We start from the raw sequence: 514,074 nt of genomic DNA, 5'->3' as shown, positions 1-514,074 counted from the left end.
GAGTAAATAATGACAGAATTTTCATTTTTGGGAGAACTAATCCTTTAAATGCAAATGGATGCATCACAAATGACATGGAATACACAGTGAAATCTAATAGAAGATGATGAGAATGAAACACCATAGGCCCAGATTAATTTAGTCCCTCTCTGGCTAAATAGTTGAATGTGCCAGTGAAATTGAATTACATGAGTTTGGCTTGTGAGTCTTTTTCCCTTTGCTCAGCGACAGAACCAATCTGAAGCTGCCCTGGGCTGACCTCACACTGTATAGATTTTATTAGGGGTGACTAACCATTCAGGCTGCTCGCTCTGCTTCTGTGCTCCTTTACTCCCTGCTCTACCTTTTCTCCCATGTACCCACTCCTTCGCTCCTCTCTACTTGTCTGCCACTCAGAACCTGCCTTTAATTTCAGCAACCTGAAATTCTGTCATACACAGTATTTCTTAACTCCTACTCCAAGCTTTTACTTGTCGTCCAATGAAAAATTTGCTTAGTGCAAAAAAGATATTGGGTAAGCACTGAGAAAGTACCTAAAATCTCTAACCAATTTTGTAGAAAGTGCTGAACTAACCGTTTGGACTTCAATCATGTCCTGTCTGCTTCTATCATACATATATGTAGGTCAATGCATTCAACAGTATTGAAAATAGTAGGCAGGGCCGGCGCTGTCCAAATTGATGCCCTACGCAGAGTTCGCTTGATATGAGCGTGAAGCAATCATCTGTGTTCCGCAACTGCTTTCAGGTCCTTGAATAACGTATAAGGTTTGAATAGGGGCAGCCGGTGGACTTTCTGGTGCCCTCCTAGGGTAAGATGGTGCCCCCCCTAGGGAGTTGGTGCCCTACGCAGACTATGATGCTTATAGGGAGCGGCGGTACCAGGGCTGGACTGGGAAGATAAATCAGCCCGCGATTTTACATGGCAACTGGCCCAAAACTTGTTTTCCGGTGCAGTTTTGTTTTCAGTTATGCATAAAGCAGCCGCTCATTTAAGTTTATCGTGGCCCATTCGACACATATTGCAGCTGACCCACCGGCCTGCTCGGTTCTCCCGTTGGCCAGTCCGCCCCTGATCGGCCCCAAAGTGCCCACTGGGAAAATGCCCGGTATGCCAGATTACCAGTCCAGCTCTGAGCAGTACTGATAGTAGGCTACTGACATAAAAGTAAAGGCAATACAACAAGAACTGGTTTCTACTGCATATCAGTGCTTGAAGTGGGGACTTCTATAAGTTACTCTACAGAGTACTGGCAGTTTTTCTTGCATACCACCACTTCTCAGAGTCTTACATGTCTTTATTTAATGTACGTCACTGATTTGATGCATCCTGCCAATCACTTTTATCTGACCTTTCAAATGATTTTGATAAAATCATGGTAAACATCCGTACGCTCTCTGAGCAAAACTCGCTGTGAGCTTTAACAACACTCGACACATGCAACAGCATCGGTGCTCATCAAGCAATCTGTGGTCAAGATCCGGAGGAGCATTCGTGTTTGTCTTGACATAGTTCTGTTTCACTCTTCTCCAAAACATGATTCAGCAACTTTTGGGTGAGCACATTTTATCGCGTCTTATTCACTCAAATGTATTTATGCATATTGCTTAGCTGCTGGGTGCAGTCAAAACTACAGATTTAAAAAAAGCTGTTACAGAAGTGATTTCAGCTCATATGCACAAAATATTTTCACAAGAGGTAAAGCAATGATGAAAACCAAACCTTCAAAGAAAATAAAATTGTCTTTTATATTATAAAATCTTTTATTCTGCATTCCTTTCTGTAGAGCTCATAAATATTTTGTGAATTGTCACGGAACTCGCCTATGCATATATCCTGACAGTGTTTGGTTCTACATCGTTCTCAATCATGAACATCATCAAATCAGTTTGTTCACCATTTCTAATGATTATTATCTGCACAAGTAGGCTATCTGGCTCCTGTGTGCAGGGTAAGGAAGGAAAAGTTTGCCCTCATTTAATAGGAGGATAATAAAAAATTGTAAAAGGAAAAACAGACGTAATGCTCTTTATCAGTTTTAGGCTACATATATTTTGTATAAAAAGACAGTTCTGCAATAGAGATAGATTTTTTATTTAATTAAATTGTATTTGGGGGTCCTGAGTGCCCTGTGTAATCAGAAGAGGACAGAGATGCAGAGAAGCAGCCAGCTCTGTGGTATCCGTCAACTAGGATACATATCAAACACAAAAAGATAGTTCTGGATTAGGGCCATGGGCCAAAATCAATAGCATGATAGTCAATTTTAACAGCACTGAGTCAGCAACATATACAGAACTACCATTTGCATTCATGTGTTGATCCAAAGCACACACATTGTCCTAAACATCCAAACAAAATGAAGACAAATCTATTAACTTCAAGCTGTGGTGGGGAACACTAATGGATTACACACGCTCTTGACAAATAGGCCCTTGCTCACTTTTAAAATGTAGAGTATTTTACACCTATAACTTGAAGTTTAACAAGTAGGAATGAGTGCAATAAGCTCCTACATAGTCTCACAGAAATACATTACAATACATAAATTTTTGCAAAATAAAGTTTACATTACTCCGGGTACATATTGCTAGTTTTCTAGTGAAAAAACACTAGAAGCACTGAGAGAATAATGGCGAATTCCTCACAATGCCACCTTATGAAACTAAAAAAACTTTTACTATTCATTGATTAAAGTTGAAGTATATAAAATTCTGCATTCTAGCGCCACCAACGGAATTGCAAAAAAAAAAAAAAATTCAAAACAGTTTATGAATACCCCCTCGCCTGATGTTATTCGAACCATCAGATAGTCCCACCCACAAATCACGCCATTGGTTGAGTGCCATTGTTGGGGTGGGTCTAGAGGGTCACTCAAAACAAACACACCAATTTTATAGTATCACAGAGACTAGGCTTTTAAGAAAATTAACCTCTAAATGACTTGTACTGCAGTTGTCTCTGCATATTAAGCTGGGATAGAAGGCATTATATCAGCTTAAACCAGTTCAATTTTGTCTGTCACATTAGCTTATGACACTATATAGGTTTAGGTTTAAAGAATCATTTTGATTTAAAACTCAGAGCATTAACCTTGAAAATATCACCTGTTTTACAGCTCACATTTGCTTTTTATTAAACAATCCGTAAGGATTAGGTTTAAGGTTTAGGGTAGGGAAATATGTTTTGTAGATTTAAAGCTCGATAGAGCATTAATCTTAAAAACCTAATCTGTATGGGAGAAAATCTAACTCGCATTCAGCGCCACTTTTCACCTAGGAACTGCCACGATATGTGTAAGTAGCCATGTTATATCATTATGCAGAAATGTTTACAGTCAATAACAGCTTGTGGTGAACTAATGGATCATTGTTGTTCAAATATGTTTTGCAGACATTTTTCAACAAGATGAACAGAACATTGTGCTAGAGAAGACAGAAAAAACTTGCATTGTTGCTGTTATGAATTGTGAAATTGATGAGAGGTTATAATTCCAGGTTATATAAAATAAAAATCATCCAAACTGCTTTTATGGTCCATTTTCACACTTCCGGGTTTTGGAACGCGGAAGTAAATGATTGCAGGGTAATCTTTGATAATAGTGAATGGGAGACCATGCCAAAACAAATTTAGCGATGGATTACGACAGTCAAGAAAGAAGATGGCTGTCAATCTCTCAGTAGCTGCAATAGAAACCTCATCATTTGTTTTTTTTTTTTTTACTAATTCCAGGGTAATATAATACAAAGTATAATGTTATAAATTAACACTAAACTAAAAAAAATGCAAATCTAAAAAAGTTTGCTAGATTTATGCTGCTAAATAAGGTGGAAATACATCATCTGTGAAAAAGGTCAGTTGCATATAGTGTTGCTTTCATTGTTCTTCAAAGCCCAGACAAGGCTGCAGGCTATATTTTACCACAAAATTAAACACTAAGCACCCTTGTTTTTTCATCCATACCTCCTAATTACAAAAAGGTAAAAACAGTGAGACAATCTATCAATTTCAAGGAAAGGAGGCAGCAGCAATTTTGGTATTCATATTCAGTATGCCTTATGGCCAACTATTTTTGAAAAATCAGCCAAGTCATAGTTCTTAAGTGCTTTATATATAAAGTTAAGAAGCTGTCTTGGAGAAAGCCCAGAAGCAATGGATTACGCCAGACCCATGCTCCTCTTGACAAATGCCATCTCCCCACCTCTCCCCAAAGCCTCCCCAGGAGACCAGGGTTAAACACAACTCCATTACTTGCTCCAAGGCAAGAGCAATGGTTGGGGAGCACATCAATCAAGCCGTCTTCGGCTCTTTAAAAATGTACTCCTTCACTTCAGCCGCCCCGCTCAAGGAGGTCGGCTATTGTTCAAACATCAATCCCTCACACCTGTCAGTTGGCTGCTCTACCTCATCTCAGCTGCCTTTGGAGAGAAGAGGAAATCTGGTAGAGGGAAGGGTCCACCTGATGAAGAGATATTTGATGGGAAGTTGTAAGCTGAGAGAGAATGAAGGGATTGTTGACTTGGAAATGGGGCAGATGGGAGCCTTTAGGTTCTCATGGACTTGGCCAGATTCGGCAGACAGAGGTTGGTGGAAGGCATGGTAAAGGTTAGCCAAAAAAAAAAAGGGTATTATTAAAGAGTTTCATGTGAAGTGAACAGCATGATTGGAAAATACTAGAATAAGCACATAGATCTCTCCAAAATAATTTCCCCAAGAATCCAATCCCACATTTTGTAGAAATAGTTCACCCAGAATTTAAAATTCTCACTCTCTCCAAACACATTTGCCTTTCTTGATGTTGGGAAGAATGTTAGCCTCACTCGCTATTCACTTTAATACAGCTTGGTAATGAAGCCAAATGTGACTGTGGCGACATTTTGCTAAATAAAATTACATGGTTCCTGTGACAAGGCAGGCAAGGAATAAGGATCTAAACACAGCTTTATTAACATGAAAATAAACAAACTAACTAGAATAAAAAGGGAAAACAAGAAACACCTGGGGAAACAATCAAGGGAAAACCAATCATAAAATGAAACTACAAAGGACAAAAAAATTAACAGGAAACAGTAACTAAACAAGAAATACAACATAAAAGACAAGACCAAAAACAACACGGAATATGACAGATCCTCACACATATCACAGCAGTTCAAAGGTGAAATGTCTGCTGACTGAGTAAAGCTTTTTAAGCTTAATGCTTACATTTAGTTTTAAATAAATAAAACCTACCATCCTACCCATAACCTCTAAAATAAACTTATTCGAGAGTCACAAACACCAAATGTTACAAGTGTAAAATATTTTGATTGTGTTAAACATTAAAGGGATTTACAATGCCACAAAATACTTTCATCTTACTCTAAAGAGTGAGTGAATTCTCCTTTACAATTTCCTGTGCCTAGAGTTTTCAAGCAAGAGGAGACATCGTGTGCCTGCCATAAGGGCAAATCGTCAGGGGCCTGCTGTTCCACTGAAGAGTACTGCTGATTCCCTCTGTGTGAGGTAAGAGAGATCTACTCAGGGTTAGGTCAAAGAGCAGAGTGGAATGCTGGGTTGAATGTATTAGAGGGAAAGATAGACAGTCGAGAGAAGGGGAGGGAGGGAGAGATGGAGAGAGAGAAAGGGAGTAAAGGAACACAAAAGAAATGGCATCACTGTGGCAACCATCTAACCATCATGATGATGCTTGTCATTGCGTCCTGTGGAGAGAAGTTATCTAATTTCATCTTCATTCTCTCTTTTTGCCTCTCTGCTGTCATACTGTAAATGGAGGAAACAGGAATCATATCTAGTAAAGGGGTGTTCACACAGACAGTGACCGAAAGTCATTCAGGCAGTCAGTCTCTGAGTGGCGCTAACATTTTGCTACATCTCACGGATGGAAGTCACGCAGGTTTGGAACAACATCCCTTAAAGGGATAGTTCACCCAAAATTTAAAATCCATAAGACTCCAGTGGTTAAATCTATATTTTCATAAATGATATGATTTATTTGACACATTTTTAACACAAGTGAAAGTTAAGTGGAGATTTATGGTTAAAAAAAAGGACTTAAATATTGATCTGTTTTTCACCTACAGCTATCATATAGCATTTGAAGAAATGGATTTAACTTATGGATTACTTTTGTGTGGCCTTTATGTGATTTTTGGAGCTTCAAAGGTCTGGTCAACATTCACTTGCAGTGTATGGACCTACAGAAAAGAGATAATCTTATAAAAATCTTTGCTTGTGTTCTGCAGTAGAAAGCAAGTCGTACACATCTGGGATGGCATAAGGTTGGGTAAATGATGAGATAATTATAATTTTTGTGTGAACTACCCCTTTAATATAGCCTATACATCTTTAAACGCAAGTTCACATACAGGCCATGTCAAGTATATGGTAAGAGAACGTTCATACATTCACATAACGATGACTCTGACCTTTCACCATATAACAAATGTCTCACTCCACTTTCCCCCAAATCCAAGTTCCTTGCTTGATCTTTACACTGTACAAAACAGAACCTTTAATGTCATAAGCCCTTGAGGGATTGAAAGTTCATAAACATGTTAAAAATAAATAAATGGCTCATACTCTGTCTTTGCAGTGCGTGGAGTAATTGCAGCAGCCGGTACACATTTGTTTTGTTAATAGGTTTCAATTAGGTCCATAGAGTGGTCTGTGCTGAGATAAGATGTCTGCAGAGCCTGGTGGGTGGGTGGGGGGTGGGGGGCTACAGCAGCACTTGCAATAAATGGATGGAGCCTCTGTTGATGTGCAGTGATCATTAAGTAGCTGATAATTACATTGGGTATCTCAGTGCCGTGTGTGTGTTTGTGTGTTAAACCTGCTGTGTGAGTCAGTGGTACTCTGATGAGTTTTGGAAGGGGAGTAAACTGTGTTTCTGCATCCCCCTGATCCCCTCTGAAATGCTGTGTACCCTAATTATTGAGCACGCCCAGCCTTCCTCTTCCTTAGTGAATAAAAAAAAAAATAATTATAATGATAGAAGTGCTGTCAGTCGATTAAAATATTTAATTGCAATAAATCATGTAATTTTTCATTGTTAATTGCAATTATTCTCAGATTAATTCTCAGGAAAAAGAGAGTCAACCTACTGTTTCCAAATTCAATGAGTTTGCATATTTTTCAAAAACTTTAAACAAATAGGGCCCTATTTTTAAAGCACTATCACTAAGTGCAAAGTCAATGGACATGGCCATGACATTTTTGTATTTTCATGCAAGCAAAGGCAAACTGAAATTTAATTTGGCGGTTCTTCTCCGGTCATAGCAGTGTCTGTGTCGTTTTATATAGTCCATTCCCTGTCAAGCGCCAGCACATTCATAAGAAGTTAGCAGTGACAGGGGAATTTCGTGGCTGTGAGCGCTGCTGTGGGAGTGGCCGTCATGACCGTGGGCACTGTTACTGGGATGGCTGAGGCTTCAGGCACTGGTTATGGGGGCAGTTGAGGCTTCAAGCACTGGATCTGGGAAGTACAAGGCTTCAAGTGCTGGCTCTGGGATGGACGAGGCTTCAAGAACTGGTTTGTTGACCATGGCAGACGATGCACCCATGTCATTAAAAGACAGAAATGGAGCACGAGTGTCTGGATGCCGACACAGACCAAAGCTCAAACAGACAGGAAGTCAGGATCCAGACACCGTGTTCCAGACATGAAACAAGACAGAAGTGCACGGCAGAGAAAACAACCGAAACCGTGTGCTCACAAAAAGACTCATGGGACGATAATGCCAGGGTCCTGTCAGACAAAAACCCAGACCGACAGAGTGACAGGACAGTGACAGCACTTCACTTATTTCGGTCGGTTTTGATTTTGAAAAATTTCATTCATTTATTGAAACAAAAAAAAGAAAAGTGGTAAAAAGAAATCCTTGCAAATCCAAACATATTACCCTCTCCAACCTTTTGCAGTGACTTAAAAATCACTCTTTGACAACAGGTGGAAAATACCATTACAAATTCGATTATAGATACAATTGTAAACATAAACATAATTAGAAATAAAAATTACCATGACCTATAGATCGTTTAAAACAAATCTAATACATTTTTGCAATAATATTGCTAGGTTTTTGGGTGTAGCGCTTCGTTTTGCGTGCTCACAAAAATAGAGCCCATTGTTTTTATACTTACAGTATAATCAATGCCATTAACCAATACTTTTATATTGTATAATCATTTTTAGAAGATGACAAGAGGAAGCAATCTTGTGCCTTTGTCTATCTACTGTTTTTTTAAATATATATTTGCTTCAAACCAAAGTTGATGATATTTTACCCGAAAAAATGGAGCTCACAGTTGCCCATGTGTTCAACAACACTTATTACTTTGCCCACTGGAGGTAGTTTAAAAAAAAAAGTCAACCTACTCAGGGTTCCCATCTTTTTAAGGCACAATTTTCCAGGACATTTCCAGGACATTTTTGTGCCACACGGTTGTAATATTTAAGCAAAAACACACAAGAGGTCATTCAAATTGTGGGGGGGATTTTATTCCATATTCAACAGTTTAATTAAATGTAATCCTCGAAATAGTGTCTATCCAAATTAACTTGTTAAAAATGTAATTAAATACAATTTTAATTATTTTATTTTATTATATTTTTCAAAATAACATTGCATTATTTTTTATCAAATGAAGGTCTTTTCTACAAAATCCTCACAGCACAATTCCAAACATCACTGGACATTTTTGTCAAATGAGGTGCTGCACAACAGATCATCACAGATGTGAGATATTGCTTTAGGACTATTATTTAATTGCATTAAAAATTCTATTTTTTCCGTGCATCCATTTAAATCGAGCTTATTTTTCTGTTGTTTATGACGATAGTTTCTCACTGGATACGCAGTTTGCTACATGTCCCAGTGTGATAATTAAACCTCGAAAAGCTATGATTTCATTAAAATAAATAAATAGTCTGTATGTGCTGCATGCTTCAGAGCACTCTGCTCAACGTGATCTGCTGCAAGCATACACAAACCCAGAGCATGCGTGATGCTCATGAGAGGTGTTTTCAGTGTATGAGTGGCCAACTTCACACATTCATTTAGAAGCATTATGTTGTATATTTATTTTATTGAATCGCAGACTTTTGTGGTTTAATAATCACACATGTTAAGATATTAATTTGATTAATTGTGTATTCAAACATAAATTTTTGTTCCAATCATATTTTCTGCATCGTGGAATTCATAGGGCCCTACTCTACATGTTGTTACTGCAGTATAAGCAGGCTCTGGTTATTAAATTATTAAAAAATAATTTACATACCGAGGTGTAAAGCCGCATCACTACGCCACCGCTTCGAGGTGTGAATTTTTTTTTTTTTTCTGCAGTCCGACCATTGTCATTGTTTAAAGTTGACAAATTAGCAGTGTTGGAACTAAAACAATATTTCATATATATATATATATATATATATATATATATATATATATATATATATATATATATATATATATAAATAGTTGTACATATAATAAAAATCTTGTCCGTGACATGATCAAATCATTTTATTATACTAAAGTGTTTTCCAGGACAAATCATTATTTTCAAGGACATTTAGGTGTTTTTCTAATTTTCCATTACTTTTTCATGACTGAAAACTGCATTGCAAAATTCCAGGTTTTCCAGGATTTCCCTGTGAGATCAGTCTGGATAGACTCAGCTAATTGAATAGTGCTGGCTAAAAGATGAAAAAACTCTGGAGTGTGCAGAAAGGTTTCAGCCAGCTACAATTAGACAAGGAAATGATGCATGAAATGGTGGGAGAGTGAATGAGGTGAAAAAGATGGAGAGAGAGGGAGACCTAACTAAGAAAAACGATGTTTTCGAAAGTAAGAGAAAGAGAAAGGAGGGAAAAAAAGTGTGTTGAAGTGAGAACTCTAGCTAAGACATCAGGACTGAACAGAAGTTAAGGATGAAAGAAAGGTGAGAAGATATGTCTTTGTTGAATGTCATACTGTGTCACTGAGTTTAAAACGTTAAAAAAAGGTTTTAGTTATCACGTAGGCGTAAATAAATTAGCTGAGAAAATAAAGGGCATCTTGTGGAGCACTTGCTTCTGTTTCACACATGACAATTAAATAATGAGCACAAGCTGGTCCTGAATAAATTATTTAATCAATTGCATAATGACAATTGTGCATGTACACAATTTAATTTCTTTTTCTATGCTTGTGGACTATGGGATTTAAATGTATCCAAGTGGCTTGAGTGGTTTGAATATGTTCACCAAACTTCATTCAAATCCATTTAAAGATTTGTTTAGTGGCCATTTCTGTTGATGCCACCTGGTGATGTATTGTGTGAAACAATCACTTAATCAACAATTAAAATAATATGTTAATCCTTTAAAATTAGTATGTCTACAGAACTACAAAGATACTTCAGTAGAGGTTTTATATAAGAACAAAGCAAATCTATAATTTCCCTACAGTTTGTGAGCTGCTGAGCATTGTATCAAAAGACAACAATAATAGTCTTATAATATTTTGAGTTTCAAAAACGTCCATAGGTTTTCATGTATAAAAAAGAGTGTCTATATATATCTATTGACCTCATTAAAATGAATGTGTTCTAAGAACACAGCAGATCTATCTTTTTAGAGCTGATTTTAAAAATAGCTTTACATATATAACACAGCACAAATAATCTGCTTAAATTGGCAAAAAAATAACCTCACAAACATAATGTAAAAATAATAACTTAATGAAGACTCATGCGCTGTTATAAATTCCACTTACACTGTGTGCTCAAAAGAAGAATTGTCCTTTGTTTGTTTTTTTCTGCAGTGCATTTCACATAATGCTGCCAATCAAGAACGATGTGCCGATAAATAACTTTTGTTTGTGTGTTGCTTGTTGAAAGCAAATTAGTAGAAATGAATGGAGCCGTGCTGATTAGACTGTCTGACTGAAAACCTATTATATAAGGTTTGCTTCGGCTCATGAAACTCACCTGTGATTGGCTGGATGGTTGCTTAATCAGCCCAAAGTACCAAAACGCAAAGAATACTGTATACAAATCCACTATTGGACTCGGTATGGGTTTAGCTTGGAAAAGAGAGCGGGACCAAATTTCCTTTTTTAAAGAAGGTGGGCGACGTGACGTCCCCCCTGACTGCTACGCCCTTGAGTTAGCACCTCAAAAGACTGACAAGTTTTCACAGAGGACTTTGAACCTGAACTGCATCTGAACTTTTCATCATCTGAATTTGTCCTTTGCTAATACTGTATCAGCCCCTCAACATGGGGTGAGTCAAACTCTTTTTAAGTTTGTCTCCCATCATATTTCATCCTCAACTGTACTGTGACACGTCTCAAGTGAACTGTGGGGAGTTTTAGAAATGTCTTTCTGTCAAAATGGCCCAGCCCTGTTACTCTGGAGATGTGTTTTGTCCTTTACAGATACAGAAAAAAACTGCCATTTGTCCTCTGCATGTGAACCAATCTCTTGCTGTTCTCTGATGTTGTCACACAAGTCATGCATGAGCAGATACATACATACAGTAGTATGTTGTGCCATCTGAAATCACAGTTTGAAATATATCAGTAGCAATGAATTGTTGCCAAAGGGCTTCGGTAAAGGCTATATTTTGTAGCTGCAGCTTTTAGTATGATCTAACCAATAAAATTAATAAACAATTGCAAAATGCTCCATGGCAAACTTCACTGACTTTAAAACTTATTGTTTGCATACTCAGAAGATAATCTGAGATTTAAGGCCAGCCTTCAGGAAGAAATGTTATAAGTAAAAAAAAGCAAACTAATTTTCATATTGTTGTAGAAGCAGCATCATACAAAAGTAAAACTTTCCAATGACCTTGTATGTGTCACCCATGATACATTTATTCTGCTATAGACTGAATAGGAATCCATAGCTCTGTATGCCCTGTTTCAGAAATTCCGGCAATGGGTGTGTCATGCTAAGTGTGATGTAAGGGTGCGCATTCCCCCATATAGGGAGGACATTCAAAACAGATAATACATTTTTGTATATAGGAAAGCTTGGAGAACCAAGGTGCCTAAATGATTTGCATGCACAGAGTAAGATTTGTAAAAGTTTAAATCAAATTGCAAGTGTAAAAACATGTGCACGCACACTGTAGCGCGCAGAACATTTAGTAAAGGCATAAGAAAAAAAATTATTACCAATATTTTAACGCTTTGCCTAAGTGTAATTCATTTGTAATTCATGTTTTTTTTTCGACTCACACTTTTGGCACTGTTTTTGCTCCTAAACAGTCAATCTATGTGTAAAAATAAACTATTGGCGAAAATATTTTTCAGAAATAATCCAAAATACAATGAATGTTTGGTTTTTCTTTCATTGTGCACCACTCACATTTTGGCATGTCTTTCTTACTCAAAAAAGATTTACAAGTGTGAGAGGGAAGGCGGGCCTACCTGCTCCTTATATCCAATCAAATCAGGTTTTTAATTGACCAGTTTACTCTGACCTTATTGGTTTAAAATGTGATAGACAGCTTATTCTTTATATGGCTCAGCATAGCTCCTCTGACAGAATGGGATCTCTCCCCTCAAAACTAAAACATACAGTATACAGTATAAATAAAACGTAATTATTTAAAACATCAATACACAATCTTTTATTGTGTGTGTAAAGTTGAGCGACACCATTTACAGTATTGATAAAAAATAATTAATCTTAATCTGGTGTTCAGATGTTTCTTCTTGTTCCTGTTCATTATTTTAATTACATTTAATTTTAATTGGCATGGCATTTGAATGGATGGATGGATGGATGGATGGATGGATGGATGGGATGGAATGGAATTAATTTGCTGTTATCATAGAACTCATGCCAGAAAACAAAATGGTAAAGTAAGCCATTTAAAACTCTCTGAAAATTAAAAGTTCAGATAGACAGACAGATACATACATACATAAATAAGTGAGACAGCAACAAAAGGGAAGATGGAACAATGTATATTGGATTATTTCTGAAAAACATTTTCATAATGTCATACACTTTTGCCAAAGTTTATTTTTACACATGCAGACTGATTCTATGTGGTCTGTGCATTTTGTTGTTCATAACACCCTTTCTTTGCTTGCACATCACTGATTTCTGGTTTGCAATGTTTTGGACATGTTTAGGTGCAAAAACAGAGCCAAAAATATAAGCGCAAAAAAATCATTTTACAAATCTGAATTTACACATGCAAATCTTTTAGGCACTAATTGTTGTACCCATTTGTTTTGTGGACACTGTATTGTCATATTGCATCAGTGTTGGGTAGATTACTGAAAAATACTGTAATTTGGTACAGATTACAAATTATACAACCAACAATGTAATCATTAATTTTGGATTAGTATTGCATGTTTAGATGAAAATCTAATTTAAAGTGTATTATGTACCAATTAACACTCAGTTACACACTTGTATTGAACATTAGTAAACATGGAATAACAATTGTCAATAAAAAAAACAACAATATGCTATTTGTCAGTCCCTGAGAATTTTTTAATCAGTCTCTTGATTTTTGCAATCTGATTACATAATTTAGATAACATGTAGTCCATTACTTCCCACCACTGTATTGTATCATTTTTTTTGTGTATGCTGTTCAGTTGCACACTGTGCCCTCCAAAGCTGTGTCATCGTTTAATCACAATTCCATTTTTGTGGTGTCACAATTGATTTCCTGCACTGTATTTAACAACTCTCTCACACTCTTCTGTCTGTCTGTCTGTCTGTCTGTCTCTCTCTCTCTCTCTCTCTCTCTGTGTGTGTGTGTGTGTGTGTGTGTGTGTGTGTGTGTGTGTGTGTGTGTGTGTGTGTGTGTGTGTGTGTGTGTGTGTGTGTGTGTGTGTGTAACTATGGCCAATGAGGAATGCAATTTTGTCCCTATATACACTGCACATGGTTGATTTACAATGAAGCTTGAACAGACATGCTACTATATGCTGCTGCAAACCAAACTGACCCTGACCAGCTGCATTAGTGAATAATTTAAAGTCTCTGGTATGAGAGAAAAATTTGTCATAAAAGATAGTTAGCTTGTTCCCCTATATGAGGAACTGGTACGGCAGGACGAATTTAGTACGTTTGTCTCATTCAAGGCCAGAGTGAGAATAAGGAAGATGAAAGGGTCTTAACCCTAACAAAACAACAGATATTGTGAACTGGAAAATGTAACATTAAATTATCAAATAGCCTTATCAAGTCAAGTAAAAATTATGGAATTTAAACACTACAAAGCCACTCATCATTTTCACATGCAAATGAGCTTGTGATTCACTGGAAATACTTGCCAGAAATTTTCAGTTCTTCACCAGAAGTGGTAGACCTGCTGCAAACCTTTGGCAACAATGGAAAACTTGCCAAAAATTCGCCGCAAAGCTCACTTGCATGTGAAAATGATCAGTGGCAAGTTTGCAGCAAATTTGCCATGGACTCTTGATTTTTAGAAGGGCACTGGTCACCATTCAGTTTCACTGCATGTAAAAAAAGATGCAATGGTGAGTGAGGATAATACCTTCTGCCTAACATCTCCTTTTGTGTTCCACAGAAGACAGAAACTCACATGGGTTTGGAACAACATTAGTGTGAATAAATGATGACAGAATTTTCATTTTTGGGTGAAACATTCCTTCAATGAAGATTTGTAACTTTAGTCTTATTGTGTGATGACAAATCGAAATGCTTCTTAAAACAATCAAATTATGGCATAGCAATAATTTTAGAGATTATTATAAAAAAAAAAAATTCATTTAAAAAAGCATGTTAACTCTTTTGTTCTTATGAGAGAATCCTTTATCTCTTATGGGGCTCTGGGACTCCGCAACCCCTCCTCAATTTGAACCCTGGTTTAGAGTGCACTTTTTTGCAACTGCAATGTAAGAAGTGTGGCATCAGTTGACTCTCTCTGATGACAGTTGAGTTCAAAATATTTGAAAATACACTAGGTGCCACAGAATCCAACAGGGCCTCAGCAGGTTGAAAATGAGGGGAGCGAAGAAAGGAATTTGAGACTGAGCTGTTGCTGCTCACTCCTCAAGCTTACCCTGTAGCTTTAGCGCTGCACACACTAAGATGAGGTGATTGTGACTCCAGCACACAAGTTAACCTGAAAGGTGTGTGCAAGTCTAGGACCATGACAGGGATGTTCAGAGATATAAGAAGTCCATTGGTAGTCGACTCGGATAGAGAAGGAAAGGAAGGACTTGAATAGGGATTCAGTAGAGGAAGCACCTGTTGTGAGCAAAGGTGCAAGCGAGCGAATTTGAAGGGCAGAAGCAGCAAAAGGTTCTGGAGTGCCGAGGAATAGCACCTAGAGCAATGCAGAGGATTGTCAGAGAATCACGAGCACAGTAGCATCCCGACCTGTAACAGGAGTGTCAGGTACGTACTTGCGTGGGCCAAAATGAGTTTTGAGATGGGGTGGGTTGAGAACTTCATCCTCAAAGGTTTAGATCCGAAGCTTTATTTGAGCAGACAGACCCCCCAAATGTGCGTGGGCAAAGTGCAAGGAGAAGTGTCAAACAGATGACATAGAAGCTGTCTATATACAGTACCTTTAGCATTACGGCTGGCTATATATGGGCATTTTTGTATGATGTTTAAAAGTTTAGTTTGAATCTCTTTAAAAATAAAATGATCACGCTTTTTGCCTGGGTGCTGATCTAGCTTTGATGCTTGATGGGTTTCTAGTAGATAAAAGCACAAAACTTCCGAAACAAGCTTGCAAAATAAATGCTAAAGACAACTGAACTTTAATGTGACACAGCATTTGTGCATTTAACTCCACAACACAGTTAAAGGTAAATTTTCATTTTCTCCTCATTTGCTCATTTTCATGTTGTTCCAATCCTGAAAGATTTTCATTAGAGGAACAAAGAGATTTTAGGCAGAATGTTAGCATCAATTTTTCATATGGTGTGTAAGGTATCATCTGAAAAGTACACACATTGTCCTAAAACTGTAGATTTGAAAAACAGAAGGTTCCAGATAAATATTTAAAAGGATGTACAAAATTTCTCAGATCCAACAATGCATGAATCACTGAGTAATAAAGACAAGTATAGGTGAACGAAAAAAATAAATATAAGCATAATATAAACAAAGATGCAAATAAACCAACACAAATGTACATAAATAAGACAAAGAAGATAAATAATCGAAGAAATAAAAATAATTATATTTTTTTAATTAAAATAATGATATTATGAAGTTCTCGGCATATTACGAAGTTTGCTTGGTGCAACTTTTCACTACGGGTGCACCAACTTACCCTAAGGGGGCACCAGAAACTCCACTGGTTGCCATTCTTCACACATACCAAACAACATTACTACCCCTACCCCCCTACCCTCCCTATTATTCACAATCCAATGTTGCCTTAAAGTGCAAGAAAATTAACAACCTGACAAGCTAGTAAAAACCAATTGCACTTGCACACAGATTTGAAATTCTCACTACTACACCTAACATACTTTAAAACAGCTTTCAGCACTAGCTTACATCAGGGTATGTGACAACAGTACTTACGGTTGGCAGAAATGGTAGCTTTAAGTTGATAAAATAGCTGGCAGAGGATTTGGGATGAGAAGAGGTTGTGAAATGATTCGCAGAGGTGCCTAGTAAACGTCTGTCCGAGTGGCTGTGTTGGGAAAACGGACATTAAATGATCTCTAATAGAAGCCTGGCTCTGCCTGCTAATGTCTGCTCTATGGGAGAGGTCCTGTGGTGTGGAGAATCAGTTCTGAATAACCCTATAAGTGCAAAATGTGACATGATTGAGAGGGATTTGTGCTCTAAATCAGTTCAAGGCATTTTACAGTGATGCCTGTCCATTGCCAGCCACAGAAAATAGGCTTTAAGGCACAGAGGGGAAAGCTCTAGGGGTGAGATAGTTTTGTCGTTGAATTATGTACATAGACTTATATTAATCTGCATGTGTTCCACTGCGGCAAAGAGTTGAAAATATGGCCTTGATTAATTTCTAACATCACACTGCAAAATAATAATAAAAACATTTAAAAAGACACTTTTACTTGAGAAGCAATATGACAGATTAAGATATATGTTTCATATTAAAGAGCCCATATTATGCTAATGTCCAGGTTCATAATTGTACTACTAGAATAGGTTCACATGCTTTAATGTTTTTTCTTATACTGAACTTTTCTTTTCCCCACTCTTCATACTCTGGCCGAAAAGCTCTGATTTCTGAAAATCTCCTTTCTGAAAAGCCCAGTCTGCTCTGATTGGCCAGCTGGCCTAGTTTGTTGTGATTGGTCAACCGCGTAGAGTGTGTGTCGGAAATGTAACACCCCTCACCGTTTTAATTTTGTAGCTTTCTTACAAGTACACTGTTGACTATTGTGAAAATAACAAAGCTTCAAGCAAAAGACACGTTGTGCATCTAAGTTAGCCATCTTTTGCTGTAATGTGTGTAGCCAAACTTTTTTCACCAGAGATATGAACAGTGACCGTAGGCTTACTCCTGGTTGGACATTACCGGGTGAGTAAGTGAGCAAGATTGCTGTGGACTACAGATAGCGGCCGTAACATTACAGCTTGTAATTATATAAGACTCTTGAAATCGACCATTTTGTTACACAGTTTTAGGTAAAAGCCAGCCCACAGCTGAATAATAAACCCTTACCAAAACAATACAATTACACAGCAAATTAGCCGAGCACTACCATGGATTGCAGACGTAAAATGACCGCTTATAAAAATAAATCCATCTCCACACGTGATCACTATTCATGATAGTAAGAAATACTTAGACTGAATTAAAAGAAATAGAAAATAATAGAAATATGTCTTTAAGCTGTATTTGAAAACAGCAGTTGATGGCGATGATCTAAAATAAAAAGGGAGACTGTTCCAAAGTCTATGAGCTACCACTGAAAAAGCCCCTTTCACTTAAAACAAGAGCGAAGGACAGAAAGAAGCAATTGATTAGATGACCTAAGGGACCTAGAGGCTGAATATAATTGAAGGGGCTCAGTCAAATATTGTGGAGCATGTCCATGCAGGGCCTTGAAAACAAATAATAACACTTTAAAATCGATTCTAAAATGGACTGGCAGCCAATGCAACGAGGCCAATACAGGGGTAATATTTTCACACCTCCTAACACCTGCAAATAATAAACACTGTAAAAGTGTTGTTCATTGTTCTGTCAACTAATGTAGTTAACTTATGTTAACCAAACTTGTGATAACCTAATTCTAACCTCATTGTATAAAGTGCCAAAGACTATGCTAATGGGGGAAACAAACTTGTTTTCCTATTGAATTAGGTTTATTTTTCATAACCCATAGTTCATTTTAGTATTAGTAATTATTATTTTCCTTGTTTCAGACACAACCATCATGACAACTAAACTTAATATCTAATGTCATAATGCTTCTCAAGAAAATCTGTATTGTTTTTAAAATATTTAGGTAGTTTACAAGAAAGCAATACAAAAATACTGATTTGCCACTTTTTTATTTGCAGTGCTGATTAGAGTGAAAAATGACACAGAAACATATGCATTGCTTTGGTAATTCAGATTTTGGTTTGATTTGTTCAATTATATTTCTGTGGTTTGCTAACCTCTACTTCATTTGGCCTTCTCATTTGCCTCCTTTATGAAATCACATTAAACCCAAATCAGCAACTACCATTAAAACATTTTCAATCACTCCAAATGTGTGGAAAGTTACATTTATTCATCACACAAAACACACATACGCTATATATAGTGGAACTGGCAGCGGCCAACACACTCAAAGCTTCAGCTGGGCTCTCTCTCCATCACTCTGAAATCTGGCCCCTTTTATTTCCCCCGTCTCTCACTGCGAATAAAGAAACTGCAATTACCAGCAATTAATCTCAGGTGAAAACCTTTTACCGCTTCCTCTCTCCCGAGACGAACGCTCGACCACGCCCTCGCCTCTACATACCCCCCCCCCCTTCTGGAGAGGATGTCCGCAACAGCCATCTGTACCCCCTTTTATAGACCATCTCGTAATTAAATGGCTGGTGTGCCAGATACCAATGGGTGATCCAGGCATTAACGTCCTTCATGCGGTGGAGCCATTGGAGCGGGACATGGTCTGAACAGAGGGTGAATGCTCTTCCCAACAAATAGTAGCGTAGAGTGAAGATCACCCACTTGATGGCCAAGCACTCCTTCTCTATGGGGCTGTACTTCGTCTCTCTCATAAAGAGTATCCAACCTCACCCTTCACCACCAGGGACAGTACAGCACTCAGCCCCCTGTCCGATGCATCCGTCTGCAAAAAAAAAAAAGGAGGGAGGGAGGGAGAAGTGGCCCATCACAAAGTGCAGCTTTTACTTGCGTGAATACTTGTTGGCACGGCTCCGTCCACTGGACCGGGTCTGGGGCTCCCATTTGAGTGAAATCTGTCAGTGGGCTGGTGATGTACAAATAATTAGGCACAAACCTTCAATAATAGCCATCCATCCCCAGGAACTGTTCACCTCCTTTTTGGACTTGGGTCTCAAGCTGGTCGCAATCACTGCGGTTTTATCAATTTGGGGCCGCACCTGACCATGAACCAAGTGGAACCCCAGAGACTGTACCTCCACCCTCCCAATTACACACTTCTTAGGGTTTTCTGTGAGCCCCGCTGATCGCAGTGACCTCAGAACGGCTCCCAGATTCTGCATGTGCTGCTGCCAATCATGAGGACCCTGTCCATTAGATGCTCAAACGTAGCCGAGGCCCCAAACAAACCGAATGGAAGGGTCACAAATTGGTGTAAACATCAGCGTTAAGGCGATCTGCCAATATCACTTTGTTAAATCCAATGTCCAACCTGGCAACCTCTGTTCATTGTAATTGCGAGAGGTGGCCTCCACAAGGGACCGGGGTGAACTGATTGGCTTTTAGATTCACATCCAGTCCAAGCTCCTCCCTCTCCGTTACTACTGTCGCCAAGAATGTGGGGACCGCCTCTCTCCATGGTTTTAATAGGTTGAGGTGGTAAATCTGATGCGCCCCACCCATATCCATACGCACTACCTCATAATCAACTTCCCCAACTCACCGTGTGACCTCAAAGGGCCCTTGCCATTTCGCAAATAATTTCAAGCTTGATGTGGGCAGCAATACAAATACTTTATCTCCCTGTGCAAACTCCCATAGACGAGATCCCCTATTATACAGCTGGCCAACATTCTGACGTTCTGGCAAACACACTCGAATCTTCAGCTGGGCTCTCTCTCCCTCACTCCGAGGTCTGATTTTTCCCAACTCTCACTGCAAACAAAGAAACAGAAATGACCAGTGTTACATTTCAATTCCTCTCAGTTGAAAACCCTTACTGCTTCCTCTCTCCCCAGATGAACGCTCGACCACACCTTCACCTCCACACCGATGTACATCCCTCTCCTTCTCTTAATCTAATCTGCTGCAGTTTAATATTCTGCCCTCAGTACTCTTTCACAATGCCTTTAAATGTAGGTTTATGAGATTACAATTTAATTCCGGCAGAGGAGCAGGTCAAGTAAATCCTATTTGCCTGTTGTCACATGGCAACACATTAACATGACAAAAGTGATGGCTGCTGTGGACCCTTGTAGTGTGCCGATGAGTGCAAAGTCAGAGAATTAGATCGAGAGAGTAGGAAAAAAGTAGAAATACAAATAAATTAACTTGAAACTGTGAGGGAATTAGTTCTTGTTGAGTTTTTCTGACTTTCAACTGCATAAAATGTAAGATTTTTATACATCTTTGCTTAAGACGGGCAGATGATATTAACTGGTGGCCAAGTGAGAGTGTGTGTTTGTGTGTGAGAGAGAGATGAACCTTTGAGGAATGGGAAATGGTTGCATTTTACATTTTGACATTTTCTATTGCATATAAATGGAAAAGGCTGACAAGCAAATAAAATACAAAATTGTTCAGACAGCACACCCACGGACCGCCCACTCTCTGCTCCACTCTTTTGAAAACTCAGTTTTCAAAGTACTAATGTTATCATTTCCCAAAGTATGCTTAATAGAGACCATTTTCAAAGCACATTTTCATTGTAGGAAAACATTGTCCTAGTATGGATGTAAATGTAGCGAATTTTTAAATGAAAACATATTTATGTGGGTGTGGCCTAAACAACCATCCACTTTTGTTGTATGGAAAAGAGCAACTTGGAAACTACGCTAAATCTCTGTTTAAAAATATCTGTGAAAACAAAAACTGAGTGAGCTATCCTTTTAACTAGAAGAGTTAGATTTTATTTGATTTTCACTGTGAAATTCTTTACACGCAGACACACACACACACACACACACACACACACACACACACACACACACACACACACACAGCACATTACCGGGCATCATCCATGTGACATCTAAAGGCCACTGTCACCAAACCAGATGGCCTCTCCCTCAGAGGGCCTGCTTTACTGAATGTCACACTAACCACTCACAATGCTCAGGATGACTGGAGTGTGCAGCCCAGTGTGTGTTTAGAGAGGGGCCATATGGTAATGTGACAGTGTGTACGGTGTGTGTCACTAAGGTGCTGTCATTAATGGACTGTGATAGATATTTCACATCCTCGGGGTGTACCGATGATCACCCATCCATTAGCTGCTAAACACACCACCTCTTTGATCTTTACTCTCCCTCTATCTACAGTATCTTCCTCACTCACTTACACACACACACACACACACACACACACACACACACACACACACACACACACACACACACACACACACACACACATGAACACTGATGGAATGATCATACAGACACTTTTAAGACAATCTAGGTTTGACCAGGGAGGCCATTCCTCTTTGACTCAAAACCAGAGGCAAATGCAGGATTTGACATTGGAATGGGTCTCCAAAAAATTTGTTGGAGGTTGAAGTAAATGTAAAATTTATATTTAAATGATTAATTACAATAAAAATATTTTTGTTTTATGTAGATCTAATTAAACCTGATTTGGAAACATTTTACAAGGCCATTTATTTTTGGTAGTTTTCAATTTACATTGCATGACAATTTAATGCATGACAAGTAACAATTTACTTTTTAAATCTACTACAAATAAATAACTAGTAATAACTACAAACTAATACTTGTTTATAATATTTTACGTTACCAAGTCTGTGTGTCAGTAAGACGAAATGCGAGTGCTGTTTGCAGAAAACAGAAAATCCAATTTATATTTCATTTGTTTGTATTTCATTAGAGTATTTTTATTGGGCAGCATTTCCAATCAAGATGTAATTATGTCAAAGTGTGCAAACATTGTGTATTTTTGTAAAATGTTATCTATGTTATATAAAATATTATAAATGTTATGGGAGTAGTGGTGGTGGTGGCGTAGTGGGCTAAAGCACATAACTGTTAATCAGAAGGTCGCTGGTTTGATCCCCACAGCCACCCCCATTGTGTCCTTGAGCAAGGCACTTAACTCCAGCTTGCTCCGGGGGGATTGTCCCTGTAATAAGTGCACTGGAAGTCACTTTGGATAAAAGCGTCTGTCAAATGCATAAAATGTAAATGTAAAAAATCTATCAAATTAGCCTTACCAAATCATAGAAGGACATTTTATTTAAAAAAAAAATGTAATTTCTGTCACAGAATTGTATTTAACACAATACAGAATTAGAGATTTGGTGGAAATTACACTGTGACAGGAATTTTTGTGACTTTCAGAAATAAATATGGCATAAATCACATGTGAAGCTTGTGCATATACTGCTGGACATTGTTAGTAGAGAAATAAAACAAAATAGTGTAAAAAATGTTTTAATGATACATTACTTTGTAGAAGTCCACAGTAGGGGCTGCACAGACTAGTCGACTACAACTTACATAGTCGACACAGTCCACTGAAGTTGACTAGTCGCTCACCACCAGTGGTGTAGTAGTGTCTGAAGAGGTGGGCATACTGTGAACTTATGAATGACCCCCCAAATGTGTGTATGTTCAAACACTTCTGTTAACTTTCAGTTAGATTACAGCTCAACGTATGCTGTACCTATTGTGGCACAATTCTAATAAAAACGGAGCTTTCGAGGAGATTATGTAATAGTTCACGTACAATCTGTCAAACCAACACTCATACTATCGTCATTATTTTCCTATTAGGTGTCAATAATCTGTGCATGTTTCCATGGCATCCTGTAGGACCCCACGCACAATCTAGCTGGCTTTGTGTAGGGGAGTGTGTGGGGGCAGGGGGTTTACAGGGGTGGAATGATGTGATGAATAGTCGAATTTGACTCGACAAATGGGCTCGACTAATTGATTGTTGAAAATCAGTAGTCATTCAACTTTGCAATTCATCCACAGTGCTGAAAGAAACACCCAGCTACTATCACCTTGTTGGCCTTTCATTTCAGATTATGTATAATTAATATTTGTGATTGAGTGGTTTATATGCCAACTGGGTCAAGCTTGTGCCCATCCCAGTCCCACCCATTTTTACATGTCTGCCCACAACAACAGAATGACTCCATCAGATTTAGTCCCATACAGAGAAGCAAAACAGCACATCTGTACAACTAAGAGCTTAATATAGCATGAATTTTGCTGACTGATATCTTTTGAGAAGGAATTTGGCTTTTTCCTAAGCCAGGGCCATTTTACCTATGCTGTTACATATTATACAGATTTAATCATATGTAGTCAGAAAGGAAGTGTGTACGAGAGAGAGTACAAAAATTAAAAAATTCCATGAGACAGTAAAAGTGTTCAGAGGACAAATAGAAGTTCTGAAAAATCTATAAAAATGTCCATAGAAAATCTACAGTAAAAAGGCTTGAACTAGATCAGGAAACAGACGGATAGATACCATCTAAGAATGTTCATTTAAATAAAAAAGTGTGAAGAAACATAGGGATTGCTGCATTGTACTGTAAGCTCACAATCCAAAGTTAAAAAAGCTTCTGTTCTCTGCGGGTTCACACTGGTGTGCTTCCTATATGTGACACTATTTACATAAAGAAAAAGGGCTTCCAAGAATATGAATTATTGATGGTAGCCATTATGAATGATTAATTTAAGAAAAAAAAAGCCAATCAAAAGCAACCATCTCCCGACACAACCTAGGTTGTATTATATTAATAACTCAAGGACAAACTGTCATTGTTCAGCCCTACCTAACGATTCAGGGGTACAGAAGAGAAAAGGCAGCTTTTGTCATGACTATCACACTTTAATATCACTTTGGAGGAGTCAGAAATGGTGTCTGGAAAGAAAATCCTAAAATCCTATTTTAAGGATTTTGAAAGTTCTTAGTGTGTCAGAACAATGCAATCTTATCTTTTTAGCAAGAGCTTCTCTAAAGTCGTTCCTATACATAAGACCAGAGCCGTTTCTGAGCATATGGGGGCCCTAAGCGAAATCCTACTTGGAAAAATTAACAATGCTGTAAATTAATCTACAAATTGACAATAAATATCTATAAATAGCAACACATAACTATATACATCTGGTCACAACTGCATAATATTAACAAAACTAATTCTTGCAATTTAATGCATGACAATGAACAAACACCATCTTGCCAGGTAGATGGGTTACATTTATTTCTTTCTAGTTGTCTGGCTGCTTTTTTTCTCCTCTTCCTTTTTCTTTTTTCTGCTTCCAACTTGTAGGTGCCTTTCATGATGACGAAAAACCATTTGAGTAGCAACAACTAGCAACAACACTTACATTCTCCCTTCCCTCTCTGGCTACAAGGGGGCCCCCTAAAACTTGTAGATTGTGCCATAACAGCCCCTTTTTAAGCCAGCACCTCATTAACTGATTTTTCGAGTGATTTTCAGGTGTGAGACTCATTAACATAATCGCCAGCCTTTGTTTCATTCACTAAAATGATATAATTGTTTTAAAGGGGTCATGACATGAGAAACCAAATTTGCCTTGATCTTTTGGTATATAAGAGGTCTTTGTATCATTAAAACGTCCTGCAAGTTTAATATTTTAAGACGTCCTCCCCATTCTAAACGAATCATTTATTTAATCAAGCTCAAAATACAGCTCGTTCTGGATTCATGGTTAGAAGTGACGTGACGGTTAGAAGTGACGTACCAGCGTTTGCATATGACCGCCTCCAGCACAAGATAACTACGCTTTAAGCGCAAGACAACTACGCTCATTTCGTATCGCCGTGCGCCTCACAAGTGTTCAGTCGATGGACAGCGGGCTCGACAGAGACTACTTGTGCACAGGAAAATTACGATGCCACACAGATGTGCTGTTCCTGGCTGTGGTCAAACAAAACCTCTGAATAAGCTGCCGAAAGATCCAGACGTCAGGGAAAAATGGATGCAGTTTATTTTTTGCGGACGTCCCAGTCACGGCAGTGTTAACTTAAGCGTTTGTTCTGTACATTTTAAGGATGACTGTTTTGAGAACAAATCTCAATATGATGCTGGCTTTGCCAGAAAACTGTTGCTCAAAGATAAGTCCGTGCCGACTATTCTGGGAACAACGACGACGCAAACTGTAAGTAATCTATTTTAAACTTTAAACTACTTTTTAAAGCGCAATTTCATTCATTATGAATAATCACAGTGTTTTTACTTAGTTTACTTGCATATTGTTCTGGCTGGGAGCGTCAATAATTGATACATAGGCACTGACGTTAGCCAATCATAACAGTGGGCGTTAACACTGAAGTCTTAAATGGAAAATGCCCCCAAAACAGACTGTTTGAATCAGAGGATGAGAAACAGGGTGGGAAAAGGTCATAAATCACTAGATTTTAAAAGTTTTTCTTAAAAAAAAATATATTAATACTATAATTGCACCTAAGGGAACATAATAATACAATAAAAAAACCCATGTCATGACCCCTTTAAAATAATTTCTTTACCCTCTGAAAGCTGCATATGGATATATACATTCTCCAGCAAGCCTTGAGGGGATAAATACACAATCACACACTTTCAACAAGGTATGTTACTCCATGAATTGCACACCTGGCTCGTCAAAATGTGGATGTAGCATTTTGGTGACTATATTATATAGGTCGATCCTCACAGTCGCTTCTTTCTTTTGGATAGCGGCAAAACAGACACGGGTATAAATGTGGCTTCACTCTTTCTGTATGTATATGTGTGTGTACAAGTGTATGTGTTTGTGTACGAGAATGGAAGGGAAGAGAAAGAGCTGTGTGGCTGTAAGAGCAGGTCAGTTTCAATGCAGAAATAATGCAAAAGCAACTAATGACGGAAAAGAATCACCACACAACACAATTTTTACTGTTTTGGTTTAAAATTTAACTTTGTGATAGAAATTGCAACATCGTAGCTGTTGTAGTCCCTCTTTCAATACAAATCAAGCAAGCTACAGGTCTGAAAATGCCCTTAAAGGGATAGTTCACCCAAAAATGAAAATGCTCTCATCATTTTCACCCTTATGCCACCTTTATAGCAGAACACAAACAAAGATCTTTAGAAGAATATCTCAGCTATGTAGGTCCATACATTGCAAATGAATAGTGATCAGATATTCAAGCACCAAAAATCACAAAAAGGAAACATAGAAGTAATCCACATGACTTCAGTAGTTAAATCGATATCTTTAGAAGCGATATAATATGTGTGGGTGAGAAAAAGTTGAAAATGTACATTCTTTTTTTTACTCTAAAACTCCAATTTCACTTTTATATCTCAAAATCTCTTGTGTTGCCAGTTTGTTTCGCTTTCAAATCTGAAAGTTAAAGTTAAAGGGAAGATGTAGAGTAAAAAATTACTTAAATATTGTTCTGTTTCTCACCCACAGATATTATATTGTTTCTGAAGACATGGATTTATACTTGTGTAACAGGAGCTAGCTGGTAGATAGCTGTGCAGTGTGTAAAACATCACTCTCCTAACCTCAAGAGGTGCAATAGCGACTGACGCTAGGGGCTATAGCCTTTAGCCTCCTTGTTAGCGCACCCGCCTCCCACGCTGGTTTGAGTCCTGTTCGGTACGGGGCGACCAGGGCCAGTTACATTTGCCTGCAAGGATAGTATAAAATAGTATAACGTGTCAGCCCAATAGACATTCTATAAGCGATACACTGCCAAGGAGACAAGAGGCCGTTTTTTTGGTCACACATTATATTTGGTGGCCTGAACTACTATGTACTGACATTAAATACATACAAGACTATGTATTTATTATGTAACTATATGTTGATCTGCAAAATGCCCACATTTGTTGCTACTGAGGTTGAGGTATGGGTAGATTTAAGACTAATTGTAGGGTTAGGGTTAGGATTAGGGGTTAAATTTAGGTTTTGGGGTAAGGGTTGGGTTAGGGGTAAAGTTAACAGTGTAACTACAAATGTAATTAAATGCAAGTATGTGAAATGTGATTTGATACAATGTACATTGTATCAAATTATTAAGTACATAGTAGTTAAGGTCACCTTATATAAAGTGGATCTCATTTCTTTTTTCATGCATATCTATTACAGACTGTCTGCTAATCTTCAACAGTCCTTTTTGAATTAACTATGTATGGAGTTTATTATGATAAAATTTTGGCTGTATAAAAGAAAACACAGACAATTTTGAGACAGGAAAGTGTCAGTTTACAGCTCTACAAATTCATTTGTATGGTGTCCGCAGACAGCAACTTACTTTCGTAACATGCTAGTTGACCATTACACTCTCTCGTATGGTAAAAACGTAGAGGTTGCTATCTCAGTATAGAAAATCTCTGCTTGTACCGCTTATACCTAGAAATGGTCCTGCATAAGACTACCAATTTTGTTGATGCAACACACATAAGCTTTAAGCACTTGTGTAAACTGCTTCCTCTTTTTGTGTTATTGACAGTTTCACTTGAAGCCTTCTTGATCCTTACCCTTGTTATTTTGTAAAGGTACATGTGACAGAGCTCTATCCATTATAATTCACAGTAAAACAAGCTCTATCCTTTTACTTTAAGCACTCTGAAACATTTGTGCTGATGTACTATATAATGGACGAGACTTATCGAACGGTACACTGCTGTTTGTTATGACACTGCTTTGTGAAAGTTGCCCTTTATCAGTTGTGTCAATGTTTGGAGTCTTTAGAGTTTTCCAGCTTACTGTTCGTAAATGAGGAATGACTCTTAGAAATTACATTTTCCTATCAAAATGCCATTGCCTTGCTGTTCTATTTACTTACATTTTGACTCATTCTGTTCAATCAAGTTCCAAATGAATAAAAGGAGACATGAAATGAATGGCTCCACCACGGTAATAACATTAGAAGGTAGAGGATCCAGCCAAGTTTTCCGCTGCATGCTAATACACAGCAACAAATGAATCAAAGAGGAGGAAAAAAGAAGCGAGCAATCCTGTTAGCTCTAGATATTAGCCTGTGAGAATGTCACTGATAGACGCTGCAAATGAATGGAAGTAAAGTGACACACCTAATCCAATAAGATCATGCCACCGAATGATAACAAGTGACTGAAGCCCACGATGTTTCACCTAATTACAGTATTAGAGTGAAATACCATTTGAAAGCTTCTGAAGAGGAAAGTATGAATTATTTTGGCATGAAGGCTAGGAAAATTATACAATTGAATGCTTGATATTTTTGACTGCAGACACATAAACAGAATAAAGGTCATAGAATGTGACATTTTTCAGACAAATTAAAATGAACTGAGCTACAATTACTTATAAATAAATACTTCAAATTAAGTCAAAAAGGGGCTTTTGCCAGATTTATCAGGCAGCAAACTATACCTTCTTAAAAGCACTTCTGACCAAGCCTGTCTTGGCAATGGTTGCCCTGCCGCCATTACTCTGACACGCGTTTGCTATTTTCCAATGGCAGCCTATGGAAGTAATGTGTTTGTGTACTTTTAAGTGGAATTCTATCAAAATAATGAAAAAAATGTAAAACATGTTGTTGCCGGGTCACTTTTAATAGTGGCAGGAGTAAGCCAGGGAGGATATCCACAGTGTTTTTCTTTCTTTTTTTAAATAATCTTTAAATAAATCCATAGAAGAGCATGTTATGGATTAAATTGTCAGCCCTCATTCCCAAATGAACATATAACTGCAACGACACCTACATTTGCTACAAGGTAAATTAAAGCTAATAACTCAACGTTAATTCATTTATGTATTGATTCAATTCATAGCGAAAGTGATTGTAAATAAATATTTCACATCATCAAAACGAGTGTGTAATGAGACGTAATTAACAGCTCTGTTAACTTATGCTAATGTTATTAGATGTGTAATCGCTATTAAATGAAGTTTTTCTCTTTTCAAATGACTTGATTCTGATTCACAGTCTCCACAAATTTTTATCAAATTACTGTGTAATTTAATAATTTATTTTTCAAAAAACGTCAGATAAATATGCATTTCAATGGGCATTCTCCCATTCATTCCAATGGGGAGTTCTGCAGAGCTTGTCAGAGCGAGCAACCATAACCAAAGGTGGCAGAGCTCAGCGATGAGTCAAATAGGCATGACTTGAATTGAGCTATGATTGGAAAAAATGTATGTCAGATTTCCCCTCCCTCAATGTATAAGTTCTGAACAAAGTTCAGTTTAATTTTAAATTCAATGATTCACAGTATGTTTATTGTTACTTAAATGTTTGCACAGCATGTTAATATTGGCTTTCCCAAACTGAATTAAAGCCAAGCTCCCTTTCCAACATTCATTTTGTTTTTGTTTGTTTTTTCATTTAATTTCCTAATATAAAATATAATTTGAATAAAATAGGATATATATATATATATATATATATATATATATATATATATATATATATATACTCCTACCAGCAGAAATTCTCATACAGTATATTTATACTGGCTTTTACGAGGGGATTTTACAGTTTAGTGAGTCTGTGCCCTGACAGTGAAAACAATGGAATAATACATGAAACACAACACCAAAATTAGAGCAGTGGTAAACTACTAATCTCTTGTGTACTGTTTCCCTTTGGCTCATGTAAGTCACCTACTGAATGAACAAAACTGGTTCAAACATGTTAAGGTTATAACCAACAGTCTATGCATTCTAATTACTACCCCAATTCCCAAAAAGTTGGGACAGTATGAAAAATGCTAATAAAAACAAAAAGTAGTGATTTGTAAATTATGTTCACCCTTTGCTAAATTTAAAACTACACATTGTATGATATTTTACCTTGTGAATTTCATTGTTGTTTATTTTTTTTTATGTAATTTTATTTTTAAATCAGATGATTGCAACACGCTTCAATAAAGTTGAGACAGGGGCAATTTAAGACTAGTAACAATTTGACAAGTTAAAATAACAAGCTAACGTGAAACAAGAGATTTTAAACAGGTGAGGCAATCGTATCATAGTATATAAGGAGCTTCCAAAAACAGTCCAGTCCTTCAAGAGTAAGGATCATTTGAGACTTTTCAATTTGCCAATAGATACATCAGCAAATCCAGCAATTTGAGAACAATGTTCCCCAAAGACAAATTGGAAGGATTTTGGGAATTTCACCCTCTAAAGTGCACAATATAGTTAAAAGATTCAAGGAATCTGGTCAAAACTTGGTGCGTAAAGGGCAAGACGAAAACCATTTGCAGATTGATATGTACAAATTTGGGGGAAAGGCGGAGACAGGAACCGGCTTGACAAACCATGCAGAGATTTATTGTTGCACTTTTCAAGCGCACAATATAACACACTGCTTCACACTAACACGTCAACAAATACACAGCTTCAGGCAGCTCTCTCTACCCATCTGCCGCTGTTTCCTCTTAAATACTCCCACTGCCCCTCACTGGAAAGCAAGACCGTTGTGGCACACAGATGGAACTCATTCGCCACTTATCTTCCTGGCCTCGCTCTGTCCAGATGCCGCTCGGCCACGCCCTGCTCTCCACAAGCATATACTGCCATCCAGCACCATCTTTTCCAAGGATGTCCTAGAATTTTCAGCAGGAAAACTTCAAACCACATACTGGCTGAATAAGCAGAGAGTACAGGTGCTAGATTGGCCTGCCTGCAGTCCTGACCATCTCCAGTTGAGAATGTGTGGTGAATTATGAAGTCCACAATACGGCAACAAAGACCCTGTACAATTGTGCAGTTGAAGATTGCATAATTGATGAATGGGGGAAAATTCCACTTTTTAAACTTAACAAACTTGTGTCTTCAGTTCCTAAATGCTTAATTACTGTTATTAGAAGAAATAGTGATGTTTCACAGTGGTAAACACTGGACTGTCCCAACCTTTTTGGTGTGTGTTTTAATCATCTGATTTGAAATTACTGAACATAAAAAAAAAAATAATCTAATTCACAAGGTAAAACATCATATTATGTGTAGTTGTAGTGCTCTCAATTTAGCAAATGTTGAATATAATATCACAAATCCCTCCTTTTTGGTTTTATTAGCATTTTTCATACTGTCCCAACATTTTTGGAATTGGGGTTGTAGCTAACAATAACAGGCTTTTCCCAGTTTTCCTACAAAAGTTAACACAAGCTCAGTTGCAAGTGCTAACTTGCATTTTTGTCATATTTACATATTTATATGACTTCCTACATATCACATGTCTGGATACACGTGGTATTAAGTTGTATAAGATTATATGTCAACACAAACAAAATCATTGAATTGGAAACATACACATATGCCCACATAATTGAAATTTTATTTGACATATTTGTTCATATATATATATATATATATATATATATATATATATATATATATATATATATATATATATATAGTGATATATTTTATTTCTGTATGAGACACATCATTGGATCTCTGCTTACCTGCACGATTGAATCATGCAGAGACATGTGCAGCCGTGTCTTTGAAGGAACCTCTCGACTTCTCTCTGACCTAGAGAAATATCTCTACACACACACACACACACACACACACACACACGTCCTTCTACACCAAAGGCCTTTGATAGCTTGGTAGAACATGTGCATTGTGTATGCTAAAACCTGGGACCACTGAGATATGAACCTTCCATAGCTCCAACAGCCAAATCCCCTCTCCATCTATTACAGCCAACCCTTGTCTGGACTCCTCTGTGCCAAGAAACAGAGGGCTTCCCTTGCCTGGATGTTCTGTTCGCTCTCCTTTCCATTTTTTCTAACCCTTGCCAGCCCTCTCTTCACCCTCCCCAGACAGAGGCTTTGGCAGGGCAACATGCTGTGCCATTCCCTTATGCCTGTGATGTTAGGCCTTTGCCAGCCTGATGGTCTGTGGTGTTTGTTTGTTTGTTTGTTTGTTTGTTTGTTTGTGTACATGTCAGTGTAGTTTTAGCCTGCTCTGAGCATTTTCCAGTGTGCCACTATTGCATGCCAAGATGTTGAAGATCAAAATAGTAGAGTACGGTTAATTGCAAATATATGCACTGATACACAGACACACCCATAAATGTATTTCTACTGTTCACACTGTATGCACTGGATAAAATATTCATAATGTTAACAGAACATTTATGAAAAAATGCTAAAACCTTTTTTTTTTAATTCAACATTAAAGAGGGGTACTCGGATTGCAAAACAAATGTTCAGTGTTACTGTAAATGTAACAGGATTTTCTTTCTCTTTTTTTTGTCTAATTTATTACAAGCTTTCCACTCTTATTACAAAGATGCTGTGCTCGCAACACCAAACTTCATTTTATTGTTACTGAAAGCTGTGCTTAACATTCTAAACTAATGCCTGGCACTCCCTGCAAAGTCATGGTGATACAATCTTGCACATAAAACTCAAGCAGAACAACTAACCTCCTTAATGAGATCTTTGTTGATGTTCTAAAGCATGGACTTCAGAGACCAGTCGAGGAGAGCAGCTCTGATAATCCACTTAGCCTGTCGATAAGGCAACCTTTATTTAAACTGATTTGAATTTGAAGGAATAGTGCAAAGCAAAATTGACAAAGTGAATTAAGTGGAACTTATTTGAAAGAATGCTTTGTGTACCTAACGAAGATATCATTTATTCAAAACATTTTACAAACTACGGGACCAAAAACCAAACAATAATGTATTAAATATGATCATGTTTATGCAGAAAGTGATATAAACATTTTATTCAGTTTGTTAACAATTTCCTCAATTGTACTAGTTAATTTCATTCATTGTAAATCAAGTAAGCATTTCTGTTTACTTTTGCCTGCAAGATATCCTCTCGGAGTACGCACAATAACCATTTTTCTTTTTTTTTTCTTCAGAAACCATTACATTCTGATGACTTATTAGAGAATTATTTACAAATGTTCTTCAATATGTGTAGCATTCATGGCTAAAGCATTTCTAAAAGACTAGAGGCCATTCAGACCAATGCAGTGCAACGAATCCAGATAGCACACGTACGTCTCTGAGATGTCTGTTTTAGATCTTTTCATCTGGAAAGCATATTAACATCTGCTAAACTATCTTAAAAAGATCATTCCAATCATTCTAAATCGTAAACGTCTCATTTGCGGAATGTGTTATTGACTTCCGAGACATACTAATTGACTTATGTCTTATAGACGGATTGCAGATGAGCAAACGATGTAAAACAGACATCTTCCAGATGTAAACACACTTATTAAATAGACGTCTAGGTGTTGTACACGTGCTATCAAGGAATAGAGTATAGCACAGGTGCCTTGAGTCGTGTTTTTAAAAGTTGATGTTCTTTTTAACTTGACAAATGAACTTAAAAGAAAAATGTTGGTGCTCCTGGACAAGTTGCCAAAAACACAGCGATACGTAATCCAGTGGTTAAAGACATCTGTTTAGCATGTTTACTTGTTGTGTGAACAACCCCTTATTAACCAGACACAGCACCAAAAAGCTTTCTCAAAGTTACCTCTGAAAAAGCATTATTTTGTTGACTGTGGGTAAATATACACTTTATACAACTTAGGAATCGAATAGCCAATCGATTCAGACCTTTTTGCTAACCTGTTTGGCCAATTTGCTGAAAAGGACTGACTCAGAATTATTTATTTGTGAACTGGGCATCACTAGTTCATTCTACTGAGCAGATTGAAATGCAGGGCATGACTTCAAGATCTCTGATATTATAAGACAATAATTTTGTCAGATAAGTCAAAGCCTTTCACTGTATATTTTTTTAAAAGGGACTCGACTGGACTCGGGGTTAAGTACGAGTCCACACTTGTTCAAGATCGAGTCAAAACCGAGTCGAAATGCTCACGAGTCCATGACAAGACCAAAACCATGATAATGTGGTCTTGGACTTGAGTCCGGTCTCAAGTACTACAACACTGTTTCATTCTGTTCATCACACAATCGTATCACTTCAGAACACTATATCTAAAGTAGCGGATATTACAAAAGCACTTTACTTCAAGTGTTCTGAAATGATACTATGGTTTTATAGTTGTTGTTTTTTTGTTAGATTTTTTCTTTTCTTTTTTTTCGAGCTTCACATACCAGCGTTTCTTCTCCTTTTGTGTTCCACAGAGGACAGAAAGCCATATGGATTTGGAGCAACATAAGGTTGAATAAATAATGAGAGAATTTTCATTTTTGGGTGAACTATTCCTTTAAGAAATAATTAATTATTACCTGTAAAAGAAAAATCTGTATGAATCTGCAGGCTAAGCATAATTAATGTGTGCACTAACGGGAAAGAGTCTGTATTTATTTACAGAATATTATTATTCTTATTTGAATTATTCTGAGTGGAAAAAAGTGGAAAAATGAATTAACAGAGATTGTAGTTGTTATTTGTGGATTTTGAATTAATGAACAAGGTGCAGCGATACACAGTATAACAGTGCAAGAACACACAGGAGAAAAGAGAGGCTGAAAGGCAACTGCAGAGTCCCAGTCTTTTGGGACCAGAGTTTACTAGACAGCAATTAGATATGATGAAGAAAAGTGACTCAGATTGCCTCCACCAGTGGTGCAGAGGATCGTTATGTGCTCAACTCGGCTTTGTGAGACCAGCTCATTAAGCAAAACATAGATGGGTCTTACCTTATCACTGCTGAACACATGCAAACCAGACACTATTTTTTTCAGACACTGGCACCTTTTTGCTTCAGTTCCCTCTCTATTCTTGTCTTATTTCTGTTTTACCAGCAGAATACCATCTTTATTTGGATAGGTCACTGGCTTTGCTTGATTGCTCTCCCTCTCTCTCTCTCTCTCTCTCTCTCTCTCTCTCTCTCTCTCTCTCTCAAAAGGGTATGGGGGCCATCTGAATTAAGAAGCTTTTTTCATTATTAAGCAAAATGCAGGACTGGGTATCGCCTGGTGCAAAGAGGGGTTCAAAGAGCTCAGCAAAACCAAAAATAATTTTAGAAGCAAATATTATCATATTTGAGGCACAAGAGGCATAGAGTTTGGACAATGGACACAAAAAATAAAATCTATATGTAGTTTGCATGTCAGAAATACTCCCTACATCAAAGTAGTAATACTCTCACATGAATGTAGAACATAAATAGTACAAGCTTTTAAGTAGGTTAAGCAGCCTTTACTAGGCAGATTGGATTCTTGTTCTTCAGGATTAGTCATTTCCAGTTCTGAATGAATTCTATCAGAGGAATGAAGACGGCAGGCTTAAAAGACCGAAAGAGACTGAACGAAAATGGTGTATTTCAATATCACCTTCAGTGCCATCTGTTTTGTACTATAAAGCATTGATACTGATGCACAGTATACACAAATGTTTTTAATTCTGTGCAATATTGTTTCAGTTGGGAATCTTTAAAATATGTGCATGCAGAGAGCAAATGAGTTGAGATGTGAGGCAATGTTTCTGGGGTTTGTGTGTGGGTGCGTGCGTGCGTGTGTGTGTGTGTGTGTGTGTGTGTGTGTGTGTGTGTGTGTGTGTGTGTGTGTGTGTGTGTGTGTGTGTGTGTGTGTGTGTGTGTGTGTGTGTGAAAACAACAGAAGTCAATGGAAATTCCCCCCAAAAATAGAAAAACAAGCATATTTGTACTTACAAAAATTCACTTGGGGCACTGCAAGACCATTTAAATCAGTCTAATAAAGACTATCCATGGAACACAAAAGCAGATGTTGGGCAGAATGTTAGGGGCTGACAGACTCAGTCACTATTTAATTTCATTGCACCTTATTCCTTACAATAAAAGTTCATTATCCCTGTAAAGGCCTTATTTTGTATTCTACCAAGAATGTCTATTAAGAAAGTGTCATGCTGAAAACCTACATGTTGTGGTCATTATTCAGAATCTGTAGTGATCTCCTATCCACAATACAAGTGGGAGAAAAACCTGGAAGTGGAATTGAAGAAGCAGCAGTTACCCTTGTCAGACTTTATAAATATAACTCAGGGATCTCACTGTTTTGCTTTAGATCCCATGTGATTGAGTGCACATGGCTATGCCCTGGAGCACCATAAAGCAGAGTATATGTGATGCACTCTCAGATATACACAGAGCTGCATTCCCCAAGACAAAGAGCCACGTCTGCTTTGTAATTTCACAAATGTAAATCCTAAAAGCAGTTAAAATCTATAATGACATTCCTGCCTATAGCTAAGAAGGTGTCGCAAAGAAGTGGAAATCGGTACTTTGTTGTCAATATACTGTAGCTAAAGTATCTGAATCTTAGTGCCATTGCCTATCCAGAGAGTTGCATTCCCTATAAAAATAAAAATAAAAAACAAGATTTATATTTTTCATAAGGTTTGGTAATCTTCTCTCATGCATGTGGAAAATCTGTTTGGAAATGGAAAAACATGACAGGATATATGGACTGAACCACTTTGTACCACTTTACCCAATTTAGTAACTTCGGGCTTTGTGACTTTTTGTGACTAGTCTTCTTTTTAGAGGACTAGACATAAAATACAAAAAAGTGATTTTTTTTTTCTTCACATTATTAATATGCATACCAGATATGTCCTCATTTTTTATTTGTTTTCTTTCTATTGTGTCATTGTGTCATTGTGATATTTTAAAAGTAATATAATGTGTGTATATATATATACCAATCAGCCACAACATTAAAATCACCTTCCTAATATTATGTCCCCCTCGTGCCACCAAAAGAGTGCCAACCCGCATCTCAGAATAGCATTCTGAAATTATATTCTTCTCACCACAATTGTACAGTGCAGTTATCTGAGTTACCGTAGACTTTGTCAGTTCGAACCAGTCTGGCCATTCTCTGTTGACCTCTCACCAACAAGGCATTTCCATCCACAGAACTGCTGCTCACTGGATGTTTTTGTGTTTTTGTTTTAGGCACCATTCAGAGTAAATTCTAGAGACTGTTGAAAATCCCAGGAGATCGGCATTTACAGGAATACTCAAACCAGCCCGTCTGACACCAACAATCATGCCAAACTCCAAATCACTGAGACTTTTTTTTCCCCATTCTGATGGCTACTGAAGCTCCTGACCTGTATCTGCATGATTTTATGCACTGCACTGCTGCCAAACCATTGGCTGATTAGATAATCACGTGGATGATTATTGGTGCCAGATGGACTTGAGTATTTCTGTAACTGCTGTAACTGCTGATCTCCTGGGATTTTCACACACAACAGTCACAAAATTTTACTAAATATCCAGTGCCAAAAACTAAAATATCCAGTGAGAGGCAGTTCTGTGGACATAAATGCCTTATTGATGAGAGAGGTCAACAGAAAATGGCCAGACAGGTTAGAACTGACAAAGTCTACGATAATTCATATAACCGAGAAGAATAGCATCTCAGAATGCTATTGAGAAACGGGTTGGTGCTGTTTTGGCAGCATGAGGTGGACCAACACAATTCTAGGCATGTTGTTTTAATGTTGTGGCTGATCAGTGTGTGTATGTGTGTGTGTGTGTGTGTGTGTGTGTGTATAAATGCACACACAAACACACACATTTCCTTAATTATAAGAAAAAGGTTAGGGAAAAAATTGCTAAATTTGCATCATAACATTCAAATATACTGTATTCTTTATCATGACTGTAACTTTACCAATGTAACTAAAACTGTGACAATCTTATCATGAAGAAATGAAATATTTGTGATAAAATATGTACTTGTATATTCTCTATCTGTATCCAAGTACTCTATTTGCTAATCCTTCTAAAGAGCCTTTTTATGGCTAAGATATCAGGGGTCAAACTTTCATGCACTCATACACAGCACATCATTTTTCCTTCATAATTGGAAAGCAGGGGGCCACTTGAGGATTGCCACAGGCAGAAGTTATTCATCCCCTGTAACACACACATGCACACTCTTCCAATGGATCACTTGTTATTGTGGTAGAAAGAATGTGGTTCTTGGCTGTCCTAAAGCAATTTGCCAAAGGCTTCACACCTCACTTGGCAAGTGCCCATTTGCAATGGAAAGGGAACATGAAACACACTGTCAGGAATGACACCTGTGTGACTACATTATGCATGCATGGTCCTCACACATTCAAGCATGCACACATATACAAACTAGCATAAACTCACTCCTGCCATGTAAATCATATTCACAGTGGACACCATGTAAATATATGGACAATATCCAGCTTCAAAACAAAGCAAAGTCACTGAGGCAAGCAGAATTCAAAATACTCCTCTGAGAGAATTAGCATTTGGCCCCCATAGGTTGAAAAAAAAATTATGGCGGAAAAGACGGAGAAGAAAGACAGGAATAAAAATGTCAAAGGAAAGCCTTTCAGATTTCTCCTGACAGCAGTTTCAGTATCACTCCAAGGTTCTTTTCAAAGTTCATTGCCATTGAAGCCGTAAAATCAATTCTCCTGGACAGATAAAAGGTAGAGAAATGCATTGTTTTGCCTTTTTCTGCCTGTTTTGCTCCTTTTTTAGCCTGTGAGACCAAGAGCTGCGTGGGTCAGACACATGTCAGCAGGGTTGGGGAGTAATGAAATAAATGTAACTGGAATACGTATTTAAAATACAAAATAAATTTAACTGTATTCCACTACATTTACCATTTAATCATTGGTAATTAATACAGTTACATTCAAAAAGTATTTTGATTACTGTAGAGATGACTTTGCAATTTATTGTCATTTTTTTAATTTAATATTTAGTCCTATCAGATGGAAAACATTTAATCCAAAGTGCATTTGAACAGCTGTGAGACATTTTCTTATGATATGCTACCAGTGCTAAAGAAGTAATCCAAAGTATTTAGAATATGTTACTGACCTTGAGTAATCTAACGGAATACGTTAAAAATCACATTTTACAGTAAGTATTCTGTAATCTGTAGTGGAATACAAAAGTAACCCTCCCAACCCTGCATGTCGGTTTATGGTCAAAGCAGCCCTATTAGAATGAAAAAAGCCACTCACACTCAATGATGGTGTAGATATTAATGCCTTCGAGTTGTTATCTTTTTTATGTAAGTATGTATTTGTTTAAGGTAACAAAAGTCAGAAATGTAACTCTCCAGTCTCTCTGAAACACTATAATATAACAACTGCACAGCAGAACTCTAATAAAAGATCACAACTGAAATGGTCTGCACTTACAGTATATAGCGTCTTTTTAAACTTAGCGGTTACCAAAGCCTTTTACACTGTGTCCAATTCACACACACACACTCGCACTCATACGCCAATGATGGCAGAGCTCTCTATGCAAGGTGCTAGCCTGCCATTGGGAGCAACTTCGCGTTCAGTTTCTTGCCCAAGGACACTTTGGCATGTGGAGTCATGTGGGCAGGGAATGGAACCGCCAAACCTGCGATTAGTGGCTGACCCAATCTACCTAAGCCACAGCCATCCCTGAAAGATGCATGCATGCACCTGTGGCTATTGCACATCTCGCACTCACACACTGCAACCTTCTCTTTTACTCTCTTTTACCAAGTGAGTAAAAGTTGGACATGTAAAACATGCAACATAATTTGTCAATAAATAATGTATCTTTTAATAAACTTTCTGTTCTTCATAGTCAGTTGCTAATCAATAACAACAACAAAATAAAAATGTAATTGAAATCAGGCATAGTACAGATGAGATAAAACCTTTCCTGTCTCTCCTTAACTTATGCTCATTTACAGAGCTGTTTACAAAAATGCTGGATTTCCTTAAAGAGACATCACCGCTTTTTAGCTTGTGTTCAAAAACTAAATGTAACTACCTCTATATAGTACAAATTATGCAATTAAACACTAAACATGCAACAAAATATAATATATGCAATATAGTATCATATTTATTGATTAAATGCATTGATTTGTTCCGTTTTAAAAAGCTAAAATTTGACAAATTATGAAAAACTAATAAAATATCATTAGAAAAAAATACATATTTTCATAATGTACCTAGTTAGAAGGTCCCCTGTATAATTCCCAAAAGGGACATTTATAACTGAAATACACCCATATGAATCGATATAGAATCGAAATTGAATCAAGAGCTTGTGAAACGGAATTGAATTAGGAAATCTGTATCAGTACCCATCCCTAGACCCTACTTTAGAGAAGTATTTTCTTTTAGTGGTGTTACTAAGGCTTTATACAAGATTAAATGTCTCCTTTGTCTCCCACTTAACAAAGACATTTTCAAATATTCACCATCAAATCTGTTTTCATTCTTCGAATGTTACTTTTACTTTTTAATACTTAAATAAAATTTAATGTGGTACTTTTTTACATTCACTCAAGTATTTTTCTGGCTAGATACTTGGACTTTTAATTGAGTAAAATTTTGACTCAGTATTCATACTTTCACTTAAGTATAATTTTCAAGTATTTTTACACCCCTGCATATACTTCTGGTTTAATGTCAGTTTTTGTAAACAAAAAAATAAATAAAAAAAATTATAATAAAAATTAAAATAAACTTTTCTTTCTTGACATTGAGATGCAAACATGATTTGTTAAGCCATTTTGAAACCTGAACCATTGCAGAAGACAATTTCTGTACAGCCTGTTGCTTATTTTCTCCAAGTATATAAATAACAGCATCATCAGCATACATTTGGCAGGTAACATAGAATAGCCAAACATTTCCTGTAGATATTACAGATATTGCACTAATTATCACACATCAAAGTGACAGGCCAATTAGAAGTCTCAACAAGGAGTAAGCAAGCAGAAATATTGACACCTATGACCATGGTCTGTTCTGAACTCTGTTTCGTTCTGTTCTGTACCGCTCTGTACTTAGTAATGTTAAAAATCGAATGTCTCATATGATGAGAAATTAGATGCATAGGGCCATATAGCCCTACTATATGATATTTTGTTGCAATATTAAAGAATCACTGATGTGACAATTTTCTACAAATCGAATAGAAAATGTCCAGTGCTGTAGTGTACAGTATGTATTTAAACCAGTGTGCTATATTTAAGCAATATCACACGAGCAAGAGTGCTATATGGCCCTACATCAGCACAGCTGTGATTCGGCCACAGGCCGAGTGCCATAGGTATCAAAGCAGTGCTGATTTAGGGCCATAAAGCACGATTGTCAGTGTGATATTGCGTTTATTCAACAGTTCAATGAACAAGTACATTTAAAAAAATATGGAAAAACTGAGTACGGTCATAAAAACATGTGCATGGAACTACTTTATTATGTGGCGGATCAGAATCTGCCGTTGCTGGTTCAAACCAAATGATTCGTAAGTAATTCAAAAATGTCTCTTCAGAAATAGTATCACGGCTTGTGTTGTTTCTAACAAGTTATTGGATAAACAAGGATGGATGGATGTTTGTGTGTGTGTGTGTGTGTGTGTGTGTGTGTGTGTGTGTGTGTGTGTGTGTGTGTGTGTGTGTGTGTGTGTGTGTGTGAGAGAGAGAGAGAAAGTGAGAGAGAGAGAGAGAGAGAGAGAGAGCGGAGCGTGTGCGATCACCTGGTGCCACACCAAAGCAGAGATGTTTTCAGCTTTCTGAAGATCAGCTTTCTCACTGGAACAATGGCATCCAAGTGGGGGTATTTCTCCCTATTTCGTAGTAGCCGGTGCGCAAGTTTCTTTCACAATAGAAACGGCAATGTTTTGCACCATTTTAAACAGTGTGTCCACTCCAAAGGTGAAAGTCCGAAAAGAGATAAGCACCTTCAGTTTGTGTAATAAATCAGTCTGTTGTGTCTCTCAGCTGTGATGAGCCATAATGCTGAAGTTTTCTTTTAAAGCCGTTTAAAGCTATTTCCTAGCTTTATTAGTGTAGTAGTAATACGAGCAATACTGCACGTATTACAGTGGTGGTAGTGTAGTGGACTAAAGCGCGTAACTGGTAATCAGAAGGTTGTCGGTTCGATCCCCACAGCCACCACCATTGTGTCCTTGAGCAAGGCACTTAACTCCAGGTTGCTCCTGGGGGATTGTCCCTGAAATAAATGCACTGTAAGTCGCTTTGGATAAAAGCAATCAGATTCTCGGACCGGAACTAACTGTTGTATATTAACTATTAAAAGTTATAATAATTAAATGTGTTAAAAACATATTAAAGTCATAGCTTGCCTTGTAAAACCCTTTGTAATATTGGAAAACTGTACATGTACTATCCATTCACCTTTTTTATTCAAGATTTTAGATTAAATTGTACATTAAAGAATGTGTATATTTTAGGTCACTATTCATTTAAGTTTTCCAACATTTTTAATCACCTTATTGCCTTCTCTGGTTTATATGGTCCTGCAGGAGTGACAAATGAAGCAAAAAGCACAAATATCTCATGCAGAAAAACTATAGAAGAATTTGACAAATAAATAAATAAATAGATTTAGATGAATTATAACATGTCACACAGCAGGACACTGCTTGATGTTTCATGTCAGCTACTCTCATACCTTTAGAAACTCAGCTGGTGGAGGACTGTAGACAGAGCATTAGCCATCCCTTCAAATTTGCTCTCAGAGATTGATAAACTGCATTTATATTGCTATCTATCTTTATATTGCTATCTATCTAGATGATTTGATTAGTTCATTCAGGTCTGTTTTATGAAACCATACACATTGACCTGAAACACAGTCCACCACAATAGCACAGCACTCAGTCCAAACAAACTACACAACAGCTGCCACAAAGCATCTCTTCAGAAAGTGAAAAAATAACCACTCTAGAATTAGTCGTTTGGGAAAACTTCCCATGGATTACAGAATCTATCAAAAAGGCTGAACAAATGTTCTTGTTGAGGGGATAAAAGCAAAATAACCCATGTTAAAAAATGTGGTAAAGGGTAAATAGGAGAAGGGGTGAAAAAAAACAGCTTTTAAAGGCAATTGAAAAGCCATTAAGTAGTGACAGGAAAAGAAAAAGTGGAAAAATGGGATTTGCTCGTAATTATTGCACTCACAGAGAAGGTCAAGTAATAACCCTCCAGTGGCATAATGACACATTGCAGCAGCACAGCACAACCTGGGTTTGTCCAATCACTGATAACTTTTCAAAATAAAATCATCATGGCTGGATAGTGTATATGTTACATTTATTCCATAAATACCAAGTAAAATAGAACGGAGATACGTAATTATGTAGGGGAACAAAATGTAAATGTAGTACTTTTTCTGTGATTGTTGTTGTAATTGTATTATTTGTTGTGGAATATTGACACAATAATAACATGATACTGGCATACTGGCATGGGTAATTAACTAAATTAAGTCTCTTACCACTAATTTTTAAATGTTGCATATGTACATAGTCCCTGTGGCTATTCATCAACCTAGTGCTAGTGTAGTAACGTGAGGCACTACTCTCTGCCGTTTTATTGACAATATGGACTGCTATATTTATTAAAACATCACCAAAAAAAAAAAAAAAACATAAAGGGGTGTCAGAATTTTTACAAGTTTGGGAACCATTGTTCTATTTTGCTTTGGCTTACATCCCCTAACTCCTGTCAGACATCTACTCATCCAAAGCCCTCTCACCAGGGGAGGGACAAGGTGTCCACACTCTCCTCGACCTACAACCCCCTCCTGCATGTTTCGGTCAAACCTTCAATGCTGCCCTACTCCCATGCCAGAGTTCTGCTGCCGATGCAAACATTAACAAAGTGCAGATCTCGTTGCACTCCTGTTAAGATTACACAATTAGTATGTGGACCCAGCGCTCTGTCAGCAGACATCCAATCTCACCCTCAATAGCATGTAGCACATAACACTTCACTGAGAGCTGAGTAACTCTAATTTTGAAATGTGAATGGTTGGTTAGGTTCATTTTTCCTGAAAGGTGCCATGTTCCTTTTCACATAATCTTTTTCCATACAATTGAAATGAGGCTACATTCTACCTAACATCTCCTTTTGTGTTCCACAGAGGAAAATATGTCTTATGGACTTCGAACAACATGAGGGTGATTAAATGACAGAATTTACATTTTGTGGTGAACTGTCCCTTTAAAATGGTGTATTAAAAAAGTAAATTGTGTAAATTGTATACTTTTCCATCCAAGAAAGCAACAACAATAATACATGAAATAAATGATATTCAATTAATTTACTTTATGTAGGTAATTACTGATGTGCATAATAGTCTGATAAGCCTATTTTAATTATGCTTGCTAGGGAATAATTTAACATTGTAATAATTAGGCGCATTTTAATTAGTGAGATTATTGTGTACACAATGAGGTGTGCCACTTATATTAGCTTAATATGGCAGGATATTTTAGTCCAATTTCCCTTTTTGACAGTAGTTTTGTGATGCTCTCATGGTTTTAACTAGTCATAACATGTCACATTGATCTTTGATAGTGACAACAGAACACACATATATATATATATATATATATATATATATATATATATATATATATATATATATAGTTATATAGTTATATAGTTATATTTCACAGTGTTTATATGAAGCCTTTCGTGGGTTACAGAGTGTAAACTGTGTGAATAAAATTGCTCCATTTGAGTAGTTTGAGTAGTATGTTAACACTGAAATTGCAACAAAAATAAGTCTACTCTATGTACCTGGATGATGCACTTCTTCAAACAGAAAATGTGGAATGTTGTATACTTCATGCACACAGCACTCGTGGCTTGCCGTACCTATCGGAAGGGGCGTAGTTACCTGGGTGTGATGCTGGCCTAACAAAACAATTGTAAATAATGGAGAACTTAGCAACTACAGAAACTTCCGTGAAGACAGCACCTTAGTAACATAAGTTGAATTCTTTACCATCAACCCACACTGTCTGAATATGTACGTTGTTTGAGAGGAAAGTGTTGAACTGAGGTTGGCTAACATGCTAAAGCTTGAAATGTCACTTCTGTCTGCTGTTAAATGTATTAAAAACAACAAAAGTGTTCCATTTGGGAAGATACTACACTTTGAAATTGATACTATACATGGCTGAGTACATAGTGTATTTTTTAAATGCAGTGTATAATACATCTTTGGGGCACAGCTATTGGCTCAACCCATGGAGTGTGTTAGGGGCGGGGCTAGAAAGGGCAAATTTTCAGGGAGTTGTTTGAAAACAATTGATATTTATGCAATACCATTTAGTGATACTAGCAGCTCAGAAATTATTTAAGAAGTTTCTTGTTTGGGAATACAACAGTGAAACTCCCACTTAGTAATGCAAACCTTAGACACCTGTGTGGTTCAGTTTAAGAAACCATAAGGCTTTTTGTTGGGACATTATATTGATGACCAACTCATCGCTCCAAACAAAAAGCCTTTGATGGATGTACAAAGTTTGTCTGACTTTGATGTAGTGATGTTGCTTTGGTACAGTGGAGCTGCAGTCCCATGGGAACTTGTGCTGAAGCTAAACAGGGTGAAATGCATGTCAAACATGCTCGGCTTTGGACAGTTGACAGCTGGCGGAAATAACAAAACCACCACTTTCAAAACCAGAACATTCCAACACACCTTCCTTATATCTGCCATGTTTGCCTTGTTCTTGCTTTGTAGAGTTTGTATGCTCAGAGCAATTGAGAAAGGAGAAAAAAAATTTAAGATCCAGCAACCGCAAACAACAGACTGCAAGCTGGATGCTTCAGGAGGCCTTGAAGAGGATCAGAGTGGAATGAAGAAAAACATGAAAGATTTTTTCATCATTTTTAAAAAAAAATACTTACTCAGGAGTGAGAGAGAGAGATGAAAAAGCAGTTGAAATATTCATGTCCAAAAAAAGTGTGGTAATGCAACACTGCACAAAGATTTGTTAGGGGATGAAGAGAGTGATTAACTGCTTACCCTGAAGAGGAAAAAAAGGTTTAAGGTTTTTCAATTCCAAAACAGCAATTCAAGAAACTTTACAAAATAGTTTCATAGTTCTACAGGTCTCGAAATGCCATTCACTGTTGCTATCAACAGTATATAGAGAATGGCTTTGTCTCCAAAGATTATTTATTTTTTTTACAATGTTTGGGATAATCAAAGCATTCTTTTTAACTCCTTAAAAAGTTTAAAACCTAAAAATGAAATTTTCTGGATGGCTCAGACTTCCCTGTCTTGTGGCTCTCTGATCTCAGAAATGAGGAATTAGAGACTGTCTCTGGAAACTTAATCCAGGGTCAGCGTGACAGTCAAACTAAAATCCTGGTCAGACTGCAAAGAAATGTGAGAGAGAGAGAGAGAGAGAGAGTGTATGTGTGTGAGAGCGTGTGTGTATCTGTGTGTGTGTGTGTGTTCAGGTATATATGGTTTACGAGGACTATTCACTAGCACTATTCTAAATTATACACATGTAATTATGCTATAAATGTGGTTTATGATCACGACCATTCAATGATCCCATGAGGAAAATGGCTTAATAAATATACTAAATGGGCACTAATTTAAGTGCAGCATTTTACCATAAGTCATAAGTTTAAAGTCAGAGGGCATGGCCATGAAGTTTTGATATTTTTGTGCAAGCATGCGCTAAGTCAATGCTCAAAGAGGGTTTGGAGAAATCGTGCACTTACGCTAATGGGTTGGGTCAAATGCAATTAAATTTGGAGGTTCTTCTCCAGTTATTGTAGTGTCTGCGTCCTATTATATAGTCCATTGAAAATGTATACAACTGTATACGACTGTATACAATGAATTAGAAAAACAGAAATATGGACACTCCTTTCATATGCTTAGAAAAAATTATTCTCGTCAGTATTTGGATATGCTCTGTTTAATTTTGTGAATGTTAGTATTATTAATCATTTTCATCTACGGACACACAAATCAAGGTTGGTTTTCATAGTGATTGTATCATTTACATTTATGCATTTGGCAGACGCTTTTATCCAAAGCGACTTACAGTGCACTTATTACAGGGACAATCACCCCGGAGCAACCTGGAGTTAAGTGCTTTGCTCAAGGGCCCAACAGTGGCATCTTGGTGGTGCTGGGGCTTGAACCCCCAACCTTCTGGTCAGTAACCCTGAGCCTCAACCACTGAGCCACCACTGCCCCATTACGCACTTCACTGCACTATATAATTGAAATAATTCAAAGTACACTTCGAATGAAACAAAAATATAACAAAAATAACAAAATGGTTAAAAAAATCTTAGACAAATCCAAACATTTCTTCCACAGGCACATTTTGCTGTGACTTTAAAGTGGCTCACAGATCTGTTAATTGGATGACCATGTGAACAGCCAAATGCGCTTTGAATCTGACATTTTCAAATCTTATCTGGGCCACTTTCATATGTGGAAATAAATCGGATACGTATCTAATTTTTTCTTCCAGTGTAAACAGCCAAGTCAGATTTAATGTGATTTTTACATCAATCTAATTCAACATTCGTAATTTGTACACTTATATAGGATATAGGCATATATAGGAGTGTTACGATTTAAAAGTTTTATTGCGAGTCATATCTTTTCTAGTTTATGCATTCATTAATTTTTAAGGAAATAAAATTAAAGGCTCAAAATTTGGGATCAGCGATTCGTTTGGACTACACGTAGTAAAACACACGCATGAAAAGATCCAGAGATAGATCTATGTAAGTGCTCTAGTCATGTCACTTGCACAGAAAACATTGTTTCTATATTCCTAAAACTGCATCAAATCCTGGATGCAAAGAAGTCAATGGAAATCTGAATTATTTATAGACAACAACTTTTCCTACCTTACATAGACAGTATGTAATTCTGTTTTTCCAGCTGTCCTTCGATTTTATGGTGTTCTTCACTCTTAAGTAATATTACACTCTGATAATGAAATAGCACAATACAAAAGCAAATTATTTTATAGTAAAATAATTGATCCATCAATATGGACATTTGCCATCACTTGCTGACATATTATTAGATTAGAGTCTTAAAAATAATTATAATCTAATTACTAATTGTAATTTTATTCAAAACTATTTAATTACTAATATTAAGCTAATAGCTAATTACATTTTTATATGCAGTTTTTTAAATTTTGAACACGGCAGAGTTTGTTATACGCATGCTCGGAGTGTTATACGCATGCGGGTCAGTAATTGAGCATCGGCTGTTAAGACCAGTATCTGATATGGGCTACATTGAAAATGTTGTGGTAACAACCAGCGAACAAAATCAGATTTGAGCAGAAAATCAGATTTAGGTCTCTATGACAACAGTTGGAAAAATACCAATACAACTTAGATCATAAACACAATTGTAAATATAAACATAAAAACAATAAATGAAAAATAAACCATGACCTACAGATAATTTAACACAAATCTTGTAAATGTGTGTTTCATATTATGGCTACAACTCTGATCTTCAGGGACATCATTTTATATTCTACTATATTTTTAGAGTTTGAACATGAATTTTATTACCACCTGCTGGTAATAAAAATGTATGAATGAATTCAGACTGAGTGCTGAAAACAGACCTGCCTTTGAAACATCTTTGCACAATGACCTTTTTCTCTGGAAAATAGCCAATAACGTTTTGCTCCACATGATAAACATATATTACACCAACTGTTTGCACGCATACACCCACAGATAGCGCTAACACTCCACCAATGCCCACTTGCACTTTACGCTGGCTCGAAAATTGCACTAAGAATCAGCTCTCTCCCTTGGGCACAGACATTGCACGTTGTAGTACGGCAATTTGTGCACTAACAAAAAATAAAAAAACATGCAAAAAGGTTTCTGTAAGGGATAGGTTTAGATGTTAGAAATCCAAAAGTATTTAGAATATGTTACTGACCTTGAGTAATCTAACAGAATACGTTGCAAATTACATTTTACAGCATGTGTTCTGTAATCTGTAGTAGAATACATTTCAAAAGTAACTCTCCCAAACCTGTACACATTTCTTAAAACACGAAACTCTATTTTGCAATACAAAACTTGCAGCATCTTATGAGCCAGTCTATGTCAATGTAAAACTGAACCTGTCAAAAACATGGAGTTCTGGAGACTTTATTCATCCTTTATAAACTTCTGAAGATACATTTTCAAATGAGGTTAAAGTCGTTATTGAGAAAGTGAGTCGCAATAGATGTTTTCTTTAGTAGACTACAGTATGTCATGTGATACACTAACGTCTCTTTCATCAGCAAGCATCAGACTATCATTCTTACAATTCAAATTAAACCATACATTTTGCTGCAGTTTCTAATAAAGTTTGACTTGGTTGACTTATTCCTGCTAACTCTGTTTTAATCCTGTAACTCGGGTATTTATTTTCTCCCTCGTTAAAGCATGTCCACAGAGGGATAATATTTGTATGAATTAACAGGGGCAGCACTACCATCTAACCTGAATACATCTAGCAATAGATGTGTACTGAAAAATGACTGGTTTCTCAACAAAACCAATCATATTTCTTCAGAAGACTTTGAATATGACCCATGAGGGACTATGAAACTTTTGGGTCCTTTTTTAAGTTTTAACCTTGTGTGACCACACATCATTTGCATTTACTGTGTTTTGTTTTCGCTATAAGCCATGCAAAATTTTATATCACTAAAACTGACTGATCTCAGTTCAGGACACTTGGGGCTGTCGGTAAAGGGATAACTTTTGAGTCATGTGACAAAACAACATGGCGCCGATCTCAGCAGAGTTTGTCTTTGGGAGAAATGCCAACAAATCTACTGTACATCTGGTAAGAAACCTCATTAAGTTTTTACATTGAAAGCTATTTGAGTCAAAAGCTTAGTCTCTAGTTTCATCACCTATGCCGTTTTGAAACTCTGAGTTATTTACCTTCAAACGGCATGCTGTTAAACACAATGACCTCTGCCACTGACATGGACTATAGAGCTATTTTCCCCTTAGAAATATGCATTATTGTGGTTAAGTCGTTCACTAAATAGGGAGCATGGGAGCATCCTATATCTTTGCATACACTCCTAACATCCAACCAAAAGTTCAGTTTCAGGCTGCAGGTGATGTTTGGACCAGTGGCCACTCAACATGGTACATTGGCCATCAGTACATAGATTCAGAATTTACCATGCTAAATTTTATTTTAACATGGTTGGATGATGATGGCCATTTATTTGACAAAAAAATGTATTAGTATATTTGTTTTATTTGTGCTTTTCCTAATACACATTGTTCCAAAGCAGCTTTATAGAAAATCAGCTGTAATGTCTAAAGTCTCAAAAACATGATTGACCAACATCCTGAAAACATATTTTTTTTTTTTTATGTTTATTAGGTGCTACTATTTACAAATCAAAAAGGGGAAAAGAAAATGCATACATCAGTCATGCTTGGATCTCAGGAGGTTAAAGTGAGACACTGTATTCACTGCTAAGTATTGAAAATATGGCCTATAATGTTCATTAAAATATCTCCTTTTGTGTTTCTCATAAGAAAGCATGTCATATGGATTCAGAATGACATGAGGGTGAGTACATTTTGACAGAATTTTCATTGTTGGGTAAAGTATCCATTTACTTACTCATTAAGATTCTAGACCAAGTCGACTCCCTGTTCAACATCAGTACAGAGCGACTTTATAAACAGTCAGCGAATGTCTTTGACTTGTCCCACTTCTCTCCTTCCATTTCTTTATTTACACTTCTCTTTATTGCCATGAATGTCATCTGCCAGTCTGACAGCCTCCCTCTCTCTTATTCTCTGGCACACTCCCTCGGTTTGAACTTCTCTTCTCCACTTTCTCCAGCTGTGAACACAATAAGATATCACAAGTCCACTGGGTTTCACCCAAACCAAAAGGAAGAAATCAAGTATGTGTGGCCTTCTCTAAGGGATCTGCCCGGCAAAGACCTGTGAGATGGCGGGAGCATTACAAAGTCACAGCAAACTCCTTCCTGTTTCTGCCTGTACTGAGTCATGACATTCTGACAAGCAATGCCAGGGGAGAACAAACAAGAGTGTATTGCCAATTCATTCATCAAATATGATTTACCCATGTGCGTATGAGTGTGTCTGCATTTCTACGGCCTTCAGGCATGCCAAACTACTTACGACACTTCATGAATTTGATGCAGAGGTGTAAATTGAGACGAGACGCAGTGTGTGTGTGTGTGGGCATGTTTATGTGGATTACGAGGACATTTTGGGTATTATGGGTATTATGCTATAAATGTGGTTTATGAGGATATTTCTAGTGTCCCCATAATTTAAATAGTTTAAAAAACATATTAAACAATGTTTTATTGAAAATGTAAAAATGCAGAAAATTTTTTGTGAGGGTTAGGTTTAGGGGTTGTGTTAGGATTAGGGGATAGATTCTATAGTTTGTACAGTGTAAAATGTATTACGTCTATGGAAAGTCGTCATAATGATAGGTAGACCAACAAGTAAGTGTGTGTGTGTGTGTGTGTGTGTGTGTGTGTGTGTGTGTGTGTGTGTGTGTGTGTGAGCGTGTATTTATCACTTTGTGGGTACCAAATGTCCCCATAAGGATAGTAAAACCCAAAATTTTTGACCTTGTGGGGACATTTTGTCGGTTCCCATGAGGAAAACAGCTTATAAATCATACTAAATTATGTTTTTTGAAAATGTAAAAATGCAGAATGTTTTCTGTGAGGGTTAGGTTTAGGGGTAGGGTTAGGTTTAGGTTTAGGGGATAGAATATAAAGTTTGTACAGTATAAAAACCATTATGTCTATGGAAAGTCCCCATAAAACATGGAAACACAACACGTGTGTGTGTGTGTGTGTGTGTGTGTGTGTGTGTGTGTGTGTGTGTGTGTGTGTGTGTGTGTGTGTGTGTGTGTCCTGAAAGCTTTGTCATCCCCCTCCTACATGGAGAGTGACATCAGAAACTGATTGCTAACTGAGGGAGCTTTGTCCTCATCTTACGTCAACATCTGTCTCGCTGACACAAACAACAAAGAAAGTCACACGTGTCACTTTATATCAAATCATGACATGGAAGTTGTTTTGCTCTATAGCAAGCATAAATTGGAAAATTCCTTCCCAGATGCACTTAAACTGTCTAATTGTGTGCTGCATCCGAACCTTCAAAATTCTTTATTTTTGTAATCATGCTTTTATATAGGGTGACATAATCCTCTTTTAACCAGACATGTCCTCTATTTTGGACCTTAAAAAAGCGTCCAGCCGCGATTTCTAAATTTGCGAAAATGTCAGGGATTTGGGAGTCGCCTTTAGTTGCATTATGATGTGCATATGGTCGAATACTTCATTGCGTGTGCATGCATATTTGCATTGCTTTAACCCCTCTTTGTAAGTCCCGCCTTCTCGCACACCAATTGGACAATTATAATAGGCTTGCAGCAACTATTGGTAAATCCCTGCCTGTCAATCTCTCCTGAACGCTGTTGTGTTCGGCATCAAACAGTTGCTTGACAGTAGCAGCAAATGACAGCTGGCACTTATGTGTCAGTTGCTAATAAAGGTGCAAGTGATTTAGTAGCACACACAAGCTCTGTGAAGCATAAAGGGTCAGCAAAAGGTAAAGATTCATCAGGTAAATTAACTGCCTACTTTTTGCAACCAGCTAAAATTACTATCACATTGCTTCGTTTTCCATGGTCATTCAAAATAATAGTCATATTAACTGAATGTACATTCATGGCATCAAATATTTTATTTTAGTACATGGACATTCAAAAGAATGTTGGAAAGTTTTATTTATTTATTTATATATATTTATGTTATGCTAAAAGAGTGTCTTTTTCACTGTTTTAAAGTTTGCATTCATAGTAAGTTCATGTTTTGAACCCTATTATTCCACCCCAATCCCCAAAACCCCCCGGCGAAACAAAAATGTGTCCACTTTTTGGAAAACCAGAATATGGTCACCCTATTTTAGAAACTGAATTAGCCGATTAAAAATGTATTTCATTAACAATTAACTTTAAAGTTGAACTGGAAATAAAGGCATTTTTAAGAATAAATATGCTCACTAACCCTCATTAACTTTATGCTTTGTTTTTATATCCATCCTAAAAACATCCCATCATGTTACTGATTACAAAATTGGTCATGACAAATGCTTCTACTTCACAAATATTAGTTAATTACAGATCCATGTAGCCTCAAGCAATGCAACTCTTACAAAACAACTTACAGGAAAGCAGTTAAGTGTACTGCATTTAAATGGTGAAATGAATAGCTCACTATCTACAAACTATGCTTAAATGATGCCATTATTGATCCAAAAGCCACTGTGGAAGTAATAACCTCATTGTATGGCTTGACCCACTGTCTAACCATAGATGTCTCACAAGTCTTCGCTGAAAACAATAAGTTTATCTGTGTGCATGAATGCTGAAAGAACAGAGCCAGTGAAGTCAAGGAGACATAGCTGCTGCTGGGGCTTGAAGTCTAGTGTGCAATCCTGAAAATTACACAGCTACTCATTTCGAGAGTTTCAGAGAGCTTGCACAATGGAAAAGTTCCAGCAAATTAGTTCTGTATTACTGCATGACTTTGCCCATGTATTTCCTAAAATGCTACAGCAGCATCAGTATCACATTAGCTGTGTGACCATCAGTGATTTCCTAAAGGGGTCATGAAATGGAAAATGAAAATTTCCTTGATATTTAGAGATGTAAGAAGTAACTGTACTATAAAAACATACTGTAAATTTCAGAAATCAAAACTTCCTCCCCAGTCTAAAAACAGCATTTATAGTTCCCACCATTTTGAAATGTCTCGTTTTGAAAACTGAGTTTGTGATGACATGAGACATAGCTCAGTTGTATTTACACACCCTACAACATGTGTCATCACACCCTTGGCCTCGCCCACTGGCGCTCAGTTCAGATTGTAAACAGAGAGGGAGGGCGACAGGCCTTGTGTGACCAACTATTCCTAAACAACAAAGGGGACCATCTGGATTATTTAAAACATTTTTGTGCATATAACATGCATTACACAGACATCTTTGACCATTGTCATGTTTATCGCACCACTTTTAAAAGATGCTGTGTCAGTTACAACTAAGAAAAGGAGTTGCTGTTCGTGCACCAAACTGCACTATTTTTAATTGTTGATGTATGTAAACAAGCACTAGCTGGACATTTTTGACCATTTGGATGCATTTCTGGTGAACTACAGTGGTGGCCAAAAATATTCGCACCCTTGATAAATATGAGCAAAGAAGGCTGTGAAAAATGTCTTTATTGCTCATCCTTTTGATCTTTATTCAAAATATTCACAAAAATATATCCTCTAATGGATATCAAAGAAATGCAAACACAACACAAGTTTTATAAAAAAAAATATATGTTTTTAGCAAATATATGTTTGCCACAATTTTCGGCACCCCTAGAAATTCTTATGAGTCAAATGCATCTAAAGTATATTCTCATTCATATCCTGTTTCAGAGGGGTATAAATATGAAGTAACACACAAGCCAAAGTCATCTATCACAATGGTTAAGACCAAAGAATAAAGTTATGATGTGCGGCAAATGTTGTTGAGCTTCTCAAAATGGAAAATGGCTATAAGAAAATAGCTAAAGCACTGAAAATTCCCATTTCCACCATCAGGGCAATAATTAAGAAGTTCCTATCAACTGGAGATGCTAAGAATCAACCTGGAAGAGGATGCGTGTCTATATTGTCTCCAAGCATAGTTCGAGTGGCAAAAAATTCTCCAAGGATAACAGCTAGAGAATTGCAGAAAAAAGTTGGGTCTTGGGGTCAGAAAGTCTCCAAAACTGCAATCGCCTACATCACAACAAATTGTTTGGGAGGGTTTCAGTACAAAAGCCTCTGCTCTCATCTAACAACAAATTCAAGCATCTTCAGTTTGCAAGACACTAATGGAACTTCAAGAGGGACTGGGTTCTATGGTCAGATAAAACAAATATAGAGCTTTTTGGCATCAAACACCAGAGATGGGTTTGGTGCACACAGAGTGGTAGCCATATGGAAAAGTACCTCATGGCCACGGTCAAATAATGTGGTGGATCTTTAATGTTTTTTTATGCCAAAGGTCCAGGACATCTTCTTCAAATACATGGCATCATGGACTCTATCAAATACCAACAGATAAAAAAATGAAACCTGACTGCCTTTGCCAGAAAGCCAAAGGCTTTGGTTGTATCTTTCAGCAAGACAGTGATCCAAATCACACATCAAAATCAAGACAAAAATGGTTCACTGAACACAAAATCAAGGTTCTACCATGGCCATCCCAGTCTCCTGACCTGAACCCCATAGAAACCTGTGGTGTGAACTAAAGAGGACCTTTGAATTTGAAGGATCTACAGAGATTATGTAAGGAAGAATGGTCTCAGATCCCTTGCCATGTGTTCTCCAACTTCATTATGCATTATAGGAGAAGACTCAGAGCTGTTATCTTGGCAAAGGGAAGTTGCACAATGTATTGAATAAAAGGGTGCCAATAATTGTGCCACACATATTTGAAGAAAAATAATAAAAAATATATATATATATATATATATATATATATATATATATATATATATATATATATATATATATATATTTTTTTTTTTTTTTATTTGTGTTGGGTTTGCAATTGTTTGATATCCTATATATTTTTGTGAATATTTTGAATGAAAGATCAGAAGGATAAAAAATAAAGATATTCTTTTCACAGCCTTCTCTGCTCATATTTACCAAGGGTGCCAACATTTTTGCCACCACTGTATGTGTTTGCGTCATGTTTCCCTGTGCTTTGGACTGTGCTTGAGCTAATATCAGCATGGGCTGCTTTTGAACCAGTCATAATACGATTGTTATTGAAGAATGGGGCAGTTAAAAACAATTGGACTTGACAGCAAAACCATGAGTAAACACTTTCACTCATGAATATTTCATGTGTTATGACTGTTTGATAGTTATGGTGCTGATATGCTTAAGTGAACAGTTTAATATATTTGGATGCAATGTGTTGGATATGCGTTATGTGTAAACCTTGAAATTGTGTTTTATAATGTTGTGGAGAGCTTGTTTATTCTCTTCCAATTGAGTTTAAAATATGGCTGAATTTGAGGGGCTGCACGATGTTAGCCAATCAGAGCAGTGGGCATTAACATTGAAGTTTAAAGGAGACACTGTGGCCAAATCTGAGCAATTTAGTCAGAGGGCCAGAGACAGGGTGGAAAATGTTCATTTATTACTAAACTATGACAGTTTTGGTTCAAAACACTTCATTGACATTATCAGTGGACATCAGGGAAGATAATACAATTATAAAAACAAATAGGATTTCATGACCCCTTTGAGTGAATTTTACACCATTCTTAGATCCAAACCAGAAAAGTCACATGTTCAGCCAACTGAGGATATGAGCAAGTTATTTCAGAAGATTTAAAAACATGCTCCTCCCCAGGCATCATCCTCTTGAAATTAACTATTCAGTGATTATTAGCCTATTACTGTTAACACTGATAAGCACTTGCTCCTGTCTACTATTGTTGCTGTAAAGAAAATATGAATCATGACCTGTACGCAAATTCTGTGTCTATCACCTGAGCAATTTAAGCTTGATGTACAACCCTGATGCAGTAGGGGCAGTCAGACCTCCTGCTTTTAAGGCAATACTCCTCGTCAAACCAACAATTATGTAGCCAGAGATTCTTTTATCCTGATATATCAACCTCCATGGCTTTACCACAGGAGAGAGCATAACAGTCAACTTTGATCACATGATTTTTCTAAGCCAATCATATAATGGCCCTGAGGTAAATTAACTGCATTCAAAGTGTTACGATAGTAAATCACCATTTGCAGATACCAAATGAATGGGGAGAGCCCAAGGCCGGATCTACAACCGGGCCAATTGGGCTGGTGCCTATGGGCCTCTGATGTCTAAGGGCCTCCGGCAGACGAAAGGATATAATTAACGTAGCATTCTAAATAGCTGAATCCCGCTTGCAGAGTCTGAGACACGTCCGCTTTCTCTTAACCAATGGATGACATTTTATAAATAACTAGCTTCTTATTGGCTTTCGTTTCCCAGATATAGTATGGACCAATCAGAGGCCCATATTTAGCACCTCGTCCCTTTTTCACATTAGCGTTAGTTCATATTGATGTGAGGTTTGTTGGGGTTCGAATGTAATAATTGAGTTTCGGCAGTCTTTTAGTGGAGCCAAAAAAGAAAAGTGAAGATAGATAGAGAAGCAAGAGAGTAAGCTGTAGTGTTGGCAGCAGTGTTATAAAAAATATTGTAAATGATGACTCCAGCCCCATCAACTCAGGAGGTGGATAAGCTATCTATCATTCTATCTATCATATTTTAGCTTCCCTTAGTTAGACAATCTAGCTGCCTTGGACTTTCTAATTTCAACTGTTTTTCCTTTTAAAAAATAAACTGTTGGTGTGCAAGGTACAGCTGGCAATGTCAGAGTGAGATCAGTGTGTGATGAGGAGGGCATAGGGAGTGATGACACAGGTACAGAGGAGAACTGGAGTAAGGACAACGAGCATGTACAAGATGAAAGTTAGCTATCTGTGCAATTCGAACAAAACAGCTAGATATTGTGATTGCTATTTTGGTAAATGTTTTTCCTTCTGTTCAAAAATACATCTCATTTTTCAGCAACACATTTCAGGAGGGAAAATGGTCTTTGCATAAATTATAGATAATAGTGTTGGTTTTGTATATATATATATTTATATTTATTTCTTTAGTCTATTCACCTTCACGATTTCAGTTCTGTTTTTTCAATGGTACCTTGCATAGCTCTACATCTATCATATTTTATTAAATCTTTGACTTGCTAATTTCGGTTGTTATTCTTTTCCTTCAAAAAACATTTTAGACTATTAGCCTATTTTTAAGATTTACACATTTGAATTTTATAAAATAATCTTTAGTAAACTTAAATTCATAAAACTTACAAATATGCTATTTTTATACATTTAAATTGGTTAAAGATTACTCAATTCAGTTTGATGGAATTTGTTTTGAAATTCAAATTTGTAAATCTTAAAAATTAGGCTAAACTATTTTTTGAGTGTAGAAAAAAACAGTTTATGGTTTGACAGGCACAGTAGAAAATGTCAGGGTGAGATCAGTGTTTGAAGAGGAGAGCATAGGGAATGACAACACAGAGGGGCAGTCACAGAGAACAACGGGAGTAAGAACAAGGAGGTTGTACAAGACGAGGGACCAGAACAGAACAGCGGACAGTATTCAATGGAGTGTAGCCTCACTGATACTGACCCTGCTTTGTGGGGTGATACATCAAGTGACCGAGTAAAAACTGTTTTCATTGACAGAAGAGCCACTCCTTTTCACAATTGCTGGTCACATCACCTTGCTTCAGTTAGAGATAGACTGATAGGTGGAAAGTCTATGTCTCTCACTAATGATATGCTGATTTCTTTTTTAACAAATGGCCAAAGTGTGAGTAGAGATTGGGTGATTTATTCCTTCAGCGGGTAACATATATTGCTTTGCATGCCAGCAACTTTCCACAAAGTCCAACCAATTTGTTGAAGACTTTTGTGACTGGAAGCACCCTGAATGCCTTGGGAGTCACGAGAGGTGCGAGGAGCATAAATCATGCATGTTTTCACTATTGAAAATGTCCAGAGGCACAGCCATTTAATTCAGAATTAGAAATGCAAGTCCACGAGGAAAAGTGTCACTGGAGTGAAGCAATCAAGAGTAGTAGCTGTGGTCAAATTTATTGGGGAGCGAGGCTTGTCATTTAGAGGGGACAATGAATTGTTACATTCTTCTTACAATGGAAACTTTCTCAGCGTCCTTGAATCATCACTCATCGGAAAATGATGAGGGAAGGATGTGTTGTGGAACTATTTCTGTGATTCCAGCCTATTGAGTGTCACACTCAAAGTCTTGCTCAAACAGTGATTTTATTGGTCGATAACCTTGGTTAAGACTTGGCTAATTACCGAGGCCATACTTATGACAACACAGCGAATATGTCTGGGAAATATCAAGGGCTTCAAGCCCATCTCCAACACAAGAACCCCGTGATGCACTATATTCACTGCACCGGCCACTCCTTAATCTGGTTGGAGTGAATGCAGTAGAGTGCTGCCCAGAGGCAGGTAGTTACAGTCTCTATATAATTTCTGCTCCTCATCTTCACATAGATGGGGAATGTTGTTTCGCAACACGAATGTTAACATTGACTCGACATTCAAATCTTTGTCAGGTACACGATGGAGTGTGTGTGCGGACTCCACGAAGGTGCTGTGAAAAATAACTTAAGTATCAGAGAGATTTTAAATAAAATATCAGACACAGAAACTGAGAAAAGAGACAATAGAAATGAAGCTATGGCTTTGGGTGCTAAATTTGGCACACTCGATATTGCATTTATGAACGTCATCCTGGAGCGATTTAATGCCACCAGTATAGAATTACAGAGAAGTGAAATAAATTTGGGAACAGCAGTGTGACTCTTTGCTGCACTAGCCATACCAGGTATAGCCACAACATATTCACATGAAAAAAGGCATGTGAGAAAATGAAAATAATTTGCAGACGAAAGCACAAATGGTGACCCTTCTTGGTAGAGATTGATTTAAAATAGGTACATTTTATGCTATCATTGGCAACTGACATCTACCTGTCACAAAATTTGTCAGTGACTTCTCTTATAAAACAGCAATTTTATTCTAGTGATCTTCACAAAGAGTTCATGCCAAAAATATTTTTAAGTATAAAACATGTTCAAGATTAGCAGACTGGTGGTCGATTCATTAAGGGATGAGCTGTTTCCTCACAAAAGCAATTTACTCAGTGTACTGAAGCATTTCCTCCATTGACATCCATTCAAAAATAACGGCCTCTAGTTTCCTTGCCAGTGTACCTATGCATTGTTTTGCTATCCTTGTGGGCTCCACTTGGTAGAGGGGTTCTGGCTAGCTCTCATGCTCAATGACTGTTGGACCGAGAACAACCGAATGCAGGGATCTAAAGACGGGTTTTTCAAAGTTTCAAACTATGATGTCTTGACACAGCGATTATTACTAGAGGTGCTGAAAATTAGTGAGACACGATACAACCAAAATTAGATGCTCCAAAAACACTCATATGATGTGAGTTCATAAAAAAACGACAACTATATTTTCTCTTTTAAAGGGTTAGTTCACCCCAAAATGAAAATTCTCTCATCATTTAATCACGCTCTCATGTCATCTAACATGTTTTGACTTCCTTTTTCTGCAAAACACAAATGAAGATTTTTAGAAGAATATCTCAGCTCTGTAGGTCCACACAATGCAAGTTAATGTTGTCCAGACCTTTGAAGCTCCAAAATGCAGATAAAGGCAGCATAAACATAATCCATCAGACTCCAGTGGTTTATTCAATGTCTTCTAAAGCAATCCAATCGGTTTTGGGTGAGAACAGAACAAATTGTAACTTCTTTCACTATAAATTTTGCCATTCGTGATCTTTACACTTCCTACAGCAACATCTAGCGCTCTGTGCATGCCTCAAGGACTATGAAGTGTAATTAAGCTTGAGCTCATGATAGTGCCTAGAGACTGTAAAGGCAACATTGGTACATTGGCATTGAAAGTAAAGTTTAGATCAAATTAAAATGGATACCCTTTTGCTTGCTTGTTAGCCTACATGCTTGCAACAGCTTGTGTTATGTATCATAATACATAATTAAAAGTGTATTACATTTTCTTTTAATATCATATATAATACTTAACTTTCATGAAAATAGTTATGTTTATTAGACAAAAGAACAATTTAGCATTCCTATCAAATGACATTAAGCAAGCTAGCATTGGGTGACTCAGCAAGTTAGCAAAATCTGTACATGTGAGCATGTTTGATAATAATCTATATATTCATTATGTTATGGTAAAATTCAAGTAGTTTATGCTACAAAGCAACATGTAAGTAAATATTTCAAATAAATGTCCTTACCTTCACCAGTTGAATGATTTCAGATGTTGATTGCAAACTGCTGGAACTAAAAAAGGGTGCACATTCTGCAGAAGCCAGATGCTGTCGCATAGTCAGCTCTGACTGGTTGATAAATATTACCTTAAGCCCCAACCTTGTTGACCCAGGAACGCAGCTCACTCAGTAACATCAGGATGTGGAACTATCCCTTTAATTTTGGTCAAAGGGAAACACCTACCAGCTTGTTTGTTTGTTCTTCTTCTTTTTTCCATGTTAATAATCATATCGCAGTTCAAATTGCAATTTTTCAAAATAATCGTAATTACATTTTTTGCCCAAATCATTCAGCCTTTGTTTACGGACTTAATAAAGATTAATGCTGCTCAGCATTAATTTCCTTAACATCAGAAATTACAATGTCCAGAACTAATTTGACTAATTCTGTTGTACAATCGCCTTTTATTTGATAAAGAACTCAAAACTGTCATTTGCTTCATCATTTCGATGTGGCCGTTGAATAACAGCTACGCAACCAGTTAGATCACAGTGCCATTTATTTTTTGTTTATATTCTGTTTCCTGCATTTTTTTTTTGTTTGTTTCTGAAAACGTTCAGAAATGATAGCTTTTTTGCCATTTTATACTATTTTATAAATATATATTTCACATTAGAGATTTATCTGAGTGGGCCTGGGTCCGATTTAGGTGAATACTTGGCTATGACCCTCAAATTTAGGCCCTTAGCCCAATATCATTCCTACCCCAAACCTTTTCATTTTGAGTTTATATACAGGTGCATTATATACAGGTGCATTATATACAGGTGCATTATATACAGGTGGACACTTGGCAATGACCCTCAAATTTAGGCCCTTATCCCAATATCATACCTACCCCAAACCTTTTCATTTTGAGTTTATATACATAAATGCAATACGCAGGTGTCTATTGATGCGTTTTTAACAGTTGAAGTAGAAAAAACAGTGATACGTGGCACAACAGTCAAAGAAGTCTGTCTAGCGTATGTTTACATGGGAATATAATTGAAATACGGAGCAGACGGATGCAAAAACCAGTTTGTCGTGACTGCCTTGCTTATATAAGTAAACATAATTTTTATGGGTTGTCTCTGTGCCTTCAGTGTCTCCAAGGGAACAGTGAAACACACTTGGTTATTGTGCATCATGTCCTGTCTCTTCTCTGCTGCTTCCTCTCTTTCTCAGTACAACAGTCATAATCTCATTGTCTCACTATTGAACCTCTCAACATGTCACTCTTCTGCTACTTGTAGACATGAGGTGCCTGTGTGTGTGTGTGTGGCTTGAGCTCTCAATTCAGCTTCCTGTCAGGTCCTAGGTCCACTGTGCATAATGGACTGGCTGTTAGCCAATCATGTAATTTATGCTGAATACACCAGAGTACAAATATCCTCCTGAATTTGAATAAATGAGGGAAAAAAGTTACTCTAATTCATTTACAATAGCATTTAATGTATTGGACAGGGGGAATTTATTTCGCTACAGGACTTATATCACACTAATTTAATCAACTGTTTCTTAGCTTTTGAAAACGCTGAATTTGTTTGCCCTGATTTGATTGCTTTCCTGAGGTAAAAAGAGTATGTTAACATCACCCTCTGGTGGACATAAGAGGTATTTATGCATGCTAATTTCTGAGACATACAGATACAATGTAAGTAAGACATGTGGCCTGTCATCTGGCGTCAGCTTTTCTCACATAAACGCTAACTACTAATTGATAATTATAAGAAAAGCCATAATACTAACTTATTGGGCCTTTCGGTCTCAAATTGTAACTTTTATAGGACTAGTTCACCCAAAAATTCTGTAATTATACACAAAGCCTAATAGTGTTCTAAAACCGTATGACTTTCTTTGCTCCATGGAATGCAAAAAGAGATGTTTTGAATAATGTACAGGTTGCTCTTTTCCATGTAATTACAATGAATGGGAACTGGAGTTTTTAAGCTTCAAAAAGTTGTGAAAGTACAAAGTATCACAAGAGGACCTAAACATATTGTGTGCTACATTCCAAATAGTCTCCTAAAAGCATACTATAGATTTGTGTGGGGAACGCACTGACATTAAGGCAATATATTAGTGGTTATCGTTGGGTAAGTTTCCCAAAAATGTTTTCCACTACAAAATGCTAATTATTTAATTAAAATTGTAATCAGATTTCTGATCGCATCATTGGAAAAGTAGCACATTACCATTTTAAGCACCTTTTACAGAAAGGTTTTGCTCAATGTAGTCAAAATAATGTCTATATATTTCCTTCCTGTTAATTGTCGCCCTTAAGTCATACACTTAGCACTACATGTTTCTCCCTTATAATAATTCTTCACACCCTTTAGCTGTCACAGAAACACAAACAGACATATGAACATAATTCATGTTTTAAATTCTGTATAATTAATATTTTATATCCCTGTAACCCAAGTAATGTATTTGAAAGTAATTAACTTAACTGAAAGTCAGTAAATGTAACCTGATTACTATAATCTTAACTTTAATGCATTACACTACTTTTACATTTTAAAGTAATCAAATTACTCTATTGTGTATTACTTTGTAATCAGATTACACCCAAGATTTGTTATACTATTCTTTTAAACTGATAACACCAGTTTATTGTAGCAGCTTAATATATTACATTTGAAGCACGTTTAATTCAATTCGTTTTCTTTAAGCAATGATTAAGGATTCAAAACTAATGGCCAAAGCATGCCAAATACAACTATGGGATATTCCTGAGACCTTCCTTGGGACACTAAAGTTAACCCCTGCTGTTCTGAACAGCCTCAAACTTTGTGTTCTTCATCATATTACTACCCTTTTATTCTTTCCTAAGGGCACTCCTCTTCCTTTCTTCTCCTTATCCACTCCACCCGTCCATCATCCCATCCCTACTCTATTATCACACACTCACAGAAATACATCTGCAGGGTGTATGTGACTTATGGTGCTCTCTCCCCCAGTGCTGTTATGTCCCGACACGGATGGCCACTTCTTCCCATCATGCATTGTTTTGTGTTGAGCCCGTGGGCAGAACATACTGCCTCAGTATGAATGGGCCCAATCTCTCAATACTCACTGCTTTAGTATCTCTCTCTCTCTCTCTCTCTCTCTCTCTCTCTCTCTCTCTCTCTCTCTCTCTCTGTCCCAATGATTGATGCCACATGATTCCGGCAAATTGCCTGCACACATCTTACCCAACCAGTCTGGCAAGATTGTGTGTTTGTGTGAAGGTTTGGAGGAGAGAAAAAGAGAGAAAGAGGAGGAGGAGGGGGCAAAAACTTTGTAGAGTTACAGCCAGCATGACAATGCAATCTGGCCTAAGGGCTATAGAGATAGTCGGACATACAGAGGAAGAGAGAGAGAAAGTAAGAAAGAAAGAGATGTCAGGAAAGATCCATTGCTTTCCTCTTAATGTACTTGGCATCACAGGATGCACAGACCTGTGCCAATAAGGGCTGATTGAATTGCAAGAAGAAGGTGAAGGAATATTATCAGACTTGTGTATGCGTATGTGGGTATGTGTCAGTGTGATCGAGTAGGGACATTGAGAAAAAGAGATAAAGAAAGTGTAAGTGTGTGTGTATGTGTGTGTGGGCGGGTTTGGGTGGTTTACGATGAAATTTATTTTATGTTACAAACTGGTAATTACAAGGGTATTATGCTATAAATGTGGTTTATGAGAACATTTCTAGTGTCCTCATAATTCAAACTGCTTAAAAAAACTTTGAATGTAAAAATGCAGAACGTTTTTTGTGAGGGTAACAGTAGGTTTAGGGGTAGGGGTAGGGGATAGAATATATTGTTCATGCAGTATAAAAATCATTATGTATATGGTGAGTCCTCATAAGGATAGCCACACTAACATGTGTGTGCGTGTACATGCGTGCGTTTGTGTGCTATACTTCTGTATATAGGATTTGCACCCTCTGCACCACAGATTCCAGTAGTCTGGCTACTGCTTGGAAAGTGTGTGTGTGTAGGATTTGGGCTCTCCTCTATACAGAAAGAGAGAGCCGTCTTGCTGGTGCTGAGGAAGCATTCCCATAATCCCAGTGCTCAACTTCAAAAAGCTTTGTAAAAGACTACACAGTACCCTGCACCACAGTAAAACCCTCCTCATCTTTATTCTTTCTCCTTCTTTTTCTCTCTTTCTCTCTCAATTTCTCTCCTTTTTCCCCTTCCTAGCTTCAGTCATCTCTGCCCATTTCTGACATCTCCTGCATTCTGATCTCTTTTAATGCACTTCTTATCATTATTATATCGCTGTTTCTCTCTTGCAGATTTTGAACCATCAGCCTTTTCTACTTTGAGCAGGTACTATAGGATTTTTTTTAATCTATTTCTATCTCTTATCTGACACACAGAGTGAGGTGTATGTGCAGAGGAGAATGCAGCCACATGATGAGTGCTATGGCAGGGGTCAGAGAACGTGGCCCAAATCAGATCTGAACCAGCGTCTTCCTGCTCGTTTCACTGAATCATCCATTATGTTATTTTCCAGTCGTCTGGTTTTCTAAAGAAATGAGCAAGTTGTTAAATGGGAGAGGAGACTGATGCCTTTGGTGTACTGTATATTTCAGCCACTTTGATGTACTATCAGTCAAAGTGTATGTCGTCAAGATAGATAGAAATACTGTGGATGGATGGATGGATGGATGGATGGATGGATGGATGGATGGATGGATGGATGGATGGATGGATGGACAGATGGATGGGCAGTGTGTGGATGGATGGATGGATGGACAGATGGATGGGCAGTGTGTGGATGGATGGATGGATGGATGGGTGGATGGACGGATGGACGGTTGGATGGATGGATGGACGGACGGACGGACGGACGGACGGATGGATGGATGGATGGATGGATGGATGGATAAATACATTCCAAGCATATAAGCATTAGTCTTTCAATCAAAAGTTTTTTAATATCCTGAAAATAAATGTAAGCTAATTTGTCTGATCTTTTACTATAAGTATATGTGCAGAACTGAGTGAGGAATGCATTTTCAAGTGTCTGTGTGTGTTCTTAAGCGCCATTTGTCCCGGCTCTTTCTCCATTATACAGAGTACAGAACCTAGTTGAAGCTGTATGTAGCCTTGAAGAGAAGTAGACAAGCAATGTCAAAACATTAAAACCCGAAAGGCCTATAACAAAGACAGAGCTTTCGATGATCTGTGTAGGCCTGTCCTTTTCAATTAGCCTTCTTTTTTCTTTCTCTTTCAGCAGGAGTCTCAGTATTATTGAGTGAAGCCCATCCCCTGCTTCAAATATTGATACGGTTCTTACCAGGCCTCAGTGCCCTTCCTACATGACTGGCTTTTAAAACAGAAAATAAGTGTTTGTATGTGGGTCTGTACTCATTATTGCTAGGAGTGTTGTTTGTCTAATGTCTAATGTTTGTGTGTGTGCGTGCGTGCGTGCGTGCGTGCGTGCGTGCGTGTGTGTGTGTGTTTGATATTCTCAATTTAGCATCTGACACTTGATGTTAACCTCATTTATTCTCAGTTAGAATCCCCTTGTACTGGAATTTCATTCAAATGTGCATGACGCCAACCACATTAAATATCAAAACACACAATTACATGACTTTTCTTACGATGACTGAAAAGAAAACCCTCGAGCAAGGAACATGCCAATCTAGTGATAGATCTGTGTTGTTAGGACACTGTAGAGCGTGCACATATGTTGGGCTAAATTTGGATTAGACTGTACTTTATTAATGTCTATATCTTTATTTATTATGCCTTCTCTACATCCTTTAGCTTGATATACCTCAATAACTGAAGGACTGAAAAATAGAAGCCCCTTATACAAGCTCTTCAGATGCTTTTGAGAACCACCATTTCCTCCAGCACTCACAGTCACATCCTTTCTTCATGTGCTTCTGCTGCACCTGTTCAACCCGAGTTTTTTACGAAAGGTTTTGTTTTCTGGAAATACGCAATACGTTGGAGCCGTAATGTTCTTCTCTTCATTCTGATACCAAGCAAACAAGGTTGTAGGTTATAGTTTTTGCATTCGAGGTATGTGCACATGAGGTATGTGTGGGGACATATTCATACAACAGACCAAAACACTCACTTGAAAATGGTTTACACACCCCTAAAGGTTAAAAACAAATGAAATATTTACTCATTTAATTGGCTGTCAACATTGTCATTCCTTTAAAGCATGATGTTTGTTTGCAGTTCCATCTTTTTCTCACTCTTTCTTTCTCACCCATGCACGCTTTCTTTTAAATTAATTATTGATTTAGATTTTAAGTTGGTTTCCTCTTTTGGTTTTTGTTCAATACATGAATATATATGACTATTTTTTCACTCTCAAAGCTCTCTTTTTTAAAGAGGGCAAATCCATGGGCATGTGTGTGATCGTCTCCTGAGCCTCGAAATGCAGCCTCAGCATCTAGCCATTGATTTTGTTTCATCTTATTGAGTCTGTCCTTTCCTCTCTCTCTCTGTTACTCTCTTATTGTCTCACTCTCACACTCTCAATCATCGGCCAGTCCATCTCTTCCACCAAGACAAAACACTCATAAATGCAAGCGACTGAGCAACTGATTTTCCAGTGCGGCTCTTCTGAAACATTATAAACTAGAAATTGAACCTGAATTTACACCTTTTTTTAAGAGGAAGGGAAAAGAGACAAACAAGCAAACAAAGCTGTTTTTAATCAAGTAAAATGGGGGATCAAATGTTAAAAGAAAAAAACGTTTTCCAGCCGGCCCACTTGGAAAAATCCAGGTTCACCCCTGATGGCCACCTCTGAGCTCATTCCATTTACACCTGTGTTTTTCCCCTTTGGCTTTTCGTAGGTAAGACACATCATGTTCGTCAGCTGCTCTTTGTCAGTGTTTAGTTTCAGCTTCATCAGTGCTTTGCATCAAATAAATGAGGAAAAAAGTTCTGTCTCTTCTACAATTGCACGACACGAGCCCATTGCAAATATTCGGTAACAGCTGTTTTGTTTCACCTTTTCCCTATTCTGACGCAGCGCTGTTTGGCGGAGTAAAGTTTACATATGTGACTTGAACAGATGCATTTACACTTGACCAGTTTCAACTGGAATGCATCTCAAAGCACTTCTTGAAGTGGTTTGAGTGATTGTACTGCAATGCGTTTTGTAGGGCATTTACACCTGGTCTTTCCATGATCGGCTAGCTATCTGATCACAGAAAACACATGAAGTGGCCAAGTGTAAACAGACAGAAAGAAAGAAAGAAAGAAAGAAAGAAAGAAAGAAAGAAAGAAAGAAAGAAAGAAAGAAAGAAAGAACAGAAGACCAGTGAAGACAGAAAATGAAAAATAGAGTAAGGAGAGACATGAAATTAGTATGAATTTGTCCTAGCATAAAATGGTTCTGGAAGTGACAACATAATTTCAATAATTTTGGTGTTCCCTTGTCATAGGATGACATCACGCTCAGTGCCGGCCGAGTGCATAATTAGATCACAATAATGTCATAATCATCATAAGATAATGGAGCTCTCCCTGGAGAGAGACAACGGAACACTACTGTGCAGTCTCTCTCTCACTCTCGTTCTATAAAGACATCTTGACACACATACTCTCATCTACTTGCATAGTGTAGCTGAATTACCTGTGTGCCACAGGAAGACCCTAAAATCTCTCCATACAGATCAATTCATCCTTGTGTGAGGGAGCGATAGAGAAAACAGAATAGCCACCCCATTCTTCCCTTGCTTGTTTGTACTGAACTTTCCAGAGAATTGAAATCCTTGTGCACAAGATGTCACCCACTATTGTAATTAGCCCGATTCCGAGTCTTTTTCCTAACTCTGATTCACAGCATCTTTGTAACTACCATCTCCCTCAACATTTTCACGCACTTGTCACATTATTCCTGAACGTTTCATGGAGCTCACACTAGTACAGCTCATATGAACTATTCTACAGATGCTTTAAGGCTCCATCACCCCTCCCAGCTGATGCTGAGATACTCTTTCAAAGTTTATACAAACAGATGTGTGGCATCCCTGTGAAGCCATATCTTGTGATTCTGGTGTCTTGGCAGGAAATTTGGAAAGTTATTTCTTAATTGTTTTGGGAAAGGAGTGAAGTTTCAGATGAGTTCCTTTTAGAAGATGTTTTAGTAATAAGCGCTCTATCTGCTTCGGGCTCATATCTTAATTGGTTTAAAGGAATAGTTCACCCAAAATGACAATTCTGTCACCATTTACTCAACCTCATGTTGTCCCAAACCTGAATGACTGGATTCTTTTTTTTCTGTGCAACACAAAAGGCAAGATGTTAGGCAGAATGGAAAAAGATGCAATGAAAGTGATTGGTGACTGAGACATACAACATACAGCCTAACGTCTCTATTTGTGTTCCTATCAATCAAATTGTATATATTTTTTTACATTGAGTGAATGGCATTATTCACAAAAGTGCATATGAATAAAATAGACATGTATTAGGTAAATACAGCGAAGTAATGTTATGTTTGTGAATGTTTATCTGTATTCATGGCCTCAACTTCACTGCAATATACAAAATGTCAGGTTTTCATTACATTTAAAATATTCTTTTATGTTTGTCGTTTTGCATGTTTTATGCTTTCAGTTGTATTAATTTGGTATTGTCCTTAATCTTTTATGACTTTGTATCAGAAGTTGAACACTAGGTTGTTCTTACATAATATTATACCTCTAGCCCTATTGAATTTAAAGTGTATTAAATTAAATAATAGAAATCCGAAAAAGGTTATTTTTGATCTGGTCTCTCCGCTGTCTTGGAGCACTGCATAAGGAAAGTCTCATGGCCAAAAACTCTAATTTCAGCACCACAGACAGAGTTGCCAATGCGACTGCACTATCATTCAATTACTCTTGTCTCTGCGCTGCTGGAGGCGTTCTTTAAAATGGCTTAACACAGCTTATTTTTTCCTTATTTCTTTTAGCTGTTGTGAGCACAATCAGCAAAGTAAAGTAGCTGCAATGTCAGCCTAATACTGAACACACCATGAGAAATTCCTTACAGATGTTATAAACCGAAGAGGGTAAAAACAGCATTTCTTCCTGTTTTTCTGTGTGAATGTGCTGATTCATTCACCAGTTCTTTGAACGTGCAAAATATAGAAAATTGGGTAGCACTTTACGATAAGTTTGTATTTGTTATCATCAGTTAAGGCGAACATTAACATGAACTAACAATGGACATTGGTTAATGTACATTTCCACATATACATTTTACATTAAAAGTTGTATACAGTGTTGTTGGGTGTCAATGGGGAAAATGACCAGACACAGGATCAGCCACATTGTATATAACACCTTCATTATCATTATATTGACCAGTATTTATGTTTCCTCTATACAACTGGTGCAACAAACAGAAGATAAAACTGAATCTGACTTGAACAGGAGCACAATTAATTCAAAGAAACACTAATATCCCCAAGGGTAACTTCAAATAAAACATTGTACTTGAACATATAATGAACACTTTAACTGAACTTGAAAAAACATTAGTAACCAGGGAATAAAAAAGGTTCAAGGAACGAAATCAAAACTAAAAATCAAAAAGAAAAAATGATTTTCTTTCACTTTCTTTTTTTTTTATGACACTTTTTCTCCCACTTTGGAATGCCCAATTCCCACTACTTTGTGGTGGTGCGGTTCCTCAATCCGGGTGGCGGAGGATAAGTCTCAGTTGCCTCCGTTTCTGAGACTGTCAATCCACACATTTTATCATGGGACTCGCTGTGACACCGCAGAGACTCACAGCACGGGAGGCTCATGCTACTCTCCACGATCCATGCACAACTTACCATGTGCCCCGTTGAGAGTGAGAACCCCTAATCGTGACCACGAGGACCCCATGTGACTCTACCCTCCGTAGCGACCGGGCCAATTTGGTTGCATAGGAGACCTGGCAGGAGTCACTCAGCACACCCTGGATTCGAACTCGCGACTCCAGGGGTGGCAGTCAGCATCAATACTCGCTGAGCTACCCAGGCCCCATGGAACAAAGTGATTTTCAATTGTTTTGAAGTGAACATTTATTTTTAAATGCTGGTAACCGGTTATACAAATTTTGTTCCGACAATTTTTCAAAGGGTTTCAATGGTGATAAATTCACCACACAGGAATAAATGTAATTACTTAGGTCCACTTATTTTGGTGTGGCAAATGACTTGTTTTTCCAGACCATTCACTTGTTTGGTTTCTCTTGCAAGATCTGATAACTCTGCAATTGGTATTTCACCCACCTCTTGGAGAGTACTGTCATATTTAAAAGAATGTTATTAACCATTCTTTATTTCATTCTAACCGCAGGGAGGCTTACAAACTTAATGGACTTTAAAATTAGCAGAGCACACAGAATCACCCATTAATGGGATACCGCGCATGCGCACTTTGTCAGCATAAAGGTCAACTTGAAATGTCAACATTGTAAATAAGATACTCTCTCATATTCTTCACACAAACATACAATGCCAAACATTGGTGGTGGGGAGATAGATGTAACATTTATTAGTCACAGTTCAAAATAAATAAATATATAAATAAGTATAGTTCTGAAAAACACATGCTAGGAGCACTTGAGAGAGGTTTGGGAATGAATTCTCAAGGCAAAACGTAATCTCATAGGTCTCATTCAAAAAACTTCTCTCTTCAGTAAAGTTTAACAGTGGTTCTTTCGCAATACACTATATATATATGCATAAAGGGAGATATTCATGGTATTTCTGTATCACAGCCCAAATATAAAATTCAACAGAGTTCACCTTGTATTCCAAAAGAAACCATTTCTCCCTCAAGAACTCACACCCACACATACACATCACACTTATGGGCTATAAGAAAAGTTTACCCACACAAGCAGAAGAAAAGAACAAAATACTGACAGAAAGTGATGGCAGCCACAGAAAGGGAAATCGTGCCAAGCGCAAAACGAAGAACGACAAAGTGAAAGAAAGAATTCTCTGGAAGAAACGATAGAACAGGGGGGAGGAAAGTTGGAGGAGTGAAGGCTAGGAAGAGCCCCTCGGGCAAGCTCACAGTTTCTGCCATTTTTAATTTGCTTGTCTAATTGTGCAATAACTGCCCTCATCTTCTAAAATCCCTCTTGAAATGTAGGTCTCCAATCACACCAGGCCAACCGCCTAGCATCCGCTGACAAATTCAGACTGACTGTTAGTGGGGACTAAATTGATCGCAGCAAGGAAGCTACTAAAAAGCCTCCATTAAGGGTAGGAGAGTGTTTATAAAGAGATTCGTTCAATAATCGCTGTGCGCCTGCCACATGGGCTGCATCCCTCCCCCTTTTTGTCTGTTTGATTATACATGAAAAAGATGTTTCGCAGCCATTCTTTTATATATTTGTGAACAAAGACGTGATTGTTTTTCTTTAAAACAACAAAACTTTTCTAATTATGCCTTCTCAATTTTCCACTAAGTTATAAAAAGCAAAGTGGTGTTATTGAAAATGATTGTTGACAGTAAGAGAACAGTGAAAGAGGGTGATACAGAGGAAGGGAGAGTTGGCTGCTTTTCAAGGGAAGGAGTGAGTGTTAAAGTGGCAGCTGTGAACACATGTCAAAAGAAATTTGGGTCAGTCTCTTTTCAGCTTCCAGAGATATCATTGCAGTCTCTCACTATCACTTTCACACATTCAGACGTAAACACACCTCCCTAAGGCTTATTTTTAGCTGAAATAAAAACACTTGACCTGCGTAAGAGCATTCTGTGTGTGTGCCTCTATTGTGGAAATATGCATTATGTAATGTGATATTATGCAGACATAATGTAACCCTAACTTCCCCAAACAATACCTTTGACATGGGAGAGATGAGTAATAGTATTGTGCCTTATGATAATTATTATCTCCAATCACAAACACTCTTAATAATGTCTTTCTTAATGCTGCACTATGAAACTTTGTGCTTTCTTGCAACATATGTTGTATGGAGTGGTGGTAGCATAGTGGGCTAAAGCACAGAACTGGTAAGCAGAAGGTTGCTGGTTCGATCCCCACAGACACCACCATTGTGTCCTTGAGCAAGACACTTAACTCCAGGTTGCTCCGGGGGGATTGTCCCTGTAATAAGGGCACTGTAAGTCGCTTTGGATAAAAGCATCAGCCAAATGCATAAATGTAAAATGTAAATGTTGTTGAAACATAAAATTGCAAGCAATTTGAATCATCAGTCTCATGATTTGAGTTTATCTGGACATCGTCAGTGTGTGATCATGACTGGAGATATTCAGAGCAGGGGCGGTGCCAGGATTTTTTCACAGGGGAGCTGGACAGGGTACGGTGATCAGTCTGGGGTGGTACTGAAATTCAGTGTGGGCTGTGGGGGTGTGGGGGCAGGATGTTGATATAATGTGATACGTTTAAACATTAATTTAACAACTGCAATATTACTTGCTATGATGAAGATCAACAACACTCGTATTCACATATTTTGAATGAATTTATTTAACACTTATAGCGCTTTTCTGACACTACTCTCAATGTGTTTATATATAGAACAGGGGACTCTGTTGGGGGAGGGTTAGGGTTGGGGGTTTTGTGGTCCATTTTTTCTTATCATGGCCCATTGAGCACATTTCGCGACTGACCCACCGGCCTGCTCAGTTCTCCAGATGGCCAGTCCGCCCCTGATCGGCCCCAAAGTGCGTTGACCCACCGGGAAAATGCCCGGTTTGCCAGATTACTAGTCCAGCTCTGCTCCAAAGACACGCAAACACACACAAACCCACTAGAAACCGTTCTGCTGAAGCAGGGGGGAACATTTCGGTGTATGACCATGAGCATTTCACGGCAGCAGGACACCGTCCCGGCACTATAAGAGCATGTATGGACTGCCTGGTAAACGTGCACAATGACTGACAGGCAGAAAGTCTCCTGATAGGCTAAACAAACTATCTGAACGCAGCCCATGGAAATCTTTTCCTCTGCTGTTTACCCAGCCTTGGGCTGTTACAGAGACACGTGTGATATTTCATGGCACCTAATTCAGTGATATCTGACATGCAATTGAGGTGTTTCTGCACATCATTAAAAAAAATTATAATAATAATGGGAGCGATTTCCTGTTGACACGATGCCACGCACCACTCACATCCGGTGTGTCAGGTTGAAGCAGACTGTTCTGTTTCCATTAGTGTTTTGGCACAGAGTTCAGGATAATTGATGCACACCGACACATGATTGGATGGCAGAGGAGACAAAATGTTATATCTGAAAAAGGGAGGAAAGTAAGGGCAGAGTTTGTTTGTGGAAAAGAAAGTAAACAGCCTGTGACAAATGAGAGTTGAGATGGCACAGAGGGATCCTGCAGAATGGATATGTTTGATATTTGGAGATGTAGACAGGAGTGCGTACGATATCAGAAAAATCTTTAAAAGTTATGTGTCATCATTTCACTTGACATGTACTGTAGGTCTTTGTGAAACAGTGTATGTGAATGGACATATTTGTGTGTGTGAATGCAGAATTTTTTTTGTGAGGGTTAGGTTTAGGGGTAGTGTCAGGGTATTGAATCTATAGTTCGTACCATATAAAAATAATTCTGTCTCTGGTTGTCCTCATAAGGATAGCCACACCAACGTGTGTGTGTGTGTGTGTGTGTGTGTGTGTGTGTGTGTGTGTGTGAGCGTGTATTTATCACTTTGTGGGGACCAAATGTCCCCATAAGGATAGTAAAACCCGAAATTTTTTACCTTGTGGGGACATTTTGTCGGTCCCCATGAGGAAAACAGCTTATAAATCATACTAAATTATGTTTTTTGAAAATGTAAAAATGCAGAAAGTTTTCTGTGAGGTTTAGGTTTAGGGGTAGGATTAGGTTTAGGGGATAGAATATAAAGTTTGTACAGTATAAAAACCATTATGTCTATGGAAAGTCCCCATAAAACATGGAAACACAACATGTGTGTGTGTGTGTGTGTGTGTGTGTGTGTGTGTGTGTGTGTGTGTGTGTGTTTGTGTGCCTCTTGCTCTGTTGTACCATGTTCTGGCCAAAAAGTAGCTGATACTTCTCTCACCCTGGGTGTTGAGCACTTTCTCAGTCTCAGTTTATTTCAGCTGTAGATTTCAATCTGTTTTCATTCTGTTTTCACATTTGTTTCAATCGCTTTTCTGAATCTGAGTTTGATTGCGCCCCCCTCAAAGTGCCCCCACTAGTCTCTTTTCACAATGTGCATTTGGGTCCAACCTGCGATACGTTTGCATCATCAACATGAGTTCCACCATGAGTACTAGCAGCAATTTTTTACCAATGTAGCCAGGGCCGGATTAACCATATGGGCGATTGGGCATGTCCGGGGGGCACCACTCAACAGCATTTGTAAAATTGTTTAAGGTCCGTTTTTTATTTTTTGGTTATTAAAGTTTTTCAGTATTTATATATAAAAATTATTTTGCCCCAGTCTTTCTGTCTATGTGCATTGTATTGAAATGACACACATGAAGCTATCATAGGTTGTACATATGTGTCCATTTGAGGCCACCAATATAGCTCACATCTGCTTAGTATGCACTATTCCCTGGTGCCCCTCATGTGCTAAGTCCACCACTCTATAACGCAGTGAAGTGGGAATGACAAAACGATCATGACAAGTGAGTTATCTACAGCCAGTTCATCTCGCACATTGAAATACAGAGCAAGGTCAGTTGCTAAATCCTGTCTGCATCTTGGCCAACCTTTCTGTATCTGAAGACATGTCTCACAGGTGGCAGTAAACGCTGGTAGGAATCCATAAAAATGTAAGGAATCCATAAAAACAGTAGCTACCATGTCTGGTTCCTTTTCAGCATCTCCTGTGGTAGGCAGTGAAAGCCTAGACAAGCAATCGGCTGTCATATTTTGTTTCCCAGGACGTTAAGCAACATCATATGTAAAGCATAGCAATCACGCTGACCATCTCGTGATTGGCAGTCCTGCACAACCAGTACCTTTGGATGTGAGTAGCGTTGTGAGTGCTTGGTTGTCTGTTCGCAGCATGAAGTGATGTCACCACAGATAGGTTCTCCACTTTTCTACTGCCCAAACACAAGTGCTTCACGCAAGTGCTTCACGTTCAACAGTAGAATACTTTCTTTCAGCCGGAGAAAGTGTCCTGGATGTAAAAGCTATGATCCTCTCAGTTCTGTCTCGGTGAAGTTGGGTAAACACCCCCCCCCCCCCAGTCCACAGTCAGAAACATCAGCAGTCAAGTACGTAGGCAACTCAGGGTCATATAGTGCTAAAGAGGGGCTCTCAGCTATCAGTCTCTTAATCTAAGTAAAACTGAACTCAGCCTCCGCAATCCATTTAAACTTAAAATCTGTAGATTCACTGAGTGTGGTACGTAGCGGTTCAACAACAGTAGAGATGTCGGGAATTAACTTACTGTACCATGAAGCAAGGCCCAGAAAGGATCGCAGGGAGGATGTGTCATGTGGGGCAGGTGCGTTGGCCACTGCACAGACCCGATCTTGGTCAGGGGAAGTCCATCTTTGGATACTGTTTGTCCAGGAAGCACAGAGAGGTCTGGTTGGAGTTACACTTTTGCATGTTCACTTTTAGTCCCACATTATTCAGCACATGTAGTACCCTCCGTAAGTTAGCATTATTATTATGGGTAGCACCATAGCATATTACATCATCAAGGTAGGCCTGTGCCCCTGGGAGGCCTGCCAAAATGATCAACATAATTTTTTTAAAGGCTGATGGGGCTGAATCGAGCCCAAAGGGAACTCGGCAGAAATGGAAAGACCATCGTGAGTGATAAAAGCAGTTAAGTCATGGCTATCTGGATTTAGAAGCATCTGATGATATGCAGAGGCTAGGTCAATAGTAGAAAAAATGATAGCTCCTCGCAGTTCAGTGTAAAGCTCTTCTGTGTGCGGTAAAGGATGACAGTTAATGACAATTGACATGTTTGGCTCCCTGAGGTCAACACACATGCAAAGTTGTCCTCCCTCCGTTCTCTTGGTCACAACTATGAGGGAGACCAATGGAGATGCATCAATATGTTCTATGATTCCCTTTTTCTTTAAGTCTTTGAGCTCATCAGTCATAGCCTTTTGCACATCCGATCTCCTGTACCAGAATCTCTGGGAAAGCCTGTGATATTTTGTTTGGTACTGTAGATGCCATCTGCTCAGTAGGATGGTCATTAGGGCTTGTAATTACTATGTAATTACAGTAATTACTTTGTTACCCTCAATACACATATGCAATGCAGCAATGAAATCTATTCCTAGCAGAGCCGTGCCTGACTTAGCCACAACAAATAAGCCTGTAGAAGAATGTCTATCATGAATTACTGTAGCATGCATACACCCTTTAATGGGTACGTTCTCTCTTGTGTATGTGAGTAGGTTCACTCTAGGCTCAGAAAGGTCACTTGTAGGAAAGAGGTTCTGGTGTGTGCTCTCTGGAATAAAAGAAATGGATGAACATGTATCTACTAGCTCAACATCATGAGAATGTTCCTTTGTGATAATTTGTACAGTACAGAGGATTTTATCCTGCACAGCCAGCACCCATCATGTAAAGCACAGTCAGTTCAAATATCACAACCTCACATGCCTCCTTTTGAACAGAACAACAAACTTTGGAAAAATGTCCCACTTTTCCGCATGAGTTTCATGTAACTTTAGCCGATGGATATGAAGTCTTATTAGCAAGGTGGTTATTAGATCCGCATCTATAGCAGGAGCCCGATATTCAAAAAATCCCGGTACTTTGAACTTTGGCAGGTGTAGTCGTCGAACCCGTCTTTCTCTTTTCCCACTGGTGATTCTTCCTCGGCTATTTGTGTATTCCTTTCACCGACGCAGCAGCAGCAATAGTAGCATCAGGGAGGATTTTATCATTCTGTAATCCATCCTCGATTTGCAAAGCCAGTGTAGTAGCTTTAGCCAGGGTCAGATCAGATTTCAGCAAGAAATCTGATCTGTATTTGCAGAAATTTGCTGTATTTCCTGTATTTGCGTATTGGCAACACGCTCTATGAGTTGATCGCAAAGCATTTGCTCCTCCATGTCACCGAATTCACACACTGCATCAGGCCTCTGTGCTCTCTGGGGAAATTTGTGATGTTCTGCAATCACATTCATTTTGGGAACAAAGTGCTTTTTCAGTCCCTCTATGGCAGAAGTGTAGTTAGTACACATATCTGGTAAAGTATAGAACAGTCTTTGTCCCTCTGTACCAAGTGCATGAAGATAATGTGGTGTACTACACTTGTAAAAAAGGAAATAATGCATTTGTCAGAGAAGCATGCGACTGTCTTTCTTCCAGCTTTTATTCTTCTCTCCCTCTCAGTAGTCAAAATCGACCAAAATAATGACATAATGTACAAAGTGCCTGAATGCGATTCACCGACATCATGCTGACAGATGAGGTAGCATAATTAAAATGAAACAATTATGATTGTTTTACTACAAACTTATACAGACTATATTATATTTGACTCTCCAGTGCTGGAAAAGTGTTGATATAGGTCTGGCTATGCGAGACTGTAGTTTGAAGTTATCACTTCTCTTTTCTGATACATTGACTGCATTTATATGATAGCCTATGTCGGCGTTAGCTAGCTAGCCAGCTTTATCAATAGATGTTAGCTAAATTTGATGAATGATGACATTAGCTGTTTATAAAATAGACTGTACTTTATAAATATGTTGACACAATTCAGTATTGATGTGATTCCATTACAACTGTAATTTTGATGTATCAATGCGCTATTGTTTTATAATAATAGAATGTATATATTTTCTGTAAACCAAGTTACGTTACACTAATGAATTTCTGAATAATTACAGATTAACATTGTTTATGTCAGTTACTGTGAATCAGCATACCTGACTTTTAGTGTAAAGAGAAGATCGTTGAAATTATTTGAAAGTTACATAGCAAGGTAGCTTGCAGTTCGTCAGCGTTAGCAGGCAAGATCAAGTTAGCTAAAATTACATATATCAATCCTTCTGGCACTATATTTCACATGCTTTTATGTAAGCTTACCTGCCCAATAAGAAGAATGGCAATTCAGGGTTGGTTTTGATCCCGAAAACAGAATGAAGGAATCAAATGCCCTGACGATGTTCACTCGGATGTTCACTTGGTTTGGCTAACTTGGAATTTGTGTAGGAGTCAGTGTTGTGCTGGGAGCTGTACATTTGCTGGATTCTGTCTCTAAGATAACATTATCTAGTGTTGCAGACAGTTGTCGCTGTTGTAAAGCGACAGAGAAGCACTGAGCCAAGGCTCTCGAGAGCGCGCATAAACGTCACATCCTTTGGATTTTCCCGGAAAAACCAACCTGCTCCCTTCACATGAAAATAATGTTAACAGGCATTAATAGGCAGCCTAGGAAGTCCGGGAAGGGCTCATTTTTTAAGTTCCATTACAAGCCGATCACAAATTGGCAAAAAAAAGGCAAATACTACATGAAAATGGTTACATGCAGCACCTTTAAGTGTAAATAAATAACAGTACTTTTCTTTTACTTTAGTCGATTTAAAATCGTTTAAAAAAAGTATAAAAAAATTCACTACAGTTATTTTTCACCACAATTACAAAGTACTAAAAAGTACATAATATTAAAGGTATAAGCGCTAAATATGATTATAAACTAAAACGCTTGTATAAACTACTTTTTCAAGACATTATGCCCTGTCACTATGCAGCTGTAATACTGTGATTTTCTGCATATCCATTTTTTTTTCTGGAACTTCTGGTAGTTCATTCAGGTACGAGGGAACCGTCTGAACACATTTAAACCACTGAACAAATTTCACTTGTTTTGAAGGTAGGCAATGTTTTAACTGTGTCAAACATTAACACAATGTAGTTTGATATATATGTGGGGATATCTGTTTACTTGCTACTATATGTCTAAAACAAACTTTTAAATACTTTAGAAACATACAATGCCAATAGTGTTGGAAATTAACGGAGACTCGGGCAAAAATGCCAACAAAATTAACAATAATAGCCCCGAAATTCAAAATATGGAGGCAAAACATTCCCACACAACAAGTTCCCGTGTTTTATTAATAATATCTGATATAGTTACTATTACATACATTGCGATCTTCTTTTGACTTTACACTGAACATCATTTTGTTTTCGCCGTCCGGTTCCTCACACCATCGTCCACACAGATGGTCTCTCCGCTTCTATCAATACGCATTAGTTCGGTATTGTACTCCCACATTAAATCCATATCTGCTCTTGTTCAAAATAAACTGTCCTAGTGGGAAACACTCTCTCTCATGATGCTGTACTGTACTTCCCTGCCCCGTGCTGCTGTTTACCTGTTTGAAAAGCAACACCCGCTAGAGGCAAAAAGTGTTCAAGTGATGGACCCTTGTGTATGTAGGGTATACTACATATAAATGTAACCATTTTCAATTCTTCTAATAAGAGGAAAAGTTTCTTGAAATTCAAATTAGCACTTTAGAATGCTTTTGTAAGGAATATGTGGCACAGTATATGTTTGCCACCACAGGTAAAGAAAAAAAAATTATAAATACCAATTAAATCAATTATATCAAACTGTAATAATAATTTGCAAATAATGATTTTGGCAGTATTTTTGATCAATTTAATGCATCCTTGGTAAAAGGAAGCATCAGTTTCTTTCAAGAACAAAAATGTATTCGTGTTCGAAAAATTTAAGCATATATATACCATATACAGTGTTGTGAGGGATACTTTTGAAATGTATTCCACTACGGATTACAGAATATATGCTGTAAAATGTCATTTGTAACGTATTCCGTTAGATTACTCAAGGTCAGTAACATATTCTAAATACTTTGGATGACTTCTTCATCACTGGAAAAAATTTTCACTTTGACTATAAAAACTCTGCCAGTACAGTAAGACAAAATACACATGTTAAAAATATATTCTCTGAAACACCTAAATATCTTATGCAGTGTTGTTTCTATAACAAGATAGAGATATTGAGATAAATCAAATTAATCTTGTTTTAAGGATTTTTAGATATTTTTATATGAAAACAACGAAAAAATTATTATCAAGAATACGATTTTTGCCCTAATATCAAAGGTCTTACTAGAAAAAAGAAATTATGATCCAACGTGAATTTTCTTGATGAAAATAACACGATTGTGCCTGGTAACATATGCATGTAAAATGGCTAGAAATAGCGTTTATGCTTAGCGTAAAGCAAAATTTACACAAGGTTTATTTCTATTTCTTCTGTTCCTTACTTACTTCAAATGCACTTCTCTGTCTACTCATATGAATGTAACACATCATAAGAAAGTGTTTCACTGCTGTTCAAATACACTTTGAATCACATCATTTACATACATTTTTGCCATCTGAAAGGACTAAATATTAAATTAAAAAAATTACAATAAAATGCTAAGTAATCTCTTCAGTAATCAAAATACTTTTGGAATGTAACTGTATTCTAATTACCAATTATTTAAATTGTTACTGTAGTGGAATACAGTTACTAATATTTTGTATTTTAAATATGTAATCCCATTACATGTATTCCGTTACTCCCCAACCCTGACCATATATAATATCATTTTCATAAAAAAACTTGTAACGTAATTACTTGAGTTGTTTTTTTGGCTACTTATTTACTAATAATTGAGTCATAATATTTCTCAGTACTTCTAGTGAGCTCAGGAGTCTTAATCAGCCCTGAACATAGCAAGGCAATGACTCACAACAAGATGTTAGCCCCACCGTTTTATTAATATTTTTTGTTCCTTTGGATTTACCCCCAAACTTTAAACTTACAGAACGACACTTATGTTTGTCTGTTATGGATGCATTGCAAGATATACAAAGCATGTGAGATGTTTTTGTTAGAAGTCGAGACAAAGAGACCCAATAGCAGAGGAGCAATTCAAAAGGATTTATTTACAATAAATTATAATTTCAGCAAAATGTGAAGAATCCAACATGCAGAGCACGCCCGCAGGCGATTGGAAGTTCTGCGAGGAAACCTCTGCTGAAGAGTTGTGTGCACTGCTCACACACTCCCGGCATGTGGGCAGAGACTAGGTAAGTTACTTAAGTTACACCAGATAGATTCCTATAATGATTACTCACAATAAACTACAACAAACTGCATTCAACAATCCAGCCCAGGACACGACACACAAGGGGAATAAAATAACCAGGAACAAACAAGGGACAGGTGCTGCTCGCCAGTTGGCATGATCAGCGTTCCCATGGAAACAATAAGGGTTCCCATGGAAGCTGATTCCGCATACCAGCGGCACCTGAAACACATGAGAGAGAAACGTCAACACAATTAAAACAAAACATGGAGCATGAGTGTCCGGATCCTGACACAGACCAAAACCAGACACCATGCTCCGGATATGAAACAAGACCTACCGAAGAGCACACAGCGGTAACGAACAACCGGACCCATGCGCTCACACAAAGAACGTACACGAAACACAAGACATGGATGATGATACTGTCCTGTCAGACAAAACCCCAACCTGACAGAGTGACAGGGCTGTGAAATTACCGAAGAGCACACAGCAGTAACTCACATCCGGACCTGTGTGCTCAACATGGAGACAGGACACAAAACGCAAGACAGAACATGGGGCGATGATGTCACCGTCCTGTCAGACAAAAACCCAGTGAACAGTTTGGGAAGATTTTTTTTTATAATTTGTTTTTATTTATTTTGGAGACAATGAAACAAAGAAGGAATTGAAGAAATTCATTATTTTATCAATAAGGTAGGAGAGGCTTTACTATATTATTTATGAATACAATCACAGATGAAGGGCATTGTTAGTTGCCTCATTAACTCTGACCATTCCATTACATAAAGTTAGCCATGAGAGTTGATTACATGACGTTTCCAGCATTCCACACTTGAAGAGGTAAATCATTCATTGTTTCATTTTTAGTGTTAACATACTACTCGCACTACTAAATACACAAAATAGCATAGAATGGTACAGAATTATGTGATTTTGTACACACCTATAGTCCCTGTAAAGTAAACAGGAACTGGACGTTGCTATGCAACATGAATAACAGTCAGCTAAGCGATCTGCGCTGTGATACAATAGTACTTATCTCAGTGAAGAGTTCAGATGTGCTCTGTCATGAATAAAACACAGCTACTGACCAGTCAGCCTCCATGTCCGGAACTACTGTATGTGTTTTTATAAATTGTCGCCAGGAGTATGCAAACATGCAAATTAGATGTAATATACCAATAGTGAACCGTACCAGAGTACCAAACTTAGTGTACCCTGATGTCAAGCAGACTCAGGTTTACACCTAAGCTCTAGTGCTTACTTAACAAATTTATTTTTGAGTGAGCTCAGATTTGTTCATTGGCACCCGATTTTTACCATGTCTTCATTAGTAATTTATACACCTGCTTTATTTGTTGCCAGCGTAATTTTCTTTGTCACTCTGTATGGTTAGTTTTATGTCTTTTGAATTCAAATGCATTAAAGTTGCTGCACATTAATAATAATACTCTCAGCTGTTCTTTTGGCTCTTTATTGAAGAATTAGGAAGCTAAAAGCAGTCTGTCTCTGTGACTCTGTGGAGTGACGCTTTAGCGTAAATACAAATCAATATGGCTGCATTAACTCAATTTCCTGTTAGCGTGAGGTTACATACAGTGTTTCACTGAATCATTGAGAGTCAGACAGGTAGCTAATGTCAAATAATTGCAGGAATATGGAAAGCCTGTCGGCTTATTTGAGCATGTAGCAAAAGATGCTATGCGATGCATGGAGATGATAGACTGTGACTAGCATTGTATTGAAACTATTAGCTTTTAGAAGCTGATGTTGATTGAATCTATTTGTATCCCAGAAAACGTCATGGTTGCTGTTGTAACCTCCGTTCCCGAGGGAAGGAACGAGACATTGTGTCGAATGAAGTGACACAAGGGGTCTTCCTGGGACAACAAACATACCTCTGAACCTGAGAAAAGGCCAATTTCAAGTTGGCAGATAGAATTTGCATGCCCCACCCCGGACATACGTGTATAAAGGGAAGCAGGGCAGCAAGTGCCAGTCAGGATTTTTCACGTTGGATCATAATATCAGCTGGACCACCTGGGGGTGGAGCCTCCACTCTCTGCTGGGCGAAACGTGCCACAACAGCACATCCGCCGTCGTGTTGCGGTTGCCAGGGATGTGAGTGGCTCGCAGCAACCTGAGTCGTGGCTGACTCCAAAGGAGGAGATGTCAAATGTGACATATGCGAGTTGTGACATATGACGCCGCCTTGGCGATTTATGTATGCTATCATCGCAGTGCTGTCTGATCAGATTAAGACGTGCTTGCCTCGGATTAGTGGGAGAAACCTCCGTAGGGCAAGAGATACAGCCATCAACTCTAGGCAGTTGATGTGCCAACGCTGCCGGGGTCCTTTCCAGGGGCCAGTGGCAGCGTGCCCATTGCACACGGCGCCCCAACCCTGTCGAGAGGCGTCTGTGGTTACCACGGCACGTCTGGACATCTGCTGCAAGGGGCCTCCAGTCCGCAGAAAACAGAAGTCTGTCCAAGGGTTGAAAGTCTGACGGCAAGAAGGGGTGATTGTCACACAGTATGTGCCGTGGCACCATGCCCATCTCGGGACTCGAGTCTGTAGCCAGTGCTGAAGTGGTATCATATGCATCAACCCGAGCGGCGCAGCCACGACTGAGGATGCCATATGCCCCAGGAGCCTCTGGAATTGTTTTAGAGGAACCGCTGTGCCGGGCTCGAAGAGAGCGAGGCACCTGAGCACTGACTGAGCGCGCTCGTTGGTGAGACGCGCTGTCATTGAGACTGAGTCTAACTCCAGGACGCTCTCCGATGCAGCGGCGATGTAATCATCCAAGTCCAGGGGCTCAAGGGAGAATGCCGGCTGGCTGTGAGGCGAGCCGCACTCATCCCGAGCTTGGACGGAAATCGAGCCCGTCGTTATCCCCATATCGCCTTCATCACCAGCCGGTTCGTCCTCAATCCCGTGGGAAGAAGGAGCGGCACGGGGGGCGGCTGAAGTGGTATTCACCTTGAGGAAGGAGAGCCGCGACCGCAACGCTGCCATGGTCATGTTCTCGCAATGAGTACATGAGCCATCCACGAACGCCGCCTCAGTGTGAACGCTGCCCAGACACAGGAGGCAGCGTTTGTTGCCATTGGACTTGGAGAGAAATCAACCACATCCAGGAATAACACAGGGGCGGAAAGGCATCTTGAAAGATGCGTCCTGAAATGGACGTTCAACGCCGCTGTGCATTGCTCTTTTGTGAGTGGAAAACTCAAACTCTTTTAGAGAAATCCAATTCTTTTAGGAGGAGAACACTCTTTTAACAGTGAAAAAGCGCTGTTGAAGTGCCCAGGGGCATAGACTGCACTGCGTGCAGAGAGAGAACACCAGCTGGAAACGGGCCATAGATCCAACAGCAATGCTTCTCGCTGACAGAGTTGAGTGAAACATTAGTGAACTTCAGCTAGCTTGTTGCACAACCGTTCGGCTCCGAAGAAAAATTCTGACTGTCTTCCAACTTGACATTGGCCTTTTCTAAGGTTCAGAGGTACGTTTGGAGTCCCAGGAAGACCCATTGTGTCACTTCATTCGACACAACGTCAAGTGAGTGACAGAAGGGGAAACAAGCATATTGTTCATTCCAGTGTTATTATAGTTTTAGATTTTTTATTTCTATTTTATATTCAAGTTGCCATTTAGTTTAGTTTTTGTTTTGCCAGTGTTTTGTAGTTTCTGTTTTGTTTTTATTTTAGTTTAAGTTTTAGTATTTTTTTAATGGCTGCCTAAGCTGAGTGTTTGTTGGGGTCATTTAAAAAGTCTAACATCATTACATTTCTCAGGGCAGTCTTGTGCTACCTCTATCTTGTGGTATTTTCATGTTTAATGTGCATTGTAAATGTTGCAAATTGTATTATATAGGGTGAATATGGGTAAAGTGACTAAGGATACTTAAGCTTGATCCACATTGTATCTGTATATAATTCCTTAAATTATGATAAACCGTTACTAAACGTATCTTTGGGGAGTAAACAATTAAAGGAATAGCTCACCCAAAAATTTAAGTTCTGTAATAATTTACTCACCCTTATGCCATCTTAGATGTGTATGACTTTCTCTCTTCTGCTGAACACAAATTAAGATTTTTAGAAGAATATGAAAAAGGAATTACATTTTGGTCTGTTCTCACGCAAAACAGACTAGAGCACTTCAGAAGACATGGATTAAACCACATATGGATTACGTTTATAATGCCTTTATGTGCTTTTTGGAGCTTCGAAAATTTGGACCCTGTTGACTTGTATTGTATGGACCTATAGAGCTGGGATGTTCTTCTAAAAATGTTCATTTGAGTTCAGCAGAAGAAAGAAAACCATCCACATCTAGGATGGCATGAGGGTGAGTAAATGATGAGAGAGTTTTGGGTGAACTATCCTTTTTTTAACTTATATTTTTGAGGCTTTAAATTGGTGATTTTACTTTGGGAAGTGTGGCAGAGCTCATTTCATGACCACTGGTGGGAAAAGCAATGGTAAAGAAAATGATAGAAATTTGAGGTACATTTTGTTAAGATTATAAAAAAGTAAAAGTTAACTTGATGCTATTATGTGAAAGTGTTTCCAAATACTTAAAATAATTGTCCCTCTGTCCCACTTTACCAGTGCTTCTTAAAAAATCTGGGATTTGGTGAAAAGGGGGTCTTCAAAGGGTGGGGTATTCCCAGTATTGAATATTTCTTAATTTTTGCTTTTGACTAATGTAGAAGACATCCTAAGCTTTCTTCAAAGGTATAATGTTAGGTTATGTGGCATTTGGATCATAATACAAAGTGTCAAGAATAGTACAATTTCCAAAAGTGTCCCACTATTCACCCTAGTATATAAAAACTTATACTAAAATTAATTTGAGATCATTATTATTTTATTTTAGTTAGTTTTGGAGTTATGAAAAAGTGTTTTAGCTTAGTTTCAGTTTTTCCCAATAAATTCAGATTTTATTTTTATTTCAGTTAATGAAAATTATTTTAGTTGGTTTTCTTGACAAAAAGAGGTAAAAATTGAGAGTATAAAGGGAGCCTTCTGATGTTACAATGTGCTTACTGGTTTCAGCAGTTGCATGTCAAACTCCACTTCTCTTCCTGCGTGTTTGTTCATTTGCAGCTCTTCGTTCCCTTCGCCCTGTTCCATGTTCTTCATCAGTAACCATGCTCTCTCTTTCCCTCAAATTCTCTCTCCTCTATCACACATAAAAAATGGCATTTGTGTTTTAATTAGACTGCAATTTGTGAGCTCAGGGTTCCTCTGCACACAAGTATGTGCTAATCTCAGTAATTAATCCTCATTTACTTAGTTCCTCGGCAGAGCCCGTCACCTCTGCTCTCTGAATTCTCTCTGTCTAACTTAATCTGTCATTGTAATCATATCTGGTTTATGGCCAAGAATAACTTGTTTCCTTTGCAGCATGCACAGATCTCAGTAATGTACGTTTGAGTTAATGTGTGTGTGCGTGCACTGTCCACGCAATGATATATGCCACCTTCATTCACCAAGCATTGAAGAACAACACAGGAAACATAAAGGACAAAGCCTGGTTGATTGCTCTTTGTGGTGTTGACCGCTCGTCGTTTTTCAACTCCAGACTTAAAGCTGATATGACAAATTATTGAGGCAGTCACACAATGAGCTCCATTCTCAAGCCCTTCCACATATGAGAAATGGCTGTACATTCTGTAGCGAGTATCTGTTTGCTTCAGCTTTTTACTGTTTCATTTATTTAAAGTATTTACTGTTTGAGGATGTGAGCGCTATGGTGAGGATTGACATGGGTAGCCATGTGTAAACAGAATCCTTCATTAAGATAAAAAGCGTAAGCCAGGTCTGATAAATGCAGTAGATAAATTGCTGTGAATATTTGTCTTGGCTGTGGCAAGGGAGGTTTCATCATGGTAGCAAGTTATGCTCCTCTCTTTTTTGGTGTTTAGATTTCATTACTTTCTGGACTCGCCTCTCTCTCTCTCTCTCTCTCTCTCTCTCTCTCTCTCTCTCTCACGTGTTCTTTAGATCTGTTCAACTGCCTCCCTCTGCTTAATTACTTAACCTAATTTGTTTTCATTTTAAGATGCACTCTCTGTTTTTTGTTTTGTTTGTTTCCATTTTGCTGGCCTTTATGGCAATCATCTTGGACTAAACTGATACCGAGCAGTGTGAATACAGCATCTTACAAAAGCACATTTTTTGGTTAACAATTGAAAAAGTATGCTATTCACAGTAATTTATGTGCAAAAGTGTCCAATAACAGGAGAGATACCGAGATAAGTAGTATTCAGCTGGTCATGTGCTCTCAACATGGTGACCCCCATAAAGTGACATGCATCATGGCTGTGTCTAACCTAAGGCAGCTGCCTCGAAGCATCACTACTCAATCAGTCAATTACTTTACAGGCAGCAATTTGCATACAAAGGCATCTTCAAAGCAACCATAACGAAATGTGTATGCATGGTTGAAAGTTTGATCCAGGTAAAATTAACCATTGTTCCCTTTACAAAAAGCTGCACTTTGATGCTGCGCTTTTGCTAAGCGCTACGGGGAACAATCTTGCATTGTGAGCAGCTGTGAATTTGTGTGAAACACGTCAATGAACATTGACCTGAATTTATAGCCTCGGCTGGTGAAGATCATTAGATGCACCTGTGACCAGGCTATAAAATAGAGGCGTCACCAGCTTGTCGACAGATATTTTTCATTCAGAGCATACTATGCTGTGTGTCTCACAACCTGCTCAGAAAACTTTCTTCCCTCTTTGTTAGGAGTTACAAATTGTTAGGCAGTGCGCAGAACTTTCTTACTTTTTCTCTCTGCTCTGAAAGAGATTACATATATATATATATATATATATATATATATATATATATATATAAAAAGAAAAAAAGAGAGAATGACGGAGAAACGGAGCAAACGATGCGTGTTTCCTTGTCAACGTCTCATGACGGACAAGGACACGCATGAGTTTTGCTTTGTTTGTTTGGGGAAGAGCACGCGGCTCTCGCGTTGGGGCGGGCGGGTGCGGCGCATTGTGACCTTCTTTCGGTCGGGATGCTTCGCGCTCGCCTCGCTTACTTCCGAGAGCCAGCTCCCGCACTTCATTCGTGGGGCTCTCGTATGGATCTGGCTGAGGAGCGAGAGACGGGTGCGTCCCTTTCGCTCGCTCTCTCCCCAGATCCGGCTGGTCCTTCTCGTGTTCTTAAAGCGCGCTCCGGCGCCTCTTCAGTTCAGGAGGGGGACCTCGATTCCCTTGGGTCTATAGATTTCGAGTTACCCACATCAGAGCACTCAAAACATGATGCAAAAATCCTCTGAGGAGTTACTCGATGTGGTTACTCGTGCTGTGGCCAGACTTCAATTAGACTGGCCACGTGACCAAGAAACCCCCAAACGCTCCAAATTAGAGGATAGATTTCTGTCTGATGGCCAAGGGAAGGGAACACCTCATCAGTCCCTTCCCTTCTTTGATGAGCTTGCTCGTTCGTGGAGGAACCCTTATACCTCGCGCGTTCACGTGCTCTCGACGTCGTTATATTCGACTATCGTGGGTGCTGAGGCGCGAGGGTATTCAAGGATGCCGCCGGTCGAAGAGACACTTGCGGGTTATCTCTCGCCGGGTTCGGCATCGTCTTTGAAAAAACCTGCTCTCCCCTCTAAGCCATGCAGGACTACCTCCATGCTAGTGGGGAGGGCTTATCAAGCGGCAGGTCAGGCTGGTGCTGCGCTGCACACCATGGCTGTGTTACAGGCCTACCAGGCTGACCTGCTAAAGGATCTGAGTGCGGGTAAAACTCTCGACGAAGAGGCCTTTTCAGAGCTTCATCGAGCTACGGATTTGTCTCTCCGCGCGACCAAGCAGTCAGCCCGTGCCATTGGCCGGTCTATGTCCGCTTTAGTCAGTACGGAGAGGCATTTATGGCTTAACCTGTCAGGCATCCGAGATAAGGACAGAGTTTTCTTACTCGATGCCCCGGTTTCACCTTCTGGTCTCTTCGGAGACGCCATGAATACGGTTATCTCCAGATTCCAGGACGCGAAAAGCCATGAGGAAGCCTTTGGGCAGTTTCTTCCTCGCCGCACTCAGGGGCGGGGCCGTCGGCCACCCAGTCTCGCCCCGCTTCTGCTAGGAGAGAGGCTCAAAAACAGAGCGTGGCGAGTCGTGCTCCCCCTCGTAGGGACTGGGGACAGGCTCGTCGCCCTCAGCAGCCGCCCAAGAAAGACCTCAGGGCTGTGATTTCTAAAAGAAAGAAGCCCTGACGTTCTTGTACCCAACTTTGTGAGGGTAGTTCCCTTTGGGACGGGGCACGTGTATCATCCACTTCGGCCCTCCCGATACCCTCACGAAACCTCTTCACTCCCACCGCCTTTGGTGTTTCGGGTGATAGAGGCTTCCAACAAAGAGTTGGGTGTACCGTTGCTTCCTGCCTTAGTCCAGGACACGGAACACTCAACACCCCCTCAACAGGAAGTGTTGAAATTAGTACCCATCTCAGAGAACCTGGGAAAGCGTGGAAACTTCTGCCAGGTATTTTAATGTGGGTTCTGAAGACAGTAGAAAGAGGCTACAGAATTAAATTCGCTTGCCGCCCTCCGCGTTTCAACGGCGTGGTTCCCACTACCTTAAGACCGGAGCAGGCATGTCTACTGTGGAGAGAACTGCAAAATCTCTTGGCAAAAGGGGCCATAGAAAGAGTCAGGCTATTACAGCAGATACTTCCTGGTTCCCAAGAAGGGTGAGGGGTTGCGTCCGATTCTAGATCTTCGAGGCTTGAACCGCTCGGTCAGGGTGTTCAAGTTCAAGATGCTAACTGTGAAGTCGGTCGTGTCTCAGATCCAACATCACGATTGGCTGGTCACGATCGATATCTCATGGACGCATATTTCCATATTGGAATTCTGCCACAGCACAGGAAGTTCCTGAGGTTCGCTTTCGGGGGCGAGGCCTTCCAGTATCGGGTTCTTCCATTCGGCCTAGCCCTATCACCCCGCACATTCACGAAATGCATGGATGCAGCACTGGCTCCTTTGCGACTCCAGGGCATCCGCATTCTGAATTATTTAGACGAGTGGCTGATACTAGCACAATCTCAAGAACTGGCAGTTCAGCAAAGGGATATCGTCTTGGCTCATCTAGGTTCTCTGGGTCTGAGACTCAACGTCCAGAAGAGCGTTCTTTCTCCAACCCAGGAAATTACCTATCTAGGGATTATATGGAACTTGATCACGATGCGGGCACAGTTGTCTCCTGCTCGTGTCAGCTCCATCCAGAACTCCCTGAGCAATCTCAGGCTAGGTCAAAGTTGCACTGTTCATCAGTATCAACAAATACTAGGTCTCATGGCGTCTGCGTCCACGGTGATTCCTTTGGGCCTTCTCCATATGAGACCGTTTCAGCTGTGGCTAAAAGCCAGGGGATTTCATCCAAGGGCCAGTCCCCTAAGGCAAATAAGGGTTACGCGCCGAGCGCTTCATTATCTTTCTATGTGGCTCAGACCCCGGTTCCTTACCTTGGGTCCCACTCTCGGTGCGTCATGTCGTCGCAGGATGCTAACGACAGACGCCTCCCTGACGGGTTGGGGTGCGATCTTAAGTGGTCGTCCAGCCCAAGGGGAATGGGAGGGTCATCAGCTCGATTGGCACATCAACTGCCTCGAGCTGATGGCGGTATTTCTGGCCCTGAAATACTTCCTCCAACATCTGAGAGGCTGCCATGTCCTTGTGCGGGTGGACAACACAGCAGCAGTCTCCTACATAAACCGTCAAGGAGGTCTACGCTCTCGCCACCTGAATTTGCTGGCACGTCGGATTCTCCTTTGGGCCCAGGGCAAGCTCCTGTCACTCAGGGCAATTTACATCCCTGGACGCCTAAATGTGGGAGCAGATTTGCTGTCCAGACAAAACATATCGAGGGGCGAGTGGAAACTCCACCCCGAGGTAGTACAACAAATTTGGGAGAAATTTTACAGAGCAGAAGTGGACCTCTTCGCCTCTCAAGAGACTGCGCAATGTCCCCTCTACTTCTCTCTGAGTCACCCAGCCCCCCTGGGTCTGGACGCGATGGTGCATACATGGCCCAGAATGTGTCTGTATGCTTTTCCCCCGGTTTCTCTGCTCCCGGGAGTCTTAGCCAGAGTTCGCCAGCAAGGGTCTTGCCTCTTACTGATAGCGCCTCACTGGCTGAACAGGATTTGGTTCTCAGAAATTATATCTCTCCTCGACGGCTCGCCTTGGGCGATTCCGGACCTTCTGTCTCAGGCACAGGGGATGATATTTCATCCCCGGCCCAAATTGTGGAAACTTCATGTTTGGCCCCTGAAGGGTACCAACTGAGGAACACAGGGCTGTCGCCTGAAGTTATCGAGACCATTCTTAGTGCTAGGGCTCCCTCCACCAGAAGAATCTACACCAATAACTGGGGTGTCTTCGAAAAGTGGTGCAGTTTACATGTTGCAGATCCAGTTAACTGCCAAATTGTTTCAGTTCTGGACTTTCTGCAGGAAAAACTGTCAGCAGGCATATGCCCCGCTACTCTCAGGGTTTATGTGGCCGCCATTTCGGCTTGCCATGCCTTGATGGACGGGGCGCCTTTTGGGAGGCACCCTCTACTCGCTCGCTTCATTCGTGGAGCCAGGCGACTGAGGCCTCCTGTTAGGACCAGAACTCCCTCATGGGACTTAGCAATAGTCCTGGAGGGTCTGGCCGAAACCCCCTTTGAACCTCTAGAGTCAGCGTCTGATAGACTTCTGACTCTCAAGCTGGTTTTTCTTGTGGCGATTACCTCTCTTAAGAGAATCAGGGATCTACAGGCTCTGTCTGTTTTGCCGGCCTGTTTAGAGTTTGCCCCAGGTATGGCAAAAGCTATCCTGCATCCTCATCCTGACTACCTTCCTAAGGTGCCTTTCTCGACACTACACCCTGTCACTCTGGAAGCCTTCTGCTCCCCGCCATTTTTAACGCCGGAGCAGGAAAGTCTTCACGGACTCTGCCCAGTCCGTGCCCTTCAAACTTATGTCCACCGCACTAGCCAGTGGCGTAAGTCTGGGCAATTGTTTGTCTGCTTTGGGGGCCGCAACAGGGGGGCAGCCGCTACCAAGCAGACTATGTCACATTGGGTGAGGGATGCTATTGCCCTGGCCTATGAGCCGTGCGGTCAAGCTTCGCCAGTAGGTGTCAGGGCTCACTCCACCAGAGGGGTCGCCGCCTCTAAAGCCTTGCCTAGAGGGGTCCCTCTGCAGCAGGTTTGTGATGCGGCAGGCTGGTCCTCTCCGCACACATTCATCAGATTTTATAGTTTGGATGTTCATGCTACTCCGGGCTCTTACGTCCTTGAGTCGACATCCCAAGCTCATGCCTGAATGGGTTTGTGACGCGGCAGGCTGGTCCTCTCCACACACATTCTTCAGTTTTTTATGGCAGGCTCGTGCCTGAAGACGTTCGTGATGCGGCAGGCTAGTCCTTTCCGCACACATTCATCAATCTTCATGGGTTAGATGTTTCTGCTACTCCGGATTCTTACGTCCTTGAGTCGACATCTCAAGCTCACGTCTGAACAAGTTTGTGATGCGGCAGGCTGGTCCTCTCCGCACACATTCATCAGATTTTATCGTTTGGATGTTCATGCTACTCCGGGCTCTTACGTCCTTGAGTCGACATCCCAAACTCATGCCTGAACAAGTTTGTGACGCGGCAGGCTGGTCCCCTCCACGCACATTCTTCAGTTTTTTATGACAGGCTCATGCCTGAACACGTTCGTGATGCGGCAGGCTGATCCTTTCCGCACACAAACTCTATGGGCTAGATGTTTTTGCTACTCCGGGCTCTTATGCCCTTGAGTCGACATCTCAGCTCATGCCTGAACAAGTTTGTGATGCGGCAGGCTGGTCCTCTCCGCTCACATTCATCAGTTTTTATGACAAGTTTTGTGTTGCGATAGGGTTCTCTTCGCACACATTCATCGAACTTTATGGGTTAGATGCTTTGCTACTCCGGGCTCTTATGCCCTTGAGTCGACATCTCAGCTCATGCCTGAACAAGTTTGTGATGCGGCAGGCTGGTCCTCTCCGCACACATTCATCAAAATTGAATGGTTTAGATATTTATGCTACTCCGGGCTCTTATGCCCTTTAGTCGACATCAAGCTCATGTCTGAGACCTCTCACGCTTTGTGAGCACACTTCACAACCATAGGGGTCCGGACAGCCCCAGTGCAATGGCGTGGGTATTGCGTTCCCCGTAGCGCTTAGCAAAAGCACAGCATCAAAGTGAAGCTTTTTGTAAAGGGAACGTCTCGGGTTACATGTGTAACCCTTGTTCCCTGAAAAAAGCGGAACGAGATGCTGCGCTTTTTTGCCGCACTGGGACGTCCCAGGACTGCTCTTCAGATAAAGGTATCTGTCGACACGCTGGTAACACCTCTATTTTATAGCCTGGCCACAGGTGCATCTAATGATCTTCACCAGCCGAGGCTATAAATTCAGGTCAATGTTCATTGACGTGTTTCACACAAATTCACAGCTGCTCACAATGCAAGATTGTTCCCCGTAGCACTTAGCAAAAGCGCAGCATCTCGTTCCGTTACACATGTAACCAGAGACGTTTTACTAGTAATATTGTTTTAACTGTGTTTTTTTGCAAGACCCATAATTTTAATGAATTTGACCATGGTGTTACTAGAGTATTGTAGTGTTAAATTGTAGCCATGTTTAATTTTGTGGTCAATATGATTTTCCACAAAATTCCATGGTGATACTACAAGATCAGCCACAACATTAAAACCACCTGTATTGTGTAGGTCACCCTTGTGTCGCCAAAACAGTGCCAACCTGCATCTCAGAATAGCATTCTGAGATGATATTCTTCTCACCACAATTGTACAGAGCGATTATCTGAGTTACCGTAGACTTTGTCAGTTCGAAACAGTCTGGCAATTATCTGCTGACCTCTCTCATCAACAAGGCATTTCCATCCACATCCACGTTTATGGCACCATTCGTCAATTCTAGAGACTGTTGTGGGTGAAAATCCCAGGAGATCAGCAGTTACAGAAATACTCAAACCAGCCCATCTGGCACGAACAATCATGCCACGGTCCAAATCAAGGTTTTTCCCCATTCTGATGGTTGATGTGAACATTAACTGAAGCTTCGGACTGGTATCCACACAATTTTATGCACTACACTGCTGCCACATGATTGGCCGATTAGATAATCGCATAGATGATTGTTGGTGCCAGATGGGCTCGTTTGATTATTTCTGTAACTGCTGATCTCCTGGGATTTTCACACACGACAGTCTCTACAATTTACTCAGAATGGTGACAAAAACAAAAACATCCAGTGAGAGGCAGTTCTTTGGACGGAAATGCCTTGTTGATGAGGTCAACAGAGAATGGTCTGACTCGTTCGAAATGACAAAGTCTACGAAAACTCACATAATCGCTCTGTACAATTGTGGTGAGAAGAATATAACATCAGAACGCTATTCTGAGATGCGGGTTGGTGCTGTTTTGGTTGCACGAGGGGGACCTAAACAATATTAGGCAGGTGGATTTAATGTTGTGGCTGATTGTGTATGGTTACTGTAATAAAAACATGGTTAATTTTTGTAATTGAAGGTTAGGGTTAGGTTTAGGGTTTGGTGTGGGTCTTAATGTGCCAATACTCTATTTTACAATGTATTTAGGGGTGTAAAAAGCATCTAACATCATTTGCACTTAGTGCAAAGATTTTGTGCAATAGCCTTTGCCTTCTATTCACCAGTAATCACATGTGCAGGATTTTGGGGCATCAAAGTCAGCAATGGTTGGATCTATGCTCAAAAACTGACCAGATCTCAGAAGACAGGATTTGATGTGAATATTAGATATCGGAGATGGCTTGGTGCCTTCCTATCTCTTTATACAGCACTGAAAAACAACCTTTATTATAGTACTGTATGACTGTTGTCTTCCTCTCATGTTAATATACATGGTTTTCCTAATTGTTTTGATATATTTAAAAGTACCATTATTTTTTCTACTATTAATTCCTTCAGGTGTTAAACTTTTTAAATGAGAAAAAAAAAGAAAAAACTCAGTGTACCCCTAAAAATCTCCTGTTATGTCTATTTCTATTTTCATGTACACCAACAGCATTGTGTTGACCCTCATAGGGTTGGTCTCTTTGGGTTGGTTTCCATTGTTCATCTATTATTTAGAAGCAATCCTAGTGGACATCTGTCTGTTACTAGTCCATGTACGAAATGGAGAAATACAAATCAGACTGAAGGCTTAGGAGTTTAAAGATATCACTAGGCAGCCTCATAGTGAGACTCCACCATCAATTATTCACCAACTTCCAGTCTTTTAGCATCCAGTCAACAGCCACAATGAGGATTTATACACCCTTCTATTCCTCAAGATTGCAAACAGATGCAGGAAAATAAGCAGGCAAGCCACTGCTGTCCCAGTTTATCTATGACCTGAATCACTAAACTAGTGGATAATGCTAATTAAGACTGGAGAGAAAGTCGTGTTAGTATGAAAACTGAGACAGAAAAAGTTTCCAAATAGCAGAACTCTTTACTACAAAAAAAGGAAGGTTACTAAAAGTCAGATAAGATTTTGCGAGATACTGTATGTGAAGAATGCTTTTGGTTCCCTCTGAAAAATAATGACTACAATTTAATAGTTGACTCCCCAAAGAGACTGACTGAAGGGTGGTCAAGTTTCTAGCTAAGAGTTTCTTTGGGAAAGAGGGTTGTGGTCACTGTGCCCTGAGATCAATTTTATCTCAAATTTAGTAATGTTTTTGAGTGGTGTTTCATCATGCTGAAGAAAAAAAAAAGAAGAAAAAAACTGTGGTGACTCAGTTTTTAGTAGAACTGGATGGCAAGGGAGCGAGATTTAGAGAGAGCATTAGAGAGTAAAGAGATGATAAATGCTCTGACAAATGAGGTTAAAGTATTAGTCTGGCTTGCGATGGGTGTTCCACTGGCAGCATAAATATGACAGAGTGAATGCAGCCAAAGTTTGTTATCTAAATGCATGTGCAGTGCGTCAATGATGTGGTCAGTGAAATTTTTTTGTCAAAGGCTACCATAATAAAATGATTTACAGTTGCCATAGTAACCCAACTCTCAGTCATGCATGCTCTAATAACACTAATGGCTGAGCGATCAAAGTGAAGCTAAACAGTGAGCTGTATGCAAATTCATTCATTTCTGTACTTGGGTAGTAGATTCATATTGTGTACATGGACATAATCAACATCAAGAGTTTTGGTTAAAATGTATGTGAATTTGAAAATGTAAAATGATCTAGGAAAGGTCTGGCAATCTTTTATAACCTAGTTTAAATTTGCATAAATTTATTAAAAAAAAAAATACTTTCTTCAGCACTCTTTCTTTTTTCTTATGTGTATTATTACATTCACTGTATGTATCCTATGTTTATTCTGTATGTGTAAATGGACATGTTTTAAAGGTACTATTATGCTATTATGATATATGTACAGTACAGTGTTTTTTTAATGTGTTCTTTTCAGTTTTACATTTTAATATTTGTCTTGTAATAAAAATGTGGAACCAACTTTATTTGAATATACAAAGGAAACAGTAGGACCTGAAATTAGTAACCATTTTTAATCACCTTTTAATTAATAATAAAGACAATAACAAATATTACATGTATTCTCTGAATTAATATGAGGTCACAAAATCTGAATGCATAATAATCATAAAATAATCAATTAACCAATGTTAGGATGTACGCTAAACAGTTTCCCTTGTACATTCTTATACGTATCAAAATGCTGTTTTCAATAGCTTTAGACTGAGTATAGCATGTCACACCGCAGGACATGTTACCCATTTACTGTATGTATTATACAGTACCATCTACATTGGCCTCTTGAAACATGTACATAGACCTTACGCTTTTATAATACGGTTCTTTTATCTGTAAAAATATGTCTTCTTTTTGATAACCCCTTTCTCTTCCATCTCCCTCTGTTTCTCTCACTTACAAACACAGTGTTGAAGACATCCTGCTTTTATGAGCATTTTACCGTGTGGGTGATATTATATCCCATCAGCTGTACATTGTCTTTCAGCTGCTAATTAGGCACTATTGTAGTTCTGTGGCCAATCAGAACCCTTGTTGTCCAATGAGAGTTGCTGTATTTACATCAGATAAAAAGCATAAGGGGATGGATTGTAGCTATGCACATTAGGATACAAAATCTGCGATCCTGTGCCAAATGAACAACTGGTGCAATACAATTAGGTTATTAATTTTGATAAGATAAGCATCATAATGATTCATAACCACCTAAATCTCATCACATCCGTGAATAATATCGGTTTATTATCTGTTAGTAGTACGCGTATGTTCCCAGGCTGTCATTATGCTTAGACTGCCTTTATTAGATGTCCCATATAATGTAACAATGGGTATTTAACTTCTGATGCCTGCTAAAGGCACAGGAGAACACAGGCAGTGGATTCGCTAAAGTGTAAATAATATGGTAAATTGTCGCATCAGTCTGTATTCAGAGTGTGCAAACAAACAGCATGTGATGAAAGCAGTTTGGAATAATTTCCAGATAAGATTGCAGTCTTTTATTCAATCTTTTATCTGGCCCTTTATATTGATAAAAAGCTTGTATAGAGTTCTCCTGTTTTTCCAATCCTCATGGTAATTTTGTCTCATCATCTTTTAGCTTGCAGGCAGCAATGTGGGTCTGAGTCCAATTGGAGTGGCCAATATCCAGATGAGGATGAAGATCAGTGTCTATGTTTATGCTTTGGGCACAATTATCTCTGTTTGATTTAATCAGAATTGAAGTCCAAAAGCAGACAGACAGCAAACACACACAAATACACACTTGAAAAATAAGGAAGAAGTTGACAGTTGTAGTAACCTACAAGTAAATATCTCAAAGACCAAAGAGAACAATTCCAATCTGTACATTTAATAAAGGCTACACTGGGGTGCAAAAGTTGGAGTCCACTAGTGAAAATACTTTTCACCAGTATTTGCAGTGAAAATGTGAAAATATATTAGCATATTTAAGTACATGAAATTCAGATTTTCGTAGTATTATGCTTTAATGAGCTTGCACACAAGCTGACTGCATCCGAAAACGTGGGCAGCTAACTTGCTGCCTAATCAGTTAATGGCTTAACCAACAGCATTTTTCAGTGAATGGAACTCAATGGCAATTGGTATCAGAACAGTTTGAAAAGCACCTTATTTTCATCCTATCTCTGCATACTGCCTTTGAAGGCAACATTTTCCAGTTCCCTTTACAAAAAGCTTCACTACGATGTTGCGCTGCTAAGCGCTACGGGGAACAGCTTTAGCTGTGAGCCGAGCTGAATAATGTGTGGAACACGTCAATGAACATTGACCGGAATTTATAGCCTCGGCTGATGTAATCATTAGATGCACCTGAGGCCAGGCTATAAATGGATACGTCACCAGGTGTCGTCAGAAACTATTTTTTTTTCAGAGTGATTCTGTTTCTGTGTGTTTCACAAACCCTGTCAAAACTTTCTTTCCTCTGTTAGAAGTTAGAATCAGTTAGGCAGTGTGAAGTGAACGTTGTTCTCTTCTGTTTAGAAAAAGAGAGAATGACTGAAAGCCGCAAACGGTGCGTGTTCCCCTCTTCCGCTCTATAGCTGAAGACGACACACATCAGTTTTTGCTCTGTTTGTTTGGGGGTAACAGCACGCTACTCTCGCGTTGCAGCAGGGCGGGTGCGAGCACTGCGATTTGCTTTAACAGGCAGAGTGCGTCGTGCTCGCCTCGCTTGCTTCCGGGAGTCAGCACTCACGAAAAAAAATTAAAAATCGATCGTGGGGCTCTTGCATGGATGTGGCTGAGGAGCAAGAGACGGGTTGATCCCTTTCTCTCACTCTCTCCCCAAACCCAGCTGGTCCTTCACACATGAACTCGACGCTTCTTCGGGTCATGAGGTGGATCGCGATTCTCTTCCCGCCTCCGAGCTTTCCGGCCGCGATAAAAAAATCTACGGAGGAAATTGCTCGATGTTGTTACTCGTGCGGTTGCCAGATTGGACTGGCCATGCGAAAAGAGACCCCCAAACGCTCCAAATTAGGGGATATATTTTATCTTCCAGTCTAAGAAAGGAACGCCTCATGGGTCCCTTCCCTTCTTTGATAACCTCCATGAAGAGCTTTTTCGTTTATGGAGAACCCCAAAAAATATTATATATATATATATATATATATATATATATATATATATATATATATATATATATATATTTCCTTCCGTGTTCGCATACCCTCAACGTCATTATATTCGACTATCGTGGGTGCTGAGGCACGGCGGTATTCAGTGATGCAGCCGGTCGAAGAGACACTTGTGGGCTATCTCTCGCCGGGCTCGGCATCGTCACTTAAGAAGCCCTCTCTCCCCTCAAAGCCTTGTAGGACAACCTCCACTTTAGTGGGAAGGGCTTATCAAGCAGCAGGTCAGGCTGGTGCTGCTCTGCACACTATGTTGTTTTACAGGCGTACCAGGTTGACCCCCTGGACGACCTGAGTGTGGGTTCTGCGCTTGACGAGCAAGCCGCAGACCCGCCTCGGTCCTGACTGAAGGGAGGCTCAAAAACAAAGCGTGGCGAGTCGTGCTCCTCCTCCCAGGGATTGGAGACAGTCTCGCCGCCCTCGCCAGCCCCGAAGCAAGACCCAAGAGAAAACCCTGATGGTCTTGCACCTAGATTAGGGGTAGCTCCCTCGGGACGGGCGCGTGTTTCACTTCACCCCTCCCGGTACCCCCTCGAAGCCCCCATTCCCGCCACCTCTTGGTGTTTCGGGTTGCAGAGGCTTCCATCAAAATTGGGTGTTTTCGCTGTTCCTGCATCTTATTCAGGACGCGAAACACCCGACAACCCCTCAACAGGAAGTGTTAAAATATAATACCCATCTCAGAGATCCTGGCAGCGTGGAAACTCCTGCCGGATATATTATTTTCTGTGGGTCTTATAAGGGCGTCAGGATTTAATTCACTCGCCACTTTTCCGTGTTTCAACGGCGTGTTCTCACTACCGTAAACCGGATTTCTTTTTTTGTAAAAACAAAAACTCATTCTCCTGGTTAAAGGGGCCATGTTATGTGTTCCCCTTCCAGAGAGAGAGTTAGGTTATTACACTAAATACTTCCCGTTACCCATGGAGGGTGAGGGGTGGCGTCTGGCTTAGATCTTAAAGCTTGAACTACCCGTGGGTGTTCAAGTCCAAGATGATGCCTGTCAAGACGGTCATGTCTCAAGCCCTACAACTCGTTTGGCTGGTCACCATCGATCTTATGACGCACTTCTATACTTCATTTAGAAGTTCTGCCACAACATGGAATGTTCCTGAGGTTCACTTCCAGGGGCGAAGTCTTCCAGGGTCAGGTTCTTTCACTCAGCCTAGCCCTTTTTACCCGCACATTCACAATGCATGATGTAGCTGGCTCCTTGCGACTCGGGGCATCTGCATTCTGAATTATGTAGACGACTGGCTGATCCTAGCGCAGTTCCAGGAACTGGCAGTTCAGCACAGGGACATCGTCTTAGCTCATCTGTTTCTCTGGGGTTGAGGCTCAACGCCAAGAAAAGCGTCCTCTCTCCCACTCAGAACAATGTCTATCGGGGCATCGTATGGAGTTCAATCTCAATGCGGGCACAACTGTCTCCCGCTAGGATTGAGTCCATTTAGATCACCCTGAGCAAAGTCAGGCTAGGTCAAGGTTGCACTGTTATCAGTATCAATGATTTCCAGGTCTCAGGGAGAATGCGTCCACAGTGATCCCTCTGGACCTTCTGCTCATGAGACCGTTTTTGTTGTGGCCAAAAGCCAGGGGATTCTTCCAAGGGCCAAAACCCCTAGGCTAAATAGGGTTACGCGCCTCAGGCTTCGTTCCCTTTCTATGTGGTTCAGACCCCGGTTTTCTGCCTTGGGTCCCACTCTAGGTGCGTCTTGTTGTCGCAGGCTGCTAACGACAGACGCCTCCCTGATGGGCGGGGTAGTGGCCTTAAGTGGTCCTCCAGCTTAAGGGGATAGGAGGGTCGTCAGCTCGGTTGTCACAGTCACTGTCTCGGGTTGATGGCTGTATTTCTGACCCTGAAATACCTCCTCCTGAGGCTGCCATGTCTTGGTGCGGGTGGACAATGCAGCGGTAGCCTCTTACATAAATCATCAAGGAGACCCACGTTCTTGTCAGCTGTATTTCTGACACGTTGGGTTCTCCTTAGGGCCCAGGGCAAGCTCCTGTCACTCAGGTCAGTTATATCCCTGGATGCCCATATATGGGAGCAGATTTACGGTCCAGACAGAAAATACCAACGGGGGAGTTAAGAACTCCACCCTAAGGTAGTAGTTGCCCAGAGTTCGCCAGCAAGGGTTTTTGCCTCTTACTGATAGCACTGCGCTGGCCAAACAGGGCTTGGTTCTCGGAGCTAATCTCTTCCCTCGACGGCTCGCCTTGGGCGCTTCCGAACAGGTAGGACCTTCTTTCTCAGGCTCAGGGGACATATTCATCCCCGGCCCGAATTGTGAAACCTTTCATGCTTGGCCCCTGTAGGGTACCAACTGAGGTTCACAGGGCTTTCTCCTGAAGTTATCGAGACCATTGCAAGTGCTAGGGCTCCCTCCCTTGGAACTGATCTGGGTAGATTTTACAGGGCGGAAGAGGACCTCTTCGCCTCTGTTGATAGCGCAATGTCTCCTCTACTTCTCCCCGAGTCACCCAGTCCCCCCCCTCGGGGGTGCTGATCGTGGTGGCGCATACATAGGCACAAATGCACCTGCATGCGTTTCCTTCTAATAAGTTCAATTACAGAACCAGCTAACTGCCAGTTTGCTTCAGTTCTGGATTTTCGGTGGAAAGAACTGTCAGCGGGCACTTGCCTCGCCACTGCCAGGTTCTATGTGGCTTCCACTTCGGTTTGCCACGCCTTGGTGGGCGGGGTGCCCTCTAAGAGGCATCCTTGCTAGGACCTCTTCATAGGGTAAGACCCCCCCTTTTTTTAAAACCTCTAGAGTCAGCGTTTGGTAGACTTCTGACTCTCAAGATGGTTTTTCTTATGGCAATTACGTCTCTGAGGAGACTTGGGTACCTACAGGCTCTGTCTCTCTTGCCGGCCTGTTTTGAGTTGCCCCAGGTAGGACCAAAAGCATTCTTTGCACCCTCACCCTGACTACCTGCCCAAGGTGCCTTTCGCGACCCTTGGCTGGTTATTCTCTAAGCCTTCTGCTCCCTGCCGTTTGTAATGCCGGAGCAGCTAAGACTTCTCAGACTTTGTCCAGTCTGTACCCGTCAGACTTATGTCCACCGCATTTGCTAGTGGCGTAAAATCAGGGCAGCGATTCTTCATTTGGAAGCCGTGACTGGGTGGCAGTCACGTCCTGACAGACTATGTCACTTTGGGTGAGGGACATTACTGCCTGGGCCTACGAAGCGCGTGATCAAGCTTCGCCAGTAGGTTTTAGGGCGCACTCTACCAGAGGGCTCTCCTCCTCTAAAGCCTTGGCTAGAGGTACCCCTCTGCAGCAAGTTTGTGGTGCGGCAGGTTGTTCCTCTCCGCTCAAATTCATCAGTTTTTATGACAAGTTTGTGTTGCGATAGGGTTCTCTTCGCACACATTCATCGAACTTTATGGGTTAGATGCTTTGCTACTCTGGGCTCTTATGCCCTTGAGTCGGCATCTCAGCTCATGCCTGAACAAGTTTGTGATGCGGCAGGCTGGTCCTCTCCGCTCACATTCATCAGTTTTTATGACAAGTTTGTGTTGCGATAGGGTACTCTTCGCACACATTCATCGAACTTTATGGGTTAGATGCTTTGCTACTCCGGGCTCTTATGCCCTTGAGTCGACATCTGAAGCTCATGTCTGAGACCTCTCGCGTTTTTGTGAGTACACTGCACAACCATAGGGGTCCGGACAGCCCCAAGTGCGGCGGCATGGGTATTGCGTTCCCCGTAGCGCTTAGCAGCGCAACATCGTAGTGAAGCTTTTTGTAAAGGGAACGTCTCGGGTTACATGTGTAACCCTTGTTCCCTGAAAAAAGCGGAACGAGATGTTGCGCTGCTTTGCCGCACTGGGACGTCCCAGGACTGCTCTTCAAAAAGAAGTATCTGACGACACCTGGTGACGTATCCACGTATTATAACCTGGCCTCAGGTGCATCTAATGATTACATCAGCCGAGGCTATAAATTCTGGTCAATGTTCATTGAGGTGTTCCACACATTATTCAGCTCGGCTCACAGCTAAAGCTGTTCCCCATAGCGCTTAGCAGCGCAACATCTCGTTCCGCTTTTTTCAGGGAACAAGGGTTACACATGTAACCCGAGACGTTTTCAGATGCAGCCATGGACTTCACAAGAAATCTGACCTTTTGTGTAAAGGAGTCACAAGGTCAGTCACAAACTTGCTTATACTGTATATATGGTGTATAATGACCTATAATAGTGCAGAATCATAATGTGTCTTTAAGTTTTTGAAATCCTAAAACTTCAGTAGGCTACTCCAAATGTTCAATGTGGTCAATTTGATACTCCTGCTACAATTATCACACTATCATTTATTTTTGTTTTAAGCATTTAAAAAGTTTAACATTAATTGCCCCACAAGAGCCACTTGGTGTCTGTGGTGTGCCATGCAGTACTGTCCCATCTTTCTTGTTTATTGTGTTAAAAATAAAAAAGTTATTAAAAACTTAACTTGCTTTATTGACTGCTAATCTCTCTGGACTGCTCTTTGTTTACTGACTAATAGCACTGAGGAAAGGTTATGCATTAGTGATGAAATCTGAAAGCTTGGTGTTCTTTGACGATGCTTACTTTAATAACAGTGAATAGCCTGTGAGCTGATAAAAGAAAAGCATCGCAGAATTAACAGCCAATGGTGACACACTGCATCTTTTATGAGCAAATGTTTGTGTCATATTAGCTTAATCTCTTTTTTTAAATGGGTTTTGTGGGAGTTATTTCAGAGACTTTTCCTGTGTGACTATCATGGCATGGACAGTCCAAGAAAGTTAGTTGGAAAAGTTTATTTGGCGTGCAAAAAGCAAATATTTGCTCCTAAACATACAGTATAGGGCCATGAATTGCCAAACAAAGCCTTTAAAGGTACAGTTCACCCAAAAGTGAAAATTCGGTCATAATTTATTCATGTACATAATTTATTCACTGTATGACTTTTTGTATATGGAGCCCACAAGGAGATGTTGGGAAGAATGGCAGCTTTAGTCACTGTTTACTTTTACTGCATCTTTTTTCCCCCATTCAATGAAAGTGAATGGTGTCTGAGGCTGACATGGCAACATTTTCAGTTTTAGGTTAAATATTCCTTTAATAAAGCACAGAAAACATGTGAAAATGCAGTATTTAATTTACAGGTAACAGATGCAGCCCCACCAATTCATTCAGGATGCTTGTATTTAACCACTACACAGTGACCTTCCTTTGTGTCAAAGTCACACATAATGTTTTCAATTATTTGAAGCCCTTCATTCCCCACACTGATGCCATATGGTGACCTTCGCATGAGAGAAATGCGACAGCATGTGTGTTGCTGTAATGCTTAGGGATGCAGAGTGAAAACAGGTGAGAACAAACACACACACGCGCGCGCACACACACACACACACGCGCACACACTTAAGAGTGACAGGAGCACAGAAGCGACACGTTTCAATCAAAACTGTAACATGTGGCAACGCTCAGTGTCAGCATCTGACAGTTGTTATTTATAAACATGATAATTAATTCAAGCATAAAAACTTTAATGAGGGAGATGGCACAGGTGTGTCACTTACACCTCTGGCTGATTACAGGCAGCAAATCACATCAAATGGAGACAATAAAGCACATGAAATAGTAATACAACATGATTAAATGTAAGAGTAACAGAACCACTCTGTGTCATTTTAATCAAAATGGAAGCAGCATACTCTTATAACCAGACCATAACCCATTGGGAGTTCTCCAGTATATTTATACACACATTGAGGAGTTGAGAGAACAGTTATAAATTGACACAAACAAAACCCAATAATACATATACTGTACAGTAGACCTTTATGGCAGCATTAACACATATATAAACAATTTAACATCTGGAATTTAGCTTTGTTTATTTACACGACGTACAGACTTTAATATGTTACGTTTTGACAACAGGCATGATAAAAAAAAAATTAAATGCAGGCAGCTGATAAGTGATTCATAATCTAGATACAATTTCAATACAACTATATTTACTATCAAACTGGGTGACAATATCCAGTGTGCTCTCATATTATAATGCATTATTCAACAACTTTGGAGGGTTTGGAATGGTGAGTTATTTTTGTTTCCATCTATTAAAAGGCATGAGATTTTCTTGAAGAGCAGTCTAAACAAAAATAAGGAAAAAAAGCACACCAAGATTTAGGCAAATGACTCATTTCTCTCGATTCCAAACAACCATTTTCATTAAATGGAGAAGGTACAATTAGTTCTAAACAAATCGATGGTAATGAATCATGTAGTGTTTTCAAACTCAGTTACCATGAAATCAGGTGTTAGAATGAAAAGGGAAAACGCAAGACACCATGCAAAGCCTAAAACAATGGCAAAATTTAACGTTCCAGGTTTATAACAATTTGAGCTCAATGGACAACATTTGTGGCCTCACATTAATAAATAAATAAAACAAAAATATGTGTATATGTATATATATATATATATATATATATATATATATATATATATATATATATATATATATATATATATATATATACACTTACAATGGAAGTGAATGGGGCCAGTCCATATATGTTCAAATGGTCAATGTTTTCAAAATATAGCCACAAGACATAAACATTTTACTTGTCACCATGATTTTAGTGTGCACAATCACTTACTAACCTTATCATTATAAAGTTATACCCGATAATAATACTTCGTTGTCATGATGACGTAGCGGCGGTAAACCCTTCAATCTGGTAAAAGCTGTAATGTTGTTTAATCCTTGATTTTATAACACTAAAATCACGTTAACATTTGTAATGTTTATGTTTAGGGGAGAATATTTATGGACTGACCCCATTCACGTCCATTGCAAGTGTCTTATTGTACGGAGATTTTTGCTTTCTTGTTCTAAATAAATGAGAGATGAGTCAAATAAATTTTTCTGATAATCAACATTATGCAACAATCACTTTACTGAACTTTGGACATTCCTTTTTCTAATATTGAATTACATCGTAATTAATTCAGGGAGTAATAATTCCACCAAATATCTTTCAGAGTGTCGGTCAACCTACAGTATGGTGATGTAAATGAGTAAACAGTTGCAGCTGTACACAAATAAATTCTTAGCTGATCTTATGTTTGACCTACCAGTCATCTAACATCTTACATAAAGAAGATTAAAGTACATCTAAGATTTTTAAAGAGGGTAACATAAAATAATATTATTTGTCTTTTTTACAAATTACAGAAAGTCTCAATCTAAAAATCTCACTGTTTGGTTTCTTTGTTATAAAATCCTCATGCCTTACTGATCCTCTCTGTGCATATTGGGCGTGCAGTGGACAAGACTCTTGTCTTTTGGTCTCTGTCGCTCTCTCTTAATTGTCTCCATTTGGACAGTGCCTTGCTTTGTGCAGGACAGTACTTAGTTCATTAATTAGGTTTTGTGGCAATTGCACTCCTCTGCTGGGCAACTCTGCTTTCCTCTGTGATAGTGGAGTGGGAGCAATGGGGTCTTGTTGAAGAGATGCTCTTCGCTGAGACTGAAGTGTGCCATCAATCACCATTTCAAGCCTGGAGTCACACTGAGTTTCTTTACTGCCTACCAATTTATGCATTGAGTCCGGTTGGATGCCCTTGTTGGTGGTCATTTGGTATTGGGTATTGGAACCATCTATACTTATACTAAGGAGTGACTTCCTTTTAACCTATATGTAACAGGAGAAAGTGCATGGATTTTATTGATTGTTTGAGTCAAAGATAGTTTTGTATGCTCTGAATCATGTTGATACCCAATTCCGACAACTGTTTTGTAGATGAACCAGAACTGAATAAACTGGTAGGATTATTTGAAAACAAAACACCTTGACTTTAATCAAAATAATGACAAAACATTTTAGAAACTTTAGACTATTTACATACATTTAAATAATTTAAAATTTCTATCTTTGTCATACTCTATTTCAGGGTCATATTTTATATAAATGACTTTCATATTTATCAATTCTGTGATTTTCAAAGAGTATTCATCTTTTTCTGCATCAATTAAATCTTTGTATTCGTAAGCACATACTCATAAACACTGGCAAGATGGCATGTTTATGGTTTAATGGTCATCAAAGATGGAGACCAGAGCAGATAATTGCAAATTGTGCTCGCCTTTGTGTTCACTGAATTAAAGTCATTAAGAACTAGTAAATTAAAAAGGTTGAGTAATTTTGACATGTACGGTATGTGAGTGTGGAGCATGTTTAATCCTGACCTCTCTGTTGTGTTTGGATTTGGTGGTCTGAGTTGTGCAGTAAGTGGATGTTCTCCCTCTGCTCAGGTTGTAAGGTAAAGATGCACTCTGCTTTAGGTCTTTGGGCCATAAGTCACCTTCATGCTGCAAACAACAACAGACAAAATTTTAAAGGAGCAACTGTAAAAAAATCAGGGTTTGCATATCTTTTTACCCATGAATTTCCATGAGTTTTCCACAAATTTTTCATGATTTCTCCAGTCATTCATGATTACCAGATAAGAATTCTTAACAATGACAACATTTACATGGACACCTTCCTTCTCTTTCCATCATGACCTGCAGCAGAATTGCACTGCAATAGTGGAATTTCCCTCTTGCACAAAACTCTGGGATACTCCCAATGTACAAGGGCATATACGTGAAGGTGAAGGACAGTCAATATTTTACATTGGTGTGCATAAATGGGTTTAGTTTATAGTTTATGTGATTTTCCCACTGCACTTGTACTGTACACAGAAATGTTTATTTCTTTCCACTGTGTTGACATGTTGTTGGACTCCATCCTATGGCATTTCTTCTCCGTTCTGTTCCACGCACATGCACTTTTCAAACACCCATCAGAACGCTGCATTAGCATTTACATGGGCATATTAAGCCGCGTTATCCAAGAGAAACCTATGTGTGTTAAACCGCTTTCTCTTAATCCCTTAAACGGTGTAAGAAAATCAGCATTCTTGTTTACACTACGTTTCAGAACGCCGCTTTCTGCTAAAATTTTCTTTTGTGTATGTAAACATAGTCAATAATTCTATCGAGACTGCACTCAGAAAGAGCCAAAGTATAGTAGTGTTAATAGTGTAAGCTCACCTAAACATTAACTTTCTCTAATAATTTACTCACCATGTTCTTCCAAACCCGTAGGAGTCACCATTCACTTTCATTGCATCTTCTTCCATGTAATGAAAGTGAATGAATGTCAAACATGAATTGAACAACATAGGGGTGAGTAAATAAAGACAGAAGTTTCCTTGTTGAGTGAACTATGCCTTTAAAATTTGAGATATGCTTAGATTTTAGTTTTTAGATTTTTATTTTTTATTTTTGTGTAAATACAGTGACATGCTGCATCAGAGCAGCCTTCAACTTTCCGGCCGTGATGACACCTTTTCAGTAGATAGTTGTTCTTTTAACTTTGCATGAGAATCAACACACAACACCATAAACTTGTACATATGCATGGATCAATAGATGCCCAAAAGAAAAGACCAATCACAATGCATTATAAAAACAGCTTTAAGATATAAGACCAATCACAATTTAGTTTGCAAATATTACAATGATGTCACCACTGCCGTTTGAATGCTGAGCATTCCAATGATGGAAGTCAATGAGATATTTTCCAATTTAATTTTAAATCTCTAATAAAAAATAAAAAAAATTAGATAAAGATAAAGAAAAATACCAACAATAGATATCACACCTAAGGCTGATATTATATATTAAACAAAGACTGATTGGAGTCTTTCCAAGTTTTTCATAACTGGGAACTCTAAAAAACTGTTTCATACAGTAAATGGTTGTTTTATTTTAGGCAACCTAAAGACTTAAAACTTCTATATATTCTTGAGCAGCTCTAAGTTAAACAAACATTTTGACCTTAATGATGTAGGAACAAATGTGCCGGAACATTCTGGACCTATTACTTCCCAGAACACTCACTGAGACACCTCATACTTTCCGCTTTGACTTAATGGCCTTTGAGCTGTTCTTCAAGTCTACATCCTCATTTTAGCAGTGCAAGGTCTCATCCTTTACCTACACAGCACTCCTCACCAGTTTCTATGGAAACCATGCCAAGCAGAATACTAGGTGAAATGGAAGCAGTAAGAGGTTAGAAGAGTCTCAAAGCACAGAGTATCAATTAGTCTACCTGCACAGATTCGCAAACCAATTATAGCACACATAATTATGAGACACAACAATATGTACACTGAATTATGATGCATGCTCTTCTCTCTCCTCTTTCACTTTTAAAAAAAAACCTACTTCTCTCAGTACTTCTGTCCACTCCATCCCCCCAGAATAGGAGAAAAAAAAAAAACTGAAGCTCTTTATTTTTCCTTGTATCAGTTCAATGCCACAAAAGCAAGAATAAACCTCCACAATGAAAATAGGGAACCTGTGAGAAGTAGATAAGGATGAAGCATTAGGACAGAAGAGAGGGGCAGGAAAAATCTGAGAGGGTAAGGGGATTGCAGGAGAGATCCAAACAATAGCTAAATCATCTACTCCTTCTCTGCCATATCTTGCTTGTGGTTTAAGTTATTAATACTGAATCAGCTGAGTCAGGCCCTGGGTGTGTAGTAGCACTTAGACTTTCTAAAGAAGAGGCTCCTAGAACCAGTGTTAGCGTGGCAGTCTTCTTGACCTTATTTCAGCTAAAGACCTTTACGGATAATGTGATTTATACTCATGGAGAATGACCTTGAAAACATTCACCCAATTCTTAGGGCTAGTTCTTTTGGATCTTTCTCTTGAAAAGGAAATGCACTTTTATAAAAAATAAATAAATAATTTGTTGACGTACCATTGTAATACCATGGTACTTTGATGTACACTATACTGTGGTACTGAATGTTTGCCATATCCATGTACCATGTTATATTGACGGTACCAAAATGTACTACACACAATACCATGGTACATGTCCTAAAAGTATTGTATTAACATGAAAACATGTTCAATAAACATGATAATACCCTGTATTTATGATATATACAGGTGTACTGAATGTTTGCCATATTCTTGTACCATGGCATTTACAATGTACCTTAATGCACTTCAAGGAGTACCATGATATCACCATGATACATGTCTAAAAGAAACATGGTATCACTATGGTAACATATCCAAAAGATGGTAATACCATGGCACGTGATATATGCCAGTTTATTAAATGTTTGCCATATTCATGTACCATGGTATTTACAATCTACCTCAATGTGCTTCAAGGAGTACAATGATATTACCATGGTCTAAAATATTTTTTTTACTATGCTTTACTATGGTAACCTGTCCAAAAACATGTTAATACAATGGTTCTTTGACATACAGTATTTTGTACTGAATGTATTCCTTATACATGTACATGGTATTTGTAAGATACCCCAATGTACTTCATGGTATAACCATGATATTTTGACATATACTGTGTTACTGAATTGTTTCCATATCTATGTACACTGGTTTTTATAAGGTACCTCAATGTATTTCAAAGAATACCGTGGTATTACCATGATATATGTCCAAAAACATATTTGGTCCAATAGTACTTTTTTTTGGTAATACAATGGTACATTTTTTTAAAGTGAACTCATAAGAATGGGGCCTGGGTAGCTCAGTGAGTATTGATGCTAACTACCACCCTTGGAGTCACGAGTTAGAATCCAGGGTGTTCTGAGTGACTCCAGCAGGTCTAATAAGCAACCAAATTGGCCTGGTTGCTAGGGAGGGTAGACTCACATGGAGTAACCTCCTCGTGGTCACGATAAGTGTTTTTGATTCTCAATGGGGCACGTGATAAGTTGTTCGTGGATCGCAAAGAATAGCATGAGCCTCCACATGCTTTGAGTCTCTGCGATGTCATGCACGGTGAGCCAGCGTGCTGACTATCTCAGAAGCGGATGTAATTGACCCGGATTGAGGTGAGCAACCACACCACCACGAGGACCTAGAAATCATTGGGAAATGGGCATGCCAAATTGGGGAGAAAGGGGGATTAAAAAAAAAGTTAACTCATAAGAAATGCCACCTTTTTTTTGGTTGCTTTTAACCTGAACCAAGAAAAAGAAGCTACTGGCTGGGGCATATACTGTACAGGTGTGGAACAAATCATAAAAAAATTACATTTTAAAAGTGCCTTCAAAATGGCCCCTTTGTCACAATGTTAACTCTGCACATTATCAGCACTTAGAAAACTGAAAAAGCTTACCTTCACTCTGATAATGGAGGCGACCCAGTCTTGCTGAGAATCATTCCCTTTACAGCAGAAATACCTTTTCAGAGAAGACACAGAGACAGATATTCAGAACACTGAGGCACCCAAGTGTCCTATTTCAAATTCAGTCATGCAGTTCTGTACTTGAAGTACTAAGCTGAACAAAACCTTAGTAAGTTTTAGCCTGAAATATTAAAAAGGGGCATATTAATCTTCACTTCTAATTTTCAGCTCCAGCTATAATTTTTCCCTAAAAACAGTGGCAAAGAATAAGACTGACTATGCAATTAGGAAAAGAGTTAAATGCACTTACCACTGCTGCTTTTCAATATAAACAGTAAATCCCCAACTGTTGACAATTAAGACAAAAAACATAATCCATTAGTTTTACAACATTTCAGTCAGGTTCCCCATATCAATTTACAACTCTTTTCAGCTTTTACTGATGGCTCACAGTTTGACCCCTTTAGGACCGCTAAAGTGCTAAGATGTCATTAAATTCAACTTAACTTTCACAGCAAGCTGACAAGCATATGGAAAGGACGACCTCTTTTGCATGTGTAAGATAATTATACCACCATTACAAGCCCAGTTATACTTCACACACTTGGGGCTGTTACCACCAAACGTAATTATGCATCCATCTGCACTGTTTTTTAATTGTCTCTCTATGTAAACATGCACTAGATGGATGTCTTTGACCATCGCACTGCATCTTGTCATTTTTTCAGCGTCTTGTGAACTAGCATGATGTTTTTAAGACGCTGTGCCAATAAAAAGAACCTCAGCCTTTAAAAACGCATCTCTATTCTGTTCTATTCATTGAGCTGCATCTAGTTTTTATAGGTCCCTTACAATTGCTGACCAATTGAAAATTACAGTTCCCCTTCTATCACTCACTCGACGTTGTGTCGATTGTATGTTGATGCCTCAGTGTGACCTTGTGATATGAAATGATGAAAGGACAAGTGTGTATGGGCAACTGATAGAAAGTCATCTTTTCCAAAGTCATTTTGGTGTAAATGCTATTCTAAGAATCATGCCATGGGTACATTCAGAAGGAAAATTATAAATAAATGATCATTTGCAAAAATTACTTTTTTCCCGATGCACTCATAATTTACACGACAAGCATAAATTACAAAAATGCAATATTATTGAAATGAAGCAAATCCACAGTTAACAATTTTCTCAGAAGGAGCGAGAAACATATTATATACTGTTTTTACAAAATTATGTTTAATGAATTTTGTAATTGTGCGATATTAATCTGCTTTAAGATTGACTGTGTTAGTCTTGTTTCTGAGGGGGACATCTGGCACCAAGCCAAGGATGTTCTGCATGTTTGGCACAAACAATAGAGATTAAACTAAGAGCTCACTTTAGCACGGACCAAGAGATAATTCTAAAATATATGTGATATTTCTTAATTACACATTCAGAATTATGAATCTGTCTTTCAATGTGTCTACACTAATTTTGAATAATTTCTTTCATAGTATGCTGTGTGGGGTCTACTATGTGCTTCAGATTCAAATAAGAATTATAATGTGGGTATGGAGAAATTGTTGCACAAGTTTGTTAGAGAATGCACAATAGATAAATTAGCAGTACACATTAAGTGATATAGCATTACAGAAATATTTACCTGCTTGTTGGTTTCAACTTCCTTCGAAGCCCTAAGTAACATTTAACAGACTTTAACGGAGCTTCTCTTTCTGGCTTGGTACTCTGAGGAAGCAATTGCATATATTTCAAAATCAGAACAGTGCCTTGATTAAAACTATGCAGTGACATTAAAGGATACTGTAACTCTGTACACACTTTACAGTAAATAGTTCACCTGAAAATGAAAACGGACATTATTTACTCACCCTCATGTCATTCCAAACCTGTGTAACTTTCATTTATACTGAATACAAAAGGACATTTTTTTAAATAATATTCAAGTCCCTCTTTTTAGTAAAATAGCAGCTGACTAAAAAGCTTAAAATATTATCATTAAAAAGTCTTGACGCGAAGTGTGCGTCACATTCCATGTCTTCTGGGTACTTGCAATTCTGTAGGATTTGATGAGAAACAACTCAATATTTTAATCATTTTTGGTAACATTTTACAATAAGGTTCAAATCTGCTAATATTAGTTAACATGAGCTAACAATGAACAATCCTTTTACAGCTTTTATTACTCTTGGTTAATGGTAATTTCAACATTTCTGAATAAATTTTTTTAAATCAAAAGTTGTATTTGTTAGCATTAGTAAATGCACTATGAACTAACAACTGTATTTTTATTAACTAACATTAAGTAAGATTAATGCTGTAAAAAATATATTGATAATTGTTTGTTGATGATACCTAATGCATATACTAATGTTAATAAATGGAACCTTATTCTAAAGTGTTACCCCATTTTAGTGTAAAAATGTTAATTGCACGTTCATGAGCGCTATGAGAAAAGCTTGTTCACAGTGGCACGCGTGTTCACCTGAGACCATACGTTGTTTTTGGAACTGAACTTTAGCTAAACAACCTTTTGTGTTCTGCATCATAAAAAAAGTCAAACAGGTTTGGAATGACATGAGTGTGAGTAAATTATTATAGAATTTTTATTTTTGCATGAACTATTCCTTTATTGCTGCTTTGTTGCGGCTAATGTTATATATTAAATATGCATTTTAAAACTCACCAAGTACTAAAACTGGTTCACAAATACAGAGAAGTAGCATAAAAGAAAGTACTTGTGATTGTTTTATTTCCCCAGCTCATTCGTTTGAAAAAAAAATGCAATTTCCTGTTTACAGCTGTTAGGAGCCCAAGGGCATTGTGTAAACTAGCATGAGCCGACAACACTATGTTGTTGCCTGGAAGGGATGTATTTTGTACGTAAGGCACTGCAAAACACAAGCAGCACAGGCGCAAATCAACTACAGCAAAATGAGAACGGAGAATCCAAACTCAAATAAAAAAGCAAAAAACAGAAAACAAAGGCATCAGAATAGCAATACAATTTCTGCTTTACAACCAGTTCCCACCTTCTTCACTTTATAATTAGTTGACTATTCTGCATCAGCAAGAAATTACACTAATTAAGGAAAGAAAAGCCTTCATTCTAAGTATCTTCGCCTCTCCACCTTCCCCCATTTCTCTCTTTCTCTCACACACCCCCTCACACAACCTCACACTTCCCTCAAATATCAGTTATTAACACATCCAGCACTCTTTATCAGAGTGTCTTAGCTCATAGAGCGTGGGCCCCAGAGGAATCGCAGACCGGCGTATGCACAGACTGAATAAAGTATGTATGAGGAGAGATTACGGAGAAAGAAACTAACAGACTGGAGTCGATTAAATCACCGTGCTCATTTCAGGGGGTATGCGAAGCCCCACGTTACTTTAATTTAAAATGAAAATAGCCATTATGGGTTTATTTATTGGTTTTTTTTTTCCCACTCCACCTTGATTACAAGCAGGCCCCCGCGATTGGCCCAAAGCAGGTAATTTCACATCCGCTGTGTTTTTTAATTACTATTTCATCTGTAAATGCATGCAAAGAAAACAAACAGCATTAACATGAAATGCCATGCCGGAAAATCTAAATTAGTAAACTTGGCTGCTGCCGAACGGTGACACTTTGCAGAAGCTGATCCTGGTGGAACAGGGTGGATGGAGATATTTAAATATTACCAGGGGCAGAAATACTGTCACGCTATGCAAACCAATTTGCTTTGTTAAAAAAAAAAAAAATGTAAATGAGAAACAATTAACAACTATAGAAATAAATACAATTAAGAAAGAAAGAACATACTTTTATATCTTTGTATAACAGCAGTTTTTTGTCCTGTAGTACCAAGTATCTGTCCTGAAATTTATTCCCCGATAACATTTTGGAAGAGCCGTCTTTGAACTTGAGTTGCTCTCCTTTAATGAAATCTTTCAGTTTATCTGTCACACACAGACACACAGAAAAGAACATGAAACAAGAAAAACATATTGAGTCATACCATTAACAATTTATGAGAGAGAGAATATACAAATTATACATATACCACTGCACCAGTACGCCCCCACTGCATTAAACTGTAGTAGGTTCTCTCATAAATTTTTCAAATGTATAAAGTTGTGTTGAAAAAGTGACTGAAAGCTCAACTGGAACACGTTTTCCATCATACTGCATTTCAGAGTCTAGCACATACAGTAGCTATACACATCCCGGCACAGAAATAAACCTTTGTATCATGGCATTGCTTAATATATATTAATACCTTTAGTGAATCATGCAGAAAAGCTATTACTCAGTGTAGGTACAAAGTTATGATTTCCGGCTCTCGTTACTGATGGTTTCAATAACTGAGAAAGAGGGTAAATTGGGCTTTTCTCTCTCTCTCTCTCTCTCTCTCTCTTTTTTTTTTTTTTACAAAAACCCTGCTTTCCATTTTGTTACATTCCATTTATCATAAAGAGTGAAAAATTTATCATGACATTGGATGCGAGACTGTAATGAGAGTTATGAACGGTAGAAGAGAGGCTAGAATCTTTAAAAACGTTGGGAAGAATTCACGAAACAGTTTTGCCATTTTTGTTTTGAGTTTCTTCACTAACCACCCAAAATCAAGGTTAACCAGATGTTTTAACCACTAATAGATCTAAACATAAATAACTAATATTGGCATTCATTCATTTTCTGTTACAGTGTATTTTCCTGTACAGCTGCTTTGAAACAACGTCTGTTGTGAAATGCACTATACAAATAAATTTGACTTGACTTCCCCCTTTATTTTTGAGTTTAACCAGAAGCAACTGACAATATGGCTTCAAAAAAGCACTGTAAAGGGCGTGGACATGACTCGTATCAGCTTTGTCAAATACACTGAGGACTGTGGAGTAAGCGTCAGCTTTAGCGTAAAACCCGGTGCAAACAATTCCAACTTTGACTCCATTGCTGCTAACCTTGAGATACTGGGCTATTCAGATGACATATCATTATTATACAGTAAGGGTGATGTCATTGCTAAAATCAAAACACCATGTTTTCTGCAGCACTTTTTGTGTTGAGATTAAAGTGGCACTTGATGCTGCCATTGAGTGGTGCACTAACGCCCTGAAGCCAGTCATGTGGAGGCCCCTTAACTGTAACTGGACAAAATGGTTCTTTAAAGGAATAGTTACCCCAAAAATTAAAATGCTCTCATTATTCACTTACCCTGATACCATCCCAGATGTGTATGACTGTCCCAAATGAAGATTTTTAGAAAAAGATAGAGCTCTGTCAGGCCCTTATAATGCAAGTTAATTTGTGCCAGCACTTTGACGGTCCAAAAGTCACATTTAGGCAGCATAAAACCTAACCCAAAACCACACGACTCCAGTCGATCAATAATGTCTTCTGAAGCAAATTGATACATTTGTGTAAAAAATAAATCTATAAATAAAACGTTTTTAACTTTTAAAAAGCGCTTCTTGCCAGCAGTTGAGGCATCACGTAGCTGTCGCGTGACATAAGCGCGTCGGCGAGTTCACACGAGAATTCAGAAGCAGCGCTTATTTAAAACAGAAGAATGAATGTCACGTGAGAATTCAGCCATTTCAAACAGCATCAGAGCCCTGGAAGGAAATAACGTTTTAATTATTGAATTGTTTCTTACATAAACTTATTGATTCACATCAGAAGACATTCACTGATCGACTGGAGTCGATTTTATGCTGCCTAAATATGTCTTTTGGACCGTCGAAGTGCTGGCACCTGACAGAACTTCATTTATGTTCTGCTGATGAAAGACGGTCATACACATCTGGGATGGTATCAGGGCAAGTGAATAGTGAGAGAACTTTCATTTTTGGTTAAACAATTCCTTTAATCTCTGTGTTTTAGTTTTGGAGTAAGCTGATGGGGTGTGGTAGGTCGTTCAATGCCAGTACCTGAGTTGGAATCTGTCATTTTAGAGCCGGAAAATTTTTTAATGAGCAGGAAGGCCGAGCTGGGATCCTCCAGGGAACTCCACTCCAATACTTGCTCTAGAATCTTCTCTCTGTAGTGTAAGGGACGCTCTGAGCAAAGATATGAGAGAAAAGATTGAGTTTGCTGGGGTAAGTGAAAGCAAATCTCCCACTGACTTGTTTTGCAATGGATTGTGACCCCACTGAACAGAAAGCCCTGAAACAAATCCTAAGCAAGTCTGTAGGGTTTTCAAAATTAACAGTTGCCAAGCAGCAAATGAAAAAGTGGCTTGCCAGTTGGCCTGTAACTAGTTTAGGAACTGCAATATAACATATGGTTTAAGTAGAATTGTAAGAAGATACCTACATAACATCTACTAAAGAAAACATCATTGGCAACTTGTGCATCTTACATTTAATGGAAATAGAGGAAAATGTATCATCAGAATTCCATGTCATAAATACTCGTTTAGAGCATGTTTCTGGTCCCGACCAAACAATCAAAAGGCTCTGTTTATGTGTGTGTAACAGACGAAATTCTATGTGCTACAATTCTTTGTGCTTTGGGTTTGTCCTCCACACAAACATAATTACGTAGTGCAAATTTGTAATTATCGCCAGCCAATCTGACTTTGATTAGAAAACACAATCAAGTGCAAAATAGATCTATTATCAAGTTGTAATTTGTATAAAGGAAACAAACAATGCTCTCTATTGGCAAAAATCACTCTTACACCACCTGTCTCCCCCTCCCACCGATCCATCACAATCTGTTAATTGTTACTCATATTCATAAAATAAAAATTGTACTAATCATGTGCATTCATTTATCTATTGAAGCATTTCTAATGTGTGTGTAAGCCTTCGAGGAAATTCATTAAATGCTCCAATAAATTTATAACTTTAGTTTTAGTTTTATTTTAACAGGAACACAACTCTTACCCAGCTCTCCATTCTCTATGGCCTCAAAGGTGGTCCAGAGGTCTTGACTTTTGAACTCCATGCCTTTCATCTCCAGAGTGCTGATGGCAAGCTCACCTGACCGCATACTAGGAGAAAGCTTATACAGAGAGCGAGATCTTCACCATCAACATCGTTATATTTTTAGTGCTCAATAATACTGCTTGGACATCCTACTCATTTGACATGCTGATTTTTGAATATTATATAGAAGGGAATTATGCATATTTAAACCCAGGGTTTGTCATATTTACATTGAGTTACATCAAGAGCTATTCCCTTGTACAAGAGGTTCTAACATCCATTTGGCTGTGGGAAATTAGAAAAAAATGTGGGGAAAGATGTCAAAGAACTGTCAAGAGAAAAAGTGCTCTTAAATGATGACTTTCATCCTAAAACACACACACTTAAACATCCCGGCAATGTGGTTCACTCATGCCACGAGTCTATTAACTCAGGTTTACCTTGACTACTGATAAAACACAATTACTCTCACAATTAAATCAAACATTCCTTTGATTTGCTATAGTTTGATTAGGTTAACAGCCAGCCAGAAAGACACATACACTCACTGCACAGAGAGCAAGAGCCAGAGAAACAAACCTTGATTAAACAGCACTTTTCAGGCTGTTTTTTTTCCAAATAGACCTCAAATATCAGGTCACCAGCGGGAGAGAACTACAAACACAGGTACACATAAAGAGAGAAAAAAAGCACACACAACTCGTTAATACATATACACATTATCAAATTCAGTTATATTTAGTTACTGTTGCTGAATCGTGCCATTGCGTACCAATCTAGACTCATTATCACGGATACGGTTTGCTATAAAATCAAGATTAGAATGGACTGACTGGGCAAGTGACCTCACGAATGGTCATGCTGAAAAATTAAGGCTGGGAACAGTTTGTAATCATACCGTGCCAAACCATGCTCAAGTTGAAATGCTACTGGAACCGTTACATTAAATGCCCAAAAGCATTCGGCCTGATGGTGCAAAAGTGGCTATTATTAAAGGGATATTATAGTCAGTCGGTCAATATTGCAAAATAAATCACAACAGGGTGAACTAAACCCGGAAGTGGCCATGAAATTAGATTTTAGTTTAAATGATGGTATCATGTGAAAAGAAAATTACTGAGGCGTGATAGGAGAGATATTTAGAAAATCAGCTGCCATGGACAACAGTGAATCATATAGTTTAGCGGTCATTACACAAAGGAAGGCAGGCAGGAATGAAGGAAGAGAATAACACAGCTTTGCTGAGAAACCAGACACTCAACTGCAGCCTTTGTGGATCTAACACAAAAGCAATCAGAAACCCATTCAGCTCAGACCAGTGACTGTGTGTCGCACTAAATGACACACAGCTGGAGACCCACACATCATTTTGCAGCATTACACCACAAATCTGGCAAACATCTCACAGCTTAAAGCTCTCCTCCTAAACAATTAAAACTGCTATGGCAAAATGTACTTAAATGTACAGTAAATGAGACATATGCTAGCATTCTATGTGTAAATTATTTATTCTATCTATAATAGTGTAGTGACTAAACTCTTATTTGTGCATCCTCTGATCAATACTGAGAAAGATGCTATATATTTTATGCCAGGGTACAGTACCATTTAACATTGTGGACATACAATTTAGGGATGTTAATGATTATTTGATAATCGATTAATTGTTGTTAATAACTTTTTGATTGTTGTTTAGTTAATTTCAGAACAAATGCGTTCAGTAATCATGCCAGCAGACATTGAAAAGAATGATCTATCTATACAGTCATCATCCACTAGAGGGTGCACTGTCGAATGCAGGCTGCATGTCATGTATTGTCTTCACCACAGAAGAAGTAGTACACAGACTCTGCGATAGGAGACAGGTGTCTCGAGTTGGTCCTGGCAGGCTACTAAGCCTTAGAGCTTCCATATGTTTAGGATAAGGGATGGTGCAGGGTTCGGCCATCTGCTGACTGCCAGGAACAAACTCTTTGTACAGTGGGCCACATATGCGCATTCTTTACTTCCTCTCTTGTACAGATGAAACGGACTCAATGTAATCAGTGTTGGAGCGTTTCTCTATAAATTAACATTGTTTTCTTTCATCACCAGAGAATCAGTATGTTATGTGCTGTGTTTAGTCCCAAAGGTCCGAATTATCCCACTGTCCACAGCGTTAAATTTTGATGAACTCAAATATGTATCTTCTATACAAGTTATTAAAAGTCATTCATTAACAGAAATTAAACAATTCACAAATTCATCCTAAACATGGACTAAATGTATGAAAATAGACATAATTATTAAGTGTATTAACTGAAATTATATTTAAACAGTAGGTACATGCTAAATTACTTTAAGTTCTAAAGGCTTGAAATTAGTTTTGTAGACAAACTGAAGTTGATCAGGTATACATTTCTTTACATTTATCCTTCATTATTGATAAAAGCATCCCAGGTGGATACCTTATGAAGTTGTTTAAGAGTGTGCAGACCTGTAATCAAAGCAAAGGGAAGCTACTTTGAAGAATCTAACATGTAAGATAGTTTTGCTTTGTTTAACATTTATGGTCACAGTCAAACTCCCATACATCCATTTGTTACTTGATAGTTTTGATGATTTTATAATTATTTTAAAATGTGCGACACCGTCATAATAAAGAATGTGTGTGTAACTGTGTTTACGTCTGGGGCAAGATTTTCCATGGGTCAGTTCAAAAATCGTCCTTGCCTGAACTTGAACACATGCACACAAACTTTTTATACTTGAATAGCAGCACACAAAGGAAGATTAATTTGTTTTCAGCTTATCTGAACAAACTGTTCCATGTGGTGCCAGCGAGGTATAAAGCAGGAGACAGAAAGGTGAACTAGAAGAAAGAGCTTGGAGTATGCTCTAATTTGCTCAAAACAATAGCCAGACAGGTCAAAGTGATCTTGTGACCTGTAAAACTGTGCAACCTGTGAACACTTACACACACATATGCAAACACATGCAGGTTATGGGGTAAACACAAACATTTATGAACTGTAACACTACGTGCTATAAAAGCCATTCACTTTCTTTGACTTGTAAACACACACAATCCTATTTAATGGAAAGGTTAATAGGGGTGACTTACTGTGATGTCCTTCCACCTGGTGATAAAGCTGTTTTCTTTCTCCATTTGCCTAACCTGCTCTTCATTGACCTGTTTTAATGGAACCGGACAGATAAATAGAGATTAAAGGCTCCTGTGCACAGTAAACAGCCCCGCTCACATCCCCAACAGCAAAGTCAAGGCATTGAAACTCTTCAACAAGCCTCCTATTAAAGGACCCTTTTGAAATGACACATTAGAAAACTTCAAGTTGAAGCCTCTGTTAAAGGAATGTTCTGGGTTAAGTACAAGTTAAGATCAATCTACAGCATTTGTGGCATAATGTTGATTATCACAAAAATTTGTTTAGACTCTTCCCTCATTTTCTTTAAAGCAAAAATCTGACTTACAGTGAAGCACTTAAAATGGAAGTGAATGGGGACACTTTTTGGAGGATTTAAACACAGAAATTTATAAAAGCACTTATATTAATTCTACTACTAAAACATGTTAGTATTTGAGCTGTAAATTAGCATTTTAGGATTTGTTGTCATTATATTGTTGTTATGGTTGCAGGATGAGGCAGACAAGGGAGTTTGGATCTATGTGCGGGTTTATTGAACAGAGTCGAAAATAAACAGACAGGAACAAATGAAACTACCACGATGGGCAAACAGAAACTAAAACACGAAAACATTCACGGGCACACGAACTGAGAAAACATGGCAGGAATGAACATGGGAAGAGAGGCACGGGAGCGAACATCAGAACACGGGAAACATCAAAACAGTGGGAACATCAGCGACGTCACAACAGTTGAGACAACGAACGACAGGGTAATGGAGGAACAACAGGGTTTAAATGCACAGACACATGAGGATACAAATGACAAACAGGTGCGAACAATGACATAGTGATGGCAGTGATGAGGGCAGGGAACTATGGGAAATGTAGTGCATGACAGTGACATGTGAAACGCGGGGCAGACAACAGGGAATCGTAACAATTGTCATGGTAACAAAGTTGTAAAATTGGCTGTATCTTTACACAGAAAAGGTTAGTAAACCATTTTATCATACTAAAATCATGTGTACATGCATATTGTTTCTGTCTTGTAACTAAACTTTTGAAACAGTGAGTTAAAAAATTGTCCCCCATTCACTTCCATTGTAAGTGCCTCACTGTAAAATGTTTTTTTTTTTTTAAGAAAAGAAGAGACGAGTCAAAATGAATTTTTGTGGTAGTCAATATTATACCACAAATGCTGTCGATTGAGCTTAACTTGAATTGAACCAGGAATATTCCTTTAACAGTACATAAGAAACAAAACAGTACAAGGAGTATAAACGAAAATTAAAGATGAAGATTGTAATTTCTTCAAATGTTAAAATGCTTACTCCTATCCCAATGTAATGTTTACAGATAAAAATAAGCCATATGCTGACTTTATGAATATTGTGAACACTGTGGCTCTGTGGTCTTCAACATTACTTATTTGTTTGAGTCAATTTCCGATATGTCAATTTCTGGCGTATCACAACCTGTGTGAAAATAATCATTACTGGTGCTTGCTAAGGCTCATGGTTATGGTTACAATTTTAAAATAATCATAACCATGAACCATATTTTAATTAGCCAATTGACCCAGTGGACGATAAACCAGCTGGACAAATCCCATAGACTTATATTGAAGGAAGGACCACAGCCATATCTATGGACCAGAATTTTATAGAGACCTGGGGGCCAAGTCTTTTGACTTGGGCCAAAACGCAACCACCTAGCAACCAACTAGATCACCCTAGCAACACTTTGGGACCCAACCCAGAACACTCTAAAATCTCTAAAACAATTGGCGGCGAGTTTTGCACAAGCAAGCACCGCTTAGATTTTCTTCAACTTATTTTTGCAATTCCATTTGGTGAAGGTGAAATTACACACTTCACCTATAACATTTGAGTTGATAAGAACTACATACTCCCTGGGGATGGAAATACATATTTTTGAGGACAAGAGCTATAGGTCTGTAGGAAAATAAATCACATTTGTTTTCAAGGCAAATTGAGATATTTACTTGGCAGTGTGACAAAACAAGTAACAGTAAGCTGTTTGGATGTATTCATAGAAAACAAACAAATGTGAATGTGTATATTGAACTTTAATTTACACCTTTATGCCATGGTGTTACGCTACATATTATTTCAGAGGAATTTCCCATCTTCAGCTCTAGATTCTGGCTATTTGTCATGCTAAACTTCACGTTTCACACACACTCTCTCCCTCTCTCTTTCTCTCCATGAGTACAATTGTGTGTATGTGTGAAGCCAGGGGGCCTATGAATGTATGAGAGAGCCGAGGGGGAATTAGCACAGCGCAGCACTGGAAATCCCATTACAGAAGTACACAACCAAGAGCAACACGAAGACTGACCTCTGCTTCACACATTTTCAGCATTGTAGTGTTAGATGGATATTCTTTTCACTGTTCTCAGCACTACAGAGTAGGTGTTTGTCATATACTGTACTGTGAAAGGGGTAAACAGGCACAGTTTGCCAGTTTCTTATATCCCTCTTCAAATGAGGTGTTCAACAAAGGCCTGCTGTTTATCAGTTATGCATTTTCACGAAGCACATTAAAAATTAGAATGGACAAATCGATCGATCTCTCACATTAGATTCTACAGCAGTTACACAAGGGACTACTATTGAAGGATTCACTATACATTCATAAACATAACAGTATAAAATGCTACATCATATCCTAACAAGACACGCAACACATTCACAGCCAATCAGAATGTATTTGAAGTTTAATGTACAATTATAAGGACTGGGACTTTGGACCAATGAGCTTTCACTGAGGGCCAGGTTACCCAGCACCATAAGTAGTCACTGCCATGCTAATATTCATCACAACATCACAATTACGAATGTGATACTGCTTAATTAACAACACACATCTTTGAAATGAAAGAACAACTCTGTAAAAGTGTTATTTTGGCTCTTGTATACTGAAAACTGGAGCAGTCTGACAAGTATGAACATGGACCTGAATTGAAGCAACAAAGACCAGCTAGGTTTAAAATCTTATTGTATCTTACAGAGAAGAGCGGGATGTAATTGTTGATAAGATCCTCCACCACACGAGTCTCCTGAGCCATGTGACCCTCTGTTTGAAAGAGACACGAGGAGAACACGCATGCCAGCTTTTGTGTGCTCATCTGGTTAATGTGTGAACAACTCTGGATCCTGTACAAATACAAACACGTATCTTCAACATAGTATACATGCAGTAATGTGTGAACATCCTTACCTATGACAGTGCATTCCTACAGAAATGATACAGAATATACACTTGCAACTAGGGCTGATAAAAAAAAAAAAAGAGGAGCACTGTATCTCGCGCATGATTGAGGAGAGGAAACAGCTTACAGTCCAGACACACTCCAAACTTTCCAAACAGCTTCAGGTGATTTAGATTGCAAGTATGAGGAAATTATACAAAAATACGAAATAACTACAGTAAATATAGAAGCACTCATGTTGTGAAATACAACAGAGCCGGAGCTGCCGTTCTACTGAAGCAAAACTTGCATGTCAGAGTGTCTTTAAATGAAAACACCTTGCCATTTTATCTTAAATACATCCTTCATTAATATTCAAATAATAAGGAAACAGGTCATGTAAATAAGTACAAACTCTGAAACTAGCATTTCTCTGTGCACTGATCGCCGCTTCTATGAGTCGCATTAAGTGACCCGATCTAAGGCAGAGAGATTGAATCTGCACCCAGCTTATGTACACTCTGGCACGGGCAAGCTCGTCCCTCGCACACACTTGCTCCAATTAGATTATAACATGATTCATAACACATATGTGTTGCGGTGTGCAAATTATTGTGAAGAAAATCGGAGATACGCAGCTCTATTAAGAAGAGAGAGTTTAGGGGTCCTGGGTAGCTAGGCCCCCTAAACTAGGGAGTGACTGTTGTTGTTTTGGCTTGTTTTCCTATATGAATACCTAAAACTCCTTTAAAATAAAGTACATTTACTTTAGGAGCTATACTGCAGAAGAAACAATTGTGGTCTGAGAATGTTGAATATATTAAATATTTAAATATTTTAAAATATCAAAAAATCCTTCAAACATGAAACATTTACCTGAAGCAACATATAATATATTTAGACTTTCTTTCAGAGGATAGATCTTCAATATAAGTATATTTTGACTTTACTGCACTGGCAGATGAATAAACAAGTGAAAAAATACACTTGAATACAAAATACACTTATATTTAAGATACATTCTCTTAAAGCAAGTCTAAATATATGATATAGGAAAATAAGACAAAACACTTGATAACAATAAGATTTTTTGCAGTGATTTTTTTTTTTTTACTGAATTTTTGTACTTAATAAAAAGGTTTTTTTCTCTTTAATTCAGTGAATGTCATTTAGAGGTATTTTTAAAAGATGATTTTGTCCTCTTTATTGTTAGTAAGCACATTTAATACAACCTTTTAAGTTGGGGCACAAGATGAATAGTTGGTTAAGAGTTAATGATTAATCATTGCAATAATTGCCAGAACAGTCGAATAATTCGTTGATAATCAAAATAATCGTTAGCTGCAGCCCCACAAGCAATGCAACACATTTTTGTAAAAACTGGCTTTGTCTAGTAAATAAACTTTGCCAATTAGCTGGTAACTTTATTGGTAACTGCAAAAAAGATACATGGTTTAAAATTAATTGTGAGAATAATATTCTGATCCTCCTTGAAGTAACATGACTGAATCAAATAATGAATTTCTAGATTGAATCAAGACATTCAATCCATCAATTAAAGAAAACTGGAATATTTAGCATAATATGCTGCCAAAACAAAAATATGAGGAACAAAATCATTATGGGTCTTTATGTTTTTTGACAAGTGCATGTGCTGATTTAAAAATAATAGTCTGCAAGACAAACATGCTATATAATTCCTTTGTCATATAGACAAATGAATATTTGTGCATAACAATAATGTAAAATACACTTTCATGGCTGTTTTTCCACAGCAGATTTTCTCAATCGACCAGCCATTGGCCGGTGTGGTTAACAAACACACACCTTAAATAAGTAAAAACACACACACACACACACACACACACACCAGTATACCAATGTATTCACTGAATTAAACTTGTAGCATTGTGTATTTACACTAAGTGTCTAGTTCCTAAAGGTGGGCTTTGCCAAAACACTTTTAAAAAAAAATTATTTCATTAACTTGTGCACTAATTTGAGGTTGCTTTACTCTAAATGCAACAACAAAAAGTATGGTGCTAACTTTAAATGAAAACACAAGCACAACCACAGATAAGCCGCCGAAACAAAACAGGCAGGCGCAAATAATTCTTAGACCTGAACACAACAAAACGATTATTGTACATCAAGGGGAAAATGTCAGGCTACACTCCAAATCTGCCAAAAGGGCCAATTAAGCCTTCTGCAAACAATTAGAGTCATTACAGGAATATTTCAAGCAATCTGACATCCCCAGTGAGAGTTTGGACTACCCATGTTTACCATGAGCTTAGAAATTGAAAATGGTCACACACTGGCTTGACAGGATGTTATTGCTGACTGTGTTGTTGTAAAATTACCTATATAAATGTTGCAATAAGGCAGCAAGGGTTGACCTGTTGACCTTGGGTAAACTCTGGATGTAGACTGAATATTTCTGCACTCTGACCTTCTCATCCTCTTCGTCTGAAATCAAACATAAAGACAAAAAAAATATGTAAAAAATATTGTTTATGTTTTACACAAGATTGAAGCAAGAAAATGTAGTAGACGAGCCCAAAATTTGAGTTTTGGGGCTTTGTAATCAAAGTATGTTTGCTTTGAGGCCATTTATATAATATATGCAACTTTAAACAGATCCTGTACATGCATTTAAAATTGAGGATCTTTTTTCTCCAGGAAAATGGACCAAAAATTATTCATGACTCATCTTACACTCCAGGGCGTATCCAAATTTTTGGTCCAATAAAATGTTCTCTAGAATGAAAATACCCCCTCCTCTCAAGCCTGCCTGCTTCTGACATCAAAGTGCTATGTCAAAGAAATAGAGCCATTGGGTTGGCATCACTGACCAAGAGCAGATATCCAGAAAGGGTACAGCTCTTTCGCCAAGAGGGCATCTTCACTGTGGGACAGGAAGCTCTTGAGTGTGTCTGTGACATCCTCTAGTCGGTGGTCTTGTGCCCGTAGCTTAACAACCCGGGCATCCTTTGTAAACTCCTCCAAAAGCTGGGCCACACGCCCCGGATCACCATTCTTCTGGTAGATTCCCTTGCAACACAAACCTGCAGGGGGAGGTCAAGGGTAAAATATACACAGGTTTTTAGGGTAAGTCTGAGGACTAGATTTTCATTCCAGAGAACTTTTGACATTTATTGAAAATTCTACTTAATGAAGGTTTAAAGCGTATTTTTATTCTTTAATGACTTAACAATGTCGCAAAAATATTCAAATCTGTTTAAGAAAAAATAAATAAAATACACTTTTTATTTAAGATTAAAGATAAATTATTAGACCTCAATAGTATGGAATATAAACTGATTACCGCATTGGGTGACGAAAGCTATGCAGCTATCCACAATGATAGGAACATCATTTTTTTTCATTTGCTGGTTACCAAGAGCCAAACCGTCCGTCTTTGCTGCCAACTGGATGGCAGAGTGCCACAGCGCAAAATCCTGCTTGGTTATGCCATGAACATAAACGGTTCTGTAAAAAAAGTACACACTCTTTCAGGATCTCTAACAGGTTCTACAACAGCATAGTGATATTAATGTTTATTAAAACTTAATATCAACACAGCCGTTTTTGTTGCATTAACGCTTGAATGCAGTTCTGAATCATTTTGACCCGTTTAAACTTTTAACACCAATTTATATAAACTTAACTTTAACTTTTTGGTCTTAAACTTCATTTATAAATTATGTTGTAAAAATAGTATTTACATTATCAGTATCAGAGCCTACAATTTTTTTTAAACAACAGATGTGTGTGTGTGTGTGTGTGTGTGTGTGTGTGTGTGTGTGTGTGTGTGTGTGTGTGTGTTTTTTGTGGGGGGGGGGACATACCCACAACCACACACCCATCCAAAGTATTCACATGCAAACAAACACGCATACAAACGTCTAGGTTACGTATGTAACCTCCGTTCCCCGATGGAGGGAACGAGACGTTGTGTCAGAGAAGCGACACTAGGGGTCTCTCTTGAGCGCCGATATCCACCTCTGATCTATGAAAAAAGGCCAATGAGAGTTGGCAACCAGTATTTGCATGTCCCGTCCCCGGACACACGGGTATTTAAGCGGCGCAAATACGGGAGTTCATTCAGGATTTTTCTGAGGAGCCGGAAATGGTCCGGCCACAACAGGGGCTCGGCTCAGCGACGTGGCTGGGGAGACACAACGTCTCGTTCCCTCCATCAGGGAAAATGCCCCATTTAAACCATCAGGATTCCTTATCGTTACCCTGGAGGGGGGAACAAGGTGACTGCCGCCAACATGGGAACTGGCCAGCCTGGCTGGGCCTCTTTTCTCTCTATGTTTCTCGCATAGAGCAACTACGGCCGGGGCCCTTACACGCATTGAAGGAAGGGGGTCTTAGCCCTTAGTAGGGCGGAGAAGACACTGCGGAGGCCACACCTACCCGGGAGGGGAGGCAAATTTTGAGTGGCAAATACATGGCATGGCCTATACTTAGGTCTTATGCGGAACAGTAGTGCGGTGGTAGATCCAGCCTCGCAGAGGGGGGAAGCATACAGCACGGCACCCGAGGCAGCTGTAACTGCCTAAGGAAAACACGGAGTCAACTCTCGTGAGGGGACAGAACCGTGGTTTTACACACAGGGGAGTCCGAACAGGAGGCCTTACCTGTGGGGCACCTATACCAGTACAGGGTAGCTAGTGGTACCCGCAGTGGTTTGGGTCGGCGAGTTCCTCTGCAGAACTGCGACCCACGAGGGCTAGGGAGGAGTCAACCAGTGTCCCAAACCTGGGATCTCCTGGGAAAGAAGGCGCACTGTTTCCCCTGGTTAGGGGGAAGGGTGCTGGGTGCAAGCGATTCACCCGGTCAGATCGTGGACGTGCCACCGAGTTCTACGGGCTCGGTACCTCAGAGAACACGGGACGATACTGACTCAACTCGGAGATTGTAGAATCTCGCAAAAGTGTTAGGTGTTGCCCAGCCCGCTGCTCTACAAATGTCTGCTAGGGCAGTGCCCCTAGCCAGTGCCCATGAGGACGCAACACTCCTGGTGGAGTGGGCTCGGACCTGCAAAGGGGGGGGCACGGCCTGGGTGTGATAAGCCAGGGAAATGGCGTCGACAACCCAGTGGGCGAGTCTCTGCTTGGAGACAGCATTTCCTTTCTGCTGTCCCCCAAAGCAGACGAAGAGCTGCTCAGAGCGTCTGGTGCTCTGTTTGCGGTCCAGGTAAATACGTAAGGCACGTACTGGACACAGCAGTGAAAGGGCTGGGTCTGCCTCCTCCCGGGGCAGCGCTTGCAGGTTCACCACCTGATCCCTGAAGGGTGTGGTAGGAACCTTGGGCACGTAGCCCGGTCGCGGTCTTAGGATCACGAAAGGATGAACTCCAGGTAAGCGTCGCTACCAGAGAACGCATGCAGGTCCCCGACCCTCTTGATGGAAGCGAGCGCGATCAGCAGGGCGGTCTTGAGAGAGAGGGCCCTGAGTCCAACTGAGTCAAGCGGCTCGAAGGGGGGTCTCCGGAGTCCCATAAAGACGACTGAGAGATCCCAGGAGGGAAACAGGTTAGGCCGGGAGGGAGTCATCCTTCGGGCACCTTTTAGGAACCTGACGATTAAGTCGTGCTTACCAAGAGACTTGCCGTCTACCGTGTCGTGGTGGGCCGCGATAGCAGCAACATACACCTTGAGGGTGGAGGGGGACAGCCTCCTCTCCAGCCTCTCCTGAAGAAACACGAGCACTGACCTAACTGCGCACTTCTGCAGGTCTTCGGCTCGGGAAGAACACCAGTCCGCGAACAGACACCACTTCAGGGCGTAAAGATGCCTGGTCGAAGGGGCTCTGGCTTGGTTAATAGTGTCTATGACGGCTGAAGGTAGGCCGGCTAGATCCTCCGCGTCCCGTCCAGGGACCAGACGTGGAGATTCCAGAGGTCTGGATGCGGATGCTAGAGCGTGCCCCGTCCCTGAGAAAGAAGGTCCTTCCTCAGGAGAATTCGCCAGGGAGGGGCTGTCATGAGGAGCGTGAGATCCGAAAACCATGTCCGGTTGGGCCAGTAGGGGGCCACCAGAGTGACTTGCTCCTTGTCCTCCCTGACCTTGCATAGCACCTGTGCAAGAAGGCTCACTGGGGGAAAGCGTACTTGCGCAGCCCCGTGGGCCAGCTGTGCGCCAGAGCATCTGTCCCAAGGAGAGCCTCTGTGAGGGCATACCAGAGCGGACAGTGGGGGGTTTCCTGGGAGGAAAACAGGTCTACCTGGGCCTTGCCGAACCTGTCCCAAATCAGCTGGACCGATTGGAGGTGGAGCCTCCACTCTCCGCCGGGCAAGGTTTGTCTTGACAGCGCGTCCGCTATCACATTGAGGTTGCCGGGGATGTGAGTGGCGCGCAGTGACTCCAGTCGCTGCTGACTCCAAAGGAGGAGAAGACGGGCGAGCTGTGACATGTGGAGGAGCGTACTCTGCCTTGGCGGTTTATGTAGGCCACCACCGTGGTGCTGTCTGTCCTGACTAGGACATGCTTGCCACGAATCAACGGAAGAAATTTCTTCAGGGCAAGAAAAACGGCCAGCAGCTCTAGGCAGTTGATGTGCCAGCACACGGCGCCCCAACCCAACTTGGAGGCATCGGTTGTAACCAGAACGCAACGGGACACCTGCTGCAAGGGTACTCCTGCCCGTAGAAAGCAGAGGTCTGTCCAGGGTTTGAAGGTTTGGAGGCAGGCAGTGGTAACTTCCACACCGTGCATGCCGTGGCGCCATGCTCGTATCGGGACTCGAGTCTGGAGCCAATGCTGAAGTGGTCTCATATGCATCAACCCCAGTGGCGCGGCCGCCGCGGAGGATGCCATATGCCCCAGGAGCCGTTGGAAACGTTTCAGAGGGACCACGGTGCCTGGTTCGAAAGAAGCGAGGCATTCCAGCACTGACTTAGCACGCTCGTTGGAGAGACGTGCTGTCATTGAGACTGAGTCTAACTCCAAACCGAGAAAAGAGATGCTCTGGACCGGGGTGAGCTTGCTCTTTCCCAGTTGACCTGAAACCCTAAGCGGCCGAGGTGCTCGAGCACCTGGTCTCTGTGTGCGCATAGTAATTCCTGCGAGGAGGCCAGAATGAGCCAATCGTCGAAGTAATTGAGTATGCGTATGTCCGCTCCTCGTAGCGGGGCAAGAGCTGCCTCTGCGACCTTCGTAAAGGCGAGGGGACAGAGACAGGCGAAGGGGAGGACCTTGTACTGATACGCCTGGCCGTCAAGCGCGAACCGTAGAAAGGGTCGATGTCGAGGCGAATTGAGAGCGTGGAAGTACGCGTCCTTCAGGTCTACCGCTGCGAACCAATCTAGATGCGGACGCCAGACAGAATTTGTTTCTGGGTAAGCATTTTGAGCGGGAGTTTGGACAAGGTCCGATTGAAAACTTCGCAGGTCCAAGATCGGTCGTATGCCGCCACCTTTCTTGGGTACAAAGAAGTAAGGGCTGTAGAAACCCTTCTTCGTTTCGGTCGGAGGGACAGGCTCTATCGCGTCCTTGATTAGAAGGGAGGCGATTTCCTCAGCGCAGGGAGTGGGCATGTTCAGCCGTGCACTGCGGAGGAACGAACGCCCACGAAGGGGGCAGAGACCTGGCAAACTGAATTGCGTAACCGAGTCGGATGGTCGGTGCAGCCACCGTGGCGAGCTGGGCAGTGAAAGCCATGCCTCTAAGCTCCGTGCTAGGGGCACCAAGGGGCGAGTATTTTGGGCGTACCGGCGAGGGCTTCGCAGCGGTGCTGGAACAGGTAACGCGGCGTCGGAGGCGCTGTGGCGTCCGAGGCTCTGGTGCTGAGAATAAACACAAAGCACTTACCTTGTTCAGCGCACCCGGTAGAGGCGGGTTCGTGACTGAGGAGGAGGTCTGATGCTGGCATCCTCTGGACTCGTCTGAACCGGCCGGCCGGGGAACAGTCGTGGGGCTGAGGGCGGAAGCACCGCATCCTGGGCGCCGAGACTGTTGAGGCCTGAAAGCAAGGTGCCGTGAGAACGGCATTTGCGGGCCATGTGACCCAGAGGTAAAGGAAATAGCTCTTTTATTGAGAATTTGGGTACCGCAGCCCCCGTTTGGGTCCGCTGTCTCAGGAATGCTTGGGAGCCTTCCGGGTCCTCGACGGGGTCCGTGAGGCAGGGGGCGTACGCTTCCTGCAGTTTGCTCGACGCCGGGGCTGAGAGCTGGGCCCAGGTTGGGGCGGAGCAGAAGGTCTTCTGGCCATGGGAGGATGCCCTCGGTGAGCAGGTGGGGCCTGGGCCATGGCAGCAAGCTTGCGGCGCGGCATGATGTGCGAAATGGCCTCCGTCTGCTTCTTCACCAGGGAGAACTGCTGGGCAAAGTCCTCAACGGTGTCGCCGAAGAGGCCGAATTGGGAGACAGGGGCGTTGAGGAAGCGAGTCTTGTCGGCTTCACGCATCTCAACCAAGTCCAGCCATTGCTGACGTTCCTGGACCACCAGGGTGGCCATCGCCTGCCCGAGAGCCTGCGCTGTGACCTTCGTCGCTCTCAGGGCGAGGTTGGTCGCTGAGCGCAGTTCCTGCAGCGTGTCGGGATCAGGGCCACCCCCGTGCATGTTGCGAAGTGCCTTGGCTTGGTGGACCTGCAGGAGAGCCATGGCATGCAGAGGCGAAGCGGCGTCCGGTAGCGCTGTAGGCCTCGCGGTGAGCGAGGATGTTGCTCTACAGGACCGGGAAGGGAGTTCAGGGCGGCCCGCCAGGTGGTAGTGCTTCCAGGACATAAGTGGAGCGCAACAGCTCTATCCACCTGGGGATCTCCGTGTACCGTGGCGCTCCGCCGTCGAGGGTGGCGAGGGCGGATGAGCAGGTGGCGGTGCGGCGAGTGGAGAGGGGTGCTCTCCACGAAGGCGTCAGCTCATCATGCACCTCCGGGAAGAAAGGAACGGGCGAGGCTGTGAGCAGCCCCGCCCAGAACCAATCGTCCAGCCGTGATTGCTGTGGGGAGGATGGAGGGTTCCAATCCAGGCCCACGCTGTTGGCTGCCCGGAAAGCATATCGGACATCTGCGCGTTGGCCTCCTCCTGGGCGTGCAAGCCCGGCGGCAGCCCAGAGGAGCCCTCAGCGTCAGAGCCCACGCCCTCCGATGTCGCGGCGAACTCATCTGCTTCCATCGCAAGAGGGTAGGCAGACTGGCTGTGAGGCAAGTCGCCGCCACCTCGGCGGGGACGGGAGTCAACGAGCGTGCCGGGCGCGGGTGGTCTGAGGGGCGTACCGGCGAGCTGCACCCGCTGCCATCCCGAATCGCCTCCATCGCCAGCCGCATCGTCCTCAATCCCGTGGGAAGAAGGAGCGACGCTGGGCGGCTGGAGTGGCTTGCTTACGGTTGTAAGCAAGCCGCGACCGCTAACGTTGTCATGGTCATGTTCTCGCAATGAGAACATGAACCATCCATAAACGCAGCCTCGGTGTGATCGCTGCCCAGACACACGAGACAATGCCTGTGGCCGTCGGAAGCGGAGAGTACTCTACCGCATCCAGAAACAACACAGGGGCGGAAAGGCATCAAAAGACGCGTCCTTAAAAGGACGTTCAACGCCGCTGTGTTTTTGCTCTTTTAGAGGAAATTACTCTTTTAAATAAAATCACTCTTTTATGAATGAAAGACTCGTGAGAGATCTTTCTTATCTGCAACTGTCGATGCGCTCAGGGGCAGGAAGTGCACAGCCGTGCAAACAGGAGAAAGCCGCTGTTGTGTGCCGTAGAATCCAACAGCATGCAGCAGAGGATAGCAGGAACTCGGTGTGTAATACGCAGCAGTCTGCAAACACGACCATCGGCTCCGAAGAAATTTTCCTGAATGAACTCCCGTATTTGCGCCGCTTAAATACCCGTATGTCCGGGGGCGGGACATGCAAATACTGGTTGCCAACTCTCATTGGCCTTTTTTCATAGATCAGAGGTGGATATCGGCGCTCGAGAGACCCCTAGTGTCGCTTCTCTGACACAACGTGCAGAGAGCGACAGAAGGGGAACATACATTTAGCTCAATATAAAATAATGCCAATGGAAGTCAATGGAAACAAATGGGGAATAAATTAAACAAATGGAAGCAAAACTTGATCCACCCACAAACACACATGCACACACGTATATTTGAAGAATTTACTTTTTACATTTTACATTTGTAAATTAGTGAAAGGTTGGTTATTGATGATAAAACAGTTGATGAGGGGAAACTGTACAAACTGTGACTACTGAACTGAGATTTAACGAGCCAGGTCAATTTGACCCGCTAAGTGCTACAGTTTTACTTGATTGCCAACTGCATGGAAGGGTTAAAGGTGCCAAATGTACTGTACCTTCCACTCTCAACCATCAGCAAGACCTGAATTTTCTCGTCACCCTCCATATGAGTGGACACAGCTGGAAAAAAAATAGAAAAACCTTTGCTGAAGTAGTCCTTAAAACATTCATGTTGACATAAGTAGGAAACTACTTTCAGATGCTTAGTTGGGAGAGAAAAAGAGATGGACTAAAACAAATGATGGGAGCTTTAGTGTTTTTGTAAATTTTCCAGCTGGAGTCAGTGGAACAGTAAGTTGAGTTGCTGGTCATTATTTACCACAGCAGTACAAGAGGAGTTTAAGAATGCTGCTTCCATCAAACACGTGTACACAATGAACATCATTGCATACAAACATATTAACAGATTCTTACATCAATTCTGACACAGATTTTTTTTTGTCTGTCCCTCTCCCTCAAGTAGCAGAATAATGACACAAAAACAATTACTAAAAGAGTACTGTTATACTCAAAACTAAACTCTCTGAATCTTTGAATTGTGTTTAATTAAATGAATGAATTGAATTGATTTGATTAACAGACTCAATCACCTGTTCATTCTTTCTTAGATTAATCCATTTCAGAGTAATAAAAACAAAACAAAACAGGTCAACTGAGAACAAAATTGCTCTATTATTTTTGAAACTCCATATCTCACTAATATGAACTGAAACATGGGCACTAAAGTGGTAAAAAAAAAAAAAAACAAGCATTTTAATTGCTGCACTTTAGATATTTTCAAATTTTGTTTTGCAATGTTATTGGAAGGGAGGTTACAAATATTAAAGGAGCATTACTGGGTTCACAGGCTTTATTAAAAGCTTTACTGAAAAGAAGCAAATATTCACTATCACTGTTTGATAAAACAAACACAACCTCTTTATCCTTTTAACCTCCCATAAACATAAACGTTTTTTATTAAGGAGTTAAAAAAGTGAACTATACAGCCTTGTATTGCTGGGTTTAGGATTGTGACTTCAGTAACTCTAATATCAGGATTCTTCTTCTTTTACCAATACACAGTAGGAATTGTTTGTATACTGTATATAAAAGAAGACGTATAAAGTGTCCAGCAAGTGCCAGGACCGTCTCCTCCTGAGGAGTCAGCTACGGAATCGTGTCACCACCAGTGCAGAGCTTGCTCAATATTGGCAGCAGGTTGTGTGAGTGCATCTGCACGCACAGTGAGGCTTTTGGACAATGGCCTGGTGTCAAGAAGGGCAGCAAAGAAGCCACTTCTCTCCAAGTTAAACATCAAGGACAGACTGAAATTCTGCAGGAAGTACAAGGATTGGACAGCAGAAACTGGTGCAAAGTTATTTTCTTTGATGAAGCCCCCTTCTGACTGCTTGGGACATCTGGAAAATCGATAGCCCGGAGAAGAAAAGGTGAACGCTACCATGAGTCCTGTGTCGTGTTAACAGTGATGCATCCTGAGACCATCCATGTGTGGGGATGCTTTTCATCCAAGGGAGTGGGCTCTCTCACAATTCTGCCCAAAAACACTGCCATGAATAAAGAATGGTATCAAAACATCCTGCAAGAGCAACTTCTCCCAACGATCCAGGAGAAATTTGGTGATGATCCGTGCATTTTCCAGCATGATGGAAAACCATGTCTCAAGGCAAGAGTAATAATGAAGTGGCTCGGAGATCATTACATTGAAATTTTGGATCCGTGGTCAGGCAACTCCCCGGATCGTAATCCCATAGAGAACCTGTGGTCAATCCTCAAAAGGTGAGTGGACAACCAGAAGCCCAGAAATTGTGATCAACTCTGAGCACTAATAAGGCAAGAATGGATCGCCATCAGTCAGGATTTGGCCCAGAAGCTGATATCCAGCATGCCAGAGCAAATTGCAGAGGTTATGAAGAACAAGGGTCAACACTGTAAATATTGACTTTTTGCATATATTGAATAGCTTTTAAAACTTATGAAACGCTTATCATTTTTTTCCAGTATACCATAGAAACGTGAAAAAATCATCTACATATACTGAAGCAGCAAACTTTTGTGCAAAACACAAAATGTATGTCACTGCCAATACTTTTGGCCAAGGCTATATGATGTTATTAACAGACAGTATCTCACAAATGCTTCTTTGTGCTCCAAATATATTGTGTGACTATCAGAATCCATTTCACCCATTTCATAGTGTTTTCCAATTGCTTAATGAATGAATGTGATACTGCTCCCCTGTTTGTAGTGAAAAGAGGGTGAGCTAGGCCAAGCCATGAACTGCTGGTCTGGTTATGTCTGTGTCCTAATCTAATTTCACAGAGTTCCAGCCCTTTGAGGCTCATATGTTCCGTCGTTATAGAGATCTTAAACCCCTGGAGATGCTTCGTTAGCATGCCACGCTACATTTCAAGGCTCTGCAAACTGTTGAGGCATCACCCTCTTAATCCTGGCCTAAGTATGTTGGCTTTCTGGATCTGATCCCTTATTTGGCCTTGAACAGTTTGGAAAAAAAAAATTCATTGATTTTTCCTGCCTCAATGTAGCGTAAATGTTGCAAATCTGGTCCATGGGTGCCAAGCTCATGTCAGCTACCTTCCGCCCAAACACGATTGCCATAGGCAACTGCAGTCTCCCTCAGAGACTAGCGAGACATGTGACCAGATGAGTCTTTCAGAGACGTGGGAACCAAGTCAAACATTAGCACACTGGGAATGCCAATGAGGAAATACAAGCAGGTCGCAGAGGAGGCGGCACAGAAAAGTAAGGGATAATGTATTAGATGAGATTTGAAGAAAATCATCACAAGGCTGAAGATGTCGCAAACTGAGACACTTTTGCACTATTGCAGACAACACTAATGTAATCCATTGTAAAAATTGAAGATGAACAATCTTTTTCAATAGATAATTGTAAATGTGTGTGTGAACATACATGAGTTGAATATACACACAAATCCATCCTGGTATACTCATAGTTTTCTTTGATTTCCCAACAACTAAGTTTTGAAGGTGCACTCAGTAATTTTTTGTTGAATGTTGAAGTAACTTACATTGGCTTACAATGACACCTAGTAGCCTGAAATCTGCATCATTCAAACACAGTAGTTTTCATTGACCAATGCCACTGTAGAAATTCACTATGTACAGTAAGCCAGGATTAATTTACTCCATGAATGAAAGAGTCCAATAACAGGGCAGTTACTGAGCTTGATTTGTCTTCAGCAAAGTAGTGCTGTCAGTTGATAAAATGTTTTAATCCTGATTAATTGCATGATTTTTCATGATTAATCACAATTAATCATAGGATTTCAAAAGTGCTTGAATTTGACCTTATATTTTTTTTCTAGTCATGTCAAAATGCATTTAGTTCCTTCTTACAGAAGAAAACAATACAAATGGTAACAGTAATGTTAACATCTCCAAAACTAGTATTCTGTAGTATTCCACAATATATAGACAGAAATGCATGGAAATAGTAGGAATTCAAATAACATTACACATTTACAAAGTGGGAGGTTCACATTGAATTTCACATAAAAAGCATTTGAAGAGAACATATTGTTTTGGTTTTAGAACTGGCACTGCACACGTAAATGATACTTTATCTAAATTTTCTGGTAAGTTGAAAGTGTAACAAAGTGCTGGGGAGGCGCTGATGCTGTACTCCAGAGAGTTGTGTGAATGCACTTTTTCACAGGTCCGTATGGGTTTGTTTGTACAAAATATAAAAAGAAGTCTATTCGTCAAATCGATAAATGTGTTAATCGTCATTCCGGGTCTATTGTTTGCTTCCATGAAACACAAAAGGATATCTTAGGCAGAATGTCAGAGCAGCTTTATTCAAAGAGTGGACAGTTAAGAATAGTCCATACAAAAGGTATGTGTGAGGCCCCTGGGCTTCAGCCCATGCATTAATACACCTCTGCAGATGTCATTGACACAAAAAGCCAATGGTTCTTATGTGACTGGCTGGAAGATTAGCAGTGAATAATACACAAAGCCATCATATGGCTTTTATATGGTCTTTTAATGATAATTGTATAGTGCTTTTTTTTTTTTTTTTTTAAGAGTTTAGCGTTTTAAATCACTATCCACTTTTTTTGTATTGAAAAGGGAAGCTCAAACATTCTCTGGTTGGAATGGCAAAATTTGTATTTGATACTATTCCTTTAATATATTTCATTTTACTTCTATGTGTGTGTGTGTGTTTGTCCTAACTGAGCTCCTGCAGGCGTTTCAGTTGAAGTGCTCCCTCCTCTTCAACTCCAGAGCAGAAGTACAGTTCTGAACCCACCAGAGCAAACCATCCCGTTCGCCAGTGATAAAGGTCATGACCCTCTTTATAGTATAGCCGGCCAATAAGCTCATTGTCCTGCTTCAGCAGAGCATTTGCCCTTGCGGGGACAAAACACTGGAAAGACAGAGACAGAAAAAATATCAGAAAATCCAGGGTAGTGAGAGGAAAGGGAACATATAAAAGTCAGAGGGTTGTGCAGATCACATGAAGAAGTTTCTAGTGTTTTTTGGCAAACAGAAACTAAGGCTAACCCTGGAGTTGCATTACATTAAACCAGCATATACAGAGCGAAGTACAAACACAAACACCCTTTGACTATTCCCAAGCCGAGCCTCTCAGAGTTACGCGAACACGTCTGCCTAGACACTGGCTCCTCCACACTTCACTTAAATGGAAATCTTGTGTGTGTGAGTGTGTAAGATGAGAGGAAAGAGTGATGGATCTTGTTTGAAGGAATAATAGCATACACCCACTTGCACAAGAAAAACACTAACACAAAGACACAACAGGGTCAAAGACAATCAAATGACCTTCAAGAGTCAACACACACATGTGTAGTTTGGCAAACACTGCAACGGGAACATTCATATTTGAACACAAAAAGTGTGCATGTACGGTAAGATCAGCAACGGTAAAAGTTTTGATAAATCTTTTTATTATGACATATTTTTTAATGTGTTAGAGTGTGCGTGTGTGTAACCTTGGCAATGGCACGTGTCCAATCTTTGTGTGTGTCCGAGGTCTCCGCTCCGAACACCAGCACTTTCTGCGACTGCAGGTACAACTCGAAGGTGAACACTGGCCTGTGGGTGGTGTGGAAAATGCACAATTAGCACACACACAATCACTCAAATGAACACAAACACACACACATGCCCACATGCTCACAGCTGTGAAACTGAAAGGATGGTGATTAATCTCTGTTAGTATTTTGCGCTTACAATAAACAGCTGAACACCAGTGATTAATCCAGGGAGAAAGGTCACCCTCTTAATGGCGTTAACAGCTCTGACTTGTGGCCCATTTTTTTTGGGTGGGGGATGTTTTTGTTACAGCAGTGAGAGCAAAAGAATGAGGGGGAAAAGGGAGAGTGTGACCATTTTCCAGAGGGTCAAGCTAATCAGGTTAGAGGTTAGCCTGTTAGTTTCCCCTCAAGTATTTTTGATTACATTATTATATTTGACCATCTGAAACCATCTGAAGCTTCTAACCCACAAAGGTGATAAAACATAAAAGGTCATTATAAGATATCTTCACTCAAAATGTTTTATTGTCATTCCCTATCTGTCACTCTCTCGACGTTGTGTTGATGTAGTGACAATAGGGGTCACTCTTGAGAGCCCAAGACACCTTTGATCTTTGATAAAATGCCAATGGGAATTGGTGAGTGGTATTTGCATGCCCCTCCCCCAGACAAACGGGTATAAAAGGAGGGTACATGCATACCGCTCATTAGATTTTCTCTTCGGAGACGAAAGGTTGATGGTTCAAACTGAGTCAAGCGATTTCCATTCCTCACCTCTGCTGAATCCTTACGCCGCATTACAGCGGCTTTCTCCCCTCTCTGCACAGGTGCACTTCAGCAGATCTTAAAAGAGTATATTCTAAAAGAGTATTTTCCCTCACATAAGAGTATATTGAGCCGGTCTCGTCCTGTGTCTTAGCAGGAACGAACCGGTAAGTCCGGGTCGACTGGCCGTGTATACCGTTTGCGCCTAGCACCTTTCACCTCCCTTGAGCTGAAGATGTGCATTGTTGATTCCCAGCAGTGTTCATAGATGTGTTCCCTGGTTGATTTCCTCCCAGCCCTGCAGAAGATGAGTTTGCGGAGAAACTCACTGCCAGTTAGTACTTGTGCTAACTACGCCCCGTACTGGGACAGGTACTCTGCATGCCTGTCCCTATCCTTTTGGGTAGTCGACTCGTCCCCATACGGACTGCTCGACTCTCACACTAGTGTCAGGGGAGGTTACGGGCTGGCCCGGTGCGCTGGCTATGCGGCATATCGCAGTCTGCCCGTCTCGCACAGCAGATCCACGTAACCCAGTTCAGTTAGTTGTGGCGTTTTATAGGGGACCCTTAGTATCACTACATCGACAAAACATTGAGTGTGTGACAAATAGGAAACGTCCTGGTTACTTTCGTAACCTCCATTCCCTGATGGAGGGAATGAGACGTTGTGTCCCTCCTGCCACAACGCTGAACTACCTGCTGAAATGGCCAGGACTTCCTGTCCCTCCTTTTATACCCGTATGTCCGGGGGAGGGGCATGAAAATACCACTCGCCAATTCCCATTGGCCTTTTATCAAAAATCAGAGGTGTCTCAGGCTCTCAAGAGTGACCCCTAATGTCACTACATTGACACAACGTAATGTTCCATCCATCAGGGAACGGAGGTTACGAAATTAACCAGGATATATTCTGTTTCTGACCACTTTTCTGATACTGTCATGGTACCCTTTTGTCACGTTTGAGGCTCTTTTTTTCTACTCTATGGATGAAAGACAGTCATACAGGTTAGGAACAACATGAGGGTGAGTAAATTATGACAATTTCAATTTATGGGTGGACTATTGCTTTTACAAGAGGGCATGAGAGAAAAAGACACGCACCCTGTATCTGTGATGTTCTCAGTGTTGTTGATGGCCAGGCTCACCACATCACTAATGTCAACCCGACCAATGGGTGTGGCAATCTTCTTGTTGTCATAGTAACTGAGAAACCCACCTTCCAATGTACACCAACGGCGAACCATGTCTGAAACACATATACAAATAAATACACATTTAGATATATCTACTTAAAATTCTAAGAAATACTCTTCAAGGTAAGCATCCCTGTTACTATTGCTCATTCTTAAGGATTTGAATTGACTTCAGAGCTTAACCTGTCCCACACCGTTTGTGCTTTGAATTGTGACATGAATAATACCTCAAATCATGTGGACTGTTGAGAAGAGGATTGCTGCTAATGTCAGATAAAGTATTGTCAGATTTGTTTTATTATTTTTAATTGGGTAAAATCTATAGTGTACACTCAAAGGAATCTACTCAAGACCTTAATAAGAATGCAGCTAAAGTCTTACATGATTAAAGATCATTAAAGGTTCAACAAAAAACTAAAGTTACCAAGTTTTTTTTCAAACCCTAAAATCTTACATCACATAAAAAGTGCAGTTTAAAGCTACTGTATAAAAGATACATCGAGGCATGCTAAGGATTTAATAGGATATCACCTGGGATTATCAGCAATACATTGAAAATCCTGTGAGCACTTTATAAAATCCAAGAGATCCTCCCTCTCCGAGAGGGCTTCAGTTCATTATAAATATTTGATTGAGATGGTACACTTTTTTGAATTTAACAAATTAGATTACCGGTAGTTTAAACATACTATGAAACTGTAAGATTATATGTGCATAAGAATTGAAACAACATATATCTGGATCTAGGAAAAAAACAGCCTATCAGTTTGGAATGTTTCACTATAAAAAAAATCAAACGGCCCAGGCGTCCTGATTTGTCAGAAAGGCCCCTCTGCAACCTGATCTTCCACACACAGTTAAAGCAGACTTCTCTTTTGTAAGGTTACAAGGACCACTAAAAACTCTAAGACATTTCATCTTAATCTAGCCTTGCTAGATAATGCTGATAATCACTTTGAACTGTGGTAATGTTTGTACCTAACAAATTAAGGATTATAGACTGATGGAACTCTTTAAAATGTGTGTAGCGATGTGCAATCACATATAATTGATAAATATAATCTTTAAATTTGTAAGAATGGTAACTATAAGGTTTAACTTGATAAAATGCCATGATGTGTAAAACCAATATAATTTTGTAACCAGAAATTTTCATATTTTATTACCTACACGTATAACATCCATAAAAACATGTCATGTTTAGTATGTAAACATTTGTTTGTGTATGACGAACATCTGATGACAATGAATATCATGTATCTTGTACCATTCTCAAGATAGAAAAGCTCATGATTAAATATGCACTATTTTTGAGCGGGATATTTTTAAGAGTCTGAAATAAAGGACCATAACTCAACTGTCAGACAAGACAGCTAATTACAACACTTCTGATTGGCGCAGGACACCTTTGGGGGATGCAGCCAATCTCAGTTCAAATAGTTCCAAACTGGAAGAAATCTTGTCTCTCTTGCTCTCTTCCTTTTTTCTTGACTCTTCGTCCTCTTGCTCTCTGCTCTCCTCGCTTGCTCTTCTTCAGCCTGCACGTGCTTCGTCTGGTTGCTCTGCTGAAGGCCAGGTCCTCCCATGTGAGATCCAAGGGAACTCGGGACTCGACGTCCTGAGAAGGAGTGAGAAGGCCTCGCTTCACAGCTAACCTCACCATTCATACAGACAATAAATTCTGTCACAAAAAGATCAAAACGTTGACAGAACAAACTTTCGCACCAAGCACCAAGAACCTTTCCGAACCTTTCAACGAATGCAAGGAAACACCACAAAGATAGCAAATCGATGTAGACTCAAAGAAGGATGAAATTAAGGCATTGTTGATAGACTCCGTAGAGTTCATCTTCACTATACTGTTATTTCACATTCTGTCACAACTCACCAACCTGTCTCATCATGTATATATGTGTTAGATTAGATTTATGTTTAGAATAGCAATAAAGTTTGTCTGTATTCAAAGACAATTTGACTGTGGTATATTTTGATAAATAATCTCGTCCCTGTTTCTAAAAGATTTAGCTTCAAAGCTGTACCTAAATACATGTGATATTATTTTCAATAAACATGAGAATAATATCACTCCAATAAGTGAATTAATAATAATTTACTTATTAAAGCTAATTCCTTACAGTAGAAATTGTGAGCTGATACAACTAGACATTGTGTTATGATTTCAGTGGTGGAGAATCTATTAAAGACAAATAATCTAGTTATTTGTCATTTATCTAATTTAGAATGGTTGTCGAACGCAACTAATTCCCTTATACATTTCTTTACCTAATAAGGTACAACATGGGCAGTTTAATCTAGTCCATAGCTCACACATTTTACCATCTGCTTTGACCCATTTCCTCATAAACACAACAACAAAACAATGTCAGAACTAGATGTTCATTCTCATCTTCATTTCTCTGGTGAAAATGAGCACTGCTGCTAGTGGTTGTGATGCTATTAGACAGAGCAGTGGATCTTAAATCCAACCTTCTGTTCCACTGACACATTTTGTTTCAATGCCGCAATGCCTAACCTGATTCAGCTTATGCTGGCACTTCATTAATCCTGGAACAACTGCAGTTCCAGGACTGGGGTAAAGAAACATTAAAATATGGACGAGAAGAGACTCTCCATGTGTCATGAGGTGTAATTTCCAATCTTTGACTATTCTGACTAACATTTAAAGCAGGGGGGGTTTCAACAGGGGGTCAAAGCCCACTAGGGGGTCTGCAGGTGTACTGCAGCTGAACTGCCAATTATTGCTGGATCTCAAAGCACTTTTTGTGGAAAAAAAAGAAAGTATGTGTTAAACAGAAATACAGTAGGGGATTCCTGTTCTCTCTATTCACCAAGAGGGCCTTGGCCTGAAAAGACCCCTGTTTTAAACTGACAGTACAAAACAAAAGTGTTGATCAGTAAGAAACTTCAGTTGACAGAGATGATATTTGGCAACATCACCAAAATACATGATATGTCACATACATACACATGCAAATAGATCCACAGAAAGCTGGCATTTATTATCAAAAAACACCTAAAGTGGCTGTCTCTGAGTAAAGCATGTGGTGCATTACAATAAATAGATGGTATTTATTTCCCTTAAACCTCTTCACCTCACCTGTCTGAACCTCTCCAGCTCAAATGCCACCACAGAGTGTACACAGAAACCCTCTTGTCACTGTCTTTTCATTTTCTTGTTTACAAGGTTTTGTGGATATATAATCTATGAATCAGTGCTTCTCAGAAAACTACTATATTAAGGCATAGAGACAAGGAAAGAGAGATGTCCTTTTCATTTGCCATTAGATTTATATTGAATGTGGGCCAGAGGTCCAGACACATTGTGTGCTTCAATCTCATCAGAAGGATGTGCAAAACTACATATATTCAAAAGCTACTAGTCAGTGGGTTTTCTGAACGACTAGTCGACTCATATGTCTTAAGGAAGCCCTATATAATTAGGCTGATTTGGAGTTCACATGACCCTGACCAGATGTGTTTCTTAGGGGGTGTTTACAATATGCGTTCTTGCATTCCAAAACATCTAGATGGAGCTCAGTGGAACGGAACAGATTGCTGGGGTTTTGGTACACATGTTAAAAAGTTGGAACATTTTTTTACATGACACCTCATCTTAAAAACACAATGCTCATGGTGGGATGCTCAAAAACAGTGCAGGACATGAACAAATGGCAAAAAGCATGTGTATATTTAGCGGCGGTGCTTTAAAGGGGATATATTTACATATGCAATCGTTCCAGAAAGGTTTTACTATGCAATTTGTCTGCTAAACAGCTAAAGTACAGCATGCCAATTAAGGCCAGAAACCTTTTATGCAAGCATGAGAATGCAGACAAAAACATTGTCGGTCTAGTTGAACATACTTAAAGGAACAGTTTACCCAAAAATGAAAATTATCTGTTTATTTACTCAACGTCGTGCTATCCCAGATGTGTATGACTTTCTTTCTTCTGCAGAACACAAACAAAGATTTTTAGAAGAATATCTCAGCTCTGTTGGTCCATACATAAATGCATCATAAAAGCAATCCATATGACTTCAGTGGTTTAATCAAGGTCTTCTGAAGCGATCCAATTGGTTTTGCATGAGAACAAACCAAAATAGAACTCCTTTTCACTGTACATATTGCCATTGCCATCTCAAGGCACAATCATGATTTCAAGCTTGATTACACTTCCTCCTTGGAAAAATTATCGCCAAGGAGACTGCTATTAACATTTATAGTAAAAAAGGAATTACATTTTGCTCTGTTCTCACCCAAAACCGGTTGATTAGAAGATAAGATATTGATTAAGCCACTGGAATGATATGGGTTACTTTTATGATGCTTTTATGTGATATTTTGACCATCAGATATCTGGCCACCATTCATTTGCACTGAATGGACCTAAAACAGCTAAACTCTTCTAAAACTCTTCATTTGTGTTTATCAGAGCACAAGCATGAGGGTGAGTTAATGATGAGAGAATCATCATATTTTTTTGGAGAACTATCCCTTTAATGTGCATTCTTCCATTATTGGGAAATTAACAAACATCAGTACTCAAGTTAGAGTTACATTCAAAAGTATGTACCATTAAACCGTATATGTTAGAAGTCAGGAAAGTTGCAATAAATATACTGACTTCAATGCATTTTTTCAGCAATATCCTCTTCAAACTGTTAGTTAGCTTGAAAGAGAAAACTCATCGTAGAAGCGGACATTTCACACAAATTTTCGGGGCTAAAGCACTACTGCTAAAAAACAGATATGCTTTTTGGACGACTAGTCAACAACCTTGACCCATGTCTGCTCATGAGTCTTTATGTGACTTGAAACCATTTTAAAAATTTCACGGTTTTACGAGTCTAGTCCAGCGTCCTGACTGACAGTCAGGATGCCTTTTGTCCCGATAGTCAGTCTTAGCCTAATATTTTATGAAAATGATCATTGCTGTGCTTTTCTGTATTGAAAAACTTGTGATGAATAATGAGAGAATCGTTCAGTCATTAGTCAATGTATAGATTTGCATTCACAATCTGCAAGGAAAGTTTACACATTTACACACTGACAACAAACACATCTTCAGTACATCATTGAATGGGATGTAAATAATTGTTTTGTTATTTCTACAAACCCATAGGCCATGGCTTTCTTTAACCCTTTAATCATCCAAGGTTACATGGCTAGACAGGCCAGAGATTAATGTGCTGTCTAGAGCAGTGGTCCTTTATATATATTTATAAACTCAGCGAAAAAGAAACGTCCCTTTTTCAGGAAACTGTATTTTCAAGATAATTTTGTAAAAATCCAAATAACTTTACAGATCTTTATTGTAAAGGGTTGTTTTTCATGCTTGTTCAATGAACCATAAACAATTAATGAACATGCACCTGTGGAACGGTCGTTAAGACACTAATGGGGCTTTTCCACTGCAGGGTACAACTCTCTGCTAGCTTTTTTGAGGTTTTCCACTATGGATAGTACCTGGTACCTGATAATTTTTTTAGTACCACCTCGGACAAGGTTCCAAGAGAGCCGAGCCGATACTAAATGTGACGTCAAAACCATGCCATGGTCATAAACGAGGTGCAGACTGTCCACTCGTTAGCGAAGAAAGAATCACCGCAAAACTAAAATGTCTCTCAGGAAGTGTTTTAGCTGTTGGCCGTACACAGCTACCACTGGACTTACCAACAGTGTACTGTAGGAAAAAGTAAAAAAACTTGGAAAACTAGGAAAAGTGGAAGTGGTTCGACCAAATGGCAAGCATTGGGAGGGAGAGTGCCCTGGACGCACCCACAATGGAGGATAGTATATTTTGTTATGCTAACTCTATACTCGGCTTGAAATCTTCACTTTATTTAGTTGACCAGCTACTGGAAGCTTGCTTCTAAAACAACCAGGTCAATTTAACTGTTAAACTTGTGTGAAAAAATCCCCATGCAACAACTGCTTTATGCAGCACAATGAGCTAGTAGCTAACAGCTAGTGGTTGTGTTATTGTTTTGGTCCATTTGTGTCGTTTTTAAGATGATGTCACGACAGTAGAGGTTGCACATCTATGACGATCAGCCTATAATCCCACCCACGTTGTTGTGGCACTAAACTGCAGTAGAAATGCAAGCTTAGAAATGTAAAGCAAGTAGAGTTGAGGCGAGTCGAACCGTAACATGTAGTGGAAAAGTGCCATAACAGCTTACAGATGGTAGGCAATTAAGGTCACACTTATAAAAACTTAGGCACTAAAGAGACCTTTCTACCAACTCTCAAATACACCAAAAGAAAGATGCTCAGGGTCTCTGCACATCTGCGTGAATGTGCCTTAGGCATGCTGCATGGAGGCATGAGGACTGCAGATGTGGCCAGGTCAGTATATTGCAATGTCCGTACTGTGAGACGTGCTACAGGGATAAGGGCAGCTGATCATCCTCACAGTGGCAGACCACGTGTAACAACACCCGCAAAGGATCGGTACATCCGAATATCACAGGTACAGGTACAGGGTGGCAACAACGACTGCCCAAAGAACACACAATGCCTCTTTCAGTGCTCAGACTGTCCGCAATAGGCTGAGAGATACTAGACTGAGGGCTTGTAGGCCTGTTGTAACGCAGGTCCTTACCAGACATCACCAGCAACAACGTCGCCTTCACTGCACCAGACAGGACAGGCAAAACGTGTTCTTCAATGACGAGTCACAGTTTTGTCTCACCCCTGTGATGGATGATTGTTGGTGCCATATGGGCTGGTTTGGATATTTTTGTAATGCTGATCTCCTGGGATTTTCACTCACACCAGCGACAAACATCCAGCGATGGCAGTTCTGTGGACAGAAATGCCTTGTTGATGAGAGAGGTCAACAGAAAATGGTCAGACTGGTTAGAACTGACAAAGTCTACGATAACTCACATAACCGCTCAGTACAATTGTGGTGAGAAGAATATAGTCTCAGAATGCTATTCTGAGATGCGGGTTGGGACTGTTTTGACAGCATAAGGGGGACACAATATTAGGCAGGTGGTTTTAATGTTGTGGCTGATCGGTGTATATGCATGGCCCTTGAAACTTTTTTAACTTGATGTGGTGTCTTCAAAACATGGCGCTCATGGCACAAGATACTGAAAAAACAGCAACACGCAACGACCAAAGACACACATCTGACAAATATGTACAGATACAGCCCCTCATTCTTCTCTTTTCAGTAAACAAAAGTTGTTCTTTCACTCAGCTTGGAAAAAAAATGTCACTCAGCTAAAGAACATTTTCATAATTGCACCTAAAATCATTATCAGTTCCCATAAGATCAAGGTACCAAACTACTGGAAACTACTCTGGCAATCACCAAATTACTGGAAATAAATTTTCTGTACTTGTAAAACATTGGGTTGTATCCTAAAAACTGTTACACCAATTCTATATTAGTGAATACAATAAATAACCTTTTTTTTCTAAATTGCAGCACAATAAAACTGTTTTGACACATGAGAAATAAACACTAAAGGTAAAATTTTCAAAGCGTTTTGAGCATTTTCGTATGGTGTATGAGTAAAATGATTAATGTTTATGTGAGTCTGGAGCCAGGCAAGACACAGTTCAGAGGCTTAGTCATCGACGGTCGTGCCTCAAAATAATCTTGATTCATCATTTACACAGGCGGAACCTCATGGGGGGTTCTTTCATTTGCGGATGGACATTGTTTGCTATGAAAGGATCACAACATTGATCCAGATGAAAGAAATGAATGAGTCTCGATTAAGAAATTGCCGCGGCTCGGAGACACAGCTACCAACAGTGACAGGCAATGGGAGCTTGTTTTAGATACATTATCCCCTATAGAGCATGGGGTGTTTCACAAATACACACACACAGAGGAATACCGCTGCATGATTTATAAAGGAGCAGATGTGGTTGTTTTCTCCACTTCCCCTAAAAGCATGATTCCACTGCGGGTGTCAGTGGAAGCTCGGTGCAGTCAGACAAATACAAATACACACTCTCCAAGCATATCTGAATGAGGACAAACTGTACCATAGAGGCATAGACTTTTACTATTTTTATATGAAGCTAATCATAATTATTAGATACTTACCCCAACCTCACACCCAAACCTTATAAGAAATATTTTTGTACTTTTAGAAGAAAAAAAATAATAATTTAATCTACTGTACGTGTGGATGGAATTTCTAAATGAGGACGTTCCAACATGTCCACAAAGGGAGGGTTTATTAGATTTAGCTCACTTCTAGGGAAAACTTTAACTACGTATACACACACACACACTCAAAGATATCTCCACTGGACATACCATAGACTTCTGTTGTTTTTATAAAAAGCTTGAAAATGTTGCACTTTGCAAATTAGGCAATTGTTCTCCAGTGGGTGAGAGATTATATATCAGCAATGCTATTATTGTAATAAAAGGTAAGGTCAAAAAATGTCACCACAACTAAGAGTGCCTAGAGTTTAGGCTGTGTCAGAGTATGCAGGGAATGCATTGATTTTAATGGGAATGGTGCATCTGAAGGATGTAGAGGAAAAATGCAAGTGCCTATGATAGTGACGCCCAGTCACGTGACCAAAAGTTTACTTTTGCTGCAACTGTAATTAACATTTTTGGGCTAAGTACGTAAGACCGGGGATTTTTGATGAAAACAAACTCTCTTTCTGTGATTAATATATCACAAGTATCATAATAATGTCTGGAAAACTCTACTATCCAGAATTCAGAATTAAAAAATTCTAGTTGTGAAGTGAGGAACCAGGACCAGCTACGACTGTTTTTTGTAATTGTTTGTAAAGTAATTTTAATGCTTGTGATCTGCTTTAAACAGGGACTTTTTGCTTAGAATACAATTTAAACCTATCAAAAGGAAATAAATAATTATTGTGGTATGTGTTCATAAATGTAATGTATAAAAGCTTTTGTTTAACTTTGTTGAGTTGAGATTGGGACCCTACCGGCCGAACTAATAAACAAGGAAAGGGGGTAAACTGGAGTCTAAGTTATCACTGCACAAAAATAAGAGCATGATATGTGAGACCCTGGATCTACAGACAGATAGGTTAATATATCCGATATCTTAGAATATGTGAAGATATCTCAGACGGGTGCAGTCAACATTTCGTTTGGACAAACTTTATATGTGCAGTGTATTTATTTCATGTCCATTATTATGTTTCTCAGCCAGGCTACAAAGACAGATATTGAACAGAGAGAGCCTGGAGAAGTGTTTCAGTGTTTACTGGTAAATTGTTGAAAAGCTATAATTAAGATTGCCATCTCTTACCATGATAGCCACTGGATAGCCGCTTGTTTTAAAACTGAACCACCTCTTACCGCTGGTATATGCCTTCCAAACGGGCCTTTCGCATTCCCATGCGTCAAACGTTGCATCTGAGCATTCCCTAGTACATCGGCGCCCTTAGGGGTGAAGTCAGTGCAATGACTGGACAGCCTCAGATCCAACAGACAGTGCTTTTATTAAAATCCCCTGGACGCATCAATTATTAAAACTAGGTTTTTATATAGAATGTTTTAGACCATTAGCGTAAAAGGCTTTAAAGCAACCTGAATGGAAGAGCTTTGAAAAAAAAAATCCTTTTTTGGAAAGGCACAAGCAATATTTTCCTGATGATTAAACAAGTTTAAATGTACTGTTTAAGTAGTGCCTCTGAATATTTCAGAGGGAACTCTACTCTTACGACACCATTACTCTGCTCGCACACTTTGATGTTTTTTATAATGAATGAAATAAGGTATTTATTGGCTCTACTGTCACAATTCTTGAGATGAGAGTCATGTAACACATTTTATTCAAGAGGGCAAAATGACTAAATCAATAAATAATAAAAGGCCAGAGTGGAGGCAGCAGGACAATGCTTCTCTTGAGCAGTAAACCAGCACAGACAATAAAACAAAGTCTAAAACTATTTTTGGTTATTTAGTTGCTACTATTTCTGAGCAGAATAGAACCAAAAAACCCAAGACAGTTTCAAAAAAGGGGAAAGGTGAAGTTTGACTTGGTTCTAAAGTTCTGAAAACTTTGGTGCAGCCACAAAAAAGCTGAGATGCACAACTGGCAGTTAAGGGAAGTTTTCAGATTCTCATCCAATTTCCAAGATCCTTTGTACAAAGAACAATGACCCCATTTGCACCTGGTATGAAGATGCATGTCGTTTGCTGGGGCCAGGTTAGCTCTGCGAGTATTGATGCTGACTACCACCCCTGTAGTCGCGAGTTTAAATCCAGGGTGTGCTGAGTGCCTCCAGCCAGGTCTCCTATGCAACCAAATTGGCCAGGTTGCTAGGGAGGGTAGAGTTACATGGGGTAACCTTGTGGTCGCGATTAGTGGTCTAGCTCTCAATGGGGCATGGTACGTTGTGCGTGGATTGCGGAGAGTAGCATGAGCCTCCACTTGCTGGGAGGCCCCGTGGTGTCATGCACAACGAGCGTGATAAGATGAGTGGATTGACTGTCTCAGAAGCAGTAATTAAGTAGTGGGAATTAGGCATTCCAAATTGGGAGAATATTTAAATAAATAAATAATAAAAAGATGTGTCTCTGTGATCCAATCACATATGGTCAGTGCTATCTACACGTGTATAAACGGGATCTGAAACATTTTGCGATCGGAAAAACACATACAATGGATTTTTGCGATCACAAAAAACACATACAAAGGAAGTCAAAAACACATGTGTCCACATTGCATTTGAGGAGTAAACCCTAATCTGTCCTGCACGCCACCCCTCCTCACCTTCTGCATTAAAACTAGAGTTTAAAAGGATTTAAAAGCAAATAACCATCCAAACGAAAAATAAAAAAGCGAATACATATACAAGCACAAGAACACATGTAGGTCATAATAAAATAAGACAACCTCCCCTCGAAATCTGACCACAAGTGGTCACAGGAGATGCATTTATGTGACCAGGTATAAACAGCGATGTGTCTCGTCTGACCACATGTGATCGGATCACCCGAGATGCATCATAAATCTAAATCTATTTAGTATTAAACAACAGTTAGTTCCAGTACTTTAATAACACATACTGGGACATATCACTATTTGTATAACACCACTTGTATGTGTTTGAACAGTTTTGAGTATTTATAGACAAAATAACTGGCATACCAGATATTCTTTAAAGTGTCCAATGGTCATCACATTTACTTATAAGTTACTAACAGCTTCATTAGAGCCTTTAAACTATCCAAGTCTAATTAAAAAATCTTGCTTATTATTTCCAGTGCTCGTAAGCACACACACTGGTATTGGGGAAAAGAGGAAGAGCACTAAAGCGGGTAACCACAGCTTGAGACAGATGTCTCTCGTGATCCTAAAGAAGATGAGCTGGGGGAAAAAACGAGACCCTACAATGGAACATGAGCTCCAGATGCGTAAATTACTCCACCAAGAGTCCAGCTTAATGTAGGGCACTTTCCCGGCCCTATCCCCAGACACAACTCCTCCGAACATCTGGAGTGGTCAGGCAGAAGAACAGCATGAGCACCGTGGATTCCAGAAAGACGAAAGGGAGATGACAAGCTCTGAATAAACATTTTAAACAGCCTTAAAAGAAGAGGATCTTTGTGGTGATTTAGTGTAAGGAAAGGATTCTTAGATTGATAGTGTACTTGTGTGAGTATTTTTCCATGTTTTGCAAATATGATGGAAAAATTTCCAGCCATTGGTGGGAGATAAACAGGATGTGCAGATGAATATTAAAAATAAGTAACTATGTGGATGAATGCACAAATGAGGAGGTGATTTTCTGGATGGATGCATGTAATAATGGATGGACTCACCAGGTCTTCCTTTCCTGTCCAGAGTGGACTTGCCTGTATTCACAGAGCAATAGAGATATCCATCCATGAAAGAGCAAACATCGGTCGAAAAACTGCTGTCAAATGCTGCCTCCACCTTAGAAAAATCTATGCAGAGAGAAATCAAAAGAAAAACAGAAGAACATCTGATTAGGAATAATCCTATAATATGATGGAGACTGGAACTCTGTTTGTGTGGATATCAGATGCACTATATGCAAACCCAGTTCATGATTCTAGTTTGTTTGTAGTTCTTTCTACTTAAATTTAAGAACTATTAACCTCAGAAGCTTCATGATAACTGGTCAGTCTTCATCCAAGGTGTTAAAAAAGCTTCAGCTGTACTTTTAACACATTGCATTTTAACAGAATATCTCATTCCCCAAGGTTATTTGCTCCGATGGCAGGCAAAACTTCTCTTGAAACAAGGAGGTTCAAGGTTAGAAGATTACTCTCCATGCACCCCTTTTTCTACTGTACCTCTTCATCTGCTCTCCCATTTTCCCACTGCCTTCCTATTAAATACTTTTTCTGCCTTCTACCTTATCACATTCTGATTCAATTAGCCACAATGCTCAGGTTAAATTTTGTTCAGGAGGGCCGAACGTACCGTTGAGATTTTATCATGCACTTCCAGTGCCCAACATGGAAAAAGTTCAAATAACTTTAATTTAAAAGCCTTTTAATTGAGGGATCTTTCCATCCATCCATCTATTCCCTCCAGCTACTTATACCTTTCTGTTTAAATGAGAGGGATTAAAAGTGATAATGAGACAGGATGGAGAGAAGTCTATTTTGGCAATCTCTGCACACATGCCTTAAACATGCAAATTGAGAACCTGCATAAGCAATATATTCAAATGTATTCATGTGTGTATTTTTTCCTTAGAAAATAGTAATCCAAGAGAACAATAAAACTTGTGGCAAGTTATTGAGGAAATTCAGGAATTGCATAGGTTAAAAAGTTCACCCTTTGACCAGTTTATGTTTGAGAGCACTGTCAGTGGGAAAGATTATCAGTGAATAATGACAAAGTTGGGTCTGATATTCACACAAAGCCAACGTATGGCTTCAGAAGATGTAGAATAGTGTACAGGTTCCATACAACATGTACATTGTATTCCATTTCCTCTGAAGACATACATAGCTTTTATGATTTAATACCTCTCGTACGATGCTTCTTTGAAGCTTGGTATTTAAAATCACTATTCACTTTCATTGTATGAAAAAAAGTATATCGGACATTAAGTCTAGGATCTTTCGTTAGTATTAAACGTAAGAAAATAATACTGTGTTGAACGGCATGAGGATGAGTAAATTATGACAAAGTTAAAATTTTTGGGTGCGCGTGCAAGATCATGATTGGATTATCCGACTGGGAATCACATTTTCAAGACATTAAGCTAATGAGGCCACAACTCCACACAGATTTAGAGGTTACACGAATATTGTACTGCTGGCGTTACAATGTGAGTTTAACAAAAATTGGCAATGTAACACTGGCAAAACAGATGGCTTAATTAGAATAGTTGGTACACTTCCTTTAAAAGGCCCAAATTAGCAATGTAATGACAGTTCAATGCAATCAAGTCTAGGCACATAAAAACACAAACTACTGCTAATTATAGACACTTTCAAGAAGATGTTTGAAGGTAGGGTTAAGTGTTTCCCAAGTGAATAATGCCAATTAAAATGACAATTTGAATCTGAGCACCAATCAGGGCAACTCCAATCAGTTAACCAATCAGCACATAGCAAAGCAGGACACCAACATTTCTCCTTTTGCATTCCACAGAAAAATAAATATTATACAGGTTTAGGAAGAAGGAGGGTGAGTAAATGATGACAGGATTTTCATTATTAGGGGATCAGTTCACATTTTAAAGGATTTTGTCCTGTACTTACTGTATGACAGACACGGTTTCATGAGCACACACACCTGAGAGCTTGTTATGATAGAGGAACTCCATCTGCAGTCTCTGGCCTGCTTTCTGAGCCAGTAGGTATGGAGTGGAGTGCTCTGGGTCACCCGTCGCACACATCACATCTGCCCCACTGAAAACCAGGGCCATGGTCTGCAGGACATCAGGGAGAACCACTGCAGCACAGAGGGCCTTCAGAGGAGGGCAACAAAATATTGTTATAAATTAGTTTTAAAGAGAAAAGATACGGAATGCCCAATGACACATGTGCCAATAAGTTTCGGGCCAGATGACAGAACGGCCATTTGCCCCATCGGGCCAGTGCTTAAACTGTTAAATTCCAACAATCTTACATGTTTTTATGCCTTGCAAACTTAAAAATGTTGTGAATTCTGCTGATGAAAATATGTCACCAAGTTAAAGGTATCTATCTTGCCAACAGTTGAGGTTTTGTCAAAATTGCTATTATTACTTTTGATCATCTTGAAAACATCAGTTAGAACTGGTTGAAAAATAGTCTGTACTGTTTTGCATTGTATGGCGTTAAGTTTTAAAACTTTATAGCTGTCACAGATTTACATTGTAGCTGACAAAAATGATGGCCTACTCATGAGCCAAAGTGAGAAAATTTGGGGCCAGTTAAAGGAATGTTACAGGTTCAGTACAAGTTGACCTCAATCAACAGCATTTGTGGCATAATATTGATCACCACAAAAATGTAATTCGACTCGTCCCTCCTTTTCTTTAAAATAAAAAAAAAAGGAAAAAAATCACAGTTACAGTGAGGCAATTACAATGTAATCGAATGGGTTTAAACACACTTGCAATCAAAAGCACATATAATAATTCTTCTATTAAAACTTGTGCATTATTTGAGCTGTTAAGTTGTATAAATCGTCATTTTTTGTCATTTTAGGGTTTGTTGACGTTACATTGTCATGGTAACAAAGTTGTAAAATTGACTATAACTTTACACAGAAAAGGTTAGTAAGTGATTTTATCACTTTGTTTACACTCATATCCTTCATGTATTGTGGCTAAACTTTTAGACAGTGAGTATTTTAATCTTCACAAATTGGCCCCCATTCATGCAAGTGTCTCACTGGAACACAGATTTTTGCTTTTTTTGAAACAAAAGGAGGGATGATCAAATACAATTTTTGTGATAATCAACAGTATGCTACAAACACTATCGATTGAGCTTAACTTGTACTGAACCCGGAACATTCCTTTAACAGAACTTTCAATGGCCCTATTGGGCCCTTTTATAATTCCTACAACTGGCCACAAATTTTCTTTTCGTGTCTTTAATATGTATTTATTTTTTGTCTTTTTATACCTTTCAGATAATTTGTATTTTATTTTATATTACTATTCTGAACTAAAGTTGTGTTGAATTCTTACCAAGGTAATACTATGAAGCTGACTAACAGTTTTTGACTAAACTGTTTTGAAAGCTTGAAACAAATCAGTATTGTTTTGCACAGTATGGTATATTTTTCCAACAAAAGGGTGTGTTTGACATTAAAGCGTTTATTTTGTTATATTACAGTTGCATAACTTCCAGCTTTTCAAAGCAATTTACTATGATTGTTGCAAGTTTTGTTTTTATGTTTGTTTAAAGAAAAGTTAAATTAATAATATAAATCAAAAAATTCTCACACACATACATGTTGCCAAAAAAAAAAAAAAAAAAGGAATACTTTTATGGTGGGGGCAGTGAAAATGTTGGCAAGAAAAGTATAAATCTGAACTACTGGCCTGACCGAGCCAGCAGAAAAAAATTCTTACTGCTGAGCCTTTTAATAAATTATTAGTTTTAAAAGAAAAATATATATTTTTTTACATTTAGAAAAAATTATTGCTAAGAATTCTTTTTATTATTATTATTATTATTTTGTAGTAAAAAAAATTTTGGCAGAGCCAGCAAAATCTGAACTACACTCCAACTGGACCCGCAGGAAAGCACCTTATTGTTTAACCTTGTGATTGAACATTAGTGGCGGTAAGAGAACTGCTACACAAACTGCGAACACAAACTATCGTATGCAGACACACACACGCAAGCCGATGCACAGGGAATACATCTAAACTGACAGCACAAGATGAATTAAAGGTGGGGTATGTGATTTTCTTTTTTGACCATTTTTTCAAAATAACTTGAAATCCTATTCCTAACCCACTTACTGGCTGTAAATTAGAAGCACTGAAATGAAAATTAAGCAATTTAATCATCTGTGGAACGGGCAGGACTCGAAAAACTCCAGCCGATCATTTTCAAGACCATCTAGAATCATTGGACAGAAAATGTGTCAATCAAACGGTCGTACCATGCCCCCTCCCCCACCACCCTGGCGCGTGTCCGTTAGTCATCAGCTGCTTTCAGATGGAGCGGCATTTACTACACAGAGCTGTAGTTCATCACTGACAAGCTGGGCAATTTACCCTTCATTATCACGGCCCAGCTTGTTAGTGAACTACGGCTCTGTGTAGTATACGCCGCTCCATCTGAAAGCAGCTGATGGCGATTTACTAATCAATGAATGCACTTTATGTTATGTGCTTTACTGACGAGATGCGCATAACAATCTCATCTGATAACGTTATATCGGTCAGCCCTATATTTAGCCATAAACTTCAGTGACAACCAGGACGTCCAATATATTTTTATATATTTTATATTTATACAATATATATTTACATTTCAAAAACATCAATTTTCTAACAATACTAATGATTTATGTGACTGTTGAATGTTAATAATATCTGGTGCAACTTAACGCTGAATGTTGTGCCATGTTGACGGTTTTAGCAGGTAAATGGTGACGTCATGCAGAAACTCCAACCTATGCTAGCCTGGCTCGCTCTCGCGCATCTGAGTTTTCGCTCGTGCATGATTGCGCGTCCATGTTTTTCGAATGGGTGGAGTCAGGGCCAGCGTTGGAGGAGAGAAGGTAGGACCTTATGAGTTGTGTATTTTCAAAATCTGCCGGCCGTTTTGCAAATCACATACCCCACCTTTAACAAACAACAGTGTCAGAAGCCCTGTTCATTTTGCAGCTATATGAAAAACATACATTTGTTGCATGCAGCACAATTTTTTACTGGGCATCCTGGAAGAGAATAACATTGACAGGAAATGGGGCATCCACATAAAGAATGCAGTCAGTCCAATTAAAAAGAGATGGAGGGAGAAGGAGTCAATAAATACAATAGTGTGTGTCTCTCCAAAAGCAGAGAGAGAGAGACAGAGAGAGAGTGTATGCTGGCGAGTGTAATTCAGTCGAACACTGCTTTCATCTAAAACAGCCTGAGCCAGCCAAGCTTATCGATCCCCCTCAAACAAGTCAGATTCAATGAGAACAAGGACACTGAGACAGTAAACCACACACACATGCACATCCACACATAAGGACTCTAATGCAAATACCTGCAGCTGTCAAACACATCACAATGACATTTGTACACAAACACACACACACGTGCAAATGTGACTTATGGAAAGGAGGTTTCAGAAAATTTCTGAATTCAAGAATTGGCTTCTTTTCAATTCACGAGTTTGAATTAAATTGTATTCGCCTTGAAGAATGTTGAATTTGAATTTAAATCATGTGAATGAAATGAAATTATATGATTAATTCTGACTAATAATGCTTGTTTCTTAAACAGGCATAAATAGTCTAAATGTATATTTTGTCATCAGTCAGAATTAATAATGGACATATTTTGCTATATCAATTTAATATATGAATCAAATCCAAATTTACTATAGATGGCATTTCAAACATTTGTAACACTTTGCAATAAGGTTCCATTTGTTAATATTAGTTACCTATATTAGTTAACATGAACTAACAATGACGTTTTTTAAACTAACATTATCTAAGGTAAACAAATTAATAAATAATGCATTAACTATGTTAACAAATGGAACCTTATTGTTATTAATTGTTGTATTGCAAATGTAAATGTAATTGTTGTATTGTAAACCAAAAATGTTTTATTAATACAATTTAATGTTTCAATATATACCTGTAAACATGCTTGAGTAACTTTTAAAAAATAAAATGTATTATTAAAAACTACACTCATAGAGTGGTTATATGAATTTCTTACAATTATTTGGTACCTCAATTTAAATTCTAGAATTAAATTGGAATATAAAAGGCATTCTAAATTAAATTCTGAATGGTGCATAACCCTGATTGAAAGGCATTACAGTAGTTCCCTTTCAGTCAGAGACTGTGTGGCCTCAAAATTGTTCTTCCAATGACACATAACCACAGAGGAATCCCTTGGTGTGCATGTGTGTGAGTGTTCTCTAGGTCACATATGCTGAAGAGACTTTCTGGAGGTCACAGAGTTATGAGAGTATTTGGAGTGTAGGAGTATTATTCCACAAAAAGAAAAGCAGTGATGCCAAACTTTAAGTAGAAAATGTCATCTGTGTGTACTGTGCAACTGTGCAAAAACTCACTGACAAACAGTAATCTTGATAACTTCAGGATCTACTTTGAAAATGGGGAGGATTGTTTAAAGAACATTTTGTATGTTTCTGTCCCAAATGCACTCTTACATTTATAACCTAATCTCACCACTGGATGTACTTATTTTCTTTATCTATTTCTCCCTCCCTCATTCTCTCTTTTTCGTTCTCTTTGACTTTAGCTCCACACACAGTTAGTGATCGTTCAACTTCTTTAGAAGAGCCCTGAAAACTGCCCAGTGCTGCTCCCGTCACACACACAGATACCTAATCCACAGTTCCACTTCCCCTCCTCTGTCCAATCCTGTCATCCCTTCTCATTCTCTCTCTTTTTCCCTCATCTCTGGGAAACAAAAGCAGGCTTGAGTTGTGCTTGTGCTGACGGTAAGCAAAATAGCATCTTTCTGGATTAGGGAAATAGTAATACGTACAAACTCAGCAGGATCATTCAAAACACGCATACAAATGTCTGCATAGCAATGTGGTAATTATGCATACACAAGGGGATGCCTATGAATTCATAATCAAAGTCAATTTATTTATTTACATTTATTGTCAATTTATTTAATTTCTGTCATTAAAAATACATGGTGTTTTGTGTCGGAGCTGTGTGTTGCAGGGGGTAGTCAAATGTCAAATACAAGATCAGTTGGAGCTTGGTTCGAATCCTCTAGGTCATGTCCTGATCTTGTTCCCTATTTTCCTGTCTGCCCCTATTGTTCTCTAAAATTATTATCTCTTTCCCCTGTTTCATGTTATGAACCGGCTATATAATATGTGCGCAAGTGTTGTGCTCGTACCTGTTTACATTTCGACGACAAAACCAGAGAAAATCATATAACTGGAAAACCTCTGGAGTCTTATGGATTACTTTTATGCTGCTTTTATGTGATTTTCGGAGCTTCACAATTTTGGCAACTATTAACTTGCATTGAATGGACCAAAAGAGCTGCGAAATTCTTCTAATAATCTTAATTTGTGTTTAACAGAAGTTTTTTAAAGTAATTTTTGAGTGAACTATTCATTGAAGGCCAAAAATTTTATTTTTATTTTAGGTGTATTATTCTTTGCTATGCAAAAAGATTAAGTATTACATTTTACCATGGTTTTAGTAAAACCCTGGTAACCTACTCCGTAAATCAGTGGGAGCCAGTTACCATGGTAACCCTAATTTACACCTGGGCTACCAGGTGAGCAGGAGCAACAACAGATTCACACATGCACACACACAACCACCAACATTTTCTTCCTGGCCTAATGGGCCTTTTAATAAGGCTGATAAAAACTAACATGAAGTCAAAGACCAACATTAACGCACACACCACAAACACACACACACACACACACCTTGTTGAGTTCCTGCTGGGTCTTTAGGCCTTCCAGAACTTTCTTGTACTTCCTCTCCTTGTACTTCCTGCGAATGAAGGATGCTCGCTGCTCTGATGATGGCTGCTTGCAAAGCTCTTCCTCTGGCAGTAGATTTGCTGCCCAGAATCTGTTTGAATTTTTATTCCCAACCTCTAAAAACAGCTAGAGAGGTGGACAGAGTGACAGAACGTGAGAATAATCAATTTCACTTAAAGGGATGATTTATCCAAAAATTAAAATTCTGTCATCATTTACTCCAAACCTGTTTGACTTTCTTTCTTTCGTGACATACAAGAAGACATGTTAGCCTCAGTTACTACTTACAGTATTTTCATTGCATCTTTTTCCATACAATGAAAGTGAATAGTGACTGAGGCTAATGTTCTGCCTAAAGGCCCCAGCACACTCACGCCGAAGGGCTTCTTGTTTTTTTGCTCAGAGCCAAAAAAAGTTTGAAACAGCTGAGCAACAAAGTACTGTTTGCTAACAATTAGACACCTGCCACACTGCTGTGGGAGGTGTTTTAGAGGTACATTTCAATATAAGGATGCTAAAGATATGTAAAAAAAAACAACTAATATGACATTAAACTGCATTATCAATGACTTTATGCATGTTTATGCAGTAGATAATGTGTAAATTGTAATGTTTACCTTGTGCATTCATGGCGCTAATGCTGATGATGATAGGCATATCTTATTTTGGGCAAATGTGTGAATGACTTTCAGCTGCAGATGGCACATGAGTGAATGGGCCCTTGAGTAGATTTTGAGTGTTTGAGTAGATTGAGAGACCAAAAAACGATGGGGCCAGTTAAAGGAATGTTTAACTGGCCCCAGTTTTTCAGTTTTTCTGAACTATCGTACAGATGAAGGTAAATTTGCACCAGCTTGCTAACAGCGTAACTCTGCATGTCAGTGTGTTCATAATGAGACAGATCTTATCTGACTAAACAGGAATTAACTGTTGGCCACAAAGTAGGTGGAGCTCCAGGTCACACCTCCTAAAGACATGGACCAATGGCAGTAAGGAGGTGTTTAGCAGTTTGTATTAAGTTTTCCTGAAAGTCCCCCTGGTGAGCTGTGACAAACCACTCAAATCAAAAACACCTTTTAGGCCAGATTTTGTTGTAAATGACAACTGTTCATTCTTTGATTTTGTAGCAAGTGAACCAGAGGCCTTAACATCTCCTTTTGTGTTCAACAGAAGAAAGTAAGTCATATGGGTTTGGAACAGCATAAGGATGAGTAAATGATGACAGAATCCTCTATTTTGGTAGAACTACTGTATCCTTTAAAGGTGTAGTTAGCATTTTTTCATCATTAAAAATGTTTTACATATGAATAAATGAATGTAGTTTTGAAAAATATGTTTAAAATCATGTACAATTGAATGAGATAAATACTTCCATCATATCAGTAGCCTGACATAATCTGTTTTATTATACATGGAGAGGTTCATGTCATGGGGGCCGCCATGTTGAGATCACACAATCAGCCGATTACTGACACTTTCACTTGTGTAATACATTAAAGGTGCTGTAAGCGAAATATTACAGAGTGCATCATCAAAAGCAATGCATGAATATGATTATCAAGGCAGATTGATACCTCAATAAGTTCATTGGTCCATATGCTGCTGTCTAACTTCATACTGCAGACTTTTGAAATACCGGGGCCCAGGAACCGATGCTGACCTGGAAACAGACACTAATCTGAAATATTGACAACTATAACAGTATGTCTTAAAGCTGTGTTAGTACTGTATATACACAGATGCTCTGGTGTTACTGTGTAGAGCCAGTGTTAGACTCACTACCACTCAAAAATAAATTTCAGCTTCAAACTGAAATCGTATTAAAATAATGACTCGTATCTGATACACACACAGAAAAACTCACACTCATTATAAAATTCATCGTATCCTTTCCAGACACTCTTTTCTCCAGCCTGCCACAGCTATAATTGCAAATGAAAGGCACAAAAAGCCATTAATTGCTAATGAATCATAAGTAATTAATTGTGTTTGTTGGTCGGCACATTTATTTAGCTGAACTCCAGGCACTGTCATAGTCGTTGTTTATGCGAGAAACAGATGAATTAAACATGGCAGGGAGAAATACATATTTGAATATGGAGTGTGTGATTTTCTAGCATAATTAGCAGCATTTTAGAGTACCAGTTTGCCATCAAAGATCATTAGAGCCGCCTGAAAGCCGACGGGACTAAAGATGTTTTGTGTCTGAGTGTGCATTAAGGGGACCCAGTAAGGGTTTTGTAGTGCAATCTATGAAAACTTCCACAACATAAAAGTACCTTAAACACACCGTTTGCTTTTCTAAAATCATACAAAAAAGAAAAAGAAAAAGAAAAGAAAATAAACAACCACACCAGAATGGTTAATCTCAAATTAAAGGGATAGTTCACCCAAAATGAAATTATGTCATCCTTTACTCATCTTCATGTTTTTCCAACCCCATATGACCTTCTTTCTTCCTCAGTCACCATTCACATTCATTGTATGGAAAGAAAAGTGCTTTGAAACAACATGAGTAAGTGAAGACAGATTCAGCATTTTTGGGTGAACTACCTTTATCTTAACAAGAGAAATATCATTTTGTTTCCAACTAATAAAAGGAATGAACAGTTGAAAAATGTGCTTCCTCAGAGTTTCTATGGTAACAACAGCGACACTTGAGGAATGTCTCCAGTCTCAGCGTTTGATTTAAAGAGCTTATTGCCATTACACGTGTAAAGAAACAGACAAACCAGACTATCTGTCACAGAGCCACCAATCCCAATTGATATCAGAGAGTGAGTGAGAGAAAGAGTGACAAGGTGAAAAGAGACAAAGAGAAAGAAATGAATGAGAAAAAAAACAAGGAAGAACATCAGATAATATACTAAATGTGTAGATGGATTGTGAGAAAAAGGAAATCACTTCATCCGTCTCTCTCTTTCAGACACTCTCTGTCTCCCGCCGAAGACAATTTACTATCATTTTATTGTTAGCTGTTCTTTATATTCCCTTTATTTCTCTCTATCTTTTGTTCTCTCTCTCCTAATTGTTAGAGACAGAAGCACAGCTAATTAAAGTGTCTGTGCCACAGATTCCATGAAGGCTGCGGTGCACATTTCATGAAAATGTCTCCCACTCGATGGCTTCAGCACCCATTCGCACAAGTTCAGCCAATGTTTCCTCCTGTATCATGACCTAATGTAATATTAAATGGCCACATAACTGAAATAATGAGATCATTTGTGGGGTTGGAGAGTGGTCAGAATGATCTAAGGAAAGGCAATTATATTGGAGAAAACTGAGTGGAAGAAAGGAGAAATGGGGTAGTAGAGTAAGAAACGGCTAAGGATCTTTCAAATACTTCACATATACAGATAAGTGTTCATCTCCCTTGTAGATTCTGCAAGATCTTTAGCATTTAAAAAACTTAAGAGGGATCATAACATTTTTTATTTAGTACTGCCCCTGATGAAGCTACTTGACATCACAGATATTTACAAATATTCCTCAAGACAAAATAATTTACACAAATTCAATAGTTTACATCCACTGTTTCTTAATATGGTATGTTGCCTCCTCAATGATCTATAACTGACTGTATGTTTTGTGAAAGTTGTGCATGAGTCCATGATTTGTCCTGAGCAGTGAAGCTGCTCACTGTTCTTAAGAAAAATTCTCCAGGTACTGCAAATGATTTGGTTTCCTAGCATCTTCAGCAAATTTGAGTTCTTCTCAACAGCGCTTTATGATGTTGATATCCAGCTTTTAACTTAGAACATTTGAGGGACTCATGTACTATTCCAAAAGGTGCAAACATTCATTGATACTCAAGGCAACACAGTATATTATGAACCAAGTTTATTTCAACCAAATCCATGAATTAGCTCTATCACTCTACTACCTCCTCTTTACCAATAGGTGGTGTGTAGTGAGTGTACAGGTGCACTATGGCTGCCGTTGCATCATCCAGGTGAATTCTGCACACTGGTGGTGGTTGAGATGAACCCCTTTTCACTATGTAAAGCGCTTTGAGTGTAATGTCAGAAAGCGCTATATGAATGTTCATTCATTTATTCAAACATTTAAAGAGGATGATTTGTGTAAATTGGTATTATTTTATCTTGTGGTACATACTGTATGTAAATATCTGATACGTAGCTTCTGAATGGTCGTATTAAATAAATAAAGTATGATCTTTTATCTCTTATGTATGTATTCTGAAAGGGGTGTGTATACTAATAAGACAAAAAGGGATGCAAACTTATGCACTCAACTGTCTGTATATTGCTCAAACTATAACTTAGCTATACAAATATAAAATAGGGACAAATTTAAATGTATTGGCGTGGCTGTTTTGTCATTTTCTGCGATGTGTGTCCACGTTCAATTCTAAGTTTGCTCTTTGTATGATCATTGTGTATGGTCAGAATTACTTCTCACCTGAACAATTTTTGCAGATGACCACACCAAGGTTAATTGATGCCCATTCCGGTTCAGGAGCCTGACAGTCAGCGCACTTCCTATTGGACTTGTTAAACCAAACCTTCTCCAGCACCTCGTAATTGGACAACACCTCGACAATGGCCTCCTGAACTGCCTCCATCCATTCATCTCTCTCACGCTCTGACTCCGCTGTGAAACTGACACAAATGGCACAGATCCATTACTTTACATTCTTATTACACTTTAATAGCCTGTTTACACACAAAGTAATTAGGGTACATACAGTATATGTACAGTGTATCTATAGTATGTGTGCATCCAAGAGACATAATGAAGCTGTGAAAAAAATCTACTTCTATTTGTTTTAACCCTTAAAGGTATAGTTCACCAAAAAATAAAAATAAAAAATTCAGCTCTGTAGGTCCATGTACACTCACCTAAAGGATTATTAGGAACACCATACTAATACTGTGTTTGACCCCCTTTCGCCTTCAGAACTGCCTTAATTCTACGTGGCATTGATTCAACAAGGTGCTGAAAGCATTCTTTAGAAATGTTGGCCCATATTGATAGGATAGCATCTTGCAGTTGATGGAGATTTGTGGGATGCACATCCAGGGCACGAAGCTCCCGTTCCACCACATCCCAAAGATGCTCTATTGGGTTGAGATCTGGTGACTGTGGGGACCATTTTAGTACAGTGAACTCATTGTCATGTTAAAGAAACCAATTTGAAATTATTCGAGCTTTGTGACATGGTGCATTGTCCTGCTGGAAGTAGCCATCAGAGGATGGGTACATGGTGGCCATAAAGGGATGGACATGGTCAGAAACAATGCTCAGGTAGGCCGTGGCATTTAACGATGCCCAATTGGCACTAAGGGGCCTAAAGTGTGCCAAGAAAACATCCCCACACCATTACACCACCACCACCAGCCTGCACAGTGGTAACAAGGCATGATGGATCCATGTTCTCATTCTGTTTACGTCAAATTCTGACTCTACCATCTGAATGTCTCAACAGAAATCGAGACTCATCAGACCAGGCAACATTTTTCCAGTCTTCAACTGTCCAATTTTGGTGAGCTCTTGCAAATTGTAGCCTCTTTTTCCTCTTTGTAGTGGAGATGAGTGGTACCGGTGGGGTCTTCTGCTGTTGTAGCCCATCCGCCTCAAGGTTGTGCGTGTTGTGGCTTCACAAATGCTTTGCTGCATACCTCGGTTGTAACGAGCGGTTATTTCAGGCAAAGTTGCTCTTCTATCAGCTTGAATCAGTCGGCCCATTCTCCTCTGACCTCTAGCATCAACAAGGCATTTTCAGCCCACAGGACTGCCGCATACTGGATGTTTTTCCTTTTCACACCATTCTTTGTAAACCCTAGAAATGGTTGTGCGTGAAAATCCCAGTAACTGAGCAGATTGTGAAATACTCAGACCGGCCCGTCTGGCACCAACAACCATGCCACGCTCAAAATTGCTTAAATCACCTTTCTTTCCCATTCTGACATTCAGTTTGGAGTTCAGGCGATTGTCTTGACCAGGACCACAACCCTAAATGCATTGAAGCAACTGCCATGTGATTGGTTGGTTAGATAATTGCATTAATGAGAAATTGAACAGGTGTTCCTAATAATCCTTTAGGTGAGTGTAGATCCACAAGTGAATGGTGGCCAGAATTTTGAAGGTTCAAAAAGCACATAAATACAGCAGAAAAGTAATCCATACAACTCCAGTGGTTAAATGTATGTCTTCAGAAGCGATATGATAGGTTTGAGTGAGAAACAGATACATATTTAAGTTGTTTTTTACTATAAATCTCCACTTTCACATTCTTCTTTGTCTTTTTTTTCATTTGCATTCTTTGTGCATATTGCCACCTGCTGGGCAGGGAGGAGAAAATAACTAAAATATTGATCTATTTTGCACCCACACCAATCATATTGCTTCAGAAGACATGGAATTAACCACTGGAGTCTTATGGATTAGTTTTATGTTGCCTTTATTTGCTTTTTGAAGTTTTTAAATTCTGGCCACCATTCACTTACATTAAATGGACCAAAAGAGCTGAGATATTCTTCTAAAAATATGAATTTGTGTTCAGCAGAAAAAGAAAGGCATACACACCTGGGATGGCATTAGGGTGAGTAAATGAGAGAATTTACATTTTTGGGTGAACTATTCCTTTAAAAATGCAAGAACATAAAGATACCTCAGTGGATTAATTTGCTGCTATTTTCCAAAACAATAGGGCCCATATAATACAATTTAATATGTGAACCCTTTTAAAAACATTTCGTTTGGTGTCAGAACCAAAATGTGTTGCAATTATAAAATAAAAAAACATTATGTATTTAAAATAATTTTCTTTTTTTCCCCAATAATTACAAATCTGAAATCAATGCAAAAAGATATAAATAAAAAAATGAGTCGGACCAGGCCTGAATTCCAACAGGTTATTGGGTCCCACTGGGCTCAGGTCAGCAGACCAATAAAAATAGTGAACACCACTTTTTTAATTTTCATTATTGCACTATGATTGGCAGTGATGAGAAACTGTATGGTCTAAATATAAAAACCAGTAAGAGCTCAGAATCTGCTTCCCATTTCCATTATGACCCCTCTGTGACAATTATTCTAAATTAGCACAGAGAGCTTGATCAGTAATTTCTTCCAAAAATTCCAATTATTTTGGCAAAAACTAATATTAAATAGTCTGCCAGCCCAACATCGTTCAGCATTTAGAATGCAACTACAAACAGATCAATATGCTGTCCTGTCCACAATAACAAAGCTAGGAGATAAAGAGGAAAAAATCTTTACCAGTGCACCCCAGTCAAAGAAAGAGAATGATAGCTTTTTATTGTTTGTTGTTTCTGTTATTGTTGTGGGGTTTTTTTTAGCTGGGGAACCGATCAGCCATAAAAGGATCATTAAAAAACAAACACGAAAACATCTCATCGATTAGACATCAGCAAATGGCTGCTTTGTTTGAAACATCAGCTAGTGTGAGGTCGCAGGCAAGCGACGCTGCTACTGTACAGCTGTTATAACAGAGTTGATATTTATAAAGAAAAAAAGAAAGAGGGAGTTTGAAAAACAGATCAATAATGAGTGTGCTTCAGATGGATGTTATCAGAGAAGCAGGACAGTCATAATGAGAGAGTAGATGTTAGAAGAAGAAAAAAATCACAGAAGGCAACAAACTATGAAAAAGACACAAAAGGCAGTAATGGAGTGAGTTTCTTGTACATTTAATAAACCTCACACTGTCCAGCTGAGCAAGCACTCAATTTAATTATACGCAGGAAAAAAATAAAATAAAGATTTTAATATTTTTTGGTTTTAAACTTTTATTTTGCTTGTGCATCAATAGAACACATATTGTACTAAGAGGAATCTCTTATCTCTATGAATCAAGATAATGTCACACCCCTCTTGCAGAAATTTTACAAACTAGTTAGTGAACAAACATTTTTTAGGACATACACTAGTAATTAGAAACATTTCCACTAACCCACTGTGCACTGCTAAACTTAAAAGACACAAGATCAGTTCAAGCACCTTCCACATACAATTGTGAGAAAAAGTTCATGAATCCACTTTCTAGGCCCCTAAAATGTGATGTGACATTCATCAAGCCATTATTATGAATTAAGTCTTATTTAAACAAAACAAAAAATATTGTGAACCTTTATATTTTGTAATTGTGGCACCATTTTCATTGATAATCACCAGGGGAGTAAAGTAACAAATTACAAATACTCACATTAATGTACTTAAGTAGTTTTTCCCAGGAATTGTCCTGTTTTAAAAAGTTTATTCAAATCTTTTTCCTTTACTTTTACTTGAGTTCATTTTAAGTGCTGTAACTGTACTTTTAATGCACAATTATTTCCCACTGTCTGTGTTCGCTACTTCCCCGTCCTGAAGTCTCGTGACCCCATCAAATAAATCACACACTTGAAAAGCAGCTGTAGATATGGTGCAAACTGTGGAGGGTGCCTCAAGCAAAGTTCAACACCTAAAAGGGCATTTTGCAGTGAAAAAGGCCAATTGCATGATTGTGTCATGTCAGTTTAACTTGCTCGAGCCAGATATCAGCATTAATCCTGCCTCTAATTTGAAGAAACATATCGAGGAACGTTTCATATTTCTGATTACTAGATTCTGTGTGGCTATAACGTAGCCTGTTATATATCTATCACTGAGATTATTGGGTTGATGTGAGAGATTAAGGCAATGTTATTAATAGGGCTAGGCGATAAAACAATCTTGATGTTCTGAATGTATCTGAAAGATAAAAAAAGATAGATGTTCGCAATATCGATGATAAGTTTTTGAGTAATTTTCTATATTTAGCCAATGTTCTACATCTGGAACAGGGGTGTTCATTACATCGATCGCGATAACAAGACAACTACTGGTTGGTTGATCTAGATACAATTTTGACTATTGAAGGTTGACTTTTTATTTCCTGACGTCTTTAGCTGCGTGCTGTTTGATTGACAGGCGGCTAATGTTTGAGCGATATTCGCGCCTAAATGATCAAATACACTACATGATTCTGCCAATGCCCGTCTTGATGAGGATTCAATGTAAACACAGTTGGTTTCATCTACAGTGAGTGTAAACAGTGGAACAAAAACCGTATTTGCATCAAAATGTTGGACTTGATGTGTACATGTAACCGAATTGAGTACTATCTAGTAGGCTATCTCATATAAAGGCTATTAATCAAACAACAATAACAAGGAAATGAGAAAACCACTCTCTGTTTCTGACCACTAATGTAGAGTGTTAATTTGCATAATAAATTACCAGGAAAGTAGAGATGTTAAAATATTTTATAATTATGCTTAGCCTTTATCATGTTTCTTCTAATGCCTGATAGAAAAGTATCAACATTTGTGGAGCAGAATATTCCACCAGTCACAATCTTCACAAAATTGTGCATCATGCATTAGAATGAGAACACAACTATTTCTGGGCTTAAAAGATACAAGAACTAAATCAATGTGGAACATTGTATCTCAAAAGGAGGACAATGTGCAAAAAAAGCACATAAATGCAGCATAAATGAAATCCATATGACTCCAATGGTTAAATCCATGTCTTCAGAAGTGATATGATAGGTGTGGATATTTAAGTAAATATAAATATATATATATATATATATATATATATATATATATATATATATATATATATATATATATATATATATATATATATTATTCACCCAACCCAGTAGATGGCGATATGCATGAAGAATGTGAATCACCAAAAACAAAAGAAGAAAGTGAAAGTTAAAGTTGTCACTGACTGAGCAGGGAGGAGAATGTTTAGTAAACATTTACTCACACTTGGGTTTCCTCACCCAACCAATCATATCTCTTCTGAACACATGGATTTAACCACTGGAGTCACATGGATTAGACTACTTTTATGCTGACTTATGTGATTTTTGGAGCGTCCAAATTTTGGCACCCATTCACTTTTACTGTATGGACCAAAAGAGCTGAGATATTCTTCTAAAAATCTTCATTTGTGTTCTGCAGAAGAAAGAAAGTAAAGAAAGTCATAGTCATCCGCAATGGCATAAGGATGAGTGAAAGTTAAATTTTTGTGTGAATTATTCCTTTGAAGCCTGATGTGGCCCCTGTACCAAACCACTGCTCTACCCCCTCTATTGTGTGGGACATAATGCACCAAGTGACCCTGCTTTTGTAGTGGTTTTTCATAATTTATTTATTTATTCATTTTGCATTCCTTGCATTGTTTTGAACATGTTTTATGCACAACAGTAACTCTTGTCGGCATTGAGGAAAATTTAGACCCTACACATAAACTGATTTTAATGTAATTGTTTCATACATTATGAAATTGAAAATAACTTTCATCTTTTCATTTCTGTAATCATGTCGCCCTTTTATTTATTTATTAAACCCAGATTCATGTAGTGTTTAGAGTATCAGTGATGTATTTCTAAAGTTGTCAATCACAAACACCTATAAAATACCTATATTTTTTATTCTTTCTGGCATACAGCCATAGAAGAGTTTTTATTATAAAGGAGCATAGTTTTCGCAATCTGTACTCAATACTCACTACTCATGAGTTCTTTCAAATGAGCTACTCTTTTACTCATACTTGAGTAGATTTTAGGACAGGTACTTTTACTCTAATCATACAAAAATTTTTTTTAGATGTATCAGTACTTTTACTTGAGTATTATTTTTCAGTACTCTTTCCACCCCTGAAATTACCCAAACTAAACCCTTTTTGTCGTTGCTGCTCTAAAGAGGCGATCACACTAATAGCATTTTGCAGCAGAAAAACGACCAGAAGTCATTCATTTTGAATGAGAGTTGGGCATTTTAGGTGACATGAGCAACAGCGACTGTTGGTAATGCATTCAAGTTGAGCAGTTTATGGAAATGCACAGTGATGCGATGCACCAGTTCACATGATCCATCGGCTGATAAAGTTGGAGACAGCAGTCAATTAAGAACGCTTACAAGCACCAACAGTACAAGCTATTCTTGCTGGAGTAGCTTGCTTCAAATTGCACTTCAGAATGTCAATGGAAACTCTATGGTCAGGAATCTCTAAGGAATTTATTTTGTTCAAGTCACTATTTAGTTGACTGTCATGTTGCATACTTTCTCAAGATTCAGGCATTCTGCTGTCACTCCCTCCCACCCCACTCCCTCGCTCCGCCCCCTCGAGCTTCCACGCTCGTTCCGCCCCCTCGAGCTCCCACGCTCGTTCCGCCCCCTCGAGCTCGCACGCTCTTTTTGCTCGCTCGAGCCCTCACGCCCACTTTGCTCCTACTCGCTCACATGCTCGTAGGCAATCTCCATTCCTGGAGTTTCTCACGCGTTTCCAATCCCCCAGAACATTATGACCACCTGCACTCGCGTCATCTGCACTCCTGCACATTAGTTTCACCTGCACTCGTCTCATCACCTGTCATGGTTTACACCTGCACTTGCCCCTATATATATCACTACCCTTTCGTCTCACGGTTGTTGGTTATTGTATTTAGTTTCCCGTGTCTTTGCCCCCTGCTAGTCTCATCTAGTTTTGACCTCCTCTCGTTCACCTCTTAGCTTGCCAGCTCCCCTTGTTCCCGTCTTTTGCTCCCACTAATCTCGTCATTTTCCTCTTGATTCCCCGGCTTTCGACCTCCTTTGACTACTCTTCACTGGATTTGCCCTTTTTCTGTACTTTTGCCTGCCTGCAATAAAACGCAGTTTTTGACTTACATTGTGACTGTCTCTTCTTGTGCGGGTTACAAAATAACCAACCGTTACCGAAGACAGTCACAATGCTGAGGATTCGCGCAGCTCACTAGAGCGGAGGTGCACGTCACATTCGGCGCGAGGAGCTACAGTTTGGAGGCAGGACCAAGCGCTCGCGGCCCAGGGGCAGCAGGTATGTCCCTTGTCTGATTTATGTCACCCTGTTTCACCTGTGTCTGCCCCTGAGCCCGTTTATGCCTCCAGTGCATTTCTGAGCGCCGTAAGCCTTCAACCCCCTGAGAGGTTTGATGGCTCTTCGGGCGCTTGCCAAGGGTTGTTTATGCAGGGCAGCGGTTGTAGAACTTTTAACCGTGCCCTTAACATTATGGACCCAGCGGCCCAACTCTTGGTTTTGCGTCAGGTGAGTCAACCCTTGGAGGCTTATGTGGTTGATTTTGTGCCCTGGCCAACCAGGTGAATTTTGATGAGGTGGCTCTGAAAGACATTTTTCAATTTGGACTGAATGAGCCAGCCTCATCATTCATGCCTGGTGGTCGCTGCTCTCTCAACCTGGCTCAGTTTATTGACCTCGCCCTACTGTACGCTGGTTCCTCGTTTACTGTGGGGGAGGCAGAAACTGAACCAGCATTCCATACCACGGCCCCCGTCGTGAAGCCTACCACGGCCCCCGTCTTGAAGCCTACCACGGCCCCCGTCTTGAAGCCTGACACGGCCCCAGTCCCGAGGCCTGACACGGCCCCAGTCCCGAGGCCTGTCACGGCCCCAGTCCCGAGGCCTGTCACGGCCCCAGTCCCGAGGCCTGTCACGGCCCCAGTCCCGAGGCCTGTCACGGCCCTAGTCCTGAAGCCTGACATGGCCCCAGTCCCGAGGCCTGTCACGGCCCCAGTCCCGAAGCCTGTCACGGCCCCAGTCTCGAAGCCTGGCACGGCCAGCGAGTCAACGCCCATGCCCGCCACGGCCAGAGAGTCAGCGCCCATGCCCGCCACGGCCAATGAGCCAGCGCCCATGCCCGCCACGGCCAACGAGCCAGCGCCCATGCCCGCCACAGTCGGCGAGCCAGCGCCTGTAGCCTCGACCGTCCCCATGGCCATGTCCCCTGTTGGCCGAGGACGCAAGAGAAGGAAGAGGACCCCTTCTCCCCAGTCTCGTTTTGTGCTCAAGACCGCAGAGGTTCCCTCAGAGTCTTCCACAGCTCTACCGACCTCTGCTCCGCCCTCAGAGTCTTCCACGGCTCTGCCGGGTTCTGCTCCGCCCCCAGGGTCTTCCACGGCTCTGCCGGGTTCTGCTCCGCCCCCAGGGTCTTCCACGGCTCTGCCGGGTTCTGCTCCGCCCCAGAGTCTTCCACGGCTCTGCCGGGTTCTGCTCCGCCCCCAGAGTCTTCCACGGCTCTGCCGGGTTCTGCTCCGCCCCCAGGGTCTTCCACGGCTCTGCCGGGTTCTGCTCCGCCCCCAGAGTCTTCCACGGCTCTGCCGGGTTCTGCTCCGCCCCCAGAGTCTTCCACGGCTCTGCCAGCCTCTGCCCTGCTCTCAGAGTCTTCCACGGCTCTGCCAGCCTCTGTTCGCCCCTCAGAGCCCTCGCGGCCTCCGCCTCTCGAGTCTCCCAGGGCTCCTCTCAAGCCTCCCAGGGCTCTTCCTCTCGAGCCTCCTAAGGCTCCTCCTCTCGAGCCTCCCAGAGCTCTACCTCCCAAGCCCCCCAGGGTTCTGCCTTTCAAGTCTCTCGAGCCTTCCAAGGCTCCTCCTCCCAAGCCTCCCAGGGCTCCTCCTCTCGAGCCTCTCAGGGCTTCTCCTCTCGAGTCTTTCAGGGCTCCCCCTCCCAAGCCTCTCAGGGCTTCTCCTCTCGAGTCTTTCAGGGCTCCCCCTCCCAAGCCTCTCAGAGCTTCTCCTCTCGAGTCTCTCAGGGCTCCTCCCCTCTAGCCTCTCAGGGCTCCGTCCCTCGAGTCTTTCATGGCTCCACCCCTCGAGCCTCTCAGGGCTCCATCCCTCGAGTCTTTCATGGCTCCACCCCTTAAGCCTCTCACGGCTTCGCCTCTCGAGTCTCTCAGGGCTCCTCCTCCCCTCGAGCCTCTCAGGGCTCCGTCCCTTGAGTCTTTCATGGCTCCACCCCTCAAGCCTCTCACGGCTTCGCCTCTCGAGTCTCTCAGGGCTCCTCCCCCTCTCAAGCCTCTCAGGGCTTCCCCTCTCGAGTCTCTCAGGGCTCCTCCTCCCCTCAAGCCTCTCAGGGCTTCTTCTCTCGAGTCTTTCAGGGCTCCACCCCCTTCCAAGCCTCTCAGGGCTTCGTCTCTCGAGTCTTCCAGGGCCCCACCTCTAGAGCCTCTCGAGTCTTCCACAACCTTTTTCCCCGAGCCTCTCACGGCTCTACTCCCAGAGGCTCCAGAGCTTCCTAGGGCTCCGCCTCTCGAGCCTCCTACGGCTCCGCCTCCCGAGCCTCCCACGGCTCCACCTCCCGAGCCCCTCACGGCTCTGCTCCCAAAGACTCCAGAGCTTTCTATGGCTCCGCCTCTCGGGCCTCCTACGGCTCTACCCCCCGAGACTACAGAGCCTGCCAGGTCGTCGCCTCGGGGACCTCCCACGGCGCCACCTACATTGGCTCCACCTCCTGAGCCTTCCAGGCCTTCCCCCCTAAAGCCTCCGTCGGCTCCACCTCCAGAGCCTTTCAGGCCTTCGCCCCTAAAGCCTCCTTCGGCTCCACCTCCAGAGCCTTCCAGAACCCCACCTCCAGAGCCGCCTACAGTGCCGCCTCTGACGGCACCGCCTTTCACGGCTCAGCCCGGACTTCCTGACCCTCTCCCTGTCCTGTGGCCTCTTCCCTGGCCTCCAGACCCTATTCCTGTCCGGTGGTCACCTTCCAGACCCCCGGACCCAGTCCCTGTCCTCCAGTCGCCTTCCAGACCCCTGACCCTGTCTCTGCCCTACGGCTGCCCCCTAGATCTCCCGACCACCCGCCTGTCCGCTATGTTCCCCCAGACCTTGCCTTGATACTGCCCACTGACCCCATGGACTGTCTCATTTCCCTCTGTGCCCCTTGGACTGCCCTCAATTTTGTTTGTGTGTTTTGTGGGTTGTCTGTTCAGGGTTTTTTGTTTGTTGGGTTCGTCCAGCACCACTTCCTCGCAACCGAGCGCGGCCGTCAGGAGCCGTCCGTTTTAGAGGGGTGAGTACTGTCACGAACCCCACTCCCTCGCTCCGCCCCCTCGAGCTTCCAAGCTCGTTCCGCCCCCTCGAGCTCCCACGCTCGTTCCGCCCCCTCGAGCTCGCACGCTCTTTTTGCTCGCTCGAGCCCTCACGCCCACTTTGCTCCTACTCGCTCACATGCTCGTAGGCAATCTCCCTTCCTGGAGTTTCTCACGCGTTTCCAATCCCCCAGAACATTATGACCACCTGCACTCGCATCATCTGCACTCCTGCACATTAGTTTCACCTGCACTCGTCTCATCACCTGTCGTGGTTTACACCTGCACTTGCCCCTATATATATCACTACCCTTTCGTCTCACGGATGTTGGTTATTGTATTTAGTTTCCCGTGTCTTTGCCCCCCGCTAGTCTCATCTAGTTTTGACCTCCTCTCGTTCACCTCTTAGCTTGCCAGCTCCCCTTGTTCCCCTGTCTTTTGCTCCCACTAGTCTCGTCATTTTCCTCTTGATTCCCCGGCTTTCGACCTCACGCTCCCTTTGACTACTCTTCACTGGATTTGCCCTTTTTCTGTACTTTTGCCTGCCTGCAATAAAACGCAGTTTTTGACTTACATTGTGACTGTCTCTTCTTGTGCGGGTTACAGATGTTCATGAATTCACTTGGAATTCATTGGTCAACTGCAAACAAAGTTCCAGATACTGAAAAAGCAATGCAGGCACACAATATACACACTTCAGCATTGATTTAGTAGTTTTTATTGTAATATAATATTTTTCTCTGAAGTCTATTTATAATTTTAAGGTCATATTTCTCTTTCTGACCCTTAAAACTAAACAGTACTGTTGCAAATTCGAGAAACGCTGCCTTCGCATATGAAATAAGCAACAGCTTTTCAGCATTTTCTCTGGCACAGGATGCTGGTTTGCAGTCAGGTCGAATATAACTCAGGTTTTTAACTCTCCTATCTTTCAATAACAGACTCTTTGCACAGCTTGCATTACATTGTGACAGGTTAACAACACAAATGTGCTGAAATACACTGCACAAACTGTTAAGACTGGAATGAATTGATCAGGGACCTTGTTAAAATAAACTCCAGCCGCTCTTTCCCAAACTTGGAATCCTGCAGAAGGATATGCAGAGCAACATACACACAGCAAGGAACAGCACAAGGTTTTGCAAACTTTCCCACACATTACATTTAGCCTTCTGAAGTTTAGGAATATAGTACCTGTATTATGTAAGAAAGTTGCAGAGGTACAGAAAGAGTCATTTTTGCATCTCAAACGATTGAGGGAAATTTGATTAGCCAATATATGACACCTTTAACATTAGAGCAATATTTTTGGGTGAAAATGTAATATTTTACTCCTAGTGGCACATTTTGAAATTGCAGTAGATTCCTGTCTGGAAAACTTACATGAACACCCCCTCTTGTTTTTCTTGTCTAGTGACTTGTGAACACAGCAGTAATATTAGCCATCATAGTAAGGTTCTTTGTAAGCTGTTTAAGGACTATTTGTCATGTTCCTACTCTGCGATTTGTAGGACGCCAACTCGAAGGGAAAGTAGAAATGGTGTTGAATTTCTTCTGGAGTAAGCCGACTAACTTTGGGCTATGGGGGACTAAGAAATGCTTTTGTAACTATTTCCTGATTTATGAGCTTCAACAAATCTTCTTCTAGGTTCTCTGAAATATACTTTGATCAGGTTACATTGCACTTGAATAGAATGCAGTTGCAGTTGATTTTATGTGGTAAAGCAGGTAAAATCCACACTTCTTTCTTTCTCACAGCCGTATGCAATTAGCAATGCAAGCCAACCCAAGGCATGTATGAAGGGTCACTTCTACAGCAGTTAATTTACCATTCTGCAAATTATGAAAGTATATCAAATATGAAAAAGCTGAATATTTATGAAATCAGAGTCTTTATTTGAAACTTAGAGCAACCTCTCTCATAATCCAATGACATTTCTGGAGACATTTAAGTAAATAAAAGTGATATTAAATATGTCCAGGTAAGAAGCTTAGCACTGCTCGAAGATAATTAAATGTTTTTAAACAGGATTTCATGAGCTATTTATGCTATTCTTTTTTTATTATTATATTTTGACCTCATGCAAATATATATGTTACATTGTGGCAGCTCACCAGAAGGATTTGAAAGGTGTAGTGATCTCAAAGCCCTTCTTCTCAAACTGTTTTACACATGTAGCAGTCAGGTCCACCACAGCAATGGCCAGTCCAGCATTAAAGTCCTGTGAAGAATCAACATAAATATAAGAATAAGCCCTTTCTAGGGCAGACTAATTTCTTCATGTTCATTTCTGTAAAAAACAAAATCAGTAAGTAAAATAAAGAAGCCCGAACCCATTGGAATGAAGCTTATTAGTCACAGCCATGTGAACAGTCACAAAAATTTAGTTTCAGATATTCTGGGTGTCTATTTAGAACATTATAGCTGGAGTGAATCAAGTGAATCAAAAACTTACAATGAACTCAAAATGCAAGGAAACTGGTATGTGAAAAAGGTCAAATAGAATAGACAGTGAACTCAATGGAGGGTGAATACCTGCTGATCCATTGATCAGAGTGAATTAATGACAAAGTTTATTTCACACAAGAAAACCAAGAAATACACAGCCAACTTTTCTCCCAAACTTTACCAATTACCTCAAGGGCGACCGCAAATGAAAACCTCTCAGAGGAACGAGGGATGTTTCTGAGAGGGAAGGATAGAGGAGAGAAAAGGAGACAACAAAAGCCAGAGGGCTACTACATCGTCCTTCAAGACAGTATTTGGACAGATAGAGTTTAATAGGGTGCAGTTTTCAAAGTAAGGCTTGTCTTTTGATAAAGTCTGCATTTCACATTTCTGAAAAATAAAATTCTGAAAGACCCCAAAAAGTTTTTGGAAACATAAAGTAAATATATTGTACATTGGTTCCAAAATGTTTTTCAGATCAAATAGATTTTTTGCAGTGTTACAGGAGTTGCATTGGATTTCCCCACCAGAGGTGTAACTTCTGATATGGTCACAAATAGTATTTTGCCAAAAGTGGCAATGTTCTTTGCAGTACAGAGCACCAGAGCTGCACAAAGCTCTAAAATTTGCACTTTTGTATCGCTCATCCGTGGCTAATTCTTGAGTTCCAGGGAAATCACAAAAAGTAAAATGGGTAAATATTTCTATGAAGCCCATATTTATAATGCATTGTAAAGTCATTATAATGCTTTTGTAATGTCTAATTATACACCTTATAATATGTTATAATATTAAACATTAATAATTGTAACCTCATTTAAAATACATTATAATACTTACCTATGTCAGAGGGTGAGGGGAGGCAAAGGGAACCAAATGCATAGGGAAACAGTCAATGAGGCACACCCGGCGCCGGCTGAAGTGATGAGCAGAGTCAAAAGCTATAGCAGCTCAGCGGGCTAATGAAAGAGTGTGTTAGTATGATGAGTGTGTGCGTTGTGGAAGTCAGGAGCAATCCCAAGAGAGTCAGTTGAAGCTGGTGCGGTGCAAAGCAAAGCCCTGGTGAGTTTCTCCCCCAACACATAGAGGCAGAGATTAAGGAATCCTCCTCCAAGGGAACTGGGCAACAATACAGGCAAAGGTAACACGAACAGGAAGGTAATCACACCTCTAGAGACAGGCAACAAACAGACACACGTGCAATCTCCAAGCTAAGCAAGAGAGCACGGTTAACACTTGACAGCAAACAATAACTGTCAAAGAAAGAGGAAAAACAGAAGGAATAAGTAGGGAGTGCAATCAGTGAGAAGCAGGTGGAATGGGCGAGTAACTTGTTGTCATAATCAGAATCTTATTTGGAGACTTACTTGATAAATAAATTCCATTGTATAACTTTGACTTATAACATATTGTTACAAGTTTATGTTATGGCTGTTTATAAGGAGATACTGCTTTTGTAACTTAAAGCAGGAAAAGACCATTTAGAATATGATTATGTCATCAATAATTTTTGATTGTTTACACTATGCTGCTTTTGTATGACTGCACTTACACAATTAACTTTAGCTTCTGTTTACATATATATATATATATATATATATATATATATATAATTTTTATGTTCCCGTTTTCTCAAACGGCAAAAGAAAAATCCACTATTATGTTTCCATGACATTCTATTAAAAAAAGGGCAGTGAAAATAGAGAAAAAATTATATACATTTACATTAAATAATAAACAATAAGGGGCCATTGACTGAAATACTAGAATTTCTCCTGACATCTTCTAATTGTCCTGTGGACTTTAAAAGTTAACCTTCAGAGACATTGTAAAAATGGCATTACAGTACCCTTGTGTTTGGGCTACTTGTGTTCTTTGTTTTGGAGCAAGTAGTTTAAGTTAGGAAATAAAAAATCGATGTAGTACTAAATTGTAGAGGTGTCACGTCACTGGCCTGTTAGGTTGACTTTCATTACCTTGAGGAAACATTATGCCCTGACCTCAGAGGATAGAAGGGCAGTACACTTTATCCTCTCCAGGAAAGAAACAGGGGAAAAAACAGCGTCCTGGGCAGCTCGTTCATCTTGTTAAATTAAATACTCCACTTCACTGAACATGAACCGAGTTACCCACAACCACACCTTTTCCTCTCTCTTTCACTCTCCATCTCCTTCTCTCCATCTTCATGCTCCTTTGTGTTTTCTTCATCCCTCAAAAGTCACTGCTGTCTTCACCTCCCTCTGCTATCCTGCCACACTTGTCTCTCTGCCCAGTTCCTCCTTATTTTCACTCACTCTTTCCTTCAATTTCTCTTTTTCCCTGCATTCCTTCTCTTTTTCCTTCAATCCCTCTCATTTCTCTCAGCACTTGTCGGAGTGATTTAACCACAGAGAGGATTTAACGTTAAAACAATACAATCAATTTCCATTTTCACTGGTCTCTTTCTTTTTCTCTCTCTCTTACATACTAAATCGGCTGACGAAAAACAATTCCCTTGCAGAATGAAGACAAAGATGTTTGCTCATGCTAATAAGGAAAATAATGAAAGACAAACAGAGATGATAAAGTGTGTGTGAGTGTGTGCGTCAACTATTCACACTGAATAACATTCTCAGCTTAATCTAATTTAAAACTGAGACCGATTGGGTATAGATCAAATGCATATGCATGTGAGGTGTCATGGTTTGTGTGTGCATTGTAATAACTACATTCTCAGCATATGGGCTGCTTATGGGAGGGAGTGGATAAGAACACTTTTTTCCATGAGAAAAACGGTTCACTTTCGGCTGTCTAACTATATCCACCAATAAAAAAACCTGGCATGGGCAGACCGAAATCATTTTTTTAATATAAAACATTATTATAAAATGCACATGCTTTGGTACTCATGTGGCTAGTGCCAGTTCCAATTCAGCTTGCAACAGTCCTGTCCCACCTCACATGTTCCTGTTCCTATTAAAAGATAGCACCCAAAAATTTTAATTCTCTCAACATTTCCTCACCCCTCATCCATCCAAAACTTTTATGATTTGCTTTCTTCTGCGGAACACAAAGAAATAATTTTTTTTGAAGACTGTATGAGGTGTTTTTGAACATACAGTGTAAGCCAATGGGGTTCAAAACTTTCAAGCTCCAAAAAGGACATAAAGGCAGCATAAAAGTAATCCATAATCAAGTGGTTTAATCCATGTCTTCTGAAGAGTTACAATCGAATTTGGGTGAGAAACAGATCAAGATTTAAGTCCTTACTTACCTTACTAAGTCTGAATTTACACATCATATCACAATGTTTTAGGGCTTGTTTTTAATGGGAGTATTTGCTTTAAGTAATCACGTGTATCGTTTTCTCATATTCTGTTAATGTTTAATGAAAGAAACGTGAAAATTAAGCCTGTAAATTGTAATCTGTTTATAACATCTGGAAATCTATGCCGGGCACAAATAAACAGCTTTTAGTCTGTAAGTAAAACAGTAAGACTATTGTATTCAATTAATTCATTAACGTTAGCGACTGTCTATCAGTGGATATTTCTGATATTTGCAACCCTCTTTGTATTAATTATTAGGTATTAATTTTTTTTATTAATACAATTAATACAAAATTATCTTTGTATTAATTCCATTAACCCATTTGGCAACTGTAGTTCATTTTAAAGTATCCAGAAAAAACTCAACCCTTTATTGGTTTAACGTGCATCTGGTCAAAGTCTTTCTAGCAAGTCAGTCCACTGTCGGCCATCTTTGGAATGCTCCTTGAGGCTATTTCCAGTCATGACAGTGTAGCTCCTATCTACTTGAATGGGGAAAGGCCAAAATCTCAAAAACAGTTGGTCAAGATTACAATCAAAGAACATATTTCAAATCAGCAATAAAATGTAACAATACAGGAATCATAAATTGTGCTTCTTTACCTCATGTTATGCTAAAAACACAAAAGTTCTAGTTTGCATAGCTAAAGAGCATGCACATTCTCGAGTTGATTAACAGGCGATGTCTGTATCTAAAAGGTGATTGGCTTTATTTCCTGTAAGGCGGGACATCCTGTCTACATCCATTGACCGTTGGCGCTTAGAGCTCCTTGGTTTGGTGTTCCAAATTCTCCCATTCATATAATAGAAGTGGCCCATCTCTGCTAAATAGACTCTGGTCTGGTTCATGTAGAGCAATCTGTGCATGCGTCAAATGTGAGGAAGTGTGTGTACGCGCTCCTCTTATGGACACACTAAGAAGCCCGCCAGATGCCAAGATTAATAGTGAATAAGGACTTACATTTTGGTATGTATTAGACTACATGGATTAAACTACTCAAGTTGTAAAAATTACATTTATGCTGCCTTTATGTCCATTGTGGAGCTTAAAGTTGTGGACTACATTGTACTATGGACAAAAAACCTCATACATTCTTCAATATATATTTGTTTGTGTTCCGCAGAAAAAAAGTAAGTAATTCGAGTTTGAAATGGCATGAGGGTTAAAGAAAAAGTTGAAAGAATTCTAATTTTTGGGTGAACTATTCCTGTACCAAAATCAAAAGATAAATAAATCGATACAGACATACAGATAGATAAAATGAGGTACAATGAAAAGCAACCTGGTCTGTTTTGCAGAGCCTGAAGTTAGTTGCCATGAGGCTGAGGAACACTCTTCCTTTGAGGCCACGCAGCTCGACGTAGCTTCTCTTGTTTGTGTTATTTTTGCGAGGCTGATGGGAAATGGAGGACTGGGAGCTCATTGCAGACTGGAGAACCTCTAGCCAATCCAGACGTTCTCCTTAGTGGAAAGACAAAGGATGGAGGGAGGTAAGAAAAAGTGTTTGTGCCAGTGGAGGTACGCTGCATCCTTTTTGATGTATGTTAGCGAATGTGCAGGTATGCGTGTGTGGAGAGACATGGTGCCATGAGAATAAAAGAGAAGGAAAAAATGGCTAATATTATTGTTATACTTTATAAACTTCCAAATCTGCAAACAAAGCAAGTATGCAAAAGCCCCAGTGTCTCATTGCACTGTCCCAGCTGTGTGTGTGTGTGTGTGTGTGTGTGTGTGTGTGTGTGTGTGTGTGTGTGTGTGTGTGTGTGTGTAAGGGAGGAAGGAAGGAAGGAAGGAAGGAAGAAAGTTTGAGCGGGTAGTGGTGTTTAAATAGGACTACAGGGGCTTGCACAAATTCTCACACACACACACAAGCCAAAAAACATTAACAGCTGGAAACTCCTATCCTCTGCAGGTCTACAGCACCTGCCACATCCAGTGAGAGAAGGTAAGACAGAGATAGAGAAAGAGAAAAGTTGAGAGAGAGAGAGAGAGAGAGAGAGAGAGAGAGAGAGAGAGAGAGAGAGAGAGATCTAATTTTATTAAAGGGGAGTTGTTCTCCATACAGTGTCTTTTGGACAAGATTCAAATTGTGGTTGTAATCAGCATGAAAGTTTCAGGCACGTCTTAAATTTGTGTTAACCTATCAGATATATAATCCCATTCCACTCCTTAACCGAGTTCAGTTTGTTAAAGGAAATATGTGTAGATTTATTTTTACATTAAAATACCCTCTGCTGTCCAAACTTAATGTGGATAGACAACTATAAGTGAATGATTTGTAGATTGGTTCCCCAAACATTTTGGAGCTTCAAAGTTCAGGTCACCATTCACTTGCATTGTATGGACCTAGATGGAGTATGGAGAAAGTCATACACATCTGGGATGGCATGGGGGTGAATAAATTATGAGAGAATTTTCATTGTTCATGGTCAAGCGAATGGATGTTGTGTCGGGCTGGATGGACCCCTCAAACAAAGTGTTTCTTTTAGGCTTGTTAACACTTTTAAAATAAATCAACCTACAAATAGCTTAAGTATAGTTGACTGTATATTAAACTGTGATACAAGAAAGAATAAAAAAATTACATATCAGCTTTAAATCTGATGTTGTCCAACTGAATTCTTTCAATGCCTTTTCTCCTTTGTGTGCAATTACTGAAAGTGACACAAATTCACCTACACTATGTGCTTCGCTAGAAAGTCACAAACCAGGAAAATTGTATTCTTTCCACTTCTCCACAAAAATAGTGTTATTCACAAAATATTATACTTTCCCTCTCTCTGAGGGTTCACCTGGAGACCTCCAAAGATGAAGGCTAGCTGAAAACAAGTGCACAGCCATGAATGTTTACGCTACACACACACACACACACACACACACACACACACACAATTACACACACACTCTTGTGCCTCTAAATGATTCCCAGCCTGCTCGATCACTTGAACACTAATTCTTATTCTTATCTGTTTTGCTCATCCCACCTCACCACCTACTTCCAGCTCTTTCATTCACTCACTCGTTCTCTCCTCCTCTCTTCTGTTTGCCTTTAAATTGATGACTCTCTCTCAAACTTCTATAAAGCTGTTTAAAGATGCATGAGCAGAGCTGACCAGCTCTCACTCTCTCTCTTTCTTTCTCTCTGAATTCTTCTGATGGTGGATATTCCAGTTAAATGCAGCCTAAACTGACTTTCCTCAGAGTAATTCACTTATGATTGGTCAGGGGTCATCACACAGGAGCTGGGTGGGGAGGTCCAGATGAGGTCATTATTTGCTGATATTCTGGGACGCTATGCTAGTGCCATTAGCCTCAGATTTACCACAGCAATTACAGCAAGGAAAGCATGGACCATGTCAATAATGTGGTAATTGATTGGCTCATGACAAATCTCTACCCTTTCACTGTCATGTTTATGAGTCAGCAAGAGTTAAATAAACTTGCCAGTCCTCAAGGCCTTGAGACAGTTAAGTCTTTCCATGTATGAATAATGCAAAATAATCTATGTGGAATGCTTAGTTTTACAGATATACAGAGGCTCCAAGAAGAACCTTCTTAAGGACTGTTTGAAACCAAACATGATTGCAGCTTCATTATGAATATTAAGGGAAAAAACAATACCATAAAATGCACATGCAATGTTGTGACAATAATATGCAAATTTGACGCTATCATTAATGGCATCTTGGTTGTTTAAGTTCAGTGTCAAATTACTGTGATCTCTCTCAGTCTGACTGTCTTCTCTCTCTCTTTGATTGGGTGTGCTGTGGATGATCTAGTCAGAGCAGAATCTACACTTTTCCTTTGTGAAATCTTATGCAGAGGTGGTAAGGGGATAAGAATAAGAATGAAAAGATGATAAAAGATCAAGAGTGAGAGAGGCAATAAATTGGTTTTAAAGAGATTAACAGAGGTGGACCGAAACTTAAGACAGAGGGAAAAAAGCAGAGAGACTCACCTTCTTTCTCCACCCGAAAGACAAAGGTTCTTACAGAGGTGACCACCTCAAATTTATTCTCACCCAGAGCTCGAACTTGTTTAATTGCTGAAACGGGTATAAGGCCCTTTGAGTACATCTCCTGCAGAGAATGAAATAGAAAAAAAGACTTTCATTGAACACAGTTCATTTAAGCAGACTGTCAGATAATCTACCAGTCAAATGTTTGGACAAACGTGACTGAATTAATGTTTCCCGTGATCCTAAAAACCTTTTGATCTAAAGGCTTAGGCTCAAATTATTGAAATTCGTTTTGTAGACAAATATAAACTGTGTCCATTTATGAATTTCTTTAAAGAATTAAGAAGATTTTTTCCTTAAGGGGATTAGCTGGACCACATAGAGAGGAAAAACAACCAACAAGTGCCCAGCATATGGGAACTCCTTCAAGACTGCTAGAAAAAAGCATCTCAAGTGGATACAACATGAAATTGGATGCGAGAATGCCAAGAGTGTGCAGAGCTGGCAATCTGGCAAAGGGTGGCTACTTTGGAAAAGCTGAAGCATACACTCAAAAAGTGTTATTACCCTTTCTTAATTGAATTTGAGAACGCTTTTACAATTTAATGTCTTTCATTGAGCCAGCATAATTTAGTTAGAGTAGGTCAAATCAATGTACTTTAGCATTTTTAACTCCACTTCATTAAGTTCTTCAAACTTAATTTACTAAGGTTTAATTCAATATATATATTCTTATGTTGGTCCAACTTAATTTATTTTAGTAATCATTAGTATATGCAAGGTGAGCAAGAGTAAGGCCAGTGAAATTGTTGCACTCTCCATTACATTTTCACCACAATCCCCAAAACTCCAGCATAATGGGCTCTCTTTTAAATACCAATAACAGGACATTAAACTCTAACAAATCTCCTCATATTCTCATCTTGCTCAAAAATGTATAAAAATAACTTAATTTCAACATTTGTTTCCACAATCCAGTCCCATGCAAAGCATGCTAGAAAATGTAAATCCCCTGTCCAGTTTTATCAATGCTACATAAAAATGTTCCTGAATTTTGTTTCTTTATATTTCATTTTAATTAAGTAAACTGAACAAGCAACAAGATATTTTTTTGAGTGTCCGCAGGATATTTTTAATTTTAACCTATTTTGTTCAGTACATAATCCCTACATCCATGAGTCATTTCATAGACAGCTTTCATAATGTCTATGTACAACCCCAATTCCAAAAAAATTGGGACAGTATAATAATATGCTAATAAAAACAAAAATGAGGGATTTGTAAATTATATTCACCATTTGCTATACTGAGAGCACTACAACAATACATTATATGATGTTTTACATTTTGAATTTCATTTTTTTTTTTCGTACAGTCATTTCAAATCAGTTGATTGCAACACACTCCAAAAAAGTAGAGACAGGTGAAATTTAAGACAAATAACAATTTGACGAGGTGAAATAACAAGGCGATGTGAAACAGAATATGTTAAACATTTACATTTACATTTATTCATTTGGCAGACGCTTTTATCCAAAGCAACTTAAAAAAGAGGAAAACATAAGCGAATCATCTTAAGGAGACAGTGGTACGAAAAGTGTCATACTACAAAGTTTCACTAGCATCAGAATAGTATACAAAACAGATTAGAGTGCAACAAGAATTTTTGTTTTTTTTGTGACTGGTTAAGTGCTCTTGGAAAAGGTGTGTTTTTATCAGTTTTTTGAAGACCGAGAGTGAGTCAGCTTCACGGATGGAGTTGGGAAGGTCATTCCACCAACATGGTATGTTGAAGTTGAAAGCCTGGGAAAGTGTTTTGGTGCCTCTTTGTTTTGCTACGACAAGGCAACGTTTCTTAGCCAACCACAGGCTTCTGGTGGGAACGTAGCTCTGCATAAATGTTTTTAGGTATGCTGGAGCAGACCCAGTGACTGCTTTGTATGCCAGCATCAGGGCCTTGAATTTAATACGTGCATGAACCGGCAGCCAGTGGAGAGAGAAACATAGTGGTGTAAACAGATGAGGTAATTGTGTCATAATACTGTATACTGTATAAGGAGCCTCCAAAAACAGCCTAGTCCTTCACGAGTAAGGATCGTTCAAGACTTGTCAATTTGCCAACAGATGCTTCAGCAAATAATCCAGCAATTTGATAACAATGCTCCCCAAAGACAAATTGGAAGGATGTTGGGCAGTTCACCCTCTAAAGTGCACAATACAGTTAACAGATTCAAGAAATATGGTACGAAAACCACTTCTGAATGTGCATGATCTCTGATCCCTCAGATGTCACTGTCATTCATCTGTGATGGATATCATGAACATGGCCTTGGGATTACTTTAGTAAACCTTTGCTAGTCAACACCACTCGCCGCTGCATCAACAGATGCAAGTTAATACTTTACTATGCAAAGCAGAAGCCCTACATCAACACTGTCCAGAAGTGCTGCCGACTTCCCTGGTCTCGGTCTCATCTTAGATGGAAAGTAGAACAGTGGGACAGTGTTTTTTGGTCCGAAGACTCCAGATTTTAAAAACGTTTTTGAAAAACACAGCCGTTATGTTATCCGGGCCAAAGAGGAAAAGGACCATCCAAGCTGTTATTAGTGTTACATCCAAAAGCCAGTGTCTGTATGGGCCAGGGGTGTGTCAGCGCCCATGGTATGGGTAACTCGCACATCTGTGAGAACACCATGAATGCAGACAGATTATTTTGGAGCAAAATATACTGCTACTCAGCACTGTCTTTTCAAGGGACGTCCCAGCATTTTCCAGCAAGACAACTTCAAACAACATACTGCCCAGATTTCAAGTGCATGGCTGTGTGAGCAGAGACTGTGGGTGCTAGACTGGCCTGCCTACAGTCCTGAACTGTTTCCAATTTAGAATGTGTGGCACATTATTATGCACACTATACGGCAATGAAGACCCCATACAATCGTGCATCTAAAGACCTACATAATGGATGAAGGGGGGGAAATTCCACAGTGCCCAAATGCTAAATAAGTGTCATTAAGAAAAAATGGTGATGATTCACAGTGGTAAACACTCGATTGTCCCAAATGTTTTGGAGTGTGCTGCTATCATCTGATTTGGTATTACTGTACATTTAATAAAATGAAATCACAGGTTAAAACATCATATGCATAGTTGTAGTGCTTTCAATATATATAGCAAAGGGTGAATATAATTAAAAAATCAGTCCTTTTTGTTTTTATTAGCATTTTTCATGATGTCCCAACTTTTTCGGAATTGGGGTTACAATAATAAAGAGCGAGTAAGTGAGTCCAAACTTTTTGCAACATATTGGAACATCACTCTTATACATTGTTTGCAACAGGGAGCTCAACCAGCCCTAATGCATCTGCTTACTCCACAAAATAAAGCAGGGATTGAGACAAACAAACACACACACACACACACACACACACACACACACACACACACAAGCAGGTCTGATTTCTAAAACCAGTCCCCAGCTAACAGCTTTGGAACTCTAGTATTTATAGTCTGATGTTTTGTGTGGCGCAATGAGGAAACAGAGCTAGTTGTTTAGAGAAATAAGTGTTTGGTCTCTGTGTGTGCTTCAAACCAATATAAGCCTCCAAAAGACCATTGGAGCTCTGTGAGGCCTCCTTTGGTCTACATCACTCATACACAACTCCATCGGCTCTGAAACAGCAGATTGTGAGAGATAGAAAAGGGCAAGTAGTGTGGAGAACTGAAAAGGATGAGGGAGTAAAAGAGTGAAAGGAAAAAAAAAATGTGTCCATTTCACTGGGCTGCTAATTATTATGATGACCTTACACTATTTCTAGAACTCGTCCATCCAGAAATAGAAGAGAAGATTTAGTGAGGGACACCCCCACCCCCACACTAGCACAAATAGAAGAGGTAAAGCCAAAGATAGATGGAAAGAGAGCAGATGAGGGATGGAGAATGTGGGAAGGAAGAGAAAATGAGAAAGAGAGAGGGATATGATAGCTTGGGGATTACTTGATAGAGAGAGAATGAGTGAAAAACCAAGGGATCACAGAAGAAAAGCTCACAAAGAGGAGAGCACGAGGGAACGGAAGATTGCGAGTGAGACAAAGAGAGAAAGAGGGGTCAGAGAGAGTGCCATCTTCTCAAATTAAGGCAGCATGTTAACAATGGCGGATGCAGCTAACCCTAATTATGATAGAGGGCAGCCATCACCTCTCCCTGAGATTTTACTCCTCTCTCGCTCTCTCCAATTTTGCGTCCTTCCTGCCGCAGTATACTGCCGGGAACTTGGCGGCATTTTAATGAGACTTCCTCCATCTACATCTGGACAGCGGCGGAATAGAGGAGAGAAGGGATGGAAGTGAAAAGGTGTGCATGTTTGTAGGAAGCTAAGTGGCAATAACGAGGCACTCTCTAAACTGGCGTTAATTATTCATTGTAATTACACTTTTCAGGGTCAGAATGATGAAGGGGCATAAAGAGTAGATCTGCAAACATGGGTGCATCCATTAAGAGTTTAGAGATGGTTTAAGTACTTTGGTGTGTGTGTGTGTGTGTGTGTGTGTGTGTGTGTGTGTGTGTGTGTGTGTGTGTGTGTGTGTGTGTGTGTGTGTGTGTGTGTGTGTGTGTGTGTGAGCGTGTATTTATCACTTTGTGGGGACCAAATGTCCCCATAAGGATAGTAAAACCCGAAATCTTGTGGGGAAATTTTGTCGGTCCCCATGAGGAAAACAGCTTATAAATCATACTAAATTTTTTTTGAAAAGGTAAAAATGCAGAAAGTTTTCTGTGAGGGTTAGGTTTAGGTTTAGGGGATAGAATATAAAGTTTGTACAGTATAAAAACCATTATGTCTATGGAAAGTCCCCATAAAACATGGAAACACAACAAGTGTGTGTGTGTGTGTGTGCGTGTGTGTGCGCGCTTATGCAAACACACAAGCGTGGTCACACAATGGCAAAGACATTTTGTAGGAAAGAGGTTGTTCTGTATCCCTGAAGTTTATAGCAGAACAACTGCCTGAATGTATTTGTATGGTTTGTGGACATCTGCAGCTCTGCAATAATATGCTGCTACGCTCCTAGCAGATTGTCCTATATATGCGCTTTGATGTTCATGAACAAATGCATCAGAATGTGCGAGAGTAATAGAGCTGAAGGGACTGACTGATAAAGACTACATTCACTCGGAGAGACCCAGAGAGACTGCTGTGGTGCCATTAGCCTTTGTCTTCACTCATTGCCAGTGCTGGGTGTGTTCTACAATGGAGCCATGGGGACACCACATGGCCAATGGAAGTAAATGCACAGACCCTCAAGAAAAGCTAAATGTGAAAGTGTAAGCTGAATTAAAGCGATATTTTACCCAAAAATTCTGTTGTCATTTTCTCACCCTCATGTGTTCTGAACCCATGTGACTTTTGGTGATCCATGGAAGAAAGAAACTAAAGACGTGTTTGGATCAATATGTAAAGGTGATTAAATGATGAGAGAATTGTCATATTTGGATGAACTATCCTTTTAAATGTATTTTGTGGAGTATACATCAATATAAAATTGAGTTTTGGCAAAATGTCATACTAAGAGACAACAGAGCTGAATGTAGTGAAATAAAAGATCAACTGCCTTACAAGTGGTGGGTCCTGGGAAGCTTGCTTTCGACCAAAGTTGGATGATTGCATACCATCAAAACTGGAGTGGGTGGTGAGAAAGATTTACATTGGAAATCCCATAGGACTTTGGAGCTTTTAGGGATTTTTTGGTTAAAGGGGCTTTAGTTGTACTTCAGATATGAGATAACTGATGCCAACCCAAACATCTCCACAGACCCTGCCTACTGAGAAGTGACATTCTAAACCCTTTTGGCACACACACACACACACACACACACAAACTCTGAGAAAGTGTTACTTAAATTCCCTGATGTTGCAGACCTGGTCGCAAGGTTGATGAAACATCAGGTAAGTTTGTAGAGAGACCATGCCACCCGGTCCCTGAGGGTATTGCACAGAACCAGTGGGAGTGTAATGCCAGCCTCTCTCCCACGCTTAAGGACCTGCTCTATGATTGATGACATCATTCTGTGATGTCAAGGAGTGAACAGTGATTAAGACTATCCACTTTAATCACAAATAAGAGACTAAGGATAGAGAGTGTCCTTTGAGGACAATCAGTAGCAAGACTTCCTTTAAACTTTCCCAAAGTTTCTTTATTAGTGGTGCTTGCTAAATTGTGCTATTTCTTATCTAAATGAATAGACTTACAACTTTCAACTGGCCAAAGGCAGATAATGATCAAAGAGGCATATGAGCCCTATCTAAGGACCAAATTTAGACCAGTGAGCAACCACCTAGTAAACACTTAGAACACCTTTGCAACCATCTAACAATTTTCTAGCAACTGCAAAACAATGGGCTTAGCACCACTCTGAAGACAATTGCAACCATACAGCAATGCTGTGGCAAGCACCCACAACCCCCTACCATTATGGCAGTGATTTTTTTATGTGCAAGCTCCAGTCACAAGATTGCATGTCACTATAGACTCAAAACAGTCATTTATTTCACAACTATTATATATTTATTTTGGTTCTTGCTAATAAAGGCAACTGACAAGTGTAACATAACATGTTAAGACATTTTGGCATCTCAACTTTATATAGCGTATCATATATATTTACTAGAACGCAGTGGTCAAGTATTAGGGCTAGCAGCAGATAACTATATATATTGATGATAAACAGCCTACTAATAATATTTCAATCTGTGCAGTCAGATCACTTACAAGATGTGGTATGACAGATATTGACAAGGATAGATATGATACTGGAAAAGGTAAAACATTGTCTGATATACATTACATGGTCAAAAGTATGTGGATACCCTGTTCTAATTAAGGGGTTTGGCTTTTCAGGCACACCCAATGGTAACAAGTACATTAAATCAAGCATTCAGCCATGCAAGCTCCTAAAATAAAATAAAAATTGTAGTATGGGGTGTTTGTGGCACTGTCACAGGATGCAGCCAGTAAAATCGACAAGACCTGAACCGCATTTATCACCTCTGTGATGATTTGGAACGCCTACAGCGAGCGAGGCTCCCCCAACAACAGTGCCTAATCTCACTGATGCTCTTGCATCGGAAAAGGAGCAAATTCCCACAGACATTTCTGCCTTTGTGGAAGAGTGAAAGCTGTTATAGCAGCAAAGGGAGTACTCCCTATTTTCTACCCATAATTTTGAAATTAAATGTTTAACAAGCACAAATGGGTATAGTGTTCAGGCCTTCACATACTTTTGGCCATGTGGTGAATCTCTGAAGTCTTCAAACACACCCACTACATATAAAGAGACATAGTTGTGTAGCACTCATGGATATTAGCAGTTAAATTACTAAAAAGTAAAATGCATTAAAATGCTCCAAATAGACTGCATGTCCACACCCCTAGCGGAATCTTTAAGTTTAGCATTTCTACACAATCTTAAAAGTTGTTGTTTTATAGTACTGCCCAGAGGAAGCAGCATAACATATATTTAAGTACCATATTCCAAAAAACAAATTAGTAAATGTTATTACACAAATCATCCATGCAGGACCGCCGCTGGCCAAATTGTTGCCCTACGCAGAGTTCTGCGTGATATGAGCATGAAGCGGTCATCTGTGTTCCACAACTGCTTTCGGGTCCTTGAATAACGTATAAAGTGCGAGTAAGGGCAGCCGGTGGACTTTCTGTTGCCCTGCTAGGGAAGGATGGTGCCCCCATAAGCATCAATGACTGATTGCAGCATTTTGTATTAGTTGTGTATGAGTCGTTCAATTGTCCTTGGGGGGAGAACTTAAAAGTGCAGAACATGCAAGAAAACCAAAGAGATGGTAGAGCCCAGGAACCTGAATGACCCCACTGCTGCTACAGTGCTGTTCAGGATGGTGGGGAGTGCGGGGGGATTTCTCCTGAAGTCCACTATCATCTCCACTGTATTGTGCGTGTTCAGCTCCAGGTTGTTGTGACCGCACCAGACAGCCAGCTGATCAACCTCTATCTGTATGAAGAATCATCGCAGATGAGGCCAATGACCATGGTGTCATTTGCAAACTTCAGTAGCTTGACAGTGCAGTCCTTAGCAGTGCAGTCATTCGTGTACATGGAGATGAGCAGTGGAGAGAGAGAATGCATCCCTGAGGAGCACCATTGCTAATAATGAGGGTTCCGAATGTGAGGTTCCCAGTCTCACTAGCTGCTGACTATCTGTCATAAAGCTGGTGACCATTGGGGTGGGCACGGAGAGCTGGGTCAGATTGGTTGAGAGAAGATCAGCCAAAACCAGTCTCTCAAACAACTTCATGACCACAGCTGTGAGAGCGACAGGTCTATAGTCATTAAGTTTTTTTGGGACCAGAATGATGATGGAGCATTTGAAGCAGCAGGGAACTTCAGACTGCTCCAGTGATCTATTGAAGATCTGTGTGGATTGGGGCCAGTTGGTCAGTGCAGACTTTCAGACAGGCAGGTGAAACACCATCTGGGACTGAAGCTTTCCTAGTCTTTTGTTTCCGAAAGACCCGGCACATATCCATATCCTCATATCTATCCTCCAGATCATAAGTGTAGATAGAGTAGCAGAAGTGTGGAGGAGGGGGGTTCCAGGAGGTGTTGGTGTGTGTGTGTGTGTGTGTGTGTGTGTGTGTGTGTGTGTGTGTGTGTGTGTGTGTGTGTGTGTGTGTGTGTGTGTGTGTGTGTGTGTGTGTGAGCGTGTATTTATCACTTCGTGGGGACCAAATGTCCCCATAAGGATAGTAAAACCCGAAATTTTAGACCTTGTGGGGACATTTTGTCGGTCCCCATGAGGAAAACAGCTTATAAATCATACTAAATTATGTTTTTTGAAAATGTAAAAATGCAGAAAGTTTTCTTTGAGGTTTAGGTTTAGGGGTAGGGTTAGGTTTAGGAGATAGAATATAAAGTTTGTACAGTATAAAAACCATTATGTCTATGGAAAGTCCCCATAAAACATGGAAACACAACATGTGTGTGTGTGTGTGTGTGTGTGTGTGTGTGTGTGTGTGTGTGTGTGTGTGTGTGTGTGTGTGTGTGTGTGTGTGTGTGTGTGTGTGTGAAATGAACATCAGAGCGGGGCAGAGGATAGACATCTAGAGCTTATTTGTGAAAAAAAAGTAGTTTCAATGTTTATATACTGTAGATCCGTTTAAAATGGTGGTGGACTTGCACAAAAAATTACTCTTTATGTTGGGATAAATTATCCCTTATTTTAATAAAGTGAAAGTGGCAGAAATGATTATACTGGTACTAATACAGGTGAAACTCGAAAAATTAGAATATCGTGCAAAAGTTCATTAACTTCAGTAATTCAACTTAAAAGGTGAAACTAATATATTATACAGACTCATTACAAGCAAAGATATTTCAAGCCTTTATTTGATATAATTTTTATGATTATGGCTTACAGCTTATGAAAACCCCAAATTCAGAATCTCAGAAAATTAGAATATTGTGAAAAGGTTCAGTATTGTAGGCTCAAAGTGTCACACTCTAATCAGCTAAACACCTGCAAAGGGTTCCTGAGCCTTTAAATGGTCTCGCAGTCTGGTTCAGTTGAATTCACAATCATGGGGAAGACTGCTGACCTGACAGTTGTGCAGAAAACCATCATTGACACCCTCCACAAGGAGGGAAAGCCTCAAAAGGTAATTGCAAAAGAAGTTGGATGTTCTCAAAGTGCTGTATCAAAGCACATTAATAGAAAGTTAAGTGGAAGGGAAAAGTGTGGAAGAAAAAGGTGCACAAGCAGCAGGGATGACCGTAGCCTGGAGAGGATTGTCAGGAAAAGGCCATTCAAATGTGTGGGGGAGCTTCACAAGGAGTGGACTGAGGCTTCAAATGTCGTATTCCTCTTGTCAAGCCACTCCTGAACAACAAACAACGTCAGAAGCGTCTTACCTGGGCTAAAGAAAAAAAGAACTGGTCTGTTGCTCAGTGGTCCAAAATCCTCTTTTCTGATGAGAGCAAATTTTGCATCTCATTTGGAAACCAAGGTCCCAGAGTCTGGAGGAAGAATGGAGAGGCACACAATCCAAGATGCTTGAAGTCCAGTGTGAAGTTTCCACAGTCTGTGTTGGTTTGGGGAGCCATGTCATCGGCTGGTGTTGGTCCACTGTGCTTTATTAAGTCCAGAGTCAACGCAGCCGTCTACCGGGACATTTTAGAGCACTTCATGCTTCCTTCAGCAGACAAGCTTTATGGAGATGCTGACTTCATTTTCCAGCAGGACTTGGCACCTGCCCACACTGCCAAAAGTACCAAAACCAGGTTCAATGACCATGGTATTACTGTGCTTGATTGGCCAGCAAACTCGCCTGACCTGAACCCCATAGAGAATCTATGGGGCATTGCCAAGAGAAAGATGAGAGCCATGAGACCAAACAATGCAGAAGAGCTGAAGGCCGCTATTGAAGCATCTTGGTCTTCCATAACACCTCAGCAGTGCCACAGGCTGATAGCATCCATGCCACGCCGCATTGAGGCAGTAATTAATGCAAAAGGGGCCCAAACCAAGTACTGAGTACATATGCATGATTATACTTTTCAGAGGGCTGACATTTCTGTATTTAAAATCCTTTTTTTTTTATTGATTTCATGTAATATTCTAATTTTATGAGATTCTGCATTTGGGGTTTTCATAAGCTGTAAGCCATAATCATAAAAATTATATCAAATAAAGGCTTGAAATATCTTATTTTGCTTGTAATGAGTCTATATAATATATTAGTTTCACCTTTTAAGTTGAATTACTGAAATTAATGAACTTTTGCACAATATTCAAATTTTTCGAGTTTCACCTGTATTTTAAAATGAATATTTGCAGAATATAAGCAATGTATGCTTGGTTAAAATCTTTTTTATATATTTTATATATTATATTATTTTATTGAAAAAGCATGTTGAAATTAAATGCATCAAATATGATACAATAATCTTTTGAGGTATATCTCTCAATCACCATTCCATTCCATTCATGCCCACAACACCAACAAAAAATCATAGCTTTGAAAATTCTGACATGTTCTGAATTGTGAAAGTTCTGAAGTTATTTTAAAGTGGCAACTAATATGTTCAGTGTATTTCCATATATCCAGCCTGCTCTATCATTACAAAGATCTCATTATTTTACATTACAAGCTATTCTTGTGTCATCTTACCATAAGTTTCTGAGACCCAGTGAAATTGCTTTTACAATTTCCCTTTTTTAAATGACAATATAGTGTTTGGTGCATAAAATACATATGATAAATAAATATGATAAATATATTTTATTCATATTGTATTTGATGTGCTGAACTGAACTGTGATACATTTCAATCCATATTTATAGACAAAGGAGAGGAAGTTGTCATGGCAAAACTCTCAAACATTTGGTATCTCTGAAAAGCCAAGGGAGTTCTCTGACAATACCCCAAGATTTTTCCACTGTAGCATGTATGGGCTAAGAAAAATGTACCTAGTCCTAATTTCTGGGCATCAGGAGGATAATGACCTTTAAAGCCAAATGCATCAAATATGATACATTTAAAAAAAGTGCAGAAAATCTTTTTTTTTTGACCGTCCCAGAGCCAGAGCCTGTAGCCATGACCGTCCAAGAGCCAGCACATCCCAAGCCTCCCAGGGCTCCGCCTCTCAAGCCACCCGAGCCTCCCAGGGCTCCGCCCCTCGAGCCTCCTACGGCGCCACCTCCCTCGGCTACACCTCCAGAGCCTTCCAGGTCTCCGCCTCTAGAGCCTCCTATGGCACCACCTCCCTCGGCTCTGCCTTCAGAGCCTTCCACGGCTCCGCCTCTAGAGCCTTCCAGGCCTCCGCCTCTATAGCCTCCTACGGCTCCACCTCCTGAGCCTCCCGAGCCTTCCTCGGCTCCGCCTCCTAAACCTTCCTTGGCTCCGCCTCCTGAGCCTCACACAGCTCCGCCTCCTGAGCCTCCTGAGCCTCCCACAGCTCCACCTCCTGAGCCTCCAGAGCCTCCCTCAGCTCCACCTCCTGAGCCTCCAGAACCTCCCTCAGCACCGTCTCCAGAGCCTCCCACGACTCAGAATCCAGAGCCTTCTACGATTCCACCATGGCTCTGCCACCTGGGTCTTCCACGGATTCGCCCTCCATGGCTACGCTACCAGAGACTTCCATGGCTCCGCCCTCGGAGTTCCCCATGGCTGTCCTGTGGCTGCCTCCCAGGCCTCCTGAACCTGTCCCTATCCTATGGCCACCTCCCAGGCCTCCTGAACCTGTCCCTGTCCTGTGGCCACCTCCCAGGCCTCCTGAACCTGTCCTTGCCCCTTGGACTGCCTCCTTGCCCCTTGTGCCCCCTTGGACTTCCTGCCTGCCTTCTGTGCCCCCTTAGACTTCCTGCCTGCCCTCTGTGCCCCCTTGGACTGCCTTCTTGCCCTCTGTGCGCCCTTGGACTTCCTGTCTGCCCCCTGTGGCCCCTTGGACTGCCTCCTTGCCCCTTGTGCCCCCTTGGACTGTCTGTCTGCCCCTTGTGCCCCCTTGGACTGTCTGTTTACCCCTGGTTTGTTTGTCTTTTTTTTAGGATCGTCTGGAATCCGATCCTTTGAGGGGGGATTCTGTCACGATTCCCTGGTTGTCTGCCCCGTGTTTTCCATGTCACCGTCACCATGGTTCCCGGTCCCCAACACTCTGTCACGATTCCCTGGTTGTCTGCCCCGTGTTTTCCATGTCACCGTTACCATGGTTCCCGGTCCTCAACATTGTGTCATTGTCCTGCCGTGTTTCCCTAGTTCCGTGTTCCTCCTTTGTGTTCGTGTTTTAGTTTTGTCCCCCCGTGGATGTTTTCTTTTGTTTCTGTTTATTTTGTCTTCACTTTGATTCAAAATAAAGAACCCGCTTGTAGATCCCACTCCTTGTCTGCCCTCGTCTGCATTCATAACAACTAAGTATTGGGCTATATGTTAAGAGATTGGGTAGAATAAAAGAGCAAGAGGGAGCAGTGACAGAAATTAACTTTTCCATTAAGGGGCAATATCTTCCCCCTGGTGTTGTTTTTGGGGCATTTTTAGGGGTGTATTTTTTCTAACCATATCAAATATAATTTTTTCGTGTCAAATATTTCTGTTTAATCAATTTATAAAAAAAAAAATTCAGTCTGAATAATCATATAAGCTTTTACCTATAAATTTAAATGAACATCAAATCATTTCATACGATAATTAGTATACTGGACCTAGAATAGAATTTGAAGGAATATATACAGTATATGCAATGTTAAAAATAAGAAATGGAGGAATTAATTAGGGAATCATTTGCCCCACATTTAAAAAAAAAAAAAAAAATGTAACTTTCACTGGCATGTGTGGCCTGAGCTCTAATTAATTTCTGACCTTGGGCCATAGAGAGAGAAGTGAGTGATGTGTGTAAAAGCTGGAACAGGCTGCTCCCACTGATGGTCCTCTTTTGATAGGTGTAACAGGGTTGAAATGGTAAAGAAGGTGTGGTGGGTACCAGCTGAACAATCAAAGTAATATTTTAATAGGAACAAACAAAAAGACACAAAAACATAAACCCACACATGGCAGCTGCATGTGGCTCTCTCTCTCTCTCTCTCTCTCTCAAACTGCTGCGTTCTGCTGTACTTATCCCTCTCCTCGGCTGATTAGCTCAATTGGGGGCCAGGCGTGCATAGTCACGACCTGGCCCCGCCCTCCTCCTCATCACAACCCTCACTACTTTGCCTCAGGCCGGGGACCCCCAGCAGGACGTATGTCCCACCCCTCTTTTCCGGGGACCCACCTTCCTGATGGCAGGCGAGGCATGGAAAACCATGCCTCGCTAGGGCTCGGGAGGGGGAAGAGGGGAGGGAAAAACAAAACAAAAAATGAGAAAGAGAGAGAGAGAGGAGAGAGAGATAAAAAACATGCTCGCCAGTTCCCAGACAAGCCGTCACTTCGTCCTTGATCACTCCTCCACCCTCTGGCAGACGACAGCCGCTCCTCCCTGGGCGAACCTGAGCCAGTCCTCCGACCCCTGGTGGATGGAATGCCCCTCCGCATTTTGGCGGCCTATAGGGAACTCCTCTGCCCCTGGCAGCAGCTCCACCACTTCAGGTGGCTGGCAGCGAGTCCCTCCTCCCCTCACGGGTGGTGGCCATTCCTCCACGTACAGGTGGCCGGCAGCAAACCCTCCGTCCCCCGACGGATGGCCGCGGCTGCTCTTTTGGGTGGATGGCAGTGGTGAGGACTCCAGGACAGCACATCCCTCCTCCTTCCTGGACTGTGCCATCAATGTAACAGGGTTGAATGGGAAAGGAGGAGGCAGGAAAAATCGAAGTAATATTTTAATAGGAACTTAAACAAAAAGACACAAAAACATAAACGCACACATGGCAGCTGCATGTGGCTCTCTCTCTCTCTCTCGAACTGCAGTGTTCCGCTGCACTTATCCCTCTCCTCGGCTGATTAGCCCAATTGGGGGGCAGGCGTGTGTGGTCACGGCCTGGCTCTGCCCGCCCTCGTCACAATTGGCATTAAGAGGACAAAAGGAAAGACGAGAGTACCCACAGTTTCTTTCAAACTGTGGTAATACCATATCTGGAAAAAGACTAAGTGAGTGTTGACAACAATGCAGGAACTTTTTGATTTATCCCACCAGAAGTGGAAATTAAAGGAATATTCTGGGTTCAATACATATTAATCTCATTCAACAGAATTTGTGGCATAATGTTGATTACCACAAAAAGTTATTTCGACTCGTCCTTCCTTTTAATTACAAAAAGCAAAAACTGAGGTTAAAGTGAGGCACTTGAAATTTAAGTGAATGCAGCTCATTTTATAAAAACCCTTAATGTACATTCATTCTTGCTCATTTTTGTGGTAATCAGAATTCTGCCACAAATGCTGTTGATTGAGCTTAACTTTTATTGAACCCGGAATATTCCTTTAAGATAGGGATTAGCAGCAGTTTGTCCCCTACAAGATATTTAAACTAATAGTACATACTAAGCTGAGAACTGGTTCAAACATAAATGAGTACATGGCAGAGCCCTGGTGAGTGTGAGAATTAGCAAGTATGGGTTTGTCACCTTGTCACTGTTGTAGTAAGTAAGATTTGCTCCTTCAAGCTTCACATATCTTCTCTGAAAGATGCAGTTCCTACAAGTACAACATGAAACTTGTGTCATACTGAGAAAAATGTATTTAGTGTGACGGTTGTTCTTAAGTATTGTTAATTAAAGCTGAAATGTGACATTTCTGCACCATTAGCGTCACCAAACAGAATTCCAAATAAAAGCATTGCTTTCAAAGAGCTTTCCCACAAATACTCTCCTCTCTTTGGTCAGCAAATGACTCACGCATTGGTCAATGTTGCTGTGTTGGGCAGTCGAGATGCTCAAACAATCAGAGCAATGTTTTTAAAGCATTTATTAAACTTTTACGTTTTTAAAATGCTGGTGGTTTACTTTGTCTATGCATATTAAGCTGCAATTGGAGAAACTATTTTAACATCCAAAAAGAACACACTTCAGCTTTATGTTAAACTGAATTTTTCATGTTAAAACAGTTTTAAAAACCTTTGCTGAGGGGATTTCAGCACCAACTTATTCGCATAAAATGACTATCTGGCTATTACCAACACTCAACTGCCAATGTGGTCTATGTCAGATGATAAAAGAAACCACAAAGAGGAAGAGCAAAAGAAATTAACAGGAAGCCTTTTTTTAACAGTGGGTTCAGCAGGTTGGTTTGTAGAGTTATGAAAAGCAATACAGCAATACAAGTGTGAAATACTATGCTGAACTGAAACATCAGCTAAAACATGATGTGCTTGCTTGAAAACATCTCCAATTATGCATGCAGATCATTTTAAACTTACAAAGAAGAAAAGTAAAGGAGTGTAAACCCCCACAAAAAGTATCAGACAGGTCCTTACCCTTGAGGGGACAGTTTATCCAGCCAGCCTGCTTTAGTAGCAGTTTTAGGGGCACTATAAAAGCAGGCGTAGGGTGAAATGGAAACTTCTCCTTGCGGAGGAAGAGTACATCTAACTAGACCTGATATGTCATCTGATTGCACACTGTATACGTCATTCACATCCCTTTGTCCAGTGCAAGAGAGAAGAACAGATGTTGGATGTTGTTTTGAAGAGATTTTACTAGTTGATTCCTGACTGAGCGTGGATGCTTGGACAGTGGAGTAATCACTATCATCATCATCATCATCATCATCATAATGTTGCTTGGAAAGTTGTTGCTTATTGTTATTGTTCAGCTTCTCTTTGGATCTTGTCTGCTTATTCCTGGAAAAATAAAAATAGAAATAAATTTTTTGTGGTTTTGGTTTAGCTATTGAAAAGGATGCCATTGAGTTCAGGTTAGTAAAGCTAACACATAAAGGCAAATAATGCATTTATATCCGTGGATAATAAGGCTAGATAATAACATTTACAAAAATTAAGTAACTTCTTAAGTATAATTTTTAAATGATCCGCATTTATATAGCGCCTTTTTAACCTTAGCGGTTACCAAAACGCTTTACACTGTGTCCCATTCACACACACACACTCACACTCATACACCAATGCCGGCAAAGCTTCCATGCAAGGCACTAGCCTGCCATTGGGAGCAACTCTGTGTTCAGTGTCTTGCCCAAGGACACTTCGGCATTAGTCATGTGGGCCAGGAATCGAACCGCCAACCCTGCGATTAGTGGCGACCCGCTCTACCACCTGAAAATCTGTCAACAGTTGTTTTTTCCTAGACAGTAATAAATCCAATTTCTTTAAAGATCTTTGAAATGATGACCAGATTAATTTTTAGTTACACACTGGTCAAACGCAGAGTTAGAAATAGATCATGTAAGGATTAATTAACCACTGAATTATTGAAAATTATAGCACACCCGAGGTGGTAATGGCCATTACACCTCAGGTGTGCATTCATGTTCAATTATCAGAATCCAGAATTCAACAATGCAGCAGTGAACTGTCTTTAAAATCTGTGCTGCTTTTAGTCCATATCTATTAGCTTTAGGGTCATCTATATGCCAGTGTACTTCTAAATGTAGACAAAATTCATTTTCAGTTGATATAAGCATTTCAATTTTGTAGTCTCACTCTTCTGGCAAAAAATGCAATCAAATGCATTCTAGAACGAGAAGGCATCTGCCCCATTTATCTGCACACTGCATATGGCTGTGTTTTCACTTGTGCTGATGGTTCCTTCACAGGGCACTTCAAAGAGAGCACAATACATGTTGTGGGGCTTTCCAAACAGAATTTCCAATAATAATCATTGTAGAAGTAAGTTGTGACTGCCTGTTATCACCTTTCAACCCCTGAAGTCCTCGGAGTGGAGGGTAATTGTCTTTAAAGGGAATAGGGCATAGGGACTGATTGGATGACGCTCACAGGACTTGGGAGCAATGAAATTATTTGGAGTTTATATTTAATGCAGCCATTTTCAGTGATTTCTTGGGATGTACATCACAAGTTTTCTTTGCTCTTTCTAATTAGTGTAGTGTGATTCAAAACATTGATATGTTGTAATGTTTCTTTGCTTGTTTCTGCTTCATCTTCATGACTTGCACAACAGCTCCCTACTCGTCATTAGTGAAGTCTGCGATGTGCTGTTTTTGTGGGGGTGGGGTGAGGCACTTATTGGCTATTTAAAAAAATGTCACAAGCCATTCAACAAGTCCCGCCCCAACTTTATGTTTCAGTAGGAAATACGTCAACAGTTTAAGTAAGCTGTGCTTTTCACAGGAACTTCAACAGTTTCTGGTAGCTGCTACAATGGAACAATGCCTGAAACTCATCACAGACTGCAAACCAGAATGCTGTGCAAGAAGTTCCTTCGTGTATTACAATAGGACATGTGAAAATCTACAAACAATATGTCAAGACAAAAAAGAAAAAAGAAAAAAGAGAGAGAATTAGGTTATTTATCCCTGTTGACATAACCAGCACTGTTGGTCCTCCTGTCCACCAGACCAACTAACCATCATAGAACAATATGAAAATTCACAATAGTGTTAACAGTTTTTTTTCTTCAGATTGAAAACTATGTGTATGGAATGCTTTAAGGATTATTTCACCCAAAAACTAAAATTAAGTCCTCATTATTGGCCCTCATGCCATCCCAGATGTGTGATTTTATTTCTTTCTTTCTACTCAACACAAACTATTATTTTTAGAAGAATATCTCAGCTCTGCAGGTCCATACAATGCAAGTCAGCCGAGTCCAAAACTTTGAAGCTCCAAAAAACACATACAGGTTGCTAAAGAGTAATCCATAAGTGGTTTAATCCATGTGTTCAGAAGCGATATGATACAGTATGTGTAGGTGAGAAAAATATCAATATTTAAGTCCTTTTTTACTATAAAATCTCCTCCCTGCCCAGTAGGTTGGCGATATGCAGGAAGAATGTGATTCGGCAAAATCAAAGAAGAAGAGAGGTTAGGAGGGCTGTTTGAAAGTAGAGATTTATAGTAAAAAAGGACTTAAATATTGACTTGTTCTCACACACAACTATCATGGAAGTCACGATATGACTTGAGCAAACACATGTCACACTCATATTGGAAAGAGGCCCTTTCCATGCCCCCTGTGCCCGAAGGCTTACACATGTCGCACACACTTGAATCGGAACATGAATAGCCACAGCGTTTGACTTTAAATCGATTTGAGTGCCTCGTGTGGAGTGAAACATCAATGATTTCTTCATATTCACATGGATTTAGCCCCTGGAGTCATTTGGTTTATCTTTATGCTGCCTTTTTGTCTTTTTTGAGCTTCAAAGTCTTGGACCCTGTTGACTTGTATTGTATGGACATACAGAGATGAGATATTCTTCTTACAATCCTTGTTTGTGATCTGTATAAGAAAGTCAGTCAAACACATCTCGGTTGGCATGAGGGTGAATAAATTATGAGAGAATTTTCATTTTTGTGAGAACCATTCCTTTAAAAATAAGTACACCACATTGTTTACCTCAACTTCTGTTGTTCCAAGTTCTCTTTTATTCCTTGATCGGCCAGTACATCTTTGCCCAAAACCTCAAAAACAAATACAAACAATCCAGTTAAAATTGTGCAACACACTGTCATACGCATTTATATGAAACTCAAATGAACCAATAATCTTTATTATGAAAGCATTACTGAAACTGTTACTAATATGGAAGTGGTGTTAAGTATACGAAGAAGCTATATATCTGAGAATCAGTTTTCAGATTATGTTTCTTACAACTGATCAGAGAAATAGGTTGTTTGTTTTAGAACAAGCAAATTTCAATACATCCTCACAGAACAGTTTCTTAACAACAGGTTGGTGTCTTCACTCACCAGTTTGTTTTCTGCAGTATTGTACAGGAAAAGCTCTCCATAGGGGTCAATGGGGGGCAAGTTACTTGTAAGTGGCGCTGTAAATAACACAATTAATTGTTACAGCAAAACAGGTTGGGGTTTTTGAGTTAAGAACCTGTGCGGAGGGTTAAGGAGAAGACAGAGAGAAAAGAAAAACAGTAAGAAAATGAAAGCAAGAAATGGAAAAAGAGCAAGCTAGAGAAGAACAAGCATAAAATGAGATCCCACACATTGTCCTCAATGTACCAAAGAGGGAGCAGCTTGGGTGACTGGTTGTCAAGGTGACAAATGACCACCATATCTCTGCAGAGACAGTAAGGGGTAGCATGAATTCCAGACTATTCCCTTTGGATGGACACACACAGATATATAGCTAATAGACAGGGCTCCCTGTAAGATAAGACCGTACTGTAGGGTGTTTGATCAAGACAACAGTATGTTATCTATGACAGAACTGTAATGCATTGTATCACATCTTAACCCAGTAACAGAGGTGCCATTTCAAATCAGTGTCATCGTTTATCATTATCAAGCATTGACCTTCTAACTACAGTACAGATGATACTCTCTCTCTTTCACAAACACTGCCCTGGGCTGCATTTCCCAAAAGCATCATAAGCCTACTGTAAGTAGATCATAGAATCCATTGGTGCCAATCGTATCTACGATCAACTTAAGCTTGCAATGCCTTTGGGAAATGCAACCCTGTTTTGTTTATTTCAATTAAAGTGATAGTTCACCCAAAAATGAAAATTCTCATTTTCTCACCCTCATGCCATCCCAGATGTGTATGACTTTCTTTTTTCCACTGAACACAAAGATTTTTAGAAGAATATTTCCGTTTTGTAGGTCCATGCAATGCAAGTGAATAGATACCAAAATGTAGAAGCCCCACAAAGCACATAAAGGCAGCATAAAAGTAATCTATAAGACTCCAGTGGTTAAATTCATGTCCTCTGAAGGGATATGATAGGTGTGGGTGAGAAACAGATCAATATTTAAGTCCTTTCTTACTATAAATTCTCCTCCCTGCCCAGTAGTTTGCAATATGCATGAATAATGTGAATCACCAAAAACACAAGAGGAATATGAAAATGAAAGTGGAGATTAATAGTAAAAAAAAGGATTTGACAACTATCATATCACTTCAGAACAGATGGATTAAACTACTGGAGTCATATGGATCACTTTTATGCTGCCTTAATGTGCTTTTGGAGCTTCAAAATGTTGGCACCCATACACCCATTCACTTGAAATTTTCTTCTAAAATTCCTTGTGCTCTGCAGCAGAAAGAAAGTCATACACATCTGGGATGGCATGAGGATCAGAAAATAATGAGAGAATTGTAATTTTTGGGTAAACTACCCTTTTAAAGGAACAGTTCCCCAAAAATTATAATTCTGCCATCATTTCATCACCCTAACCTTCCAAACCCATATGACTTTCTTTCTTATGTGAAACACAAATGGAGATGTTAGGCAGAATATAAGCTTCAGTCACTATTCAATTTCACTCCATCTATTTTCCATATAATGAAAGTAAATTGTGACCTGATCTCAATGAGCATTTTTTAAATAATGGGGGATATTTCAATAATTTTTGCCTTCCTTTATGCTGTCATCCTGAACTTGAGGGTGTTAAAACAATATCTAATAGTCCAAGATGATTAGACATACTGTAGATTTTTTTTCAGTATATTCTCTGATAATCATGTTTTCAGTTCCCCGATTTCAGTCTACACACTTTTTTGTGGAGTACTTTCAACTTTCTCAAAACTTCATTTACCTTTCCATTACATTTTATTCTTTTTATTTTAGAACAAAATTAGGTTGTATATCTAGTAGATATGGCATTATTAAACCACTTTTACACCTAAGCCTGTTTTCAGACTTCAGTGAAACTCCCAATTCCCGACTACGCACACACTGTCTCACACAAACAATTTCCAAATAATTCCTCTAGGACACTAAAAGCACCTTTCCTACTGCAATTACACACACTGCTACGTGCTCGAAACAGGGACACAATGGAACATTTCAAAGCCAAAGGCAGTTTCAAAGACAAATCTTTCCAGTTTATAAAGTTAAGCTAGGCCTCTCCAAATGCATGCGTGAAGAGATAAGAGCCTATTCCATTGAGAGTGCTGTATTGGTTTTGTTTCTTTCCCAGAGTACATTTAAAATCCTGTTTGTTTTAATAGAGCAAATGGCATGACTCCACCACGAATCACAATATATAAAATGTAAACATCTAAAACTGAAATAAAATAAAAGTACAGTGTACCTTTCTGAATGGTTGTGGGGCAAGTGGGTGCCTCAGATCTTGTGAGATGGTCAGTGCTGTTCACTGTCACACTCCTGTACACACATTTATTTAAGAATAAATTAGTCAACACTTTAAAATCATCTGGATTTCTGAATGAATATCCCTAAATATCTAATAATACAATACAATACAATACAATTTTATTTATAAAGCACTTTAATGACTACAAAGTCATACCAAAGTGCTGTAAATTTAAAAACATAATCAAACATACTAAAAAGCAATGCATCAATAAACACATAATAAACATAATAAAACAGTACAATAAACAATACATTTTAGATTTTCTAGCTAATAACATTCTATCAATTTTCATATGTCACAGAAAATAAATATGTTTTCGAACGTGTCTTAAATACTCCTCTCGTGTCCGATGATCTAACTGACAGTGACAGAGCATTCTACAATCTCTGTGCCGCAAATCAAATCCACAATCTGCCTTACCTTTAAAACGTGTCTGTGGAGCATCAATTGCTTATTAGATCTAAGAGGTCTCATAGTAGAGTTAAGTGTTAATCAATTCCAATATATAATTTGCGGCAATACCATGTAATGCTTTAAACATACAGTGCATCTAGAAAGTATTCACAGCGCTTCCCTTTTTACACATTTTGTTATGTTACAGTCTTATTCCAAAATGGATTAAATTCATTATTTTCCTCAAAATTCTACAAACAATACCCCATAATGACAACGTGAAAGTTGTTTGTTTGAAATCTTTTCAAATTTATTACAAATAAAAAATGGAAAAATCACTTATACATAAGAATTCACAGCCTTTGCCATGACACTCAAAATTGAGCTCAGGTGCATCCTGTTTCCACTGATCATCCTTGAAGTTTTTACAACTAGCGGAATGTCCGTTAGTGAATGACTTGAACCCGACTGATCATCTCTGGATAGATCTGAAAATTGCTGTGCATCGACGCTCCCCATCCAACCTAATGGAGCTTGAGAGTTCTTGCAATGAAGAATGGGAGAAACTGCCCAAAAATAGGTGTGCCAAGCTTGTAGCATCATACACAAAAAGACTTGAGGCTGTAATTGGTGCCAAAGGTGCTTAAACAAAGTATTGAGCAAAGGCTGTGAATACTTATGTGCATGTGATTTTTTTCATTTTTTTGTTTTTATAAATTTGCAAAGATTTCAAACAAACTTCTTTCATGTTGTCATTATGGGGCATTGTTTGTAGAATTGTGAGGAAAATAATAAAATTAATAAATATTGGAATAAGGCTGTATCATAACAAAGTGTGGAAAAAGGGAAGCGCTGTGAATACTTTCCAGATGCACTGTACATCAGAACCTTGAATCAACAATAAAACCCAGATTTCTCACTTGGTAACTCACACAAGAAGACAAGGGCCCGAAACTATTCTTTATATGTTTCAGCACAACCACTACCACCAAAAATTATAATTTCACTTTTCTTATCATTAAGTTGGAGAAAATTGCTGCTCATCCAGCATTTATGTTATTATTTAGTAGATGCAATTCAAAATGACTTAAAATGAGGCTACCTATCAATGCAAAGGTCATTGGTTTGATTTCTAGGGAATGCATACACTGATCAAATGTATATCCCAAATGCACATTAAGTCACTTTGGATAAAAGTGTGAGGCAAAAGCATAAATAAGGATGTCCAATCTTACTGGGGGCCAGGTGCATGAAAAAATAAGCAGTTGTGGAACACATGTTTATATAAACAGTACTGTGCAAAAGTTTTAGGCACTTGTGAAAAATGTTGCATAGTGAGGATGTCTTCAAAAATAATGTCATAAATAGTTTTCATTTATAACTTAATGTCATACAAAGTCCAGTAAACATAAAAAAGCTAAATCAATATTTGGTATGGCCACTTTTGCCTTTAAAACAGCACCAATTCTCCTAGTTACACCTGGACACAGTTTTTCTTGGTTGTTGGCAGATATAATGTTCCAAGCTTCTTGGAGAATTCACCACAGATCTTCTATCTATTTAGGCTGTCTCCATTGTCTCTTCATGTAATCTCAGACTGACTCGATGTTTATTGGGGGGCTTTGTGGGGGTCATGATATCTGTTTCAGGGCTCTCTGTTCTTCTATTCTAATCTTTTCTATTTGCAAAAGTAATGTTTGTGAGTTTTAACATTTATATTTCCTATTGACACACTAAAGCTGAAGATATAAATAACCATCTTAAGACAAATGCTTTTGTGAAACATTTTATGTGAACAGTACTGAATATATAATTATAATTAAAAAAAAAACATTTAAAGTTAGATGCTATTAGATTGCCACTATTATATAATCTAGTTTTAATTATACTTTCTGTATAACCGACAGTTCTAAGACAACAAGGTACAGCACTTTTTCCAATTTTTGAAATTTGAGAAACAAATAAATAAATAATAAATAAATAAAATGTAATTTGTCAATTGCATATTTACTCACCAGTCATTAGGTGGTATGAAGGTATGTTTAGGGATCTCTGGAACAGGCCTGTGACGTAGCTTAGAGGAACATGTGGACCTTGGACTTGAAGGTGCCTTAACCATGGGGCATTGCTCATATATTTCATTTTCGACCATTTCTCCGTGAAACCCTACAGGTGCTCTTTCTGAAGAAAAATCATAATTTTGGTCTGGAATAGTTTCTGCTCCAAAGCAGGATGGCTCTTTTGAGGAGTTCTCCAATGATCTGTTGCTGCTGAGCTCAGAGGCGGAGCTACGGCTGGAGGAAGCAGCATGACATGCACTGCTAGAAAGTGTCCTTACAGAAAGAGTTTGCATTTCCATCTGGATGTTATTTTCCTGAGGATGCTGGCAAGATCTTCCCTTCTGCCTATCCCTGGTAAATACCTGTCTAGGTCTAGGAATCGGCTTTCTCCTCACTGGAACTAAACCCTTGCCTCCATCGGATTCCACCATCAGGGTCTCCAGGCTGCTTAAGATCCTCCGCCGGTGTCCTGTGGGAATATTGTCCACCTTGAGAAGCTTCTCCTCTGTTAGGCCCCTGAGGTCCTTAAGGTAATGGTAGCCAGCCCGGGCGAAGCTGGCAGTATACTGGGGCAGGTGCACACTGCTCAACCACCAAGAAATCTCCTGGTTAGGCTCCATAGAAGATGAGACAGAGGGGTCTTCAGTGGTCATGAAGTCTGCTGGTTTGGAGGAGAGGCTGGCATTGGAAGGCAAGGATGATCTGAGGCAAAAAAAAAAATAGTAGAAAAGATGTGGGAACACCCTGGGGAAAATAAACTATTCTGAATAATTACCTTCACAAACAATCAAGTAAAGGTCCAGGTGTTTGGACCTAACATTGTTTATACCACAGTTTATTACAAGCATTGCATGGCAAAAATGCTTAAGTTGGCTCACTTGTCCATTGCAAGTAAGACCCAACCTGAATCATCATACTTAAAATATTGTATTAAGTTCTAAAGTTTTGGAGTATAAAAACGGGAAGTTTTCAAGTCACATGTAGGAACATAAAAGCAGACAATTCCAAAATAGTCATTTATAGCTTTTAAAGCAAGCAAAAGCAATCAATCCTTGATAGTAAAAGTTATTTTAAAGCAGGATGAAATGTGCTATCTTCTTTGTTTGAGTTAGGATCAGTTTACTTCTGCATTCTAAACAAGTTGCAGAGAATAAAAAAAGGTTCTTTGGGGACCCTAAAAAAACATTACAATAATAAATCCAACTTCTAACAAAAGCACTGACAAGTGTATCTGCATTGTCTTGAGATGAAAACTTTTGCAATATTTCTTAAACTATATAATGCAACATCATGGAAACATGAGCAACATAACAAAATCTGCATCTAGATTACCCAGATTTCAAGCTTCAGATTTAACATTTGAAGCAACAAGCCCAATTTCTCCTGCAAGACATTTCTCTGAACTTTTATAATTTTTCACTATTTTGTACTGTGCATGTATTATAATCAATCAAGTATTGTAACTAATCACAAACATGCCAGTTTCTCTGCTCCCTGTGTAAAATCTGAAACATTTCAGACATTTTCATGCTGCTACAATAAGAGGGCCAATGTAAAGTTGACAGTTTAGGTACTGTCAAGTGATACAAACCCACAGTTCTCAGCTCATTCTGGATGGGTAGCCAGCATAAGGAATAGCCTACAGCATAAAGATGCCTCACACATAATAAGTATTTTAATGTCAATTTTAAATTAATCACAATTACAATACCATAGAAATTAATTGACAATTATAACTTTTGTCATACAGCCACAACATGCAGGAGTCATAGAAATATGACATGAAAGTGAAAATCACTTTTTTCAATCACAAACATTTTATGAAGAGCCCATTCTAAATATAGGGTCATATGAAAAACATTGTGCACAGTGTTCTAGATTAGGGGAGGAGTCACATCTTACCCACTAACACATTTTACTTGATGAGCGGAGACATTCTCTGAAACGTCAACCTCACAACTTTCCAAATGCTTGACAGAGAATGAGCTATAGGATGCAGACGGTGTAATATCCGGAGAATAGCCTCCAGGTTAAATTGCACTTGAACTAGTCCGTTAGCGTTTTGCATGCACATTTTCACAAAACCCACTAGCATCTAGACTTTGGACATGCTTTCACAAAAATACCAAAACATCATGACCATGCCCGTTGACTTTGCGTGTATGAATTATGGCATAGTGCTGTGCTTAGTGCTAGCACTCTTAAAATAGGTCCCTTAGTCTTTGAGGTGTTTGTGTGGTTTGCAAGTTAATTGTTGATGTTAATTTATTTTACCCTCTCCAACTTTTTTGCAGTGACTTAAAAATCAATCTACGACAACAGGTGTAAAAATAAATTGTAAATATAAACATAATTCTGCGATGGACTGGCGACCTGTCCAGGGTGTCCCCCGCCTTTCGCCCAATGTTAGCTGGGATAGGCTCCAGCCCCCCGCGACCCCGTACACAGGATAAGCGGTTGACGATGGATGGATGGATGGATGGATATAAACATAATTATAATAGAAAATAAACCATGATCTAATCCTAAACCAAAACAAATAAAAAAAAAAATCTTCACAAAATGGCTACAGCTGTGATTGTCAGGGATTTAAAGCTCAGTTCACCCAAAAATAAAAATTCTCTCATCAGTTACTCACCCTTATGCCATCCCAGCTGTCTAAGACTTTCTTCTTCAGCAGAAGACATACAAAGATTTAGAAGAAAATCACAGCTCTGTAGGTCCAAGTGAATGGGTGCAAAATTTCAGAAGCTCCAAAAAGTACTTACACTGGCGGCCAAAAGTTTGTAATAATGTACAGATTTTGCTCTTATGGAAAGAAATTGGTACTTTTATTCACCAAAGTGCCATTCTACTGATCACAATGTACAGTCGGGACATTAATAACATGAAAAATTACTATTACAATAAAAAAAAAATTTAAAAAATACTTCAAAGTGTTCTCATCAAAAATAATAAAAGTAATGACAGCTTTGCAGATCCTTGGCATTCTGGCTGTCAGTTTGTCCACATACTCATGTGACATTTCGCCTCACACTTCCTGTAGCACTTGCTCACTTCTCACTCACCTTACAGTCTAGCTGATCCCCCAAAAGCTCAATGGGTTTAAGATCCATAACTCTCTTTTCTAATTATTGCCACTCTAACCTTTTCTTTTTGATTTCCTGTTTCAAAAGTGGCTTTTTCTTTGTAATTCGTCCCATAAGGCCTGCACCCCTTCTCTTTATTGTTGTACATGAAACTGGTGTTGAGCGGGTAGAATTCAATGAAGCTGTCAGCTGAGGACTTGTGAGGTGTCTATTTCTCAAACTAGACTGTACTTATCATTATCATGTAAAATGTACTTATCCTCTTGTTTAGTTGTACATCTGGCCTCCCACATCTCTTTCTGTCCTTGTTAGAGCCAGTAGTCTTTTTTCTTTGAAGACTGAAGAGTACACCTTTATATGAAATATTCCGGGGGGGGTTATGTTTTTTGGAGGCAGGGGGGAAATTTCAAGCATTATATAGCCTTCATTCCTCAAAACAATGATTGAGAATGCTGCTTCTTTTTAAAACAATTTGACCTAATATCGACCTGAAGACATGCCAGTCTATTGCATACTGTGGCAACTAAAAAACAAACACAAAGACAATGTTAAGCTTCATTTAACAAACCAAATAGCTTTCAACTGTGTTTGGTATAATGGCAAGTGATTTTCTTATAACAAATTAGTAATTTAGCATGATTACACAAGGATAAGGTGTTGGAGTGATGGCTGCTAAAAATGGGGCCTGTCTAGATTTTTTATTACATAATAATAATTACATTTTTATGATGTTCGAGGTCATGCAGCTTCTCGCATAACATAAGTGCGTTGGAAAGTTCTGATGTGTGAAATCCGAAAAAAATCAGGAAGAGCTGTGTGGCTTACCACAGAGGACCTCAGCAATCATATATAGATGCCTCATTCAGCTGGTTTGGATACGTCAACTGCAGTGCCATCTTGGAATGGTAAACAAGGAGAGATGTTTGAAACTATTTTAATGCAAGTGTATGGAGGAGATGCCTCAGACCGAGCTCCTTGCTCAGACCACTGCAAAAACTGCTTTAGTGTGTGTAAAGGTTCAAGGAGGACACGAAGACAAGTCGCTCCACTCAGGTAAGGTTATTTAATTAATTAACTATCCGTAACACAAAATATTTCTCAAAAATACAACTCAGGTATATAAAACTGTTCTCTCGACTCTGGGACCACACCAACACTAGACTGACGTGTAACTCTCCCCCATTTTCAGAAGCGTGGGGGGGGCAGCTGAATGCGGATGATGGGGTTCGGGGATGGGTCTCTCGCCTGACCAAGGAGGCTCTGTATAGCGTGGCGGTCCTCTGGTCTTGGCGCAGCTCAATCATGGACTGTTGGTGGGCCTGGTGCATCCTGGCAAGGGACTGGAGGATATCGGCCAACTGAGAGGGCTCCATGGGGCGTATTTTTATTTTCTGTTCCTGGGTTTCGGCACCAGTGTAAAGGGGTTAAGATGGGCAAGGAGGAGGCGAGAACTGGCTTGACAATATAAATAATAATTTAATGAAAACTTAAACCAAAACACACAAACATAAACACACACATGACAGACATGCCCGTAATTCTCTCTCTCTCTCTCTCAAACCATCGTCACAGGCCACCTTTATCCCTTGCGCGCCCCATCAGGCCGATTGGGGACCGGGCGTGCGACATTCTAGCCCGGTCCCGCCCCCCTCTGCTCCACAGTGTGGAAACAGTATCAAGGTCCAAAGGACAAGCTGTATCTACATACAAAAAATAAGGTATCTACATATGAATATCTATGCAGAGGATTCTTTCGCGCTTAAGAGCGAATATTAAACTTATCCTTGTCCACCTTATCCTTGAGTAGTCATGCTAAATTGCTAATTTGGTAATAGAAAATCACTTGCTATTATATCTTATTTGGCAAATAAGTCATTTTCACTATAATTGTTTACTTCCGGGTACATGTTCATGAAAGGACCATGTACATGCAGCCTCCCATGTGACGTAGGCATGCTTGCATGTTCAAATGAAAGCAAAACCAATGAAGCTTGTGAACAGCATTCTGTTGAAAATAAACCGAGCTGCACTTCCTGTTGTATTGGTTCAGTTCTCTTGTGCCTAATTCACTCGTCTGCGTGTACTCGGTCATCTCATGAACACGTATTGGAGAGCGACTGGAAGGTAATAATTATAGTTAAAAAGACATTCACCACTGTGGTGTATGGATTACTTTTACAATGACTGTCTGTGCTTTTTGGAGCTTTAAAGTGCTGATCACCATCCACATGCATTGTATGGACCTACAGAGCTGAGATATTCTAAAAATCTTTGTTTGTGTTCAGCTGAAGAAGAAAGTCATAAATATGTGATATACACAGAGTAAATGATGAGATTATTTTTATTTTTGTGTGAATTGTTCCTTTAATTTGATGTTCCGCCATATTTTCAGAGTTTGGACATGAAATTTATTACCACCTGCTGGTGGAATCTCCAAACTGCAAATGCAGGAACTGAATTTAGACTGTGCGCTGAATACATATATGGTTCTGAAACGTTGCAATAACCTATTTCTCAGGACAAAAGCATATTGTACTTTGCATTCAATACACCCACAGTTTGTGCACATACACCCACTGATAGCGCAAACACTCCCTCCCACTTGTGCTTTGCGCTTGTATGAAAGTTGAGCTTAGATATAGCGCTCTCAAGAATTTTACAGACACACTAAGTCTGGCTGAACTTCATTTAACCAGTATTTAACCAATCCTTTTGAAACCCCCAAACTATTCTTGGTTCCCTTGTAGCCTACTCATAGTGGATTTCACAACCTGGTCTCATAGTGAAATTGTGACTCTACCGAATTTTCCATATTATAAGTCTCTGTTTTCTTCATCAGCTGAAAGATCCTGCGATGTATAGTCCGAAGCACACACACACAAAAACGAATGAAACATCAGTCATAAAGAAGCGTTTTAAAGTTACCAATTCAGAATAGTTTGCCCCTACCAAGTACTTAATGCAATCAGTTTAAATATTTTGTCCATCGTAAAATTATTGTTCTAACAAACGCTACACTACTATCAAACAACTCCTCACATGCCCACAAAATGACATTTCATGACACTCGTAGTAAAAAAATTCAGTCAGTGAGCATGAAAATTAATACACTGCAGAGAGTGTTGCAAATATCAGAAATATCCACAGTTGCTAACTTTAATGAATTAATAGAATACAACAGGCCTATTGTATGTAAATCTGCTCACGTTAGGGGTTGCCACAGTGGACCATCCATGATCTGCATATTTGACTTGGCAAAGGTTTTACGCCTCCATCAGTGCAACTTATATACAGATGCGACTTAACTGTTTTTTTTTGTTTTGTTTGCTTTTCTCTTAACAATGTAATTATGATCAGGTGCAACTTATATACATTTTTGCAAAACTTATTATACATGTCTCCAGGTACAATTCCCTGCAGTTTCCAGGAGAAATGAACACTAGAGGCACTACAACAACTGTGTTTTATTCCCTTTCTCTCAAATCATGACTTTAATTGGTGATTATGTATGTATATATAAGTATGATAAATACTTATTTTCTCTCTATTATTCAGACCCTGCTATTTTATGACATCGAAACACTTTTACTCTAACACATCATTTGAAAAACACACACATATATATATATTAGTGCTGCACGATTAATCATATCGCAATCGCGATGTCAGCCTGTGCTGTGATTATATGACGGCAAAATGCTGCGATTATATTAAATAAATAAGTGCATGTGTTGACTTGACAGCCCATTCTCTCTGAGAGCTGTTTGCCCATTTTCTACACCGCTAATAAAAAGATGACCAGTCTGTCTCAGTTTAGGGAGTGGCACGTGTGGTAATGTCATGTGAGTTTCCGGTGTGCAGCGTGGAAATCAGGTGAAGATGGACGCCGAGCAGACCGACACTGAACTGGTGGCCAGAAAAAATAACACAGATCACAGCTTGGCGATATATCTTTATTTCATCCTTAATTAAAGTTCATATAATACGGGAGCGTGCCATGTAAATAACACAAACTCCAAAACTGTAATTCTCGGTGCGGTCAGAGCCGCTTCAACCAGTCGCGGAAGAGACACAATCTGAGCGGGAGTCGAGACCGGGAGAGATATAAAGTTCTGCCGGGTGATGCGCACTCTAACACAGAGATGCTTGTCTCTCACCCCCGCTGTTTGCAGCTTGCAACTTGTAGCATCATTTCTGAGAACATCATAAGATCAATCTTATGTGAAAAATAACACTAAAATGACAGCAACAATAAAATGTGTGTGTGTATATATATATATATATATATATATATATATATATATATATATATATATATATATATTTTGGTTTTGGATAGACAAGATTGACAAATGCTTATCAATAATACTCTTATGGCTAAAATGTTTAGAGTGTTCAGTGACTAAAATATCAATATGACTAAATGTTACTAAAATATGACTAAAATGTCAACAGTTTTCATTGATTAAAACTACATTAAAAAGCCCAGTAAGCCAAACAAAACAAAGCACAATTACAGATGTGTTTGCGAGTGTCACGCAATATGACAAGTCTTCACAGAGATATAAAGAGACAACATGCACCGTTAGCAAAGTGGGATTTCAGAAAATTATCCACACACTGGACAAGAGGTACAAGCGATAAGTAGAACTTTTTAGAAAGAGGATTTGGAAATACCAGTTGGTCATTTAAAAAAAAAACACACAACAACAGTTTTAGTGGTTTGAGTGAACCACACTTTTATATCCAGTTTTCTTTTCAAAAGAGTTTATAGAAAGTACATGTTTCATCCTGATTAAATGTCCCTGTTTGTTTGGACAATCTTATTTTCATGAAAATTTGTATGTTCTTATTTATTGTTCCATTTTATTAGGTGTAATATTGAGAAAATAACAAGTTTGCAGTAATGCAAAGATATTAAAAATATTTTAATTTGAAAACACTGCATTTATAGTTGTTGTTGTTGCTAGTTTGTATGTTTGAGTTGAGAAATACACATTTCAGCATTATCAGTAATCTATTTGTGCATTTTCCTTGATAAACAAGCAAGTTGACACATGTTACCATTTGTTTATTATATCGCAATCGCATATCGCAATATTAGCCTCAATACATTTTCCTCAAATCGTGCAGCCCTAATATATATATATATATATATATATATATATATATATATATATTCCAAAACGAATAGCTTGTGTGGCAGCACAGTGGCTCCGTGGTTAGCACTATCACCCTTACAAAAATCTAAAATAGCTGCAACCTTGCCGCATTTTCACATGCAAATTAGCTTGTGATTTGCCTCAAATGTTTGCCAGAAGTTTACAGTTCTTCTCAATGCGAAATTGTCAGGATTTGAAAGTTTTTCAAAATGTGGCTAATTCTTATGATATTAGTGACTGCACTCATTTTAATTCCCACGACTTTCACTACAGCCAATGATGTTGCAGGACATCGTTTACATCTAATACTCGACAATTACTTGCTTCTGTCACACACAACAGCTTCTTATCTTGTTTTCTCACGCTAATGAATGGTTAAGTTTAGATAAGGGGATTGGGTAAGGGCATAATATTAATAAGCATGTCCTTAATGCAGCCTCATGCGTGAATCTCGCACTTGCTTCCACATTAGACATCTGGGAATTTGCACGTGATGAAATTGTATGAGTTTATGCGAACAAAATCGTGCGACATCACACGAATTAGCCACCTCATAAATGATGTCCACATTTCATGCAGCAAACCTTTGGACCAATAGACAATTTGCCACAAGTTTGCTGCAAAGCTCATTTCATGTGAAAATTATCAGTGGGGAATTTGCTGCAAGTTTGCTTCAAATTTGCAGTGAACTCTCCATTTTTGTAAGGGTAGTTTTAAGCATTGACTTGGTAAGGATGTCTTTTTAAATTCTCATTTATATTTAAAAACACTTTTGGTTAGTTTCAGGGAAAAGTTTTAGGTTAAGGAGGTATGTTTTATAAACATCCATCCAAAATTCACCTTAAAATCTCGTCTGAATTCGAATTCGACTTATTTCACTTAATTCACTTTTGGCGCCCCCAGCTGGACATTTCACTGGAAACCTACAGCCGAATGTGTTATACAGCAAGTAAATTTTGAATTGCAAAAATGTTGTCATGTTCACCTAAATTTCATGAAACCAGGTTGGAATTTCAACTTTCAGTGTTTTGTAGTCCTACTGATTTATCATCTATTCACATGGCGTGTTGGGTAAATGATAAAACAGTCCTGTATAAAATACATCATGTAGGATGCTATCTTTATCCAGTCTTACAAAAATGGATGTTCATAAACACAGTTTATCAAATTCTGTTTTACTATATTAAAGCTTTAAATCTAGGTAGCTAAGTAGCATATGCTAAGTAGCATTCCTTTATTTCTAAACTTAAATTTAAATTTTCGCAGCTATTTTGCAGAGAAGTTGAAACAAACTTAGTATCAGATTTTATCAGCCTTGGCCTGTGAACATTAAAAAGCTCTTTCAGTAGGCCATCTTGAGTGAACTCTGCTTCTCCTTTTCTCCAGCTTACTTCTTCTTTCAGCTAAAAGTATCTCACGGAGCCTGTTAAACACTATCCTTTCCATCTTCCAAAAACAATTTTGTTCTAGAAATACAACTGAACAGAGAATAATTAAAATGTCACAGTGAGGTAGTTTGGAGATGTAACAGTATTATTGAGGGCAACAGTGGTATGATGTTTTAGAGAAGCAAAAATGTTCTCACCAAAACAGAGTGGGATGTTTCACTGTGTGCATGGCATTTGGCTGGCTTACTAAGTGAGAACAGATAAGAACTCAAAATAAGGTTATAACACTAAACAACATTTTAACAGAGTATAATAATTTAATAACATTAATAACAGAGACAACAAACAGAAGTACACTGCCCAATATCTGACCAGAAAAAAACATTCAAACAACCTGAATACAGCAATTTAGACATGCCGTTTAAAAAAACATGCTGGCTGACATAAAGTGTAAGAACACCAGTCAAGCCTACAATGTAGATCTATGTTGGCCAGCAATAAACATGTTCTCATGATCAAAGGAAATGAAGAGGCATTTTATATCAAGACAAAATATCAGGGTAATGCTACTGTCATGTGACCAAATAGACTATGGACCCCATTTACATTACCGCGCTAGATGCAGCGCTAAGCGCAACAACCATGCTCAATGTTTTATCCAAGGGAGCTAATTCCATAATAATTTCGTGCCAGCGTAAAGCCCAAGTCAGCGTGGGAGTGTTTGCGCTACCTGTGGGTGTATGCCCACAAACTGTGGGTGTATTGCACGTTAATGAAGTGGCGCAAAGCGCAATTTGCTATTTGTACTGACAAATAGGTCACTGCGCTAAGACGTTTGAGAACCACGTATAATCTTGGGGCAAAGTCTACAATCAGTTTCTGAATTTACAGTTTGGGGATTGCACTAGGTATGGGCATTTTTTTGTAATTTTGTAGTTGAGTACTATAACCCACAAAAAAGTACCCGATTACTCATAAATTAAAATGCATGTTAAAAAAAACGTATGACACACTTTGCGGGTGAATTCTCCATTCTCCGTACAGTAAATCTGCTCCCGTGTTTATTATACCCGGGACAAGCATAATGCATAACCACACCCCCACCCTAATACTATCCATATTGCCTGCCAGGAACAACTCAAGACAATCATCACGTGAAGTTTCAGGAAGTAAAAAAAAGTATGCTGTGTAAAAAACATTTTTACACATTGAACAGAAAGTATTAATCGCAGACCTAATAATAAATCTGTTGCTACACAAAACCAACTGGATCACGTCAGATGACATTGACAGGAGTCTTAAGCCTGATGTACTATGCAAGAAGCTGAACTTTTTTCTCCTGGATGAACTAAAGCACCTCAGGCAAACGAAGCCGAACGATACTACGCACAATATCGTTTAGAGTGATGTCACGTGTTTAACGTACTGTTCAAACCATGAAATTAATGCCAATAATGCAGGTTTTTCACCCCAAGGATCACCACTTTTAGCACTGTATTGCTTCTTTGCTTAATTAAACTCGTCATGGAGCCCCTTCCACTTTTAAAAACTCCAATCACTCTCCATTCATTTGTCATGGCCACGCTGTCTTTATGGAGTTTGTGCTGCGAATCATATAAGAAACAAACACCATCACGATACATCATGCATATTAAATACATATTATAAATATTCACATACATATTAAAGGTAACACTAGCAGGCCAGACTTCAAATTATTGTTCATTAAACATAAAAGATTGTTTTCATTTCAAACAATTTTAACAAAAACATTTTCAATTCTAAAATAAATCAGTGTCCACATAACTGTTTTTTTTTTTTTTTTTTTTTAAGCATTACAGCTTTGGCAAAAACCAATGCTTTCACAATCCCCAAACCTGCAAAAACATGCATCAGACATTTACTGGTTCAGACATGAGCACATGCAGTATATTCTTTCATTTTCACAGCATATAAAATCTTGCCAAGGCTTTAATTCCCTAATTTCCACAAAAAGTGTATATACTAACTGTCCCCATATTTAGCAATAGATTAAAGATTAACAACCTAACCCCAACAATTTGTTAAAGATAATGTGTGTGAGGCTTAACATTTTCAATGTTAGAATACTTCTAAGTTCTATACCATCTTAATGTGGATAGACAGAAAACAAATAAGCCATTCTTCTGTTTGTTACACAGCTTCCTGCGTGACTTTGGCACAGGACTAGGCTATTTGTTGGCAAGACCGATGGTAAAAGGGGGGAGTGTTCTGGAAACCTGATGGCAACGGTCATGATTTTTGCATTTCTGTTTGTTCCTTGTAAATTTAAAACCAATAACTGTACTAGATTTTTGTTACATATTTTATCTCCGTCATACCAGTACAAATACAGGGCTCGACAATAATAACTGCCGATGGCCCAGGGCCAGTGTGAGAAGGATTCGGGCCAGTTGCTAGAACTGTCACTTGTATGGAGCCAGAAATACGACAAAACAATTTGAATTGTGTAAATCTGAATTATAGACTTTTGAATTTGAATTATAAGTGGGATTTTGCCAAATTTAATATTACGTTGTATTTTAAATAGATTTGAATTCGAATTTTTTCAACTCCAATCCTGGACATTTCATATTTAACCAAATTGAATTGTTTTTTTTTTTTATGGTGCAATTTTATATATATGTATTTTCAAACAGCACATTTTTGGTTCTGAATTCTTACACTGTAAATATGCCGTTTTAAAAAATACAGCTTCAAGTTTTCAAGATGAAGAAGGAATTCAGAACACCAAATTCAATATTCTAAAATTCAAACCGCAGAAATTCAGATCTACAGAAAGTGGCTCAGAGATCAAGCTTCCGTGTTCCACAGGGAAGAGTAGAGGGTCTCGGGAAAGTCAAACAGAGCATTTTGGCCAATTAAAGGTTGAGGTGCAATAATTCTCTGGCGTGATTCAAAAGGTCGCCATTCTGACCATGAAGTGGTTCTTAAACTTTTATGATTCAGCACATGAGACATTTGTCTAAGCGGTCTCTGGTATTTGTTTTAGTATAAAGTATATTTAGTATGAAAGAGTACGCATCACATATAACTCAATAATGAATTTATTCTGCTTCAATCTATTATCGGAATCCACATCAGATCCAAGTCGGATGTTATTTCAAACACTTGTTGAGCTCAAGACATGAACATCACGAATGATCATTCAGATATTTGTGATTTAGCAGGCGTGATTACATTATACGATTAATTTCATGCAAATTGTATGCTTATTGTAAGGCATTTAATGGCTAATTTACACACCGAACTCCAACAAACGTTACAAACACAGTATGACTGTCATTCTCACACGTGCACATCCCTATTGATGTTTAGTCATTATGCCATTTATTTTTAGTTTGACTGTCAGAATAATTTTAAACTGAGCATTTCACGTGTTCTTGTCATAAATCTTCAAAGCTGCAAAATAAGTTTAAACAAGCAGCATAAAAAGTTCGATTTTGGGTAATGTTGATAATTGTTAATAATAACAATGTAAAAATGTATAAGCCTTTTTACTGTTTTATAATTTTATCGCTGTGTAAATTAGCTATTAAATGCCTTACAATAAGCCTACATATGCATGAAATGAATCATATAATGTAATCATGCCTGCTAAATCACACACATCTCAATGATCATTCATGATGTTCATGTCTTGAGCTCAAATGCACTTACAAACACCAACAAGTGTTTGAAATAACATCCGACTTGGATCTGATGTATGAATTTGGTGTTCTGAATTTCTTCTTCATATTGAAAACTTGAAGCTGTATTTTTTAAAATGGCATATTTACAGTGTAAGAATTCAGAACCAAAAATGTGCTGTTTGAAAAAACATATTTATAAAATTGTGCCATAAAAATAAAACTATTCAATTTGGTTAAATATGAAATGTCCAGCATTGGAGTTTAAAAAAATCAAATTCAAACCTATTTAAAATACAACGTAATATTACATTTGGCAAAATCCCACTTATAATTCAAATTCAGAAGTCTATAATTCAGATTTACACCATTCAAATTGTAATTGTTTTGGCATATTTCTGTCTCCATATACTTGCCCGATCGGGCCAGTGCTGAATTTATAACATTAGTGCAAGCAAACAACAAGCGAGAGAGCACGACAATTACGCAGAGCGAACATAGTCTTCTAACCAAGGTGTGAGTGTGAGTATATTTATCTCGCAAAGACGCGCAAATGCATAATATAGGCCTACCGGACGCGCCAAAGCACAGTCGCGTGCACGCAAAAGATCGCGCAGACACCGAGCGCACTCTGCTACTGTCCTCACACTTTTCTGACTGTACGTTCACACCAGAAGCGGCGATAGCGTCAAAATTCGCTCTGGCTGCCCTGCCTTCGACGCTCAAGGACGCTCTGACGTAGTTGAAATAGGGGGCAACGTTTGTTCAGAATGCTTTGTTTTGTGAACTATATTTAAAGGGGCCGCAATTTAAACGTCCAGATATGTCGACCATTTACTTTTTGCCGACCTATCACAAGTAGCGTATATCCTCATGAACTCTTTAAAATGTGAAAATAAGAAATCAATCGATGGCAGAAAGTAATTAAAATTATAGTTGTTTGTTATCAAAATAAAATACGTTTGTAATAATAACTGTGGTCTTGGTCATATATTACAGGGAAACCCATCACGGCAATAATTAGTTTCTCCTCCATTTTATCTTTGGAACGAATGTTTGGTGGGAACCAAAGTTTACACGGTTATGTTCTCTAGACTTCGCTAGAGTGAAGCACTTCTATATTCCAATAGGTTGCCGCCGAACCGCGTCACAGCTCATTACCATAATGTTGACTGCACTTGAACTTCCATCTGACGCCACGCCGCCCAAGACTCGCCGCGCTGTTCTCACCGCCGAGAGACGCTGGCTGTCATTGAAAATGAATGACTTCGGTCGATTTGACGCTCTCGCCGCCTCTGGTGTGAACGTACGGTGAGTGTCTTAGCAACAGCTATTACCAATGTGTAGAAAATAGCAGGAAAAAAACCCACTTAATGAATTTCGTATTGGGATTTAACGTGTTAACGTATAAAGTATCCCAGCACATTCCATGTTCACAGTGTGTGAAATCCCCACATTTTTTTTTATTTTACATGTTGGTGAAAATTAGTAATCCACAGATTCGAACACAAGAAATCAACAGTTTCTTTCCATAGGACTGAAAATCCATGTCTCTCTGCGCATAATGTCTAATTGTCATCTTTCTCCTTTCAGCGTAGATTGTTTAACATGCATGTGCTCTCGTAAAGGGACTGAGCGCTAGTTTTATTCCCACTGTAATAAAACAAACACATTTTCTCTCATTAGTTCACCTTTAGAGATGAAGTGCCAAATGAGAGGTAATAGACTTTGTTAAACTCCACTTATACACGTGTTTGGAAATCACGAGCTGATTTAATTAGGTAATGTTTCAAAACGTAAACATTAATTCGACATGATAATGCCATTTAATATGAAATGAAGCAAGATCACTATAGCTATTAGGCTATTATCATCAGAGCTGTTCAGCTGCAGGGTGAAGATGAATATCTGTAACAGTCTTCAACTCATTGACTAAATCATTGGTCCTTCCTGTAAAAACACTACACATGGACAAAAGTTGGATGACAGCATGACCAAACGGGTGACCGAAAACCCATCATCTCCTCCACAGAACTCTTGGCTTAAAAGCACGGCTGAGGTTAATATGATGTATTTATGAATTTATATCTGTAAAGTGCATATATGGGATTAGATAAGGCATAAATCATATCTTGCATATTATAAATGTGATTCAATTTTGGGGGACATTTTATTTTTAATTTTTTTCCTCCCCTTTTTTTCCCCAATTTGTAATGGCCAATTCCCAATGCGCTCTAAGTCCTCGTTGTGGCAAAGTGACTCGCCTCAATCTGGGTGGTGGAGACCGAATCACAGTTGCCTCCACATCTGAGACCATCAATCCGTGCATCTTATCATGTGGCTTGTTGAGCACGTTACCATGGAGATATAGCGCACGTGGAGGCTTCACGTTGTTCTCCGTGGCATCCACGCCCATCTCACCACTCACCCAAAAGAGAGCGAGTACCATACATTATAGCGACCACAAGGAGGTTACCCCATGTGACTCTTCCCTCCCTAGCAACCGGGCCAATTTGGTTGCTTAGGAGACCTGGCTGGAGTCACTCAGCATGCCCTGGATTTGAACTTGTGACTCCAGTGGTGGTAGTCAGCGTCTTTACTAACTGAGCTACCCAGGCCCATGGTGGACATTGTATTAAAAACAAAAGATATATAAAATATATATCTTCAGACATATTTTTTAAAGCCATGATGGTAAAAACATAATTTGTCATTTTTGTGTTGGGGCCAGTGAAAATGTTGCCAGAGCCAGTAAAAATCTGAAGCGCTGGCCCAATCGGGCCAGTAGAAAAAATCCTTAGCGTTGAGCCCTGAAATAGTTAATCATTTTCATCATCTAATTGCTATGTAACATGTACTCAAATTACTAATACAGGATTTCACCTAAAAAAAATGTTTAGGTTAACCTGTCTGCTGAAGCTGAACTTTTCTGCAATAACACTACTAATGCCATTCTCTCGCTTTGAATCACCATACATACCACAAAAATCTCTCTCATAACATCCACAACTCAAGAGTAGGGTTGCAGTGGTTTACCGGTTTCATGGTATACCACGGTTTGAAAATTGACGGTTATCATACCATGTACATTTTCTTATCTACAGTATTGAAAAAAAAATTTAACCAGAATCTCACCTGCGCATCTCTTTTCCTCATTGTCTGCCTGTCAGACTCGTCAACTTGCGACGGCACACACACACACGCACGCGCAGCAGAAAAAATGTCAGAGAGAAGCGAGGCGAGGGGTCTGACATAAGTTTGTGCGTGTTAAGTTTAAGCAGTGTTTCTCAACTGGTGGGTCACAGGTCTTTTCGGACTGGGTCGTGGACAGCAGGGAAAGAACAATGCCATGGTTCTCCATTGAAGATATTTCGGCGGCCGCCCAAGTGATAGCCTATGTAGGACTGCCGAGACAGATTTAATGATAATCTCGCAATCATAGAAGCTAAACGCTTCTCATCTGCACTTTCGCACGAGTGTAATGAAACTAGCTCGCAATCAGGATCTGCTCTGGTCTCAGACACGCACGTGCAACAACCGGGCTTCCCTCGAGCGCAGACCTCAAAACGGATGATACCCATTTCAATTCTAGTGAGACTTTTCTAGTTTAAAGCATTACGGAGGAAGTCAAGTCAAACCCATCAAACAATAGAAAGCCCTGACATGACAAACAGCACTGAGGAGCAAAAGAGCAACACTGTGCTATGCAATCATTTATTTTTCATTATACATCATCACCTTTACAAAATTGTTTAACGATTTTACATGAATAAAAATTAACTGTTATATTTTGACAAAATGTTATAGTTTCATATGAAATAATCTAAAGGTAGAATCTGTTAGACCTCATTTTATATCAACAGTGGCAGTTTTAGTTAAAGTGTCAAGATGTGCTTCAGCTAGTATTTATTTTTCATAAATATTATAATTTGTTATTATTATTTCTGTTATTTAATAGTAACTACACTGACCTAACCATGGTAATGATGAGCCCTTCGTCCTGTGTAATATGTATGTTCTGTTTGAAATTAGGAAACAAACGGGATAATAATGGGCTCATATAAGTAAATATACTCTTACATTTTTAAAAGGGGGGAGAGAAAACTTCCAGTCGCTTTTGATGTTGACGTCAACAACAAAAATAATGTCACTTGATGCATGTCTTTGCACTTGAAAACCATGAACAAAACTATGCAACATAAAAGGAAATGTAACCCAGGATACATTAAATACAGGTTAATTTTTTTCTATGGTGTGTTGCCACTTGATATCCAATGTAAAATCTGTCTCGAAGCAAAACCAGTTGAGAAGCACTGAGTTAAAGGGACAGACAGGAGCAGTCTGGCTGCGCTGTCATGCACCTACAGTATATGTTAATTATTAATAATCATAAGACATTACTTTAAAAGCTCACACAGCTGATATTATTTTTCATTTAGTAGTTAATTTAACATGCTATGCTGCTAACATGTTTTAGTTATATAACATTTTATAGTTACATGCTATTTTGTGTCATATTTATAATTTGGTTTATTATTATAATTCTGTTAGCTTTCTTATTTATTATATTTATTTTATTATCAAAGGGGAGACTTTTTTTACACAACCACAAAAAATGGTTTCAAGTTTCAATTATGTTAGTGTTTGCTCGTCCAAAAAAAAAAACTTCTGTTTTCACTCCTTTAAGTGTCATTGTAACTGATAATACTAATTGTGTTATACCGTGAAACCGTGATATTTTCTGAGATTATCATAACGTGAAAATTTTATACCGTTGCAACCCTACGCAAGAGCAAAGTCCAGCAATATTAAAAACTCATATGTTGCAAAGCTATCTTCTATGCATGCCCTTCATATAGGCCTGTGTCTTACACCCACTGTAAACCAAAGCGATAATAGTGTGAAGAATGTGCACAAACAATGTGCAATTCCCTTTCTTTTACTTTGCTGTCCCCATGCACTTACTTCTTTGAGTGCGTGATACTACAAATAACATTCTTATAAAATCCACAACTCAAGAGCAAAGTGAGTTGCAATATGAAAAACTCAATAGGCTGCAAACGTCATTCCAGTCAGATTTTAATGCATATATGAATATATTCAACTTGATAAAATCTTCATCATGGCATAAAATCAGCATACAGCTGTACATTCCTTATTATTGTCAATAACAATAATCATTTAAAACTTAGAGGTGTAAGCTTGAGCTGTACCCAAAAAAAGAAAGAAAAGAAAAAACAAAGGAAATCTAACACTGAAATATCTGCACGTGTAATGCAGAATGGCTGTATCAAATGTGTTGTGATTGTCGGAGTGAATGAATTCGCAAAATCAACAAGTGAGATTGAGATTGACGTGAGTGTTTACACAAGGAGTGTCTTTCTTGAGCATAAAGCGCTGATAAACAAATACAAGTGACCCAGTTTAAAGGAGCTAACGAGTTTGGGCAAATTTGGAGTCGATTTCTCACAAATGAACTATAGTAACATAGCTATTTTATAACCTCGTATTGACCCCATGAACGAAAGGCATAGTCAATATGAAAGCAAAATCTGAACCTACCTCACTGGGCAACCTCCTAGTTCGCTTTCTGATGTCGCACTGTTGCTGTAACTTTCTACTTCGTAAGAAACTTTCATCTAACTGCCGTTCCGGCTTTCGAGTCTGGACGGGGCGCTCTCGCTGTTCTCCACGCCTACCTGCGTCCGTAACCAACCGCTCCTGAATCCCCGCTGATCTGACCATGCGGGCATCACGACAAATGGCCAAATCATCAGACTAGATTGAAATTCAAATAATATTGCAATATAATGATTTTGGTAAGATATTTCAATATAGTAATTTTGATAAATCTCTCTCTCTCTCTCTCTCTCTCTCTCTCTCTCTCTCTCTCTCTCTCTCTCACACTTTCTCTCTCTCTCTCTTCCTCTTCTGCGTGTTGCAGCTTGATGGCCCTCCGGTGATGTATTCTGCAGGATGGAATGTGTCAGACCACAACATCGACAACACAACAAATCCGCAACTTGTATGAATACAGGGCCGTTACCACCAAATACATTCAGAGGGGGACATTCGATATAATGTGAAAATCTAAATAATAATAATAGTTTTTTTTATTTATTTTTTTTCTCTGCGTTGTTAAAGAGCTATCTTTGGGTAGTTCAATTCAAAGTGGCTTTATTAGCATGACTGTAAACAATGCAATATTGCCAAAGCAGAGGTTGTGTAAAAACTGAACTACACGTTAATCTATATTTAAATGAAGTTGAACAATTTAACAAATATAAGTAAAAAAACAAAATCAGAAACGCTGAAGTCCAGTGTTTAAATAACCGAAGACCACTGACATATATTTACACATAAAATGATATACACACATATCCTGAGGGTCGCTGTGGTGAACATCTGTGGGCAGTTCATTGAATGTGCAATGCAGCCATTTGACCACAAGAAGAGGCTATATGGTTTGGTAGATGTTTTCAACCATCCAACCCAGTGTTTCCCAACCACGGGTTGTCAAGTGTACCGTGGAAAATGATCAAATTCAACTAAATAATTGCATGAAAAAAAATAATAATTTCAGGGATCCAAACTCCTCACCTTTAGGAGAAATTTGCTGTTTGGAAACCATAATCGGTCACTTTTGTGATTGTAAAGAGCAATGAATAATGTGCAGTGGCGGAGCTAGGGGGTGGCCACGGCCAAAGCCTGACCACCCCACTCGCAATTGCTGTTTTAGTATTTTTCTTTTTGGTCATTTTTTGGCACAATTTAGTTTTTAGAGGTGAAAACATCTCTGTACTTAACAAACTTAACATGTGCGCACATTTCTGTGCCATCACAGACTGATCGCTTGCCCCTGCCTGGCCACCCCTTTGAAAAACTCCTGGCTCTGCCCCTGTTAATGTGCAAAAGTGAGTGATATTTATACGCATTAAGGGTGCTTCACATGACTCGCATCAGCACTGCAAAATACATCGAAGTCTATGAAGTGACTTCATACCAAAGTGTTTTTCACACAACTTTATCATTTACAAATATGACCCCAGTTATTGAACTAATTTAAATTCACCAAGAAAACACTTAGACCCATTACATTACCATCATAAAATCGCTCCTCCGTGAAGCTTTCTTCAACTCTTGTATGTGGAGGGCAGTGCGGCACTTGACAATGGCGTTGAATGTAGCGCTGACGCCTCGACTCAACTCATGTGCAATGTGTTTTACAATGACGAAAGAACATTATTGAAACTCAAAATTGTATTCTTTAGATTTGCAATTTTTTAATTATTTTTTGTAAATTTATAACATTATAATTTGTATTATATTCCCCAGAGATACATTTAAAAATGAGTTATAACACAGCTGCTGAGAGAGTGACAGTAACATCTCCTCTCGTAATACATTGCTCTCTATTGTTTTTTGTATTTTTTTTGGGAAGTTATCTAAACATAATTGTGGCATTTTTCTTTTGATTTTGGAGCAAATGGCTTAGCAAAAATTATATTTGTCTTGGTCTCCCATTCACACTTCTGCATTCTTCTGAAGTGTGAAAAATTACTGTTTCTGATTAACCAAATTTTTACTTTTTAGCAAACCAGCTCCAATATTTAATGAAATGGATTTAGAAAAACAATTGTAATAACTCATGGATAGAATTAGAAGAAAATCAATGCAAAAATTCCTCAGTTGCAGACCTTGCCTTCCTACCAAACTCAATAAAATATGAACTACTTTAAAAATATTACAATCCCTTCAACTCTGACAGCCTGGTGGAAAGTAAACAGTGGTGGCTCAGTGGTTGAGGCTCAGGGTTACTGACCAGAAGGTAGGGGGTTCAAGCCCCAGCACCACCAAGATGCCACTGTTAGGCCCTTGAGCAAGGCCCTTAACCCTATCTGCTCCAGGGGTGCTGTATCATGGCTGACCCTGCACTCTGACCCCAGCTTAGCTGGAATATGTGAAAACTAATACATTTCACTGTATATATGCAAAATACTGTGTGTATAATGTGTGACCAAAATAAAGGATTCTATTTGATTCTATTCTATTCTACTAACTCCATGTAGATACACCCCAATCTGGCACAATCCTGATTTTCAACTGTACAATATTCCTGTACACTTTCAATCATGGCAGCATAAAGGAATCTCTCAAATACAGTCTAGGGAGGGGACAGTTTCTCCAGTATCAATAAATAAAGTCAATTATTAAATCAAAGATGAATATAACAAATAACCCATTACACCCTTCTAGGTTAATGGAAGAAATAATGAAATCACTAATTTCAAAAAAATTTATATCTAAACTCTATAAACTAATATCAAATACAGATGTAACTATAACACTACCAATAGTCAAATGGGAAAATTATTTATCTCTCTCCTTTATCCCTGAATTCTGGAAAGATTTTTGTAACAATACCTTCTCTATGACTAGTAATTCAAATTTACAACTCATACAGTACAAGATTATTCCTAGAACTCACAAATAAAATGGGTTTAAGCAACACAGACACCTGTTCACAATGCACTTTGGATAGCACTGACGGTTAATTCCATACCACATTAACTTGTCAGAGTGTTTATTCCTATTGGATAGCAGTGACTGATAAACTTTCCAATATCATGGGCTGTAGAATCCCTCCATCACCATCTCTTTTTTTACTCAGTAACACCATAGAAGTCGATAATCTTCCAACCAAATATAAAAACCCATTCCTCATCTCTCTAACTATCACCAAGAAAATAATTCTGTTAAACTGGAAATTAAAAACACATCTATATCAATCATTGGATCAACCTTCTTACAGAATATATCACATTAGAAAAAATAACATTCACCCACAAAAAGAATATATTTACATTTAATGACATCTGGAACCCATTTTTTATTTATTTTAATCTAAATTAAACACCTGGAAACTGACCCATGCACTCTCCCTATCATATCTCTACAAAGGGAAAGGATAAAAATATTTCAAAATATGTATATAGTTGTGGTTTTATCTGTATATATGCATATACATGTTGATATTATATGTTGTTCATATTATTATTATTTATAACACTATTGTCATTATTACTATCTGTGCTATTACCATTATGATTGTTAATACCATTACATTACCATCAATATTATTATCACTATTGTCAGCTTTGTCTTCACCATCATTATTATTAACACAATTATGGAAATACCTCTATATACAGTTTATTTAATTAGTGTTTTCTGATTACAATGACTGTATTTTTTCCCCCCAGAATATGTTATTTAAATAACTTAATAATTTTGGGATGCAGAGCCGGACAACACCATGGGATTTTCACGAGTGGTCAGTTTTGGCAGACTGAGCAGGAGGTCCCTGATGCACATGGCGAGACAGTAACTACTCTGACTCTTTGATGCACACTGCAAGACAGTGATTACACTAACTCTCTGGTGGGCTCTAACCCCCCGCAGGGTTTGGGAGGGGCCTGTGTGGAGGGTCAGTTCTCCTGATTCGGACAGCAGGCTATTGACTACACTGACTTCCTAGTGGGCTGGCTCCCCCCACGTGGTTTGGGAGAGGTTTTTGAAAGCGATTGTCCAGTGGGTTGGCCCTCCCCGGTGGGCTTTGAAGGCGACCTGCAGGCCACATGCATGCTGGTCTCGGTTGTGAAGATGCATCAGACTCATGGCTGGGGGTGCCTTACTGTCCTGCCCTACTGTCCTAATCTTATTCCTCCCGAATGGTGGCCCATCTCCGTATCTCCATGGTATGCCTCCTCCCTTTACTTTTTTTTTTTTTTCTGTTCATAGTTTATTTTATTATATATACATAATTATTTTTCATCCCCTCTTTACTCTTTATTACACAGCTTGCCTTACATATTTACATACATACTGAATACTGAATGTACACACGCACAACACAACCTCACACCTAGACTTCACATAATCACATGCCAAAACCTGTTTTGTTTTTGGTTTATTGTTTTGTTTTGTTTGTCCTATATTTTGTTCTAATAAAAAAAAGAAAAAGAAAAAAAAAAACATTTTTCATTCAGGTCCAGCTCTAGATGACATGCAGTCCTATGAGGGCTAATGGAGTGCACACAGACAGAGCACAGGGTCAGATCAAGCTGACTTCCATGGCAGACACATTCCCTCCTGGCAAAAAACAACATGACTCACATAATTCAACTAATTTTCAGATTTTTCCACATCTCAAAGATGTCAAAAGCAATGATGCAAATTAAAATAGCATTCCACTATGAACCAGATCATACAATCATATTCAGCTTCATAAGCACTTGTTTGTCTACAAGTGGTTATGAAGATGAATATGATTTGAATGATCTGGTTCAAGTACCAGGCTCTCGTCCTCCTGCTTTCAGGCTACACTGAATGCACAAAATGAATGACAGGCAAAAAGTACCTCAAATTCTTCTGATTAACCAAATTTATTAAATAAGTGGGATTGAAAATCCAATGTTAAAGACTCATTGGATGATATCACTGTTAGATTCAGTCATATGATCAGATAATGTCTCAGAAAACAGTGATAAAAGAACAGTCAGTAACTTCAAAAGGACCAGTTTAAGGACCTTTATTACTTAAAATAGTATTTTGCCATCCTTTTGCTACTATCATGCTGTAATGATACAATAGAGATTAGGTATGAACCCAGGTGCAGGAGCTTTATTCAAAGAGTGCTGGACAACTGGGCAAACAGGATATGGTCTTTAGAATAGTTCATAGGTTTAGCATAGGCATGTCCACAGGAGATTCTCAAAAGTCAACTCAGCATTCATCCATAACAGCCGTTAAGGTAATTCTAGGAACCAGTGGGTGAAGACAAACCAAAACTCATGACAGGTAAGTATTCATTGGCTAGTATCGTTAACATCTCATTGGTCTAGAACAGAAGTCCGGACAGGTAAACATCACTGGTAAGCATCAAATTTCTTCAGAAGTAGGGATAACAAATCTCAAATGAGAAATTAAACTCAAACAGAAATGCATACTCAGGCTAGGTATAAACTCAGTCCCTTTTCTCACAACTGAAATGGAGAACTGAACATAATCGGTTTCTCAATGCAGTAGGAATAAACGTAGTAGTTCAAAAATATAACTTTGAAGTAGCTGAGTGAATATTCTAGGAAATCGAGAAATAACAGTCAGGAATCAAACAAGGAAAGTCTCTTTTTTCAATATAAACAGCACTTATAACACTTATCTGAAGTCCAATATGAGACACAAATAACATCCAGGAAAACATAAGATGACGAGTCCTTCCATGAGTGCTCAGAGAGTAAGAATTACAACATTCAAGGACAGACAAATATTGATTGTCACTACAGTGTTTTTAAAGCACACCAAATGCTATACTAACGAGCATCTGGTGTGACTCTTTAATGGTCCGGGATGTGCGAGCAAGCAAATGACACACCCTGCAAAGACTATTGTACAGGAGTGTTGGGAACATAGTAAATCATATTTTATGAGGTTTGGATAGATTGTGAATGCAAAAACAAGGAAAAAAGGTTTGCATAGTATACAATATTGTACTATTGTCCTATAGTGCCTTACAGCATATTCCTTAAACACCAATATTCAACAAAGTTTTAAAAGCAATTTCAAGCACTCAATTGCATAACCTAATTTAATGTTTAGTTTATATTATGACATATAAGAGGGTGTTACAAGTAGGCATATACACAGTATATCTTTGCATGTTGTTAGTGGAAAAACATTTGTGTGAGTGTATATGACAAGTGCATTTGTTTGACAAGTGCGTGTACAGGCATGTTCCATATTAGATAAACCCTTGTTACTTATTTTATCTGGCAGTTAATTTTGAGTTATGAAGCACAATAACAATGACATAAAAAATAGTGAGACATAGGGTCAGAAAATATTGTTTATTTTTTTTTTTTTTACTATGGGGCAATAGTAGCCCCTTGGATCTTATTTTTAGGGGGCTTTTACATATATACAAAGTCCAAATTAATTTATCAAGGCTGTTAACAATAAATGTAATTTAGAATCAAATCACACTGTATATATAAAAAATGTGCATGATGCTTAGAATAAATTATAATACAATTTATCAAATGTTAAGAGTAATTCATTTTGGGGGAAATGTTGTCACTACATGTTGGGGGCATTTTTGTCACATTCAGAATCAGAATGAGCTTTATTGCCAAGTGTTTTCAAGTACACAAGTGCACACAGAGTATTACAGTGAGACACAGAATATAAAACAAGGTAAGAGTCTAAATAGACATACAATTAATAGGACATATAACAGAATGCCGTATGTACATGTGCAAGTGGCAATATATGTGCAAGGTAGGGGTATGTACAGTTATTGAATTAAATATGTGAATTTACATATGTACATGAGATATGTATTTACATTATTGCCCTATGGGGGAGCCCTGAGGCAGTTTAATTGTTCATGTGGAAAATGGCCTGAGAGTAAAAACTGTACTTGTGCCTGGATGTCCTGGCGCTGAGCACTGGCCAGAGAGCAACAGCTCAAAGAGGGAGTGGTCAGGGTGTGTGGGGTCCAAAGTGATTCTACCTGCACATTTCCTCACTCTGGAGATGTACAGGTCTTGGAGGGTGGGTAGGGAGGCACCAATAATCCTCTCAGCAGTCCTGACTGTCTTTTGTAGTTTCCTTCTGTCTGATTTGGTGGCTGAACCAAACCAGACAGTTATAGATGTACACAGGACAGACTTGAGTAGAATTGTATCAGCAGTGCCTGTAGTAGGTTGAACTTCATCAGCTGGCAAAGGAAGTACAACCTCTGCTGAGCCTTTTTCACAATGGAGTCTGTGTTGGTGTCCCACTTCAGGTCCTGAGAGATGGTAGAGTCGAGGAACCTGAATGACTCCACTGCTGCCACAGTGCTGTTCAGAATGGTGGGGGTCGTGTTCATCTCAAGGTTGTCGTGATCGCAACAGACAGCCAGCTGTTCAACCTCCTGTCTGTATGCAGACTCGTCGCCATCACGGATGAGTCCAACAATCGTGGAGTCATCTGCAAACTTGAGGAGCTTGACAGTGCGGTCCTTTGCAGTGCAGTCATTCGTATACAGGGAGGGGAGCTGTGGAGAGAGAGTAATAGTGTATAATAATATACTTTATGCATGTATACACGCATAATATTATACAATACAAAGCATTTATATTCTAGCCCTATCTGTTACAATAGTGTTTGCATATGTGCTTTACACATAACATTTTAAAGTTGGAAACTGAATATCTGACCAGGATGGCCATTCACACATAAACACATTACTCTTCTTTAGAGTCCACCATTACTAAGGGGAGCTTTTGTGTCAAGTCATACCTTCTAATTGCCATGACAACACTTCTTTACAGGCCTGTGGTAGTAAAACCTGGTGGGCTTGTACAACGAAAACAGCTTAAAACATCACTACAGGAAGGAGAGACAGAAAAAAAGGAGCATACTATTTTTCTTCCTGTAATAATCAAATCCTCAGTTTGTGGTCCTAGACTCTTTAAGAACACACTTAAAAGTATGGTAGAGGCAGCTGTCCAGGTAACATTCTCCCAAGAGAATGACCTATTAAACATCTTACAAGCAACAGCTCAGGAACTGCAGGGAGTTTTACAACCAGGGGAAACAAGAGGAGAAACCGGACCTAACCGAGAGCTCCCTAATGGGCCTGGAGATTCAGCTGGGCTCCTTCCAAGGCTTTTCCAGGTTCTTAAGGAGTTTAGTGTTCTTCACACTCAACAAGTATGCGTGCTGAGAGAGGTACTTTGCGGTACAGCGAACACACTAACAGAGCATAGAATGTACTGTAATTTGGCAAGCAATCTCCCAGACAGAGCGTCTAAGGAGCAAACAGCTGATGTGGGTAAGTGTTTTATGAGAAGGTTGGGTTTTTGTGATGGAGTTGTAGGAAAGTTTCCAAACCCCCTCTTGGTCTCTCACTTTGTCTCTCAGAGTCAGCCAAGCTTTACTGGCATGATTGTTCAACATTTTCAAAGAAAATATGGATACTGGATACACATTGAAAAAGGACAACAGCTTAAAGGGTTTGGTCACCCAAAAATGACCATTATGTCTTTATGCAGTTCCAAACCTGAGACTTTCGTCTATGGAACCCTAATGGAGACGTTAGGCAGAATGTTAGCCTCAGTCACCATTGACTTTTATTGTATGGATAAAACATTGGTGAGTCTCTAACATTGTGCCTGACATCTCTTTTTGTGTTTCACAGAAGAAAGAAAGTCTTACAGGTTTGGAACGACATTATGGTGAATGACAGAAATATTATTTTTGGGTGAACTATTCCTTAAGGTTATAAAAGGTTAATTTAAGGTTATTAAAATGGCAAAATAGAATACATTTGTTAGTATGCACACTCACCAGGCTTGTCTTAGAATTATTATAGGGTACACTAGAATAATAGTATTTTGTGATTTTAGATGCTTCCTATGGATCCCGTTTTTTCCAAGACCATTTGACTGATGTCATACTTAATATACTGGAAGATGTCCACATTATTGTAAACCAGGTCTGTGTAATGAGCAGGAGGCTCGACACTGGCATTGCTTTTGTTAATGAAGTCATGGGAGGGAGCCTACCCACTCAAAGCAGAGTTGAACGAAATGGACAGCTGGATCCTATCAGTATTGGACCATTGGATACAACAGACCAGATAAAAACAGGAGCATTTGATATCAGCGCTCCCCAGTGCCAAAGCACAGACCAGCATTTGCATCTTGTAAAAGTGCATTCTTCAGATTTTCCAACTGGTCCTACATCAGATCCAATGAAGCACTGCACTGTGTGTATGTATGACAGACAAATCACAGAAGAAACAAGCGACGTGAAATTGCATTCTGTACATCAGGAAGAAACAGAAGAAGACTCAATGTATGAAGTTATAGTGTCTGACTGCAAAGAGTGCCTGAGCCTCAATGGTGAAGTAAAGGAAGTAAAAGGAGAGGGGAAAGAGAAAAGCAGGGACGAGAGTGAAAAACTTAAGCATGGATTGGTCACTGTTGGGTAAGTCTATTTATGGGGCAGGTGTGATGTAACAATATTTCCAGTGGACAGTGCTGTTGATAAGTCCAACAGCTTTCTCTTTCTCTTTGAGGAGAATTGTGTAAACAAGAAAACATTGTACAAACCATATATTATTCCACATTATAAAAAAGGGTGTTTCTTCAACCTAATTTTTGAAAAACTTTATTAGGGGCAATACATTTTGGTGTGGTGGAAATACAGAAAGTTGTCATTTAGTAAATATTGAAATTGTATGTTATGTGTTATGCTTTTATGGTTTTATGGTTTATATTTCATTTTGTTTAAATTATTGTATTGTAATTATTTATTTGTAATTTTATAATGGATTTCTATAGTTTAATATTGAAAGTCTGGGTCTGCGACAAGGCTAAAACAATAAAATCTATACATAAATGGCTAAAATAAAAATATTATAAAAAATAAATGGAGGCATACTAGTACAGTTTAAATTTGACCTGAACGGTTGAAATTTGTATAAAAAAAATCAACCCTTGAGACATGAAATTGCCCAAATGTTGAAGAAACAGCCTACTATTTATAGTGATTTGTCCTTTGAAAATCCCTCCGATTTATAGTCTTAAAGGGATAGTTCACCAAAAATAAAATTCTCTTTATCATTTACTCACCCTCATGCATCCCAGATGTGTGTGACTTCTTTCTTCAGCAGAACAAAAAATGAAGATTTTAGAAGATTATCTCAGCTTTGTATGTTTATGCAATGCAAGTGAATGGTGATCAGACATCTGTAGCTCCAAAAATCACATAAAGCAAACATAAAAGTAATCCATATGTGGTTAAATCAATATTTTCAGATGCAATATAATAGATGTGGGTGAGAAACAGATCAAAATGTATGTCCTTTTTTACTCTAAATCTCCACTTTCACTTTTACATCTGAAAGTGGATGTGGAGATTTAGAATAAAAAAGACTTAAATATTGTTCTGTTTCTCACACAGAAACACTATCCCTTTAAGACCCAGATATACTTTGTTCCTGAGCATTCAGTATCGGCTTGCGCACGGTCACTTTTCAAAGTGAACACTACCAGGGGCGTTTCTAGCTAAAAGTTGTATAAGTGGCCACTTAGGGCCTCCAAGCCACCAGGGGGCTCTGCAAAGCAAGGTTATTTTTTTTTATTAAACACTAAAAGCTGCGAGTCAGTCTCAGGTAGCTGTTATGGCTCAATTAGCAGTTATAGGGGGCCCTCTTTTGGCCCGAGAGGGAAGGGAAAATTAACTGTAAGGAGAGAGTTGTAGCTAGATGTGAAAGGCACAAGCGTGCTTAAAGGTTCTTCGTCATCGTGAAGCACTCCTACAAGTAAGGCTCCAAGTAGGATTTTGCATGGGGCCCTTATATGCTCAGAAACAGCCCTGCCCACTTCAACTGCATTGTGATACTCTAAGCGATCCGCAACGAGGACATCTATAGTATACTTTGGCCTTTAATGTCTGGGAATCTGACCCTAAAAAAGAACAATCTAATAAAACCACATAATCAGCGTTTCAGATCATTTATATTTACATAATTTCTTAACAATGGTTGTATTTTTGGTGACAGACTTGCAGACCAGTCAGGAGGAGCCAGTTTTGCAGAATCTGAGAGTCCCAGAGTCTGCTACATAACTGCCCCATGTGAGGTTGCAAATGTCATGACATGTGAGGTAGTTGATGGCCTAAGTTCTCTCATGGTATCAGGATCAGAGGAGCTGGTCAGCAGTGTTCTCCGCATTTCAAACTTCAGCCACATCAAATGTCCCTTCCCACTCAGCATAGCAGTGCCGTTCCGAGCGAGTTACCGTGGGAACTATAGAGAGATTACAGTGAAAGTGTTGGATCTGGAACAAAGAGTTAGCTATGTTACTCCAACATGTACCAAAGGTTTCTATGGAGGACAAAGGGTCTGTAACAAAATTATAATTTTTTTTTTTAATAATTTGTGTAATTTCTGTTACTTAAAGCCTATCACAGAGTTTATCATAGATTGTTCCAATGTAACATGGTTAATGTCCTTTATAATTATTATAAGCTTATATATGATATGGATATGCTTATGTTTAGGAAGTATAATGGCACTGTATGTGTCTTCCTTAAAGGGATCATTTGCAGTAGTGCGGGTGTATTCTCTGGGTGTGTTCGCGGTTCTGTCCCGTTTGAGGACGGAGAGTTTTACTGTACCAAAGGCTGGACTGTCTCTCAAACTCAGTGTGGACTCCAGGATATGCCTCGACTACTTGCCTGGTTCCTTCGCTGTACCAATTGTTGCTCAAGTAATGGTACGTTCAGGTTTTCTTGTCACTCAGGGTAATGTATCACAGCAGTCTGTTGTTCCTATTTTATTATTTATTTAAAGCAAACCAGAAGAAAATGTGTCTTGAGAACTTTCTCTCTGCTTCAGGGAGAAATCATAAAAAAAATTATACAATAAAAATAAAAAATAAATGTTTTACACGCACATAGAAGAACTTTAACACATTTGAGCCCAAGTGTCCCATCAAAATAATGAACTGCTCACTGAGACATGACAGACATATTTTGTACATTTAAACTGCTTTTAAATCAAAGTGGCCTTTCTTTTTGTCACATTAGGTTCAGCCAGTGGACGCTGCTATTTTATCCTCTCTTAAATCCAAAAATGATTCCTACCATGCTGCTCTCACATCAACTCCCTTACTGTACCTAAGCCACCCCTCAAAACTTAAACTCAGACGACCTTTCACGCTTATCTTGCCATGTCCTTCTATCTCGAGACGAGACGATACTGACAGACCCATTCCAGCACCAGGCCATCTTTCATCCCAGCAGATTAGGTAAATAATTTTACATTCTAAATTGTGAGGAAATCAGGTTTACTGTATATCGGTGCTAACAATTGCATTGAAATTAATAAATAAATAAATGTATTTCTCTCCAACACAGGGTTGATAGTGCCTCAGTTAAGTCTCCAAAAGACTGTAAAGAGCAGCTTGCTCCACTGGTCTGGACAGAGAACCATTGGGAAGTTTTAGATAAAGTCATTGTAAGGAACCTACAGAATGGTCTGGTCTCTTTTGAACTTTCCGAGAGCTATGAAAGGTGCTGATCAAAACAAATCTTTGGTAGCATGATATGAAAATGCCCCTTTGAACTGTCTCTTTGAACTTCCTCTCCTTCTTCACATGCCTCTTCAGGTTAATAGTCCTTCGCTTTCAATCCTCTGTAAAATCTTCCTACCTGACTTCTTTCGTTGAAGAGCTGGAAGAAGCTGTAAAGATCTTCTCAGTCACCACTGTACTCCATCATGAGCGTCTGGACCCCAAAAGTGTGGTTGTGGCCACACTGACAAGCACAGATCTTACCTGGGAGCTCTCTGAACTCCAGGCCCTGGATTACTGTGGACCTCCAGAGCCTTCGTCAAAAATCTCCATGAGGGAGGGACAACAGCTGCTGCTCAGGTTCAGTGGGAACATAACCTGCAGTACTACGTTGAGCAAATCTTGTACTTTCATTTTTTATATTATATATTATATTATAATATATTAGATTAGATTATTCTTTCATAACTCATGCACATTCCTTACTTTGGCTGAATATCTGTTTTATAATAATACTAATGTATGATTAGAATATTTATTCTAAAATAGATAGTCATCAATGCTGACATTGACTTTTCACTATTTTTGATGCTTTAGAATTTTCTGTATGTAGAAATCTTCATTATTTATTCATGTAGCTGGTGGTTGTAAAGAAACAAAACAGAATACAAAAATATATTTTTGGGGTTATACTCTGACGGCTGTTGAAAAAAAAAAGAAGAAAATAAAACCAGTGGTCAATGGGGCCATATATGAAAAAGGGGTGAAACGTAAATTAAATACAAAATTTAAATATGGTTCAATGAAATACGGTTAAAAAATACAGTAGTGGCTAATGTCAAAAGAATACACAAACAGGGTATTAGCCTACCCATATGCTTCAGCATACATTACCTTAAAACCTGCTACATCATTCACAGCAGTTTATATATTTAACACATGCTTAAATCATGTAAAGCATTTTATGCATTTTTAACCAGGCTTTAAGTACATATACAACAGTTTAAACAATAAAATTATCTTTACACATGTTTTCACATATAGCACGTATTACACTTACTCACTAAACTGGAAAACACTCTGGGCTTCAAATCACCAAATAAGATATGATTCATTCCATATTTACAAACCCAATCCTCATATGTGTGGAAAACATGGTCAAACTCCACACATGCAATCCATGAGTATCCCTTAAAAATAACCCATAACAAACACTACATTTTAACATACAACTCTTCTGAACACATATTTAATGCAATTTAACAACATTTTGTGTAGAATTGGATATTTACCCAAAGAATTATCAACCGATGAACAAAACCGGGAGCTCTTTTACACAACATATGTTCTCACGTCTCTAACACAAGAGAATGCCTAAAAGCAAAACTCAGGTTCTTAAAGAAGCCATGTCCAATTTATGACTAGATTTTAAATTCCACTTGGCTACATTCACTGTGTGTATGTACTTGTTTCTTGTATACTTCTACTTGTGGTCATAGGTAATCAGGGGACAGATTCTCACATAATCACATTTCACAACCAAAGAAGGAACCGGCTCTATTTGAGATTAAAAGAAGTGGACCCCTTTGGCAATTACAGCTCTCCTCACTACAAAGGTGTTGCCAGTTTATTCAGGGTCACCAAAGGTCACTTGGTCTGGAATGGTGACACAGTGGCCCTGTCTAAAGACTGTCCTCTAGAAGAGCCTGTCTGTAGGCTTCCACTCACTTTGCCCAAGGTAAACTATAGACTTAACAAGTCTTTAAAGTGTAGAATACTTTAAATCCAGAAATTAACTGTACCTCAAAGGAACAGTTCACCCAAAATTATCTCATTATTTCCTCACCTTTGATGTATGAACTGTTCTGCAGAAAACAAATTAAGATTTTTAGGAGAATATCGCAGATCTGTTGGCAGCATAAAAATAATCCATAAGACTCCAGTGGTTAAATCTATATCTTCAGAAGTGATATGATAGTTGTGGGTGATAAACTGATCAACATTCATGTTCCTTTTTTACTATAAATTTTCCTCCCTGTCCAGTAGTTGGTGATATGCATAAAAAATATGAATCACCAAAGTGAAAGTGGAGATTGATAGTAAAAAATAAGATAAATATTGATCTGTTTTTCTCCTACACTTATTATATCACTAATGAAGATATGGATGTAACTTATGGGTTACTATTGGTACCCATTCTCATTGTGAGGACCTACAGAGCTGAAATATTCTTTGTGTTCAGCAGAAGAAAAAAGTTATACACATCAGAGATGGCATGAGGTTGAGTTAAAGATCAATTGAGAAGTTAACGTTTAACGTGCACTTAAGGAAATTGGAGTGCCTTATCATACATCATTGCATAAGTGACACATTTACACAGGAATTATATTTTTAGTGGGTTTATGAAAGTTGATTTTTGCTTGTTTTCTATTTAGAGTGCCAGGACCATCTTTCGACCTGTAAGTGCATATATATTGCGGCACAGTGAACCAGGTGTGTAAAAATTATACACACACACACACATTGATGTGGCTATACTTATGAGGACTTTCCATAGACATAATGATTTTTATACTGTATGAACTATAGATTATATAGTTCTAAGTTAGTAGTGAAAGTGTTTGTTTTCCAGATCCTCTCTCAGATGAGCTGTTATCATGGCTCTGTGATGAGCTCACTGAGGACGATGCAGCACTTCTCGCCATGTCTCTCCGTCTTCGCCGCTCCGCTGTACAGATCGCCCGCCTCCGCGCACCATACAGCCTCTCTCAACAAGCTTTTCACATTCTGACAGCTTGGAAAAGGGGCCTTCCTTCCACCTCTTCAAAATGCTCCATGCTGGCAAACTGCTTGACTCGCTCTGGAAGGCCTGATCTTGCTAGAGAGCTGTTGCTCAGGGAGGCTGCAGATAAAAAATAGAGGAAAAACACAGGAGAAACATGGAAACCAGTCAACTAGGAGGGACCTATAACAGTAAACACTTCTTAATTACATTACGCAAGGGGAGTGGTGGGTGGGGATTGATTTGTTGTACTAAATTGATAATAAAAAATATATATTTGGTAATTATGGTTGTTATTGCTATAAGAACTGTTCTTGTATATCATGTTCTTCTTGAATTAAACACATAACAGTGTAAAAAGTTTGCATCCTTGCCACAAACACTGCAGGAAAAGAAATTACACATGTTGGAATACAAATACTGGTCACGTAAAAGTTAGAAAATGCATTAATGATTTGTACCTGATGATAAAAATACCAGGCCCTTTTATGTATTTGTGTTTGTGTGTGTGGGTGGGTGGGGACTTATTAACTAAAGCCTAACCCTAACCATCATTAGGTCTGGGAAAGAGGGAGCCCACAAATTTGGCTCTTTCAATTTTAGTGGCCGCCCTGAATAAATGTCAGACCAATGCAAATCAGGTCCAAATATTAAATCTACTTAACTGTAATCTAACATTTTAGATATATTCAACAGAGCTGTATAAATGGAAGTGACCAGCAGATGGGGCTGACATAACAATGAAAAAGAATCTTTCAACAACAACAACAAAGTATCGTGCACTTAAAACTCGTAAATATGCACTCGTCCAGTCTTTATGAGCTATTTTGTCTGCTGCTTAAATGCTATATGTGGGTTATTAATGTAGCCTGCCTCAAACCAGGGGCATTTCTATGATTTAAAAACATCAGGGGCTAAGGAAATGCTAAGTGTATATAATAGTTATATAATATATAGCTATTATTATAAGCCAAATAAACATGCAAACCAAAACAAATACAAAGATGTTCAAAATAATAAAAGTAAAAGACATATTTCTTATTTTATTTTCGTCTCAAGTCAAATAGTGTACCTTTTTATGAGGAATTTAATTACTGAAGGCACCGTGGTCACAGCAAAGCAAACCTATCGTTTTGCATCAGAGTTGAAAGTAGGAACCTTTCCATTTTGTGAAAATATTTTATGTTATTCAGGGGAAGACAAAGAAAGTAGCACATAGGAAGTGATGCAGGTGTAGTTTCTCTGCAAAGTCAGATCCACATGGTTGCTGCTGATGCTCAATTCTCAACACCTCAGTTTGGTTTAGTTTTTTATTATTTTTTTTATTATTTATTGAATTACATAATGATCATTTATATTTAAAAATGATACAATATACTCATTGTATGAGGTAAAATATGCATATGCAAAATAGATAGTCACATGGACAAAGCATGGTGATTACACACAGTGCAAATACAGAAAACACAAGATTCCATGGAAAAATAGTTCTGCTTTCTATTTTTAGAGATATTTCTTAATTTAGGGGATAGTGTATAATCCTATTTTTATGCATTTCAGAATACATCATTGCAAAACAAAAATTCAGTGCTGGTAGCAAGACTACTTTTAGAAGCCGTTGACTTTGGGATTGCCATTTTTACTCTTTTATTGTGTACATAGTGTAGCAATAATATGAAAATATGAGATACAAAGCATCTATTAAGTATTCACATGACCTCACTAGTTGAAGTTTCTTAAAATGACTTGTACCACACTGAAAAAAATGACTAGTAAGATTTACTTCCTTTTTTTTGTTGTTGTTGCAAGTTTGCACATAGTTTTTCAAAGAAAATCTTAATAGTATAAAACTAAAATCTACTTAACTTGTTGGTTAATTGATTAAAGGGAGTACATTTAACTTAAACATAATCTCAGTAACTTTGTCATCATGGTCAAGTAAACACCTTATAGAAACATAATGCATTTTGAAGTTTTCTTATTAACATCTTTTTATCATGTACTACTTGACACACATAAGCCTCCAGCAGGCAAAAATAATGCATGCTATTGTGTCTGAGACATCATCACTCTGCATTGAATTCAAATGAATTGTTGCTGATGCAGACCTCAACACATGGTGACAATCAACAGATCATTTATTTATTTTTTTTTTTTATCACAAACAGGTAGTTTTGAGTAGAAAATGAACTTAAGGCTGCACAAAACAAGAAGTTAACAAATGTAACAAAAAAATGTATAGTTAAAATGCTGTAAATAAACTTGTAAACCATGAACCCATGCAAGCTGATTAATTATTTAAGCTAATTGCATGCTGTAAACACTAGCTTTGAAAAGATTAATACAATTTACTTATTTTATTTGCCAGTGACATTTAATAAAATTTGCAAATACAAATTAAAAAGATAAGGAGTAATACATGAGGACACATTGTAAAAATAAAAAACTGAAATAAATAATATTTACTTATAAGCTAGAGCGTTAATTTTTACATCTTTGTATGTAGAATTTACACTTAAACTAAACTATTCAATGTAGAAAATACTTATACACCATAATGCTATATACACCACAAATATATTTTTCCAGTGCACGGTACAATATATGTTAATATCATGATATTCTGATACAGTATACCATGGTATTTTTCATAATCTAATCATCTGGATGGAATCTGGAATCTTTTTACTTCTATATGGATTTAAGATATTATGTGAAATCAAACTAATATATACATTTATTTATTTATTGTCAAAATGCCAGTTACTAATGTAAAATTTAGTTAAAATAGGAAGGGTATTTGACCACCTTTATATTACCCAATGAACTGATTATATGTCTCTTTATCACTATCTCTTTGCACTTTAACCACAGATAGCAAAATACACCAAGGCCAATTCCAGTTAGTATTTCACTTGCCAGAGCCTATCCCGTTGGCCCTCTTCTGTCTCTTGCACTCAGGTCTGTTTATAAGTCATTAGGGCCAGATGGGGCAGCCAGTGTCATGGAGCGTGAAGAACTTTTCTTCACTCTCAATAAGAAAACTCTCAAAGTCAGCAGTTCTTGGTGCCAAAGGTTAGAGTTTATTGAGCAAACCAACAAACCCAAGATGTCAGCTGAGATCTGACTCTCTTGGTCAAAACCCTAATTTTTTATACAGTTTGTTATCAAGCATTATCTCATATTTATGCCCCCTTATTATTTTTTGTGGCCACTGGATACTATCCACCACCATTATTTCACAGAGCCTCTGATGTCTTTTTAATTGTGGGAACCTGGCTTCTTGTCCTTTTTAAACAATAACCTTTGAAATTCATTTATTATAAAAGCAAAATTTTAGGTCATTTTATTGGTTATGTTAATCTTTAAACTTGCTGTGCTTCCCAGAGTTTTATCAAGTCATTTTCTCTGAAACTGAGTGTTTTTTGGTTTTTTTTTTTTTTTGTATCATTGTCTCTGCTACAACTGATTTCACAGTGTGTTTCTTACAGCATAAGCACTTTTAGTTACCTCATATGCCCTCTCCTGAGACACACAAAGTTCAGGCTATTCTATATTAGTACTTTTCTACATTTGATATATTGAAATCTAATATATTTTCTCTCCTTTGAGACACCTTGAGACAAAAAGTCTCACCTTCTATCACCCTTTATCAGAGAGCAACCTCATAAGCCAGCCTCTTTCAGTCATCCAGATGAACAATGTAAGTCACACATTCCTCTAACAATGACTGCTCTTATGAAACTGCACTCCGGAGGAGAAATAAGACCAAACATCTCCCTCAACATTTGACTAGAAGGAAGTAAAAGATCTCATCGCTCTCTAGCTAAGTGTTTCTGGAGGGTAACAGCAATCAAATTCTTGTATAATGCATGTGCGTGCAAAAGTGGCCTCGAGTTATGTAGAGTACATCAGTGATTTAAACTTTCTTCAGTAGATAACATAATACAGTGATTAGACAATTTCAGTATATGTTTCAGCATATGATACGTCCCACGGTGCCAGAGGAACTCAGACATTTCCGGTAGCCTGGAGCGCTATCTGGAGGTGTTGGTGCAGACAGCATGTTTTTAAACCACCAGTAGAGTCTTGCTCTTGCTGATAAGCAATGAGGTGCTCATCGATCCTGTCTTTGTGATGTTTATTTATATGGTCCTCCAGTGGCATTTTCAATGTTTTTAGAGTTCATAAATGTACATTCTATAGTAATTAACTTGGTTAATAGTACCTCCAGAGATGAGCGAACATCTTAAACATTTATAAAGTACATATCTCACAGGGACCTCCAGCCCCTGGCGAATGGAAAGCCCCGCCGCATTCTTGGAAAACAGAAAGGATCTCCCCCGCCCCTGGCAGCGGTTCTCCCGCTCCAGGCGGTCGGCAGCGAGCCCCTCCCCGCTCACGGTTGGCGGTCTCAAACCCTGCCGCGTTTCAGCGGCCGGTAGACAACTCCTGCGCCCCTGGCAGCGGCCCTGACCACTCCAGGCGGTCGGTTAGGAGCCCCTTCTCCCCTCGTGGTCAGCGGCCATCATCCTCTTCCAGGCGGGCCATCGTCCTCTTCCAGGCGGCTGAGCTCCTCGTCCCCCAGCAGATGGTCCATTGGGGTGGACAGTAGTGGCGAGAAATCTACTACGACGTATCCCTCCTCCTTCCCGGGTTTCGGCACTAGTGTAAAGGGATCAATGCAAAAGAGGAGGCGAGAACCGGCTTGACAATATAAATAATAGTTATAATGACAAACTTAAAAGACAAACACACACATGACGGACATGTCTGTAAACGATCTCTCTCTCCCGCACGATCCTCTGCAGTGTGATAATAAGATATTGGTTTATTTTTTCTTCCACTACAGGTCTCCTGCATTAAGACTGCTGATGCATATCCATCTATTCTATCGGCTACATACAAATGAAATGGTTTAGTATAGTCTGAAGCTCTTTTTTCAATGATTCAAAAGCTAACAATGCATCAGTATCCCATGTCAGTCGAGCTTGGAGATTCTGATGCCCTGACTGTTTCATCAGTGCTCTTAAGTGAGCTGTTTTAATAGCATAATTTTCTATCCAATCAGCACTAAAACCTGTCACGCCCAAAGGTCATCATTTGCCCCACTGTTTTTGGTTGGGGTGCTTTACTTATGACTTCGAATTGGCTTGGTGATATAGCTTTAGTGTTATGTGCAATGATTTGTCCTAAGTACTCTGACTGTGGTAAGCAGTACTGCAGTTTCTCTTTTGAAATTTGGTGGCCCCCTTCAGCTAATTTAGTGGGCCTTTGATACAGTCTTGGTGACATTGCTCTAATGTTGTTGAACAAATCAACAGATCGTCTACATATTGTATCAATACCATATCAAACAAGATAAGCAATCTTAATCTTTAGTCACCACCATGTTTTCTTCCCATTCTTCATTACTATTAAAATGTACATGAGTTCAATAAAAGCATAAGTAAAAGTAATAAATAATCTTCCAGTCTAAATTAATTATCATACAAACATTCCCAGTTTTGTTTAATACTTGATTAATGAGTAAGGCACTCTTTTTTCTGCAACAGCTCTCAAAACTTTACCCCTAAAACCGATCTATAAATAATCTTCTATACAGGGTATGATCCCCTGATGCACTGTGACAGAATACTTGGTATTTAACACTGTGATAATTTGTTTTAGTAAAGCGGTTATTAAAATGCAGTCGGGTTGAGTGGAACTCACAATTTTCAGGCAGGTCTCTTCTAGATCTCCCTTTTTATGCTTATGACTTAAAGAGTATTCATCCACTTACTTAAACCCATATCAAACCTTCCTGGGCAGGTTTCCAGGGCAGTGATGCCCTACTTTAGGTTGCCCCCCTTTTTTCCATTGGAGAATCTTACCCATCAGTGCTCAGTGCTATTAGCCAATCCTTAATAATTTGGAATCAGATTAGCAGATATTTTCTTTTCAGGGAATAACACCTGAGAACCGTCACAGCAAATGGAACCTTCTACAACTGCTTAAATATGGAGACAATTCAAAACATGGTTAAAATCAAAAAGCATTATTCAAAATTCATCAATCTAAAATGTAACTCATTCACAGATCATTAATTTCCTTTCAGGTTGTGTTTCAGCTACTTTAGCAAATGTCAAAAAAGACCATGTATCATGGTGGGGACTAACGTCAGAACAAAACATAATAAAGGGTAGCCTCTGTCAAGCTTCTAGGAAGCCTAATTTAAAACATCACCTTAATTCAATAATAGACTCTAGATAGTTTTTGAACCTACATTTATTCTTTCAGATTAATGTTCAACTGAGTCTCTTATCTTAGTATAAACTCTTAACTTTAGATTGCCCTCTGAATATATAAATCTTTACTTATGATGCGGAAAGCTGTTTGAACCTCTCCTTCATATCAATGTATCTATTACTGTCAAATCACATAATTGTCTATATTAAATCAAATCAAATCAATCTTCATTTTAGAATATCACAATAATATATTTAAGCTATTCTTCAACAGTGAAAATAGTAATAATAACTCTCTTATGTTTACTTTCTCACTTTCCATACTCTCTCAGAAGGAACGTCCAGTCTATCTAACATAAATCAAGTTTTTAAACTAACAGAAAAGTAAAAACAGTATGAAGTAGTAAAGAGGCACAATGGAATTTCAAACAAATCCCTTTTTTTGTGTTTTGAAAGAACTGATTAGTAAAATACACTACGTCCTTTTAATTTCTCATGACTCTTACTTTTTATATCCAAATATTTCAGCATCATTTAACAATAAATATTTTCAGTTATTATTCTCTTATTCTTATCAGCATTCCCTGACAAATGATTCAGTTAAATTGCAGAACCAAAATTCACAGTGCAGAAACTGTGCCTCTAAAATGTTACTTTCATGGATTAACTATGGCAAATAAAAATAGTAGTAATAGAAAAAGACACTCAATCCTTCTTTATAGCACCCACTAACCAGTTTTTTATTTTTAAAGTGAGGGTACTCTCTGGACATTTTGGGGAAGTAACCAATCCAATAGGTAACTCTAACTTTGCTATCAAGTTTGTAATATTTACTCTCCAAAACAATAAATCAGTGGTTTGCTGCTGGATTTAAATTTAGACCCTCAGAACAATTTAGACATGGTATTGAACCCATGGATAGCAGTCTGGAAAATCATAAACCAAATTAGTCATATAAGACTGAAATCAACTTATCCAGAGACATTTTAATCCACATTACAAATGGCAAATCAGTAATGATTATCATCAGTAATGAGAGCAGGAGGACCAATCGGATAATAGCCCACATAATTTTCAGTCTTCTTTTTCTCCTGATTTTCACCTGCAGTATTAGTAACCTCAATAAATCATCTGGCCCAGCCATCTGCAATGGTGAGAGACTGGTTCCAGAATGAGTTAGTGAAATAACATAAATATAATGATGACAAAAGAAAGGGTAAAACATAGTTAGTATCAAAGTCATACAGAATAGACAAATTAATATAAAGTTATTAAAATTCATAATTGAGGAAGTTACAATGTTCAATTTAATCTGAATGTTTCTCCATGGGCTTCACCCGCCACCACCGACCAAGTTTTCCTTAGCATTTTTAATACATTTTTACAATTTATACAATCATTATATACATTTTTACAATCATCATGTAAAAATACAAGTCAAGTCATTTTTATTTGTATAGCACCTTTCACAACACACATCGTTTCAAAGCAGCTTTACAGAAGATCAGGCATTAACAGAAGATAAAACTGTAATGTATATAATGTCTATGAGTCATCGTTGACTCATAGACGGTGGAGAGCCCTGCCATCCCCCAGAAATGCGGAGGGGTCAAAGGAAGACTGCCGTCCGTGAGGGGAGGAGGGAAGTGTCTCCCCAAACGCCTGGAGCGGTAGGGCCGCTGCCAGGGGCGGAGGAGTGTCCCCACGAGTCGCCGAGAATGCGGAGGGGCGTTCTGACCACCGGGGGTCGTGAGTCTGACTCCGGTCCACCCAGGGAGAAGTGGCTGTTGTCCGCATGAGAGGACCATGCGACGGTGTATCGGAGAACCGGCGAGAAGGTTTTATTTTCATCTCTCTGTCTCTCTCTCTCTCTCTCTCTCTCTCACTGCCGCTCTGCGTTGGCCTTTTCCCTCTCGTTTAAATTTTACAGTGTTTTTTGTGGGGTACTACACTGTTACAGGAAGAACCCCCCCATTTTAATTATTTCTGTTTCCCTCCCCTTGTCCCCTCCCTCGTCCAGGTAGATGGGGATGACCTGCTGGCAGACCGGGCTTAAAGCACGCCCTCCCCCAGGGAAAGCTCTCCAGCCTGAGAGATTGAGGGAGGAATGTGGCAGGGCGGAGGGCGGGCCGGGTTGTGATTATACACACCCGGTCCCTTATCAGGCTAATTAAGCCTCTGAGAGGGATAAAGGCAGATGGTGGTGGGCGGAGAGAGAGATAGTTTACGGACATGTCCGTCATGTGTGTGTTTATCTTTTGTTTCAGTTTTATATTAAACTATTATTTACATTTACATTTATGCATTTGGCAGACACTTTTATCCAAAGCGACTTACAGTGCACTTATTACAGGGACAATCCCCCTGGAGCAACCTGGAGTTAAGTGTCTTGCTCAAGGACACAATGGTGGTAGCTGTGGGGATCGAACCAGTGACCTTCTGATTAACAGTTATGTATTTATATTATCAAGCCGGTTCTCGCCTCCTCCTTTCCGTTGAACTACGTTACAATAGGATTCCCGTGGTTGAGACAGGGAAACAAATAAAATAATATGAACATAGATGCCATTAAATTTATTGCAGAGTTATAGATCATGATCAAATTTCTGGTTCCGGCAGACCTAAATAAAGTGGGTTGACGGATAAATTAGGTGTATGCCTGGCTAAATAGATGAGTCTTTAGTCTAGACTTAAACTGAGGGAGTGTGTCTGCATCCTGTGTTAGGGAGACTATTCCACAGTTTAGGAGCCAAATATGAGAAGGATCTTCCTCCTTTTGTGGATTTTGATATTCTAGGATCTATTAACAGGCCAGAATTTTGCGATCGTAATGAACGTGATGGAATATAGCGTGGTAGAAGGTCACTTAAGTACTGCGGAGCCAGACCATAAGCTTTGTATGAAGTTAACAGAATTTAAAAATGAATATGAAATTTAACAGGTAGTCAATGTAACAATGATAAAATGGAGCTAATATGATCATATTTCTTGGTTCTCGTTAGCACTCTGGCTGCTGTGTTTTGAACCAATTGAAGTGTTTTTATTGATCTTGCTGGACATCCTCCCAGTAATGCATTACAATAATCTAGTCTTGAGGTTATAAACACATTAATTTGTTTTTCGGCATCAGCAACAGAGAGCATATGCCGTAATTTAGCAATATTTCTTAGGTGGAAGAATGCTGTTCTACAAACATTTGTAATTTGATTTTCAAAGGACAGATTGGTATCAAATATAACACCTAAGTTCTTCGCTGTTGAAGATGATGTAACAGTACATCCATCTAGAGTCAAATTATATTTTAGTGGCTTATTTTTAGAGTTTTTTGGTCCAATAATTAGAACCTCTGTTTTGTCAGAATTGAGTAGAAGGAAATTTCTGGCCATCCAATCTTTTATTTCATTAATACACTCTGCTAATTTTGAGAATTGTGAAATCTCATCGGGTTTTGAAGAAATATAAAGTTGTGTATCGTCAGCATAGCAGTGGAAACTTTTGATCACGGAAACTCTTGAGAGCATGAGCGTGATCATTGTACCATGGTGCAGGGCTTATTTCTTTAATTTTCTTTAATTGAAGTGGGGCGACAACATCAAGGGTGCTAGAGAAGACTGCATTTAAATTTTTTGTTATTTCATCAAGTTCTTCTGGGCTTTGGGGTTTATTGCGTATATGAGATAGATCTGGAAGAGTATTAGTGAAGCTATCTTTAGTGGTCGAAAGAATAGTTCTACCTAAACGATAGCGTGGTGTAGATTGAGTAACATTAGCTGATTGCAGCATGCAAGAGACGAGGTAATGATCCGAGATGTCATCGCTCTGCTGCAGAATTTCTATATTATCAACATCAACTCCATATGAAAGAATTAAATCTAACGTATGATTATGGCGATGAGTTGGTCCTGTTACATTTTGTCTGACTCCAAGAGAGTTGAGAATATCGATAAATGCTATCATTTTCATTATCTATGTGAATGTTGAAGTCACCAACAATTAAGGCTCTATCTACAGTAACTACAAGATCTGATAAAAAATTTGCAAATTCACTAAGGAAATCTGAATAAGGCCCGGGTGATCTATACACTGTAGCAAGGGTAAAGGACAACAGAGAATTTTTATGTGTATTTGACGGTGTCACCTTAAGCATTATTAGTTCAAAAGACTTACATTTATATCCTGTCCTCTGAGTAACACCAAAAACTTCACTGTAAATTGTAGCAACACCTCCTCGACCCTTCAGACGAGGCTCATGTTTATAACAATAACCTGGGGGAGTAGATTCATTTAAACTAATATATTCATCCGGTTTAAGCCAGGTTTCAGTCAAACACAGCGCATCCAATCTATGATCTGTAATCATTTCATTGACAATTAGTGCTTTGGTAGAAAGAGATCTAATGTTTAGTAGCCCTAAGGACATTTCTGGCCATCCAATCTTTTATTTCATTGATACACTAATATGGAGAATTGTGAAATCTCATCAGGTTTTGAAGAAATATGAAGTTGGGTGTCGTCTGCATATCAGTGGAAACTTATTCCATGATTCCTGATAATATCTCCCAGGAGAAGCATACAGTATACCAGAGGCCCTAAAACTGATCCCTGCGGCACTCCATACTTTACTTTTGTTTGGTTTGACAATTCCTCATTTACATAGACAAAGTGGTAGTGGTCTGCTAAATAGGACCTAAACCATGCTAGTGCAACTTCACAAATGCCAGCATAATTCTCAAGCCTATTCAAGAGAATGTCATGATCTGCAATAAGATCTAAAAGCACTAGAAGTGAAATGCAGCCGCGATCAGATGATAAGAGCAAGTCATTTGTAACTCTGATATATGCAGTCTCTGTACTTTGATGAGGCCTGAGCATGAATAACATTTTACATTATATGCACTCATTAATGCCCACTGTGGATGAGAGAAACAGGTGCTTTTTCTTAACTTTAATTTAGTTTCTTTATTAATAGCTGTGTTTCTTTATCTCGATCACACCAACTACAACTTGGATGATGTCCAAATAATCGACAAAGCCAATACCTTATAACGTTTTTAGTTCTTATAATGATTTTGCAATCTGCTTTCACTCTTTTTATCATTAATTTTATATCTTATCAAATACTAAGCCTAATATACCCATTTCTTTACAGCACAGTTCTCATGAGAAAAACAATTACAAGGACACATATCAATACACTCAACCACACACACACAGTCTAAGCACAAACACACATACATACAGCATAGCACATTGCAGTCAGCATAAGCACAATACAGTCATCATAAACACATCAACCAATGTAGCCAACATACAACAGCAATGCAGTTACTTTTGTACACAACTTACCAAAATATTTATTTACATCAACTTATTCAACATATCACATATTTATACTCTTCAGCACATCATTTTAAATATCAAAACATCTTAACTATCACTATGCCCCTCTTGGGCGTCCACGCCTATTGCGTCCCTGTCAATTTCCCTAAATGCAGTGCTATTTTGAGAACAATGCCAACCATCCATGTGGGCTCATTGTTTCTCAGCTAGTTCAAAGGCCAACCATCCGGCTCATTATCCTCACTAGTGTCACTGCATTCAGTGTTATTCGCAGGATTTTCAAACATTGCCAATTTAGCCCATCCCTACCTAAGAGTGTGGTATACGCAGGACCAGCCAATTCAGCCCACCCCTGCCAAGGATTGTGGTATCCGCTGGATTTTGCGCACTTCAGCTTATTTACCAGACACATTTACATTTGCATGCATAGTTTTTTGAAACCTGGAAGCCAGTTCTCTATTTCATCCAATTAGTCATTTAATTAAGTTCGAGACTGGTGAGGCCTTTGTTAGAGTTACCACCTGGGCCACACCTTGCTACAGACTTCACAAAAACACCATTTTACGCAAAATCGCTTGCATCAGTTTTTGGCGCCAGTGAATCTGTGCAATCAGTGCAAGCAAGCCAACAGCGGCTACCCTTGGCCCTGTGACAGTCCCTTCGTATGTCGCCAATTTATGTCATGGAGCGTGAAGAACTTTTCTTCACTCTCAATAAGAAAACTCTCGAAGTCAGGAGTTCCAGGTGCCAAAGGTTAGAGTTTATTGAGCAAACCAACAAACCCAAGATGTCAGCTGAGATCTGACTCTCTTGGTCAAAACCCTAATTTTTTTATACAGATGGTTATCTAGAATGACCTCATATCTACGCCCCATTATTATTTTTGTAGCCACTGGATACTGTCCACCACCATTATTTCACAGAGCCTCTGATGTCTTTTTAATGGTGGGAATCTGGCTTCTTGTCTTTTTTAAACAATAACCTTTTAAATTAATTCATTATAAAAGCAACATTTTGAGAAAATAAAATATAACAATCTGAACAAATTACGGTCATTTTGATCATTGGTTGTGTTAATCTTTAAACTTGCTGTACTTCCCAGAGTTATATCATGTCATTGTCTCTGCTACAACTGAGTGTTTTTTTTTTTTTTTTGTATCATTGTCTCTGCTAAAACTGATTTCACAGTGTGTTTCTTGCAGCATAAGCACTTTTAGTTACCTCATATGCCCTCTCCTGGGTCGCACAATGTCCACACTTCTAGTAACCTCATATGCGCTCTCCTGGGACACACAGAGTTCAGGCTATTTTACATTAGTACCTTTCTGCATTTGATATATAAACATCTACTATATCAGTAGCAGAGCTAATATGTATGTAGCAGAGCCATTTATGTATGTAACCATAGTTCATAAATATTACATTTACAATATACTAATTAAAGGTAATAATATTAAACTTATAATTTGTTACAAATCTAACCATCCCATTGAAAATGTCAATGAACACTTGAATGGGTATGCATGAAGAAAATGTGTTTACAACATTACACAAACAGCAATTGTTTAATAAGTATACTTTGTTGTAGCTCGCCTGATAGAGTAATGGCATAGAAGCGGCATTAAATAATGTGCTTGCTTCAGAAAATGTGTTTTTATATCACATTTGCATTTTAAAATACTATCGGTTTGGGCCTTGGTAGCTCAGCGAGTATTGATGCTGACTACCACCCTGGAGTCGCAAGTTCGAATCCAGGGTGTGTTGAGTTACTCCAGCCAGGTCTCCTAAGCAACCAAATTGGCCCGGTTGCAAGGGAGGTTAGAGTCACATGGGGTAACTTCCTTGTGGTTGTGATTATTGGTTCTCGCTCTCAATGGGGTTTGTGGTAAATTGTGCGTGGTTCACGGAAAGTAGCATTAGCCTCCACATGCGGAGTCTCTGCGGTGTCTTACACAACGAGCCACGTGATGATATGCTCGTATTGACTGTCTCAGAAGCTGAGGCTACTGAGTCTTGTCTTCCGCCACCACAAATGAGGTGAGTAACCATGCCACCACGAGGACCTACTAAGTAGTGGGAATTGGGCATTCTGGAACGGGATGAAAAAATATTTTAAAAACATTGTCGGTTTAGTTTAGATGTTGGTTAACGGTAAGGATGTCATTTATCTTTAAGGACACAATTGGATAGATTTAGGCTAAAGATTTTGGTTAGGGAAGTACATTTCACTCATTAAAACATCCATATAAAATTCACATTATAACCCTGTCTGATCACAACATCACTTCACTTGCTTTTGGTGCCCCCCACTGGACATTTCACTGGGAAACTGCAGCCAAACCTGTAATAAAGCATGTAATTCCGTTTTGTAAAAATGTTGCCATGTTCACGAAAATTTCACGAGATCAGGCTATGTATATCTCAGGTCTATAATGACCCTATACACTTGTGGCAATTAAGCAGCTATAAAACTATTTATTTATTTGCTATTTTTTTCTCTGTTTATTTTCTTTTTGTCACAATATTCGGAAGAGAAAGGTTGAGGAATGCTAAAGCGGTATGGGCAAAAAAAAAAAATAAAATGGATGAGGAACAGGGGGTGGAATGAGGTCCCAGATCACTAACAATGAGTATTAACTGCATAACTAATAATGATTAAAAATGTATTGGACCTTGTGACAGGGCGGAGGGCGGGGGCGGGTCCTGATTATATACACCCGGTCCATTATCAGGCTAATTAAGCCTCCGAGAGGGATAAAGGCTTACTGCGGATGGTGGTGCGAGAGAGAGAGAGATCGTTTATGGGCAGCTGACCATCGTGTGTGTTTGTGTCTTTTGTTTAAGTTTTTCATTAAAGTATTATTTATATTGTCAAGCCGGTTCTCGACTCCTCCTTTCCCTTAATCCCCTTTACACTGGTGCCGTAGTAGAGTTCTCGGCACTACCATCCGCAGTCGGCCTTTATCCCTCTCAGGGACTTGCCTGATAAGGGACCGGGTAATCATGACCTGGCCCCGCCCTCCGCCCTGTCACAGACCTATACAAAATGAATTTAAACAATACAGTTGGTAAAAGGTGACACAACTGTATTTCCTTTAGTATTAATATAACTCATTTTATACTTAGCAAACTTAAACATATTTAAATAATTTACACCTTTTGGTTAAATCAAACTATTATCAGAAATATTTTTATTGATTGAAACAGCAATTACTTTGCATTGGTCTATGCTCATTTTCTCCTTCCACCGTCTCGCTCAGGAGCTTGTTGTGATGATTGTGCAACATGTTTTTCCAAATCCTTATCTGTTATATTGTTTGTTTGGTTTTATTTTTTATTTTTTTTTGCAATACCTGTAAAGAGTAAATAATATAGTACAATAAGTTATTAATAAAAGCAAAATGGTGTAACAGACTGCAAACTTAATATATATATTCAAACGTAGGCCTGTTTTTCATGTATTGCCAAAACATCTATGTTGATTGATTGAATATTCACAATGCAAAGTCCAATAATAGAACAATATATGGCTGTATCCAGCATGATTAAAGTAGAAAAGTGTGTAACATCAAGAACTACACTTTCCCCTGATCATCACGGTCCAGAAACAGTAATAGTGAATGCTACAATAAAAAATAACTTGTTTTAGCCACAAAAATACACATTCAGCATATATCCAAGTAACTAGCCTAACAGCTGATGTCTCATAACTGCATAAAGAAATATATGTGGGGAGAATGAGAGGAATGCGAATTGCCAAAAACAAAAGAAGAATGTGGAAGTGAAAGTGGGCATTTATAGTTAAAAATGTTCTCACCCACACCAATCATATCGCTTCTGCAGACATGGATTTAATCATTGGAGTCGAATTGATTACTTTTATCCTGCTTTAAAATGTTTTTTGGAGCTTCAAAGTTCTGGCCAACATTCACCTGCATTGTATGGACCTACAGAGCTGAAATATTCTTTTAAAAATCTTTGTGTTCAGCCAAAGAAAGAATGTTGTACACACCTGGGATGGCATGAATGTGAGTAAATGATGAGAGAATTTACATTTTTGGGTGATATATCGCTTTAAACTTCCTTGTCATCATGAAAGAGAATATTTTTCATAATATAGTTTCATATTTAAATGTATAATTTAATCCATTACATGTTCTATATTCATCATTTTACCTTTAAACATTAATCTCTAAATATTACTCATGCAAATGTAATTGCTTTGTAAATGCATTCATACCTGCGCTGAGCAGCATGAAACAGTTTGTATAAATACACCTAAATGCAGCTTCCATTTTGTTTCTTTAAAACAAACCCCAAATGAAAACTCACTTATTTGCCGTTTTTTTAACTGCCTGACTCCTGTGATGCGTTCATCTTTTTTTTTTTTATATCACACTGTCTATATGTTTGAATTTAGTTTATATGTTTTCTGCTGTGTGATTGATTCACATGTTATTTCATGGCCTTTGCTCTGTTGTAACTCGTCTTTCAAACTCGTGATTGTTCCATTTTGCTTATGCTACATGTATATAAAGCACCTTAGGTACTTGAAAGGCACTATATAAATATTAATTAATAATAAAATCCCTGCAATAACCCCTATATTTATTTAAAAACTCTCTATTCAGTTCCACTCAACATCTTAGCAGCGTAGTGATGGGAAGATCGGATCATTTTACTGACTTTGATCTCTTGTTCAGTAAATGAACTAATCTTTATTCAAGACATTTTGTTCATTTCGTTAATTTGAGCAGAATTAAATTAAAATGTTCAAAAGCCAACCTGTCTACATATGCAAACTTTGATTATAGTGCCAATAAGGAAAAAATTATAATGCAGCCAAGAACGAATCACTCTCCGAGACTACTCGTCCTTCTGAGTTGCATCAAAATGAACGACCCATCACTGGCATAGTGGTTATCAACCTTGTTCCTGGAGGCCCCCTAGCACTACACATTTTATACATCTCCCTTATTCTGGCACACCCAATTCAGGTTGTAGAGTCTCTACTAACGAGCTAATGAGTTGAAACAGGTGTGTTAGATTAGGGAGATCTCCCAAATATGTACTGTTGGGGGGCCTATAGGAACAGGGTTGTTTGGCCTATTGACGCCCCTGTCTGAACTTAACTCGCCCAAAATTGGCAAGCTGACGTCCCATTTTACCAGTCGGATAAATCGAGGTCAGCCTGCTTCTCTGCATACGATGATGAATTCACTCATACAGCAACAGTGAGCCACACCGCCAGCCGCGTGACTTTTCTATTTTTTTTCCTTATTGCCAGCCGCGTGACTCTGAGGGTGTCGAGAAGCTGCTTGACGTCACCATCAACCTGCCTCCGAAGCACGTGTAGCTGTGCATGGCTCATTCACTGCCTTAAAAAAAGGTTTCGATAAGCTTGTGAATGTATAGCAAACTTTTCCTCCCTAGAATGCAAATCTGCGCTCAGACACATACCATTAGATGCATACTACCTGTTTCGTCGATGAAAATACATTTCAATGATGATTTAGATTGTTTGTGTATGAGTATGTACATCTCAGGTTGTAGACTATACATCTCTATGGGTGAAAACATCTGCAAAATACTGTAACAGCTACAGCTTACTAATCACTTTCTTACTAAATATAAATCTGAACATAAGGAATGATGGAATCATCAAACAAGTAAACAGATCAGCGTCTTCCCTGTGTTGTGATAACGTTGGGTGGGTTTACATTATTGATACTAACTCCAAGAAACCAGAATAAATAATATAATTTGGAATCTACAGCAGGTGGTCGCTTCTAAACTGAATTCCGTCGTACTGCCCACAACACGCTCCCAACAACAACAACAGGCGCGCTGCAACGTGACAAATGCTGAAAGTGTACCGAGTGGCCTCTGTATCAGCCAATCAGCGAAAACCTCGCCATAAAATGGGAGTGGTCAACCAATAGTATTCATGATTTGCTACGAGCACAGCCAATGGAATTTCTCGATGCGTGCAGTTTGTGGACAGCTTGGAAAAGCACGTGTACTCGTGTGTGTCTGGAGGCTTGGGGAAACCGAAATCGGAATCAAACACAGCTGAGACGCAATATCGGTGGACCACAGACGCAGCAACGTCGATTTTATATTTGGCCGCCGTTGTAACGTCAGGATAGCACTGCAATTCTGTACTGGCATTTGGAAATTGTTCAAACGAACGAAGCAGTCTGGTCTAGGAGGTAAGGCCAGTATTCATTATTTAGGCTGGATTTGACGTGTCGATTGAGAGTGTAGTACTGCCACCGTTTTCTATGTAAAGTCATAGTTATGTTGATCACATAAGTATTCACGTTTAGTCGTCAGGGCCGTTCAAACCGAACACGCCACTGCGTTAAAAACAAAAAAACAAACGCAGCGTCTCGAATAAAACAGAACGCATTTAACGACGCAACGGTCAAATACGTCGATTGAAAAGATGCAATCGTTGTGAACGGCCCCTTAGTCATACGCGCTGAACAAATTAAGCTGATTGTCCTGTTTTGTTCGACAATGCCTCGTTTGTTGTGGGTTCAGTCCTGGAGCAAAGTTTATAATATTTGTATTATATTGAATTAATCATAATGACGTTTTTATTAACATGGTATGTAGAACAAACTACATATGTTGTCGGGCGTTTGTATTTATGTGGCGCCGCTGCACTGTGAGATGAGCTTGCAAAAATTCCCTTTACCGGACATGTACTTGTTTTTATGCGTCACAACATAAGAATGCTCTTTAAAGTGCACATTTAGATTAAATGTCGTTTATAAATAGAGCTGTCGTTAAATAAGTGCGATGAATTATAGGTAACGCGCTTAAAGAAAAGTAACGCAATTATTAATCATGTCACAATGCATTTGAAAATTCCATGATGTTTTCACGAATTTGTGGCCGTAGGGGGCAGTCAGTGCCATGGCTGTACAGGCAACATGCCTAGTCAACGGAGCATAACAAACAACGCAGTGTTCTCACGCGTTTCTAAGTTAACTTTTTAAAACCAAGTACAAGTAAAAAATATTTGTTGCAGTAGAGATACTGAAAACTAACTAGACACAACGCAACAAAGCGTCTGTTTGATGCATGAGTACATAAACCAACAATAAAGAACAGCGCAGAAGGAGGGCAATAATAGGGTTTTGTTATATTATAATAAAATAAACAATGTTTTGACTTCTAAACAACTTTGGTATTGTCTAAACGATTTATTTGTCTGCTGTCACAATAGAAGTATAATTTTCAGACATTTTCATTATCAATTGTCATGAAAATTATGGATCAGTTAATGGATTATTCGTTACCATTATTACCGCAAACGCATGTGCAGGACTCCAAATAATATGCGCATTTAGCCTACTGTTTAATTATAATTTAAATGTATATACTTCAGAAATGGAATTGACATATTCTTTTTAAAATATTTTTTGTTTATCATAGTTTAATACATTTATTAAGTTTGTGAATCGTTTTTTATTTATTTATAAAGTATTATTGGTAATAATAACTAGTGTAGGAGTCAGTGGCGGCTGGTGATAATTATTTGGGGGGGGGGCGCTTTTTGTGGCCGAAAATAAATACAAAGCAGTACCAAAAAGCATGTTGACTACTTGAACATACATTTTGCGCTCCTTTCTTTCTGGCCAGCAGATTTCTCAATGACTCTCTGATTAAAGTCAGTCATCTCAGTAACAAGTCTCTTTCCCATGGAGAGCAATGCCAGTGCATTCAGCCTCTCCTGGGTCATGGTGTTTCTGAGAAACGTTTTTATTCTTATCAAGGTTGAGAAGCACCTCTCAGCTTCAGCCGTGGTCATGGGTGTGGTAATGAGAACTTTTAGGAGAGTCGCAGTTTAGGAAAAGACTTCTTTGAGAATGTTCTCCATAAAATTTGATTTGATTTGAAACAGCTGGAATAGGTCCACAGCACCATGGCAGGCTTTGAATTCTTCCTTGCTGTAGATGAGACTGAGCTCTGTCTTCAGCTTGCTTCCACTGAGCATCGGGTATGCTTTCATGGTGCTGCTCAATGCATCTTCAGGAAAGGTATCCTTGTACTCATTAAACCTGTCCCCCTGCAACAAGGTGGCACAGACAAGGTGGTCTGTGAAGGAGAAACGCTCCCTAGTGTGTCCCAGGATGGTGTCACAGACCTATAGAGTTAATTAAATATATATATGTATAAATGTAAGGTAGTAACCTGGAGTAGGCCACTAGTTGTCACAGTTGCAATGACTTTCAAAATAAAAATAGAGCCATTTGAGTTTTTGTCCCATACAAGACAGTAGTTTTTGGTGGCTATATATTTCATTTAATCATTTATTTTTATGTTGCCAATTTATTATTTTTGGGATGCTGTTGTATGATATTAAAATTCTAATTTTTGTAAGGATTTATACCAAACAAAAACGTTTTCTTGAGTCTGTAGAATATGATATGTGGGCAGGACATCTCTGCAGCACAACAATAATGTAAATTGGTAATTTGACTAATTTCTATAACAAACTCACCTCTGCTGCGATTCTTTCGCGCTCTACTGAACTAAGCCCCCGGCGCATCTGTATTGGACAAGAACCACTGCTTTGCTCACCAATGTTTTTTTGTTTTTTTTTTTTTTTTTTTTTTTTTTTTTTTTTTTTTAGCGAACGCCTTGTGAAAGGTTTTTTTTTGTAAATCAATGACAGAGTTTGGTTTAGCTGCTGCCATTATCTCTGCGAAAGTGATCATCCTAGCAAAGTTTTATGGAGTCAGCCTATGCACTCGCAGAGCATAGAGCATTAAGTTGAATGACAGGTAACGAGAACAATCAGATTGGATAAAATAACATGTATCCAATTCTGATTCGCCAGGGACGCAGCGACCTGCGCCCGGAGGAGAATCTTTAAGAAACCAATTAGAGGCCAGCTTCAGGTCACATGCTGCCCGAAAATTTAAGGACTCAGATAGACATCCATTTGTCTGGCGTCCCTCGCCCATTAAACCGCATGAAACATATTGAAAAACATAGAAAATAGTTAACCGATTAAAGCCAGTTTTTATTAAATGCTGAGGCTCTTACTACCAGTCTGCAGATTGTATGAGTAAACTATTTAATTTTTTGTATTTTTATTTCCATTTTTGTATAATTTTTGTATTCATGTATATTTCTGGAATTTTGATGGGGGCGGCGCCCCAGCGCCCTCTATTGACAAGCCGCCACTGGTAGGATTATTAAAACTTAATGTCGTGGATCGTGGGATATTTCGGACCGTACTTTTTTTTTTCTTTCTCGAATTTAAGTCAAATAATAACATACAATGCAATTTTAAAAGTTATTCGTTCTTATGTGACGTCATATTAAACCAAAGATAGAAATGGTTAAATAAAAAAAATCTCTGTTCTGTTTTCTTCTTTAAGCTTGCAAGCTAACCGGTTAACCCATTAGCTTAGCATACTGCTAGCTTTTCTTCATTTTCAGCACATTTCTCATAACTGTCACTACCTAGAGATACGGAAGTTGCAGTGTTTTTAATTAATTTACAAACTTTTAATTTATTTTTTTGCTTTGTGGTTCCGTTTAGCGGTGTAGGTTTGCTGCGGGCCGCCAAATAAACACAGTGTATGAATGTGACATAAAACTGTTGCGAGACTTGAGCATTTCTCTAGTTATTTGAAGGCGGTGGAACGTTTAGTGGGCGTGTCTTGGAGTAGTCTTGCTGGACGTAGGCTGTCCTTTCTCGACACATGTAGACCGGTGGATGGACAATGCCATGTTGTACTTTAGCAGGATGTGATATGTAGCGCAAAAGTGGCAGTGCGCTACATATCTAGAGGTAGATGGTAGATGTCTAAATATATATATATATATATTTATTTATTAGGGCGTTTTTCCAAATGGCATATTTGGGCACTTGAAAGGCACACTTCTAGAAGGGGATGCCACTCCAAGGGTCTTTCCAAACAAAATTAAGAAAGTAAATTTTTTCCACAAAGGGCCCTGTCAAAAGACTTTTAGTGACGGCTACATTCAAACTGTAATGTTATGCCCCTTCAAAGTGCCCACATCAAGAGCTCTGTCCTTCGTGTTGAGTTGGGCATAGGGATGATCTCTTTTAATTGTATTTCGCCGATATACAGTCTTTTCACTACCTGATTGCTTGATTACTGAATGCATTCATGCTGAAATTGATTAATCGATGATTAATGTAATCGATGAAATTAGTAACAATGATTAATCATTAACATTCCTGGATGTAATTCATTTGAATGATCTGAATGATTTGAATTAGAATATGTATTATTATATTTATAGTTATTTTAATTATTATATACTAAACTATAATTATTTGGGGGTCCTTCAGTAAATAATAATATGCGATTAATTTGATTAAGCGTCACATTAATTCATTCATTTTATAATTGTTTTATTAATTGACATCCCTACTTTTTTTTTTTTTTGTCATTTTTTTGTCTTTTGGCAAAAGTAAAATTGTTTTCAAAAAGTTGAAAGAACAAAACATTTTAGTTGACAATAATGTGAAAAATTAGAAACAGCTCAGTCAAACATACAAAACAAAAATGTATATATTTTGAAAATATATATTTATGATCTCTTGGCTCTCAACGAAGGCGGTCGCATTTTCTCACCCTCTCCCTACCCTTATCTTCCCTGCTTTGCTCCTCTCGTCATATCTAGTCTACTGTCTTGTACTTGAGAGACTCTCTCAGCACTGCTCTTCAAACTAAGTCATCATGGATTTGACCAACTGGTCTCTCAACGCAATTGACACCATCTTCTCGACGAGAAGTTTGGGTTCGGGGGAACCTGTCTGCCCTGACGGAACGTTCGCAGCTGGCTACACGATGGACGCGTGGGAGAGGTGGCGGGTCGTGTGTCTGGCGGCTCTTTCCGTGGAGGACGTTGAAGATATCTACCTATTCGGTACCATGATAACAGGTCTTCTGCTGATTGGATTAGGCATTGCCCTGGTTTATCGAGGAGTTAAGAAGACGGTGACAGCTGTCCAAAGCCTCACAAGGCTGCCCGTCATGATTGAAACAGTGGGCAGAGCTGTCTGCACTCAGACTGGGTCTATGAACCAAAATACGGATAACATCATGGAGAAGCTCACAGCTTTGCAAAGGCAAATGGATCGTTTCAGAGACCAAAATGGACCAGGAGAATAGCCGTGTAAATTAGAATGCGGCTACTCTCCTTAAGACCAAACAATCCCAATCTTATCTGTTTCGGCCGCCCTCAACCAGCACTGGCCTTGGCCAAGGCCGCTGTTGGAACAACAACTCCCCGGAAGAGCACTGCAGTGAGCCACTCTCGCGTTCCTTCCCCGACTCCCCAGACACCTGGTGATTGTTGACTATGTCTGGGACCTGATCAAGGTTGTCTCCATGGCAACTTGCTGTGTATCGCTATGACAACCCTGCGGACTGAGGCACCTAGATTAGACTGCTGGCATAGCGACTCTCCAGGCCTACACACACATGAACTCTTACACATATATACAGATATGCAATCATCCGCCCGATACCCTATCCCTCGCCTTAGCAGCTTTGTACCCCCAGTCTGACAGGCGAGTCTGTGACCAGCGCCGAACATGGCTGCAGGTCCGGATGGCTGCTTGCCTGTGCTGGGCCACCTCCACCCCCAATCCCTCCCCTGTTGCAAGTCTTGTTCATGTTGTAGAGTGTACTGATTATGTGCTAATGTTGCTGAGGTGTTTTTTTCCCTGTTCCCACACTGTACTTCTTAAGGAGCATAGTCTGGGGGCTGCCTTTTTTTTCTCCTCTCCTCATGTCATGCTGTATTTCTTCTAATTCCCTGTCTTCCTGTCCTGTCTCCCCTTGTCATATGTATGTTTGTATGGACAGGTCGATGGCCAATTTCACTGGTTTACTATGTGACAATAAAGGATTACTACTATTACTACTTACTACTACTTATGATCATAAAACATGAAAACTGGTGAAACCTGAGCTACACACAGCTTAAGTGTGGAAGTCCCCACTTGATAATTAATAAATAAATAATTTATTAGTTATTTGAATAAAAGTATTTCTAGATTTTTGTGCCCTACTTCCCTCGTTTATGTGTGAGATGACTGCAGCTTGCATAAATTCCCCTTACTGAAAAATGTGTTTTTATTGACGCGTTACAACATGAGAATTGTCTAACAAGTTGATGGATTAAATGTTATTTATAATTGTTCATTAAAAAAAGTGGCAGTTCTTGGAAGGCAAACATGCATCCTGTTACCATGTTTTACAGTCCATTTTATAATAGGTGGACAACTATTTCATTTTCATATCATACTTTATGACATATTTGATGATCTAGCTTTGTGCAATGCAATTAAAGTGAAACATGGACGGTGGACCAAATACTCGTAATTTGTAAAGCAATACAAAAAGATTCTAGCTGTTACCTTGCTAAGTAAACTGGCATGGAAATGTGAGATTTAAATGATACTAAACTACTAGGAGTCATGTAGCAGCTATATGATTATCCTCTGGCAGAAACTGAATAGATAATTTTAGAGGAACAAATGTAAAATTTCTTTGTAAACCGGGCATTGCTTTGTTTTAGGTGAGAAAAGTTATTTTAGAGATTATTAGGGTTTGGGACATTTGAACTGGGAGATGTTAAATGTTTAAATGCATTGCCGAGTTTCTATTCAGTACTACCACTTGTAGTACCACTAGCTACTGTCCCATGTGTATTAATATTTACCATGGTGTTAACATACCGTAGAATAACTGATGGGTTTACTAATTGTTTCTTAGATTAGGACACTGTTTTCTCAATCTTGTTTATAGTAAGTATTTGCCTTAAACACTCATTCACACTTGCACTGCTAAATTTGTATGTCTAAGATCAGAAGTTCCAAAATTAGTGTGCCGGGCCATCAACAATCTCCGAGAGGAAGCATACAACACTATATCACCTGGTTGTCTGATGAGATTACGTGTAGAGGGATAAAGGGAGAATAAATGTGTAGGTGGAAGTTACTTGTTGTTTTGGGACCAATCAGAAGTAACTTCAATGTAAATGTAAATCTGTAGTTTTTATTTTAAATTATTGCCCAAACACGATCAGCATGAGGTCCACAGTAATTAACTGCAATTCAGTTTTAAGAGATCCCTCGTTTTGTTCAAAACAAAAACAAAGGATTCAATGCACTGAAGTTCATATGTCTCTAATAGACCCTTGTATTGCTTTGTACAATTGGCAAATGCAGAACTAAGATTCGTAATGCAGTGATTGAAGGTGGATGTGTGGAATGTGGATATAGAAACAATCTTGGTTAACATGGAGACCAGATCTGAGCTCACACATGCAACACCTCTCTGTGCCTGTGCATAGGCATGCTTGTTTACATTTAAACTCAAAAGATTTAAGACGGAATTACTGATAGATAACGTTTTACCTGGTTGAAAAAAAAAAAGTCCAGTAGCATTTTCTGTTACAAGAACGGGCTGTCCAGTAAGAACAAACAATATCATCTATCACCCGTTCGCTTTTAAAAAAACATCCTAATTCAAGACGAATAACTAGCTGTGCATTTCTGTTTGTGTGTTTGTTTTAAATGGACACTCAAGTTGTTGTTATTTTTTTGTTTTTTCCTTTTCTTGACAGGTGTCCTCTGAGATGAGATAAAGAGTGCCACAAAGGAGGAATGAACAGATCCTGAAAAAAGCCTTACTTATCAGTGGCTGTTTTTACGTTATCTCTCACACTCTGTCACACTCCATCTGCCTCTATGACAATAGCCAAGTCTGTTTCATAACAACCAGTCGTGTCTGGTTTTCTGTGCTAAACAACAATTTTTTTGAAGTTAACATTTATATTTAACGTTTGCGCTGATTTGAAGTGACATTAAACTTTACTGGAGGCTACAAGCCACTTGTCCTCTTAATTTGCCCTTGAAGGAACTATAACAATCGGACACAACATGTTGAAGTTTGTGGAATGAATCTATGAAGAATTTTTGCAACAAAATGATTTCCCATTGTGGTTCAGCCAGTCCAACCTAGAGAACTTTATTCAACTTAATCTATTGTAAGGTGAATCTCATCACCTAGGCAACCATTTATTCTTACAGTATTATTATGAATGATGATAACTCTGACTCTGCCCCCAGCAATGAAACTCATAGAGGGGCAGAGAAAGAGACAGGGCTTTTTAGCCGATCCTGCAGCATGAGTGAAAGCTCTCCATCAAATCCGGAGAGTAGTGGAAGGGGTTCACCGGGATGCGCATCTGATCCCAAGGGATCCACAGGTGACAACCAAGGGACACATTCTGATGATACAGATGCACTATCGAGTGGAAATGACTCTGGGGAGAGGGAAAGTGAAGGAAGAAGGGAAAGAGGGAATGGATCCAGAGGGAGACAGTCAAACAGAAGTTATCAAAGTTCTTCCAGTCAGAATGGAAAGGACTCTGCTATGTGCCTGGAGACTACAGAGAGCAACAAGAGGTAAGAGAGGAGGAAAAATAGCACATGTTAACGTGATCGTATTGTGATAAAAATCAGGGATTTGCCGCCATTAAAGTGTATACTATTTACGTCTTTTGGTGATACTTTTGAAACATTATGCATTTTAACTTGCTTTTTAAGTCCATTACTGTAACTGACATTTTTTTCCTTTTTTTATTAAATACATTTAAATGTATTTTTTTAAATGAATGTAAATGTACAAAAAATGGCTTTCAACATAGTGTCAAAAAAGCTTATAATAGTCATTATTTACTCACTCTCATGTTGCTCCAAACCTGCATGACTTTCACAAAAGAAGATATTTTGAAGAATGTTTCAACTGTTTTTGTTCATTTAATTAAAACCCCATGAGCCTTCATTGTATAGACAAAAAACACTGAGACATTTTTCATAATATTTTATTGTTCCACAGAATAAAGAAATGCATAGAGGTTTGGAGCAACATGAGGATAAATGACAGAATTAAATGTTTTGGGTGAACTAACACTTTTAGAAATGTGTTCGGCTATTACTAGGGTTATTACTTGTAGTCGAGTACTCTAATCCACAAAAACGGAGTACCCGAGTACTCATAAATTAAAATGCACGTTAAAAAAAACACGTATGACACATATGTAAAACTTACATTTTGATTTATTTACAAATGTTACCTAGAATGGTTTCCATATAAGATAACTTCAACAAAGAAAAATATGCATTAATAAAAATGGAAAACAAAAAAAGATTTGCTCTCACCCAGAGCTTACACAGAAACCAGTACTGATGGCATGAGGGTAATGCACAGATATAAACTCTGATTCTACATAAAAGTTATCACATTTTGATAATTTCACGTGTTATTATTCAGAAAAACAAGTGTTGAAAGTTATCTTTTTATAAAATGTGCTCTGCCTGTGTTGAGATTTCACGCACCTTTGCATACGTACCGGTCTGATCAGTTTCCAAGATCGTTTGACATTTTTTACGCAGTAAAGTAGATCCTCGTCTGTTGGTTTGCATGACTCTAGTAAGAACGGAATACAAAAGTAGAATTCAACAAGGATCAAAATATTATAAGTATTGTCTTGTAATATAACTTGGCTTTAGAAGCACAGACACCATGATATGTACAATATTCTTCTCTCATCCAACACCTCAACAACACATATCCACTGTGCCCTCCCAGTGACTCAATTGTAACTGAGAGATTCTGAGGGAAAACTGTAATTCAGCACTGCTCACTGCAGGGAAATGCAGAAAGGAAATGAATTTGCGATATTTGAGTGATGTTTTTGATACTCGATTAGCTGTTGCAGAACAAGTGCTCCATTACTGGATTACTCATGCACATCCCCAGTTATTACTGGTTAAATATCTCCGTTTACACTCTCTTGTTGTTAATCTTTGCCTCCTCAGCTCAAACTCCCAGAGTCTCTCTCCTCCCAGTAGCTCTCTGGCTTACAGTCTGTTGAGTGCCAGCTCTGAGCAGGATCCGCAGTCCACCAGCGGCTGCAGCAGTAATCAGTCGACTCGTGTCCAGACCCAGAAAGAGCTGATGAGAGCCCTGAATGAGCTGAAGATCCGCCTGCCACCGGAGAGATTGATGAAGGGACGCTCCAGCACCCTTAACGCCCTCAAATACGCCCTCAGCTGTGTCAAACAAGTTCGAGGTGAGAGAAACAGAAGAGAGGTAGTGTGTTTGATAGGAAAGGCAATAGGCTGAAATTGGATAAATGTTTTCCAGTGTTAAAACGCTTTTTCTTAACTAAACTTAATATGCAGAGGCCACTGCAGTATGCCATTCGTAGATTGATTTTTCCCTGAAAAGTGTAAAGGAATAGTGAATAGTGCACTAAATGTGTGTTAAGGAATGTTTGCACTTTTGTTTTTCTTTGAATCTTGCAGCCAATCAGGAATACTATCACCAGTGGAATGTTGAGGAGTGCCAAGGCTGTAGTTTGGATCTCTCCACATTCACCATTGATGAACTGGACAATATCACCTCTGAATATACTCTCAAAAATACAGTACGTTGTCTTGCACACATACCTATTCACCTATTCTATGTCTGTTTCCCTTTTTATTTGTCTTATTTGTCTTATTTTCTACTCTCCATCTCTTTCTGTAAGACCCATATAATTTCTATTGTAACCCTAACTATGAAATCCTGCAGTAACTACCATTTTTTTGCAACAATATTGCATTGTCAGTTTGACATGTGAAATTAAGTCTGCGTAGGATAACATAATATTCATAATCAATGAGTAGATTAATAGAAGTGTAAATGTTGAAATCATTTATGTTTTTCATTACATAAAGCTCCCCAAAGCAAGGCAGAAATGCATAGCCTTTTTGTAGCCTTATGTAAGACTTTCTCTCATTGATAGATTACTGCACTTTTGGTGGTGATAAAACACATACAGTAAATGTGAGGGATGTACAGTGTCAAGAAGAACATCCTTGCCAGTAATTTGATCTATTATCTCCAATGCCCCTTGTCCAAAAAGCACATGACCTTCACAAAATTTAATAATTCTAGTGTTCACATTTAATACATGCAGATGACATGTCAGACAATGCTCGACGATCAGATGGCTTGGTTCGGCCAAGTTGACTAAACCATCACATGCTCAAGTAGGCCAGTGGTTCTATACTTTCATGCTCTGAGTGTGTGTAGAGCTGCTGTTTGCGAGCAAATGACAACAAAGAATAGCTTTCGCATAAGAGACATTCTTGAATTTCACGAACCCAGAAATGTATTTGTTTTAAATCATGCCACAAATATAAATACCATGGTATAAAATCTAAAACAGAAACTAGAGGCCGACTAATAGTGAATTTTGCCGATACGATAACTAAGATGGAGGAAAGGGCCGATATAACCGATTAATTGGCCGATATTGTTTTTTGTTATTTAACATTTTTATTGATTCCAGAAAACAAGACATATATATACATGGAATCAACATTTAACATTTATCCCCTCCTGACCCCCAACAAGCACTCCCATTGTCACATGAACATATTCACACAGAAATAAATAAATAAATCAAATAAAAAATATATAATAATCACACACATCCACAGCTAATCCTCTTTCCCTGCTACCTCTTCCGAGAACCCTCCAAGAATGACAACCACTTGCCCCACTTCTCAACAAGCAAATCCAAATTACTCAGTGTACTAAATATCATCTCCTCATAAGCTGCCAACCTCCCCATCCCTGCGCTCTACTCATGAAATGGGGGCACTCCAGCTGACTTTCATACCCTCAAAACAATCTGTCTGGCAACCATCACACTTGTCAGGACCCAGTTCTTTATGTTTTTGAACATCCCCATATCGATGACCTCCCCATCACCCAAAACACAGAGTCTGGGGCAAAAGGAAATCCGAGTGCCCAACACGTCACACGATTTATATATAGAATGTTAAACATTTTTGTTAGTCTTTCCTTACCATGATGGGCATAGACAAAGATGCTACAAAATAAATATATAATCCCAGATGCAGCTTGTAGAACCAAAAATCCTATGAATAAAAGAAATGAAGATTTGGTGCATAACGTGTGACTTAATTATAAACAAGCCCTAAACACTGGGGACTCTTATTTTGTAATGATGGAGAATTGGCTACGTTATAATACTCTGTATTTAATTATTCACAAGATTAAGGTTTTTATAATGGGATTTAATGTGGAATAAGGTTTATTTATATTCGCAAGATATTAAGTTGGAGACATTATATACAGTATGTGCTGACGGGTGACGTTTCCATATAGTCGCATTTGTCTTTGCATGTCCTCAACTTCAGTTTAGAACACTTGAATATCTAATCAAAATAACAAAATATGCATTGAAGTGAGGATAAAATATGTATAAATATTGTTAATGATAAAACATTTAGAAAATCCCCACAAGAGTCTAGAGGCCAATATTACACTGAATCCTCCAGTATTGGCCACAAAGAAAGAAAAAAAACTAATGGCAACTATTGGCACAGATTTTTACAGATAACCGATAGTTCCAAAAAGCAACTATCTGCTCAGATTAAATGGTAAAACAATATATTGGTCTATCTCTATCAGAAACTCTTGTGGTTGATACCCTTGCTCGAGATTTACTGTCATACTGCCCAGCTATATTCTCTTCTAAACTTGTCCTCATTATTTCATACTTTGTCTTCAACTCCAAAATAAAATTGATTTATTTGCCTTATTATACATGAATAAACCATTTTAAAGGTATTTGTCAGTTGCTGTCACTACAAGCCCATCTGTGTTTCTCCTGTGCAGGACACGTTCTCTATGGCGGTATCGTTCCTGTCTGGAAAGGTAGTGTACATCTCACCGCAGGGCTCATCACTTCTACGTGGTAAACCAGAGAAGCTGCACGGGGTGCTGTTCTCTGAGCTGCTGGCCCCTCAGGATGTGAGCACCTTCTACAGCAGCACAGCGCCCTGCAAACTACCTTCATGGGCCTCCTGCATCGGCTCTGGTATGTTTATGCATGGTACATTTGGTCATGGGCAATGTTACGTAGATCGAATTTTATTACGTTGTTTTTTTTTGTTTTTTGTTTGTTTTTTTCACTTGTTCTACCTTTTGTGTAAATGTAACTCAAGCAGCACAACACATTGAAACTACAGTGACCCAAATAATTGGCACTGCATAAAGTTGAGCACACCTATTTTAGCCACACTGCAAATTAGGTTTAGGCAATAAAATAAAATTCTCTCTCCTTTGACTGTAGCCTCCCCTCCGGTGGACTGCACACAAGAAAAGTCAATGTTTTGTCGTATCAGTGGAGATGTCTCATCCAGTGGGGAAATGAGGTACTACCCTTTCCGACTGACCCCCTACCTGCTCACACTCCGAGACTCAGACACTGCATACCCCGAATCGTGCTGTCTGCTCATTGCTGAGAGAGTGCACTCAGGATATGAGGGTACATCTTTACACACATGCTTCAGTTTTTTGTCATTGTTTGCATTTGCAAACAAAATTGTTTTATTTGATTGATAATTTTATCTCTGTTGAAACCCCCCTCCACCGCTTTCTCTCTTTTCCTCCCTCAGCTCCTCGCATTCCTCCGGATAAGAGGATATTTACTACAAGTCACACTCCTAGCTGTCTCTTTCAGGAGGTGGATGAGCGGGCAGTTCCTCTGTTAGGGTACCTACCTCAGGACCTGGTGGGAACTCCTGTGCTGCTCCTCATCCATCCAGATGACCGACAAATTATGGTGGCCATCCATAAGAAGAGTGAGTCAATTCTCCTTTCTCTTTCTGTAGCCTCTATCTATTTTCTTTTTTATTTGAGAAGTGTGGCACAGTATTCACTGTCTTACGTTCATTCTTTTGATCTCTCTCGCAGTTCTTCAGTTTGCAGGGCAGCCGTTCGAGCACTCCCCTTTGCGGATGTGCACTCGCAATGGAGAGTATCTGACCATGGACACCTCTTGGTCCTCCTTTATCAACCCCTGGAGCCGGAAAGTGACCTTCATAGTTGGCCGCCACAAAGTTCGAACGTAAGAACACATGTATACGAGTACATACAGGGTCCAAAAGCAACACTCACCAACTTGGCGGTTTATTTTTATTGTATGCTTTTATTTTTTACTGGGCGCAAGTGACATTGGCAATGTTAGATCAAAAACATATAAATGCTCTACTTCATATGTACTTTTAAAACAAGTCACGGTTGCTGCTAGTGCATCTTATAACAACTTCAACCTCAGTGGAACATTTACCATAATACGTTTATGAAAGATGCCTAATGCTTTTTTCCCTCCTGTACTCCATGTGGAGAAGTAAATATTTTTCACATTAAGGAAATATTCGGGGTTCAATACAAGTCAAGCTCAATCGACAGCATTTTGGCCATTGTCATAGAAACAGTGCTTTTTTTTTATTTTTATAGATTTTTGATTTAATAAAATATGGAAAACTATAATTACGTGGCTGATAAGAAATATTTATTGTTAGTACCCCCCCCATTACTGCACTAGCAATGCCAAAGTAATAGGTTTGATTCCCAGAGAACAAATACTGATAAGTGTATAAAAATTGACACAGGCCATACATAAATGTAAATGCACTCACAATAAGGCATTTTGTGTTTTATTAAACGTAAATGTCTCTGCACTTGAACATGTACCCATTTACCTTTCTATACTTCCTCTAGCTCTCCGCTGAATGAAGATGTCTTTACACTGCCGAGTGGTCAGGAGGAGCGGGCCTTGACCCCAGACATCGTTCAGCTCAGTGAGCAGATTCACAGGCTCCTTGTTCAGCCTGTCCACAGTGGTGGCTCTCAGGGCTACGGCAGCCTGGCCAGCAATGGATCCCATGAACTCCAGCCCAGTGCCACCTCCTCATCAGACAGCAGTGGACCAGGTCTGGAGGATCCCTCTCAGTTTCATAAACCTGTAAGTATTTTGAGACACACACACACCTTAAAATCATGATGTCAGATTAATCAAGTAATTCAAGATTTTAATATGAGAAATATTGCAAAGAATAATACAGATTACCAGTCTTCTTTCCTTTTTAATCTGTGTCACCACAACAATCTGTCAGAGAGTGAAACTGGCCAGTGTTTGCTCGGACTGTAATTTAGCTGAAGACTAAGCATCTCTAGTTTGGTAGTGAGGCTTTAAGATCACTTCAGACCTGGTCTCAAACCAGTACGAGGTGCAACATTAAGTTTAACATTTGGCAACAATTCTTTAACAAGCATGCTATAAGCATTCTAGAATTACTATGTTAGCTAATTACTAGTTATTATAATTTTTCTTTTAACAAAAATGTAGAATTTGAAAGCATGGAATTAAAACATTATGATCAAATTGTCTTATCAGAGTTGATTCTGCACCTAGGAAATATAATATAATTGTGTATTGTTTACTTTGTTTGGCCTTCAGACTGGAACAGTGTGAAGTTATTGAGGTTACCAAAATACCAGTTAGTTTTTATCCATAAATTAAATGCAGACCATAGATGGATAGAAATGGGGTAATGTTAAAAAATGTTGTTTAGTCTTTCCTTACCATGATGGGCATAGACAAAGATGCTACAAAATAAATATATAATCCCAGATACAGCTTGTAGAACCAAAAATCCTATTAATAAAAAAAAAATGAAGATTTGGTGCATAACGTGTGGCTTAATTATAAACAAGCCCTAAACACACTGGGGACTCTTATTTTGTAATGATGGAGAATTGGCTATGTTATAATACTCTATATTTAATTATTCACAAGATTAAGGTTTTTATAGCCTATAGGCCTATATTTACCCAATGGGATTTAATGTGGAATAAGGTTTATTTTTCTTCACAAGATATTAAGTGACATTATATACAGTACGTGCTGACGGGTAAAGTCATTTTATTTAAATGACTTTGTTTGGGTTCCCATGGTTATGGAAAACTTAAAAATATTGGAATTTTTAAATGTAAAATTTGAGGCACTGTAATGTCCTATTGAATTTTTTTAAAAGTCTATAGAAATTCCTTTAGTGAATTCATCATTTTCCTCTACATCATTGCCTAGAAATTGCTCTTTGTTATGGCAAGCTCTATAAAATTATTTCTCAAAATCCAGTAATCACAAATGATGTCATGGTTATTCATTAGTCATAATATGTGTGAACCCTGGTAACAATCGGCACTAAATGTAAGGCACTATAGAGAACTCTGTCTGGCCATATTATTACACCGCTAATTCTGTATGCACATAGAAATGTCACCACATTGACAGTTGTCTTACTGACTTTTCAACAGATGACTTTCCAGCAAATCTGCAAAGATGTTCACATGGTGAAGACCAGTGGACAACAGGTCTTTATTGAGTCCCGTAGCCGACCTCCTCCTAAAAATCATTCCACCACAGGTAAACTCCCATACACACACTTACAAACATATTTGGAATTTACTCTGAAGTTTTATGGCAGCATTTTTTTGTGTGGATTGTTTACCACTTTTCTCTGTCCATGATATACAGGTGCTTTGCAAGCCAGTGATGCAGCAGAGCCAGGCTGCAGTCACTCCCATAGTGCTGCTCCACCCTCAAAGTCCTCCGCACCCTCCCTACTTTTAAAGAAAGAGCAGCCAACCAACTTCTCTTATCAGCAGATCAACTGCTTGGATAGCATAATAAGGTGAATGTTTAATGGATTAAATCACACATGCAATTAAATTGTATGGGCTTTCCATTTCTAAGTTGCACCCCTGTTTGCATATGCATGTTAGTTAAGTGAGTGGTGGCTCTTTGGAAAGTAGGCTTTAACATGTGCAATTTTTGGTTTTCACAGGTATCTGGAGAGCTGTAACACCCCCAACACAGTGAAGCGGAAGTGTGGCTCCTCCTCCTGCACGGCTTCCTCCACATCTGATGAAGACAAACAGCAGGACACACAAGGCAACACTATAGGTGGACATTGCAATACTAAACTAATGCATTACAGCACTGATTTTATGTGTTACAATGCTAAATTTAGGGGAAGATTGGAGAAGAGCCACCCCCACACATAGAAAAATGAGCATTTACTGATATTGTTACTGATATTGAATGATGCATCACCAATTTAATATTTTGATAAATTTAAACATTTGCTTATTTAATTGCTAAAACACAATGTTTAAATATTTTCTTTTCTTTTTTTGGTAAAATATTACAAAAGAATAATGTGAAATTATGAATTGGGCACAATGCAAAAGAGTACTAAGGAAGTTCATGGGGTTGATTTTAAATGAGCGAAGCTTTTAAGCGAGGTCCTCCATGAAAAAGTCAGTGGAAAAACAATGAAGATTCAGAACATTTTAAGATGTCCAAAAGATAAGGTGATGTTTGCTGTAGCACAACTTAATGTGTAAAACACCAAAGTGGCAGGGATAAACTACAACCTTCAAGACAAGATGTGCATTAACGGGATGCCTTGACTTGCAGTTCCTCCGGTGTCTTTGGTAGAGGAGAGAGCTTTGTTGCCGCCACTGGCTATGCACAGTAAAGCAGAAAGTGTTGCCTCTGTTACCTCCCAGTGCAGTTTCAGCAGCACCATCGTTCATGTGGGTGACAAGAAACCTCCCGAGTCAGGTGGGCATCTGGGTGTGAGTGTGAATAAGACAGTGAAGCAAGGGCATTGTGCATTCCAATTCTCTAGGAAGACTTTTTTAATCCTCCTTTCTGTAATCTCACATTTGCCTTCTTTTTTTTCTCACTCTCACAGATATTGTAATGGAGGATGCCCCTTCCACTCCAAATACTACTCCTCCTACCACTCAAACCCAAGCTCCTTTCATGGCCACAACCTTTCTGCCCCCTATCCCAGCCCCTCAGTTTGATAGGGATGGAGGGAGAAGAGGAGGACCAGGAAGAGCCGGGACAGCTGGGGGAGCAGGAGGAGGAGAAAGGTTGGGTCTCACGAAAGAGGTCTTGTCTGCTCACACACAGCAAGAAGAGCAGAACTTTCTGTGCCGTTTCAGAGATCTGAGTAAACTCAGAGTGTTTGACCCAACCTCAGCTTTCCGACGGCAGACAACAGTTCCCTTAGCGAAAGGTTAGGACAAGCATATAAACATTCACAACACATGCACAGTACAATCAGTATCCTACCAGGAAAAAAGGTTTTGCAATTTTGTTTTCTTTTTAATGTCAATATAGTGTTTAGTGCACAAGAAACATATGGCAACAATAACTATAAAAAAATTATTGTTTGTTTGTTTTACTTTTATGTGGTATGTAGAGGATGTTGGGACCCAGTTATTTAGAAAATTATGAAATATCTTGATTGCATAAGTATACTTCCTGTACTGTGGATGCTGCCAGGTTACACCGATGAAAAGAAATTGCCCTAACGAGGACACAATTACTTTACCATTGGGTTCCACCTGTGAATCATTAAAGTTGCAATCACATTTTCTGGATAAAAAAAACTATTGTTGAAGGATCATTGGTAGGCTGTGAATCTGAAGGAAAATTAAGACCAAAGAGCATTCCACAGAAGAGGATAAGTAATAAAAATGCATAGATTAGGGAAAGGGTACAAATAATATCCAATAGTTTGGATATCCCAGTGAGCACAGTTGGATAAATAATCAGGAAGTGGAAGCTGCACCACACCACCCAGGCACTGCCAAGAAAAAGCCGTCCCTCAAAACTCAGCACTCTAACAAAAAGGAGACTTGTGAGAGAAGCCACGGAGAGGCCAACAATCACTTTCAAGGAGCTACAGAGTTCAGTGGCTGGGAGTGGAGTAATTGTGCACCAGTCAACCATATCAAGAGCACTGCATAATGCTAGCCTGTATGGAAGTGTGGCAAGAAAGAAGCCGTTACTCAAAGTACCATCTGAAAGCACGTCCTCAGTTTGCCAGAAAGCATGCGGGTGATCCAGCTGCAATGTGGGAGAAGGTTTGGTGGTCAGATGAGACCAAGATTCAAAGCGCTATGTATGGCACAAACCTAACACTTCCTATGCCTCAAGACACAATATCCCTACAGTGAAGTATAGTGGTTGCAGTATCATGCGGTGGGGATGCTTCTCATCAGCAGGGACTGGACATTTTTTTTAGAATTGAAGGAAGAATGGATGGCGCAAAATATAGGGAAATATTGCAAGAGAACCTGCTTCTGTCTGCTAAAAATCTGAAGCTTGGGAGGAAATTCACCTTTCAGCTAGACAATGATCCCAAGCACAAGGCCAAAGCAACATTGGAGTGGCTCAAGAACAAAAAGATAAATGAGCGTCACCCAACCAACCTGAAGAAAATCTGACTTAGTCACTGTTCAAAGCTGGTACATATGTACCCCAAATGACTTGAAGCAGTTGTGCAGCAAAAGGTGGCTCAACCAAATATTAATGTGTGGGGGTTGAATACTTATGCAAGCAAGATATTTCAGTTTTTTATTTTTCATAAAAATATTTCCCAACAAAAAAACAATGTCAACTTACAATAACTGATTGAGTTTGTGTTTTAAAATAAAATATCAGAATGAAATTTCAGTGTACCATTTGTAATTCGGTAATATGAGAGAATTGAGAGAATACTTTTGCAAAGCACTGTGGATATTTATGAAAATTACAATGTAATACACTTAATAATCCTCTTGCAGTAAAATGTGATGAATTTTGGTGTCGGACATCTTTTAAAATCAAACATTTGGTATTTCTAATAATGTCCTCTACAAAGGAAAAAAAGAAATGCATAATTATTCTCAATTTCTCTCTCAATTTTAGGTGTCCGCAGTTCACGTGACTACCCAGCTGCAGGCAGTAGTGGGCGTAGACGTGGCCGAGGAGGCAAGAGACTGAAGCACCAGGAGACTTCAGAGCAAGCTGGGTCTTTGAGCCTAGCAGGTCCTGTGAGAGGCCTCCTCCCCGGGGTTCCCACTCTAGACCGGCCCTCAAATCCCTCCATACCCCTGGGTCCCACAGCTAGCTCCTCTTCCTGGCCTACCTCAGGGTCACAAGCTAGTGTTCCTTCCATCCCTTACCCACCTGGCGTACTTCCTCTGTATCCTGTCTATCCTCCCCTCTCCCACCCTGTCTCAGACCCCAACATGCAGACAGGCCTACGCTTCCCCCTTCAGAACTTGCAGATGGCACCTCCCATGGTCCACCCAATGATGGCATTTGTTCTGCCCAATTACATGTTCCCTCAGGCCAATGTGGGCATGCCTCAGCCCTTTTACAACCCAAACCTGGCTTTCCCATTCCCCACTTCTAACATGGGTTCCGCTGGTCCTTGTCAGACCCCGACCCCAGCACCACGTCCTCATTCTCGCTCCAGCACCCCACATTCTTACAGCCAAAGAGAGGCAGGGGCTGAGAGGGAAGAGGCAGAGTCGCCTCTCTTTCATTCCAGATGCTCCTCACCCTTAAATCTGCTTCAACTGGAGGAGTCACCCAGCAACCGTTTTGAGGTGGCATCAGCATTGGCTTCAGGGCAGCAAGTCACATCTCCTATGGTGGTACAAGGAGGTGGGGCAGGGGGGCAGGCCTCCTCCAGTCAGAGAGGCTCAGCGGTGGACACAAAAGAGACTGAAAATGTAAGAAAAATACACTGTTCTATTACATTTCCATTTTAGTCATGTAGCAGATGCTTATCCAATTCAGGGTTTTTCCAACATGAAACTGCAAGCTAAATGCTCTGATTATTTAAACAGATTTTTAGAGAGATTGGTTAAGCCAGAGATCAAAAAGTATAACGAATGTATAAATGTGTGTGGTCTGCTGTAGAACTTATGGGAATTATGGGGTGGGAATTATAGCTCTGTTTCAGGCCTGTTGAGCTTCCTGGCTGTCTCCTAAGGCAGCATCTTAATTGAAATGAAACCTCATAAGTGACTGATTTGGAACACACTACATAGACAGCATAAAATAAGATCTTCTCACACATAGCACAAGGGAGACCTGAGTCACAATTGATTAATTAAAAAAAAAAAATACAAATCTGCATCTCAGGTCCATGACACACAAAAAGTGGCATTCAACTGTTCATAAAGTAAAGTTAGGACATTACTGATGTGGAAAAACAGCCCCATCACTATTTGAAAAAAAGTCATTTTTGAGAAATCATGCTAAATTGCTCATTTGTTGCTTGAAAATCACTTGCTATTATATCAAACACAATTTAAAGCTATTTCATTCGTTAAATGAAGCTTAACGTTGTCTTTGTTTTTGAGTTGCCACAGTATGCAGTAGTCTGGCATGTCTTAACGTCGATATTATGTCAAAAATGGCAAAAAAGAAGCAGCTTTCTTTTGGAACTCACCAGTCAATCATTGTTTTGAGGAATGAAGGCTACACAATTATTGAAATTGCCAGAAAACTGAAGATTTCATTCAAAGATGTACACTTAAGTCTTCAAGACAAAGGACAACTGGCTCTATCAAGGACAGAAAAGAGATGTGGAAGGCCAGATGTACAAATGATTGAAAGACGAGTTCCTTGATAAATCTTTTTTTTTTTTGTTGCATTTTTGACCTAATATTGACCTTAGGACAGGCCAGTCTATTGCTTACTGTGGCAACTCCTAAACAAACACAAAGACAACGTTAAGCTTCATTTAATGAACCAAATAGCTTTCAGCTGTGTTTGATATAATGGTTAGTGATTTTCTAGTACCAAATTAGCAATTTATCATGATTGCACAAGGATAAGGTGTTGGAGTGATGGCTGCTGGAAATGGGGGCCTGTCTGGATTTGATCAAACATTTATTTCAAATAGAGGTGGCGTGCCATCCCTTCAGCAGAACACAAATTAAGATATTTAGAACAATATTTAAGCTCTGTAGGGCCATATAATGCAAGTGAATGGGAGCCAAAATTGACGCTTCAAAAAGCAAATAATGCATCATAAAAGTAATCCATAAAGCTAGTGTTTAAATCCATATCGTAAGGAAATTCTTCTCCCTACCCTGATGGGGGTGATGTGCATGAAGGATGTGAATCACCAAAAACACAAGAAGAAAAATGTAAAAGTTTACTGAGCAGGGAGGAGAATTTAATGTTTAAAAGGACTTAAGATTATTTCTTGGTGGGTAAGAAAGAGATAAATATTTGTCATAAATTAAAAAAGAAATCACTATTAATCAACTATAATCCTGATGTCTTTTCATTATATCAAGCAGTAGTGGACTGATCTTCTATTGTCCTTTGCAGGGTGAAGCAAATGATTCAAATCAAGATGCCATGTCCACCTCCAGTGATCTGCTGGATCTGCTGCTGCAGGAGGACTCTTGCTCGGGCACTGGCTCTGCCGGCTCTGGGTCATCGGGCACAGGCTCCTCGGGGTTGGGCTCGGGATCCTCTGGATCAGGATCCAATGGCTGCAGCTCTTCAGGAAGTGGAACTCGTAAGTGCTTATTAAAAGCAGTTGAATAAATATATGTCAGTGTCAATTTTTTTAGATCCAGTATGCTTTCTTGGTATACGTCATGTGATTCATTATTTAAATTAACAGAAGTATCACTGGTGCATGCCTACTCTCTGGATGAATAGGCAATCCGGACATAGTCCAGTCCCCCCAGTCCCCTCTCGGATAACATACCTAGGTTGCTTAATGCCTCGGATCCATAGATCATTTAGTGTGAATACTTTAATGTTTATGTATAGTTACTTTAAGTGAAGGAATAGAACATCATCATCAGTACTTTTCACATTTAAGATATTAGGAATGAATAGGATATTAAGAATAAATTCAGTTGGTTGAGAAGGAAGGTTGCATGAATGAATCCCTCTCTTTTGTGTTATCTTGAACAGGAAGTAGTCAGAGCAGCAACACTAGCAAGTACTTTGGCAGTGTGGACTCATCAGAGAACAGCCATTCCCGCAAGCAGACAGCAGGGGGGGATGGAGAGGCGCAGTTTATAAAGTGTGTCCTACAAGACCCGATCTGGCTGCTCATGGCCAACACTGATGAAAAGACTATGATGTCCTACCAGCTGCCTGTTCGGTAAATGTTGCACAGAATTTTCAATTTATCTCCATAAACATTACTGATCTTAAAAGGATACTTCACCCAAAAATGAAAATTCTCTCATCATTTACTCACACTCATGCCATCCCTTCAGCAGAACACAAATTAAGATATTTAGAAGAATATTTCAGCTCTGTAGGGCCATATAATGCAAGTGAATGGGAGCCAAAATTGATGCTTCATAAAGCAAATAATGCATCATAAAAGTAATCCATAAAGCTAGTGTTTAAATCCATATCGTAAGGAAATTCTTCTCCCTACCCTGATGGGGGTGATGTGCATGAAGGATGTGAATCACCAAAAACACAAGAAGAAAATTTTAAAGGTTTACTGAGCAGGGAGGAGAATTTTATGTTTAGAAGGACTTAAATATTTATCTGTTTCTTACCCACACCTATCATATCACTTCTGAAGACATGGATTTAACCACTGGAGTCTTATGGATTACTTTTATGCTGATTTGTGATTTTTGGAGCTTAAAAATGTTGGCACCCATTCACTTGCATTGTATGGACCAAAACAGCTGAGAAATGTATCTACAAATCTTAATTTGTCTTCAGTAGATGAAAAAGTCATACACATGTGGGATGGCATGAGGGTGAGTCAATTATGAGAGAATTTTCCTTTTTGGGTGAACAGTCACTTTAAATTGCATTTAGCTGTGTATCGTGTACAAGAACTACACAAAAACAAACAAAAAGTACTAACCTCAAGCTACTTTAATCCATCTTGTTATGATGCACACTCTTGCACCACACATATAGTAAAAAGAAAACCGTTCCAATGCTAATACCCCATAAACTGCGTTACTACACACCCACTGTAAAAGGCTGTTTAATGTTGTTGTCTTTGTAAAATTGACAATGTATGTGTGTTTTGTGTGTTATAGAGACAGAGATTCTGTATTAAAAGAGGACCGTGCTGCTCTGCGAGCCATGCAGAAGCAACAGCCTCGCTTCACTGAAGAGCAGAAGAGCGAGTTAAGTCAGGTTCACCCTTGGATACGTACTGGACGTCTGCCTCGTGCTATCAACATTTCTGTGAGTTTACATCTCTTAAATAGACTGAAATAGACTGCAAAACTCCACAAAATCTTAGTGGGCATTCATTGTCTCTTAGTTAAAGTAGTTTAACCAGAAATGAATCTGTTAAACATGTGTCTTTTCCCTTTACTGAAATACTTGGTTTTTTATATATATATTTGGTGTGCATATTTCAGGCATGCATGGACTGCAGGTCATCTCCTTCTCTCCCATCTGCGGCTCCCTTCGATGTTGAGATCCATGAGATGGAGTTCTGCAGTGTTTTGGAGGTGACGGAAGACAGCACCACTGCTGTGAAGCAAACCAAAGTAGACACAGTCATAGACAAGAGTAAGGTAGAGGGGGATGATGACTCGTGCAAAGCCAAGGAGGTTAAGAAGAATGGGACTATTATGACATCACAAGTCAATGACCAAGAAATGATGACTGAAGAACAGGAAATTACCTCTCTTGTAGAGATGATACACTAAAGACATAAGTTGCCATCAGTCAGGTGGACACGTTGCTCATATCCTCAACTGATGACGTAATTTTTTTATTCTTTAAATTATGCAGTTGTAAATATTTATGTAGATGAATCCTTGTCAATAAATATTAAGCCAGGAAGGCTGACAGACAATGAATGCAGAATATCCACTTCTTGGAAGGACTGTGACATTATCACTCTGATGCGTAGTTACGGGACATTTTGGATTGTGCAGACAGGTTTCCATTAGCTATTGTGACTGCGGTGAACAAGGGGTGCTTGGCTTTAGACCACACTGGATTGGACCTCAGATGCCACTGCTCTATTCCAGTTTTAGCGACCTACATGAGCACATTTTGTGGTGCACTTTAACTCAATACCTACATATTTAAAATAGATTTTATGTTGTTGGTGTTCTAGTGAACAAAACAGATTCAATGCCTCTGAGGAATTTTTACAGTTGCATACAAGCTTGTCAAATTTGGAGTTTGACCAAATGTACACACTAAAGCATTTTTTATTTTTATTTTTCTTAAGCATTCTGTATATTATTATTTGTTTATACATTATCAGTGTAAAAGGAATATTTTTATGTGACATGTGTAATTTGTTCAAAGCTTTTATGGATTCTGTAAAATGAACATTGCAACTGACATCTCAAAGAGGCAGTCAGTAATTATTGGTCAAAACTATTACAGTTTACTCACCACCAGTTCCAATTTGGAATTTTTGTTACTATCACAACAGTATCCATGGCAACATTGAACTTTCCAAGAGTATTTGTAGCTAAGGCATCTTTTTGTTGAGTAGCACTAATTGATGGAGAGGTGCAATGGGCATGACCAGAGAAAGCTTAAGAGATGATTCACCTAAAAATGAAAATACTGTCATCATTCCCTCACCCTCATGTTGTCCCAACCCTGTGTGACTGACTTTCTTCCGTGGAACACAGAGTTGTTATAGGCAATGTGTTATTCTTTTTTTCTATACAATGAAAGTGAATGGTGGCTGAGGCTGTCATTGTGTCATTTTTTGTTATAATGCCTCCTACTCATAGACGAAAGAAAGTCATGTGGGTTTGAAACAACTTGAGGGTGAGTAAATGATGACAGAAATGAAATATTTGGGTCAGTTCAGATTTTTCTATAATTGTTGGTTATTGGAGGTATTTTCCTCCCTCCCTTGTTCTTTTTTTTATTATTATTACTCTGCCAGTTAGTCATGTGGCTACTAATCATCTTGGAAAAGTTTTAAGTATTTTTGTGCATTACTTTATATGAAAAAGAATAAAATGAATATGGTTTACACTATTGTAGTCTGTAAATACTCCAAGAATCAAGGTTAAAAGAGGATTTGAGGGATTATAAGAATATACAGTGTATACATGATTGAAAAGCACATTGTTTACTTTGGAGACGGAAGAGTGAATTAAAATAAGTGGTTTTGTCCTGCCAAACCACAGCCATTTAGTTTAGTCCACAGAGCTATTAAAATCATTCAGAAGTATTTCCAGTCACAAACAACACCGCACACAAATTACAAACATTCATGCAAGGCAAGTTTATTTATATAGCCAATTTCATACACAGAGTAGTTCAGTGTGCTTTGTATGGAAATGATAAAGAAAATAAAACATACATCACTTAAGAAAAAGACATAAGAATTTAAAACTAAGTTTGGGGTGCCAAAGTAAGATCCACACACACAACATGTTTGTGATGAAGATGATTATTGTATATGAGAGTTATAAAAGCTGATTTTATGTCACTGGGATTTTAATGATGGTTATTTATGCCAGTGCCCTCTTTAGGAAGTTTAGCTTGCATTCTTTCGATGCACAGCAATATAACGACAGACCATGCCGAGTATAAAATCAACAGCAAAGTACAAAAGGTCTTTCTCTAGTTGTGCTGTTTATGAGCAGACTTTTGCTCTGATTATATCACCGTTTCAATATTTGCACCCATGACCATTTAACAAACAAAGAAAACAAATAACTTACTCTAAAAATGCAACATGCAGAATGGGCATATGTCAATTAAATCTAGACAAACAATTGTGGATGTGGTATGGGTTGGTGGTGTGTGTGTTTGGTTGTTTTTAGTTTTCTATTCAGTTTTAAATGTCTCCATCATACCACAGCAATGGCATCTGGGACACATTACTCTTTCAATTCACTCACTTTTAGTCTAACTCTCCTCTCTGGCTCTTGAATCCCTCTTTCAGTTGTCCAGTCTCTTTCCACGCCCTTAAACTCACCCCTGTCTACTTTTCCCTAACTAACTTGTTCTCTATTTCTCTTTGAGAAGAAGGATGAGTGGTGTATGCATGTGGCATTTGGGGGTTCTGTTTTTGGGGTTAGGATGGGTGCATGGACAAAGCCAAACCAATTTTACAAGGTAAGTGTGTGTGTGTGTGTGTGTGTGTGTGTGTGTGTGTGTGTGTGTGTGTGTGTGTGTGTGTGTGTGTGTGTGTGTTTTTAAATGCAAGCATTATGTAGGCGATGATACTAGTATCCAAGCCTCATACAGAGCACAGAAGTTCTGTTCAGCAGCAGGATTCAATCTTTTAACAAAACAGATAGTCCGAGGGAACACTTTTATTTATTTATTTCACTTTTCTCTGCAAAAAATGTAATTAAAATGTTATGAGGGTGTGTGATTGTACTAGACTCATTTGGTGGGATTTCCTCCAAAGCATGCACATGAAAATGTACATTTTTACTGTACATTTTCTATATAGGTAACAATAAATATAAAACAGAATTTACAGTTTCTATTAACAGAGCTGTTATCCTAAGACACAAATTTGACATATATGGCTCTTTACAGTTTTTAAAGTTAACATACTGTATCAGGTCTTAATTCTCACACAGCTATCCCAGGATCTGTATAAGTTCAACACAAAATCTCATACTTCACGCTTCCAAGCACAAGCAAAAAATGCCTTGAAATGTCTTGTTTGTTGTGGCTTTTCATTCTGAAAAGCATGTTGAAACAAAAGCAAGCTTGAGGTTTTTTAAAAGTGATGCAATTTGTAAGGAAGACAGAGAGAGTGCCTGGTTATGCATGAACAAGAATACATTTTGCTTTTAGAAAGACAGTAGACCAGTAAAACATTTATAAAATATTTTTTCTAAAAGAGAGCTCAGTAGCCCTTTCTGGAACCTCAAAACTAAGGCTGTGTGGCTGTTTAGTTTACTGTGGTTTGTGTGAGTGTATTTGTAAGTGTGGTTTGTGTGTGTATCCTTATTATATGGCAGAGCTGGCAGTATTGCCTTAAGTCAAGACATTATTGCTTTAACCCTTAAATATAAAACTATTGATATTGATGTTTTGCTGTTTTTAATCCCTTCAATGAACAGTTAACCCAAAAACAAAAATTCTCTCATCCTTTACTTACCCTCATGCCATCCCAGATGTGTATGACTTTCTTTTTTTCTTCAAAACACAAATAAAGATTCTTTGAATAATATCTCAGTTCTGTAGGTCCACACAATGCAAGAAAGTGGTGGCCAGAACTTTGAAGCTTCAAAAAGCACATAAAGGCAGCATGAAAGTAATCCAACTCCAGTGGTTTAATCAGTGTCTTCAGATGTGATATGTTAGGAGTGGGTGATAAACATATCAATATTTAAGTCCTTTTTTTTCTAAAAATGTCCACCTTTTAGCAGCCCTGACCAGTAGGTAGCGATATGTACGAAGAATGCGAATCGTCAAATAAAAGAAAAAGAAAAGAAGAAGAAAGAGCAAGTGAAAGTGGAGATTTATATAAAAAAAACTTAAATATTGATCTGAGTCGCACTAACCCCTATCATATCACTTCTGATGATATATTGTAGATTAAATCACTGGAGTCAGGTTTCTTGGATAACTTTCATGTTGGCTTTATGTGCTTTTTTAAGCTTCAAAGTTCTGTTTACCATCCACTTGCATTGTATGGACCTACAGAGCTGAGATATTCTTCTAAAAATTGTCCTTTTTGTTCTACTGAAGAAAGTTGTTAGAGTGTAAGTAAAAGATGAGAGAATTAAAATTTTTTGGTGAACTTTTCCTTGAAAAGTGTTTTTTTAGGAAGCCATTGTTTATAAATGTCATGTTTATGCAAATGTTCTACAGTTGGTCACTGAGGGTTAATCATGTAATAGAGGGATAGATGTTAAGAAAGACTAAGAAAAACTACTGTTTCTTTTCTTCTCTTTGTCATTCCTCTTCTGTGCTCTCCAGGCCCATTTTCCTGTGTGGTGGCCATTTGGTGACAGACTCCGGTTTTGTGGCCAGTGAGGGTTTCCCCTCTCATTACAAACCAAACTCCAAATGCACATGGTACATCACTGTAAGTTAATCACCTTCAATTCCTATTGTTCTCCTCTATTACATTCCAAATATGGCATTATCATTTAGTCATTTAACAGACGCTTTTATCCAAAGCAACTTACAAATGAGGACAATATCTGCAGTATCACACTACCAAGTTCCAAGAGGAGCTAGAGTAGTATAGAAGCTAGAGAAAGAGACAGACAAAGAAAGGGATTAAAAAAAATATTATTTCTAAATGGGAAGTGCTATTATGCTCGCGGAAGAGATGTGTCTTCAGTTGTTTCTTTTATGTTGAGATGGTTTGAGACAGATCGGATGGAGGTTGGAAGCTCATTCCACCACAAAAGAACAGAGAAAGTGAATGATCGTGAAATGAACTTTTTGCCTCGTTGCGACGGAACCACCTTGCGCAGCTCGTTCAATGACTTCCTCGTTCATTTTCACTATTTCCTCTCCCATCAGGTCCCACAAGGTCATGTTGTCATGCTGCAGTTCAGGATGTTTGATCTAGAGGCAGATTCCATCTGTCGCTATGACTACTTGGATGTCTATAATGGACACTCGTACACAACGCAGAAACTGGGCCGGTTCTGTGGAACGTTCCGTCCCGGTGCCCTCATCTCCACCTCAAACACCATGATGCTGGAGATGGTGTCTGATGGCAGCACTGGAGGAAGAGGATTTCTGGCTTATTTTAGTGGAGGAAAACCACATGTAGATGGTGGGATAAATCAAATTTTAGTTTCAATAATGCAATCTAAACTATTTTTTTTATATTTTCACACTTTTGTGTTCGATTCATGTTTGCAGTTCAGATTTGCACACATATTTCAAGAAATGCTCAAGGAACAAATAGGCTATGTTCTCTCAGGCTTTATTCCTAGTCAATCCTAAAGTATCCTAATAAGATAAAAGGCCCAACAGTATATACTGAAATTATGAAAAATAATCTGAAACATTTTTAATAGGTTAAGTGATGTAGGAGAGATTTTGATCCAAATAAAGAAATGTGTTATCTCTAGCAGTGATTTTGTATGTTGATTTGATACACACAGTCTATTTTATAATTTTTTTGTGTGAATTTTAAATGGTAGGTTAAATTGTGACATCTTACCCCATTAAGTTTGATAACATGACCTGCTATTGTTGTCACAAAATTACAGTTAATTGAACTATACCTTTTTGCTGGCCAATAAGTATGGAAATGTATATAATACTGCATATAATAGTATACCATCAAATTATTTTTTATTTATAAGTTTATTTGTATAGGGACAGTACAAAAAAAACATGATCCCAGTCAAAACTGGAAAACATGTATTGCACATAGAGAGTATAGCCAAAGCTAATTTGCATCTCAGGTCCCTAGAAAGGCTTTTCTAAACAAAATAAAAAATAAAACTACTACTCATAGAATAAAACTACCACAATGTGTCACTTATATATATACCTACCTAAATTATACATACTAGAACGGAGCTTTCAACTCGAGCATAAAACGTTTACATCACATTACACTTTTACATTACACTACACTCTTATATTACACTTTAATAAAAAAAAAGAAAACACATTTTTACTTTTACATTACATTAAAATTTTACATACTAAAATTATTACATTTAAATATGCGTGCAGTTCTGGTTTATTTTAAACCACCGCTTTACCTTCAATGTAAAGGACTTTATTTCAAGTATTGCCTTATACTCATTTGGCAGCAGGTTCCAGAGTTTGGAGCCCTCAACAGAAAAGGCTCTTTGCCTTTGTGTAGTCTTACGAAAATTAATCCCACAATTCCCACCTGCCGAACTCCTAGTAATTCTATTTGTATCATCCTGTTTCTTTATCAATTTACATAAAACAGATGGTGCTTTATTGTGCAAAAATTTAAAAAATCTATTTTATATATGACAGATTCTTAAAATTTGCAAAACTTAGCATATTAAAAAAAAATTAAACGTTGCAGTGATGCCATCGATTTGGCTTTTTATCCATTATTTTTAAGGCTCGATTATACAGCATTTCAATTTTTCTAATTAAGGTATCACTTGTTTGAGTCCAAACTGTAATACAGTATGAAATGCGGGACAAGCTCATTGCATGCACAAACAGATGTACTGCCTCAATTGAGATATATTTTCTAATAAGTCTGAAACAGTTTAGATTAATCCTTACCATTTTTGAGAGCTTTTTTATATGTTTATCAAATTTAAGTTGTGAGTCTAAAACAATACCTAAAAAATGTAACTCATCTACCTCCTCTATTTCTTTATTATTTACTCAAATTATTACTTTTTCTTTTTGCTTTCGATTAGAAAAGCACATAAAGACTGTTTTCTTAACATTCAGAGTATGTACATACACTATATATATATATATATATCCCATTATGATAGACATCCAATCCTGTACAAATTCCTTTAGGATTTTATTACAGTATTTCTCTTACAGTATTTCTCTTTCCGTTCCCACATATCCTCTTCCCTACAGAGAATCAGTTCTGTGGTGGACGACTCACTAAGCCTCAGGGTTCACTGAAGACACCCAACTGGCCAGAATCTGATTACCCAGCAGGCATCAGCTGCTCTTGGCACATATCTGTGGAGACCAACATGGTCAGCTGGCAGAGATAACTTCACACCTCTATCTTTTCTCTATCGTTTCTTTCCTCTTGTTGCTCAGTCTGGTGGTATTAAATTGACTTATTTGCATAAAGTGTTAAGTCATTGGAGGGTTAATTAGATTTTAGATTACTAGAGAAGTGCTGCTGGTTTGAGAGGTCTGAGCATGTGTATTTAAGCAAGTATGTGAAAGACCCTATTCAGAAAGGAGTGTATAAGGTGGGACATGGAAACAGCATGAGAGGGGCATGAAAGAATTAATGAAAAACCTATTTTCAAATAGCTTTTTTTTTCACTCAGAGCTATACAGTTCCATAACAACATATCAAAGTCTGTGTGTACGCTTGTGTGTGCATGTGTATATACCCAGGTGATTGAGGTTAAGTTTGAGAAACTGGACTTGGAATCGGACACATACTGTCGCTATGACTACGTGGCCCTGTTCAATGGTGGAGAGACCGATGACTCGCGTTGTATTGGCAAATTCTGCGGAGACTCTGCTCCAGAGTGAGTGCAAACCCGATGCAGTACCTTTCATTTCAAGTTTTATGCAATAGTTCCTGCAGGTTCTATTTACACACAATTAAATTCAATGAGACGCTCAAACCGGTTTTCAGGACATGATATTTTCTAATTTATCTATACAGGAAAAGGAGGATGTTGTTTTTAAACATGGGGGAAGAATGTGCTTCCCAATTAGGAAATACTTTACATTTACACAATCATCAGTTTCAAAATAAGACCTTTGTCATTTTGATGGTCAATGAACCTTCTTCTTCATTGTGACCTTCAGTGTGTACATTGTGAACCTTCTTCATTGTTGACAATACTGATGTTAGATTTGAGACTGCTTCCTTAAAATAAATAATTAGCAATAATTGTTATTTGCAGTCCTTTCAATTATTTTAGTGCTGTAATATTATTGGGCAGGCTGATCAATTTGCTGATAGTTAATAGAGGTGTTAGCTCTTCCGTTTGTCAGTTCTGAAGTATACCAGTAAATGGATAATTCACACTTTTTTGTGATTTTTTTTGTAATGCAAAAATGTAAATGTATTTTAAGTGCATATGCATACTCTCTAGTTATTGTTTCAGTCAACCAAACAACAAGTCGTAATAATAGTACGAGATGGCAAAATCATAAGAAATCGTACAAGCTGTCTCGTACAAAAACATACAACTTTTATTCCCATAGAGAAAAATAAACAAACCAGGAAATGTTATTACGTTAAATTAAGTGTAACCCCTTAACTTAAATCTAACCTAATCATAAAGTGTAATCCCTTACCCAAACCCTTAATCTAGACACAATTTGAATAGGAAAATCACTGTTGTGTACCATGGAAGAAAGAAAACATCGCGGTTTGGGATGAGATGGAGGGCACTTATTACAAGTTATTGACATACATGAGTCATTTGTATTGAATAAATGAATAAATATGGAATGAGTAACCAAATTTGTTAAAAGTGTTGAATAGGAGGCTAGCAAAGATTTTATGCCTGTATTGTTTAAATGTAAAAATTCTGTTGGTTGATTGGTTAGTCTGTATGGGAATAAAAGTTGTACCTTTTCTTACAAGCCAAAACGTACGATATCTTATGATTTCGCAAATTTCCTACACCAAGAGGTGTCATGAGACATGCCATGTTAGTTTCTGTAAAAAACTAAATATATATATACAGTATATATATATATATATATATATATATATATATATATATATATATATGTATATATATGTATATATAACTACTAATAATAACTGTCTTTACATCTCTGTTTGCCAGTGTGGTAGTGACCAATGGAAATGAGCTATTGGTGCACTTTGTATCAGATCTCAGTGTCACAGCTGCAGGATTCATGGCCCAGTACAACAGTATCCCCCGTGGCTCCCGCACAACCATTTCTGACCTGGACATATCACCTAGGCCCAGAGTCAAAACTATACCTACTAAATCCACTACTTCACCAGCCCGACTCAAACCTAAAATTAAACCTAATCTAAGGCCTAGGCCAACACCAAAATCTCGGACAAGGCCCATGCAATCTAGGCCAACTCCTAAGCCTATATCAAAGCCAAAACCCAGGCCCAAACCAGTACGGCCTACTACAAGATCTGATACTAGAGTCACACCGAAACCTGCCATAAAAGTGACAGCAAAGCCTAAGACGAAGCCAACAGCTAAATCTGCAATTAAGCATCAACCAAAGCCAACAGGTACAATGGCAAATCCAAAAGTAAAGCCTAAACTTGGTGCAAAACCAACAGCAAAGCCAAAGACTAGTCCCATTACAAAATCTGGGAACAAAACAACAACAACAAATGCAGGTAAAAATACATACATAAATAAATACATTGTAGCTGTGTGATGGTGCAGTATTTTGATTTGTGTTTTTGTGCTTGACTAAATGTGTGTGTGCTTATCTGTATCTTCCAGCTTCGGTGGTGAGCCCACAGTGTTCACTACCATGCAAGAGAATAGGCACACTTGTGACCCAATTTTGCCCCAGTCATTTTGGTGAGTTGCCTTATTTATATTTTATTATCCTGCCATTTCTGTCTACTCTCTTCTCCTCTAATTGCCTGCCACATACATGGACCCCAGGTGCTTATCTGTGCTCTTATATGAAGAATGTCAATTTGAAGCTTTTAGTGCAGGGCTGCTTTTCAGGCAGTAATGATGGACTAACTGAAGGAGAGCTAAAGCAAACCGCTATGTGTTTATGTCAAGAACTGATGGTTAAAATTTGGCTTTGATGAACAGATTTTTATTTTCTATCTAATTTCAATATTTGTTGATTGTTTTTTTCTTTCATTTTTTAGTTGGAATCTGCATGCAACTGTACAACACACACCATAATCGTGCAATAATACAATGTTGAACAAACAATAAATACAGTGCATACACCTGGTCCCAAAAAGTATTTGGAATATTATGCATCACGTAAAACTGTATTAATGTATTTTAACTACATCACACATAATTTCAAACCAAGTGGCATTTAGTTTAAAGAAATATAGCATAAACAGTTTCCAAACAAAACATTTCTCAAAAAGAAGTTTGATAGTTTTCAAATGCTACAAATAAGGACAAAAAGTATTTAGACACATTCTGGTTGTCAAACTTGAAAAACATTTCCATATTTAATGTGATGAACTAGTTACTACTCTATGTAGGACTAGCCATCTTTGACATATGTGTGAACTGGATGGGGCACTGACTTCATACATATATTCTATATATTTCTACTTCTATAAATTACCTTGGGGCCAGTTGGTTTTAAACTAATAGCAAAAATGGTTTGTTCTGAGGGAGGATTGTTTGTTTACAGATATCACTTGGTTAATCTAACATTCATCATATTTTAAGTGTGGCTGAAGTGTCCGAAAATTTTCTAATATTTTTTTGGGCACACTGTACACAGTATATACTGTATGTCCAAGTTTTCAACACTGTTTTTCTCAAATCCCTCTGTTTCTCCCACAGTGCTGACTGGTAAAGTGACATCAGTGACTCCAGGAACTCAAGGCAGTGCACAAGTAGACTTGTCCATCATAAAGATATTTAAGACAGGTAGACTTAATGTCAAAAAGAGAGGACCCACCATGTCTGTCACACTGGCAGCGACGTGCATGAAGTGTCCAGCACTGCGTAAAGGTAAACGGAACACACACACACACACACACACACACACACACACACACACATACACACACACGTTGTGTTTCCATGTTTTATGGGGACTTTCCATAGACATAATGGTTTTTATACTGTACAAACTTCATATTCTATCCCCTAAACCTAAACCTAACCCTACCCCTAAACCTAACCCTCACAGAAAACATTCTGCATTTTTACATTTTCAAAAAACTGTTTTCCTCATGGGGACCGACAAAATGTCCCCACAAGGTCAAACATTTCGGGTTTTACTATCCTTATGGGGACATTTGGTACCCACAAAGTGATAAATACACGCTCACACAAACAAACTTGTTTTTATCTCTCCAAAGACTTACATGCAATTTATGGATTTTATACAGATCTAACTGTAATTTCTATCAACTAACCCTAGCCCTAAACCCCTCACAGAAACCTTTTTGCAAATTTACATGTTCATAAAAACATCATTTAGTATGTTTAATAAGCCATTTCCATCATGGTGACTGTTGGCTTAACCCCACAATGTAGGAGATCTCAGGCTTTACTATGCTTGTGGTGACCAAATGTAGTATTAACATGTACACACACACACACACACACACACTGTTGATCTACAACCAGTGTTTTATGTGTAGAATAATGCTTGCATTGTTTAGAATCTGTTTGTCCTCTAGTGGCCAAATATGTACAATAAAGTTTAAGGAATATTCCGGGTTCAAGTTAGGCTCAATCGGCAGCATTTGTGGCGTAATGTTGATTATCACAAAAAGTCATTTCGACTCGTTCCTCCTTTTCTTTATAAAAGCAAAAATCTGAGTTACAGTGAAGCGCTTACAATGGAAGTGAAAGGGGCCAATTTTTGGAGGGTTTAAACACAAACATATGAAGCTGGTAATTTTACAAAAGCACTTACAGTAATTCTTCTGTTAAAACATGTGAATTATTTGAGATGTTAAGAAGATGAGACAATTTTTGAGATGTTTAAATTGTCGTTTAGGGTTTAAGTGTTTGTTGACATTACATCATCATGGTAACAATGTTGTAAAATTGGCTGTAACTTTACAAAGAAAAGGTTAGTAAACAAGTAATTTTTTTTACACGCATACCCTTTATGTGTTGTGGCTATACCTTAAACCGTGAGTGTTTTAATGTTCAAAAATTGGCCCCATTCACTTCCATTGTAAGTGCCTTTCTGTGACCTATATTTTTGCTTTTTTTAAAGAAATGGGGAATGAGTCGAAATCATATTTGTGATAATCAACATTATGCAACAATTGCTGTCGATTGATCTTAACTTGTATTGAACCCGGAACATTCCTTTAATTCAAGGGATGCTTTTGCAGAATACATATTGCTCACTGATATAATAAAGATTATCATTGTACAACTTTGAACTTTATTTCATTCCACTGACTCTACATTTATTTAATGATCTGATCATCTTTCATAGGAGTGAACTATGTGTTGATGGGTCTCGTGAATGATGAAGGTGTCGGCACTCTGACCACATCCAGCTTTGCCCTTCAGCACAAGTCAGTGCATGATAAAGCACTGGTCAATCTCGCAAAAAAAGCATGCTGACCTCACAGCCACCTTGAGGGAAACAGGTTTCAACTCTGGACTAATTTAATCACAAGTCATTGATATGTTTAAATAAACTAAATCTTTAATTGTTATTTTGCATCTTTTTATTTATAACTGGGAGGTTTATTGTTACATACAGTTGTAACTACATATAATGCTGCTCAGCTTGGTGTTTGTTTTTCTCTACTAATACCAAGACAGAGAAAACACAGTAAGATTCAGAAATCTGTCACATTGTGTCGGTAACATATTAGATACCTATGGACTGTACTGGATGAGTAAAGTTACTGAATAGATATGCTATCAAGTCTATGTTTCTTAGTTGTGTTTTTGTACGACGCAACATTTTGATATGAGACAATGTTCACTTTAAAGGAATATTTTGTGATCAAGTTAAGCTCAATCGACAGCATTTGTGGCATAATGATGATAACCACAAAAATGTATTTCTACTCGTCCCTTCTTTTACATTTTTAAATCAAGGTTACAGTGAAGCACTTATAATGGAAGTGAATGGGGCCAATCTGTCAACTTTAAAATGCAGTTTCAAAACTATAGCCACAAGACGTAAATTATATTTGTGTTTTTTTTTTGTGTATAAAAATAGCTTCCTAACCTTTCAAAGCTATATCCAATTTTCCAACTTTGTTGCTATGATGACGAAACACAGTAAACCCTAAAATGATTGTAAAAACGTTAATTTAAACAATATTAGAGCTCAAATAATTCACAGGTTTTCACAGAAGAATGCTTTTATAAAATTATCTTTCTTCAAACCCTCCAAAAATGGCCCCCATTCACTTCCATTGAAAGTGCCTTACTGTAACCTTGATTTTTGCTTTTTCTAAAGAAGACAAAATAATTTTTGTGGTAGTTAACATTTTGCCACAAATGCTGCAGATTGAGCCTAACTTGTACTGAACCCGGAATATTGCTTTAAATTATAATGTTTCTTTAAATCTATGTTTTGTTCACAAGTTGCAAAGGGCCACAAAGGATTTATCCAATAGAACAAAGTGTTGCAGGCCAGTAGACGGCAAACGACTATGTCTCCATCAAGTGGACAGATCTAGAGATACTGTGCATTTGGTGTCTGCAGTGTACTGGAGCTGAGCCAAAACAAGCAGAGCAATGGAAAATGTGTACCTTCTTTCCTTTTCTCATTCAAGGCATCTTTCCCACACTATTATCTGAATGATAGCCTGACGCCATTGCTGTATATATATATATCTCCAGAATATATGATTAGTTTTGTGTCATTTTGAAAAGCATGCACTTATGTAACAATGTAAGACAGAGAGAGAAGAGAGAGAGTGGAATGTTGCGTTGATATAAGCATCTCAGCTGCTCCTGTTACTGAGCAGTAGTCAATCACACACGGATATGAAAATGCAAATACAGGCAAACACACACCTGCAGACCTGGAATTGTGACTACAAAACTGTACTTTTTTAAAACATGCATATGTATAAATAAGCAATTGAAATTCATTTAAATGTTCAGCTGTGAAATAGTTTAAGAGAAGATGGCATAAAAAAAGTTGTCTACAATTCCAGGTCTGCATTGCATATACATTTCTATTAAGAAAGGAGTGAATATTTAAATAAACATTACTTTGCATACAGTGTATACACTAATTTAATAAAAACATAGACAAGGCAGATTTACCATTTCAATTTATTGATCTCTAGTAATCATCTCTTAATATACATTTTGAAATAGAATCTAGTGGTAAAATAATCATATATATATTAATATGTGCTAAAACTGTAAATATCCTACATTTTCACATTTAATCCTATATCTTAATAAATAAGATATATTAGCATGATCTACTTGAATAAACCATGACGATAAATTCACCCTACAGCATTCGGCATACAGCATAGTTACCAGTGCATTAAGATCGCAAGTCTTCTCCCCTGAGAACTACAACTGTTCTAGGCAAACTGTTCTAGAACTAGAATTTCTAATCAACCAGTATCAAACATATTCTTTTTTTAAATATTCATATTTTTGTCTGCCTTCACAGCATACTGTAAATGAAACATATATTTGATACAGGTTTAGACTCTTGTACATTTGAACTATAACTATATATCTTATTACAGCGTAAGGACAGCAATAAGAGATGACAAACATTGTCCTAATTGTACTGACATTTGTCAGACCTGCTTTCTGCACGATGCCAAAAAAATGATGCAAATGCAAGTTTTGGAAGAAAGTCCAAAAATGCTCTCTCAAAACAATTTTTGTAGACAAGCCTGCTCAACATTTTAAATTGGGATTAAAATGTATGACGGGTCACTTTTAAAGGAATAGTCAAACCCAAGAAGAGAATTATACCATCATTTACTCACCCTCGTGCCATCCCACGTGTATGAAATTCTTTCTTCAGCAGAACACAAATTAAGATTTTTTTTTTAATAATATCTCAGTCCTGTGGGTTCATATAATGCGTGATATAAAGTGAATGGTGGCCAGAACTTTGAAGCTCCAAAAAGCACATGAAGGCAACATAAAATTATTCCATAAGACTCCAGAGGTTTAATCTATGTCTTCAATAAGTGATATAATAGGTGTGGGTGATAAACATATCAATATTTAAGTCCTTTTTTTAGTCCTTTATACTATACATTTCCACCTTTGACTAATAGGTGACGATATGCGTGAAGAATGGAAAATCACCAAAAACAAAAGAAGAATGTGGAAGTGAAAGTGGTGATTTATAGTAAAAAAGGAATGAAATATTGATATTTTTTTTCACCAACACCAATTATATCACTTCTGAAGACATGGATTTAAACCCTCTAGTCGTATGGATTACTTTTATGCTGCCTTTATGTGCTTTTTGGAGTTCTGGTCACCATTCAGATGCATTGTATGGACCTACAGAGTTGAGATATTCTTAAACAAAATCTTTGTTTGTATTCTGGAGAGGAAATCTACACATCTGAGATGGGCTAAGGGTTAGTAAATTATGAGAGAATTTTCATTTTTGGGCAAACCATTCCTATAAAATCAAAGACTAACGCAGAAACATTAATGTGCCAATCATAAATTCTGTCTAGATTAATTTAATACTAAGCATGCGCAACAGTGCAATGTAACAACTGGTAAACAGAATTAGAGTGAACTGACTATTACATGGCTTGCAAAATTAATGAATGATGAGTTCATCTGATAAAAAAGACAAAGTAAGGAAATGCTCTAAATATGTCCTCACACTTATTGCAACTATTCAGCCTGCCTGACTTAGAATTATGAGGACAGAACAACAGAGACAAAACATCATTTTTGACAGCCACAACATATCATCAACTCCAATTTGTCATTCACAGCAACAGAAACACATGCAGTAGACTGACAAATGTTGATGCAGAAATTCACAAATATTGTTAAACCACACCATACTCTCAGACTAAATAAACAGCAAGTATTACCAGTCAGTGTTTCACTAAAGCACTTAGCACACTCATAAGTGCACTGCTTACCGAAAGCATCTGATTGGTTGAATGGAATCACAATTTACCAGTAGAAAGCCCAGTGATACCCTCAAGGCTGTACACAATTAGGTTGAATCCTTACTCTTGGACTGTTTTAATAATGCTGATCTGCCACCGATCATTTTGTGAAGTCTATGACTACAGTTAATCTGCTTCTGCAAAACTGGACTTTACTGTAAAAAAAACAGTACTTGCTGATATGTTTTTAAAACAACGATATGGCTTTGTTTTTCTCCATTCGGTCCTCCGATCAATTCTAGGCCTTAAAACCAATTGTCAAGTCATGGAAAAGTGTGTACAATCAACTGCCATGCATAGATTAAAGTAGATAAAGCAATTAAATTGAAATCTACAGTTACTACCTGTGCTGTCTCACATCTTAATTAAAATCTATAATTCATAGTAGTGATTGAGGGAAGCTGTAAAGTTCATTCAAAATAAGGGTTGTAAAGTGCAGCGCTAGGTGTAAAGCAGCATGAAACCGCACCCTTCTCATTTCCCTCAGCCTCACACATTTTGGCTGAAGCTATTTGTGCTTGTCTGCATGCTGTTTGTCTGCACTTCCTGTTCAAAGGGTTTGTTAAAAAGAGGGAGGAAATGTGAGTGGGTGGATGAGAGAAAAAGTGAGATGGAGAGACTGATAGAGAGAGAATAAGATTGTTAGTACAATAAAGAGTCTCCTACAAAACTATCAATGATCCATAATTTTGAATCCCTCTTAAGTGAGAATTTTGAGAATATTCTGGAACAAAAACGTAAGTACAACTATACATTCCCAGAGGAGCAAATGCGGCACAGTCAGCTTGCTGACTAGAGAGCAGCAGGGCACTTGGCCACCTACAACAAGATAACAACATCCCTTGACCGCACTTATACTGAAAGTTGCTAAAACATTCAGAATTTGGGTCAAATGATAATGTCTCTGAGCATTTAGTTTTTCTATTAAAGGGATGAGGGTGAGTAAATGATGACAGAATTTTTATATTTGACTGAACTCGGCCCACACTTTGAATTATTGTTCGAAAAGTTCAGCCAGCAAGGGTCGAAAGTCAACCTTATAATGTCTTTAACAGAGTAAAATCCTCATGCTAATGGATAGTTTTCAATCTGACCAACATGTCGTGGCACTTCCTAATGTCTCTTCAGCTTGTTTTGCTCTGGTGCATAGATCTGATATGCATCCCAGCCAAACCAGCCTATGATGCTCGCTATACACACCTGCAGGAGCACCATAACCCCATAAGTGGACCAGAGCGTTGGTCCAGGGAGCCTAGGTGGAGTTGCAGGCGACAGTACAAGTGCTGGGCTGAGAAGCAGGGCCCGCATCTCCACTTTGATCATTTGGAGCTCGTCCAGAATGGACAGGAAGGTGCAGCAATGGAACCACTGATGGCTGTGACCCCAGATATCAAAATTCCCTGGAGAAAAGCGCTCTGGAATCTTACTGATATTGAAGATGGCAGATACCACCAGCCAGAAGCAGTGGCGGTAGAAAAAGGCAGACATGGTAGAGAACAAATCAGGGGAGGAGGATGAGGGAGCAGGTGGGGTGTAAGGGGAGGGACTCAGGAGACGATAGAAAACAGGGGTGGAGGATACGAAAAAGGGGAGGAGGAAGACAAGGGTACGCACAGCATAGCGGTACCTCCGCCAACGCTGTCTGGTGTTGCAGCAGGTGAGAACACATACGATAGCAACCAGGAAGGAGGACGGGATGTAGAGGCTTTCAAAAAATGTGCGGAACCCCCACAGATGAGAGGGCGGAGATGTAGAGGGCCACACCTCCTCATCAATGTCCAGGCCCTTTCTTTGGGAAGCATTCCGTCCCCACAGCCCAATCTCTAAAATTCCTGCTTGAGGATGGATGTAGTAGTAATATGCCAGCGAGGAACCCACAGTATATGCACTGATGGTTCCATAGTCCACAAAGAAACAGATTTCTCGAATGATGAGAGACATGGAGTTGAGTAGATGAGCCAGGCTGCTGGCTAGCAGCAGGTAGAACACCCCAAGGAAGTAGTTCCAGAACGGGTAGAAAAAAGGGTTGCTAGGTTCTGGCGCTCCTTCCCACGCAAACACCTCCAGAAAGTGGAAGGCGAACACAAATATAGGGAGGAAGTGCGTCCAGAAGTTTCCAGTCTCATTGGTGGGACGAAAAGCAGAGGCCAGGCACTGCCGGAGGCTATAGTTGGGGAAACGATAACCTGACAGAATGAAGTTCTCAGTCACTCTTGGAGGAACATCAGTGTGACGTACTAATGGCAACGACCACATGGTTGCTGAACTCTGGTTCAATAATGTTCACACTGCTTCAGAAGACAAAGACTGCAGAATTTTCACCTGAGCTTAAAATTAATGTTATTTCACATAAAGCCATTAGTCATTTTTCTAGCCAGTATTGCTTTCAAAACTGATTTCAGGAATGCAATTATCTTTCAACAAAGTGCAGTAATCCATTTGAAGCATTTAGTGTGATAATGTGCAGATTGCAGCTGGTAAAGGCAATTCATGTGGCTCCATGTCCAAAAATGACTGTTGTCTCAGCAGAAATAAATAATCCGATGCTGTTGCAGGTGCAAAGGTTGCTCTTCACTCAAGTCTGGAAAGTTATTGGCGAGGTAAATTCATTTAAAAACAACATAAATAGTTCACTGCGGATGGCTCATGGATCATCGTTGAAAGTCTTCCATGTGAATGATCTGGCCGTGACGTTCAGGTCACGTCTCTGTCAAATGAGGTCCACAATACTTTCGTCCCGGTCACACATGTGAGCAACTAAACAAGTGTGCATGTTTAGTACTGGATGTCACTTTCGCTTCTCACTGCGGCTGCATCTCTCATGCACTCAAGCTTCTCGTTGAAACTAGGTCATGTGGGACACGGTCGCGCACCCGGCCGGTCTCAGAAACCGAGCGTCACCCCTCGGTGTACTAAGCATGCTCTGCCCGTGCATAATTAATGTAGCGGTTTCCTCCGTCAAATGAAGATGTACTGTGGTAGGTAACAGTCATATGAGTCTGGCGCATCGTGTATCGTAACTATGTTTTATCTCAAAAGGGGAAGAGCGAGCAGTTCTCACCATTCAACTGTCTGTGTTGCGACTCATTTCTCCTTTTTTCCAAGGTTAAGTGCAGTTGTACCCGTTAAAGGGGCCGTTCACACCAAAACGGGTTGTTTAAGTTGTTTTTATCTATGTAAACATGCGCTAGGCTAGACAGCCGTCTTTGACATTGCGCCGTGTCAAGTTAAAACGCGTCTAGATACAGCAGAGTTCGGTTTTATTCGTTGCGCTGCGTCTAGTTGCGTCTTTTAAGCGCAAAAACGTGTTCGGTCTGAACGAGCCCTTTAAGCGGTGTTTTCTTGCTTTGCGGTGCAGTGTGGTCCTGTTCGTGCTTCTTTCCAGGAAGATATTTCATTTCAGCGCGACCACGCTTCGAAATAAACAGAAACCCGGCATCCAGTACTCTATAGATAGTTAAATCGCCCTTAACTTCTTGCTCAAACGGAGAGTATAGAGGACCAAACGCTGTAGGACTCTCGCTGTCTGGCCGTTATTTAATCAGGATAAAAGCCGACCGGGCATCCAGCTCAGACTGAACTCAAACGCGATGATTTCCGTGGTAACACGCGAAGCAGTTTGAAACGGTCTGTAGCCAATAGCCTCTCACTCTCTATCTCGCTTTCTGTCCCTCTCATAATCTCTCAATCTGTCACCCCCACGCTCACGCACTACTAAGCAAATCACTCGTTTGAGGTTATGACAATTGGGTCATTCCTGGACTCGGTAATATTACTGCTCTTCAGACTTTTTTTTAAAGTGCTGGTGGTTCACTGAAATGAAACGTTGAACGCTTTTTAAAGATTTTTATATGGTCCATTATGAATAAAAATAATTATTGCATTAAAAAACCCCAACTTTATCATAAAATAATTTTGTCATGTTCCCGAGGCACTTTTGAATTATTTTTAAATTAAAAAAATTATAAATTATTTACATTTTAAATGAATTAAAAAATAAATAATTAAATCTGGGGGGCGGTGGGTATATATGATGGTTTGACATGTACCTTATTTTGTGTATTCAGACAATTAATCACATTTGTTTAAAAAAATAATAATAATTCCAAGTTGAAATATTACTGAATCCCAGGAATGACCAATTTATGGACTACAAGTTTAGTGCTGTTATAGATGGCATAGTATTGTATCCTTGTAGAGTAGCTCTGTGTTACATGAAGTCAAATCCACAGTTTTGCATTTTAGGGAAAGCGGGTGTCCATTTGTGGAACTGTTTGCATCAGGACAGAGACATAGCCTGTAAAGTGAAAGTTATCATGAAAGTGATATCATCAATGTCTTTTTAACCTATACTGGCAACGAAATATCGTTTGAATCACCCGTCCTACATTGTTATCCAAACAACAAACATAGCTGATTTAAGGTACATGTAGTATATGAGCTTGGCAATAATCCTCAAATGTAAAACATTTTGTCCAGATGTTATTAATTTCAAGGTAGTCTGGATTCTTCATCATGACATAATAAGAATTCATGATACTTCTCAAAACATTTTTTAAAAAGCCAACAGCACAATGATTGTCAACACATATGCCTCTATGGTAAATTAGAAGCACAAATTTGCTACACATGCACCTATCTATCTGAACTCTTGAATCCTCAAGGGTAGGACAGTCCTCTGTTAGTGTGACAGGTGGCTCTATGATGGAGTACATAGTGAGTTGTAAGAACAATGCTGTCATTAGAGAATATTGTTTTTACACAGGACAGCAAATGTAGGAATGTACTGATTGTGGCTTATTTCTATGACATGCTTTTGTTTTGAATGGTAGCATCTAATTTAGTTCTTCATTTTCTAGTCCTAGCTATACATATTATCACGTAGTTGATGTTGATTTAATTTTAAGAGTACATTTCAATCATGAAAATTTGCATTCATTAATAATTCAGTGTAAGTATTTGATATAAACAGTTTGTTTTATATGTTTAGAACAAAATTATCCTCATAAAGGTTAAAAATTCACCTGAAAATCAAATCAAGGGTGCAATTAATGTTAAAAGTACATTTCTGACATGGCAATAAACATTTACTGTATAATAATCATCCTCTAAAGTCACACGATATCGTGCATAAAAATGTTGACATTTTAATGCAATACTTGCCAAACAGTGTCCTTTTACCTTACATGTTATAAATGCTTAATAAAACACAAACTCAACATTAGTAACCTATGAAAATGTACCTTAATGTAAAGTGAACACATGTGAAGAATTCAGTAACATTAGAAACCTGTGTACATCAAGTTCTGTGTGGTTTAATGGTCATCAGGCTTTGTTGTACTGTATAATACAATATACATGCTGTGAATGATCATGACAAATTTTAAAAAAGTGTTTTTGCAAAGGACTTTAGGTAACTAGGATTAGGTAAATTGGGACACCACTCAGAGTAGCACCATTCTTTTTGACATCAACAAATGGAAAGTGACATGAAATGTAAGACTGTAGCAAAATGACATAAACCCACTTTTTGATCTCACTACAATCTTTTTTTTTTTTTTTTGCTGCATTGTGACATAGATCATGAATTGGTGCATTGCATGTTTTTGATTAATGTTAGTATGAATATGTGTATTTATAATTCATTTATAACATGTGAGTTAAAAAGCTGACTATTTGGCAATATTGCATGAAAGTCCCCCTTTTATTATCAATGATTTAAATAGCGCATTTGTAAATTACTAATTAGTCATTAATCAAACCCTTTACAAACCCTTAACAAAGGGAACATTAATGTAAAGTGTTATTTTTAAAAAGACTCACACGCAGGACATTTTGTTTAGACATTTCCATAATTTTTGTTTGTTTGCTTTTGCCATCAGTTAAAGCAGGATAAGCCATTTGACATTAAGACCTGTGTGAGTATAGCTCTGAAATCAATGTTCTAATAGCAAAGTAGTGCCAAGTAGACAAATTGCCATTTAGAAAATTGCTTTTGATGACAAATAAATTTTTTATACAGTTTGACTGATTGGTAGAATACTATTCTTACATTAGACAGCTCTTTAATCTGGTCTGTTGTAATTATATGATAGTGTAGAGAAGGGGTATGCATATGCATGTGTGAACCTGCATGTACTGTATATGTGTTCACTTGTGTGCACAAGAAATACTGCGGCTGGCTTTTTCTCTCTCTAAGAGGGTCATGTTGGGGATTTTAGGGGCTGGGCTCTACTGTGTAGCAGCTGCTTAATGATTGAATGGCTGCTGTGCGCTTGGTGACCGCCTGCCAGGGGATTAGTCTGAATTGGATGCTTTGGGCATTGAGATACTGATTCATGAATGACTTAGAGTACCTGTGGAGGTGAAAAGTAGGTGGTAGCAATGATGAAGACGATTAGTCAGTCACCATCTATCAGATGAAAAACATAAACTTAACCCTTCAGCAGAGTACATGCTTCACATACAGAACAAACCAAGACAAAGATCGAATTCAATCCCCCCAGCGCACTAATACCTCAAACAAGCTGAGACTAGTTTTCATCTAGCAGACAGTATCAGCAATTTTCAGGCATGTTTTCATTTGAGCATTTCAAAATGTTAGATTCATCCATTTCTTGCATATACAGTATCTGTGACAGTAAGAAAAACATATGATATATTTTAGAAATGCTGATTCTACCTCAAGTGAACAATCTCCTGAAACATTTATTTTTTTTTTTACTGTGGATGAAAATAATATGCCTTTTATAGAAAAAGCTCAAAAACTCCTCAAAATGGATTGTTAACAAGTTAGAAATTGTATTGACTTCACTGTCAGAGGCGACTGGTTCTTTTCAAATGTGGGGAATTACATATTGTTTTTGGTGTCTGCAAAGTTGCTCCCAAATGCTGGGAATGATTTTAATGGTACAAGTATCTGCCATAGACTCCCATTGTCCCTATGATACCTAAAAAACTGAGGTCTGGGAATCCCAAAATATCCCAGCAATATGCTTGAGGCAACATTTAAATGAATGTCCGAATTAAACATTCTGTACAATTTTGTCCATACTGCAAATGCAAGATAACAGGGTGTGTTAGTTTGATAGAAAGGCTTTGCAATGGTGAAAAAGGGGCAAGAAATTCCCATTCAATACAAAACAAGGGAGGGGCTCTCTCAGGTGGAAGTGACCAGTGAGCGAAATGTCAAAGACCAAATGTATAATAAAAAAAATTATTTGGGTAGTCCTAGCCCACCTTTGTCGATCAGCCTATGCAACGTATTAAAATGTAATATAGGACATTTACCATTCCAAATAAAGGACTTTGCGATGCTATCAAATTGCTTGAAATAAGAGAGGGGGACATCTATAGGGAGAGACTGCAGAAGGTAGTTTAATTTTGGAATAGAATTAATTTTAATAAAATTAATTTTCACAATCATAGATAAATATAATGAAGCCCACCTGCACACATCGCTCGAAAACCTTTTAATTAAGGGGTCAAAATGAACGAACTAAATCACACAAATTTGCTAAAATGCTCAAATACCCTGTTTGGGCCACTGGAAGGCACCCGGCTGAAAAGCTGTTAACGGGCAGTGCACTGTCAGAGCCAAAGCTCCGGATTTAGACCAATTGACTCTGTATCCTGAGAACTTTGAAAAGGTATTAATAATTCTGAGAAGGCAAGGTATAGATCTAGTTTGGTCGGAGAAAAATAATAAAATATAATCTGCGTAAAGCAAAAGCTTACCTCCTTCCACTACCCCTGGAAAATCATCCTCTTTTCTTATCGCAGCTGCTAATAGTTCCAGGGCATAACAGAACAATAATGGGTAAAGAGGGAAACCCTACCGGGTGCCCCTATCCAGAGTAAAATAATCTGAAATTAATACATTTGTTTGTACCGCCACTACCAGTCTATAAAGTAACTTACTCCATCCAATAAAAGTATTCCCGAACCCATATATTTCCAAAATCTTAAAAAGATAATCCCATCCTACCATATCAAATGCCTCTTCTGCGTCAAGTGAGATAGCAGTGACCAGAGTCTGATCATTCAGAATCAGAATCAGCTTTATTGCCAAGTATGTTTACACATACAGGAGCTTCCAGTGCACAACAATACAAAAACAATACAAAAACAGCAGCATGACATAGATAATAATACAAAAATAATACAAAATAATTATACACATACGTACATACACACAGAGACACACATACATAGTGCGATTCTAATACAAATCTGTTATCTGTTATGTACAGTGCACGTTTATTTTTGTACTTCCAGAGGAATGTAATGGCAGAAATGGCAGAAGAGAAGAGGTAGATGTGTTGGATAAATATAAAAAAGATTAAACTATGTATTGCAACTGTTGCGAAATGGGACAATTTGAACTGTACATGAGATGGATAGCCTGAGGGAAAAAAACTGTTCCTGTGCCTGACGGTTCTGGTGCTCAGAGCTCTGAAGCGTCGGCCTGAAGGCAACAGTTCAAAAAGGTAGTGGGCAGGGCGAGTGGGGTCCAGAGGGATTTTTCCAGCCTTTTTCCTCACTCTGGAAGTGTATAATTCTTGAAGGGGGCAGGGGGCAACCAATAATCCTCTCAGCAAACCGAACTGTCCTTTGTAGTCTTCTGATGTCTGATTTCATAGCTGAACCAAACCAGACAATTATTGAAGTGCGGAGGACAGACTCAATGACTGCTGAGTAGAATTGTATCAGCAGCGCCTGTGGCAGGTTGAACTTTCTCAGCTGGCAAAGGAAGTACAACCTCTGCTGGCCCTTGTGAGTCAATGTGTGTCTCCCACTTCAGGTTTTGTGAGATGGTAGTGCCCAGGAACCTGAATGACTCCACTGCTGCCACAGTGATGTTTAGAATGGAGAGGGAGGTCAGTGTTGGGGTGTTCCTCCTAAAGTCCTCAATCATCTCCACCGTTTTGAGCATTTTCAGCTCAAGGTTGTTATGACTACACCAGACAACCAGCCGTTCAGCCTCCCTCCTATATGCAGACACAGTGGTGTCTTCTGCAAACTTCAGGAGCTTGACAGAGTGGTCTTTGGTGATGCAGTCATTGGTGTAGAGGGAGACGAGTAGAAGGGAGAGCACACATCCCTGGGGGTCACCAATACTGATTGAACAGGTGCTGGAAGTGAATTTCCCCTGTCTCACAAGCTGCTACCTGTCTGTCAGAAAGATGGTGATCCACTGACAGATAGACATGGGAACAGAGAGTTGGTGTAATTTGTTCTGGAGTATAGCTGGGATGATGGTGTTGAAAACCAAACTGAAGTCCACAAAAAGGATCCTTGCATATGTCCCTGGTCTGTTCAGATGTTGCAGGATATGAAGCAATCCCATGTTGACTGCATCATCCACAGACCTGTTTGCACGATAAGAAAATTTAAGGTGATCTAGAAAGGGTCCAGTGATGTTCTTCAGGTGGGCCAACACCAGTCTCTCAAATGACTAAATCTGTAGTCATTAAGTCCTGTGATTTTTGGTTTCTTTGGGACAAGGATAATGATTGAGCGTTTGAAGCAGCATGGGACTTCACACTGTTCCAATGTTCTATTGAAGATCTGTGTGAAGATGGGGTCCATTTGGTTAGCACAGGATTGAAGACACTCTGGTGAGATGCCATCTGGGCCTGAAGCCTTCCTCGTCTTTTGTTTCCAAAAAACCCAGCACACATCATCTTGACAGATCTTAAGTGCAGGTTGAGTATCAGGATGGGGGAGGATGGGGGTTGCAGGAGGTGTTGGTGTTTATGTGAAGTGAAGGTCAGAGCGGGTGTAGGGTGAGGGATTGGTCCTTTCAAATCTGCAGTAGAACACATACAGGACGTCAGGCAGTTATTGGTACACCACAGGGTTGGGGGTAGGAGTCCTGTAATTTGTGAGTTGTTTCATGCCACTCCATACTGATTCAGGGTCGTTAGCTGAAAACTTGTTTATCAGCTTCTCAGAGAAACTTCTTTCAGCCACTCTGATTTCCCTATTCAGTGTGTTTCTGGCCTGATTTTACAAGACTTTACACCCACCCCTGTAAGCATCCTCTTTGGCAGGACAAAGCTGTCTTAGTTTAACCATGGTTTATTGTTATTGAATGATAAATAAGTCCTAGTAGGAATGCACAAATCCTCACAGAAACTGATATATGATGTAACCGTATCTGTGAGCTCGTCCAGGTCTGTGGCTGCAGCCTCAAAAACACTCCAAACCGTGAAATCGAAGCAGGCTTGTAGTACCCGCTCTGCTTCATTGGTCCAACTCTGTACATTCCTTACTACTGGCTTGGTTGATTTTAATGTCTGCCTGTAGTTTGGAAGAAAATTAACAAGATAATCAGAGAGTCCCAAAGCTGCTCTAGCGACAAAGTGATATGCATCCTTTATTTTAGTGTAGCAATGATCCAGCATGTTCCTGTCTTTGGTGGGGCATGTAATGTGCTGTTTGAATTTGGGCAGTTCACATGTGAGATTTTCTTTGTTAAAATCCCCAAGAATAATAATAACTGAGTCCGTGTATTGTTGTTATGTTGTATATTCTGTGATTTAATCAGCCAGCTGTTGCAGCGCTGTATTCACACTCACCAGAATAAACGAGGAAAACTCCCACGACGAGTAGAAAGGCTTACAGTTCATAACTTCCAAATTAGGACAGCACATCCTCTTTAATGTTGTTACATCTGTACTTTCATTGATGTAAAAGCATGTTCCACTGTGTGGCAGGGCGGAGGGCTGGGCCGGGTCGTAATCATACACACCCGGTCCCGTATTAGGCTAATCAAGCCTCCGAGGTAGAAATGTCGACTGCAGGGTGTCGTGCGGGGGAGAGAGATCGTTAGCGGACATGTCCGTCTTATGTGTTTGTGTCTTTGTTTTATGTTTCTCATTAAAACTATCATTTATATTATCAAGCCGGTTCTCGCCTCCTCCTTTCCACTGAATACCTTTACACACTGCCTCTCATTTTCCCCATTAACCCTGCAATGCCATCCACTCTGAACAGCTGAAAGCCCAGTAGATGTAACGTGCTGTCCAGAATGGATTCACTCAGCCAGATTTCTGTGAAGCACAGTGCAGCAGAGTTTGAAAAGTCCTTATTTGTACATGTGAGGAGATGTAGTTTGTCCGTTTTGTTAGGAAGAGAGTGGAGATTCGCTAGATGAATGCTCGGCAGCCCTGTATGAAAGCAGAGCCGTCGGAGCTTCACCAGCGCACAGGCTCATCTCCCTCGCCTGCGTCTCGTAGTGCGTTTAAACAACGCAGCTGTGCCTCTGACTAAAATGTCCAGCAAAACACCCGAACATTCTAAAACCGGGAAAAGGTTGACTGGTATATGCTGCCGTATATTCAGCAGTTCGTCCCTGGTTAAACTGACTGGAAAAAGGTTACTAAACACCGGATAAACAAACAAAAACAACAAAAAACCTGAAGAGCTCCAAGCCAAGGCAGCCATATTTGCCACTGACCATATGATATTGATGAAACGCCTAATGTTATCAGAAGAGCTGTGGCCCCGAATAAACCCACCTGATCTATATGTGTTATAGACATCATATCTTTACTTAATCGGTTAGCCAGGATTTTTGTCAATATTTTTATGTCTAGCTGGATCAGGGAAATTGAAAGATAACTCTTGCACTTGTTTGGATCTTTGTCCTTTTAAAGAATCAGACTAATTTTGTGTCTTGGTTGGTGGAAGCTTTCCATTCTTTAATGATTCTGTATAAACTTCTAACAAATGTGGAGCAAGTTCTGTAGCATAAGATCTAAAAAATTCAACAGCAAAACCTTCTGGCTCTGGTGGCAGAGCTAATAACCTGTTGGCTACTTTCACAGATTGAGTAGACTGGCACTCTAAGTGACTTCACCAAAGTAGTGAAAAGCATTGTTAAATATTTACATAAATAAATACCCTGGTGCATGCAGTCCATCTGTAATTCAGACTGATCCCCATACAGAGATTTTAGAAATACATGAGGTTGTGGACCTGGGTAGCTCAGAGAGTATTGACGTTGACTACCAACCCTGGAGTTGCAAGTTTGAATCCAGGGTGTGCTGAGTGACTCCACTCAGCTAGGCCTCCTAAGCAACCAAATTGGCCCAGTTGCTAGGGAGGGTAGTGTCACATGGGGTAACCTCCTTGTGGTCTCGATTAGTGGTTCTCGCCATCAATGGGGCACGTGGTAAGTTGTGCATGTATCGCGGATGGTGGCATGAGCCTCCACATGCGTCTCTGCGGTGTCATGCACAGCGAACCACATGATAAGATGTGCAGAAGCCGAGACAACTGAGACTTATCCTCCACCACCCAGGTTGAGGTGAGTAACTGTGCCACCACGAGGACCTACAAAGTAGTGGGAATTGGACATTCCAAATTGGGAGAAATATATTAGGTTATAAGAAATCCATTATTCTTATGGGAGCATCCATTTTGAGGAAGCTTCCCTCCAGTGAACAAAATTTCAAATGTCACTTGAGGGAGCAGGACATGTATTCTAACATCATATATAAAAGATAGTGGTCTAAACATCACTTAAGTTCTGCTCATTCTTTCTGTAGTCTTCAATGGAATCTTACATTGTACAGTTAAAGCAATAAAAAAACTATAAACACGATGAAATATGAGGTCAAAGTACAGTATATTGTAATGAGCTGCTTCCACACAACCTATTCTTGAGCTAACAGAGTTTCCATCCCATCATGATTTTAAACAAGTGTCAATTCTGGATAAGACGAGTCAGCCAAAAATGGGTCACTGCTGGCAGTATGTTATGAGGCACACTTGGCATTGGCACTTTATTTCTGCCATAAATCCATTACAGTGTTGAGGTGTTCTTGAGGTCCAACAATAAAGCATTACAGACATGACACCAGGGAATTAAATGACCATAACCCCCTTCTTCAACCCTTCCTTCATTTCCTGTTTACTGAGAACATCATGCCGATTTTGTTAGCAGCCTCTGTACTTTTCCAATCCCTTCCTGGGATTAAAGACTGCACTATGTTCAGTTCTGTAAGAGGGGTGGGGGGGATAAGTAATTTACAGTACAACAATGTTAAAGCACTCAGCTTTTATAGTGCTACAACTGCAAATGAGATGCACTCACACATTAAATCACTTTAGTACTCTCAGATGGCCACCATCAGACAGAATTTACAAATGTATCTACAGAAAGAAAGAAAGAAAGAAAGAAAGAAAGAAAGAAAAAATATTTGGCTCATCACATGCCATGTTTAATTTATGGTCCTTTATGGTGTATTAAATGGTCCATTGAACGGCAATGGATTGTACAGTTCTTCAATATTACTATACATGTTATGTTTTATAACAATACATTCACTGGAAGATGCAATGAAGATGTCATTATTTATTCATAATTGTTACTGTGATGTTGTTGCTACATTGGTTGAAGGTTGCTCTAGTGCTGTATTTGGAGTTTTTATTACCTCAGGGCAACTGAAGTTTGTGACACAGCAAAATATCTGCAGCCTTCTTTAGTGGACCATACAGTATGCATATACATGACCTAGATAAATGACAAAGTGACACACATTCTGCTAACTTCCTAAATCAACTAGTGCAACAAAAATATTAATAGGTGAAAATATCAAGCGAAAATATAGGACCTGCCTTACAACAGGCTTACAAGCCCTCAATCCTCTCTCAGCTTATTGTGGACAGTCTGAGCACTGAAGGAGGGATTGTGTGTTCTTCGGGCAGTCGTTGTTGCCACCCTGTACCTGTCCCGCAGGTGTGATATTCGGATGTACCGATCCTGTGCATGTGTTGTAACACATGGTCTGCCACTGTGAGGACGATCAGCTGTCCTTCCTGTCTCCCTGTAGCGCCGTCTTAGGCGACTCACAGTAAGGCCATTAAAATGTATTGCCCTGGCCACATCTGCAGTCCTCATGCCTTCATTGAGCATGCCTAAGGCACGTTCACGCAGATGAGCTGGGACCCTGGGCATCTTTCTTTTGGTGTATTTCAGAGTAAGTAGAAAGGTCTCTTTAGTGTCCAAAGTTTTATAACTGTGACCTTAATTGCCTACTGTCTGTAAGCTGTTAGTGTCTTAATGACGGTTCTACAGGTACATGTTCATTAATTATTTATGGTTCATTGAACAAGCATGGAAAACATGGTTTAAACCCTTTACACTAAAAATCTTAAAAGAAAGAAGTTATTTGGATTTTACACAATTATCTTTAAAATACAGTGTCCTGAAAAAGATAAATAAATATAAAAAATGCACATCAAAATATAATTATATAAAATAATATATAAATATACAGATAGTATATAAATGGTGGATAAAATGTTTAGTGCAAATAAACAGATGGAATTTATAAATTATGCTGGAATAAAATACAACACAACAAGCATGTAACAGCGAAAACAAGAGATGGAGCCAAAAGTTTTTTTTTTTGACATATATCTTTGCTTCCTAAACCTCAAAGTTAATCCTGAAATAAACTTCACTTCCCCACCAGGCGACATTACTGAAACTGAACACATCTAACCCGACTTGAAATCTTGATTAAAAGTGCCCAGGGGCGCCCCCAATAATCAAAACACACAAGCACAACCCCCCATTATTTATACCATGATCAATGGAAACATGTAAATGCTTCACAGTGGAATCCAGTTGGGGTTTAAGCTCTTAAGCATGTCTCAGCAAGTCCAAACTAATTAAATACTTTCAAGTATTTTTCTGAGCATGTGCTGCTCTCACAGGACCTTTTGTTACCTTTTAAAAACCTACCAAGAGAATATTCATAACATCTGGAGTGTTGCCACGGACATATTGCTGTGGTCTATGTACTGTAGTTAAGTATCCTCTTCCTCAGTCCAAACCTTTCCCCATTAACATCTTTCTCTCTCTGTTCCTTCTTCATCCCTCTATCAAGCAAACGGTACCTCATTTTCTTAATAAGGTTTGAGCAATGGAATGAGTGTTTTTTTTTTTTTTTTTAAGTATGACAGTACTAATTTGGGGGCTTGCCCATATTTAATGTGTGAGAAGGATACATAAGATTGCACTCTAAAAAGAAGTAAAAAGTTTTACTTCTAAAGAAATTAAATGTAATTTTGAAGCATATGTATAAAATCATGAGCACTAACATGAGACAAGGACTCTAGTCCAGTGTTTCCCAACCTTTTTTTCTGCCAAAGCAGACTTTTTATGAATAAAAATAAATAAATACCATGGCACACCACTATCCCACAAAACCATCGTCGATAGTTTTCCTTTTCAAGAACTTTCCATGTTTTCTATCTGTCTTAGTAGCATGTTTATTTGTAAAGTTTGAAATTGAAAGTCACTTGCATGCTGTATAATGAGGTCATAAATGGCAAGAGTGCTAATTGGGTAATGAAAAAAAACCAACAAATTTGCTTCTTTTCTAATTTGTAGATTTGTTCTTGCAATGCCACAGCAAATTACAGGGATTCAAACTCATGAGGTGCGAAAAAGGTAAGACAATCACTGGTCCACAAATTTTTTTTCCAGGGATATATATATATTTTTTAAAGAATTAGCTAAAAGAACCAATTGCAGTGATTTTAATTATTAAAGTATAGCAAATAACAATTGTGAAGAATTAGCTACAAAATAAAGAGTATTTTGGTGTGGTTTGCTTCTGTCACATATTTGATTAATTTTATTAACTGATAAGTTCAGTGACCCCTTCTGGAAATGTCACTAGTGGCGACATGAGCATCTTATGTACTATGAGTCTGTGACTCATTTTAAGTCGCTTCATGACCGAAATCTACCAAGAGACTTTATAGTGTTTAAGCATTAAAAGAACAAAGCAGATCTATAGTCTTCCTTCAGTCTGAGCATTATTTTTCAACCAAAAGGACAACAATAATAGTGAGTTTCAAAAACTTCCTTACCATATCCTTTAGTAAAACTTGTATGACCACAAATCTACTGACTTCAGTAGAACATTTAAGCATTTTAAGAACAAAGCAGGTGTATTGTATGATATTCCAACAGTATTTAAACTGCTGAGCATGGCGTTTAAAGAAAATACAACAATAATAGTCTAATAATAATAATTTTGAGTTTCAATAATGTCCTTTGGTCATTGTAAAGCGCATTTCACATGAGTTGAGTCGAGGTGTCAACACTACATTCAATGCCAGCTTCAAGTGCCGCACTGCCCTCCACATACAAGAGTTGCAGAAAGCTTCATGGAGGAGCGATTTTATGAGTTTGCTGCACAATACAGTGGGATTTGTGCACAATAAACATTGAAAACATGTATTTAGAAGAGAGAAAAAACTGGCAGTTGCTTTGATTGTAGAAAGTAATGAAATTTACTAACCTTTTCTGTGTAAAGTTATAGCCAATTTAACAACTTCGTTGCCATGACGATGTAGTCAACAAACCCTAAAACAACTCTAAAAAGCTCAAATAATACATGCGTTTTAACATAAGTGCATTTATGAAATTATAAACCTCACATTTCTTCCTTTAAACCCTCCAAAAAAAATGTTTAGTGGTAATCAATATTAAGCCACAAATGCTGTTGATTGAGCTCAACTTGTATTGAACCCAGAGTATTCCATAAAGACAAAAATAACAAAATCTCATTTATGTGAAGCACTCTGACAAGAAGTCATTTTTTGTGATATATTTATTTGCATTATACCAAAAATTAAAACTTGAACAAAAGCTATATGGACATATATATGTAATGGTAAATAGCAATTTAGACATGAGCAATAATGTAGGCCATATTTGTCTTCAAATTGTGGAAAATGTTGCTGAGAGCAACACAATCAATGTGCTTTCACATTTCTGATATGAGAGAACATATTATTATTATTATTATTATTATATAATAACATTAAAGAGTTACGTAAAAATAAAATGGCTCACAAACTAAATTTATAAATATTTAGGATTAAATGACTGTTAGGACAGAGTGGTCACTGTTAACTTTCCTCTACATCTCTGCAGAAACAAAAAATACTTGCTGGCCTCATTGTTTTGTTATTGAAAATTTTAAACATATTATATGCAACAAAAAATAAATAGGTGTTAGTTCAATACCAGCATAACAAGTATAGTATAGTATAGATAAAAAATAAAATAAAAACGAGTGGGAGATTGAAGAGGGAAACTAAGATAAGCCAAGAATGAAAACCGTCACGCCCTATCTAGTATAACATAACACTGTCATCTAATGTGGTTTACATTATCATTGAGATATACAAATTAATACATCTACTGTTCTACCAATTGGCCATGTAGGTGTTCAGTGAACATGGGAAGATCTGTGAGAAATTAAATCAGGATTACATAACTTGGTGTACATTTAAGAAACTTCACAAATATTCGGCTCCCAATAAATACCTGAACCTATACCTTTCAATTCTCCTTCATAGCTCAGCCCCACAACGTGGACAACGCCACACTACCTCACCTGTGAGAAAGACAAGATAACTTCCAAACTTCAGATTAGACCTAATCTTGTACTATGAAGAACCTTCAGTGTGTATGGTCAACTCAAACCTCCTTTCAGTTCAAAGCTTGACTCGTTTGGTCCCGGGACAACACTTGAGCTGTACCACAGAATCTTGTGTTCACCTCAGTGAACCAACTCCAACTGGCTAGCAGAAAAGGGCAGGACCCCACTGACATAATAAGCAATGCCCAGAGAGAGCAGAGCGATGACCACCAGCAAAAGCAGGACCCTCCAGAAGCCCAGGTCCTCCACAAACTCTTGCCAGGTGGAGCGAAAGCTGGACAGCACACCTTCGCTGTTCTGCAGGTTTGGATTCAGCAGTGAATGGCTCTCCATGGCACTAGTTAAGAAAATAGATGAATTACACTTACAGTAGTACAATAAGCCACTTTGTGGCTGTTATTTTTATAGCTGCTATTCTGTTACAGTTAAAGCCATAAGTTTACATACACTTAGGTTGAAGTCATTAGCAAACTATTGTTTTGGCAAGTCATACAGGACATCTACTTTGTGCATGACATGAGTAATTTTTCCAACAGTTGCTTACAGACAGACTGTTTCACTTTAATTGACTACATCACAATTCTAGTGGGCCTTTAAGCAGCTTGGAAAATTCCAGAAAATTATGTCAAGCCTTTAGACAATTAGCTTCTGATAGGAGGGTTACTGAAATGGAGGTGTACCTATGGATGTATTTTAAGGCCTACTTTCAAACTCAGTGCCTCTTTGCTTGACATCATGGGATTATCAAAAGAAATCAGCCAAGACCTAAGAAAAAACATTGTGGACCTCCACAAGTCTGATTCATCCTTGGGAGCAATTGGTGATGTAGTGGTCTAAGCACATAACTGGTAATCTAGTAATCAGAAGGACACTGGTTCAAACCCCACAGCCACCACCACTGCGTCCTTGAGCAAGGCACTTAACTCCAGGTTGCTCCAGGGGGATTGTCCCTGTAATGAGGGCTCTGTAAGTCGCTTTGGATAAAAGCGTCTGCCAAATACATCTGCAAATGCGTCTGTACAAATACAAGGACAACAATGTAAAGGTATTGGAGTGGCCATCACAAAGCCCTGACCTAAATCCTATAGAAGATTTGTGGGTAGAACTGAAAAAGTTTGTGCGAGCAAGACAGCCTACAAACCTGACTCCGTTACACCAGTTCTGTCTGAAGGAATGGGCCAAAATTCCAGCAACTTATTGTGAGAAGTTTGTGGAAGGCTACCCAAAACATCTGACCCAAGTTAAACAATTTAAAGGCAATGCTAACAAAGTGTATGTTAACTTCTGACTTCAAATGTATATATCCATCATACTCAAAACATGGGCACCTATCTGGAAGGCAACTTACCTCTCACTTTCAGCCATCTGCATGGCTTCCAATTTGGAGTGGGTTCCTCTGTTGAAGCCCTTGACCTCCTGTTCTTCCAGTCCTTCCAGCAGCCGAATGGCATCTTTATTTACCCCTCTCCTCTTTGCCAGCACCAGTGGTGTTGACCCATTATGACTACTGTTTAAATTAAAGTAAACAATCAGAATTGTTTAGAACAATCATATGCTCCACAAACTTACCACTGCAACCTTCGTTACCTTAAGTACCATAGTTACTACCAGGGCTGGACTGGTAATCTGGCATACTGGGCATTTTCCCGGAGGGCCAACACACTTTGGGGGCAATCAGTGGTGGACTGGCCATCGGGAACTATACTACAGTAAATCATTACTACTACCAATACTACTGAAAATAGTAAAATCATTATAAATTAATATGATATCTCTTTCAAATAGTGCATGATACTTTTATAGAACTTTGTGTAATTTTGTTTCTTTATTCCATTATTTTTTAGATGACATTGGTGGCTAATACCAAATTACCACAGTTTTACTTCAACTGGTATTCTGGCAGAAAACAGGTTACCATGGTAATGTTTTGTAAGAATGTCAACATTGATACTTCCATTCTTTAATAGAACAAACAGAAAAAACTAAACTTGTCAAATACTTTATGATGATCTAATAATAAAATGTCACTATATCTCACCAAATATCAATTTTGAGACCATTGGACACCAGGAACTGAATGGTGTCCACATGTCCACAGAGGTGCAATGCAGTGTTGCCCTGATAGTCTGTGGCCAGCAGGTCTGCACCAAACTTGTGCAGGAAGCGGCAGATATCCACATTCCCGCGTGCCGCAGCCAGATGTAGACCTGTGCGGCCCCGGTGGTCACGGATGTTGGGGTCGCAGCCTGTCTCCAGAAGACACCTGGCAAAACTCAAGTCCCCATCAATGCAAGCCTGCAGTAATGGTACACTGGATTGCGACGAGTCATTGATGAAGACATATGACATGTCCGAGTCTGTCTCTGAAAATTCCAGCGTAACTAAGACGGACAAATAAAATTCAAGTCACCTTCCAAGTCAATTTCACAAACCTGTAAATAACATGTCTGAGTCATATTTCACCCCCAAAATGGAAGAAAAATAAATTAATAAATAAGACATTGGGTTTCGTATAAAGAAAGAATTTTATTTGAATGCCATTTTAGGCCATTATGATTTTCTGACAGTATTTTTATTTAAAAGACGTGAAAATTAAAGGTGCTGTCAGCCATTAATGAAATAAGTGTCATGAGATATCTCACCGGTCTCTGTTATAGCTGTAGACTTTGTAAACAGCAAACAAAAATGTGTCTGCAATGCTTTTCAACAGTCAATAATTTGACTTGTTCTCATTTGAAGCATCATTAAGGCACTGATTAATAAGTTTTGTCAGTTGAGAGCGCTATTGTGCCACTGTTTAATTTGACAGCCACAGGAACAAACAATACTGCTCTTTTACTGGGTTTTGATCTCAAAATTATCTTTGGAGGGCGGAGTTTTGGAATGAGGAGGCGTGGCTAATTCAACAGCTCAATCCTGAAAGCTTCACTAAAATCGCTAACAGCACCTTTAAGCATAATTACCCCCTCAAGTTCACATTACTGTAGCGCAGAATAATAACTATAATATTATGATATAATATAATATAATATAATATATCACACATTTTTTTTACTTAATTTGTTAAGTATTTATGCATCATTGTATGTATGTTATGTATGCTGATTTTAATCATTAAAACATCTTTGTGTTCAGACAGGATGATGTAATGTAATGTTACTGTATGTGATGTAAAACTAATGAGTATGATCACTGAGAATAATGGAAATTACAAACAAACTTCAAACAGATCGGGTTGAACTATCATTTCTTACTACTTTTTGGATTTTGAGGTGAAATATGGCCCAGATATCATCAGATTCACTCAGCAACAAGGTTTATAATGTTGATGATCAGTGCTGGGTAGATTACTAAAACGGATTACAAATTACACAATTAAAATTGTATTCAGTAACATAATCTTTACAGTACACTTTTTAGGTGATATTATTGGATTACTTACTGCATGTTTTCACGAAAATATAATTTGAGTGGGTGTACCAGTTATATCAAACAACGGTTTGCAATTTTCCAGTCCCTGAGTACCCCTAACTGTAATCTGATTATGTACATTTTAAATGTAATCTAATTGCAAATAAATACTTGATTTTAGTGAACTGATTACGTAATCAATTTAACACGTGGTCCATTACTGTCCAATAGTTATGGTCAGCTGTTCAGGCCTCCTAAGAATTACAGCTTGTTACATGTTATTGGAAACTCACCTTATCAAGCCCGCAGTGCAGTGCAGTGCAGTGCAGTGCAGTGCAGTGCAGTGCAGTGCAGTGCAGTGCAGTGCAGTGCAGTGCAGTGCAGTGCAGGCAGGAGGGAGGTCTCTGCTGCATGAGCCAGCAAATCACTATGCTGACTAAACACATCGATCTCCACACAAAATGACAATCACAAGAGTGAGATTCACTCCTCTAAAGTGATAACAGGGAGGCATCTGCTAGTCCGTTTTAGTGTGTCATGTCTGATATAGCGTTAGTGAACATGGAATTACTGTATACAGCTGCTAGTCTAGATGCAAATGTTCTATACTGTAATCACTGTCTTTGCTATTGCGGGCAGAGGAGAACTAAAATGACTCAATATAATAGCATAAACAACGCAGTTACTCATACACACTCGCAGATTTTTTATTTATACCTGTTTTGTGCAGCAGTATCAGATGAGAATTGTGTTAATCCAAGTCCCGTTGCTTCTGTCTATGTTGTTTATGAGTTACTATCTCTTTGGTGGCTAATACAGCTGGCGACTATGTTTGAGGCCTCACACTGCCCCCTACTGCTCTGGCGCGACAACGCGAACCATCACTACAGTGCGCAACAGTCTGGTTCCGGAAGTAAAAATCGTATTATTTTATCCCTTAGACGAATTGATTTTCAACGATAACGTATAACACTTTAAAGACATACATACCGTGAGCTACGAGGTTGTTCATCGATGGTATATGCTTCCGTTGAAGTCATCCGTATGTGTTATCTCAACTGCATTGTTTACAAATCGTGTTTGATAGCGGAATACATGGTAAACAACTACAGTACCCATGGTACAGCAGAGAAATAACAACCAATCAGAAAACCGCTGGCAATAAAAACCGCGAAACGTGGCTACGCACTCTCCTATGACGCACTGTGTATGACGTGGTTTGCTTCATGATTCACAACTCTTAAAAAAAAAAAAAAAGATTCACAACTCTTTAAAGCTAATGGGGAAAATACACCCGGAACCCAGACGGTTGAAAAGTGGGCGGCCATTATTGCGCTTTTTTTCCTCAACTAGAGTGCTGAGATGGAACCTATGGAATGATTTTCCGGACATTATTCAAAAGGAATTGCAAATTGTATTTGTAATTGCGTTTTCAATTTGTGGACGCATAAAATGTGACATAATCCAAGCGCAATTGCAAATCCCGCATTACCGTTTGCATTTTCGTTTAAGCGAACGCACAGTGACTGCCAGATTTCAAATGGAAAAGCAAAGTCAGTTTGCAACTGTGTTTTCCATATCTTACGAGTTTTGGCCCTGTCATATTTAAATAGCAATTTCAATTACCATGTCTGCTTTTTCACTTTCTCAGCGTTGCGTATGTAGCCAGCCAAAACTCAAGTGGAATACTAATTCCCTTAGTATTTCCATTGATGCCTTACACGGAAACCTGTCAATCAGGGTCAAGGGTGGGATTATGCTATGGGGCGTGTTTGTCTTGGGAAGAGACGTCACTCACAGTCGACGGTCAAGAGTCATTATATAAACAAGCATTAAAAGTAATGGACCAGAAATCTGTAAGATGCAGTGACGTGCGGTGATGTCTTAAAGAGGCTAGGCACTGAGTTATGACAGCCAGATTACCTGATTCATTGTTTAAGCTAATAATACGTAATAACAGTGAACGTTACGCACAAGCGCGGCATATCAAGAAATGTACAAATCAGGATGTATATAGTGTATTCTCTCTCTCTCTCTCTCTCTCTCTCTCTCTCTCTCTCTCTCTCTCTCTCTCTCTCTCACTCACACACACACACAAGCGCACAGCCACATGGCCAATCTTTTCTTACATACCAATCAGTTTGAAATGATCGAATAATTTTTGGGCCCTTTTGCTGTACTAGTCCATCTAAGGCTGGCGTAGACCTCCCTCGTGCAATTAACTCATATTTGGAATTAAAATCGAGCTTGGAAAAATTTCTTAATTCCGTGATTACGGCCGCTGCTGTCATTTTGATTTTGAATTTGGCGGGGATTAGGCATGTACGCTACGCTAGCTGTGGTGTAATGACGTTAGCTACGCAAATGTCCAGGAATATCTCGATTTTAATTGGTCCATGTCTGATACGTAACGGAGATGATTACGGGCATAACATATTTACGTCAAAAGGCACAGCAGATTTGTGCTTTTTGCCGTACATGTTAAAGAATACAGGATCGAAGTGCGCATGCGCAACATGGGTTTTCCGCTTGTCGTCTGCAATGAATGGACCGTAAAAGCACTGCTTATTCTACCATTTGTTTTTAGTTGATTATGCGTAACTGCTAAATTTGTCATCATAACGTCTAAACAATTGGAATAACACACATATTGCATGTATAAATCACAAGAATAAAAAGTAAAAATATAAATACAAGTTTATTATTTAATAAACATTTTATTTTTGAATTTTGGCAGGGTAGGCAGTGCCTAGTTTGCCTACCCAGACCGCACGTAAGTGGTAAGATGGCATCACTGCATCATTCTAAGGGAGCATAATATCTTGAGTTTTGACAGTTTTGTAAATTTTTCTTTACTAATACTTTTTCTTTACTTTACTAAAATTTACTAATTTTTAAGTGTGTGAACAACGTTGCACCAGAAATATTCTGTCAACTAGTACATAAACAAAAGAGCGGAATAAGAACTAGAGGCACAATAAGTGGAAACTATAGCCGCAAAACGTAGAACAACATTTGGTCAGACATCCTTTTCAGTAAGAGGCATACATTTGTGGAATGCATCTGAAATTAAAACATTGACAGACTTCAAGGTTTTTAATACACATTTAAAGCAATGGCTGAAACTGAAACAACTTTGTGAACACTGACTGTACAGGACATAACACAATGCATACAAACATAATGTTGCATATGTGAGCACACACAGACATATGCACCCTTTTGTGTTCTTGTATTGTTAAATGTGTCTAGACTTTGATTTATAGTGACTTCCACATCTACTTAAGCCCATATCTTATTTCATATATGGGATGTATTTGTTGTATGTATTTTATTAATTATAAATCTTAAACTCTGTAATTTTTGTTTTAAATTTATAAGCCTAACCAGGGACAGGGGTTGCAAATTAGTCATGGCTAGAAACATGTATGCGTGGCATCTACTTTGTATTCTTTATAAAGCAATGTTCTATGCATTTGTCCCTGTCAAATAAACATTAAAATAAATACAAAATAAATAAAGAGGTGATGCCCTGAACAGACGCCGGTTTATTTGATCTTGAGCGTCGACTGTGAGTGACGTCTCTTCCCAAGACAAACACGCCCCATAGCATAATCCCACCCTTGACCCTGATTGACAGGTTTCTGTGTAAGGCATCAATGGAAATACTAAGGGAATTAGTATTCCACTTGAGTTTTGGCTGGCTACATACGCGACGCTGAGAAAGTGAAAAAGCAGACGTGGTAATTGAAATTGCTATTTAAATATGACAGGGCCAAAACTCGTAAGATATGGGAAACACAGTTGCAAACGGACTTTGCTTTTCCATTTGAAATCTGGCAGTCACTGTGCATTCGCTTAAACGAAAATGCAAACGGTAATGCGCGATTTGCAATTGCGTTTGGATTATGTCACATTTTATGCGTCCACAAATTGAAAACGCAATTGCAAATACAATTTGCAATTCCTTTTGAATAATGTCCGGAAAATCATTCCATAGGAACCAGTGAAAGAACAGAGTGGCAATCTAAAGGTTAAGTACATAGTTCCCTTTTCGAGGGAAGTTGCTTGGTTTTGTAAATAGAGCCATGGACAGAGACATTTGAATATCTCATCATTTTGACAACAGTTTTAACTTTTTTTTATTTTTCTTTTATTGTCAAGGCAATTTTTTTTATAGTTGTACATTTATAAATTGTATATACAAAAAGGCAATAACAATATAAGAAAAATAAATAAATAAATACAATTACAGAAAAAAATAAAATATAAAAAAATAAATAAAATAATATTTATGCTAGTTCACGGCTCATACAAACATATTCTCATAATACCTTAAAAAAGAAGAACATTTCTTATTCGTGAGCAATTTTAAAGATTTGACCAAGTACTCCACATCAACTAAGAACTCTGAGCCTGGGTAGCTTTTTAAGAGACCTCTGCTTGTGCAAATAAAATGTTGTTACAAGAATAAAAAAATTAACAATACAAACTAATGCTTTATTCTCGTGTTCAAAATAACAGATAATCTTTAATGCAGAAAATATACTTTTTATCAATTGTAGAAAAACAATAATTACTCAATTCACACCAAAACATCGAAGATATACTGCAAGAGAAAAATAAATGGTTAAGGCTTTCACTTTCATTATTAGAAAAAGTACACATATCGCTTACATCACAAAATTTCACCAGGTGTGCATTACATGGATATATTTTGTGCAAAATTTTAAAGTGCACTTCTTTAATTTTATTTGAAATTCAATATTTATATGGTATCAACCACGCTTTCTTCCATTGAATGTCGTCAATAAAAGACATCCCAATTTTTTTCCTCTTGGTGCAATTGCTAACTGTGAATGGGATAATTGCCGGATAAATTTGTTATTACAGGCTGTACTTCAAAATAACATTCCTCCCAAAAATAACTGAGGTAGTTGTTTATGACCAACACCATAAGTTAAAGACGATTTCATTAAAAATACTATGCTCTCTGGTATCGCCTTTACAACAGATTGATTTATTTTTAAATGGCAAAGGATATTGATAGATATTCATAAATTCCTCATATACCAAAATGTCACCTTTGCAATCAAAGAGGTCTGCAATAAAAATAATGTCTTTGTTAAACCATTTTTCAAAAAAAATCTATCTGTTTTTAATCTTAATGTCCATATTATTCCAAAGAATCGTTCTGTGGGGAGAAAAGTTGTGGTTGTAAACCAACTTCCAAGCTAACAGTGCCTGTTGATGGAATTTAGCCAATTTTATAGGTATTTTCCCAACAGAGTAATTACATCTCAATAAGAATGAGAGGCCACCAATCCTATTAAATATATTATTGGGGATAAAATACCACATAGAGTCTTCACTAGTCAAACATCTCTTCAACCAATTGATTTTAAATGTGTTATTAGTGTCAACAAAATTTTGAATTTCGAGCCCCCCACTTCTTTTATTTGCCAAAACATTTTTCTTTAATTTGTGGGATTTATTCTTCCATATAAAATCAAGGAAAACTTTATCAATTTTTTTGGGAAGTGTTGCTGTCAATATATAAGGATAGGGAGGGGTAAACAAATCTTGATAAACCTTCTGCTTTTGATAAAAAAAACTCTGCCTAATAGAGATAACTCTCTTTGAAGCCAATTATTAAATTTATTCTTAGTTTTAACTAATTGTGGTGAAAAATTCAAGCGCTTTCTGCTCATTATATTTTTGGTTATCTGAATCCCCAGATACTTCACTTCATTTCTGATTGGTATGCAATTGAATTGGATTTCTGAGGTATTATAAAAACAAAATATTTCACATTTAGATAAATTGAGTCTAAGTCCAGATGCAATTGAAAAAGAGTTGATTGTATGTAACACCGGTTCTATTTGCTCTTTATCTTTCAGAAACAAAGTTGTGTCATCTGCTAATTGTGAGATATGAAGCTCTCTATTAAATATATTAATACTTTCAAAGCTACTTTTATGCAAGATATCAATAGACAAAGATTCTACTACAAATAAAAATAAAAGAGGGCTTAGAGGGCACCCCTGACGTATTCCACGACAAATAGGGAACCTTGATGACATACCGGAGTTCAAAATTATACTACTATCAATGTTTTTGTATAACAGCTGACCAATATGAATACATTTAGTTGGAAAACCAAAAGCAGCTAATGATTTTAAAAGGAACTGGTGCTCCACAGTGTCAAAAGCCTTATAAAAATCAAGGAATATTATAATAGCTTCTGAAATCAATAAGATCCAAAACCAGACAGATATTACAGCTGATATGACGTCCCTTCATGAAACCAGTTTGCGTTTCACTAATGACATTGTGTATTATTTGTTTTAATCTTTTGGCATATATGGAAGCAAATAGTTTATAATCAAAATTCAGCAAAGTAATCGGTCGCCAATTATCGATCAAGAAGCATCTTTATCTGGTTTAGGGATAAGAGAAATCACTCCCTGTTTCATTGTTGGAGTCATTGCACCATTCTCTATGCATTCCTGAACCATTAATAGAAAAGGTTTCTCTAACAGTTCCCAAAACTGCATAAAAAATTCAAAAGTAAGGCCATCAGAACCAGGCGATTTTCCTTTTTTCATTGACTTCATAGCATCTTTAATTTCTTGTATAGTTATGGGATCTTCACACAATAATTTAAAGTCATCACTTAAATTTGGTTTAAAGTCCTTAAGTTGTTGCAAATATTGCTCAGAAAGGTTTGCCTGATGATTAGAAGAATATACATTTTTATAAAAACTAGTCACATAATTTTCAATCTCTTTAAGGTTTTTGGATATTGAACCATTCATTTGCAGCATTGAAAGATAATTTTTTTTTTGACAACAGTTTAAATCAGTCACTATTTTGTTTGCGTCATCTTGAACCTGGCGTGGAGACAGCCAAAGTCTTTCTAGCAAGTCAGTCCACTGTCGGCCATCTTTGGAACGCTCCCGGGAGACAATTTTCCAGTCATGACAGTGTAGCTCCTATCTGCTTGAATGGGGCAACACCGGAAACTCCAAAACTGCTTGTCAACCTACGTTTAAACAACATCATATTCATCCTCGAGATGTAAAGCTGGCGATGTCTGTATCTAAAAGGTGATTTGGTCTTTAACCTGTCAGGCGGAACTTCCTGTCTACATCCTGTGCCTTCCGACTACTCCCATTCATTTTAATAGAAGTGGTCCGTCTCTTAAAAATAGTCTCTGATGCAGGATCATTAAAATGCAATAGTTTTCAGTTACAGATGCCATTGTTGAAATTCACTATTCAGTCAGCCATGATTAATTTCCTCCATGAGTGAAAGTGTCAAATAACAAGGCGGTTACTGACATTAAGCATGTAGTATTTGGCTGGTCATGGCAGCCCCCATGAGGGGACCCTCTCCATCTAGAAAAAAAGCAGCTTTTATAAAATTACTGATATGACTAGATTCTTCATCTCATGTGAGTGCTTGTGCTTTTATACTTATGTTTCAAAATGACAATTAATTTATTTTGGAGTAAAACCTTATCAATGAGTAAAACATTGGAGTGGAGGTGGCGTAGTGGCCTAAAGCACATAACTGTTAATCAGAAGGTCGCTGGTTTGATCCCCACAGCCACCACCATTGTGTCCTTGAACAAGGCACTTAACTGTAGGTTGCTCCGGGGGGATTGTCCCTGTAATAAGTGCACTGTAAGTCACTTTGGATAAAAGTGTCTGCCAAATGCATAAATGTAAAATAGAAATTTGAAAATGTTTTAAATAGAAAGACAGACATTACTGTGTGCACCTTTGAATATGCTGTTGTGGCTGTGACCAGGAGATCCAGAGAAAGATTTTATTTTCCCCCATCACCAGGAGCCTAACAATAGAGGTTCATGGTGGAAAAATGTATATATCATACATACTCAAATCTGTGAAAATGTGAAATAACAGTTGGTAAGTTTTATTTGACAGGTTCCATAGATGTACTCACAGTGAGCATTCAGTTAAATAATGTACACCACTTAATAATGTAATGTACAAAAGGTCTTCTCATACAGTATTTACTGTCTGAATTCATTATAAAAATATTTGATTAGTTAATAGAATTTACCAGGTTCTGAAATATATACACCTCTTGGCCATGAAGCAGTAAAAACAATAACAATAAATGCTAATTGAAAGCCAATCTTCAAAAATGTACATTTTGTATTTTAAAAAACTACAGTCTTAGAATGAATTAGGGGTATACACTCACCTAAAGGATTATTAGGAACACCATACTAATACTGTGTTTGACCCCCTTTCGCTTCAGAACTGCCTTAATTCTACGTGGCATTGATTCAACAAGGTGCTGAAAGCATTCTTTAGAAATGTTGGCCCATATTGTTAGGATACCATCTTGCAGTTGATGGAGATTTGTGGGATGCACATCCAGGGCACGAAGCTCCCGTTCCACCACATCCCAAAGATGCTCTATTGGGTTGAGATCTGGTGACTGTGGGGGCCATTTTAGTACAGTGAACTCATTGTCATGTTCAAGAAACCAATTTGAAATGATTCGAGCTTTGTGACATGGTGCATTATCCTGCTGGAAGTAGCCATCAGAGGATGGGTTCATGGTGGCCATAAAGGGATGGACATGGTCAGAAACAATGCAAGGTAGGCCGTGGCATTTAAACGATGCCCAATTGGCACTAAGGGGCCTAAAGTGTGCCAAGAAAACATCCCCCACACCATTACACCACCACCACCAGCCTGCACAGTAGTAACAAGGCATGATGGATCCATGTTCTCATTCAGTTTATGCCAAATTCTGACTCTGCCATCTGAATGTCTCAACAGAAATCGAGACTCATCAGACCAGGCAACATTTTTCCAGTCTTCAACTGTCCAATTTTGGTGAGCTCTAGGCAAATTGTAGCCTCATTTTCCTATTTGTAGTGGAGATGAGTGGTACCCGGTGGGGTCTTCTGCTGTTGTAGCCCATCCGCCTCAAGGTTGTGCATGTTGTGGCTTCACAAATGCTTTGCTGCATACCTCGGTTGTAACGAGTGGTTATTTCAGGCAAAGTTGCTCTTCTATCAGCTTGAATCAGTCGGCCCATTCTCCTCTGACCTCTAGCATCAACAAGGCATTTTCGCCCACAGGACTGCGGCATACTGGATGTTTTTCCCTTTTCACACCATTCTTTGTAAACCCTAGAAATGGTTGTGCGTGAAAATCCCAGATAACTGACCAGATTGTGAAATACTCAGACCGGCCCGTCTGGCACCAACAACCATGCCACGCTCAAAATTGCTTAAATCACCTTTCTTTCCCATTCTGACATTCAGTTTGGAGTTCAGGAGATTGTCTTGACCAGGACCACACCCCTAAATGCATTGAAGCAACTGCCATGTGATTGGTTGATTAGATAATTGCATTAATGAGAAACTGAACAGGTGTTCCTAATAATCCTTTAGGTGAGTGTATATTCTTAATTTTGTCCCTATTATTAAATGTACAAGTCAACTCTTTGTCTTTGTTTAATGTACAGTACATTTTCTTTTTATCAGTGGGATGAATTAAACAAACCATAATCTATTCACTTATACACATAAAGAAATGTAACACAATAAAAAATACAGTATGTACTCAAGGCTACCAATGAGAGACTGAAAGGTTTAGTGACAATAGTGGTTATATAATCAACCAGACTTTTCAACTCAAAATTAGTCTATTTATCTCCTCTAATGCACAAAGTGAATTAGATGTGTTACAAAAAGGCAATAACATTTTGAGTATAGAAATACATAAACTGAATCATTCTGACACTCTAACAAAAGAACCTTTGATATGTTTCACTTTTCTATTCAAACACAGTAAATTACTGATGAAAAATTTATCTTTTAAAGATTGAGAGATATTTGGTGATAACCATAATCATCATTACTGTTTGATAGATGTTTGAATGGCCTAGGACTGGTGAATTTACTTCAATCAAATGCTCTTATGAAAGATCCTTTACATACAGTAAGTTTTCAGATATTCACTTCAGTGCAATTTATATAGAACACATAATTATTGGGTTATATAAATAATAATTATTTCAAGTGATAACCATGATGTTAAAATCTCACTCATTCATGTACATTCCAAAGTGCTGGTTTGTCAATATTGCCAATGATAAATGAGTAAAAGCACCAATATCGGCTAGTGAAGCAAATACAAATTGTACTTGGAATGCAGTAACAACCAGATAAATCACAAGTTGCTTTTGAAAAATGTATGTCGTCCAGTTGGAGTTTGAGATGCACTCTCCGAGGTAGCTGTGAATATATGAACAACAATTAAACAAAAATACATACATATTTCAGATATGTACTCTAGCACCTCTGTTGAAAACAGGCAAGCAGAGAGAAAAATTATATATTCTCCATTACTTTTCATTCGAATCCCCATATTCTCCAAATATAGCACATCAGATTACCACCGCTGGGTGTCACATACAACAACAGTCATTAGGTCAAGGGCATGAAATCAAATCCGTCAGTTATTTTTGTTTCCTATATCTTCAAATGCCTCATCTCATTTCTTTTTTTATTAAAGTCACTTTGTCCTGTTGAGCATCAACAGAAGTTACAAGATCTTCATGCAGACTTGACAGCGACTGATGCGTGACCGGTACTGCTCTCCTTTCAGGGTCTCCTGGGATGGACTCTGAATGAACTGATTGTACAGCTCTACCGTGGTCAACCAGAAACTGTACTTGTTGGCAAAGTAGTGGCAGGTGCCATGGGCACCATTGCACTCAATGAAGGGTGTGGCACGGAAATCCTCCAGACAAGAACCAGGAGACACCAAAGACTGACCACCACCTTCTGCACCAGCGGCTGTGTGCTGAAGAAATGAGACAAAGTTAGACATTTATGTATAGTCAAAAGAACACATTTGTTGATACTGTATTTTTGCTATTTGATATCGCAATCAGCCTTTATTGCTCTTCTTTGACAGTAATACCATTCACTGCATCTTTGAGACTAAAGCGTATGAACCAAGTCAAATATTAATAGGATTGTTTGTATATCACTGACAGTTCTAAATTGCATATGAGCACATTTAATGAAGTCATTATAATTATTAGTTGACTGGTCACTAGTTGGTTATTTTATCACAACCGAAGGTAAATTTGCCTAGTATTCAGACGGTGTTTATGAACATTAAGGAAATGTTTTGAAATGCTTGTAAGAATACATAGGATGTTTCCATTTATTTGCATTAAACTTTTTTTTTTTTTTTTAACAAAGCTTTTGGTCATGACTGTATATAGATATGAGTGTATCTCTACTACATTGTACTGCAAGCACATTGTTTGAATTTACATTTGTGTGTGATTGTGCATGTATGCTGAAACTGAATATTACCATAAGGAAGGAGTAACCAATCCACAGACTTCTCCAGCCCTGAGGGCAGGTAGGTATGGTGAGGTCTTGACTATGGATAGCGACTGCATGAGAAGGGGCCTCACACACAGAGCAGCGGCTAATGTACTGAGATATCTGCTGATCTGCCACAGGCATCATGGGAATGGGCGCTGTGGTGGACAGCCAATAAGATTTGTCATTGCGGCTGGCATAGTAACAAAGTTCATTGACTGTGCAGTACAGGAAGGGGATGGTGCTGAAATGAGGCAGGCAGGAACCAGGCAATCCTGTGATGAAGCGAACATTTAAATTTAACTGAATCATCTTGCAGCAAGTCAACTGGTTAGTGCATATTGTATATAAATGCCTATATTACACAGTCCACATCAGACTGATCTACAAAAATATTCTAGTAAGTGATGTTTATACCCTGTATCTTTTTCTTTATATTATCAAAAATATTTACAAAGTTACAAGTGTATAAATATTAGTTATATATAGTCACAAGTGCCTCACCCAAATCCTGGTTGTGGGCTTTCTCCTGTCCCTCCACATACAACAAACTGTAGCCATCCCATAACTTTGTCATGCCTTGAGGACACATGGGCATCAGGGTGGACTGACTATGTTTCACCAGAGTATAACCAATACTGCTACTGCGTGCAGGTAACCCTGGAGGACCTGGCAACCCCGGTTGGCCAGAGGTACCTGTATAGGACATGTCAAAGTAAAATAAAGAACATTAAAGGAGAGAGGAGAAGAGATTAATAGTGTAAACAATGATGTTGTAGTGCCATGTACCTTACACAATGTAGAAAGTGAAACTGTCTAGTTGTTAGTTAAAGAAATAGTTCACCCAAAAATGCAACCAGGGGCTGTCAAACTTCAAAAAGCGCAGGCACTTACGCACACACCATTATAAAAACACAATAAAAGCAGACCATAAGACTCAATGCTATATTCCAAGTCTACTGAAGCCATATGTTAGCTTTGTCAGGAGCAGACTGAAATGTAACATTTCCTTCAACTCCACTAGACTCAAACACTGGGGAGGGCAAGATTATCAGTGAATAATTACTTTAATTTAGGTCACACAAACCTGTCATATGGCTTATGGCCTTGTGGTATATTTTAATGACACTTATGTAGGGCTGGGTATTGATGCAGATTTCCTTACCTGGTTCGATTCCGAATCACAAGCTCTTGATTAAATTTCAAGTTAATGAAATTCAGTTTCGATTCATATGGGAGTATTTGAGATAGAATTTAAATTTTGCTTACATATGAAAGATGTTTCTCTCTCAGCTAATATTGATAAATATACAGGGGAACATTATGAAAATATGAATTTTATTTTATAATTAGTTTTTATAATTTTCTTCACATTTTAGCTTTTTAAAAATTTACAAATTGGATGAATTCCAATTTTAAATATGCCTTGAAATTTCATATATTGTTAACATGCATAATTTGCACTAATTATAAGTATTTACACTGATTTGTAGAACAAGTGCTAAAACGTTACAGTCTATTTAAGGATAGCAGCAATTAAGTGAGTGTCTGATAGAGTTTTTGGGTTGAGCTCACATTTAAGGGTTAGTTCACCCAAAAAGAAATTAACACTAGCCTCATGTGTATGACTTTCTTTCAACTTTCAAACAAAGAAAGACTTTTAGAAGCATATCTCAGCTCTGTAGGTCCATACAATGCAAGTGAATGGGTGCCAACATTTTGAAGCTCCAGAATCCACAAGGGCAACATAAAAGTGCTGTAGACGACTCTGGTGGTTAAATCCATATCTTATGAAGCAATATGATAGGCATGGGTGAGAAACTGATCTTTTTCCTCCAGTTTCACCTTCTGTTTTTAGTGATTCACATTATTCGTGCATATAGCCCCCTACTGGGCAGGGAGGTTAATTTATGATAAAAAAAAGTACTTGAATATTGATCCGTTTCACACCCACACCTATAATATTGTGTCTGAATGCATGGATTTAACCACTGAAGTTTGGATTACTTTTATGCTGCCTTTATGTGAATTTTGGAGCTTCAATATTTTGGGACCATTCACTTGCATTTTATGGAGCTACAGAGACTTATTCTTTTAAAAATCTTAATTTGTTTGGCTGAGGAAAGAAAGTCATACACATCTGGGATGCCAGGAGAGTGAGTAATTTCATGAGAGAATTTTCATTTTTGGTTGAACTATCCCTTTGGAGTGAAGTCAAATGGCTTCTTTACCATATACGTGCTATGTGTGATTGGAATTAAATGTTGATTTTTTTGTTGTTTTAGATCAACAACTTAGTGCAAAAAACAGAAAGGTTATAAAAAGATACATTATTCAATGACAAATGGGTTGTGTGGATTTCTTCTTTGGACACATAACATGTATATAGTCTAACCAAACGTTTACAGTGAACATACAGAGAAAGGATTTCGGTGCTGAACTTTTGCGTCTCTATACTAAAACTCTGGTGAGTGAAAAAAAAAAAGATGTCCCAGCCAGTGGCTTATCATAGACATTTTAACTGCATAGTTTAAAAGATCACTCAAGGGATTTTAAAAATCGAAAATACTGGGATTGCTCAAATGGGGATTGTGATTAACTGAAAACGTGATATTTCTTCCCATCCCAACTTTTATTTTGCTTTTGTTTCGTTTTATTTTTTTTTTATTTTTGGAGCTTGACAGCCCCTGTGTAGGGTTGCACCAGCTGTGCGTAATGTCTCACTTAAGTTGAGATGTAAAGTTCACACAAAGGGCTTAGTTACTACTAGTTATTTTGTAACTAATTCAGTGCTTAATTTGGTTGCACCAGCTGTTCTTATGGCAAGACTTAACTAGTAGGTAGTAAGCTCTCTGTAACATGAGGTGTAGTCGCATAATATGACGTTTACCTGTATTTATCCAATAAGCAACCTCCAAATTTGTAAACAGAAATGTTAAAAATCTGACAGTGTCATCTTGTTACGGTTGATGTTCAAACCTTTTTTGCTCACATAAATGTCAGCTGTAATAAATTATATCCCCATTAAAATACGATTCATAATAAAAGTAGATTTGATAAATAGTATATTTGCCCTGTGTAAATAACAATATAGAGTAAACTGTATCTAAAATAAATAAGGGGTGATAAATAAATACTAATACAACAGGCTGGAAAAATATATTTTGAATGTGTTGAACTTGACACCGGGCAACGCACCCTGAAAACTGCACCGTTTGAACGGTTTAAAGCTGAAGAGCCGCTTAAAAATATGGTTTTTTTTTTTCTTTTCTCTCTCTTAATTGTAAACATCATACAGTATGTTGAAATTATTGATGCCTGTCATGCAAAACATGAGCTCATTGATATCATTAAATATCAGTCTGCTTTTTTATTCCATCCATTACTCCTGGTCCGAGGCTTCCGTAAATATTTAGTTTATATGTAGGGTTACATCCTACCTAAATTTAATGGTGCAACCCTCAAATATTTAGTAGTGCATAAATTGTGACTCAGTGCCCATTTACGCCACAATTAGGCTATGTTGTAACTCACGTATAGCTGGTGCAACCGGCTCCTGGTATCTATGTACTTAGTATGCTGTTGTATAGGGTTGCATAATGATTCTTCAAAGCTTTCTACTTTTGTGTTCTACAGAAAAAAAAATAAGTATGCAACATTGAACAACATGTGAGTGAGTAAATAATGTCAGGAATTTCATTTTTTATTTACTTTTCCTGGTGTAACCTAATTGAGACAGGTTATTTTATTGATGCAATCATTTATAAAAAAAAATATATTATTACATCAATAAAACCAGTAAATTTAGATGTTAACTTGTTAAGCACATTTTAGATTAACTGACAAAACATTTGTCAAAAGTAGTAGTATACCAAAGCCTTCACATAAACGAAAATGGCTTTCTTTGTAAAAATTTCAGAGTGTGGCAGAGTTCTGACTGTGTTAATAATGTAGAGAGACTTTCTCATCAAACCTTGGGTTCCTGTGGGTCCTTGGACTCCTGAAGGTCCAGGCTCACCAAAACTTCCTGGAGGTCCAGCTGTACCAACTGGACCAAGTCTACCCACTGGCCCTCTGAGTCCTTTGGGACCTATAGAAAATGTACAGAAATTAGGTGAGTTGAAAAGTTCAATAATGTTAAGAATAATGCTAATATCAGTGATTCATACCAGACCAGAGGATCACACTACCATATTTCTTTGTTTTTTTGTTATCTTCTGCAAAGACTGAAGAAAGCACTCACCTGGGGATCCTGGACTGCCTGGCTGGCCTGGTGTTCCTGGCTGACCAAGAGGCCCATCAAAACCTTGTGGGCCGGAATCCCCAGGTGGCCTATTTTGAGTATAGTTTCTAGGTTGGTATACAGTACCTGGAAGCCCCTTAGGACCAAGATCACCTGAAATGACAATATAATCAGTAAGAGTTGGTGTGTTCACACATTGCTCATGATTTACATATTTTAATCTGAGGTAATGTTTCTAGAATTAATTTCTTTTTTTTCTTCTTATACATTTCTTTTTTTTCAAGAAAAATAAAAAACCCTCACCCAACCCATATACAGAAAAGACCAGACTTGCAATGTGATTCGTATATGCTTAAACACTAATTTCTGATACATGTAAACAAAAGAAAAAGATACTCCTAAAACAGATACACGGAATAACATAAAACAAGAAAGAATACAATACTGTGAAAAATAAACATAAACAGCAGGAGTGCACTCTAGATACAACATTTTTGGAAATCTGTTCAAGGAAGGGGCCCCAAATCTCAGAATATTTAACAATAGCACCTATTATAGAAAAACAGACTCTCTCCAGTTGAAGGGATGACACCAACTCAGAAAGCCAAAACTGGGAGAAGAGACAGCCAAGAAAGCAATTCAATATCAGGCAATAGTTCTGCATTATAAACTATGGAGTACCAATTAAAAATTGTCCTGCCAGAAAATAGAAGGCTCAGGACCAAAACATGTGAGACAGTGACCCTTCAGGGGCTTTACAATGATCACAGAGAGACTAAATTGTTGGATAAATATTATTAAGCTTTATTTTTGAGTAATGTGTCTGTGCATGACCTTAAAATTAAATAACTGTAATCTGGCATTTATCGCACATCCATGAATTGTGCAATCCCTCTTTGCAGATATTATCCTCAATCTTAGCACCTACGCCCCTCTCCCATGCATCTTTAAGCTGTTTGGAGGAGGTTGTAATAGAAGAAGAAAATAAGGACAGAAATTGAGAGATTAGATGTTTAGTCTCCAGAGACTGACACAGAAGACTATGAAAAGGGAGGTCACAGGGTTCACTGGTATATTTGTGAAAAGGTATTTTTGACATAATGACAAGCCTGAAGATAGCAGAAAAAAATTAGACTTTAATCTTACATTTACGCATTTGGCAGACGCTTTTATCCAGTGCACTTATTACAGGGACAATCCCCCCAGAGTAACCTGGAGTTAAGTGTCTTGTTCAAGGACACAATGGTGGTGGCTGTGGGGATCGAACCAGCAACCTTCTGATGAACAGTTATGTGCTTTAGCCCACTTCGTCACCACCACTTTTTTAACCACTCCACATATTTAATATTAGCAAACTATAGTTTTGGCAAGTCATTTAGGATATCTACTTTGTGTATGACACCAGTCATTTTCCCAACTATTATTTACAGACAGATTGTTTCAAATTTAATTGACTCTATAACAATTCCAGTGGGTCAGAAGTTTACTGTGCCTTTAAACAGCTTGAAAAATTCCAGAAAATTATGTCAAGCCTTTAGACAATTAGCTTCTGATAGGAGTAGTACTGAAATGGAGGTGTACCTCAGTGCCTCTTTGCTTGACATCATGGGATTATCAAAAGAAATCAGCCAAGACCTCAAAAAAAATTGTGGACTTCTACAAGACTGTTTCATCCTTGGCAGCAATTTCCAAACACCTAAATGTACCATGTTCATCTGTACAAACAATAGTACGCAAGTATAAACACAATGTGACTGCTCAGGAAGGTGACACATTCTGTCTCCTAGAGATGACTGTATTTTGGTCCAAAAAACACAAACATCAACACATGGAAGTCAGCTGCCCGTAAACTATCTCTCTCTCTCTCGCACCACCATCCGTAGTCGGCCTTTATCCCTCTAGGAGGCATAATTAGCCTAATAAGGGACAGTGTGTATAAAATCACGACCCCGCCCCGGCCTCCGCCCTGTCACAACATCCTTCAAAAAATATCCCACATAGCCATAAAAAGTGCAGTTTGGTAGAACAAACCCAACTGAACACCCAACCGCCAGAGCTGAATCCCAATACAAAACTCCCCATAAGCTCGTAACCAGCAGTCAAAAAGAGAAGCCTTGGCAAGTAAGACAAGAAAGAAAAAAAAAAAATAACAGATAGCAGGTGCCCCCCATTACTCTGAATACAGTTTCAATCCTGCAAATAGTTTTGTCTGCAATAAGGAAAATAATATATATATAAAAAACCCTAACCTAATCAGTCCAACAGAGCATTTATACACATATTACTCAGTTAAGAACATCCTGAAAATGAGTTTAAACATGTCTAAAGCAGTATGCATTTAACTATGAATTTGTGCAACAGTTCACAGATTCCTGCAGGTCAGCAACAATAATGTTTCAGATGAAGAGTTCACTAACATATTATAAATAATATAAAATGCCCTTTAAGGGTACAATATTTACTAACCCTTCTGTCCTTTAAATCCTTTCATGCCATAACCCCCTGATTCTCCAGGAAAACCTGGTGGCCCAGGTAAACCACTAAAACCAGCGTCACCTCTTTGTCCTTTGAAAATCAAAAGAGATACAGCATAATTATTTTGAATAAATTATAATAAATAAACCACAATAACATAGTAAAAGAATGTGAAAAGTATTGAAGCATTTAAAATGTTGCATGCCATCAGTAGCAAACAGTATACCTTTGAATCCAGGGTTGCCTTGTAATCCAGGTGCTCCAGAACCACCAAGGTCTCCGCGTGCTCCTGGTATACCAGGTAGTCCAGGATATCCAGGATCTCCTTTGTCTCCTTGGACTGTTCCAGGCCCTGGTGGACCAGGGAGGCCAGGAGGGCCAAAGGTACCTACAAATGATCAACAAAAGCTACATCACAAGAACTATAAGCGACTGGTACTGTATAACAAGAGGTCAAAGAAAGATATTCTTAAGAGCAATGCAAAGACAACTACTAACCATCTAGATCAGATACAGTATTTTTATATTTATTTTAAATATACGTTTTACAAGCATACAGCCCCAGCTAAATGTATTCTGGTAAAGCATAAAACAGGCAATAGAATAGAAATAAGCAGGAAAGAGAGAATAGAGATGCCCTGTACCTTCTCGTCCATCTAATCCCGGAAGTCCAGTGTCTCCGAGCGGACCTGGGATATTAGAAGGACTAGGTGGGCCAGGGGGGCCTGGATTACCAGGTAAACCTCGTCGACCAGGGGCACCTGAAAACCAACATTCCACAATCATCAAAGACATATTGCATGTAAATGAAGTACAAACAAAGCTGGTCAGAACAGCAATGACCCTGTGATTGCTCTCTTTCACGCTCAAAGTCTTTCACTTTTCCTTAAAGAGCCTTGTGGAAAAGTAGAGTGTACCGGTGAATCGGTTCTGCACTACTAAACCAAAAACACCATAACTATGGCAATACTAAAATTGAGAAAAATGGCTTTAAAGTCTTTTGACTGTCCAGACAAATGTGGATTGTAAAATGGTCTCACTCTGTTTTCTCTGAATCTGAGCATGGTTGAGCCAAACCAATCAGTCACAGTCCGAATGACACCTTCAAGTCTTTGTTAGGGCTCTTAAACAGTTACCAAACTGAATTGGCTTCTTCCTCTAACACCCATTTAAAAATCTTTATTAAACGGTTATTATTTTAACTGATTAAATTAATCAGACTTTTTTTTCCTACCCTCTTTCTCCCCATTTTGGAATGTTCAATTCCCAATGCACTCTATAAATCCTCATGGTGGCATAGTGACCTTAATCTGGGTGGCAGAGGACGAATCTCATTTGCCATGAGACCATCAATCCACGCATCTTATCACGTGGCTTGTTGAGCGTGTTACCGTGGAGATGTAGCGTGCATGGAGGCTTCACGCTATTCACTGCTGCATCCACGCAACTCACCACGCACCCCACTGAGAGCGAGAACCACATCATAGTGACCACGAGGAGGTTACCGCCATGTGACTCTTTCCTCCCCAGCAACCGGGCCAACTTGTTTGCTCAGGAGACCTGGCTGGAGTCACCAGCACACCTGGACCCAAACTCGTGACTCCAGGGGCGGTAGTCAGCATCAACACTCGCTGGTAGAGCAGGTCGGCCACTAATCGCAGGGTTGGCGGTTCGATTCCCGTCCCTCACAACTCCACATGCCGAAGTGTCCTTGGGCAAGACACTGAACCCAAGTTGCTCCCAATGGCAGGCTAGCGCCTTGCATGGCAGCTCTGCCGCCATTGGTGTATGAGTGTGAGTGTGAATGGGACACAGTGTAAAGCGCTTAGGTAACCTCTATGGTTAAAAAAGGCACTATATAAGTGCAGGCCATTTACCATTTAATCTGACTTAATAAATATTATAATTTATTTTTCCTTCTTTTACTTTAATACAAAAGATTCAATTTGATGGTCTGCTGATGTTGGCATGCTTGGTGGTCTGTGAGCGTGATGATCTTCACCATTCTCTCCTTTAAATCCTCTCTCTCCAGGCAGGCCAGGGGCTCCGGGCCGTGATGGGCCTCTCTCTCCCTTCAGGCCATCCCTACCACGAGCTCCTTGCTGACCACCTTCAATCACTCCTGAGGACATAGGTTAAATAAATGAGCAGTCATTAGGGTATCTGTTCAAGTTTGTGTCACTTTGGACAATGGTGTTGACTTGGGCTCCGTTGCGGTTGTGTTGACTTTAAGACCTTTTTCAAGACCTGAATAAATACAATTAATACCATATCCCCATACCAAAACAAACCAACACAATCTCAAAATAAATAATTTATCGCAGACTCTTATTTAAACAGGCAGGGGCACACATTCAACCTGGCCTTAAAAATATAACAGGGTAGGCTGACTGCAAGTTAAAGTACTCAAGACAAGTTTTCCACATATATGGCACATTAAATCTGGTTTATGTAAGTTTGTAAATAGATACAAATTAGAGGTCCACCGATATTGGATTGTGCTCGGTGTTTGAAATGGGTGGGTTCTCACTGGTATGCAGTACATGCACTTCTCTACATTAGTCAACAGATTAACGGCCATTTATCTTGCGTACCACCACTTCTCAACGTCTCCTGCCACGATATAATGTTTTTATTTAAGTCAGTGATTTCATGTGGCCCGCCAATCACTTTTATCTGACCTACCAAATTAATTTGATAAAATTGCAGAAAATATCAGAGCGCTCACTGCGCAAAACTCAGAGTGAGTTTAACAACACTCAACATGTGCAACAACAGCAGAGGCGGTCATCAAGCATTCTGTGTTCGTTTTTTATTCTCCATTTCTTTCTTTAGTTCTCGTAAAAAGATTATGCGAAGTGTTACTGAACTTGCCTATGCATAAATCCTAATGTGATTGGTTCTACATACTGATGTGTGCCAGCGTTCACAATCCTGAACATCACAATATCAAATTGTTCACCATTCCTAGTGATTATCTGCACAAGTATCTGGCTCTTGTGTGCAATATCACAATTTGTGCAGGAGAAGAAAAGGCTAATTTTCCCTTCATTGAAGGAGAGGATTCAAATTTAAAAGGAAGAACAGTCTAAGGATGCGCTGATAAATGTTGGCTTCGGTACGATACCAGCTCTGGTACCTCGGTATCGATACTAAAATAAACAAATAAAAAGCCTCAGATTTTTTATGAAATTACACAGAATATAACTTCATTAAGTGTCACATACACAAATTATACACTCTCCGTTTTCTGGATTCCATGTTAACTGTTTTAATGAAATGTTATGATCAAATGGTGTTTAATCAAATTGATATATATATATCTGTAATAAAAAAAAGTTTTTTTTAAAAAGATTTGATTCATAGCATGGAACTTTTAACTATAAAGGCACTTTAACTTTGAAATACACAGGGACTCTTATTTTGAAATACTTGGAGCTTCACTGCTACCTGTTGCTCATTCAAACAAGTAAGGGATATAAAACCTGCACTCAATATAAACAATAAAAAGTAAACTTTGTCATATTTCATCAACATTATATCATCATCATCAACAATTGATCTTTATTGATAGCTTGCCATAAATTTATGATCTGGCCTAATGATTGTGCTCTTCAACAGCTGAAAACACTATATTATAATCTAAATTTTTGTATACCTGTATATTGTTTGATTTGCTTCTCTGTGTTATTTAGATGTATTTTAGGTTTATTTTTCTGTACAGTTGCTTGAGCATTTAAATGAAACATAATTATTAATAACTTATTATTATTATTATATCTCAGTGGAAATGTAAAACATGGCTAGTCGTGTGATTACAACATGGTGGCTCCAAAGAGGGAGTGGCCTGCTTATTTAGAATAAAAAAATTCTAGGCCACTGATATGACTATTCATTATCAAAGTACTAGGCTATTAATTTCTTTGTCTAAAACATTCACACAAAAAGGAAAATTCTCTCATCATTTTCTCACCCTCATGCCATCCCAGATGTGTATGACTTTCTTTCTGCTGCAGAACACAAATAAAGATTTTTAGAAGAATCTCTCAGCTCTGTAGGTCCATAATGCAAGTGAATGGTGACCAGATCTTTCAAGCTCTAAAAATCACAAAGACAGCATAAAAGTAACCTGTACGACTACAGTGGTTAAATCCATGTCTTCAGAAGCGACATTATAAGTGTGGGTGAGAAACAGATAGATACATAAATCTCACCCACACCTATTATATCACATCTGAAGATATAGATTTAGAGTCATACGGAATACATAAATGTTACCTTTATGTGATTTTTGGAGCTACCAAGGTCTGATCACCATTCACTTGCATTGTACGGACATACAAAGCTGATATATTCTTCTAAAAAAATGTAGTTTGTGTTCTGCTGAAGAAAGAGGCGGTGGCATAGTGGGCTAAAGCACATAGCTTTATTGTGTCCTTGAGCAAGACACTTATCTCCAGGTTGCTCCAGGGGGATTGCCCCTGTAATAAGTGCACTGTAAGTCGCTTTGGATAAAAGCGTCTGCCAAATGCATACATGTAAATGTAAGAAAGTCATACACATTGGGATGGCATGATGGTGAGTAAATGATGAGAGAATTTTCATTTTTGCGTGAACAATCCCTTTAAAGTGGAAAAACAAATTATATAGTGCAGCTTTAACTTAGAACTTTGTGATCATAATGGTAGGCCATATCAACACTAATTCATTAAGTTACATTTTCAAGTTAATTTACCTGGAACTCCAGGGGGGCCCTTGGATCCTGGAAGACCATTGAGTCCATCTAAACCAGGAAAGCCTGGTAGACCTGAAGTGAGATGTAGGTAAGTGTATATTAGAAATGGCATCAGGATAAATAAGGTATGTGACTACAAAAGGAAATGTTTAGTTTGATGTTAGCCATATTAATAAAATAAAAAATAAAAAAGTGCTGTATCTGGAGGCTGAGAATGGTACACATTCTCGATTAACCTTTCTCTCCTGCTGGACCTAAAGCTCCTAGACGACCTCGCTCTCCATCACGTCCCTTCTGTCCTGGATAACCAGGGAGACCCTTACTGCCTTGGAGACCTGGTGGGCCTATGATTAAATATAAAACATTACACATGCAAAGAGATGAAGATCCTCAACAGTGAATCAAATTACCACAATAATGGTATCATAAAAGTGGTTGCAATCTTCCAATTACCACCAAATCCTGGTGCTCCTGGCTCTCCAGGATAACCTTTCTGGCCTTGGTATCCCGGGACTCCTGGGAACCCTGGATCACCTTGTTCTCCCCGAAGTCCTGGACCACCTGGTTATGAACCATAAAAGAATGATCATGATGCATATTGATATATAATTAAACTATTTTAAGAACTGGAAAAGTCTCTCCCACCTGAGAATCCAGGATCTCCCACCACACCCTTTGGTCCAGGGGGCCCAGGTACTGAATACGAATCACCTTTCTCACCTTAAATAAATAATTTTTAGGGGAATCAATCAGTATGTTTACATGCATCAATCAGTAGGTTTAAAAGCATTAACATTTCAATTGGACTTATACAACAATAATTCGAGTTTTTAATATGGAGTGGTGGTGGCGTAGTGGCTAAAACACAGGGCTGTTAATCAGAAGGTCGCTGGTTCGAACCCCACAGCCACCACCATTGTGCCCTTGAGCAAGGCACTTAACTCCAGGTTGTTCCGGGGGGATTGTCCCTGTAATAAGTGCACTGTAAGTCGCTCTGGATAAAAGCGTCTGCCAAATGCATAAATGTAAATGTAATGTAAATGTAATATTGTAAACACTTTAGTCTGATTTTTTGCTTAGGTGACTAAAAGACCTAGATAATGCGATAGTGGCTCAACTTCATCCTGCATGTATTCACCCTAATTGGACCATAACTGGTATTGTGTGCATGTTATGATTCTGGGTAGTTCGAGATTCCACGTTGATTCTGGTAGTTCGATGACTATTGATTTGATCTGCAATGCGTTTCCATTTTACTGCATTTATAGCCAACATTTGGGAAGCAATCATTTTGACAAACTATGCGATTTGAATTGTAATATGATAAACATTTTACATTCTGCTATTGCTGCTGCTCAGTGTGTGCCGCACACCAGCTAGAGACCGAAGCGTGAATGCAGACTAAATTGCAGCCTTTTACGGTTTAGTAAACGTGCAAGGTCATATTGCATAAATGGATACCTTACGATGTCTCAGAGGTCAATGTCTGAAGGTTTTTTGGATGGTTTTTCCTTTTTCCGTGTTTATTTTTGTCAAGTCCGAATCTTAAGTTCATTTCCATATCTAAACTTGAAAAACTTGTCTAAACTCTATCTGCAGGGGGTTTATAATTATACATAAAAAAAAATAAAAAGTATATACTGGTAGTGAGTACATTCAATGAGAAGTTAAGGAGTTGAGGTGCGATGGCAAATATTCGATTCATGACATGTATACACATTGTGTCATGCACATTGGACAGACAGAAAACTATGCAAAAGCCTGCAGTTGATTATTAGCTCAAGATTATAGTTGTATCACAGCATGTAAATGTCCTGAATTATAGCTGTATGTAGCTATCCTATCATCTACTTGAACTGTTGTTTCAAAGGTTAGCATAGGTTAGGAAGGGCTTTTACATTTCATAAATACCATGGCAATATCTTAAAGGGATAGTTCACCCACAAATGAAAATTTGGTATTCATTTACTCACCCTCATGTGGTTCCAAACCAGTAAGACTCACTCTCTTCCATGGAACACAAAAGATGTTCACTGTATTGCATAACATTTATCATAACATAACCTTTTGTGTTCCTTAGTATAAAGAAAGTTAAATATGTTAGGAACAATATGAGGCTGAGTAAATGATGACAGACTTTGAATTTTTGGGAGAAATATTCCATTAAATAATTAATCCACTTATATTGACAGATCAACACAGATCTCACCTTTGGCACCAAGCTGTCCTTGACTGCCTGAAAACCCTTGAAATCCAGGTCCACCATCATCACCCTGCCATGGAGACAAGACACAATGTTCACATTGCACTATAGTATGCTTGGTATACCTTTAATGTTCTTGACCTGTGACTTGAACACAGAATCCTCACCCTCGGTCCTGGCATGCCAGGGAAACCCATGACACCAGGAGATCCTTTGGGTCCGGGGAAGCCAGAGGAGCCAGGCATGCCTGGGATTCCAGGCTGACCAGGAAAACCTTTTGCTTGGTTGGCAATACCGGGCAGTCCAGGTAATCCTGGACGACCAGGTGGCCCGGAAAAACCCTTATCACCTGTTAAAAGGAGAAATGTTTTAGTGCTATTTCTATGACTGTAATGACATTCTATCATGTTGCATCACTGTCTGTAAGTTCAGCCACAAAGAATATTGAATGGCACATATTGTCATTCCACTTACAACACAGGTTAAATGTGACTTTGTATGTCATTTACAGTATGGTAGCACAACACCATTCAAAGATACTCTCTGATGACATCTAAGGCTGATTTTTTTTAACGATTTTCAGCCACAAGCTTCATTTTCGTAGTCATCTGAAAACCAGAGGGTGTTAGTTTATGCGGCCGCGTCTCTCAGTGGGTGGGTGGGTGTGTGTTAATTGCCTCTGTGGCTCAACTCCCTGCTGACAACAACATCCGACATGTTTGATGTTATCCCTGGCTTTCTGTGGGGAGGACTCCCAAGGTCTCTGCAGAGATCAAGGAACTTCTTCTCACTGTAAAGAACTTTGCACTACTCAGATCTGATCCATACTCCGCAAATGCAAAGACACATTTCGCAAATGCTGATGATTATTCATGGCGATTGTGTAACCAAGTGTTTTCAGGGGTTCTCCTACACTGAAATGACGAATAAAACAAAAAAGCAGAGGCAGAACCGCCTGTATTTATTAGCTATTTTTTTTCCCCATTTTTGAAGCCTAACATGAACATATAATCAAGTACATAATTCAGTCTATATCCTGTTCTTATTTCATTGAGATTCTCATGACATGAAATCGCATAGAAGCATCAAAGGCAGTCATTTAGTTTATCATCCCTCTTTTATCCTTTATCAGTGAGAGTGACATCCAACAAAAGAGTTAGATTTTAGCAAAATTGGTAGGTGCAATATGATTAACCAAAATCGAGATGTTTCAAGTCGGCTGGTGGAATGCTGCTTTAAAATGTCAATAAACATCTCAATAATCCTGATTCATCCTATTGAAAATCTGACGAAAAGGAATTGAGGTTTAACAGGTTTGTTTTAGTGTGGATGGATGGTCTGGCTAATTTTTGTACCTCTTGGCCCTGGGAAACCAGGCAATCCACTGCTTCCTGGGACACCTGGTTCACCATTTTCCTGCAGCTTAGATGGAACCACTGTAGGAGAGGGTCCCGGTGGACCTGTAGCACCACGATCCCCTAGAACACACAACGATACATGAATTAAAACATAGTTTTTATTCTAATACATTGCATTCTTTATTAAAATATAATTACAACAAGCTACAGTGGCATCTTTCTGGAGTACAAAATATATTTTATTCAGACAGTTCTCTATTGTCTCAATAAAAAGAGAACATTAAGAGATAGCCTGTGATGCTGATGGCAATATAAGGAATGCTGCATACCTTTTAGTCCTTTTGCTCCATCACTCCCAGGTAACCCATCCTGAGCAATAAAACCAGGCGAACCTTTGACACCTGGATTACCTGGAATTCCAGGAGAACCAGGAAATCCAGGGAATCCTAACAACCCTGGAGATCCCCTCTCCCCTAAAACAAAGACAGAGAAGATTGATAAAGGGATTATAGAAGACACATGATGGCAGTAATAATATGGTAGAAGTGACAGTATGATATATTATCAATAATTTAAACAGGATCAAATGAAAGGCTATCTGTTATGCTTGTCTGATGTTTGATAATAAAACAGCAATACAAATTTAGAATACCTAGATTTAGAAACTCATCAGGATGACAATGAATAAAATAAAATAAATATTCCACAAATCTTCAGCAACAGAATAAATAACGGCAAACACATTTAAAGATCTTTCTGCAGGCTCCTTACCCTTTAATCCTGGTCGTCCAGGTGTGCCTGGAAGTGCTCCAGGACCAGGGGGCCCAGAAATTCCCCTAAATCCCTGTGTCCCTGGGACACCAGGAAAACCAGTGGCACCTTTTATCCCACCAGGCCCAGGAAGCCCTGGATCTCCTCTCACACCCTTCCGCCCAGGGAAACCTGGGGAGTTAAAAAAATCACAACATGATGATTTAACCTCGAGAACATCTAATCTGAGTTAGGCAATACATTAAAGACAGTATACTTCAGGTAATATGTACTGTTACTACTGAAAAACAAGCAAATGCTAATAGATGCAAGGCTGTAAAGTAAGGTATTAATAAAAATGCAATAAATGTTGATGACAAAAGCAAACATTTATTGATATTTGTTGTGCATAATTTGGCTAATATACTGTAAGTAAAAACTTCAGTTCAAAGTATGGATTAATTCTACACTGAATGTACAGGCAGTTGGAATATTACTTTCTACCTAAAGATGCTGTATTCTAGACTTGTTTTATTTGGTGGGTTTGTGGTTTAAGGCACACAAGCATATCAGGGTTATAGCAGTGTAATGTAAACACAATTTCTGAGCCCAAAATGTTAGATGTTGCTCAAATTCTGTGAATTTGAGGATTGGTAGCACTTCAGCACACGTTTCTGTCCATCTTTTTACTGTGAGCATAGAATGCGATAGTTGCTCCTTTGTACACAAACACATAAAAAGATGGAGGAATACAATTCATACAACTCTTAATAATGAAAGATCATGGATTATGATATGGTCAACGGAACTAGTGAGCCATTTTCTGATCTAATAAACAATTGGTTGTTAGAGCCTGCATCATTGATATAAATTGATTTCTTGGTTTGTTATAGAGGCCTAATGGTCCATGTCAGTCACCTTAGAGAGACAGTTTATCTAAAAATACACAAAATGAAATGATGCTGACCAAAAACATGCATGACTCACTTTCTTCTGTGGAACACAAAAGGAGCTTTTAGGCAGAATGATTAATGAATAAAAATAATTAAATGTAAATGGAGAGTAAGGCTGACATTTTGTCTTTCATCTTCCTTTCTGTTCCATGGAAGAAAAGTTTGGATCAGCATGGATAGTGAAAGCAAATGATGATAATTTTTGGGTGAACTATCCCTTCAAAACACTAATGCAGGCTCCCCTTCATTCAGTGTTTTAATTAGGAGAACTGAATACATACAAGTGCATTAAGACACAGCATAGCGAAGGTGTGGACTGTGTGTTAGAGAAACTTTAAACACTAAATGCATGGCATGGGGAGGACAATATTTCTCACCTTGACAGCCTAGTGTGGTGACCCAACACCAAAAATAGAGGACGGTAGTACCACAAATGGAAGGACGGGAGGATGGAAATGATGGTGATGAAAAAAGAAGAGGGGAGGATGTCCATAAAGGAAAGAATAAGGAAAACAGGCATGTTTGTGAGGAAGATCAGTAAACTCAGGCTGATGAAGACTGAGATAAAACTGATGAGAAAAGAAAGAGCCAACAGTGAAACATTTTAGCCATTATTACAAATTAGTTAGGAAATAAGAACATACTGTCCACTTAAGTCTAGTTAACACTGTTCACACAAGAACTTTCATGAAATGTTTTAGCCAAAACTACCTTGTGTATCGCCCAGTGAAATAATGGAATATGCAGAACATTATAGAAGTGATGCAAACATGGCAAAAGTCTAAAATGTTGGCAAAACCCATTGCTTTTGGTTAAGTAAAGCAGATGTGTGTAATTATTTTGATGTTAAAGGGGTAATGACATGCCTTTTTTATAATTTTTTTATGTTCCTTGAGGTTCACTTATAACATTAGTAAAGTTTTTGGCACGAAAGTCAGTCATATATTTGTAAAACAATATCTTTTTACACCCTCATTCTGAGCCTTTGTCAGAAATGCTCGGTTTTGGTGCTGCTTCTCCTTTAAGACTTGACAGTAAACGCACACTGTACTGATTGGCACTCTGCTCTTGACTGACCTGCCCTCTCCATGCCATCTCACTGCTCACCACTACTGGCCAGGCTACAGGAGTGACAAGGTTAATTAGGTGTTGATGTGTTGTTGCGAATGCGGTCAGATGCAAATATCTAATACAGTGTGACATCACAATGTGGAAGAAGTAGAGAGCAAGTCATTTAGGCAGCTTGGTTTCAACAAATGCTCTTTTTGTAGTTAGGAGGAAATTTTTATTTCTGAAACTTACAGTATGTTTTTATAGTACAATGACCTCCTATGTCAAAAGATCAAGGAAAATATTATTTTCTCATGCCACAACCACTTTAAATAATTTTTTCTTACCCCAGTTTAATGTGCAATGTCAAGTAAGCCATAAGTAGGTTGATTTCACCTAAAATAGCAACACTGTCGCTCCGTGGTGCGATCAAAACCTTTTCTGTTTGAGCGGCCTGTCCAGACCAACATAGCAACACTGGCTCGACCAATGGTGTGAGTTTGGGGCAGGACTATCTGTTTGTACAACCAATGGAAGGCAGGACTTTTCTGGAATCCATTTGAAAACAGTGATTTCAGAAATTCTGTTTTACACACTTCAGCTTTGGTCCTAGTGACAAATTCCCTTGTTGTGGAGCTTGCAGTTGAATTTGCCCTAGAAAAAGGATCTATGAATAGCTCTCGTTGAGAAAATAAAAGACACACACATTGTTAGATGAAGCACTAAAATTTAGGTTTTATAAGAATGAGAAGTGATTATTACCTGAAGGCCCAGGAAATCCTTTAGCTCCATCAGGCCCTCTGAGTCCAGAGATACCCCCAGGAGACAATTCGCCCGGTGGACCAATGGGACCCTGGGGACCAGGCATTCCGTTCACACCTCGCTCACCCTTTGCACCAGGGAAACCATTGCGTCCATCAATACCTGAAGAGGAATCCATTAGTGCTAACTATGACTGGTGATGCTGAAGATAATAGTTCAGCTTCTCTTCAAACCTACCAGGGGTCCCGGGTAAACCAGGCATCCCAGGTTGACCCTTGTCCCCTGGCTCTCCTGGTCTTCCTGGAAGACCTGGACTTCCAGGGGTGGCCCCAAGCACCACACCAGGTTCTCCCTTTGCTCCAGGCACACCTGGAAAACCATTTCTTCCTGGAGACCCTTGTAAGCCAGCATTTGTAACTCCTGGTAAACCTGGATCTCCTCTGGGTCCAGAGAAACCTGTAAAATGTGTGAAAATTTTACAAACTTTCCAAAACAAATATAAATCAGTAAATTATAATACAATATGAAAATGTGGCTATTAAAAATGCACAAGCAAGCAAGCTAACAAAAAAGGATATATAAGATTTATGTTTTTTTTTTGGTGTGTAATCTTACCCTGAGGTCCTGGAAGACCTCCAATGCCTGGTTCTCCTCTCTCACCCTTTGGCCCATCAAAACCTGGGCGTACACTCACTCCTGGGGAACCAGGCTGACCCGGTGTTCCTGATATTTACATAAATAAAAACAGACAAAAACACACATACATGCAGTTTATACACATTAGACAAACATGTTACAACAAATTAAAACACTTAAAATGCTTTGTAACACATTTTCTACTGTTGAATTCGTTTAATTGATAACGTTTCTATACTTTTAGTCAGACATAGAAGACCTAGATTTCGGCTGATTTATATACGTAAAAAAAACCTGACATCTTGGAAAGGTCAACATTTTGGGTTGAGCTCATTAGAAATAAACACTAGCCAACCTTCTATCATTACACAGACAAAAATGGTGCAATATTGTAAAGCCTACACGTTTAAGAACCGGTAGGAATAAGGAGATAACTTTTATAGGTGACAATACTGACAAAGACATGTTGCAGGCTGGATCTGTCAATTCACTTGCATGTGTTTATAGGAGAATCTTGACCTTTCCAATATGACGGGTCTACTCTGATATTTTGCAGGAATTAGCAACAGCTGCAAATGCAGCATCAGGGCATTCCATATATATGCTTTAGCAATCAATTACCTGGCACCCCAGGAAGACCACCGAATCCTGGATCCCCTGGTTCCCCAGGAATTGTGCAGGGCAGTGGCGTTCCTATTGATGACAACATCGCTGTCAACAAAATACAAAACGATGGCCTATTCTTACACAAGCCCTACACCTAACTTTAGTATACTGTGAAACTTGATCTCCTCTTCTCTCTGAACTCATAAAAGTCTGAACTGCACAAAAATATATGGAACGGTAGTGATTATGACAGAAAAATCTAATTTATCACCTCCATTTACAAAGCAAGTATTAAATCTGGGAACTTGTGAAAATATATTGTAATTATGAATTTATATTGTAATCCAGCAATGTACTTCTCTGGATTGTACTGTATGACAATGGGAATGAAAAATATGTATAAATGTATGACAACTTACATTATGAGATCCTTATTAATTACTTCAATCCTGATAGTGTAGTCTTGGGTAGTTGAAATTAAATATTTTGGGAAAGTTGATGTCCTACAGTGTGACATACTGCAGAAAGGTTTAAACAGCATTTAGCTAATTTATTTGAAATTATTATGTGTGCAGCTGTTATGACCTTCTATTAATTGAGAGACCACTTTTACCTTTAAAATTAATTTGTCATACCACAGAATGATTTAAAATTAAAAATTAAATAACATTTTAAACTAAAATACAGATTTGTATTAAAATGTATCATCTACCCTGCAAACAATATCTAATATATGGCTGATGTGTGGACCTACCAAAAACTAATGGCCAATTATCATAACAAATGCAGAACATAAAATAACCACACCCTCCCTCCAGCTTAGTAGGCATAGTAGGGCTAATCACATGCACAAAGATTGTTAGATGATTGGCAAAAGAAAGCTGTTATATGGCAACTAACAGTTTTTAGAATGGCAAGAGACTATCTGAATTAGACATCTCAAGCAATAGGGAAGTTACAAGAATGGTCAGGCTGGTGGTTAAACTGTCAGATACAGTCAGGCCATTGAAAAACATGTCCCTGATTGTTTTTATTTGGCCTTACTCAGGGCCTCTCATCTCACCTCCCTCTTCCAAAGAGGCATCATTAAGCCCCGCCTACAAACAGCTGTCACCTAGTCAGACAACATGCAAGGGCAAGAGAGATTGCAAGAGAAGCTGTGAATCAATCGGTCCATGAATCTGTTAATTCGGGTAGCATCATTAATAGATCAAATGCATAAGCATGATTGTAATTTTAGTGCAGAATTTAAAAAGCTCCTTCAAATAATCCAGCTCATTCAGTTAAAATGGTGCAAAAACAAAAAACAAGAAGAAAACAAAAGTGGAACTTGTGCATGGCTATGTCAAAGCCATTCCACTTCTAAGAGAGAGATGGAGAGCATGCAGGGAATTGAAAGGATACAGTATGTTAATTCAGACATGGGTGTTTGACTTTGTTATAAAATAATTGGTTGTTTAACCTGCTCAATTTCTCTCTGAATGGCATGGCTTTCAAAGAGATCAAAAGTTCTGTTAGCACAGGCAAAATGTAAAAGATTAATCAGCCAACCCATTCCCTCTCTCTCTCTACACACACACACACACACACACACACACACACACACACACTAATTGAAAAGAAAATTGCTGCTGCATTTTTGTGTTGAGAATTTTAGAGATGATTTCAGACTAATAATGAAACAGTGCCCGTTAAACTGAGATTTCTTATGCATTTGACAGTCTGAACAGGCAGTTTTTAACACTTTAAATAACTTTAGTCTTCAGACCCTAAAAGACCCTAAACTGTAGCACCTTAAACCTATCCGATCTGCACTGCTCAGTTATGCAGTACAGGGTTTGCTCAGGAAAAAACAAAATCATATTGGGCAAAACATAATGTTACAAAACTGGTAAGTCAAAAAACACATCACATTACTTATACATTATGTGATTTTATTAATATTTTGTAATGTATTAGCATATGTAAATATAATGGTATGATAATTAAGCATTAAAGCAGTGTAGTACTAGGTACTATGAAGTATTACTGACTTTCTAATTATTCATTCAGTATACACAATAACTACTTACCTGCAGGCCCTGGAAGTCCAGGTGATCCAGGAAGACCATTGAATCCGGGATCACCTTGTGCCCCTTTGAACCCAGCAACGCCAGGATAGCCAATACCAGGATCTCCAACAGCACCGGGACGACCTTTGAACCCTGGGATACCAGGAAAACCTTTATCTCCAGTAACCCCAAAACCTGGATCTCCCTGTAGAGAAAGATTGAACTTAGAGATTTAAAGATGTAAACTAACGTATTGAAAAAGTAATTTATCTGATTTACTATATATAATAATTTTATAAGCATTTAATGTTGTTCGGAGACATGATTGTTAACATGCTGTTACTCTGGAACCTACTCAGAACCTACTCAGCCTATACACTCACAGGTGGGCCTGGCTGTCCAGGGAAGCCAGGAGATCCATCTCTTCCAGGGTTGCCGCTTGCTCCAAGTGGCCCAAAAGGACCCTGCTGACCCATGTCACCTTTTTGTCCTCTACCTTGGGGGAAGAAGGAATTACCTTTCTCTCCTTTACGCCCAAAAAAGCCCATCTCACCCGCACGGCCCTATAAGAAAGCAAGACTCGATTAGAATTCTATGTGGCATTTTGGAATTTTGATGTTACCTGTCAACGCATCAGACCTTCTCTAGAGACCACCGTGTATTAAGTGCATTTTATATGACTCCCCAACCTGGCAAAGAAATAGTGGCCTTTACAGTGAACTTTAGTTTAGAGTGCACCACCATCTAAGATCTTTCACTACGTGGTTGCCCCACTCCACATTAATTTCATTTAGTAAACACAGTAAAAGCTTATAAAAAGCCATTACCATGACTCAACCAAGCTTATGATTAAATTATCAATCTCTTACATCTGGACCCTGTGGTCCACGAGATCCTGGGAATCCTGGGTCACCCATTTCTCCCTTTGCACCACCGAGTCCTATGAAACCCGACGGTCCTGCAGGCCCTGGAAGTCCCTGTGCACCAGTCGTTGCTCCACCCAAACAATTGCAGTCGCCATCTTCTCCTGTAATCACACAGGGTTAAGAAGGGAAAAAAATCAAGAGTGTGATTGCCATTTTACATCCTTTTCTAAAATGAAACCTAATGCTTTTCATTGCAGAATTACAACTGGGATAGGGGGAATTCCTTACCTTTAAACCCTTTATAGCCTATGTCGCCAGGTGGCCCTCTCTGACCTAGAGGTCCAGGTAATCCCACAGCGAATGGATTTACAGATACTAGAAGAGGCAAAATGAGAAGCAACAATCAGCTGCTGTGACAAAGATTGTGTTTTACAGCTTCAGACTCTCCATGTTGGTTGTAATATGATAAGTAACACTTTAATATCTCAAAGGGAGGTCCTTGGAGAAGACATTTTTCTTTATATTAAAATATTGTAGGGGAGAATTCATTAACGGTTTTATCAATGCTGATGTTTTGGCCACCCAAAGAAAAAGGTACAGATCAAATCTATATTTAAGTAAAATAAAATAAATATATTCTAATGGCAAAAATCTTCTCAATAATTCAAAACTGTGAATGCATGCAAGATTTGCCTTGTGGAATAGACAAAACATGCTTTCGTTAGATTGACATCTCAAACCATGTCTTGACACAGAATGATAAAACCTAAGGCATGTTTTGACAATTCGAAAGTGCAAAGTCAGTCATCTATGTATGTGTTTCATAGACATGGTCAGTTCATGGTATTAGTAATAGTATATTTGATTTTGGTGGGTTGAATATTGCAGACAGCAATATGCAGCACACCCACTATTAAAGACAACCTTCCGTCATTTGACATTTGCCCCTCATGTTCACAACCTTGCATAGATTAATGGACCCATCTTTGCAGATAAAGGAAAAACACAGGCAGAATGACATCTATAGGTTCTTCTCAAATTACAAAGAATAAGTCCCTGAGAAATGTAATAGTGTTTTTACTTGGAAATCATCATCATTTGAAAAAACGTACATGTTTTGCCCGGTGGTCCAGGTGGACCTGTGGGTCCAGGAAGTCCTGGACTACCGGCAAGACCTTCAGGGCCATAGGAATCCCGACCTGGGCTTCCCTTCTGGCCATTGGGTCCACGACTACCTGGGAACCCAGCACTGCCTGGACGACCTAAACATATATCCAAGACAGTATATATCATATTGTTATATATGCGAAAAAAACATGTAAATTTAGAGGTACAACACTAGAACCTGTGACAAAAGATGGCACTCCTGGTGGACCAGGCAGACCAGGAATTCCTGGAGGACCAGGATCTCCGTTTAGCCCTGGATAACCAGCAAAGCCAGGATCACCTTGAGGACCTGTGTACAAATGGAATAAACACTCATGACTTTGTATTAACATGTGTCTGAGTGTATGTGGGTTTATTTTATACTTTGGGGACAAAAAATTGGCAATTCCTGATACCTGGAATTTCATCTGTTGAAGGAAAGTACGATCCAGGGGGACCTGGTTCTCCTCTTTCACCCTAAAAACACATACACAATGCTCGATTTAACGCTGTTGTGCAACATGTGCTTTTCACACATTTCTGTTTTTCTTATTCTACATGCTTACTTTTAGTCCAGGAAAGCCTGATTGGCCCAGAAACCCAAGATTTCCAGAGAAGCCCTAGAGAAGAAAGTAGAAGGAGATTGTAGGTTAATATCCCATAATGATGTAGGACTGATATTGCATTGGGCATAGGACATAATTTAGAAGTGCAAAGTGTTTCACATCTTACTTTTCTGCCAGGAGCCCCAGGAGGTCCGTTCAGACCAGGTGGACCCTGCCATATTAAACAATACATTAAAAATCAGGTGGAGCCAAAACAAAAGGTTTTACATTTGATAATAATATATACAAGAAACATTTACTGTATATTTTATAATCTAACATAAAGAAATAAAGACATTTTACATCTAAAGATAGAGGCGAGGCATGGGGACATGTTGATTGCCGCTCTTTGCAGACTTGTTAGTTTTGTACATTCTTTTGTATATATCTTGTTTGGGTCACTATTCTTCCGGCCAGTTTACTCTCTTAATACGTATAACCAACAAACACTTCTGAAAACAGGTGAAACAGTACCACTAGATGCAATTTTTGGTGTTAGAGAGCTGGATTTGCTAACTTCGCTCTCCCGCGAACAACAAGGCCGAGACAACTAACTAGGGACCACCCAGAAGACACGAGCTCGAAAACAGGTCTGCAGGGCCGGTGTACAGGTGAGAATGAAATGCTGTGGGCTACAACCTCCGATGCCCAGCATTTTCCTGTCCAATGTTCATTATCTGGACAACAAACAGGCTGATCTCAGGGGACGACCCACTGCCATCACGTGGTCCAGCTCGAGTGCTTCTTAATCTACAGCCCAAATTGGACTGATTCAAAAGGGAAAAAATAGAGGAGGCATATGCGTCCTTATAAACAACACATGGTGTACGAATGTTGAAGTAATTTTACAGAACTGCACTCCAGACTTGAATACCTTCTGATCAAACGCCGATTAAACTACCTGCCCACTGAGTTTTCGGCTGTGCTTATGGCCACATTTTACATCCCAATCCAAGGGAACACACACAGCGCTTTGAACGAACTGTACCACGTCATCACTAAATACGAGAACAAGCACCCCGATAGGCTGTTCATTATATCAGGGGACTTTAACCAAGCCAACTTCAGGAATATCTACTCAAAATACCACAGCACGTCTCCTGCCCCACCAGAGGCCCAAACACCCTCGACCACTGCTGTTCCCTACCGCGTCCGCATCTCGGACGGTCAGATCACGCCTCGATTCTGCTGCTCCCAGTCCTCAAACAGAAACTCAAGCAAGGGGAGCCTGTGATGCGAACAATGCAGTGTTAGGCACCAGACGTGGAGGAAAAGAATCTTGACTACATTGACTCAGTGGACTGTTCAGAAACTCAACTTCTGATATGGACGATTATACCACAGTGGTCATGGACTTCATTTGGTACTGTGTAAGTGAATGCATACCCAATAAAACAGGTCGCTCATTTCCTAACCAGAAAACATGGACTACCCCCGAAATCTAACATAAGATCCGTGCACGCACCTGCGCGTTTCAGTCAGGAGACATGGCTGCACACAAGAAATGTAAGTACTACATTCAGGAAACTATCACAAGAGTGAAACGGGAATACAGCAGGAAAGTGGAATGACAGTTTAACTGCACTCAAGACGTATGTGAATTTTTGTTTTATCGAGTCAACATTCGCAAAGCTGCTGGTCCGGATGGAATTTCAGGACGCATTTTAAATAAATGCAGAGAGCAACTGGCTGCTGTCTTTACGGACATATTTAACACCTCCTTAAAAGCTCAACTGTACCAACCTGCATCAAAAACTCTACCATTCTCCCGGTTCCAAAAAAAAAAACAAAGTTAGTTGCCTTAATGACTATTGCCCAGTGGCACTATCCCCCATTGCAATGAAATGCTTTGAGAGGCTGGTTCTGGAACACATTAAGAACACCATCTCGGACACTTTGGACACACTGTCAATAGTATCAATAATGATACTGGACTCTACACTGTCACTTTTGTATCTTGACTTTGCACTGATCTCTCCAAACTTATCACTTGGAATTTTTGGCTGTTTATTGTCATCTTTGCATACATGTAAATTTTGTATGTAGTAGTACTACTATCTATTGTATCCTGTCTTGTCTACAGTATGTGGTGAAACATTCAAGCAAGAATTTAATTGTACCTTGTACACGGTACTTGTACATATGACAATAAACGTTGAACTTGAAACAAATTAATATTCATTAAAAAAAAATATGTCATGTGGCTGGAACAGGACCTACCCTCAAGCCTGGCAAGCCCAGGATTCCTTTTTCACCGGTCTCACCTGTAAAACCCTACATGTGCACAGCATAAGAATAAAAGTTTGTAGCAGTTTGAGATTAAAAATACATAGCAAATATTAAAGAGATAGTTTACCTCAAAATGAAAATTCTTTCATCATTTACTCACCCATGTGCCATTCCAGATGTGTATGAATTTCTTTCTTCTGCAGAACACAAATTATGATTTTTAGAAGAATACTTAAGCTCTGTAGGTCCATACAATGCAAAGTGAATGGTGCCTCACTTGCCTCCCCCACCCCCACATAAAATACAAAAAGGCCAGGGGGTGGAATGCATGAATGTGAATCACCAAAAATACAAGAAGAAAGTAAAAGTGATCTGTTACTCACCCACACCTATCATATCTCTTCTAAAGATTTTGATTAAATCACTGAAAATGTATGGATAATTTTTTGATGACTCGTGTAATTTTTAGAGCTTCAAAATGTTGGCACTCATTCACTTGCATTGTGTGGACCTATAAGGCTGAGAAATTTTTCTAAAAATCTTAATTTGAGTTCAGCAGATGAAAGAAAGTCATACACACCTGGGATATCATATGAGTAAATGATGAAAGAATTTTCATTTTTGGTTGAACTTTCCATTTATGTAGGGAGAAAAGCCATCTTTGTTCACTCACTATTGGTCCTGGTCTCCCAGGAAGGCCTGGATTACCTGCATAGCCTTTAAACCCCTAGGGAAAGAGTGATTGAAAGAGTAGAAAGAGGTCTAAAATCCATAATTTCACCCTGTGATTTTTCAAAAACATAAGATTTCAGTCATATAATAGAACTGAGCTAGGGATCAAGTTTGTTTCTTTTCCACTTCTCCTAACCAGCAGGTCTTTGCAGATATTTAAATAGCAAAATGTGGTTTATCCAGAGTTAAGGATAAAGGAATTTACATTTTAAAATAGAAAATATGGAAAAGTGTATGTATCTGTGAACACAGACAAGTCAGCAATAGCAGATTGGCTATGAATGGCACGTAAACGATTCTGAGACTGCCATAGTTCAGAAATACTACACAATATTTATTCATAGAATTTGGGTTAAAAAAAGAACAGGTGTCCTAGCAGAGTAACCACAGGTGCAGTTCATCACTTTAACTATGAACATGATCTAAACAACCAGAAAATGACCAAATAACTTTTCTCTTCATTTTAAAACTGTAAATCTATTAATTTATTATTTAAAACCAAACAAACTTGTCTTTGTGAGATGTTTTGCTTGAAGTGTGCTAGTAGTATGATCTCTATTTAAAATAAATGCCATTTGGTTTTAGATTTTGTTATCTAATCCAATGACATTCAGACATTTTTAAGTGTGGTGCAAGTGTCTTTTTTGTGACCACTGTAAATATAAACAAATGTATTCTTTATATGAACAAAATAATCTTTACTAAGCATCCTAGAACCAAAAGCATTTATCTTGTTTGAGTGAAATCACCACCAAATATGAAGACATTCAAGGACATCACCCACAACGTTCACCACAAGGTGAAGTATGGGTTAACAGCAAGGATCAGGTTGACATCACCCTCCTGGATAACAAATGTGAGGCACGGTGTGGAGAAAGGGGGACACATAATAACTGTAGAACAGATCAAATTTGAGGAGGACGTTGTTGACTAGATTGACGGCATCCAAGGTCTACATCCTCAAAGCTGAATTTTCCTCAAAAACCTGAGTTCCTTTGTCTCCCTTTGGAAAGCCAAAAAGCTCCACCACTCCATTGACCACTGGGCGGCCTGGGTCACCGGGCGGGCCCACATCTCCCTGGATACGGTAACCAAGGAAGAGAGATTTTGCTTATATGGTACACGATGAGGTGGGATGGGGAGGCTGTTTGGAGACTGTAGCGGCGGAGCAAGTTGAAGAGATGGCATGTGGTGAGAAGTTTTTGGGGGATTTTGAAGAAGAACATTAAGAGGACCGTGACCACTGCTGGAGCAGTGGAAAGATCAGGGTGAGAAGGAGATGAATGTACAGGTAGAATGAAGTAGCTTTGGCAACAAACCACACACTTCACACAGGATGTGTCTCTATTTTTCCCCATACACTGATTTTATAACTTAGCATGCTCACAACCACCCCTCAACTCTCCCCTTAATAAACATTGTAAGGCTGTCCAGGATGTGCATTGCTATAAATGGAGAAGTTACAAAAATTAACCCCTTTTGGTAAAACATCAGAAAGTTCCAGACCATTTTCCCTCAAGTGCTGAAGTGGTTCAGTGCCCTCTCATGTTTCCCCCATCATCAATCCTTCTCACCCTGGTAGTGCCCCTCCCTAGGTTGGCATCACCGCCCCCCAATGTGTTACCTTCTCTCCTTTGTTGATAGTGCTTATCGCTGGTGCGTTAAAAGGAACGGCCGGACTGCCCCTTAGTCCCGGTAGACCAACATCCCCCTGAGATCCACAACAAAGATATTTGGCACATTAGAGCCCATAATTTTATGAGTGAGATCAAATGAGATAAAGAGACATAGTCAGGTAAAGAAAAGTACATGAAAAAAGCTAAATGAAAGAGAGAGATACAGCAAATCTGTAAAGGCAAACGTAAGAGTGACAAAAGGAAAGAAAGATGACTTAAAGTTCTGAGGAACTAATGTGAAGGCTGAAGAATAGTAAAAATAGAGAAAAAGAAGCAAAAGGAAGACTGAAAAAACAAACAAACAAACTCAGTATTTTTCTCTTATTTTACAGGAAAAGTAGCCATACAAGATACATTTACTTGAAAATCTAATTGTTTAAGATAATAGGCTTGAGACTTGTTTCCAGAGAATATATCTTGAAGTAAATTCTTCTTATCCTATTGAAAATATTTCTTCTTGTTTTGAGCATTAATCTCTTAAAATGTTCTTTCAATTGAAGGAATAGTTCACCCCAAAATGAAAATTTTCACATAATTTACTCACTCATCCCAGATGTGTATGACTTAATTTCTTCTGATGATCTCAAACAAAGATTTTAGAAGAATATTTCAGCTCTGTAGGTCCATACAATACAATTGAACAGGGTCCAGAACTTCGAAGTTCAATAAAGCACATACATGACTTCTGAAGGGATATGATAGGTGTTGGTGAGAAATAGATCAATATTTAAGTCATTTTTAAGTCATCCTTTTTCCTCCCAGCCCAATAGGTGGTTATATGAATGTGAATTGCCAAAAACAGAAGAACAACAACTATTGGGAGAGAAGAGCGCTTCAAAGGGCTGTTTGAAAGTGAAGATTAAAATATTGATCTGTTTCTCACACACACTAATCATAAATGGATTAAACCACAAAAGGGAAAATCTGTGAAATCTGTGTTCAAGAACTGAAGCACAAAAAAGTAACTTGTAACTTTTAACAACAATTGCCATTCATAAATTAATTTTCTATTTAGCTCCACATTACATTATAATAAATGTATTAGCCTAAACAAAATAATGACACTTTTATCAATGGAGTTGGTAGGCCTGTTGTTATATCCAAATATTAGGACTAATATTTAGTCATAACATTTTATAAAATATTAAACACATTTTAGATTTTAAATTTATAAACTAATGCACAGGTAAATTTGCAATTTGCACTAAATGACAAAAAGTACTACAGGTTTTACATTCACTGATTCAAAAACGTATAAATAATTAAGTGATGCATTTTATGAAATAGATAAATAGATAAACTGTGTGCATTCAGTTTTCAGCAAAAGAAACAAACTTTTGGCAACATTAGAGACCCTTATTATGATTTGCATTGCATGCGTTCACATATCATTAATCTCTGTAAAGTTGAGCATCAGTCTGAAACCCCATCTTACCAAAGTCATCATTATTTATTTAATTAAATGCTGTGATGGTCATTAACTTTCACCGTCTTGACAAGGTTGCATATAATATGCTTGTTGGTATTTCTGCATTATTGTCATGTTGAGAAGACCGGACAGCTCCCGTAATGAAGCATTTAAGCAGTGATGTAGTTCAGGAAATGCAAATAATTAATTAAATAAGTAAATAAAACAAGGCTCAGTTTTCACCATGGTACAATGTTAATATATATATATATCCCAGCAAATCATATTAATTGAATTATTGCGTCTTTCATATTAATTTAATAAACTGTGGTCACCCTACTTCATTTTGCCCATGTCTACCTACACAGCAATCAGTGATTCAGGGCCAGTTCTAGACATTGGGAGGCCCTAGACCATTTCTTTTGGAGGCACCCCGAATGCTTTTTTTTTTTTTTATGATGTATTTTTATAATTTAATATGGCATGACATACAACAATTCAAATAATCACTTAACAATCCGTTAAAAGCAGTAATCTTCACTGTTTTATTTATTAATTTTTTTTGCAAGGATTGGCAAATCTAATCAAAAGTCTTCCACAGTTAGTTCATCCACAGAGGTGCTTATTGTTGTAGCCTGGTAACTTATAAACAACATTTTGTCACCTGATACAGTGATAAAAACATGTGCACCTCATAACAGCTGCCAGCCAATCAGAATGGATTTTCTGACAGCTATTGAAATTTATACTGCAATTTACATCATGCTTGCTGTGAATGGTCTGTGGCCATTTCATGCTGTCTGAGACTGAGACTAACACTTAGCATTGTTAAAATGTAATTCACCTTCAAACATTCTTGACTTAGTTGTTTAGTACATAAACTAAAACATAGAGAGTGCAAAATAAACAATCCCATATCCATACATTTTGAAATAATAATGATATACTTGTATTACTATTCATATTCATGTTCAGATTCTAGACATTTCAGAAATTCTAGACATTCACTTCACTGTTCGAGGAAACTATATAGTTTCCTCGAACAGTCAAGTGAATGTACAGCGAGTCAAGCTCACTCGGGAGCAACATGAAAATCATTAAAATAACGTACTCATTCCAATGATTTTATGAAAAACATTGCTTGTTGTGGGCATGTAAATACTTTGCGGCCATCCTTAGTATCTATTCTCAGTTTGGCCGGAAACATCAGGGCAAAAACCACTTGACTTGAAAAGCGATCTTCTGTTGATGTCTGAGTTTCTTACATTCCTTGAATCAATCACGTTTCTCTCATCGAATTCACAAAGTCTGGGAACAAGAAAATGCTGTGGTTCTTCCAAGAAAGCCTTCCTTTACTCCTCGCCTCGTGCAACAAAAGATCTTAATCGGATGATCTCGGAAATATAGCCAGAATTGATGGAGGCCTGTCTCCCTCAGCCTATCTCCGATCCTGTGAGCTCGCTCGATTTCCAACTTATGGCCAGTTATGTCCAGCAGACTCCGGAAGAACTCGTCTTGGAATTTCATCGTATCTCGGCCTTCCTCGTTCTCAGAAATTCCAACAATCGGACGTTGTTTCTACGATTACGATTCTCAAGGTCTTCCAGTTTTTCCCAGATGCTCTACAAATCCACCTTGGTTGCTAGCGGAATAGCAGCTAATTCCCTCTCTGATGACTCCAGATAATCGATACGCTTCTCGACGCCCGACAATCTTGACAATCTCTAACCAAGTCAGAGAATTTCGCCTCCATGGAAGTGATCGATTGACATATTACAGCCAAATCCTCCAAGTCTACATCACAGACATGTTGGACAGTTGACATTTAATTTCTCCTACCGCACCGTTCAAACGGAGTCCCTGGTCTGAGGCCCTGTCAGGGGTATCAGCTTGAGCACGTAAGTGTCTTTTAATGTCTCCAGCACCCGAGTATTTAGAATTCTTTGACATATTGTGTTCATAATACAGTTATGAATCAGAGAGTATCGAATTTCACCAGTTTAGGACACAAAAAGAATTTAAGACTAGCAAAGTACGCAGAGCTTGCCATTCACACATCCGACCATATGACTCCCATGACCAAACTATATTAATACCATTTATTAAATGTTCCATTGTCTTTGATTAACCTGTGAAAGATGCCAGAAAGATATGTTAAAGTTACACTTAATGGGCTTAAGAGCGGTTAAAGAGCGTTAATAAAAATAAAAAAACGTTTAAATAAATTTTTACAAACTACTTGGATTACGATGCTTTTGAGAAACGCGCCTAAGAGATTAAGAACTACTTAAGTGCTACTAAAGTCCTACTTAGTGCTTTAGGAATCCCAGCGAAGGATAATAATAATAAAAATGGATAAAATAGATATATAAACAGATGAATAGATACAATAAAATCAGAGAGAGCAGTACATTTTCAATACAAGCAATACATTTTCTCATCGAAGAGGAGACTCTTCCTTTCCGACACCCAAGGGTGCTCTCGCCCGCACCACATTTCTGTCACCGTTATCACCTCTAGGAATAAATAATTATACTTTCTTAAATAATCAAACAAATTAACTACATAATTAAATACATAGTTTTGTAATTCTTGTGCTGGAGGCTATGATCTACTGTTTTTACAATCACTGCTTTGTTCATCAAATGTGCATTTGCAATGTTTAATTTACCATCTGTGGGTCAACCACCGGGGTGCAAGTTTCTAGGGTCTGTAAAGACTATATAAAAATTATAAAGAGACAACGTGTTGCCAAGCCTATTTCTGATTCATCGTTCAATACTGCAGACAGTGCGGTATTAAGCGATGTATTCACGGTAAGTTGCTAACTAGTTTGTGAAATACATACTGTAAAGTTAATAAACAATGACCCCATAATTTTCCCTTTTCAATATAACTAATTTAACATTAACTCTTTCCCTGACAACCATGTCACTCATGTTTATCACAACTATTTGCTATATTAGCCAGCTATAGTTTGTCAGAGCATCTTTTTGCAGCTCAGCAGACAACAGTGCGGTGGTGGATTGTGTCTGTTAAGTGTTGATTCCACACTACGTTGTTACCTAGTTGGTTAGACGCAATGCTGGAAAGTAAATAAAGTCCATCTTCTGCTCTCCATGACAATGAGCTTATTGCTAACTAGCTTACCACGTAGCTACTTTCAATGCAAGCTAATGTGTAAACATATTCACCAAACTGTCACAGTCTGGTACCCCCTGCAACTGAAAAATTCCAGTCGTTGGATTTACAAAATGTAATATTTTAAAGTCTGGTTTTCCACCTTTGAAAGTTTCCCTTGAACTTGTATAGCAGAATATGGTGTAACACCGCTTTGCTGTTTATCTCTTGACTTGGCAGGTGTAAATGCTTCTTGTTTTACAACCTGCCCCTAATTGACTAGCAGTATTAAAATTGTCAGCATTTGACTGATACTACACAGTACTACTGATGTTTATTTAACAATTTATTTTATTTTTATTCATTGTTCATCTAAATTTGACTGATACAGAACATACAGTATTGATGTTTATTTAGCTATAATTTTAATGTATTCTTTATTTAAATGGTCAGCAACTGACTAATACTGACCATACAGTACTAATGTTTATTTAACTATTTATTGTATTTTTTTTTATTCTTTATTTTCTTAGGATTTGTTGACAATGTATAATAATAATGTCAAATATTCTTTGATAAAAATATTTATTTAAGAAAGCAGCCATCTGAGTACCTTTGCATAGTCACATCGGTGCAGAAATCGGTGCACAATCTACAAAAAAGGTCTGTTTTCATTCCAGCTCAAAAATTAGATATATCGGCCACCATATAGGTAATCGGTGAATTTTCCCCCTCTTAAATCGATATCGATCTCAAAAATCCCATTTTGGTCGGCCTCAGGTGCACAATAGGGTGATGGAGGCATTAACATAGGGTAAATGTACAAACATTAACTGATTAAGCGGAGATCTGTGCTTTGCGCCCAAACTGATCTTCAGTGCATAACAATGTGCTGCTTGCATAACAATGTACTGCTTTTTCCTGCAGTAGATGTGGAAGGTTGGATTACCTAATTTGAACCACTGAATTTGAGGAAGCAAAGCAAAATAGAATGGGCTGAATTATACCTGATGAAAAATATAGATGGTATTTTTAAATGAACTGAATATTTTGGAAATTAACTTTGGAAGGTGAATATTTATTGTTGAATTTTTAATAATGAAATTGTGAAATGTTTCCAAATGAAATATTCAATGCTTAAAAATACAACCATGTTAAATTTCAGCCTTTCAAAATTCAAGCACCGTAAATGCAAAGCATTTAAATGCAAGCACTGATAATACAATGCATTTATTTTTTTCAATTAGAGCAATTCAACATGCTTTTATGCTTCAAGTCATGAATTGACTTCCATACACTACAAACATTCTTTGAGTGTGTCAGTCTCGTTACACAGAGTGATGTCTTTCTGTACAAATCCTGTATGTTGAAATGCTACTTAGTTCTTGATCATATATAGACCATTTGCGATCTGAGTGTCTCTTTTATAAGAGACAATCAGAGAAGTGTTCTCTGTGTTAGGTCAGTGGCTTCAACCACTGCATGCATATACAGTACACACAGAACTCAGCTAGAGTAGTCTAAACCTGAAAAACTGTGTTCTAAGTTTTTATGAATCAAAAGAGTATCAGACAAAATGGGGTGTTACTTAAACCGAATGATTTTCTAATGATGAAATCTAAAAGCAATACTAATGTATGTTTAGAGGACTGCTAAGTTGTTGACAAGTTGATAAAACCACCTACCTTGTCTCCATGCTCCCCTTTGTATCCTTGACCAGCACTTCCCTGTTGAATAAGCAAAGAAAGGTTAATGTCACTTATTCATTGGCCATTTTGGAGAAAGTATTTGCCAAAAAAGTTAATTTCACTAAAAAAAACATGTGATAAATACATGAGGAGCTACAATTATAAGCACATTATGGATGATCCTCATTTCTAAAATTGTGCATCCTTGTTTCCTTTCCTTGCGTCTATTCCACTTTTCCTAGCTCCACCCTCATAGGAAACAAGGAAAGATGCAAGGAAACAAAACAAGGACAGAGGAATTGAACCAAGATGTATTTGTAAAATGAAATGTCCTAATCACTAAAGGTTACTTCAAAGCACTCTCTTTGTGCAGCTCCATTGCCTCTGAGTGCATGCAAGGTGAAACATTAATTCAAACTGTTGTGCCAAATGTGAAGCGGAGGGTAATTTATGTGAGCATCAGGTGCTTCAACAAAAAAGTCTTCCACATAGGATGCACCTGTGATGGGGAACTTTAATTGGTTTCCAGGTAATGAAATTGAGGAAGGAGCGAGAAAATGAGGATGTGGAATTTAAGAAATGAGATGCACCCTCTAAACCTTTCATCCTAAAAGCAACATGGATCCATGTAAACAGCGCTCCCTGTCTGACAGGGCGATCAAGTGTCAAATATGTTTTTTTTAATTTTGTATTATTTAACAACTTACTGGAGGTCCAGGAGGACCAGCTGGACCAGGAGGACCCTGTAGATAGAGCAAAAGGTAGCGGTTAGACAAATGGATGGATGGATGGATGGATGGATGGAAAGAAAGAATGAATACATACAATAAATCCATCTGGACCTCTGGGCCCAATTGGACCTGGAATTCCATCTGGACCTGGAAGGCCATCATCACCTCTGCGTCCTATATTGGACTAAAGATTTTACACAGAGTTGGTAGTTGCAAAATGCAACATTTATTATAGTCAAATACCACTGAGCATCAAGCCACAGTACAACACATATAGTAGGTCTTTACAACATAAACACTAGAGGTGGGAAAAAATATATGTTAAAGTATTTTTCCTTGTGATATTTTATCAACATTTGCATGCCAAATATCGATATTATAAAAAAAAAAAATTCCACATTAAAATGATGGTGATGACAAACTTTTTTCTCTTTGCCAAATCAATCTAGGAATTCAACAACAGACCCTTAGAAGGTGCTTTACACATAATCACCCTCTCTTACTAAAATGTATTATGATTTACCAGTAGTAGTATTAACTACTAATTGGTATTTTTTTTTGTATCATATAAAATAAGCTAACCTTTTATGTGAAATCTATTATAATTAATGAAACCGTGTTGTAATAAATAATGTTTTTAAAGTGTTTAGGCTACTATTGTATTCATAAATACTATAAATGTTTTTTTATTTTTTTTAAGTCTAGCTACATTGACCTAACCACAGAAATAGGGAGCTATTATGGTCTTACATGCTTTGGAAAAAAGATATTAGGAAATATACTGTCCTTGTTTTGTAAACTGGCACTTTTCATTAATTGAATGCATTTGGTGATTTGGAAACGAATTAGAAACATTGAGTGAAATATAGTTTTGAATGGCAATACACCAAAAATAAAGAATCGCAATATCATGACCTAAATATCTATATTATATATGGCCAGTTACCTTGTGATTCCCACCCCTATTAAACACTTAACCTTGTGCCCATATTACTGTAAATGCCTGACTTGTGATGTTAACTTTTATCTACAATTTCAAAATGAGATTGCCTCACACAATGTATTGAAAGCATATTGTGATGTTCAACAGGCCTGAAATGTCAGAAGCTCAGTGAAGTTCTAATCTATCTGGTTGATATGGTATGTTTAATTAAAAAAATTGCTTTTTTGAACAACCCACCCAGTAAAATTCTTTGTATGATTAACTTTCTGATTCTGATTCTTTCCATTTTGGAGGGCCACAACTGTTCTGATACTTTCCTTTTTATTTACACATTTATATATTTTGATCTGGGACTATCCAACCATTAAATTCTACTCAAACCCAAATTAGAGATAAGCCATGCCAACTTATAAAAATGAGGTAATAAAAGTCATGTAAATGTCATGAAGAAGACTGTGGTTCCTCTACCAAAACACCAGTGGGTGCACTCACCGCAATATTGAGTGGATTCATGCATCACTAAATCACCTGTAATATTTCTTGCTTGTACAAATCTGTACAAATAACTTGGTTGAATTAATGAACTAAGTTAAGAATTGTTAAGCACTGGTGCAATTCTGAGCATTTATTCCTTAACATTGTTTCACCACTTTGGAATTGACCTTGCCTCATGTTTTGCTTTGTTTGCTGCTTTGGATTTGTTTGCCCTGTTTGAATTGGTGCTTGTGCACAACTTTTGACTTACTCATCTTTAAAGTCTATCTGGATTCATTTCTTTAATAAAATTTTCATGCAAATAAATCACATTCACTTACAGTATATAAAATGTACTATTGCTTTTTTCTTGGTTGCTTAAGGAACAATACAGGAGGAAAAAATACTCTTGACACCTGTTGTGGAATTTTGTGAAGATCATTGCTAGGAACCTACAACGATACTGCTAATCTAAATGCACATGAGATAACTGTAACCAGTGTTTGATTTTTCTTCTGATAAGTACACACAGAAAGTCAAGACAAGATTAGGTAATAAGTGAAGCAAGACCAAGACTTCCAAAAAGTGTGTTTTATTATACTGTACTACGACTTGTCTCTTTGGCAGCCCTTGCAATTCAGACACCCCTTGTGACACAGCCCTCAAAAGAGATGTATAAATCATAAAAAGCAGAAAAGTTCTAAGCTCCATATTTTGCCAATAAACAAACATGCGCCCCCACACATGGCCCACCTGAGAGGATTTAAAGCCCACAGGTAATATAAAAGATGCATGAGGTGTTAAAATTGTCTAAGGGATTTTCCAAGACAGGTCTGCACTCCACGCCCAGATTTACAACTACATTCCAACATATAGTGTTTGACTTACAGTCCTTCTAGTAAATGCCATTTGAGCTGCAGTTTTAAGAGTTGTTGTACATGGATGTGTGTACTGTATGAGTGTCTAAAAATGTTTATGTGTGTGATTTGCTTGGGTTTGTACTTACGGTTGGTATATTTACATAAAGTGGTTCTCCTTTCTGTCCTTTTCGACCAGGGAGTCCCTAAAATGAATTATATGAGCAATATATTTATATCAAGATTTAAATTGGCTTGATACATTGGTTTCTGGTGCTTTGGGTTGTTATTTTTTTGTTTTTATTATTCATAACAGTGTATTTGAAACATTTGAGACATGATTATATTAATCCTCAACGTGATGCATTGTTGTTTATATTAAATGATAGATACACAGAACAATGTTAATTAAAACTTGCATTTCTTCCATGTTTCACAAAGGCATTGCAATAGACATTTGTTAAGCTGATCTCTCTTTAATTGTTCACATAACTCACAGGTGCTCCAGGTATACCAGAAAATCCATCACGGGCTCTGTCCCCTGGGTCACCTCGCGTGCCGTTACAGCCATCCAGACCTGGTGGTCCCCTGGGCCCCTCCTGCCCAGAGTGTCCCTGCACAGTATGGTAAACACAGCTTAGATAACTATTAATAGGGTATATGAGAACTATAGTCAGACACAAGAAATGTATACTTACAGGAACACCATCATTACCAGAAAACCCCGGAACACCCATTGGGCCCTGTCAAAAAAGAAAATGGCACCAAGAGGCACTATGCATTAATTAATGTATTAAAATCTATTGCAAAAGAGTATACATTTGCAAGCATCTCATTACAGTCACATGTATTTAAAGGAGTTCATCCAAATATGTTGTTCCCAACCCATATGACTTTCTATCTTCAGATGAACACAAAAAGGAGCTGTTAGGAGGAATATTAAGAACTAACAGCTTTCACTTGGAAAAAAGATGCAATGAAAGTGAATGGTGACTGAGGTATAACACTGATAAATCTTTGTGTTCCACAGAAAAAAGAAATTCATAAGGATTTGGAACAACATGAGGGCAAGTAAATTACAGAATTATCATTTTTGAGTGAACTATTCTTCTAAGATCCAACTATACGTGTATGTCTTTTATGAAGTGCAGCTACTGTAAACTCCACACAGACAATTCTGCCACATGAAGTCAGGCAATCTGACCTTGTCTCCTTTTAGTCCAGAGGGCCCTTTGCGTCCAAAATGACCATTTTCTCCTTTTGGGCCAGTGGGCCCAGGTCCCCCAATGAAACCCTCAGGTCCACTGCTTCCCACCAGTCCAAGTGGCCCTGGTTGCCCCTTAAATGAATATGAGAGTCACCTCAATTACTTTTCCTTTTTTACAATTACTTTAAATAGGATGGGGATATCTATGTTTGGGAAGGAGGGAATGCAGATAAACACAGAAGACACAACAATTAAATCAATCCCTTATTACACAACTTTTATATATATGCAGTGTATATATATATATATATATATATATATATATATATATATATATATATATATATATATATTAGTGTGTGTGTGTGGTGTAAATACAAAACATTCAGAAAGTGTTCAGATCCCTTCGTTATGTTGCAGCCTTATGCTAAAATGCTTTAAATATTTAATTTTTCACACTCCATAAACAATAATGACAAAGTAAATACCAAAAACTGAAATATCATATTGAAATAAGTATTCAGACCCTTTGCTATGACACTTGAAATTTAGCTCAGGTGCATCCTATTTCTCTGGATCATCTTATTGATCTTTCTACACTTTGATTGGAGTCCACCTGTGGACAATTCAATTGATTAGACATGAACATCTCTGGAGAGACCTGAAAATGGCTGTCCACCGACAGTCCCCATCCAACCTGACAGAGCTTGAGAGGATCTGCAGAGAAGAATGCCTGTAATCGATGCCAAAGGTGCTTAAACTAAGTACTGGAGTTATGGGTCTGAATACTTATGTCAATGTGATAGTACAGTTTTTTATTTTTAACACAAATTTAAAGTTTTCAAAAATATTTTTTTTGCTTTGTCACTATGGGGTATGGAGTGTAGATTGATATACAGGCGTATGCAAAAGTTTAGGCACCCCTGACAATTTCCATGATTTTCATTTATAAATAATTGGGTGTTTGGATCAGCAATTTAATTTTGATCTATCAAATAACTGAAGGACACAATAATATTTTGGTAGTGAAATGAGGTTCATTGGATTAACAGAAAATGTGCAATATGCATCAAAAAGAAATTAGACAGGTGAATACATTTGGGCACCATTGTCATTTTGTTGATTTGAATACATGTAACTACCTAGCACTGATTAATTGGAACACACAATTGGTTTAGTGAGCACACAGTGAGGAAATGGAAGACCACGGGCACAGTTCTTGTTAAGGCCAGAAGTGGCAGGCCAAGTAAAATATCAGAGAAGCAAAGGCTGGTGAGAACGGTCAAAAAAAGCCCACAGACCACCTCCAAAAGACCTACAACATCATCTTGCTGCAGATGGAGTCACTGTGCATCGTTCAACAATTCAGCGCACTTCGCACAAGGAGAAGCTGTATGGGAGAGTGATGCGGAAGAAGCCTTTTCTGCACACACGCCACAAACAGAGTCGCTTGAGGTATGCAAACGCACATTTGGACAAGCCAGCTTCATTTTGGAAGAAGGTGCTGTGGACTGATGAAACTAAGATGGAGTTATTTGGTCATAACAAGGGGCGTTATGCATGGTGGCAAAAGAACACAGCGTTCCAAGACAAACACTTGCTACCCACAGTCAAATTTGGTGGAGGTTCCATCATGCTGTGGGGCTGTGTGGCCAGTGCCGGTACTGGGAATCTTGTTAAAGTTGAGGGTTGCATGGTAATGGGAATCTTGTTAAACTGGGAAATTCCATTCTTGTTATACCGGTAAATTCCAACTTGAGAATAATGTAGGAATCAGTCACAAAGTTGAAGTTACGCCAGGGCTGGATATTTCAACAAGACAACGACCCAAAACACTGCTCAAAATCTACTCTGGCATTTATGCAGAGGAACAAGTACAATGTTCTGGAATGGCCATCCCATTCCCCAGACCTGAATATCATTGAAAATCTGTGGGGTGATTTGAAGCGGGCTGTCCATGTTTCTCCCATTCTTCTTTGCAGGACCTCTCAAGCTCCATCAGGTTGGATGGGGAGCGTCGGTGCACAGCCATTTTCAGATCTCTCCAAAGATGGTCAATCGGGTTCAAGTCTGGGCTCTGGCTGAGCCACTCAAGGACATTCACAGAGTTGCCCCATAGCCACTCCTTTGTTATCTTGGCTGTGTGCTTGGGATTATTGTCCTGTTGGAAGATAAACCTTCACCCCAGTCTGAGGTCCAGAGCGCTCTGGAGCAGGTTTTCATCAAGGATGTCTCTGTACATTGCTGAATTCATCTTTCCCTGGATCCTGACTAGTCTCCCAGTTCCTGCCACTGAAAAACATCCCCACAGCATGATGCTGCCACCACCATGCTTCACTGTATAAATGGTGTTGCCCAGGTTTCCTCCAGACATGATGCTTGAAATTGAAAAACTAATTGTGGAAAAATTAAGCGATGTGAATACTTTCCGGATGCACTGTGTGTGTGTATATATAAATATATATATGTATATTTATACAAAACTTTAAGTCAAGTTAAATGACTAAAATTACACTTAACATGAGCAGTACTGTACAAAAGTTTGGAGAGTGTTAACAGCTCAAGAGAAATCTGTAATATAAGCTATGTATCATTAGTTGTTATGATTCATCTGAAGCAAACTAAATGCAGATAGTAAAGTAAATACAGATAGGCTCCTCTACAATGCTCAAGAGAGAAAAAAAAGTAAATAAAAAAATAAAAATACATCTTCAGTAAGTAAGTTTTAAGTAACCACTGTTTTAGGGCCTAGGTAGCTCAGCTAATATTGACGCTGACGATCACCTCTGGAGTCGCAAGTTCAAATCCAGGGCGTGCTGAGTGACTCAAGCCAGGTCTCCTAAGCAACCAAATTGGCCCGGTTACAAGGGAGGGTAAAGTCACATGGGGTAACCTCCTTGTGGTTGCTATAATGTGGTTCTCACTCTAGGTGGGGCACCTGGTGAGTTGTGCATGGTGGCCGCAGAGAATAGCGTGAAGCCTCCGCATGCGTTATGTCTCCACGGTAACGCGCTCAACAAGCCACGTGATAAGATGCATGGATTGACGGTCTCAGACACGGAGGCAATTGAGATTCGTCCTCTGTTACCTGGGTTGAGGCGAGTCACTACACCACCTCGAGGACCTAGAGCAAACTAGGAATTGGGCATTCCAAATTGGGGAGAAGAAAAAAGTAACCACTGTATAACATAATAACATAATCTCCAAGTAAAATTGCTAGGAGGACTAAAATCTTTGCATAAAATTCCTTCTCAGACATATTGTGTTAATTTGTCAATGAATACAGTAATAAACATATTGTATTTGCATACAACTAGGGCACATATCCATCTCCATCAAGATACTGTACTTGAGTTACATTCAGTGAGTTAATGATGATCAGCGAGTGTGGTGTGTATCTTACAGCACATCTTTTTGACTTTATAATAGCCCCCGATTATACATTTTGCTGACCAAATGGTGGCGACAGAATCCAGCATTTAACTCACAGCTGAGCATCTCTTTCTCAACGAGATTTTTTGACACTGTGGAATGGAAAGTGTGACAGTGCTCCCTTAAGCATACCTAGAGTACATAATCACTTATCAATGGTACAATATTTATGCAAATTGTAGCAATAAGAAATTATAAAACCTCTATCATTTTGATCAAGACACTGAGGAAGTGGTGTTGTGATTATAAATATAGATATATTCAGTAAGTGAACATTGACATTCTCTAGTACTGAATTGTACAGTACTATAATGTTTCCAATAGTTACTTTGCCAAGTTGTTAAGAGGGCCTTTAATATGTTCCAATGGATGTCTGACAAGCTTAAACATAGCAGGACACTGTTCAAGCCATTATCTGTAAAGAGTGCTGAACATGTTTCTGTATGTCTGCCAGAGAGAACACATATTACCTTGTTCCTGCTTTGTAAAACACATATAAGCAACAAGTTCAATATAGAGCATAAAAAATTCTAAAAAAAATATACAATAACATTGAAGCATTATGTCCAAAATAATAAGTATATAATTAAAACAACAAATTACACCTGAAGTATATTTGCTTTCAAATGGGCATGGTGGAGCTAATCCATATTCCTTGAGTGCAAACAGTACTTCAAACAATTTTTAAATGCACATACTTTAAGCAACACATCAAAATGTGATACCTCTGTAGATGCCTTTGTAGCGGGTTGGCCATCGGCCCTCAGGAGAACCAGGACTTTTCCCAATGGGCCGGCCACGAGACAGGGCCGAATGGGGCGCGATAAGCCGCCACATTATGCATTGAGGTCAGTAACCGCTCCACCACGAGGACATACCAAGTAGTGGGAATTGGGCATTCCAAATTAGGAGAAAAGGGGATAAAAAAAAGAAAGAAAAAGAAATACACTATGGTTTTCAAATGACAGTTCACACAGGCAGAAAAAAATCGGATTATTTTGGCCAATTCAACTCAAATCCGTTTTTGTAGTGTGAACAGGAGAAAAACACCAAAAATCTGATTTTTACAAGCCTGATCCAAACAACATTTCGTAGGTGGATTGGAATCTGATTAAAATCAGATTTTTCTTAATGCTTCTCAGTCTGAACGGTCAGATCAGATTTCATGTGTTTTCATTCGTTATTTGTTGTGCACAATGAGAAGACATGTAGGCATGCATGCATTCCAAATGGAAAAAATTATGCCTTCACAGGACATTTTGAAAGGAAAACAATAATGATGGCCAATGCTGTAGGATCATTACAAGAATTTTTTATAAAAACAAATGACTTAAAAAGTGAATTCAGAATGACCATTTTATTAAACCTTTCAGCACTCCGACAGTGTAAGGTAAAGTCTATGAGGTGAACAGATGATCTCTTCTGAATGGAATGCACCCAAATGGTGTATAATGTATATGTTACAGTGACCATCACAGCGCGCTGAGGTTGAATGTCTCACGTGAATATGGGACGCTTGAGCATTTTAAACTCTTCAATACAGGACGGGAGTCCTTTTTAAAAGTCTTGCTACCTGACACTTTCATGCTTCAATATGGGACACAAAACCTTCAATACGGGATGTTTCGCTACCTGATAAAATACAGGACAATGGGCGTCCAACCTGTATGGGAACAATACGGGAAGTCTGGGACATTTGTAAATCCTGGCAGCAATAAACATTGCATATGCCACCTCTCACGTTTTTAAAGCCGTTTTCTGCGAATGTGTTAATATTTGGATGCTCTCATGACAAACATCCATTGATAAACACATGGTGAACATACAAGTTTGTAGTGACAACTAATGTAGATGTGCTAGCAAAAGCGATTGCAGTCTGAACAGCAAAAAATGTGATCGGTCCACATATAACCTACAGTTTGAACAGTCAGTCTAAACAAATCAGTGTGAACAAAGCAGTCCTCTTAATGTCATCATGGGGGCTGTGGCTCAGCTGGTAGAAAGGGTCAGCCGCTAATCGCAGGGTTGGCGGTTCGATTCCCGGCCCACATGACTCCACATGCCGAAGTGTCCTTGGGCAGGACACTGAACCCCAAGTTGCTCCCAATGACAGGCTAGCGCCTTGCATGGCAGCTCTGCCGCCATTGGTGTGTGAATGAGTGAATGGGACACAGTGTAAAGTGCTTTGGTAACCTCTAAATTTAAAAAAGGCGCTATATAAGTGCAGACCATTTACAATTTACCATCAGTCTGATGACAACTATACAGTTACATATCATTTTTTATAATTAGATGTGCTTGCTAAGGCAAAGTCATTTATAATCTCAAACTGTGTTTCATTTTTAGAAGAGGTATGCAATTACTTTTCTAAGTGATCAGACTTTGCAGGTATATCTTTACCTTTGGCTTGAACCACTATGCAATCAGCCAGAACACCAAAGCAGTCAAAGAGCAAAACACTAACAACCACTTATAACAACATAGCAACGTCCTGGCAACCACCCACAACATCCTAGCATAGTGACAGCAACTTTTGCATGGGCAAGCACCACTCACATTTTCTTTAGAAAATGTTTAAATCCAGTTGTTTCATAAAAGATGAAAGGTGCAACTGCTGAGCTGTGAGTGATTTGGAGAGCATTATACGAATGAGGGAATGCACCAAATATCATACAAGCAGAAACCCTTAAAAAACACAATAGTGTTCCTGTCTCTTCCTACAAGTCATTCCAAAGAATGACATTTGATATCGGTTCATATCCGTCTCCTTCACAAACCACCTAATGGGTTTCAACTTGTATACAGTGATATTAACAACATGAAGATGGAAAAAGTGACTTCCAGCCACATTAACGTGCACTAGACTGCTTCGTTTGTGGCACAAATCTGCCCCCTCACAATGGACACAATAGAACTCATTCTGCTTTTCTAAGCAACCCACTGCCATGCCTGGTTAGAGAGCATGCACCTTACTTCCTGTCGGAATGACCAGCAGAATCCATGAGCCAACAGATTCCCGCGGCTCAGTCCTGCCGGCTCGGAGGATTGGGTAGGAAGCATTGTTCGTGGGCAGCAAGGCTCAGGAGTGATTTTACCTGTCGCACCATGTGTTCATTGGGAGCGATGATGGAAGTCGCATTAGGACACATCAGAAAAAGGGCCTGAGTGATTCAGCCTTGATAACAAATGTATGCATCACCCTGCCTGTAGAACCAAAACAACCAGCAATGCCAGACAGAAAGCAGGGCAAGCACACACACCGACTCTCGTCCAAATATTATACTTGAAGGCATGCTGTGAATGAGTCATGTTGTGCATAACTCTTTTAAATAGCTGGGCCTTTAACAGCTTTAATGATTTTTTTCAATTTTCATTGTACATGTGTGTTTGTGTAAAAATGTATGTGTGTATATATATATATATATATATATATATATATATATATATATATACATACACACACTCACCTAAAGGATTATTAGGAACACCTGTTCAATTTCTCAATAATGCAATTATCTAATCAACCAATCACATGGAAGTTGCTTCAATGCATTTAGGGGTGTGATCCTGGTGAAGACAATCTCCTGAACTCCAAACTGAATGTCAGAATGGGAAAGAAAGGTGATTTAAGCAATTTTGAGCGTGGCATGGTTGTTGGTGCCAGACGGGCCGGTCTGAGTATTTCACAATCTGCTCAGTTACTGGGATTTTCACGCACAACCATTTCTAGGGTTTACAAAGAATGGTGTGAAAAGGGAAAAACATCCAGTATGCGGCAGTCCTGTGGGCGAAAATGCCTTGTTGATGCTAGAGGTCAGAGGAGAATGGGCCGACTGATTCAAGCTGATAGAAGAGCAACTTTGCCTGAAATAACCACTCGTTACAACCGAGGTATGCAGCAAAGCATTTGTGAAGCCACAACACGCACAACCTTGAGGCGGATGGCTACAACAGCAGAAGACCCCACCGGGTACCACTCATCTCCACTACAAATAGGAAAAAGAGCACACCAAAATTAGACAGTTGAAGACTGGAAAAATGTTGCCTGGTCTGATGAGTCTCGATTTCTGCTGAGACATTCAGATGGTAGAGTCAGAATTTGGTGTAAACAGAATGAGAACATGGATCCATCATGCCTTGTTACCACTGTGCAGGCTGGTGGAGGTGGTGTAATGGTGTGGGGGATGTTTTCTTGGCACACTTTAGGCCCCTTAGTGCAAATTGGGCATCGTTTAAATGCCACGGCCTACCTGAGCATTGTTTCTGACCATGTCCATCCCTTTATGGCCACCATGTACCCATCCTCTTATGGCTACTTCCAGCAGGATAATCCATCATGTCACAAAGCTCGAATCATTTCAAATTGGTTTCTTGAACATGACAATGAGTTCACTGTACTAAAATGCCCCCCACAGTCACCAGATCTCAACCCAATAGAGCATCTTTGGGATGTGGTGGAACGGGAGCTTCGTGCCCTGGATGTGCATCCCACAAATCTATGTTCAGGTTAACAAATCTATATTAAGATATAAATCTATATATATCTTAAACATAAAATAAGATAATGGCTGCTTGGTTTAAAGTTTGAATTCTATATATATCTATATACCTGAACCTTTATATATATATATATATATATATATATATAATGTAATATAAGTGTATTACAAAGTTCCATTTGCATCCCATATACTGTATATGTGCTTTCATTCTCTCGAACATACATAAACATAATGTCATGCATTTGTGGACATGACAGTCATTCTGTTATACAAGCTCATGAACTTTGTGTATGTAATAACAATGCCAGTGGCAAAGAATGAGAAGGATTTAAGAGAGATTGGATAAACAGAGTTCCTTGCCGTAACCTCATTTTAGATTATCTGTCTGATATCAGGTAACAACAGTATTATCACAAACATCTTGTTTATAGTTTACCTACATGCTGGCATAAGGTTGTATAAATAAAATATGTTGAACCCACAATCTTTTAAAATATTTCTCATCTTGTAAGCTTATTGTCACAACATTATTTTTCCACCGGTACTTACATAATATGTCCAGCAGGGGACAGTATTATTTCCAATACCAGGTTCGAAAGTTTTCATGCAAAGAAAGTCTGGGTAATTACTAAGAACAAACACCCACAAAAGACATCATCCTAGGGGTCAAACGTTACAAGGGCCATGGGTCATGTAGGGGTCTTTGTAAAAACAACCTCTCACCTCTGCTTTCACTATAGTCACTATAACAGGTTTTGTGTCTAAGCAGCAAAGACAAGGATACAAATTATTACAAAAAACAGGAAGTGTAAACCACTAACATTGAGACATAACTTAACAGCCTAGTTAACCTTACCTGCCAGAGTTTATACTCAAATAATCTCAGTTTAAACCAGTCGAGACTGCTTACACTTAACGCACCTGGCTTTTCAAAGAGAAGCAGTTACAGATTCTGTCCCTCGAGCACGTCTATCTTCAGTCAAGCTGTTTGGTTAAATCTTCCATAGCCTAAACACATGCCTCTTGTTTGGAATGCTTGTTTAGATTGTGCTTGTGTGTGAGGAAGACCCCCCTACAACCAACATGGGGATAAAACAGCAAGTCTGTTTTCCTCTTTGCCTTTTCCACTATTTTAACTTAATTAAAATCAGACTGAATGGGTTGCAGCTGTTATAGAGTTAATAGTCTGATTTTTATCTTGAGATAAGCTGACTTCACTAGGACAAGAGGAGAGTAAAAACACAGCAACTTTATCATCAAGATAATTAACAATTTGAAGTATAGATTCATTTATAGAATAATATATATATAGTATTAAGTATAGTATATACTAGAAAAGTATTCTGGGATCTCTTTCTCTGGAACATTAAAAACAGCTCTGATTATCTTAGAATTGAGAGAGAGAGAGAGAGAGCGCGAGAAAACATTAGCCATATGTTCACACACTCGCACACATGCGGCCTACACAAAACAACAAACACAACAACGTGCAATTTGACACATTTCATTAACAGCATACATACAAGCATACATACAAGCACAAACACATACATACATGTATCCACATATATAAGGTACAGTAGATTAATTTTGAACTACCGGTACATATAAATGCAAGTAACTTTTTACACTGTATCCATTGTTTGCACCACTTTGCGTTGTTTGCAGTTCTTCACTGTACTTATTTGTCAAATCTTTGTATTTATTACATGGCTCTCTGGAATTCTCGATTCTGACTGGTCAATGGCACCATCCAGGGGTCTGATATTGCTCCGTAACAACCGCATATTCACGTATCAGACCACATCCTGGTTATGCGAGGCACCGTTCCTGCTTTTCAGATCACTGTGAAACCTCTCCAAATAGGCTAATAAAATAATTTCAACACAAATCAATGTTTCATGTGAATTTATTTTGGCAAGTAGTCTTTTCATAAGATGCATAATGAGCAGTCAGACGGTCATTAATAAAATAAAAAAAAATACAAAAACACCAAAATAACTCGCAAATGATGACGCAAACCAGAGGTGGATTTCAGCTGTTCAAAAATGTATTTCTTCTCATTTATTTACATATTTTCAACACAAATCAAGGTTTCATATACATGTATTTATTTATATGGTTAATAGCTGTGTAATATGTGGACAAATATACAGTCAGCCGGTTGTTTTCGCAAAATAAACTCCAAGCGGGGGGTCCTGATCACCTCGGGTTGTACATTATCCCTAATATATTGTGTACCGTTACGGAGTATTTTTTTTTGTACTGCTTTAAATTTATTGCATACCGTGACCTCTGCCTTACCGTCATTAATATTTTACACTGTATAAAATGCTTAGTCAGGTCACCTAAAATGTGCTTCATATGGTAACATCAAAATTATTTGTTTTTATTGGAGTCAAAAATGTTATTTAAAATCAACTAAATAAACATGACAAATAGGGTTAGACCATAGAAATAGATCCTTTAGGTTACCATTATGTTTACAGTGTATTATGCACTACGTGCTAACTTTGCACTAATTGCACTGTGGGTCCACATTAACTTTATTTTGGTTTGTTGTAATAAGAACAATATAGAGTGCAATAAAAGTATATTGTTCCCATCGACACTGTAACAAGAGGTAAGCGGCAATTGTTACCTTAAGGAGCTTGATCAAACCTTAAAAGGGGTCATAACATGAGGAATCAAATTTTCCTTGATCTTTTCACAAGTAAGAGGTCATTGTACTATAAAAACATACTGTACGTTTCAGAACTCAAAACATCCTCCTCAATGCAAAAGAACATTTGTTGAAACCAAGTGCTTAAATGACTCGTTCTCTACTTCCTCCACATTGTGATGTCACACTGTGGTAGACATTTGCATCTGACCACCTCCACGACCGTAGCCGCGCCATTAGCAGTGTGCAGTGAGATGGCAGAGTAGGGAGAGAGCAGGTCAATCAAGAGCAGAGAGCCAATCAGAACAGTGTGTGTTTATTGTCAAATCTTAAAGGAAAAGCAGCACCAAAAACGAGCGATTCTGACAGAGGGTCAGAATAATTGTGGAACATTATCATGTTTTACCAATATATTACCTTTTTTTTGTGCAAAAAAAAGGATACTAGTATTATAAGTGAACCTCAAGAAACATTAAAATAATAAAACAAAATAATGACACCAACCCTTTAAAATGAGTTTTGTTGGTGTAACATAATGTAGTCAAGTTTGAGACATATTAAAAAATACTTTTGGCTTTAATCAAACCAGTTAATTTAGATATTACCAAATGAAGCACATGTTTAGGTTAACATTTTTCAGGTGTGTGTACATAAATCCAGGCATTCATCACCACAGCAATGAGACAAACCCTGACCCTTTTACAATTACATAGAATTTAACACATAGAGTGTCTACTGTTTTAAGTAAACCAAACCAGATGGCTTTCTCACAAAACTTATTTAATAAATCAACTCTCATCACTGCAAAGGGGAGGACTGCTTTGCTTTGAGAGTGGACAGACCAAGTCAGGGTGGCTAAAGGAGTTACACATGCTCTCCATACATGAAAGCCAGCATTGCTTTTATTTGGCTGCCCTTAATCCAAACCATGCCAGCATCCTGGAAACTCTGACCTGTCAGGAAGAGGATGTTATTGGTCCAAACAAGTCCAGTATGGGTGGCAGTTCTTGTTGGGTGGCTGACCAAGGAGGTGCACTCTTTTAATTTGGCTCATCGTGGATGTTTATCTTTGAGGAGAGCTCTGAGATTACTGGAAACAGATGCATTAGGAATAGCCTCATAGCCTGGTTGCATATTTAACCAAGAACACAGAACTGTCCTAACTGTCCTAACCTAAGATGTATTATAATATATTATGAATGCCTTATTCTATAAGGAATACTTTAAATGCATTATACTGTATATATCCACATACACTACCGGTCAAAAGTTTTGAAACACTTATTCATTCTTTATTATAGTTTTTTTTTCTTCACATTTTAGAATAATAGTGAAGTCGTCACAACTATGGAATAACATTAATGGAACTATGGGAATTATGTTGTGACAAAACAAAATCCAAAATAAATCAAAACTGTTATATTTTAGCATCTTCATAGTAGTCACCCTTTGCCTAGAAATTTGCAGAAATGTACTCTTGACATTTTTTTTTCAACAAACTTCTTGAGGTATCACACTCGGATGCTTTTTAAACAGTATTGAAGGAGTTCCCATCTATGTTGGGCACTTAATGCCTGCTTTTCTTTATTATTTTGTACAAGTAATGGTTTCAAAACCTTTTTAATTATTATTACATTTTTATTTTATAATGAAATAAATTAATATTTTGGCACAATTATATTTTTGTCTACAAAACTAATTTCATACAATTAAGCATACAGCTTCAGATCAAACGATTTTTAAGATCATGAGAAACATTTCAGTCGTGTTTCAAAACTTTTGACCGGTATGTATGTGTGTGTGTGTGTATGTATGTATGTATGTGTGTGTGTGTGTGTGTGTGTGTGTGTGTATGTATGTATGTATGTATGTGTGTATATATATATATTAGTCTACTGCATATATATGGACATAATACATTTAATAATCTTGGTTGCTTTATGTGTCATTTTATAATGTATCATCTCTATCCATCTCGCACAAGCCTAAAATAAGCTTTATTGGCCTAACCAAGGTATTATATTGTGCGGTATTAAATAACCTTACTCATACAAATAGACAAGCAATGCTTTGAATATCAGATTAGAATTAACAAGGTTGGATGCTTCTGAACTGTAATTTATAATCCGATTAGATCACCTTTTAGGTTATCCAGTCTGATTAATTTTGGATTATTTATTGCATGTTTTGAAAACAATAATTAATTGTAAGTGTACCGAGTACCAATTTACACTACTTTCATCATACATACTGTAAAAAATGCATGTATGAAATCATGTATTTGTTTTGTATGTTGAATTTGTATGAAATCGAACATTTTAAGAGTTTTGTTTTTTTGTTTTGTTTGGCAGTACCTGAGTTCCTCTTCATTTCTTTGAAAGTCAAGACTAAAAAGTAATGTAATCAACATCAGTAATCCATAAAAGTAACTAATCTGAATATGTAATCCATATTATATGTATTACATTATAATCCAACACAAAGTATAATGCACATTATGTTTTCCACTGGTTGCACTTTATGGCCCTGTGGCAGCGGGGTCAAGTGCCTGTCCGGAGAGAGAGAAGCAGTAAGGGCACTTACACCTGAGCTAATTTATTATTAATACCTGTCTCTAATTACAGTGAGCACGGGGAGAGAGGTATAAAAAGAGCCACACTGCCAGCAGAGGGGAGAGAGAGTCAGGGTCCGGAAGCCTTTATTGTGAAGCTAAAGTTTGTGAAGCTAAAGTGTCTTCCGGACCCAGAAACTCTCTCCACTCTGCTGGTCTCACTCTCCGGATGGGCACTTAACCACGCCACCGATGCCACAGGCCATTACTACTTTCACATACCTTGCAGCTAGTTTGGCATGTTTTCTCTAGCAAGTATGGGAGTTTGTATGTGCTAAAATTCAAATGAAATTCTTTGCAGTGGTTTCCAAAATACTGTGTGTCTGTAGTTATGGTATAAAGTCAAGAAGTGTAGTTCTATCTGTATGGCAATGCTTTGTTCACCTGGGCCTAGTTTCCCAACAACGATTGATCTTAGTGGATAAGAGTGTTTCCTACCAGTGATTTTACAAATGTTAGTTATTTTTTATGTGCGTTTCCCAAAAATAGACTCAACACGAACAGGTGAGGATGCGGTTTAAGTGCTACTTAAGAGTGACGCTGTCATGTGACAGTGCTGAAATATGAAAATTCAGCACTGCTAGTCATTGTAAGTTCATTAAAATATTATCCGTAACTTTATAAACATTTGTAAATGACCTCGTTAGAAATGTTTAAAGATTTTCATAAATATTCAAACTAATTAACTACATGATTACATATAATTTTACAACAATTTTGTGCAGAATGATCCTTTTCATTTACACCATCACTATTTCCATAATCAGATGTGTATTTGTAATATCTCATTTTCATAAATTGCTCTTTGGGTCGATATGAATGCTTCCCGGATCAATGAAGACAGCGGATACCCTGTGTATGATCCAGCTAATGACAAGCATTAATTGAATATATAACGAGGTTCACCGTGTTGCAGAGCACAAAATACAGAGACGCGAGGAAGGTGCGCTTTAGGGGCATTCACCAATCAATCAGAGGTGTGCTCTTTACTCACAAAAGTGATAACGCTAACAGCAATGCTATACAACATGTGTGATGAAAGCAAGAGCACCCTTGGGTGTCAGAGAGGAAAATGAGACAAGGATGATGAGCCAATATTCAGACAATAATCATGCAAGGTAGCAAGTCATTGACTTTTTCCCTTCTCTGTCTAATTTTATATAGTTGTCTGCAGCAATCATGCCACAAATAATCTTTTCACAATTTGTTGTATTTATTAATTATTATTATTATTATTATTATTAGCCTTCTCTCTGAAAACAAAAATAAATAAACAGGTAACATGGTATTAAAGTATAAAGTGTAGCTATACAGTAGGTATTTGAATTGTACTGAAAGTGTAATTTTGTGATTATCCTGCAGTTGTCTGCATAAGTCAATGTCCTTAGAATGCTTTTAATGCTGTAAGTGTATTCTAGAGCACTTGCAAATCTATGAGCATATTCAAGTTATGATGCCTTTGGGAAATGGGCCACAAAACTAAGATGAATCGTAAGATGGATTCAACGATCTACTTAGGCTTATGATGGTTTTGCGAAATGTAGCCCTGATCTCTCTCCCTCAATCCCTCTCTCTCTTTGTCACTGTGTTTTTGTTGATTTGTTGTGCTGTTCATGTTAGTTTTGTATTTCTGTGCAGTATACTTTTCTAAAATGCTCTAATGATGTAAAAGAACTTAAAAATATGTTGTGCATATTGTCCAACTGACTATGTACATAAACTCAACAAAAAAAGAAACGTCCTCTCACTTTCAACTGCTTTTATTTTCAGAAAAATTTACATGTGTACATTTATAAGACATAAACTGAACAAGTTTAGCAGACATGTGACTAATGAAATTAATGAACGTGTCCCTGAAGAAAGGGGGTGTCAAAATCAAAAGTAACAGTCAGTATCTGGTGTGGCCACCAGCTGCAATAAGTACTGCAGTGCATCTCCTCCTCATGGACTGCACCAGATTTGCCAGTTCTTGCTGTGAGATGTTACCCCACTCTTCCACCAAGGCACTTGCAAGTTCCCGGACATTTCTGGGGGGGAATGGCCCTAGCCCTCATCTTTCGATCCAACAGGTCCCAGACATGCTCAATGGGATTGAGATCCGGGCTCTTCACTGGCCATGGCAGAACACTGGCTTTCCCGTCGTCCAGGAAATCACACACAGAACGAGCAGTATGGCTGCTGGCACTGTCATGCTGGAGGGTCATGTCAGGATGAGCCTGCAGGAAGGGTACCAAATGAGGGATGAGGATGTCTTCCCTGTAACGCACAGCGTTGAGATTGCTTGTAATGACAACAAGCTCAGTCTGATGATGCAGTGAAACACTGCCCCAGACCATGACGGACCCTCCAGCACCAAATCAAATCCGCTCCAGAGTACAGGTCTCGGTGTAACGCTCATTCCTTCGATGATAAACACGAGTCCGACCATCACCCCTGGTGAGACAAAACTGCGACTCGTCATTGAAGAGCACTTTTTGCCAGTCCTGTGTGGTCCAGCTAAGGCAAAGTTGTTGCCAGTGATGTCTGGTAAGGACCTGCCTTAAAACAGGCCTACAAGCCCTCAGTTCAGCCTCTCTCAGTCCATTGCGGACAGACGGAGCAATGATGGAGGGATTGTGTGTTCCTGGTGTAACTCGGGCAGTTGTTGTTGCCATCCTGTACTTGTCCCGCAGGTGTGATATTCGGATGTACCGATCCTGTGCAGGTGTTGTTACACATGGTCTGCCACTGTGAGGACGATCAGCTGTCGTTCCTGTCTCCCTGTAGCGCTGTCTTAGGCGTCTCACAGTACAGACATTGGAATTTAAAACCACTTAAAAACCAGTGTCCTAAAAAAGGGACGTTTCTTTTTTTGCTGAGTTTACACAACTAAAAGTCGCTCTCCTCTTTCTCTTTGTCTCAGTGTTATTTTCCTTCTCTAGGGCAGACATTCCCAGTATGGCAGACTGCACTTTTCAGAGCTCACTCACTTTCCTTCGCATCACATTGGCTCCTGTTGTTTTTGCGGGGCACAACTCTGTTGGTGGGGGTGAAGTCTGGCTCAAAGATGGTTACCCACTCTGGCAGTGTCTTCTGTGTTTATGGTAATGGCAATGGGCAAATACGTAGAGAAATCATCACCCCTTTTTTTTCTGCCCTAGATACTGACTTCAGCTTGTTTCAGGATTTACACCATGCCTGCTTTGAGACAGGATTGAGTGAATCAAGTTGAAAGGATTCAGAAATTGACAAGAGTTCTGGAACTCTTTACAGCAATGCCTGAGCATGGCCTATAGAAATGACAAGGTCTCCATCATATCTAAAAAATTAAAATTCCTTAATCATTTACTTACACTCTTATCGCTTGAAACCCATATGCCTTTCTTTCTTCAGTAGAACACAAAAGAAGGTTAGGCAGAATGACAGCCTGTCACCTTTCACTTTCATTGTGTGGAGGAAAAAAATTCAATAAAAGTGAATGGTGACTGAGGCTGTCATTCTGTCTAACATATCCTTTAGAATTCATGGAAGAAAGAAAGTGATACAGATTTGAACATTTAAAGAGTTAATGACAGAATTCTAATTTTTAGGTGAACTAATCTTTTAAGCAATGTGTACAGGATTGTTTGTGTTCTTCATTTTGCACTAACAAAGAAAGTTAGTAATGCAATGGGTTTATGTTGCATATTAAACACACTCTACTGCAACATTAAAAATGTGTGTCAAAACCTGAGTAGATCGCTAAATGATAACTTAGAGCCAGAGAAAAGACAGCAATGAGCTTGTTCATCCTGTTCTGCATTTTATGATTATCACTACACCTTGCTGGTTAATGCTGTGTGTTTTTTTTTTTTAAATATATCATCTTATATACAATTGTCAATTTTTATGTCAGGAAATGATGTGGTAAAGTTTACCTCTATTTATACACTTTATATAAATGGCTTTATTAGAGGTTATCTATCCAAACAGAAAAAACAACCACAGATTTCTCAAGATTATGTTTATCGGGAGCCTGGGTAGCTCAGCCAAAATTAATGCTGACTAACACCCCTGGAGTTCACAAGTTCGAATCCAGGGTGTGCTGAGTGATTTCAGCCAGGTCTCCTAAGCAACCAAATTGACCCGGTTGCTAGGGAGGTAGAGTCACATGGGGTAACCTCCTTGTGGTCGTAATTAGTGTTTCTTGCTCTCAATGGGGTGCATAGTAATTTGTGCGTGGATCGCAGTGATTAGCATGAGCCTCCTCATGCGGATTCTCTGTGGTGTCATACACAATGGGCCACATGGAGGCAATTGAGACTTGTCCTCCGCCACCCGGATTAAGGCGAGTAACCGCGCCACCACAAGGACCTACTAAGTAGTGGGAATTGGGCATTCCAAATTGGGAAGTCAAAAACTGACATAATGTTCCTATTAAAATTTGTTAAATAACATAAGGAAGCATGATGGCATGGAAGTCATGCAGGTGGGTACAAATGGGCATGTAAGCTCTGATCTTCATAAAAAATCTTACATTTTGTAGGTGTGAATGGAACATGAGCAACCATACATCGGACTTAAAAGCATTTCTATCTTATGTGCCAACTGCTTGGCATGCTCCAGGGAAATGGAACGGATGTAGTCTGAACCAAGAACATGTTGGGAGCACATGTGTTTGTACATGTAGCATAGAAGTAATACTTTTTTTTTTCTCTGAACTCTTAACAGTGAAAAGATAAATAACTAGAAAAGAAAGGTAAAAATCTGATATTACAGTATAAAATAAGTCCTGTTAAATTTTTGGGTCTCTTTCTTTTCTTACATCAATGGAAATGAGTCATTGTCTTTTTAAAAGGCTTCTAGATAAGATTCCACAACACATTTCTAGAAAGTAACAGTTTTAGGATTAGTGTGTGTGCGTCTGTGTGTGTATATATAGTAAAAGCTTTACTCTAAAATCTTTTTCCAGTTCATCCAAGTCATACCAGTTCTTGAGACAGGTCTTCATGACCAACACAAAGCTCTCTTTTCTGCACCCTGCCCCAGAGCTCCATGATTGGCAGCCTCAAATGGCCAGAAAATTTATATCTAAGGGGTACGAACACCATCTCCTTTCCTCCTTTCCTTCTAGCATTGTATAGAACTGCTCTTTACCAAATTACTTCTCTTGTATTGCATACATCTCAAATAGTAATACATTTGTCTTCTAAATGCCTATATATACTTTATCAAGGCTCAACCGTAAGGAATGCCAGTGTGAGAGAGATTCAAGCAAGCTGAGGGAAGTGTCACTTGCCCTATACATCCAGTTTCACCACATCTCATGTTCATTGCAAACTCAAACGTGTTGCAAACTTCATGTGGTATTTTTTGGTGGATTGAACATTGTTGTTGTGAATTCTACTGACTTAAATATCTCCTCAAGGTAAAGTTATGTAGCTGATTAACATAGATGAGGTTTTGACAAAAACTGCAAGAATGGATCCTGATTATCTTGGAAGCATCAGTTAAATGATTTAACAACAGTTATATACTGTAAGTTAGAGTATCATAAACCAATAACTGAATGATGCTACATTTGAATGATGCGCAAAGCTGCCGCCTATGTAGAGAGTTCCAAATCTCTTTTAAGAGGAATCATTTCAGTAAGGATGCTTCCATAGAAGGCAGCTGCCTATGTAGGCAGGAGAGAGCGAAGCAGCTCACTAAGTTTTGGAACATACTCATGAAGTAAGAAAATAGTTGTAGAATTTCCATTTATGCAAAATAAAAAACATTAATAAATAATTTGTTGTTGATTGTTTACTTTTTTGTTGTAAAGAAAACAATGTTTATTGAAATATATAAATACATTTATTTCTGATGTAAACATATGTTGCAAAAAATATGTTGGGGTTAATGAAAATATTGGCAGGCAAAGTGCTAATCTGATGTACTGGCTCGACCAGGCAGCAGACAAAATCCTTATTGTTGAGTTTATGTTGCTTAAATGTATTTTTAGCACACACACACACACACACACACACACACACACACACACACACACACACACACACACACACACACACACACACACACACACACACACACACACAAAAAAAAAAAAAAAAAAGAAAGAAAACTTGCAGAAACAAACAGAACTTGAATTTAGTTTTGTTCACAATTCCTAATTCCAAAGTACAATCTTTAGGAAATACTGCCTGCACTGTTATTTTGCAGACTCTCAAACTGGTTGTGTTTGATCAGGCAGTGCAGTCAATATGGTATAAATACATTACATTGGTTGCTATAGTAATGACACAGCGTTAGCACAATTCCAAGTGACTTTCTTCAACAAAAACAGAGTTGCGAGAGTGAAGAGACAATGGAAAACTTGACAGATAAGGCATTACTGTTTTTTATATATTCACTACCTTCACTACAATGCATTGTAAGTGACACTGCATACACAGTGTGTCAAATAAAATGGACAGTTCAGATAGAAACAGAAATACAATTTTAATCAAGCTAGGTGTTGTAGTATAGAAGTAAAAGGTCTGTGCTAGTAATTAGTTTGCTAGTTTGATCTTAAACAGGATATAGCCATGAACTGTCACCACTGTGCCCTTACTTAAAATCAGATCTCGTCCCACAAATGAATGTGGCTTGAATTAGTTTTGTAATAATTAAAAAACAAATGACATGTGCAATATTTGCTGTTCATGCTACAAAAAAAAGCCTGATCTCATTAAATTTATGTGAACATGACAACATTTTTACAATTAAAAATGTAAGTGCTGTATAACGCGTTTGGCTCTCAGGTTTCCAGTGAAATGTCCAGCTGGGTGCGCCAAAAATGACTAAAATGAGGTTTTAAGGTGAATTTTAGATGGATGATTTTAAAATATACCTCACTAACGTAAAACTTTTGCCTGAACCTAAGCAACAGTGTTTTAAAATATAAACGAGATGTTTAAAAAAGACATTGTTACTAAATCAATGCCTAAACCAAACTATTATTGTTTTAAAATGCAGAAGCAAAATGAAAAATCAAATTTTCTGAGCCAACCATATCATTTCAAGCCGCTTCTATTACTTTGTTATATCACATGTCAGCATGCGCCCATGACTGGACTTGAACTGCAGTCCTCTGACTCGAAGTCCAACGCCCTAGCAGGTGAACTACCGCACAAGCAAAATATGTTGGAACAAGTGTATATATGTAGGTGGGCCTTTTTTTTTCAAAAGATGCATTAAGAGTGTGTCGATATCATAAAATAGCAGGTTCTGAGTAACAGAGAGAAAATACGTAATTATAAGTCATATTCAGCCATTATTTGAGAGAAAGGGAATTAAACGCAGTTGTTGTAGCACCTCTAGTGTTCACCTGGAAACTGCAGGGAATTGTATCTGGAAATTGCATAAATGTATGTAAAGTCAGGTTGTACAAAAAAAAATAAAGAAAAACAGATATGAATTGGATGTGCCTGAAAATTATATATAGGCTGTCTGTGTATGGTACACAGCTAACAACTGAAAATGTATGTGGATCTATTTTTACTCAAAATGTCTAGACAAAAGGCAAATGAATGAGAGCCCTATGAGAGTGTGGAAACACCTGCTATCAGTTTGATTAGGAAAAAAGTAAAACTCAAGACTGTGTGACTATGTTTTTCTACTTCATGTTCCTCGAGACTGCATCGAGACTGCATTGAAAAATAGAATAATCTTTGAGAACTGTGTTTAAAGATATGAAGACCTGGGAGATAAGTTTTTCAGTTAATGTTCACCAACTTGGTTACTTGAGAGATTTGTTTAAGTGTGTGTGAGTGCATGTGCAGGTGTTAGCAGCCCTTAAGGTAAATTTACAGATAACAGTAATGGATGATGTATTGGATGATGTCAGTAGTGTGGTATGAACAGTCTCCACAATGGCAAACTGAGTATCTCATCACTCACCCTGCTACCCTTTAAGGGCAAACACTGGCACGCTCCACCGCAGTTCCGGCCTGCACATGGCTCCTGATGCTCTGACCCCTGCAAGTACAGAGAGACACAAGGGACAAGATTAAATCTTTCACTACTGTCAGAGCGCAGTGTCATTAAAATAGCAAAGAAATTGCAGTACCTGCACTCTCAGCACCAATAAAAATCTGCATTCAAATAATTTCAATGCATATACCTATAAAATATTTATGTCAGGATTTAAAAAACATCCGTTTACACACAAATTGATCAACATACTCAATTCAGACTTGTAATGTGCTTTTTTGTATGCATTTTTCTGTGTGAGTGAATGGCTTCCCTCATGAAACACTAGCAAAGGGAATTTTAGTATATTGTGCATAAACTATTATTATGAAAAAATTCAGTTTCAATTGCTAGAAGAATGGATTTATGGATGTGTGTACACGTGTGGCTTGATGAGTATACACAACACAAGAACAAGTTGAGGCATAGTTTGTAAAAGTGAAAGCACAGCTTGATTGATTACTCTAGGGTTTGTTACTCTAGTATCCATTGATCGGTTTCTCTCCCTGCAGGCCACAGAAGAAAGTGGTATATGATCTCACAGCTAAACAAAAGACATGGATTTCTGCCTGTGGTACAGCATACCAACCAATAAAAAAATAAGAGGAACGCTGGGACTAGAGGTCATGCAGTTCACTTAAGCTGAGATGATTAGTTACCCTATATGCATGGCAATCTCTAAATCTAACCATTCTTACTATAGAATGCTCTCTCTCTCTCTCTCTCTCTCTCTCTCTCACACACACACACACACAAGCTCTATTGTCCCTTTGCCCCATGCTGAGATCACATTCCAAAGCATGCCTGTCCCACTCTTTCCAATCATCTATCTCTTTTGAGTAATGCTCTTTCTCTCTCTCTCTGAAACCCTCCAACACACACACACACACAAACACACGCCTCTAAAATTGTATTGCTATAGAATGTAGCTGTGAACGTTTACACATTACTTTGGATTATCTACCATGACGGATTATCTACTATCAAAACACAAAAACAGCAACATGCATCAAAGACAGTATTAAATCAATATTACTCAGTGTGCATATGCAGCTGTTATACAGTAATTAACTACATTTTAGTTCATATGATATTCTGGTCCATAGATATGCCTTGGTTCCCTCCTTCTCTCCACTTTTGCATGTTTTATTGTTTGCCAAACGAAAAATATGATTACTAAAAAAAACAAACAGCACACCTTTTAGCACACACGATTTAAGGTGTCATTCATGTCCCTAGCACTAATGGTTCAATGAGAAGTCCCATGCCAAAGCGAAATACTATGGGTTAGCGGTCTGTTCAAATCCCTAACCTCCCGTATGAGCAATAGTAATAGTGATGCTTGCCTTACCAAACTCACCAAACCTCAACTGGATGCAACAGTAAGTTATATATAGCCTGTACATCAACATTTTCAGTCAAATATCAGATTCTACATAATATCACATCTTTTCCTAACCTATAGGACAAGCTCAGTGAAATACAATCACCTTTATTCAGAAGACCTGTGAACAATGTGATCAATGAAAGCTGCACATATAAGACTTGGAGCAGGACTGCTCCTGCTTGAGGTCAGAGGTCACTGGATTGCGTTTCACTCTGATTAAAGGATGAAAAGGTGCAGACAAGAGGGGATGAGGGCCCCATGAGGATTTGGACAGTGGGTACTTGGCCAATGGGTCAGGGGTGTTCGGACAGCCATCTAGAAAAAAAGGTTCTGCAGTGATAACCAAGACCTTATTTACAAATCACAAAGGACATGTGTGTAAAAGTGATGTAAGGCCCTTGGTGGAACCTGTCTCCACTAAGAGTGTCACATGACTCCAAAAAGCCTTTGACATTTCCAACTTATGACCAAATTTTTTCTTTGAAAGAGATTTTGGCTGAGGCAAATATCTGAGGGATATAGAGAGTGCAACCATGAGAATAAGTAAGAGAATGAGTATGGATAAAGAAAATGGTGGGACAAGAGAGAAAACCAGTAAAAAGTAGGTTAGAAAACTGGGATTGCCCTGGACGGCCATCTCTCTTCTATTGATCTCCTGTTTACTGCTAATTGCTCTGACAGAAACAGGTCAGAAAGTCTACCAACAGGAATTCAAAAATAAGTAGAGACTGAGAGAGAGAAAACAGACATCAGGCAAAGACAAATCCTGACCAAATACAGGCTTAGTGATTACTATGTAGTTGCTGAAAAGGGAAGAGAGAGAAAATGCTGGAAACCAAAATATAAAAGAATCTGTGAACATTGTACAACATGTGAGGTTGAAACAGAAATGTTTTTTTGTCCTGTAAAAATATCAGAACATCACAGGAAAATACTAGTAACATTTCCTGAAATTGGTTCCAAACCTCAGCATGTCAGTAGTCACCACCAGTGAAATGAGTGATTTATTGTTATTTATTGTGATTTATTGATTTATTGTTTTAAATTTGCTTTAAACAATATTTGTCATTTAAATTAATTCCTGTTGAATTGTGTTTTTTTTTTTTTTTTTTTTTTGACCATGTCCCATTCTTTCATTTTAACAAATTACTTCATTGTTTTATTTACAGTTTATCTTATTTCTGCTCTTTGTACTTTATGTACTTATTTGTGTGCTCTCTATGCTTTGGTAAAATTGTAATGTGCACAATCATTGTCAACTCTTGAAAACAAAATGTACAGTATGTAAAAAAGTAGTATTCAGTAGCAGTAAAATGTATTCATTGAATTAGCTGTAAAGGGCAGTTCACACTGTTTTTAAGGCACCTGCGTTTGTGGCACTGTGGATGGCTTTTTAGCACAAGGACACATTGGGCGTGAACAACCCCTATGTTACTTTAGATAAAAACATATTTTAAAAAATTTGCTTATGTTTTATTCTACCTTACAGTTAAAACTTTTAACACACAGCTGAATATAACCCTAAAAGAAAGTCAGCTAAAGAACATAGTAACCCTACCAACACCACTCTAACTACAAAACTGGCATTATAGAATCACTTGAAGAGCACAAAAAAAGTTTAAAAGACACAAAAGTCACAGTAAAGAGACTGAGAACATCCTTCCTACTATAACTACAGGGTTTGATTAGAAGGGACACCAGGGGGACAAAACAGAAATGAGTGGATAATCCAACACCGCTTTTTTAACTTTAAACACCTGATCATGTCCGTGTAGAGATCCTTTTGTCACGCTCTTTTCAGGCTGCTTAACCCACCTGGCAAACAACTGAAAGCAAGCCATTTATGTGCATTTGTGTTCCTCTCCTGTACGTTAAGCAAACCTGCACTACAAGGAGCAACAAGCCCCTTGCAATGACACACCTAGACATTCCTCTGCAGATTGTGCAGAAGAATTGAAACAGCTATTCGGAGGAGGACAAAGAGTGCAACTTAAGTAGAAATCACTGTGCACATATATCCAGACACAAACTCAGCTCTGCTGGCAAGACCAGAGATCCATTTACACACTTTGCAAAAGATCTTGTCTTCTGCTTTAGTGTTTTCCTCTCAAGCAACTTTTGAATTCAAGCCTGTCACACCTGAAATTTGTTTGTGCATGTTATTGTTTGTAGGTGCCTCTTCACCTTTAACCCTTATTAACCAACTTTACATTTTTAGTTTCATATCATAGTAAATTGAATGTGTTGTAAAGTCATTACAACATCCACAAACAAAAACCACAAAAAGCTTGAGGTTTCATGCCATATGCATCCTTGTTTGATACATGTACACCTGAGAAACACACCCTCTGAGTAAGGTTAAACTTCTATTTCCCCTTGCGCTAGAGAGATGTTTGTCTGCTCACATTCCCTCCATCAACTGTTGTCATCAATCAATCCACACATATCTATCTATGCATGGCAGAACAGAAAACATGGTAAATAAAACACCAGGAGAAGAAAGGGAAAAGATGTGGGAGTGAGTGAAGTTTATCCTGCTCTCCCATGACAGATGAACTGCTCCAACAGATGGAATAGCCCGAGGAAGCAATCGACTGAGAAGAATAGAGCAAACAAAAAGCAATGTGATATGAAGCTCATGGTTCATCTGTCTGTCTTTACCAGTCCTGTTATTATAAGGACTGATATATAGTGGGGTTTTTTTTATCTTTTGCACTATGATACTGTTATACCTCCAAATTCACATATTAAATGAACACAAAAATAACACATTGAATTTATTTCTCCCATTAGTAAATATAGTTAAATCTTTAACACACATTCAATAAAAACACACACATTATGAAAATAATGTATCAAAATAAGCCACTCGATGGCGTGCGCTACAGTGAATTTACCAAGCATAAGAAGGTATATTCAGTACAATGTTGAAACAGTCTTTGCAAATCAGATATTAGGGCTAGAAGTATCCCATTTATAATAAAGAGCATTCAATTCTCCCCCACATACTCATCAAGATAACATTGCATATAGTCATTTTGCAAAAATTGCATTTTAGATATCATATATTTTTTACTTCTAAATGTAATTACTGCTTGTTATTCTTTTTATGTTCTTATGATATTTGTTTACAGTTTATGTAATTAAGCTGTAGCAATAAATATCAGTAATAAATAAATGAAAAAAAAAAAGAAATCTCATAATCCAACATTACATTTGCAGACCAAATGTCAGTGTTAGAGCCATTATTTTAACAGCGTAACTACACTCTCTTTATGAAGAATGCAGATACTGTAAACAAAAGAAGTGAAGATGGTGAGAAACTTTAACGAGAGAAAGTGTTATGCCGCTAAATTCACCTGATAGTGTCTGTGCAAGAGCATATCATCTGGAAAGTATCACATTCTATTTTAATCATATTATTTCGATACAAACATTTGATAAACATCTGCAGAGCTCTTTCCTATTATCCAACAGGAAATATTTTGATAAACCATTACAGATTAGCAAACAAATGAACATCTAGATGAACCAAATAACACTATCCAGATGAAAATTAATACATCATCTGGTCAAGTCATTTTTATTTGTATAGCGCTTTCCACAGCACACATCATTTAAAAGCAGCTTTACAGAAAATTATGCTGTAACAGAAAATTAAGCTGTAATGTCTATAATGTCTTAAAGTCTTCATATATATATATATATATACATAATGATGTGTGCTGTGAAAAGCGCTATACAAATAAAAATGACTTGACGAGGTGATGTATTCATTTTCATCTGCATTTAATTTGTTTGCTAATCTGTAATGGTTTATCAAAATGTTTCCTGTCGGATTTCCCAGTCTGGCAGCAACAATCATGCCACGGTTCAAATCACTGAGATCACATTTTCTCCATCTGATGGTTGATGTGAATATTAACTGTAGCTCCTGACCCATATCTGAATTATTTTATGAACTGCACTGCTACCACATGGCTGATATGTAAATCACATTGATGATTTTTGGTGCCAAACGTGCTGGTTTGAGTATTTCTGTAACTGCTCTACTCTTGGGATTTTCACACACACAACAGTCTCCAGAATTTACTCAGAATGGTGCCAAAAACAAAAAACGTCCAGTGAGCAGCAGTTCTGTGGACAGAAATGGCCAAACTGGTTAGAACTGACAAAGTCTACGTTAACTCAGTTAACCACTCTGTACAATTGTGGTGAGAAGAATATAATCTCAGATCGCTATTCTGAGATGCTGGTTGGTGCTGTTTTGGCAGCACAAGGGGGAAGTCACAATATTAGGCAGGTGGTTTTAATACTGTGGCTGATCAGTGTATAAGTAAAATTATGAATGAAAAAATTTACTAATAATTAAATAGTGTGAGTGAAATTAACCATAAATAATAATAATTAAAAAAAAAGCTTTTATTTAGAAACACTGCTGCTTTTATTTATTTTTTCAAAGTATAGTTTTTTCCCAACTCTGTTATAGCGCAAGGACAATTATAGTTTTCCAGCAGAAGTGCTTGATATGGGTTGAAAGATTCACAGAAAGGCGCAGTTTATGTTTTATTTAATTTTTTTATTAATCTGAGCTCTAATTTAGGCTTCATAATTTAGTATAGGCATCTGTAAATCATGTTCAGTTGATAACGTATGATCAATGATAATGCTGTTAAACCCATAAATAAACACATCGTGGGTGCGTACTCAATACAACAGGAGAAAGAATAGAAAAAGCCTGCACACAGTCATATAGCTTGCAAATCTGTAATATCTTACAGCATTTCGGTCAAAGACATTCTTCCAACATTCTATCAATTTCTATGAAGACTTTTCCTGTTGCAAGGGAAGTAAATCACTGTTACAGGCTTGGATTTACTAGAAAAGTTTCACCAATGAGGCTGGCAATGCGCTCAACTGACCCAGAGAAGGTTAATGGTGGTCATCCTCCTGCCAGAGTGAACTGAACATTGTATTTACATTAAAGCTTCATGTGAAACCATTTTTATTGACCTCTTGGACTGTTTAATTCACAAAATAACCTCTGATGACAGCAAAAGCATGAGAGGACTGTAAGTTCCTCCCTTTATTTTTAGAATAAACATACAAGTGTTTGCTAAATCAATATTTTACAATGTGAAAGTACTCCATTAAAAAAACTTTTATTACCGTTTGCATGGATGTTAAAAGCTTCCTATTCTCATTTACTAGCATGTCTAGAGCCTTCCTTATATGGCATTTTCATGGCCATAGGGGTGGATAATGATAATTGTGAATGAACATGCTAGAGCTCTATTTACGAACGTTTGGAATTCACTAATATACACAGCGTAAAGTTTACTGGAAGCTCCATTTTACATGTAAATTACTACCAATTTTTTATCGGATATTTATAACATTTTCATAAGAGAAGCCCAAAGTTTTTGAAGTACATCGTGAATTGACTAGGGACATAGACATCTTGTTGTCATACAGTGGGGTTCAAAACCTATAAATAAACAAAGTTATACTATTTTGAAAAACATTTTAACAAAGAAACAATGTTAAATTCTGCACTGTTTCTCTGTCACTAATCACATAAGCAAATTTGTGACACTAACCATGTCAACTCCTTCGCACTAAAAGTCGGATATTCTGGTTTCCTTTGAAGCACAGATGTTCTTTGCATTCCCAAATCATGCTGGGATAACATGAATCATTAGGTTTTGCACAAACTTGTGAAGTCTGTGTCAACTTGAGTGCATGCTGTCATTACAGCATGCTTAGAAATTCTAAAATAAACTTTTTCACTCAACTGTTATGCCGATTACACAATTTGAAATAAAAACTGTATTGTGTTAGAAAAAGGGAAAATGGAAACCTTTTCACAAGCATTTCATGGGTTCACCCCATTGTACGCATATGTGCTTTTTAAGTCTTTTTATCCTTCATCCTGTTCCCACAGATTCCAAACAGACATTGTAACTTACAAAAAACAATTGTGGAAACTAATACTGGTGTTAATTAGAGGTTTATTTATCTCAGTACTGCATGTTTAGACCATAGTATGTTTATTCTTTCACATTTAATTTCTGTTCGCATTTTTCCTTGACAAAAAAACTAGCTGAGATGCTGAAGGTACACATTCAGACACACTTAATCTCCTCTGCCTTTCATGTGGGACTGCTGGTCACATGTGTCCATTCTCACAGCTGTGTTTAAACACTCAGTGTTTCACAGTTTACCTCAGGCCAAACAAACCCCCGTTCTCCACTATCAACCTCATCTACATTTGGTTTTATGGTCTCTTAAAACCCGGCCACCCATTGACAGATTCTGACCTGCACATGTACTGATGTTATCCAAGTACAATAAAAACTTGAGCGACAAACTTCAGATGGCCAGAATAAACTAGATGGCATCACCCAAAACACACACCTTTGACAACACATAATCTGAATTATATATTAATGCCATGTGGTGTTGCTCGGCAACTGTAAACAACTAAACTCTGCTTTACTCCCCTAAATAAGTTATTCTTCACCTTGACTTGTTTGAGCCCATGTGGGCAAAGAGGCAGTTGCTCGGGCCAGTGTAGCCATCCCCCTGTGCACGTGCCTGGAAACAAGTATACTACAGAGACATTTCATGTTGGAGCAGGATTCAACTTTTTTTTTACCGGTGATCATGAAATGTACTTAAGCGGAGCATTTGCTTGGGCCGTGAGTGGTTAAGCGAAGTGCACACGCATGGAGCGGGTTATTGAGTGGAGTGTCACACCGCTCCGCTTCGCTAAGATGCTCTGATAAGTATAGAATCTATAAATAAATAAATAAAAATACAGTATATTGCAAAATATTCAGACACATAAAAATTTATATAATGAGAACGCAGGGAGACGGACTACGTCATTTGCTGTGTGGTCTCTGCTGGACTCGCTTGTCACAGTTTGTTTACATTAATTCACTTATTGTTGGATTGCCCACCTTAGGATCATGTGTAGTGTAGTTTTTTCAACAGGAATTCCCCTATTTAAAATTTGTTTTTAAAATGAAGTTGAAATAACACAGACTGATGGCTTTAGAAGAAGCATCTACCATCGATGAACATCTGTAAAATCAGTCAAAAACAGCTTCAACCCTGATCATTTTTAAAGCCAACAAACTTGACTTAAGACTTAAGATTGCCTTTTCTGTCTGAAAATTTAGGCTACAACCTAATTAATTACATAATTATGAGAAAGCTCTTTTAAACAATGCAACCTCTTGTTTGTTTTCATAAATTAGTTTCTAGTTAGAGTAAATCAGAGAGCAGAGATCCAGTGCCACTGCTGCTGGTGTGAACATTACCCACTTATGTGCAATTACGCTGATGAAAGATGAGGCACAGGCCTCGTATTTCCAGGCTGTAATTTCCAAATCTAAGTGCTGGGATGCTAATAATGCTGTTTGGAGAGGAAGTCGCAAGCAACAAAGATAGGAGCAGCCTTTCCTTTCTCCATTCAGCAGAGAATTCCCAAGAAGGTAGGTCAAAAGTAATAGTTACCGACATTAGAATATCAAACTGCATTGTTTGAGCAGCTAAATCATATAACTTAATATAATTAAGCTGCTGGCTAATGCAAAACTTTAGGCCTGCCCGATGTAGAACATCCCAGGTGGGTTTTGTAAGGTTACTTATCTATGGAGATCCTCCAAAGGATCTTTGTTCATTTGTCAGGTAAACTAAGTTTTAAAGATGGGCATTGGGCCATTGGAGCACTGTAATAAGCTCTGGAATCCATTTTTCAGCATTGCCATTAGATTCCAATGCTTCCTACTCTCTCGCAATTCTCTCTCTCTCCAGTGCATCTACACTCTTCTATTAATAGAAAAAGGACGTCTAGTAGTGGGATCTTTTTTGGCAGGTTTTCTAGGAAGGATCATCAGAATGGTAAGGTTCGGTCTGACAGTGGAAGAATGATGAAGATATGTGTGTCAAAATTAGCCTGCCAGTGAGTGCAAGAGTATGTTGATATGTGCTCGCTTTTGTCTGGGATAACGGTGAGTGTGAATATTAGTAATTCTTGCCTTTCCCTATTGGATGTGGTATAGAGCAAGATGAAAAATAGGAGAAAGTTCATTGTGTTCACAAATGTAGGTGAAATTACAGTCATTGACACACAAACAAAAACACACAAATATGTTTACCTACAGTATGTTTACAATCTAAATGAGGACACACAATAGACTTCTATTGTTTTTATATACAGAGCTAATTATAATTACCACAGACAAACCTATCCAAAAACCTACCCCTAAAAAAAACTTTAGCATTTTTAGAATTAAATGATTTTTACCTTTGATTGTGTCAACCCAAAAGTTTGTATTTATTTATTTATTTATTTTTAAGATGATCTTACTTCTGAGACACAATTTTGTCTGGGAAACAATAGTAAACCTCCCAACAGAGAGGGTGCATATATTTTAACAGGTATTGCCTAATTTTCATTAACCTTCACTTCTTCAAAAAGAGAAAGATAGAAAAAACTCCCTTCCCCTATGTCTCCTTCAAAACAATGACCCCTTTCACAGATTCCTGCAGTGGGGCCATGATCTGGTTAAAATCTCTCCCTATCGGACATGTCCTTTGTTAGGACACCAACTACTTTTTTCTTTTTCGTCATGGGCAGGGTGAATGGCTGACAACAGACTTACCTACACACCATTAAGCCAGTCTGCTTTTGATGGCAGCTGGTAAAAGACGTCCAGTGCTGTGAATAGAGAGGGGCGGGTGGTGATGAAAGGAAAGGAGGGAAGGAGGACAGAAGAAAAAGATAAGGAAGAAAAGATTCTCTGAAGTCCAAAGCCGTCTTAAAAATGGTCTGAACTTTTGAAGTTCCATGCAGGATATCCTTCTGGAATACACCTTTCTTTCTTTTTTCTGCAAAGTTATTTAAGTTAAAAAAAAAAGCATCCATTTAGAAGTACCAGGGCTTAGCAGATATTATAGAGAAGCTTCATTTTGCTTCAAACAGAAGTGAACAAAGGACTGCAAATGGCAATAATTGACTGAATTGCTTGCAAATTTTCCAGTGAGGACACATAACTAATCCCCCAACAGAAGGAGAGAATTCATAACTCAGTGCTACATACAAAAGGCAAGACAAGATTGTGCGTGGCAAAAAGAAGTCTGAAAAACAAAGATGAAAGCTATACTATCATTCTTTCATATTGATTTGTTTTTTCTTGTTTTTAATATCCACATGGGTTTCTGTTAAATCCCACCGAACATTTGTCTCTGTCCTACTGCAGACTTTCAACTGACAGATGATTGTTTTAAAAAAAAAAAAAACACTTTAATGTCACACTAATCACGGTGTATGTGTTTGCTCACATATCCGTAGTTATGCCTGAAAAAAGCTATTCATATCACTCCAAGTCAGCCAAAACATGTTCATATACACCAGAGATAGACATCAGAGGTCAGAAATCACAGCTACTTGTAAACAGGGTTGAAGAAGGTCACAGAAATGAGTTGAAGGAGAGATGGATGATTGGACATGGGAAGTGAACCAGGTTTTACCTAGGGTTTAGCAGGACCTCTCCTCTGAGCATCCAGCATCCATCTCAATATTACATCGAAACATCTTCCCACTATAGGTTATTTGGAACAACATCTGTGAGGACAACCAGAAAAAATAAAATACTGACTTTAATGCTATAAGGACAATTTCCTTGAATCCTGCTCTGACATTTCCAAAAGTGCCACACTGGTATTTACCAACAGCAATGGAAACTATTGAGGAGCAGTGTGACAGTTTAGTCCATTTCTATCAAGAGAGGCAAGGAGAAGGAGAAGCAATGATTCTGATCTGACCTGGCAAACATACCAGAAATTGTTCCTTACGAGAAAAAACTTTAACAGAAGCAACAGTACCATCCATATAAACATGTGCCATTACTACGGATGGATTTGACCAGACATGTCCGTTCTTGGTTTACAGTTGGCGGCCTCTGTTTTTCAGTTACGATAGTTATCACTTGTGCTTGTTGGCTCCCTCTGTAAGGCTGCCACAAATCATGGCTTGTTCTAACAGTGAGTGTGAGGTGGGGTTAGGTGTGTGCTGCATGTGAGGCTGGACATGCCCAATATCAGCAGAGTCTTTTTTACAACCTGACCGAGCAGGTGATTAATGAAGGCTTTAAATAAGTGAGTGAATCATCAACCACTTCATCTCCACAAATACGGTTTCAAAACACAAACAGTCGCCGTTATCCCAGCATGGGTTTAAGCCCCAGCTTTTCCTGCTGTAAAGGACCACCAGTACACCTGAACATATGAAATGAGACTAGCATATGTATCCATCAACACAAGATGTGACTGTTAGGCCTATTGTATTTACATTACATATTCCAAGATATCTTGTGGCAAACATACAGTTTATACTTAACCAGTAGGGATGGGATGATATTGTTATCTTATGATTTGTTTCGATATACAATATGCGGTTCATGATTCAATATATAATCTTGATTCAATGTAATAACACATACATTACATTCAGGCTTATCAGGAGCAGAACAAGCAATAGACCTGAACAAAACCTGTCCTGAAAAATATGTAAAAGTCTATCTTTTATTTTTTTAATACATTTACATTTACATTTATTCATTTGGCTGACGCTTTTATCCAAAGCGACTTACAAAAGAGGAAAACATAAGCAAATCATCTTAAGGAGACAGTGGTACGAAAAGTGCCATACTACAAAGTTTCACTCTCATCATAATAGTATAAAAAACAGATTTAAGTGCAACAAGAAATGTAAATATATATATATTTTTTTTAGTGACCGGTTAAGTGCTTTTGGAAAAGATGTGTTTTTAGCCATTTTTTGAAGACAGAGAGTGAGTTAGCTTCCCGGATTGAGTTGGGAAGGTCATTCCACCACCGTAGTATGATGAAACTGAAAGTCTGGGAATTTATTTGTCATCATTATTATAAATCACATTTTAACTTTTTTTTTTTATATACAGTCAGGTCCATAAATATTGGGACATCGACACAATTATACTCTTTTTGGCTCTATACACCATCACAATGGATTTGAAATGAAACAAACAAGATGTGCTTTAACTGCAGACTTTCAGCTTTATTTTGAGGGTATTTACATCCAAATCAGGTGAACAGTGTAGGAATTACAACAGTTTGTATATGTGGCTCCCACTTTTTAAGGGACCAAAAGTAATGGGACAATTGGCTGCTCAGCTGTTCCATGGCCAGGTGTGTGTTATTCCCTCATTATCCCATTTACAAGGAGCAGATAAAAGGTCCAGGGTTCATTTCAAATGTGCTATTTGCATTTGGAATCTGTTGCTGTCAACTCTCAATATGAGATCCAAAGAGCTGTCACTATCAGTGAAGCAAGCCATCATTAGGCTGAAAAATCAAAACAAACCCTTTAGAGAGATAGCAAAAACATTAGGTGTGGCCAAATCAACTGTTTGGAACATTCTTAAAAAGAAAGAATGCACCGGTGAGCTCAGCAACACCAAAAGACCCGGAAGACCATGGAAAACAACTGTGGTTGGTGACCGAAGAATTCTTTCCCTGGTAAAGAAAACACCCTTCACAACAGTTGGCCAGATCAAAAACACTCTCCAGGAGGTAGGTGTATGTGTGTCAAAGTCAACAATCAAGAGAAGACTTCACCAGAGTGAATACAGAGGGTTCACCACAAGATGTAAACCATTGGTGAGCTTCAAAAACAGGAGGCCAGATTAGAGTTTGCCAAACATCATCTAAAAAAGCCTTCACCGTTCTGGAACATCATCCTATGGACAGATGAGACAAAGTTCAACTTGTACCAGAGTGATGGAAGAGAAGAGTATGGAGAAGGAAAGGAACCGCTCATGATCCAAAGCATACCACCTCATCAGTGAAGCAGGGTGGTGGTAGTGTCATGGCGTGGGCATGTATGGCTGCCAATGGAACTGGTTCTCTTGTATTTATTGATGATGTGACTGCTGACAAAAGCAGCAGCATGAATTCTGAAGTGTTTCGGGCAATATTATCTGCTCATATTCAGCCAAATGCTTCAGAACTCATTGGACGGCGCTTCACAGTACAGATGGACAATGACCCGAAGCATACTGCGAAAGCAACCAAAGAGTTTTTTAAGGGAATGAAGTGGAATGTTATGCAATGGCCAAGTCAATCACCTGACCTGAATCCGATTGAGCATGCATTTCACTTGCTGAAGACAAAACTGAAGGGAAAATGCCCCAAGAACAAGCATGAACTGAAGACAGTTGCAGTAGAGGCCTGGCAGAGCATCACCAGGGATGAAACCCAGCGTCTGGTGATGTCTATGCGTTCCAGACTTCAGGCTGTAATTGACTGCAAAGGATTTGCAACCAAGTATTAAAAAGTGAAAGTTTGACTTATGATTGTTAATCTGTCCCATTACTTTTGGTCCCTTAAAAAGTGGGAGGCACATATACAAACTGTTGTATTTCCTACACCGTTCACCTGATTTGGATGTAAATACCCTCAAATTAAAGCTGAAAGTCTGCAGTTAAAGCACATCTTGGTTTTTTAATTTCAAATCCATTGTGGTGGTGTATAGAGCCAAAAAGAGTATAATTGTGTCGATGTCCCAATATTTATGGACCTGACTGTATTCTATCAATTAATGTTATATTAAGTTCAAAGTGCATGTGTTCATGATTAACGAAGGAGAAGTCTCTTGGTTTCTTTGTCACATCTGATATGTGAAAGACCATATAAGAAAACAAGATGCACACTGATTTTCATGGCAACAATGACAGTTTAAGATAGTTCTGATATGGCATTTTATTTACACCGAGCCAAAGCAGCGTCAGCATCGCATTAACATGGCAGGTGCCTTGAAACTATCTTTAGGCAAACTACCGATTGGATTCAGATTTGTATCCATCATGTGCACTGTGTAGGCCTATGTAACTCCAAAATTGGGAATGGAAAGGATTTCAATTAGGGTTGAAAAAATAAAATCTCTGTTTTTATCAAATTTATGGACGATCCACGATTAAATTTTTCTCAACTTTTAAATGTACTCCAATATGATTCAAATTGTATGTTCTTTATTAGAATGCAAGTCAACCTGGTTAGAGAAACCCAATTTATTTTCATTATAGGAAACAAATGTGTGCAAGAAAAATGTACAAATACACCACAGGGGGAAGTTGTCAACAGAGTGTAAATGTAAATTAAATTAAAATCTAATAATCCCAGATGTTCAGAAATAATATAATACGAAAACTGCAAAATAATTCTAGAAAGTACTCATTTTGTATGTATATTCATAAACCCCTACTGATAGAGACGCGCCCTCTAGCAGTTCACGCTGAGTAGTGCAGCAATTTATCATAACAAAATTCAACTTGCAATGTTGGTCAAAATGATCGCTTGCCTCTCCATTTGATTTGAAATGAAGTGCAATAACGGTCACGTAACTAATGCTTTTTGATGGGTAAAAAGAAAATAAAGGAGACCGTTCATCAACATGTGCATGCCGAGGCAGGTCTTCAGCCCATATATACCTGCATGATGGACGAAGCTGAGCTACATTCACACTGTGTACAATCGTACTGGGAATATTGCCACTGTCTTACACTCGTTCAGATCAGATCGGTAGTGGCATTAAGACAAGCGCTATGAATTCCTTTTCTCTTCGTTGTTCAGCCTTTGGTGAATTTACAACGTATCCAACTAAAGCGTTTGCTTAGAGGTTAGAGGTTGAAGTTCATACTGTTTGAAAAAATTGAGTGTTGTCATCCAAAGCTGTCAATCAAACCCTCAGTAAATTTTATGTCTGCCAATACATTACACTTATTTGTCCAATTCCTATGCTCTGTCAAACACCTGCAGTCCTTATTGTGCTTATTTTTCATATTTAGGTCCACCATTTCAAAATCAATATGTAAAGTTTTTAGTTTTAAGCCCCACACCCCACTTTCCCAAACACTTCGCCCCAAACTTAGCTAATTATTTGTCCACTGTTATATCAAAAAGAAAGATAAGCACAACAATCTATTGAGGAGCCACTGTTTTGCAAATTACACTTCACCCAACATGCTTTGAAGTGGTTTAGAGAATAAGGTAATGCTATGGTCTATCTGATAAGATGCAGGCGATTAAACCATGGTAGGCAGATAGATGCCTGGGAACGCATAGGTGAGAGGCGTTATGTACATTAGTTTGGTAAATTTCACAGCCTGCAGGTATTTGATTCACAAAGATGATAAGTTCAATTAGATCTCTAACCTGAGGTGTTAAGGAGGGGTGTTTGTCAGCGTGCCTGTGTTCATGTGCAAGATCTACAGGGATGAAAAATCTCAAAAAAGGATAACTTCAGATTTAAAGGTCCACAATGGTCTCTAGTAATATGTCCATGATGACAAGAAGTACAAGGAAAGAAGAGAGGAAAAACAGAAGACAGAGAGAAGAGAAAGACTTCTGTCTTACATTCCACAAGTTCTTCATACACAGACAGCTTTGTGTATACAGATGGTGTAGTGGAATACTTTTGGGAATTCCGTGAGATTAAGATCTACAAAATGGCCAAGAGGACCTGGCAGCATTAGATGTCACTGTGACATAGCTTTGATGTATCCTTAATTTCTAGTAAACCAATTTGTGTGGAGGAGATGGTTTGCAGAGGACAATGCTCCTAAGTGAGAAAGCTGAACACATAAAAACACTGTTCTAAAAGACGTTTTCAAATGAAAGATGATCCAGTCAACTTCATCTTGTGAGAATTTGAAATGTTTCAAATCCATTTCCAAGTACAAGTTGCTTAGTACTTCATGATAACATGGATTCCCATTGAGATGACTTTATTTTGCCCGCAGAATTTTGCCATCCAATGGTATGGGTGACTTTCATTGAAGAAAACATGCAGCTGTTAATGTATTATTTACATTGATCCATTTAACTTATATTATGTTAAATAGGCTAAAGGACTGTGTTCTATAGTATATTATTTTTTTTGTAGTATTGAAATTAGTATCGAAAATTGAGAGACTTTACTGATATTGGTACTGACTACTGATGTTTTGGTATTGTGAAAACCCTACTGAGAGATGGCATTGCTACAGTCAAGTTGTGAGGTGAACCAAAGAACATAGTTTCTTAAATTTTTGTAGATGATTCAATGTATTTGCCCTCCAGAGTAATAACTCCACCCACCATTATTCGTTTAACCTGCCTTTTTCCTCTTGCAATCTTTGCATGGACAGTGAAGCAGCATCACAATCATGCCATACTGATTGTGATCAATGCAACATGCAGACTCAGGGTTCTCAGGGTTCTCAGGGGCTAGAGAGGATAATGGCATGCCATTAGGTGCAGGTACCCTGCAGGCTTGATGACACATCCCTAAAAAGTTCTGAAGTTTGTGTGCACTTAGGTCTGATTAATGTGAAGGGAGTGAAAGAGCTTAATCTCTCTATCTGTCTGTTTGGGTGCATGTTCACTCGATTTGTGAGGCCTGTTAAATCCAGGAGCTAACAGTAGAATTAGCTATAAAAATGATAGAGGTTCTACATGAGAACCTTCATATTATCTGCCTCTAGTAGGATTGGTAAAGAAATATTCCAATGTGCATTTTCTCAGGCAATATCAAAACAATAAGCCATTCTACCATTGTAGAGATTACAAATCAATCATCCATATTGCCTTCACAAAACCTTTTTCTTTTGTATAATTAGATGTGAATTGAGTCCCAATCAAAGAATTGCTTTCTTTGTCACCAGGAATCTTTATTTTCATGCTTTCTCTGAGCTGTTGATTAACAAGGGCTCTAAACCACAACTGAGCTGGTCTCAACTCGAAAGTTGTTCTTGGCTCACACCATTTTTATAAGATACTCTTAATTCACATTGGCCAGTAACTTGCATACATTACTGAGAAATTAGATTAATTGATTAGAATTCTTTCAGGTGGTGCACGACAATCTGACAGGCTGTTATATAGTATTTTGCAACACTGACAAGCTCACACTAATCGAGTGAGATTAGGAGAAAAGGACTAGTAAAGAGCTGATGAATGAGGTGACGTCAGGACACATTTTGAGGTATTATGTCTAAGATTTACACTAATGCTAGGAAACATTCCACCAGATACGGCAGGACAAAATCAACAAGAACAGGGCACATTTCAACACCCCACTGCCATATTTCATTAAATGCGGCTAAACAACTTGACTATATGGCTCCCCGTCCACTCAACAAGAGTGTCTCTAGACCAGGGCTAGTCAACTGACGGCCTGCGGGCCAAATCCGGCCCGCCAATCATGTTTGTCTAGCTCGCTGACTGATTTCTTTAGCAAAATGTCTCGCCATCTGAAATACCAGAGTGCTCTCTGTGCAAAACTCAGTGCTCGTAGGCATGAGCCTCAGCAATCAGCGGTGAGTTTAACAATGCTCATTGGCACGAGCAACAGCACTCAGCCGTCTTCAGTTGTGCGGACCGGAGCATGTGTTTAAGCTTTTCTGGCGATAGATAAGTTACACTACTTAGCTAAAAATGGATCACACAGTTTAGGTAAGCATTTGATAGAATCTTTTTCAATCAAATTTATGTAAATAAAATTGCTTAGATGTGTGGAGTGCGAGCTAATCTACAGATGTAAAAAATTATAACCTCAGTTGAGACAGAAATGTTGTCCCTACACATGCACATTAGGCAACAAAAGCAATCGATTATGAAAACTGAATGTTTAAAGAAAATGCGCTGAAAAGTTTGCTTTTATTCACTATTCTTGAAGTGTCAAATGATCGGTTCTCATCTGTTCAGGATGTTTAGCTTGGGCATGGAAAAAAAATTAGAATGTGAAACTGCAAATATCCTGATTATATTCGGTTCTATTCAACAGTGAGTCAGCCCTCTCAATCACAAACAGCATCAACACAGTTTGTCCTTCTTTTGCCAATGATTACCTACACAAAAATCTGGCTCCTGCACTGGCTATTGTGTGCAAATTCACAATATTTGCAGGATACATTTTTTCCTCACTGAATAGGATGATACTTTATAGAGAAAATGGAAGAATAGATTATCTTTTTTTGAAAAAAATTTTTTAAAGAAAATTTAATTTAAATGCATTCTTAAGTAAACATGGAAAAAAATTGACCATTGTTTTCATGTGTTGATATTGTGAGCGGGCTTTAGCAGGTCTAAATGTTTCTCATCAATTTTAATAATTTGTAAACAATAGCCCTACAATTTTTAAATTGTTAGTATTTTTCCCCCAAAATAAATTTGATATATTTGTTAGTAAACAGTATAAGTCATGTTTGTTCTTCATCCAGATCGTATGAAGGAATTTATGGCCAGACCTTAATAAATTATAATTCAATATACAGTATACCCTGTGACTATTTTATTATAAATGCACTGTATTGAGTTTTTTTTTTAAGTAACATGTTACTTGAGATGAAAGTGTTAGCTAAAATAAATACCGAAAATGTTTTGGTCCCCACCAAATTTTCATCTGGATAATCTTGCCCCTGCAAGAATGTAGTTGAATAGCCCTGCTCTAGACGGTAAGTCATTGATTAACTCAATGTTCCTACACCCATTCTGGCTTGTGGTACACTTAACACTTAATGCACAATCAACACAACCTGCTTTAGTAGTTTTTCCCTTGTTTCCTCAGGTCCCTGAAAGATATGCCCACTCCTGACGGAATATTGCAATAGAGGTGGTCACTATAAAAGCCTGTTTAGCAAAACCTCAAAGGGGTGAGTCACTTAAAATCTTTAGTGACTAAAGGTCAAAGTTTATTTCGGTTGTCCGCGTAACTGATCTACGTCTACGCACACGGTATGCGTGACGCGAATTCAACAGCACAGTCTGCGCGGACTGTTGTGTGTCACCCAGAATATCTCAACAAGCAGACACAACATGTTCGTATTCACTCGTAGTCAAAAGAGAATACTTTAAAAGGCAACACGGTTGACCAGGCGCAATCCAGAATGCAAAAAAAAGGTTTTTTTTTTTGAAAAAAATGTTTAAAAAGGCCTTAAGAAAGTGAAAGTAATTGAGGTAGAAAAAGTTTTTACAATCCCAAGTCAAGCATGATGCAGTTTTGTTGCTTCATAAAGGCATGAAAACATAGTTACAGAATATGAACTATATGGAATGGAGCTGGAAATTAAGGCCTAGTCAGTGGACAGCGGATCAGAGGTGGGGGGAGGGGGCAGGCAATTTGGGAGTGAAATGGGAATGTATTAGAGCTGGCCCCTCTTAACGAAGAGGTGGCAAAGACTGTTGAAATATGGTAACCTATTGTGACACTACGTGGCGTGTTGGCTGCCAGTATGGTCCCCCGGATAACACAGAATGAACCCTAAAAATTACTCAAGGATATTTTCTGTTTACCCACAATGGCCAGGTGTGCAAAAAAGTTCTGAAGCCTGTCTGCTCACATTTTTCACAATTTCTGTGCTGATTGTGGGAGAAATTCTGCTGAACTGTAAGTGCACTAATTCGATCTGCGCACTATTTACATTTTCTTGACTAATTGTGAAGGAAAATCTGCCATTAGACCACACGCTGGTACACTTTCAATCCCTGCACTTGGCTGATTTTGTGGAAAATCTGTGGAAATCTGCTGAGCTTTCTGCAGGTAAAGATTCAATCTATTTTTATAACAATTTCTTTGATGATTGTGGGGAAGAATCATTGGAAATTGCGGCGCTTTCTGCATGCACATTTTAATCCATTCTCTTTTAACACAAATCTATGAAAATCTGCTAATTTTTCTGCAGGCAATTCTTTTTTATTCAATTACATTTTTGGTGGAAATTCTGTCTGTGGGCACAGAATCTCTTTGGGCTTATCTATGAGTAAACATTTACAAAAGTTAATGAAAATCTTTCAGTTTCCCTGTTAAAAAGAGTAGCATTGCTGGTCACCAGCATATCCTAGTATCCTAGAGTATTGGATGCTGATTTGTGTTTGGATGTCCCCAACAGACCTCTTAACTACTGTACTTTAACCAGGAAAATTTCCTTGGTCAACCAACTTCACCAGAAAGACTGATTGACCAAAATTTCTGCTAGACATTCACTAAATCAGCACAAACCAGCCTGGACTAGCATGAAAATGTAAAATTATTTTCAACAGGATTTCCTTTGAAAGATCTTGCTATTTACAAAATGACAGATCAGCTTGCTTCTGACTTGTAATGAGGGTGATTGTAAAAACATTTGGTATCAAATTGTAAATTATTATCTAGTCTAGTATGTTTCTTAAAACAAAGAATGTAAGGTAGATTAATTGTAGTCTGAAGGTTATGAATAAAAATGCAAAAAAATGTTGTTGCCCCTGCCCTATATGAACTGAAAACTTGCTCATATACAGTGATGTTTTTCACAGGGCTGGGTATCACCAATCAGTATCAACTTTTTCTTCATAATGTGGAATAATTAGTTTGAAGAATGTTGTTTGGGGGGGCATGGGTAGCTCAGCGAGTATTGATGCTGACTATCACCCCTGGAGTCACGAGTTTGAATCCAGGGTGTGCTGAGCGACTCTAGCCAGGTCTCCTAAGCAACCAAATTGGCTCGGTTGCTAGGGAGGGTAGAGTCACATGGGGTAACCTCCTTGTGGCCACATTTTTAGTGGTTCCTGCTCTCAGAGGGACACGTGGTAAGTTGTGAGTGGATTGCAGAGAGTAGCATGAGCCTCCACATGCAGTGAGTCTTTGCGGAGTCATGCACAACAAGCCACGTGATAAGATGCATGGATTGACAACTGAAGGGAGGCAACTGAGACTTGTCCTCCGCCACCCAGATTGAGTTAAGTAACCGCCCCACCACGAGGACCTACTAAGTAGTGGGAATTGGGCATTCCAAATTGGGAGAAAAGGGGATAAAAAAAAAAAAACAAGAATTTGCTTGGAAAATGTTAAACACATTATTGTTGTTACATATTTTCTTTTCTTTTTAAATAGGAACAAAATGCATTTTGACAGGAAAATAAGTATATTTAGGGTCAAATTTCAGCACTTTAAAAATCTGCGATTAATTGAGAAAAATCATGCGATTAAACACGATTAAATATTTTAATCGACTGACAGCAATCTCAATGCATATACTAATACATATGTGTGTGTGTGTATATATATATATATATATATATATATATATATATATATATATATATATATATATATACACACAAGTGATAAATGAAAACTATTTATTTCATTATTTTTGAGGAAATCATCACTATGCAACATTTTTCCCAATTGCCTGAAACTTTTGTACAGTACTGTACGTCAAGTCAAGTGGTTTTTATTGTCATTCAACCATATACAGTTAGTACAGTACACAGCGAAACGAGACAATCGTTCCTCCAGGACCATGGTGCAACATAAAACAACATAGGACAAACACAGAACCACATGACTACACAGACATGGGTAGTGCACATGCAAACGTGTGCAAAAAGTACAGGACAGTACAATAAATTACTAAAAGGAACAGGACAATAGGCACAGTGAGAGACAGTGCAGCGCCGACCAGTACACATTTGTAATAGAGTAGTGCAAAAAGATGACATGTTCTAAAATGCTAAATGTAAACAAAACATACTATGAAATAGTGTTCTATGGACATAGCAGTTATTGAGGTAGCAGCCAGGTATAAAGTGACAATGAATTAAAAGTGCAACTCTGGACATGTGCAAAAGTTGGATGGTGTACAGGTGTGTGTGTGTGTGTGTGTGTGTGTGTGTGTGTGTGTGTGTGTGTGTGTGTGTCAGTCCAGTCCCTGAGTATTGAGGAGTCTGATGGCTTGGGGGAAGAAGCTGTTACACAGTCTGGCCGTGAGGGCCCGAATGCTTCGGTACCTCTTGCCAGAAGGCAGAAGGGTGAAGAGTTTGTGTGAGGGGTGTGTGGGGTCATCCACAATGCTGGTTGCTTTGCGGATGCAGCATTTTATGTAAATGTCTTTGATGGAGGGAAGAGAGACCCCTATGATCTTCTCAGCTGTTCTCACTATCCTCTGCAGGGCTTTGCAGTCCGAAAGTCCAAAACCAGGCAGTGATGCAACTGCTCAGGATGCTCTCAATAGTCCCTCTAGAGAATGTAGTGAGGATGGGGGTGGTGGCGATGGTGTCATCTGTTGAACGGTTGTGACGATAAGCAAACTGCAGTGGGTCTAGTGAAGGGGGGCGGCTGGGTCTTAATGTGCCTCATGACAAGCCTCTCAAATCACCTCATGATGATGGGTGAGTGCAACAGGACGGTAGTCGTTGAGGCAGGACACTGAAGACTTCTTTGGCATGGGGACGATGGTGGTGGCCTTGAAGCACGTTGGAATGACGGCACTACTCAGAGAGATGTTGAAGATGTCGGTAAAAACATCTGCCAGCTGGTCTGCACATCCTCTAAGCACTCTGCCAGGAATGTTGTCTGGGCCAGCAGCCTTCCGTCGGTAGACTCTGCGTAGAGTTTTTCTCACAGAGCACCTGGTCATTGGGAGGAGGGGTGGTCTTCCTCACCGCCACGTCGCTCTGCGCCTCAAACCGAGCGTAGAAGTCGTTCAGCGCATCTGGAAGGGAGGCATCTTTGTCACAGGCAACTAATGTTGTCCTGTAGTTTGTGATGGCCTGGATGCCCTGCCACATGCGTCGCGTGTCGCTGCTGTCCTGGAAGTGACTATGGATTCTCTGTGCGTGTGCGCGCTTCGCCTCCCTGATGGCCCGGGACAGTTTGGCCCTCGATGTTCTTAGGGCTGCCTTGTCACCTGCTCTGAAGGCGGAGTCTCGGGTCCTCAGCAGCGCACGCACCTCCGCAGTCATCCACAGCTTCTGGTTGGAGCGTGTGGTGATGGTCTAGGAGAAAGTGACATCATCACTGTAGCTAATCACTGATGCTGTGTATTCCTCCAAGTTGGTAGAGTCGCCATATGCGTCTGACGAGCGGTCTGTATGCTGGAATTAGCATAACAGAGATGTGATCTGAGTAGCCGAGGTGGGGGTTGTGGGGCTTCGCCCGGTACTCTCCTGGGATGTTTGTGTAAACAAGATCAAGCCTGTTCGCCACTCTCGTTGCAAAGTCCACATACTGATGTAATTTAGGGAGCACTGTCTTGAGATTTGCATGGTTGAAATCTCCGGCGACAATAATAGCTAATAGCCCCATACAGTTCACAGAGCGCATCCTTAACATTAGCGCTGGGAGGAATGTAAACTCTGATTATTATGACTGTGGTGAATTCCTGTGGTAAATCAAAAGGTCTGCATCTAACAGTCACAAGCTCCAACAGCGATGAACAGTAGCTAGAGACTAGCACAGAGTTCTTGCACCATTCCATGTTGATGTAAACACACAAGCCACCACCATGAGTCTTACCGCACATTGCTGCATTTCTGTTGGCACGAAACGAGACGAGCCTGTCTAGCTGAATGGCGGTGTCCGGAACTGTCGCTGACCCACATCTCTGTGAAAACAAAGATGCAGCAGTCTCTAAACTCTGGACATTAGGATGGGTTCTTGTTTAAATTGTACAAAATGCCTTTGAGGGTAGTCTCTTAACCACATTAAGATTATACCTCTATGTAATACAGTATATCCTTCACATTGTGAAGGTCGTCAGGGGATGTTTTGGGTGTAAGACTGACATGTCGGATTGAGTACAGTGATGTGGGCGTAAGAAGAACTTGAGTGAAGTTTCTAGTGATCAGATCTGCTTCAGACTGAGGGTGTAGAATGACAGGGGCTGATGTGTTGTTTTGGACAGGCATGTTGACTTTTGTGATGGGGTGCATAGAAGTTTAAGATATTGAGGGGGCCTTTCTTTGCCCGGTTGACTTTCAGGCATCCGAGGTTAATGACAGTTCAATGAGGCCCAGCCTGGAGCTTGATGAGCCCCTGTACAGGGGAGCCCCCTATCACATAACTAATCATCACTCATCAGGACATGACGAGCAAACATATGCATGTTTGTATGCACCTATTCCTATTCAATTCACACCATAGAGAAAAATAAATGCACGATCTTTTGCACTCTTTGTGGTCTTTTAGTGTTGACATTTTGGCTGACATTTAAAAAGCCATTTACCTTTATGATAATCAGATTTTTTTTTAAAAAAAACATTATGTTCCTAGTGACATGATCAGGAATATCAGGATCAGCTATATAAACGCACTCGTTCACACGCAAAATGTTATATTTATACAAATGATATTCTTCTGTGATAATATTGTGGTGGATGAGTAATTTATAACAATGCTGGTCATATTTATTTATACTTTTGTAAAGAATGTCTGACTGAAACATGGGTGTTTTGTTTATCACTACATATGGGCTGTAAAATGTAAAAAACATTTTTACAATGTTAAAATCCATTCTTCAGAATTCCATCAATTTCCACCCAAAATCAGTGCAAAATATGTGAATGCTTTAAAGCTAACTACTTTTGGAAATTTAAAGGGATAGTTTACCCAAACATTAATATTTAGTCATCATTTTTTTCACCCTGACGTTTTTCGAAACTTGTACGACTTTATTCCACGGATCACAAAAGGAGATTGGAACAACAGAAGGGTGAGTAAGTGATGAAAATATTTACATTTCGATCTAATTATGCTTTCACAGGTGTTGCACTGTTTCCTGGGTTTCCATTACATCTATTATAGGTGAGATCATTTTAGAGGGTAAATTCCAAATATTTACCAGCATGTTTTGTCATGAAGTTTTTTTTTTCTTTCTCGAAAGCCTTTTGAATACACTACAATAAGGCTAACAAACCCTAATAGATATTACATTTTTAAAGTTATTCCAAGCATGACAGTCCATTGATTGGGAAATTAACATTAAAAGGTTGGAGAGAAGCTGAGAAATGGGAAGGGGGTGCATAAAGACAAACATTAGGAACTTTAACATGCCTTCGATTGATCCCCACCAGTGAATTGAGGAGTGCCCCTCCAAACATGTTCTCAATTATGTATTTTACTCTCTCTTGCATTCTTCTCGTTTCACACCTTTTGTCAATATCAGATCATCACCCTTCTGATTTCCAGCCACTCAAAGTCCATTTAAGTCTTGCTATGCCTGGCACCTCAGGCAATGCACCCCCAGGCTAGTGTGTTAGTGAGATGATTGGGGTCTGTTACAAAGTAGATTTTTTTGCCCTTGGCAACCCCTATGTTCAGCAGAGGCTTATTTCTCCTAAACTGAGTCTGTGGATAGTCTTCTCCACTCCAAGGGCAAAGCATGCCCAGACATGAGCACTATGAGCAGAATGATGAGATTATTATTGATAGTAACACATAAAAGGTTGACACATATGATATCTAGTATCTATCTATCTGTCGGTCTCATAACTAATACAGAAGCTACTTTCATTCACAAACAGTGATGCAAAAAGTCTGGTAACTTCTATCTGCCACTTTTTAATAATTTACTTACAGTAGTATTAACCTTATATGGCAGTTAAACTAGCATGCAGCCATCTTGAAAATGTTGTTTTCAAACTACTGGTCTACCGGCTGCTATATACAGTGAGGAAAATAAGTATTTGAACACCCTGCTATTTTGCAAGTTCTCCCACTTAGAAATCATGGAGGGGTCTGAAATTGTCATCGTAGGTGCATGTCCACTGTGAGAGACATAATCTAAAAAAAAAATCCAGAAATCACAATGTATGATTTTTTAACTATTTATTTGTATGATACAGCTGCAAATAAGTATTTGAACACCTGAGAAAATCAATGTTAATATTTGGTACAGTAGCCTTTGTTTGCAATTACAGAGGTCAAACGTTTCCTGTAGTTTTTCACCAGGTTTGCACACACTGCAGGAGGGATTTTGGCCCACTCCTCCACACAGATCTTCTCTAGATCAGTCAGGTTTCTGGGCTGTCGCTGAGAAACACGGAGTTTGAGCTCCCTCCAAAGATTCTCTATTGGGTATAGGTCTGGAGACTGGCTAGGCCATGCCAGAACCTTGATATGCTTCTTACAGAGCCACTCCTTGGTTATCCTGGCTGTGTGCTTCGGGTCATTGTCATGTTGGAAGACCCAGCCTCGACCCATCTTCAATGCTCTAACTGAGGGAAGGAGGTTGTTCCCCAAAATCTCGCAATACATGGCCCCGGTCATCCTCTCCTTAATACAGTGCAGTCAGCCCTGTCCCATGTGCAGAAAAACACCCCCAAAGCATGATGCTACCACCCCCATGCTTCACAGTAGGGATGGTGTTCTTGGGATGGTACTCATCATTCTTCTTCCTCCAAACACGGTTAGTGGAATTATGACCAATAAGTTCTATTTTGGTCTCATCTGACCACATGACTTTCTCCCATGACTCCTCTGGATCATCCAAATGGTCATTGGCAAACTTAAGACGGGCCTTGACATGTGCTGGTTTAAGCAGGGGAACCTTCCGTGCCATGCATGATTTCAAACCATGACGTCTTAGTGTATTACCAACAGTAACCTTGGAAACGGTGGTCCCAGCTCTTTTCAGGTCATTGACCAGCTCCTCCCGTGTAGTTCTGGGCTGATTTCTCACCTTTCTTAGGATCATTGAGACCCCACGAGGTGAGATCTTGCATGGAGCCCCAGTCCGAGAGAGATTGACAGTCATGTTTAGCTTCTTCCATTTTCTAATGATTGCTCCAACAGTGGACCTTTTTTCACCAAGCTGCTTGGCAATTTCCCCGTAGCCCTTTCCAGCCTTGTGGAGGTGTACAATTTTGTCTCTAGTGTCTTTGGACAGCTCTTTGGTCTTGGTCATGTTAGTAGTTGGATTCTTACTGATTGTATGGGGTGGACAGGTGTCTTTATGCAGCTAACGACCTCAAACAGGTGCATCTAATTTAGGATAATAAATGGAGTGGAGGTGGACATTTTAAAGGCAGACTAACAGGTCTTTGAGGGTCAGAATTCTAGCTGATAGACAGGTGTTCAAATACTTATTTGCAGCTGTATCATACAAATAAATAGTTAAAAAATCATACATTGTGATTTCTGGATTTTTTTTTTTAGATTATGTCTCTCACAGTGGACATGCACCTACGATGACAATTTTAGACCCCTCCATGTTTTCTAAGTGGGAGAACTTGCAAAATAGCAGGGTGTTCAAATACTTATTTTCCTCACTGTATACATATATGGTGTTGATGTAAAAGTGTAATTAGCTAGCAAAGTGGATTTACAGGTTGTAGAGATTTACAAAAGTTATCATGTGTGGCGTGGTGGTGGCGTAGTGGCTAAAGCACAGGGCTGTTAATCAGAAGGTCACAGGTTCTAACCCAACAGCCACCACCATTGTGCCCTTGAGCAAGGCACTTAACTCCAGGTTGTTCAGGGGGGATTGTCCCTGTAATAATTGCACTGTAAGTTGCTTTGGCTAAAAGCGTCTGCCAAATGCATAAATGTAAATGTGTATTTTAATGTTTTCAGGGGATGTCATAAACACTTGTAGTATAGGGAGATTTTAAAAGGAGTGCGTTATTCATAAATCCACATGATCCTACCTTCAAGCTGTGGAGGTACTGATATTCATTCCTCTGTGCTCATGAAACCCTAAGAGACAACACAAAGTCTTTAAAAATATCACTGCATGACACCTCTAACCATCTTCTCATGCCATTCACCCGTCACGTTATAGTTAGGATGAGCAGATTTTTGAGTGTTAAACCGGGATGGGATGCTACACACACACACACACACACACACACACACACACACACACATACACATGTGAAAGTGTACGTTTTATTTTATACACCGTTCACAACAATTTTAGTCACATTTAAGCCTTTTAAATATGTGGGGTGACAAATTTATTTTAAAAGGAAAAATGTAATTTCCTTTAATGTTATGTACTTGCACGTGAAATAATACAAGCATTCACTGTTTGCAATTTCATGTCAACTTCATATTTTAACACAAATGATTAACAAGTTGAAACCTAAAATTAAGCAAAATTACATATCTATCAATGAAACGCTTGTATCTTAAAAAAGTGCAGTGTGTCATAGCTGTACGAATGTGATATGCCCAGTCCAATTTACCTCTGAACACCACACTAGAATTTTCACATAGTAAAGGAGTGGAGTAGACTCACACCATCAACACTTGGTGAAAAATAATTTTCGTGTACCCACACATAATACATTTTGATCCTGTCTTCTCAGTAGCTTCAATACAAACAGGAAGTTAGAAGACAAAAAAGTGTGGGGCTGAATAAGTTGAATAAGGTTAATTTGGGACCAACAGAAGGCAAAATGTGTTCAGGGGCCAATATCGTCCTTCCCACTGTGTCTTCTTAAATTAGATAATTATGTAGTGAAATTTAAAGGAATAATTCGCCCACAAATGATAATTCTAACATCATTTACTCACTCTTATGCGGTCTCAAACTCATATAACATTCTTTCTTCTGCAGAACACAAACACAGATATCTTTACATCCAATAAACGCAACATAAAGTAAATCCACATGAATCAATTGAGCTTCAGATCATGGTCACGCCAAGGTGACTGCAGAGGGCAAGATCTAGATGGATCACTTTTGTATGGATCACTTTTATGCTGCCTTTATGTCCTTTTTGGAGCTTGGAAGTGTTGACTTGAATTGTATTGATATAATCACATCATATCTAAATCAAAATACCTTCACTTGTGTTCCACAGAAGAGAGTAAGTCATATGAGTTTGAGATGACATAAGATTGAAAAAAATTATGAGAGAATTATAATTTTTGGGTGAACTATTCCTTTAAGGATGTTCAGGGCAGGCTTGGTTGTATACTCCATATGCTCCATTTGGATGGACCAAAGCATGTGTAGAAAAACTTTGTCAGCCAGTGTGAAACAGCACATGAAAGCTGGAGCAATATCACTGGGCCATGTCAAGAAAAAGATGAGTAACTGTTGGGGAAGGAGATCACAGATCACAGAAATAGGGCCACTGGTTTGGGACAGTGGGGGTTTGTATGATCTCAGTTTGTGGTACTGTAATAGCTGTTAATTCAGCCTGTTTCTGTAACATCCATTGGGAGATGTCGATACTTTTTATGCTTTGAAATGGGAAAAACAAATATTGTGCTTTCAAGCGATCACACACTCATGGACTCATATTTCCAACTTCTTTCACTGCTGTTAAAAAAGAATGAGACTGAGAGAGAGCTGTTTGCCTGAAAAAAGAAATCCACCCCATATGAAGGAAAAAAAACAGGTTTTAGCGATACAAAACATCATGAAGATAATTTACCTGATGATTTATAACAAAGGAGAACAGCACCAACTTACACAAACTCTAGGGTTTACTTGTATGAGTTAAAAAAACAAAAACATATTAGTTAACCTTTTTTCGCTTTCTAAATGGAAAACCCACACAGAGCTTGTTAAAACATCTTGGCATGTTCCAGCACATTCAGGTCTACACAACATGGAATAGAGTTTATAAATAATGACATGAAAAGTGATCTATTACTTTTCCAAAAGCTTGTCGTACTGTTCAAACATGAGAATGTAAATTCACTGTGTATGCATGCCAGATGTGAAGGTATACAATGTTCAGTACATGTTATCCACCTTTTCGAAAGCAAATTTCCGATAGCAGCAACAAGAAAAACAGATTTGTAGAAACTCGCTGCCCTTCCTTTTTTATACATCCATGCACAAAATCCCTACATGTCTGATAAAGCTGCATGTAAAATGGACTTTTGAAAGGGTAAAAAAACTAAATGAAATAGAGGTAATTAGGGATCTACTCTTACTAAGACCCATAGCATTAAAATCTCTCAATAAGTTTCCATCTCTCTCTCTCTTTGCTTCCTTCTTTCTCTGTGCTTCTCTCGCACTTTCCATATTCTCCATTACTACCCACCTCCAAATACCAATTCCTTCCCTACTGATTACTATAGTTTGCAGTGTGCCAAAAGAGCAGGACAGAACTGTTTCCAGACATGACTTTCTGCAGTTACACACTCCTCATTGAGTGAAATGTGCATTGTTGGAAACAACCATGTATAGGCTTTTAAGTTATTGAGACTCAATTTGATTTGAAATTATCTTGAAACAAGCATTTTTATATAGCTCCCAACAGAGACAAACTCTACAGATGCTTGGATGCACAGCTGGCCTGGTCTTTTACAACAGCTGAAGGAAACTGAGCATAAGGCATAAGGTCTATACTGTGCAAACCACCTGCCATGATCGCAACAGGAAACCGACACTCAGCAGTAGGTCAGAAACTGTGGCTTTCAACCCACACTAGGGATCCATTAAGACTCAGTTTGGGTTAGAGTAGAGGGCAGCGGCTGACCTGTAGCAAACTCCCAAGAGCAAAAGGTGTTAAGGAAAGGAGGCTCTTTTCCATCATTGACAAAGGAAATCAGCACCAAGCTTTGGGATGTGGTCTATCTCCCACTGGGAAGCCAATTAATAGCTCAACACAATGCTGAAGCTGGATTTAATGGTAGGCATATCTCTGATGCAGTTAAATATCATTAAACACATTTAATCAGCAATGCAAGGATGCTGTATTCTATTTCTGATTAAGTAAATGTCAAGCCCTCTCACGTTGGGCACAATCAGAGTAAAAATTATTTGGAGCATAACAGCCTTTAGAACGATTTAAAAAACTTGGTTGCACAGCTAAGGGGGTCACATGAATCCAGCCATATCTCTGACAACAGTTTAATGTAATCCATACTACAAAGCTGGATATTAATGAATGAACAGAATAGAGACAGGTTGTATAAACTTCGTCCTAGACTGACAGAATCCTGAGACAAACAGGAGAGAGTTGGCCAATCATTTACATGTACAGCACTGCAGGATGTGAGTAACAGTCACGTTTGTTTGTCATTAAACTGGCATAAACATATAGGTATGTATGCATATACTGTATACATATAATGTCCTCCAACGCAGTTGGACCTCCTTGAATGATAGGACATATCCTTCATAACTGGCAGACAAAAGGCCTGGGATTTTCATGCACAACAGTCACTAGAATTTACTCAGAATGGTACCAAATACATAAAACAAAGTAAGCGGCAGTTCTTTGGACGGAAATGCCTTGTTGATGAGAGAGGTCAACAAAGAATGGCTAGACTGGTTCGAACTGATAATGTCTACGGTAACTTCTCTGTATATAAGATAACCTCTCTGTACAATTGTGGTGAGAAGAATATAATCTCAGAATGCTATTCTGAGATGCGGGTTGGTGCTGTTTTGGCGACACAAGGGGGTATAATATTATTAGGCTACACAATATTAGGCTGATCACATATATACAGTTCATCTGGAAAGTATTCACAGCGCTTCACTTTTTCCACATTTTGTTGTGTTACAGCCTTATTCCAAAATTGATTAAATTCATAATTTTCCTCAAAATTCTACAAACAATGCCCCTGACAACGTGAAAGAAGTTTGTTAAACTCTCCAGGAAGTCCTGTATGTGTCTGTTTGTAGGAAGGTTCACAGTAGTTTAATTCAGCCATTCTAAATGCATATTATTTATACGTGAACCGAACTATTGGGCATCTACATCTGAGCTGTACATTCAATGATGCGCTGGCGCTGTGCATACTATACATTTACTTTAAAACACAGCCTCACACATCTTCAAGTGGCTTTGAATAAAATGCATGAGCCAAATTAATTGCTTTAATGGTGTTTTAATGGTCCTTTTGTCATTTTTGGAGCTTGACAGTAACGAACATGGCTACCACACACAATCGGAATTGGATCGGGCTCGTCGGACCGATACACAATCGGTCTAAAAGCTTCAGTACCGGAGCTAATACAGATCCAGGTATCCCTAATTGTAATGAAGAACATATGCGTTTGTCACTACACTGAATATATGATGAAAGGTGATTATATGAGGAAAGACAGTGCGACAAACACCGGTGAATGTATTCTGTATAGGTTTACATGTTGTACAGTAAGTTTATCCTTTCACAGTTATAAATGTGATAGCACCATGTGTTTACACTTTATTTGATACTGTCAAGTGTTACTCAGCATTTTTAAAACACTGAAATGTTTCACTGTTGGAAAATGCCCCAACTATGTAACAAGATACACAATGTTGTGTTGCATCTTGGTTTAAACAACAATAAAATTAATACCTAGTACACAAATATACAAGTAAATTACAGTGATTACTTACCATGCTGTCACAGACTGCAGTATCCATGGTGTTTGCTGAGGTGGTTAATTTTCTAGAAATTCGGGATCAGACTCTGGCTCAAACATGTATGGATGAATTCCTCTGGTTGTAATTTTGTTAACCATCCAAAGTTTTCAAAACAACCAAACACACGCGTAATGGCGGGGGCATTGACACTTATCCACATGCAAAGATGTTACCCAATCACAGCAGTGAGAATTTATACTGAAGTCTTCAAGAACACACGCCCCAAATATCTGAGCATTTGGTGCAAAAACTGGATAGAAAATGTATTCCTAATTTATGACTACTTTTAATGAAAAAAAAAATATAAAAAATTCACACCAACTTTATAAGTGGACCTCAAGGAACATTATAAAATAATAAGTTAACACATTATACAGTGTACTGTACAAAAGTAGAACAGATAGTATTTGGATACTTCCTGGTTGTCAAAGTTAGTGTCACATACCCATGGTTAGTGTGTTGAATAACACATCAGTTACCCTTTTAGGATATCTGTAAGAATATGAGGGGAAATTAATTCATTCAGCCACTAAAATTACCTTGGGCTTGGGACCAGTTTGTTAGAAGTAATTGCATAAGTTGCCAATGACATTTAGTTATCTAATAGAAAGAAATTCATAAATTGTTAAGTGGGGCTTAAAGGAGTCATGACATGAGGGATACAATTTCCCTTGATCTTTTGACATACAACTGTGGCAGGGCGGAGGGCGGGGCCGGGTCGTGATTATACACACCCGGTCCCTTATCAGGCAAATTAAGCCTCCGAGAGGGATAAAGGCCGATTCCGGGCGGTGGTGAGGAGAGAGAGATCGTTTATGGACATGTCCATCATGTGTGTGTTTGTGTGTTGTCTTTTGTTTAAGTTCATCATTAAAATATTATTTATATTGCCAAGCCGGTTCTCGCCTCCTCATTTCCATCGAACTGCGTTACAACGACATAAGAGGTCATTGTAAAATAAAGTTTGAAAACTTAAACTGAAAACTGAAACTGTTGTCCTTAATAGAAAAATATTTATTTATTTATTTAAACCAGACTTCAGAAACTGGCCGTTTGGAATTTGTGACATCACAAGGCCTAAATACATCTGCATATGACTGTCTCTTCATCATTGCACCCTTGCTCAGTTACACAGTTGAAGTGGAGTGAGATGGGCCTGTCATGGGAGATTAATCTACACAGGACACATTCAGAATTGTGAAACAATGAGTAAGTAAATGGCACTCTCTCTCGTTGGTGAGAAGAATAGTAGAGATATTCTATTTTTGAATTATAAGTTTGAGAGAGAGAAACAGTAAGAAGAAAGCCATAGAGCTGGTGGTAGGCGATCCGAGTGCATACTCAAAGGCAATGGGTGTGCATAATGTTTTATGCAGGGGGTTGGGGCAGGTTGCACAGGTGAGGGGGTTCAGCTGCTTAGCCAACGTTTGGAGACTAAGCTGGGGCCTGTCCCTATCATGGATTTGGGAATGTCATCAAAGGAATGTCTAGCTCCGGGGCCTTAGATCTGGAGGGGGGTGGCTGACGCCTACCATTTTTCATTCAGTCTTAACATCCGCAAGCGATGAAGTGCACTGAAAATACAACTGATTACAATCATATATATTACCACAAAAATGTAACCATCACATGACACACATACTTTTGATGCTTTACACGTGATACTACTTGACCGTGCTGTGATGTGTTATGCTACAGTAGACTATACTGTATACTTCAGTATACATAATTGCACACTGTTGCTTGTGCTTTTTAGTGGCACTTGCTAATTGGGCTGCACAATTAATTGAAAAACGTATCGTGGTTACGATACCAGCAGCCACGATTTTATATATATAATCGTGAAAACTAACAATTACAGTATTCAATTTAAGTCTGCTCTTTAAGTCGGTGAGTAAAGACCAAACACAGATAGATAGGCCTGAAAAGTTTAGTCGATGTTATCGACTATGTTGACAATAAAAACATAGACAAAAATTTCCGTTGTCGAATAGTCGTTTGATCTCATTTAAAGTAACATGAGATCACGTGAAACTCTAATGATGACACAAAAGAGGAGCACAGCAGCTCGCGCATGACTGAGGAGAGGAAGAAAACACATGTCTTATGCAGGGGGTTGGGGCAGGTTGCACAGGTGAGGGGGTCTAACTTACGTTAGATGTCCAAATATCAGTTGTAAAACTGAGCACTGCTTCGGGAATGGCGGCTTGTAACATACCTGACAACACTCCCGTTTTTCCCGGGAGTCTCCCGTTTTGTTATTTCTCCAAAAAAAAACTCCCGTAATTTGTATGGCCCAAACCACGTTATATGAATAATCACATCAATATATTATTCCAAGGTGGTCCAGCTGCCAGATCTTGAATGAAACGCACAATCGACACATCATACACATTACAAATCATTTATGACCTCAACCTGGCAACCTACAACCCAGTTGCACTGTTGATATCTGCGCAGGCAGTAGACGCGGGATGTTAAATAAAGCATCACTGGTAGATGGGAGGAGAAGTCTCAGCTGGTGCTCCGGTGAAAAAAACTAAATATACATTTACATTTATGCATTTGGCAGACGCTTTTATCCAAAGCGACTTACAGAGCACTTATTACAGGGACAATCCCCCTGGAGCAACCTGGGGTTAAGTGCCTTGCTCAAGGACACAATGGTGGTGGCTGTGGGGATCGAACCAGTGTCCTTCTGATTACCAGATTACCAGTTATGTGCTTAGACCAATACACCACCACCACTCCTTAACAACAGCTGGATTGAAGAATATAATTTCATATCCCGAAGCCATATCGACAATGCCCACGCCTTTTGCAATGTGTGTCGCACTGATTTTAATATCGGACACGGTGGGAAAATTATGTTACTCAGCACATTAAATCACAACGGCACAATAGTATTTAGCCTGCCTCTGCAATCCAGCACCCCACTTCCCCTCACCCGGATTTGTGTACCCAAATGTTGACAGATAACAGGCTGCGTGTGTGACATGACACGAGATTAAACAACTCGGGCAACACGACGTCGGAAAGTACCTCCTACTCTGTATTGAGGAAATGTATCAGATTTCTGAACCCTCTGTCCTCAACTATGGAGAACAGCTGGTCATCCAGGGCCATAAATTCCATAATTTTCCTCGTAATTGCTTTGGTCTTTTCGCTGCTCATTACAAGGAATGATAGGAGAAGCTGCTGACTTGTGACTGGCTCTGGCTAGCTTTAGCCGCTTTCCGTTTTTAGCTTCTTTTTTAAAATGGCCATTTTCCGCTGGGAAAATGGGCATTTTCAGCTGGGTCTAATTAGGTTTGTTGTTCCGAAAGTTATTGTGGTGGTTCCCCCACGGTTTACTTTGGCCTTACAATTATTACACATTTCGAACTTTATGTATTCTTCACACACAGTGAAGGTCTTCCACGCCAATGACATGTTTACGTGCGGCTGTGACGTTATTGCCTACGCCGCTGGCAAAAAAAACGGACCGGCTTGGAATCGGAAAGACCTGAGGCTGACCGGCCGAGCATGCGGAAAATCAGCTAATTCCGGTCCCTGGCCGGTCGATCGGTGCATCTCTAACTCTAAACTTTCCAAATAGCTTCAGATAATGTAGATCACAACATATAATGGAATTATAATGGAAAAAATGCTAAATAAGGAAATATAGATGCACTGTCATAGTGAAAGCAGAGCCGGATCTGGCATTTCACTTAAGCAAAACCTGCATGTCAGAGCATCTAAAAATCAAACAACCTGGCATTATATCTTAGATGCATCCTTAATTAAAGTTAAAATAATACGGAAGTGCATCATAAACAAACTACAAAAATTGCATTTCTCTGTGCAGTCAGCGCCACGTCTATGAGTCACGTGAAGGCGGAGAGTTTGAAACTGCACCTGACTGAGGCACCCTCTGGCACGGGGACACCAGTCACTTGTGCGTGTTTGCTGTAGCTAGATTAATAAGGTGATGGATTGCGACGTATTGAATCTTCATATACTGTAGCATATGTGTAACATGTGTATCTTATTGTGAAGTTAATCTTCACATCCTCTTCAGGAGTTGCTCTAAATGGTGGGTTGGTGATGTCTCAGATCATTTGGAGTAATTTTTACAGGAAAATTAGACTTAATATTCATTCATGCTTAGCATTTCTATATTTGCTTAAAAATCCCTCATTTGGATTGTACAACGTGATTAGAATTTCAGGTGCTCAATATTAGCAATTCTCTCTTTTATCGTGATTAAAACAAATGATCGGGATCTGCCAATATAATAATTGAGACCTTTTTGGGGCCTTATTTGTTTTTGTTTTTCAGTAGTTTACCAATTAATTGTTCTATTTTAGACTGCATTATCTGAGGCAGAAAAGTTATTCCACTAAACTCATATTTGATATATCTAGAGTTTCACTCCTTAAATGTTTTATTTTTGTGTGTTTATAATTTTTTGCTTGATAGCTGCATATTCAGTTGTCATGCACTAATATAATTACAGGCAATTACACTTATAGTGTCACTGACACAAATTACACAAGTATACTATGATTATTTGTTAGCTTTCAATACAAAAAAAAACACAAAAAACACAGCAAATGGCATCACATGTATTAAGCAAAGCCACAGGAAATTCAGTAATTTTGGGCCACAATAATCAGGAAAAAGTGTCACAAAATCCTGGCTATGAGGGATAGATGTAAAGTCTGTTCAATGGCTTTTACTGTCCTTAAGGTCCAAGTTGACATCTAATTGTCATAACCCATCAAGTTTTTTGACTAGTGGAATTGAGGGAAATCTATGTTCTGAGAAATAGAGAGAAATAAATAAAAGTACTATGGGAGGGACGACATGGAGATAGTAGGGAACAAAGACACACAGCAGGTCTTTAAAAGCCATGTTACGTTAAACTATACTCAACAGCCCAACTTGCCATGGTTGTGTGCTGCGATTTATACTCATGTTGATTGTAACAGTGGGTCATGTGGCAGGAGACTCTCTGTGACTGAGCAAAGTGGTAAAAGGCCCAACTAGCCCACACGCATGCTTGAAAAGACACTTAAAATGCAGATCTTACTTTATTTAAAGCTTTTCTTTAAGTTACGTATACTGTATGAAAGGGTTGTTGCAATACCAACATTTCAGTATAGTCATATCAAGCAGTCAGATTTCACGATTCTCAATACCAATTTTGATACCGCAGATCCAAAATCTTGTGTTTTCCATTTCATTTTTTCTGAATGTCTTGAATTTTAATGCAACTTCAGCATTAAAATGGTGTATAATCAAATGAATTTATAAAGCTATAATAAAATGAATAGAACAATTTCTTTTCAACATCCAAATGCATTTTTTTTTTTAAATCAAATAAATTGTTTCAGTAAAGATTCTCACAGCATAATCTAAAACACAACATTGGTTTTATTTTTCATCAAATAAATAGCTGCACAACAGAGCATCACATTATAAAAGAAAACATTGATAAAAAAGTTATTTAATACAATAGCACTTCTACTTGAGAGATATTGCTTAAACATTATTATTATTTTTATTATGCATAAACACTTGTATTGCATCTTTTTTTATTTATTTATTAAATTATTGACTTGGTTCCGAAGTTCTTTTGACATCCCTATGACTAAAGATCTACTCCTTTTTAAGTCAGTTTGTGTCTGGTATTCATCTCAATGAAAGATGACAAAAAACAATCTTGGTACTATGAACGTGCAGATCTGAAAGTTTTCATGTGCACCCACAGCCTCATAACAGCGAATGCAGGCCATGTAAGGAGCAAATCTCTCACTGACGTTGAGATTAACTTAATTTCCTCTCTATAAGTGAACCAAATAGAATGAGGCAGAGTGAACGAGAGAGAGCAAATAAAATGAGCAGGAAATGATAAACAAGGGCATACACAAGACATTCCTCTCAGATCTTTATGTTTAGTCACAGGAAAAGGAAGATTGAACATGGATGGATGAAAGTTATAAACAATGAGAGTGAGCAATAAAAAGGGATTATAGGGAAAACATGAGTGGTTATGAGCATACATTGGTGAAAGAAAGAAAGAAAGAAAGAAAGAAAGAAAGAAAGAAAGAAAGAAAGAAAGAAAGAAAGGCCATTCAATGTAGCCTAGATGTAGAGTCCGACCTTACTTTTGTTAAAAGTCCCATCTGAATTGGTTTTATTAATGAATTGGCTATTAAGAAGGGCTTTTTCCATTGTTCATTGATAAGCGAGTCTGGGTGAGTGGTTACAATTTCAAATTAGGTAATTTAATGTCAAAATCAGAGTTAATTTATGGCTTTACACATATTTATCTTATGTCAAGGCATTAAAGGAATGTTCCAGGTTTAATACAAGTTAAGCTCACTTGACAGCATTTGTGGCATAATGTTGATTATCACAAAAATTTATTTTGACTTCAAAAGCAAAAAAAACACACAAACAAAAATAGCATAAACCTGTGTTTCAGTGAGTCCCTTACATTGGAAGTGAATGGGGCCAATCCGTAAACATTAAATTAATCACTGCTTCAAAGTATAGCCACAAGACAAAGTTAAGATTAAAAATGAAGGTGGAGTTGGGGTGTTGGAGGGATGCCGGAAGTATTGCTATGGGACTGAGGTAAACAGCCCCTTATATGCACTTCTGTTGCAATTGACAGGACTAAATTGACAAGCTTCTCCTGAACATTAGTTTATAAATCCATTAGTGCGCTCAATTTATCTGTCTCAGTCCAATGAACCTAATTTCAAACAGAGGGCCATAAACATTATCTCCTGGTGAGGCTTTCAAATGACAGAGCGGACATTCAGAATGTGTGCTCTGGGGTAGGTTCAATCAGAGAAGAGTACTAACAAATCACAAAGCAATCACGAAGTGTCTTGGTCTAACCTGGAGGAATGTTCTAGGAAGGGACACCTGCAGCAAGGAAGAGAACTCTCAACAAGTTCAACCAAGCAGCCCAGGAATTTGTCATGGGGGAGGAAGCAAAAAGTGTCCACTGAGATAACACTAAGATACATTTTTAGACATAGACACTTTGAGAAGTGAATGACATTAAGGATGAGCTCTGTTAATTTTCTCGGTCTCCTCTTCTTTCTTACAGGTCCAACACATAATCCTTAATATTGAACCAACTTTAATCCCAATCCTTAACCTACACCTTAACCAACCAGTTCAGTGCACATACAAAAATTTAAAATTTAATTTTTTTTAAAAAAAATACAGTAAATGCTTTATTTTGGGACAACACTCTTGGGTATTTCAAATAGCATTATGCCTTATACTATGTGCACTTTGTTATTGGAATTCATTGCCTTTGGCATGGTTAAAATTTGAAGCATTATCTATATAACTAACTATCTACACAGCGGTTATGCATCAAATCTCACCGCAAATAAACACTTATTCATGTTTTTCTAAACCACATAAACACGCCTCTCTCTCTCTCTCTCGCTCTCTCTGTGGATTTGTGTAAAAGGTAGTTATCATCCATATATTTCCACTGCGGTTTTTTCAAGCTGTGCTATAGAACACATCAAAAAGGCTGTACACCTCTTCAGTCACTAAGTTGCTAGTTGGACAAGGTGCTACTAAACTATGCAGACACTCACAACATAGTCTGTTACAGAAAATATTATGCTTAAACAAATAAAAACAAACACCTTTAAAATGCAATATTTTGGATATTAGATGTTATTTGCTGCTTAGCAAAGAACATTTTAAAGAGTAATCATCAAGATTTTGAATATCATCAATAATCAAGAACAGGGGAATAATTATAATACACTAAATCACCACAAGAATGCAAGACATTTTCTTGTAGATAATAAAAGATTATGCAGTGGTTTTATCAAGTGGCCACCATAAGATGCAAATTAACAAGAACCTATATCTGTTACGAATGAGGCAGCGAAGGCAGACGAAGGTTGAGGACCCAAATGCAGTTATCTTTATTGACTAGAATACAGGCAAAACACAAAGGAAAGCCCACAATGGGGAAACAAAACATAAACTAAAACAATAGGGCAGGAGGACACATACCAGGCGACAACATACAACAATAGACAAGGACTGAATAAAGAAACGGTATAAATACATAAACATGGGACAAAGGGGCCAATGAACAAACAGAACTCAAACAAGATAACAAGGTGATTAACAGAAGCAAAAGGCAAACCAATGAGGACAGGTGAAAACAATGACAGAAAACACGAACGCTAACAAAGAGACTATGGAGTTACATAAGGGACAAAAGTGAAAACTAAGGAATGCAAAAGTGACAAATGGCAAACAAAAGGGCAACAGTGAAACAAGACAGGGTATACGCAAACAATATCTGTGCGTATGTTTAAAAAAAAAAGCTATGGAGTGAGTCTGGAGTGAGTGAAACTGCAGTAAAAAAAACATTTGATATTCAACCCTGGTCAGTTTGTGAATACTGTATAGGCCTATATGCTATTTTAAAGACTTCTTCAAATATCAAACAAAATCTAGAAGTTTGTAAATCTTATTTCCTGGTTTTGCAATTTAAATAGAGGGACTTTAAATCGAATAGGGTTTAATACTTTTTTAATCTGGGCAGTTGACAAGCCTCTTCTTGGATCAATTTTCCTAATACAATTTTCTTAGTAGCATTTTAGTTTTTTGTAAATTATTCCAATTTCCTATTGTTAATCTACTGTAACATATTTAGAAAATAATTCTTAGTGTTGCCTTGAAATTGACAGCATTTCATGATGCTATGTTTGTTGAGAGTTGAAATGGGGGCTTGCGACAATATTTATATAGGCATCAACCAATAAAAAATTAAGCAAATTTTCTAAGATAACAGCACCCATAGTGAACACATTTAAAGTAGGGAAATAAGTAATATTGTATTCTTATACATAATATTTTTAGTATAAAACCCATTTTTTTAAGACAATCTTGCATGATTTCTACAATTTTTGTCATTTACATTGCCAAAATTTCAGTTTCATATTCTACCATAAAGTCAGGCTTCTACTTAGATTTCACTCATTCCTAACTCCTTGTACTGGGTGGCTCCTAGTAATCCAGTTAAAGTATGTAAGCCAGTTAACCCATTAATATCCATGTAGAAGCTTAGAATTGGCATCAAAAATTAGCATACAGCAATAAAGCTGGATTGTTCTTGCCCTTGGGCATAAAGGAATGTTAAAACCATACACCTAAGCCCTGACCCCTGTCTTGACCCCATCAAAGACTTTTAAGAACTTCTCCCCTCATTCTAGCTGATCTTATCTGAATGATGTTGGAGGTTTGACCTTCTACAAGCTTCATCTAAGTTCAAATAGTTTGAGTTAAGATACATAATGTGTTGTTTAAAGTAAATTCAAAGTCATTGGCCGGAAGATGTTACTTATTAAAAATGCATAATAAGTATTAATTAAATATGTAATGAGTAAAACGATAAATCAGACTAAACTGCTAAAATCTACAACTTAGTAAGTTTACGTGCACTTTAAATGTTCAATTTCAATCAGTCTAAAACAATAATTTGTCTTCATAAAATTTAATGTAAAAGCTTTAAATCCAACTGTAACTCGAATTTCTTGTTGTGAGGTCATGATGTACATTTTGTGAGGTCTGACATCAAACATACTTCTTGGTGTGAGATCTAATTTTATGAAATTTTATGCGTGGTGGAGGGCAATTTTGCTCAACTACCTGCTACTGTGGTGGCCGACCTGTAGACGTCTCGGGGTGACATATGACAAGAAATTATGTTAGACACAAAGACACGCATTTGAAGAAGCACACAAAAGAAAAGCTGTCGATGTGATGCATTATTGGCACTTTGGCGCTCAAGGGACACCAAAATCTCAAAAAAAGTTGGTCAAGATTACGATTAAAGAACATATTTCAAATCAGCAATACAATTTGATAATATTGGAATCATAAATTGTGCTTCTTTACCTCATGTTAGACTAAAAAACAAAATTTTCCCAGCTTGTATAGCTAGACTGTTGGGCACTAGAGCTTCTTGGTTGGGCGTTCCAATTTCTCCCGTTCATTTAAATAGAAGTGGCCCGTCTCTGCTATGTAGTCTCTGATGTAAACCCATACTCTGATTTCGAGCCCTACGCAGCTTTCTCGCAATAAACGGCTTTCTGGTGTCCTTGTTAACATAGTCAGTGGTTCACTGCTATGGATAAAGCCCAAAAATGCCATCCCAATGTACTGTAATTTTATTTTTAATCAAACCATAAACTTAATGTAAAACATTTTTTTTTAAAAGTTTTGCAAAGTCATGCAAAGTTTTTCCTTTTTTTTTTTTAATATGATCACAAATAAGTTCAGTCCTGTCACTACTACACAACATAAGGTCAATCTAGCCCTCCATTAATACCTACTCTGCTTTTGTCCATGCTCATGACTAGACTACTGCCAACACTTGCCACTTCACCTGCAGCTGCTTTGTGTCCATCCAAAAGACTACATTTTATAGGTGTTCAACCTTCAGGTATTCTATAATGTCATGCTTCTGCTGAAGTCTCTATACTGGCTGACAGTACTTGCCAGAATAAAATTCAAATGGTCTACAATGTTGCGTGCAATATGCCACTTCTAGCATCCCTATCTTTCAACACACAGGAGTCTGTTCGGTGAACTGATAATGTTCCGTAGGGTTACGTGAGTTAGGTGTAATGAAACCAATTACTTTCAAATCAAGCCTCAAGATACACCTTTTCATTATTCACCTCTTCTTTTACTCCCACTCAGCTTAAACTATGACTTCATTACTGTACTCCTCCTGTTACAATTGACTCAATGCACCTGTATCTTCATCATATTATTTGCACATTTCAACATATAAATACTTATTCATGCAATGATCCAATCAGTCAATCGTGGGGCAGCAGTGCAATGCATAAAATCATGCAGATACAGTCTGTATCGAAATCTTTCATAATTGACAATATTCATCCATGTCATTTATTCTCACTTCAATTCATATTTTGATAATCAAGTTTTCTAAATTGAAGTGAGGGCAGGTGTAAGAAAAAGGAGACTGGTTGGAAATGTGCCCCATCAGGACATGAATCTCTTCTCCAACTTCATATCTGATAATAACAAAATATAAAAAAAACCTTATTCCTCATGAAACCTCATCTGGTGAAATATATATGCACAAAATCTTTCATCTGGAGAAAATATAGGCTATAAAAAGCTTAATTTGATAAATACTTAATTACATTGAGCAATCTTATGGAGCCAAGTATCTGTCATATTAAAATAGGAGCCCCTTGTGTATTTTGGGCTTGTTTACGTTTTAAAGTCCCACGCAAAATTGTCATTGTCAAAATGGGTGTGGCTGAAAAACAGGGAAATTTGCATATTAACAAGAAGGAGTGTTTCTTTTAGTTGGGTGATGAGTGGATAGAGACACTCCATGAGTCAAACAAGGCATTATACAGATCTCAAGGAATCAGTCAATAGAGCTCGCCTTTCACTGAAAACTAAAAGCAAGAGAAACGTGTGAAAAAGTAAACACATGACATCTGACATGTCAGCGCAAGTTTAACATGGTAGTCTAAAAACATTTAGAGTCTATATTTAAAAACCTCGTCAAGTGATTGTGTCTTCTGTATATAATATACCAGATGCCTGAGTCACACATCACAATCCAAAACATGATGACCCAGGTACGGTTTTTTGTTACTAAAGCTTTAAAACGGCTTCAGGTTTCAGTTAAATCATGGATGAACAAATACATACTGGTGAAATTAACCGCAAAGGAAAATACTGATATGTAATATGTGAGAGGAAGAGCAGCAGCTCAATACTGAAGTGTTTTTAATGATGATAGCGCACTTACCCCGAGTGTAGACTCTGCACAAAAGACCACAGCTAACGCCAAAAACCTGTAAACGTCACCAAATAAATCATAAATTCTCCCAAGAAATACTCTCCTGTCTAAAACTGACAGTCAGGCTTTCAAGTATCTGTATTGTGAGCTTTAGCAGCTCCGCTTACTGTAATACAATTTACATCTCTGGATATAAACTTACCTTAGCATCATTTTGCAACGTTTTGAGGAAAACGCTCGGAAACATCGACGTCCTCTATTCACAGGACGTGTCTGTTAGTGGCTTCAAAGCTATTCATTTGAGAATCCGGTGAGACGTGGATAAAAAATAAACGGTTAAACAAACGATAGAAATGTTACCTTGCAAATGCTACACGTATTACATGAAGTTTGACTTCTGTTTGTCCACTGAGAATAAGAGAAGTTCACTCACAACAAACTTTTGCAATGGAAAACCTCTCTCCGCTGCGTAGACCATACACGCACCGCTGCAAGTGCGCGCGGTGAACAGAGAAGGGGCGGGATTTCCAACTGTCAATCACTCGCGATGTCAACGACAAACTTCACTCATTTAAGATGAAATGTCCTTTATTTGTGTCTGAAACATAACTGAACATAATGAAAACATAGTATGACATCTTGTAGGTCACAAACAAATAACCCAGGGTTGAATAATTGAGGTAAGGAAATAGTTGACAATAGTACAAAAAAAATCATACATTTTTCCGGTTTTAAAATAGTACCATCTAATTCTAATATTATTGCAACGTTTTTCCAGTTGATGCTAGAGGGGAAAAGCAAACCATCCCGTTACACATTCATCTCCATAATATTTCTGTCAACGGGATTTATGCTTTATCGTAACTGGCTACATCCGCCACAAAATTGCTACCACGTTTCCTTATAAAATCAAAATATGCACAAGAAACATCTTCTCATATTAATATTTTTTCTTAGGTAAATATAGGTAAATACAGACCCAGAGACATTAAAACGGAATCCTCATTTTATGAAGTTTAATTAGCGCAATATCGCTGTGGATCTATATTGTTTGGCGGAGGGATATGAAGTAGGTCGGTAAGCAGGTTAAGGGCTTCAGTAAAGTTAAGGCGGCACTACTGAGAGCGCTCCAAGCGCAGGGCAGCCTTGAGACTTTACCAGAATCCATCTGTGACTTTTGAAACAACTTCTTTGCTTTGCTGTTTGGTTAACGGAGGAATATGATAAGTTTAATAAGTGTTCATAGCTGTAACTTTCATTGCTAAGTGGACAGATTATTTGAAAATGAGTATAAACTTAAAGAGTCTCGGCGCAGTGTTACTGTTCTTAACTCTATGCATAGAGGTGCAGAAGTCGGAGTCTGCGGTAAGTGCACATTTCTTTCATCTTTTTTAGTTATAATATCATAACAAAGTGAAACATTAATGTTACTTTATAACATGAAAGTGTAGGTTTTCTTGAGTAAGAACTAGGTGATCCCTTATGAAAATCTAAAGTCAATTTCAGTGTTTTTGTAAACATTCGATATCCGTGTGTAATTGTGAGATACAATTCAATAATTTTTATTTGGCTTTATTGGGTAAAAGAGTGGAGATTTGCAACTCTCTCTCTCTCTCTCTCTCTCTCTCTCTCTCTCTCTCTCTCTCTCTCTCTCTCTCTCTCTCATGCGCATCACATTTGAGGGTTCCAACTGCGTGCAGAAACATGTAGACTATTCCTTTCAAATGTATTACCGATGTAAAAAGTAAAGTAACTTTAATCAAGATAAGTCATTTATGACGCGCCATAAATTATGTGGGGGTCTTGTAAGAATCGGTCATTAATATATTTGTAAATACACCTATACACTTATCCGTGTTTGGATAGGCTATTATATAAACTACTATTATGTAGGCTATTATGTAAATTACATGTGGTTTGTAATCTGCATCTAATTGTTGCACACATTTTTCTTGCATGAATGAATGGGTTGAAATCTGATTAAATACTTATTGATGCACTTGCATTTGCACATAACAGCTGACATTTGTGAGAAATATAATACATTCTGAAAATTATTTTATCATCACAGGTGTAAATTGATGATTAGTAATGTTTTTTTTAACCCAAAACATCTGTAATCTTGATGTGTATGGTAGTTATGTTATGCATATTAACCTATTCTTTAAGCACAATATTGCTGTCTTATCATCAATATTAATGCATCTTGATACAACATGATTTACATAACTGCAACTTTGAACCTGATTAGATGCAATGCCACACATATCAAGAAATGGCATCAGTAGGCCTATGTGGCCCATTCACATCAGATTAGCCAGACAGGTGTGGATTTAGGGAGGGACCTCTCCTGAAGGTACTGATACACACTTAGCAGTGACAGGAGTACACGTTTGGTGACCAAACCCCAATAACATCATGTCTAAAATTCCTACATTTCCCTGTGGGCATTGTGTACCATCCTAACAGGTAGTATTTTGCACTCCCCATACCATTGGTTGGCTGTTGGAATGTTCTAATTCTCAATAAGGACTCTGGAGCTCTTTCAGATTATTTAGGTTCCACCCTTTCTCAGTTTCATCAATATTCAAGGTGAAAGGTGGCAACTGTCATTCCAATAGGGAGGAGTTAGCTAGCCACGAGGACAGGCATGTACACATATAGCGCCACAGATCCCCCATGTGCAAGATTGCACGACCCTCAGGTATATTCGATAAGCAAATCTAACCCCTGACACAGCCCATTGTTCTCACAACCTCTTGAGTCCTTAAAAAACTACCAGTTCATATTTACCATCCCCAGCCCAAGTATATGTCTATATTTGCCTGATGTGATTTTGTGTTATTATTGATACAGGGCCCTATTTTAAGGGAACTAGCGCTAAGTGCAGTGCTATGCGAAAATTCATACGGACAAAATCAGTGGGCATGGCCTTGAATTTTTTGGTATTTTCGTGCGAGCATGCGCTAAGTCAAGGCACAAGTGGGTTTGGCGAAATTGATTGCAAAACATGCAAATTGGCTTGGTCAAGTGCATTATAATTATGAGGTTCTTCTCCAGTTTTTGAATTGTCTGCATCCTATTATATGGTCTATTCCCTCAGCACATTCATAAGAAGTTGGTAGTGCAAATTAGCTGTATATTAATTAGAAGAATACAAATATGGTCTTAAGTTCTTTTGTGCGTTAACTGGGTGACTGTGTCCTTGTTGAATGTCAGGCATATACTTAAACACATGGAAAATATGTTCTCATCAGGATTTGAATGTAGGCTCCATTAAATTATAGAGAATGTAAGTAGTGTTAATAATTTTCATCTTCTGACACGCAAGTCATGGCTTGTATTAACAGTGATATCAGCCTTCCAGGTTGGCTGTGGATCGAGGGATTTTTGCACGCACTTCACTTCGACTGGTCGATTTTGTTTTTGAAATTAATTTATTGAAACACAAATAAATTAAACCAAAAATATAGCTAAATTCTAAATTCAAATTACACTTTAAATTAAAATATAATCAAAATAACAAATTGGTCAAAAACTTGTTTTTCCACTGTCCCCTTTTTAGGAACATAAAATCACTCTACGACAACAGTTGGAAAAAATATCAATATAAGTTAGAACATTGTAACAGAGTTCGTATTCTCAGGGCAAATGGAGGAGTCAGGAGGCAGCGGAAACAGTCAGCGTGAGTATTTTATTACTCTTCAGCTTCGTTCCCAAAACTCAAACAAAAGGGCACTCAGTGGCCTATAATCACACACAAATTAGTCAATAAGTCTTGTTGTACACACAGGAATAGTTTCTCCTTGGTCCCTCTCCACACCCCCGGTGTGGTCTCGATATGGTGTTCTATGAGGTTTGTGTGACCCGGAAGAGGTTAGAACACGTCTGCGAACTCTGCAGTCTCATGCAAATTCCTGTAGTCAAGTGTAGCTGTCATATATTCGTCTTTGACGTTCCTGAGCTTGGAGCAAATTCTCCTGTGTTAATTGACCCAAAGTGTGGAGTTTTGCTCTAAGATCAAGAATGTACTGAATTTAATTTTTACTGTTTGAAGGTCACTCCTCCCAAGCTTCCCGCATCACATCGAGCACGCCACGCAGGCGATGCCCATACATCAGCTCGAATGGGGAAAACCTTGTGGAGGCTTGTCGGACCTCTCGCACTGCAAATAACAGGGATTCGAGCCACTTATCCCAATTTCTAGCATCCTCGTATACAAACTTACGAATCATATGTTTTGAAGTTTTATTAAATCGTTCCACCAACCCATCTATATGTGGGTGGTAAACACTGGTGCGAATCGATTTAATACCTAACAATTCCTACAGTTTGCTTATTGTTCTTGACATAAATGTAGTGCCTTGATCAGTGAGGATTTCTTTTGGAATCCCCACTCGGGAGATTATTCTGAAGAGTTCCTCTGCAACACTACGTGCTGAGACGTTGCACAGGGGCACTGCTAGCGGATATCACGCTGCATAGTCTACCAGAACTAATACAAAGCGTTTCCTGTGTGTGGTCCATTCTAATGGCCCAACGAAGTCCATGCCAATTCTTTCGAAGGGGACTTCGATTAGTGGCAGAGGGCGCAATAGCGCTTTTGGGGTGACCTGAGGATTCACCAACTGACTTTCACGGCACGTCACGCACCACTTGGAAACGTCCCCGTGAATGCCTGGATAAAGAAACCGGGCCGTGACTTAGATGGCCAACCAATGGATTCTGGTGAGCCGACGGCTCTTTGGTACTAATAATTGGATTGTATTTTATTTTGTTTGTGTCCTGCGTCACTTGATACAACCGATCTTTAATAATTGTAAAATATGGGTGTGTGAGTGTGATGTCAGGCTGGAGCTGTTGAAATTTGATGACTCTCACTTGGAAAAACATGTGTTTGAGGGACTTTTCATGTGACTGCTCTAGAGGGAAATCCATCTCAGGAAACCCCTGACGACAGGAATTCCCTCTCTTGCATCATCTTGACGTGGAGCAGACATAGACGGCCCTAGAACCACCTCTCCAGCCATAGCATCGCACATCACACACCGAGACAATATTTTACATTACCCATCCACACATATTTCCCTTAATATATTCCTAAAATCAGGCAAATTTGTTCCCAAAATCAGTGTATGGGTGAGGTTTGAATTAACCGTGGCCTCTACTCTATGCTTTTTCCCCCTAAATAGTATCTCAGTGGTAACCACCGGATACCTGTGAATATTCCCGTGCCCACACCGCATACTCACCCGTTTATTCATACCCATTGCCCCGCCTTGCAACAAGCATTGGTGGATAGAGGTTTGGATACAACCCAAATCCAACAAAGCTTGATATGTAACCCCTTTTAAACTCATCGGTGTCCGATACGTCCCTGCCCGATCGGGGTGCAGTGCATCAGGGTTCTGGATCAGTGTCCCCACCTCCATAACTGGACACCAATCCTGGCAGTGCCCGGCTTCCCACAGCTCACACAGACAGGCCGAGGCTTCCCTACCGTGCCCATGGGGGTTGTCTCAACCTGGGGGGGAGAGTGGAGTGAGACAGAGGAAGGGTGAGATACAGACAAGGGGAAGGGTTTGGGTTGGGCTCCTCCCCACTTCCGGGGAGCTTGAATAGGATGTAAAGGGAGAGATTTGAGAGGTAGGACAGAAGAGAGAGAAGAAAGAGCCTCTGGTTCGCTGCCTCTTGGAAATGCCGCCATGAAGTTTTCTGCCAGGTGGATGGCCTCTTCCAGCGATGCCAGGCAGTGGCAATGGACCCACTCGGTCATCCCCCATGGGAGTTGAGAGACGAACTGCTCCAGTGTCACCAGGTTCACGATATCCATGGCACCGTAGTTTCAGAAGTTTTGAAGTTTTGCGGCACTTCATTTACATACCATACACCCATAGTTTGCATGCATATACCCACAGGTAACACTCACAGCCACTCCCAATTGTGCTTGTGCTTAGAATTAACGCGCTCACAAAAATTAGAAAAGATGTTGCACACAGTCTTTATGTGTTGCGCTGCACACTCACAAAAATAAAGCCCATAAGCATAGAAAAAAATAACACATTTAATTTGTTTCATACTGAGATGTGTTTGTGATCTGGAAAGCTGCAACTCGTTTGGACTTGCCAAATTTTGACATGTGAATGGACGAGTTCTAAATTTTGACATGTGAATGGACGAGTTCTGCTCCAGTGTTTATACAACAATAATAATTATAAAAGTTAGTATAGCATACACTTCCATCAAATGAGTGGGTACACATCTGCTTGAGGCTAATGTTCCTTGCTTTGGCATGTAAACACTTTAAAGATACTGATGGTGAATCTGACATTGGTTTCTGGCAAGAACAAAATTTGAGCTCTGGACAGGTCTCAAGGCAAATAGTTTGGAAGCATATAAGGGGACAATGCACATAGGATAATGCTCAATTTTGTTCCACAACTAGTAGTTGACACTTTCAGAAGTGTTGCCTTGTGAAGGAAGAGATTTTCTCCTATTTTTAAAATGTCAAAGCCTTTTAACTCAAAGTGGTTGTCTGGACACACAATTCCACCCTTCTGTCTTTCAGAACTTGGCCATCTAGTGGTGAATTTTGGCATCACGTGACCAAGAAGCAAATTGAATTTGTATGCATATTAAAATTATAATAATTTGGGATGTTTAGTCTATTGGAGATTCCAGAAATTTGGTGTTACCTGATCAATGAGTTTGTTGGTAGGGGCCTTCTTTAAACTTTTAATACTTGAAGGAGTATACACTGTGCAATTCAAGGTGTATGAACATGCATGGGTGTGTGTGTGTGTGTGTGTGTGTGTGTGTGTGTGTGTGTGTGTGTGTGTGTGTGTGTGTGTGTGTGTGTGTGTGTAAATTTTTTATGTGCCTTCAAACTCAGTGCCCCTTTTCTTGACATCATTGGAAAATCTTAAGAAATCTGCCAAGACCTCAGAAAAAATTCTGTTTCAAGTCTGTTTCATCCTTGTGAGCAATGTACAACATTCATCTGTACAAACAATAGTATGCAAGTATAAAACACCATGAGACCATGAAGCCATCAAACCACTAAGGAATGAGACAAATTCTGTCTCCTTGAAATGAACGTAGTTTGGTGCGAAAAATGCAAATCAATCCCAGAACAACAGCAAAGGACCTTGTGAAGATGCTGGAGGAAACATGAGGACAAGTATCCATATCCATTCCACAGTAAAACGAGTCCTATATCAACATAACCTGAAAGGCTGCTCAGCAAGGAAGAAACCACTGCTCCAAAAGCACCATAAAAAAAGCCAGACTCCAGTTTGCAAGTGCACATGGGGACAAAGATCTTACTTTTCGGAGAAATGTCCTCCAGTCTAATGAAACAAAATATTAACTGTTTGGTCATAATGACCATTGTTATGTTTGGATTAAAAAGGGTGACGCTTGCAAGACGAAGAACATCATCCCAACCATGAACCATGGGGGTGGAAGCATCATGTTGTGGGTGTGCTTTGCTTTGGGAGGGACTGGTGCACTTCACAAAATAGATGGAAATATATGTGGATATATTAAAGCAACATTTCAAGACAGCAATCGGGTCTTCAAAATGGACAATGACCCCAAGCAAACATCCAAAGTTGTGACAAAAGGGCTTAAGGACAGCAAAGTTAAGGTATTGGAGTGGCCATCACAAAGCCCTGACCTCAATCCGATAGAACATTTGTGGGTAGAACTGAAAAAGCATGTGCGAGCAAGGAGGCCTAAAAACCTGACTAAGTTACACCAGTTCTGTCTGGAGGAATGGGCCAAAATTCCAGCAACTTATTGTGAGAAGATTGTGGAAGGCTACCCAAAACATTTCACACAAGTTAAACAATTTAAAGGCAATGCTACCAAATACTAACAAAGTGTATGTAAACTTCTGATCCACTGGGAATGTGATGAAATAAATAAATCATTCTCTCTACTATAATTCTGACATTTCACATTCTTAAAATGAAGTAGTGATCCTAACTGACCTAAGCACATTCTATGATTCAACGTCAGGGACTGTGAAAAGCTGAGTTTAAATGTATTTGGGTAAGATGTATGTAAAATTCTTACTTCAAATGTATATCTATGCTCTGTACAGATATATTGAATGGGTTACAATGATAAACATGCTGGAAAAGGTACATAATTCACATTGTTTTTTTACAGACACTGACATGCCGATGCTCTATGCTACTTCTATGGCTCTGTGATGAAGTAAATTAGGAAGCACTGAACCTATTGTGTAAAGTACCAAAGTACATGAGAAACCAGTAAAAAATTATATTAAATGAAAATAATCACTATATTATTGCATCAGGAACAAGATAGCAATATAATGTGCCCTCAGGTGCTCAACAAACATTCCTCACACATGAGTATATACACACACACACACACACACACACACACACACACACACACACACACACACACACACACACACACACGTATATATATATATACACAGGATTAAGTGGAGAGATTACATCTCCACACTGGCCTGGGAACGCCTCGGGGTCCCCCAGTCAGAGCTGGTTAATGTGGCTCGGGATAGGGAAGTTTGGGGCCCCCTGCCGGAGCAGCTGCCCCCGCGACCCGACTTCGGATAAGCGGTTGAAGATGGATGGATGGATTGATGGATGGATATATATATATTTTGTGTGTGTGTGTATGTGTATATACTCATGTGTGAGGAATGTTTGTTAGGAATCAGGGTGCTGTAGGGCAAAATAGCACGATTGCGAGTGTGATATTGCTTATATAACAGTTCAATGAAAAACTAGGAGGGTGTGTGTTGTACAGTCATAAAAAACACATTTGTGCATGGAACTACTTACACAACAGATCAGAATCTGCCATTGCTGGTTCAAAACAAATGATGCGTCCAAGGATACGTTAGTAATTCAAAAATGTCACTTCAGAAATAGTATCATGGCTTGTGTTGTGCTGTTTCGAACAAGTTAATGGATAAACAAGGTTGAGTGTGTGTGTGTGTGTTGAGAGAGAGAGAGAGAGAGAGAGAGACAGAGAGAGACAGAGCGTGTGTTATCTCATGTTGCTACTCCCAAGTAGAGATGCTGTCAGATTTCTGAAGGTCTTATTTCTCAGTGAAAAAATGTCTCCCTATTTCGCGGTAGCAAGTACGCAAGAGTTGATCACTATAGAAATCACAATGTCCTCCGCCATTTTAAACAGCACCCATTGTGTAATTAATCAGTCTATTGTGTTTCAGCTGTGGTGAGCCGTAATGCTGAAGTTGTTAGTTTAAAGCAGTTTAAAGCTGTTTCCTAGCTTTACTAGTGTAGTTTAGACAAGCGATCACGAAGAGCTGTTTTATAGACACTGGCTGACACGGATTCACTTCACGTCACCTAACTGGCTCATATTACACACAAAAATTATCCTTTGCCACCACCTGCTGGCTAATATATGTAATGTAAAAAAAGACAAACCATAGCTCTTAACAGATCTGCACTGCTCTTGCAATTTAGTTTAGAACTGCATGAACACAAGCGGAGTGATACACACAGTGAAGTGTCGGAGTGCTGATAGTGTCAGACCATCAGTGCTCAAGGAACGTCTCTCGTCCAAACAGATTCGAGGACCGGAAACTAACTGTTGGGTTAGTGGGTTGTATCTCCATCTTTTGATTGGCATCACCAGCAGGTGGGTGTCTTTAGACCAAGCCTATTCAATCAATAGGGGTTCCAATAGAATCTATGTAAAATCTTGAATTAAATAAGGTGCACCCTTTAATCTCTAGATGCAGACTTGACATTTTTTAGAATCCTAGCCCACACTCCCTCCTCCAATACCAAGTTTAAATCTTTCTCCCATAATCTCTTGAGAGAAGTTGAAGCACCATCCCTCGGACTCTGAATTAGCAGGGAGTAATACACTGATGCCTCATGACCTTTTCCAAAAGCAGTAATCACCACTCCCAGAGTATCTGCCACTTTAGGGAGGTGTATGCTACTCCCACAAATAGTACAAAGCAGGTGGTGCAACTGTAAATACCCAAAATAACTGAGATCTAGTAATCCCAAAATTTTCAACCAAATTTTCAAAGGATCTCAACATTCCACTCTCATACATGTCACAGAGTGTAGACCCACAGACCCTCACAATCCACTCTGACCAGCAAAAAGGGGACTTATTAATACATAATTTTGGGTTCAGCCATATTCTCAAGGCAACATTTAAATAAATGGCCTCTCAAACACTCTGGACACTTTTGTCCATACCGAGTACAAATGTGAGATAACAGGGTGTAACTTAACTTCTCCGGTTAGTTTGATAGAAAGGCTTTGCAATGGCAAAATAGGGTCAAGAACTCCTGTTCAATACAAAACAAGGAAGGGCTCTCTCAGGTGGAAGCGACCAATGAGCCAAATGTCTGAGACCGAATGCATAATAATAAAACTAAATCTTGTGTAGGCCTAGCCCACCTTTGTCAATCGGCCTATGCATCTTTCTGAAATGTAATGTGGGGCTTTTACTATACCAAATGAAGGACTTCGCTATGCTATCAAATTGCTTGAAATAAGAGATGGGGACATCTATTAGGAGAGACAATGAATTGTAATTTTTGAAATATATGTATAAAATAATGACCACTCACATGAGATGAGGAACTATAGTCATATCAGTAACCTTATAAAAACTGTTTTATTCTACATGGGGCAGGCCTAATGGAAGGGCTGCCACTAGAATCACATGACCAGCTGAATGCTACTTACTTAATCTCAGAATCAGAATGAGCTATATTGTCAAGTATACACATACAAGGAATTTGTCTTGGTGACAGAAGCTTCTAGTGTGCACAAACAATAAAGCAACAAAACAGAGATAATAATAATAAAAAAATAGAATAAAATGAAAAAGTGAATAGATAGTAACGTATATATATATATATATATATATAAATACACAATAGGACAATATATGTATATTTGTATTTTGTACATACGTAAATATATCTCGTGTAGGAGCGCTGTGTTTTGTAGATGCCACATAAAGTTTAGCAACATTTAAAATTGGAATACATGTGTTTGACACTATTTAATTTTTTTTAAATCGTGGACTTGAGGTTTTGTATACAATATTAGCAGACACTGTAGTTAGATACACCGTCAATCCACCAATGGCTAAATATCAGCTCCACGCTCCAGCGTAACATAGGTTAACAACACGAACGCCGATATAAAAGCAGGTCATATTTCCAGTACAATTGTACAGTGTGATTGTAGGTAGACTTCGTCCATCATGCATGTTTACACCAGCTTAATCAAACAGTAACTATGTTCTGTGTAAGTTGTGTAAGTCATGAAGCATTAAGCTACATTTTCTGAGATGTCAACAGAAATGAATGTGTTTATAATGAAGTGTTAGAACATATGTAACAGTTATGGGTGCTTCAGATCAAATCATATAATGGATAGACTATAAATGGGTAAATCATCCACATCTCCTTTACCATGATGATTCAGATAGATCGCTAATTATGGCTTTGTTCTGTGACGCATTTCAAATGTAAACATTAGTGTCTGCTAATATTTTATAGCCAACATTTAGGAAGTGAAGCGATCATTTTGACAAACAGTGATATCATTTCATTTTGCTGTGCTAGAGGGTGCCACTTGCCCACAGCACTCTCTGACGTCATTATTTTAAACTGAGCTTTTTGCTTCTTGCATTTTCAACTGCCCTGAAATTTTTCTAATATCTGGACTCTGTCTGCTGGTGTTTATGGTTATACATACAAACTGATTGATATACTAAAAATACTTTTTTTAGATATTGATTTCGAGGCAACTTTCTAGATGGACTTGATTTAGATAAAAATAATACCTAAATTGGCTTTGAGGTATTTTGTAGTTTTCTTATCGTATATTCTTCTTATATTATTTCTGAACATCAGTTTTATTTTAAATGTTAAATTAGATTTGAATTTATTTTACTTTTATGCTGCTGACAACTTTCTGTGTGTTGCACTTTTTGTCCATTTCTGTTACACACCTTTGTTTTCTATAATGAAAAAATTAAGGTTACCTTTAAATGTAGGAAAAGCAAATCAAGAATCGTAAGTCATCCGTAGGTTTGGAAGAAATTTAGTTAAATTTTTTTCACCAAAACGCACATCCCTAGTTTGTCATATATTTCTGTGGTTCCACCAAACTATTGGGGTGCAAATAGCTTCGCTGTGTGGCAGATGCTATTTACACCGGAGTGCAAATAGACACTCTGTTAAAGATATGCATATTGTAATATTTTAGCATGATTTATTATTATGCATAATATATTTTATTATGTCAATACAAATGTTACAAATGTATAATACTACAATACTATGCCCATGTTTTTTTAATTATGCATGATCAACATTTGTATTGACATAATTGACATTTCTCGAAGTATAATGTATATATGACACAAAATATGATTCTTCACTGATTTGTGTGCATGCAACAATTCTTCTTTGAATAATGAATGTTATTGGTATATGGTTGTGATACAATAATATAATGGTTAATTTTTGCTTATGTAATTTTTATGTAATTTGTGTCCATCTCTATCTCCTGATATATACACGTTTTTGCACTTATTGGCCTCTCAATAAACAAACATTTTTAAGACATTTTCTACACATTTGTGTGTGAGCTTCCCCTCTCTTTTGGATTTTATTATTTACAGCATTAAATATTTTTATATTTAATGTATGTTATAAGCAAGCAGACTTCAGAAACTCTCTGCAGAAATGTTTTATATTCTATCAGTTACACTCATGTCATGTTCAGTTTGCACTTTGCAGATAAATTGCATATCTAAACAGTAAACAAACTACATTGACCTTTAATATAAATTAAGATTTTAAGGGAAAAGGTATCAGTCCTTCTTCCAAATTTATCACACTATTGTTATCTATCTTGTCTCCAGTGTATTGTACAAGTGAAAATGAAAAGAGTTTTATCAGGGCCATTAAGGGAGTTGGTGTTGGATTGAGACAGTCTGTGTGTATACCTGTATTACTAGTATGAAGAACAGCGATAATTCAGACATTGTAATATCCACTTAAATGGGTGTCTAGCCTGCTTTAAAACAAGGTTGTAATTATATACTGTAGCTTTTTCAAATAGAGATGTTTGTGCATGAATATCTTTTTTGAATAATGTGCAAGAATCTTGTTTTAACATGAAATAAGCAGTCTTACAGCCGTAGAGACCATTAAGTCATGTGCTTCTCTTTCTTATTTACTCTCCCTGTCGTACACACCCTCGCTTTTCATATTTTTTTGTCATCCTCGACTCCCAATTTTTCTTTGTGCCTTTTTCACTCGCATCTGCTTCTGCTATTAGTGTAGAATGGAGGCAGTAGTGGCTCCCCTGTGTCACTCCAGGAAGCCCTGTCTTAATGTGTGCATGTGCATGTGTGTAGCTAATTGTTATGACTGTGGGAAGCAGGAGAAGGCAGACGGGTGTTTAGGATCCAAACGCAGTTTATTCGTGACAACACAAAGTACACAAACTCAGGAACAAATGAAAAGATCCACGATGGGAAAAACACAAACTAGAAATACTGGATCTAACACAGGAGGGGTGCAGGAGTGACTGGGCAGAGAACATCCACAGCGGGCAGGGTAAACCTGAAACGACAGACAGCAGGGTAACCTCGGATGGATGAGCAACGAGAGCGGGGAGCATAAACAAGGAACACATGAATGAACGAACATAGAGCGTCAGACAGGGACATGAAACGCCACCGAACGACAAAGGGAAGGGGAAGCAGCGGGGTTAAATAAAGAGACACGGTAATGACAAAACAACAGACAGGTGCGGACAATAACGCAGAGAAGGGCCGGGAAAGACGGGAAGTGTAGTTTACACAAGGACAGTGAGACTCGGGGCGGACAACAGGGAAAGCGTGACATGGAACGTGAATGGTGACGGGTGAAATGGAAAACCCGGGGCAGACAACAAGGGGTCGAAACATGAAACACGGTGCAGACGACAAAGGATATAACACGAAACACGGGGCAGATGACAAGGGATCGTGACACTAATGTTGACTCGTTACGAGTAAAAAGTCAACCAGATGATTCTTTAGATGTCAAAACACATGAATGCGCTTATATTAGCACTTCTAAAAATATATTTTTTAATAATTATATTTGTATTGTCTAGTTTCCCGGTTAATGGGTTTTTACTACATTCTGGATGTTTGCAAATGATTAATTGCAGAGTAGAGAAATCCACATGTTTTTTAAAGAAACTGCACAAATTAAAGGGATAGTTTAACCAAAAATGAAATTTCTCTCATCATTTACTCACTATCATGCCATTCCAGATGTGTATGACTTTCTTTCTTTCTTTCTTTCTTATGCAGAACACAGATTAAGATATTTAGAAGAATATTTCAGCTTTGCAGGTGTCAACATTTTGAAACTCCAAAATCCACATAAAGGGAGCATAAAAGTAATCCATGTGACTCCAGTGGTTAAAGCCATATATTCAGACACAATATGATAGGTGTGGGTGAGAAACAGATCAATATTTAAGAAAATGAAACGGTAAAGGTAAAATAAAGTGGAAATTGACTGAGCAGGGAGGAGAATTTATAGGAAACAAAGTACTTTAACATTGATCTGTTTCTCACCCATATCTATCAGATCACTTCGGAATATATGGATTTAACCACCAGAGTCACCTGGAGTACTTTTATTTTGCCCATATGTGGATTTTGGTTCTTAAAAATGTTGCCACCCATTCACTTACATTATGGACCTAAAGAGCTGAGAAATACTTCTAAAAATCTGATAGTGTTCAGCAGAAGAAAGAAAGTCATAAACATCTGGGATGGCATGAGGGTGAGTAAATGATGAGAACTAACCCTTTAACTGCCATATTTTCCTCAGTATGTTTTCCTTGGCCCATCCACACTTTTCCAACAATGCTTGGCATCCATCGTCTATCCTCCTCCTGCCTTGTAAGTGGGAAAGAATAGAAGAATCAAAACAAAATTTTAAACACAATATTATTAGTAATGTGTTCAAGTACAGTCTATCAAACTTTCAATCTTTTTTTTTTTCAAAAAGCATCTGATACGTAAGTAGCTTAAAGGTATTGCCTTGCTTAACCAAAAAAAAAAATTGTGCTTCATGACATAATTCAATTGAGCATAGCAGTTTTAGATTCATAAACAGGCTGGGTATGGCATGCAGGTTTGAACATGCTTTATGGGGAATAGAATTAGGTCTTCAGATTATAGTTCAGGTGAGAACTTGTTCTGCAATCATTTTAGTGCCAGTCAACGTCCAGTGGCTTCTCTCGTCAACTGATCTCCACTTAGCAAAATCAAACGTTACTATAATATTTGTTGTTCTTTTTTACATATACACTGATCATAGAAATGATAGCTTATTCGCAGGAGCTGTTTATACATCAGTCTAAAGATTGACCGTTACAGTAATATAAACACAAATCCCCTCTTTTCAACGTCCTCTTGTGGTTAACTTTAGGTACTCATGATGTTTTAAGAGGCCAGCTGATGTTGCTTATACTGCTCTGTTCTTATCTGAAAATATTTTCAGAGAATGTAGTTTGCACCTGTGGCAGGGCATGGCTGGGCCGTGATGCTGCACACCCAGCCCCTAATCAGGCTGATCAAGCCCGAGAGGGATAAAGGCGACCAGAGGCGGCACCAGTGTAACAGTGTTCAATGGAAAGGAGGAAGCGAGAACCGGCTTAACAATATAAATAATATGTAATGGTTAACTTAAGCAAAGAACAAACACATACAGGGCAGCATGCCTGTAGTTCTCTCTTTCTGGAACTGCCACCTCTGGTAGTAAAAACCAATAGGATTCCAACTATTAATTATTTAAAAGCCCAAAGAGGTAGCTTCAATGCCCTAATACTCGAAATAAGCTAAATTTATATATAAACTCAATTTAAAATTCCTCGTGGGGAGTTCGACAACTCTGTCTTTACATGGCACCGCTCCAACCGGAAGTCCAATTAAGGACATTTAAAATGTATGTCTTTCATTTACAACTTTATTACATTTTGCATAGATTGAAGCAGGGAACATTTTATCATAACCTCTAGTAAATTGCATGTTACTTTGTTAAGTACCCTTTTGTCCAGATTTTGTAAATCACTGAAATAAGCATTTTTTCTTTAGAATCGTGAGAGTCAGAATGCAGATTCTCAATTTATACAGAATTATGCAGCTCTAATGTGTTTGGTTAAGTGTATATTTAGTTAGTGGCCCCATTTTTTTTTATCTGCTTACGGCCCCCAAAACGCTAGAGCCGGCCCTGGGAATCTGCACCTGCAGAACTCCCCTCATGTTGGTTTATTAAATATTTTGGTTAATCTGATTATGCTATCATCTGTCAAAAATACAGTATTTTTATTTATGTTTTACAATGATTAAACTGATTCTGTAGAATTCTGCAGATTTTCTCTCATGATCATCACAGATAATTGTGAGTAATATTAAATCCACAGTTTTCATCTGGGCCTGGTGATAGGGATGCAAATGACCAACATGTTGAGAGAATTTCATAAAATGTTCTTCATATCTTCATACATCTTAATATAGGCTAGAAGACAAACATTCACAATTTGAATTTAGTACAAAATAACAATAACCAAACTATACTTAGATTAGGTTTTCAGCAGTAGGTCTGAAACACTGACCTTGACTCAAGGGCCTCCCCTGCTGTTCACTCCGCCTAAGAACCAGAACCAGATCACAGTCACTCAATATCAATGTGTAAGAGAAGTCTTCATCCTCATTATCAGTGTTGGGGAAGCTACACAAAAAATTTAGCAAGCTAAGCTTCAAACTAACAGACAAATTAGTTAAGCTAAGCTAAAAGCTACACTTCAGAGAAAGAAGTTACACTACAAGCTGCATGCCAAAAGTAGCTTGCTACATTTAAGTTACTTCATATTTTTTCAACCGCAGAAGCACAGAGTATAAGATCATAAACGAAGCACCTAAAAGACGTATTCACATGACAATTATCAAAGCCATGGTACAGTATATTGCAGTTTAATGCAATACAGTATACAGAATAAACAAAAAATCATGTAAAGGATGCTACTTATACAAACCCATGTGTTCAACATTTAAAGTCACTATTTTTACATTTTATTTTGTATATTTATACTACTACCCCTACAAACACACGTTCAATATGAAAAATAACTATTTTTGCATTTTAGTTTTCAGATTTAGACTACTACCTCTACAAACCTCTTCAAAATGATGTACACTGCTACCTTGTCAAAAATATAGCTTCGCTACAGAAAAGCTACTTGATTTAAAAACTAGCAAAGCTACCATCTCCCTACTTAGAAATGTAGTTAAGCTAATAGCTTCACTATTTGTAGTGAAGGTACTGCCCATCACTGCTCATTATAAGGACCAATAACACATTTACAGTTTTGAGTCCAGCACAACTGGTTTTGCTTTAGGACCCAGATCTTACTTTTTGACCCAACACGGTACCATTGTACGAACAAAGTACCAACACAGTAACATTGTTAAGAATACAAATCTAAACAAATACATTTAAAAATCAATAACTGAAATGTATTAAAATGACCATGAACTGCATCAGCCCAAACATATGCAAAATGATTAACGTGACATAGGCAGAATATAAAAGTTGACAATGTTGAAAATGCAAAAACAACAGTAGAAGTGTAATATTACCAGTCTAATTAAATAAACACTTGGCAAAATATCATGTTAATATTAGCCATATTACCAAGTGACAGGGTAATTTGCACAAAAATACCAGTTTGTTTGGATGCACAGCCTTTCATGTCCACATACAAAAATATGGAAATAGTTAATCGTTTATGAGCCTATTTATTCTGCTATCCAAACTATGCAGGATTACATGGTTGGTTGTATTTTATTATTTGCATTAAGCATTGCACAATACTATAACAATGCAACTGTTTACCATAACGTTTTAATCCATACCTGATATAATTAAAAAACATAATCATCAGTGCCATTTGCATGTAATATTATGATTATGGGGCTCATCCATGATGGAATATGTTGCTTGTGCTTGCTACTAATTCAGTTGTGTATGTACTTAGGACATGTATGTGTTTTCCCTTTGAGTCCCTATTAGTTCCTGTGATGTTTCACAGGATTTGTCCTTCGTTCGGATCACTGCTAGTGGTTTTTGCACATGTTTGCACCCCAAAGGCTCATCAAATTACCGCTTAAGCCAAGCTCCTTGTGCAGTGAGAGGTGAACTGAGTTTGGATTCTTTGAGTTAGGCTATTGTGGAGCTTGAAAAGTATGCCAAGCTCAATAAGATTAGTTGATGGCATGCCCTTGGTAAACGTTTAACCCCATGTGTATGTTTTTATCCAGCAAGGCCCCTGCCCCTATGCAGTCAACTCGGCCCTAGCTGGTTAATTGGTAGAGGTTGAAGGTAATTCTTTTCTTAGCCCTGCAGGAATAAGAATACAATTATTCCAGGGAAGAATCAATGCAGGCTATAAGAGGGAAGTGCTTTATTGCTCATTAGATTTGAAGGAGCTGGACCCCAATAACACATTTAAGAAGAGTTTCTTAGGAGACTTGGGATTTCTGTTTTTAATGTTTCTGTTTTCTCACTTAATGGACCTTAAAGTCATGAAACATCCTGCAGTGATTGAGGATTGAGTATTGTGAAATTTGTACAGAGGGTTAAATTTGTTGTTCCAATAGTTATTGCTGTTTTGTGCTTAGAGAAAAAGTAATGTTTGGCTCTGCTAAACCATGTGAGAACTAGGAGAAAAAAAAATTGTCACACATCACAGGGCCATTTAAATAAACTAAAACTAAAAATACAAAATAAAACTGTGGCCCATCATATTGTCAAGAATGTAAGGCAATGAAGGCAGATGAAGGTTGAGGATCCAAATGCAGCTTACTTTATTACTAACTAAATACAAAGAAAAGCCCTCAATGGGTAAATAAACAAGCACAGAGAACTTCGGGCAGGGAACACAGACCAGGCTAACTACATTCACAAACATTCAACAATAGACAAGGACTGAACCAAAAACCGGGGTATAAATACATGAACAAGGGACAAAGGGGCCAATGAACAAACAGAACTCAAAACAAGATAACAAGATGATAACAGAAGCAAATGGCAAACTAATGAGGACAGGTGAAAACAATGACAGAAAACATGAACGCTAACAAGACTGTGGAGCTACAAAAGGGACAACAGTGAAAACTATGGAATAACAAAAGGGACAAAAATGGAAAATGAAGGAGCAACGGTAAAACAAGACAAGGTCATACATAACACATATAACCTAAAATAATAATATAAATATAAATTAACGTGTTCCTGTTATGTTTAAAATACCTTTTAAAATAAATGTAAAAACAATTAATTAAATGTAATTTTATTACATTATTGGGTATTTCTTTCCCCTTGAGTGGTCAATTTATATAATTATTACCACTTTATTACCATCTATATTGAAAAAGTATTTACATTATGTTATGTTATATTATATATGCTATTACATATTTCATATATAGGTTTCAGAAGGAAATTTGTCATTTAATTCAACAAAGTGGCATTCAATTGATCAAAAAGTATAGTGAGGACATTACTGATGTAAAAACAGCACCATCTCTACTTGAAAAAAGTAATTTTTGATCAACTCCAGACAGGCGCCATTTCCAGCAGCCATCACTCCAACACCTTATCCTTGTGCATTCATGATAAATTGCTAATTTGGTACTAGAAAATCACTTGCCATTATATCAAACATAGTTGAAAGCTATTTGGTTTGTAAAATGAAGCTTAACATTGTCTTTGTGTTTGTTTTTGAGTTGCCACAGTATGCAATAGACTTTATATTTCATATAAAGGTATACACTTCAGTCTTCAAAGACAAAGGACAACTGGCTCTAACAAGGACAGAAAGAGATGTGGAAGGCCAGATGTACAACTAAACAAGAGGATAAGTACATCAGTATCTAGTTTTAGAAATAGATACCTCACATGGCCTCAGCTGACAGCTTCATTGAATTCTGCCTGCTCAACACCAGTTTCATGAACAACAGTAAAGAGAAGTCTCAGTGGTGCAGGCCTTATGGGAAGAATTACAAAGAAAAAGCCACTTTTGAAACAGAAATACAAAAAGAAAAGTTTGGAGTGGGCAAAGAAACACAGGCATTGGACAACAGATAATTGGAAAAGAGTGTTATGGATCTTAACCCCATTGAGCTTTTGTGGGATCAGTTAGACTGTAATGTGCGTAAGAAATGCCCGACAGTACAGCCACATCTATGGCAAGTGCTACAGGAAGTGTGGGGTGAAATGTCTCCTGAGTATCTGGTTCTAACTGAAAGGTAGAATGCCAAGGATCTGTAAAGCTGTTATTGCTGCACTTGGAGGATTTTGTGATGAGAACTCTTTGAAGTAGTTTAAGAAGTTCTGAATATTTTTTCAAATTGTAATAGTAATGTTTCAGTTATTAATGTCCTGACGATACATTGTGATCAGCTGAATGCCACTTTGGGTAATAAAAGTACCAATTAAATTTCCATAAGAGCAAAATCTGTACATTATTCTAAACTTTTGGCCACCAGTGTATATGTGCATGTGTGTGTCTGTGTTTGTGTGTGTGTTTCAGTCCCATCATAATTATATCATAATTAACAGCAAATACTATTACTGATATAAATATAACCTAATAGCCCCTAGCTAAAAACACTGACAATTTAACAGGTTTTTCATAGATGTATTTTGTTGCAACATGAAAATATTAAAGATTAAATCAGCAAAACTAGCCAAAACACATGTGAGCTTGTGTGCGAGTGTGTGTTTTGAGGGGGTCATTCAGGCTCACATATTACTTGTGGTCTGCTGCCGCTTAGTTCTGTCTGCTCCCACCATTCATTTGTCCTAGGGCCATCTTTTACCAGCGATCAGTTAATCCACTCTACAGACAGGTTCTCAAATATTAAGTTTCCCTCGCTTAAATCATTGCTCTGCCTAATATCTTCCACTGGGTGGCCCTGTTCATCTCCACATATTAGAGCTAGAGGGTTAATTTACCCCAAAATGACATTTCTGTCATTATTTACTTATCCCTCATGTTGTTCCAAACCTGTATGGCTTTCTTTCATTTGTGGAACAAATGTTAGGCAATATGTTAATCTCAGTCACCATTCACTGTCATTGCATCTCTATCCATACAATGAAAGGTGGCTGATTTTGTGATATCCTTTTATGTTCCACTCAAGGGAAAATGTTATACAGATTTGGAACAGCATGAGGGTGAGTAAAAGACAATATCATTTTCATTTTTGTGTGAACTCTCTTTTTAAGCTGATCTTTCCACCCACAAGCAAAATAGGATTAAGCTCTGCCCTTTAAACAAGTGTGATCATAAGTACTTGTTTTACACCTGCAACTTTCACCTTATTTATCAAACATAAAAATAAACTGGTAATCACTGTAATCTGCTTAATAAACAAGCCGAAAGTTTATACGAATGGACCTGATCAGCAAGAAAATATAGCAAATGGTTCCTGAAATTAACCAGGGCTTAAGGCAAATATGTCAAATATTTAATCTGATACCTAACATTTGATATATTTCATAATAATCCATATTGTTCTATTTTAGGCCTAACTAGTTATTGGTTTAGACACTGTAGTTATCATTTCAATCAACTCTTTCAGTTGGTGCAAATATTGCCCCTTAAGAAAAATTTTATTTTCTGACACTGTCAGGGAGTCATCATTACTGCTGATGAGTGTAGGAATCATCATTGCTTACTGTGTTAAATAGCGTGCGTTGATATTTTAATAGGTTTTATAATTTTAGCTCAGACACAACAAAGGAAGAGCCTTGGAGCATGTTTAGTGCAAAGCTGTCAGAATCATTCCATTCTCTGGTAGATTTACTGTGTGTGTGTGTGTGTGTGTGTGTGTGTGTGTGTGTGTGTGTGTGAGCGTGTATTTATCACTTTGTGGGGACCAAATGTCCCCATAAGGATAGTAAAACCCGAAATTTTTGACCTTGTGGGGACATTTTTTCGGTCCCCATGAGGAAAACAGCTTATAAATCATACTAAATTATGTTTTTTGAAAATGTAAAAATGCAGAAAGTTTTCTGTGAGGGTTAGGTTTAGGGGTAGGGTTAGGTTTAGGGGATAGAATATAAAGTTTGTACAGTATAAAAACCATTATGTCTATGGAAAGTCCCCATAAAACATGGAAACACAACATGTGTGTGTGTGTGTGTGTGTGTGTGTGTGTGTGTGTGTGTGTGTGTCAGTTACTACGTACAATACATTTACTCAGTCGAATTAACAAATCCGTCTAAATACTAGTGTGTGTTTTTTCCTAATTGATGATGAATTCTACAGACATGTACAACAAACTGTAAAGTTATCTGTGCGTTTGTGTGTGCGTATTTGTTCCTCTTTTATAAACTAACATGCAGTCATTCTCATGGATTTTGACTAGTTTAATAATGTATTGCTCAGTTAATCTTCATAAATCAAGGAAATTTAAGAATCCATTTCCACAAACGCACAATAACTGAAAATTCAGTTCAGTTAAAAATAATTGATTTCCAAAAAATTTGTTGAAAAAAAACAAAAAACAATACATTTTCCAATTAAATATTAAGGAAATATTTTCCAGATAATAATTTGTAGGCCACAATGAAAATGAATAGTAATTTATTTAATTTCAGAAAGAGCACAGTGTCCTTATATTATAATATAAAGCTTATTTTTTAACAGTATAAATGGTTGTGTACTCTGTACATGAAAATATATAGCTGCAGGCGGTCTCTTGCAAGGGGATTATCATATTTGGGGTCCTTTTTGTTTGGGCATAGACCATTTGATCGTACATTTCACATTGAATGAAGGACTGAAGAACTGAAGCTCACCTTGTTCTTTGGTCCAGCTGCCCAGTGCACTGTGTTAGCACAACTGTTTACACCAAGGAACTTCACTTGTCTTTTTCTATTTTGTAAACATGAAACTGGTGGAATTTGGGCTGGCTTGCTAAATCGTAGCAGCCACTCTGCAGAAATCCACTGAGCAGTCGTTGCCGATGTGGATTACCTGTTGATTGTTACTGCCACTAGAGAGTAACAGAGTGCACCATCAAATTTCTTCTCATAACAGAGTGCTCTTTTATTTATGTTAGCCATTTAAAAAAACAATTCCTTTTTCTAAAAGTCTTGCAAGCATGCCTACAGTACACAGATAGCACACGTACATCTCAGAGACGTCTGTTTAAGAGTGTTTCATCTGGAAAGCATCACTCACAATTTAACATTTGATAAACATCTTCAAAAGATCATGTTTACAAACATAAAAACATATAAACATCTCAAAGACATCTGCTGATTGTACCCTGATAGTACATCACCCAGACGTCTACATATTTGATGTGTGTGTTTACATCTGAAAAACATATTTCTTAGGCTGTTTGCTCTTAACCATTCCACAGATTTCATATTAGCAAACTGTATTTTGGTTAGTCCTTTAGGACATCTACTTTGTGAATGAAACAAGTAATTTTCCAACAATTGTTTACAGACAGATTGTTTCACTTTTAATTGACTATATCACAATTCCAGTCGGTCAGAAGTTTACATACACTAAGTTAACTTTAAGCAGCTTGGAAAATTCCAGAAAATCATGTCAAGCCTTTAGTCAATTAGCCAATTAGCTACTATTTGGCTAATTGGAGTCAATTGAAGGTATGAAGGAATGTATTTTAAGGCCTACCTTCAAACTCACTGCCTCTTTGCTTGACATCATGGGAAAATCAAAAGAAATAAGCCAAGACCTCATAATAAAAATTGTTGACCTCCACAAGTCTGGTTCATCCTTGGGAGCAATTTCCAAACACCTGAAGGTACCATGTTCATCTGCACAAACAATATTATGCAAGTATAAATACCATGGGACCACGCAGTCATCATACCACTCAGGAAGGAGACACGTTCTGTCTCCTAGAGATGAACGTAGTTTGGTGTGAAAAGCGCAAATTAATCCCAGGTCTTGTGAAGATGTTAGAGGAAACAGTAAAATGAGTCCTCAAAAAGCCATAAAAAAGCCAAACTACTTTTTGCAAGTTCACAAGATCTTACTTTCTGGAGAAATATCCTCTGGTCTGATGAAACAAATATTGAACTGTTTGGCCATAATGACCATCGTTATGTTTGGAGGAAAAAGGGTGAAGCTTGCAAGCCGAAGAACACCATCCCAACTCATTATATTCGAGGCAGCATCATGTTGTGGGGGTGTTTTGCTGCATGAGGGACTGGTGCACTTCACCAAATAGATTACCCAGTCCTGTCTGGAGGAATGGGCCATAATTCCAGCAACTTATTGTGAGAAGCTTGTGGAAGGCTACCCAAAACATCTGACCCAAGTTAAACAATTTAAAGGCAATGCTAACAAATACTAACGAAGTGTATGTAAAGTTCTCACCCACTGGGAATGTGATGAAAGAAAAGCTGAAATAAATTATTAAGAAATAAAACTCAAATGTATTTGGCTAAAATGTATGTAAACATCTGACTTCATCTGTTTAAGACGTATGACAATAAGTGTCTCGGATGTTAATAAGACATTCATCAGATGTCTTTGAGATGTTTATGATTCAGAATGTTTGTAAATCTGATCTTTTTAAGATTGTAATGATTTCCAGATGAAAAGATCTAAAACGGACATCTCAGAGATGTACGTGTGCTATATGGGGAAGGGATGTCACATGTTTTTTTTTATAGAACCAGATTGCAGTTGTAGCTGGTTTAATTTACACAAAACTAAATTACACTTGGCAAACCTCCAGATTTGTGACGCGTGTTCCGGTCCGTTTGGCAGCAAAGTGTCCGTCAGTTTAACCCTACGGAAATGCTGGTTTTGAAGGGCCTTTCGAAGCAGCTAGCTATGAGCTAGGTAGTTTGGAACTACCCTTCAACTTGGCAGCCACAATCGTTCCTCTTCTAGTGCCCTTCAGAGGCGGATTTATCCAATTTGGAATGCAGGGCCATTTTGTAACAAATCCCCTGAACATGTGTTTAACATGATCTTAATATTGATTATAGTCCACCTGTGTTTCCTCTGTTGCCCAGTGTTCTTATAATGTTTCCACAGCTTTTTTTTTAAATTGTGCACAGTTGTTAGAAATTGAACTCCTAGAAACTCCTAGTACTTTTTGTCTAGTAGTTTTATTCATACAAAATCTGCTTCCAATGAAATTGTGTTTTCGTGTTTAAAATGCTGTGGTTAATTGGTTTGGAACTGAATCCTTGAATGCTGGTTTTATGGCATACACTAATTATAATTATATGTACACGTGTCTTCAAAATCTCTTCCATGTATATATTAGACTTCATGTGTTCTGTTTCTTCAGGCATGTCATGGCTGTGGAACAGGATCAAAGTGTGATTGTAGTGGAGTGAAGGGAGAGAAGGTAAGTGTTTACCCACAAACCAACAGCCACGCATGCATACTGAAGTCTGTAGGCTGATGAGCCTGGCTCCTTCATATTTCCCTGTTCCATTAATTTAAATACACCAGAAGCATTGCTCTGGGTAGAATGCCACTATCATTGAATTAATACATGCAAGCATTCAATCAGCCCTCGCTGCCAAAATAGTTTCATCTGAACTGCTTTAAGTGACAGCCTGGTACATGTACATGACTGTTCAAACTTGTGGGGTGTCCTCATTTGACAATCTTATTCAGTCATCTTGATACCATCTGTTTAAGAAAAAGGAGTTGTACCTTACACAATCTATGCTTGCTGTGAAATCAGTTCCTAGATCTATAGTGCTTTACCTGTCTGATATGTTCACAGGAAGAAATTAATTTTTTTTTGTATTTACATTATTTCTACTTATCTTTATTGCTCTGTGATGTGATCTTCTGTGTTGGTACATCTCTAATGATAATCTCTCACTCTTTCTCTCTTTGCTATCTGTAATGACAGGGTGAGCGAGGGTTTCCAGGACTATCAGGTCAGCCAGGTATTCCAGGTTTCCCTGGACCAGAGGGGCCAATTGGACCCCGTGGAGAGAAGGTCAGTGATCAGCACATTGTCCATAATTTGCATATACAGTACATCAATAGAAGAGCACTTAATAGTGCTTCATTACATTTTTATGAAATACATTTGACATTTTATTCTATTTTAATTAAATTTAGTTTGGGTTTTAGATTGTCATAATCAGATATGATCTGAAAATATCAGTTATTGATATGAAGTAATGTTCTACAATGTCAATAATGTCATTAGCTATCGCATACTTGATACTAAAGCTGGTCTATCTCTCTCGTGCAGGGTGATGATGGCTCTTCAGGGCCAATGGGCCCGAAAGGAATAAGAGTGAGAGTTTCTCAGTAACAGCTTCTGGCTCATTATCGATCTAGGTATATCCACAAATGCTGACAGTTTCTGTGGTTATTTTGTTGTTGTTGTTATTTTTTGTTTCTAGGGACCTCCTGGATTGCCAGGGTTCCCAGGAACATCAGGAATTCCAGTGAGTGAATTGTCAATGATTTGATCCATTTTTTGTTTTTGTTTTTCCAAGAGACACAGAATTTAGATCAGTGTCAGAAATTACCTTTTTTATTAGGGGGCAATATTGTTCCCCTGGAACTGATATTCAGGGGCATTTTTTTTACCTTTGTAAGAGCATATATTCTTACCGTATAAAATTGCATTGTCAATTTATTATGTCAAATACTCTAGCTGAATCTGTGAAATGAAATAAATTATTGTTCTGAAAAACTATGGCTGTTACATATAAAGTCAAATAAGTAGCTTTAAATAATGTCCAAGATATCATAACACAAATCTAGAATAGGCTGCATTTTAGCAGCTGAATAGATGACATAATAAATTGCTTGTTTGTTTTGAACAATGACTCTCTTGACATACGTATGTCATGCTGTCATTGTCCCCCCTGTTTTTCACACTCTCAATGGCAAAAGTTTAAGTTTAAAATGTGCTCTTTTTGACTGACAGGGTCTCCCCGGACAGGATGGTGCCCCAGGAACCAGGGGATTTCCTGGGTGTAATGGAACTAAAGTATGTGACAATCAAACACAACAAACAAGCACTCCTAATGAGTGCACGGATCAGTTGAAAAATTGAAAAAAAAAGTATGTTTTAAAAAGTTATTTTTTTTACAGGGTGAAAGAGGATTTTCAGGAAGTCCAGGTCTTCCAGGTTTAGAGGGTCAACAAGTAAGTGTTACTTCATGTCACATTTGACATGGTTTGTGCATGTTTTTTCTCTTCTGCTTGTTAGTTGTTGGCACACTCATAAGATCAAAATGTTCTAATATTTAATTATTGTCTCCATAGGGTCCATCTGGTTATCCAGGACAAAAGGCAATTATTTCACTCTATAATTCTCTTGTTAATATTTTCCACTGTACACTTTACAGTTTGATACATATTAACATATAGGTGAAATGGTAAGAAATATCCTTTTTCTCCTGCAGGGAGAGCCTGGGGAAGTTATAGAAATCAGTCGCAATTCAAATAATGGGGATCCTGGCATTGACGGTTCGCCGGGCTCTAGGGTGAGCATTTACACTTTTGTAATCAACAGATCTGGATCCCACATGCAGGGGCACCATCATGGGTGGTGCAGGGTATGCCAGGCATATTGGCCCCGGATACTAGGGGGCCCTAAAATCACCACTTTGGAATTATTGTTTTTTATATTCACTGATTAATATATAGAACTTGACTGCTGATGACATCAAATCAGTGATGCCACTACGCCACCATATTGCAATGCCCAAACATTCCAATTTGCTTATTGACATAATAGCGAGCATACATTAGTCATTCAATCACCGATTTTATATCTGAAATCTGACTGCAAATCCCTACAATGCAAACAAGTTCTAGTAGTCGTAATATGTGATTAAAATGAATGGCAACAAATATGAAAGGAATATCCATAAACATCACAATAATTTTTTAATAATAGTTTAATAAAAATGTTTTCCTTTATTTGAGCTGACAAGACTTGGTGACTTTTCCTTCATTTCCCATCTGAACATATATATAAAAAAAAAAAACACCTTTGGTATTCACTGTAAAAACTGACTGACTATGGGAAATGGGAAAAACCAAAAAACAGAGGAATTTGTTTTTGATCTGTCAAATATATCAGCCACAATGCAGTAAATAAATTACAGGGTGAGACTCTAAAACATCCTCTGTGTAAAATATACACACCAACTCACACACATATACACTTACACACACAAAAGATTTAACTGGTGAGACTCAACTCAGAGCATTTTTTTTTTTTTTTTACATTTGTCCAAAAAAAAAAAAAAAATATATAATATATATATATATACACTCACCTAAAGGATTATTAGGAACACCTGTTCAATTTCTCATTAATGCAATTATCTAATCAACCAATCACATGGCAGTTGCTTCAATGCATTTAGGGGTGTGGTCCTGGTCAAGACAATCTCCTGAACTCCAAACTGAATGTCAGAATGGGAAAGAAAGGTGATTTAAGCAATTCTGAGCGTGGCATGGTTGTTGGTGCCAGACGGGCCGGTCTGAGTATTTCACAATCTGGTCAGTTATTGGGATTTTCACGCACAACCATTTCTAGGGTTTACAAAGAATGGTGTGAAAAGGGAAAAACATCCAGTATGCGGCAGTCCTGTGGGCGAAAATGCCTTGTTGATGCTAGAGGTCAGAGGAGAATGGGCCGACTGATTCAAGCTGATAGAAGAGCAACTTTGCCTGAAATAAACACTCGTTACAACCGAGGTATGCAGCAAAGCATTTGTGAAGCCACAACACGCACAACCTTGAGGCGGATGGGCTACAACAGCAGAAGACCCCACCGGGTACCACTCATCTCCACTACAAATAGGAAAAAGAGGCTACAATTTGCAAGAGCTCACCAAAATTGGACAGCTGAAGACTGGAAAAATGTTGCCTGGTCTGATGAGTCTCGATTTCTGTTGAGACATTCAGATGGTAGAGTCAGAATTTGACGTAAACAGAATGAGAACATGGATCCATCATGCCTTGTTACCACTGTGCAGGCTGGTGGTGGTGGTGTAATGGTGTGGGGGATGTTTTCTTGGCACACTTTAGGCCCCTTAGTGCCAATTGGGCATCGGTTAAATGCCACGGCCTACCTGAGCATTGTTTCTGACCATGTCCATCCCTTTATGGCCACCATGTACCCATCCTCTGATGGCTACTTCCAGCAGGATAATGCACCATGTCACAAAGCTCGAATCATTTCAAATTGGTTTCTTGAACATGACAATGAGTTCACTGTACTAAAATGGCCCCCACAGTCACCAGATCTCAACCCAATAGAGCATCTTTGGGATGTGGTGGAACAGGAGCTCGTGCCCTGGATGTGCATCCCACAAATCTCCATCAACTGCAAGATGCTATCCTATCAATATGGGCCAACATTTCTAAAGAATGCTTTCAGCACCTTGTTGAATCAATGCCAAGTAGAATTAAGGCAGTTCTGAAGGCTGAAAGGGGTCACACACAGTATTAGTATGGTGTTCCTAATAATCCTTTAGGTAAGTGTATATATATATATATATATATATATATATATATATTAATCCTAAGTAATATGTCTTGTTCAATATTAAACACACACTCAGAAATAGAGGTGCACCGATTAATCACCACCAGTCTTAATTGACCGATCTTCGTTTTAAATCTGTGATCAGCCAATCATGCCTAGAATCAGGGCTGATCTTTTTGCGGCACACAGGGAATCACACATGCACTACTATTCAAATTAATGAGCGCTCTCTTCGCATTACACATCTATGGATATTGCATTGCCCATTGTCTAAAGTCATTACGGTAGTAATTCTGGCTCACAGCACTGTGAGAACAGAAAGGATCAAGAGACTGCAAACATAGACATGATGTAACATGAGTCATGACAATCAGACATTGTGTTGATCTATAGAGACCGTTTTAGTGATCATGAGCACTTTCAGCTTCACTCTCTTCAATATGCTCACTCACGGTGTCAATCAAACATGCGCCAGGTGCTCTCAATATCTCATCAGTCACTCTTATCAGCGCTATTCTTTGACCATCCCAATTTAAATCAGATTAATGTTGGTCACATTACCACTAATCACATTTACCTTTTAACCATAACAGCACAGCGTCTTCGTACATTTTCTTAATAATTTGTGATTTGTGCTGAGTGACTCCAGTCAGGCTTCCTAAGCAACCAATTGGCCCGGTTGCTAGGGTGGGTAGAGTCACATTGGGTTAACCTCCTTGTGGTCCCTATAATGTGCTTCTCGCTCTCAGCGGGGCGCGTGGTGAGTTGTGCATTGATGCCGCGGAAAATAGCGTGAAGCCTCCACACATGCTAGGTCTCCGCGGCAACGTGCTCAACAAGCCACGTGATAAGATGCGTGAATTGGCGGTTTTCAGACGCGGAGACAACTGAGATTCGTCCTCCGCCACTCGTATTAAGACGAGTCACTACGCCACCATGAGGACCAAGAGCACATTGGGAATTGGGCATGCCAAATTGTGGAGAAAAGAGGAGAAAAACATAATAATAATAATTTGTGATTTGTGTTACAGCAAAATGCCAGAGACAGTAAACAAATCATAGATATTAACGATTTCTCAGTGGAGCCGTTTTAGAGCTTGTAATATATAGATATTTTTCTTAACATATCTCTGCTGTGTGTGATACTCTCATGGTTTTTAATGTTTAACAGTATGTCACAATTACCTTTTGATTTGACAACAGAACTATTCATATCTGTTTCAAAACAAATAAATGTTAGCAATGTACAATTTATAAAATTTTGATATCATTTTGGTAAATTTATAAAAAGGTTCCATTCATAAACATTAGTTAATGCATTAGGTATCAGGAACAAACAATGAGCAATATATTTTTACTGCCTTTTTAAATTATAATGTTAGTTAATAAAATTACAATTGTTCATTGCTAGTAATGTTAGTCCATAGTGCATTAACTAATGTTCATTAATACAACTTTAGATTTAAAAAATGTAATAGTATATTTTGTAGCTAACATTAAGTTCATTAGTTCATGTTAACTACAGTAATGTTGTTAAATAATGTTAACCAGTGGAACCTTTTTGTAAAGTGTCAGCGTAATTTTACTGTGTGGTGCATAAACATAAATAACTGTACAATATAATGTGCAAAAGTGTGGCAAAGGGCACTTAAAAAAAAAATTTGAGATTGTATCGGCCTCATCGGTGCACCGCTACTCCGAAATGAAGGGGTGAGACAATAACACACTCACAATGCAGAACACACACTTGCACGCAGAATGTCTCGGTTCCTGTTGTAACCTCCGTTCCCTGACGGAGGGAACAAAATGTTGTGTCGATGTAGTGACACTAGGGTTGGGAGCCCCAAACACTTCTAATCTTTGAGAAAAGGCCAATGAGAATTGGCGAGTGGAATTTGCATGCCACTCCCCCGGACATACGGGTATAAAAGGAGCTGGAATGCGGCCACTCATTCAGGTTTTTTGCTGGCCATTTCGGCGGATAATACAGCGTTGTGGCCAGGAGGGACAAAACGTCTCGTTCACTCCATCAGGGAATGGAGGTTACAACACTAACTGAGATGTCCCCCTTCTGTCACTCATTCGACTTTGGGTCGATGTAGTGACACTAGGGGTCCCTATTAAAAAACATCACAACAGCTGAACCTTGTTGCGTGAACTGCCAATGCACATACAAGGACGCGGCTGAGTGCATAATAGCAGGTGCATCAGTCTGCATGTAACCTTATCCAACACCCCACAAGACGTTATGTAGTTCCCCACACCCCTGGGGGTGACGTAACTAGCATGGGAGCAGGCTGCACCAGCTGCGGCCTTTTCTCCTGTTTTCTCTCCACAGAGTATCAGGGAAGGTGTTCTTTTCCTTTCCTATTCTTTCGGAGGAAAATACCCCAGGGAGACCACATTCTGTCCGGAGGGGAGGTAACATGTGGCAATAAGGAAGAGGTGCGGTGGTAGGTCCGGCCTTGAAGGGGAGTCTCAGGATCATGTGAAAATCGACCGGACCGGACTCCAGGCAAGTGTCGCTGACAGAAAACACTTGCAGGTCACCAACCCTCTTGATGGAGGAGAGAGCAATCAGGAGGGCCATCTTTAAGGGGAGAGCTTTCAGATCAACTGACTCTAGCGGCTCAAACTGCAAGTGTCCATTTGGCGGTCATAAACACAGATTTTGTCACCCAAGGAGTGAGGCGAACACAAAACAGAAGGAAACGCAGGATTTGCCTTCGCCACTGCAGGGGGACTTCCTCGGCAAGCAGACGGGGTACAGGATCTTGAGCTGTGCCAGGGCAAGATGTGCTGTATTGCCTCAATCTGCTTCTTCAACGGCGAGAACTGCTGTGTCGCCGAATATGCCAATCTGTGAGATGGGAGCGTGGAGAAAGCTAACCTTGTCGGCGTCCCTCATCTCGGCCAGATTCAGCAACAGGTGACGCTCCTGGACTACCAAGGTGGACAGCATTTGTCCGAGTAATCACGATGTGTCCTTCGTCTCCCGGAGGGCGAGGGTGGTCACCGAGCGCAGATCCTGCTTCACATTGGGATCAGGACTACCCACGTGCAGCTCTTTCAGTGCCTTGGCCTGGTGTACATGCAGGAGGGCCATGGCATGCAGGGCGGAGACGGCCTGTCCAGCGGCACTGTAGGCTTTAGTTGCCAGGGATGATGTAGTCCTACAGGCCCTGTTTTGCGGGCATAGATGCACCGCAACCGCTTTATCCACCTGAGGGATCTCCGCGTACCTGTGGGCCGCCCCACCATCGAGGGTAGTGAGAGCGGATGAGCTGGGAAGTTGGATTCGGGCAGAAAAAGGTGCCTTTCATGACCTTGTCATCTCCATCGTGCACTTCCGGGAAGAAAGGGACCAGGGTGGGGGCGCGGCCGTGAGCGGCGCCCTGAGCCCAGGGACCAATCATCTAGCCATGTGAGCTCAGGGGAGGCCTCAGACTGGGCAGGCATACCCTAATGTGGCAGCCCAGTCGAGTCCTCGGTGTCCGACATTGCCAATGCGCTCTCCGACGCAGCAATCGAGGACTCATCCTGCTCACGAGCCCCGAAAGAGATGTCAAGCTGGCCGTGAGGCAAGCTGATCTCATCTCGGAACTCGACGGGAGCGAGTGTGCTGGGGAATGGGAGGTCCATGGAGAATTACCCAGCGAGACCGCGGCCATTGAAATCCGCAAATGGGCCTCGTACCGTAGATAGAAGATGCAGCGCTGGGGGACTTTCCCCCGGAGGAAGGAAAGCCATGATCGCAACGTTGCCATGGTCATGTTCTCGCAATAAAACACAAACCATCCACAAATGCTGCCTCAGTGTGATCGCGGCCCAGAAACGTGAGGCAGCGCCTGTGGCCATCGGATGTGGAGAGATAACGACCTCTTCCAGGAATCACACAAAGACGAAAAGGCATCTTTAAAAAGACGTTCACGTCAGTGTGTTGCTTTGATAGAGGAAAATAGAATTTTGCAGAAATATATACTCTTAGTAGCGCTGTCAAAGCGCCCAGGGGCGCAGTCTGCACTGAGCATGCAGAAGGAGAGAAAGCCATTGAAATGCGCCATATATCCAACAGCAAATGCTTCTTTCTGAGGTGAATGGAACAACTCGTCTCTGAAGAAAAAATCTGAATGAGTGGCCGCGTTCCAGCTCCTTTTATACCTGTATGTCTGGGGGAGTGGCATGCAAATTCCACTTGCCAATTCTTATTGTGCTTTTCTCAAAGATTAGAGTTGTTTGGGCCTCCCAGGAGTGACCCCTAGTGTCACTGCAACGCCACAATATCGAGTGAGTGACAGAAGGGGAACCAGGGCATCAATAAGTAGAGTTCTACAGCCATATTTTGGTCATTGTTGAGATTACATGTCATCTGTTGTTTTACCAGTTTTCCAGACACATATTTGCAAAATCAATTTTTACTATAGAACAGTTTGCAAAAAATTGATAAATATTTACTCTGATTCTTCTGTTTTATACTCAAGTTGAATTTTCAGAATTTTGCAGTTAATTTCTGTTTCTTGATGTTAATTTTCTTGACATTATTATGCATTTACTTTTAGTTATTTCATTTTTATTTTTGAAATAAATTATTGGTTGAAAAATGCTTATATTGTGTCTTCTTTTGTAACACCATTGTCAGGTTTGATTACAAGCATAATGACATTAACGGCAAAAATGGACACTTCAAATAAATTTTAAAAAACAAAAATGTGACAGATAATAGTTTGATAATGTCTGAATATATCTCCTTGTGCATATATTGTGATAAAATATAAATTAGGTTACAAGCCATGCAATATAAATTAGGTTACATCCAGGCTGTTACTGGCATGCCATTGTTATTTATATTTTGTTCACCAGATGGCAGCAACCTGCCTTCAATTTATGTCACATTTTCATATTTTCTTCATGTTTCTTCTTAGAGAAGTGTAGGTAATGAATTTTTTTTATTTATTTTTTTTCACAAATGTGCTTATTTGTATATGAAAATGAATGATAAAATGTAGACATTTACATATAAATAAGATCAAAATAGCATAAAATCCCCCAAATAATAATTTTATTGTTCTTTCTTAAGGGAAGAAGAAATGGAATCATTGTAATAATCCAAAAAAAAAAAAAAAAGGTTACACATCTAATCCGGTCAAAAATTACCATGAAAATCAAAGGGAGGTGCCACTTTTCAATACCAGAGGTTGGTTAACAATAACTCAATAACCCCAAAAGGTAAATAATTATCATTGATGTCCTCCTCATTATGGTAAAATATGTGTTCAATCAACCATAGCGAGCATATTGTAAAACATCTGATAGACTTAAAAATAAAATTAAAAGTCACTGGTAGACAGCTTGAGGGGCTTTATAGGAAAACAGGTCTTACTGTTCACCCTCTACCTCTCATTGAACACCTCAACGCATACAAAATTACTCTGAACTCTGCACAGTCTAACTATGTCTCTACAATTATGTCTGAATGCTGTCTGCCCGTGCTTTATAGATGCCGGGCTTCAGATTTTAGTTTTATGCCAGACCACTCTTGTCAATATTTCTATAGTTTTACTCCTACAAACACCTCCTCTATCAGTGACTTAATACTGAAGTCCAATTCTTCATCTTGCCAACTTGATCCTGCTCCCACATCCCTCCTCAATCTCTTTCATTCTGTCATCTCTGCACCTATCTCACATTTCATAAACTGATATCTAGATTCAGCTTCTCTCACTTTACCACGTAAAACTGCGGCAGTAACTCTTAAAAAAACCTAACTTGGACCCTACTGTTCTTTCTAATTTTTGCCCTATCTCTAACTTACCATTCATTTCCAAAATACTGGAAAAAGTTGTTGCCTCCCAGTTACAATCTTTCCTTGTTCAAAATGATCTTTTTGACCCCTTTCAGTCTGGCTTTCGCCCACTTCACAGTACTGAAAACGCCTTGTAAAGGTTGTCAATGACCTACTACTCACTGGTGACTCTGATTCTCTCTCCATTATTCTATTACTTGATCTTAGTTCTGCTTTTGATACTGTTTGCCATTAATTACTTCTCTCCCGCCTCTCAGATTGTGGTGTCACTGGTGCTGTTCTCTCCTGGCTTTCATTTCAATGCAAAATTATCAGTCACCCACTGTTTCCCTGAAATTAGGTGTCCCTCAGGGATCGGTTCTTGGTTCTTTACTATTCATACTATATATATATATATATATATAACAGTGGTAATCTGAAACCGTGGTGGCAAATGAGTTGACCCAAAGGAAGTATATATATATATATACTTCCTTTGGGTCAACTCATTTGCCACCACGGTTTCAGTTACCACTGTTATGCTGATGACATTCAAATATGTACAGCTTGTAGATCTGCTCCCACCCTCCAGACCAGTCCACTATTAGCATGTATAAATGAAATAAAAGTGGCTTAACTCCAACTGTAACTTCCTCAAATTGAACATGGATAAAACGGAGATTATTATTATTGGAACACCAACACTTATGAAAAAAATTCCTTATGACTTTGGTTGTGATATTGATGGCCTTTCATTAAACCGTCCAACACGGTAAAAAATGTAGGTATCATCTTTGATCCCTCCCTCACTTTTGAAGCTCATATTAAATCTGTATCTAAAATTGCCTTCTTTCACCTTCGCTGCATTGCTCGCCTTCGTCCCGTTATCAGTCACAAAGCCTTGAAACACTGGTTCATGCATTTATGTCCTCATGTCTTGACTATTGCCATACCCTCTTCATTGGTTTACCTGCTAACTCTATTGCTAGGTTGCAATATATAAAAAATGCTGCTGCTATAATTCTTACACATACCAAGTGCTCGGCTCATAATACTCCATTCCTGTTTGAACTTCACTGGTTACCAGTTTTGTTTCACATCAAATATAACTTAATCCTGCTTACTTTTAAATCACTTCATGTTCTGGTACCTCACTATCTTACTTCTCCCCTACAACCCGGTTCAATCGCTTAGGTCTTCTGGGTCCGGACTCCTTTCTGTCCCTAGTTTTCGCCTCTCTACTATGGGTGGCAGGTCGTTCAGTGTAATAGCACCCAATATATGGAATTAACTCCCCCTGACTCTTCGCAGCATCTCTTCTATCTCTGAGTTTAAATTTCAACTTAAAACTTGTTAATTTTCTTAGTGTTATTTATCTTAATGTGTTATGTATTCACTCTCAGTGACTGTGCAATCTGAACTGTGTTTTTGTGACTGTTCTTTGTTTGTGTATTATTGTGTTACTATTGTAAAGTGTCCTTAAGGTCTGGAATGGCGCTATATAAATGAAACTTATTACTATTATTAAACAAGTTTGAAATGTCTCCTCACTGCAAATGTGTCCTTGACATTTCACAATTGCTTGTCCTCCCTTATCTCCTGAATAACGTTGTTGTACATGCATAGATTTAAACAAACATCATTTTTTAGTGGATTTCAAGTCACGAAATATGAAAAGAATCGGGTATGAGTTTTTAGACGCAGGTCAGATGTCAAGACATCGGATATGTAGCTGATTTAAAAGCAAATTTGAAAGTGTCTTGGATCGGATGCAAAAAATTTTATCTAATTTGTGCAAGATATCAGTGAAAAAAATGGGAGATATTGTAAATACAGCCACAATATCAAGTAACCTATTGTTGTACAATTATTAATACTCGGTGAATGTAATTTTGCTATAAATAGAAATTATTTAATTTGCTTATAAATGTACCTGAGTCAAAAGACAAAATCTAATATAGGGGCTTTATCGTGCCTTGCAACACCACCCCCAGTGGATTTTGCTCTGTAAACTCTCAAACAGGTACCTTACCCAAATCTAATTCAATAGAAGTAGATTTGGCAGTTAATGTTAACTGACCCCAGAACAATCTGTTTATGACATATAGGGATATCCCGGACCCCCAGGTCTGCCAGGTCCCATCGGTCCTGCTGGTCCCCGTGGTTATGAGGTAAGATGACACTAATCACAATTTCCCTGTTTGAATCACACATGCAAACACATGTGCATCATATTTCGGAAGGTCTGTGAATAAGTAAATTACTTTCATTTTGTCAGTTCCTCATGTTAGCAGTGCAATGATTTCTTGTGTTTCATTTTAAAATTGTTTTTCAGGGTCGTCCAGGTCCTCCTGGTCCACCAGGGCCCAAGGTAAGTCTGCAATTATTCACTGTCATGGTAAGACAATACTTGTCTTAGTTTTTGTCAAAGTCTTAATGAGCATCTATGTCTTACAGGGAAACATGGGATTGAACTTCCAAGGACCAAAAGGAGAGAAGGTACACATTCTGCTGTGGAAAAAAAAACATACAAGAGGTTTAATAACATGAAATTATTTAATATGCGTGTTTGTGTATGAAGGGTGATCGTGGAGGGCAAGGAACTCCAGGGCCACCAGGACAGGTTGGCGAAGTCTCAGGCTTACCAGACACAGTCATTCAGCAAGGAGAAAAGGTAAAAGAATGTCAGTGACTGTGGGAAACTTTGGTTTTGCTTCCTTAATGCAAACCTTCAACGTTTCTCTTAAAATCTCAATTAAAAAAAAAAAAGATAAAACAAATAAATTGATAAATCAACCAATCTTTGTCTAATTTAAATCACTGTGGCACTGAGAGCCCAAATATATATTTTAGACATCAAACTCAAAATTAGTCTAAACAGAAAAAACGAATTACTAAAGCTAAAGCCAAGCTGAGCTGAAATTGTAATCTTATACAGTATGACCGGATTTACATGCTTATAGATCAATTACATCAATTAAATAAAAATAAATGCTTTGATGTGTGTGTGTTTAGTTTGTTTGTTTGTTTTATAGGGGGATCGTGGCCTACCCGGAGATCCTGGATATCCTGGCCCTCCTGGACCTCCTGTATGAATTTTTCCTTTTGTTTAACATGGTTCATTTTGAAACGGTCTAGAGCCATTTTATTAAAAAAATAAATTAAAATAGATTGACTGAGTAGACTGACAGATGTATTAAGATTTATCTTAGATGGAAAGATACATAGCTATTGTAGATATGCACTGATCCTTTTTGGTTCATTTGTAATTAAGAGTACTTTGTTTGTCTTTCAGGGCCCACAAAGTGGCCAGAAAGGTGAGAAAGGAGAGCCCGGGGAGCTAGGAAAGAGGGTAAGTGGTAAAAGACATTTTCCACTGAAATGGTGCTGGTGGTGGAGCCAGTGATCAGCCTGGGCATCTGCGAACCTCGCTCAGAACACCAAAAAATCTTCCACAGCCAAAAAATTACGTTACTGTTTGTGACTACACAACATGCCCAGAAACAAAGGGCATTGTGGTCTTTGTTTACTCCTAGTTATTCTTACTCCTAGTTTCAGAACATTCTGTAACATCCAAAGTTTTTTATGCCATCACAACCTGGCTTTTACGTCATTTAACTGCATAACCAATTAGATTTATAGCAGTCAATTCACACATACAATAGTTATACTGTCAATACATTTTATTTCTGACAGACAGGGAAAATCAGTGGCTGAACGGAGTCTCCATCAACTGAATGTGCATTGTGAGAGCTGTATTGAATATAGGCAGTTTCCTTAATTTATGATGGGAGAAATATAGTTTTGAACCATCTAGATTTGATTTGTGTTTTTAGTTGCGTTGTTAGCTGGCGTCTGTGTTGCTGGTACCTGGTTGGAGACCAGCGGGTTTACAGCAACTTTTCTAAGGTGGAAACATACATTCAGCTCTAGGTTGGCATGGTTCCAACACCAGCACCGTTTTAATGGAAAAGTGGTTACAGAAACCCAACAGAGCAGTAATGCTTATAAATGACAAAAGGCAACATTTTATAATATGGATATTCATTGTTATAAGGGAAAACCTGGCAAAGATGGTGACCCTGGTGACCCAGGATTTCAGGTAAAGTGTTGTCTGTAGCTGTTTACTTAAGTTTCTCACTTTGATAATATTGTTTAATGCTGTCTCTGTTGACACATCTCTCTTAGGGTGACAAGGGAGATTCGGGTCTTCCTGGTCTACCAGGTCGAGATGGTGGCAGAGTAAGTTACTATTTCTCTAAACAGGATGAACATAACATAACACCATTTCTGAGAAGAGATGTACTGTAAGATACATTTTTATTTATTAATACATTTAGGGTGGGAAAGGAGAACCAGGACCTCCTGGACCTCCAGGGTTTGGGGTACGTAGAATATTTTATTCTTTCATCTTTACAAAATCACGTATAAATGGAAATGTAGCAACTCATGATGTAATAAGATAAGATTACGTAGTTGTGTACACTGCCTGGGCTCAGGGGTGTATAGTACTGGGCTTTCAGGGCTTCATCCACAGAAATAATTTTTCTCTAGCACTGAAATCTTTTACTTGCTTTTCCGTTCACTGCGCTACTGTTGCCTCCCTCCGCTGCATTACTGTGAGTTGTCGCTATGGTTATTTTAATGACTCACGATCCGATCCGGATTTAAAATTACGTCAGTAATAATGTACTTCCAATTTTAAATGTATGCGGAGGAGTTATGAGCTCATATCTGGTACCATTTGAAAGCTTAGAATGTCTACTTTCTTGAGATATGCATCACTTTGGCATTTGTTTTACACTAAGTAACTTATTTACAATAAATTACATAGTTCCACCCATCAAAAGTCGTGTCATAATTATGTGCGTTTTTGAATACGCATATTTCTCATATCAGCTCAAATATGACGTACATGTACAAACCATGTATCAAATGAAAGCTCTCATTGCCAGTAAGAAGTTCCAATAAGTCTTTTTATTGAGGTATAATCACATATCTAATACACTTCGAATGAATCATGACGTATACAATCAACATTTGTAAACATACAAGTGAAATTATTGAATATTTGCCGTGCTACTCGCACTAGACAGCACAGTTAGCCACAAATGCTACATAATCCTTTACCTTAGGTTATTCTCTGCAAAATGAGCCATTTTTCAGTGTTTTCTGTGGTTGTGTGCCCAAGTAATCCCTCGATATGTCACGCGAGTAGAAACACCACAAAGTAATGTTACATGATATTCAACAATCCAGGAAAATATGTAAACATCCGATCCGGATAAAGCATATATTGCCGTAAAGCTTAGACCCTCCGCTTTCCGGCAATGTCTCTCAAGATCAAATAGACCAATCAGGGACTGTGATATTGCATCCTGACTGTGAAGTGATCACTGGGTAGGTTACGTGCGCAAAACACACAGACGCGTCTCACCAGACAACTGAGCGCATATTTACCACTTTCAACAGTGTTTTATGTAATGAAAAAGGGTTTTCTGTAAAATTACACTCGGATTTTGCATTTATAGCACTGTATATGGGTATGGGGAGACTTTAGATTTGGGTAGGCGGAAAGTACACCAAAAAAAGGTAATATTCCTCCCTTCAAATAAATTGAAATAGATATTAAATAAAACATGATACAGACAAAATTCCTTTTTCAGGTATTTGCTGACATCTAGTGGAAACAGCCAAAACTGTCTGCTTGCTGCTAGGGTTTACAGGGCTTGAGTTATATACACTTTCAAAAATGAATTTATATAAAAAAAATCAAAAAGCTCTCTTTTTTAGGAGGGTTATTACTGTTCAGACAACATATATTTATTTATTTTTAATTTGTAGCAGTGTTTTATGCAACTTCAAAGGGTTTCCTGTAAAATGACACCAAAACTGTGTATTTAGGCCAAAGTATGTGGGAATGGGAAGCTTTTTAATTTGGGTAGGCCAAATCCAGGCGGAAATCCCCAAAAATGGCAAGGATCTTAAGAGGTTAAGAGAATAGTGGAGACACACAGCGAGCAGCAATATGGATGGATAATGGCTTATTTCTCTAAAGACATTGCAGTGAATGAGAATGAATATAATGCTAATGAGAATAAAGATAATGAAAATGAGCATGTCTGCACATCTGACAGCCAGTCTGACTGCATTTCGTAATAAGCAAGCAGGAAGAACACAAAGATTTTGTACAATTAATTCATAGATGGCATCATCTATGTCATATGGATGGCGTGCAAAGACACTTCCCATTTATACTTAACTAGCAAACGGTATTTTTAAGGCTGCACTGTTGTGGTGTAAATTGTGATTTGTTTGTTGTTATTAGAAACACATATAAAGGAGAAAGGTCAATTTTTCAGACAAGGAATGATCCATTCAGACCACAGAATTTTCTCTTATGATATGCCTTTGAACCCTTTATCGTTCCTCAGCCATGTATGCCTCATACATAGGGTATCTGAATGTAAAATTAATTGTATCTTTTAATATTAATAACCAAAATCTTTTGGTGGAAGATCCCTCAGATCTTACTACTTTGGCTGTCTATTTTGACTATTGTGGATTTATTATTTCTTTCTTTTACAAACTACTATTACTGCCAACTTGCTATTCCAAAAAATACAGTTTGCTCTCATTTCATAGCCATACAAGCCAAATTGACAACTGAAACTGTAAGTTATGATTGTCCAGACCTTTGCTGGGGAGGCAATTCAGAGACCATACCTCTTTGAACTTGAATTAAATACCAAACTATGCTCTGTACACAGTTACCTCACAATACTTTAATCATTTACCAATATGTATACCTTAAGTTGTCAAATTGAAAAAATGTAACATCTTCTTCAAACTGAAGACTTTGGCTCATGTATAAATACGAACATAAAGATACAACATATATGACACATAATACAATTATTCGTAGTATATTTGAGTATATATACAGAGAGATATTGTATATTACGTTATGAGTTGCTACAAGTATTTTGAAAATATCCCTTCCACCCACTAGGGCGGTCCATTCCCAGGTGGAAGAGGACAAAAAGGAGAACTTGGTGACCCTGGGTCACCTGGTCCTAAAGGAGACAGAGGACTTCCAGGTAGGAACGGTCAAAAAAGTTAAATAATCATGCTTTTTGTTATGTTTGCTCATACATTGTTCATTTAACAGCATGCTTGTTTTCCCAAAGCATAAGGGAGGCAGTTTATTTTACAGTATATGGTAAATATGTTGTACCTACAGACAGGGGTGGAGCCAGGTGTTTTTCACAGGGGTTGCCAGGCAGGGTCCAGCGATCAGTCTGTGGTGTCACATTGTCATAGGAGGGGTTGTTGATGATGGTGGTTGTTGTTGGGGTAGACAGGCTAACTAAATTGTGCCCAATACAAAAAATTATCAAAACAGCAATTGCAGGTGGGGTGACAAATGGGGTGGCCAGGCTACCCCCTAGCTCCGCCCCTGTCTGCAGACAAATGTGTAGTAACAAATGCAGAGATGTCGAAACTAGCCTTGCCGTATATGACAAGTGGGGAAAACATTGGGGAAAAAAGTGCTATTGACGCAGCTTTTCATTGCATTAATTTAACAGATTGCAGAGTAATGTTTTTTTGTATAATTAAACCATAAAGGAGGGGAACCAGGGCAAATTTTATATTTTTATATAATTCAGTTGGCAGGCCATGAAATTCAGCACAGTATTTTAATCATACCTGCAAGTTCCATGTTCATAATGTGGAAAATTCCTGCACACTTTTATGCACTTTACAGTGCAGCTGCAAATTAGTAAACCAATAAATACAGAATCAAAATCAAATCAATAAAAGTTTTTTTCTATCAAACTGTAGTTCCAGAAGCTGCTTGAGTAAATCCACTCTGTATCTTCCTTTCTCTTTTGCAGTTGTCAGCAGTGCATTGAGCGTGCGCTTTGTCAGGTAGTTACTGAACTTAAGATGTTACAGTTGTATAAACCTTTCAAACCTGTTAATTCCACATGCAAATGATGTTAATTTGGGTCTCTGTAAGTGAGCGATGCAATAGAACTAGAACTGTATTCCAAATGACACACTATACACATTTAAAATATACTATGCACTTAGCCATGTAGTGTATAAATTATGCCATGTAGTGTAATATGTTCCCAAATGGAACACAATGTTTCTTACTACACAGAAGCGTTCAGTTGAACTCACTATTGTTAGGAGCTGTCTTCACAGAACTTTCGCTAGTTGTCATATTCTCCGTTATTTGCAATTATTTTGCCGGTTGAAAAAGTGCATCATCCGGGTCGTCGTAGTACACTTCTTATTGTTGTATTTTCAGTGTAAACATACTACTCGCACTACTTACACTTCAAAATGACGTAAAATAGTGCAGAAGTGTGCAGTTTGGGACGCACTTTAGATCATTCCTGTTCGTAATCAAGCTGTTATCATTGCATTGCAAATGCGTGACGACGAACGCCTTTCATATCGTGACACTCCTTCCTTAGTCATAATTCAGCACATTTGCAGAAAGAAAATAGCAAAAATGTTTTGTGTAATGTACCAGATGTAGGCATACGGTGAAGAAAGACACTTAAACACCGGTTTAAGTGTGTGTGTGGGGAGGGGGGGGGGGGATTCAAGTATGGATGAAGATACTTATTAGAGTACTTACTGGTAAATACCATTGCAGTTCACCTTACCTCACAATCTTTAACTGAACACTGATTCTCTTAACTGATTGGTATGTAGCATGACATTACCTTCCTTACATTCTTGTCATTTCTGGCAATTCACGAAGGGATTTTTGGTGACATGCCTAATAATTATGTGTATTGACAGTTCACACTTTGGACATATGCAGTAGCTACCAGAATCATATTTGCCCTTGAATTTACCAGTTTTCATGTGAAGAAGGACTTACTACTAACCCCTTAGAAGTACTGTAAAATTACTGCTGTATTTTCTATGTAAGATCCCATCCAACTTCCACAGCATGAACCTGAGGACTTGTACTTAGTATTATCTTTCATTTTTATCTATCAAGTATCGGTAAGTACTGTAATGTTTCACAATAGTTACCATGTACTGTACGTACACTATAAGTGCCTTTTATTACCCCACACTTGTCTGTAAGTACTATATATTTACCATGTTACAATTGGTGGGTACAGTAATGTTTCATATGAATTACTATTTATGAACACTTTAGGTAAGAACCTCTTGTTACTACATGTATGTCTGTAGGTACAACATATTTACCATATATGTACCAGGATAGTACACGTATTTTAAATTAATGTGCTACCAGAATGGGTCTTATTTTTTGTCAGCATCATGAAATGGCACTTGGTTTCTTTTATGATGTAACCGTAAGGGACAAGAACTGCTGTGTACATTGTTCTCTATCAACAATCAATGCCTTTTGTGTCCTTTGGCAGGGTTTCAGGGGCCACCTGGTCCGCAAGGTCCTCCAGGTATGTGGCATGCAAATCTCCTACACTTCGTAAATGTTTTAGCTTCTACAGAGTTCCCATGGTCATGGACAAACTGTAAAATACTAGGGATTTTTAAAATGGTGTTTTCCAGGCCTGACAAAGTCATGGATATTAAAGGAATCTAAAATTCAATTTTTTTTCTGGGCTAAAGCACATAAATGGAAATCAGAAGGTTATTGGTTCGATCCCCACAGCCACCACCATTGTGTCCTTGAGCAAGGCACTTAACTCCAGGTTGCTCCGGGGGGATTGTCCCTGTAATAAGTGCACTGAAAGTCGCTTTGGATAAAAGCATCTGCCAAATACATAAATGTAGAGTAAAACTTGCTTGCAAGTCTGATTCGTGAGCAAGTCATTCTTTTGAGTCAGTTTTTCAATTAATCTTAAAGAATCAGCCAGATTATTAAAAATCATTATAATTGATTAATTAGCAAATCAGTCTGAATTTTAGTGACTTTAAAAATCCTTTTTAAATTACAAATAATTACAAATAACAAAAAAAGTTGATGGACAAGACATGGAAATTCTAGAACCAGCATTTACCATCTTTTCATATTTTTATTTGCCGTAAATTTACTTCATTTTTAGAAATCCCAGCAGAATGTCTGAACATGTTTACATTGCATTGCATGAAGAGCCTCACTCTCATTATAGGAATTGGAGGTCCCGGTCCTGCTGGTCCACCAGGTTTACCTGGAGAGAGAGGAGACAAGGGTGATGAAGGGCAGCCAGGAATCTCCCTCCCTGGGGTGCCTGGGAGACCAGGTTTTCCAGGTCCCCAAGGTCTCCAAGGACCTCCTGGTCCCCCAGGAATATTCAAGGGTGATGAGGAATGTCCTAGGGGTCCTAAAGGCCTGCAGGGGGAGCGTGGATTTACAGGAGATATAGGAGAGAAAGGTTTGACATGTGTCTCATATTAGAACACAAATTCTGTTTCAGATTTTTGGATTGTTTGAGAAACATTGTGGATAATGCTCTGTATTGCCAATTGTGTCAGGTCAAAAAGGAGAGACATGTGTGAATTGCTTTGCTAGTGGGAACCCTATCCCTGGTCCACCAGGTTTTCCAGGTCCTCCTGGAAATCCAGGTAAGACTGTCAACGTCATGTAAGCACCCTCTTATGGTGTGATCTTTGTAAGAAGATCATGATATGCAGGTATTTTTGTTGTGTTCAGCTGAGCTGTGGTGAAGCAGTTGTCATTCTCTTAATCTTGTTTTCCAGGAAAAAGTTAACATTCTTAAAAATAATAGATTTACTTTAGAAACAAAATTGTAAGATAATTTTTTTTTTTGGTCATAGAATATGTTTGTGACTGCTACTCTATCATTTTGAGCCACTCTGACCAAAACACATTTTTAGATAATTAATGCACTAAATTTAAAAGGAAAGTCTCAGACAACATTTAAATGATTATTGATATGTATAATCTCAGCCAAAAAAGACATGTCCTCTCACTTTCAACTGCTTAACTTAACATGTTTAATATTTGTATGAACATAAAAAGATTCAACAGCTAAGACATAAACTGAACAAGTTTCACAGACATGTGACTAATGGAAATGGAATAAATGTGTACCTGAAAAAAGGGGGGTCAAAATCAAAAGTAACAGTCAGTATCTGGTGTGGCCACCAGCTGCATTAAATACTGCAGTGCATCTCCTCCTCATGGACTGCACCAGATTTACCCAACACTTCCACCAAGGCACTTTCAATTTCCTGGACATTTCTGGGGGGGTTGGCCCTAGCCCTCACCCACCGATCCAACAGGTCTCAGAAGTGCTCAATGGGATGGTGATCCAGGCTCTTCGCTGGCCATGGTAGAACACTGACATTCCTGTCCTGCAGGAAATAATGCACAGAACGAGCAGTATAGCTGGTGGCATTTTCACGTTGGAGGGCTAGAATCAGGATGAGCCTTCAGGAAGGGTACCACGTGAGGGAGGAATATGTTGTCCCTGTAACACACAGCGTTGAGATTGTTGTCATTGCAGGCAAGCTCAGGCCGATTATGCTGTGAAATACCGCCCCAGACCACGACGGACCCTCCAGCACCAAATCAATCCTGCTCCAGAGTACAGGTCTCGGTGTAACGCTCATTCCTTCGAAGATAAACGCAAGTCTGACCATCAACCCTGGTGCAAAAAAACTGAGACAAGACAAAAACTGTCAGTGAAGAGCACTTTTTGCCAGTCCTGTCTGGTCCAGCGAAGGTGGGTTTGTGCCCATAGGCGACGTTGTTGCCGGTGATGTCTGGTCTACAAGCCCTCAGTTCAGCCTCTCTCAGCCCATTGCGGACAGTCTGAGCACTGGTGGAGGGATTGTGCGTTCCTGGTGTAACTCGGGCAGTTGTTGTTGCCATCCTATACCTGTCCTGCATGTGTGATATTCGGATGTACCGATCCTGTGCAGGTGTTGTTACACATGGTCTGCCACTGTGAGGACGATCAGCTGTCCTTCCTGTCTCCCTGTAGCGCTGTCTTAGGCGTCTCACAGTAAGGACATTGCAATTTATTGCCCTGGCCACATCTGCAGTCCTCATGCCTCCATGCAGCATGCCTAAGTCAGTAGAAAGGTCTCTTTAGTGTCCTAAGTTTTTATGACTGTGACCTTAATTGCCTACTGTCTGTAGGCTGTTAGTGTCTTAACGACCGTTCTACTGGTACATGTTCATTAATTGTTTATGGTTCACTGAACAATCATGGAAAACATTGTTTAAACCCTTTAGAATAAAGATCTGTAAAGTTATTTGGATTTTTACAAAATTATCTTTAAAATACAGTGTCCTGAAAAGGGGATATTTCTTTTTGCTGATATATTCAGGGTTTGGGAGTAACAAAATACATGTAACGGGATTACGTATTTAAAATACTAAATATAAATAACTGTATTCCACTACATTGGTATTTAGAATACAGATACATTCAAACAGTATTTTGATTACTGAAGAGATTACTTTGCATTTTATTGTAATTTGTTTAATTTAATATTTAGTCCTTTCTAATGGAAAACATATAAATGATGCAAAGTGCATTTGAACAGAGGTGAAACACTTTCTTACGATGTGTTACATTCATACGACCAGACAGATAAGTAAGTTTGAAGTAAGTTTGGAGCAGAAGAAATAGAAATAAACCTTGTGTAAATTGTCAGCTTAATGCTACACTAAATTGATATTTCGAACCATTTTACATGCACGTTACCGGGCACGATTATATTTTTTTATCAAGAAATTTCACGTTGGATCATAATTTCTAGTAAGACCTTTGATATTAGGGCAAAAATCGTATTCTAGATTATAATTTGTTTTACTGATTTCCTGTAAAAATATCTAAAAATCCTTAAAACAAGATCAATTTTGATTGATCTTGTTTTAGAAACAAAACTGCATAAGATATTTAGGTTTTTCAGATAATGTATTTTTAACGTGTATTTTGTCTTACTGTACTGGCAGAGTTTTTATAGTCAAAACAAGTGAAAAAATCTTACCAGTGCTGAAGAAGTAATCCAAAGTATTTAGAATACATTACTGACCTTGAGTAATCTAACGGAATACATTACAAATTACATTTTTCCAAAGGAACTGCCAGCCAAACTGAATTTTGAGGACTAAATAAAAATGTATCCCAGAAAAAGGCTATTTTATATTTTTATATAAAGATGCAATTCATGCTAAATATCCCACTTTTCTTTGTCTCAGGTGCACCTGGATTGCTTGGTCCTAAAGGAGACAGAGGATTCCCAGGAGGGCCAGGGCTCACGGGCCTACCTGTGAGTGCTCTCTAGTTTCTTCTCCATGCTCAGTACCTCGGTTTGTCTTTGTACTTCATATGAAAAATACTTCATATTTATGCATTACTTCCAATACTTGACATGGCCAATACAGTGGCCAATACTTCACATTTTTCAATGTGATCAAAGCCTTGGTGGTACCTAACATTTGATGTAATATATTAATATTAGTGATTGATATATTTACCCTTTAGGGCATACAAGGACCTCAGGGTGCTCCTGGATTCCCTGGAGAGAAGGGTGACTCAGGTGATGCCATCTCTGTTACGGGTGTGAAAGGGGACAAGGGAGACACAGGTTTTCCTGGCCCTCCAGGTCTGCCAGGACTTGAAGGAAGGCCTGGTCGTGATGGAGCGCCTGGTCCCCCTGGCCTCAGAGGAGCACCTGTGAGTGTTCATTTTTCAGATTACACTGTATCACTTATATGATAATTGTTTGTGTGTGCACCAGTCAGAAATTTTTACCCTGATTTTGCATGTTGCTTACAGGGTTCTGCATTTGTGAAAGGCACACAAGGTCCCCCAGGGGAACCTGGCTTTACAGGTGCTCCAGGAGACAGGGGTCTGCCCGGTCCCCCAGGATTTGGTCCTCAGGGTCCCACTGGAGAGAAAGGTATCCAGGGAGTTTCAGGAAGAATAGGGGCTCCTGGAGCACCAGGTAAGCAGAGTTTAGAGATACCTCATTGATTTTTGCTTAATCAATAATATGGCAGTGTTCGCAATTGTGGAAATGACATCTAATTATTGGTCTGAATGGTAGGTCAAAAAGGTGAACCTGGGCTAGCTGTGTCAGAGAAGGGTGAACGTGGACCCCCGGGTCGGGATGGAGAATCTGGTTTGCCAGGAAGTCCAGGTAAAGAGGAAGGAACTGCCAACTACACTTCTGAAACATCCATTCTGTAGTTTTAATTGCATATGGAACAGATTAAGAATTCAGGAGTATGACAGAGTCTGGTCCCTAATCTGTACAGGTAACCCAGGCCCACCTGGACAAGCTGGGTTCCCAGGCCTACCTGGAGCCAAAGGAGAGCCTGGTCTTCCTGGTTTTGGCTTGCCAGGACCTGTTGGTGCTAAAGGTATAATGTATTGCCTCTTTTGACTTTGTCACATGTGTTTAGCATTATCCATAAAGCTGTCTGTAGATTTGATGATCTCAAAATAGCCAGCTACTGGCTGATGTATCAGTTGGCACATGTATGTATTGTTTCTCACATCACTTGGCAGGAGTATTTTATCAATAAGTATTTTCCATATCTGTATGGCTAACAGTTTTGTTCATTTTCTACAGGATTTCCTGGTATTGCTGGTTCCCCTGGTGGGCCTGGTGTTCCTGGACGGCCAGGATTGGATGGACTCCCTGGTCAGCCTGGATTACCTGGACCCAAAGTATAAAATATTAGACAATACAATATAAGATGATGATGCACTTCACCAGTACACATTCAGACTACATCAAATGAAAGATTTGCAATGCAAAAAACATTATGCTTAAAACAAGTAAAAAAAATTAAAATAAAAATACCATTTAGAGATATGGTCTCTGAAAACAAGTCATATTATCTAATGCAAGTTTCCTTCTCAAGAAAATGTATCTTCTTTTAAGAATTTGTAGATTTTTTTACTGGACAACAAGACAAAAATACTTTTTATGAAAATTGTTTTTTGCAGTGTAAGAAAGAAGTCAGTTGAAATTGAGCATAAAGTGTTCTAATGAGAGTCTTTGTCTCCAAAGGGAGAACCTGGCTTTGGTTTACCAGGCCCTTCAGGTCCTTCAGGATTTCCAGGCAGTAATGGTGCAGCTGGTCCTAAAGGTGATCCTGGTTTCCCTGGAAATCCTGGTGCACCAGGGAGATCAGGTCTTGATGGTGCCCCTGGACCTAAAGGTAGAGAAAATATTTCATGTCTACACAGAAATGCATAAAGATGCACTGGGATACCACTAAAATGCCTTTGCTATGATGCCTATATGAAGTTGAAATACTGTAAGAGTAAATTCAATGAGTTTCATAAGAATTTGCATTTAGGTAATCCTGGTTTTCCTGGTGGTCCTGGTCCTCTTGGTCCCCCAGGACCCCCTGCCTTTGGCCTTCAGGGCCCACCTGGTCCTCCTGGATTGCCTGGCCAAATGGGAACTCCTGGTATGCCTGAAATTATTTCAGCAACAATGTTGAAACACAAGCATTCTGTTCAAAGATTTAATGAAATGTGAGACCAGAAAGAATCGATCTTTAATTTAATTAATTTGTGGATTAAAGATATACTTATGTATATTTCTTGTCTTGAAATACAATAGCAAACACTTCAGAGTGTTAAATTTGCATGCAAAATGTTTTTACAATAAGTTTATAGGAAGCCTAACAATTATAGCCCAAAAAATATTTCAAAGTCATCTTACACATTATTACAGGTGTCTCAAACCAATGGCCTTAAGGCCAAATTTGGCCCATGAGATAGTTTCAAATGGGCCACGAAAGTGTTAATATTTTATACTCAAATCATCCCCACAAATTATTTTTCACTTTCTACATTTTGATATGGTCTTTAATGTTCCTCATATTTCTCTTGAAGGATTATTAAAGATAGCCTAATATATTCCACACAGGTGGGGCACACTTAAACTAAATCGCTTTCATTATGATCAACAGAGCTGTCTGTACTGGAAGCATCCATTGATGCGACACACACTCAATTGACAGATACTCCGTTTCGTACTTTTTTTTAATGCTCTGTTCAGTAACTGAATTCACTTATTTTGCCCATCCAACTGAAATCAAATGCAGTTTCTGTTGTTAACACCATTTTTGTCTTCTCTATACCAGGAGTCCCTGGTTCGAATGGAGAGAAGGGAGACCGTGGCCCCCCTGGTCTGAGTATTCCAGGATTGCAAGGTGACAGAGGAAGCCCTGGAGTCTCTGGACCTCCTGGCCCAATTGGTCCACCTGGGGGTCCAGGAATACCTGGTCAATATGGCCTTCCTGGACTGCCTGGTAATATTAATCTGTAATTCAGCTCAGAAATATCCTCTGATGTTATCTGTATCTTATACATTGATGTTAACTCAAACTAAATCCTGAACTCTCTCCTTTAATCCTTTGTCATTGCTACAGGACCTAAGGGGGACATGGGTGCGATAGGTGCACCAGGACCCTCAGGTGTCCCTGGCAATCCTGGGAGAATAGGCGTTCCTGGACCTAAAGGTCTGCTACATTTGCTTTAGCTCAAAACTCAATTTCAGAAAGGTCCATGATAGAGTGAAACATTATTTAGCTCTTTGCTCCCACAGGAGATGATGGTGTCCAAGGACGACCAGGTAGCCCAGGTTTCGAAGGATCGAAGGGAGACAAAGGTGATCCGGGCATTCCAGGCCCACCTGGCCAAGTCTTATTTCCAAACACATATAAGGGAGAAAAAGGAGAACCTGGAATTCCAGGTGAGCCAAACCTGTTAGCTGCTACTTTGAACTCTTACCTCCTAAGCTTACACCAGCATGGTGGACAGGGCTGGTTTATAGTCGCTCTTTGTTGGCTAGTTTGGTGCTGATGGACCAACTGAGACCTGCTCTGGTGCAGAATAGAGAAAGCTTGGAAAAAAGAAAAATTAATTCTTCAAAGATCTGGCTAGACTTTTTTTTCTTTTCAGAATCATTTTCAAGAATATTTTTCAAGAATCAAAGTATTCATCTTCTACTTATCTATTCTAGATCTTGACAGATCATTCTTTCTCTATCAGTCTCCCAGAGCCCTACATTATTACTCATCCCACAGGACTTCATTATCTTAATCTTCGATAAACTTGTATGACTTTCTGTCTTCTGTGGAACACTAACATAGATATTTTAAATATGATATGATGTCTGTTTGTCCACACAATGCAAATGAATGGTGAACAAACTTTCAAGCTTTAAAAAGGACATCAAGTCAGTGTAATGGTAATCCATAAGACTCCAGTGGTTTAATCCATGCCTTCTGAAGCCTGAGAGTAGACCAAAATATAACTTCTTTTTCACTATTAAGGTTCATAATTTCAAGCTTGATTACACATCCTAGCACCATCTAGTGCACTGCGCATCGTCAAACGCTAGTATGAGTAATCAAGCTTGAAATCATGACCATTACAAGAGACTCCAGTGGCAATATTTACAACAAATATTTGTTGCATTTTTGTATTTTCTTACCCAAAACAAATTGGATGGCTTCAGAGGACATGGATTGTTTGTTCCATGGAAGAAAGAAAGTCATTCAAGTTTGTGACAACATAAGAGTGAGTAAATGATGAGAGCATTATAATTTTTTGGGGAACTATTCCATTAAATCAAACCCCAATTGTAACCCATTTTCCCATACCTTTCCTTTGCCATTAGTATATCTTTGATCAGTGGACCATCTCTTTTATAAAGCCATTTTGGTGAGAGTCGCATGGCCCCATGCGAGGGTCGGACGTGTGAACAGCGAGCTCTGCGCACTTTGCTTGTTTTTAATACTTTTTGTGTCATAAACTGGTGAGATTCGATACACCCTGATCCATAATTGTTCTATGAAGACAATATGTCAAAGAATTCAAAATCCTTGGGCGCTGGAGACATTAAAAGACACTTACTTGCTCAAGCTGACACCCCTGAAAGGGCCACAGATTGGGCACTCAGTTTGGAAGGTGCGTTGGGAGAGATTCAGTGTCAAATGTCGAGTATGACAGCAATGCTGGCAATCTTGCTGTAATATGTCGATCGATCACTGTCTTAGAGACAAAACATTTTGCGTTGGTTACTAGAATGGGGCATTGAGAACCGGATTGATTATCTGGAGTCATCGGAGAGGGTATTAGCTGCTAATCCCCTAGAGACCAAGACGGACTTGAACGCATTTGAAATATATGGAGAATCGTAATTGGCGAAACAAGAAGGCAGAGATATGGTGAAATTCCTGGACGAGCTCTTGCTGAGTCAGCTCGACATAACAGACCACAAGCTGGAAATCGAGCAAGCTCACAGTGTTCTGGCTTGGAGATCCACGGAAGGAGACAGGCCCCAATCAATTCTGGCCAAATTTCTGAGATTATCCAATAAAGAACTTGTACTATGTGAGGCGAGGAGGAAAGGAAGGCTTGCTTGGAAGAACCACAAAATGTTCTTGTTCCCAGACTTTGCGAATTCGACAAGAGAGAAACGTGATCGATTCAAGGAATGCAAGAAACTCTTACATCAACAGAAGTTCACTTTTGCGCTGATGTTACCAGCCAAATTGAGAATAGATACTAAGGATGACCGCAAAATATATACATATATGCACAGCAAGTAATGTCCTTCATGAACTAAATGACTGAGTAATTTATTGTGTGATGCTCTTGATACTAGATACAGAGTGGGCCTGATTCACTGAACATTCACTTGACCGTCCGAGGAAACTGGGCGCCACCTTTGTTTCTTTTTATGTTGGTTCCGCCTAGCGGCTGGAGTTTGTTTTGTGGAATAACACTGCTTTGGGACAGTTTGTGGATGTATCTGCACATTCTTTGTACTTTTGCCTCCTATTGGATGGAGTTTGTTTTGTGGAATATTTCTTGCAAATCAGTGGTGCAGTCGTGCACGTGGTAAATGTACACGTTTTTCTTTTTCTGCTTTTTTTTTGGGGGGGAGGAAATTCGGGGGTTGATTGTTGCACCAATGTTGGATGTGGTCCAACATGGAATGTAGTCTTTATAATTAGATTTTTGACAATGAATGGGTTGGGGCACCCCATAAAAAGAAGGAAGGTTATTTCTTTTCTTAAAAGGAAGAAATATTATATAGTGTTTCTTAAGAAAATGCATCTTTCTCCACAGGAAGCTGAAAATTTTGGGAAGATATGGGGTGGACCTGTTTTCTTTAGTGCTGGCTCATGTAAGAGCAAGGGAGTCATTACATTGATAAGTAAACATCTACAATTCAAATGTCTCAAATATTTAAAGATAAATTAGGAAGATTCTGTATTGTTTTAGCTGAAATTCGGGGGCAAATGTTTATTTTGGCTAATATTTGTGCACCTAACACTGGGGTTTTTTAAAGATCTTGAATGGATGTTGCAAGCTGCTGGCACCCCTCATGACTCAGTACTTGAAAAATTTTGGTCTTACAGATATTTGGAAACTTTTTTACCCATCTGGTAGGGACTATACATTATTTTCATCAGTCCATAAGAGTTATTCTAGAATAGATTAAAAAAATTATATCTAAGTCCCTGTTGTTGATTACTCAGTTGGAAACATTTTAGTCTCAGATCAAGCCCTGGTGAGTTTAGAGATGTTGCCTCATATGAAGAAAAAAAAATCATATAGTTTTAATGTATCATTTAAATTAATGTATCCCTTTTGCAAAATCCTGAATTCCAACAAACGCTAAAGGCTGAAATATATATGTAGACCTGCTGGTCCTCAGTATCCTCTGTGGGCATGGCTTGGGAGGCACTTAAGGTGGTTCTTAGGGGTCAGATCATACAGTATGCCTCATTCATCAAAAAATCAAAAGCACAGGAAATCGTGGGAGGGAATATTTAATGTGCCGAGGCAGAGCTGAAGTGCCAAATGTTTTCTGATGGCCGATTGAAATACAGACATAATACTATTTTGTCACAGAAGGTGGAGTTTTGGCTATTCATGGCAAGACATATTTTGAGTCGGGGGACAAAGCAGGGAAGCTTTTGGCTAGATATATAAAGTAGAGAGACTTTTTTTCTACCATTCCCTTTGTGAAATCTGCTGGTGGTGAAATATTTACTTCAGCCACTGATATTAATAATGCTTTAAAATAATTATATCTTGATCTCTATAGTTCCATGTCTTCGTCTACTGATGAAGACATTTGAAATTGGTGGAACCATTAGAACCCCCTAAACTGACGAATGAGCAAAAAAAATGATCTTGATTCTGAGATAACCTTGGAAGATTGTGGCAAGGTAATTAAGGTATGTTAATGTATCGATGTATCGGTGTGTTAATATCCAGGAATTTTGGTTGAAAGGTCAGAGTGGTTTGTGTAACGTTTTGGGCACTCAAATGTTACTTTGCCCCAGACTCTGTATTTTGTGCGATGGGGTGGTCATACATTTTGGGGGATAAACATATACAAATTTGGGTTCTGACCAGTATCATGATTGGCAGACAAATTATTTTAAGGAGTTGGAAGTCGGACGGAATGCTATCATTTCCGGAGTGGTGTGCAGAGATGGGTTGGATGGCAGCTTTCGAGGAGGTGGCAAGTAGAAGGCTGGGGTTTGGGGACTCTCAGGGAGTGGATGGAGAGAGAAGTCTAGTTTAATTAAGGGTGTTTATTATACGTTTATTATGTTTTTTTTTGTGTGTGTGAATTATTATATGTGACCACAGGGGTGTTCGTTAGGGGTCAGGGTTGTGTTGGGTTGGTGATTGGGGAGGGATATTAGGGGGGGTTAAATGTTTAATGTTTATTCGATGTGTATGTGTTGTGTTTTACTCTGTGTATTTTTGAATCAATAAACCATTTTAATAAAAAAGACATTTTGGCCCCTCCTTAACCTCTGTTTATACAAACTCCTTGTTGAGGCTCAGATTATTTTACAACCAGATTACTGTTTCCATTACTTTGGTCTCGGGTTGACCATAGTTCCCAGAATCAGTTTTCATTTTAATGCCTGCAGTTATTTATCTGCAATATCACTGACATTTTTCTTACCACTAAACAAAATTGCAAATATATTAGTACAGCATTTTCTCTGCCATTTTGTAGTTCTTGACCTGTTAATGTCCAACAAATGGAATTATGCTTTAGCAGATCTTTAGTTTAGCAAATGGAATCTTTCAATCTCAATATATGTTTTGGTTATTTTATGACTCTCTTTCTTTATCATATAGGTTTTATTGGATCACCAGGAGCAAAGGGAATTCCTGGACTCCCTGGAGATGCTGGATTTTCTGGGCAAGATGGACGAACTGGGCTACCAGGACCACCAGGTAAAGCGTACAATAAATGTATTTAAATGTATCTATACATTTTTTTTATTATTATTATTTAAAGGGCTCTATTTTCGTAATCTCGCTAAATGTATCCCTATATGAGAGTGCTTATTCTAAGCACAATTTTCGTGCCAGCGCAATGTGAGTGTGTGCGTGTATGGAAGTACTTGCTGCTGTCTGTGGTCATATATGTGCAAACTGTGGGTGTATTGTTTGTTAGTGGCGCAAATTGCAATTTTCCATTTTCCTGAGAAATAGGTCATTTCTACATACATGCTACTATGATTACTTCATAGCCATTCCCGCTGACTTTATGCATATAAAGTATTGCATAGCACTGCGCTTAAGACTTGGCGGGCTTAAATTAGGGTCAAAAGATTTAGTCTTTTGACAAAAATGTCTTAACACTTTACATTAAGGTTCCATTTGTTAATATTAGTTAACATGAGCTAACAATGAACAATACATTTACAGCATTGATTAATCTTAGTTCATGTAAATTTCAACATACAGTATACTGTACTATTACATTTTTAAAATCAAAAGTTGTATTTGTTAATATTAGTTAATGCACTATGAACTAACATGAACTATTACAAATTAACAGTTGTGCTTTTACACTGTGCTTTTAAAAAAAACAATACTTGCATAAAGTAATGCTAATGAATGGAAACTTATTGTGAAGTCTTATGAATTTTTCAATATTTCATCATGTCATATTCATTAATTTTATTCAGTATTGCTATTACTAAAATTATATTTCATTTTAGTAAACGAAAATAACATAATTTAGTTGATGATGATGTGCAAAATAACAAACACGTCTGTGAAACTGTAACAGATCGAACTTTCAATTGCTCAAATAAAAAAATAAAAAATAAATATTTTATGATTTAATAATTTATAATTTTTTACATTATAATTTCATAAACATATAAAAGATACAACAAAATATAACCATCCTTGTTGTGAAAACATGAGTTCCTGAAATAATAGCATATAATCTACTTTTTAGAAGTTACTATATTCTAAATTATTCATGCTTTAGAGACTGTAATTAATTTTCTGTGTTTTACATGCACTTTTGCCACAACTTTTAAGGCTGTTTTTCTTTTCCTGTGACGTCAGGAAACTAGTCAACTGGTCAGCTGGTCTGATCTGTTACCACACATGGATAAAATTAAAATGTAAAATGATCAAATGTAATGCAAAAATTGCCCGAGTAAAAACATTAAGTGCCTTTTTTTATTTCACTCAGAAACAGACAATAAGCGATTAAAACTCAATTAAATATCAATTATCATTTTTAGATCCATTAAGTAAGATTTATTTTATACATTTCAAAGGGTACAATCTTATTCTACTCAAATGCATGTGACAGTAAATAAACAAGAATAGGTCAGAAGTAATCCAAAAGCAGTCAGATTAGATTATTTTAAAATGTAATTCAAGAGATTACATTACTGACTACATTTTTAGTCATGTCATTTGTAATCAGTACCAATTGAGTACAATTCAGAAATAATCTACCCAGCACTTGTGGATATAGTGAATAATCTCATATAAAAATTGGATGTGTTTGAGGTAGTGCTGTCAGTTGATTATTATATTTAATTGTGATTAATCACATACAGTAATTTTTAGTTAATTGCGATTAATCGCAGATTTCTAAAGTGTTTACATTTTACTTGATACTGTATATCCTTTTTTTTTATGCATTTAGTTCCTAATAAACAAAAACAATATGTAACAATAAAGCTTTTTTAACGTTTTCCAAACAAAATATTCCTCGATGTAAAGAATAAATACATTAAAATAGCACAAATTCAAGTAACATTAAATGTTTTCCAAAGACTAAGTGGGATGTTGACTAATTGAAAGAACTAGGATAGATAGAGTATTAATTTCAATGGGCACTGCATCTCTTTAAGTCTCATCCTCCACAATGTTAATCATGACCATCCACTTTGCTACAGTAATCATGAAGTTGCATTCGCATGATTCGCGCTGTTTTGAACTCCTCATAAATGGCGTTGCAGAGAACCTCTTGTTTTGTTTTTAGCACTGGCACTGTACGCGTAAATTATATTTTATCCAAATTGGCAATAAGACGGAAACACAACACGGCGCTGGGGGCCATGCTCCATGCTTCACTCCAGCGAGTCATGTAAATGCAGTTTTTCACCGGTACCATCTGGGTTTGTTTTGTACAAAAAATATGGTTAAGATGTCCTTTCTCCAACACTTGATCATTGACACAGAATCAATATTGATGCTGTGTTAGGAATTGCATACTACCCATACTACTCGTATTACATCTACCATATCTGTCTATGGCAGAAAATCTAAGAGTAGAGTGGTAGTGTGCAATTCTGAACTCAGCGAGTGTTTTTGTGGTGTGTGCATCAGAGTAATGACCCCGGGCGGACACATTGCAAAAGTTCCACCCTACTCCAACCAGTGTTTAGAACTAAGTGCTGAATAAAATGTCAAATCGGTAAGTCGTGATTCAAGAAACAATAACACGTTAAACGTTTTCAATGAATCGCATATGTTAATTTCGACAGGTCTAATTTGAGGTAATTAACTTGGATTGGATTACTGGATATAAGACCAAAAAATCTTATAGTAAATAAGTGTTTTGTTTGTTTGTTTGTTTGTTTGTTTGTTTGTTTGTTTAATTTCTGACCTAATGTTTAGGCCCCAAAGGTGATCCTGGTCTTCCAGGAAATCAAGGAGCCCCTGGAACGCCAGGACTGAAGGGAAGCATGGGGGAGATGGGATTCCCAGGTCAGCTTCTCATTCCAACAAAGATCAAAGCAAAAATAAAAAAAAAACTTATGTTACTGAGGCTTTTAAACCTTGAAACAAGACTGAGCCAGTCTTTTTTGTTATAGGAGTTCCTGGAGTGAAGGGAAACCCTGGCCAAACTGGCCGAACTGGCCAGCCTGGATCACAAGGAACACCAGGACTCCCAGGACCAAAAGGTGATCCTGGCTCAGCAGGATATGGATTACCAGGAAATCCTGGGCCTAAGGTTAGAACAAATTATTTCTTGCCTGTATGAACATTGACTTGGTTTTAATGTTGTGTTTAATGGGACACAAAACAAATAATGTGAAAAATATGTGTTTGTCTAGGCTTATAATATATTTACTGGTTTGCTATAAAAATTCCCAGGGTGAACCAGGAACTCCAGGATTTCCTGGAACAACAGGGCTGAAAGGCCAACCTGGTCTTTCAGGACCTCCAGGGTTGACTGGCAGCCCTGGACCCAAGGGTGACCCTGGATTCCCAGGATCCCAAGGTGCACCTGGCATTCCCGGTCCTAAAGGTTTGGATGGAATTCCAGGCCCTCCTGGTCTAAATGGAGCACCTGGTAGGACAGGAGATCCTGGCCGTTCTGGACAAACTGGCATCCCTGGTGATAAAGGTCTGGCTGGTCGCGATGGTATCCCAGGGCCTGCAGGACAAAAGGGTGAACCAGGTTAGTCTATCTTCGGTCAGTGGGGATGATACACTGTGTTACATATTTAATCTAGGTCAAGGTAAAGTAAGAGAGGCACAGGAAAGATGTCCTACACAATATATGTAGTCAGTATAGCATACTGTATGTACCTAAATCCATTCCTTTTTAACTCTTTACTCAGGTGCTCCAGGTCTGGGTGGCCCAGGCCCACCTGGTTTCCCCGGGTTACCTGGTAAAGCACTTACATTTTTCTTTATCTGTTTTAACAGAGAATGCTGTCAAATTTCTCATTAATTTTTTTTCTTTTCCAAATGACAGGGTCTAAAGGAGACCCTGGATTTCCTGGTCCTCCAGGTGGTCCTGGATTTCCTGGTCCAAAGGGTGAGATGGGATTCCCTGGGTTGCTGGGCCAAACTGGTCCTGTAGGACCACCTGGACCTTCAGGCCTGCCTGTTCAGGGTCCTAAAGGTAACCAAGGCCCACCTGGTCCCCCTGGAAGAACCGGTAAGTTAAACATCTCTTCCTTTTGGCCAGCTCTGCCTTCTGAGTTTTACAATGTCATGAGTCATATTAATGACATCATGCATTTTTTGTAATTATGTTCATATGTATTTAATACAGGTGTGCCAGAAGTGGAATATCTAATTTGGAAACAAAAAATGAATAACAAACACTAATGAAACTAATGAAAAAATTATAATAATTGAACTGATTATCCAAACAGATGCTGTAAGCATTTATTAAATTAGACCCACTTCAAGTCTAAGGTCCACCCAATTATGGCCCACTTATCTGAACACAAATAAATAAAAATGTACACATATACAAATAATGGCTTGACTGCACACCCTTATTATTTAACACTCCAAATTCAGTGTTTTGATTGTAAACCAGAGGGCATACTGGCTTTGAGTGAACATTTTAGTTTGACTAATTTGCATGGGATGTTGCACAAGCAATCGTGATTATGCCATATACATATCATCATGCTCCACTACACTCACTCTAAAATCAAAGAGCACAAGACACACTATTTGTTTTCCATTCACTGCAAGACATATTCTGTTTCCACCACTCTCTTTCCTAAATAGGTGTTTTTCACATCAGTGCAGATGTGTCTGTGTTAGGGAGAGCTGGACTCTCTGCATGCATGCAGTGGTTTTGTGCAGTCAGTATTTCACAAATGTGCAGCCTGTGCCCTAGGAGCATTACACACAGTGTCTGTGTTCCTCATCCACATTTACCTGTTCATCTGTGACCCACTTGTGTCTTCACTTCCACCCCCTCCCTTCTCCCCAGCAACGGAAGTTGTATTGTTCTCGTCACATGGTGCTGTCTTGATGGTTTTGAAATAACAGCACCTGTCAGTCACCTGACAGTTTATTTATGTCTTCACATATCCTGTCTGTCTTTAAATTTGTGTCTGTATTTGCATGGGAAATAGACTGATTTTGAAGAAATGAAAAGCCAGCACAGATCTATTTAAAATGGGCTCCACTCTGGCCAAAAAACTAACACTTTGTGTGAGTTCTGCAAGAATTAATGTAAAATTATTATCTATTGCTAGATTTGAGTAGTCTGTCACACAAAGGCAAAACACAGAAACTGTGTCAACACTGAAACTAAGATAAATGTCTTTAAACTTGGTTTGAGTGTGGATTTTGTACATTTTCTTTAGTTGAGTCAAACTATCCATAATAGGATGATGATATTGAATTTTCACAACGCATCTCCTCATTATGTATTTTGACCTGCATGCCTTTCAATATGGATGTAGATTGTCAGCCATCCAACGAAAAAATACAAAATTAAGTTTAATTACCAAGCAGAGCCAAATGGTGAAAAATTGCTCAGACTGGCCACTGTAAAAATCAGCATCAGGCAAGATATCACTCATCTTAATTTCTCTGTTCAATAATGTAATGTTATAATTAGATAATTCACTAACAAGTCTTGGTTATTTCAGTGGGTTTATTATAAGCAGCCACTTCTATAAACTCATTTTAAAAAGCCTATTAAAATAAACTTCACATAAGTAATTTACAATGCATAATTAATCAATTAAAATGAAATCAATAAATTAAATAATTAATTATTTAAGAAGTCATTTTACATTTAAACAGATAACGTTTAAAAGATTAATTAATTTACATCTAGAAAACAGATACTCCCACCTCCGTTATAAACACAGAGATCCTATCTTAATCAGTACGTGAAATCACAGATGTCGTTTGATAATTATTGTAACTGAAAAGTCGTTTAGAAAATGAATCCCGTCCCAATAGGGCTATATTTTAAATATTTGTAAATTGATACCCTTCTGTATTGAAGTTTCTAGAGTCAATAAAAAAGGTAGCCCATTTTGGCTAGTGTCTGTAAGGCTTATTTTTACCCAGATCCATACTGGGTATGACGTGTATCTCTTGTTTCTTGCACCATGGCTCTGCCTCCTCCTGATGACATGGAATCTGTGCAGGTCCAGCAGGTCAGGCTTTTACTATTCTAGAGCTAAGCTAGATTTCTTTTTTTTTTTGCTAGAGTTTGTAACTTTTGAAAGTATTCATTGTATTCATCTTGATTTATCTGTATGGCATGTGGTCTGTAAATATATCATTATATTCTATCATGCAAAATAAGTCTACTTCTGTAGAAAACTGTAGCATTACCACAGTATAATTGATAACGTATGAGCATTTTCCTGCTGTATTTCAATAGATGTTGTTTCAAAGTTAGCAGATTTAGCACAGTGAGCTTGTTTACTTGCACAAGAATATTCCTATATTAATATACTTTGGTCAAAGTTTGGTCAAAAACATACATGCAAAGATGTTAACCTGATTGCTATAACCCAAGTAAGCCAAAGTTCCAGAAATTCTAGAAATCTAAATAAGACTACTGACATATTCCTATTTTAAACAGAATTCTAGTCATGTAAACACCTCAGAATATCCAAACAAAAGTAATTCTTTAACATTTGATGTAAAACAAAGTAACACATGTTTTGAACGAGGAGACAGATTCTTTACAAACATTGACCATAATTATAAAAAATTATTCAAAATAAAGGCTTAACCAGAATATAGACTTTAATTGGAAAGTTATGTGCATGTAAACATGATCAATGTCATGCTAAGCTGTTTCATCAATAACACTTATTTAAAATCATTGGAGGCAAAAACAAAGAGTATGTCTGATTATTTCTTAAAATCTGAACTCAGATGTTCTTCAGTACATAATATAGCTATGTTGCTTTGCTAACCTTTAATTTAAAAAAATTCTTTTATTCCTTGCCTCCCCTCTCTTTTGTATTTTTGGATGTTGACCTTTGACCCCACTGTAGGTCCAGCAGATTACGCCACTTGGTTTGATACTCACCTGTGTCATTCTGTGTACCTCCATTTGTTATTCGATGATTTACCAATGGATAAGGGATATTAAATGTTGCACTCCCTTTCTTTTCTTATGCCTATCTCTGTTTCTAGGAAAAAATTTATATTTTCTTACCCATGCTCCCAGAACATCACAGAGCAATTCAGCACACCTAATACCTATACGAAGCAATATGCACATGATAAACATACACACAAAGCCATCAATGCTTGTTTTGATTTTGACAGTGGTTTCTTTTTTTAATGTAATAAATTAGAAAAATGCTGTTTGTTAGTCTGTTTGGGGATTTGATCTGATTTAGCATAAAACAAAGTTCGAAACATAGGCCTAACTGACTTTTGTACTCTGAATATGAAGGTCCTCCTGGCCCTGAGGGTCCCCGTGGGCCTGCAGGTAGTGGAGGAGTGAAGGGTGAGAAAGGCTCACCTGGATTTCCTGGGACACCTGGTGCACCTGGTCTGAAAGGGGATAATGGTTCACCTGGTTTCCCGGTAAGCTTCATAGATGCTGAATGTAGTTTTTTCAATGTTAAAGTACTTTTACCTTTACCAGCTTAATATGCAGAGACAAATAATAAAAACAAATTATAATTGTGTAATTATTTACTCTCTCATTGTTCCAATCCCATATGAATTCTTTCCTCCGTGGAACACCTAAGGATATAATAGGCAATATGTCAGTCTCAGTCACCATTCACTTTCATTGCATCTTTTTTTATATGAGTTTGGAATAATATGAGTAAGAGTAAATTAATTTTCATTTTTGGGTAAACCAACCCTTTCAGTAAGCCATTCTCAGTTTTATTTCAGTGCAATGTGATGGCACATTCACACGTTTTCAGTGAGGGTGCATTCAAAACATTGCTCTATGGTCCGACATTCAACTTCTGGCTTAACCAATGGCATTAGTTTGGGGTCGGACTACCTGTTTGTCCTTCTAATGGATGATGGGTGGACTGTTTGGGAATCCTAATGAAAACATTCATTATTGTTGCAATTCTGTTTGGTCACACTAGTGGTGCAGAAATTTCAAATTTAAACTTTACAAAGGGCTTGGTTTTACCTTGAGTACTGAAGATTATTTTAAAAATGTAGAAGCCGTGTTTCATTGATGTCCAACTCCAAACTTATTTTCTTTTTAATTGGGGGCTGCATATGGTTAATATGGGGTTTCTCACATTTAGTTAGATGTTGCTGAAAAGTTTGTTTATCTGTTCATTCAAGCATATTTGTACTTTGATTTTCACAAGGGTCTGCCAGGTCCTCCAGGACCCAGTGGGCTTAAAGGAAATATTGGACCTCAAGGAGTTCCTGGATTCTCAGGTCAGTTATCCCTCTGTATTCACTTAACTCAAGTGTATCACTTGTTTGTTTTGTAGAGTTATTTATAAGATTTATTCACAACACCTCTGAATGTTACAGGATCTAAAGGAGAGCCTGGCCCTGATGGTTCTGTTGGCCCTCCTGGGGACCGTGGTGAAGTTGGAGCTCCAGGTGTGTAACTTTGAAACATGGACATGATCTTACCCTTTACAATTCCAATACGTAGTGCATCCTCTGATATTTCCCTTGTTACAATCGTAGGACCTCCTGGTGACCAAGTTGTAGCGCCAGCACCTATTTATTTGAAGGGGGAACGTGGGCCCCCTGGACCACCTGGTAATAAAGGCAGCAAAGGCCCACCAGGTCCACTGGGATTGCAGGGTCTTCCAGGTTAGTGCTCATGTTTAGACTTTGGGTAGCTGACTTGAAATACCTTTTGGAAATTGATATGGCCTTGGGTGTGACATGCTGTACTCCATCTAAAAAATAATTATTTTATAATCATTATGCATGCAGGACTGTTTAAAATATGCTAATGAAGGCAAAATGTGGTTAAAAATAGTTGAAAATCTTAAAATTAGGGCTGTCAATCAATTCAAATTTTTAAATGTTTCACAATTAAATGCATATATAAATATTTGCTGAGAAAGGCCCTCAAATGGTTACATGGTTATATAATTATATTATATTTTATATTTTATAATATATATTATATATAATTATATTTTTTATGTAATTAATCACACTGAATTAATGCTTGAAATCAACCGCTCTGTTTAAAAGATATGGTGACCAGTTAAAAGACCTAAGATGTACACTTTCACTTATTCATTCATATAAATGTTATCCTAAAACCTTGATGTTGCTTAATAAAAAACAAAACCCATTGACACATTATTTTTGACTGTTGGAAAAGATTGGTCAAGACCATAGTCCTCATCATGTCTGGTTTCACGTCATCCTTTAGGTTCACCTGGCAACCCTGGTGACTCAGGTCCTATGGGACCTCCAGGATTTAACGGCTCACCTGGAAGGAAGGGAGATCAAGGACCAGCTGGACAACCAGGTAAAAAGGACAGGTTGTTGCAGGTGAAGTGTGTAATTTCTAGACAGTTTTCAAATAAGTTTCAAACAGTCCCCCACTTTCTGTTACTTGGGAAAAATGGGTAGCCCCATCCCAAACTAATGCCGTTAGCTGAAGCAATGTTCAAATAGTCAATCAGATCCTGATTCCGTTCGATGCTGCTAGTGGCTCCATAATTACACAGTTCAACATTAAGGATGTTTTGCATCACTGAATTATTGACTACATTTCCTCTGCCTTAATTTATGTACAGGTCTGCGTGGTTACCCTGGCCCTCCTGGTCCAGATGGAATTCAGGGCCCTCCAGGTTTCTCAGGATCTTCATCTGCAGCGCACGGTTTTCTGATCACACGCCACAGCCAGACCACTGATGTGCCAATGTGTCCTGATAGCACAAGCCTAATTTATGATGGGTATTCTTTACTCTATGTGCAGGGCAACGAGAGGGCACATGGACAGGACCTGGGTGAGCAGTCCCAAAGGTCCCCACTGGAGAACAAATATCAAACATGTATTAATATCTTATTAATATTATTAATAACAATAATATCTCTTGCAACAGGTACGGCTGGTAGCTGCCTACGTCGTTTTAGTACCATGCCCTTCATGTTCTGCAACATCAACAATGTTTGCAACTTTGCCTCCCGCAATGACTACTCCTATTGGCTGTCCACACCACAGCCCATGCCCATGAGCATGGCACCCATCACTGGAGAGGGCATCAAACCCTTCATCAGTAGGTAAGAGACAGACACAAACACATTGACTATATAATGTGAGATTTGCATCTGATTGCCTGATGAAACTCATATCAAAGAGCTTTTTGAAGGTGGTTGAGCAAAAGTATCAGAGACCATTGCAGATACATGTTGTTTGTTTGTTTGTGTGTGTGTGTGTGTGTGTGTGTGTGTGTGTGTGTGTGTGTGTGTGTGTGTGTGTGTGTGTAGGTGTGCTGTGTGTGAAGCCCCAGCCATGGTGATTGCTATACACAGCCAAACTATTCAGTTGCCAACCTGCCCACAGAAATGGGATCCCCTCTGGATTGGGTACTCCTTCATGATGGTATGTTCCATAAACTTTAATATCATCTTACAATTGCAATTCAATTTCTATTCATCTAAAAGTTGAAGGTCTTGTTTATAGGGATAGTTCACCCAAAAAATTTAATTCTGTCATCATCTGCTCATACTGTCTGAAATGATTTTTTTTGTTTGTTTTTTTACCTGGAAGATAGATTGCTCTTTTCCATACAATAGAAGTGGATGGTGACTAGCTTTCCAGATCTAGAAGGATAAAAAGTAAACTGTGTTTCAGTATTCTGAAGTTTTACTGTAGCTTTTTTAGTAACAAATTGAAATTTAAGTTGTTAACCACTAAAATTTCCACCTTAGATATTGTATTAAAATCTCACTAATACACACAAGAAAAAATTAAGTTGGTGTGCAGTTTTGTCTTCTACTTCTAAGGGTGTTAAGTCCAGTTGTATGCAAAAACAAAAAATGTGTATTATCATATCGTGTTTCGAGTGGCATGTAGCACAGTAAGCTGGCAGCAATAATGGTACACAATATATAGTACAACGAGATCAACTAATAATAATAATGAACACACACCTCCTTCTCTGTCAATTTGTCTTTCTTTCTCTGTCTAATAGCACACCAGTGCAGGTGCTGAGGGCTCAGGTCAGGCTCTTGCCTCTCCCGGATCCTGTCTGGAGGAGTTTCGCTCCGCTCCATTCATTGAGTGCCATGGTCAGGGGACCTGCAATTATTACGGCAACTCCTACAGCTTCTGGCTGGCCACTGTGGACTTGAATGAAATGTTTGGGTAAGGGTTGTACATGTCATGAAACTGCATTGAATACTCTGTTTAAGCTAGATGACTTTGTTTATCCAGGAGTCCTGGATACCTGTTCTTTGAACCTAAGACTGAATGTCTTGCTGCTTTGGGTCTTTTTGCTACTTGGACAAATGTAGACTTAATTATGTGATATCATACTAAAGTCCAAAAATATACTTACAGTTTGACACAAACCCTTAGCATCTGTGTACAGTGAAACATATAGACTTTACAAGTATACTTAATTTGACTGTACACACATACACAGGTGGTTGGCGCATGCGTGATATGACTGCTATGAGATACTGGACTCGAGCATGTGCATATTAGGCATGTAACTATACACAAATTGTACAATACGATCCAAAGCCATACGATACAATACTATTTAAAAAAAACTGCCCACAAATGTTTCGCTCAAACTTATTCAAGGATTCAACATAAATGTCTTTTAATTATAAATGACACAACAGTGTATGACACTGGCAACAAAAAGTAGAGCTCTATAATAAAGTAACTTAAACAGCACTGGATTTATTTTGTTTGATTGTAATGAGAAACTCATATGAAATAACAATTGTCATGTTTTTCTTGTGAAAAAATAGTTTTTCTACACTCAAGTCATTTATATTTGTATAGCACTTTTCACAATACACATAATTTCAAAGCAGCTTCATAGAAAACCATGCCTTAAATCAGCATGAAATGGATGTTTCGACCGTATTTTAACATATTTCTTAGTGAAACAGCTTATCCAACAAGACAAAATGTAGGGCGGGGATTTGAGTTTATCCATTGGTTGTTGATTGGATTCTGAAAATATGGGCATTGCATAGCGGAACAGAGGCAGATCTACCACCGTGCTGCTTGAGTCAGAGCCGGTTATCGATAAAATTGAGCAGTGATCTCAACACATTTATGATCAAATTGACAACATAAACACACAAGTACAGTTGAAGTCAGAAGTTACAAGTTTGCACTTAGGTTGAAGTCATTAAATCTTATTTTTTAACTGCTCCACAGATTTCATATTAGCAAACTATAGTTTTGGCAAGTCGTTTAGGACATCTACTTTGTGCATGAAACAAGTAATTTTTCCAACAATTGTTTACAGACAGATTGTTTCACTTTTAATTGACTATATCACAATTCCAGTGGGTCAGAAGTTTACATATACTAAGGTAACTGTGCCTTTAAGCAGCTTGGAAAATTCCAGAAAATTATGTCAAGCCTAATTTAGCTTCTGATTGGCTAATTGGAGTCAATTGGAGGTGTACCTGTAGATACATTTTAAGGCCTACCTTCAAACCAGTCATAGAAATCAGCCAAGACCTCAGAATTAAGACTTGCCTCCACAAGTCTGGTTCATCCTTGGGAGCAATTTCCAAATGCCTGAAGGTATCATCTTAATCTGTACAAACAATATTATGCAAGTATAAACAACATGGGACCATACAGCCATCATATCACTCAGGAAGGAGACACATTCTGTCTCCTAGAGAAGAAATTAGTTTGGTGTGAAAAGTGCAGGTCAATCCCAAAACAACAGCAATGGACCCTGTGAAGATGCTGGAGGAAATCGGTAGACATGTATCATATCCACAGTAAAACGAATCCTATATCGATATAACCTGAAAGGCTGCTCAGCAAGGAAAAATCCACTGCTCCAAAACCGCCATACAAAAAAGCCAGACTACAGTTTGCAAGTGCACATGGGGACAAAGATCTTACTTTTTGGAGAAATGTCCTCTGGTCTGATGAAACAAATATTGAACTGTTTGGCCATAATGACCATCTTCATGTTTGGAGGAAAAAGGGTGAGGCTTGCATGCCGAAGGAAGAACACCATCCCAACCATGAAGCATGGGGGTGGCAGCATCATGTTGTGGGGGTGCTTTGCTGAAGGAGGAACTGGTGCACTTCACAAAATAGATGGCATCCTCTATCATTTTCAGTTACGGATGCCATTGTAGAAATTCATTATTTACAGTGAGCCTCAGCCATCCATTCATCCATCCATCCATCTTCTATAACTGCTTGTCCCTATGTTAGGTACCGGGAGGTGCTGGAGAGAAATTATGTAGATATATTGAAGCAACATCTCAAGATTTCAGCCAGGAAGTTAAAGCTTGGTCACAAACGGTTCAAAGGCATTGTTACCAAATACTAACAAAGTGTAGGTAAACTTCTGATCCACTGGGAATGTGATGAAAGTAAATAATTCTCTACTATTATTCTGACATTTCACATTCTTAAAATTAAGTAGTGATCCTAACTGACCTAAGCACATTCCATTATTAAATGTCAGGAATGATGAAAAACTGAGTTTAAATGTATTTGGCTAAGGTGTATTTATACTTCTGACTTCAAATGTACACTGCGATATTTGCTTACGAAGAGTCTGTAGCCATTGAAAAAAGAGTGAGTAAATGATAAACATATTTTAATATTGAATCACAATACACTAAATATTAAGTGGAAAAACACTTACTTGAGCTGTGCATTCCAATATAACTGCATTCAAAAATATAAATAAACTCCAGGAGCATCCGATGCATTGTATTCATTATTGATCACCTCAGCAATTCAGGCATGAAATGTCCTGAACACAACCGCAAATTCGCCGTTATTCCTCCTCATTCTAAATGTAAATTCAAGCCAGCTGACCCGTAACCAAGGACGTTTGGTTTAAGGAAGATCCAAGATCCAAGAATTTTGTTTGAGGGTTCAGGGTTCAGAGTTTTATGTGTGACGTATTGGGCACTCAAATGTAATTTTGTCTCAGACTCTGTATTTTAGGCGATGGGGCGGTCATTAATATAGGGGATAAATGCATAAAGAATTGGGTCCTGGTCAGTTATGATCGGCAGATGGGTTATTCTGAGTCGGCTGGAGCACCCTCATTTCGAGAGTGGTGCATGGAGATGGGCAGGGTAGCGGCACTTGAAGAGATGTCTTATAGAAGGCTAGGCTACCTTGGTTTATTTAATAAAAAATGGGGCAGCTATTTTGCCTTTTTAAAAGGCACTCAGGGTGGTGTAATGGAGAGGGATTTGTAGTTTTAAATGTGTGTGTGTGTGCAATCTTATTGTTTTTTAAAGTATACATTTTATGGAGTTTTTTTCTAAATATTTATGACCACTGGGGTGCGTATTTCATTTGTTGAATGGAATCAATAAAAATGGTTAATAATAAAAAAAAGGATTGAAAGTTTTAAAGAAAAACAGACAAATACACCTTGCCATCTTCACCAACATGTGATTGACCCTTCATTGAACTCTACACAAGGTTGTGGAACTCCTGCATACATCAGAAGAGAAAAGTCTGTCGTTTCATTTTTTTTTTTTTTTTTTCTTAAATAAAACATATGCCTGGATGAATCATTCACAATAATATCAATAACATGCATTTAGAAAATAGGGTGAATTTTCATTTCATGCCGACTTTAATGTCTTAAATCCCAGAGAGAACAAGCTAAAGTAACTGTATGGAAAAAATCCTTTCAATGATATTTAGTGTTGAAAAAGACAGCTCAACGACATAAATCTATGTACATAATCCAATATTATTTAGCGGCTTGAGCAAAAACTGATCAGCACACGTCATTTATGTGGCCTCTTCCCCCGGTTTCACATTGCATGTGATATGACACTGTTGTTTGGCAAATACAACAAGCTGTAATGCTTCGATCTACTTCCCGTCTGCCATCGATTTTCTTGACTATGCGCTGTAGATCTGTTGTCCTGAGGGGAGGAAACTGTTCCGCAGCTCTCAATGTTGCACTGTTTGGTTTTAATAACACTATATTGTGTTTGTTTATATATCGTACAATACATATGGTAACTGAATCATGAGCGTCGTATCGTATGATACAAAACGGCACAATACACAATATTTTGTACCCCCCTAGTGCACATCCATTGTTGTTATTCCCACTTTCGTCTTCTGTTGTTTAGCTGCAATTGCATCTTTTGCTTTTGCTTCTTTCTTGACAGCAACGGCTCAACTGTAAGTGTTGCCACCTTGTAGAACCACTAATTACTGCAAATAATTCCAGGCGCATGCACATAGTGCCCATTCAGTGTATCCGCAGTTCGAAAAATTTCGGCGCACCCATTCAGTGCTCGAGCACTCTGCTGATGATGACATTTTCCTAACTAGCAACTTGGCAACCTCTAGTTCTCACCAGCAGAGTGACCTTTACATTCTTGGAAAACTTTGCAAATGTATGCAGCACCTGTACATGTAAAAAATTGCTTATTATTAGAATTTAAACTGTTTTGTTAATCTATTCCTTTCCTTTTCTTCACCCAAAAAGGAGGCCGCCATCAGAGACACTAAAAGCTGGAAACTTGGAAACACGCGTGAGCCGCTGTATTGTGTGTATGAAGAGGACGTAACGTAGTGACGTGTGCAGTCTGTTGTTGTTGTTGATGAGGATCAGCCATGACCTATAGCGACTGCAGCCGCCATACTGACTATCAATGGTAATTCATTGGTGCAGCCAAGTTTTTACTTTATGGTGCTACTGTGCAACACAGCAAAAGAAACTGAAAGAAAGAAATTAGTCTTTTTAAATTGTATTTTTTCAAAGAAGTACCTCAAAATAAATATGCAGATCCAGCAAGGTGCCATGGCAGTTGTTGTACAAAGTGCATTCGATTTTTTTTCTTCCTCTCTTTTTCCTAAGAGATTTTGTAGAGATACATTTCTTATAATATTTTCCTACAAAAATGTGTTATGTTACACAAAATGTGTACATTTTTGGGAGGAATGCTCTCTATTTCTTTTTCTTATAAGTGGAATTGTCTCCAAGTAACCATATGGGCACTTTGAATATCAAAGACACTAAATGCACTGAAGCGTTACATTAGCGGGACTGCCTTTTACTGTTTTTCCATCACTTGCTTTTCATTTCGTGTTGGTGGTACTAACACTGCTGTATCAGGACTTTTAGCAATGTGTCATTTATCTCTTTTGTAAGTAATACAATGTGTATATTGTGTAATTATTCTTTATTATTAATTTCTGGGTTCTTTGTTGATATACTGACTCACATTCACATATTAGTTCACACATTCATTTACATTGATATCTGCACAAAGAACTTTCTTTAAGTGAAACAGTATTTTATATATATATATATATATATATATATATATATATATATATATATATGTATATATCATTGCATACGCATTTTTTTTTTTAGAACTCATGGAAATGCATAGAACAAGACATGACATTTTTATTATTATTATTTACGTAATTATTTTAATATATATATATATATATATATATATATATATATATATATATATATCTTCCATTCTGACTTAATTGAATTTTAATGAGCATTTCAAAATAATCTGCTCCTTTTAATGTTTCGTATCCAGAAGTTTAAATGACTGAAATAAAAGAAACAAACGTCTGTGCAAGGTGAACTTTTTTGCGCCCATAGTTTGGA

The 514,074-nt window shown here is 38.6% G+C and overlaps 8 protein-coding genes across 9 annotated transcripts; 4 read left to right on the top strand and 4 right to left on the bottom strand.

Moving 5' to 3' along the window:
• Nucleotides 1-105,327: 105,327 nt before the first annotated feature.
• On the bottom strand, nucleotides 105,328-230,489 carry LOC127651108 (arf-GAP with Rho-GAP domain, ANK repeat and PH domain-containing protein 2-like). Its single transcript, XM_052136824.1, has 33 exons — nucleotides 230,384-230,489; nucleotides 211,470-212,216; nucleotides 208,996-209,069; nucleotides 206,692-206,768; nucleotides 206,339-206,403; nucleotides 203,281-203,646; nucleotides 202,433-202,502; nucleotides 187,355-187,475; nucleotides 184,679-184,857; nucleotides 179,754-179,860; nucleotides 167,202-167,401; nucleotides 164,354-164,439; nucleotides 162,723-162,905; nucleotides 156,907-157,081; nucleotides 154,950-155,075; nucleotides 143,045-143,189; nucleotides 141,132-141,234; nucleotides 140,353-140,545; nucleotides 136,192-136,255; nucleotides 129,203-129,366; nucleotides 128,730-128,942; nucleotides 128,238-128,343; nucleotides 125,692-125,839; nucleotides 122,637-122,705; nucleotides 120,113-120,187; nucleotides 119,492-119,609; nucleotides 118,532-118,660; nucleotides 116,421-116,557; nucleotides 114,261-114,343; nucleotides 112,926-112,961; nucleotides 112,607-112,670; nucleotides 108,634-108,756; nucleotides 105,328-108,079 (listed from the first exon to the last, which is right to left on the bottom strand). Exons 1-33 carry the CDS (start codon nucleotides 230,458-230,460, stop codon nucleotides 107,750-107,752), a joined length of 4,953 nt encoding a protein of 1,650 aa, XP_051992784.1. The 5' UTR covers nucleotides 230,461-230,489; the 3' UTR covers nucleotides 105,328-107,749.
• Nucleotides 230,490-239,417: 8,928 nt separating this feature from the next.
• dthd1 (death domain containing 1) lies at nucleotides 239,418-245,868 on the top strand. The gene is made up of 9 exons (XM_052129178.1): nucleotides 239,418-239,857; nucleotides 241,437-241,776; nucleotides 241,972-242,151; nucleotides 242,465-242,685; nucleotides 242,795-242,950; nucleotides 243,046-243,332; nucleotides 244,389-244,687; nucleotides 245,385-245,442; nucleotides 245,555-245,868. Exons 1-9 carry the CDS (start codon nucleotides 239,418-239,420, stop codon nucleotides 245,866-245,868), a joined length of 2,295 nt encoding a protein of 764 aa, XP_051985138.1.
• A 17,434-nt stretch (nucleotides 245,869-263,302) lies between these two features.
• Nucleotides 263,303-289,069, top strand: per1b (period circadian clock 1b). The gene is made up of 19 exons (XM_052136825.1): nucleotides 263,303-263,510; nucleotides 270,934-271,777; nucleotides 273,194-273,447; nucleotides 273,683-273,804; nucleotides 276,072-276,273; nucleotides 276,529-276,723; nucleotides 276,854-277,039; nucleotides 277,152-277,305; nucleotides 277,962-278,205; nucleotides 279,561-279,669; nucleotides 279,781-279,937; nucleotides 280,091-280,209; nucleotides 280,726-280,872; nucleotides 281,006-281,335; nucleotides 283,015-283,826; nucleotides 285,442-285,634; nucleotides 286,042-286,234; nucleotides 287,148-287,298; nucleotides 287,478-289,069. Exons 2-19 carry the CDS (start codon nucleotides 271,407-271,409, stop codon nucleotides 287,769-287,771), a joined length of 4,233 nt encoding a protein of 1,410 aa, XP_051992785.1. The 5' UTR covers nucleotides 263,303-263,510; nucleotides 270,934-271,406; the 3' UTR covers nucleotides 287,772-289,069.
• Nucleotides 289,070-290,001: 932 nt separating this feature from the next.
• On the top strand, nucleotides 290,002-300,046 carry pcolceb (procollagen C-endopeptidase enhancer b). The gene is made up of 9 exons (XM_052136867.1): nucleotides 290,002-290,166; nucleotides 291,994-292,102; nucleotides 292,549-292,807; nucleotides 294,577-294,701; nucleotides 295,078-295,214; nucleotides 296,496-297,037; nucleotides 297,147-297,227; nucleotides 298,197-298,367; nucleotides 299,821-300,046. Exons 1-9 carry the CDS (start codon nucleotides 290,081-290,083, stop codon nucleotides 299,949-299,951), a joined length of 1,641 nt encoding a protein of 546 aa, XP_051992827.1. The 5' UTR covers nucleotides 290,002-290,080; the 3' UTR covers nucleotides 299,952-300,046.
• Nucleotides 300,047-300,180: 134 nt separating this feature from the next.
• paqr9 (progestin and adipoQ receptor family member 9) lies at nucleotides 300,181-307,168 on the bottom strand. Its single transcript, XM_052136878.1, has one exon. It carries the CDS (start codon nucleotides 305,732-305,734, stop codon nucleotides 304,592-304,594), a length of 1,143 nt encoding a protein of 380 aa, XP_051992838.1. The 5' UTR covers nucleotides 305,735-307,168; the 3' UTR covers nucleotides 300,181-304,591.
• A 12,945-nt stretch (nucleotides 307,169-320,113) lies between these two features.
• ankrd46b (ankyrin repeat domain 46b) lies at nucleotides 320,114-325,222 on the bottom strand. Its single transcript, XM_052136888.1, has 4 exons — nucleotides 325,087-325,222; nucleotides 322,997-323,339; nucleotides 322,307-322,465; nucleotides 320,114-321,295 (listed from the first exon to the last, which is right to left on the bottom strand). Exons 2-4 carry the CDS (start codon nucleotides 323,305-323,307, stop codon nucleotides 321,079-321,081), a joined length of 687 nt encoding a protein of 228 aa, XP_051992848.1. The 5' UTR covers nucleotides 323,308-323,339; nucleotides 325,087-325,222; the 3' UTR covers nucleotides 320,114-321,078.
• Nucleotides 325,223-332,289: 7,067 nt separating this feature from the next.
• On the bottom strand, nucleotides 332,290-441,333 carry LOC127651090 (collagen alpha-6(IV) chain-like). 2 transcript variants are annotated; one of them, XM_052136816.1, is made up of 45 exons: nucleotides 441,279-441,333; nucleotides 441,048-441,136; nucleotides 440,855-440,900; nucleotides 396,375-396,452; nucleotides 375,266-375,400; nucleotides 374,760-374,804; nucleotides 374,559-374,675; nucleotides 374,211-374,267; nucleotides 371,882-371,971; nucleotides 371,764-371,799; nucleotides 371,054-371,095; nucleotides 364,789-364,875; nucleotides 363,106-363,159; nucleotides 362,424-362,477; nucleotides 360,331-360,375; nucleotides 360,165-360,218; nucleotides 360,015-360,075; nucleotides 359,798-359,908; nucleotides 359,565-359,714; nucleotides 358,741-358,827; nucleotides 358,456-358,613; nucleotides 357,970-358,149; nucleotides 357,608-357,791; nucleotides 355,551-355,622; nucleotides 354,909-355,016; nucleotides 354,531-354,749; nucleotides 354,294-354,455; nucleotides 351,550-351,720; nucleotides 351,108-351,251; nucleotides 350,776-350,898; nucleotides 349,588-349,769; nucleotides 349,427-349,490; nucleotides 347,863-347,937; nucleotides 347,671-347,778; nucleotides 347,454-347,561; nucleotides 347,218-347,289; nucleotides 344,485-344,604; nucleotides 343,127-343,243; nucleotides 342,709-342,870; nucleotides 342,474-342,572; nucleotides 340,008-340,160; nucleotides 339,738-339,854; nucleotides 336,269-336,460; nucleotides 335,753-336,039; nucleotides 332,290-335,228 (listed from the first exon to the last, which is right to left on the bottom strand). In XM_052136816.1, the coding sequence occupies exons 2-45, from the start codon at nucleotides 441,056-441,058 to the stop codon at nucleotides 334,968-334,970; spliced, it is 4,998 nt and encodes a 1,665-aa protein (XP_051992776.1). In that variant the 5' UTR covers nucleotides 441,059-441,136; nucleotides 441,279-441,333; the 3' UTR covers nucleotides 332,290-334,967. The 2 variants fall into 2 exon arrangements, with proteins under 2 accessions (XP_051992776.1, XP_051992782.1); XM_052136822.1 differs by lacking the exon at nucleotides 441,279-441,333 and adding an exon at nucleotides 420,200-420,287 and having other exon boundaries at nucleotides 441,048-441,268.
• A 633-nt stretch (nucleotides 441,334-441,966) lies between these two features.
• Nucleotides 441,967-513,754, top strand: LOC127647182 (collagen alpha-5(IV) chain-like). The gene is made up of 49 exons (XM_052131293.1): nucleotides 441,967-442,210; nucleotides 466,295-466,354; nucleotides 466,874-466,963; nucleotides 467,225-467,269; nucleotides 467,379-467,423; nucleotides 467,912-467,974; nucleotides 468,079-468,132; nucleotides 468,253-468,279; nucleotides 468,393-468,473; nucleotides 478,382-478,444; nucleotides 478,609-478,644; nucleotides 478,731-478,772; nucleotides 478,855-478,947; nucleotides 479,309-479,362; nucleotides 479,569-479,625; nucleotides 480,331-480,375; nucleotides 480,462-480,515; nucleotides 480,614-480,658; nucleotides 483,286-483,373; nucleotides 485,696-485,731; nucleotides 486,407-486,649; nucleotides 486,750-486,839; nucleotides 489,451-489,521; nucleotides 489,737-489,928; nucleotides 490,031-490,199; nucleotides 490,302-490,394; nucleotides 490,513-490,617; nucleotides 490,830-490,927; nucleotides 491,274-491,424; nucleotides 491,566-491,679; nucleotides 492,361-492,528; nucleotides 492,649-492,738; nucleotides 492,825-492,971; nucleotides 497,402-497,500; nucleotides 500,204-500,293; nucleotides 500,401-500,540; nucleotides 500,684-500,990; nucleotides 501,154-501,204; nucleotides 501,291-501,476; nucleotides 504,720-504,853; nucleotides 505,612-505,684; nucleotides 505,784-505,855; nucleotides 505,946-506,074; nucleotides 506,652-506,750; nucleotides 507,022-507,234; nucleotides 507,331-507,508; nucleotides 507,716-507,830; nucleotides 508,423-508,595; nucleotides 512,926-513,754. Exons 1-49 carry the CDS (start codon nucleotides 442,130-442,132, stop codon nucleotides 513,005-513,007), a joined length of 5,031 nt encoding a protein of 1,676 aa, XP_051987253.1. The 5' UTR covers nucleotides 441,967-442,129; the 3' UTR covers nucleotides 513,008-513,754.
• The last annotated feature ends 320 nt before the right edge of the window (nucleotides 513,755-514,074 follow it).

The sequence above is a fragment of the Xyrauchen texanus genome, chromosome 1 (genome assembly GCF_025860055.1).
Source record: "Xyrauchen texanus isolate HMW12.3.18 chromosome 1, RBS_HiC_50CHRs, whole genome shotgun sequence".
Lineage (NCBI taxonomy): Eukaryota > Metazoa > Chordata > Actinopteri > Cypriniformes > Catostomidae > Xyrauchen > Xyrauchen texanus.
The sequence above is the reverse complement of the archived record's forward strand: the minus strand, read 5'-3'. Positions and strand labels throughout refer to the sequence as shown.

What these genes read in the sequence shown, in the direction of transcription:
- LOC127651108 (XM_052136824.1), bottom strand. Translation starts at nt 230,460, where the DNA reads ATGAAAGTTTCTTACGAAGTAGAAAGTTACAGCAACAGTGCGACATCA. An exon ending in CTTACTACAACAGTGACAAG is followed by an intron (nt 187,476 to 202,432) that starts GTGACAAACCCA and finishes CATTCTCTGCAG; the next exon opens with GAGATGTACTCAAAGGGCCT. An exon ending in AGCTTTCGTCACCCAATGCG is followed by an intron (nt 128,943 to 129,202) that starts GTAATCAGTTTA and finishes CTCCCCCTGCAG; the next exon opens with GTTTGTGTTGCAAGGGAATC.
- dthd1 (XM_052129178.1), top strand. Translation starts at nt 239,418, where the DNA reads ATGGGAGGGAGCCTACCCACTCAAAGCAGAGTTGAACGAAATGGACAG. An exon ending in GTTTCTATGGAGGACAAAGG is followed by an intron (nt 241,777 to 241,971) that starts GTCTGTAACAAA and finishes TCTTCCTTAAAG; the next exon opens with GGATCATTTGCAGTAGTGCG. An exon ending in TTCCACTCACTTTGCCCAAG is followed by an intron (nt 244,688 to 245,384) that starts GTAAACTATAGA and finishes TTTTCTATTTAG; the next exon opens with AGTGCCAGGACCATCTTTCG.
- per1b (XM_052136825.1), top strand. Translation starts at nt 271,407, where the DNA reads ATGAATGATGATAACTCTGACTCTGCCCCCAGCAATGAAACTCATAGA. An exon ending in TAAAAATCATTCCACCACAG is followed by an intron (nt 279,670 to 279,780) that starts GTAAACTCCCAT and finishes CATGATATACAG; the next exon opens with GTGCTTTGCAAGCCAGTGAT. An exon ending in CACACAAGGCAACACTATAG is followed by an intron (nt 280,210 to 280,725) that starts GTGGACATTGCA and finishes CTTGACTTGCAG; the next exon opens with TTCCTCCGGTGTCTTTGGTA.
- pcolceb (XM_052136867.1), top strand. Translation starts at nt 290,081, where the DNA reads ATGAGTGGTGTATGCATGTGGCATTTGGGGGTTCTGTTTTTGGGGTTA. An exon ending in TATCTGTGGAGACCAACATG is followed by an intron (nt 294,702 to 295,077) that starts GTCAGCTGGCAG and finishes GTATATACCCAG; the next exon opens with GTGATTGAGGTTAAGTTTGA. An exon ending in TGCGGAGACTCTGCTCCAGA is followed by an intron (nt 295,215 to 296,495) that starts GTGAGTGCAAAC and finishes TCTGTTTGCCAG; the next exon opens with TGTGGTAGTGACCAATGGAA.
- paqr9 (XM_052136878.1), bottom strand. Translation starts at nt 305,734, where the DNA reads ATGTGGTCGTTGCCATTAGTACGTCACACTGATGTTCCTCCAAGAGTG.
- ankrd46b (XM_052136888.1), bottom strand. Translation starts at nt 323,307, where the DNA reads ATGTCATATGTCTTCATCAATGACTCGTCGCAATCCAGTGTACCATTA. An exon ending in GGTCTCAAAATTGATATTTG is followed by an intron (nt 322,466 to 322,996) that starts GTGAGATATAGT and finishes TAATTTAAACAG; the next exon opens with TAGTCATAATGGGTCAACAC. An exon ending in CAGATGGCTGAAAGTGAGAG is followed by an intron (nt 321,296 to 322,306) that starts GTAAGTTGCCTT and finishes TTTCTTAACTAG; the next exon opens with TGCCATGGAGAGCCATTCAC.
- LOC127651090 (XM_052136816.1), bottom strand. An exon ending in CTGGGAGACCAGGACCAATA is followed by an intron (nt 362,478 to 363,105) that starts GTGAGTGAACAA and finishes GTGCACATGTAG; the next exon opens with GGTTTTACAGGTGAGACCGG. An exon ending in GGGATTAGATGGACGAGAAG is followed by an intron (nt 342,871 to 343,126) that starts GTACAGGGCATC and finishes GATCATTTGTAG; the next exon opens with GTACCTTTGGCCCTCCTGGC.
- LOC127647182 (XM_052131293.1), top strand. Translation starts at nt 442,130, where the DNA reads ATGAGTATAAACTTAAAGAGTCTCGGCGCAGTGTTACTGTTCTTAACT. An exon ending in ACGGTTCGCCGGGCTCTAGG is followed by an intron (nt 468,474 to 478,381) that starts GTGAGCATTTAC and finishes TATGACATATAG; the next exon opens with GGATATCCCGGACCCCCAGG. An exon ending in CAGGGCTCACGGGCCTACCT is followed by an intron (nt 489,522 to 489,736) that starts GTGAGTGCTCTC and finishes TTTACCCTTTAG; the next exon opens with GGCATACAAGGACCTCAGGG.